At 36.1% G+C, this 576,716-nt stretch overlaps 2 protein-coding genes across 11 annotated transcripts; both read left to right on the top strand.

Annotated features, from left to right (window-relative positions):
- Positions 1 to 127,669: 127,669 nt before the first annotated feature.
- DGKB (diacylglycerol kinase beta) lies at positions 127,670 to 430,027 on the top strand (the record flags this gene model as incomplete). Of its 4 annotated transcripts, XM_082282400.1 has the most annotated exons (25): positions 127,670 to 127,739; positions 159,930 to 160,006; positions 164,812 to 164,832; positions 180,243 to 180,396; positions 183,614 to 183,754; positions 185,527 to 185,576; positions 186,907 to 186,981; positions 187,473 to 187,592; positions 196,766 to 196,883; positions 199,624 to 199,712; positions 199,793 to 199,909; positions 203,960 to 204,058; positions 211,579 to 211,611; positions 215,254 to 215,370; positions 219,750 to 219,823; positions 226,764 to 226,838; positions 234,328 to 234,413; positions 236,674 to 236,763; positions 239,299 to 239,459; positions 294,273 to 294,337; positions 350,472 to 350,562; positions 356,142 to 356,337; positions 417,691 to 417,811; positions 419,539 to 419,599; positions 429,534 to 430,027. In XM_082282400.1, the coding sequence occupies 25 exons, from the start codon at positions 127,670 to 127,672 to the stop codon at positions 429,639 to 429,641; spliced, it is 2,409 nt and encodes an 802-aa protein (XP_082138526.1). In that variant the 3' UTR covers positions 429,642 to 430,027. The 4 variants fall into 4 exon arrangements, with proteins under 4 accessions (XP_082138526.1, XP_082138527.1, XP_082138528.1 ...); XM_082282401.1 differs by lacking the exon at positions 164,812 to 164,832; XM_082282402.1 differs by lacking the exon at positions 211,579 to 211,611.
- Positions 430,028 to 484,367: 54,340 nt separating this feature from the next.
- Positions 484,368 to 547,039, top strand: ETV1 (ETS variant transcription factor 1; the record flags this gene model as incomplete). 7 transcript variants are annotated; one of them, XM_082282881.1, is made up of 12 exons in its annotated part: positions 484,368 to 484,491; positions 485,314 to 485,401; positions 487,148 to 487,195; positions 496,992 to 497,045; positions 516,786 to 516,915; positions 518,492 to 518,680; positions 522,530 to 522,777; positions 534,801 to 534,896; positions 537,252 to 537,320; positions 540,366 to 540,535; positions 544,085 to 544,186; positions 546,721 to 547,039. In XM_082282881.1, the coding sequence occupies 12 exons, from the start codon at positions 484,447 to 484,449 to the stop codon at positions 546,940 to 546,942; spliced, it is 1,461 nt and encodes a 486-aa protein (XP_082139007.1). In that variant the 3' UTR covers positions 546,943 to 547,039. The 7 variants fall into 7 exon arrangements, with proteins under 7 accessions (XP_082139007.1, XP_082139008.1, XP_082139009.1 ...); XM_082282882.1 differs by lacking the exon at positions 487,148 to 487,195; XM_082282883.1 differs by lacking the exon at positions 496,992 to 497,045.
- Between the last annotated feature and the right edge of the window lie 29,677 nt (positions 547,040 to 576,716).

Here is a 576,716-nt window from a genome sequence, read left to right as displayed (position 1 = left end):
AAGTCTCTTACTTGCTAGAAACGACCTTTCTTTTCTCCTGTGCAGGCATTTATACTTATATCAAGCTAGAATGGTCACAAAAAAGTAGAGACAGAAATTCCAGAGTTGTCTAAAATGGTACCAAGAAGTACAATACCAAAGTTCCAGTGAGTGTGCTCTCTGGGTCAGAGCTGTGCACGAGGGAGCCTGGAGGGAAGCCTCCTAAGGGAAGCAGGCTTAGGGCAGGGGTAGGGCTGCTGCTCAGGGCTCTGTAACAATAGGACAGAGTGGAGTTGGTGGCGTAGTGTGGCACTTCTACCACCCTCTGTAACTGTCTACTTTACACTGGGAGCCTGTCTGGATTTTTTGAGAAATATGGAGGAAGGAAGGAAGGAAGGAACAGGAAAGAGTACCTATTGCTCCCCACTGTCTTGGGAACCATGTCTTGCCCAGCTCTCTGGACCACAGGCAATATTACCAGTGTATACATCTTCCTGATTATTGTCCTAGCCCAGAAACCCACCAAATTACTTCCTTACTGCATTTTGATATAATGTATAAAAATTATTAAGATGTAGTTCGAAGGAAATACTGTAATTAGTGTGAAATAAAATTACATTAGAGACAAAAAAATCTTGATAATAAACTAGTTTTCTTAAGTGTTGTTTGTTAGTACATAGATGGGCAAGGAGAAAAACTCTGCAGAGAAAGGATGCATGAAGTGGTGGCATTGGCATACTTGGTAGTGGAATTCCTTTCTTCCTCCTTAATTAATATGCTCTGTAGGATCAGAAAAGCTACTGTTTTCACAGAGAAATAAAGGGCTGGGTTATAAATAATTAGGAGTGATAGACAACAGTATTTATTCAAGAAATGTCTCAAGAAATCTAGACGCAGCCAGAGATATATGAAGATGGCTGGGAAGGAGAGTTAAGAAGTGAATATAATGCTGTACGAGTATTAAAGTCAGTTTTTATCAACTTTTTTTCTGAGGGTTTCATGTTTTAAAATATGTTATTGATGAATTTCTTTAAGGAGTAGTAAATTCTAGAAAAATAATTACTTGGACCCAGTATTTATTTTAATAGAGATCTGTACCTATATTTGTAGAACAAATAGTCAGTTTTACTAGCTGGGTAAGCAGTTTAACTGTTTCAAGGCCTGCATGCTCTTGAACTACAAATCAGTGATGGAGAACATGGTAATTCAGTGCCCTATTCCATTTAAAGGTATGAAAGAACTATGAAGCCCTAAGGTACTAAGCAATAATTACTGTTTGAAAAGCAATTTAAAGGCAAACTGTATCTATGTTTGTCAAATGAAATAGACCAAATTTAATGCTGTTTTGGTAAGTTAAGGACTGAATGCCTATGGGTGCCCTGTGTTTGCTTTCTCAAACAGCAGAAAACATCTGGACTTTACTTGTCTGGAATATTAGAAGAAAAAATGCTGGATGAAAGAGAAAATCAGAGACCAGAAGTTCCAGGCATATAGCCAATTTTGTATTACAATGATTGTGTAGCTGATGCAAAGATTAGTGTGCCTCCAGGATATTTTTCCAAACAGAGACACTGGGGAAATTAGGAGGAATTAGCCAGAGGTGTGAAGTTAGACTGCAGTGTATTACATCTGAATGGACATTCTTTTTCAGAAGCATGGTCTTGAGTTATTTTAGTCAAGTGAACCTTTGTGTGAAATAAACAGCAGCACAAGAATTGAATGATGCAGCTCAGTTCACACTTTCAATTAGCTCATTTTAACTTTACTAAATGCTCTTTAGCAGATGGATCCAAATTTTTGGTCAGTGATATCATAATGTCATGCAGGAGAGCAAAGGAGAAAATGCAACAGACCCAGTTCAAGTGTTCAAGATTTAGTAGGGAACAAAGTGAAGTCTCTAAAGGTGTTGAAGATTTGACAATATAAGTTGGTTTCCCCACTTTATGCATGAAAAATAATAATAATTTAAAAAATCTGCAAAATCCCACATAATTACTAGGTGTATAAGAATTTATTGCCTCTCAGGGCTTTAGTGCCCTTTGCTAAAGAAACTAAAGCACAATATCACAAAACACGTCCTAAGTCATTGACTGAGGTGTGGTGTACTCCTATTGTTTCTTTTCCTGGCGTGCTGGACTCACATCCTTACATCTCTTAATGACTGCTCCCATTTCATGTATTTGTAAGTGTCAGATTCTCTCATCTGCAGCAGTCAGTTCACAGAGCTCAGTTAATTTAATTCTGAAGAAGTGACTACAATCACTCTTTCACTGAGCATGAAAATATCATATGCGATATAATAACATTTTTTTCAAGAAAAAATATGTTTTCTGCTGCTTAATCTCCTTAAGCTCTGTCCTATTTTTTACAGTTACTATGGAGCCAGTTATTTTAAATTATAATTTTTTTTACACCAGAAAAAAGAAACCATTTGCAATTGTAGACTTTTAACAGTGTTTGAGTTTTGCATTTTCAAGAACATGCTATCGCATACTGTGGAAATGTGAGCCAATTAGGCAAAATCATGTCTTCTTCAACTGTTTTTCATTGATTTCCTCTGTTGTCAGCTGAAATTAACAACTGGGTTCACATCAGTTTAAACATCCAGGATTTATAATGATTTCGCCTGTTAAGAATGGTAGCAGAATGCAAGGACACTGTCAGATAGCTGTACAGGAAATGTCTAGAAACGAGAGTGAATGGGATAAAAGTAGCTTTATGGAAGTCTTTTCTGTAACCCTTTCTTCTGTAATCCTGTAAAGCAGCTAAACAGCAATTTCACTGAAAATTAGTACAATCAGAAAATAAATGCTTAAGTCAGTCATGTCTCAAGCAAAAAATACACTCAAGATATCTAAAAGTAATCAGCAAAATACCTATTCTCTATGTTAAAATACCTATAAATAACCTGGTATTTTGGTCTTGAGAAGTTCAGGAGGACCCATTTTATTTTTTTTTGTTTTAGTGGTGAAAGTTAAAATTCTATTGGAAAAAAAAAAAAAACAAAAGCAAGACAAAGATTCTAAATAAATTGACATGACCCATGTTTGTAAAAGCTTGTTAATTACTCTACTTTTAGTGAATTTGCACTCTGGCTATGGAACATATAATATTTCTGAGACATCTAACCATTGCATTCATATGAACAGGGGCTGAGTCAATGGCTAGTAGCCCACAAGACATTTGATTCAACATGTTTCTTCACCAGATTTATTCTTCAGGTGCTAAACTAACAGGACCTGTGCAAATCCTGTCCCAGATTACTGAACACATATTATTGTTGAGAAATACTGTGCTCCAGCTTCTGCTTGGGGAGATGGTTCATCCTTTTTCAGGTTTCCTAACTCTTGAATGTGAGAGGAGATCCCTTATCTTTCCTGGCTGATGCAGTAATACTAGTCAGCGAGAGCTGCTGGTATGCCCATTCTCCAGCTGCAGGAAGTTTTTTCCTTTTTTCACCCTTTTCTTAAGGAGCTTAAGATCACATTGTTTATGTATTAATGCATTTTCTTTAATATAACCTTCACTCTATTGTATTTTCCCCTGGAAGTGGTGAACCACTCATTTTCTTTAGTGAGTCATTTGTTACATACCTAAATAATATTTCATAGGATGAATTCAACATTAAAAAAAAAAAAAAAAGGAAAATAAACTTCTTTCAAAATAATTAAATAGCCAGTAATTTTCTAAATTGCTCTAAGGTGTCAGTGCAGTCATCATCATGGAAAATTTATTGTATATGTCCCTTTGAAACAGACATTTAAAACTGCTTTGCTTTTCTCTACATACGTTCCAGTTTTTCTGTTTCTAAATTTCCCTAAGCATGTCCATATATTCAATCTTTTGTAAACACACATATGGAGATATTTCAGCAGCTTTTGGTTTTTCAGCTGGATATCAGACAGTAACAGAGCACACTTGGTTCTTAACAACCACACTTCTAGAAATTCTTTGGGGTTTGTTGTTGTTGGTGGTTTTGTTTTGTTGTTTTTTCTAATTCTTACATCATATTTGAAAGGCATTGTGCCTTCCAGATTGCAAATCAGATTCCAGCTCTGTAAGGAGACAAAACTGGGGGACAATGAGAAGGATGAATACAACAAAATGAACACACTCTTTCTGTCTTCACTTGTGCCATTATAAACACTACAGAGAAACATTCAGGTATTTTTCTTAACAGATGGACAATTCCTTGTTTTATATGTGGCTGTATCCCACCAGTTCCTACCTTGGTATTTCAGCTTAGTTCAGATAGTGGGGGCATGATCATACCACTGCCAGAGAATAGTCCCTGGAGAAACTGAAGGGAAGATCTATTTGAATAATAGATGTTTTGGGTCAGTGGCTGGTCCAGAAATGTTGCACAGTGAAGAAGGAAAAGGTTACATTTATAGCTGGGGTTCTTTTTCAGATGGAGTGGGAATATTTTCTTTTGTTTGGGTAATTTCTAATATACTTCAGAAGTTAAAAACAGTTTAGAAACAAAAACATGTTAAGTTGAAATACTTTCTTTTGAAAATGTCAAATTAGAAAAAATATTATTATGAACTCATCTAGCTACTTGGCTTATTTTTTCCTTTCCCCCTCCTTTTTTTTTTTTAACTTTGAATTTGCTGAAACTATACCCAAATTCAGGAAATCGCATTTTTAGAAAAGTTATTAATTCCAACTAGTTTTGCTTTTAGGGTTGGAAGCTAGCTGGGTGAATCATCCACAGACTAAATGATCAAAGTGACTCTATTTCCTCCATTATGTTGTCAAAGACATTGTAGATGAATTTAGTGACATACATAATATCCTGTACTACTGAAATGGGTATATAGTGATGTACTCCTAAATAATTCTAACATTATCCCATTTCGCGAAATGCACTTTTTTTCCTACATTTGCACTCTAATTTTCTGTAGTCAAGAATGGTAAGTCAAACTAATTTTCCCAAGTTCAGACTCTGATTTTTATCATCCACTCTCTTACAGCTATGAAATGCCTATGAGTAAGTGCTAAATGTTCAGCATTTCAGAAGGAAAATATTTTCATTGAAGAAGATGTTTCTCAGATTCTTCAGGAGCCAAAAACATTTCCTGAAAGTGTTGCTACTCCCCACAGGGTAAGTAAAGACTTTACAAAACCAACTATTTCTTTGAAATGGCCATTGCTACCAGTTTTATTTTCTGTGCAACACAGTAAAATAAAATTACCTTCTATATGAAATGAGTAATTAATGTACAGAAGACATTTATTCCTTCAAACTAAATGTTCTGTTACAATCACAAAAATGGCTCTGATGTTCATTACCTTGTTTATGTGAACATCTGATTAATTGCTTTCATCACGTCAACCTTCCTACTATGGCTTTGATATTTACTAATGAGTTGGTTTTTTTTAATTTCCTAAGTGTCTGGGGAAGTACTAGAATATGAAACCCTATCAGTAATATTTGGAAAATTTCATTGAAATGAAACCTATGAACTAATCATTCACTGCAATTGCATTAATCATATGTCACATTCTTGTGACATGTAACTGTGATTTATCTCAGTATGGGTACTGGGTACTTCTGAGTTGCAACCCATTGAAACAATGTGTCTTTCACACAAAGATAGAATATTTAATTAACTGAAAAATAAGTGCATTTTTTTTACAGAATTAAACATAAGTGACATAAAACATTACAAAAATAAATAAATGGAAGCTCAAATTATGAACTAGAGAGCCAAAACACATTATTATGTAAAAAGAAAAAAGCTTAGAATATAAAGGCAATAAGTAAATAGTATAGCAAGTTTTGTCACTGTTCACTTTGGTAGTTTTGCTGAAGCTGTTGCCTACAGTCTTAGCAAGTGATCCTTTATCAGACACGCTGCATTAGTTACCTTTTTCAACCCCTCAAAAATACTTGTAGTAAGCACATTAAAATATCAGAAACAAATCTCATACAAACTGAAATGTTTATTTTACTGTCATCACTGTAATTCAGTCATTAGGTGCAGACTCCTCCTTTCTTTGTAGATACCCTAGTTTAATTGAGAAAGGTTTCAGACCCATAAAGGCAACAGCCTTGAACTGTGAATGGAAACTACTTTTGTATCTACTGGCATTGTGTTGCTGAATATTATGATTCTGTTATACTAGAGATCAGCAATTAGCATCTTATAGAGAGGGTTGAGTATAAGCTTCTGGTTTACTCTCAAAAACTCAAAAACCTGTAGATGTTTTACTCCTTTCTCTTCTCCCCCCGCGCCCCCCCCCCCCTTTTTTTTTTTTGCATTCCCTTTTTAATTCGTATTCTCTCAAAGTTACTGGTAAAAGATACTAAATTCTAACAGCAAAAGAGGAATTTTATGCCTGGACTGCTCTAGGGCCAGTGTAGATGCATTAATTACACTAATTGTAAGTTGACAATCCTAGTCCTTAGCCGTCTGGGGCCTTATCCAAGGCTCACTGACGTCAATGGGAACATTTCCACTGCCTCCATTTTGGCTCAGGTCCTAAATGGCTGTGGCAAAATGTAATGCTGTGAACTAAGCTGTCACAAAAAAAATGTACTGCAACTCTTTAGATCTCAAAATAGCAGAGTGTATACACAATTCACAGTAAGAATTGTATTGCTGTTCTGAGATGCTTAAGCAAAGAGAATACTGGTGCTTTTACCTCCAAAATACTGGTTTTCTTCTATAGAATAAAATAACCTATCTCAGTCGCATATGTTCTGTATAGGGAGAACAAATTCACTTTAGAACTGTTCCATGATGCAGCTTCTTAGGCAATTCTACTGAGATTAAGAACATTGAAAGGGTGATGAAATAACTCTTGTGCTTCTCAATAGTAAATTCAGTAGAAGAATTAACACAAATACTTCTCTTCTCAGTTGCCATAGAGCCATTTCATAAAAGTGAAGTGCAATTTTTCCCTCACTGTTTCTGAGTAAAATGATTCCTGCAGTCAGAGAATTTAAGGATAACATGGTTTAATAGGAGTGTAGCTTCCTGATTACTGTGCCATTCTATATAGAAATTCCTGCTTATTGCCTTTTTATTCATTGGAACTTTTTAATGACTCATCTGGATCTGTGCTCAAAGTAACGAGGCTCCTTGCCTTTATACTTGCAATATAACATGGCTTGCCTGTTGCATCAGCAACCATTAATTAACAGTAATTGTTCTGTATTAAAAAATATAACAGGAATACATTGAAAAGGTCATAAAAGATAATTACACCTCAGATAATATATATAATGATAGCTTGTTAATGTTTTAACATGGAGTTTACAAAAATGTAACCTGTTCAGCTCACCCTATGATTACACTTGTATATTGTACATATCTGGCTTTCAGGAAAGACAGAACAGATATTCATGTGGAAATGAAGCATCTCGGGATGAAAAAATTTTAGGTGAGACATTTTTGTCTGAAATTATGATAGCTTTGAAAGACACATACTAAAATTGGATCTGCCAATAAGTACAGGGTTTGTCATATTTCTTTCCACTTTGGATTTGCAGCCTTTTGGAGTCAGTGAGTAAAACACGGTACTTACCATAATTAAGAAAGTTGCTGTCCTCTGGGCTGGTAAAGAATGATTTAAAGAACTTCAAGCATAGTTTTATCCACAGGAATGTTATTTAACATAATTTTGCAAACTGGGGAGGATAGCACCAAAATTGGGCAATGTTACACAATGGATTTGGGGGAAAAAAACCAAGGTTGGGCTCTCAAATTTCTGCATGATTTCGGAATCTGGCATAAGGTTCACATTTTTTACAAATGGAGACAAATGGAGTTCAAGAGCTGAACACTGCACATGATGACTTGTCATCATATAACACACAAGCTGTGACTCATGAGGTACTGTATGAGCCATTTTTAATTAAAGTTAATTATTCTCCACTCACAGTGTAAGAAACTTTATGGTTTCAGAGCAGGATTCACTCACTTTCTCCATGAAGGTAAACCAAAAATGCAAGGTTTCATAAAAAGATCAATAATAGTAAATAAGGAGACACAGTTCCCCTGTGGAAAAAAAGAGAACTCCTCAGGTATTTCCTGTGAATATTTCTTCTTCCTTTTTTTCCCCCCCCCATTTTATGCAGTGATTTTTTTGCAAGGCTGTTCATTCACAGGCTGTGTGAGCTATATATAGCAATTTTACTGCTAGGATAACACCTCAGCAAGCACTTTTTTCTTTGCACATCTAAGCCCGTCTGCCCGATTTTAGACTACAAATAACTCTGCTGCAGCTGTTGAACGTGACCAGTTTGTCTCCCACACACCCTCAGCTCAAAAGTGCAAACTCTTCTCTTTCTGCAGAATTTCTCTGAGACAGCAGGCATCAGTACATTTGAAATATGGATACCGTGTCTCAGAGAGGGATAAAGTAGAAAAGAGTTAGGGATATGAAACTTTGTTTCTGAAAATAATTCAAAATAGTAACTCATGTATCTAGTTGCTAATGGGAAAAATGTAAGCGCAGGTTTATGGCTTTCAGACATGGTCCAGGAACACTTAAGCATCTGTGGTTTTAGAGTAGATCCACAGAAGTCTGTTTTCATAAATAATATCTGTCAATGTGTTGTCATTCTGTCAGTAAGAAATTGTAAGGGTCCAATCTGGTGCAATAAAAAAAGCGAAAAACCAAATCTGATATAGAAGTGCTTCTTTACATAAGAACGTTGATCCTTTTGTAAAACAAACAAAAAAATACTCAGAAAACACCTTCAAAAAAAGAGTGATAGTTTACAGAGCAGGAATTTGTTTGGGTCAATTAAATCAGAAGACTATATGATAATCTCTGTTGGTTGTTTTTTTTTTTTTCCACATTATCCATCTATGTGATAAAACTAAGCTCTAAAACTAAGCTTTAAAACTAAGTCTTTTCAAATTTAAATGGAAAAGTGCTTTTTCAATGATGGCTTAATGTTACTGAAAACTCACAGACATTAAGGATGCCCTTTTCCCCTGGGAGAAGATAAGCTCAAATTCATGCTGAATTCACTCTGTTTCTAACCAGCACAAGTGTACTGGCTTCTGGTTTTTTAATCCTGCTTTAGGCAGTTATATCCAAGATTATGGTCATATCCTTAAAAATAGAACTGCAGGTAAATCTAAAGCTTTAATTTGACAAGTAAACACTAAAAATTCAAAGCACAGATATTGCAATTATAGATTCTGTAGATGTGGAGTAATAGTCTACGAATCTATAAACAATCAAATATGACAAGCCTCAAATTTTAGAATAAAACATGCAGCATTGAAGATACACTGTATTGATTTGCATTTGCAGGCTCTGTAAGTCAAACTACAGGAAAATCACTGCTGATTGTTTAAGGGCTTTTTGTTTTCAAGCTAGCATACAAAATCAACTCTTGATTGCTCCTCTTGATGTTCCACTTGTACTTAATCTTTCAATGAACAGCAGTATACATGCAAAGTAATGTGGGGAAAGCACTTCAGTGATTTATCCTGTGTTCTGAAATGTGAGTTTAAAAAAGAATTACAGAAAACATTTGCCTGTTTTGTGGGATGACACAGTGATTTTAAAATCACATGTCTTTTGAAGAAGATAGCAATATTGTATATGTCAGTGTTGTTTTTATTCCCAAAGAGCTAAATACAAGAATATTATTTTCACTGTAATGAGTTTTTGTCTTTATATGAACTCAATTTATAAACAGTAAAATAAATCTTTGCTGAAAATTCTTCAAGGGTAAGATTAGAAGAACCTTGAACACTTTTTTGTATGATGTAGGTTAAACTGATTGAATAAAACTCAGGTGGCTTCATTTTATAATGTGAGATTCTGAACTGGAAGCTTTATAACTGTCTAATGTTCTGACTGAATATCAGAATTAATGCACTGGAGAGGGTGTTTTGCATTTGCATCCAAAAAACAATAGCACAGATAGAATGGCAGTTTGGATATGTGATTGGAATGTCATTTTGATGTCATTTTGAGCATTCCACACAAGATCCTTGTGTGGTTTTTAAACACATTTCATTTTAAACAAATTTCTTACATCCCCTGAGATTTCTTTTAGAATATATTCTGAAGTCTTGTTTCACAATTGAGTTACTGGTCAAGTTCTGAAAGGATGGTGTTTTAAGAAACCTCTTTTACCTAATTGAAGACTGTTAGGAAAGCTCAGGTTTCTGTAAAACAGTGTAATTCTCATACAGGAACATTTTCCTAGTGAAATCTGAGATTCACCAGGGGATAGGAGGTTAATGTGAGCTGAAGATAACTTGATAGATTTTAGAGAGGACTTCAAGAATTTGTGTGAGAAGGAAAACACATACTGCGTTTTTACAAGCAGGAGGTAAACCTGATCCAAGAATAAGTTTAAAATACTCTTCTGGTGCCAATCAAATGTTTCACATATTAAATGCTGGAGGATAGACCATGATGGAAGCGAAAGGCTCAGTATGTCTTGAGTCATCCAGGCTCCTGTCAAGAGCTTGAAGTGATGAAATGTGGCAACAGCTGAACTTTAGCGAAGGAGCGTGTTTGTCACTGTCCATGGTGCTGTTGGACAGCGCCTGAACACGTTGTCAACCGGAAGGGTGGTAATCATCACTGTTAAGAACAGTCATTCTTATTTTCATTAATATATTATGACTACAGTCTTCAAATAAATAATATATTCCCATCACAATGTGTCGTTCACTTCCTTTTAAATCTTTTCGTGTCAAACATACTGCCAGACACAGCATTGATTTCTGTATATTCAAAACACTGATTCTTTATGAAAATGTCTAAGTTTTCAACTTGAATGCTTTTAAAGGTAACTATTAAACCCAAATTTATGAATCTAATTAAATGTCTTTATTGACATTTAATGTCTGTAATTTCCTTTAGAAAACATATTTTATCTCTCCTGAACAAGGAGAATGTGAGAAGAGGTGGAACCATGGGTGTTTGGAAGGGAGTTAAGTGAATGGAGACTGAAAAGAGGGAGGTACACACAGGAGAAAGCATAAAGATGAGATAAAAAGAAGATAGAAATTAAAATCAGGAGATGGCAACAGAGTAATGAAACTCTAGGAAAATAAAGAAAACAAGAAGAGTGCACTCCTCTGCCGAAGAACCAAATTCTGCTAGTTCTACTTTTTATTCAGTAGTACTTATCTCAATTTCTCTTCACCTCTGTCACCTGTCAGCACTACCTCTCTGCGCCATGTTTTGCTTGGTACTTCTGTCCTTTTTAATTTTCTTCATAGTCCTTTCTATCATCTCTTTCCCTAAGATAAGTTAGCTCTTCATCAGAAATTCTTGCCATGTGACAAATGTGGAGAGCTGTAGACACTAGACTTTCACTGAGTTTGGGCATGTTGGTTATATACACCAGTCACCATGCTCACTCTGATGAAACATATGAGAGACCATGTTCAGAAAACCCCAAAGTGAAGTGGGTATGTTGTCCAGAGAGCCTGGTATATAGTGCTCTTGGGAATGATTTCTTGCTGCCCATCTGTTTTGTTGCCAAGAGGGCAATTGCAGTAAGTTTCTTCTGAATGTCTGAATCCCTTCTAACACTGTGAGAAAGAGACCAAACCTTTTAGCTCGGGGACTTTCCCAAATGCAATCACATAATGAGACTTCAGTACAAGCTTGTGCTGATTTTTCCAGCCTACAGACAAGTTCAGTTGTTCATGACTGTTGGAGATTACTCATGTGTACATTTTAATTTCTAAAATCTATCATTATTTCACTTTGGATTCTTGAAATATATCTTACTGATTTGATGGCTGAAAGCCAGTTTTATACCCCTTGTGATCCTCACTGTCTTATATTGATGAGCACTATCAGTAACAGCTTATTTCTTTTTCCCACTAGCCTAATTTTATGGTTTATGTCTTTTAGATGCAAATCTTGCTGACGTTATGTTCTTTTTTAGGGTTTTAGAAGCAAGAAATTTCAGAATGTGAAACATTTAGAGTCTTAAGGTTAGGTACATGACACATTTGTAAGATCTACTTTTCCTTTGAAACGGCTCAATTTTTATTAGATTTCTTGAAGCACTTGAAGCCATTTGAGCCCTACATAACACAGCTGGATAGTACCTAGAAAATCAGAAGATGAATGGAACTGCTTCCAAATATTTCAAAATACATTCTGATATAAAATTGATCTCTCTAAAATTAAATTATTAAAACCTTTCAAATGTCTACAAAGACATGTAGAACAATAGCCTGTTTGAAAACAGTATACTACTGAAAAATATATTTCCACCATTCTTTACTGGGAACCAGAGTTAAAGTCATCTCTGAAAATCACACCAGTAATAAATTTAGGGTTCTTATTAAATGTTTTTGTGTATTACTGATTTGAATACTTGTAAAATGCAAGGAAATTTGTAGTTTGTATTTTGTGAGAGCAGAATATTTCAGAATTTGTGGACACTTTATGGTCGATTGGACTGTATTGCATTGTACACTGTGTAATTGTGACGAATCAAGCCATGAAGTGTGGCAGTAATAGAAATTTGTTGCTATACTGACCATTTTGTATTGCAGTGTTCAGTCTCAGAGGTTCTCATTACAGAAACTAAAGCTCTCTTTTGCCTGCCGTTTTGTCTTTCAAAACTCTTAATTTTTAAAAAAGCTGCTAAACAATAGACAGGTTTTTTTTGAGATTAGGCAGCCCAGATTTTCCTAAGTATCAAGGTCAAGGCTTGAAGCACAAAAAGAAAGCTGTTTTTTAAGCATTTTACAGTCTTGTGAGATGTTCAAAACAAAGACACACCTGACACACTTGACAGCATCGGGAGAAGTAGAAAATGTGATGAAAAAATGTGTCTGAGAAAGCAAAGAGATGTTTTGGAGTTCTACTCTATTCTTCACAAGAAAACATAATTTGGGGGTTTTTTGTAGAAATACTAAAGAAATGCCAGATTTTGCCTTACCAGTTTCTTCTCAGAGCTGTTACTTATCTACAAGGACACAAAATTTGCTACAACTCAGCAAAATGGCTGTATTATTAAGGACCAAGTTCTCACATCTTTTCCTTTCCCAAGGTTATTTGTTGATTTAGTAGAAATAACTACATTTGTTTCACTATCCAGAATTCAACTCACACACAGGTTATCTGTCACTCACTTACCAAGTGTTTCCAGAGAAGGACGTAACTGCAGTACTATGTTTCAATTCTGTCTCTGACAATGAGAAGGATTTGTTAAGAGGTGACAAGCAAAACTGTAAAGAACATCACAAATGTTAAAAGAATAAATATAAATGCTGTTTGCATCTGGGCAAAGTGAGGTTGAAATCATCATTCCTGGTTATCTTGCCTGAGGGAGCTGTCCTTGCCAACACATCTAAAGGTGCTAGCAAGACTAGCCAGGCATTTCAGTGTAGAGAGGAATACCACAGGAAAAGTGAATTTGACCAGCCCACATCTGGGTACCATCAGGTAAGATAAAAAAAGAAGAAAAATATGGAAAGAAAAGGGAGAGGGAAAATGCCTGAAGAAAATAAAAATAGACTAGAAATTTGGCTGGGCTATAATTTATGGCTATTCTAAAGGAACTTAGTTTTAATAATAACTGTCAGAAGCCTTTTGTGTACCTATGTAGTTCAAATCTGAAATTATAAGTGAAGCTGGAGAAAAACTGAATGTGGCTTGAGTTTGTGTTTCAAGAGGAGTGTTTACTCCAGTTGTTATTGCAGTTAAGGTGCTACCCAATTTGCCCCACCTTAGCTCTAGCTCCTTCACATGAAATACCTCGATTTTTTTTTTCTCAGACACTTAATAGCTCTTCTGTGAGGCAGAAAAAGAAAAAAGAAAAAAGAAAATACATTTTCAAGTGAAACCTCTTCACACTAAAGGCACCAGTAGTTTTACATTTAATTCAGTAGAACCAGATCTGAATTGATCCTTTTTCTTGGTGCAAAGAGAAGCAAAACTAGGGTTTTGTGCATGAAAAGAACAATTTACTGGTGCGTGTAAATTATGTGAAGAATTCCAGGTTCTTTTGTGATGACTAGGAGACTGAACATAAAAGGACTTTAGTGTAAAGTTTGATAGTGTCATTATCCCATTCCTATATTCCTTTCCATGGGAATTGGTAGTTGCTGACCCTCAAAAACTGTTGTGACTTAACATGATCTGATTGTATAGCTGAAGACTTTTTGGTTTTTTTCCAGTGTATTATCCTGTTTTATCCAGAGTGAAGTTGTGCTCTGCAGTCCATCAACGTTGCCTCCCATAACAGCGCACAGGCAGATACATAATTTCTGTCAGTCCTACCTAGAATTTTAATCATAATTTAGCATAATTTAGAAAGTTCTGCTTTAAATGTGAATTTCTCCATGTTCAGAATTAAAGGATCCGAAAATTTTATTATTCCTCAAATATCAAGTGTTAGTGCAGGATTATGAAGATGCTTACTGCAAAGTGCCTCTTTAATTGAATGATCAATAACCTTTCTGATTTATTGATTTATTTTTGCATGTGTGTGTTGGTTTTAGCATTTCTGGGAAACAATGACAATTCTATATATGTTTTAAGGTGCGAGAGACATCTGAATTCCAGAGAGAAAGTATGCTTAACTGTTTATTTTATTTACCATATTCATACTACAGGCCCAAATGTGTGTTTGACAAGAAAAATGTATTCCTGCTTGGCAATAAAACACAATATATTAATTTGGATACTTCATGGCATTTTTTTTTAACCTTAAAAAAAATGGTCTTTTCTAGCTAAGCAGATGTCCTGGGCATGTAGTATGAAACAAGACAAATATATTTTGTCTTAATCATTGTTTCTTCTGTGGAGATTGTTTGATTCATGCTCAAAACCAAAGGTGACCTAACCATCCTTCAAAATCATTAGATCTTCAGTTTCTAGTAAAGCAAAATTTTGCAAACATAAATAGATATAAGTAAACAACTAAAGACCTGTAAATTTGTTTCAGTCAGGAGCTAATTTCAGCCTTCTCCTACCAAAAGTAACAATGTGGGGAGGAGAAAAGTACTTATGAAATCATAATAATATATTTATATATAAATAATATGCTTTTATTATCTCTCGTTCTCTTGTTAAGAAGCAGGGTCATCAGAATGTTATCAAACTGATGATGCTTCATTAACAAAATGGAACTGTAGGAAAAGCTTTAAACACTCTCTCTGCCTTATCTTCCCACTGTGAAAGGGCTCAGAAGTTGGCTAATTTCCGAGACACTTAAACAAAGTGTACATGAGTAAGCAATTACTGAGCAAGTAACTTCTGAACTGTGCTACTTTGTGTGGCAGAAGTGCCCTCGTTACAGCAGGAGACAGAAAAGGACTGTAATGCAGAACGTCTCTGAAAAATCTGTCTGCCATCATATTCATGGCAAACTTTACAATGCACGGGTAAATGATCAGCCTAATTACATTTCTTAGATCCATCATAGAAGTCTCATTATTTCCTTCTGTTCCCCCATCTGGCTCTGCCCATCTGTTTTCTCTTATGGTTGGCCTGTGAGGTCTTTGGGGCAGGGGTTGTTTTTTATATCTATGTGCAATATCTAAGGGGGTCCTGCTTTACAACTAGGAATTATAAGCAAAATAATACAATAAATATTTTGTAACCAAACCTGCATATGTAAGAAACTGAGCTATCAGTAAATTATAGACACCTGAAGACCTGAAAACATCAGATTTGAAGCAAATTAAGGGATCCTCTTTAGCATATAGACAACTTCTGGTTCTGTTTAACCTGTGTCTTAATAACCTATGTATTTTTCCTTATGTCAGAAGTGCACAATTCAGCACATAGTTGTTCTCTCTGTAGTCTATCAGAGTCAAGATTGTCACAGAATTGTAGGGTTATTGTCATTAAAGCATTGCTTCTGAAAACATGGAATGAAAACGCTCCTTTGGGACTTCTACTGGTATCCTGGCTTTGTCTGTTTGCAGCATGCTGGGTAGGATATATTTGCAATGACACAGAGCCCGCTCTGGGTTTTTTCTGTGCAGACATGTAGATTCTACTCCCTGTCTCAGCAGGTCAGGATTCTGTCTTAAGTCTGGAAGAGTTTCTCTCTCCTAATTTGACATTATTGAGGTTTCACTGTGACACAAAGGTGTCAGAACAGTCCAAGCAAAAATCTCCTATTTTCTCCTAGAACATTCTTATTTAAAGAAATAGTGGTGTTGAATCCTTAGAGCAGTACAGATAATATAAATAAAGTACCTGTGGAATAAAATTTTGAAAAATGATAAAAATTACAAGTTGCGACTGTGTTGATGAAGACAACAGAATGCAAGGGTATTTTTTACACATATATCTACTTTTCATAATTAAATTATTGATGTAATAAGTGTAAACTGGTTATTTAGGATTAAACTATGCTCTCTTCTACCTCATCCTTTGTTGATTTTTTGTGTGCATGTGATTCCGTAAGGTCAAAAAATTTATCTAGGTGACACATAGAGTTCTTAATTTTAGGATTTGCATCATCTGTGCCACCTGCCTCTGTATGTATGCTTATTTATAAGTACTATAGCAACACTTCTCACTTGCCTAGTTAGAAACTCACATTTCCCCTTCCATGAGTTTAACACACATTTTCTTTAAAATTTCAGTAATATAAAAGGTGCCAGAGGAAAAGCTTAGGGGTTCATAATGGAAGAAAGAACAATTGGAGTTGTGAGTTTATGACACAGGCAAACTTGTAGATATCTTTAAAGCCTGACTAATAGAAAACCAGATTGTGGGACAGTAAACAAGAAACCTTAGTCCACAGCAAAATAATTGGTGCAAGGTATTTATAACTTGCCAAATTATAACAAATTATAACTTTTGGTTTATGTTGGGCATGTCTCTAGGAACTCTTTCCATGTCTTCTTCAATAATCAAAATATGAGAGCATGTCCAAGCCCCTGCTCTCTAATGCTATTGACATTTAGTGACTACTAATGGTAATCCTCTGGTTGTAGCAATTGCAAGTATTTTTATAACTTTGTCATTTATCTGAGAACAATATCTGTAATTTCTTTATTACATAGCAATTTCATGAAAACACCATGTCAAAATGTGCTTTGTTGAATCTCTGGAAAGATCCAATATACATTTCTAATCTTAAATATATGAGTTGTTTCTATAAGAAGCACAGGAAAGGCTTGTCTCAAGTGCTCTCTCAAGTGGAGTGAGGCCTTCCATGATGTACATTAGAGTCCTGAGCCCCTGGTATTGCAATATACAGGGCATGCCCTCTTGTATTTTCCTTTCCACTCTGGTTTTCCTCCCAGGGAGAAGCAGCATGCACCCTGCAGTTCTTCACACCCCCCCTTTGCTTCAATAAGCAGTCAAGAAAAGGCAACAATTCAGACAGCAGGGTTTCAGCTCACGGGGATTCCTTGACACTTAGTACGTGGTGAGATGTTCTGCCTTTCCCACTTCTGCCTTGGAAGCCTTTTAGTGCCTTTAGTTATATAAAACTAAAAAGCTACTCTAACCAAGGAAGGACTCTAGCCAGACTTTGCTTTAAACGTGCAACATAAAATAGTTCCAGGCAGTGCCCAGAAAAGACAGCTGTAGCTCCTAAAGGAGATAAGAAAATATTTTGTTAACATCCTTTAAAATTACAAGGAAAAATAACATAATATAGTCAGAAAAAAAAAAAATTGACACTTTGTCAGGAAAAAAAAGAATGATTTATAGGAAATTTTACTCGGAGGATATTTAGGGTCATAGAAGAGGATTTTAGCCATTCCCACTTCGGTATATATGAATAAGGTAAATAAGTGAAAATAGAGATACAACAAAAGGCCACTTTTGCTGAATGTGTGGAAGGGACAGATCATTGTATTGAAGAGAACTTTGTTAGTAAAATAAAATGGGAAAAAGATTCACAATTTTTGATACATAAATTTCACCACTGTCCCCAAACTCTTATCAAAAAATATATTTCTTTTATATTTAAAACAAAAAGTGACCCAATAACCTGGGGTATTTCTTTTTCTTTTAACTCTGGTCACACTCTTTCGGGTGGGTCTTTATAGTGCATGTGGGATTCTATTTCCTTGTATAATCTGCCTGCTTTTCCATAAGTATGTAGGAAGTAAATTATAATAGATTTTGTGGGGAAAGAAACAAAACAAAAGTGAACAAACAAAAAAACCCAAACCAAAAACCCCAAAGCCAAACAGTAGAATAGCTGAGTTTCAATATAATTAGAAAAAAATTCTATCTTATTCCATTTATATTTAGTTCCATTTTCCCCTTTATATTCCATGTAAATACAAGACATCAACTGGTGAGCTGTACTTTTCAGAAAGAAAAATACAGCTATATTTAGGCATCTGTATTTTTTACTTAGATGCTTGAAAAGAAAACTCTCAAACATCATTTTAATACTTCTTTAAGAAAGAGAGGCAGAACTAACAACTATAATTTCCTACAGTATTTTTATATTTTTTACTTATTTTAATTTTAGAATAGAAAATTGTTCCTACCATTTTCATATTGGTGAATTTTCATCTTATAAATAGTGATATGCAAGTGATTAAGGGTAAAATAAGCAACTGAAAATTATTCTTTGTGTGTCTCGCTCTCTGGAAGTCTGTGATTTGTGTAACAGTGCATTCTATCCTTGTTAATCATGACAGATGCTAACTGGAGTGACTCAAAAGGAATCAAACCTCCAATAATTAATGCAAGATGCTGAAGACATAAAGTAACTGTGAATAAATAATTTCACTTCAGTTCATGATTTGTTGATGAATAATCATGAACTATCTGGAATTAATTAGCTAATAAATGTTTATGAATAACTATTGCCTTTGTATGTTTCATGATTTCATGTCTGTTTAGACTACTTCCAAGGAGGAAAAAAGACATGAACATGTAAAAAGGAAAGCTGAAGAAAGATGGATCACAAAGATCTGTGATTTCTTCCAGAATGTTATTTCAGAAATGGCAAAATGTTAGCAGTGTGTCAGTTCACTTCTCTGAGGTGATTATGTGAAAAGAAATATAAAAATAGGCTATAGTAAAGCAATTTTCAGCTACAGAAAAACCAGGTTAATGATCTGATTGTTAATACCTTTGTACCTTTACAAATTTTAATTGGCTAATCTATCATCAAAACTTTCTTGTATGTATGGCAAAACCCAAAAAATTACAGGTAAATGTTTTAAGGATGTGAATCTGAATTTCTAGAAGACAAACTACTTTTGATGTAAGTTATGCCTATGTTTCATTTCATTGCTTAGTGCATTGTCATTCACTATCAGGAAAAAATGTTTTTTGTTTGAGGTTGTACTAAACAACTCACATCTTTTCATGTCATATATTTGTAAATAATTTAAAATGTATTTTTAAAAAATTGTGCAGTTTTTTCCATTGCATAAATGTTTTCTTTAATTACATAATTATGTAAATTATGTAAGAAATATGTAAATCCTTTTAAAAGCAGTTAAGGGTATAAAATCTGTTTACATTTCATGGGTTATCTGGCTGCACATCTTCTAAGAAAATGGAAACAAAATTTAATCCTCTGACAATTGAAAGAATTATTTTTTGGTCTAACAAAGTGTTTATTCAGGAGGTAAAACATTAAATCACTCTGATGAAAGCTTAAATCAACTTCGAAAAAAGTATTTTTCACACAAACCCATGAGAAATTAAGTTTGATACCTCAGGATCTGCAAAAAGCTGTATATTGTGTTCTAAGCCTGATCCTATCTTTCAGAAGGATAGGACACCAGGATTAATGAAGAGCTTAATGATCTCCTGCTGTGATGGAGAGTCCTGAGTAGCTGCTGTGAAAGCCGATGTTCTGGTACCAGCTGAGGAGCATTTGTGGAGGAGTCATGGAAGGTATTTTTGCAGGGTGGGCAGTTGACTTAGGAAGGTCATAGGGAAGAGGAAGGAGTGGTTGCTAATATCTAATTCAGATTTTGGTCTTCATTTAAGGAAGAGGAGGTGTCTGGACTGATTGAGATTACTTCTGAAGGCAAGCAATGGCAAGGATGCCAGGATTTATGGCATCCTAGAGTACTGTATAATCTAGAGTTATTTGTAATTTCCTGTCTCTCTGGGCAGAAGTTATTCAAAGCAGTATGCCAGTGGTGGCCTAGGGCCCTCTGTGGCTCCTTCAGATACTGATATTCCCATGTGTTCCTCAAACCAGGGTACAGAGTCTCCTGCTGATGGAATTATGGACTTATACTTGTCTGATGCTTCTGGATGTGACCAGCAGCTGCAGATCTCAAGAAGATATATAGAGCATCTTTTGCAAAGATCAGGTACTGTTGCTCTAGCTTAACCATGATAAATAGAAAGATCCACTGACATGAACTGAGCAGTGCAGAAGTGCTGGGGGTCCTGACTGTCCTTTTCTGCCTGCATACCAGAGTTGGAAGGGCTTGTTCACAGATTACTGCTGTTTAAATTTCAATTTTTTTTTTTTCTTTTGGGGGGGAGGGGGTGGTCAAGTAGTGATTTCTTCTCCTTTTAAAACATAGAAAAAAAGGAAAAAAAACCTATAAGCCATTTAACTGATACTTTAGTCTATAACAATCTATAATGTTGTACTAAAAATAGTTGAAATTAAATTCATACTTATATTGCTTTAATAAATGCTTCAATATACTTAGTATATCTTGAGCACTTATTAACTCATCTTTTACTGATGTCTTAAGATAGTTTCAAAGCTGTCTTGAAAACAGTATAAGTTTAAAGATATTATCTTGTATAACCCATAGAACATTGCTTTGGGGCTAGGTTTCTCAAAGGTAAAATTAATTCTCATTTTATAGCTAAAATTCATAGAGATAAAGAAAAATTGAGACAAATTTTGAGCTTAGAAAATGAGGACAGTAGAATCTGTGGGTGACTATTTCTGTTGAAGGACCATACAATCATTTGATATGCTAAATATCACTTTGAGTAATTTAATCCAGCTCAAGTTTAAGAGTCTCTGATACTGGGCCAGAATTTAAAGGACTTGAATGCTTGAGGTTGTATTTAGAGGCTTAGCAGTGCTTTAGAATCCTACTAGACTCTAATTTGCAGTTACCTGTTATCTGTAAAAACTCCATCAGGTAGAATAAACTGCACCAAAGTGCTTGCATTGTTTAGCCAAACCCCTGAGGAAAACCCCTTTGAAGAAAGTATGGCTACAGGAGGACTGAAAGAAGGCTTAGGAGGAGAGCTTCAAAGGAGTTTTTCTTTTCCACTGTTACGGTGCTTTTGAAGTAATTATGTTATGTACTAGCAGAAAAGTAGGCATATGCTGTGAAAATTGCTTATTGCCCTGTTTGTACCTGCCTTTTTTCTATCCTTGGCGCCTTTCTTACACCTTTTCTTTGTCCGAATATTTTGTTTTTCTTATCCTGAGGTTGCAAACTCTGTGTCACAGAATGGTCTCTTTATAGGTGTATGCTGCAAATTAAGTATGATTTGAATCATACTCTAGAGGTCAGTTCAAACACATTTTAGATAAAAACTGTCAAAAGTTGTTTTGTTCTCTTCCTAAAACTCAACTTTCTGGAAGACTGATTTCAATGTAGTTGTTCTTGAGTACAATTTGTCACAGAATAATTTGCTTTTTTTTCGTAATTAGCACCTCCTGGTAAATGGTGCATGTGTAACTGATCGGTCACCTGTCACAACTTTTGTGGCTTGGGGTTTCTTTGGTAGCTTTGTTTGTTTGTTTGTTTTTGTTTGGGTTTTTTTGTTTGTTTTTTTTGTTTGTTTGTTTGTTTGTTTTTTCTAATCAGGGAATTTGTATGAACTGAGACCAAGTGGCTGGAGGTCCCAGGTGAAATGGGGACAGCTGAAGCCTTGTTGGTGCACTCAAGGTCTTGACACAAGGTTCAAATAAATATTCATGATAGCAATTGCAGTAAAACTGAAGTAGTTCAGGTATCCCTCTGCAATCACTTCCTGGTCAGGGTTTCCATGTTATCTTTGGTCTGTGGTGTAGGCCATAGCTCATCCACTGGTGAGAGGCTACAAAGGCTGTCAGAAGGGAAATGTAACATCATGTACTAAACAATGTCTTTACTGAGATAGTGACAACAGCCTGTTGAGGACATGAATGCTGCATATTTGGCTCAATAAGTATAATAAGTATTTTAGCCCAGGTGTCTGTGTTCTCCAGATGGCACAAGGCAAAAAAAAAAAAAAAGGAGGAAAAAAAAAACCCCAGAGAAAAAATATGATGTAGCTTTGGATTGAAGAAACTTCCAGATATGGCTTCAACAGAAGTGTTTTTAATGTGATAAGCATGAAAAATGAAGGCATATACATACAAAGAGCATATGTGAGGAGTATAGCAGAAAACAGCTTGTGTGTCACAAATATAGTTCTCACAAACAGAACAATATTCTATCTGGGTATTTTGCCTATTTAAACTCTTTAGGGCTGTCAAAAGGCACAAGTCTGTGTCTCTAGTGGAAAAATAGTATTCTAGTCATTTCCTCCTGACTTGACACCACCACTCTCATGCCCCTAAGAATCAATAACAGTGTCCAGCAGAGAGGGAATATTACTGAATGTTAGCTGTCTGAGGCTCAGACTTGTCTTTATCTCTTTCAGATAAATTTATAGCCTGTCTCATATTTCTTTCTGTAACTGCAGAATTAGATTGGAACTCAACACAAACTTACTGTGAAGGTGCTGCTGACTGTTACAGGTTACTCACGCTTCCAGCCTGAGGGAAAGGATATGGGAAAGACAGTACCTTATTCAAATTAAGACCATATCCCTGTTACCTTGTTTGTCAGCAGCTGAACTTTCTCATGAAACGGGGAAGTGCAACGTTCTGTTAGTTTAAACTGGTACATATGTCTGCCTGTTTTTTAAAAGGCATTTCATGCTGAGAATACATGCTGAAAACGCTCATAAAATTCAGTGGCTTGCTGGGCAGGGTGAAGACGTTAACTTACTTGAAATCTTCAGTGCTTTGGCACTCCAAAATATTAGACAGCAGAGATAATGTAACATTAAGTACTGTTAGGACAGCTAATATTTTGTGTTGTGTGGCTTCTTTATATATCTGTATAACTTCAACTTAGCTATAATTCTCATGAAAGTTATGGATAGTTCCTCAGGGTGACACCTACAGAATGTTTCTAAACTACCAGAGATCTTCAACAGTGTGCACATATGTAGTTAGAAATACATAATGTTGATTGTAAAACCTATTTCTTTCTCCTCAATGTCTCTTGCTCTGAGGAGGTGTCTTTTGTAGTGCTTAGCAGCCTGAGTTATGACTATTGGTGTGGAAAGCAGATTATGATGCAAGACTAATAAAATCAATTGAACCCTATTGAAACACACTAGAAGTTGGTAAATTTATAATCTAACAGTTTGAGACTCTGTTGGGGGTCACCAAGATTCTTAACAATACTCTAGAATTCTAAGTGGGTGAATTTATGTTTTTTGAATTATATAAAATTCTTTAAAAGCAAAGTCTTAAGCATAGAGGTCGCTATTTTCTGCAGGGGTTTCTCAAAGGAGTTAAAAGATCAAATCTATTTTGCCTCTTGTTTTACAGGGTGCCTGATCACCTGCTGGTAACTGAAACTTCTCTTACTTAGTAAAGGCCTAGAGAAATGCTTGATTTTAACTATGGTCCAGGTTTGGTTCTTGTTTGGTTGGGGTTTATGACTGACAGAGGAGTTCCATTATTGGCAAATCCTTTTCTCTTAGGTACCCAAGGAAATCGGCTAAAAGGAAAATAAGCAGAGTATGATGACAAAGGAAGAGATGATGAACTATAGGGCAAAGCACTGAGTATTTTTCCCTGTTAAAGGACTGTAAATTATTAAATGTATTTTTTTTTTAATGCACCAAATACTAGAAACACTGAAATTTTTATATCAGTAGAAATGCTGATAATAGAAAAGATTATCTTGTTTTGCTGGGTATATGTGATGGAGAAATGCAAAAAAAAAAAGTATATTAATGAAGTTTATCAGGGAGCAGAAATTGTTACCGACTATGCACAGTCTACAGACATAATTATTGAACATGAAAATACCATACCAGAGAGGCTTCACTGCAGCTATAAAAGAAGTTGCATGGGTCATACTTGCAAAAGAAAAAGAGAATGTTTGGGTTCTGTTCATTACAATGAATATTTAAACAAATAGGATGTTTGAGTTTTATGGGGAATTTGGGGGTTTTGGGTTCTTTTGTGTGGTTTTGGATTTTTTTTCCCCCAAGTTCTCCTCTATCAGGAAACAGGTGACAACAACAAAAGCAGAATCAGTGTTGGACAGGATGGGAAAGAGTGATATAAGTGGCAACAAAGCCTTGAAAGAAACCTGAACATTCTTTTAGTATTTTTAAGTAGGAGTAGCGCATTGGGAAGAAATTATTTACCAAGGGGATTGATGTTCAGGTATGCTATCTTCACCCTAGAAATCTTCTTTCTCAGATCATTTTGTCCCTATAAAAAGCTGTGAGTGCAAATAGGCTGCCAATAAGAATTTATAATCCAACTGCTATAAACATAAATTCCTAAAATGCAAACCTCTGTTACCACCCAGGTAAAGCAAAATACTTGCAGCAGAAATTCTAACAATATTTTTGCCCTTTCCCAGCCCTTACCAAGATATGCTTATTTCTAGAAGTAATTTCGGAAATTTGAAAGGGTTTTGATGTTTCTGGTTTTTACTATGGAAAAGTAATTATGTTTTTTTCCTTATTTTGAGGTTAACATAAAGTCATGTTTGAGTTGGAAAATGGGGTCAACTTGTCACAAGCAAATCTGGTTTCTTAATTTTTACTGCCAAAATCTTTCACTAGAAAAGTTCCAGTTTGTTTTCTAAAATTATCTTTATGCCACCTCCTCATACTCCTACTCCCTAACCCTCACTTCTGGAGTGTAATGAAATTAACGACTTTTAAAGAGGAAAGTAGTGGAAAGCACAGCAAAGTGACAACAGTCTTGATGAAGAAAAATCATATGGTGTGTACAGACAGTGTTTAGCTTGATGGAAGGTTCCACAATCAACCCTTTGCCCTCTAGTTTTAAGCTTGCTGTTTTGATGTCAGTGTAGTGTCTGCTTTCTAGAAAGCATAAAGCAGAGGTTTTTATTAGTTTGACTTTACTGGGGTTGCTATTAGAGGCTATCATTCTGCAGAACGTAAATTGCATGTGTGGCTGCAGAGCAATAAAATTACTTTAATTCATTAGATTACAAATCTCTCAGAAGAAATAGCACTGGTATTTCCCAGCAACTGCAGTTCAAATAATGCTTAGTTTTTACTGGTCCAATAGTACAACTTTAGCTTGAGGCTTGATTTCTGCTGGGTGCTCTCAGCTGATTGCACAAAGTAGGCAAAGTAAGAATTTGTTATCCTTCAATGTACATGTACAAGGAGTCTCCTGAGAGGAAGCATAGTGGGAAGGGAGAATTCTATTTATCAGACATTACTGGGGCAAAGAAATATGAAAAATAAATACTACTTGTGTTAAATTTGGTTTACTTAAATGCTTGGTTTGCAAAACTGTTTGAAACATTCAAAACACCCCAAAGGGTGCTAGGGGGTCCATGAAAATTAACCTTAAAATTCTGCTTCAATAGACTGTAGGTAAGCAGAGTAACCACTTTATCGGTTTAAACTGGAAATGTTTATATGTTGTTAAATAGGTCATAATCACAGTTAATAAGAGATGAAGCAGACATAGTTTTTATATTCCAGAGAAGTTAAAAAGACTCTGTATGTCTAAATATGCACTAAATTACCTAAAAGGAGGAGGTTGTCATCTAAATGTGCTTTTTTCTTCTTCTCCCTCCACCCGAAGTACCAGCAGGAGTATACCTGAACTTCCATTAATGCCTTGACTATGGACTTCATGGTACAACTTATCACTTGACTACTATGGATGCTGAAAATTCTTTAGAAAAATTACATTAGAAAGCAATGAAAAAAATCTATGAAAGAGAAGTTTTGTATTAATTCTTTTAATAAGAAAATGTTATATACAAACATCCTTTCCTCAGGGTGTTTCTGAATGCCAAATAACTGCAGAATGAAAGAGTTATTTAGAAATTTTTGCTATAAAAGCAGTATGCTCATATAAGCTATTGCAATACAGGGCAAATATCTTACTGTGCTGAAGCAGAATGTTGAAATAATGAATGCTGAAAGCAGTCTACTTCATCCTAGAAAGAATGGAAGATATGAAAGAATCAAGTGAAAACACTCAATTCTCCTTTATGAGTACAATAGCTCATAAGTTCCAGGTAGTTCATTGTACAGTTGTTACAGAGTTCAAATCAATCAGACAACCTGTAATTGGGTTAAATTCCACATATACAAATATATAAACAATATATAAAGTTTTCCTTCACTGTGAAACTTCGTGGCCTCAGGTGAACATAACAAATTAACTTTAATCTAATTACTTCCTTGATTATATTCGCAAAATATTGCCATTTGGCTTGCCAGAAAAGAGCGCCATTCCTTGATAGTGGGCCTGGAGAATTTGTTGGAAGTACCCTTTTATAGACAAGGTAGTCATCTTTAATGTTGCTTTGGAAACCCTATGGGATCACAGAAGACCAGAATAAAATTCTGGTTTTGATGTGGGAAATTAGCACTTTTATGTCTTCTTATAATAGACAACAGGAATTCTGGATTGCAGTATGTGGTGGCAGCTAACCTTGGCCTTTGCTCAAACCAAAAGAAAGGCCTGTGACTTTCCCACATGTGCACACACCATGATTAATCACAGCTGCTTTGCAATGTCAAAAGGTGGGGATAAGCCTCTCTGAAAAAGCTCTTACTTTCAATGACAATTTCTATGGCAGAATCTGAGGAGGGGAAAAAAAACCCCAACAATGGAATTGGCATGACAAAACTACATGGGTTCTCTTATGTGGATGGTTTGTCTGAGGTTTACTGATCCTGCTTGCCAAGTATGTGAAGGCACAAGCCAAAGGAAACATGGTTGAATTTCAGGAGTGTGTGCCATTTGAGAGGCCTTCCCAGCACTGTGAGCATGACCATTTGTCATCTCGCGCTGCTACTGATAGATCTACTGCACACTTCTTGTGTTGCATGCTGAAGTTTGGGGTTTTGATGTAGAAATACACAGCTTTAAAATTCACAGTGATTTGTTCTATAAGCTAACTGTAGTTGCTATGGAATCCAAATGAGGAGAAACATTGCTGACACTTCTTGCTCTTCTCCCTTGCTGCTTGTTCTTTTGCTTAATTCAACTTTGATTCTTTCCATATCCTTTGATGGAGGGAAATGACCATTAAAAAATAATTCTCCTTGTGATGTTATCCAGCTTATTATGCAGAATTATTATAGAAAGTTCTGATCTGAAATAGGAAAAAAGAACATATAAAGTAAGAAAGATGTTTGGGGTGGTTTTTTTTCAGTGCTAACACAGGCTAAATATGTCTCCTTTCATCAGTGATGTAATTATTGTTTAAAAAAATGAAAGCCACTGGCATCCTTTTTTGTGAAGAAGAAATAGTATTTACTGGGGAAAAATATTATTTAAATGTAGTAATTTATTGCTTCATCTTCGGATTTACTAACACACAGTGTGGAGAATCCTATTATTTGGGCCATGTGGGATACATAATTTGATAAGCAGCTTCCACTGACTGTTGTAGGAACTCTGCTTTTTGATTGCTATGATAATATTTGTCCTAGCCATGGATACTTAGATGGATACTATTATATATCTTAAATGTTATATTAGGCCACAGCTTCTCGTGAAGTATAATCTTCAAAAGAATCATTTATTCATTTGTGCTCAGAGTCATGTGTTCTTTAAAATTCCCTATAATTTAAAAATAATGGTGGCTCATACACTAAAGCAATAAAGAATAAAATGGCAAGGATATTTTCTTATGATGTCTTGGCTCCCATAAAAATGAGAGCAGACTCTAATATTTTTTTCTTTCTCCTATTTCATGACCTGCCAAGTCAGGGTAGCCCCTTACTAAAACGTCTCCATCATAAAAATTAAATTCTTTCACTTGACTGAAAATCTATGTGTCGGGCCCAAACCAAAGTGCAGCCAGACAAATTCCTTCACTTTTTTGGTCTTTGATGCCTTTTGTTTCCGATGCAACTAAAATAGAATAAGTTAATATATTAAAAATTGCTAAAACAACTGATAAATGGTGTTTTTTACTCACAAGAGAGGAGATAAGGTTTTATTTTTAGTCTTCAGTCATGGGAGGATGGAATTGTGTGGAGTTTTTTTTCATTTAAACTGACTTGCTTCTTTGGCAATAAAGCTCACTTTTCTTTTAAAGTGGTTACAAAACTGCTCTTCCAAAGGCTTTCATCTCTTAATTCAATTTCCAAATTTTCTCAATAGGCTCTAAACTACCAACCAAAACAAATTGTTGCTCCTGCTGCAGCCAGTCCACCTTTGCTGTCATTTGATTATAAATGTTTCAGTGGTAGTACTGTCTAAATATTTCTCTAATTCTGTTCCCAAAAGGGGAGACTCACTCTAATGACTTTATGCTGCAGGGGACCATTTATTAGTCTTGTTAGTACACAGGTAATGGTCTCTACAGTGAAAGGGAAATTTCTCTGTCCTGAAAACTTAAATTCAAATTAGTCAGTATTTGGTTTTTTTTAAAGTGAAGAGTAGGAATCCATGAATTAAAAAACACTAGCACATTTTGTTTTATTTTTCCAGTTTATCAACAGTTTGGCTTATCCGTTCCCTAACGTTAATTGGTTAATGTGTTAACAAGTAATTAACTGTTTGCTGAAATATTTTTTGTTGGTTTTGACTGTATATTTTATTCTTCATTGAAATTGCCTACCAATTTCAGGATCTATCTACCTATTTGTCAGCACAGATGCATCTTCTGAGTAAATAATAATTTCTTTGCAGTTCCCAAACATAAGGTTCTGTTTTCCTCTGGCTTCTTCATTTATGTTACTCCTGGAAGACAATATGTCCTTGCAGTTAATAGAGCATATATGACCCAAAGACAGTATAGGTTTTTGTGTACAATTTTCCATATTTCTTACTGGCTATCTTTAAATTCCGCTTGGAAATCACTTATTTACAGGCTATGTGCCTAAGGTGAAGGTTTAGCATTCCAGTTAAGCAACCGTTGTAGTAAAAATAGAAGATCTTATATGCTAAAGTGCTGTAATAACATGTTCTTAATACATTTATTGCTTCTCACCTCCCTTCCCACAAAGAAAGTAGCTTTTCCCTCCATGTATACCACCGTGAAGAGTGTGTTTCAGGCCTTTATCTAGGGTTTTAGGAAGGTGGTAACATGTAAGAAAGTGTGAGTTTATATCAGGAATAAAAGTCTGTGCATTTACCAGTTTTTACAGTAATCTTCAATGATCTCTCATACTGCCTGTGTGACTTTCTGTGACTCTGGTTTTCTTCAGCTACTGGGGCACCTATGAACTGCAGTACTAGATGCTTCTGGAGAATTCAGTACAGAGAAAGATATTAATCAAGCAGGCCGGAAGGTTCTCAACTTTCCAAAACGTATTAGATGGTTGAGAAAAGGTGTGCAGAATTCCTCTGCAAATACTGAATATTAAGAAACTGTTCAGACAGCTGCATGCTGTCTGCTTTTTAAAATATATACAAGTAATATCACTTCATTCAGGATAGGACATAGTGTAAATCTTTCCTACTGAATCTGACTTTTTGTATTGTTTTTATTAATTATTCTTTTTATTGATGGGTGGCTAATTGTGTTATAGTCCCATGTGGGGCCATTTTCAGGGCACTAGAAAAATATAAATACTGCCAATTTTTGTTTTGAATCTTTTGTTTGGATCTCTGCACAGCAGTGTTACGGTTTTTTTATTTGGGACAACGCCTATCCTAAAAACTACCTGACCTACCTAAGCTGTTTCACTGTTTAAAACTTAAACTTATTCAGGATTTATTTCATAGCAACCACAGAAATTTCATTTTTAAAAGAAAAAAAAAAATATTTGTTAAAAATATAGTCTTCAACATTAGCTTTAATATTAAATTTATGGGCCAGAAGACCACATTCTGGGAAGTGCTAGATGTTCTGTTTTCATTTATTTCAGAGAGAGATCAATGATGCAAGATAGCATAGTGTGGATTAATCTGTCTTTTGAGAACTATGAATATTCAGAGTAAACCTAATGATAAGGAGAAAATAAAGCATGTGGCTCAGTGCCTCTAATATGTTTTGGCACTGAAGCCTCAAATTAAAATGCATGAAAGAAGAGGCAACTATTCTTTGGCAGATTGTGTGGGGTTTTTTGTTACAGTATCTTCAATAATTGTTTTAGCTATTAAATTTTTAATCTTGAGTGAGTACTGATGCAATTAGTATATTAAAATAGCCATGACTGACAAACTCCTCTGTTCTACTTTTTAACCAAAGGGAGCAAACATGCATCTCAAACCAACTCAGTGTAGTCAACTGCCTTACCTCAGTAAGGATTTGAGTAAGGAGGGTAATTTTGAGCCCAGAGGCACAGGTGAGCAGGTGACTGTGCATGAGGGTGGGGGCATAGAACCCAGAAGATGCAGGACTTGATTTGTTCATCTGGCTCCCTCAATTGTAGATCTCTCTAGAATGTGGAAGAAAGTAGTATATGGAATAATTTTAGAACTAAAATGTATAAATAAACAGATTATCTAGAGAGTTTGTGGAATCTCCCTCACTGGAGATATTCAAGAACTGTCTGGATGCAATCCTGTGCCATGTGCTCTAGAATGACCCTGCTTGAGCAGGCAGGTTGGACCAGATGACCAATTGTGGTCCCTTCCAACCCCACCTATCCTATGATCCATAATCCATTAATTTCAGAAATCCAAAAATGCCACCCACACAGCTATATGATTACTAATCTGATTTAACACTAAGAGTGTTCAGGGAACAAACTTCAAAAGAAAGAAAAATAGGTCAAATAGTATAATTTAGAAACTGATGGATAGTGCCTTTTGGCCAAAGCAAGATATGTCCAATTCATCTTATAGGCTTCCCTGATCATTTGGGCAAATGAAAGGTTGCAGATTTAATAGCACTCATTCTTACAGCTTCAATCCTCAAAGATTAAGCGGATTGAATGGCCCGGGAGACTGTGAACCGAAATTAAGAAAATAGATTGATCATGGAGCAATGGAGAGAGGTTTTCAGATGGCAAAAATAGGTTGCCATGTTCCTGTTACACAAAAAAAACCCCCAAAAAACAACATTTCCGCCACACACCCCCCCCCCCGCAAAATTCAAAAAACCCCCAGACACCAATCCCCCCCCCAAAAAAAAAAAAAAAGAAAAAACAAAATAAAGAAACAAAACAAGAAAAAAAGGCAAACAAACAAAAAAGAATAACCAAACCAGTGAAACCTCTGGAAAATTTGGGTCTCCAGGAGGGGAGGCATGCTAAAGCCATCTAGTAGAGAGCAGCAGTTGTAAAAGGGCAAATGTTTCTTGAAGCTTCCCTTTTGAAACCTCTTTGCCCGAGTTCAAAGATGGAGCTATCTTCTGAAAATGCAACCAGGGAGGAAATACTTGTTGCTTTTTATGCAGTAACCTTTGATTGTGACATTCAAGAAAAAAAGGTTACCCTTCTGTGTCTCCTTCACCTCAAGGGCCTTGAACATAGAGATCCTGTAGCAAAAGACTTACCCTAATAATGAGGCAAGATTAGGTGTAGTTTTTTCTTTGCTTCTGCTGAAGCTAAGAGAGAGTCCAGCAATGCGTACAAATTTATTTGGCTTAGTGGTAAAGCAGGCAATTTCCTGTCTAATCCGGTGTTACTCACTGAACTATTATTTCAGCCTGAGAGTCCTTGTGGTTTGTGATATTTGTGGGCAGTTTATTGATTGTTTTTTCTTCCTTCCATTTCCTGAATCTAAAGTAAAATGCAAAAACATTTTGCACTTCGGCATGATCAGAAATCAAAAGTGTGTTAGAAACAAACTTACTTTGCCCTTTGTATTCTTAGAGAACAGAGGCTCAGCTTGGACTGAAAAAAAAAAGGTTGCTTTTATTCATAATGCATCAAAACCTGGATAATGAAAAACTCTAGGATGTAAAAAATACAGGTTTAAATCTCCAACTACAGATTAGAATTCAAGACTATTTCTTGTGAAAGTCTTTAGCCTCTAGCCCTGTGCATTCAAAATATGTAGTGAGACTGTGTTTGATGTTGTTTTGATGAAGGTTGGGATTTGTTCTCTTACAAATACCAGAAGAAAAAACAGGATATAAGTTTCCGTTATTGTAACTTGCCAGTATCAAATACTTACCAGCAATGTATTCTGTGTCTCAGAGTGACATATGAGTGAGTCATGTTTGATTCATCTAAATGAATGTTTAGGTGAAAAAGGCTGGTTCTCCATTGACATTGGCCAGCGGTGATGTAAAAGGAAATTCCATGTCCAAACTTCCTTTATGATTCTCTCTTCCTAACATGACATCAGGATTACTTCTTTTCTTGGTTTTTTATGTATTACTCACATTTGGGTAAAAATAACAGCAATAGAAGGCACACACACATGAAAGACTAAAGTGGAGCTTCCCATGCCGAGCATGAGCCTAACATGGCTGCTCGCTTATAGCACAGCCAGTATATATCTGATATCTTTAGGCAGAATTCTCTGTCCCTTCCTTTGATCTCTGTTGTGGATGGAGGTTAATGGTATCACTGTCATCTTTAACCCCTCTTCCGAATGCAAATAAAGGTTATTAGGTGTGTTAAGCAGGTGTTGCTTAATGCTTATGGAAAGCTTTTATATTTTATATCCTGCTTGGCTGTTGCTTGAGAATGTGTGTCTCTGAGCTGCAGATCATATTTCCTTTGGTGCGCAACCTTGGGTTGTGCTCATCCTGAGCTGAACTTTGCTTGAAACTGAGAAGGTGGAACCTCCACAAATGACCACCAGAGACCCCCAAACGTGCTGTGACAAGTATTACATAAGGTTGCAGAAGCTTAACAATTGTGCAATAGATAAGTGGTAACTGTATTAGCTAGGCAGGTTTCTGGAGATTTCAGTGTATAAATTCACTTCCTTTTTATTCCTTGGCATGATTGATTTGTAGAAAACTTTTACCTTGCACCCTGTGTAGAATAAAAAATATCCCTTTTCTAAAACTGACTGTTTGTGTTTATGGAGTTCCAAAATTTGGCAACTTATGGCGTATTGAGAGGGTCAGTATCTGCACCCATTGAAAACTTTTTGGACAAAAATATACTCAAATGAACTTGTGAATTTCTAAGTTCTTATTTCAAATGCCAGATGCTTTAGGGATTTGCTAATAAATTTTTGCATGTATTTATAGACATATATATATAATGTTCTATTTCCCTGACTGTTTTTTTTTTCCTTTTCTGTCCCCTTTTCCATTTTTTTCCTTTCCTTTCACTGCTATAGTTTATTTAGTTTTTTTCTCTTTTTGCTTCCTTCTTTATATTGCTTTTCCTCCTACTACCTGAACCAGTATGAATTTACAGAGCTACTCAGTGTAAGTAATACTAATTACATACTGTTGGAGTCATAGTATAGTCAGAGATTTCTTTTGTATTTCAGCGCTGAGTGTAAGTAATTTCTATCAGTTACATAATATTCTAAACAGAAACCTATTAATTTAAAAATTCTGAAGAACCCTGTACCATATTGATATTTGCACTTGTACAGCAATATGTTCAGACATCTGCACAGGCAAATGCTTCATAAACTCTGAAGAAAAAAAATATATATATTAAAGTGACTCACACCTAGTCAGATAAATAAGGAGCCAACCACAAAACCACGAGGAAAACAAGGCGTGCACAGAAATAGAATTTCAGGGTGAAACTTAGAGTATGCATTTGAATCACTTACATGGAAAATGTAATGAGATTAAAATTTAATCCCTATTCTTTTTGGAAATGGAACACATTGATATATACATGATGAAAAAGTCAGTTAAAAAGGATGTTTTGAATAGAGCACCAAACAGATATTGGTGTTAGAGGATTAAGAATTAGCCTAAATGAAATAACATTAAGATATTTTCTAGTTCACTTCTAAATTCCTTTTGAAAAAACACTTTAAAGAGTTTAGAATCCAACCAAACTGTAGTAAAGATTTATTGAAAGTGTTGGAATGCATTAGGTAGAGGCAACATTTTGTTTACCAGTCCAGACACATTGTTTTGGACTACGGAAGTCATTTGAAGTACATGCAAATCTTCAAGTGCAAACTGTTATGAAAGTTGAATGCTACTTTAATTATTAAATCTCCCCCACTTAACTGAATTTCTGAACTTTCCTGGAAGATCATTTGTTTTACATATTTTTGGTTAGACTATAAGGTCAGACTCAACAAGTATGCAAGAAAGAATATCTCACTGAGAACTAGTAACACTGAGGCTTTTATAACTAATTTAGTAAAACAAAGAAGGTTTTATTAATTATACTTTCATTTTAATAGTCTCAAAAGAGTACCAAGCATTTTTCTTCACATTAACTTTTCTAAAGTGAAGCAAATAATTTAGAATTGCAATTGGGTAAGTTTTCTTTGCTTAACTTATTTTTATTTTCCTATTTCCATTCACCAAAGTTCTTGCATTCAACTTTCCTCTTGAGTGATTATTGCCCTGATATTTGATTTCAAAGAGCTGCATAAGAAAGGATGAAGTACTTTCATTGTGAGGACAATGTTTGTCAGAAAGCCTGAGATACGCTAAAGTGCCCTTCAGTGTGACAGAAGCATTTTTCAGTGCTGGGTGACACAGCACAGAGACGTCAACAGGAGGTCTGTTGGCAGCAAAATGAATTAAGCATGGTTTCATAAAAACCTGTCTCTTGGTTGAATTCTCTCACACTTTTAGATAGTGAAAACTATCATTAAAGGGTATCTGTCTCTGTACCTCCTCCTGCCCTGTGGTTGGAGTTTTCATATCCTTTCTGTCTTTCTGTTTTCTAATGTGAGTTGAGCTCAGTGGGAGACATTAGTGAGTGTTTCCTCTAATTAACCATGAATTTCACAAACGTTTTAGGCATACAATATTATTAGGGTTTGTAATTCTTTGATATAAATCAACCCATATATTCAGCTGTGAGTAAAAGAAAACCTGATGTATATTTATGCCTTACTGTACAAACCTCAGTTTCTTAGGAAACTGGGTTAAAAGTGCTTTCGTCAGGATATTTTGATGCTAGAATTTGTGCACTGTAGAGGTCAGGCAACAACATGCTGCCAACAGCAAGCTGTGGACTGAGCTGTAGACAAAACGAATGAAGTGAATAGGGGCCACAGCTTTAATAAAAGGTCCTCAGCTACATTCTTCTGCCTGCAGGCAGCTATAGCCATTCTTCCCCTATTGACAAATTGTCAGACACTTTTTAGATATAAACTGGTCCTGCTTTGAGGTTACTGTCATACTCCTCAGGCATGGTGAGGAGTCCAGCTGAGGGTTTTTTCCAGTTCTGTAATATCCCCCTATTTTATCAGTGCTCTTTTGGAATTAACTTACTGAAAGCAAAGATATTTCACTGCTATTGACAGCACTGGGGGGGGGGGGGAAGGAGGAAAAGAAAAGAGTTCAGCATGCAGGCAAGGTTCCACTGATAGAGTACAAAGGAAGGTTTCAATCCCCCCAGCTCTGTTTCTGTAGCTGCTCATGAGATTTTAACACTTCAACCAGATTAACACTGTGCAGCCTTGCTGAATGTATACATACAAGCAGCTCCTGGACTAAGCTTATCGAAGGCAGAAAGATGAAATAAACTCTTTGCACTAATTTCTCATAAGGCCTTGGAGTCTGAGTAACTGCAGTTAAGGGATGGCTTCTCATCCTTTTCAAATAAAATTTGATTTGCCTTCCACTTTTTATGGCCAGAAACAGGGTATTGAAGATTTTAGCTGGGAAGCTGAGAAAGTGCCTTGAAAATCTTCAGCGGGTGATCTACGCTTCAAACCATTGTACTGCCAGTGCTTCAGGAGTGCAGGCAAACAAACATCATAAGTATTTTGGACACGTAGTTAATAGAATGTTGGATCTGGAGAAATCTAGTTACTACAGTCAGAGAAGGGCAGACAGACTGATGAAAACAAAGTGCATGATGGCAGTGGAAAACAGGCATGAAGAGAAAAAGCTGACAGAAAACATTTGTAAGTTGTGCTGACACTGAGGAAAATAGGATGGGAAGGGAGCAGAAACCAGGCCTATTTTACTCTGGTCATTTTAATAAGCTCTGAGATCCTAGCCCTTTTGAATAAAGGGGCTGAAAATTAAGTTTGTTATACGATAGTTTTCAGAGTTGCTATAACTGGCTTGAATAATGCTGTTACCTCCTTTATCTATGTAGATTACCAACATATTTTGATGTGAAAGGAATGAATTCCATAGTGTGAGTTTTAATACCTCTGTGCTTCACTTGCTAATGAAAAAGTGGGGGAGATCTAGTGGTAGGACCCAGTCTGGTCTTTGAGAAGCAAAGACTTTGTGTCTTATTCTCTGTGGGTAAGTCATTAACAAGTCCTCAAAGCAACTTAGGTGTTTAAAGCCTACACCCATAATAACTAGTTTGACTCCAAGGGTCTTTATCTTCACTGAGATACCACTGAATTGAGTGTTTCAATTACAATTTCTAACACACACGCATCTCTATATATACATCACAAATAAAGCAAACAAAAATCCCTAGTCATTAACAGCTGCAGATTTTTTTGTACTCAAAATAGAAGCCATTTAAGTTCATACTCTCTTACTTTAAAGCCTTATTCATGTAGGTAATTTTTATTCTTCATGTGAATTTCTTTGGAGGTATTCATATTCTACGATATGGGGTGTTAGCTACTTGGGTATGTAGCGAGACCTTAGTATTTCAGTTCTTAGCTGAAGAAAAACTTCAGTGTGTCTAGGTTTTATACACTGTTTCTTGCTGTGGTTTTTGAGTGATGTATAAAATATTATGACTTACATCAAGCCTTGTGAGCCTTTGTTTTCCATTCATCTCCTCTATATTTCAGCTTTCTACACTTCTAATAGATGTCTTCTATTGTTAACACAATTACACTGCTTTGAATGGAATATTTGTTCAACAGAACATACAGAAGGTATTGTTTTTGAAAAAAAATCTGGTGTATATTTTTGAAGAATGTCAGAATCATCCTAATTTCTGTTAACTTCATCTTTATATTCCAATATAGGACCAAAAATAACTAACTAACTAATACCTTTTTACGGCCTCTAAGTGATTCAGTTCCCCTAATGAAAAGATTCAGTTGGCATTGCTCATTTGTTTTCTTACCTGGAGATTCCAGCATTAAAAAAATAGTAGAAATTCAGCTGGACTAAGTGCCTCATTTCATTAGCATATCTGGGCTAAAACAGTTAGCAAAACTGGTTACCTAAAATGATGATTTTAAAGTAAACAAATCCAGAAACCTTACCCTATGTTTACAGCCTAGGAAAGAATTAAAAAAAGCATAAAGCTGGTCTTAAGGTAGCAAACCCATATGGTAATTATATTAGGTAGATTAGATAGCAGCTATTTCTTTTCCCATGCAAGTATGCTCAGCAAACCTAAGGGCTTTAAGGGGAAGGCAGGGGAAAATATTTCCTTTTAGGAGTTTACCAGTTCACATATATTTCTTTTTCCAAAAAAAAAAAAGGGGGTTTGATCATTTCAATTAGTATACTAATTAGTATACTAATATATTATAAGAAATTTTTTTTCAGTTAAGTTTCTCTCAAAGGCTGCAACAGAACACAGCCATTACTGAAACTCCAAAAGTGTGTTCTACTTTTGTTATAAGGAATCCCCTAGCATTAATGAATTTGCAGTTTCCTTTAAATACAGTTATGAGTTTATTACTGTAGTTTTGCTTGCAAGAAGTGGACTCCTTTTAATGAATCTGGTAGCATTTATAATTCCTGCAGGGAAAATTGATTTGCGTCAAGGTTTTTATCAGGAGGAAAGTGGGAAAAAAGCTAACAATAGCTGAGCAAGCCTAGAAAGAAAATCTGGAAGAAGAGACTAACAGGATTTAGTAGTAGACATCCTGTAGAGACCTATGAGAGAGACACTATCCAAAGAATATTTTGCATTTCTAGGAAAAATGGTAGAAATTTCTGTTACATTGAAAATGAAAAATGTTGCAACATCTTTCTAGTTGGTCTTGAGACTAAAGGTTCTGATATTTCCAGTTCCACTAACTGTGCATTCCTGAGCAGTTCTACTGCAATATTATGGTGCCAAGAGACACAAGTCTTTCATAGATAATGCCCATAGACATGCCATTTTTACTTTAAATAAGTCAACAGTAGTCTTAGATCATAGGGAACATGTTTTATGTCTTTCCCATGTAGCTTCAAGATTATACTCATAGATCTACATGAGTGAAAATCAGAAATCTTGCAAGGAAGTAAAAAATTATGTCTGTGCAATACTAATGTCTCCCATCTCTGTCATATGCAAATTTTCCAGCTTAGACTTCCTTCCTCTATGAGATTGGATAAGGCCATAGCCCACTGTGGTTTGGTTACAGGCTGAGACTTTGCATCAGGAGATACACAAAGCAATGTGATAAGTAGCAACAAATTCAAGTAGCACTGAGATATTACCACTCTTTCAGCAGGTAAGAAATATCATAGACACAACCTTTCCCACTACAGCTTTGTAAAGCACAAACATTCAGAGCAACTGCTGTGGTATCTAAATTAGGAAAGCCTCAGAGAAAAAAAAACCCTTCACAATCTCTAAGCGATTTGATATTCTGTAGCAGACCAGCCACATAATTGTTTTATAAGATACTTGATTAGAAAGAGCTTTGGTTTAAATGCTCTCTCATTGGCAATTAGAAGTGTTAATTCAATGGCTAAAGGTCAGGAATTACTCACTGTGTCTCAGAACCATATCCGGGAAATGGTCCTCAGCTCAAATCAAAGGTGTTAATATGCAATTAAAGGTCACAGTGGCTTTTGCTGAATGAAATTAGCTGTTCCCTAGATTAACTTTTTCTGAAGGGATAGCTGCTTAGTTGAGGCAAGTATGCCTCCACAGGAACATTCCAGTTAAGATCTGCTTTTCAGAGGAGCCAAAGGCTGTGATGAGACAGTTTTTATACCTGCTAGGGATAGTTTCAACGTTTCTTCCATGGCCTGGGTAGAGATGAATTTTAAAAAGTGAGTAAATTCATTGTAGTGAATGATTCTGAGTGTGGTTGAAAGAAGGTAAACTTTATATAAATGTAAACAAAGGTAAGCGTGCTTACCTGTGATGCAAGCTGTGGCTTGTAGGTCTGCAGCCAGAGTATTTCACATTGATGTTCTGTAAATTACTTTTTGTTAGTTCAATGCCCCTGTTTTACCTTGTCAATACCACAGCTGTTGAAAATACACAGAATTACCGTATCAGTTGTTTCTTCTGCCTGGGCAGAAATATACACATGTGGAGTCTTAATCTGATCGTGTTCTTTTAGACAGCTTGTTCAGTTTTTTGTGACTCTTTCTGTCTTAAAATCTTTCTACAGCAAGTCTTAAGCTTCTCCTAGCATGGTGCTGTCTACAGAAAAAAGGGATTTTTCTACTCTGTTGACCAAAACATTGAGTGATGCCAAAATTCTTGTCACTATTGAATATTGTCCGTGAAAATATTGAGGAGAATGAAAGTCAGGACATATTTGTAAGAAATTTGATTGAACAAAGCTTTTTAGCTTAAAAATGAAACTGCTAACTACCAAGATTAGTTTCCCAACCAGTTGTTATGAATTAAATTCATCCAGACTATGTGATATATTCCTAAACACATAGATACATCTTCAAAACAGAGATTATAACCAATTCAAATACACAGTGAGCAGAGTAGAGGAAAGTTCCCAAGAATCTCAATGGTTAAGCACAGTTTATTAAATAGACCACTAATTGAGCTGTAGTAATTTATGTGTATAGGCTATGAGCCTGTCATCTCCTGCTGTAAATGAGTCATTTTATTTTCAGTTTGATAAAGGCAGGGTAGCACGTGTAGGCGGTCAGAACTTGTGTTTCTGAACCTTCAGTTCTACTACGAATTTTTTGGAATACTGTTGCATTCAGCCCTATTTAACTTTGCTCTTATCTCCTAGTTAAAAAGCATGGTTGAGAAACACTGGCAAGTTCACTTACTTTAAAGGACACTTGCATGACTGAAATGTTTGTGTTGTTGTTGTTGCAGCTGCTCACAAACCATGCATCTGACTTACATGCATATAGTGATAACTATTTTTACCTCTCAAATGTGCTAGTGTCACTATCTCTGCATGAACATGCCTGCTGTCATTAGAAATGTTACTTTGATATCAAGAACAGTCTTCAGGGAACAACTTGATTTCAGATTTTTTTCTTCAAAATGCTTATTTTTTTTCTTCAAAATCCCTATGACCTTCCATATAGTAGTTTTGCATCTAAAAATATCCTAAATTATTAAGTTGTTCCATACATAAGAAAGCACACAAAGGTGCTTACAGCTGTTGACTTTTATTAAACTTTCCTGGATCTCAGGGTAACTACCTCCAGCAGAACAGAATTAGCCTGTTCTGGCCATCTGCTCCATTCCACCAGCATCCTCCAGCACTCACTAGATGGCTGTGTATCCTTATTAATGCTTCCTTGTAAAGTTTCGAAGAGTAGTAATAATCCACTCACCATTTGAGGGTTTGTAGGAGTAGTGTGCATTTCAGTATATGGCTTGCTTACTTTCTCATCTAGGTCATCTTTCTTTAACTTTGGCTAAAGTATCCCTTGAGTTAAACTAGAATTTTCAGCTATAAAAACATGTTGCTCTCTCTGTACCAAGTTTTACAATGCTTCCTCAATCAACCTCAAATATCCTCCATCAAACAGAATTTAATATGCTGGCCTCTCAGCAGGAGTATTCTCTTTGCAGATTCATTATTTGGAAAAGAAAAATAGCTAATTATAGCTCTTTATCCTCTAATATCTCTACAGTGGTGGTTTTATCAGCATGGGGAGGAACACAAAATGAGGCAGTCTTCAAACAAACATATAACATCTTGAAAGCAAACTGATAACATGAGTTTATAAGCTGCATTCTCAGAGAGTCCCTAGTTAAAAACCTATGTCTGGATTGTGCTCTCGTTGAGTTAGTGCAACGTGATACAATTTGTAACCCTGCTTGTTAACTGAGCAGCTGAAGTAGTTGAAGCCTTGTCATATTCGAGAAGAAAGAAAAATGCATGTCATTATTGACAGTACTGGCTACTTAAAAAGCAGCCACAAGATACTCCAAAATAGAAAATTGCTTCAAGTAACTAACAATTGAAACATGACACTTCAGTTTCCTTCTAAATTTTTAAGTAGTCTTTTTCTTATTGCATAAATCAATCTCTTTTCTTTCTTTTTTCTGTCATAAGTTCTTTCTAAAGTCATATATTGAAGCAACGCATTCCACTTTCAAATTTAGGTGAGGGGGAATGAGAATTTCTCCTTTTTCTTCTTTTAAGCCCATATTTCTGTTTTATACAACAGTAAAATACAGCTTTCAATCTTTGTACAATTTTATTTTTTGTATCTTCTGTTTTGCCTTATCTTTCTACAATAAAGTCCAAATATACTTAGCACTCTCCTGATGTGAAAGGATGTCTTCTATTTTTATTAAATAGTTTTAGTCTAGATGGAATATATTTTTTGGACACTTGTTGAAAATTAGTCATACAAGCATGTTAAACAGGTGGACTGAATATTTTACCATTGACTAACATTGTATTAATCTCAGTTTTATTTACTATTGCTCATTTTACATCTTAATATCTAGCTTATTGTCACATTCTCAGTAGATTACTAAGTTGAGTTTTGAGTCTAAAGAGCTACATCATTCACAGTTGTAGAGTTGTTTAAGATACTTAGCCCTGGTCCTGCATGCTTGACTTCAAAGAGGACTGAGCAATCACCAACTATGTTAAGTTCAACAGGGGAAAATGCCAGATTTTGCACCTAGCATGGGGCAGCCCTGGATGTATGGACAGACTGGGGAATGAGATGCTGGAGAGCAGTGCCACGGAAAGGGACCTGGGTGGGTGTCCTGCTCAGTGGCAAGTTGAACAGGAGTCAGCAGTGCCCTGGCAGCCAGGAGGGCCATCTGTGTCCTGGGGGGCATCAGGCACAGCATCGCCAGCTGGGCAAGGGAGGGGATTGTCCTGCTCTGCTCTGCACTGAGGCGTCCAGAGTGCTTGGGGAAGCTTTGGGGGCCACAATCTAAGAAAGACATGAAACTATTAGAGAGTGTCCAAAGGAAGGCAATGAAGATGGTGAAAGGCCTTGAGGGGAAGAGCAGCTGAGGTCACTTGGTCTGTTCAGCCTGGAGAAGACTGAGGGGAGACCTCATTGCAGTTACAACTTCCTCATGAGGGGAAGCAGAGGGACAGACACTGATCTCTTCTCTGTGATGACCAGCAACAAAAACTGAGGGAATAGCTTGATATTGTGTCTGGAGAGTTTTAGGCTGGATATCAGGAAGAGGCTCCTCACCCTGAGGGTGGCTGGGCACTGGCACAAGCTCCCCAGGGAAGTGATCACAGCACAAGCCTGTCAGAGTTCAAGAAGCTTTTGGACAACTTTCTTGGGCTCATGGTGTGACTCTTGGGGATGGTCCTGTTGCCAGGCCAGGAGTTGGGCTTGGTGATCCTTGAAGGTCCCTTCCAACTCATCTGATTCTGTGAATATAGTGCCCCAAGAGCTATTTACAGCTATTTACAATAATTCTGTCCAATTACCTAGTTAGGCTAAGGGTCTCTGCAGCTCCTTGATTATATTTGGTTTTTTTAATTGGCTGTTTGCTTTTCTGTAGTCTTATAGTGTAACTGTAAAGTAATTAGATGGATTTCCTAATGTTCATATATTGCTGCATTCTGAAACTTCTAATTAATTAGGGCAAAAAAACCCTGTGTCCTTGATAAAAATAGGACACCTTCGTTCTTCTAATTATTTTAATATAGAATATTAATATATGATGACTCACTGTTATTTTATGTAGCCAAAACTTCTGCCTCTGATTGCAGCAGTGGGTAGGATTACTTTTGAGATGAGCCACTTTCACCTGTTCATTTATATTCTACTTCCCCAACTTCCATATTGTCAGAAATATCGCTTTTGTCCCTGCCACTAGTGGGCTGAAAGAGGATAAAAGCTATCTTGTGAAATACATTGGAAGGAAGAGAGAAATCATAACCTAAATTTCTTTTTATGTGAATGTGAATAAAACAAGCACTGGGGATGGAAGCCTTAAATGGATAAAAACAATTTAAATCCAAATGTCAGGTTTGAGTTTATTAAGATAAATAAATAAACTTCTACATACATAGCAAAGAAAACATCTCCTGAGATACCCAAAATCATAGAAGGTCATCAGAAAATAAAGAAGGGGTAGACTTTAAATTTATTCTAACTTTTTTGTTAGTGTGTGCATCACAGTGCCTGTGGTTAAGGCTGGAGTTGGAAGTGAAGCTGTCGTGTGATGCGCTAGAGTATAATAGAAAGGATTGAATGGTGGGTTAGAATCAGTGGTTACAGCAGGAGAAGCAGTCAGCTGTGTGATGTGTGCATGTGTTCCTACTTCAAGCTTTAATAAAATAGTAGGGAAACACCATAGGTGTTCTCGAGTATGCTGCATACAAATTTTCAATAGGAATACATGCTTGATTGTCATTCTGAATGCTAGCAGATCAGACTGAACAAAAGGATCTGGCTTTCAGTCCTCCATTAGAAGATGATTCTTTAGGTTACTATCTCGTCATACATCGCTTGTTAGTTCTGTCTCTTTCCAGTTTCTCAAGCTTCCCACACACAGCGTGTTTTGTGAGCAGGAGCTGCTGTTAGGCTGATCTTTATAGTCTGAGATACCTGTCCTGAACTCTCATGTTGCCTTGCATGTGTTCTTGGCAGTGTATCCATTGACTCATGAAGGGAAGGAACCATCATCACAGTTAAAGACCTGGTACTGGACTCCTAAGCAGTTTGTCTGCATGTTCTTAGTTACTCAGGTCTTTTATTTAGTCTAGAAGTGGTAAAGACAGTGAGCACTAAAGGCAGTATAGCACAAGTAAAACCAACCTAAATTTACTAGGACTGCAAGGAACCAGTGTGTGTCAATGTTGTTTTCTTGCATCCCAGCAACAAAAACCTGACAAGCTTCATCATGTTATGTCTGGATTATCATTTAAATTGAATCACAACTGAAAATATGTTAGTTTAGAATAAATTCCTCACTTCAGATATGGGAACTAAATGAAATATAAACAGTGGAAAAAGTCTAGTAATCCTGTTACTAAGCAGCAACATCAGTAATGGAAACACTCTAGCGGATACACAAGAATAGTTAGTCATTTTAAGAGACCTAGATTAGTCTGCTTTAAACCTGTAGTTACCAGAAGCAGGTGGATCTACCATAATGTAAGATTCCCATAGATTCATCTTTACCCTACAGGTATTGTATCTACTATCTATTTTCTCTGTATTATCTCTAGTCCAACATCTGACTAGAGAATTCCCTCTTATTGTGTACAAACCCAAATGTATAGGAGAGAGGTTGCATTCAAGTACAAGTTAGCTGTCTGGTGTCAGAGGCCTTTGGAATGTAAGACAGGGATTTGAAGACAACTGTGTATCTTCACTGAGCTTGAAGAAGAAATAATGCGTTTTAAAAACTAAAGGTAAATCAGTTGTATTTATGATACAATGTTTCAGATAGAATTTTTTTGCAAGGAACAGTCTAAATCAGGTTAGATACCTAACATATAAAAATATTAGTTAATTAGCTGTGAATTTTAAAGAAGATACATTGACCCTGTAAGTATTTGCTATGGTGTGGTATCTTGAGCAATTGCAGGGAGATGCTGTACCCTTATCAACAATAGTCATGCACACTGTCATAGGTGAGCTATTTTGCCATGAACTAGTAAGGAATTTCTCAAAAATAAACTAATTCTGGCTGTCCAGTATATGCCCTGATTGTTGAAATAAACCATGGTATGGTAAGCATTTTATTTCTTTGTTGAGATGTTTTGCAGTGAGCAAGATGACAAGAGCAGTTTGACCTTTTGAAAACTAAAGAGCAGGCCTCTTATAGCTATTGTAAGCCCCAAACAGATAGCTTCTCTTCTTCAGCACGCTGACCACAGTGTAGCACAGTGGGTTTAGAATTATTGTATAAGATAATAAAAATAAAAAAAGTTGTATTTAAGGTCCATTGGATTCAGTTTCCAATACTGGATGACTATAAATTCACTGGCTTTCTTAGGGATCAGTGATATACAGTGATATGAGATTGATGGGGAAATTTCTTTGAAACAGAACTGACTTTTATGCTAATTTCTTCATTTGTTTTCCTATGCCATTTATTTCTGGCCAATGAGATTTCTTAACTGGACTTGTTTTGATTAATTTATTTTAGACTTAGCATCTTTAATAGTATCAACTTTTTTGTAAGAGGTTCTTATATGATGTCGTATTATCATGATTTCATAAAAATTACAAGGTTATGAAGGGGTTATGACTCAATAAAAGGCCATGAGGAAAAAGCTTCATGTTCTCTGTCAGTTCTTTAATTATAGAGATTATGAATATCTAGGAAAGCAGGTACCTTCTCTGCCCTGATTCATTATTCCATATTTCAAAATCTATTACTTCTTTTATATATATATGTCACTTAAGAAATCTTCTAACTTTATTATTTGAAAATAGACACTTTTATATAAAAATATATACCCATTCACAAATGTCTGCATGCAAAACTGTGGTTATAAAGCTTACTTGAGTTTAAAAAGGAAAAAGAAAACAGATCATCACATTAAAAAGTGCATTCAAGTTTCTTTTGTGTTATAAAAAGATGTATATGATTGTCCCACATTTACTTCTTGCAAAACTGCATCACGTTAATGATCCTCAAGGGTTTTGTTTTTCAGATATTGCTAGTGGTTTATAATTAGAGTTCTTGAACCTGAGATAAATACTTTATCTCAAAAAATCCTTTATCTTAAAAGATAATTAAGAGTTTCCCAAAACAGAACTGGTAGAAGGACTGCTCTATGATTAAATTGAGAACAGAATGTCTGTTCCATCACACTTGGTTTTGTATTAAAACTTGATAATGATCTTCATTTACAATAGTGATACCCAACTAACCATATGGACAGAAAGATATGAAACATCTGTGAAGTGAACTTAGGCACTTGTGGTTTTAATATAATAAAAGATGCCACAACTATTTCTGAGCTGCTGGATTTTGTTGCTTTAGCATCTTGCTTAACTAACCTGAATGCTAGGCTAAGTTGTAACGATACTTTATAAATTGGTAGGGTTTTTTCTGCATTGGTCAGCTGGGAGGCTTGCCATCTGATATTTCTATGTACTCTTGAAATAAAATTATCTTGTGTTTTCACTGGTATGATTTATTCTGAACAAATCCATTTAGATGTGCTTGTTCCATAGAAAGTAAGTGGTTTCACCCAGGAAGACATGTTAAAGATTTAAGTTTTAACGTATCAGTGAAAACTCAGGGAACTTACGGCTTCAGTTTTCTTTATATTTAGGTTTCCTATTATTTTCACAGTTGTTCTTACTGCCTTGAAGAAAAATTTTTTCAAATATCACCATGGTGTTTAAATGAGATCATTTGACTTTTAAAGCAGTCAATCACAGAATAATTTCAGGTCAGTACTGTATTCTGTCTTGTATTGTTCTATAAGGAATAGCATGTTATATAATGATAACAGTGAAGAACTGAGTGTCAGATGATTAAGAGGAGCAGCTGGTGGATATTGTCTCTCTGTTGGCCTTCTGGATGAGTAATCAACTAATAAAGGTATCAGTTATGAAGAATAACTTCAAAAATAACTACTAAAATATTCCAATATTTATGATGCTATCAACAATATTTTGCTATTTAGTAATTTAAAAGCTTCTAAACAATATTTTTTTTCTCCAGTAAGTTTACTTTATAAGTAAATAAAACATGCTTTTTTTGTTTTGAATCCTTAATGCACTGTAGACTACTTATTCACAATTTGCATGGTTAAATCAGTGTGGCTGGTTTTCTATTTAAATATGTGAATACTGTGGTGTAAATACACCTGACTTTGTGCCAAGTACCAACTCACAGGACAAGACTCTGATCTACTGCTCATCCTTTATAATATAGGTCTGGTCAAATTTTTCAGATTATTGTAATATAATCACTTAGGGATAGTCATAAAATGCCTGAGGCAGTCAGGCCTCCCATTAACTGCTGCAGATAGCAAAGAGCCTGTCTTGTTTATCAGGTAGTGCAGTAATTGCATTACAGAATAAAAGGTGGCCTTTCTGCTGAGTATAACCTTAAAATTAAACGTGGCAACCTAAGCACTGCAACTTGCATTGTTCTGTGTGTCTTTATTTAGGAACATCCTGAGAAAAAGGTGGTGGTTTGACCACTTGAGAGTAGCTATTGAAGAAACTTTTTCCTTTGTGAATGCCTGTATTCTGAGTTTCAAAAGCACTTTTTGCTTATGAAGTCTTTGATTACAGGTATTTGGTTAATTATAGATAGCAGTAGCTTTTCTCCTCTAAATCTACTACCTGAACATTGGATTTGGTGTAGTAAATGTGAATCCATATTTATTCATGATGGGATGAGCCTTTTAAGAGACCTAGGCTAAGCAATGTGTGTAGTTTGAGATAACTATGGTATGCTAGACATAGCTAATGTAGATGGTAATTAATGGATAGAGAGAGGCATGTTTGGAGGTTGAGAGATCCCAGTAAACAAAGATGTTTATATGGCAGAGTGAATTGCTTTTTCAGGCTGTATGAAGTACAGATGAGTAACTGAACTACAGACCCAATGTGGCTAATATTATGTGATAGGAAATGTAGCTTGTTTCTAAAAGTTATCCCAGTTTTCTGTATTTCTCTTTTTTCGACTGTGCTTTTGATTTCAAATGTTTACAATTACAAATACTTCAAATGGTCAAGATATGGGAACGTACTGGATTTATTTAGTAGTAGAATGTTATTTCCTTTTTGTTTAGAAACTGGAGAGATGTATTGGGTTAATTCCCACTTAACGCGTTGAATAAAAAGGAAAAAACAGGTGGTCTGGTTCAGGATTCAAGCTATTGTTTGTGAGTGTTAATATCAGAAAGTATTTTTTTTACAGTCATATCACTTGAAGGAAGAAGATGAAATCAACAACGAAGTTTATAATTTGTTGTCTGAAAATTATTTCTATTATCAACAGAGAATACAACAATTAGCACTAATTTGTTGCCTTGGCAGATTTCACACAACACAAAGATTAGATTAGTAAGAGATGAACTGCAGTTTTTTCTTACTTTTGGTGGAATATACACTTCATGTTTTGGGAACTTATATGATTATATGTCATGTAGAAATTACTGACAAAAAATATTAAAAGTTTCAGGAAGGTGACAAGTTGTAGGTTGAAAATGGATGCTATAATGATGTGAAGAATGATCATGAAACAGCAGGATTTTTGTGGACATATGGTATTTTCCCAGAAAAATATACTTGAGACTGAGAATATATCACCTTTTTCTAAGTGAACGTTTTCTTCTGTTTTGCTGTATGTATAGTACTTTATACTGTTAAATAACCTGTATTTGAAAAAAATATTAGTATAGAGTCACAGAATCAGATCTAGGAGGTCTCTGTGTTATACTAACAAATTACAGACATTTTAATTTGTAGAAAGAAATTTGGTGGTCAAACTTTTTTGGGTTGTATTATTTTAGTTTCATAATATTTTCGTTTCAGTGGTTTTTGTTTGCTTTTTTTTTAACCAGGCTGCTTATAACCAAAATAATTAGTGCAGTCACATTTGAATTAAAGAATAATGCAAAAATAAATTTTCTAATGAGACTGGAAAAGGAAGTCAGTGCAAAATACACTCAGGAATCAACGCTGGTGTTGTCTCCAGAAAAATTGCTGTACTGATTTTCATGAAGTATATTGATGTCACTGTCACTATGACAACATTGTGACAAGAACTAGACACTCTAGGCTACCTTGTAAAAAGGATCTGTCATCTGTATTTTTTTTTTTTGCATAAAAAGTGATAGAAATGAGAACCTCTCCCCCAGCACAGGATTTCATTTAAGGTTAGATGGATTGTTACAGGCTTTGGGTCAAGGTATTCCTGAACAAGTGACAAGCTGGCTTTTCAAGACAGGTAAGATCAACATATTCAAATATAATACGCTTTTACTTTTCAACTAACAAAAAGAAGAAAAAAATTTTATTCTCTGAAATAGAAACATTTGTATGCAGAAAACTAATGTTTTGAGATATTTCTCAAAAGTATGGCAGGATTTTATTTCTGAGGATGTAAGAAACATTTGGGAGTAGTATGTATATAATGCAACTTCTAAGAGGATGGGGGGGGGGGGGGGGGGTTCCATGAGATTCTTTTTCCTCTTTTAATTTAAAAACAACGTCTCCAACTTTTTGTAATTCTGGCTCTCTGTTATTTTAATGAAGCCACAGAATCTGTGATGTACTGAACTTTTTCTTTCCTTTTCTTAGCTATATTTTATCACCCACTGATCTAGCCTATTTTCTCATTGTGTATCTGTGTGATCTCTACTGTCTCATAGTTTTTAATGTTTGTGTTTTCCCACATCAGAGGTACTACGTGATGTTAGCATAATAGCTTAAGAAAATTGCAGTCTCTGGAAATACTATATTATTAACAATATTTTCTGTGTTAAGCTACATGTTACTTTTTTTTGCAATTCTGTTCATCAACTATAGGGCTTTTTTTTTTTTTATTAGCTGTTTAAAAACACAGAGTACCAACATGGTATCAGCATGGAAAAACACCTAGATAAATTTTTCCCAGAGGTATTTGAATTCCTAGTAATTCCTAAGCAGATCATACACTCCTATGGGAAGTTTGCAGGTTTGTTTTGCTGCCTTTTAACTATATAAGGCTAAGTGAGCAGATTTATTAAGTTCTGACTCTCTTGATCTTGATTTCAGTTAAAACAATTAGCTGGTGTTGATTTCTAAACATTGATAAGATAACATTTATGACAAACATACTTTTCCTAAAATGGTCATTATTTCAAAATAAAATTTTATTCATTTATCAAATATAGCGTTTGGACATTAATAAGAACAATGACTTTATAAGTTTCCTTTATACATTAATAAATATTCTGTTCTTCAATTGTTCACCAAGTGAGACTCATTTAATTGGAAAACTGGATAAACCAAAAAGTTATTATTTGGCTAGTATATATTCCTGGGAAATAACTGAAAAATACAATGATGAGGCAAGATTTTGTATATAGAGTTTGAGGATAGGCATATGTATTCAGGAGTTATGAAGCAATCCCATCTGAGGGGAAAAGCTATCAGGCTAACAGCAGTTGTCATTGCACCATCGGTGATTAATATACTGAGATGAAAAAATCAGAGTGAGTTCTATCTCCTCTAAATACAGGCTTGAACAGCTGTGGACCCCAATGCACATTATCTTAAAAAAGCCCTGAACAAAAACAACCAACCAAACAAAAACTTCCCTCCTCTACACCCATCAAAAAAGGGAATAGGTCATTTGCTTTTAAAACAATTGTCCCAAGGTCTTGAGCAGGTTAGGTGCTTTATTCCAAGTCATAAAAGTGCATTTAGGTTTTCTCAATTGCAATGTGTTAGACTAATTACTTTAAAAGCATTCTAAGCTTGGGTGAAATTTCTCTTGAAAAATGCGTGTTGAAGAACTGTAAATTTTCACACCAGAATTTCAGTTAACACTGCAGTGAAATGAAGTCATATGAACATACAACCTTTGCATAAAGGGATCAAGTAGCAACAACCAAGGGAGATGGTGTGGTCCTTTGGCTCTCTTTCACTCTGTACCATGTCAGATCACTCTAAAACGCCTTGTGTCTGTCTAGAAGTGAGTTATAAGGAAACTCTTCTCCTTTTCCCAAATGCACTTAAGGCTCAGCTTTAGCTGAAAGATCTTGTCTTGGTACAATAAGAGCAGAAGGTGGGTATTTGCTCTATGGATGAATTTTAGGCACAGGTGAGGTAGGCAGACACCAGGGCATTAGACTGCAGGAGATGGCTTTTCCCATTAAGAACCTGAGTTAAAAGCAAGCTGGATGGCAGGGCCCAGAGAGTGGTCTCTAGTGGGCTTCCCTAGGGCTCAGTATTGGGCCCAGTCTTGTTTAATATCTCTACTGGTAATCTGGATGAGGGGGTCGAGTGCACCCTCAGTAAGTTTGTGAGTGACACTGAGCTGGATGGGAGTGTTGATCTGCTGGAGGCAGGAAGGCTCTGCAGAGGGGTCTGAACAGGCTGGATCAATGGGCTGAGGCCAACTGTGTGAGACTCGACAAGTGCTGGGGCCTGCACTTGGATCGCAACAACCCCAGGCAGCGCTACAGGTTGGGGGAAGAGTGGCTGGAAATCTGCCCAGTAGAAAGTGACATGGCGTTGCTGGTGGACAGTCAGCTGAATGTGAGGTGCCAGTGTTCCCAGGCAGCCAAGATGGCCAACGGCATCCTGGCTTTTATCATAAATAATGTGGCCAGCAGGACCAGGGCACATTGTACTCGGCACTGGTGAAGCCACACCTTGAATCCTGTGTCCAGTTCTGGGCCCTTCACTTCAAGAAAAATATTGAGGTGCTGGAGCATGTCCAGAGAAGGTCAATGGAGCTGGTGAAAGGTCTGGAGCACAAGCCCTGTGAGGAGCAGCTGAGGGAGCTGGGGGTGTTTAGCCTGAAGAAAAGGAGGCTCAGGGGGGCCTTATCACTCTCCAGCTTCCTAAAAGGAGGCTGTAGCCAGGTGGGGGTAGTTTTCTTCTCCCAGGCAACCAGGGACAGGATATGAGGACACAGCCTCAAGCTGCACAGGGGAGGTTCAGGTTAAATATCAGGAAGAGTTTCTTCATGCAAAGGATTGTTAAACATTGGAATGGGCTGCCCAGGGAGGTGGTGGATTCACCATCCCTGGAAGTGTTCAAGAAACGACTGGATGTGGCACTTTTTGCCACGGTCTACCTGACAAGGTGGTGATTGGTCAGAGGTTGGACTCAATGACCTTAGAGGTGTTTTCCAACCTAAATGATTCTGTGATTCTGTAGAAAACCCTTCTGCAGCCAGCAGAGGCTGGGGGTACATTGGCAAGGGCAGAGAGACTGTTCACTCTGATAGCACAAGTCGCCATCTTCTATTGCTGGCTTCGGGAAGTTCCAAGTTCAATTTCCCTGGGCCCCATCCTATCTAAAGCCTGTTCCTTTTCAGCTGTGTTCAAGCTTTGTGTCCATTGGACAAGCAAATTTAGTTTTGACCACATTATTGAAAAACCCAGAACTGGTTCTATCACTCCATGATTTTACTTCTCAGAGAGGTTAGTTTAACTCTGATGTTGCTTTGTGATATAAAGTTTGACAAATCATATCTGCTTGCTACTGACAGGCAGTGGGATTGAGGCCTTATTAAAATCTAAATCCTTTTTAAAGCTTGCTTTGTTATCTGACCACTAAAAAGATAATTTATTAGCTTTTTCATGATCAGTATAAATGAGAAAATAATGTATTTCATGTGCAAGTATAAATTTTGATCTTTTGAAAAACAGTTATGTTAGTGGAATGACCATATTATACAAATGTGCGATCTCAGATTCTGTTCATGTTTTGAATTCTGTTAGAGATTATAATATTTTCATGACTTTGATATTGGAACCTTCAGTACCTTGTAAAAGAATAAATATTTGCAAAAAAAATATAGAAAACCCCCACATTTTCAGACCCAGATTTAAGTAACTATACGTGTCAATTTATAGTAGTGTAAGCAGTAACCTGTTTTGGAAAATATAAAGAACAAGTTGTAGTCAGCACTCACTCTGATGTTTTTATTATTTTATGGTTCTATTGTATATTCTGTTAATGAAAAACATTTTGTGAACAACACAGAAAGGATTAATAATCAGATTAATATTACCTAAGTGCTTTTAGAATATAACACAAATGTGGAGCTAATTCCTTCATTAATTTTTCAAAATAAGCTGATTTTGCACTGATTTTGAATGAAGTTATTCTCCATTTCCTCAATTGCATATTTTTAAGATCATGTGAAGAGGTATAAATCTGTAAGACAGTATAATTCCGAACAGCACCACTCTAAGTCTGGTGCCTTTTTAGTAATCATTTTCACCTGCTGAGTATAGTCTAAATAGTAGTTTGTGTTCCTCTCAGAAAAGATGATTTACTGCTTTTAATCATGTAAGTGAACACATGAGGGAATGAAGCTTATTTAACTCTTCAGAGGAGTTAGTGAATCCCCAAATATATGCAAAACCACTAAATAGCAAAATTTTCAGCAAGGACATCATACAGATTCTGTAGATGCTGCTGCAAGCTGTGATACACAGTTTATGAAGAAATTAGTCTGAGCCTCAGTTACCTAAAGGTAAACATAGTGCATAATAATAAAAAAACCTTTAAAATACCCCAAACAAAAAACAAACAAGCAAAGAAAAACTCAAAAAACTGCCCCAAACAAACAAAGAGGAGGAACCTCAACACATAAATTACACAAAATAAAACCTGGATTCGAAAGTTATAAAGATGGAATAAAACCAGAAAATTTTCTGCATTTAAAATTGTGCTTCTGTACAATTATTTATATGCCACATGATTTATATGAATGGGAACTTATTCCACTGACGTTCTATTTCCATGCCTAGTTAATAAATGTGGGGTTTTTTCTATTGTGCTTTTTTGGGGGTTGTTTTGGCTTTTTAGATGTTGGTTGGTTTTGTTTGATTTTTTTTTTTTTTTTTTTTTTTTTTTTTTTGTTGAGGAGTTTAGAGGATTTAAACTTTCATGTCATATGTCTTGCTGATTATGAATTATGTATTTATTTATTTTGTTATTTTTATATTTTTTACTGCTGAGGGATTTTTTTAGAATAACAGTTTTATTTGGAATTTAAATTTTTTACAGTGGCAACTTCAATTTTAAATTAATCACATCTTGGCATTAGCTCAGATCAGTCCGCACATAACAATCATCCACAAAGGGGAAATTGCAAGCTCCCTTTCAGATTGCTTTTAATACTCTTCCATGACTGCCTCTTCAAAAATAAATGGGAGATGATCCTCTATTTCAATTTCCCATTCAGCCCTGGAGTAGATTCTTTTAACATGGTGGATGCTTCAGAAGAATCTCCACTTTTTCTGAGAAGTAATTGAGAAAGGCATGTCTCCACATTTCTTTTACAGATGGCAGATTTGCTTCTAGTGTTCTTCTGAAATAACTGAGTGGCTAAAAGAGAAAGTATTCTTTTCCTTTTGTTAATATATTCTTTTTTGATCTGACATCTCCTCCATGATGAGATGGAGGCAAGTGCAACTGAGCATTTATAAAACATGTGCAATGTGTAATGGAAAATCTGAAAAATCAGAAATAATGGATAAATTATGTGTTGTTCTGGTTACCAACAAAGGCCTTTGTGACACAAATGTCGTATGCTTTGTGTCCTGCAGGAATATTAAGACTCTTGCTGCATGCTGGGAAGTACACACAGATGAGATCAGATCAAAGATCCCAGTGAACTTTGCACTTAATAAGGATGTGGATACATAGTACTGTTAGACAATTTTTCCTTAGAAGGAAAGAATTGTTATTCTAGGTATTGATGGGTTAGTAATTATGGGAAAGTCTGAGAGCAAACAGGCAACAGCTGCATTGGTGAACCACTGCTTCTCTGCTTTGTACAGTCCCTTCTTTTATTGCCTCGGTCTCGAAGCCTGTGAAGCTTGTCTTATCTTGAAATGTCATTGCAAGGATTAGTTACGGTTTGAGATAATGCTGAACACTTTCACTGTGTATCTGTTCCTCAACCCTTTAGTGTGGTAGCATGTGCCTGTGTGCAGCCCTCATCCAGAATGTGGGTCCCTTGATGGTTTGTCTTGCCAGCGCTGCTTGTGAAGAATGTGAAAATGTTTCTCAGTCAGATTTGAGTAATTATTTCTGCAGCATGGTTATTTTGTGGTATAAATCACACTACACACTCTCCCTTTCCCCAGAGAAAATATCTAGGTAACATCAGTAATACCGACAGTAGATATAAAGGCATTCATAAATAAAACAAAGAAAACAAATAAGTCCTTTTACTTTTTGAATAATCTCCTGGTTCCTCTTGTCTCAGTGCATATAAATAGCAGTTTTTCCCAAATATGTGTGTCTCCTCCAAATCTGAAAAATAATGATTGATGTCAGCTATATTGTTTCTGATGAATCAGTTCAAAACCAAATCAGTTCAAAACCTGCCATATAGACATGACAAAGGTCACAAAGAGCCTTCTCATAACTCAGTCCTGCCAACACTGAGGTTATTTTGATATTATTGTCTTTTAGACATATGTACTTATTAACATTACTTAAATCCAGTATATATCTGACTTTAAAAAAATTTATGGGACCAATCAAGTTTTTAAATAATAGCAATGAAAAATGTATTTTGAAATAGATTGTGTTTTGAAAATCTCCGGTAACTTAAAATTTATATGGTGCCTTACATGTTTAAAGCACTGTGTAAGTGCTAACTAGTTTTTCACCTCTAGCTGGTAGCTAAACAATGCAGCAATTTTATGATATGGAAAAGTGGGAGAGCAAAAATTAACAATGCAGCAAACATTCCAGATAAGATTTTAGGAAATGTGTTCCCAAAGCTATCACCAGCCATACAGGAGCCACTGATTCTTAGATTATAATTTTGACTATAGTCTTGCTATAAAGGAACTAGAGCATAAGTGGTATAAAATATTTATCCTATTAGCAATTCCTGCTAGAAATTGTTAGTTGTAAGGGAACACTTATAATGTATTCTGTGTTGTCAGCAATGTGGGTTGTTTATTTGTGTCATTTGGGGTTTTTTGGGATTTTTTTTTCTGATTATTGCGATAATATCATTTAATCAGTTTAATCAATGACATAATTTGATAATAAATAAATAATAAGAATTACTGTGTTTGGTGTACTATTCTTCAGGATTTCTTTCCAAGTAGATACAAAGGCCCTTGGATGGTCTAATTGCTGTAAATGTGAGTTAAATTTCTGATTGATTTAATGAATAAACTTTTAGGGATTTCTGTTTAAATATTCACTTGCTAGCCAGTTAGGCTGCTAGATCTTGTTCCATGTTCAGTCAACTTTATGTTTATAAATTTCTGCCAGTTGTTAAGGAGAATTTTTTATAACTTTAGCTACATGCAACTTTTTTATCTGTTAAAACATTTTCACAGACTTGTTGCAGAAATAAGCCATAATTTAACTGACTTTTTTTTTTTTAAAGGAAAGCCTCTTTCAGCTTGAATTTCCTTTTTTGTTTTGTTTTCATTTTTTTCTTTCTAAAATTTTACTACATAAGATACATTTATGTTGCACTATATTTCAGTTTGGTTATCTAAAACCAAGAATCTGGAAATTACTGAACAGTACAAGTAAATTATTAAATTATCTCATTGCTAATAGCAGACTCATTATGAACACATTTTACTTGCCTTCTGTATTAAACAAACTGTATCAGGAACTAGGCGTATCCAAACTATGGTCAGTGATGGATGCCCCAATTTATGATCCATCAGGTTGTAACATGCCCTGCCTGTGCTACATCCTTTCCCTCTCACAGGGAAACATTACTGCATTCTTTCCCATCCCTATCACTGCTACATGGTGGGAGCTGTTGTAAGTCCCTTAACTATCTAGCTATACATGTATTTTTGATAATTTGCGCTGTTTAGATATACATGTGTTATTTTACCTAAGTACGTTAATTTAATATTAGTATATTTTAAGTATCATGTTAAATAAACACCTTCATTCTTAATACGGGTGTCTAGGAATTGCATGCTTAGTGTTTCCTGGTTTTCCTGTGCTTGGTTGCAGTCGGTATATGAAATTACTGAGAAGAGTTAAGCTTTGCCATTTTCCCTTAAGACTTGCATTATGTCATGGGCCAGTCTCTGTACATTGTAATAAAGTCGTTCATCACAGCAACTTCTGTGGCAGAATGGTGTAATTTTATCCTGCATGTTGTCTGTGGGCAAAGAAGTTATAAAATGTAGTTAAGCACATTAAAGTCTTTATTTGAAACAAGTAAATACTGGTAACTTCTGATCTGGTTCTGCATCCATCCTGCTTCCCATGGGGATTACTGGCTGGAAGGTTTCCTGATCCTCTGAGCTGGTATCACATGGAGTAGTCTTCTTGGAGAACTGTAGTTTAAGGAAGCATCCAGTCATTCCAGATGTTAGCTATGTTGCCTTCACATGCTGCCTTGATGAAGAAAGGACTGTAGCATCTCCAGTGATTGCTGCATTGGAGTGGCTTTGCACTTAATGCATGTCCACTTAATGGGTGCACATACAGAACTTGTTCCAAGCAGACCTTTGCAAAAGTAAGGATCTTGGAAATTACAAGATTATGGGATCTCTCTATCTTGCTGTCTTTTGACAACATTATTTCATGAAATTTCAGTGAAATCCAAAAATAAATTTGTAGGAAAACCTGTTTTGAGATGGGAGTTTTGATTGGAGTAAGACTTATCTGAACTGACAGATGTCTTTCAGAGGGTTCTGAGCTTCCCTCTTCTGCTACAAAAGCAGAGAGAATAATAGTAGGTGGAATGTGTATTAACGAGGCTTGTAATACATTCTTTGTGACAGAAGAATGTCAATGTTTAGAGATTAAATAAAATATTAAAAATTGGGCAAAGGGGTACAGCTAGAATAAGTAAACCAATTAGGGAAAAACCTCTGGTCAGTAAATAAAGTATTTTTCACCTTTGAGAAAGGAAAATACGCTGCGAAAGCACCAGGTAAATAATCTTGACTTCAAATTGAAAGGCTTTAAAGTATCTCAAAAATATGAAGTAGTTAATAAAAACTTGATGGGAGTTTTAAAGTAGAAATTGTTCTTGTATATTCATGACTAAATATTCTTTCAGTTAGAAAGTGGAAAACTAAACCTAATAAAGATTTGTGTTGCCATGGCATGGTCGATATATCTTCTCTAAAACTGTTACGAGATTTCTGCAATATTAGACAAAAAGCCCAGCAACAAAGTGAAAATACAAGTGGAAGATTTGAACCACAATTCACACAGAAAGAAACCAACTTTGTCATTGCAGATTATAAGAACCCACAAAGACAAGGTACAGAATAAGATACGGCACGCATGATCACTTTGATATAGTTTTCATTTTTTTCTTTGTAAAAATAAGACCTAGGGCTTTCCCGATGTTCTGAGATGCAAATACTTCATGGCATTTCTTTTTGAAGGCTCAGAAATGAAGGTTAAAGGTAATTAAGTCATTAATTTGTGAAAAATGGTGTAAAATTTTTACTTGTGCTGTTTCTTTTGGCAATTTCTTGCTCACAAGAAATTGATATACTTCAAAATATGTTTGCAAGAGGAAAGTAAAAGGGTAAAAGTAATATCAGATGGAAGAACTTAAAAGTAAAAACGGTAAAAATATCATTCAGAAATACCCTTATTCAGATATTTGAGAATGAGAATGATGAGATTGCATTGACCCTGATATAAAAAAAAGTAATAATTTTGTGTGGTTTTATTAGACTTAAAGAAATTGCTATTTTTCTACAGAAATAATGGTGGTAATGTTGGAAAAATTTTTGAAATTTAAGTAATTATAGGCGTATAATTTAAATATGGGCTATAAAATCTGTGAAATACAAAGAGCCTTTAATTTGATGAATCCTGATTGTAAAGCATATGCACAAAAAATTACAGTAGCTTGTCATAATGTATGGGCTCTTAAACAGAGGATCTTAATGAAAGAAACACGTCATTGTCAAAATGTTAGCCATCTACAAAGAAGAGTAAAATAAATCTGATTGATTTTCTTTAGATTATATTTTAACAATGGCTAAAGTTTTGAGAGTTGTTTTCGTTCATAAAAATTTATAAAAGGAAGAGCATGTTTGCTTTATTTTATTTTGATTTAGGAGTTTATATTGATAAAATAGCCATTGAGATGAAAAATAGTACTAAAAATAAACCTGAAAGAACCCCTTCAATTCACTGAGAAAAAAAAAAAACATGCAACATCCTCCTTCACAGCTGGTTTTGGAATATCTTCAGGTATTGCTGTCTGCTGACATGAATAGTTAACATCTTGACGGCTTAAACCATGAAGCATGGAAAAATTAAAGTAAGCAAAACTTGAGTGGACTTGAGAAAACAGTGTCTACCATAGGCACTGTTGTCAGATCCAGTCAGTTGTTTTCCCTCCTGTGTTTTGCATTGATATTCATTTCATTATGACAACAAAATATATGGATTGATGTAAACAGCCTGGATTTTTCACTGTGTTCAGTTTGTAAATCTTGCTGATGCTCTAGGCCTGACAGCTAGAAGCTCAACTAGTATGAAACCTGGATATAATAGTAAATGTCCAGCAGTACAAAATATAAAAAAAGAAACACACAACACCTCCCCTGCCCCAAGTTTTAAGCAAGGGTAAGTGTGAATATTTATAGTGATGCTCAGCACATCTAGCTGTTGCAAAGGAATTGAAAATACTTCCTTATTTTTGGTGGCACTGTGATCCAGTTCCAAGCAAGGAAAAAGTGGACTTTGGCACAGAATAGGGTGGGAAGACTGTGGCAATATTGTGGGAAGACTGCCTTGAGCCTAGGTGGATTTTAGAGTTTTCTCTTGGGGAAGTTAGTTGTCTTAATGCCAAGCTGCTGTGAAAGATTGCAATTAAACCCTCCTTTTGTATTTTCTTAGCTGAGTGTTGTAAAGTAACTTCACCAAGGCCAGACCATGCTAGGTACATCTCTAAGGGGCTTAAGTGCATCATGTTTAGATCCTAAACAGCTTTAGGCTGATTCCAGTGGAGATAATAAGCTCAAAAAGGTAGTGATATGACTTGAAGTGCTTGAGGACATAACCTTCCTATGTGAAGGTGCAATGGACACAACCGAAATACCAGAAATTCTGTTTAAGAAGATTCCTGTGAGGGTTGTCAAACACTGGTATGGCCTGACCAGGGAGTTTGTGGAAATCTTCAGAGAGAGCCAAAGCCTCACTGGACACAGCCTTCAGTAACCTGTTGTAGCTTCAGTAGTCCTGTTTGAGCGGGATGTTGGGCTAGATGATCTCCAGGGATGCCTCTCTGTCTCAGCCACCGTGTGCTTCTGGGTTTTGTGTTGCATTATGCTCCTGGAATACATACAATTGCAAATTTAACCATGTATAGAAAAGAAGAGTAAGAAACACTTTCTAACAAGAATTTCAGATCTAATGCAGCGCAATGAAAGGTGACATTAAAGGTGAATCAATCACTTGAGACATTTTAATCAAGATACCTGTTCAGAGAGAAATCCTGTAAACTAGAAAAGAGGGAAAAAAAGGGTACGAGAAAAAAGACTATAGAACCTTAGTAATATTTCGAGGTAACTTTAGATGTTTTATTCTTTTTCAAGGCATAGAGGTAATGGTACCTTATAACAGTTAATCCAAAACATTATCTACAAAAGTTTTGTACAGGAACTCAATTAAAAAAACTTCTAGAAATATACTGAAAATTTATCCTCAAAAACTACTGGATGCAGTAACGTTATTTCAGAAGAGTGTTAATTTCCAGAATGGATGTTGTTGAAGAATTGGAACAAGTCCAATATTTTTATAGAATCTAGACCAGGTAAATATACAAGATTCTTGAATATTCCCTTAGGTTTTAAGGTTTTTTCACAAACAGAGCAAACAAAAGAGATAGATTTGCTAAAGTGTTTGTGCATCAGTAGCTTTAACAAATGAATTATTTCATTAAACACAAAGAACTGTGAAAAACGAACTGAAATTAGATTCCCTATTTATCATTGCATACCACTGCATTCCATTTTTCTCCAAATACTGATGAGAGAAAATTAAAGGGCTCTAAATCTAAATACCGTGTGTTAGCCACAGTAATATGCAGCTCTGTAGTCCTGTACTCCATGTGCATCTGAGAGATAAAATGGTATAATAAATGAACAGGATTTTCTGCCCTCTACAAACATGTTTTTAAGCTATTCCCAGGCAGCAATTAATAGTTTGCCCTGAATATGTCTGTGACTTTTTAAAGTTATATGTTGATGTATATGCATACATACTCCAAATAAACAAAGATGACATCAGTGTTTCTGGCATACAGAGGAGCCTGGATGTACACAGCACTAAATAGATATTGTAAAGTAAAAAATGTTTCTCTTCTTTTTGATTTAAATATATTATTGAACAGGAAAAATGAAGACTTGAGTCTAAATCTTTGGAATTTATGATGTCTGTTGCTGATCTCATTGTGGCAAAACCAGATATTTTTCAAGTTGTGTATTTTGGTATAGTGCATAATTCTCTGAATCAAAGGAAGAACTCCCTGAAAAATTGTTAAACGTTGCAAAGAAGTATCCCTTAAAAGTGAAAAAAAAATCTAAATCAATCTTACAGTAGAGAAAATCTGTACGTGAAATTTTTTATTCTAGAAACTAAATGAGTGCTCAAAATAATTTGTCTGTTTATAACAGCTACATGTCCCTGTAAGTATAAGCAGAGTCCAACAAAGAGATTTTCTCAAAAGTTTCATGTCAAAAAAGAAAAAAATGAAGATGTACTTTTGGCCCACTTTTTGTGCTACCCAAATATTTCAGATGTAGGTTAGAGGATTGCTGCTTGCCAAACAGGGCTGCTTTTCAGGTTAAGTTTATCATGTTTCTCCGCAAAAGATGACCTCTGCATACTAGCGGTCATTTCAGAAGGAGGATTTATATCAGCCAGCACTTGGTAGTTCAGACAGCAGGCAGGACAATAAACTTGCCTTTTCCCACATCTTTGGCACCAAGTGGGGTGATGGACACAGTGAGCGCACTCTGCAGTGTTGATGCTGCTGGCACTGGAAAATTACAGTCCTGGACACTACTGCAAGGAGAAACAGAGAGAAAAGTTGTAACTTTTACTGGTTTTGTGGAGAGGAAGAAATGTTCAAAACAGGTGTGTCATTTTCTTCAATCGGCCTATTTTCTTCATCTGAGTCTCAGAACACAGAAACAGTTGATCTCTGTAACATCTTGCTTTAAGAGCTTTTATATTCCTGCTGATGCTGTATATTTTATCCTCAATGTTAACTTTAGTGTGAGAAATACTAATGGTTAAAATATGTGGGGCAAAAGAGATTTGAACTGGAGAGACAACAAGAAGAGGAGCAAAGCACTTGAGAACAGCTCAAAGGCCAAAAAAAGAGCATCACGGCACCTTGGTTTTAATATTGTCAGGTGCTCTGTCTCAGACTGTGTTCTCCCAGCAAAAAGTATATATTGTTATTCAGAAGTATACCTTGTAAAAGAAAAGGCTGAATTGTATGTTCTGAATAGCACAAACAGCAAGTTATAAAATGAATTCTGTTTAAAATTATACAGGTATAAAACCACTTCAGTCAAAGTGAGAAAATAAGGGCCCCGTGTAATAGAAAAGTCAATTTTTGATGGTTCCTGTCACTGGAGTTGCTTTTCAGGGTTGACAGGTCTGATAGACGTTGTATTATGTCTGCTACCTTGTCAGACAAAATCACTGAAATGGAGGAAAACACTATCAATGGGATACTAATGTTTTCCTTGTTTAAATGAATTTCATGTTTCCTTAATAGTTGTGAAATTCTGTGGCAGTTTGCTATTCAGTGTCCAGTAGCATTCACATCACCAACTAAGTATTTCTCTCTTCTTATCTAACTGAAGGAAGTTAGACTTTTTAAAAAAATAGATTGATTTTGATTGATAGCATCAAAAACATCTTCACAGATTCTTTCGAAAGCTTCCGAAGCTGCTTCAGCTTTTGTGTCCAAATGTTATTCCAAAGAGCTAACAAGAATTCATTTGGTAGCATCTCCTAGTTAAAAATTGTTTTGACACTCTTGTAGAAAAAAATGGGTTGAATGTTAGCTAACTGTCCATAAACTTCATCAACGATTGGTAGACATAAGAAACAAGCTTATTTCAGTCCTGAAGAACCTTAATTGAGGTATTTAATGGTGGTATTTAATTGCTTCACCTTTCAAAAGCTGGTATTTTGAGAACTATACATTCTTGATGCATTTCTTTATTTACCCTCGGTTTTGAGAAAGATTTTTTTTTTTTTTTAGTTATTACACAAGCTATTCTTCCCTGTGTTTTTTACAGTATTATGCAGACTATTTTCCATCAGCATTGTAACTACAGTGTGTGTAGAGAAACATAAAATTAGAGGAGGAAGGAAAATAAATTATGTGTCAATACTGCACTAACTTTGGCTCCAATTATTTTGGAAACTTCTGCTGCACATCCATTTTATGAAATATAATTATACAGCTATGCTTATCATTTGTTAAGTACCAGGGAAGGCTAGAAACTCTACAAGGTGAAAAATGAATGCCAGTTTTGTCCTGTCTGACAAACAGTAGAGTGTGATTGGTTGTTGAGTGCAATTGTAGAAGCATTTTTTCTACGTTGCTTCTTTCTTTCTGTCAAAATTATAGAGGCTTTTAACAGGAGTTTTACTGAGGGTATTGTGTGAAATATGGATGAACTGTGTCATCCCATAGTATAGATCTAATATGTAAATTCTATTTCAAGAGAGAACAATGGAGAAGACTCCAGTGAGTTGTCTCGCATTTGAAATTCTGGATTAATTGATTCTCTGATCTTTATTTTGATAGTTATTCTTAACCAGCATTACAGCAGTGAAAGAAAATTACTGTGGGTTTGATACTTTCTGGAATGAATATATATATATATAAAAGCATTAACTCTCGCTGAGTATATTTTTAAATTAAACAAAAGGACATATTCATATTCTATTTTATTTATATCTTTAATTAATGATAATGGCTTATAGAAAGGGATTTTAGCAAAATTACTATCATATCTCATAATTAAATAAACAATTGTCTATAAATATTCGCATAGTATATGAGTAATCAAATTAATCCTGACATATAGATATTTTCCACTGCTGTAAGGAAGTTTTTTGATTACAGGTAGTCAGCTGGCATTCAGAAAAAATAATCTGATATGCTTGTTTCCCATGTTATATTATAATTACTGAAAATTTCAGGGCACAGACAGACCTAAATACTACATAAAGTTCTATGATATTTTATCTCTTGTTTTCAAACCTGAGCTGTTTACAAATTCAGTAAAAAGGTTATTTATTGCTTAAAACCAGAGTAAAATACTTTCATGTAACTTTGAATTTTTTGTTGTTTTTGTGAAAAAATGGAAACTATTTTCATATGTAGTTGCTCATACTTTTCTTATAATGTTAATTTCAGCATCAGGCTTAAACTATTAAGTTCCTGACTCCTTTAAGCATTTGCAGGATATAGTGTTGTTACAAGTTAAGGTCGTACCTCTTGATAAATTATTGTAATGAATAGTTACAGAAGGATTTTTATGATCATTTGAGTTCCGTCCATCCTTCCTTCCTTTCATCTGTCCTTCTTTCCTTCCATCCTTCCTTCCATCCTGTCTTTTTGAGACTGTAGCCATATTCCCACTATTTATATCACGTGTTAAAAATGTAGGTATTTGGTACATGCCACCATAGCCTCCCTTGTACTCAACCAAGACAAAAATGCAATCTATGAGGACAACTCATACCATCCTGGAAAAGGTTAGATGACTCAGCCTCTGCCATTGTTTACATCTTGCCACTAACTGTAGAAGAAGGTTCGCAGACAGATTTTGAAGATGCTTATCAACAATATGAACTTATAGTAGTGTAGTTTATCTCAAATGCATTAAATGCTATTCCAGTGCATATAAATCTAAATGACTGAACAAATAGGTTAAATAAGCGTTTGGACTTTGAGGAAAATAACAAGTGAATGGGCTTCAGGTCTTGCAGACACGTGATGAAAACAATTTCTAATAAGTTGGTATAGTACTTTTTTATATAAATTGGCTGTTTAAACAATGCTTAAAATGTGACAACCCTGTTGTTGTGAGGTTTTCTCATGCCAGTATCAAAGCCTTTTCCATTGGTTTGTAATAACAAATTGAAGGGTTACAAATTTGCCAAAGGCTGCTTTATTCAAAACTTATTTACACAGGTGAGAACTATCTCACGTGAGCTGTTTGACTCATGTCAGAGGAATCCCTCGCACAAACATGTTCCACCATGTGAAAAATATTGTTTCCCAGTCTTTGAGTGAGAACCCAGGTTGATTTGTTGAAGTGTATGCATTAGTTCTTGGCAATTTGATGATGGTACTATAAATTCCTCTAGACTGTGATTAGCTTCTGATATATTCTTAGTGTAGAATAGTGTGGTGATCAAAACCCATATAGTTGTTTCTTTTGCACGGAGTGTTCACTCATGTAAGTAATCTACGCAAGAAATTTCCAAGGTAGTTTTGAAATCAGACCATGACAGGACAGTATTGATATTCTAACTGTTCCATTCTTAATATCTGAAGATCACAAGTTTCTTGAAAAATACTTTACATTTGTAATATTGTTGCTTTTCTTAGGAGACCAGGGCTAGAAAGCCTGTATCCCATTTCATAACACCTCCAGCACCTGCTATTATATCTCACTTATTGCTATCATTCCTGCCAAGCAGGCAGTGTTGGAAATCATAATGCTGTCCTGCTATCAGGTGGGAAGATCTCAGTTCAGCAAACCAATAAATGTATTCTTTTATTTGGAGATGACACCACTGAATTAAAAGAGATGAAGACTAAATTGCTAAAATAGAAAGTTATATATATATATATACACATTTAGTCCTGAACTGAGAACAGATGCATGTTTTCCTTGTCACATCACAGTTAGAGCTTAGTGAGACTATTGTAAAGAAACTTATGCCATGATTTGATAATTTCATACAGCTAACCCTTTTCCACCTAAAATTTAGGGATGGTTGGCACTATCCTTATAGTGGGTTAATTCAATATATGGGGTGAGTCTTAGGCACTCATTTAAAGACACCTATTTTTTGCTGTAGGAAGCTGTGAGCCCATTGAATATGGTGATAATTTCAATAATATGGTGAAATGTAGGAGTGACTTAATTCCAAAACCTATTCTCAGTATTTGAAATAGTGGTGATTTATTTGCAATAGCAGACAAGTGGCAATCTGCAGTCAGTTTTGGGGTGGGATGGAGATATCAAATCTTCCCACTTTTTATTTTAAGACAGATATAATGCTAATTTAAAGAACTATGCTGAAGATTATGCTGATGATTAGGAATATAAGGGAGAATAACCATGAAAGATTTTTTTTTCTTTTTGAGGAGATCGTTGTTCTGAGGTGCCTCATTCCATACTTTTACTGGGGAATTAAAAACAGATCCTGTAACATAATTTATCTTTTGAAGCCTTGGAAAGAATCCAGAACTGAAATCAGTTTACTTCTGTTTCCACTGATGCTGTGACCCATCAATGCTCGGTCCAAGTCTGGAAAGGTTTTCAGAGTTTTTGCTGCCAGTTGCAATTAGGTTTACAAAAGATTATGCCTTCTGGATTTCTTTGTTCTACTGCATAACCTGGCTCCATTTTCTTTCATATGGAATTGAGATTGACTGTGTACCTGGACCTACAACTATTTATCTTGCACTTGACATCTTATCTGTGATTTTTTTTTCTAGATTAGTTGTAAATTATGGCATGAAGTTACTATTATAAGGTTGATTTTGAAATTGCAGAATTTACTTAGTTCTCCCCCAGTTATTATCCAAAGTCTAACTTGTTATTTAAACAATTAATTTGAAAAATTATGTTGTCAATATACAAAGATAAAAAAGTACCTACAATGCAGAAAACCTTTTGGATTTTTTTCCCTGTTTTCTATTTTTTAGGAATATTTAAGTGTGGTAGTTGTATTTACTGACTCTGAAAGGTTGCTCATACTAATGGTGACTCACTTAGCATTTTGCTGAGTCTCTGTGATTAGCAAAATACAATAACGGTACAAAATTACTGCAATTTGGGACTTGGATCTATGACACAACTCCACTTTTCTGTTTGCTTTTCTTTGGGGCTGAAAAGGTTAGATTTCTATAAATAGGACATGATCCAATAATCTGTAGAATTGTCTGTCCTTTGCTTTTGAGAGTCTGTGACATTTTCTTTTGATGATACCAAGTTCAATGGCTTTAGAGAAGTACAACTGTGCTGGAAGGAAATGGTTCCCAGACTGATTTCAGCTTCATTCTTCCTTTCCTAATACTTGTAAATTTTTTTATATCATCATTTCCAAGAGGCAGTTTCCAGAGGGTATATTTTTGCTGGGGTTGGGGGGAAACATTAAATATGATCACACCATACTCTACAATGTGGAAAATGGCATGTTCCATCACGAAGCCTATAGTTATGGCAAGGAATAGGCAGTAAATATGATAATGAATGGTCTGAAGTGTGTTCCTGGTCCCCATGTGTACTAGCATATCAAATACCAATCCATTTTGACTGATGTAGACAGTTTGTCAGACAGCAAGATGCTCACACTTGGCAAACTTCTAAATTCATGTTTAGGCATAAAAGTTCTAGTGAAATAATTTTTAGTACTTTTGAACCTTGCCAGCTGCTTTTGGCTTGGAAATAATTTTTAGTTATTCACTGTTGCTGGAATCATTAATGATGGTAAATGGCAGTGAGTGGGTTGTATCAATTGTAACTTTTTAAAAGTTAAAAAGAAGAAATATAAGAATCTGATCGTGACTTGGAATCACTGCAGTCTTTTTTGCCTATTCTAAAAATAACTGTTGCCATGAATAAATGAAAGGTTTTACCATGTTAACATCTGGGCAGAAAGTCAGGAGGTGCTGTTACTTTAGTTCATTTACATACAGAAGAATAATTTTCATTGTAGGCACTGTGATGATTAAGGGAAATTTAATGAATTGATAGGTAAAGGTCAGCTATTAGAGTATGCTATTTCCCCACATTAGAAATATCTCATGTTGCAGGTAATCCACTATCCTGGAATGGCTTGAGGGCAAAATGTCATGGAAGAACAACAAGGCCAAAGTTAGGTTATTTCAGAAAGAGTGGGTTTTTAGATAGAACTTCAAGAAAATGACAATATTTTATCCCTCTTGATTTCACTTTCTCTATCTTTTGTGTAGGAAGACCTCCATAATCAGTGTCATTCAGTAAGTAACTGAAGCAGGAGCACCTCTTATCCTACATCTGAGTTCCTTTACAAGACTTGTAGGCTGAGGTTCTTTTTTTTTTTGACCAGTGTCCTTTGCTGTGCAAACTTTGAATAAAATATTCCAGAAGAATATAAAATGTTAGTGGAAAATAGCACTTCCTTAAAAAACCCATCAATATCAGTTCTGCTTTAGAAAGCAACTTCTTCCACTCTGATGGTACCTTAAATGTCTGGTATGTGCTGGCTTATGATGCCTTCCCTATATTTATCTACTTCTGAGACAAGTTGGCATAACTCTTCTTTGTATCTCATTTATTAATAACAATTAACAGTTACAGGTGTCTAAAATCTAGTATGAAAGCTGAAATTTCCCATACCTGTATAAATAACTGTCAAAAAGATCTGATTGTCCCATATCTTCTCTTTTAATTTCAGTCTGGATCTCAAGGAAACAGCGGAAACAAAACTGCTTCTTCACCATGAGCAGAGTCTGGTGGTCTTTTCTGTCATTCTTAGAATATATAAAATTAATTTTGACATCACCATGCCTCATCCTGATAACAAGTTTTGAAGATTAAAGCAGTACTTCATAGAATGTACTATTAATTTTCTTTAATTAATTTCATTAAATAAGCATGAATAATAGAATTTGCAGCAGTGTCTTACTGTAGCAGGTGATATGTGTTTATTTTTATAAAAATGCAAATATATTGAATATATATTATTTTAACCAGCATGTTTAGATAAAGCAATTTAATAATTAAATTATATTTCCCTAATTAAGAAATGACAACTGGTAAGTGCTTTGGCAACATTGCTGTCTCTCACTGCATTTTCTACTAGACAAGAAGCTCTTGTTTCTGAATTATTTTCTCTTCCCTTTTTTGGGTAGCATCAGAAAATCACAAAATTTTCGATTTACTATTACCATTAAAATCAACAGGAGCTTTTTAGAATTTAAGTCACTTCTTCAACTTCCTTTCCAGTTACTATAATTATCTTTAAAATTTTATTCAGATACATGTCCATACTCTGTTGTGCTTTACTACTAGACTCATTCCATTAAAAGCACTACATTTCCCTAAAGGTAACTGGCATTATTTATCTAGTACTAGTACAGTACAGTAGTTTTCTGGTTTGCACCTGTTCCAGTGTTTGCTGTTGTCTGGTTTTAACAACAGAGTATTTTCTCCACACTTTTTTACAGCTTTCTGACCAAAATCTATAACTTCACAGGGAGCAAGAAGTAAGGAAAAGAACTCATACAAACATGGATGGTGTAATTAATTTCAAATTATGACTATAATGGTTCCCAAATCAACTGGATTAAAATAGCAGCTTCATCCAGAGCCAATGCTTATAACCAGTTACTGGAACATGTCTTCCATTGCTCACTACACATGGTGATACACATACTGATGGAATGAACGATAGGCTTCCTCACGTTCCACAGCAGAGGCTGTTCATCAAAAATCACTGACTGTTAAGTGTGTATTTATTTTTTCTAATTTCTTTGCCCAAGCAGAATGAAGTGGCAATAAATAAATAGATAGTGATGGGTAAAGGATATTTTAATAATCCTAATGATAGGGATGCAAGAAACTTTTATTTGTTCTAATTATTTCAACAGCTCTTTAGATGATGCATAAAAATAACCAGTCTTCTAGAAATTTTCTGAAAATTTATTAATTTTGTTGTAAGTGTCTAATTATTTTTGCTAGTGAATGTAATTTCTGATCCATTTGATCCCAAAGACTGGAAACATGACTGTCCTATCTTTCATGAATGTATTTCATGGACTTGTGAAAATAGGCGCAGTGATAACTGTGAAAAATATTAGTGAATATTGCATAGAATGATTACTGCATGTGTCCTACATAAATTCTGCTTACATATGTTGCAAACATATGCCGTTTTTCATTGATTCCTCTTTGAAATTCAGTACCTTCTCTGAATCCCCAACATAGCTATTTATTCCCCATCCTGTAGATGAAGTAGATCTGCTGAAGCTATACTATGCAAAGGATAATATAAAAGGAAAACTACGGCGTCTATGAATCCATAAATATCAACAATGTATGGGGTTTGTGTGAATTACCTGCATAATACACATGGCATTAAAAATGAATATTATGGATGAAGATACTCATTTGGGAAAACACAGAAAAAAACCCACCTTCCTTACAAAATTGGAAGGTAACTTCCATTATTCAAATATATCTTTTGTTTACAGCTTTATTTGGTGCAGAATTCCCCGTGGTGCTTCATACCTAATCAAAAACTGTAACCTTTGTGGCCAACTGTTTTGTAGGTGTTGTTCAACACCTTCAGTTTAGTTCATATACTTCTCCTAACTGAAGATACAGCAGTGGTGTAACTTTTAAATCAATTGGCACAGAACATTGTTGCAGCAAAGAACGCTGTTCTTTCAAATTCTACACACTGTGAGGCAAATACTAGTTCTAATTTTTCAAGCAGTCCAAAGGCAAGAGGATGTCCTTTATTTTTTCCCATTAAAATTTCTGATGTAGCTAAAATTCGTTCAGCACTTGATCTAAACAGGCTGCTTTGACCATGGCAATTGTTGAGACTGAGAGGCACTCATGTCAAATAAGATTAGTCCACATTTCCTATATCAAATGGCTCTGCATGTTTTTGACTCTTAGTGTCTCTATGGTACATTACCCTCTTTAAATCTGATGCATAGTCAGTTGTTCCTCCTCTTGTATTTTTCCCAGCCAGAGATTATTCCTATGTGTGATACTTTGTACTTTATTGAATTGAATCTTTTTCTCTTTTCTTTTTTTTTTTTATTATTTTGGATTACTTTTTCAATTTGTCAAGGTTACTTTCAATTCAAATCCTATTCACCAAAGTGCTTGCAGATGCTTTCAGCTTAGTATTGTCTGCAAATTTAATAAATGTACTCTCTATTCCATCATCCAGGTCCTTAATGAAAATATTGAATAATACTGGATCCAGGACAGGCCCTGTGAAATCCTACTCAGTATTTCCTTCCAGCTTGACAGCCAGTAACTGCTCTAATTATAGCTTCACATTCATGGTGCTCTGCAGCTACAATAGTGTAATCCAGATTATTTAATTCTTAGTTTAGTTATGAATATGGTACATAAGACTGGCAAATGCTTTGAAGCAATTAACATGTATTATATCCACTCCTTCCACCTATCAGTAGGGCCTAGTCACAGGGACTAGATGGGATTGATGTTTTCTCTTACCAAGTGGATATCTGCTCTAAATTGTCTGTAGTCTTTACCCAAAGACAACTATTCCATCATTTCTGTGAGAATTGGACTTAGATTGATTAATTTGTTATTCTCTGGATCCTTCTATTCTATTTTTTCAAATTTAACCACAGCTGTGTACATCTTTTGATTTTACTGTCCTCCCTATTCTCAGAGGAAAGATAAATGCTAACCTTGTTTCAGTTCATTCCTGAATTGGTTCCAGTAGCCTGTAACTTGCTAATTACTCAGTTGAGCCACCCCTTTTTGAATGAAAACTGGAATAAAAATCTCCAGTAATAAGTTGGTAGCTTCCCTTTTTTCCCTAATCAGGTTTTGACAAATTCTTATTATACTGTATACTTTCCACAAATAAGTTCTTAGTATGCATCTTTATGTTTAACTGTGTAGAATCTCTTTTTTTTTGGTTGTTTGTTTGTTTTGTTAATTCATTCTTTTTTTCAGATACTTTTGCAATTCCTTGTAATAAGTTTGTCTCTCACTTGTACGAATTATTTCCCGCTCTTTCTAAAACTCCTTGAATTTTTGACCATGTTTTATTTACCCGACCCCACCAAACTTCTTAATTTTAGGGGTTTTTTAAATCATTCATGTTGTTTTTTCATGCAATGATCTTTAATGACCAGAGGGCTGGAGCACCTCTCCTGTGACAGCAGCCTAAGAGAGTTTGTGTTTTTCAGCCTGGAGAAGAGAAGGTTCTGGGAAGGTCTTAGAACAGGTTTGCAGTACCTGAAAGAGTACTCTCCTGATGGAGAGGGATTTCAAAAGGACATGTAGCAACAGAACAAGGGGGAATGGCCTTGAGATGAAGGACGGTAGGTTTAGATTAGATATTAGGAAGAAATTCTTTACTATGAGGGTGGTGAAACACTGGAACAGGAGATTTTTGCCCAGAGTTGTGGATGCCTCATCCCTGGCCGTGTTCAAGGCCAGGTTGGATGGGGCCGGAGCAAGCTGGTCTAGTGAAAGGTGTCTCTGCCCATGGCAGGGGGTTTGGAACTAAATGATCTTTAAGATCCCTTCCAGCTGAAACTGTTCTATGACTCCATGATTCTATGATATTTTGAAGAAGCTTTTGAGACGTCTGTCATCTTTTATTAAAATAAAAATTAGTATTATAGTCTAGTGATGTGCCCAGAAGTAGAGTAGACCAGTGGTTATGTTACTGAAGGACTTCAGTGTTATCTGACTGTGAAGTATTTGAGGCATTTCTGGCACGGCCTCAGTAGGGCCGTGGAGTATGGCTCCATGGTACCCCATAAAACACCAGGAAAGAACATGCAGTGAGAATTTACCTAAATCTGTTCCTGTTCTAGGAGATGGCAAAACCTGCATGAAGTTTACTGAGAAGAAAATTAAATAATTTTGAGTGCCAAAGTATGTATTAACAAATGCATTTGCAAATTATATTTTGTTTTCATCGTTCAGAGAACAGGAAATACAGTGTAATTTAAGAGCTCTTACCTTCAGCCACTAAATGACAGATCTTGATTAAAACAACTTGCAATAAATTTGAAAACTTTACTGTCTCTAAAAAATATGGCAAGGAGTGGGAAAAAAACAACAAAAACACCTCATTGAAATCTCAGGCTAAATTTAGAGCTTGTGAAAATATGCTGGAATGGCATTTTCTTAAACATTAGACACTGTTCTTCAGACTTAAGAGCAAAAGAGTCCAAGAAAATCTCAAGAGAGATTTTCTTGATAAGCATTCTCAAAAAAGTTTTATTTCATTGCCATGTGATAGAGCAATTTCTGACAGAACAAAAAATTCATGTTGAAAGACTATATGATATAATTAATTATTGGAAGGCTAAGAAATATTTCAATTTTACAGTAGTTTACCAAATCAAGTTTAATCAGAAGAGGGAAGGACCTGAAATTGTATATGATGTCTTAGTTATCCAAAGGCACCTTTTCATTTTGAAAGTTGGGATGAATGGAACCTGATTTTTTTAGGCAAAATCTATGAAACAAGACTTTTGGTTAAATAAGAGGATGGATTTTTGAACTTGCATGATTAGAAGTGTTAAATTGCTTTTTAGTTAGAAGCTGTTTTATCTTAGCTTTAGCCTCAGGAGGAGTAAACTATTATACTTGGGTGTTGCTGGAGGCAATGGTTTCTTCACAGATGGTCAGCTGCTACTTTCTTTTGCTTTATTTTCTTTTGACTCAAGTTAAAGAAATCTAGCTGCAAATATCTTGAAGGCACAAGATAGCTATGAAATAAATGATGATAGATAAAATCCTCTACTTACATCTTAGCTTTTTAATTCATAGAAGTATTCAGAAATGCACCTAAAAGAGTTATAAAAAAAGGATTAGAAGTCTCTTAAATTTTTTTAGCTCTGACACATACAGTTTTTATGATGTTTGGCATCAGACAAAAACTGTCATCCTAAATCTCTTAGGAAGCCTGAAGTAGTTCAGGAATTGTTAAAATGAGTAGACTTTTAACATCTGATTTAACTAGTTAAAATCAATCACAAAAGTAGTTGTCAGAACAAATAATTTCAAAGATGCATTAAAAAATCATCTCTGATATTCTCAGATGAAATTTTGGAAAACATGCTTGCTATCCAAGCTGTTTTCAGCTAAGTAATGAGTCACCCGTGAAAATAAAACTCAAATTGCTCTGGCAGATTTCTCATTTACAAATGCGTAATAGTAATGCCAAAATCTGTTCTACTGCTCTCAAGTTCAACTTTAGCTATGGAAATGATGTGAAATGATATCCATCAAAATTCTTTTAAGCAGAACATACACTCTGAATAGTAATGCATACAATCTAATTGTTTTTCAATAAATAAAGTTACAAAAAATTGTAGTTCTGTTGATGAAGCTGCCTTCACTAAAGATAGTATTTTGTTATTTATTTCCATATATTCAAGTTTTAAAAATAACTTTAAGTCTCAAAATATGTCCAAAGAAGTGCTGTGCAGAACAATGTCATGTAGGCTACCATTAGGGAAATGCAATTATGTCAGTCTCACCCTTATTCTATTGTAGCAAAATTCTTCAGAAACCTACAGGGATTTGTTTTACATTACTTTTCTTTATCTATCTTTATCTGGGATTGAAGATTGATCTTAAGGGCTTGTTTGTACATTTCTTTGTCTATATATTTCATGTTTACATTTTAAAAGCTTTCTTGGATATGGTAGCATCAGCTAGAAAAGCAAGGGAAAGCAAATCTTCAGTGGCAAGACCCTCATCTAAAATTTTATTACCGTTAGTGCTAGGGCAACCTAGCTTAACAAGTCCATGCAAACTAGTTTCCAACTATCATTTGTAGAGGTTGTTTCCAGGCTAGTATTTGATTATATTCATGGAAAACATGCAAGAACACAGACTCCACGTTTGTATAAAATTTAAATTGAGATTCTCAGCACATCTCTGAATTTATTTATGATAATTTGTACATCCCAACTATTCACAAGATGGATTTGACTAGTGCAAAAAATGCTTCTATCTCTTCACTTGGGAATGCACCAAATGTCTTGCCCAGCCCTTGACGCTGCTGTTTGCACCCAAAAGTGAGCCATACAGAGGCCATCTTCCGACGCCTCTGGAACTGCTTGATCTGATTCCCAAGAGCTCTGGTTTTATAACTTTGCGTGTGCAGCCTCAGAGTGTGAGGCTGTGCCTGTCTGCAGTGGGAAACTGAAAATCCCTGGGTTTTCCTTTTGGGGAAAACTTTTCTTTCAGCCTTTCATCATTTTTCAGTTTTCCAGCCCTGCATAGTCATTTGAAATAAACAACAATATCAAATCTATTACAATACAGTATTAGTAAGTATGTTATTTTTATCAGACATGCCATGATTTTATGTTTGCTAAATAGCAGCTGTTGTATTTAGTTCGGGTCATAAAAAAAATGAAACCTAGCTTCTGAAGCCAATATTTATGTATGGAGAACTGGTAATGTAGCCAGTATTGTGGTGTTTGTCCTCCAAATAGAAATCAAATAGCACCATCAAAAAATCTATTTACAGACAAGTGTATATTCTAATTGTTCTTTCCTTATTTTATACTACCAATTTTGTATTCCTTTTTAAGCTGCAAACTACAGTCCCAGTAGGCTTTTAGCATCTAGAAGGTCTGTCCTTAAATGGGTTATGCTGAGCTTAAGTGGGTTACGCTGAGGAGAGATTTCTGCAAGAACTATGAATCAAGATTTAAAAGACTGAGGAGCTAAAGACAGGCCAGCTTCTTTTTGCACATAAAATATTAGTAGTTTGATTTAGAATACATTATTTACACTTCATCTAGAAATTAGGTGGTTGGCAATTATGCATGTGCAGGTTTTTCCCATTGTGGGTTTATTGCATTATGTGTGTATAGATATTCAAACAGATTCTGTGCAGCCTCAGCTCAACTTTGCCAGCCCTGTTCTTCCGATTGAAATTCTGGGGAGTTGAGGCAAGGTTGAAAGGGAATGTGGGAGGAAGATAAGGAATAAATTAAAGGGTGGAAGGTAAACCTTGAGCTGACACTACTTTTGTTACCCTGAGGCTTATTTATTCTCCAAAGATCAGATCCTACAAATCTTGTTGAAATTGAATTTTCATAGGAGCTTGTTTTAAGGAACAAAAGTAGAATCCTAACTTTTCTATTGTGTGTGTCCATGTCTCCTTACCCAAAATTTCAACACTTTTGCTACTTTAATTTCTAATCTGTCATCAATTTATTAAGCATATTGTTTTCATTTTAAGAATAAATTAAGAAATAGTTTCTGTGTACCTGTGTGTAAATAGAACAAAATATCTTCTGGAATAACAACATAGCAGAAAGTGTTTTACTCCATTATGCAAATCTTCACTAAAGAATAACTTTCTCATCATACAGACTTCTGCTCAAGAAATTTATCCTGCCACCTACTTCACCATATGGAGCTTTAAGAGTGCTAAGCCACAGTAGAGGTATCTGTAAGCATTTGTGATAGTGCTGAACACGTGCCTCAATCAGTGAAGATGCAGAACCTGTACACTCATAGCACAGATAATTTGAGCACTACTTTCTTTTGGAATCTATTTGCTGTAGTAGGGATTTAGACACCTTATATGTCCTCCAACACCATGTCCTAATATAATTATTGTTCTGAGATTCAGACTGCTCTTTCTGCAACACAATGTTTGATTTTCTTTGCTGTTGCAAAATGTATTAACTTTTCTATTTTAAGTACCCTGGAAGAAAATATTTCATGCCCTTTTCTGAGATGCAAAATGATGATCTGATTGATCTTGCAAATTTGTAGCTGGGGATAAACACAGTTGCAATTGTAGAAAGGGGTATTATTTCACTAATTTAAAATTATACCTGTTTTATTGTTGGTTTTTTAAACTAATTAAAGAAACCCCAACCTGTGAACAACAAAGAACAATAGTTTATAATAGCAATAACTCATGTCTGAAATCTCTAATGGTTGACAACCTTGTCTTCTGCCCTGTAAGCAAGTATTTGTCTTTATTCAAAGTACTAGGAGACCAAGACAAACAAATTGCTATTCCATGCCACATAAAACATCAGTTTGCACTCTTTTTATTTAGTATGGTTAGATCTTTTTCCTGCAGAAAATAGTATTTATTATTTACCATTTCAATAGCCATTGTCAAAAATGTAGTTGCGGAGCCACAGTTTTAGCCTGGCACACAGGGTGAAATTTGCTTTTTTATTTTTTTGGCTATGAAAATCATAAAAGAGTTTGCTAATAAGAGGGTTTTCCATGCACAAGCCTGAATTCTCTCAATTGCAAAGAATATGACTATTTTTAGTAAAAATGCAAGATTTTTTGCTCTTGCCTTTTTATTTTTTTGTTTTCAAGCTGTAGTTTTTACATACTATCAATAATATAATCCTAAAACTGCTCTAGATGATAGTTTTATAGTGGCAATGCTGGTACCAAGAGTGTGTATTTTTTATGTCAGTGTTATTCATGTTATGCATGGAAGTCAAGTAATTTTCCATTCCACTGAAATGCTGAAACATTTTGTAAAACAAATCTGTTAAATGCTTATTAGTAGCATGTAAAATGATGAAGAGTTACAGATTGTTCTTATAAGAGTAACCTTTATTAGGTTCTTCTTTAACAAAACCTGGTCTTTAGTTAGCTGGGTACATTTGAAAAATGTCCTGACCAGAGAAGTATAAAGTGGAAAGGAATAAATTGTATGTGAATAATTAGGAAATGTTTTAATAACGTCAGTAAAATAGACTTACCACGACAGAAATATAACTTCTTTCTGATATTGCCATACTTTTTTCTGCTTCAGTTAGCTATTTAAACAAAGCTTTGCACTCTTGCAGCAAGTTCAGAGAATAAACTTTCTCGCTGGGCAGCAAAAATGTGTACAGTTAGTTAAAATGAGCTTTCCAGAAACAAATGAATGGGGAGATTCTGAGCCAGCTTCTAGCAAAAGGCTTATCTAATGCCCTATGTGAAAGCTCAGTGTATTGTTTTCATTAAAGCTTGAATGAAAAACTGCTGATCTGAGGTAGTACACGTTATTGAAGATGCAGGCAAAGGCATTTTCAGCTGTGTACACTGCAAAAGTGTTACTGGTAGAAAAACAAATTGTGTGCCATTCCTTGGGGGTACAATATGTGTTCAGACACCAAGCATGCATGAATAATGTTTCTACCAAATTTATTTGCAAGTATGCCTTATTTGCAAAGACTGAGTTTAGCAGGAATATCACGCGATATGTGGGATAGCATTAGAGAAAGTGTCATCTCTGACGTTTCGTCTGCATGTTTTCACTTCTACACTCTTCCATGATATACCAGCTGGTTTAGTTTACTGTAACTTCACAGTAGTTCAGTTTCCTGTACTTTACACATCACTATCTTTTTTATAACTAGCCTAGAGTACTAACTCCATCAATCTTGGTTGTGACAATGTAAGGCTGATTTATTTTCTTTCTTATAACACCCCCAAAAATGCAGACTTGAAAAGAAAAATGACTTGGTTGATGAAAATAGTCATTCAGTGATGCAGACATCTTGATGTCAATGGAACAACAATATTACTAAAAGTGGGATTTTTTTTACAAGGGTACAGTTGCTTTACTGTTATTCAGTGTTTACTTCGTGTGTAAATGCATTTCAAGTCTTTTAACTTGCCAATTAATGGAAACTGAACACAAAAACAAGGACAGGTTTTGAAACTTTTCACGGCCCAGCTCAAACCTGTCAGGTAACAAAATTGTTCTGTTCTTCTGATCCACATTTGTAAATGAATTGAAGATATGCAGAGCCACAGGTGGTAAGCATGTTTGGAATAAACAGTAGCCCCTGGTAGTATTCTTGCTGCTCCACTGTTCAAACAGCCATGTTAAATCAGAACACATGGTAAATCAAGTACTTCATAAAACAACAAAATTGATAACTCTCTGCATAATACTGTTTGGTTTTGGTTTACCTTTTTATGGGAATATAGCTTCTTTTAATTTTTTCAGTATAATAAATTTATACCAAGTCATTCCCTAACTGATGCAGCTCCAGGAGGAGGCAAGCTGTTGTCTCTATACTGCTGTGTAGGAGCCAGCTCCTGACAGGGCTATAAAGGGTACATTTTCTGCCAACTCAAAATATTTAACTTCTGGAAAATTCTTTGTAGCATCTGTGAAACACAGTAGTGATTATTTCTCATGGCCTTATGAGAGTCTCATGGTTCAGCCCATGCCATAGGCACTTCAAGCTTGTCCCATCTGACTGTGACGCATCATGCCTGCTGCTCTTGAGGTTCACCTAAGAGCAGGGGATATCAGAAATGATCCTACAAGGGCCTTGTTGCCTGTCCCAAGGGTATTTGCCTCAATAGGTGTTCTGAAGTCAGACCGAACTGCTTGGCTGTAAGAAAAATGTGAATGTGAAATACCAACTCCATGAGACACCAAAGCATCAGAACCCAACCGAGACCTCTCAGGTCAGAGAATTGCAGAGAACTGTGTAGCCATGACATCTAAAAAACACATTTTGTTTGTCAAAGCTGGTTTGGCAAAAGTACCATTGTCCTGGTACAGGTTTTTAAGCTGGAAGTTTAGCAGTGTTTCCATGGAGGCAGAACAACATCCATTGATTTAAAAGGAACTGCTACTGATTTGCAAGAAAAAAGAGTTAATTACAGGGAGGTCAAGGCTGCATACTCCATATTAATTAAGGGAGCTCTGAATATTATTTAAAAAATGCAAGTCAAATAGTCCTTTAAAATAATAATAATAAATAAAAGAAATCTTACTTTCCTCTATCTTAAACACAATTTTAAAGAAGGGCTTAGTGACAGCAGCAAAATTCAGCTAGCAGATTGTGACAGTGGAATTGAAATGCCCTTACATGGGTGACTAAGTGGAAAAGTTGTTGAAGTTGTAGCTGATAAGGATCTGTTTGGTGCAGCCTAGACAGATACAGCCTAGGCAGCTCAGTTCCAAGTGGACCCTCACACTGGGGCTGCTGAGCATCTCTAGGTTCTATACACTGCCCTGATTGTACTTTCATTGCCAGTAATGGACAACCAATCATCTTAAACTGTGAGCTAATGCGTACTTAAAGAACTCTTAGGGTTTATGTTATAGGCTTGTTTTGGGTTTCTAAAGCCACTTTTGATGATATTGTGGGGTGTGAACAAACCTGTTTTCCAGCTTCAGTGCCAGATCCAGCAATTGCTACAGATATCCAAGAATTTGAGCTAAATTAATATTAGAATAAATGAGATTTTTTTTCTCCAAATTCTGGTCCAATGGGCTGATAATGCATTTTAACTTTTAAATGGTCTTTAAAGAAGAGCATATCTATCTGGAGAAACATTTGTTATCAAATTCATTACTTTTTTTGTTCTGCTTTTGTTACTGATTTTTTTTTTTAATTTAGTCTTTTTGCAATAATTCTATGTGCCTATAAATTATTTTGACAGAATAACTTTAACACTATTGTGTGTTCATGAGCTTCCCCTTAATTTGGTGTGTGATGGTGATCTGTATTTTATTTAATTTTTTTGGGGATGAACAGTACCCTTTAAAAAGAGAAAAACATCTGCTCAGGCTTTCAGGGGTAAATGGGTATGTTTTGAATTGGGGATAGTTCTTGAACAGTGTGCAATTATCTTAATGCCTCTCAGTAATGTAACTTCACAGACTGCAGCAGTTTAATTGGATACCTTTGTATATACATAAAGTACAAAATATTTATTGTCAGTCAAGCTCCAGTGAAAATATACAGAAATGGAATGAAATCCATAAAATATATTAAAAGTATTCTTCAATAAGTATCTTCCTGTTTAGAAACAGGTTGAAAATAATAAAAATCTATAATGACAGGTATCCAGAAGAATGTTAGCTACTAGCACAGCAGGAAGTGTTTCTTTAAGGTCAGGCTGTACATATAGTAAAGTAGGAGAACTTTGTATCTCACAGGTGCTTGCCTGTTTCTGTTCATACCATGTGTACCACTTCTGATGTATGAATCATTTGGCATAACAGGCAATTTAAATATAGACAAGCACATTTAAAATCATGTCTGAAATTACCTTTTAATTAAGATGAACATTGTTTCTCATAGCTACAAACAATTTTTTATTTTTTATTCATGAATAATAAAGCTGGATTTTCATTTGTTTCCTCAAGGCTGAGGATTTATTTTGCAAGATAAAAATTGTTTTGGCACAGCTATCAAGGGATAATAAGGCAGCAGTGAATCTGGTTATGGAATGTCCTGTGATGTAATCATCTAATACATGTTACTTTATGTTCACTTCCCCAAAGCAATTTTATTGCTTGAATTCTGAGCAGCCTTAGAGTCAGTCCATTGCAAATCTTCTATTAGAAGTCTCTAGTTAAACCTCTACACTGTGCTTAATATTCTTCTGTGTTGCTTACAACTAAAACTTAATAACAGCTAGGACAACTAGACGGAGCATTCTTTACACGATCCAAGGAAAAAGGGGTCTCTTACTCTATTTAACTATGCTTCACTTTTTTTCTGTCCTAGGTTCTGAGAGGTGATTGGTTTAATGCAGAAAATCTGCTCATTACTTATGAGCTATACTGAAACAGATATGATTTCTAATTATAAAAATTAGGGCAAAATATAAATATTTAAGGCAGCCTGCTACAAAACAAAATTTAAAAAAAACCCAAACAAACTGTAAATAGATGAAAATCTTACTGGTTTTTTGACTAGTTTGTTCAATTAACTCTTTGCAATTATTCTGTGGAAGGAAATTTCACTATAATCCAATGGAGATTTCGTTAAAGGGTATAGATGGAAAGCTAATTAAGTATTTAATTTCATACTCACCATTTTCAGCATTCCTGCATTTGTAAAGAGAAAGCCAGAAAATACGTAGACACCAGCCTCTCTGGCTTCTGTGGAGGTATACACATCCAAAAGACTGATTTGTAGTTTTTTAACTGCTATTTCCAAAATATGTCTCAGTTGTCTCACTAAAATGTCATAAGCCTATAGGGAATTGTGTTGCATCCATGCCGGGTGCTATACAAAAAGAAGCAGTTCTACCTAATTCACATTTAGATAAGACAGATGAGTGGAAAAGCAGACCTCAAGTTAACACAAAGAGGAGTCTCAGAGTTATCCTGCAAGCCAGCATCAGGACTAGGAAGAGAAAAGATCTCTTGATTCTCACAGTAATATCGTGGGTTTTAAGTAACAAAATCTTTGTGAGTCTTAATAAAAACTAATAACTAGTTTAGTTAAAGAAGCATTCGGAAAGGTTCCATTTGTTTTGCAACATATCTATTTTTCATTTTTAATGCAGCAGCTGATTGTTCCACAGGATCTGAGTATCTACATTCCTTTGATCAACTTGGAGTATCTAGGAAAAGAAACAAATATTCCATGGCTGTGCAGCATGAATCAGTGTCCATTGTACTTTTCCCAGGATACATTTTCTCTACAGAAATCAATTGGTTATCTGCTGTGCAGAGCAGTTATGCTAGTTCCATACAGTAAAAAACAAAAACAAAAAACAAAACCCAAAACCCCCCTCAACAACAACAACAACAACAACAAACAACAAAAAAAGCCCCCAAAAAGCCCCAAAAAACCACCCCCACCCTCCTTCATTACACAACACCAAATTTGCAAGTGGAGATAGACCTATAAAATCTGCTATAAATTCAGGAAAGTCTTTGCACAGACATGATCTCTTTTACAAAGTGTAAATTTCAGAAAGGGCTGGCTATTACATGAATAAAAATCTCAACATTTCGGTAAGACTATTCATTAAAAGTCCTTTTGTATGCTTTTCTCTTAGCTGGGTTGGTGGAATACAATTTCCCTTAGCTATCTGATCTATCTATTGCAAGGGAAAGCTGCTGCTCTTTCTATTGCTATGTTTTCTTTGCTTTTGAAAATACATCAATTTAAGGAAGCCTAAATATAACTAAACAATGAAATAATTTTTTTTTTTGCATTAAAATTATTAGGCACATCTACTTCTTTTCTACAACATATTCAGTCCATTCTTGCTTATATATTATTTTGCCAAGGCCATAGCTTTAGTTTTGATGCTATGGTTCAAGTCCAAATATCAACTGAAGTGTTAGAGACTCTACTTTTTATATAGTTGGTACTGGATTATGCTTCAGTAGCCCAGTGGGGAATTAGAAAAGCAATTACTTTTATTAAAAAGCTTAATTCAATGAAAAAACCTTTTCAAGGAACTTAATCTCAACTGGCAGCTCATTGTGCCATTAAAAAATAATAATATGGTACTAGGGCATCAGCAAACCAAAGTGTTGCTTCTTTGCAAGGGATTTTACAGTGAGTGCTAATGATTTTGTTCTTCTTTTGTGAATTATGCAACTTTCTTGAATTTTTGATCTATTCAATCAGTTCAGCTGGGAAATTGGAAGGTTTCTAACAGTAGCATCACTTACTGTTTCCTAGGCTTGACAATTATTCTGAAAACCTGTTAGTAAGAAGGTGTTTTTCAAATACATTTTTCTTATTCAGGTGCATCATTTTTATGCAGACGTAGCATCTATGATTTTGGCAAATTACTATAGTTTACTTTTCAGTCCTGTTTATCTCAGGATCACTAAAATCTTGCTGACTGCTTCCTGAAAGCTGTGTGTCATCACTTTTTTTGTTGTTTTGTGGCATTTAATGTCAAATATTACAAAAATAATGTAACTTCTTTATGGGCCTTACAGATATTTAAAGCAAATATCTAACCCATTGTTATATTTTTTCTAGCTGAGATGTGATTATTAGGAAAAAGGATTACAGACTGAGCATTATAGTTTGGGGAATTTCTCTGTGTTCTTATCTTCCATATATGTATATATATATTATCCTTAATTTATACCTCCTTAATTTATATTAAACAAACTTTCTATTGTGTTTTCAGAACTTTTTTTCTATTTTCTCTTTGTTATTATTTAGTTTCTTAAAAATATGAAAAGTTAGTATGAGTTAGTATTTGGAAGTGTCCAAGTTCAGGCTGGGTAGGGCTTTGAGCAACCTGGTTTGGTGGAAGATGTTCCTGCCCATGGCAGGATTGGAAACAGTTATCTTTAAGGTCCCTTCCAACCCAAGCCATTCTATGATCTATCATTTTATCTGTTTGCATCCATCAGTTTTTCTCTGACCTCTTTATTTAAGGCTGTCTTTCTGCTCTTTGCATATAGTTCATTGGTTTCATTTTTTTTTCCTAAAAGCAAGAATAAATTACATTTATATAATAGTAACTAAAAAAGATCTCTTAGTTTTCATATATCTAGGATCCCATCTCCCACCACTTTTAAAATGAATATTCACTAATATGGACTAATTTCTCCCAGTGTATCCTGAATGGTGTAATTTAATAACTTCTAATTGACTACAGTTGTGACATCTAATTAAAAATTTAAAATAATGTGAAGTGAAGGATTTTAAAACTATAATTGAGGTCTTTTGATTTGCTGTACTTTTCAGTCTAGTCAAAGCTCAGCATTTTGTCCTAAATGCAGGGCACTTTTTCCTTTGAAAGGAGAGAAGCAGCTCTTGTGTACTTTTGCTTCTGATAAAATTTGCAAATTTGGCCATTCTGGGAACAGACTGATCGCTCAGGCTGAGGAAGTAGCTCAGTTATTTAAGAAGTAGCTTTGAGCAATTAGTGGCTGCATCTGCATACTAAAATTGTTTTGCTGCAACGTTTCTATTTAAAATGGAAATGTGTCATTGCGTGGCCAACTTTGCCACAAGTCCTTAGTGATATCTTGAAAAACCTGCACAATCTGAGTCTCTGGAAGGGGCTGTCCTGTAGCTGTACAACACCATGCTGAATCCTTACAGGGACAGAGTGTTTGTACACCGTAAGTCTCACAAATTCTTCTCTCCTGTCTGTTTCAAATGCTTCATGCCAAGTATTACCTCTCTTAGTACTTTCAGTCTCAAAGAGACCTTGCATTGGGTCTTTGTAAATTGGAATCCTTGTTCTTTTGTAGAAGTGACCCAAATTGTCCCTGCTTCCCACTGTGTGCATGTGAGTCAGCTGACAGACCAAACAGAATAAGTAACTGCTTCACTTAAGCTGAAGCCTTTTTCCCAGCCAAGTTGCTAAACTAAGTGTCTCTTACCTGCTTAGCCTCTGGCTTTTACAAAGTTTACAAGAATTTATCATCCCTGAGATTTCTGCCCATTGTTGGAAAATAGTGCGACGGAGCACGAATGCATTTGTAACAGAACCAGCTATTTTAAGCTTTTCTACTAAATCAATGGGGATTAGTTAAAATGCTGTTATGTCATAGAATCATAGAAAGGTAAGAGGTTAGAAGAGACCTTAAAGATTTTCTAGTTCCAAGCCCCTCTGCTTTAACCTGGTCTCTCACCAGACCAGGTTGCTCAAAGCACCATCCAGCCTGCCCTTGAACACTGCCAGGGTTGGGGCATCCACAACTTCTCTGGGCAACCTGTTCCAGTGTCTCACCACCCTCACATTAATAAATTTCTTCTTAATATCTAACCTAAATTTCCACTCTTTCAATTTTTCCCCATTACTCCTTGTTCTATCACTGCAGTTCTGACTAGTAGTCCCTCTTTGTCTTTCCTGTAGGCCCCATTAAGATTCTGGAAAGTTGATATGAGGTCTCCATGCAAGCTTCTCTTCTCCAGGCTGAACAGTCCCAACTTTCTCAGCCTAAAATATGTCTTAGATTTCTGGCAGTAAAATCAGCTTTGCAAATTACAAATTTTTCACTAAATATTCCGTCGCCTTTGTTAAAAGCTGAAAGTTGTTTTTAAAAGCAGAGTACCATTTGGATAAGACCTGAATTTACACTCATCTCAAAAAATAAATTGAGTTGTAGCTTTATGATGACCATCACAGAAATAAAAACCAAACCAAATACAACAAAACAGGAAGCTGTTGAACTTTGACAGATGCAAGCTGTGTTTCCATTTTCTCAAGGCGGTTCAGGTGAGGAGTTGGAGAAGTCCTTATGTATATCATACTCCAGAACCCCATACATCATAGCAGTTCTGATGGTTGCAGCACTATTTGGAATTGTTGAGCAGGATGATATCTCCCTTTCCCCTCCACCAGTCCTACTTCCCTCAGTATCTATGTCAGGTGAGGCCTCCTACAGAAGAATCAGGGATCAATCAATAGAGAGTAGAATTGGTGCATAATGTCTGAAATTCCAGCTCACAAGTGCTAAAACACTGCACCAAGAATAACTGTATGCAGGTGGATGACTATTCATGCATATGCAAATGTACAATATCAAGGAGATAGTTTCCAGATAATAAGCCTGAATACATAAGTGATAGAAATTAGCAAAATTTTCAGGACTGGTTTTTGTTCTGAGAGGGGCTGTGCATGTTTATTCATACTATCAGACAGAAGTAATTCCATTCAAGACAGTCTTGAAAATAAGGGCTAATCAAAGTGTTTGTTATACATTGAAACGAACTCAGCATTGAAAAGCCATTAAAACTAAAGTATTATAAAAACTGTTAAAGTAATTACAGAAAACAGAAGAAACATTAAATTATTTGGTATACTCAAAATCTGAGTGCAAAAAAGTTAGCCTGAAAAGTGAAACTAAGGGAGTAGCAAATGCATGTGTTGTATTTATTGTTTGGTTACCTGATTTTGGTTTCATTTAGCTTTTAGAAGCAAACATTTCCTTTGCCACACAGCTATAAGGTTGGAGTTCATATAAGCCAGATGAATACACACAGTTCCATGGACTCATTTTATGTTAGAGATCAAACCAAATTTGCTACTCCATTGTGCTAGCACTGTGTAAGTATTTCACATCAGAGAAACTCATTGCTCCAGATAATTTCAGTCTAGAAAAGTAAAACATATATAAGTAGATAAAAGGCTTGCTACAAAATAGTATAAATAATTGATTAGATTATCTAGACAAACATTTAAATTAAGCTCCATGTATGTTGTTCTTGCAGCTTGCTGTTTAGTGCTAAATTCAATATGTTTCTTGTTCTTTAAAACTTAGAAACCTGGTGTTGCACATATTCACATATCCAAAACAGTGCTAGTCTTCATGGTTGAGACATCATGGTAATTTTTGGAAAACTTGAACTAGAGTCAAAAGCAAATTCATAGCATAGTTATTTAAACAACTTTATCTAATAGACATTTCAGGGCATCTCCAACAGGTATTCACATCATCTTAAAAGTGTCACCATTTCTTTTTAAAAATTTGTCAGAAGAATGAGAAAGTGACAACATCAAAATTAGAAGAACTTGTTTCAGACCTTTTCTGAAAGTGTTAAAAGTCCTTACCTCCACTATGCCAGAATTTTAACATTCAATCTGGTCTTGATAGAATCTGTTTCTGTAACTTCTTTTGAGTTAAAGAAATTTTATTGTATTTGAATTCAGTTCAAAACATGTCATTATAGACCCACTAGGTGGAAAAGCATCCTGGAACCCAGAAGAAAAAGAAGGTGGAATCAAGTTCTTGGCCCTCAGTAGGAGTATTAGTACAGTACCATTCCTGTGTTTTGTCCAGTTCATCTTTTCTCTGTTGGTTGGCATCTGCAGGTAGTGAGGATGATGAATTATCTTCCTGTGAAGCAAGATATGCAAATTTGTGACCCTTCAGGAAGAGAAGTCTGACCTAGGCCACTCAGGTCATGTACTTAACCCCTGGGCAACCCTAGGCAATCTGCTCTTGGTGATGCTGATTGAGCCAGGAGGGTTGGACCAGATGACCTCCGGAGCTCCCTTCCAACCTCAGCCATTCTGAGGTTCTGCTAAGTTTTTGGAACATTACCTCTTTGACTTCTGGCTTTATGTCTGAGTGAAAAATCAATTTCCCTGTGGTTTGTACAGACCTTGATTGAGTATTTATGGTAGTAATGATATGAATGTGTATTATATTTAGTCTCCTGAAGGGGATATGAAAGAAAATGGCCCACTAGTGGGCTACGCATTGATCTACTAAACACTAACAAAAATAAGGAATTTGTAGACGTCTTTGAAAGTAGAACTTTAGTTACACAGGGATTTTTTTTTCTTTCTGACTAAATACTTGAGGTTTGTTGTGTAAAGGGAAGATTTTAAAAGTTGCAGTCTTGAATGACAATGCTGATTTTACGTGTGTAGATCCTGGATGTCAAGGTCAAGTAATGGACCAATAGCAGAACCGGAGTAGACAGCAAAATTATCTAAGCTTGCCACTGAGTGCTTTACTCACAGGATCCTGCTGCTTTCAAAAACCAGTTCCCTTGTCTTCATCCTATTTATATGGTGTAAATCTAGAATAAACCATGCTGATATCTGTGACAGTACAACTAGAAGAGCACTTAGCTTTTAACTATAGCACGTCTTGTAAAACAAAATACAAAGTCAAAAATGTATTGATAAATTTCTAAAATTTTCCCTGGAATCTGTATGTGAATTTGTTCCCAGAGAAGTGAGAGGAATGTGTTTTTTGTTACATACATGTTTAAAACACTAAAAGACACGAGCATTTAAACGACAGAAGAAAGTATTAAGAACAGAAAATTTATTAACTTTTAACATGTATATAAAACCAAGTTACTTGATGTATCTGCAGTGTTATGCTGATTTGTATATTACATTTAAATCCTTTAAAATATAACAGTGAACAAAGACAGCAGTATCAGGTACATAAAAGTAAAATGTATGCTTCTTTAGGGTTCTACTTTATTTTAGATATAACAAAATATCTTTTATTACATTGTTATAAAATATGTTGTTCAACTGATTTAAATAGATCGCTGACATTTCAGCAAAACAAATCTCAGATGAAGAAAAAGTAAAATCATAAATTCCCCCAAAAACTATATAAGAATCTGAGATTTAAGGGCTATAAATAGAGTAGGTGCTAACTAGCCACTACTTGCCACTACTGGTTTCTCTTCTTTGATTGCCTTGAATCCACCAAAAGTTTCTTTTTGAAGAGTGCTGGTAGCTTCCTTGTTACTAACTTGAAGAAAAAGTACTCTTAATTTTTTTTCATTGTTCAGCCCACGTTTTCTGCTTCCCTTACTTAAGTTTCACTGATACCAACCATTTTTGGAGACATTCTTCCAAATTCATTCCATCAACTCTCTGGAAAACCTTATTTTAAAGTAATTAAATGCAATTAGTTCTCTTTTCTCTTCTTACTATTTTTTTTTTCAATTTCCTTTTACAGGTAAGTCTTCTTAACTCTTTCTAGTTTATTTCAGCTTTTAATTTCTGTTCACTTTCAGCCATAATAATACACATGCCTCTTGAATATGTAGAATGGTAGTACCCAAACCCTAGGTCTTGCTGATTGTGTTGTTAATTATTCTCACCAATCAGGTATACTCATGCCAATATAGTTTGGTATATAACTCTAGCTTACTTACTCTAGCAGACTTCTATCTGTTGTTTTTCCAAAAATTTTTTCTCCTGAACACATTTAATGAAAATGCAAATGAAGTAGGGCTAATTAGTTAGGTCTAACTAGTTAGAAATGCAAGTTTTGAATTCTTTTAGTTCACTTAATGGTTTTATGACAAGTTATACTCAAATATTGTGAATGACAGGCATATGTGTACTTTTTAATTTCAACCCTAATTTAAAATAATTTCTTATAATTCTTTTTCTTACACTGAATTTTTTTAGGGTGCTTTTTCAAGCTAAGGAAAATTGTAATATCATTAATTTGCTATGTATTCCTTTTCCTTTCTCCTCTTTCCTTATGCTGCATCAACCAGGAAAATGTTGCCATTTTCTTTTATGGTTTTCACTAAATGCTTTCTATTTTCATGCAAATTTCTAGATTAAATGAAACCCATTTGTGTCTTCATTACTGATTCATTAGTTCTTTAGTCAGTTATGTCTGTACTGATACTTGTTTGATTATAATCCACAAAAGTTCTATACTGCCTCTGTGGCAGACATACATTCTGTTCTACGTTACCTCTGTCAATCCATGAATCTAGGGAAGAATAGCTATTCTAACTTCTGTTCAGTTTTTCTCATCAGAAATAATGCAGGGAGATGATTCTTAGAAATTTCTCCTGCATATTTATTTTTTAGGACATGACATCCCACTGTTGTCCTTTCATTATTCTACCTGCAGGAAGCCCATGTGCAAGCATGATATTTAACATAACCAACATGAGCAAAGCAACATTTAGAAGAAATTTAGAAAACAGAGGAAGAAAGACACTACACTCAGGAGTCCTTCAATATCTTTCATTTTGTATTTTAGTGACAGGAATGATCTCTGCACTAGATGATTACAGTGAATGAACTAAAATCATCCAAGTTTAATAATTTTGTCCATCAGTTCCACTGATCAGAGAATATATTGTACTTCAATTGCTCTTGAACTAAGTTTAAACTATAACAACCTTCATGTAAAAATTACATTGGTCATTGAACGTTAAATAGTGATTCTGCAATATGTGTTAAAATTCAACAAATGTTTAAGGACATGTTCTATCTTTTCACACAGTTGAGACAGTTCAGTAAACATACATATGGTGATTTAAAAAACATAATTTAAAAGATAAATGCATATTTGAGATATATAAATAAATACATATCTTTTTTTTTAATGTCTGCTAGCCATATGTTCTTTTTTATATTCTGCATATATACTTCATGAAATGTAGTGAAAAAAAAAATGAATATTACTCATTTAATGCTACATCCAGAAATAGACAATAAGTGCATTTTTCCCCTTACCTCTTGCCCCAGTTAGGTACTATAATATTTGTATAGAGCTAAGTAGTCTTTATATTTTAGAGTTTCAGAATGAGTGAGCTGTTAGACGTTTACTTCTTAAGCAGTCTTTAACTATATAATATCTTTTCAGACTGAGTAAACATCTCTCATTAAGTATGGCTAAGGGCTCATTCCTGTGTCCAGTTGAAACAAATAGTGTCTGTCGTGTAGATTTTAGGAGCTTGTCAACCCATTGGCCTGTCACGTCTCTGAAAATCTTCCCATTGACCTAAGGTTTGTCCAAGGCCCCTCTTTGAAGTAGGAACAACAGAGGGGAAAAAAACCTGCATATGTGCATGGAAGGTAAAGATGAGAGTAAGTTGTAAGGAAAAACCTTTAAATTCACTGAAAGGCACTCTACTCTACTGCCTTTGTCTTTACTTCTTTTGTACTTGTCATTTTTTCCTGTAAAGCACTAGAGGTAATATTATGAGACCAGAGTAAATATTATGAGACCAGAGTACAGACAAATCCATTAGTAATTCAAGCACTGTTACACCTATATGACAATCTGTATAACCACTGGCTCATCTAGGACTGTCCAGCCTGGCAAAAGGAAAGCTTTGGGGACACCTAACAGCAGCCCACAGAGTTAAATGCATGAGGAATCTAAAAAGAAGGCAGACATGTGTTCTTCAAAGTTATGCATGGTGGGAAGACATGGAGTTATGGGCATAAGTGGAAATGAAAGATTCAGACTTGATATATGGAAAAACAACTTCACCATGAGGATGCTCCAGCCCTAATCAGGTTGCCCACAGAAGTTATGCTGTCTCTGTCTTTTGAATGAAACCCCTTAGTCTGATCTCAGATTTGATCCTAACTAGAAATGTCCTGAGAGTCTTTTCAGCCAGAATTATCCTATGATCCATTATTCAAGGTGTGATCTATAAAATACTGGTTGGAGGGGGCTAATAACATCCCTTGTTATTGCCCAGGATGGCATTGGCTTTCTTTTCTGCCAGGACTCAATGCTGATGCTCAGCTTACTGTCTGACAAAACTCCTGGGGCTTTTTCAACAGACGTGGTCCCCAGCCAGGCCCCATCACTGAGGGTTTTTATTTCCCTGGTGCAGGGCTTTGCCTTTATTCTTGTCAAATTTCATAAGGTTCCTGCCAGACCTTTCCTCCAGCATGTCTAGGTCCCTCTGGATGGCAGTCCTACCCCTGGCAGGGGTTAATTAGTCCTCTCACCTGCAGACTCTAAGAACAAGTACTCCTGTGTGTCCTTCAGGTCACTGACAAAGATGTAATGACATATCCTCTATCCTTAAAGATGTCAAGGTGTATTCCTGGGTAATGACACTTGCTATTGGCATTTAGATAGAGTACAGCCCATTAACCACTACCTTCTTAGCCCAACCATGCAACCAGTTGCACACATATCTAGTTTCCACCAATCCAGTCTGTTATGTCCCAACTTGGACAGGAGAATGTTGTGGGAATAAGCATAAAAGCCTTGCAAAAGCCAAGATAAGTACCATCCACTGGTACTTCCATTTTTCTTTCATCCATATATTCAGTCAGTTCATCACAGAGGACAGTCAGATTGATCAGGCTAGATTTTCCCTTAGTTAATTAATGTAGATTGTTCCCACACATCCTGCCGTCCTTCATATTACTCAAAATGTATTCCAAGAGGAGTCAGCCCGGGATTCTCCCAGGGCAGAAGTACTGAAGCACAGAAGACTGATCTGTAGCACTTGGATAATCAAGCAAATAATCTTGTATGCCAGTGTTAAATCAACAGGTGTGAATTTAAATGCTTTCAGTCTTAAATCTTGATTGCATTGATGAAAGAATAGCTAAAGATTCAGTCAGAGTATCTGGTATACTGGATAACAAGCCCAGAAAGAATAGTTCAGCAGATTAATGTAATTTCCTCTAGTTTGTCAACAATCCTTGATTTTCTCAAGTACAAATGTATGCTCTGTGGCATATTTTCTTTTAGCTGCCCTAGACTTTATATATACACATGCAGACACACATACATGTATATACACGCATATATATTGAATATCAGTAATGTGAGTGATAGTAGACCAGCCAATGCCTCTAGGTATTTCACAAGAATTTTTCCCATCCTGAACTGTGTAAAGTATATTACTGTGTAAATAAGTATATGAGTCAAGTGGACTATACCTACTATTCTATGGTGTATCGTTATCACTACAATAATTAATGTAAAGTGATATAAGCATAATCTATGAAAGATCTTGTTTCTGACGAAATGGTTTGATTCCTTTGGATCTCTATTACTGATTGCTTGTGAATTTGCTGTTTCTGGGAAGCAGCAGTGTAGTCTTACTGTGTTTTGACATTTCCTGATGAAAACACACAAAGTATAGAATTACTGTGAGGAAAGATTTTTTTTTTTTCCACTTAATTCCATTTTCTCCACAAAACTCTTCATACAGTGTAAAAATGTTCTAAATTAGATGAATCAAGTTTTGAGAAGATTAATTTTTTTCTTGAATGAATTTTGTGAACTACATTTGTTTCCTATAACCATATATTCTGAAAAAGATTCTCTTTATATATAGCTTGCTGTTACCTCAGCTGATTTCACATGGAGTCAGGCTATTTTTCAATAGTCAGTACCTGTGACATTGTACAGTCATGCCACCACTGAAGTCAAATTTGTAATCCTGAACCTCATTTCTTTCAAAACTACTAATATGCTATAACTGCAAATGACTGGTATTGTTGCAATATATTGAAAGAAAATAAAACATATTGGAAACTGAGAATTATTTTTGCTGTTAGGATTCTTGAGTTTGGTGCTTTATTCTTTCATGAATCATATAAAAATGTAGGGCCCCAAGTTCATAATAGTTTTATGAAATGAGCAACCTAAAGTCATGCCTTGCAAAAAAATTCATTCAAATATCCAAACACAGATCTAAGTAGCTAGTATAATAAATTCAATATTTAAAATTCTGGCTGTGGCCTCTAGACATCTGTTATTTTCTTTGCTGAGGGAGTGAGCTGTTAACAGACAATCTTTTTGCATATTTTAATCTGCTTGTGGTAGGAGGTTGACTACAGGAGGGGAGGACAGGAGCATATACAGTTTGGGCAGCATCCTGCTTCTGGAACAGGATGATGGAACTTTGTATTGAAACCAGAACAAAGATGTGAACGTGCTATGCACAAACGCTGCCACTGAGCTCTGTGCTGAGGAAGCTCTTAGCTATAAACCATAATCCATCTATCCCCATCCTCTACCTGTTCTCAAAACAGCACATAATACAGCAATGTTTCTAAAACTAGGCATGTGGATAGCAATCTCCTAAGTATTTTCCAGTGGAAAAAAGAACCTTAATGTTAGAGTCCTTCAGTTTGACATCTTTTACATTAATCTTTCACAGCTCAGCTGTACTGAGTTAGCTTTCACCTGTGTGAGGTTTGCTGCTTTCCTAAGGCAAATGAAATGTTTAATAAATGGGTTAATTTTTCTTTCTGTGTTGCTAGACCTTCAAATTTATCTTTGGAGTTTTAAAGCTACAAATGTCAATGGAGTTGTCATTCCAAACTGTAAATGAACTTGTGGGACCTTTTCCATTTCAATAGGAACTGAAGTTGGACCCTGTTCTAATATGCAGCAGAAGAGAACAGTAAAGGCCTAAGTTAAGTGAATATATGGAAGTTATTCACAACATAAAAAAATGTATTTTTAATTATGAACTTTTTTTTTTTGCAGCAATTTTCATTTTTTATATGACCTTGTGTAACTGAGAGTGCTTCAAAGCAATTTTTAAGGCAGTATGGTGATTCAAAACCAGCCCTCTCCCCCATACCACGAGATCAAACATTTTATTGCAAGGCCTATAAAAATTTTGCGTTGTACTGGAATGATTTATCACAATTAAGTAACTACTCACTGTATTTCAGTGCTTTGATCCATATTTAGTAACTTGAGCCTCAAATATACTGAGACTGAATTCTTTCCCTGGGAGAAAAAGAATCTCTTGAAATCAGTGTTTTAAAGGGAAAGCAATACATTGGACACAGGGAACTAAAGACGAGTACTCAGCCTGTGCAACTGTGAAGCTGGCATTTGGAAAGATACTCATAAAGTTGACTGCTGGATGTGAATTTAAAGGCTATGGTGTGTGATGCTACACCTCTGAGAACGTATTTTTCCAAAGTTACAGAAAAGTTGTTGTTTCTTTTGGTTTTGTGTGAATATGAAGAGAACAGAATGGATTTTTAAAAATACATTGTGAGTTTATTAAAGACAATCAAAACTGTATCAAAATGAAATTTTAGTTATGAATGCCTCTGTATCACTGAGGATATGGTAAAAATATGTATTTATTGCATTATATAACATAAAATTGCATTTTACTTGTACACTGGAAGCTCATCCAAATTTTCAAACTCTTGTTAAACAAAAAGTTGGAGTGTCAGTGAGTTTTGGAAATGTGCTAATTCAAAACACTTAAATGTTTTTTATGGTGTTGCAGAGAATTTATATTAATAAGATGTAAACTTATCTCTAATTTATAGAGAGCAGGTACCACTTACACTGAGGAAACCATGCTCAGTGCACTAGGTGAATTAAGGAATGCTCCTTTAAGAAACCTCTTTATAAACAAAATCAGGCTGGCACAGTTTTGCATGGTTCCTAAAATAAAGAGGATTCCAAGAATTTCTAGCACTTGTGTCTTATGAAAATGAAACCCTTTAAATGCACATTTTAGAAAGGAAGAATAGATACAAGTACAAAAGAAACAAAAAATGGTAAATGTTTTTTATTTTCAAACTTCTACAGATTTATTATATAAAATTATTAGCAGTATGCTAAATCTCATCTACATTGCCTAAAACACCTTTCAAAGCTAAAGCCATTTAGTGCCATACAATTAATAAAGCGAATATAAATAGAAATTAATATCATTCTAATTAAACAAAAAATCATGTTCCCAGCTGAAGTTCTGAGGCTTATCTGACCACTCAAGAGTTGGTGAAGATGGAAGTTGGTAGTGCATAGAAATCTCTAATTACACACACTGGGAACCTGTCAGTGAAAGTTTGATCAGCTCCCTGGTTCTGTGTCTTGCTAAATGGCAGGCACTGGCACAATGACATTAATTTCCATGCCACTGCTACTCTGGTCCCTCATTTTTTCTTTTCCGAGTAAATCTGCAAATTCTTACAGGCCCTGGCTGGGTTGTTGCTATCCAAAACAGGTGCTGAAGGAAAGCGGGAGCCCAGGGCAGCATTCCGCGGAGCGAGGTTCGCGAAGGTCCCTCGGCCGGATGGAGGCTGGCGAGCCGGGCACGGCGGGCAGCTGCTGAAGCGGCTCCTGGGCGCCGAGCCGGGCACTGGGCCGGCCTTGCCGGGGGACAGCGGCTGCCGAGGACCGGACGGTGCCGTGGAAGGGAGGGCGCAGCCTCTCCCGGCTCCTCGAGCCGCGGACTCCAGCGGCGCCGTGCCCGCGCACCTGCGTGGGAGCCGCTCCGCAGCCGCCGCCTCCTCCCGGCGCCCCCGCAGCAGCGCTCGGCCGGGCAGGTGGGCGCGGGGCCGCCGTGCAGGTGCGCGGGGCGGGCCGTGCTCGGCCCCTCCGTGCCCCCGCGGCTGCGCGGGTGCGCCCGCTGCCACAGCCCCGCTACCTCGCGGCGGGCGGGAGGAAGGGAGAGCGACAGGCAGCCCTGGGCGGTCGCCACCGGTGGGGAGAGCCTGTAAACTTTGGGTAAGTGTTGCGCGGGCTTTGCGCCTCTCGGCGCCGGGGAGCAGATAGAGGAGGGCTATCAGAGCTTTGCGGAGCGGTGAGCGGGTCTTGCCGCACCGCCGCCCCAGCGCGGAGCGGGCGCGGAGTCGGCGGGCGGCGCCCGGGGGATGCGGGCTTTGGACAACAGGTACCGCAGCTGCGCGGGGGGCGGGAGGGGCTGCGGAGGGGGTGTCTCTGTGTGTGTGAGTGAGAGTGTGTGTGTGTGCGTGTGGCTTCTCCCCTCCCCCCTGCCGCCCGGCCGGGAAGGGGGTGGGAGATGTGCTGGCGCACCGCCGCTTAAAGCCGCGCCGCCCGGAGGCGCCTGCCCGTTCCCGAGAGGAGGGCGGCTGCCGGATCCGCGCTGTGCCGCGGAGGGCGGCGAGAAGCGGGGCGGAGGGCGGCGGTGACCCCGCGGGGCCGGGCCGGGCGCGCTGGGCTGCGGCAGCCGGCGGCGGGGCGGGGCGGGGGGGGCTGGCGGCGGTGTCGCCGCCGTCGCTGGCGGCGGCCCGGCTGGATGGCCGGTCCCGCGGCTGCCCAGGGCGCCGGGCTCTCTCGCATCCCAGGGCCGAGCGTTCCCTCCGCCCGCATCGCACTGCAGTAAGTTCGCGAGTCGCTGGGCGGCCGAAGTGGTGGGAGCCGCGGAACTGGGGGGGGGCGTGATGCACGGCTGTGTGTCTGGGCGTCGTGGAGGGGCTAAGCTGAAAGTTGTATCTAGCCGTGCTGTGTTGAATTTGGCACGATGAGTCGCTTTGATTTCCAGTTACTGCCAATTTGCCTCTTCGACCTATATCACTTTGCTCAACCCCAGTCAATGTCCTGATGCCCGGGTTCAAAACGGTGAAGCGCTGAGACATCCAGTGTAGATGCGAACACATCCAGGGCAGGAAACAAAAGATGCAGCTGCAAACTTAGGCTTTGAAGGCTGGTCTTCTTAAACTTTACGTGTTGATGTTACAAGCTCATTCTTGTGTTTTGGGTTTCTTTTGTTTTGGGTTTTTTTGTTTGTTTTTGTTTGTTTTGTGGCCCAGTGTTGTTCTGATTCTTCTTTAAGAACAGTTTTATTTGTGTAAAGTGAATGTAATTACATTTTTCATTTTGTGTGTCCTGTTTTGGAGGTGGATTAAAGGTTTTCTCATCAGATTACTATATCATAAGTGTTGTTTTTCTATAGATAAACAATCTAAAGAAGATTGTAGGGTCTTCAGTTCTTCAATGTTTGACTTTTTCTAGAAATTTAGGTAGAACTTTGTTAATTTTCAAAAGCAGTTTTATCTGGTTGATGTAAGCTTAGAAAAAAAATGGAAAACTTATAAAATCCTATCATAAAATAAAAAAGACAATGCAACAGGATGGGGAAACCCAATAATTGTAGCAGGAGAAGTAGTCTTTTTAAGTTTTTATAAAAACTACTCGACAGTTTATACTCCCATTTAGGTTAAATGACCTAATGTAGCAAGGTAATTGTTCTTCTTTGCACTTGAATGGTATGGTGCACATATTTAGAAAGTCATTATGCATCCGGAAAAAAATCCATACCAAGAACCTAATACGCATTCCCAAATGACTGGACTTGTGCTATGCTTTATGGATAAAATGACAGGAAATAAGTCCCTTGTTTCTCCCCAAAGTGGTAATTCAGTACTGCTCAGAGCCTGAAATGTCTATCTAGTACAGAAGGAGAACAAGCATCAAGAAACATGGGGTATCACAAAGCAGCACCTTCTTCCAGGGGCTTCTCTTATCTCTTGTTCATTTGTCGAGGTAGAAGGACTTTGTTGTTTATCATGGCAGGGAAGGCTTGGAACAATTATTCAACAGTGTGAAATGTTGGTGGAGTGATGTGTTTTACTCTGTGGATTTGAAATATTTGGGTCCAATTGTGTTAATTTAATTTAGGGGCCTGCAAACATTAGAACTTGCTGTTCTTAGGCAGGTTTAGGAAAAAAACCCCTTTCTTATGTTTTTTTAGGAAGAGGCATATATGAATTTTTACATACCAGGTGAAATAATCTTTCCTAAACACCTATAGGTGTCTTGAACAGTATTCAGTAGCAATGCCTGAATGAACAGATATTTTTTAAGAGTTCATACAGTATGAAAATAATAAAGTTAATTGTTTTGAAGAGCACTAGATATCAGTCTTTTGCATACAAGGAGGTTCTGCACTGTTACTGCTCTGCAACTGTCATTCAGGTGTCACTGGGTACCTCTTCCCTGTGGAATGAGATCACTGGAACAGGAATGAAGAGAATGATGAGAGAGTTGTAGGAAACCTGTTAGAGCAGCATTTTGATAAAGCAGAGTGTAAATAGTACATTTGGGAGTAAAGGTAGTAATAGGTTCATGCTGGAAGCCTTCAGTCAGCTGGCTGGAGAGCTGGACTGGGCTTCTTTTGTTTGGTGTGTGCATGTCAGCGGCACTGAGTTCTTGTGAATGGCACATACAGAATGAAAGATAATAGCTTGAAGTCATGCTTTATATTTAGTGTAATAAAAACTAACAGTATATAGAATAGAATCATGGAATATATCAAGTTTTAAGTGACCCATAAAGATCATTGAGTCCAACTCCCTGCTCCTCACAGGACTACCTAAATCTAAACTGTGTGACTAAGAGCATCATACAGATGCTCCTTGAATATAGATAATATATGATGTATCATTCTCTTTGAATTGTTATGACCTTTATTACATCATTGATAAGGTAAGCCTTCTGCATACAATTTTAACAAGTCTTTTTAAGGCTTTGATTATTTCTGATGTTTCCTTGGTTAAAGTTAACTTCGTTGCAAAGGGCACTTTACATGATATCTATATACACAGAGTAACTTCTCATCCTGTGTCCTGATGAGAGTTGTGGATCCTTGTGAAAAGTAGATGATGAAACATTTCCATCTGTAGCTGGAATTATGGAAGAGTGATGATGATTAGAAGGGAGTGGGTTACAGAAACAATTGGTCTTCTTTTGCGGTTTGGTGTGAAAATCAAGAGAATTTCAGCCAGACTTTGACCTGTGGAAAGGAGAAGGCACTCATTTATTTTGAAGTTATGATAAAGTTCTCCCAGTCAAATCTGGGAGATGTCAATAGAGTGCAGTGCTGTGGAAGAAAAGGATGCTGGCCTCCTGAAAGCTCCCTATGGCTTGTTGCTATCCAGTAAGGTTTGCAACCTCCTTCAGCAATTCCCAACTGAACTTTGCATTACTGTCTAAAGTGAAAAAGATATCAAGAATATGGACTACACCTTGCTTGCTCTGGATGTAATTCCCAGTTTTTTTTACACTTGTGCAGAATAGGTTCCAAGTGTTATTCTGAAGGAACTACAGCATTTCACAAGCAGTTTAATCAATAGAAGCTGGTATAAAAAGTTAAAATCAATCTTTTTTGTGACAAGAATTCCACATAAAGGGTCTCTCGACCTTCAGTTGTGAGTTTCTTCAGTCAGTTTATTGTTTACTGTGGCACTTACGAAATAATTAGTAACAGTAATAGAAGGCTTAAGGCTTGTCCATAATTTTAGTTTTTCATAACAGTACTTTATTTTCTCTTTGGGGACTACTTTTATAGCTAAACTAGCAAATTGACAGTACTGGAAAGCTGAAGAAGAGACATGCTGGGTTTCACTGAGAAGAGTTTGATGTTTGTAGTTATTTTTAATGCCTTGCCTAAAAGAGTGAAAAAAAGTTAAAAATTCGGGCTTTGAAACTAGTATCTTGATTTTGTCAACCTGACCTAGTTTTCAGTACACTAATAATGCTCTTGGATAGAAATGATCAGATGCAGGTAAAGTATTTAGGCTAATTTCGAAAGTTGAGAAGTAAATATTCATTTATTTAGTTAGAATTGAGATGAGTAACTGTCCCCAAACACCCTGTAAAACAGCTTTATGCAATGTAGAACACATTTTCTTTTTTAATTATTTCTGAAGAAAATAAAAGGCTTCTCTGAATAATGTTTGCAGCAGTTTAGCCCTGAAGGGATATAGTTAGTTTGCCACAAGTTTAAAAGCTTAACAAATGTAAGTATTTGGAGGCTGTTTAATTATTTCTTGTCCTACCCCTCAATACAAGTTTGGAATGTAAGTATACAACTCCTTGTTGTATACTTTTGTTTGACACAATTGTTTTGCCCTAAATGATTTTTTGAAAAGTAAATAAAACAAAGACAAGCGAAGTTGTAGACATGTTTGTCAGTTCACTGTTGCCAGTTAGACTTTAGCTGTATGTTTTTAGATGTTTGTTGTTTACCATAGTAAATCATGACTAAAATGACCTCTAGATACTTCCTTGTTCTCTGTTAAGGATTTTAGGACTTTTTTTATGCTGGGAGAAATATTTAGTTAATACAAATGCCATTAATTATTTAATCATCGTTAGTTTGATTTTCAGCCACATTTTGATTACTTGGTTTGGAATTGTTACTTTTTTCCATTAGACATTCAATGAGATGTCTAGTGCTCAGTAGTTGTAATAAGAAGCTCAGTCTCTAGTCCTTGCAGTAGTACCAATCTCAATAGAGATGTGATGAAAATTTTCCCAGAAGTTTATGTTGGTGCATCCAAATCTGTGAGCCTTCTGCGTGATGTGGTGCTTCGCTTGCCTTTTGGGTTGCCTTAAGGATATTATGAAGCTTTCCAATGTGTTGGTGGTTTAGTCAGGGAATAGAGAAAACTCAGTTAATAGAAATGTCATTGTCTTTGTCTTTTAAAGCATCTTGTGTAAAGTAAAAGCAATGAGTCAAATTTATTCTCTTTGATCTAAATTTGTCCCCAGGTGGATGCTTCTGATTTATACACTGGTTCAAGTTTGGAAATTACCTGAAATCAATCCTGAATGCTCTTGAAGTATACGTGGCATTTCTGTGCAGTCACGTATTTGTATGTTTGTGGTCTTAGTTAAACTGTTAAGCCAAATTTCAGTGAAATAGAGGAATGGCAAATAGTAAGGCAGCTGTATCAGCCTAGGAGAGAATCCCAGATGGTGTGAAATCAGCAAGTTTTCCTGTCTTCTCTTCTGAAAGGAAAAGTAGTGTTTTCTTGTAAATCTAGACTACAGAGATTATGGCCTAGAAATAAGAATGTGAACCCCTGTGTCCCAAGACTCAAGGGTCTGCTGCTGTTTTTGCCTCTTTAATTGTGGATTTTCTACTGTTTCCTGCATGAATTTATGAATTAATCAAGTGAATGGGAAGCAATATTATGCCAGAAATAGGTTTTAAGAAGGGAAGAAAGAAAAAAGACAATAAACAAAAAAAAAAAGAGATATCAATTTTTTGGCTATAATATTACTAGAGTAGATGAAAACTGAAAAATATGTGATTAGAGGCAGGAATGAATTAAGCATGCAAAAGGAAATATAATGCTTACCTTTTTTTTCTTTTTCAAGATTAATCTTCAATGAAAACTTTTTCTAAAATTCAAAATTTAAAAGAAACCAAGGTAGTGAATTCTGTTAAAATGTTTTAGGTTTAGAAATGTAAAACTTCAATTAATCTCCCTTCTGTAACCAGAATGCTGCTTTCGTACACCCCTAGAATATTTTCCTCAGTATCTTTACTTTGTCTATTTCTTTCAATTTTGATAATTTGGTCATCATTTAGAAATAAAGTTTTTAAAATGTTAAAAATATGTATTAATGGGTCTGTTCTGTCTTTTATTCAATATCTAAATACCATCTGGTTACCTTCTGTCTCTCCTACTATTACTAAGGGAATGTCAAAAGCACCTGCTGGGGGAAATTTTAATTTTAAGATGAGCATCCTTTATAAGTCAGTTGAAGCACATTCTGGATGTTTCCAGGTCTCTCAATTCATTATAAAGGGTGCCTGGCTGGTGTGAGTCGTTCATGGTTTAAAATCTTAATTTTAAGACATCCATCTTTGTGTGAGATAAATTATACCCTTGGATATTTCCTCAGCTAGGAAGGTAAGGAACAATTGAACTCCTAAGAATGTATCAAATCTTCTCCATGCATTACTGATTATAAACACAAAGTAAAATAGCCTTAAACCAGTGGTTCGTTAGAATGGGCCACGTACCAGAAGTTAAGTATCAAAGGACCTATTTTTAAACGGAGCTAAATAAACAAGTAGTCTGGAGCATTTCTGTTTTTCTTCATGTCCCAAAAACATGACTATGGTATGTTTTTATGAAAAAGTCTGTCTTAATTCGTTACCGATATAAAATATTCCAGCAGTGCTTTTTAATGAAAAATAAAATTACAGACTTTTCTAAAAATTCTGGATTTACTTTGAAACTATGAAACATAACTTAGGCATTTAGGTTTACTTTGTTCTACATGTCATACGCATTGAAAAACTACTACATCTCTGATAAGGTTTATCTTTATAAGCTGTTGTAAGTTAGAGTGGTGTAGTACTGCAGCTACTTCTGCTCAGGAAGTACAGTGGGTCATTTTGCCTGTTTTTACTTTAAAAACACCAATGAAGATTTTGTGTTCAAACAGCCCAACAACTTCTATGTCAAAGAATTCAAACCTTCCAAACAATATGATGTCTTATATAACAGAGATATAAAAATTTGCATTGCTCTTTGTTAGGCTTAATGCTGTTGACGCAACTTATTTCATAAAAGTAGAATGACTGGGGTAATCCTGGGGAAACTCCCAGATTTGAATATGAGATGATGTTTAAAGTAGTATAGTACTCTGATAAGAATATTCTTTTACTTCCTCGTTAAATTTAAAATTCCCAGTGGTTATTTTGTTTTCCTCACATTGGAAAATATCATGTTCAGTTATGAAATGTTTTGCTTTTGTAAATTCAGAACGGTTACTCATAGAAAAGCTTTATGTTCTGTCACAGACTGTTTCCTATAAATATTCACCCATAAATTACAAAACTGGCTTATATGAGGGTTCAATATCATTTTCTACCCTGTATTGCACAGTACACCAGGGTGGTAATTTTTATCTATCTCTGTTGGTGTTGAGAAAAAGAGTCTTGATGAAAATCCAGTACTTATATCTAGTTGCCTATTCAGTGAACAAGAAGTTGTTCAAGTCTCTTTTAAGAATTTTGTGTGTTCTTATTTAGTTCTGATGAGGTGATGAGGTCAGGGTAGGTCATCTGTCAGTGACAGAAGAATTTGTAGAATCTTACAAATGCACTTTTCCAGCTAAAAGAACATATTCAGTCATATTTGAGTGTGGTTTAACAAGCAGGTAGCTGTAAAGGAAACTAACAAGGATATATGGGCTATATAAAAGATATTATACTTCGAGAGTGCTCCTTCAGGGTTTAGGCCATACTCCCTCTGACCTTATCTAAGTTCAGGGCATATGCCTGATAACTCTGGTCATTCCATGAAGCTTTTTCATTTTGTATCTTGCGTTTGTGTCTCAAAATGCTGTCCAGCTAAAGGAAGAGATGACCCTAGTATCCTAGTATGATGATGTATTGAGACAGCGAGTTCTGCATGATTAGTCCAGGACCCTAACTATAAGGATAACAACTCCTATGGGGGTGGAGTAATGCTTTCATCATCTAGAAACCTTGAAAGCTTCTGTAATTCATGCATAATTCATCTACCATCTTAAAGTAAAATGAAATAAAAGCTTTATTTTCAAAATCCAAAATAAACTACTGTGGAACATGGACTTTTTTAATGACAGCAATTGTAGAACTGAGACATTCTTGCTTTGTTTATTTGTACTAAAATCAGATCAAAATCTATGTATCCTGACAAGTTACAACTCCTTGGATTTGCTGTTCGGTCAAGCTCCAGTTTGTCTTGCATTATTTACATTCTTGGCTGGTTTTCACTGGAGAGCATCACAAGCAGGAAAGGTTTTCCAATTCTTACACATATTTCTTGTCATGTTCTGCAGTTTTCATTCAGATTCAAATGCTTCATCCCTTCCCCATGTAGAGTTCTTTAATTTATTCTGGAAAAGTTTCATTACTCCTCCCCTCGCCTTGTTTACTGCTCTCATTCTTTGGAAATGCAAATATGTATTTGGCAGAGCAGGTGCCATCTCTTTTAAACTGAGAGCAAATTATTAACTCACGAAGGAATAAAATGCTGTTTCTCTCCAGGGAACTTGATGCACATATCCCAATATGAGATCTTGTTGCTGAGCCTTGTGTTTTCATATCAACATGTATGTTGATAGCTATGCTTCATAGTAACAAATCAGTATGAATCACATGTGTAGATCATTATTGCATGTTAATATCAAAATTGATTTTCATTCAATTCTATGTTTGAGGGACATGTAGACAGTGTACAGAGGTGCATTGTACCTGTATGTGTACTTTCTTTATGTAACTTAAATGTCTCAAACACTTTAAAGCAGTGTCTTCTGCAGCCATTTAAATGTTTTAGGGATATGCAAGAAATGGTGTGGCTGTTTAAAAGAAAGTTCCTTGGGCAAAGCTCAAAGTTTGGAGAGATTTTAAACTGTTAAAAAATCAAGCACCTGAAGTAAGAACAGCTTTGGAAATGATTTTCAAACTGTGGGTGTTGAAGAGGAGAAGATAATACATAGTATTACCTTGTCTTTAACAATGTTGTCATTGATTCTTCAGATTTAACACATACTCCACTGAATATTTCTTTTTAAAGATATCCTAATAGAACTGAAGGAGGGGAGGGAAGGAAAGGAAGTTCATGGCAGCATAACCTTTCTGACTTAGTACTTTAAAAGCTTCATAATACTATGAAATACTTTAAAATGGTTGTAAACAGCATGACGAAGACTTTACATATCGTTATTAAGTTTATCATGGAGAAGAATCTTGTGTATTGTGGATGGATTCTTTTGAAAGAGTTAATAATGCAGATTACATTCCTCAGTATAGTTGGAGCTGGATTCTGTAAATGACACCAAGCACAGTTACAACTAAAGGGGATGTTTCCATTGGTTATTATCTAGATATTTTTGAAAACTGTATATTGCCAGTAAAATAATTTGTTTGTATGCCCCTTCTCTGTGTTTGTGGGAAGTATGAGTTGGATATGTGGCAAGTGAACACCCGCACTACATAGTGTGGTAAACATTGTGGCATTTGCTTCTTTTTTTTCCAGAGAAAAAATAATTACTAAAAATCAGTTTGTCTGGATTGTTTGTTTTGTTTTTGTTTGTTTCTGGGGGAGTCATACTCTGCACATTGTCCTGAAAGTTCACTGTGGCTTATTTATATCCTTATCAAGGCACTATTAGTGGGGCAGGTGAATGGTATCATTCTTCAGCCTTCTTAAAAGTGTAAGGATAGCTTTACTGTCTGGACTATGGAGTATGATGTCTCCTTACAGTGATTACCAAGCAAAGAACATAAGAATATGCTGAGCATTTCTGGAGTGTTCCTTCAGGTTCCAACACTCTCTACACATTTATTATTTTACAGATATCTGAGATAGACCTGTATAATTTTGAAACTGGAAGAATTCTAGGGTACTCTTACTCTTCGTGTTCTTTTTTGTCCTCTTTTTCCATTTCTACTGTAATCAATTCGCAAATCCAAAAAAGCTCTGCATGTATTCAGAATGCAAGTATACCAGGGATCTATACAATGAAATAAATTTTTTTATTCTAAATTTTCTTCTGAATACTTTTTTTGAATGCTGTTGAGCACTGATCTGATCTTTACTGATTATAATTACAAATTTTTATTTTATTTCTGAGTGGTAGCTCATCAGTGATGAGCTCACTGGTCATCACTTTAAGTGTATTGCTAGGATTTTTTTTATGTGCATTACTTTAGATTTATCAATGCTAAGGTATATGTATCTATTCCAGTGGGAATTGGAGGATAGCATTAGCAAGCAAGAGAAGGGACAGTTGGACTTAGGATTTAGTACCTATATCATACCTAAATTCTGTTTCAACGCTAAATCTTTTCCTGTGCCCATCCATAAAAACATTATGGAGTCTGTGTTAAGTATTTCACTGGTATGGATATAATAACAACTAGAACAATGACTTGTTAATCCATTGGAAAAGGATTTGTTTTGTTTTTCTTTGTGAAAAATACATAGAGAACTTAAAATTATTTAAAAGTTACCCTATGCAACAATCTAATGTGTCACACCTCCTGCATAAATTTACTCATTTAGAGAATTATTAAAACCAAAAATTTTTAAAAATATTTTTGAAATGTTTACATTTTTTTTGTTTTTCTGTGTTTGTCAGTCTTCTAATCTTAATCTAATGCAAAGTACTCTGCTGCATAGTCCATAGATACTTTGTTAATTTAGAATATGGGTGTGTATGTATAAGTATGCATACCTTTGATATAAATTTCTATTGACCACATGCTGAATATGCCAGCAAATATTCATTGCAGTTATGAACATGATTAAATTTATAGCTGTCAGAATCCATCTAACAGTTTAGTTACTTACAGGAATTGCACTTTCAAAGTGGTAGTTAGAGAAACATTTCCTAACCAAGTGACTAGCCCTAGCTGGGGTCACATTAGATCGTAATGAACTCCAGCACATGACAAATGTTTTTATTTAGATCATATGTCCAACAGAAGCAAACTCTGTAATGGGTGTGCTGTGTGTGTATGCATTACTACTAAATATTTGGCATTGTATTACAATATTTCTATTATCATCATTTTTTTTTTTTAAATCAACATCACCATGGTCATCCTCTTTTCATATAGCAGTGGGAACATGGAGCTGGAGTTGATCACATGGACCATTGTGCCTAGTCATTTACAGCCTCAGGAAATATGTCATTAGATGCCTCATGCAGACTGGGGTTCACTGAGCCTCAATTTTGCACACCCTTACCAAAAGCCGCAGAATGTCTCTATGCAGTCTAGAACATAACTTAAGACTTATAATGCAAGACTAAGTCATTAAAACAATAATGTTACAAGAAGAGAGGACTAAATACTCAGATAATTTTAGTTTAGAATAAAATCTGATACTATGTCTGTCTGTCTCTTCTGTGCTCATTTGTGAAGATATTTAAGCAATACAGTTACTGTCATATTTTTTAAGGTCTCGTATTTTAAGTTTAAATATTGAAAAAGGTGTAAACAATATTACATCTTGCTTTGTAAATGTGACTATTCACACTGGGAGGCTGTTTCCAAGGATTGTACTTCTGTGAATTTAGTGATCACATTTAACTGAAAACAATATACTTCCCATAAATTATTCTGTATGAACTGCTCATCATTATTTATAATGCTTGTAAATAATAATGCTTATAAATAATAAACTATGTAGCTTGGAATTGCATCTTTTTTTAATGCTTTTAGTAGAAGTTACAATTCTGTGACATGTTATATGAATCTAAGAGAAATATTGTCTGGTATTTCATAGTCTGAACTAATGAGATAGACTAGTGCCCCCTGTTAGGTGTACAGTAAGAGAATTTACATTACAAAGAAATCCAAGCAATTTTACAGGAAGATATGTCTTTAGTAAAAGCTATTGAAATGTTCTGGGCTAGTAAAATTAACGAATACTGAATGCTATGGAATGACTGTGTTAAGTCCATGGATTAAGAGGGTGAATATGATAAAGCAAGGCAATGGTAAATGAGGAAGGCCGATGCTGTCAGATTCCTGTTACTATTCCTTTTAAAGTTACTTATTCTAAATATATTGAGATATGAGCAGTGCTTTTTGAGGTGAAGTTTTGATGAAAAAGTGATGTATAGTTTAAAATCAACGCATCATAATTCTTACTATTGAGGTGTGGCCTCTGGTGTTGTTGTGAGTTTATTTTCTGTATATTTTCTCCGAGCTGTATTTGTGTAATTACCCTCATAGCAGATGCATGGAAAGCAAATGCAGATAGCTTTTAACCTGCTCATAATTTGAGGGAGTTAGATTAGATCATGATGAATTCCTGCCTCTGGAACTTGAACTTTTTTATTATTTTTCTGTTTGTCTTGACCTTACTATATTGAAACTGTTTACAATTCTGTTTTCTAGAAATATGTAGAACACATACATTAATTCTTGGAGAATTAAACTTTCAGTCATCAGTCTGCAGGTACAGCCCTCTGTTCTTGGTCACTGTTGTTTCTGTACACTGCTCTACATTGTGATTAACTGTGCATTACATGATAGGTTTTTTTCTGTTGTATAGATGCTATGGTGGTAAGAGTCTTAGAAATATGGAAACATACCAGTATAATCAAGAGAATTCTTTAGTAACAGTTATATATTTCTCATACTACCTGAAAATACATATTCAGTCGTACCTAGAAGTAGGGCTGTAAAATAAGAATGTTAATCTCTATGGGTAAGCTTTTTCCTACACCATAAAATCATAGAGTCAGTGAAATGTGCATCAGGTGAGCTCAGCTCAGAGTTATTTCCCTTATTGTCCACTCTGTTTTATATTTTTTAAAAAGCACCTGTTACATTTCCTCAAACAGACCACCAAAAGAGCAGCTGAGGAAACTATGTAACTATTGTAACTATGTCTGCCTTATACTTCATCTTACGTCCTCTGACTGCCTCTGCAGCCCTGTTTTTTTACATCTCGGCTGCTGCTTCCTCCTATTTCCATGTCCTTGAGCTGTTCCTGCTTTGCTTTTCCACTGGATGTTGATAATGCACTCCAGAGATTAGGAACTGTGAAGGTGGGACCTGCTTGGGCTCACATCAAATGGTGATAAGGCACTGCTAGTCGTGACTACGGTGGAGGCAACTACAGCAGAGAGAAACTGAATTTCTACTCCACAAGTCAGCTATTTTGTGGTTTTTTTTTGTTTGTTGGTTTTGTTTTGTTTTTTGTTTGTTTGGTTTGTTTTGTTTTTGTCATTGTTGTTTGGTTTTGATGGGGTTGGTTTGTTTGGCTTTTGGGGTGTGAGTGTGTGTGTGTGTCCCAAGACTGGGGGAAATTGGCATGTATAGGAAATGAAGGGGGAAAAGAGAAAGCATTGCAATATTTTTTTCCCCTAAATAATTATTGCCTTGCAGAGTCAGTGAGAACTTTTTCCCCACCCACTCTTCTGAAATGGAATTCCAGTAAAACTTGAGGATGCTTTTATGTGTTTGACTTAATTGTGTCTTTTTTTTTTTTTTTTTTTCAATTTCTGCTGACATCTGTTTTGATGTCTGATACAGGGGGATAGTGAGTTTGCTGGTATCCTTTTACACTGCCCGGATTGTCTTATGCACAGTCACACTTGATTTGCATTTTCTTTCAGTGTGGATTGGCTGTATTTCCATATAAAAATATTTATTTTTCTACTTTGGGTGATTACAGCAGTTAGTGATATGTGAAGAGTCATTCTTCTTTCCTGTTTATTAAGTGCTGTGGCTAAAATTTAGCAGTGTGTAAAAGTGAGAAGCTCCTAGGCAAAGTTGCTTAGAGTTGGTTAAGTCTTTGCTTTTCAAATGAAGAAATAGACTGTAGTATTTGTATAAATTACACTCTGAGAATTGCTTCTTTAGACACCCAAAGTGCTACTGCTAAGGATGGTTGTAAGAGAAGATAACAGATTGACTGCCAGAGCAAAGCAGAAGGAAAAGTTGGTAAGAATAACCAGACACAAGCAAATAAAATCTGTCATATTTTTTCCCCCTTTTGTGTGTGTATGTGTGAGAGAGATGTTTAGAACCAGCTTCTTGATAGGTTAAAACGCAGTGGTAAATGGTTGTGTGTTTGAGAGAGATTCTGGAAATGCCATTGGGTTTTTTAAAAACCTATTGACCTGAATGGAAACCTAGTGATCATGTCTTGCTCAGGCAGAGAAGGAAAACTACATCTGCTGATGGGTCCTCTTGTGCATGATGGGTCCTCTTGAATCACAGGAATGTGAGAATGGGAGGTGGAAGATTCAAGAAGGTCACATTCCTCCCGAAGGGTGAGAGGAGCCAGGGCAGCTCACAGTCTGTGCTCGAGGCAATGTGCTATGGCTTTGGAATGGGTAGAGCAAGGAATGTTTGAGGCCATGAACTAAGCCCCTAGTGAATCTCAGAGCCCAAGAGGAACAAACAAACTCTTGAGGTTAGTGAGTAACATCCAGTCAGAGAGATGTGAAGTGGTGCTCAGAAGAAGGAAGCACACTTGGGATCAAGGATAAATTGGAGGCCTTCATGTCTGGAAGGTGTCAAGGACATAAAAGGTTCTTTGGCAAGGGAAAAAAGGATGTGTCTTGATGTTGATGTGGCAATTACTGTGATTCCATATCAAGTTAGAAATTTTTAGTGATGTGTTGCATGTCTTTTTTTTTTATTGCTAGTATTCCAGTTTGGACCTATTTTGACAGGCATATCATCTGCATGACTAAAGCCATTCTAAATATGAAAAAGAAATTCTGCCTTACATCATTCATATTCAAACAAACCCAAGCCAGACCAGTCCCAAACCCAGATCACCCATGTGAAGTGGTATTGCAAAAGCCAGTGACATCCTAATTGTGCTGTGTGGAGGGTGGGCGTTAGATTCAATATACATCTTGGGTATTTTAGACTACCTATTTATATCTATAAAATTTGACTAACAAATACTAATAATCTAAGAGCATTGGTTGTGCTATGAAAAGATTGGAATTATTAGATAACTGCTGTTTAATGAAGTTCATAGGAACTTTTGTTCTATTTGTCAGTCAGACATGAGATAATATGGAGCTCTACTGATGCAGAAGGTTATTGTTCTTTGGAAAGGGGTTTCAGATGACTTCACCAGGGAATTTCTGGGCATGTTCCTCTGTATATCTGTTCTAAAGTAACAGCTCTTGTGCAGTGTAAATAAGGATAGTATGCTTCTTTATATAAAGTAATTTTTTATATAATCAGAAATCTGAACTTTATGCATACTTTGGCGTTTTACAGAGATCTCATTTTCAAAAGTAACTAAAGAAGGAAGGTCTTGGTGTTTTTGCAGCATTAAAATTTATAGTTGCACTTTGTGTCAGAGAAATAGTCTTAAAAGAGAGTAAACAATAACAAGACATGACAGTATTTTTTCCTTTCTCAATGTTCTGTAGAGCTGGTGAAGTGCATCTAAGGTATTTGGTGTGATAAAATTTGTTCACGGTGTTGACACAGACTAAAAGAAAGGTCCACTCCCTCCCCCAGTCCATGGGCCTTTGTGTGGCTGTGTCATCTGTACTGTTTGCAGTGTATCTTCTGTAAGGGCTATGATGGCACTGGTCAAATGTGGGGGTAATATTAGACTGTCAGATCCCAAACTTTTTGCTCATGGCCTTCTGGCTTCTCTAGGACTCTGGCTCCATGCCTGCTGACTTTTTCTGACATGGATGATGCTGTTGGCTGTTCTGCTGCTGCCACGGCAGCACGGGGTGTTAGTGGTGGGGTAGTGAGTGGAGGGGAAGGGAGCCAGCAGGACTTGTCTCCTGGGAAAGCTGAGACTCCCCATGCAACCCCTGCATCGTGGGGATCATTACCTGTTCTGCAGCTGTGGAACTCTTTCCCATGTGTTACTGTCAGTCCATGAACCCTTCTCACCCATTTGGGAATAGATGAATATTAAAGGCATAACTTAGTGGAATGCTACAGCTTTCTAAATTTTTCAGAACATTTTTTCATGAAAAGTATTTAAGCTAGGTAAAAAAAGTACTTTGGGACATGTTGTTCCATTTATTTTTTAAGCCTATTCTCCGTAGAAATCACTGGAGAGTTTTTAAAGCAGATGTCTTGATGTGGGCCATTGTAATGCAATGTTCTTTGGAAAATTCTGTGTCTCAGGACAAATTTACCACAAATGGAGCAATCGTGCTGTCCCATAAAAGAGAAGACATGTGTTTTTGCAACATTTGATAGATTGGAAAAGTATGCATAACCCTGCCAACTCTGCAAAGCAAGTCTGCTATTTTCAGTAAAGTATTTTGGGGCTTTTTGAGTATTTTGAAAATGCTAGTACAGTAACTGCTCTGACTATTCAGGAATACTTAGTACAACCAAAATTTTTAACATTTATAAATACAGTATTATCTGAAATTATGACTCTGAAGAATTCTCCCCTTGAATTTTTGGCAGAAAAAGAATATACAGTTTTTATTAATAACTGTTTACTGGAACATTTTATTTCATATGTATAGATTTTAAGGCCATAAAGGAAAGGAATACTACATACATACCAAAATAGAAATATCATAGAGTAATCTTTTTGGTTCACAAATAATCAGTGGAAGTATTTATCTTGTCTATTATCTGTGCTAACTTGAGCTTAGTAATTAATTAAGCAACACTATTGTAGGAGATCTGCTGCTTTTATTTGTGATATTTGTGATATTTGTTATTAAATAGACTAGATACATTTTGTGAATAATTAAAATAGGGATGAAATATGCAAAAGAATGTGAAATGTTACTTATTTTCATCAGAAAATTCTGATGTATCTATATAGAAATATGTATGTTCATAATTTCACCGGTATCATAGGTAGTTTACTAAAATACTAACAAGGACAGGATAACAGTTATGTTAGGTAAACTTATCTTGCATAAAAATGAAAATAGGAAACACAAACATATGGTGTACATATATTTACGACAGTATATTTTACAGTGAATTTTTTAGGTATACTAAGTCTATGTTTTTAATTCTTCTAAGATGCCAAAAGAAATAATTTGCTTACTTTAGTTGTGCCAAGTTAAGAAATGTAAGCTAAATCTAGTGATGCAGTTTGTGCCTAGGAACCTTGAAGACTGGAAACTGCTAGCAAATGTTAGACATCTCTAATAATCTCTTGAATAATCTTTTGTTTTGTGTATCTGAGAAGGCCATAATCTGAAAAAGGCTAAATGCGCTGAGTACTCCTTTGCTTCTGAAAGCAGAGGATTTGGCATTTTGCAGTTCTGTATGCCAAGCAGTTTCAGCTTTTTCATAATTTCTCTTTACTCTTCTTTGGGTACGTACCTTTTCTTCCCTCATGGGGAAAGACAGCACAGTAGTTGAGATTCAGGACAAGGTGACCTGTATTTGGCTTTGGCACACTGTTCAGAATCCCCATTTTCCTTTTTTTAGGGTGCTTTTACTGGGACAAACAAGTGGATAGATTAGGTGTGTTTCTGGTCCCTGGGGTGTAGGCTCAGCCCTGGGCACCTCCTCCCAGTACCATTTTGGATGAAGCTTGGCTTGTGCTGGTCCATCTCTGAGAAGAAGGAATGGTGCTGCTGGAACTGGATAGGAGTCATGATGTTTTCTAACCAGGTTCCCAGCATGGGAGACTGGAAAACCAGGACCCTGAAGCAAACCACAGTAACCTCAAGTAATTTAAAAAGAGCCCCATATTTCTGGAATGGTGTTATTATTGTGTTTATGTAGTTAAATCTGTAAGTGACAAGGTTTCATCAGAAGTATCTACTTCCTTTGAACTACATCATGTTTTAATTAATGGTGTATTAACTAAAGCTAGCTGTACATGAGAGGGAATTTTAATTAAAATTCTATGGCTTGCTTAATTAGATATCAGTGATAATTTTTATAATCTATAACTTTATTTTAAGTTATTAAGTATATTTTTTAGGCATTTAGACTTAAATTTGCCACTTCCAAATTGATATGATAGACAAAAATAAAGCTGTTAGGAAGTACAACTGTTTTGTTGACTTGCATAAATTAGCACTGTTTATGTGTTTAAATATATTCAGTTACAAATCTCAGTTCAGTTCCTGACTTTTCCACACATGCCTCCTGTGTGATAGTGAGCAAATTATTTAAGAACAAATGTTTCAGTGTATCTAGTGACTTTGAAATGCAATAATTAATGTCAGCTGAAATCTAGTCTTTTGTTAAAATTCACCAGTAGGTCTGTATTAATTTTTAGGAATTTCAGTTCTTCACTTCCCTTCTGTAAATAGGGATATTTCTCTTTTTCTTATTTTCTAGTCCTTGTACTTAAAAGAAGGCTGGTCTGTACCATTGTCCTGTTTGTGATATAGCCACAGAATCATAGAACAGTATGGGTTGGAAAGGACCTTATAGGCCATGTGGTTTCAAACCCCCAACCCCCACCCCCAACCATCGTTAAGGACACCTTCCACTAGACCAAGCTGCTCAAAGCCCCATCCAACCTGACCTTGAATATTTCTGGGGCTGAGTCATCCATCACCTCTCTGGGTGACCTGTTCCAGTGCTTCACCACTCACATTGTAAGGAATTTCTTCCTAATATCTAATCTAAACCCACCCTCTGTCAGTTTCAAGTTCCCCTTGTCCTATCACTACCTGTGCTTGTAAAAAGTCATCTTTCTTGTAGGATCCCTGTGGTTACTGGGAGGCTGCTTCATGATCTCCTCTTCTCCAACCAACAACCCCAACTTTCTCTGTCCTCGTAGGAGAGGGACTCCAGCCCTCTAATCGTCTTGTGTCCCTTCTCTGGACTCACTGCAGTAGGTCCATGTCCATGTTTGGGGCTTCAGAAGAGGATGCAGCACTCCAGGTGGGGTCTCACCAGAGTAGAGCAGAGGGGCAGAATCCCCTCCCTTGCCCTGCTTGCTGGCCGTGCTGCTTTGGATGCAGCCCAGGATACAGCTGGCTTTCTGGGCTGCAGGTGCACACTGTTGGGTCATGTCATGCTTCTTGTCCATGAACACCCCAAGTCTTTCTCCCCAGGGCTACTCTCAATCCATTCTCTGTCCAGCCTGTATTTGTGCTTGGAACTGCCCTGACCAAGGTTTGGGACCTTGCACTTGATCTTGTTGAACTTGATGAGGTTTGCATGGACCCACCTCATAAGCCTTTCAAAGTCCCCCTGGATGGCATTCTTCCCCTCCAGTGCGTAACTCTTATCTGTTTCTTCTTTTATAATGCAAGCACATAACTACTAATTATGTTGTTATTACTTGACATTTTTCATCTGTCCCATTGGTCTAGCCAGGTTGTAAAGAATGAGCAGAAAAATGAAGTGGATTTAGACACTGAATGTCAGAGTGCAGACACTGTAATTTGGGTCAGAAAAGCAATAGATTCCCCAGGCTGCATAATTCCAATTCCCCAGTTCATTTTAACTCTGGGATTTCTGCCTGTCCAGTCTAAGCAGCTAAGTGTAAACAATAGTACCTCAAATCCTGAATCACAGATTTCTATAGATGCACATCACCTGAGAGTGAATCATCTTTCTCTGTGGTGGTTTTTGTTTGTTTGATTTTTCTTCTTGTGGCTAATAGTAATTTTTTCTTGGGTAAAACACCCCATGTTATATGGCATGCCTCGAATGAGTAAACAGAGGGGCTATTTTGGTTTACTGCAAGTATAAGCAAAACCTTTTAGTTATGGAAGTTACTGGGGTGCAGCAAAATCAGTTCTGTGAATATCCATTGGAACATATAAGCAAGTTTATTTTAAGTTAATTTTATATTTTTGAGGTTGGAGGGTTTATGAGGCTTTAGCCAATCTTTGGTGAAGGTTCTCAGAATATAAAACTTCTGTTTTGTGAGGAAGTCTTACTTTATCATTTAAAATACAACCTTTGGAAAAAGAACTTCTTATGGAACAGTTTTAAATAACAAATTGAAATAGAATATTTTTGCTCTCTTTTTTTTTTTAAAATGACGTGAGCTATACCAAAATTGGATGACATTAGTAAACCAAGTGACTTACAGATTACATAGCTGTGATATCCTTGTGATACAAAGAGGGTAAAAGTAGATCAGACCCTTTTAGGCTTATTTCATATGTAGAAGGATTCAATTGTGCATATCTTAATGCAGGGCATGTGAAAGGAATGACTCATAATTAACAAATCACTTAGTAAAGTTAAACAGATATTCTTTACTGTGAGGCACTGGAACTGGTGAGGCTCTGGGCGCTGCCCAGAAAAGTTGTAGATACCCCATCCCTGGAACTGTTCAAGGGCAGGTTAGATGGGTCTCTATGAAATCTGGTCTACTGAAAGGTGTCCCTGCCCTTGGCAGGGGTGTTGAAACTAGATAATCTTCAAGGACCCTTCCAACCCAAGCCATTCTATGATTTCTATTAACATAGCTGTTTTTAAAATTCACACATTCTACAATTAATGAAAGTGAGTTTTACATGGGTGGCTCCTGGGAAATGTTTTAGAAGTACATCCTCTGCCTGGTGGTAAGAGTAGAGCACACAAGGGACTTTGGAAAATCTCTTCATTTGAAAACTTTCATGGATTGAATCAGAACGGTAGAACAGAAAATAAATCTTAACCCCTAAAAAACCTGCTTTTAAAAAATTGTTTTCATATTCTGTCTTGCAAGATTTCAATGGACTTCAAGCTCTGTAATATAAATGTTTCATATGCAGCCTTCTCATAAAGCATCTAGACCTTTAGTGATGACTTTGTACAAGTACATGGAAGAACTATTACAGTAGTTGCTAAGTACCAACTGAGCTCTATAAAGCAAATACAGGGTAAAAAGGTTGAAAACCAATGAAAGATGAAATGTGACTTAACAAGCTTGTGCCTATTCATAACTTACAAGGTTTCTTTCATAGTTTCTCTTTAGTAATAGAAAGCTGAGCATAAATATTGTAGGTAATTTTGCCATTTTTAGGATCATATGGAAGTTCTACAGGGCCAATTTTTAAACAGTGTAAAACAAATTTTAGACATTTCTATTTGAGACACCTTTGTTTCAGTGAGTAGATTTTCAGTTGGCTTAAGGTAGTTATACAGGTATGTTCTAAAAGTTAAGTTTTAGAATCATAAACTTTGAAGCAAAGGAAACAACTAAGAAGAATATGAACATCTGACTTGCAATGCATCAAGTGCAGTGTGTTCATCCCAGTGCTTTGGCTGAGAAACCAACAAAACCAATAGAAAGGATTTCAGGTTGAACGCAGAAAGGCTTCTATGGATGTGAAATAGTGTAATAGATACAGGTTTGCAATTGTTTGCAATTAATGGTGCTGCTATTCAAGTTAAGAATATAAATTCATGGAGGTAGTACATCTCTAATTAGTATTACCAGGAGTGTAGTGCTCTTACGTGGTGCTTCTGTTCTGTGTGGGAGTGGAGTCCAGAAGATTGAATCATGTAATTATTTCTCATATAGAAGCACAAATGTAGTGTTATCCGGTTGCCATCCGTTTTATTATACTTTTTTTTTTTGTAATTGACAAGGAATTCTTCAACAATTTAAGCACAGAAACAACAATGAATCATTGAGTTTCTTTTTGTGTTTGTGTATTTATTCTACTTTCTTCGCTTTATTACCATCTTTGATTTCTGGCTTTTCATTAGTTACTGTATTCTAATATATAAGCCTTTTTGATGTAAGGCTTAAAAATATATTTAAAATAGACTAAATGTTTTCATTCCTCACTAGATGTATTTGTTTACTTATTTTGAAAGAAAATTGAAGGAAATATATAAAACATTGTTTATGTTTTGCTTTTAAAAACTATGGTAAAATTGAATTGCACAAAAAAAGATTATTTGTTTGAATAATTATGTTTGATTCATAAGTAAGCATATAGATGATTTTTAGTTTATGACAAATATAGTAATAGCAGAAAAAGGCTGACCTACACTGTAAAAGTGTTCCAATATGAAGATTATTTAGTAGTTGTTTGGCTCTTGACTACAATTTGTGGGTAGGATTAAAACTCCCTTGGGCAAAATCCTGTGGATCCCCAGGGGAATTGCAGAGGAAGAGGAAACACAAGCGTCAACATTCAGCAAAGTCAGGGGAAATTGTTTCAAATTTCAAGTGAAAGTCTTACTAAGCAGGTTCAGGTTTTTTTTATCCAACAAATGCACTTTTAAGGCAAGTTGCCCGCTGGAGTAAAATAATACTTTCCATGCGTTTATCCTGTGTCTCTTTGCAGGTATATTTGGGCATAGTTTATTACTGTATCTAAGCAGGTTGTCCCCAAGTTTATCAGTAGTATAGGCAAAAGGAACTGGAATGTGACAAATTTGGACATTTGTCTTCACAGGCTGGTGAAGACAGGCTGTGCTGTTGCCCTCAAGATGTCAGGAGGGGCAAAGTCCTGCCAGTGTCCCCCCAGCATATATTTAGCAGTCTACAGACAAAGCAGGCAAAACCAAAACCAAATCCTGAAGGGATGTATTTGTGCATTCCAGACCTGCAATAGAACAGCTACCCTTTTCCCTTGAACTATGTAACACTGTAGCATAAGTTAAATCAATCTTAGTCTTCACTTAGCTTGAAGTTTCCTGCATCTGTTCTCAGTCTTGAACAAAGGCTTGTTTCTGAAAGCTTCATGTGTTCTGCCAGTCCTACTCTTGTCCTATCTATAGAAAATCATACATACAATAGCAATAATTTCAGTGTCAAGGACTACTGTGTAAAAACATAACCTAAATCTGAGGAAGATTAATTGCAACATTTAAAGAGAGAAAATAATTAGGTAGAATTCCAGAGAAAAACCTGCTAGAAAAAGATAACAGAAATGCACAGCCTCTCTCAAGAGAAAAAGTGTATTTAAAATGCAAGCATAGTATAAGCTAGCTCAGACAAAGGATTCCCAAGGGAAAAAGGAGACAGGATCTACTTTTTTTCTTCTTCCCTTTAAGATGGGAAAAACACTGGGAAACTCAAATTAACAAAAGTGAACTTTCGTATTGAAAACTGAACACCATGGAAGATGAACACAAACTTAAGTTGTTTAAAACTGTAATTATGTAACTTTGTCAATTAAAAATGCAATCAAATACCAATTTTTAGTTGTTAAAAATTCCATGGGAATGTTGGCGCTTCTTACCTACAAAGCATTCTGAAGTAATATACTGAAGTCAGTAGATGGAGGACATAAATTTCACTGTTGTCTTCTCATACTCCTCCGAAAAAAAATCAGCACAGTTAACCATGAGGATGTAGGGTTTTCCCATCTGAAAGATGGGGCAATGTGTTAAAGTCTTTAAGTTGGTATGTCTGTCTGGGTGGGATGGACAGTCAAACAAACAAACGAAGGACCCTCAGTCAGAAAATGCACTTCTATCCCTGAATAGACCTCTAGAGAGTAGTTCTGCAAATTCCAGTTCTCTGTCTCAGTTTACTCAGTGGCAGTATATGAACTACAGGAAAATATTTAAAGATTTTAAAAGAGACTGATAAGGTGTGATAAGAGACTGATAAGGTGTGTTTATGCTGTAGAAAGGTGTGAGGCCAAGCCACCTTTAAGCAATAGTTTCTGGTATTGAGAGCTGTGGACCTGTGACATCCTGGCCTTCAGCATCCCTTGGACACGTGTGCAGGAGGTCAGGCAGAGGTGCAGAGCCTGCTCTGATGCTTGTGGTGCTGAGCCAACTTGGATTTTCCCTTCTGGTTTGTTTCAGTAAAACTGCCTTACTCGGGCTCTGCTTGTGCATCCACATCTCTAGTGTCAGTATGGACACCATCAGAGCAAATTCTAGGGACACGCAAATGGCAGTGCTCACTGATCCTTCACAAACCCAGAAGTTATTGTCTTCTTGGAGCTGAATTTGAATGGGTCAGGAATTTTCTGGGTGAATAGGGGAATTGTGCTTTGAGATGCTGCTGCCACCCCATAGTTTACTTCAGGTGCAGATATGCATTCTTGTAGGTGAGGGGCTGCCTTATTTTGATAACCCATTTGGTATCTCACTATCGCTGAACTCTTTTATAGTAAAGCTAATGAAGAAATACAAAACCATTTGTAGTTGTCTAGAAGGCTCCACACTATCCCAGTGGAGAGTGACATAGTGCCAGCTATTCATATCCCAGGACTGCAATAATTTAATCAACTTCTCCATACAGCTCTCTCCCTAGGGGGGGAAAAAAAAAAAAAATCCACATAATAGAAAACAATCTAGCATGAACTTCTCCTATGAAATCCTTTAACCTGCCTGCTAACCTGATCTTTATTCTCTGTACAGATTTTCTATTGATTAAATTAGGTTCATATTTTCACAAGTTATTTATAAGGAATTCCAGTGCCCTGTTCCCAGTTTATTTTAAAATTGCGCAAAGCATTTGAATGAGGACAGCAGTTAACAAATCTTTTCCTCTAATGCTGTGGAACATTTTTGTCCCAAGACTAAAGAACTTTTCTTCAAAGACTTATTTCCGAGCATGAAGTAGGAATTTCTGCCCCAGGAAATTATGGATCATCAGGATTCTTCCCCATTTGTAAATTATGCTTTTCAGCTTTGCTTTCCTGTAATGTAATCACCCCTAGAACACCTAAATATGGAGAGATTAATTAAATCCAACAATTAAACACAAAAAATCCCTGTAGTTTATTGCCAACAAAAGTTAATTGTTAGGCAGAGGTTGCCCCATGAGAGGGAAAGGAAAGAAAAGAGGAAGAACACATGGCAGGTAATAGTCAAAGAGCTTAACCTCTGTTGATATGGGTGGAGATACTTGTGGTGCTGGTTGTGGGGAGGTCTATGTGGAGCTCATATTGAGTGATGCACTTCTGGAGCTGGCTTTCCTGGGGAAGATGGCAGATGCATGCTTTGGAAGACAGAGATTGTCCCCAGAATGTTTAATCTATGATGCTCCAGATTTTGAAGGAGTTTCATAATGGTGGGCGATATGGAAAGAATTGTTTGAGTGATCGATTAATCCTTCCATCAGAGTGATTTATCTAGTGGACAGCCTAATGTGCTTTGTTACAGAGAATTTATCATAGATTACGCAGATATACCTATAAAAGCCAGTGCTTTCTGTCCCAGATTGCTTTTCTCCATTTATTAAAGACTATCAGTCATCAGCTTTGGTGATTCAGCCTTCTTTTAATGCTTTTAATATTCAAATAGCATATAGTTTTAAAATTCACCAGTTTCAAAATACTATCCACTGTCTAGAAATCTTTTTATCTGAACAGTTTATCTTCTACTTTTTGTTGGGGTCAATTTTTTTTCTCTCTTTTTTTTACGCCTCCTAGTTTCAATATGTTTATAATTAGTCACTTATACAATCAAAATATTATTCAATGTGATCATTTAGTCATTAAAAAAATGGTTTTAAATTTTACTGGCCCTGTGGAAAAATTTGCTTGTTTAGTCATTGATGTAAAGTAGTAAGAAGGATGAGTAACTCCTCAACTTTTCTCTTCCAATTTTCACTTTTTAAATCCTAAAATTTTTTTCCTAAAATTGTTACCGAGATGTTTTAAACATTGGGAACAGTTCCATGACTCTCACTTGGAGGAAATTTTTGAATTATGTACTACTTGTCTCGTAAGCATAAATTAAATTCCAGTGGTGTTTTTTTGATTTTTAGTTTGTTCAGCTGTATTATTTAAAGAAAGAAAAAAGCCTTTATAGACTTCTGATGAATCAGCAAAAATATGTTGTGGTATTTCCTTGTACCAGAGTCTCCTCAGGTTTCATTTATTTCAATATTTCTTTTAGTGAAGAAAACACTGAGAAATTTGAATGTACTTCTTCTGACTTGGTAGGTAATTAATGTAACAACCTGGAAATAGCAAACCTAGGAGTTTTAAAATTTAAGGTCAATCAGAAGTTGCTTTTAAAGAATTCATATGATGAAGTTAAGGTACATGAGGGGTGTCCTGGTTTTGGCTAGGATAGGGTTAGTTTTAAACTTAGTAGCTGGTACAGAGCTGTGTTTTGGATTTAGTATGAAAATTATTCTGATAACACAGTGTTTAGTTGTTGCTAAGTAGTGCTTACCCTAAGTCAAGGACTTTTCAGTTTCCCATGCTCTGCCAGTGAGGAGCTGCACAAGGAGCAGGGAGGGAGCATAGCCAGGGCAGCCGGCCAGAGGGATATTCCATATCATGGACTGTCATGCTCAGGGTATAGACTGGGAGGAATTGGCTGATTGCTGCTCAGGAGAGGCTGATTGGTTCTCAGGTGAGCAACTGTATTGTGCATCACTTATTTCCCTTGGGTTTTATTTCACTCTCTCCTTTTGGCATCTCCCTTTTCATTAACATTATTCTTAACAAATTTGCTTCAGTTATTAAACTGCTCTTAAATCAATCCTAACTATACTCAGTGATGTTGCTGTCTTGCATTCTGATCGGTTTTTATCAGTGCTTGGTTTTTGTTGCTAATATTTTTCCCTGTCACAAACTGTAGTATTGGTGAAATATTTTCACAAACATTCAAGTATTCTGCTTACCATGCCGCAATAGGGTTTGTGTTGCATGTCTTCTTAGTGTTTACTGATATATTCCATATAAATAATTCAAGAAAGTGAATTTGAATGATTGCTTCTCTGAGGAATACAGTCCATATCTTTGTATTAAAATTTAAATGGATGTTTTTACATGTCCCAGACTAGTACACCTGGGGATAAAGTAGTCAATAAAACAAGTGGGCTTTTGAGTTGTGCTGGTCACTTCTTTAAAGGGGAGAGATTTTCAGCTTGATAAGGAAACTGTCAGTGATTTCAGTGTGTCAATGTTTATAGTTTATATTTCAGAACTGTTTTAATTTACATTTGTAAACATCCTTTACTAAATTGAAAAAAAAAAAGTGTACTACTGAAAAGACTTTATACTAAATACAGTGCAAAACCAAGGGATGTTGTTATGTAAAATATGCAACTTAAATTACATTACTTCTTTATTTGAAAGTAAAGAAACCAGAATGGTGGTGATTAGCAGATATTTTGGTTGGATTTCTTGCCCATCAAACTCTTCATGCTAAGCTTTCAACAATGCAAATTTGGGGTATTTCTGACATCAGAGACATTGTTCTCTACAAAGTGTAAAATCCATTGCAGGAACACCTACACATGTCTTGTATATCTGTACATAATGCCTGCATTTCCAGGCAAGAAATTAATGATTGTTAGCATGGGTTTTTTTTTTGGAGAACAGAGAAAAGTTTCAGGCATGCATGTAAGCATTTGTTATCTGATATGTAAAAATTCTCCTTTGGAAAATCCATGATGTCACCCACACTGAAAATCACAGGATCTAGCTAACCATGGCAAAAGTGTAGGACCCTGCTGAAGAAAATACCAAGTACATTCTGTACAGAAAAGCTCCTGAAAGGCATAATTGCTGCAGCCTCCATAGCAATTGAGGTATAAAATATTCTATGTTATTTATTCCTATTGTTCAGGCAAAAATCATTAATCAGTCCTGTTGTGGAAAACTGTAGTTTCTGTGGAAGGAAACTTGCTATAGCTCTACCCAGTGCCTCCTTTATGGAGTTAACTGTGAATTGAGGAAATTGCATGTGAGATGTACTTTGGGAAAGGGCTGGTAGAAGGCAAACGATGGCTGAGCAAATCCAAAAGCCAGTTTCTGGGCTGTTCTAAGTTTCCCTGTTATGGTAATTAGAAATAAGTCCCTTAAGGCATGCATTAAGATGAATGTCATGCTTTCGGACGCAGCAGTGAGGTTGGACCTCAAAAGAAACTCCTGTCTTTCAGGGAGTTGTGTTGGGTTGGTTGAGAAACTGGACATGTCTCCATGGGCCGAAGTTCAAAGCTGAAACTGGTGTTGTTGATCAGTTTTGTAGGACTGATGTAATTTTTCTTCTCCAAATACTCTCCAAAAACTCCTCTTTCCTTGCAAGGAGGACTGTATAACGTAAATGAGATGGAGTCGTGAGGTTGGTATCTAGGGAATTTGCCTTTGTGTTTGGGTTTTTTTCCTCCACTGAATATTCCTTTTTTTTTTTTTCCTCAGCCTGGCTTCTGTAGAGCAGCTGAGGATTTCGGTGGCATGGGGAATTCCTGGAAATCTAAGTTTGTTAGCAATGTTGGCTGAATGCTAAGTAATTTGATTTGTATAGTTTTTAACAAAGCTTTGCTTCCTAGTTTGGGTATGTGGCCTCGTAGGAATCCTGACAGAACACTTAATAAACTTTCAAATTCAGAAAGGAAAACATGTTATGAGGAGACTGGAATTCTAAGACTCATTATAGTCAATGGCTAGAGGAGGAAGATTTTTTTACAATTCTTTTTGTGATTAAATGAATGGTTTATTAATGTAGTGTTTCTAGTTTCTCTTATTTGTTAGGCCTGCTTTGTGTCTGGTTGAGAGGGCAGTAAAGCTTGCCTAAGTGTATGTTAACAAAATGCACACACAGATCGAAGTTACCCAGAATTTTTCTCAATCTCTTAGAGGATTACTGGAAAGTTCCCTACCTGACTTTGTATGTATTTTAACTGTATGCTGTGTTGTGTTCTTCTAAGTAATTTATCTCTGCATGAACAGGTCAAATCACTCAGTGTGATCTGTTTAGAGCTGCTGATCTTTATTTTGCTTCACAGCAAGCACATTTGATTAATGTTGTAGTTCAAGATTCTTTTTTTCCTATGTGGCAGTATTATCGCTGTTACTGCTTTCCTTTTCATATACTTATGTATAGGTTTCTCAATGCATGGCCTTCCTGGAGTACTTAAAGAGCACTAATTAAGTATAAAGAAGTGAATTTATATTAAACACTTCTGAAAAAGATGATATAAATGACCTAATATTTTCTTCTACAGAAATTAGGATATTTGCATAGTATATAGATGATCTTCCAATGTATACCTTAACAAATAACACAACACATAACACAAATATGCATTGATGGCTTTTGTCTTCAGCATCTGTATACTGTGCTTGCTTTCTTATAACCACAATACTATCTACCTAAAATGGAAAAATATCACTGTAAAAGGTTTAAGTGTGAAAAACTAAGTAATGCAGGGATCTTTCCTTATTTAGGACTCTCTCGCAGCAGAACCTAACAGGAAACTGAGAAAAGGAAATACTTATAAGGTTCCTTTTGGTGATATCTTCCGCATTGTGTGTCTGTGTATTTCTGCATCACATCTACTGAGGTGGTCGGGACCTGGCTGCAGTCCAGAGACCAATGACCCACCCTCAGAGGACTGCATACCTCCCCTTTCCTGTTCCCAGATTACACTTGGCAAATTAGATCCTCTGTGTCAGCCATAGGCTTCCCTTTCAAAGGACGGAACTTGCATTTGAGAGTTTTCCAGAATAAAAATGGAATTCTGTTGTATGTTCCATGATAGCTGCTGTTCTTACACACAAACTCCATCTTCTTTCCTGTGAGCTGCCATGCCCATACTACATTTTTTCCATTGCTGTAATCTCATTCAGGACATGTATGTTTTGCTGCAACGCTGGGTCTAGGCTGCAGAGCCTGGGTGTCTGGTAAAGGGGAAAGGATATCAGAGTTGGTAATTTAGATCTGTTTTCCCTGCTGATGTTCTGTGTATACAACAAACTTTGTAGACAGTGGTCAACTAAAGGTATTGCATATGAATAGATTGATTAGACTAGAGTGCACAGCATCATTACTTTGCTAGCTGTAGTAATTCTAATGGTAAGCTGTTTATCACAAATATTCATATTAAATAATCAAGATAATCTCTAACTGTACAGTATTCAGCAATGTTAGCTTTTGTAGGTAATGAAGCTAATGTAGTTAAGGATGATGCAAATAGTATAACTGGATGAAATCGTGGTAGAAAATTTTGGTTATGTTAAATCAATTATGCAAATACAATTAAAAAAATCAGTAAAATCTAATCAGTTGCCAAGATTATAATAAATATGTACCTACTTGAAGATATAAAACTGTCTTCAATACAATCTAATCCACTGCCATAAATGAAACATCTCAAATTTGATTAAAATGGCCCAGTTGACCATAGTTATTTTTTTTTGCCATGGATAAAAGGATTGAAGTTCACAAAACAGAATGATAGCCTTTCTTACTAAATAGCGCTTTTAGCTTTTGTAGTTGCTGACCTTTTTCAGGCACTGATCTTGATTCACAGAGGTTTGAGGACTGATGTGCCTTGTACTTGGCCAGTATCATTCACGTTAATGTTACATTTTTCATTCCAATCTCCATGTTCCTGTTTAGTATTCATTATTTTTTCAATTATATTATACAATTATATATTCAATCAGTGTTTCTAGATCTTCCAACTCATCATTGTTTTTTTCTAACTTGAGGAGATGAAGAGCATAGGAATCTCTTCTGGTACAAATTTTTAAAAGGCAAGGCAGCTGTTTATGTACTTAGACAGCCTTACTTGCTCGCAGTATAGTCCCTGCATTCAAATGGTTCCCCAGGAAGGGTCTGAGAGCAATGAAAGCATGCTCTGGGACTAAGGTGTCTTCCTTAGTGCCTGCATGAATTTCTTTGTACAGTAATGATACTCGTGTATGTAAGACAGGCAGGAAAAAAAAAAAAGAAGAAAAGGTGTTGTCTGATTGGGGTAATGTGGTTTTTTTTTAATATGCTTCTGTTCCTAGTAATTTTTTTGTTTTTCCTTTCTTTCCCCTAATTTCCTTTTCTGTTCCTTCTTATCTACCAACGTCTTCCTCCTTAGCACTCATACCATTACTGTGTTACTCTCTTCTGGTCTGAATTTTTTGTTTTCTTTTTGTAATTTAACCCTTATAAATAATATATTGCTAGACATATGAAGAGATTCCACTTACTTTCTATAATTAGCTTACTAGTCTAAACTGGTCTTCTAGGCAACCTCTGTAATCAATAAAAGATAAATACCACAGGAGGCAATTAATCACATTTTAAGATTATGTTGTAAGTGGAAGGATTAATTGCTGCCTGGGCCACCTGTCTCTTTGTGATGATTAAAGGGAGTGCCTGAGATGACAATCTCAGATGAGGTACCTGGCTCTCAGATGGCTAAAATTAGAGGAAAAGTAGCATACCTGTTGTTCCAGGAATGGTGTTGGTAATGCATTGCTTTCAGAGGGTCTGTCCTACAGAGGTAGAAACTGCATAAAATTGGGATGAGAAGGCACCCACAGTTTGATTCCCCCCCACTCCCCCCCAAACTGACTTGTGATGATACCAACAGTTATATTTGATTTTCACTAGTGACCAGCAATGTTGTGATGTCCTAGAAATCAACCCCTTACTATTTTGTTAGAATAGTTAATACTTGCATAACTCTTATGTGAACTTCTCAGCAAACTGCAGAATCCATTTGATTTTTGGCATGAGGAGTTAGAAGCTTCAGAGCATTTCTGACAAGGCTACACAGTGCTGTATAACAACATAATTGGGTACAAATCCAGTTACAGCAATTTGCTTTTAAAATCATAAGGAACTAACTTTACTGATAAGATATGATCTACTATTTCAGTGGGTGTTACTAAAACAGGAACATCTCCATACAGTGTGTCCAGATACATTTGATCATAAACAGCTGATAATTTTTTGGTGAATGCTGCACATAAGCATTTGGAATTAAAGGAAAAATAATTTGGACATACATATAAAACTGTTTATAGACAAATACTGAATGGAACTGTATATGAGAAAATATTTATTAGTTACAAGTATTCCCATAGGAAAACTGGTATTTATTCTGGTATTTAATATTTTGTATTTTATTCTGGTATATTTGGTATTTATTCTGGTATTTGATCTTTTAACAGTGCTGTAACTTGCCACTGAACCAACACATTTGGAACAGTTCATAGCATCAAAAACTTCATCCACATAGACTGATGCCATCTTGGCACTCTCCAGACACTGTGAACTGAAGTTAAAAACCTTTATGGAGTTTATAACACTGGGGTCAAAAGGAATATTCTTCTGATATACAAGGAGGACCCTTACTGCCAGTATGACGAGCCAGGAGAAGTGGGTTAACCTCAGCCCTGGAGAGTTCTCTCAGCTTCAGAAATATGCAGAATGTAAGTAATATTTAATATATTTCATTTTATGGCTAAATAAAGAGTATTTTGAATGCAGAATATAAAATTGTTGTATTATTGATACTATTCACTGTCAGGTAAGAGGTTCAATTATAGTTTATGTTTATTTTTTTAATCCAAAATATATGTTCTTTGGAGGGAAAGAACAAAATCAGTTGGGGTCTGTAACACTTTTTCTGAACAATTTTTTTGTGGTATGATACCACGTAGACTGACTATGGGTTGGTTAGGTAACTGAGTATTTGGAGAACAAATTTTTAAGGCTTTGCCTTAATTTATCTTAATTTGCCTCAATTTGCCATAGCAATTTGTAGGCCACTACACTGGCACTTGTAGATAAAAAGAAGGTTTGCCTCAGTCATGGAGGAAGCATGGAGATTCCTGAAGAAACACATCTAGGTGTCCAATATTGAAAAGTTTCTAATACTTCAAGCAATGTGAAGGAAAAGCTGTCCTGTGAAAGACCAAGAAACAAAATTATCTCTAAGCTGAAGTTCTTTAGTTACTGCTTAGGGAAAATTCCTTTCAGTTGCTTGAGACACTTAAATGGCTCAGAATTATGTACTTAAAGGGCAGATACTGAACACAGATTTTGGAGACAGTTCGTGAAGCCTGATAAGAACTGAACTGAAAAAGCTCAGTAACATTTAGGAAGTTCTCCTGTGTGATAAGTAATCTAAATTTCAGTTTCTAAAAATGGAGAAAAACTCATATGATTTATGAATGTTATTGATTTATTACAAGGGGAAACATTTGGTTATGAAGTAAAATGAAGACTGGTGATTGCTTTGGGTCTTTTTGTGCCTATGGCATCACAGTATATAGTTAATTGTATTTTGGTGTAGTCATGTAACAGAGCAATCATAAGATGATTATTAGAATGATTAATGTAATTATTATGGAATAGTACATTCCACTGGAATGTGATTTAGATTCTTAATATTTTCTTTGTTACCAAGTTAAGCCATGAATTGTAATCTATATAGCACAATGTCATTGAACAACAACAACAAAAAAATCAGGTAGAATTATTTAAATTGTGCTTTCTGGAACAAGTATATCTGAGTCTCACAGTTCTCTGCAGAAATTGCTGTACAGTTTAAAGTATTCTATTCCTTAAAGTGTCTCCTCCCCATGTCACCGTCTCATCTGAAAGGATAAGCTGTAGAGTTGAAGGAAATTTGCTTCATATAGTGCTTTACGTCCTTAGTGATGTCACTGAGCAAAGAGCTATTTTTTTTCTCATTTCATAGAGAAATATAAAACATTGTATTGTCCAGTATTTAATGAGTTGGGACTTCCGATGTTGAAGAAGGCCTTAAAAATCTGCTACAAGTATGGGAAAAGAAAGTATCTATGCTTTTTAGTAGATCTTTTTTTTGTATGTGATACATAGAAACATTAAATAAAGGGAAACAAGGTGCAATTATAAGGAGCTTAAAACATCCAGGGTTTATATTGATAATTCATTGCTTTCAGAGACCATTGTGAAGAAAACTGTATTTCACATGTTTTAATATGAATAATCTTGTTTGTTTTAAATTACATCACCAAATAAATAGTAAACATAATATAGCAGTTTAAAAAAAAAAAATCACTTTTGAAATGATTTACCACTTCCTGGGAAGATATTTTCAAATTATTTTTCTTTTTTTTTTTTTTTCAGTACCAGAATCTGAAGATGTCTAACAGAGATAGAAAGTTAGGTGGTTTTTTTTTCACATGCATTCTTATAATTTAAGCCTCAGTGCAGCATTTGCCAAAATATTTGCCTTCCTTGTGGGGAAAAAAGGCACTTAAGATACTCTTTTAATTTTGGCTTCCCTTTGCTCCTCCAGCATTTCCTGCACACACAATAGGTCAGAGCCATTGTTTCAATAGAACTGTTGATGTCAGGGAAATTGTTCAAATATGTTTGTGTTCAGGTTTGTGTGTGTACATTAAAGAAAGATATGTTGTCTTTCAAGCTTCCTCTGCTCCTCTGTAATGAAAGCTTTTTGGAAATGTGAAATGTGGCACATTTTTGTATAAATAGTTCAATTTCTGAGGCAATTAGAAAAAAAATTGTTAATAGTATATAAATTTTCATGTATAATGCCAAGGGAATAAACCCCAGGCATGGACCTTGAATTTCTGGGCTGTCCAATTTAATTTAATTAAATGACTGAATAACAGTATCTTTAGTGAGTGATCTAAGACTTTAAATGCAATTTAAAAAAAAAATGGAATCAATATTTTTGAATTGGATGTATTTTTTATGTAACATGGCAAGATACAAAAGGTTGTGGTAGTAGATGATATCTTTACTCATTACTAAATAATAATTAGGTTGTATGGAATTTTGTGAAGCTTGGATATATAATTGCTTTGCTATTTGTTGAACTTGGAAAGACAATGAACTGAAAATCCCCAAATTTCATTTTGTGACTTTGTAGAGTTTGATTCACTTAAAAAAATAAAAATAATAATGATAATAAAAAAACCCCAAACAAACAAAAAAACAACCCTAAACAACAAAAGTTCTCAAACAATTAAAAAAAAAAATGCACTGCTCATTTTTCTCCAGCATGGAACTTCAAGTACCAGGGTTCTCCTGCAGGATGGATGGCTGATCCGGGTGTCAGAAGGTGACACTGTGGGGAAGTTTGACTTTTTGGCAGTTGTTTGCTAACAAGTGGTGGTGATGAGCGCCCAGCTGTGCCTCATGCTAAGGAGTGGGTTTCACTGGAGCTCTTTGGAATAAGTAGGGAGTTCATACAGAGGTGATTTGTTTTGCATTCACCTTCTGATATGCAGGCTTGTCATTTGCTTTGCCTTTCAGTTTGGTGTAGAGATTTTACTTCATCTTACCTAAATAGCGACATTATTTTGACTGCATTTATAAATCTTATTTTAGTTCGCATCAACCTGTAGTACTAGAGTACTAGAATAAAGGGTATAATCTACCAAAAACTTACCTGCCTTGGATCATACTCTTAGTGGCTGATAGTCACTTCTGCCTAATGAGATCACTGGAAATCAAAATTACTTTTATACAGCTGCAATGGGTTGATTTTGGCAGGATGCCAGTTGCTCACCAAACAGTTCTATTACTCCTGACTCTCTTCCCATGTTCTGGGGTGGGGTACATTCCATGGGAGACAGTCCTCCACAAACTTCTCCAGTGTGGGCCTTTACCCTGGGCTGCAGTTCTTCAGGGATACAAAACCGGTGCATGGGAAGAGGGGGTGTGCTGAGCTGCCTTGTGCTATAACCAGTAGAAAGTTCTTAAGTACAGGGTGGATTTCGATTTCTGCTTTTCTTTGGAGCCTAAGTAAATTTGGTTAAGAAAGTTTGCTCTTCCATTTTAGGCACTTCATGTGTCTATTCATGCAGAACATATTCTCTTTAAAATGCATTTGCTGGTGTTTTGCATATTGACTTTGTGATAAGAAAAAACTCCTTGCACAGTTCCCTGCTGACACTGAATCTCCTCAGCCTAACCTGGCCACAGAGTGAGGTAGTGTTTTACTTACGTTGACAGCCTCTGCTCTGGGCATGAGCACACACCACTGCACAAGGCTGAAAGCCTTAGATGAGATCCAGCATAGGAAGGGGTGCTAACCCAGACTATTCTGCTGCATAGCAGACAGGGCACAGAGTGAGGGATTTGGGTTTGAGCCTTTTGAGGTTGAAACTCAGTTTGAAACCATATCCTTGATCTTTCCCCTATCTGGAAAGCAGTACTATCTCACCTCTACCTGTTTTATGAAGATTCGCTGCCGGACTTTGCTGAAATCAGTCACACCTGCAAGTGTTACAGTTTCCAAGAGGAACAGAGGAATGGGTCCACACAGCTTCAAAGAGACAAATTCAGTGCCTCTTATCTTTACACTGAAATAGAACTCAGGTGGCACCTAGATGAGCTGCTTCTCTTGGCATCAATTGACTTCAGTCATGCAAAGAAAATCTCAAACCAAATTGAGATACAGACTGCACAGATAATAAGTACTTCCAGAGTTGAGTTGATGCCTTGAGATGTCACCTGAAAACAGAGACTAGAAAAGAATAAGGGAATAAAGGTAGGTATTTATTTGAAAGGCCTTCAAAGGTACACCCTGGGGAGCCAGAGTCTACTCTCAAAATGGACCCCAAGATGGACGACAGGTCACGAGTTCTTCACACTTTTATAAGTTTGGTTCATTTGCATATCAGGGTTAATTCTCCAATTAAAGCTTTAGTTAATGATGTAATTTCCCCAAGCTTGTCCTCCCTTTAGAGGCTTTTGGTTTATACCTTTTGGGCCTAGGACAGCCTGAGTGTCCTTGGAGAGCAGGCCTGGAGAGGCTTTGTTATCTCTACCTAGCACGAGAGCGCAGAAGTTAACAGGCTACAAGAAACTTCAGAGTTACACACTAGGCAGTACAGGATTTGAAAAATATGAAAGTTAAAACCTAAGGCATCAGAGTCATATGTGCATATATAGCTCATATAAGAGTGGACATTATAGATTCAACTGTCTTGGACTTACTGGTCTGAATTCAGCATAAATTCCCTTTTAAGTCACCAAAGTAGGTGTGTGGATCTTTCACTGTATAAACCCCTTTAAACCACTCAGGTGGATTCTAGTACTCCAAGAAGGATGTGCATGTGCTTTTCCCTTTCTGACTGAAAGACACTTTGCTCTAGTTCAGTGTAGTTTTTCTTTTTATTAATCTTCTGTGAGCTTGATGATAGCCTGTCTACTCTGGCACGTATTGTTAAACAAGGTCTGCTCCTAGCTCTGTGTGCAGGTAGTGTCCTTGTAATCACTTTGAAAAATTCCTGCCATCTCTTGTCTGCCTGTTTTCTTCTTCACATAGTTATAGTATGAATCAGTGCTTTATCCAGCTGTACCGTTTGCTGAACCCAAACCCTGAATGTAAAATTTCTTTCTTGAATATATAATAGCTTTTCTCAATTTCCATAAGTATAACTGAATAGCAAAGGAGAATGAGTTCTCCACCATTTGTTCCTAATCACAAAATATTTCCATCTAAGCAGCACTCAGAACTTCTTAGTAAGTGAATATTGTCCTGTAAATTAATCCAAGGAATATCTGTAATTTTGTTTTAGTGAATTATTTTTGAGCTCAAGTCAAGGCAATTTTATGCTGTCAACTTAGGACCCTTCTTTGTCTGCCTGCCATATTAAGTAATTTGGGGCTTCAATGAATTTTTTGGAACAGTTTAAATATTACTTACAAAATTTCTTGAGTCCAAAGAGTGTATTGCCTAATGCTTGGCACTTTGCAGTTGATATGCATATGTGTGGTTTTGGAAGTATAATTATTTCCAAAGGCAGTTCCTCTATGTCCTTCTTCCCAGTTACATTAAAAATCTCCTCTCTCCTCTTGCTCTGAAGATAGAACAGTAGAACATATTTTGCATTAGATCTTTGCCTGGTTTTAAATTGCCTCAGAAGAACAGGTGAAAAGAAAAGAAAAAACCTGGGATAACTGGTGTGATTATTATATAATAGTGATAATAATGACAACAACAGTAATGTAGCCCACACCAAATCCTGAAGATTATAGGGAAATAAATGCACTTGAGAGAATTTTTTTTTCTCTAGATTTCATGATCAATGCTGGCTGTGGGAAAGAAGGGTGAAAAGATGTAGGGATTTATCTGTAGAAAAGTGTCATTGCATAGGGTAAGGTACATACAGGATGTTTCAGGCAGAAACAGTTTCTTCTAAACGATATGGTACCAGATATGTATTTGTAAGTTGTATGAGGAGCAGCTGAGGGAGCTGGGGTTGTTTAGCCTGGAGGAAAGGAGGCTCAGGTGTGACCTTATTACTGTCTACAACTGCCTGAAAGGAGGCTGTAGTCAGGTGGGGATTGTCCTTTTATCCTTTGCAACCAGCAACAAGACAAAAGGACACAATCTCAAGTTGCACCAGGGGAGGTTCAGGTTGGACATCAGATTTTCCTCGTGGAAAGGGTTGTTAAGCATTGGAACAGACTGCCCAGGGCAGTAGTGGATTCACCACACCTGCAAGTGTTCAAGGAAGAAGTGGTGCCATTGTCTGATTGACAAGGTGATCAGTCAGAGGTGGGACTTGATCATCTTGAGGTCTTTTTCAACCTAAATGATTTTGTGATTCACTGATATGTGTCATTCTGTACTACTCTGAACAGGAGTCTGAATTGCAAGGGCATTAGAGGCAAACAATATAAATAGCTCCATTGTGATTATTATCTGTATGGTAAATTGGATTAGTTTGGACAGGGTTTTTTTTTTAATCCTTTTTATTAAATGAATTTTGTATCTCCTTTTTATTAAATGAAGTTTTATGGCTGTTGTAGTCCAAATTATATGTTAAAAGGAGCTTAGAGGATTCTGCTCCAAAAGCAAGTGGGGAAATATTGAAGGGATTTGAAACAGTTAAAGCAGGACTATTTCATGATTCAGCTAAGCATTAAAAAAGAAGGAAAAAAAAAAAAAAAGGAAGCTCTTCCCTCCGTAGGGGGAGAAAAGGCCTCTGAGCTCTGGCAGCATGTGCACTCTGGGGAAATAGCTTGGTTTTGTGTTGTCCTTTTGAGTTTGTCAACAAAACGTGCCCTGAGGAAAAAACCTGAAAAAAACTTTTTGCAAAACTTTTGGCAGTGATTTTTTCCCAGGCTGGTGGAGGAAAACTTGGGCAGACTGTCACAGCCCGAAGATAGAAATAGATGCTGGAGTGCTACTGAAATGACTGTGAGAACAGAAACAGCATCAGCAGCTGCAGCATCTTTTGATGTAGCATCAATAGCTACTGCAAGAACTAGACAGTGAAACGATTTTATAGGGGAACAGGAAGGAGGAATTTGTGAAAAAGATCACTGAAGAAAAATGGGAAGGTCAGCAAAAGTTTTGGTTCAAAATTAAGTTGGCAGAGACTCTTGAGTGGGTTTAGCTCTGTGGTCCTAACAGAGGGAAATACTATCTTTTACAGTGGGTATAAATGATGACCTGGAGTGAATTTTGTAAATGTGGCAGCTGGTCACCAGCCGCTATGGGCCATTACACAATCCCTCAGAGGGTCTCAGACTTCTAATGCCACATGGAATTGTGCTAATTCTAATGAGGGACTGAACCTCATCAAGTACAATTTGACAAAAAAGCTATTTTTGACTGTGTGGAAAATGGAGAGAGAATATCACTGGTGATTACTGAAAATAGTTTTACCCCAAGTATTGGATTTTAGGATTATGGTGTTTCTGCTGCTATTAGTAAAGATGGAGGCAACTAGGTTCTCAAAAAGTTTTGACAGAATCTATTAGACTGGCTGAAAGGTGGAGTCTGCCAGCGCTGCGAGTACAATATTCCATGCACTTGGGAGAACTTCATGGAGAAGGATAATGGGTCTAGTGAAAGATCCAGTCTTTAGATGCAAGGCCTGTTGGGGGTAGAGTGGGCAGAAAAAGGGACCAGTTGATAATTTGTAGAGTCTGAATCCTTATCCTAAATCTGTGATTGGAAATTAAAAATCTAAGTAGGAGAAAACGGAGTGGAGAAAACTGCTCAATGGTTTGGTGGAACACTTGCTTTAGTTCTCCTGAGAGGCGAACTATGAAATATCCTAATTGATATAACACTGTAATTTTTTATTCAGATCTGTGAATTTAAATCCTTTGTGCACATTCCTGTGTTGCATCAGTTTAGAGAAAATGGGATAGGAATGTTACATATTATTTATTTAGGCTTTAGTCAGATTTACTCTTAAAAAGACCCTGAACTCTGTCCAAAGGAACGTTGTTACATCCAGTCTTCACTAATAAGGATTATTAGATCTGACTTTGACTTGTGTTAGACTGAAATCCAAAATAGAAGAGATACAAAGTTGTGAATTTATTTTTCATTTAACCAGTCACAGTTGAGACTTGACCTCTGAAGATCATACCATAGATAAAGTTGTGGGAGATTGAAAGCTGGGCACCAATATAATCCACAGAAATATTAGTGGATTCCTTTCCTTTCTCTAGTGAGGGTTTCTGTTCTAGGTCCTAAAGAGAAGGTAAGATAGGAATGATGAGTTGAGCATTTCTGAAGGAAAAAACCTGATAAACATGCAATAATACGATGATCTGGATCTCTGAGGTGGGCTTTCTAATGAGATAAAATGCTTAGTGTTTCTGCCACGATAAATGCCTGCTGGCATCTAGCAATTGTGTTTTTAACCAAACACAAGCTGGTCAATTCTCCAGTTAGCCTGTCAATGGTAAGCAGTATCATACTGACTCTGTCCACAGTTGTGAGTAAGGAGGAACCTTTTTATGTCTGTCAGATGGGATACTCATGTATGCAGAACTTTTTTCCTGCTTCCACACCCATACTGAAGAAGGGCTTGTTTAAGGTATAAACTATTTAGGGAAAGGAAAAACTGTTTAGGGGAAGGAATGATGTAGAAGAGTTCTGAACTCTTTGCTTTGGTTAAAGGGACTATGAAATTATTCAGGAGTTTCTTTATTTTATGAAAAGACAAATGCACTGAAGTATGTTTTTGTCCCTCTCAGGCTGCTATATGTTCTAATTTGAAGCATTCTTTTAGGAACTATTGGCTTTCATAGAACTTTGTTTGAATTGTACATAGTAATGGCACAAAGTAGTCACATTGAGTGACTTGGAGTATCTTATTACAGTATTATGTTCATGTCTTAGCTAATTACAGGGATTCTCTCCTGTCTTATGACTGCAAGAATCTTCATATGTCAGCAGCAGGGAGACATGTTTTAAGAGCAGAAAATAGTGAATTTATAATTGTTACTATCAGCTGACAAAATTGGGACAAATCTCCTGTTTATAAATGCTCCAGAATCATAGAATTGTAAAGTCTGGAAAAGACCCCCTTCCTCAGCAGAACAGAAGATGCTCTCGGAATATCTGATTTGTTCAAGAATACCAATATAAAGGGATTATAGTCAGCAAAATGCAAAACTACTGTTGCTGCTCTGTGCTGTTGACTGGAGACTGCTAACAAGAGATCGTATATCATAACATGAAGAGACTTAGTCAATTTGTAAAAGCAGAGAAGGCAGTAGGTTGTTAGAGGAAACCTGTAATTCAAAATTTCTGAAGATGTTGACAAATTGGTCCAGAGTTGGATCAGCTCAATGAAGCACCAGATGTTTTTAGCATCAATTTCTTTTTTAAAGAGCTGCCTCTGCTTCCTGAATAATTGATTGGTAGGGTCAAAATGATGATGCCTCCAAAAATTGTATCTTTCATTTAGGGGTAACGAAAGTATTAGGAAGCAAATGGTCTCAGTTATGCTAGAGCAAACACACTTTATTTATCCATTTTAGGAAAGCTAGTGGAGGTGCCAAAGTTTTGTACCTATTTAGGTCTTATATGGAAGAAATGTTAAAGAAATTGGAGAAGGAAGAAAATTGATTCAGCCTGCTCAATAGTACCAAGTTGCATTGATCCCAGAATCCAGAGAGAAAATTCTGTTAGAGAAGGCTGTTATTATTGCAAACTCATCATTTGCGCATAAAGAGGCACTGGAAATGCTTTCTGTGTGATGAATAGGACACTGTCTCATCATTAGAATCATTTGGTGGTCTCACTACAAGAAGATAATTTACCTGCAACCTTCTTGCACATTGGCTTCATCTGGGAGAGTGGGGAAGAGATTGCAACCACAACACCTGGAGAGGACTGTAAGGTTTGTTCAGTCTTGCTGAGCAATGAAACTCAGTAGTTCAGTACACAGTAGTTCAGTACAGATGTTGAATTTGTTGTGCTGAGACTGGACAATGTTAGGCCCTTATTTTCAGGATAATCATGTTATATTCTAGATTATGCTACTAAGTTTCTGGTGTTCCTGTTGAGGGCAGAGTGGCTGTTTCAGTACCTGGGGAAGATAAGGTTAGAACTGTCAGCATTGCCAGTAGTATCAGGGCTTGGTTTAACTCTTAGACATGCAGATAATGGTTTTTAAATAATATAGTTGTAGTAGAAAGGAATGATGAGGAATTCTTTAGGGTAAAAGTTAATGACTTTGCATTTCCATTTTCAAGGATATCGTTGCAAGAAGCAAAGGTAAAGAGTTCTTACAAAGTCCAAAATAGAAACACTTGTTCACAGAATCACAGAATGGGTGAGTGAGGCTGAACAGGACCAGCTCCCTCAGTCTTTTCTTGTAAGAGGTGTTCTCAGGTTTCTGTGGCTGAAGTCTTCATGATTTGTGGTAGCTAGTAGTTGGTCTTTGAATTCTGAAAGGCAAATGGTGTCATCTCACCTTGATCTTTGCTTCCTTGATCAAAAGTAGTGATTTCTTTCTAGAATTGAAGCTGCATATATATGTGGTGCCAGTCATTAACACCTGGTGTTGCAGCATCAGCTGTTACTGATGCTGAACATACATTATGTCTATTACAAATCTGACATATGGTCATCAAATTACTGAATGTGTATTTATACACTGTAAATATGTAAACATTGATTGAACCTTTGTTATATTTCCTGTGTTTCTATGTATCTTCCATATTTCTTTTCCTTTATTGTTTGGTTGTTTCTATGGACATTTGCATGTAAACAGTAAGAAGCTTTTGTTTCTTAAGAGTTCATCTGTTCCTGTTGCTTATTCTTATTATAAGTATTTGGGGGATAATTCAATTGGTTGCTGTGGAAATGAGCCTGATGTCACAAACAGAGAATTACAGTTCACCAAGCCTTTAAGAAGCAAAATGATGGGAGAATGGGCTAATTGGAGAGCCATGTGACTAGCAGAATCTCAGCTCTTATTAAAAGCATGTATTTTTAGTCCCTGTGTTTCTATAGAAGAGCTGGAAAGTGTAATTCAAATGGTGACAATCCATGACTCATCAGACAAACTGAAAAAAACCCCGTGGCTCTGAGAGAAGGGATGATCCTGCTTTGCCTTTATGGGATTCACACTCAATAAACCAGTAGCCCATGGTAGGTCCCTTCAGCCCATCAAAGCTTTATATGCTTGAATAGAGAAGGGGAAATCTGCTTGTCCAACTTGTCCACTGAAAAAATATGCTCTATTAGCTTTACCACTTAGGCTGTTCTGCTTCTCCTGGGTTTCTGAAGAAAGGAGGGCCAAAGCTGCCTTCCTTGTTCCTCTTGAGAACAGAAAATAGGTTAGTCTTGATGGCTCAAGTTGAGAATCAGGGGTTTCTGTTAGAAAAAGAGTGGACTTAGGGCTGTCTGATAGTGTCAGGCAGCTTCCCTCCATCTGCCATTAATTGGGGTGAAGGGCCCTGGACTGCCTTCCTCTCTTTTGTTTTCTGCCAGTTAAAAGAAGCAAAAATTTACAATGTGCTCATAATCACATATGTTTTCATTATGTTTTTAGGCACTAAAAATACTTTGCTTTTTGTGTGGCTCTGGAAGATTTTTAGTGGATGCTATGCAGTGTCACTGCATAGTTTTGTTGGCTGCACTGCAAAATTGAATGGCTTTTTGAGGACATTACAGATTGCTAAATTTGTCTTTAGAACTGTCCAGATTTTGTGTGGGTCATAATTTTACTAAAACCAGTATGGAACATGAACAAAAGAATTTGTGTTTAAATTCCAATGTAATATGTTTTTATATTAATTCTGAAAATAGAAATTCTTGATTTTATTTTAAACATAAAAGTTACAAATAATTTTTGTTATTGCAGGTGACCCTGCCTTGGAACACGGGTTGCACTAGATGATCTAGAGAGATCCCTTCCAACCCTAACAGTTCTGTGATTCTGATATTGAGACACTTGAATTAATTGTAGCAGTAATGATAGTGATAAAGAGTTTGTTTTGAAGAATATATTTCCTAGAATTAAGTGGCCTAGTAATAGATTTTTTTATTCATGAAGGCGGACTGAAGAGCTTTAAAATGCTTTAACTGTTGTTTCTTTGTTGTTGGTTCTGGTTTTGTTTGTTGTTTATGTTTGCTTTTTTTGGTTGGTTTTTGGTAGTTTTTTGGGTTTTTTTAAGTAGAGTGCTGTTTCTACTTTTAGTGTGTTCTTTATGTTTGAAATTCACTACAGAGATAGGGCAGATTAGTATCCTTACCTGTATCAAAATAAACACTTTGGCAATCCTTGTAACGGCTTTGAAAGAAAGCATAGGCTTTATATTAAGAGCCTAGAGATAGAAGTAGTTGAAATGAGTGGAAGGAAAAGTGAAAATTTTATAGATGTTTATGAGAGGAGGATGGGAAGTTGGTTTGTGTACTAAGTATATGTCTGAATTCTTTGTTGAATAGTGGCACTTCAGTACTGGATAGGCTTTAAGAGTTGGAGAAATTGCTGAAATTATACTGGAGATGGCAAAAGCACATTGAAAAGATGTGAAGAAAATGAGTGAGTGACAAGAGTTCCTGGGATAAAAATATAAAAGTCCTGAAAGGGAAAAATTATTAAAAAATGGAAAAAAGAAGACGTGGGAAAACAAAGCAAAACAAATGGCTTCAAATAAAGTTGGAGTCTATCAAGTTATGGTAGACCAAAATTCATGTATCTGTGCTATTTTACAACCCATGGATGGTGCCATGAATGATGTAAAGAAAACAGAGAAGAAGAAATGTTAGAAATAGCTTATTAGGACAAAATCAAAGTTAGCTTTTAGAGAAACAGAACAGCAGACAGGAGCCAAAATAGAACTCAGTACCTAAAACTGAAGGTTTGGAAATTTTGATTTGACATTTGGTGTTTGGTTATGAAAAAAAAATAGTAATAATGAAAAAACATAATTGTGAAGTTGAGAGAAATGACCTGAAGCAGAAGGAAAAGAATTCTTATGGAACCTTGGTGGCTAGCCAAAGTTTATCTTGTAAAAATTATTTAAATTATTTTATGTTAACTATTTTGTCTTCTGTAGAGGGCCCTCTAGTAGTTTTTGGCTATAAATTCTTTATTGTTAGAATCTGTGAAGATGTACACAAGCACTATTATTTTTGAATTGAAAGCTTGACTACTTATTTAGCTAATTTTGGGTGAGTGTGAATCCAAGCAAGTACTCAAACTAGAATTTGAAAAAAAGCCACTTGCAGGCCCTTTGGAGGTGCTCTTATTCTGGAATAAATTAGAAATGGCTGTTCGTTCAGATTTGTTTTAGTAGATGAGAAGTTAGTTAATTAGGAACTCTCTAATACTTAGAGGTGCAATGACCCATTTCATATTCCCTTAAGTATAGAACCATATTTTTATATTTTATGTCAGACACAGTGAACATAGTCACATTGCTTGTCAAGTCCAGGCTCACTGTTTTATCTATGGTCTAAAATGTAACGCCTTCAGAGAAGACCACACTGTTAAAGATATATGAAATTCTGATTTAAATTTAAATGATCTTTAAGTGCTGGGAGTTTAAGGGATTCACAGAAAGAATGTCAATTAAGTTGTCCCAAGTGGTACAAAGGCACATTCTGAAGGATTTCCCAGTGTATGTGCTTAAATCACAGCATGCACTGAAGTTTTTCTCTAATAGGTTTCAATAAGCATGTGCCAGAGTAGCTATCCCTTCTAATAGCAATCTAGAGATGTAATGACTGATGATGTATGAGGACTACTAAACTGCTCTTCAAACTACAAACTCTTCAAGGTGGACACTACTCTTAAGATAAATACTTTGCAGCTCTGTGTAGATATTGGAGCTTAAAGTTATCCAGTCTCATATTTTTAGAAATAACCTGAGTAAGCTTACATTGAATCTCAGGGTTTTTCTACCAGTAACACATTTCAGAAGAACTTGATTTTCTTTTTTTTGTTCCCCATTTTTTTCATCCCTATTTTGTTATCTGTCCACACAGCCTGCGTAGCATGTTTGGCTAACAACACCCTCTCAACCCCCAAACAAAACAAAGGAAAAATACCCAAACAAATCCAGTCATCTCTGCAGCTTAGCCTCCTGTTCCTGGGAGGCATGCATCTCAAAATTTTGTGAGTGTTCCAGGCACAAATATGTCAGTCTTTCTTCAGGGTCTATTTGGACATAAAAACCAAATCTAAATCTTGTGTAGTTATGCAGAGCAGGTTATAATCACATCTCCATTTGGTTATTTTAGTGGAAACTAACAATAAATATGGTCTCTGCACTACAGAAAGTCTTTGGCTTTAAACTGAGTCAGACCTCAATTAGGTGTTGTGTTGTATCTAGTGAATAAAAAAGCTGCATAAACTGCTCTAAATAACTTGGGTTAATGAATTAGGAATATATCATGTCAGTGCATTTTGTTATGTTAAATTTGCTGGTTTTACTTCAGGTTTTATCCTGGAAGTTGTTATTTAAGGTAACAAATGACACCATTTTCTTGGATAGGAATGCCCAGCTGTATGTACAGCAAGTTGTTCTATCCCATGCAGAATTTGTCATGTCCTGTTTTTCCCCCCCAGGAGTTATGACTCCCAGGCATATTTCATATGGGTTTGCTCTTCATGCTGCCAGTGACAGAAAAGTTGTGTTCTCTTGCTGCTGTCTGCTACACATATAGTGCCAAAGAGTATTATGTGTAGTGTTCAGAGGTAGTGATTGGGGCAGACTATTAGGGCTTTTAATTGTGATTAGTGCTGTGTATAGCAACAGATGAGTTTTTGTAAGTTCTTCTCTTATTCACACCACTAATATATAACTATGAACTCATCTCTAGTAACATTCTAGTATTTTTATACCAAGCTTCTTACAGAATTCATACAACTATCTTTTAAAAGTAAAGAATGGTAATAATAATAATAAAAAAACATATACCACAGCTGTCAAATAGATTTAGTTTGAAAGAATTGATCACCTGCTTTGTTTTAAAGATTGTGAAGCATCTCTGGGGATTTGATTTCTGCATTGTTTTACTAAATGTTTATGTTTAACTGTTCGGTCTTTTTCAGAAGCACTCTCTCAATGCCCTATTCTGTTTTATGAAGTGGATTCTATTTCATTTTATTTCTCCTTTTGTGAAAGGGATGAAACTGTTTCCCATTTCTTCCATTTGTTTCATTTTTTCACAATTATTGCTTTATAATGACTAAACAGGTGGGAGAAATAGGAAACAGTTTCATCCCTTTCACAAAAGGAGAATAAAGTCTATTATCATAACAGATTTTTTATTATTTTCACTATGTTTTTTTTTGTAATCAGTTTTTAGTGTTAATAATTACATAGAATATCAGTCTTGTCCTAATCTTTTGTGAAACAACACCTACCAGGAGAGATTCCCACTTTTATTCATAGACTTTCAGTTTAGTGTAAATAGTAGTCTTCCATGTAATTCAGAAAAAAATATTTTCTTTGCATACATATTTTGGAGTTGTGTTTTGTTTTCTCCCCCATTTTACATATTTAATCTCAGGTAAAAGTCTAGTAACTTATGCTGCACAACTTCAGTGACTGATGAGCTGTGTAAAAGCTGTCAGAATTTGACCAGCCCTTGCCAAATGACCATGAGTAGAAGCTTTGTTGCTTGGTATGAGAGCTGAGATTTTTCAAACTGCTTTTTTGGTTGGCATTCAGTTGCATTTTGAAATTTTATGCATTAATGCTGTTGAATTCTAATAGTCATTTTAGGGGAATGTAGAGGGAATGTAGAATGTCCTACTATGTTTTCCACTTGCAAGTCTGGAAATTCAGATGGCATCTTAAAACTTCTAGGCAATTTCTAGGAGCCTGCTTTTTGAATTTTAAAAAAACTGAAAAAATCAATTTTAAATCTTCCTGACCACAAAAATTACATTTTTGTTTTAACAATGTTAATTTGTGCAGATTATGCATTGCTGTTTTCTATGAAATTAATTAATTATCAGCATTTCTTATGAAAAGACCTTTTCAATTCTTCAGGCTTTTTCTATTTTTAAACATAGTCAGAACATAATAGATTTTTAAAATGACATTAAACCTTTGCCTTAAAAGATGATGCAGATCAAATATAAACATGGAGAGAGTGAACAAGGAGGCAGATAAAATATTTTTTTAAAGTTATTTTGATTAAATATTAAACATTATACATTGTTTTGTAAGTACATAGCCAAGTACATCAGAAATAAATGATAAGTAGTTAGGAGGCACTGGTGAAAAATATGGCAATTAACATCAGAGAAATTTTGGATAAAATCAAATAAAAATAAAGAGGAAAGAAAGCTTAATGGCAAGTAAGGTAGTATGCATGAAATGATCAAGGGTTTATATGAGGGTTGAAATAAGGAGAGAAGCTACAGAACCAGGAAGAAAGTGAAAATAAAGAAGTATACAGTATTTCTCCAGTGGAGGAATTCGATTGCTTTTTCAGAAAGGTTGGGATGTGATGATTAAATATCAAAAATGTTTTTGTTTTTCAGTATTCAGTTTATCTACTGAATGGGATGCAGGCTTTTAAACAACTTGAATTTTAGCTGTTCCCTTTAAAATTGGACAGAAGTAATTTCCTGATCTTTGTAAAGTGCTCAATGCCTTCACAGGACACACAGCAAGCTGAATGAGAAGGCTTCATACTGATTTTCCAGCTTTTATATGGCTGCAGTTAACTCCATATGATGCACATTGTTGTCTTAGTGACTGAGTTTCCAAGGAACGACTTGAATTCTGATAGCAGGAGCACGGTGTATTTTCTGTGTGCAGCATGAGCGCAGCACATGCAGCTGTGTTGCTTTGCTGAGCTTTTGGGAAGCTCTGATGGCCTGCAGGCTGTCCTCCTCCTTACTCACCCTTTCAGCAGCAGTCAGCAGCTGATCTCCTGCCCTTTACACATGGGTGTCTCCATTCCCACCCTCTTTCCTCACGGGGTTCATGTCCTTCCTTCTTCATCCTCTTGAAGCAGTGCCATGTCCAGTGCCACACAAGCAGCTCTCAGCTTCTGCTTAAGGCCATCCTTATTATGCTATTTGGCAAGGGAATGAATGCTCGTGGGTGGAACTGAGAACCTGTGTAGAGCTAGAAGGGGCTCTGTGTGTGTACCTGTGTTGTGGACACTGACTTGGGCCATCTGACAAGAATAAAAGCCTGTTACGTTTGGGAATTTCCCAGAGAAGCAACATGCTTTGTGCTGTACTTTGCAGTGTATTGTAAAGACTCCTAAGCTAGAAATGAGCAGTAAAGTGGTGCAGCAGCACAGCTGGAGTCTATTTTCAGTTTATTTCAGGAGCTCTAGAATTCCTCCACTGCCTGATTCAAGCTAATGAATACATTTTTACATAATAGTGCCATTTGTAGGCACATAGAACAACACATTTTTTGAAACAAAACACTGCAGTGTTTCTTTTAAAATATTTTGATGCTTACAAAATTGAATATTTCAATATTTTCTTTGGGGGAGAAAAAAAGAAAGTTAAATGTAATTGTCAAAGAATATGTCCTGGGCTGCATCAAAAGTATGGCCAACAGGTCAAGAGAGGTGATTCTGCTCCTGTGCTTTGTTGTTGTGGGATTCCATCTGAAATGCTGCGTGCAGGTCTGGGGTCCCAGCGCAGGAAGAACATTGACCTGCTGGAAAGAGTCCAAAGGAGGGCCACCAAGTTGTTTAGAGGGATGGAGCACCTCTCCTCTGAGGAAAGGTTGAGGGAATTGGGTTTGTTCAGCCTGGAAAAGAAGGTTTTGGGGTGACCTAATCACAGCATTCCAGTACCTGAAGGGAGCCTACAGGAAAGATGAAGAGAGACTTTTTGCAAGACTGTGTAGTGACAGGACAATGGGGGATGGCATCAAACTGAAAGAGAGTAGGTTTGGATTAGATACTAGAATGAAATTCTTTTCTATGGGGGTAGTGAGGCACCGGAACAGTTTGCCCAGAGAAGCTGTGGGGGCCCTGTCCCTGAAAGTGTTTAAGATCAGGTTGGATGGAGCTCTGAGCAGCCTGATCTAGTTAAAGGTGTCCCTTACCCACGGCAGGAGGGTAACTAGAGGATCTTTAAGGTCCCTTCCAAAACAGGCCATTCTCAGATTCTATGACTGTTAATATCAGGCTTATTGGAATATGTTATCTACTGAAGCATTTGTTCTTCTCTTCAACAAAGGAAATTTCTACCAAAAATTATCATTTTGATGGGAAAAAGGCAAAAATTTGCACAGCTTTATATTAAATTTAACTAAAAGTAAAATAAATACAGAGAGATTTCTGTACTGTCTTAGAATTTTGGTTTGGGTGATCAGATTTCTGAAAGCACCCTCAATAATATTTACTTTGTTGTCTAAAAATAGTTATTCTTCTGACTAGCAATTTTATATATATTCATATCTGCATCTGGGGTGTTGGGTTTGTTTTTCAGTTTTAGAATTTGTTAAAAGACACAGAAGGGGGGGATAAATCATAGATTATTTTAGATGACTTTTGGGAGTATAACCTCTTCTTTGCTATTTGTGAGTGACACTGAGATTGAGATATTCTGACAAGGGTCTGGCATATTTCTTAATGGTACAGAGGATGTGAGTCACTACTCAGGAGGCTGCGTCTTTATTTCATGACTTATCTTGAAGCCATGATCTCATACATATTGAAAATTAGTAAGCCATTATTTTCTGAGGGGTTTTTTTGGTGCAGTCTGAGATGGGCTTTATTTCACTGGTGGCATACCCTGTTTGGAAAGCATTAGAACAAAACCAAGTCTTTTCTCTGTGAGAAACTTGAGCATAAATGTGGTGACAGTTTTCTTTGGTGTCTAATTCCATACCACATCCAAGCTTAAAAAATTACCTTGTAAGAAAATTTACTTTGTAAGAGAATGAAGAATATATGGGGCTACAGAAGGAGTGAAAGAGGCCAGCTTGAATCATCCTAGACACCAAGTAAAAATGACATGTCCTATACTTATTCCTAATTGTGTTTGTTAGGGAAGCTTGTTACCAGCTAAAGACCATTCAGTAAATTCTGGTTTTACAGTTTTATGTTTGTCTATACATTGGTATTTAAAACATGTAGTAGGCTCCAATAAAGTGTGATACCATTGCTTAAGAAAAGCCATACTCCCTACAGACATTCGAGTTTCTCTTTCCTTGAGGTGAAATGTCTTAAAACTTTTTGTAAGTTCTTGTCCACTGTTTATTGCACTTGCTGCAAGACTGGCAAGCTCCAGGACTTCCAATGTCCTCTTAACAAGAACAGATTCCTTGGGTTAAAATGATCTAGAACAGTACTTTTGCAACATAGTTATTCAAATGTTTTCCTTTGTCTAATTCTGAAACAGGATATAAAAGAGGAAAGGGAAAGCCCATCTTGAAAAGCAAAGGAAAAGTCTAACTTGTTTCCTTTACCATTTTTTGACAAAGTTCTGAAGTCTAGTTTTGTTTTCCTTTGCACTCTCAGAGGTCTTTCACTGTGTCAACCAACTTTCCTTTTTCTCATACTTCCTGAACCAAAGCAAGCTAAGTCTCTTAAGCCTGATCTCCACAAGTAGGTGAGTCAAAAAGCTCACAGGTGGTTTACTCTTCCATTTACTTGAAATGTAACTGTTGGAATTGGAATGTAGCTTCTGCAAAGCTAGTCTGTTCCCCACGTTTTTAGGTGAATTTATTTCCAATCATACTGTTCCCTCTTTTTTTTCCTCAAAACAAACTATTTTATTAACTTATTACTACATTGAAATACTTTTATTTATCAGGCATATTTCAGAATCTTCAGCTGCGAGTTAATGATGAATAAAAAACATTGGGAAAAGTTAATGTCTGTTTGTGGCTGTAATTTCCTATTTCATGTTCTAATGTTAACATGTTCTAATGTTAACTTGTGATGTTTTAGGGTTTTTGTCCTCACGTTAAGAGCATTAGATGGAATATATTTATTCTGAAATTGAAGTCATGCTTGTAGATCATGGGAAATTAAGGTCTCTGGAAACTCAGAAAATTATGAGATCATACTTTTAGATTTTTCTGTTTAAGATACGTTAGTTACCACTTTTTTAAAAAAGGTGTGAAGGAGCAGAAGAAGAGAGATGTGAAATAAGGGAAGAAGATCAGAAGACTGAACTTTTCTTTCTTCTTCTCTTTTGTCCTTGCTATTTTTGAATTTTCATCTGCCTCTTCCTGTTTTTTCTTCTCCCTATTTTTTATTGTTTTTTCTTGTTTCTGTTATCCTTTTTCATTATTAACTCCCCATTCTTCTTCTCATATATTTTCTGCTTAGTTTTGCTCTAATTATCTGTATCTTACATGCTCTGGAAAGTATCATTGTTAATCTGCCTAACTGAACAATATAAAATTAAATAAACAAGCATATCCAGTGTGATCATACTGAGGTGGAACTGGATGGATTAGGAAGGGATAGAAAATTGAATCCTGGGACCTGAAAATGTTGATAGTTCATTACTATTATGTTGTCTTCTATCCGTGGCAACATTAAGTTGATGAATACCAGTGTGATGTTGCTGGTGTTTTGCTACTAGGTTAGACAACTTAATGTTGTTATAATACCTGTACTTTAGGGATACATATTCATAAAACATTTGAATAAGCTTAATGTTAAGTTTATGTTAAGCTTGCAATAAATAGACATTTATCTTTTTCTTTTAAAGATACATTGAGTTTAGTTTAGGGGCATATCTATGTAGTTTGAAGCATAGGTGACAGAAAAGATACTTTAGTAAATTAATTTGTTTATCTCATTTCTATTTTTTTCCCCAGAATGTAATATTATGGATTGGCAAGGTAGATTCTGCTTACTGCAAAGTTTATTCATTGTTGTCAGGATTTGTGGCAGGAATGTTTTAAGGAAGGACCTACCCAAAGATGGAGAGCACATTAGTTATTTGGAAACAGAGTTTGTTGAGAAAATTTTTTGTATACTTGCCAGAACTTGCTAAAAAGATGTTCTGACTGTAATGACAGGTAAACAGCAAAATTACTTTATAAAATACAGTGATTTGATCAGTATGGTACTTATGTCAACTGTCCATAGTGGGTGCTGGCCTCTAAGGGTTCTTTTCATGGAATAAATTGGTACAATCTATGCTCTTTAAAATATTTCTTTATGTACCATGTCATTTTATAATAGACCTTTCAAAGGGCTGCAAGTTTCTATAGAGGAGGAAGATACTAAGTTGCTTGATACAAGTAGGCAATGAAAGACTCAGGGTATGCTCACATTGCAGTTAAATTGTGAGTATGTCTCACAGAACTTTGAAAGAACTGGCTTAATTTAGCTACTTTTGATACCTCAGAAGTAAATTTTTGACACAGGGACCGGTTGCTGTCCTGTTCCAAACTGTTAGATAAATATCCAAATAAATTCCATAGATCACTATTTGATGGCTTTAAAAAACCCTTGTGGATGTTAGAAATGCATTCAAGATGACTTATTGTCTTGGAAATATTAGAAATGAACCCCAAGCTAGTGCAACTTAATTCTGAAAGATTTGTTCTTGTTTAAGCAGTCCTTTATGTTATTTGTCATAGTTCTTGGCATTATTGTGGGCAAGAAGCACTGTTACCATGTATGTGTTCAGATTTTGTATGACTCTCTTTTACCCATCCTTCTGTTAAACTATATGCATTTTTAGTATAAGCTGCATTTTTCACAGTTTATTTGATGGGGTCTTTGGTTTGTTGGGTGGTAGATTTATTTCATGATGTCATCCTGTATATCTGCCATGTACACTCAGTGACTAAACTTTCGTAGTAAGTAGGAGTCACTTGGCTTCTGTCCTTTTCACATGATGCCTCCATAATTATGTCTTAGCTCATTCACGTAATCATAGAATAGTTAAGGTTGGAAAGAACCTCTGAAGATTAGCTAGTCCAACCCCCCATGCCAAGGCAGAGTTACCTAGATATTCACTCAAGGATATTTATCCAACAGTTCATCATTATTGTTTTAAGGCAAAAATCAGTCTAGATATGTAGTACTTCTCATTTCTTTCCATTTCCCTGTCTTCAGACTCCCTGTGACTCAGATTTGCTGAAAACAATCCATTTTTTATTTCCCTGAAGTGATGCAAAGTGATTCTTTCAAAAGCCAGGGGTAAGCTATAGAACGTGACAGACTAGTTTTAAAGTTTTAAAACACAGAAAGCTGTGTATTACTATGTGTGTAACACAAAAACTGGTAATTGGTGGTAGCACACAAAAGAGCAACCATCTATCCTGGGGAATAAGCTCAGAGAAAAATGAGGTAAGTGTGAGAAAGTATAAATGAAGAACAGATTGATGGGATATAAGCATAGAAAACTGATTATAGGATAATTTTAGGATTAAAGCTGTTTCTGAATACTTGAACAGAGATGGCTGAGAATTTATGTGTTCTTGTTTGCTTGTTTTATTAGCTGAATAGGGAATTGTAGGAAGTGATAACAGAGTGAGAAATAAAGCTTAAGAGAGCAAATGGGCTTTGGTTTCTAAGCCTGTAGAGGACAAGTAACCCAAGTGTTTTAAACTGCTTAAATTAAAGAGTCAAGCAGATATTGTTTAGGATGATTAGAGCTCTCTATAAGCTTGCTTGTGGGAGCTATTTATCTGAATAATGTTATTACCTTGCCAAGTAAGTTTCCTTGAAAATGCAGTCTTTCTTGGAGTGTCTCTCCCTGATACTCTGACACAAAATGACATTTGATAAAGTCGCAGATAATCCTGTCAGTAGGGTTTAATGCTGCCTTTGTCAATGTATTATATTATAAGGTTTATTCTTGCTTGCCATCTCCTTAGAATCCTGGAATGAGCAAAGAATTACCCTGTTCCAGCTTTGATATTAAATTGGAAAGGCAGGAGATGAAATCTCTTTGTACTAAGGCAGATACAAAACTCAGGTCTAATGTTTTTATAGAGAATGGGAAAGGATTTGAGATGCGTCAAGCAAGGAGCAGTAGAAAACAGATCTCCAGGAGTGTGAACTGATCTTAAGGGCTTTCCTTTCCTTGATGTTCATGCATGATACCTCTCTTCTGTACACTCGATTTCTCAAGTATTATCTGTTATGGTCCATATTGTCCATAAGGGCACATAAGAAATCAGTGAGATAAAGCAGTTAATTAATCGAAGAAAGTATTTAGTGATGAAAAAAAAAATGTATAGCAATGCATGAAAAATGCTGTTTAACTATACCAATCTTGAAAACAGCTGGCTTAGATGGAAACAGAATTTTTTAAAATTTGAAAGCCCACATCTAGAAGATTTATGGAAGTAGTACTTGAAATATTTGGTTTTTAGAGCAATGAGCATAAAAATCTATCCCAGGATAGATTTACAATGACAATTGTTAAGATAAATGAGCATGTGTTAAACTTATTTAATGTGTGAAAGTATAATATAAATACTGACTTGCTTTGCTGTAGTAATGAAAATAGGCAAACTCAAAAACTTCCTATCATAGAGTTAAGACACATTTGTAGTCTCTTACCATTTGTTTATTTCATTAAGCTTCAAGTTACAGCAATTAGGAGAACAATTATCCCAGAATTTAGGTCTTAAACTGGAAATGACTTTTTATTTTTAACTGATCAGTCTGTAGCCTATTTCCTTTGACTTTTATTTTTTAATTCTATCTATTTAGCAGTAAACTCTTTCAGTAGCCTTATAAGGTAGCCGAATGCATAAATACCACAGTGGAAACAATCTCTGCATCATACCATGCCTTTGTAATTAAGCAATGGTTGGGAAGCTGCGACTCAGGCAGATGTCTGCTAGCAGCTCATTCCCATGGATGATAAAACTGTTACTTTTTCAGTGACTAACTTTAAACTTTATATAATAATAATGTTTCTGCAGGCTCAACATGTGTAATAGTAGAAGTACTCAAAGATTGAATCTAAAATATATATGGCAAGATTCTCAGCTGAAACAGTGATAAATGAGGACTGTTGTTGCAGTGTCAACACTTTCAACATGCACAAACTTAAAAATAGTCTACAAAGGAAATAGAAATTGGAGAAATGTCATACACGGAATAATGATTTTTTTTTTTTTAAATTTTATTTTTAGTCAGGAGTATTGAGTCATGAACCTTCAGGCAATTTCTTATTATGTAAATTGGAGCAAAATTTAAAAAAACATGAAATATTTGCCCCAAGAGGCCAAATCTGCTTATGCTATCCAAAGATGCGTAGAATGTAAAGGAGACATGTTATGTTTCCCTTTCCCAAATTGTATATGGCCTCCTTAAGCCAATTTTTTATGAAAATTTGATATATTAGATCAGGTAATATCTTGCTGATTGCAAAAACTCATCTGAATTCAAATTGTGCTTATTATGTCTATGTGTATTTATATATAAATGAAAATGCAAGGGCTTGGTAACATTGTATACAGGGTCATGATGCAGGTACATAGACAACGTCTATGTATCTGCATCATGTGAAGTCTCCCCACCCAGATGTAGTCAGGCAATAGAGAATTTTGGACATGCCAAAATACCAGTGGCAGTACTACTCTGCTTGATAGAGTTTCTGATAGTTTTGATTGCCACTACATGTTGAAAAGCTTTTGATAGCATTGTCAGGGCTTGTTTCTCTGAGTCCTGGGGAGAACAGGCTCTAGTGATCTCATTTTTAGCTGCTGTTCATGACTACACCAAGCATGAGACCACTGAGAACAAAAGTTTAGAAATCATATTTAGGACAGAAAAAGGGCAATCCAGTTTATACTGGTACATATTCACGGCAAGTGCAGGAGCCTTCCTCATTTGTAGTTCAAGGTCCAGATCCATGTGTACTTGTGTTGCTAATTCTCTCAGTTTTATGGCCTAGGTATTATGTATTTGATTTTAAAGGCTTTGCTCCCAAGATAAACTAAAATAAAGGATCATGATTGCAAGAAACACAGATTTTGCGATGTCAAGAATTGTCACTGTATAAACATTTAAAACTTTGTAAGAGGAAGGGTAAAATGAACTTGATACTTTTGGAAACAAGAAACATGATAAAGCAAAATGGGGAAAAACTTTTGTGCTCAAGAAGAGGACAAAATCATTTCAAGAACTGTCTGTGCTGTATGGAAGAGCAGAAGAACCAGATGTAGCTTTGAAATTTTGTCTTGCAATATATCCTATTCAATGAAGTTTAGGTTAAATAGGTTATGAGTTCAAAGTATACAAATATGAAAGTTCAGAGAATCACAGAATCAATAAGGTTGGAGAAGACCTCCAAGACCATCAAGTCAAAACTTTCACATGGAGTGCCACCATGCCCATTAAAACACATCATATAGTACCTTGTTGCTTTTTTGAACGCTTCCAGGGATGATCACTCCTTCACTTCCCTGAAGAGCCTGTTGCAATGCTTAACCACGCTTTCAGTGAAGAACTTTTTCCTTGTAGACAATCTCAGCCTCCCCTGGTGCAACTTGAGGCTGTTTCCCCTTGTTCTGTTGCTGGTTGCCTGGGAGAAGAGGCTGACCCTCACCTGGCTATAGTCTCCTTTGAGGGAGTTGTAAAGAGGAATTAAGGTCTCCCCTGAGCCTTCTTTCCTCCAGGCTAAACAACTCTAGTACCCTCAGCTGCTCCTTGTAGGACTTATGTGACAGACCCTGTCCCTCCATTATCCTTCTCTGGACACACTCGAGCACCTCAATATCCTTCTTGGTGTGAACACAGGATTCGAGGAGTGGCATTTTGGGGAAAACAGAAACAAGTGAACTAGCGTATTTTTTAAAATGTACATTTCAAAACCAGTAGAAATATTCTCAAACTTACGAAGCCATTTCCCTTTTTCCACTTAAAATCAGAAATAATACCTGCTAAATTTCTAACCAAACTGATTTGAATCTTCACTACTTAGTGCTTAGATTTAGTGTTTGGGGTGAAATACGTTATCAACATTATTCCTTCCTTAATTTAATAGAGAATTGTTTTTTCATCATTCTAACTGAAAAAGTTTTGAGCTGGGAGCCTCTATCAGATATAAACAAAAATATCAAAAAATAAACAGGAAATGAGGAAAGGGAAATAAACAAGCACCTATTATTTCCTGAAGGTTTGTATGAGTTTTCAAACTCAGTTGTGATGATGGGATCTGAGGACTGGAGAAGCTCCCGAGGCTTCTCCTCCTTCCTGGTCTCAGTGCAAAGTGCTTTTTAACAGGCTGACAGTCTTGGGGACTTGCCCTGTCCCCAGGGAGGTGCCCAATGCCCAGCCCTGGGGCTGCCCACTCCCACCTGTGGTGATCGGACAGGCCCTGGTGGTCAGGGCTTGCCCTGCTGACCCAGAGCATCCATGGGGTCCTGGTCCCACGGAGCCCAAATACTGACAGCACCCTGATATCCTGAGTCTTCCTCTCAGAGATGCACTCTGAGGAGCTTTCAGACTGTTGAAGACATAATTTTCAGGATGCCAGGAAACAAAGGAGTCCAAAATACACTAAGAAAGTTAGCTGGAGTCATTTTACAATGTAAAAATCTGATGCATTCTTTTTCTTATTTGACAGTTTTTAAGTACACACACGACTTAGCTGCAGTTCTGCTCAAGTTCTGGAGTCTGTTTTTGTCCTTTACTTATTTCTTCATTTGAAAGCTCATCCCACTAGCAAACTAAAATTAAGCCTCCCCAACTCCCTGTTGTTTGCCATATACTTTTCACTTGAACATTTGCTTAGGGAAGAGGGATTTGATGGACATTTTTTGTTAATGTGGACTAAAGATGTGTTGGCACACGCAGTCAGTATTGCTTATTTCCACAAAGAAGTCCTTGTCCAAGTGTCATTTAGTTCATAGCAATGGGTAAAATGAATCTGTCTTGCTCCTTGTGTTGCTGAGCCCCAGCAGGGAGGATGGGTGGAAGAGGCAGCTCCTGCTTTGGGTGTCAGGAGGAGGTTTTCCTCTGCAGCAGGAGCTGCTGCTCCTACTTCTCTCTTGTTCTACCTCCTTCAATCCCTGTTGCAGAAATCACTTGCCACTACATTTATTTAGGCGGCATCATCCAATTCTGACTTTCTAAGAATCGATTTTCCTAATTGTCATAGAATTCAATGAGAATGTAATTTGCTGGAGGATGGAGTCCAATTCTTCTGATTACAGAGTGTTACCCAGACCATTGGTAACAGCAGGTTTAGGAGGTCACCTTTAGGCCACGGGACAGTGATTGCCTTCTCTTCTTGGCCATTTTTTACAAGGCCACAATAGGTTTTAAATTCTCATTAAAAGAAAGCCAAAATCAAGTGTTTACCCTATTAAAGGTTTTAAATATTTGTTTCCTTTGTGAAATTTGCATCAAAAGACCACTTATAAATCATGAACCAAAACCGAGGTGTGACCTATATTGAAAGAGCTTTGGCAGTGAGCCTGCAGCCATATGTATGGGCAGGACATGTAAGCTACTGCCTTCTGCAAGTTCAGTAACAACCATCAGGCATCTCGTACCAACACAGACATGCTGCAAGCCTGAGTCATGCTCGATGAGCCACGTCTTTACTGTAGCAACTGTTCTGTTGAAAGGTGAACAGTCTTTGCTCAATGGTGCTGCATAGAGGTTTGTTGGCAGGCTTGGCTGCTTTAATATACTGGAATTTCTAGACTAGTCAAGGTTTAGATTAAGCACAGCTATAGCTCGAGTAAAAGCATTATCCAGTTCTCTGAACAAAATGAACTAGGCAAAAAGAAAAAGAAGTTATGGGTATAAATTTAGATACACACATGTTACTGTATTGTTGCATCCACAAAAGAAAGAAAAGTCCATAGAATAAGAACCTGTATAAAAACTGTAATGTCAGCTGATTGCTGGATTTCTCTCAGTGCTTCTCTTTGGTTTATCTGTCAAGCAGAGCTTTTGAATTGGAGCTAGGCTTTGTTGGCATGCAGAAAATTGCATATATATGGTTGGACCTTTTGCTTTTCTAAGCCCTAATAAGATGTAGAGAAAATCTGTGAAGCTTTTATGTTTTGTATGTGATGTGTTTCATATTGTATTAAGTTTACAAAAGGGATATAGAGGTAGAAAGTGGTTATTACTCTACGTTTTATTGTAGGTGTTAAAATTAGTTATGGCCCAATAAATATGCAGGTTTTTATGATTTTCTGTTGAGAATTATAACTCATAATAGAATAATTTTTTTCTAATGCTTATTTCCTTTTGAACTGAAAAACATTTCTGTGTACATAGCACGTGAGTTTTATATAAGTTGTCTTATGAGTCTTTTTTTTCAAGAAAAAAATTCTCTTGAAGGACTTTTCTGTGAGGATGGGGAGAACATGTAGGCAAAGTGTGTGATCTGGGAAAGTTTTCCTTCTGTTTCATGTTTTCTGATTATAGGAGAAATGATATACCAAATTCCAGTCTCAACTGAATGCTCAATTTTCTTCATATGAAGTTGAGTCACTTTAAAAAATGAATAATAATTTTTAATGTGGGCTAAACCTCAAACGGTTTTGAACTTAGTATGTAAATTTGTCTTTGGTTATAAAAAAGTATCTTTGTCAGGGCTGAAAGATAGTTAAGGAAGAATCAGACACTTTGATACTTTTGCTTTTATATATGCAGGTTTCGTATTTCTAGTGTCATTATTTTAATTGTTTTGCTTTTATTCTAAAAAAATACAACATTATCCCAAGTCACCTCTATATCTTTATTGTTTTGGAGCCTTAATTTAAAACAGAATTTCTGCAGCACTGTGTAGAATCCAGCTACTTTTCTCCCATGTACTTATAACAGCTTTTCAGTTAGCAGTCTTCCCCACCATGCCTTGCCTATTTATTCTGCCCCAAACTCACTGTCAAACCATCATGGGTAGGAAACAACATCTGACCTCATCCAAGGCAAACTCTGAATCCTGGGCCATGGTTTCCCTTTTTCTCCTTCCAGCCTCTTGACTAAATGCAAATTGCAACAGAAGATGGGTTGAACAGTAAGAGTTGAAATCAGTTCAGGCAGGGGACAGAACTGAAGCTCTTCTGTATTTTGACTGGACACCCAAAGCTCTGCCCTAGTGGGTAATAAAAATAGCAAAATTGTGAAAACAAAGAAAACAGAGATTTTTCATGAAACAACATTGTATTTCAAGCTACATTAAATTTGTACTGTGCCAGCTATAAATTTGCAGATAACATGGGATTTAAGCACTGCCATGACAGGCTATATACTATATATATATACACATATTTGGAAACTATCTCTCTTGAGGAGAGCTTGGAATGCAGAGACTTAGACAAAGAAGGGATTTGTCCTTGATTTTAAAAATTAAGTAATCCAACGGAGTTTAAAATGATGTTTGTGTTTTAACATGAGTGGTACTTATGAATTTACTGAAATTGTTCCAAAGTGCTAAGCTGCTAAGGCATGCAGAATATCTGTACTTTTAGGAAACAGTGGGAATACAGAATCTGTTCTGATGTTTATGTTTACACCAGCATTTTACAGTGATTATGTAGATGATTTGGATCAGACAAAACTGTACCATTGTTGTTACTTCCTATTTAGAAAGCTTAGGAAAAAAAAATCTTAGGAAAAATTTCTAGTTACTTCTAGAAATTTCTAGTTATTTCTAGTTACTTCTAGTATATATTTTATGCATTTTTTGCCTATTTTTTGATGGAAAGCATGTACTTGACTATTTTTTAAGTAGAGTTGATAACATTTTATTGGAGTTTCTAGTCCATAGGGCTTTCTAAGACAGTTTTTTTTGGTTGGTGTTTGGTTTTTTTTTTTTTTTTTTTTTTTTTATGTGATTCCTGAATAAGGGTGGAAAATAATCCTGTTCTTCAAATAGTTGACCTACCTTTACGTCAACTTATTAAAGATGGAACATGTTCCCAATATTTGCCTACTTGAAGCTGAGGAAGAAGAATTAATTTTTTCTGAGGGTTGTCAGCACTGTTAAAGAGTATGCAGGCAGAAGATTGTGTGTTGCCATTCTGCTTAAAATATCGATATGTCATTTTGAGAACTCTGAAAGATCTCTATTTTAGCTTGGATACTGTCACATAAACTGGAAAAATGATTGAATGACTGTGAACAAAAGATTGTAAAGAATGATTCTGCCTTGGCTGTAGTACTCGAAAGAATTACAGCTACTGACCTGAATGTGGAAATCTTTGGAAAAGTTTTGCTGGACAACTAAAGCAGAATTTACATCTAGAGACCTTTTTTTCTTGACGGTTACTTCAAACACGAAACTATCTGTGCTTTTTGGATGTGACTGTTTCAAGCTCATGCATGAAAAAGGTGAAAAGTGTTGTTGCTGCTATAGAGCATATTTTCTATCTTGATACTTGACTAAGGAAAGTATGAAAAAACGGAAAGCAACAATTTAATTTATTTTCACTAAGTAACATGACAGGTTTTGTTTTTAATTACAGTTGCATAGGCATAATACTGATTTAAAGATGAGTAGACTATCTGGCAAAATATGAAATGAAAGCATGGTCATTGCTGAAAGAAAACCTCAAGACGTTGTTTTAAAACCTCTAGAAAGCAGTCCATTTCTATTTTATTTATGTATTTTTTAATTTGGATAATAAAAGAGGTGTGAGGAGACCTTGCTGTCTTTCCTCTAAAGTTCAGAAAAATCCTTTTTTAAGATAAGGTTCAATCACCTCTGCCATAACACCTGCTCATCTCACACTGCTGCTTTTGTAGTTATTGACATCGTTATCATAAGATGCAATGATTTTTATATACAACCATGTATATCAATACTGAAAAGTATATTAAAATTATAGAAGCCAAATAAAAAATGAATTTTTGTCAGTCATCAATTTGTGTGCTTGTCCTGGTCAGTAAGTGTCTAACCCACCAGCTTCTAATCACAGCTGATAATAAAATTTGTTGCTGAACATAGTTGTTTATTTATTACTTATATTGTTTTTGTTTACATAAAGTTGTGATTTTTGTTCTATTTCAAATGACAGAACAATAAGATTATAGATGATTTTATGAAATAAATATTTGCTTTGACTGCCCATGAGACCTGCTAAACTCCATTGCTTACAGTTGGCAGTAAAACTGAAATATACCCAATTAGTGAAAATAAACAATTTTATTGAGGCCACACATAGTCCCAGGTGTTTTTATTTAAGAAAATTTGGTAAATGAAAAACACTGGGAAAAGCCACTCTTTTTAGTGTATAAACTGTATATGAGAGTGGGAGGGAAACAACTCCTCCAGCATCTCTTAAAACTGAATTTTAGTGTTGTATCCTGTTTATAAGTGCTATGAGCTGTTACAGAACTGTTATGTAACTATTGTTCAAATCCTTGGCTGCTACATTTTCTCCTTTCAGGTCACATAATTTGATAAATGTACTTTTTAGAGTCAGGTTTAAGATGATGGTTTTCTTTAAAGTCTAATAACTATTACAATACCATATTTTGTTTATTTAATTAGTAAAAGCCATATTAGGTCCTAAGGTTTCTAATATTACATGCCTAAATAATTGCTCTAGATAGTCTTGTTCTTGGTTCATTCTTTGCTTCTCTACTTTCCTTCCAGGTTTTGTTGTAGAAATAAAAGTGCAGATGCAAAGTTCACCTATTCTCTTATTCATTGAATTGGAACTCATTACTAATTCATAGTGTTGTGGCCATTATGCAGATTTGACCATTATACACTGAACTACTGCATTTTTAAGAAAAAAAACTGAGTTATTTTTATTGTATTGCTGAGTTATTTAATGTGGAAAAGATGGTTATGTGCATGATGAATTCTAAGTGAATATGAGTTCAAGGGTTTTATTTAATGACTACTTACTGGAATAATTGCTTTGTTATTCTGCCCATAGTTAAATTGGAAAAATTATATCTACGTGATTCTGACCTTCAGGGATTTGCACAATTCGGTTAGACAAAAGTTACTGAAGCTGACAGTTTTTAGAATACCTGAGAGCTCTGCAAAAATTGAGGTTTTGAGAGCAACATTTGTTTTCTGTGATGTGAGCACTGAAGAGTTTTTTTCTGCAAGGTTCCCATTTATCTTGATATTGTCCAGCTCCTCTACTCACTGGCAGCTCTGCCAAAGGAGATTTTGTTGTGCTAGTGGAAATGACCATGTTTTGTGGTTGACTCAAGGACAAGAGAAGTGACTTGAAATAGTCCTGCAAAAACCTCCTTCAGAAATATGCTATTTAATAGTTAAGGATTAGATCAAAGAGTGTTCATTTCTGAGCATTTTGTGTTTACTGGCTGGTTTTTACAGTACTCATGAAGAGGGTAGAGTATGTTCTCATTTTCTTTGTGCCCACAGCGCTCATACAGCTACAGAAAATTACTGACGTGTATTGCGAAAAGCTGTTAGCAGTTTTGATTGTTTTTTTCTTTAATTGCTGTTCATGTTATATAAATCAGTGTTCTGTATTTTCATTTTCTCTCTCTCTATTTTTTTACTCAGATTCCACCAAGAAAATTAAGGATGTCTTAGAAGAATTCCATGGCAGTGGTGTGTTAGCAAAATATAATCCTGAAGGGGTAATTTTTCTTGTTTCTTAATGATCAGAAATGAGGGGGACAATTGGCAAATTCTGTAGCCATTCTAAGCATTTGAAATAGAAGATTAATTATAAATCAGGTGTTTGGGGTATTTGAAATTGTTTGAGAAGTAAAAAAACCAGGATGCTATATGATCTGGAATATCCCTATAGTCTGTTGGGGTCAGCTATTCCAGCTGTGCCCCTTCTCAAATTCGTATGTACCTTGAGCTGCCTTGCTGGTGGGCTGGGGTGAGAAAAGACGTTGACTCTTTGTAAATACCTGAAACATCCCTCTTTTATCAACACTGTTTCCAGCACAAATCCAAAAGGAAGCTTCATACAAGCTACTGTGAAGGAAATTAACTCTATCCTAGCCAAAATCAGTGCACAGACTTCCCCCCCACCGCCCCTGCAAAAAATAAAAAACAACCCCCCAAAACACCTCCACAACCCTTTGAATAAGATTAATATGGTTTTCAAGTCTCTTAAGATTGGAAATGTCAAGCATAATTTCAAAAGTTATAAAAGTAACATCCATTAAGATTTCTTTTTAAATTCTGTTTCTCTTGTGTTGTTTCTAGTAGTGGGATTTTCTGATGTTATGAAACAAAGAATTCAGCTGAAAAAAAAGCTGTGTATGCACACTGTCACTACAGATTCACCACTAGACAAAGTATTCTGGTTTGGCTGGTAGAAAAAGCCAGATTGTTTTCTTTTCTTATCCTCAATTGAAATTTGCATTCACTTAGCACATCCTAATAGTGTGATTCAGAATGTAGCTAAATAAAAACCTGTTTCAGTAATGTTTCTAATAGTAATATTTCTGACTGTGCTCACATTTTGTGAAATTCAGGATAGAAAAATGTGCTAACCATTATGAAAATTACTTGATCTTACATTTCAGGATGTAAAGTACAAAATTTATTGACAACTTATTGGCAATAATACAATTACTTGCAACTAATGAGTTAATTTAATAGATACTGAAAAATTGTTTGATGCTTTGAACTTGGCAAAGCATAATGTGGGTCATTTTAGTTTATGAGAAAAAAATTTTGTAATTCAGTAAAATAGCGTAAGCTGATCCTTAGATTATCATAAATGATCATCTTAGATTTCCAGGTTTCTAGTTAAATACATTTGTAGAATATAAATGGATGGGAATACTGTGATCATCTACTTTATCCCCCAGTGTAACATAGGGAGACCTAGGCTGTAGGACCATCCTTATCTGCTTTTTTTTTTAGAATATAGACATATTTTTGGTTTTGTTCTTTTTTTAGGAAAAATGTCAACTGATAAAATGGTCTTAATCTATTCTATGTTTTTTCTTTTAAATTCTTCACATATTTTCAGTTATCATACATGTTATCAACATAACAAAACATGTTCAGTTTTGTGAAATCTACCCTGTTAAAGTAAAAAATAACTGCATTTTATGCATATTTAAATAATATGTTGCCGCATAGGTAACATATTTTCAAATTATCAATTGTCCATGAACATGATAGTGAAAGTGGTGTGATTAGTCTCTTTTAACAAAGTAATTTTTCCAGTTTGGGGCTACATGGAAGCTGAGTCATGGCAAGATGGGTACCCAGGAAAACTGTTCTGACTGAAGCCAGGTGAATTGGCAAAATCTGTGCAAAGCTGGAATTAATAAACACAATTGGTCTTGAGATGAGTCTGTGACTCTGCACGGTATCTCCCTGTTCTTCTTTTCACAGCTATTCATTTGCAGAATTCTACCAGTGTATTGAAACATCCAGGAATTATAGAGAAGCAGAATACCCAGGGCAGGGAGCAGGACAGGAGGAGGGTAGGGGAGGAAGGAATTCAAGACAGACACCCTGTGATGACTTCAATGTCTTCAGCAGGAATCAAGCTATTCACTACTCCTGGGTCAATACTGGACCTAGGCTGACCCTGACAGCTTTTGTACTTTGCTGCTTAGCACTTAGACTTCAGAGAGTGCAACATAAAGAAAACCTGGCTAGAAACAAATCTACTTTGGATCTGGTAAGATTTGTCAGTTCGAGGTTCGTGCCATAAGCTGCAGAACTGGAAGCAAAGTGGCTGAAATTTCCTCTGCCACTGAGTGAATATTCTGTTCTGACAAGCGAACTGCCTTTGCACAGGTGTGTCCATATTTCTGGCATGCATTCAGCCTGCTGTGTGGATAAACTCTTTACAGAATGATTTGCAAGTTGATTTTATGTGGTTGGATGAGGACTCTGTGGATTGGGTGTAAGTAATTAATTATTATCTGTAAATGAGATGACAAAAATTAACTGATCCAGCTGGCATCAATCTTAGTGCAGCTATTTATTTCCATATATTCTGGACAGCACTGCTGTTTTGTTGTTGTGTTTTGTAGAGGATACCATCATATTTCCATTTTACCTCTCTCTTTCCTAGATCATTGTCTTATAAATACTCCCAATTTTTTTTTAAAGTACTTTTTTTTAAAGTACCAAAAGATGATGCCAGTTTTTTAGCAGTAAACATGCGACATAGAGCTATGGCAAATTTAGAAGAGTGATATATTTATTTAAATATTTACTTATATATTTAAAGGGTTCAGGAATTTATTCTGCTCCATTGGTTTTACAGAGAAGTTTTTTATCACAAGCTGATCTAATGGACTGCAAATAGCAAAAGAAAAGCCATTGGTACTCAAAACTTGCAACCTGAAATAATCTGGTTTGTTTTTATATTATTTTATATCTTGTTCAGTGAGTGGATTTTGGGTTTAGCAGAAATGGTGTATCTACTTATCAGAAAGTTCTCTACTATAGGGAGTTTATTTATGGAGCTTTTACTTTCTGATTTCAATCTAAGGGAGATGCCTAAAATTTCACAAATGCTACTGAACACCTGCCCTTTCACCTTCTTCTCTAAGTCAATATCAAAGAGGTAATTAAGAATGGATTTTATAAATGGTATAAGACACATAGGTAGGCTATGACCAGCCTCTAGGAAAGCTGTGATTGATAAATATTCTTTTCATCATTTGTGATCTATTTATATTAATTAATTACAATCATTTCACTTTGAGGGGAGTGTTGAATAGGTTGGCAAGACTTAGGAAAGCAGATAGAGCTACAGACAGTGTTAAAATGGGCAGTTGTGTTGCCCATTACAAGCATTGTGTGCTTGTGGTCCTAGTGTTGTCATCCTTTCTGAGTGCTCCTAATTTTTTGTTTACCAAGAAGTCCACTGGCTTTCTTTGCCACCTTGGCACATGCTGGACCATGTTTAACTGGATGTCAACCAGCATCCCCAGCTCCTTTTCTGCTGGGCAGCTTTCCAGACACTTTTCTGCCAGCCCGTGGAGCTGCCTGGGCTCATTGTGACCCAAGTGCAGGACCCAGCACTTGGCCTTGTTGAACCTCATAACATCGACCTCAGTCTGTTGATCCAGCCTGTCCAGATCCCTGTGCAGAGCCTTCCTACCCTCAAGTAGGAAATCAAAGCTCTTGCCCAACAGGGCAGCATCTTCAGACTGACTAAGGTGCAATTCATACTGATGCCTTGAGAGGCCAACTAAAAACAGAGACTAGACAGGAGTAAGGGAATAAAAGCAGGTATTTATTTGAAAGGCCTTCAAAGGTACCCTCTCGGGAGCCACAGGCTACTGCCAAGATAGACCCCAAGATGGACGACACTTCACACTTTTATAGGTTTTGTTCATTTGCATATCAGGGTTAATTCTCCAATTAAAGCTTCAGTTTAATGATGTAATTCCCCTCAGCTTTCCCCCCTTTAGAGGCTTTTTGGTTTATACTTCTTGGGCCTAGGACAGTCTGAGTGTCCTTGGAGAGCAGGCCTGGAGAGGTTTTGTTATGTCTACCTAGCATGAGAGAGCAGAAGTTAACAGGCTACAAGAAACTTCAGAGTTACACACTAGGCAGTACAGGATTTGAAAAATATGAAAGTTAAAACCTAAGGCATCAATACCTTTGCCCAGATCCTTGATAAAGGTATTATCCAGGACTTGGTAAGTCCTGGGAATCGCCACTTGTGACTGGCTACCAACTGGTTATAACTCCACTGACTACCACTCCCTAGGTCTGACTACCTGGCCAGTTTATTACCCAGCAGAGGGTACACCTGTCCAAGCCATGAGCAGACAGTTTCTCAAGGAGAATGCAGTGTCAAAGGCTGTACTGAGGAACTTAGAGGTCTTTTCCAACCTTAATGATAAAGATTCTACAGAAGTCTAGGTAGACAATATCCACAGCCTTTCCCTCATCTACTAAGCAGATCACCATGTCATAGAAGGAGTTTAGGTGTCAAGGACCAGTGAGTCAAGCAAGATCTGCCTTTCTGAAGCTCTGGCTGGCCTGGCCTGATCCCCTGGTGCTCCTGTATGTGCCATGTGATGGCACTGAGGATCATCTGCTCCGTGACCTTCCCACTTGGAGTTTAGAATTATTCAGTTCAGATAATTTGTTTAATTTATGACTCTTCTTGGTAACAATTAATTTTTATGCTTTTTAAAAGTACACAGGGTTGAAAGACTAATATTATATTTATTTTTCTTTCTTGGTTATCTGTCATTGCATGTTTAGAAATAAATTGCTTACGCTGTCTAATCAAGACTAGAATGCTGACTTAGAACCATTTTCTTGACTTATGTGCTAATGCAAGAAAATGGGATATTCTATCAAATGTCTTAAACCTGCTCATCTAAATCACTAACCTTTCACTAAAAATATTTTTGTTATAAAAAACAGAGCTTGAGTGTTATGACACTGCACTAATGTATGTATGTTCTCTCTTTCCTTGCATGTGTTACAGAAACAAGATATACTTAATCAAGTAAGTAATGCTAATTTGATTTTGTCTTTCTTTTTGCGTAGGTGCAGTATCTTTTATTTTGTAGGCTTCCACTGAGATGTATTTATTAGTAAATACTGCATGTGGCTATTCTTTCAGATAACAGAGTAATATTTAAATCTGAAAGCAGAGTGCACTCCTTTTCTGCTGGCAGAATTTTTCACTAGGTGAACTTCATTTTTTTCATTCACAGTACATAATTTTACTAACATTAATTGAGTTGAATATGAGAAACAAATTAAGAGCAAGTAAATTATTTGTTCCATACTTTTCACAGAAATTTCACTTTACTGTGAGATCTTGTAATGATCTGTATTATTCTGAACTGGCAAGAACATGTCTCAGGAAAAAATACTAAACACCGATTTCTATAACCATATAATACCGTTCATATGGAGCAGGCTTAAAATTGCAGATTTAATAATTTGAATAAGGTTTATAGTGTGCTTTAAGCAATTGTGACTTTACAGCAATTGCAAGAGAAATGGTTAAAATGCTGAACATCAACTACTACTCAGGAGAAGCTACTCCTTAGAAACTTCAGTAGCCTAAATCCAGGTATAAAAGTAAAATGGGGAAAAAAAAAAAAAAAACTAGGGAAGAAGGACTAATCAAATGGACTAGTTTTTTAAGTGACCTAGTTATTCTTTCTTCATAGCACAAAGGTGTTAAAAAGCTCTGGCTCTGCTGTTCAGGGAAGAGGCAGCCAGAGCATGCGAGCAATGAGAAAGTCAAGAGAGTGAAAGCATTAGTTTTATAGGAACCCCTCAATTTCTGGGGTCAGAGGCCAGTTGAGCTTTTGGAGATGTGTTAGTAAGATCAGAACTGCCCAATCATAAAAGGACTTATCTTTTTTTTTTTTTTTATAAGCTAACAGAGTGACTGCAGAGGTTCCTGAAAGAGGTTTCAACATTAAAACTGTGTGTCTGTGACCAGTCTTGAGCATAATCTCATCAGTATTTAGCTAATTACTTTGTCAAATGAGTAGATGAATACTAATAGAATCAACAAACTAAACAAAATTTGGGAGTTAATATCACATGGGAAAAGCTTGATGATGTTATGGACTATAGTAAATGGAAAGAAATGCACGTGTGCAGGCTACAGAATAGCATACCCTGGTACAACTGGCATTGTCAGATAAATTAACGTGTATGTAGTTGACCAAAGGTGAATGCACAGTATTATTGTGGTTTGGACATGAAGAGGAGAAGCCTGTTACTGGGATGTTGTAATAGTGTTCCTGTGGCCATGGCAGTCTGAAAAGAAGACAAAACTTGTAAGAAGAGGTAGTGTCTTAGGCCTGCTGACATAAGTGGAAAAGTAGTTAAAATTTCAAGCACACAGGAATATAGTTTGAAAGCATATTTTGTGTTCTTTCCCTGAGAGCTATGTTCTTTAATGTGACAGAAGATATTAAATTACTGTAAAAAACCTTGCCTTATTATAATATATTAAGTGAAGTATTTCTACTGCAGATAGGAAGATTTAATTTTCTTTAAAAAAGGTACTGCAGAAGCCACGTCTTTCTACTTTTGTCCAAATGATGGGATGAAGTGAACTCAAATTGGAACTAATTTACAGAAGGTTAGTAGGATGTGCAGAATTATAGCATATATAATGTAGGAGAAGCCTGTCCTTCACATGTAAGAAGCTTAAGTTGTATCTTTATAGCTACAGAAGAAAAGAATGTAGCATCTTGTGTGTATCGCCAGCAGTAAACTCTAGGTTTCAGACACTGGGTACTCTGTGTTTCTGGCTCCATGGGCAAAATTTCTAGGGAAAGGTTTCTGGATACCTAGAGAGTTGGGAAGCCTGCCAGGCAGAGATGTTGGCAGTCTGGCTGTGAGCCTGCTTTCTGTGGAGTGTGTTGAGGGCATTGAGGTGTAAAATACTTCAGATAGTCAATTTCTGCTGCAAAACTGTTCGGGTTTGAACATTTTTTATGATCTTTACCGGTCTTTCTCCTTTTCTCAGTCTGTGCTACCAGTGCTAATCTCTTTGATATCCTCCTTTCCTTTTGATACACTTCTTTTCCTTAAGAACTTATTTTTATCCTTTTTTTTCCTTTACATTTTTGTGTTGCACAGTACCTTATGCTTTAACTTTATGAACCTATTACCACTTTCCTCTACATGTCACATGTTAAAAAAGACAATTTGAAGAGCTTTAGACAGACTCTTTGATTATGGTTAGGGGGTGCCATTTGTTTTCATTATGAAGAACAATATATTATGTTTCGTGTTGGTTTTTTATCATGATAGCTTCAGCTATGCTTGATTCATGTGCATGGTGGCATCTAGATAATATTTATGTAGCTGCATAGAAAAACAAAATATAAGTAAAATACTTTAAATCACAGTTTATTGCAAGAATTAATCAAAAAATGGAAATGTCTTGAAGTTTTCTTGTGCAATACAGGTATTGATATATATGAAAGTATACATGTGTAATTGAACAGATGCCACTGCTCATATCCTTTTAATTCTTTCTATGCTGTACTTTTAAATACTGGTGAGGAGAAACTCAAACTTAGGTCAATTAGTATAGTTCCACTTTTACTAAAATCTGTACATTTACTTAGTATAAAGTGGATGTAACTTGTTGACAAATGGAATGGGACATTTTAAATGTTTTTCTATCGGTGTGATTAATTGTGAAGGTTCCAGCTGGGCTCAGGTTTGGTTAAATCTCAGCAAACCATTCATTCATGAAGTGAAAGTTTATTAATTTGTATTCTTCAAAACTTTAAAGAGGGAGGGATTAACAATAACTGGTAACATGACATTGTCATATATTACTTTTCTTACTAAAAGTGTTATAGCAAGTATTTTTAATAAATGTAGCTGAAATAACCTCCACAAAAATTTGTAATGCACAGATAGGGTCAATACAGGTAAAATGTGAGAATACCATTGCCGTAGAACATGTATAGAGAAGTGATTTTTCCTGCTTTTAGCCTCATTATGAAGATGCCAATGCAGACATGTTTTTCTGTGAGTAGGTCTTTACACAATCTTCACAAGCAGATTAATTGTTCGTTTCAACCAGAACTTTTTGTCATAACTGACTTTTTTTCAGGGATTAATTCATTTTGCTATTTTATTTGGCTTTTGTCTGAACCATGCCACCTACCCAATTTTCCTGACCAATTCTTCTGGGGAAGAATGTGAGCTATCTACTTTTCACTTTATTTCGTATGTAATAATTTCAAGTAGACTCTGAATGATAATCTCCAACAAGATCCTTCTAAAAGTATGTGATTTACCACTCTTCTTAAAAAAACCCCACCTCTGTATAGTAAATCTAGCATATTTAGTGAAAGTTACATATTAAAAACAAGTACGTATGTGTGCAGTACGTACGGATATGCAAACTTATGCACACATAGAATTATGTACTAAAGAAAACCTGTTGATAAAAGTGGTTTGGTTTTTATTACCTGCATGTAAGATTGGGATGAGACTGCAGTAGCTGGTGAATACATTCCAGACTTATTTTGGTAATTAGCATCAATTTATTTCAATAACATGAGAATGTTATGCTTAAAAATCTAATTATTGCATAAAAATTGAGGTTTTTCCCATTTCCATTTTAGATGTTTTGTTGAGCTTACTTCTTTGAAGAGCTGAGGGAAAATTTTGGCAGTAATATATGTCTGTGTATTGGTAATATCCAAATGTAGTTTGTCCATATGGAGTATTTCATAGGAGCAGCCTGTGAGAGCATGTGGGGTTTTTAAATTTTTTTTTAAACATTCATTTCAGTAGATAAGAATTTGAATGCTGATATAGCTAAGAAATAGTTTTATTTGGTTACCAGAATTTTCAAAATTAATTATGTAAAAACTGTATTTAATGGAATGCTTCGAGCAGAAAATGCTAAGGATTTTGAATTTAAACCAGATTTTACCTTGATGCACAAAGCCAGTCTTCATGAGGAATTCCAAATTTTATTTTAATTTCTGCCTTACGAACGTGAGAAATACATTTTAAACACCAAAAACTTACGCATTCTCATGTGATTCCTGGGTTTTAGCTTGTTAATCCTCTGTATATATAGTCTCTCCACTTTTTTTCCACATCTTTTGTCAAAACAACAGCAGGTTTTGAAATGTGATGATCAATAAATCTTCAAAACTTTGACTTTTGTGGGAATGCTTTAGCATTGGTGTTAACAGCTAATCATGTAATTGTCACTAATGCACTCGCATAAGCGTTGGCCCCTGTTGTCATAGCACTATGTGTGAATCAAGGCCCTGTAACATCTACTCTTACTTAACAGTTCCTTTTTCACATATTGGGTCAATATAAGTAGTTTAAAAAGAAATAATCAGTTAAAGGAACTTACCCAACCCCAAAAAATAACCTAGAGCAATTACTGTCAGTAGATGAAAGCTGATTATATTTTTTGCACCATTTGGAGATCGGACAACATAATTTAAAAAGTAAATAATTGAAAATTGCATTTCAACATAATTCTCTTTCCATTATCTGTGAAATGTTCTTTTTAATAAATCAAAGCCATATGTCGTGGAAGTCTCTTGAAATGAATAATTTCTCTTTTTTTTTTCTTTTCTCTATTACATGCTGTTTTTCAGGATGCTGAAAATAGTGGCTTATGTTGAAATATTTTGTACAAATCTAAAAGAAGAAAAGACCAAAGAGAATGTGGTATTTTAAAAGAATTTATGGGTGGAGATTAACTTCAAACACTAGATCATGTCTTGTTCCCATTTATGTGGCCAGTGTGGTGGGGAGGAATAAAAGAAGTTATTATTCTAGCCCTCCCTGCCCTGCTCCATCCACAATGCCAACTCTTTCGTCAAGAGACTATTAATTTTTTGGTGTCTTGTGAGGAGAAAAAAAGTAGAGTGATAAAGCTTCTCTCCCTTCTTTCTACATATCATCCAGAAGAGCTGGTTGTTGCATTTACACCAGCTAGGAAAATACAGGAGACAGTTAGAACTCCTCTATTGCAGTTAGGATAGATCTTGAGTCAAAAAGCTTCCATTTTCTTAATAAATTATTGGTTCTCTTCAAATGTCTTAGTATGGTAGGAGTTAAAATATTATGCAGCATAGTTAAAAAACTTCTATATTAAAAAAGGCATAAATTTCCTTGTATATATCCTATTTTTCACTGAGGAACCATGTTTTCTGTATTCTCAGTATTGGGATATACTGTCTTTTGATGTCTATAGCATGTAGAGTTCTGTGTGTTGGCACAGAACATACACAAAATGCATAAATCTTCAAAATATGCATGCATATTTGGATTTTTCTTGATCTTACATATCTGTGTTTACTATCAGTAAAGCAGAAAAGCAAATTATAAAATTAAACAGCTTAACTGTTGCAGGAGAAACAAAGAAGTCAAATACACAGTGTTTGTAGGTGGAGTTCAGCCTCTTCCTCTCTGTTGCTCAAGGTGTTAGAAGCCATTCTGCTGCTTGGGACAGGATCAGATATTTTAAGGCAGCTCTGTAGCCTGTTGTAGCCATAAACAGGAGATAAAGACCTGTGATTTTAGCTGAGTGTTGGCCTATATATGTCTGATTCAAAACTAGAAGAAACTTGAAAGTGTCTGCTATTTTGTCAAGCAAAGTCGTAACTGCTACTTGAAAACCAGTCCTTCAATTCCTGTTCTTCCTGAGACTGAGACTCACCCTCTATGAAGCAGCACTAAATTAGAGTAATGCACTTATCAGTGAGTGCTTGAGAAGAAACAGAACTCTTATCATGGTAATTGGAGATTTTTTAAAGCATGTTAAGCATAGACTGATGCACATTTCTTTATCCTTGGAGTCCCTCATATTCTGCTTATCTGGGATTCAAAAGAAACTAGTGTGGGAGCAAGAGCTTTGCTTTATGCTGTTGGTGTAGAGTAGAAAGAGAAGTAAGAGATATGCTTTCTTTAGTGATGTTCATAAGATAAAAAGCATCTTATCATATATCTATGAGATACATTGGATACACTGCCAAGAAATTCACATATGGCCATGATACTATGGAAAATAGTGCCTGCTTTATTGTCAGGTTTGTAGTATTTTATGCCGTAACAGAAGAAGAAAAATTCCAGACTACTTTTTTGACTATGAATAAAGTGAGATTTTTAGTGCATCTAAAACCCCTAAACTATTTTAATGGTTTTGTTTCTTCACAGTTGTGAATTCTTTAGTCAAAGTAATCAGTGTCAACCTGGAAAATCTCTTGAAATATGTAGTTTATCCTGAAAACTGTATTTAAACAGTTGCCAGGTCTTTAATTTCTTTGTGACTTCCACTTCTTTAAAGTTAAGATTCTTAGTACTTATTTTTTTCTAGTTCAATGATTGCCATTTGTTCAAATGTGTCTTTTTATGTGTGCCTACTGTTCTTTCATATGATTTTGTGTGGTATCTTAAGAAGGATGAACTGGTGTTCAGATTCAGGGTAAAATAGTATCAGCTTATTGTTTGGGTAGGAAGATCATCTATTTCCAAGACCCCTGCTATGGGCAGGGACACCTTCTATTTGACCAGGTTGCTCAGAGCCCTTGAACACTGCAGGGGATGGGGCATCCACAACATTTGTGGGCAGCCTGTTCCAGTGCCTCACCATCCTCACTATAAAGAACTTCCTAATATTTGTCCTAAAGCTACGCTTGTTCAGTTTAAAAGCATTAAACCTTGTCCTATCTCTACCTGCCCTTGTAAAAAGTCCCTCACCAGCTTTCTCTTTAGCCCCCCTTAGGGACTGAAAGGTGCTATAAGGTCTCCCCAAAGCCTTCTCTGCTCCAGGTTTAACAACTCCAGCTCTCTCAATGAATCTTCATAGGAGAGATTTTCTGAGATGTAGAAGAACAACAAAAGGCCAGGCTAAAGAATTTTCTACATAGCTGGCTTTTTAAATGTATGATTATAGAAAAACAGTGAAATATTTCAGAATGCATGGTGAGCTGTTAAACAGTTTGCCAGGAGCTTTTAGCAGCTGGGGAGGAAGGAACTTCAGTGTTCTGAGAATCTACTTTTACATCTTATCTCAGTTTTCCCACTGAGTGCAGAATGTTCTTTGTAACTCAAAGAAACCTCCTTTTGTCTGCTCCATCACCATTTTCCATAATATGGTGTCAGGCAGCTGTCCGAGTAGGTTGCCTACAGATGTGGTTGAAATCTCTGAGTTGAAATCTGGGGTCTGTAGCTCAATCTCAGCTTTCTTCCCCACCCAACACATAGTTACCCAGTGATGCATCCTTGATAGCAGATATGCAAAGGAGACAAGTTTGGAGGAAAGACTGATATTTCTACCTGTCTTGCATGGCCCAGATGTTATCTCCACACAAACTCAGTCTATACACAAATGGCATTGCCCCTCTCTTTCTTTCCAGACTTTTATTTTAAGTAAAAGAGGTGCTGCATGGTATTATCTTTTGCAGTTGCTGCTTTTTATCCATATAGCTAGTGATGCTTTAGTTTTACATTTTCATATTTTACAAAATGCGTAAGGCATAACAGAGTTCTGTGATAAACTTTTATTGTATTCTGTTATTCTAAAAATAGTATTATGAGGATAATTCTTGGCCTAATTATTTTTGTCTCATCCTGGTTCTTAAAGGGCTATTTGAGTGAAGGAATTTTCTCCAAAATAATGGGAGTTGGCAGAGCAAATCCTAATTTGCTTCCTTGTGAAGTGAAGGATGCCATAAGTGTCATAGGTTAGCAAGCATAGTCCCGGAAGGGACGTCCTTGCTAAGGGGTGCTTACAGTTTCCTCTGGGAACTGACAGAACCTATCAGCTGGCCAGTTTGAATATGGACAATTCTCTAAGCCACTTAAAGTTGTGAACACCTCTGTGATCCACATTTAAGAATAGGCAAACTCCCCCTCCAAGCTCTCTCTCGTTTCCGGCGCTGGCACAGGTGGCTGCGGGCCCCGTGTGGGGGCCAGCGGGCCCGGCCAGGCCCTGCTTGGGCCAGGCTGGGCCAGGCCACGGCCATCCTGGAGCCATGGACCTGTTCCAGCCATGGAACCCCCCCCACTGCCTTGCCGTGGGCAGCCGGAGCGGCTCGGCTCTCCCCCCTCTCCACTGCGATAAGAAAAATTCAACATTCCAGCTGCAAAGCTGCAAGGCTGAGGTGAGATTAACCCTTTTACTGCTGTGAAGAGCTGAAAACCTGAGGGAAGAGAGAGAGGAGATGCTTAAAGCTGAAATTCTGTTGTGAAGCTATGATATATCAGAGTATCCTGTTGTAATTTCATGAAGATATGGGGGGTGGAGTGTTCAACTCGTAAGCAAAAGCACCTGCGCTGAGATAGGCAGATGCTGACGCAGCTGTAATTTCATGAGAAGTTTGGACAGGGAGAGATGAACCAGATGAGGACTTTTGCTCCAAACGGGAAAGGAGAAAACCTCAGTTCCTAGAGATGCTTCCAGAGATAGTCCTAACGATGAAGATGAGGAAGACCCTTTGCTCCCAGGGAAGGAGAAGGGCCTCTGTTTTTGTTTCTGAACGGCTCAACCTTAAAATTGTACCCCAAAAAACTTCAAGAGAGGACCCTCGAAAGCAGTTGCGGGAAAAGCTGCAAGTCGGGGGAAAGGACTCACACGCAGGCAGAGAGACTCCTCTTCCTAAATGGACTGAACGATATTTGGAAGTGGGCGGCTGTCTCATTGTGATAATGTTTTCATAGCATGAGCAAGAAGAGACTTCTCTTTCTAAATGGACTGAACAAGGTTATTATGGAGTGGTAAACAGACTGAACATCTTAAGGGTTGTCTTTTTACATTGTCAGTGGGAGAAGGGAGGAAGGTGGGGGGAGGAGGAGAGTTCTGAAGGTGGTGTAATTTTTTTTTTTCTTTCTTCCCTCTTTTAGATTTGTTAATAAACTTCTTTATATTCTTTCAAGTTTGGTGCCTGCTTTGCATTTCTCCTAATTCTTATCTCACAGCAGATAAACAGTAATGAGTATTTTGGACCAAACCACTACACTAAATTGGTGTTTCCGCCCGGTTACAAACCGAACCCGCGACAATAAGCCATAACCTTCAGAAAAATTTCCACCACAACACATTGGTTGGGTATGGGTTCTTTACCAAGAACAATTCAGTTGAAACTACAGATCTGGGCAAATCTCTCTATATTTGCTTAGTCGGACATCATGGCAGGAATGTTCTCATAGTATGTGGATATGTGGAAATAAAGACAGATTAGTCTGCTTTGTTTCACTAATGAAAACTGCTTCTTCTGTTTTTAATCATAAGAAAGTGTACAGTGAGTTATTTGCACTGATGGAATTTTTTGTATGTAATCTTTTCATGTCGTTTACATTAAAAAACCCACAACTGATAGATTTTTTGGACTAATGCATACATCCCTAAATTTAATTGTAAAATATATGCAGGATGTGAGATGACATGTTATAGTCCCAAGGTACTGAAGTACCTCATTATAATTGCTGTTCACTACTTCATTTAGAATTAATATATGGTAGTATGTATAGATGAATATTTATTTTTAGATATGCAATACATATATTTGTTCTGTTTCTTCTAGCGTAGGCATGGATCCTGAATGGGTTATTTGCTCTCTGAGTAAAGATAGCATCCAACTCTGTTATGACAATTTAAAAAAGAGAAGAAATAAAAGACTTGTCTCATCTATTTCCTTTAAAATTCACCTAAGCATCTTAAATTTTTCCATGTGTCCAGAAGTACTGCCTTAACAGCGGAAACGTTTTGGCCTCTTTTTTCATACATCTCTGTGAGTGCATGTTCAGATCACCTCATTCATAGGAGTTTATCAGCAATTTATTCAGTCACATTTTACAAATAAATATTTAAAAATTTTGTTGGTATAGACATACAGAAACCTTTTTTTTCCCCTCAGTGACTCTTCAGCTCTTTCTTGATACTTGGATGCTCTTTCGAGAAAGAGACACAGGTTTGAATTTCCTCAGGCAAATGGGAAATCAGCCAAGGTGACTTCCACAGGCGAGTTGTCTTTACCAGGAGATTTTTTTTTCCCCCCACAAGAGGGAAAATCTGTTACTTTTTCTGTGCTTTCAGAAGGAAGTGGTGGTCTCAGTTGCACTTGGTGCATAGCACATTTTTTGTTTTTGTAGATGATTCTATTTTTTTGTGAACGTATAAACTGAGAACCTTCTTCTCTGTGGCCAGTCAGTGATGTAGACCTCATTGTAAACTTTGGTCTGTTTCTTCTTTATCAGTTTGGAAGGAGCGTAGAGGGGAAAAAACTCCCAATACTTATGGAATAAATGCTTGTTGGAAGTTTAGGGCTAGGATTTTAATTTTGAAATTTTGTGGGTGGTTAATTAAAGGTTATGGATTTTCCCTGACAATTTATCATGTAGGAAATGATGCACATTTTTAATATCCTTATGCATTGAGTCATAGGGAGTCCAGTTCTATGTTTGCTTTCAGAAAAGATGAAAATTGTTTAATAGTTTGTACATTTTACTTGCTAAAAATAATTTTAAAGTTAAATTTCTGCAGTGTTGCTTATGTCTTCTGTTCCTTCTCCTTTCCTTTTCTCCAAGGTGGATATATAATTTTAAATTTTTTTTTCTTAATTTCAGGTATTTGGAAACATCAATAAAATCTATAAGTAGGAACTAACTACTTCTAAAAATATAATACAATATTTTATATTAATTTTATGGTTTAAATTAGCTGAAACTCAGTGGTGGTTTTAAATGTGTACTTCTCTGGACTTATATCAAAATCTTTCATTACCAAATGAAATTTTATTACCCAGTAATACAGAAGTCTTATTTTGCAAAGTTTCTTTTTGTAAAACATAAGAAAAAGAGTTCCAGTAAACTTGGTGAGTCAGTTTGACATATAAAAATATAAATTCAATTTTATATGATTAGTATAAAACCCTTTATTTTTCTGTGACCTACGGGCAAGGATTTTGGTACCCTTTTTATTAGAGTCAAAGCTAAAACTGCACAGATTTTTTTCTTCTTTTAGACTCCCTCAGAAGATTTAGGCCAAATTATTTGAAAATTCTTTCATGTTTTTCTGATTCAACTGTGTCATATTTTATCTCTTTGTTATGTTGAAAATTTTCCTGAAATCCCTAAATTTGTGATCATAGTCTCTCTGTGCCCTGATAATCTCTTGTGAAATGGAATGAATTAATTTATGTGCCAGGCTAATTGTTGTCAGTTTGGTGCATCCTCTCACGCTCTCATCCCCTCACTTGGGAAACGTCATGGAAAATGCCTTTGAAATGCTAAATCCTTCTTTCTCAGGTTCATTTAAATTCAGCTGGAGCTTCTGGAAGGCAAGCAACTGTTGAAAATTAAGCAATTAGCCTGCATGCTTAAGAAAACCACATCCACCATTATGGTTTATATATTATTCTGATGTTATTGATTTGAACTGTTTAATTAACGTTTGAGAATTCATTAGCATAAATAATTTGCAAGCCGTACCAAAATTCTCTGAACTTTTCATTTGAGAACTTCTGATAATGACAGTGAGATTTAAAAGGAAGATCAAGCATGATACATTTTAAGGTGGAAAATGATTGTTCTCTGCTTTCCTTTTTTTTGTTCTTTTGCTTACCAAAACATTGTACAATACATTTGAAAAGTGACTGGGGTTGGGGGAAAATGCTGGTAATTAAAGGAAGGGTAGTTCCTTGCTGCAGCATTTCCCTGTTTCAGAATGGTAAAGCTCAATGTGGAAAAAAGAAAAATTGTGTATAATTGCATAATAGAGAAATGACTATAATATTGTGTGTTGTTTCCTCTATTGTGAAAGTAGATTTAAATTAAGCTGAGCAAGTGTTTTTCATCTTAAAGTGCTCTGTTCTAAGTGAACCATACTCTGCTTGGTGAGAATGCTCTAACACCTCTGTCTTCTACAGTGCTCCTCTCAGGATTTCTTTTAAGAAATTCTTTCATTTTTCTATAAGTTATGTATATTACAGTGAAAGAGAGATGATAGAGAAGGGACTGAAAGCAATTTCAAAGTGAGCCTGGTTTTAAAAGATCACTCTTTTTCATTGTGAAACGCAATGGATGATCTGAACTACTCCTAGATCTGCCATATTCTAGCTTAGTTCTGTTATTTACTGTATATACATTTATAGAAACAAATATCCAGAAATGACTATACTATTTTAGATCTCACTTCTAATAGGATAATGTACACCAATTATGTTAGGTCCTCTAGAATGTTTTTCAGCTATGGAGTATTAGAATCACAGATTTTGGGGTTTTAGGCAAGAACCTAATCACAGGGCTCTACACAGAGATCTCCCATAGGCAGGACTAGTTTTACACATTCTTTGCATACAGCATGTGGTTTTGCATCTGCATTTTAAACATTTGCATCTGCCATTTTAAACATTTCTGATGTGTATTCAAGTCATTTGCCAACTCCTGACTAACTTCCGTTATAATTTGAAAGCTCTTGGATGTGGAACATCCAAACTCTGGTTGTATGAATATTTCTGCTTCCCTGGGGGAATACAGGTCACAGAGCATGCTAGAACAGGGATAAAGCACTTTCAGCTGAACAAATCTGGCTGTAGAACAACCTTTAGAACAACCACACACTTTCTGTTGTCCTTTGCTGAGCTACCATGATTGGTGGCAGTCAAGATGTCAAATATAAATAAATGGACATGGCAGCCAAGTCATGTGTTACTTTAGTATCTCTTGCCTTTTCTTAAGGTTTGGAGCATGTGTGGGTGGATGATGGCTTAAATGATAATCTGACCCTCTTTACAAAATATTGAAAAGTTTGAACATCTTTGAGAATGAGTCTTCAGGAAGAAAAAAGTACATAATTTCAAACTTATTTATTTATCCAATTCTCTACACAGATATAATTCTGAACCCAGAAGTGGAAAAAATGTAGCCTTAGGGATTTAGTTAGTGCTGACAGCTTGAAGGACCAATGCTACTCAGCAGTTTAAAAATCTAAGGTGGCTCTGAACTCAAAGAATATTTTTTTGCAATATATACATAAAATCCACAGACAAGGTAAATAAAGAAAAGATTAATGTAATGCAAAGATATTTTATATGTCCATCCATAAACCTTAGTTTAAATGGAGTTATGACTTGGGTTTAGTTTCCTTTTACACTTAGCTGTTTTTTTTTGTGTATATCATTTAGTGAAATAGCTAAGACACATTTCATTAATGCACAATTTAACAAAGCAATTTCACGTTGTGTAAAGTCAGTTGATTTAGTGATTAATGTGTTTGTTGTGCTTGCAGATAAAAAATGCAGTTATATAGTGTATATTAGTGTAACTAATTACCTGTTTACTTAGATGCTGAGACAAACCCTTTTGCTATTGTGATTCATAGTTTATAAACAGTGAACTAGATGTCAGTGGTTTTATCAGAGAGAAAAAATGTTAAGTTTGTAGCACGAATGAAACAGTGTATGATTTGCCAAAGTAAAAGCGCATGGCTGAAACTGTCTGATGACATAAAGATAGCAAGTCCATGTCCAAGGTGATTATTTCTGTTTTACACCTGTCTTGAGCATTGTGTGCAATTTTTTTCGGTCTCTGCTATTTTTGTCTTCAAGAGGTGAGTGTTACTGCTTTCTCTGCACTTCTTTCTCAAATGAGATGTTCTGTATTAGAAGCTCAGCAGAGAGACCATCATGCCAATCTTGCATTCCTAATAATAATAATAATAATAATGACTTGCACAAGAGCAGTCAGATTTTGCAATTTGTGTTGTTGGTGCCTCATAAGGATAATGATACACGTTTGAAATATTACCGTTCGGCAGTTAGGTCTTGATCTTAATGGGAAACACCTAATTTAATGTGCACATAAAATTTTAATGTCTCATAAATACATTGAAAAAGTAAAAGTCAAAGAAGTCAGGGGAAGAGAAGTCTCTGCTCCTAAGTCTTAGTTATATTAAAATAATAGCAAAAATTATTTATACTGATAGTTTGCAAATTCACTGAGGCGTTTTGAAAATTCAGTTTTGATTTTCTTTTTTCTGTCATGGTTTCCAACTGATTCTTGGTAGCGTTTTCCCTCCTTCCACATTCACTGTGATGATCTAAAGGAGTTGCACTAGAGTTTTCTTTGGAGAAATGTAGTCTTCCTGAAGCACGGGGAAATTTCTCAAAATCAGTTTTGTGGTATCATGTAGCTTTATCCCTTAATTATTTAATGATGACAAGTTGCTGTTCTGTTTGATCTATAAACAAGGTAACAATATGTTTTTTCAGATTAATAATTGATAAGCCGTTTTAAAATCACATGTGTAATGAGCAGCATCAGTGATAAATATGCAGTTGTGTCAATATGTTTCAGGATACCTTTATCTTCATTCTTGATTAGCAGGATAAAATGGGATCATAATGCTTTGCATTGCTGTGATCCCATTGCAGCCTACACCTTCCTTGAGGGGGAGGTGCTGAAATCTCCCTGGTGACCAGCAACAGGATACGAGGAAATGGAATGAAGTTGCATCAGGGGAAGTTCAGATCAGACGTCAGGAAAAGGCTCTTCACTGAGGGGGTCGTTGGTCAGTGGAAGAGGCGTCCCAGGGCACAGCTTGGTCCTGGCACCAAGAGCCACTCAAGGAGTCTGGCATTCAAGGAGCATTTGGATGATGTTCTTGGTTATATGGTTTAGTTTCAGGTAGTCCTGTGAGGAGCAGGGAGTTGAACTCAATGATCCTTATGTGTTCCTTCCGACTTGAGATAATCAATGATTCATTTTATTACTTGAAGCAGACAATGCTGTTTTAACAGAAGATAATCATCACTGGAATTTTATTAATTGGCTCTTACCTTGCTGGCAAAAGCAAAATCAAATTAAACTAAGTGACAATTGTTTTGAATCAACAGTTTTTGGTGTTTTCCCCTCTAAGTAATGCTGCATGTCTAAGCACTCTCATTTGACTCTTCAAACCTATTTGAGACAGGGTGATTAGTAACTCTTTGGCAAAGCATGTTGCCACCTAGGAAAAGACAGGAGACCGTCAATTCCCTGAATTAGGCGTCCAAAAATTCCCTGCTTTTTGTCTGTCTAATAATAGGAAAAGCTAAGACATGCTAAGTACATCCCTAGGAGCTCTGTAGGCGCCTTTGGTTGCTAATGAAGAAATTTGAGAGCACGGAACCTGATTTCAGGGTTCTGATATAAATGCTCAGAATTTACTTGGGTCTGTTTTATACTGTGCTCTGAGGTATTGCAGCAATACTGTGAATTTTCAAAGAAATACTTAATTCAATAATCGCTTTCAAGAATAGGTGTGCCAGTCTGTATCTTCAGAAATCAGTATATTCAAATACAGTACAAAGTTTTTGTCAACAGGGTATTATTTGATGGATTAGTATGAATATTTTTTTACAAAGCATTCAAAAATTTTTCTTGTTTTCTTCCCCTTCACTGCAGACAATTGATTTAGAGGGGTTCAAGCTGTTCATGAAGACTTTTCTGGAGGCAGAGTTACCAGATGATTTTGTTGAACATCTTTTTACATCATTTAGGAACAAAATCTCTCACTGCAGCCCATTAATAAAAAACAAACCACAGCACCTTTCTGGAGGTAAGTAATAAAATCAGTAATATAAGAGCTAAAGGTTCCCTCACTCTGCTGTTTTACTTCTAATAGCTGTAAATATGGAATTCTAAACTACACGTGGAGGGATTTTTGTTCTGGTGTTTGTGAAATTAGAGAAACTAACTCAACCATGATAGGAAATACTGTGAAAAGGAATGGAAATTAAGTGGTTGTGTCTTTTTAATTCACAATAATGATGCAGCTGAGACACCAAGTGGACATTCTTTGTCATGTTAATGCTAATCAGATTGCTATGGTTACGTGCTCTTGTTGCCTACTCTCCTGTATAAACACTTAGAAACCTTCAAACTTCATGCAGGAGGCTCCTGCTGGTGCTCAACTGTTTCTGTGCCAGTTGCTGCTGTTTCTCTTAATTGTCTAGGTGTGATTTTGTTGTTATTAATCCTACATACTTAGCAGCTACTGATATTTTAAATGTTGGGTAAGTGTTAATATATCCCTAAAAGTGATTTTGAGTTCAGGGAAAATAGCATGCAAAATAGTTTTAAAAACTGTCAACTACAAAATTTTATAAAACCTTGCTAAAGAAATTTATGGTTACTTTATGGTTAGCTTGAAATACTTGGTTTAGTACTTCAGCAGTTTGGGAAGTCTATCAAAATCCAGTACCTAAAATAAGAAGCTGGACTAATTTATTGAAGTAGTCTCAAATGCATAGACAAGGTACCAAATGGTTTCATGTGTTTATTCCGCTTAACTTTTCATTGACCTTTTCATCATGATTTCATCAATGACCAGCATCAGTAATAGACATGAACCACTCACCAAAATTTGTAGCTACTTTTTGCCTGATAATTCCAATAACAGCTGCCATTTAATGGTGCATGTTTATTTATTTTTCTGTGTTTTTCACATATATTTTCTGATTACTATTATTTAAAAAAATCATCTTTTATGACTCTGGTACTGTATATTTATGGTTTTGACGCTTCATCTGTAGGAGTGACAGCAACTGATATTAGGTCATTGTCAGATTTATAGCTAAATTCTGCCCTGTATAGTCTGTACTCAACTTTCTTCACTTACACTGTAGTTCTCTCTCTATATTATATATTAATATAATCAAATCTATTTTATGTATTTTATTCTTATGTGTGGTAAAATTATAAAAATGGTAATTATTATAACATCATTATTAAGGATGGTGCTGTCATTATTTTTGTTGTTTAAAATGTATGTTAAGTTTCTTACTCTAATGTTGCCTCCTAAAATTTTTTTCTCCCACACTAACTTTTCCCAGTTTGTAATGAGTTTTCATCTTTTTCTGTTACTAAGGACTTCAGAAATAATATAATGTAGTATGAGCTTCCACATGTGTTTAGCATAATACCGGAAGGACTGTTTGATAAATTGTTATATACAAAACCTGTTCAGAGAGGCAGTTCAGTTCACCTCATGCAAGAATTGTTTGGGCTTGAAATTTGGTTTTATATTTTAATTAAATTTCATTATTTAAACTAAATGTTTAATCCTGATAAATTGTAACATTTAAAGGGAAAAACTGTGCATTGGTATATTTTGATGTGCAAATGGAGATTATGGAAACACTTCTTTTGGGGTATCTAGTAAATTTTAAATGTTACCAGTATTGAAAAAAACCCTGACTGTACTGGAAAATAACTTTGTCAGAAATATTTGACATTCTTCTGCAAAATTGAAGGGTAAATGAGAGCTAGAGAAAATGACAAGGAAAGTTGCAGGGTTCATCAATCTGTCAGCTATGTGTTTGTTTTTCACTTAGTCTCTTTCTGTCCACTCATGTCTGTTTACAAATTGTATTTTCAGTTAAGGTGTCTGAAGAGAGATGGAAGCAGATGCCAGGTAAGCAGAAGGACTGGAAGTCATCTGTAAGTCAGAACATTGCAGCCAACCCTTCCCAGCTCTGATTAAGAAGTAATAATTTAACCTTGCAGCTGATGATAGGTTAAAAGATACCTTAAAATTTGTATTTCTTTTCATTTGGATTTCAGGACTATTTATTTTTGAGAAGAGCTATCCGAGGTTTTATAATCCTTTTTATTCTGGGAAAAAGATTTACATAAGACTGAAATATGAACTGTTTGTGTAAGTTGTGTGATTAAAGCTAGCATTTAACTGAATAGAATATTATAATGCCTTAGTTTTAGTGACACTTAACTGACATGCAAGCTCATTAAATAGAACATTGCCTTATTAAATATTTTTATTCATTTAAATATTTACTTTTAATGTTTATTTGCCTGAAACCACGAAAATGAACTTGATTCCAAGATATGTTTTTTGCCTGCCAGTTTGCTCTTATTTACCTAATTTTATTGTTTTAACGTGTATTTCATAGCATGTAGACCTACCTTTTAAAATATAGGCTTTTGAAGATGTGTCCAGATTGCAATGAAGTTTTTCAAGCTAAATTTAGGGGGAGAGGGGACAACCCTCAGTCAGTGAGAAAAGTAAAAAACTTGTAAAGAAAGTTTTGTTACTTCTTTCTCTGTGTTCTTCCCATTTTTCCCCATTTTGGTCCTGTAGATTCCAGTAATATCGTCAGGTCTGGTGATACTAATGTCCTGAAACAGAAAGTTTGGCAATTTTGAAGCTTTAATTCCAAGTGGTACGCTGGAACAGCTATTAATCACAATGTCTGAGCAATTATTATGACTATTATTTAAATTCTATCTTTATTTTCTCAGTAGTCTGTTACTGAGACTTCTCTGTGTTAAGTATGTGCTGCACTGACACATCTGGCAGTGTTTTTGGGATAACAATACACTTGGGTATTATAAGAGTTTTCATTTACACTAAAACATCTTCCATTAGCGTAGTTGTTTTCAATCTATAAATTAGATGAAGCTTCTACAAGCACAAGGAAGTGGATGCGGAGTTGGGTAGGGATTGTTTTTAATACTTAACATCTAGTATGGTAGAATAAAAATTTTCACCAAATTCTTTTGTAGTCAAATGAAATCAGATCAACACAAATTAAAAAAAGGTTATGCCATTCCTGTATCTGGGTGGGGTGTTTTTTTGGATAGTTAATTTTAATTCTACCTTTGCTGGATAAACTATGAACATGAATTGTTTTAAACTTTAAATTAAGAAGGAATCTGAGATTCACATAAAACAGAGACGAATGCATGCAAGAATTGTTTTCATTTTCTGCTTATATCATATGTTCAGGCTAACAAAGGCTATGGGTTATTTCCAGGTCTGAGGCTTAACAAGGGTACCTCTACATCCAGACCTCCTACTCCTGCCAACTCACATTTACCAGACATGATCCAGCTAAAAGATATTGTTTGCTATTTGTCACTGCTAGAAAGAGGAAGACCTGAAGACAAGCTAGAATGTATGTATGTTCTTTTTTAATTTTAAATATTTATTTCCATAAGTCATCAAATATTCTGTTTCTGAATTTAAGAACCAGTTTTGAGCAGATGGATTATAAAAATATGGTTCTGGGTGACCCTTATTGCAGAAATGATCTTTTATTCTTGCTAATGATGAGATTTTAAACTAAATTTGTTCTATCTAGCACTTGGTAAGATGGGGAGTAAGGATTATACATTCTGTAGTTACAGTAATCCTCTCTATACTGTCATCTCTTGATTAGTATCAGGTCTGAGAAAAACAAAATATACTGAGTATACTTAGAGATATATAGATGGGTGAATAACCTGTACTAAACATCCCAATTCAAACAAAGAATAGTTGCTAATATAGGCTGTGGGCTCTATAATATTACTAAATAGTGAAAAGCCAGTTAGGATCCAAGTCGGCATCACTATTGGGAAGGAATGTTGGACATAGGAAGCTAGAAATTACTTGTTTGGTTGTTTGGGTTTTTTTTCTTTAATTAGGAGCATGAGTCATGAAGGTGCAACACCACTACCTTTTAAAACAAACAAACAAACATAAAAACCCCTGTGAGGTTTGATTTATAAACTGGAGGAAAAAAAAGAAGAAAACCTGTTTCCTTATTGTGGAATTTTAGAAGCCAGATTTTCATGTGGCATGAATCATATAGTCCTTATTGAGATGAAATATGCTTCAATATACATAACTGGTGTGTTTATAACAGATCTGTGGGATCAGGCTTTCATATGGAAAGTAAATATTCAGTATGATAGAATGTGCAAACAGTAGGCTGCTTCTGCCAGAATAAGAAATCTGTACAAGGTTACATGTTGCTGAAGTATCTTGATGTTTTGTTACCTGTAGTTAGCTTACAGTGGCAACTTTGTACTGCAAGGTCACAGCAAATCCCCCAAGCGCCCTAAATTTGGTAATACTGTTTTGGTAACATAGGATTAAAACGTGAGAATGTATGTGTGAATGGTCATTCAGAACACAAGCAGAGAAAAACTAAGATCCAAGGACTGAATTTAACTTACAGTGTAATAACTGCTGCATGGTAGCAAGTTATGCCAGCCTTATGGGAGCTCTGAGGAGCTCGATGCACAAACCATGGCATGAAATGGAGATCAGTTGCCTCCCCTGGTGTCAGCAATAGGTACAAGGGAAAGGAGGAGAGACAGAGGAGCAGATGGTAATTCTAGTATGGGGATTTTCCATGAACTTCCTGCAATAGGAGCTGCATGGGTGAACGACTATGTTCTATATGATTCAGGAGCGAGAGAGCATGATCTAATATGTGTATGGTACTTAAGTATTTTGTGTATTGAAGGTCAATTGCATTTGCTACATGTAATTCTGGGCATGATTATTTTATGGGTTTATTTACTTCTTTGTCATACAGAGTTGAAATATACCACATATTGTAGCTTTTTAGTATATAAACTTCAGCTTGTACTGCACCATTGTATGCAGACTTTCCTGTTGATTTCAGTTGAATTCTCATTATAAATGAATGGTATTGTTTAACTCTGTCTGAATTTGAAAGCAGTAGATCCTGTGGCTGTAATGCAAATTCTAAATGCAATTTGTTTGTTGGGTCTACAGCTAGTCTGATCATTAAATGAAAATGTTAATATTTGTCTTTTCTTTGAAACTCATGCTTAGTTGTTTTGTGTTTTGGTTTGGAGTTGGTTTTATTTATGAAAAAGAGAGGTATTTGTTATGTATTCTAACTGAGTTGCCTTCTCTCTGTTTTCTTTTCAGTTATGTTTCGCTTGTATGATACAGATGGGAATGGATACCTGGACAGTTCGGTAATGTTTTCATGTATTGCATTGTAAGAGTATGTAAACATGGCAAAACTATGCAAAACTACATTAATTCAAATCAAGTTTATATTTACCTTGAATTATTAGAAGCAATATAAAATATAATCGATAAAAATTCATTCATTTGCAAAGTAATGCTTGAGTTTTCTTTTCCAATAAGAAATAGTGCTTCTACAACTGTATAAATTTTCAGTTGCTGACACTGCTGTCATGGAGTCCTGCTCTATAGTCTTCTGATTTTTAATCATATTACTGTAGGGGACACATTAATATGAGTCCAATAATTCTAGTATGCTGCTGGGACATATGTATGAAAACAGAATTTGTAAAGATTTCATTAAAAAGGGTAAGTGTGAGAGTCACACAGTGGATTTATGTGGAGAGATGTCATAACTTCCACGTTGTTATTAAGAATGGAGGAACAATATTAAGGGCAAAGTTTTGAGGAGTAGACCAACCAAATGCTTGAAGAAAAGTCAGAGAGATGGAAATGATTTTGAAAGATGTAACTATTTTTTTTTCTGATAGCTAACAGAAACAAGTGTTTTATTTGCAGTGTTCTTTTCTAACTTTTCTTTGGGTTTTTTTTCAACCTTCTTTTGTATCTACTGGTATTTGCAAGACAGCATAGAGTGGATTGGTAAGGAAGAGAAGATGATTGCCATAAACTGCAGGGAAATAGGGAAGCTAAATTATATACGGGTATAAAGCAAATACAGCACCATAATTTTAGGCAATACCAAATTTGAGTTAGGTAACTAGATACAATTGAGAATTCAGAATGGTTCTAGATAAGCATTTGAGCATGTTTACAAAGCAAAAGTGTATATATGAGTATAGAAAAGCCCTAGTGATACATTATCAAGGGAAATTGCAATACTGTAGTGGTAAGAAAATAAATCTGTAGTAGTTTACAGAATCCACTTTATGCCTTATTTCTATTAGAAGGTTGTGATTTATATTTGTTAGAGTGATGGAATTTAAAGACATTACATGACTGTATCACAGGGTGGAAATCAGATCATGAAAACATGGGTGCTTGAAAGATAACAAAGAAGGAAGTATCTATGACTACTTTCAATTACTTTGATTGTGGGGCTGTATTTCACCTCCCTGAATGCTTTGTAGTCCATGCAGGATGTTTTACTAGTAAGCAGATTCACTTGAGAATAGATTCCAAAGTGAAGTACATTTCATCAGGGATGTTGATGAAATAGTGCCACTGGATGCAATATAGTTGAATTATTAGTTGCTTGCAGTAGAATTTTTCTTTATAACCTTACATTAAATATAATACTTTTTCATTCATTTCTAGGAGCTGGAAAATATCATTGCTCAAATGATGCATGTTGCAGAATACCTTGAATGGGATATTACTGAATTAAGTCCAGTAAGTATCCATTTATCACAAATTTTTTATGTTGCTAGAGACAGCTGTCAAAATTTTGTGATATTTCATACTCACGTGGGATTCTATAGGTGAGTATGGTAGAAATGAGAATAGTCTGTGTTCCATTATGGCACTGTGAATTAGCACTTTTACCAGTATTTTTCTGGTTAAATCTGATCCATGAAACATTCAATAAATGTAATAATTAACTTTTATAACACAACCAGTTTGTCTCTGAAAATTTCTTAAGAGTGGGTGCACAAAGGACACAACTTGGTTTGGGACCTTTAGGTGTTAATAAAATGTAAATAGGAATATGACACTTCCTTTTCTGAACTGTCCATACTCATTTTACTACAGCTACCATGCAAGTAATATTTTTCTTTTTTTTGTATGAGAGAATTGGAGATCTGCACATGTCCTACCAAGCTGCTATATTAGAATATAATAATAATAAATTATAACTTAGGAAATTTTTCATTAAACTGTAGATTCTTCATGAAATGATGGAAGAAATTGACTATGATCATGATGGTACTGTTTCTCTAGAAGAGTGGATCCAAGGGGGAATGACAACAATCCCACTCCTGGTCCTTCTTGGGTTAGAAAATGTAAGTATTAAATAATAGTGTCCACTTTCCGCTTGCATATTGACTGTGGCCTTCAGGTTAGTTTCTCTGTGGCCTGAATGAAGAATGACTTTAATCCTCTTTACTATGGCTGAATGACATGCAAAGAATGAAAGTGTCTTCAGTGTCAGAGAGACACTGGCAAGTTTGAAGCACCACCTAATAAGCTGGCTCTGGAGCTGGAAGTTGTAAAAAGTGGAATAATTTTCCCTGCTAACAACATGCTGTTAATTCCTAGCTGCAGTATTATCTGTTAAGAGTGTTTTACTGCCCATGTATATGTTACAGCTGGCTTGGAGCAGTGTCTAGGCTTCTCAGCATGGTATTGGGTTGTGTGGCCTAACTGTACTGAGTCACAGAGCAATCTAGGCTGGAAAGAACTTCTGGGGATCTTCTGTTCCAGTCCCTAATTAAAGGCAGTGCCACAGATTGAATTATCCAGGGCCCTGTCAAGCCACCAGTGAGGTGGATTCTACCAGTTCTGTTGGCAAACTTTCCCCGTGTTAATTGTTCTCAAGGGAAAGAGCTTTTGTGCAGATGGAATTTCTTCTGCAGCAATTATTGCTGCCTCTTGTCCTGTCATGATACATCCCTGCGAAGATCTTCCATCTCTGTAACTACATTAATAAAGTATAGTAAGAAGCAATATCAAAGGGAACACTTGCAGCAAAGGATAGAGTATTGTGAAAGATGAGCTTATGTTCTCTACATTTACAACATCACATTAAAGATAATACAGATGTAATATGATCAATTTTGTACCAGTTCAACACAGTTGTTCTAAGATTGGCATGCTGTCAGTGCCACCTGCTGTCCTGTATTTGAGCTAATTTTGAACTCATGTATCAAAACACAGGTTTCAAATGCTTTTCTGCTATTGGAAAGAAAGCCTTTTCATCTCATCTTTTCTTAAGTAATTGTCACATATTGAATATAATAAATAATATTTATTTTCTGCATTTAGTGCTATGGCTTGAACTAAATCTAGGCTGCTGTAGTTGCTCTGTGCTATTTTATTTGCACAAAGAATGTTCAGATTGATACTTTGTGCAGGGAAATACGTAACAAACCAGTTTGTTGAACAGAAGAACTATGTCTTGCAAAATCTTATTTATTAAACTACAAGTAAAAAGTCTGAATTAAAGATAACTTTCATTGTGTCTGGATCATTGTAGTACTACTTCCCTAATTCTATATGTGAGACTGAGTAAGAAAAATGTCAAATTACTTCCCTGTCATCAAACAAGAGATCTTTGTCAGGATGAGTTCCATTGTTTCCACAGAATTACTCTAAACAACGGGCAGCAAATGCTCTCAAGCGAGCAGTATAGCAGATAACTGATAGTGATTTTCAGCACAGATTTTCTTTTATGACAGGTAGTATAGGTGGTCTGGGAGTACTTTTCTGTGTCTACATTTCGTTCTTTGTGAATTTGAAACTCCTTAAATTATGGCATAAATTAATGCAGGTCATTCTGTAGAGTTTATTTTCATATTAAAGCAAAAGCTGTTGGAAAGAAGCTATGTTATCAAACATTTTATCATTTTGAGTATTTTTACTAGTTATTAGATATTTATCTTGCTGCACATAGCTTTACTATGAAAATACTAAAAATACATAAATAGTGATCAAAATTCTGCAGCCTGTTACCAGCACAGGTCTGGGTTTCTGCCATCAAGAGTATTCCTAGTATTTGATGCATTTAATAGACATAAATGCTGAGTTGTGGAAAAAATATTATAATAGCATGCAAAATATCTGTATTATACATAAGTATTGTTTATGTGACGTCCATTACCTACATATGAGCTGATTTGCTAGTAATTTGCTAGTGATTTACTAGGATATGATTTTTGATGATGAACTCTTCAAAATGGCTCCTATTTTTCTTTTTATGTTTAAAACTGCTTAATTTTTTAAACCATCACATAATATTTAGAGAAAAACAAAATTTTTATATTTTTCATTAAACCATCAAAAATGTACTACTTCCATTTGTATATAGTTTGAATAAAAGTGTATGTTAGGACACATCCCTGTGAAGATCATTGAAAAGTGAAATCAATAAAGATAAACTCTAATGCCTGTCTGTTATTTAGTGGAAACTGATAGCATGATTTTGATGGTTTTGCTGCCTCTAATGTATTATCCAAACTCTTCATTCCAGTGCATCAATCCCGTTAGTGGGATGCTGTTATTTCTTTTGCATGCCGTTGTTAGATTTTGCAAACCTAGCTTCCCAGGTCTCTGCTTTTTGGGTGTCTATCTCTCTCCTTTTAGTTATGGTAATGAAAAGTAAGATAAGAATCTTTTGGACTCACTAATAAAATAAAGTGCTGTGATATCTTAAGGTTTTCCTCAAGCTGATTAGTATGCGAAAATAAGGGGCATAACCTACTGGATTATGCTGCTTAGACATGTCCAAGTAATCTTCATATGTTGAAAATCAGAGGGGAAAAAAACAACAAGACCACCTCCCACCCCCCCCTCCAAACCCCAAAGCAAAACCACAAAAAACCCCAAACAAAACCCACAAACAAAGAACCCACCAACCAAACTATTCTGTCACTTCTTTTAAGTGTTGGTTCTATGCTGAAGTTGGCAATGACAAAATTTTAAATCCAAGAGATCAAGTTCAGAGCTTGTCTAGTATGATGATGACAAAGTATTGTCACTATAGTTTATTTAAATAAATTATGATACCAGTGAAATGTTTAATTTGTTTTGGGTTGGGGTCCATTAACACTATATACTTAACTGTTTATAGAGCTTGTAGGAAGGATAGAAGATTCTCAGCTGGTCTAATTTGTTATGCTAATATCAGTGAAGCTATGATAATTTATTTCAGATGCAGATTTGTCATAGTACTTTTAGAATTCAGCTACATTATTTGTACTTAATCTTTAGCTTCCTGTAATAGCTATACAGAAAGGTCAGATATCATGTAAAAGTTCCATATTACATTTAAAGACTTTCAATCAGTTTTTGTTACATAGTGTATTAGATGATTTAGTCAGAATAATTGCAAAAAAAAAAAAAAGGACCATTTAAGTGAAGTATGGAACTATATTATTTAAAAATAAAAAGAATAAGCAAGGCAGTGTTTATGAGCAGTGGGGTTGAGATAGCCTAACCTCTCACAGGTTTCTGGCCTTTGCCCTCTGACCTCATCAGTAATCCCCTTCTGAAAGAGATAAGGGTGTTAGGCTGTTACTACAAGTATTTGCCGGCCACCTGTTATCAAGTCAAAGAAGTAACAAGGAAATCTGCCTGATTTCCTTCTGCTCACTCTCTCTCTCTCTGCATCCCCCCCCCACCCCTGCCCCCCATACCTTTTTTCTAGGCTTTCATGAAATTTTTACTGCCCTTCAAATTTATTTGAATTTACTAAACTAATTTAAAAGTTGCTGGCACAGTTTGGAGTCATGAAGATAATAGGAGAAAGAGCATAAAAAGGTCTAATTTCCCTAGGAAATCAACCTTAATATCCAGTTTGTTTTATCTTGCTGGGTTTTATGTTCTGTTTCCTCCTAAGATTTGATTTTGGAGTTGTTTTGAAGGTAGACTTTAGAAATACAGAGTTCTATCTCTGAGAATGTTCCAGGATAGAAACCATGTATTTGATTTTCTGGTGCTTTTGAAAGCAGTTGATGTTCTAAACAAACAATTTGGGTACAAGATAAGGAATTTAAATAAGAATTAATTGGTTCTTTTTCTATAGGGGTTCTGAGATAGATACACATACTACTTGGCAATTTGTTTTAGAAGAAAAGATCTTGGAATTGTATACATGTATATATTATATTGTGTATATATATATTACATGTATTATAATCCATTTGTATTGGGTGACTACCCTTTTTTCCAATTAGCAGTGTCTAAATGTGTTCTATATGGCATCTACTAAAACCTTTGTTGTTAAGACAAAGTAATTCTTACTGCCATGTTTAGTTGTTCCAGTTTCATGGAATTTTGTTTTGTAGAAATTCTCTCATGTAAAGTGAGAATTTCATGAAGAAAAAGAAAATGTTAACTATAGAGGAAATTGTTATTTGTGTGGTCTAAGTTTTAGTAATAAATGTATGAGGTAGTTTTTTGCTGAGTGTCACACTTCAGTCTGGAGTTTTCACAGTCCTCATCAACTTTCCATATTTATTTTTGCATCTTAAGCTAATAGTTAGTCTCCTACCCAAACACAAATTGGACAGATACATCCCTGCAGTACTCCTGATTCCTTTGGGAAGTGGTCTATTGCACATTAGTGACCACTAGGCTTTTTATTCTACTTCTGCACAGTAGAAACCTTTGAAGTTTCTGACCTTTTTATTTGCTTCTGCCTTAATTTAAGTAGATTAACATTGTAAGAGAAGGTGGAGAGTGACCTCATTGACTCTGCTAGCATCACGTAAAATTTCTTTTGTAATCTGTGCAAAAAAGGCCTCTTGATGGGTTTTGTCAGCCATTAGCATTGTACTCTGCTCTTTGGTAGGTGGTGTGCAATATTATTCTACCATGATTTGATAGAAGCACTTGATTTCTCTTTTAAAATAATTGCATGCCAGATATTTGGTCTCACTTTTCCTGTCACAAATGATTACTATCACCTCTGTCAGTGAGATTGCACAAAAAGGAAGAATAAACTGGAAGATAAATGCTAGTGTTTAAAGAAATCCTGTATTTTAGGGAAGTATTTTTTTCCTCTCTACTGGCCACTAGATGTCACAGTTGCACTATACCTGGTACTGTACAGTTGCTGAAAAGCTGCCCTAAGGTGAGAGAAAAGTTGAAAACCAGTAAATAGTTCATAGTCATCAATAATTTGAAATCAGGCCAATATGCCTTTCTTTTAAATCACTAATTGTAATTTTCAACCCAGTTCACCTTTTAAGTCAAGGTAAATTTTGGTGGAACAAACTTTTGTGTTGAATTGTGACTATATTTAAAGAAATCATAAGGAAATACTCTTAAAATGCTATTTTGGATCCTCAAGCAGCAAATACTATGCAAATGCACTCAAATAATTTCAAAAGCAACATTTGAAACGCTTTTGATTAAATGTGGCGTGGAATGTTTCAGTGGGAGTCCACGCTTGGGAATACTGCTTCTCATGTTGTATATTACATTACTGTTGCCATACTTTTTGAGCTGTGAGTGTGTTAAAATGGAACCGAGCTAGAGACTCGCAAGCATTTACAAGTCTGGAGTGGGATCTGTCCTACCATGAGTGAGCCCTTCAGGCTGAAGCTTGAAATGACTGCTTAACACCTGGGCAGTTTCGTAGACTTCTATTTCTTTTGTCCAGAGAGGAAGAAGGGCAATCAGGCCTTTTATTGTCCTGAGTGACATTTCTGCAAGTCCTCTCTGAAGTGTGGCAGGTGAGTTTTCTAGAAGGCCGAAGTTCCGGTGCACCATATGCTATTTCCATACAAACAGGAGGCAAACTCGAGCCCTCTGAACTGTAGCTCACTCGCTTTGTGCCGGCTCGTTCCCGGCTGGAGGCAGGCTCCCCGTAAGGGATAGGAGGAGCTGTTCGGGCGGTCTGGTTTGTCGGCACGGCCCGCAGAGGGCGCGGTGTCCCCGCTGTGGGAGGCTGCGGCGGCGGGAGCCGCTGCCGGGGCGCTGCTCGTCCCTCCCTGACCGCGCCGCCGACTCCCGTGCTGGGCTGGCTCCCGCTTCCTTGCGGAAGTTCGCAAACGCCTTTCCTTACTGCAGTCTCGCTTTTCCTTTTGTCTCTAGGTTGAAAAAAGCCCAGGAAAAGTCAGGAGTAACTAACCTCTTCTGTGAATAAGGTGTCAAATAAATGGTATTTCATGCAGGTGTACAGATTTACCATTACTTACATTTTAATTTCTGCGTCATCGAAGTCTCTGCAGATGACAGATGGTTACAGATTTTGGACAGGGAAACTTAATACTGTGGCTATTTATGAAGCTTTTAAAAACTATTTAATTTTCCCTCTTGTGGTCCTTTTTTTGTTTCTGGACAACTGCATGGATGAAGGCTGTGGAAGATTTTTGTTTTGTTTTGCTTTCTCAAACACACACACACACAAAATCTCTCTGAAATTAGAAGTGAGGAGCCCTCCCAAATAGTATGTCCCGTGAGTCAGGTTACTCCCTCTCCACTTGACCAAGAACAGACTTAAAACCCTTTCTTCCCAAAGGAAATTGAACTAAACAAAACATGATATGAATTCTTTGCTGAGAGCAAACCAAAGGAGTATAGAGTGTAACCGTATTTGTTTTAAAAGGAGATGCTGCATAGTTTAATGGAAACTCTTCTCACCTTCCCACTGACTGAACAATACCTAAAAATCAGTAATAAAATTGTCTTGTACAAGTCAAGTAAATATTTTTAAAATAAGTGGAAACAAAAGTAATCAGTAAAAGAATAACGACTACTCCATAACATCCTTCTCACTTGGATGCTCTTTATTGACTCTTCTCATAGAAAAAACTGAAAATTCTGGTATTTTAGACACTCTGTAGCTATTGGAGGAGGGCATGTTTGCTGGGATCAAAATTTATCAGTGATTTCATTACCTTTTTTAAGTCTCAAAATCTTGAAGATCTCTTTGTCTGCCTTTATACACAAATATCTGAAAAGCTGACATAAGTTAATATTAAAGCAGGTTAGGGATGTGTAGCTAAAGTCTGTGATAGCATAAAATTTTCCACTAATTCTAAGGTTGTCTCTTTTATCGTTGACTTGCTTTTTAAGGTCAGGTAGTTTTGGCAATCAAATCCATGGTGGCAGGGTCAGGACCACAAGTCAAGAGAACTGTTGTTAACAAAACAAATGTTACTATTGTCATTATGTTTTAAAGTCTCTGTATGACATATGGAGGCTTGATTTTCAGTGATGTGTATAATGAAATGAGGAAGAGATTTTTACTGTACCTGCCCTGCTTTGAGATCTTCTTAATGTCTATTTGTTTTTAAACTCTTTCTCAGGATATGGAAGCAAAATGAGTTAATGTCAGTAAATGCACTGATGTGTCAGAATTGTGGATTTCATTCATACTTAAAGACTTGCATTGAGGTGGCTTTGTTTCATATTATGTCTTTTTTTTTCTCTTGGCAGTGTTTTAAAAAGTTATGTGCATGCATAATCATATGCAGCACTTTATTGCTTATTTTTGGCAGTGCACAAGAGCAAAAATTTAATTTGCTCTTTTCCAAAAGTGCATTGTGTTTATGTAATGGATTTGCATCAGTTGCAGTCTGTAACACAGCTAAGTGTTTTAATTGGCAGAACACCCACATCAAGACTTGTTTGTTTTTCTGATAAGGAAAATGCCAGCTAAGTTAGACCATATGTTCTGTTCAAATAAGAAGCGACATATTCACATGTAATGGTCATTCTTTAAAAATAAAATGAAAAAGTAACACAAAATTAATATGGAAGAGGGGCAATTTTGTGCACAATTATGCATTTCTGTTAATTTTCATAACCAGCAACTATTTTGCTGAGGAAGGCTGGTCAGCTCACATTTTAAGTGCTTATGGTTTATGACTGTATCTGCTGATGACCTGAGTGATGTTAAAATTGAAGTGTACTGTTTTTTCTCAGAAGGGTTTACATGGTCTTTGTTGTCTAGTGAATAATTGCTTCTTTCAGAAGGCTTGAAATTCACATACTATATTGTAGTTTAACAATTCTTTTAAAAAGTGTGGAATATGGTAGTAAGATGGGAAGAAAAATAGAAGTTAGAGAGCTGTGTTTAATGAAATACATCCTCTTCAGCTGCCAGTCATGAAGGGGCTTGACAGGCTTCTAGTGCTTCACAGCTGCAGAATCTATTTCTGCTTCTTCAGGGGAAATTGGAAAACTTCCACACTCTTTGCCAGTGAGAATCCCACATTAGGCATCTGCTGTGCTTTTTCTGCAGAAAGGGGACCCTGACATTGCCCAGCTGTCAGAGATGGCATTTGAACTCCTGCTGATAAGATTGGGGGAGCTATTACTTATACTCTGATCCTGATACCTCACTGCAGAAAAAAAAAAAAAAAATTATCTGGCTTCAGTTCTTTTTGTTTCTAGGTTACTTGTAGGAAATATTCAAAGTTGTGTCCCAGCTTAGACCCAGCTTTGAGCCAAACATTCTTAATTTCTCAGAGTGCTGCTTTTGCGTAAGGATGTTTCTTTTTGCCCGCAAGGATGACGATGTCTTCATCATACTTGACTTCTATTAACTTCTAACTCCTAGAACAGAGCAATACTGATTTTTAAGGACGTAACTCATACAGTATATGCTAATATAGAACAAAACTAAGTTTTTATTAAAACTTATGCTCACCAACTTACATTGACTATTCTCATCAGTGAAAACCATCATATTGTTGAAATTTTAGCCAGGAATATTGTGTATGCATGATGCCAAGTAACAGTACTTTGATGTGAGAAATCAGAAACTGGATAAGAACCAGCTGTTGATGTGTTTTCTGAGAAACAGAGCTGGGTGTGACTTCCTTTAGCTATGTGGCAATTTCTTTTTGGCAATGACATGACCATGAAGACTACAGAGTTTCGACAATACACAAGGAAGCAGCCCATTTGCAGGTGATGGACCTTAACTGCCTGTGTTCCATTGGATGTTATATTGGGTAAAAGATAATATATTTTTTTTTAAATCAAGTGATATTACGTTAGCTTCATCTAGTTTTTTGGAATAGTTATTGTGGTGTGGTTAGTTTTCCTGTTTTACATATGTTGATGTATGTACCTAATTCTGGCAGTCATTAAAAATATGTGTGGTTTTAGAAAACTCTTTCTGTTCTTTGTTTTAGAGAGTTTTATCTTCTGGCCTGCAGCACCTTTATTGTTAGGATTAGTCTAGGAAAAAAGTAATTTCAGTATTAGTTGTAATTTAATATCACACTAGATACATTGTGTTGCAGCGACGACAGCAGCCTGGTAGGTTTTTCTGAGTTGTTTTTGAAACATATGGATGTCCCTGAGTTTCTGAAGAATTTTTTTATTATACCATTGCCTGTGTATTTAGAATGATTATGTTGTGATCTGGTGCAGAGTCTTAACTGAAGTAACAGCTTGTCTTTTATGTTCTTGAGTCAATCTCCAATTTTTATGGGCACTTATATATTCCATTGTTTATTTTATTAAGTGAAATCTGTTTCTCTTATGTCCTGTGCAGAATGTGAAAGATGATGGGCAGCATGTATGGAGATTGAAACATTTCAACAAGCCTGCCTACTGTAATCTTTGTTTGAACATGCTAATCGGAGTAGGCAAGCAAGGTCTCTGCTGTTCTTGTGAGTATAAGCATTTCAGTGTCCATTTGCTTGCATGTCTATTGCTAGAAATGTTGTTCTTGCCACGTAACAGAGATCTAGTAGCTTCCTATTACAAAACCATTGCCACCGCAGTAGTGGCTCCCCCTTCTCTTCTCTGCTTGAGTGTCCAAGGTTCTTCTTTTAATTTTTCAGAATATTTGGCTTTGAAATATGTTGTTTGAGGGAGTTTTCTTCTTTCTAAGGATTATCACTGTTAGTTCCCTTTGGAGTCTATTGCTCCTTTTTTCTTTACTATTGTATTTTTAAATTTTCTGTTAGTAAGTATCAAGCTTAAGTTTTAACTTTCTACTTTTGTTATTTCTATTGTTTTTATTAATAATTTTACAATAGGTATCAGCTTGACAAACATGTAAGTCCCATGTTTGTTGATTCAAATTTTGCACAGAATTACTGTTTTGTTAATTTTGAAGGTGAAAATCCCTGTTTCCCAGAAATCAAGTTTCTGTAATGGTTCTGAAGTTTTCTGTAATTACTTGTTTTGTAGTCATAAATCTCAATCCACGTATTAACTGATCATAGATTTTAAGAAAAGGAACGCAGAAAAGCTACTGCATCTAATTTGCCCTTCATTAGGCCATTAGATGCAGTTACTACCTTTCAATTCCTTGAGCTGGATCTATGTATTTTCTGTGATAATCTGTTTGTCCACCTCATAACATGTCTCCTGGGAAGCCAAGGCTTGCTGAAAGATACCTCGTCTCCATTTGAAAGTTTCCAGAAACAGACGATCCATATCTTTCTTTTGTGGTGTGTTCCAATGATTAATCATCTTTTTTTTTAAGACCTATTTTCTGATTTGAATATGCCTTGTAGATAGTTCCAGTGACTGGTTCATGTTATGCCCTGCTCCATTAGTTTAATGATATCTTTAGTACACAACTGTCTTCTTGTCATGATGGTACCGAGTCACCCTCCATTCTTCTTTTTTGGTAAAATAATCGGTTTCTTAGTGTAAATTACTTTCACCATTTTTGGTATGAAAGATAGCCCCTCACAGCCGATGAGGACCTTTCTGCCTGTACAGTTCTGTTGATTTAATTTGAGGTTAGTCTGAATGAATGAAAGTTTTGAATTGACCATTTCTGTCCTCTGGGGGCCGCAGACCCCTCTAAAATATAATTCGTATGTAAATCCTTGTATGCATTTTCATGTTGTATAATTTCATTCACCATACTATGAAATGGAAAAAATACATTTATTAAAATTCAAACAAATTGAAATTGCATAACTTGAGATTAATAAATGCTGATGACAATAACTAGAATATATATATAAAATACTGATTTGACTATTGGATCTCGAAATGTTACATTCTTTAAGATTCTTTTTTGTCAGACTGTTATTGTGAAGAAACAAGACCCATATATGTTGGAAAGAGAGTTCTACTGAGCAAATAATGTAGATCACCTTCTTTAGTAGTTATCAGAAATGGGTAGGCCGGTTACATAAACTGTCCCAAAAAAGACCAGCCTTGCAAGAGCTGTATTTTTTTTCTGCTGCAGTGTATCTTTTGAGAATGTATTTGTTATCATGGTTGGCATTTATTTTGTGATAACGATGGTCTCAGAGTATCTGAAGAACATGTTCCTTTCAGTTACTTCATGCAGCAAGAAGCATGAGTCTACTTGCAAAACTATTTCACTATTTCCTTGTTTAGCTAAGCTTTTTCTCCAGTATATTTTCAAAGCATTGCTATAGATTTCATTATTTGCATTTTAGATTGTGTGGGAGGAAAAAAAAAAAAAGGGGGAACCACAGGGGTCCTCACCATCCCTCCATGGTCCAATCAACAATGTTACTCCCTGCAGTTTGTCTGATTAATGGCTGCGCCTCCCACTGGGTTTGTGTAATAGGTGCAAGCAAGGTGTTTAGAAGTACTTTGTGCTTAATTGCTCTCGAGGTCAAAAGCCTGAGACATATACCATGCAGGGAGAAATTCATTCTCAGTTTTTAATAGTTGACTCTTTTGAATGCAGGCATAAGCTGTAGCATTATTTCCTCATCTTGGCACAGTTGTATTATTGAAGTCAGGAGAGCTTTGCATTGTACCCTGACATTTGTATGTTTTCCAAATGCAGCTAGCATGATCTCTACAGACCTGGTCAGCAATAGTAGTTACCTAAAACTGGTGCTGGAAGGCTAAGGGGAAAATAAAGCTTCTCAGGAGTTGGTATTTTGTAAAACAAGAGTTAAAGTTATGGTGATTACATGGAATGCATGAAAACAATTCCTATTCAAAAATGGACTAATCAGCCATTTCAGTTTTATAAATCAATGGGAGGAACAGCATAAATTCATTGGCTTTTATTTTTGTGCTTGCCAGCTGCTCTCATGCCTCTAGTTTGTAAAATATATATTTCTTCCTACTAGCAAATGACACCAAACCATTTGGCAGTCACCAATTTGTCTTTAAGATTTTTGTCATTTGGGAGTTATTGTGAAAAAATTTAGTGAGGTCTGATTTAATTAAGCATTTCCTGTTATGCAATGATAGTGCATTCTTAGATTTCTCACTTGCATAATATTTCCTGTTCTAATTGGCCTTTTGTACTCCATGGAAAAAGCAGTCTAGTTTGAGTTTTCATTGACTGATTGGATTGATTATTTAGAGATGACATGCTGGTAATGTTATTTGTTTCATAGAAATGTAGGCAGAAACACCATTGCCTCAACATCTAATAATGTGTCTTTTTTTCAGTTTGCAAGTATACAGTCCATGAACGCTGTGTCTCAAGAGCTCCTGCATCTTGCATCAAAACATACGTGAAGTCTAAAAAGAATACTGATGTAAGTTTGGGGTAGCATTAACTTTGCCATGTACCTGTTAATTTAGTAACTCTATGTATATCCACATTTTTCTTTTGCAGGTAATGCACCATTTCTGGGTAGAAGGAAACTGTCCAACAAAATGTGATAAGTGTCACAAAACTATAAAATGTTACCAAGGCTTGACTGGACTTCACTGTGTTTGGTGTCAGATTACAGTGAGTATACTACAGTAAAACCTTTCACGCAGGTTAGAGAGATAAAAATCATGGAATGTCATTCTGTAGCCTCATAATCTGGAATGTCTCATTCAATTTGGTCATCAGGAATGATTAATGTGTATTTAAGGAATGGTATATGCAGAATATTCTTAGGACTTCTTACTTCTGGCAAGCAAATATGCTTAAAGGTAAATTTTGCTTCATGACAATATCCATATGAAAACAATGTGTGCCACTAAAGAGTGGAATTCCCAGTCTACACTACAGAAAGATTATGGAAGAGTTTTCAGTACCAGGAAAAATCAAGGTCACTGTGACACTAGGTCTAATTGGCAATGTACTGACAGGCAAATGAAATTGAGGACATCTGGTAGGATACAGTGATTTCAACGTCTGGGAATAATAGCAGAGACAAGTTGATAATATACTAATCTGTGCACCAAGTCAAATATATACAACTTTTGTGCACTCCTTATTCAGCAGGAACCAGTAACTGGAACTAATGACATTCAGGGAACACTGCCCTTATAAGTGAGATCTTCATGCTAGAAGGAGCAATGCCAGTATTTCTGTTTCTAGCCAGGGCAGGATTTAAATCTAAATGGGGAGAGATTTCAGCCTTCTTCGCCTGTATTTGCTGGTTTTGCTGATATCATTATTACTATTGTTACGGAACAGCAGTTGTTTGTTCAGTGCTTTAAATAATAATAAGAGACTGAGGCATTAGTGAATGTTTGTTTTAGACATACAAGTTTGGATGTTTTATGAAATATTTTCTTAACACAAGAGTGCAAAATATGAAACATCATCAAAGAAAATAGATCCAGGATACTTTCAGTGATAAGCTGTTATGATTACTTAAAAAACAATATTTTAGAAGAAAGCAAATTTGTAGTCCAGATTGCTGTCAAAATTTGGATAATTTATGTAAAGAGTGAAACATCCAATCCAAAATGTTTTGCATGCAGATAATTAAACTTAGGCAATAGCTGTATGTGTTTAGAAAGATAGATAAGGGTGTTCTGCTGTAGATATAGAAGTGTTTACATCTGTATAATATGTGTATATCATTCAAGAAATGTATATTTTGTAATATATATAGACTTTTAAAGTCAAAGGAAGTTGCAAATTCTGTTTTTCCTCAGTAGAAATTATTTTCCCATTATTTCATGTGAATCTGGACCAGATTTGTAAAGGTCTTTTACTCCTTGAAGTTGTACATCAAGATTCAGAGGATTTTCATAAGAATGGTTATTCACCAAAGAAGTACTGAGGAATTATTTATAATTGAAGTCACTCTAAAGAAAAAGGCTAAATTCTTTTGAAAATATCTTGGGTGCTTGTGTGCTTATTTAAATGCCTAAAGAGCTGTCAAGATTCCAATTTAAAAAAATGGGGGTGTGTTTTTTGACAGCTGAAATTGAAAATGTTGGCACTAAGGTTTACAATTTTTCAATTTAATCCATCAGTAATTTAAAGATTTTTTTTAAAAGTAATTTTGTATTTTCAAATAAATTTAATAATATTTTAATTTCTTTTTATAGCTTCAGATGTAATTAGACACATAAATGAAGAATGAGTATTTTTAATACTGCAAATTATTTTTCAAACTCCTATTCACTTGCAATTCTCTGTATTCGATACATTCTATTGCAATAACTTCATTTTCTAATGGTAGCACCTTTATTACAGAAAAAAGTGGTTTAAATTTCTAACAGATTTTTGAATGGATATTCTGAAGTTATATAATTATCATCACATCCTTCAGGCATTTTTCAACTCCTTGTACCACATATTTACAGCTTACAATCGAAGCACTGATTTGAATGTGTTTTAAATATCTGTCCTTACAACTAAATAGAGTCACTTCTGATGTCAAATAACTGACTCAAGTCCCAAAATTTAGAGGCGTTTTTCTCTAAGGAGGCTTGTTATACTGGCTTGTCAGCCAAATCCATGATCCCTCTTCCATATAAATTTCATAACTCTCTACCATGGTCATGAAAATTTTCTTCCCCTCCTTTTCTCTCCAGCAAATACACTTTTTCCTGCTTTACAGGTTTTTGAGGGAGGTAATATTCTACCAGAGATAGGTTTAGGATAACAGAGTTTTTGGGAAATGTATTTAAAACCTGCTAAAATACTTTTTTTTTTTTTTTTTGAGAGGGATGCATATTATTTTATATCTTTGTGTCAAAGTGTTATTTTCATGAAAGCTACATTTCTTCTACCTTTTCTGTTATTTGCTATGTGTCAATTCTGTTTTCAGAGATCAGCAGAGACTAATAAGAAGATTAAGCTATTTTTTCATAGATAAGTTTGCATGCCACTGAGTTGCAAAGCTGCTAATTACCACTGAATGTGTGAAGATACTTTTATTTGATGTAACATGGCCTGGTGTGCATTAATTATGGTACAAGTAGCCTTACCACTGAGGCAGAGAATTAGCATGACAAATGATTTAGATTACAGGGCTACCAAAATACCCTCACAATAAGGCTTTAATACTCAGAGTAAATTGAAACTCGTTAGACTTTTATTTTCTGTTGCTAAGTAACTGCCTAAAAAGGTAACTTTGCAGTATAAATGAATATGGACAAGGCTAATATTAGGTGCCATTCAGTTCAAAATTCAGAAATGTCATGTCAAAATTAACTGTACCAGATAATTTTATGAAGACCATATTACCAGTAAAGTTTATATACATCAGCAATTGGTACATTTTTATTGTAATTTTAATAGCGTTCATATGAGTTAAACCATTTAAGAGAAAGAGTCAGTCATTGAAAAACTGTGATTTACAGGTGCAGACCCTGAACTACAGATTTTGTAACAGCTTTTGAACCTGATGGACTAATGCTGTGTGCTACGTGTTATACTAGTTAAATTACATGTTTATAAGATTTTTACCTCACAACTCCTGATATTTATTAGCCTGATTTTTTTTGTTATACTGTAAATATAAAAATTTTGTTTAAAAATGTCCATCTCTATGGGAAGTGGATACTATCTGAACACCTTAATGTATTTTATTGAATCAATGCAGAGATGAAAATGCAGAATAATTTAGGTTGGAAAAGACCTTTAAGATCGTTGTGTCCAGAGAAATAAACTTCACAAAATTTCACGATATTAAGTTTATTTTATTCTGACTGTCTCTAATGATACTGTGAAGTATACCAATTAAATGTGAATGCTTTGCGTGATCCAAACATGCAACTGTGCCTTTGTACTGCATGGCTGAATATTTAGAGACATTTGAATTAAATTCTAAATTATGAACAAGAACTCTTGATTGCTAATGTAAAATATTTCATCATTTATCATTAGTTGTTACCATTTTATCTTCCTGTTATATACACATTTGTCCATTCAACCTCTGTAACAAAACAGAAGTCAACCACTGCTCTTCCAGTCAGCAGACTTGAGGATATTCTTTTCATGTTTTCAGAGTAGAACTAGTTATTGCTTTCAAGGAAACTGGATGAATTCTAAGCATAAATTAGAAAAAGGAGAGTAATTCTGGTTCCTCAGCACTCAGTGGAAGCCTGAACACAATCAAGACCAAAATTTACCTAATGAAGCTTAATGTAGGATATTCCTGTGTTCCTCTCTTATATTTGAATCTATAGTATCAGTTTCAGGAAGGAAACAGTCACACCAGTAGTGCCAAAAGCTGCCTTGACTTGCTCACTAGTAGTAGAACAGAAGTTCCTGGCTCAGTGCAAGAAGCTCTCTTCTGAAATGAAGCTTTTGGTCACCATTAACAGTATGCTGGTGTTACTGTACTGCTGTGCAATGTTCTTATTTTGTGTGCTGATCCACACATACAATTTCCCCCACTTTAATCCGTCATTCTTCACTTCAATGTAAATCTGCTAGTTTTTCCCATCCTAGGGGGCTTTCCACTGTAGTGTGTTTCATTTTCCTTCCAGTACTTTGGTAATCATTAATTTAATGAAACTCACTCCATTCTAGGATGCCCATTTCCTTACACTGTAATAGTAAAATGTCTAAGTTGAATCTTAATTTTCTGCTTTCATGTAGTTGCATAACAAGTGTGCTTCACATCTGAAACCTGAATGTGACTGTGGACCTTTGAAGGACCATATTTTACCACCCACATCAATCTGCCCAGTAGTATTGGTGAGTTGTCTGTATGTTAATTTCAGATGTAATCCTCTATCATATGCAGCATTAAAACACTGCTGGGACTGACTGCCAGGTATTTTTTAAATTCACAGGACTATGTGAACCTTAAACACAATGTGTAACCCTGGATGATGGGTTTATAGGCATAAGTGTGTTTTACCCTCTGCATATTGCATTTTCCTTCATGTGAGAATGAACTTTCTGTAGGGCATATTATAACTGAAGCTGACTCAGGTTTTATCACTTATTCAGACTGTACTTACCAGAAACTGTATAGGCAGGACACTTCTACATTTTACATCTTTTATAGATCCAACTTCCCAGAATAATGAAGTTATTCTTATGGGCAGTTTTTGCTTGGGATGCATATTGTATATCTGCAATGCTGAGGTCTCTGATCTAAGCCGGAGGTTACCTAGAATGATGACACTGGTCTTGCAGTAAGCTATGCATCAACATTATGGTATATTTTATTCTGCAGTCGTGGACAGTAAATTTCTCTGTCCACAAAAACAATAACTCAATTCAATGAAAATAAAAATGCATGCTATGTGTAGGTTGCATAGAAAAGAGCTGACCATTTTATCATTAAAAAGGAGCTTTAGAATTAACTTACGTATTCACATATTAAATTGGATATTTTATGCTGATGAAAGTCATAGCATCATCATATTCATAAGAGAACAGATGAGTGGTCCTCTTTAAACGTATTTCATAATAAGTGTAAGAAATGCTTCAACTTAAGAAAGTGTAATTTATTGAGGGGAGGCAAAAAAAGAAAATATACATCCTAATCTTAAACCAGTTGCTGATCATTTGGAATAATATTCATCCCTATTGTAAATTACTTGTTTTGTAATGAATCCTTTCATCCATTTGTTTATAAATCTGCTGAGGAACAGATGCTAGGCTTTGGCCCTCTTCTTGTGTAAACTGGGATTATTCCATGGCTCTCAATGAAATAATCCAATGGAAACCTGCCTTAAATATTTATGAAATATTTTAGGTATTTTTTAAGTCACAAGAGTGGCTTTGTAATTTGTCTCTATGGTATTTTGGTATTATCTGGACAAGTTCTGATTAATAGTTATAAAATATTATTTTAAGTTTGTTGGATGATTATATTCTGTATTACCTTATTTAATTTTCAGGATTTGAAACTTTAAAAGTTTGCATCTGGAAACTATGATTCTGTTATTGGGCTATTGTTTTCATTTTAATGTTATTTATCATTTGCCATTGGTATAAACGGAATGAAACCTCAGCATGAAATTTTATCTTCAATTATATTGGTGTAACTACATTTTCTTTTCAGGAGAGGAAGAGGAATAGGGGAATTAAGATTTTTATTCCACAGTTGGAGTTTAGTTAAGTTGTTTAGAGGATATGTAAAACCACTCTAGAGTCAAATCACCCTTGAATAGGTTTGTTTTATCTCCAAATTTTCAAGACATAAGCAGAAGTAAATATGTTTTCCTGTGCTGGAATCATGTTACTGACAATGCAACACAAGACATGTATTTCAGCACAATTTATATTGTTAGGAATGGAAAATACTGTGATTTAATGGGAACTTCATAATTTCGTAGTACATTTGTTCATCTACTAGTTTCTTCCAAAAATGCATTAAAATCCTGAGTTTAATTGTGTTACAGATACTACCTCACTGAATTAGCTAATAGTAATTGGTTATAGTGTGCATATAATTTGTGTTAGTAATTTTTTAATTAGTGTCTCCTGTTTCCTGTTATGGGGATTCCTTTTGAGAAACATAATACTTCAGTGTATGTGAGACCAGCATTCTCAATAATGACAGCAAAACCAGTGACTATATCCTTGTCAAAACTGTCTAACCATGCAATAGGAAGTGTGTCTGTTATCAGACATACAAATCTGACAGTGGAAGGGTCCTTCGCCCAGGTCACACATTTAGCTTCAGCGATCAGCTGAGCATTAATATTCTTGCAATGCAGTGTATACATGGAAGGTAAATAAAAGCAGATAAGCATAATGCTTGCTGTACCAGGCTTATCCTTGAGTATTTTGAGGTGCCAGAGAATGTATTTTCTTCTCCCATAGAATATAGGGAAAATAGCAAGATGAAAATCTTGTATTTTTGATCTCCTAAAAATGTTGGCCCTCCTTTCCACCTGCAACTTTGGAAGTCCGGATTCCTTCCAGAAAACTGCAGAGTTCATCTCAGAACAAGGTGCCTTCTCCTAAGTTTTCCTTCAAGAGTACAGGCTGAATCCCTTCTCATCTCTTCTCTTTTGCAGAATTAGGGACATTCATATTTTTGCCTTTTTCATCCAGCATTTCTCATGTCTCATTTCTTCAGTTCTTGTTAAGTCCAGCCTCAACAATCTCTGCACAGTAAAGGACTTTTTCAGACATTGCATTTCATAGCATCATGTATTATACCAGTGCTACCAAAAATCTCTCAGATGACTGACTCTTAGTTGCTGGAGAGAGAACCAAAATGCCTCATCAAGTGAAAGTTGGATGGCTGGTCTAAGTTAAATAACCGCCCTCCGGTCTTCAAAACTGCACAAAAAAGAGCTTGTCAAATGTTATTCTTAAATACAATAAGCTACATTGTCAGCTGAAAAAGAAACAATGGGGAAACTCATGTAGTTGATACTGTGTACATCATGAAAACATCACATATCTGTCAGGATTCAATGTCTTATAAAGATTTTTCATATCTCACAGCAGTAATTTTAAGTGTCTTAGTAATATATAGTCTGTCAACTTTAGTCCTTTTTACTTTCCTGTTTACCATATATAAGACTTGTTGTATGGTGAAGTTTTTTGTTCAAGTTAAATGAGTTTTGTTATAAACTGTGTGCAGATCTCAAGTGATAGTCTTTTAATAGATGTCAGATACACTTTAATGTTACTCTCTTTTATTTCAGTAACATTTTAATTAATTCATACTGATTGAATAAATGTACATTGAGACTTGTTTCCTAATGAGGGCACATTTAGAGGAAAGGTTTTGCATCATTCTGATATCCTGTGGGTAATTATATTCTAATTATATGGTGGGGGGAAAAAGTCTATAACTCAGTACTGATATTGTTCATTGGACCCAATTAATTACATGCACATAATGAAAGTTCATGATAAGGTTGACTGGCAGTGAGTTTAAAAATCTTTAACTCAATTGAATCCTAGCCTACCAGGAGTATAGAATTAGATCATAACCAGGTTTAAAACTGGGTATTGGAATGAGATGAGTGAGTAGTGAAGAAATCAAGATGAGTCTCTGCTTATGAGACAATTTTCCTCACTCTGTCCCTTTATAAGGCAGAAAGGGAAAAATGCTAGCATATGTTTTGTCTTCATTTTATGCCTTCCTTTACTTTGCCCCATTTACTGATGACCATATAGGATGTTCTAATTTTTATTTATGTCTGTAGAAAAGTAATTAGATTTTCAATTTCCCACCCAAATAGATACAGCATTGTATAGTGACCAACCAATAAAAGCTTACTATTTAATAAATAATGATGTGTATTTATTTTATAATGCATGATGATTTTGATTCTCCTATTGTATATGTGAGTTTTACAATGAATTTTTTCACTTAATTTTTAACAATTTTAATTGTTTTTCTAAAATTATAATTAAAACTGTTAACTGTGGAATAAAAATTAAATTAAGGAATAAATTGTAAAACAAAAGGTACCCTGCTTATAATGTGAGCATTACTATACTGCAATTATCACTGTCCCCATAGTAACCAGTTTATTTCAAAGGTGGAGACTCTGGTATAATATGGAAGGTAAGACATGGAAAAAAAAAAAAAACCTGGGTACATTTCTTTCTGTTTTGATATCCAACTTCATTGTTTTGCATTCTGGGAAAAAATGGGTCGTCATGATAAAAAGTTTGAAACAATATGCATTTTGTTTCTTTTCTCTTGTGAATGAATTTGACTTTTGTGTAGTGAAGATGTTGTAACATTTTAGGACAAAGTCATCTAAGCATAAATACAATTTATGTAAATATGGAATATAGAGATAAATTGATATATTTAAAATATATAGAATTTTTATACATCATAGTGTAGATCTGTTTATATACACTGATGTAAAATACCATCATAAGTCGAATTCACTTGACCTCTTATTTTAAAATATAAATGACTACATATTTTGGAGGAGAAAACAGATGTATCTGATTCCTCTTTGATTTGGCATTTTATTGTACAAAACCATAAATGTTCAAAAATCTTTTGTTTATCACTAGTTCTATTTAGGCATGTAGAACAATGTACACAGCAGATTACAAATATTTTAGATAGAAAATGTGCCTTATTCAACTAAACAATATACATTATGATCTATAGCTTCAAACTTTTGTGTAAATATAATAAGTGTGTTGACATTCTGGCCAAAAGTAATACAGAATTAAAGTTGAAAATACTGTTTAAGAATTTTCTTTCACTATCAGTATCTAGACTAGATAGAATAGCTATTGGCTACGTTATTATTGCAACATAGTTCAATAGATATTTCTTCCATGTCTGCTAATATATTTTACTAATACTATTTTCCTGTGAGGTATGTAGACGTTATTCACATAGGAAAGCAGAGTTGCAGAGAGAGAAAAAGGGAATTAGCAGTGCCTGGTTGAAGAATGAGTTTTCTTAATCCCCTTTCCAGTTATTAATCCTAAAATGATTCTTCTGTTTTTATAATAGTAGAGATCAGTTTTAGCTCAGTTGAATCCAAACTCAAAATGGAGCACAGAAAGTCAGTGCTGTGTGTAAGCATTTTATGAGCAACTCAGTCCTTTGAAGTTGAGTACTAGCCTTATCCTGAGCTTCTGAACAAAGATACTATAAAAAAAAGTTATTTGAATATATATGCTTTGGGGGGAGAGTTGAAGTTAAGTCTGGTTGTTGAATATTAAGTAATGACATAGCAATTGAAAGAGATTTAAAAAACAAAACAAACCACTTTTTTCCTTTTCAATTGTGTATCATATTGCAGCTTCAGTTCTCTGAGAATCTAAATCAGACTTGAAATATAATGGTGTGCTTATCTACACTAAGAGCTTTTTCATTTCTTTGAAGTCAGAAGGAAATTAATAATTGCCCTGGAGGAAAATGTATCTTCCTAACTAATTAGCTGTTCGACAAACACAGTTCAATGTTAAAATAATAAGATGCTGATAAACTGAAATGGCAGCCATTCAATCATTTTAAGTTATATCCAGTAGCCTGCCCACAGCTCATCACTACTGTCTAAGTTTATTCCTTACATCCTCTCCCATTGGAGTTTAATATGATTTTATTTTCAAAATTCTTTTCCTACACTTTTGTCTTTCTTGGATGGTGTACATAATCAGCTGCTATAGCCCAAGTTCATTTTCAGTTGCAAATCCTGTTGAAAGTCTCGGACCATATATTGATGCATACATTGAATTGGTGCAAGATGTAAGGCAAGTTGTCTTCAGAAAACTGAATGAACTAAGGCCAACATGCTAAATGAGAAAGACTTGATTGTGAATTGGTGTGTAATTCTTTACCTTTTTACTTAGAAAAACAAAAGAAGCAGCACAAAGTACATTCAAAATGTTATCACATAGTAATTCCTTGTTCAGAAGAGGGAACAGTCAGCAGTTTTAGAAGTTATTCTTAAATGCCATATTCTCCATTCCAGCCTTGTCTTCTTGCATGTGTTTCGGCTACCAGTATTATGGATGACAAAATGTTATGTGATTTTTCCATTATTTTTTTTTTCTTAGCTGCAAATGCTTTTCTCAAGACACTCTCAAATTAAATAGAAGCCTTAACTTACCTTTTATAGTATGGGCATGTGCAGCTCACTGGACAGTATTTTTGCTGAGAATTGGTTAATAATCTTGTTCACAGGATGACTTTTAGCTTCTGCCTAGGGATGTAGAGCTGGGTATTGTGCTACAGCTCTATGAGCTTTCAAGACAGCATGATATGGTATTCTAATATTGGCTCTTTTGATTAGCATGTGCACAGAGTTAGAGCTGGAAATGTGGAGAATTTATAAAATAAATTTTCAAAATAGTTTAGCTCATCTGAATCACAGTTACTCGGATGTGATATCTCATGGATACTACAGGTAGATTGCCCCCCATGGTTTTGGTATAGTGGCGATGTGTTGGGTTTTTTTTGGTTTTCAGGATTTTTGAATCTTTAATTCTCTTTGATTATTGTATAATTATGGACAGAAATTTCATGGAATGGGAATTTTGTAAGTAGGGTCCTGAATGCCATATAAGTTTACAAAATTACAGTCTAGGAGTACCTAATATTATTAATAACCTATTATTATTATTATGTTCTTAAAGATTCCCATTACATTAAACAAAATAGGTCTAAGGAATCATGGAGCAACCTTTCTTCAAGTTCCTTAAAAAAAAAACCCAAAGCATCAGTTTGGTATTCAAGTCACATATTTAAATTTCCATGGCCTTCATCTTGCAAGCATTTGAGGATATCTTTATTTGGTCTTCCATGCACTCCATCTGATCTTCTATGACCAAATTCCTTTGGTCAGTATCATTTAAGTTCAAGTTCTGGAGTTCCAGAATAAGATTTTTTTTTAAATAACTATTTTAGTTTATGCATAATAACATAAAAATATACTTCCCTCGTTATGCAACCCCATGCCCAAACAGGGTGTATGCTTCATCTGAAAATATATATTATAAAAGAAGCAATTATAATTTAAGAGAAGTAATCTCAAGTTTTAAGTTGTCACCTGACATACTGTGTAATGGTATTAAGCATTTACTAATGACTTTGCAATCCTATATAATGTATAGGTAAATTGTTGTTTCATGTTATTGATTTAAATAATCTTGTGTAGGAAATAATCTACAAAAATATATTTGCAGTTATTGATTAAAAGGCAAAGTGAGAAAAAGCAATTGTTCCTGTATTTGCCCTGGATTCTGTGTCAGCAGTTAAAATATGAAGAGGTATCTCTTTAGTAAGCCTTTAGTAACTATTCATCTGTTTTTATCTTAACAGCTATGATAGAGTATGATATTTCTAAATGTTAGTGTTTTGTGTAAAGGAAAAGATTCTACCTCTATATAAAGAAAGAATATGAGCAGTTTTTGAGGATTAATGATGCATAGCTTGTTAATTGTAGCAGAGGAAGGCTTTTTAAACAAGATTCCTTGATTCGGATGAGGATTCAAAGACTTGGAAGATAAAATAAAAATAGCTTTCCAGGTATCAAGTATCTCTTTTTGCTATTCAAAAGACTAAAGTCCTCAGGTTTTGTAATATTGTTAGCTGGTGTTAAAATGATCCCACACATACTTTCCAGAGTATAAATTATATAATATGACAGCCAAACATTGGGAAAGTACACTTGTGCAAAAGTGTAACAAAGTACCGTGTACGTTTTTGTTAAGTATGACTGCTGCAAGGTAACATTCCTTGTGAACACGCTGTCCATGCCCTTTGCCATCCCAGCTGTTTGGTGTTGCAGCCTAACATTCTCTTTTTCCAACAGACGCTTCCCACTTTAGGAGGTTTGCTCCCTGAGGTGCGTAGCAGGAGGCGTCCATGAACGCTTGAGTACTAACAGTTCATGATATTGTACGTTCTTTCTGCTATGAAGTGCATTTTGGGGCTGAACCAAAAATCTAGAGGTGATATTCTGGGTTATTATTTGCAAAGTCCTGTCTTACTTGTCCATTATTTTCTGATTTGGAATATGGGATAGATGCAATTGCATAGTTCTCACCTGGCAGTGGTCTCTCTGGAGCAGTATGAATGGTAGAAGCTCCAGCTAATGAATATTGACTTCAAAGTGGGAATTCAAGGGAGAAAATAAGATATGAGAAGTGCAAAAAGGGGCGGAAAATTTTTTTGTTGTGGTAAGTAGTATTTTGGAAGGTATGTGCTCTGGCACATACCAAAAGCACAAAAAACTTCATTCTTTGAGCCATCAAAATGTACAATAGCGTCTAAAATGCTGTATTCAGTACCTCTGTCAACCTCATGCATGTTCAAGAAACAAAGTGGTTCACAGGTACATTGATCATTTTGTATGCTTTATTTAGCAAAATATTAAAAATAGCACAACTGTTAGAAAAATATTTCTTACCTTGAAAGGTAAATTTTTGCATTTTATAAAACCATTTTATAAATGCATGTCAAATTTTTCTTAACATTATTAGAATTTTTAGCCTGTTATCCATTCTTATCTTCCTATGTTTTTGTCTCATTTAAAAATTGCATTGTTTATTTCCTGACACTCTCCGATATCTTAGTAATATTGTAGCTCCCAAAAAGAAGATACTCTAGGTCAGGCACAGCTGGTATTTCATATATAAGAGAAAGGGTCTGTACAAGAATATTTTAAAAATATTTTTTAATAAAGTGGTAAATCTTTTTGTGTTCCATTAACAGATTTATTCATTAGAATTACGATATAATTTGTCACATTATGTCATACAAACTAAGTCAAATTCTCACTAGTGTGACACATACCTAAAAATTACAGAATATATAACTCTAGGAAATCTAGAATCTCTTGTCAGCTTCTTCAGCAATGTTTTAGAGAGCTTTGGTAGACATGGTGACATGTATTGTGATATCATACCAATATAAGATGGGTGATATGAAATACTTTATTTGTACTTTCTTCAAAAATCGTCAGTGACGAAAGCAGAGTTTCAATGTTAATGAGATCAGGTATCCATCTTTGACCATATTATTAACAGACAATTCTGTATCATGAATATACCTTTTCCTTTATGTTATGTGAGATATATGACCTAATCTTGTATTGTCTTTTTGAGTCAGGCAATGGTTTTCTTATGGGACAGGAAATATAAATTGGAGAAGGAATGTTTTCAATGCAGCAGTCATAGGTCTAAGGCCAGCTGAGGGTATTTACTGCTTTTTATATCATGCTGTATTTGTATCACCCCAATATCCAAAACTTTGCTTTGGGTAATTGTTACTGTGTTTTACTTGAGTCATTAATAACAGCGAGTTTGGGCACAGGTCTTAGCAGTGTATAAATACTTTTCCTCTAAATAGTAGCATGATACATGCAAGAAGATTTTTAGTGTCACACTTTATAAGTAGGCCTCTTTTTAATGTTTTTTTTAACCTCTAAACGCACAAACTCAACGTGCTGAATCTTACTTTCTGTTAACTTTTTCTCTGAATTATCACAAATGTGTCCTTTAGCTTGAGATTTTTTTAGACCTTTTAAAATTTGCTCTCCCTCTCTGATTTTTGTTAGAAATCACAATTTTTACTAGCTTTTACTCTGCTTTACTGCCATCTGATTTGATTTTTGAAGATGTTTCCATGAGACAGATTTGACCACAATGTAAAATCCTATTTAACAGGGTATGCTTCCTTTTTATAAAATGTAGTGATTTTTAAGGGTAATTACTTACAAAGTTGTTTAAAACCTCAAAACAACTTCTTAAATTTGTAATGAAGTGTGAAGCTTCCTTCATATTGAAGTACCTTATTTGCTATCCTTGGCACTAACCAATATCATTGTGCAAAATGTTTTCTGTTAGTTAAAAATTTTATTCTCTTTGGGTGCCTCGTCCTAGTTCTACTTTCTGAAAAAAATATCAAGTAAGTAAGAGCAGAGTTAGTGATTTCTTAGGCAGTGATATGTACAGTGTTTTGTTTTTAAGTTTAAGGATGAGGTGAATAGCTCTAATTGCTTCTACTGTTTTCTCTTTAAAGCAAGGGTGTTGTAGTCTGGAGTCTTGGACCTCATCTTGCACCAGCCGAGTTACTCAAAGCATCCAAGAGCTCTGTTAACTAACCTCTTAGGAATCTCACATACAGACAGTTATGTAGACTCCCCTGGTTGTTTTTTTCCTGTGGCATAGGTTTGTCAGTCCTTTCATACAAGATGTGGTCAGGTTGTCACAATTCCTCCAAGCACCTGGCTACCCAAAGTAGCCTAGGATGACCTGGACCACTCTTTGCATCAGGACTAGATTGAGACTCTGTCAGTCTCAGTTAAAGAAACTAAAGATGCTTTAAAAACAGTCAGGGTCCACATCTGTGTTAGAAGGCGCTGTATTAAGCTGGGAGTTATTCCCTTCCTGACAGAATCTGTGTCAGTGCTTCTTACCAGTAAAAACTGCTCCTGAAAGAGTTTCATGCATTAATTGCTACTCCGATCCCTAAGGCTTTATCAGAGGTAGCGCAGAAATGGGTTTGGCCTGGTATGGAACGTAAATGGTAACATTTAATGAACTTACTGAATGCAGTTGCAGGGGGTGCAACAATGTCCTTCATGCTCCTTTCTAGTGCAGCAGCTTTGTGCCAGCCCATTCCCTTGACTAGTTTAAAACCTCCTTGCGCTTGTGAAGTGAGGAAAGTGGTTGGGGTGCGGTTGGGATTGGAGACACTGATTCTATTTGATAAACATCTGCTGTTTTAATTTATGGTGTGTTTTTTGGACAACCTGAAAGGACATGCTGGGTGCAGTTTATAAATAGAATAAATGAGATACGAAGAATGAGAATACTATTTTTCCGTGCAGGGTTCTCTGAAATGGCCTGATAACAGTTGAAAATATGATTTCAATAGTATAATTCTGAGTTTTTATCTTTCAGATAGCTATCTTATTGTGAATCAGCATCAAAAGTTGCCAATGACTTAGAATCTGATTAGGTTCTGGTTTCCTTCTGATGCAAAAGACATATTTTATAAAAAGCTGCTCAGCCAATTGATTATGGTACATTTAGACCAGGTATATTTTGCCAAAGTGGTAAAGTACTCTGAAGCATCCAACTTTTGCTAGCAGTCAGGATGAAATTTTGAAAAATTACTCATCTCTCAGCAATGTCCTTATTAAACAATCAAGTGTATTGTATGATTGGCTTTCAAGTTTCAGAATGGCACCCCGGTAATGTCAGATTATCTTTTCACATCATTGCATTAATTTGTGTTGTGACTGCACACTTTTCATCCATCTATTGCCTAGTCATTATGGAATGTCCAGGCACATAGATAGATGTTATGTGAAGTGGCCAGACATTGTGTATTAACTTGACTGATCTCATTTTCATTAAAGCAGAGTCTGACATTACTCGCTAGTCAAAAAATAACTTTGTGGAGGTACAGTCTCAGTTACAGTTGTATAGCATTATATAATGTGTTACAATGTTCCCTTTTCTCCTTTTCTCTTTTCAAGGAAAGACAGGCAACAGTGAAAAAAGAAAAGAGTTGCCCCCAGCAAATGAACAAACTGGGAGAACGGAACAAAATGCAAAGAGCAAATTCTGTCACCGTAGATGGACAAGGCCTTCAGGTGTGATTATTGGTGTTCTAATATTAAGCAGATGATTTTAGGTATGAAGGCAATGATAGAGTGAGAAATGTTTAAAGTGGAATATGCATTCACTCTTCTAATACTTCAATTTTACGTATTTAAAAATGCAATAGGTAAATTCTTCTATTGGTTTTGGAATCCTGTGATACACACCTTCTTCTCACGTGATTGTTAGGATTTCCTAAACATTAAGGGGGAAGGAGGACTAGCTCTAAAACACTTCTGTCATAGGGTGAAGCTGAACTAGTTTATTTTGGTATCTGTCATGCAATGTTGTGTAAATCTACATTATTCATCTAAGTCTGTCTTGATAACTGTCAACTATTCTCATTTGGACCATTTTGGCATATCAACATTAACAGTGGTGAGAAGCAACGTGTTTTCCTTACTAGCAATATCTGTAATAAAAATGGAAGTTTTTCTACTTGAAAGAAAAACTCGTGTGTGATGAGCTAATGTTATTTAAGGGTGGTGACTTAGAGGCATGCCAGAAGTTCTGCCTGAACTGCTGACTTTTTTCCCTTGAGATATGAGTAGTTTTGAGTGAAATTGATGTCCATATGCAGGATGCTGCTGCTTTATTTCCTCAGGAGTTAAATTATCATAATGATAACTATATGATAATCATAGTTGTCTGTTCTCTCTATCTTTTGATATGTTGCAATTGAGCTTCAGTAAAAAGATTCTGTTACCATATATCAATTACTTTATGCCTCATAATTATTTCTTCTTGTGTATTGTGTCAGGCTAGGAAGGCTTATTGTATTGTTTTGTCTTTTTAGATTAGTCAAACATTCTTGTTATGACAACCCAAAGATGGGAAAAAAATCCAAACAAAACTCGAAAAAAAACCCTAAAACCTGTCCAGTCATATGGCTGCTCCATTGATGGTATAGTTGGACATTACAGCAATCATTATCCATTGCTTTCAACAATCTCTTCCTGTACTTAACATTTTCACAGGCTTCATTGCTACCCAGATCATCTGTGACAAAACATGAAGCAAAAAGACTAGAGTCTTAATTGAAAAGAAAGCTCAAGTTCTGTGTAATCAGTCACAGTGTGATTAATAAGTTTGTGCTAAAAGAAACACACAGAGTTTTCTAACTTTTGGGTGATACCCATGCAATTCAGTGTGCCAAAGTATTCTTGATAGAGGAACATTTTTGGCATCTCCTTTTGGTTACAGCGCCATGTATCATTATGAATTTTGTGTTTACTCCAAGCATTAGATTACTTATGCTCATTGTTTATTTTCAGCTATGTTTGAAGTCTCTATTTCCCACTCATGTGATACCATGGCAGATATAATACTTGGTCTATTCAAAATAGCAACTTGTATCACCATTGACTCTTTGACACAAAACTTTAAATTATTATATGTTCTGCTTTCAGGTCATAAGATTTTCTCTAAGTTTTTTAGTGTAATCCAAAACCTGTGTTCTATCTTCTTTTTTCAAGATAACTCAAAAGCCTGGGTTTCATCCTTGCTTTTCTTTACTACCACTAGAGACAGAGAAAAAGAGAGTGGGGATGAAGATGGTAGAATTATTATTGAATAGATCTGAGGTGTTTTTTGAAGTGCTTGGTGTTCTGTAATGACACATTTGTAATGTAGTGCATGACACAATACTGGTAATCATGGTGACAACATTAGAAATAATTCTGCACTGATGGCCCTAATTTGCTGATTATACTGTGATCTTTGTTTTTCACTGATGGATTAGATTGGTTTTGAGCAGCAGGAATCCACCTTAACATCGAATACTAAAGTTTTGATTGGCCTTAATAAGGATAACCTGGTTATTGTGAAGGCTGGGTGGACCTTGAAGGCTATCCTACTGAAAGGGGTGGGATTAATGAGAATGTTAGGGCTTTTTTTCCCTCACAGATAGTGTAATTTTTCAACTATTCTCACAAAGATATAAGATGTCATAAATATAACTGGTAATTATTGTAGTATTTTGCCCAAAGATGGTCTGGAGAAAACATTCTAAATCTGATCAAAGTATACTACTCTAATTCTCCCATATCTGGCATGCTACTCAATACTCTGATTCTGCTGGCATGGTCTCATTTCAATAAGATCTTCAATAAGCGAGGATTTTTTTTCAGAAAACTTAATCAGTAGGTTAATTGCATTCATTTATGTTTTAAGTCAGAAGGTAACAAAGCAAAGATCTTCATACTACTGCTGTTAGACCTCTGTTTTCAATATGAGAGAAACTGTGTATAAGTGCTCCACCACTTTTTACTTTAAGTCACTTATCCCATAACATCTTGAAGATTGCCTATAAATTGAGCTAGATTAGGGCCTGAAGATGTTCACTGATTTAGTCTAAATCTTTAGTTGCTTTTCATTGTATAAAAATACCGTATGTTATCTGGAAAAGTAATTTGGAAAAGCTGTAAAAATTTAATTAAAATTTATTTTGGAACAGAGTGGAACATAGACTAATTATTAGATTTTTTTTTTTTTTTTTTTTGGATGATTCGAAACCTTCTACTTGCAGTAATATCATTGAGTCTTAAAATAAAAGATTTGAAATAGAACTCCATCACTTAGCTTTTGTTGAGAAAAAGATCAAGACCAAACCTTCCTTCCATCAGACAGAGTGAGCAGATAACTTAGTGGCAGTGGAGGTCTGCACGACTTAAAGACAATTAATCATAGTTAAGGACATTCATCTTGCTTCTTTCTAGCTAACCAGCATAATGATCAGGATTATTATTTCTAATTAGAGGAAGTAATAGATCATGTATAACCTTAGGATGAGTCTCATTAATTAACCTGCGTCCTAAGGGATTTCAGTAGGTATTCCATCTCTGTCACAGTGAGCACCATTGGTTTACACTTAGTTCACAGGAATAAACACCATGGGAATTGGCTAAATAACTAAAATTGATTAAAAGAGTAGGTAAAAATTAAATATATGACAAACTTCACGGTATTCTGCAATTTGATGTATGTTTCAACATACAGCACTTTACTGTGCCAGGTTATACTGAGTTTTATGTTAAGCTTAATACCACTGAGTTCGTGGAGTTTTCCATTATTTTTTGTATGTATTGGAATAGATTTGATTCTATTTTTTGTGAAATCATGAATAGAGTTGACATTTCCTACCAAAAGACAAGTGCTTTTAGATGCCTGTAGGATTATATGCATATATCTATAGTATGCTTGTAAAACTCCTTAGCTGTGATGTTTCTCAGCTTCTGCCTTAAATTACATTTTATGAAATCTTCAGATTTTGTTATTTCAGGAATTGTCAATAAGGATTTAGAGCAAGGCCTTTCAATGTGTCATTTTGAAACACAGATGGTCTAGGCTTCATCTCTGAAGTTGTTTGTGCATGACTTTGGAGATGTTGACTTTGAACTCTTAATAGAGTTTGAAACATTCTGGAATTGATATATGTCTAAAAGTGATACTTTCAAATATGAATAGTCTAGCCAAATGGTTTAAAAACCTGTATTAGAGATCATCTGATGTGATTTTTTAATGTTCAAGTCTATGGAGTAAAGGCAATGAACACACACAGAGTGTCTGAAAACACAAACACTATTACTTAGAATGAAGGTGTTTGTAAAGCTAAATATTAATGTGAATGTGTAAAACTTTCCATACACAAGAGGATTTTAAAGAAATAATAGTAGAAGTCGTTGTTTCCTTCCTTCTCCTCAACATTCTTTTCCTGCGACTTGCCTTTCTTCCATATGGTTTCTCCTCTACCTTTTTTCAGCTTTGTCAGCTGAAAGGTGTTCCTTTAAACACCTGGAAATATTATGGTTGCCACATTTTAAAAAGTTTGTGATTTCTGATCCTATCAAATATTACAGGTAATCATTGCTGTAATTAAAAAAAAAAAAAATCTGTTAAGTTCAATGTTCCATATAGCTATAGTTTACCTTCAGAGTATATAATATAGTGTCATTTCTTACTCCAAAATACAGTTTCTTTTAAGCTTTTTTCTCTGGGGAATTACTGTCAGAGTAAGTCATGTATGATTTGCATTTAAAGTTTTCTTCTCTACTGATGGATATATATATATACATACACACACAAATGTATATATAAAGAGAGGTTATATATGTATATATCTCAATATTTCAGTGGCATTATCGGTTAAAATGGCAACACAGCTGTAAAACAGAGACCATTAAAAGAGAAGTCACTTGCAATTTCTGGCAAATTAATGAAATGAGGATTGTTGCAAATTATGGTATTGCTTCCAGCTGGATTACATAGCATAACATAGAGTTTGCATTAAGCTTTTTGTTTTCTGTCTACTATAGGAAAAAAATGAATGCAACACACAGCATTAATGAGTGGCTGTGTTATTCCCTTCTTTTAGATCACTCCAGTTCCAGGCACTCATCCACTTTTAGTTTTTGTCAATCCTAAAAGTGGTGGGAAACAAGGAGAAAGGTAAGGGGTTTTTTCCTTTTTCATTTTTTCCTCGCTTTCTTGATTCTGGTCTGTGATACATTTAAAAATGAATTTTAAAAGTTTGTACATGAGGAGAAAATCCAAAATTTTATATTTTTATTCCTCACAATTGAACATCCTATATCTATGTACTTATAAATTCTCCAGTTAAAAACTAGTTAATTTTATAGAACAGTTTTGTTTCAAATCAAAAAAAAGCTTTATTCAGTGCATAGGTTTGTGTGATTTGCATGAAGATGTGAGTTGCTACATCTTGTATTAAAACTTTGAAGTGCTAACAGTTTTCTTTTAATCTATGTAATGATTATACAGGCAGGCCAGTAAATTAGAAGCAATATTCAATTTTCTAATGTATGATTTGCTTTTTAAAGACTTGGTAGTAGAGGCTCTCAAGCCTCTTCATAAGATTTCCTTCAAAGAAACCTTTTGATTTCTGTAGATAGGAAGCATTCTAAAAATCCAGTTAAAGTATTGGAGTCCGATCACACAAACTTGAAGACATATTAATTTTACATATGTCAGTAATTATTTTTATTTAAATTAAAATGTATGAGTTTATTAGTTTAAGTGTTAGTGTATCAGAGGCCTGATAAAGCAGAGGTACTCAGGCAGGAAAGCTGAATTAGTTGTCCCCTAAACAGACTTTTCAGAGCATGTTTCAGAATCCCAAATGCTAACACTATGGCCATTTATGATCATCACATAAATCACTAAATTTTTATAGCCTAGTTCACCATGTCAGTACTGTAACTTCAAGTCTTGGAAAAGATTATGGTCTTTTGGCCAGGATCCAGCTGAAGGTGACACCTGTGGATACTGGTGATATGGGTTGCCAGAAGCACAAAGGAAGGATCCAGTGTGAATCTAAAGCTGGTGGGACAAATTTTTCCTACCTCCTCCACCCTGCCTCCCTTAGACCACGTCTTCCTGTGCCCCTAAAAGTAAACAGTCAAAGGGGAAAAAGTCCTGCAGAGTAGTTGTTAGAGTAATTCTTAGAGCTGAGGAGCATTTAACTAAAACTGTATTTGAAGGCCTCTGAGAGAACAGGTTATCACTTGAGAGCCGATTATGTGTACCTAGATATCAGCTAGGTGTGTCAAAGGCGGTTAATGATCGAAAAGATTAATTCTCAACAGTTTCAAGAACATGCCTTTGCAATTGGAACAAAACAGTGTGGGCCATCCTGAGTTTTCATGTTTCAGCCACAGTCGCAGTGTGAGGTAGCCCTGGTCTGCTGTGCAGTCAGGGGTCTTGTGGAAGGTAATCTGCACTAGCACTCAGCTTGACTTCTTATAGTACCAATATGAAGTGAATAGATCAGAGATCCAGTCTGCAATTATGTAGGTGAGAGGCAGGTTAGAGAGCTGCACTTACATAGTTAGTTATAGCCTAGAAACAATTTAATGAAATGCTATTTCACAGCTTTCAGTTCCCAGCTTGTAATTGGTCTCAAGTGTTACTATCTGAATGGGCTTAATGCATTAGGGATGTCATTTAATGTTAGATATTCTCCAGGGTAAAAGCAAGTTTAAAACCTGATCCCTATCTCAAGCTCCTATTCCCCTTCATGTATTGCAGTCTAACTGTCAGTTTATGTCAATGAAACTGTTACTGAGGCCAAACAGATCACAGGAATTATTTGAATTTTATAAATGGATGCCCTATACACACTTCATTCACTAGCACCATTATCCACAAGTGTCATTACGCAATTAAGCATATAGTGTGAGGGCAGGCACCAGCAGCTGAGTATAGTGAAGTGTAAGAACTTCTTAAATTGGCTTTGATACCACACACACACACAAAATGTTAAATTGCATACTAATGTGTCAAGGTCGTGGGCTCAGTATTTCTGTTTTAAGAGAAGCACATCAGAAGGTCAACTGCATAGTCATGTAAACATATCTCAGGTCATTCACCATCAGGAGATAATATCTCATGGTTAGATATAAAGCCAGATTCAAAAAGGTTTAAAAATCCACATATGGACTATTTGGTAAGAAGGGGTTTGCCCTCCTTTTTTTTAGGTGTTAATGTTTCATATCAATGCCAGCAGCAAAAAATCTAAAATAAGGATGTTAACAGTGTATATTAGTTTGAGTATTCAATCTAAGGGATGAAAACATTTTCAGGAGAAATAATACTGAACTTTTTTTAGTTTTCTTGTGTTTTATCTGTCTGCTTTACAGTCAGTCACCAGAAAGAGAAGATTCCCATATATTCCCTACCCTCCAATTTTGTGGCAGTTATATGTTGTGGAAAGTAAAATCACAGACATTTCAAGACATAAATTACTTTGCAAAATGCACAGTTATGGTGATTCACAGATATTCTGAGTTGGAAGGGACCCACAAGGCTCATCGTGTCCAACATTTAAGTAAATGGCATTCAGGTCAGGCTTTTTGATTATAGCAATTTTGTAATCTGGTCAGGTGCTGAGAGGGTGGGACTAGAGATATGCTGCAACAAAAATAAGATACCCACAGCAGTGAGGGAAGAAAAAGAAAGCAAAATAAACCCACAACCTTCTAATTTTTGTAGATCAGAATTTCATTATCTTGATTCATTCAGATTAAGCAAATCTTCTACTGAAAACTATTCCTCAGTTTTTACTTAGGACTCTCTGTGTTTGAGAGGTCACGATGAATGGAATTAAGATTTTTAATTGACTTTCATTGAAAACAGAAAGGTTATTGCATATTGTCAAGACTCCAGTGTTCCCACAGTTCCCCGTATGAGATTTTATGTCTTGCCATGTTATAACACAGCCCATTTCATTGCCCTTTGAGAGAGTTTATGCATCCAACTGAAAACAAGTTGAATAAATGCACACCCCCAGTAATACATTGTTGTTTCCGCTTGTATTTTGTAATTTTTTTTCAAATCTCTCAAATGCAAAAGAAAAGAACTGAGGATGACTTAAAGGTAAAAAAAGTTTTGTACTTTAGTTTTAGTTTTTAAATGTTCAAACAGAGGGGTGGTGGGAAACAAATGGATATGTAGAAAAAGTACCTTCGGTACAGAAAAATGCGTTCTTTACAACCATGTCCTATCAATACATTTTAAAACTTTCATTATGTTAAAAATACGTTTTTTCAGAATGTGTAGTGATAAATAGCATTTTCTTCCTGAATAGGTTTCTGTTTTAAAGACCATTGACTTTACAAAATAAAGAATTATGACAATAGCCCAATTATCTTTTCTTCTCAATTAAGAGGTTAATAATTGCCCATCATGTGAAACTCAAGTGTATTTACCGTTATTTGGTCTTGAATGATTTTGTGTATTAGACAATACATATGTTTATAATAGAACAAAAATATAAGTCAATGTTTATTAAGAAGAAAGTAAAAAAATAGAATTAAAGTGGATGAATTTAAGGCTTACACATACCAGAAATGGATTTTAACTGAGCATGAGACTGAATAGGAGTTCATCAAACCCAGGCAAGTGAATTGCTCAGGCTATATCACACTGTAACATATTTTCAGTGGTTGTGCATGAAATGGACAGGTGCAGTTAATTTCATCCAAAAAAAAGCAGGACATCCATTTCATTCTAGGGCTATCAGTTTGGGATGTCTGCATTTATGATCTGACTAACCAAGGCAACAGTTTTCAACAATCTGTGAATGGAATGTATATATTTGGTACACCATTGACAAAATAGTTTCTTTCAACAGAAAGAATGTACAATGAGCATGTAGTGCTTCTAAAGGCTGTTGTTAAGGGTAATGTTTCCCATATAGGGGTCCTTCTAAATCATGCTGTTGTTTTGCCATACTCATTACTTTGATTTCCACTTCCCCATTTTCCAGTTTATTTGCCTGACCAGCAGGTGAGTTTACACAATTGTTTCCTTGACAAATGTGCTGTTGGATGCACTGGAGATCAGCTTCCGTACACTGACGTTTCCTGCTGACTCCACGTTCAGTGTCTGTGCAATACAGGTTGATGATATTTTTAACCTTTGCAGTTTTCAAATAACTTTGGTTCATAGTAGCTCTTCCCTCCTCCCCTCTGACTGATCTGGCTTTCTGAGCTTTCATTTAACATTGAGACAAAATGTAAAAGCAGTTCCAACCTATCTTTTTCAAATACTGTATGTCTGAGAGAGAAGATCACTAGCATTTTTTAATTTTGGGGAGGAATCCTTGGGTTCTTCTTTGTCTGACATTAGGGTTAAATTAAGCATATACTAGCCACATCTTGAAGAGCCCCTAGATGACTGAAGATGCATCCCCCAGTAGTGGCAGAAGGCATTGCCATGGCCAGGTTTCTCCACAGTGTAGTCAACTTTATTGCCAGTTTTGAATTGCCAGCAAGGTTTTGTCCATTTATTTTCTCTCTTCTTCAGAAGACAGCTGTCTAACTCAGCCCAAGGGGCTTTCAGAAGTATTTTCTTCAGCAGCTGAGCTGTTTAAAGAGGATGCCAGCTCCTTTGGCCACTCCTGAGTTGATTTTCTGCCTCCTCAGTTATGCTAGCAGAGCATTTTGAGGTTTATATGAGATTCATGGGCATGATTTAGGTAAAAAGAGAAATGACAATGAAGGATTTGTGTTTTAAATTGAGTATTTTTAGTATACCAGATCACAGAATAAACCCAAATATAGGCACAGAAGCGCAGCTGTTTGTGGACAAGTGGTAACTTCATAAACCGGCTTTGTTCATGAAATTGCATTTCATCCCGAAAATGTCTTTTGGGGCATTTTCCACCACACCACCTCATGTCCTTGTCTGCACAAATCTCCAGTGACAGCAAACCACATCCAATTCCTTCCTTACATGTGGAAGCAAGGCATTCAGAGCCCTGTCAGTGTCACTGTTTGGTACTGTAGATGTAAAACTGGAAGGTTAAGTTACTGTCCATTTCCTTGACATCCATGTGTCACCCTGTTAGGTCTGGGTACAACTTAGTGTGAAGGAAACATTTGTAGGCAGCTTCTAGCTTTTTTTGTTATGGAGAATGTATGAATGGAAATGAGCCATCAATTTATGAATTTTACACAGACTAGAATACGTAAATGCATTTACTATCTTAAAGCTTGATGTGTCATTTGCAATGAGTCATTAGAAAGTGATTAGCTGGTACTGATGTTCAACTGGAACCTGTGAATGGTATGCACTGAGTCAAATACGAGTCTGTAATCTCTTCATCATTGCAGTAGAACTTCTGTGTTCTGAGTAGAGAAACCCAGCCTTCTCTTTATTAAGAAGGCTTTTAGAGCATTTCAGTGTTACCTGACAACAGCAGAGTGAGTGTAGGTAATGGCTAGTATGTTTTGTAGCACCAAACTTTAGGAAAATAACTCATAGACCTTTGGGACTTCGTAAAAATACTGTTCATGAACTTCTTATGGCCAGCTAGGCAAATTAAATTAGCATAACCTTTGACCAAGTTAAATCCTACATATCTCTGAGAAGCAAATCACACACACTAACTAAAAAACTCTCCTTTTACATTTGTAAAAAGGGAAAATATGTATTATGTTGTAAATCTGTTCTTAAAAGTCTGATCTAATCGTCACAGCCATCGACAATGATGCATACATACTTGGAAAATGAAACTAGTCATTTCATATTGACTTTTTCTGTCAGGAATGGCATCAGGGATACATTGTGTGAGTGTGCTTGAATAAAATGCTTTATGAAGCTGATATCACTAAATAATTAACAAGTTAAGAAAATGTTCCAATTTGGCAATTTTAGAGATAATTATGAATTTGTTTGTATTCAGTATTTTTACACACTTGTCTTCCAGCTACCCTGATAAATTATGCATTGCTATTAAGAAAAAAATATGGAAAGAAAAATCCCTGAATGTGCACATAGATTGTGTCTAGACAGTTTTATTTTGCTGTATTTGAAAACGTGGACATTTTAACCTAAAATTCAGCTCTTATTATGCTTCTATTTTATTTAAGCCATTATAAAGAAAGGAAGCAATATTTCAGGGGAAAAAATTAATGTTTTCTCAAAAATATTAAAGTATTAATTAGCTTAAGGACAGAAACATTAAAATTAAAACCAAGAAATGTGGGTTTGTAATTTAAACTATTGCCATAGATCCCAGGTGTATATTTATATATTCTGAGCTTCAACTCTTTTGTGTGCTTTCTTGTTTCTGTGTGAGAAACGAATCAGCTACCACATTCTAGTCAATGTAGGAAATTACATTTCCAATATTTGTAATGAAGAAAAAAACTCTATCATACTTTTAGGACAAGTAAACTCAAATTTCTAAATTTACAATTTTGAAGAAATAATTGCTGAGGGTAGGACAGAAAATGGGGTCCCTTGTGGGATAGGCCAATGCTTGTCATGCTGCATCAGTAAATTACTTCCTATTATCCAGATAATTTTAAAATAAGTCTAATTTAGTAAAACAATGGCTTCAAATCATTTTCATTTTCTTCCCATTCAAATGTAATCCTGAAGAAATGTAGTTGACCATAGGTTTTCTCTATCATAATGTTTTTCAGCCTATGGAGATATTTTTGGTGGGTGGCAAAGCCAATTAGCTTTTGCAATTAATTATACTTGTAATTCTCTGTTTGCAATAAATTTCAGGAAGAAATGTCTCCTTTGCCATGGAGTTACTTTAATACAAATCAATATGCTTTTTGAAATGCTTTTGTGACTCACCTTTTCTTGTATAATTATACCTCTTTATTGCATTTTGTTTCTGTCTATACACAGCATTGAAATTGTAAATAGCTTGTAGTACTTCTGTCTCAACTTTCTCTATGTATGAATTATAATTGCTGTGTTCAAGTATTTGATTTTTTGTATAAATGAGATCCTGCAGTTCAAATAATTATAGTATGTTCTAAGTTCTTTAATTCTTTCATTTGAAAAGTTTAAAAAAATTTCAAACATGTCTGTAAATATTTTCTCCTTGTCTCTTTTACCTCTTCAGAATTTATAGAAAATTTCAGTACCTTTTAAATCCTCGTCAAGTTTATAGTCTTTCTGGAAATGGACCAATGCCAGGGTAAGTCTACAGTTAATATTATTACCAGGAACTCATTTAATAAAATGCTGCATAATCAAATGAACAGACTGAAATACATATAGCATGTTTGGAATGTATCAACACTGCAGTTCTCTGCATGGCTGCAGAAATGTATAGGTATTATTTTTTTACATGTACAAATAAAGCTATGTCTCATATGTCTTACTGAAAACCATGCATTATTCTGCATGGTTTTCTGAAAACATATGCATTATAAGAACTGTGGGATAAATTTAATTCTCATTGCAGCTTTAACTGCCATATCAGCAACCTAAGTTCTCAGGGGCATTACTTCGGTGTTACAGATATCAGTGACTTCAAAGACTGACCTGCAAGACGTCCATTTCTTTTACATAAATACACATGTGCACATGTATATGTGTCTGTAATATATTGGTGACTGCACACTCCTTATCAGTTACATAAGCTTGGAAATGTAGTGGTTGGAAAATGACTGGCCAGGCTAGATTATGCTGGCAGGGACATTTTATGTGGACTGAAGTGTTCTCTGAACCAGCTGGTATTGCAGTCCCTTGCTTAATGTGCTTCCTCCGTGATTCTTCTTAATTTGCATTCGAGTGAAGACAGGAGAATTACAGTTTATCAAATACCAACCTTTGCCACCTGATTTGGTCTCCTTTTTAAGTCGTGGGTGCTTTGGTAGAAGAAAATAAGAGCAGAACTGAATATGTGCTCTGTATAATATTTTTTACGTACTGGGTGCTATTTACCTATGTCACTGATACATGAAATTTTACATCAGTGAAGAGTTTCAGGAGGATATTAGGAGATACATGTTCACTGACATTAAGTTTACAATGTTGTTTGAATACTTCTCTTTTTAATCTTTGCAGTTTTTATTTGTTTAGACTTTTTTTCTTTGGAGTTGGAGGAAAAGAAAATGAAGGTGGAAACTTGTCTGACTTGTGCCCTGCAAAGTTACATTTCAGTTTTCACATTTATATTACTGGAAAGAGTATGCTCTGTTTCTGACAGTACTTCTGGGTTTAAGGCCCAATGTACAGGAAGCTATTCTCTCTTTAAACTGTACTCTATCAGCTATTTATTGTCTTAGACTTGAGATGTGTGTAACATTGATGAAAGTGAAAAGCATATTGGGCTCAATCCTTTTAGAAGATACCGTGCACTGCAGTGTGGTTAACGTTAACCTGCTGAATGGTTCAAAACCAGCTCAAAAAAATGGAGATAATGACATGCATGTGATCTTTCATGCCTGTAATTGTCTTGTACCTGAATGCTAGTGCTGTTTTTATTATTCAAATGGAATTTGTTGATTTTATGCTAGTCTTGACACGTATGGAAAATTTAAGTGCTCTTAGTTCAAAGAATAAATAGACTGGCAGAATTAACTGAGACAAAGCTAGTAACCAATATTGTTTTGCATACTGTGTAGTAGAAATAGCATGCTAGAAACTGAGAGGATGATTTTTAAAACAACTGAAATATTTTTGTTGAAAGTCATCTTATTTCATCGAGCTTAAAAAAAAAATCTGGCTGCATTTCTGTCCATTGGTGATTTAGTTTTCATGAATCTGGCTATGTGAAAGAAAATGCATTTTAAGGCAGAGGCACAAGAGGGCAGTGTTAAGTTCAAGCTGAAACCGTGCACTGAGGCAATTTAAACATTAGTCTTTTGAACCAGGACAGTGTTTTTTAGAAAATGTTTTCAATTTCTCTTTCTATTAGGAATCGAAGTAGTTTTAGTTCAGAGTCACTTTGAAGAAAATTCTAGTTAATTTTCAAACAGACACTGCTTGTTTTGGTATATTTTTTTATTCATTTCACAGAAATGAATAATCCTAAATTTCCAGTTTATCTCCTGCCATCACTTCTTGCCCCTGGCAATACTTTCTAGGCTGCATATAATTTGTCCATTAAGTGAGAAGTTGAATAAACTCTGCTATTTCACTTACCAGTACTTGTTTTCTGCGATGGCTGAATTGCCTAATAAAACCTGCCCATCCCTCCATCCCTCCATCCCTCCATCCCTCCATCCCTCCATCCCTCCATCCCTCCATCCCCTCATTCATCCATCTCTATACCGCCAGTTATACTGGATTGTCAATCAAAACTTTGTGTTTATGTTGTCATATATGAAATTTAGATCAAAACGGAACAGATCTGGGTACTGTACAGCACAGAGAAAAGCAAAAGTATATTCTTCATCCCAATAGGTTATTTAGTAGAAAGGGATAAACATAATGTATATTTATTTTAAAGCATTTATGATTATTGCAGTACATTTCAGTTGAGCCTATTTTGAGATTTGGTTTTTTTGCTTTCAGATACTCTTTTCAGATGTGTTTACTCAACCTAGAGAATGTTTATAGTATTGGCTAAGAATTTGCATTTTTTTGGTAGAGCCAACCTGTCTGCTTTAACCCATAAGTTAACATTTTTAATTTTTGATGGTATTTTTCTCATGGGCTGCTGTCATCAAGCAAGAAGATAACACTCACAAGTTTTCTAACTTGAGCTCCAAACATCTGTGGCTGACATGAATTGATATTTCCAGTTCATTTTTGTCAACAATCTAAGTATCCTCTTTTCAAATAGCAAAGAAAAGGACAAGGGAACTAGGAGACTAATAAAATCGTAAATCTTAGGGGTACTGTGAAACTGCTGGTTTGTGTTTTTTTTTTTTTAATGGTCAGCATCAGTTGCTATGTCTGTTGTTCTATCTCTTTGGTGGGATAGCTATGCTATTGCAGAGAAATGTGTTGGAATACAGGACTCCAAATTAATAGCAACAACAAAAAAACCCCAAACCAAAACACAACCCCCAAAAATAACGAAAAATCCCCACCTTTCCTCATACCATTTATTGTGTATTTTTTCCTGTAACTGCTGGAATACAGCAGGACAACAGAAAAATACTTCGAACAAGTTGACAATGAATTTTAGTATCAGTATCTCAATGTACAATTACTGAAGTAGAAGTGTTGCCTTCTTTCATAATAGATGGGAAGGTACATGAAGCAGTGCAGGCACAGTAGCAATGACATTTCTATTAGTTTCTTTGCCTGCCTGAGTTAGGGTTTCTGGAGCAGTTTATGTCAAGACACGTTATGTACACAGTCTATGTAAAAATATGTACATGATGCAAATAAACCTCATGGCAGCAACTCTTGCATTGATTCTTTTCCAGCAATGGAGACCTGCTGCGAGGCCTGAAAATCGAGAAGCTCTAAGCCAAAGGGCAACACTTAGGCATGGGTATAATAATTAATGGTTTAGACATTCTTTAATTGGCAGTAGAGGAATATGAGTGAGCTGGAAAAACCTCGTAGGCTCTGCAGCTGAACACAGGCATAAAAGGTACTCCACAGTTACAGACTGCCGCAGTTAACACAGTGACGTGAAAATTGCTGGGCTGATGCATTGTGTAATTTGTGCCTAGCACCTGTGTTTTTAGCCATGAAAAGAGTTTCCCTGTTTGGTTGTTACATCTCTATAGGAGTCTTCTACTTCTGACAACAACTGTTATTGTGGATTTAATGATCTTGAAGAATCTGAAATTCAGTTATTGTTCACCTCACAGAGAGGTAAATAATAGCAGGATGAATAGCAGTCGAGCCACAGAGCCACAGGACTCTGTGGAGAGGTCGGCGTTTCACAAAGCCTTTGTCCCTCTGAAAAGGCCTCTGTTCCCTAAAGTTCTATTATTTAAAATGTCTAATTTATGGTATTTTTATACTCTATAATAGAAATTATATCCACAAAAGTTGTATTTCTTTATAACTTCCTTAATCATTTAATTTGAAGAACATCTAGTTTTTAGATTCTAGCTGCAAGTTTGCCTCAACAGGCCTTTCTAAATCTTAAATTCTGCCCACTTAAAAGATGCCCAAGATAACAAAACTGACTCCCTACAACTTACACTGTAATTTAGTTGGGAATCTACAGCACCTGGGCTTTTTTACCTTCACAAAGCAAGAGGCCTGTTTTGAAAATTACACTATTTTCCTTAATTATTTGAATTTCCTTAATCATTTGAATTGATTGCTAGAGCATTTCTTTGCTGTTGTACATTTGGAGTACCCAAATTCTGGAAAGATACATACACCCAGAGTATTTTTAGAAAATAATAACTGCATAGTTATTTTCTTTTGAACAAAATATTGAATCTGGTCCATATTTTCTTAGAAGAATTACATTTTTGCCAAAGAATGGCAAAGCCATTGGATTGATTGTACTCTGATGATAAAAAATATTTTTGTACACCACGAATCAGTAGTACTTAGAATTCATCAAGTCTTCACATATGAAACTTAAATCCTGAGTTTAGAGATGTAGTTTAAGCAGCTGTTTAACAATATTTTTGCTTCTATGACATCTGTGGTGTTGGCACCTTATACCTATCCTGAGATCCACTAGTGGATTATTCTTTGCTTGGACTGTAGACAGTCTTAAGTTTTGCTTCCACTGTGTGAAGAATGCTGAATGATTTAATGCATTGCTGCTGTTATGCCACCTTGTGTGGCTGAGCACCTGAAGTTCTGCACAGTGCGCTGCACTTGGATGTAAGAGCAAAAGTCATGTGCAGGGAACTAAATGGAAAACATTGCAATTTATGTTTTCATTACTATGAGTAAAACTTCAGTTTTACTCTAATAAATTAAATTAAATAAATAAATTTAAATAAATACTTTAGGTATTTCCTTAAAAAGTTTTATAAGAATGTGTATGTGTTTGCTACCTGTGCATAAATCAATTAATTGCATGATTCAAAATCAAATTGTTACATCCTCTAGCATTGGTATTTTATTCATAAATAGATCCCCTGCACTCCTATGGATTTGATGAAGTGATTATGAAAACATGTCAAAAATGGTGGATAAAAAGTAACAGGTGCTATTAAAACACTAACCGAGCACAGTTTTCTTGGTAAGCAATACTGAATTTCTCCCTGAAGGTCTATGAAGAAATCTGAAAGAAATTCTTTCTTTACAAGTGTAACGCTTACTGAGTCTGAATGAAACCTTAGAAAACTATGTTCCCTTCCCAACTCCTAATGTGGGCTGCACATTCTAATTCAATGAATAAGATTTATTTACATATATAATTATATAACTATATTTAATTTTATAAATTAATTTGATTTTATAAATATTTATATCTGCTATACTATATTTATATACACTACATTTATGTATGCAAATATACAATGTAACTTATGTATTACTTTTATATATTTTGTGTGTTAGACTTTTATATGATTTTTATATTATTTTTATATTTAAATTAATGAAAAGAAAAAGTTATGTGAATTTAATGCTATACTTTGGAAAATTCACTGTCTGTGAATATAAAAAGCTCCAAGGGAAATACAAATGCAGCCTATTGAAAATGTTTTTCACAATATGATTTTGCCGGATTTTTCAGTCCCCCACTTTTTTGGAAGTTATTCTTTTCTGATGAAGATTAACTATATAGTCAAAACAAAAAGAATGTTTGATAGCCATATGGTGAAGAAGCTTATTTATAAAAAATGGCAGAGGTTTAGGTCTATATTCTGCCAGTCTGGAGCAATGCTAAAATCAACCCTGTACTTTTGGTGTTGTTTTAGTTGGTTGTTTTTTTCTGGACTTTCTTTTCCACATCTGCTACATGAGGTAGAAATGCTTAAAATTTAGAAGTCACTCTGACGTCACCTCTGGGCTATAATTTGACTTTAAATTAAGCTGAAATACCTTCAGTATAGGAAGCAATGTAATTACACCTGGTAACTTTCTGCAAACCCAACACATTGGGTCAAAGTGGGAATGCTGGTGGCAGGAGCATTTGTCTCTATGCCAGGCCTTGTGAGGGGATGGACATGCACACCTGGGGGCCAGGGCATATCTCAGTGCCTACTCTTGCAGTGGTGTGAGGTGACTTCCAGAAGAGGACCTTTCAGCACATATGCTTATTAGATCTTTTCCCCATGTGTACCCAGTCAGATTTGGCACACGACGTTTTGAATCACAGGAAATCCTACAGCACTTTTCTTGCAGATGTGTGAAGTAGAACATAAAAGGGGTGAGAAGGGCAAGGCAGCCTTTAATACAAGGTGAATAAGCATCCTTCAGGCATTATATTTGCACTTGAAATTGCTTAAGAGCTCTTCTGAGCAAAGAAAATTACAGGGAGTGGGACATGTGATGGGCTTAATTCTATGCAACGTGGCTAAAATTGAAATTCTGGTCAAAAACTACTAGAACAAGAAGTTGTCCTGTCATCTTCTACATTTTACATAACTTTTTTGGTCATTGTTTTTTTCATTTCCTTCTCCTGTTCTAACTCTTTTACTCTGTAATTTTTCATGTGCTCTTGATTTTATCAACAGGTCCAAAAAAATTTTAAAACTTTCTAAGGACAGGAGCTCCATTCCCCCTGCAGCATTAAAATTTCATATGGAAAACAGTTGGAATTAAACACTTACAAGCTATTGTCTATATTTATTTGTGTTCAAGACTTTGTGTAAAATGTATTTATTAGTTGTGCATTTATTAGGAGATTGCAAACTGGAAATCAGATCTGGTCACTAGAATGTAGACTATCCATTAAGGTATCTGTAACACTAATGAATGCAATATATGTGAATGTACATACACATACATACAGAGTAATACAACAAAATTACTGGAAGTTTTTTGTCTAGTCACAGTTTATGTGTAAGGGCTGATTTCAGCATATATCAAAAGCTATCCTGAAGTGATGCTTTTAAAGTAAAATTATTGCACCTTAGCGTTGTTTTGATATATCCTCACTTTTTAGCATTATGCAACATTGTTATAGAATGAAGTGGCTGAGTAGGTGCTGATACTCACTTGATGGATATGGAAGCAGAAATAGCCAAGCAAATATTACCAAAGATATTTTACTTTTAAAATACGCTTTTTAAGATGATAGAATGTGTGCCTTCAGTCTGCTGCTTTCTCATTTTGTATTAAACCATGATGCAGAATTGTTTTTACCAACCGCAGAATGTCCAGCTTAATATGCACCAGTGTCCTACCAGAAGTATGAAGTTTTCTTTATAGAAAGAACTTCACAAATAAATGTTCTGCCTAATACCTTTAGGCAATATAGACTTTTCTGTCTTGACAGACTACCTATCCATTTTACAACTAGGTGAACAGATAATGTTTTCTGATAATGGTCTCAAACAAGACTTGAAGTGAGACAAAGGTTGGACTAACCATCAGGTAGAAAGTTTTTTTAGTGTTAGTGTACCATAATAACCCTTAAATTATTGATTTTGTTTAAAATATTTCAGATAATACTGATAATAATTAATAATAATGTTGGGTAGTATTTGTCTAAAAAATGAATGCGTAAGCACAATTGCTTTTTATTTTAAGTGATCACTTGCTATTTACTATTAAATGAAATGTAATGTAAATGTTTACATAATGCACAATTATATTGATCATAATTAGGTATCTTCATTTGCTCTTTTTAGGTTAAATTTTTTCCGAGATGTTGCTGAATTCAGAGTACTAGCATGTGGTGGAGATGGAACAGTAGGCTGGATTTTGGATTGCATAGGTAATCTATAGCCTTTACACAGTTTTGCTTGCCTCATGGTTTTCATTTTAATGGTCTTCCTTGCATACCAATGCATGGATACAACTATTTCAAGCAACAGCTTGTTCATTTAAATGTTTGAAATGTGTTAGTTTGGGACATGATTATTTTTAAAGGCACTCAAATTGCAAAAGTTATATAAAATCTCTAGACAAGTTCGGTGTTGCTGGATTTCCTGAAAGCAAGAAATTTGAATTAATCTATTTTGATTTCAGTTCAAAGTCTATTCCACAACTGAATCAAATCTGACTTGCTAATTTTAAGACAATTTAATTTAGCTCAGTTGCTTTTTTTAGTTACCGAATTTTTGGCTATGCTCTATTATCCCATAATGGAGATAATGTATTAAGAGACAATTCAGTTTTGGGGTTCTTTCAGTCAGTTGTCTGCAAAGTTCTCTGTACAAATCATAAGGAAGGCCCAGAAGTCAAGGTATTGCAGACTTACAAGACTTAATTTTATCAAGGATTATTAAAGAGAATGTCTTCCACATCACATGAACATTTATTTGGTGTTAAGCTGCAGAGAAAAATAGTGGGCATGTGTGACAGTGGAATCAGGAAGAGGATCAAGAGAGGTCAAAAGACTCAACTGAAATTTTATCTAAAGTGTTTAAAAGTGTGTGCTTTTTGGGGGACCAGAAAACCTTTAAAAGTTCACTGAAATATAAACCTGATGTCATGAAGGAATGTTAGCAAAGGAATATCTCTAATCTTGGATGGAAAAAAGTCTTTTTGCAAATGCAAGCTACTAGTTGTAGCTCTCAAATAGCTTTCAGAGTCATAAATTAATGTACGTAAACATCAAGTGCATTGTCTAAACTTGGAAGAAACAAAGTTTTGCAGCTGTTAATTGTGTCATCGCTGTTTTCATGAGGTCTAAAATGTCATGCAGTTGCTTTCTCTTTCAGTAACGTCCTATATTGTGCAGCATTTTTTGAGGTATGGAACTAAGAAATTACTTGGGGGATCCAGGAACCATCTTTTTTCATAGGTGCAGAAAATATGTTTTCAGTGCTGCCTTTTAGGGAGCTAAAGCACTTTAGCATAGAAACTTTAAGAGCACACCTGTTTCTAGACACTTTCTAATTTGATTTTCCCTGATGTCTTGATACACAAAGAACTTTATCTGAGAACACAACAAGAAAAAAAAAAGGGAAAAAATTAAAAAAAAAAGAAAAGCAAGAAAAATTAAACAAAAGCAAAAAATAATTCTCATCAGTTTGAAACTTTAAAAAAAATATTGTTCTGTTAAATATTACATTCTCTGAAAGATTTCCATTAAACTGGCTATATGAATGTTAACCCTTTCTAAAATACTGATAAACATTGATGTCCCCTGCTACATCCATTGTATAGATAAACTCCTGCTGATTATTGCTGATAATTGTGCATAATTCTATAAACAAAATAACTGATTAATTAATTATAACTTTTAAACTAGACATACTATTCATTCACATTAAATGGGAAATTTGACAAATTATGCATTTGAAATATATATTCCAGCTTTCAGAAAAGCTTTCTTGACAAGGGTTTTCTCATTGGGTTTTGAAGAGATCCTTGGGCTTAAAATGCTACAAAAATACTAGTAAAGACTGAAAAGACACTGTAAATTCATTCATTTCAAAGCACTGCTTAATAAATACAAAATTCTACTTAAAGACTTGACAGACAAGTGCTCCCTTTGGATGGCAGGTTTAATTCCTGACAGGCAAACCCATCTAAGGTCTTGTGTCAGTTCCAAGGACTTCTTGGTAGTGGTGCTCAGGTATAGATACAAATCCAGGTGAATACACAGTTAAACACATATTTGGTCACCCAGATGAAAAAGTAGAAGGTTCACCTCATTATTCATGCCCTTAACTATTACTTTTCTGCATTCATAGCTGGGAATGGCAGAGCTGAGAACTACACAGAGAACACCATACTCAGTCTTGGAAAGATCTTGAGTATCATTGTTTGTGAATGTTTGTCACATCTATGATTTACGAAATCCTTATGATGACAAATGAGTAAATTGGGATTAAGGATTGAATATCGAGTGGAGAAGGGGCTACAAAAGGGACTGACAGTGAAATGCTCATTGCTGAGCAGGCAGCATAATTTCATATACAAAACAAGTCTTTCACTGAAAGAAAACCTAACACAGTTATCATATAATAACATGCAGTTAGATCATTTTTGTTCCTTAGTTACGTTTTTTCCTTCTTTATTCACAGAGAAAGCGAACTTGATTAAGCATCCTCCTGTTGCTATCCTGCCTCTTGGGACTGGCAATGATTTAGCAAGGTGTCTGAGATGGGGAGGAGGTAAACACAAATGAAAATGCAATGTATTATGGAACTAAAAGAAAAAATAAAAACCTTTTGCATCAACATCCACATTTGGATTTGTTTTCATAAAGAACCATTATCACCTTTTCTATTTTTGGAATGATCTGTTTGTAAATGTTGTACAGATATGTAAGATATTAAAGGTTGTAATCACACTTCATACCTTGTTTGTAGCTTCTGCTGACACCAAAACCGTTCCAAAGTGTAATGAGAATAGTGTATAGCAGTTTGGTTGGCTTTTTACCATCTGTATTGCAGTTACTGCTTTGATAAATACCTTGTAAAGGGAGCAGTCTTAAATGGATTTTAATTGGGACTGTTCTGAAAGGGTTACTGGAAACGTCTAATAATGGGTTAGGAGTGGTTTAAGCTTTTTTAATCTTTAAAAATATTAAATGAAAAACATGTCTCAGCCTTGGACAAGTTCCTTTGATCCACTCCCTTTCTGTTTTCCTACAGAGGATTCCAGACAATAAGTGCTGTGGTACTATTTATCAGAAAATGAGCAGGCAAAGAATGCTGAAAGAAGATTATATAGAAAATTGAACGTTTAATACCCTTTTGCATCCTTTCCTGGATGTATGGAGACTTACACTCAGCTTCTCCAAAAATTCTGTTCAGAATTTGTATTACAGGATAACTTGAAGGAGACACAAGGAAGAAAATCTTAGACTAGAGTCAATCTGTGGTGAAAGCACCTCAATTTATGGGCTCATAGCCAGGTCTATTTCAGGTCTTGGTTGTTTCAATTGAGGTGTTTTGTATTTGGAACTTGGTTGGGGTTTTTTTTGGAACTTCTCAGCCTTTGCAGATATCTTACTTCTTCTGTCTCATCAGTTTCCTTTCCAAATGTCTGCCTTGTTGCCAGATACTCTTTAGAAAATTCTCAGTAGTTTTCATGCTGTAGCACTTTGTTAACCATAATGTTCTGTCAAATCATTTGAGAACCTCCTTTATTTTCTCTGTCACAACTGTTGATTGTTTACATTCTTATAGTCTTAGGGGAAAAGAAGGAAAACAAACAAGCCAAAACCAAATCAGCCTTGCTTAACTTTCTGAATTGTTCATAGAGCCATAGAGTAACTAGGCTGAAAGGGGTCATAGGAAGTCACTAGTCTGTGTCACTGCTGTTCCAAGCACGGTCCAGCCATGAGAACATCTAATCACATTAGCTGGGACCTGTCCTTACCTTCAGTTTTATTTATGTCCTGTATCTTAAGTGATTCCATTTGGACTAAAGTAGAAAAAGCCAATATGAAAATATTCTGGGTTTCATCATTCTTTGCCCAGTTGCTTTGTGGTAAACAATACCATAATACAGATTTTCTGGAACTTCCATAGATGGGAGAGGAGACAGGGATTCCAGAAACTAAATTGCTGGTGAGTGATCTCAAGGATGCAGAGAAATGGAATTGTGCATGCTGCTGTCATGTGGTGGTTGCCAGTAACTAGCAAAAGTGTGCTAGACAGCCGTAAACAAATACATCAGCAATGGGTTTTGAGCAAGGAGGCTTTGAGTGGCTTGGCCTGCTAAAGGTGTTAATGACACTGGCAGTACATATTTCTTGAATAGAAGATCTTGTTTTTTCTGCTTTGAAGAAGGACTGCATCCCCAGATCTTAGCTGTCTATTACAAAGTCATTTGTTCTGAATAATATTCAGAGTTGATAATGTCCCGTAGTAAAACCCCCACAGTTTTTCTTCATGCACACATGTATGTTGTATATACTCATGAGTGCAGAAACAAGTTTTCTACTCAGTGTAGTGAATTATATGTGGGTGCTTATTTGCAAGTAAGAGTAAGCTCTCTCTACAAAGCAGGACGAGGCTCATGAAGAAGTTGTTGGAATATGCAAAAATGTTACTTTTGCTGATAAAGCTATCAGCTATAGATTGCAATTTTGGATTTTTTATGCTAAACCAGATTGAAACAATCCATGAAAGTTAGTAGACAGCCTTTAACCTTTCATTGTCTTGTCAGGCAAAACTACAATATGTCTCTTTTCCATAAATTTTGAAATCAAAGAAATTTAAATATTAAGATTAATTTCACATCAAGAACAATTTGCAAAGTGCCATAGTAGCTTTTTGAATCATTTGGGAAATTCAAGAGATTGGCAAATTTTGAAAATCTCATTATTTTCTTCATCACAAATCTGATGACCACTGAAATCTGTAGAGTTATTCTAAATTTACATGCTTAATTAGCTTTGTATTTGTACTTCTTTTAATGGCAAGTACTGGAAAATTGTCAATACTTCAAGCACAATCCTGCTTTTAAGGTATATGCATAGATTTAATTTTTCCAGTCATAGAATCATAGAATATTTTGTGTTGGAAGGGATCTTTGAAGGTTGGTTAACTAGTCCAACCCTCCCTGCAATGAGCAGGGGCATCTTCAATTAGATCAGGTTGCTCAGAGCCCTGTCCAACCAGCCATCTAGAAAGAGAAAGAAAATGTAATGAAACTTTATTATGCTTGATTAAATAACTGGTTTTATGTTTTGCTAGGGTATGAAGGTGAGAATTTGATGAAGATCTTAAAAGACATTGAGAATAGCTCAGAGATTTTACTGGACAGGTGGAAATTCGAAGTAATACCCAATGATAAAGATGAGAAAGGAGACCCAGTGCCTTACAACATCATCAATAACTACTTTTCTATTGGCGTGGTAAGACTTACGCTTATCCTTAAGTGATTTTCTTTTTCTGTTTTGAATAAATATTTGCATCACATGCCTTCAGATGAAGAACTGTTGGCTAGAGATAATTTATAATGTTGTTTTGCTAGTGAAATGAATACATAGATGACTGACAGCAATTCGCATAAATTTACTTCCTCACATTCAAACCTGAATTATTTTTCAGGACCTTCTACCTTCCCATTTGTAAAGAAGATATTTGTGTTGTTCTTAATGGTTTATGAGCAGCCATAATACTAAACTTGTATTCTCATTTTGAAGGTCCTATAAAAATATAAAGGAAAAACTAATCAATAAGAACTCTTAAGTAATCTTTTCCATTAGTATTCACATAGTCAAAACTGTTTAAAAGAACAGTTGCATTCTTTATTTCTTCAGGGCAGTTTTAAATAATAAAACAATAATACAAAAAGAAAGCCCTGCATGTATTTTCTTGGTTCTGCCTTGTAGGGATATTCACAGTTTGAATTAATTAGGAGGAAAAGGGTTTAAGCAACTCTTCATGTCTGAGGAACTGCATCTCTGGTTTGTGCTTCTCTGTGGTTTTCTATGTACTATCTATGCTTCTGAATATTAGCAGAATTCCTTTATTCATATTTGATTTGTGATTTGTTGTTAATTTCAGATACTATTCTGAAGAACCATTATTTCATACCTCATTTGGGTTTTTCCTGGGGGATTCTTCCTGCCTAGATGCAGAAACTTACATTTGTTTGAATTACACTCTCTTAATTTTTACTGTTTCTCCAAGGCACTGTGAAAACTACAACATATTGCACATTGCCTCATAGATTCTTGCCAAATAATCACAGTCTCTAATCCAACATGAATAGAACTTGCTGTATGATCTTTGTAACAGTGTGGCAGAAATTGTACTTAATAACGATATAAATGTATGTTTAGAGAGGATGCGAAAGTAAAGCTGAATAAAATTTTTCTTGACATGGGGCTCTTGATGTTTTAGGACCATAATTCAGGATGGAAAGGATTGCAGGAAGTCATTAATTCTAAACAGGGTAAGCTATGAGAGCAGATCACATTGCGCAGGACATTATCCATTTAGATCTTAAAAGCCCCCAAGGATGGAGATGACACAGCCTCTCTGGGTGATGCTTGACTGTCCTTAGGATGAAAGAGTTTTTTTCTACATCCAGTCTGAATCTCTCATTTCAGCATAAATTATCTGTCTCCCATCCTCCTGTCATATGGGCCTCTGTGAAGAATCTGGCTTTGTCTTCTTGATACCTCCTCATAGGTACTTGCAGGCTGCTATTAGACCTCTCTGGAGCTGCCCTCTTACCAGTGAACCACCTTACCTAGTCAGTCTTCTTTTTAAAAAATCTCTCCAGGAATCAAGACCATAATACCCCAAGCTAGATACAAGAATGCTGGGGTAGACAGTGTTCAAAACCTTGCTGAAGTTGAGCATGACATCCCCTGCTCTCTCCTCATCTACAAATCTAGTTGTTTGACCATAGGTAGCAATTAGAAAGTAATTTACCCCTTGGAAGGAAAATTATACACTAAGTTGAGAGGAGTGTTGGAGACAGCAGTGTATGGATGTGAAAAGTTTGATTAGTGTGTTCAAGCCAAACAGCCTATTTTTTTCCTATGGCAATCTCAAAGCTCTGATATGTCCATAAGAACTGTACTTTGTCTAAGTACAGAGAAAAAGGTAAGAAACAAGCTGAGATGTATGTGTAACAAACTGTGAATGAGTATGGGTAATGTTCAACCCGATGGAAGCACAGAGCACGGAAGGACCATGAAAAGTGGATGCCAAGCCGTGTGTCAGTTTCAAAGCAGGAGCTAGAAAACATCTAAGAGAAATGTAGAATAAGATAAAGATTTTTCAATTGCTCACATCCATCATTCTGTCAGGATGGCAAGATACCAGGAGAGAAGTTCCATCTGCTTCCTAATAATACTGGAGTCACTGATACCAGCTAAATATCCAAGAAAAATGTGCATTAACATAGTCAAATCATATTTGCTTTAAAAAAAAAAAATACCACCACCCCAAGGAAAACCAAATGAAACCAAAAAACCTCTTCAAGAATATGGTAGGGTCATCTGAAAATGAAAGCTTATCTTGGAAAGTCACAGATTTGGTGAGCTGGACAAACATAACTGGTAGTATTAGAGGATTAATGAGGAGGCATGACAGACAGGAAACGTCAGGCCAACTGTCAGACAGTGGCAAGTTCAATTACCAATGTACTTTAGAGAAAATAAAATTATTTTCCCCATAATCTACCCAACCAGCATTAATAGTCATACATTCATGCACTAGGTTGATATTATCCCAGTGATCATCAAAGACAGACTTCAGTAATGTCAGTCTTGTTGTGTTATCACAGACTATTTTTGGGCTTGAGATGCATTTCTGTAGTTGCTGCAGTAATGGAATTTCAGCCTTGTCACTTCATTTAGCTAACTTGCTGTTGCTATAATCATAGGGAGTATGTGAGTGTAGACAGAGTATTTCATTGGACATACTGTTTGTCATGGTTAACCTCTTCCCTATGGATAAAACAGCTTAACTTTTGCTGCTTTCTTCAAGCACTCAGCTGCTTACCATTAATGGTGGCTCAACATGTATATGTGGACAGGATAAGCTTGTGTGCTGTAACACCCCTGCACACCTGCTGTATCTTATCCTAGCTATTTTTCATTTCTGTATGTCAAGTCTGTAAAGAACTCCAAAAACCAAAAACCCAACACTTCCCTAATCAAATGCTGTCTTAGAGCAGATAAATAGTTTCACAAAATCGGTAGTAACTCTTCAGTTCAGTGCTTAAAATTACCCCCCCCCGGCAAAAAAAACCCCAAAACAACATCCAAGCAAACAAAATAATCCTCAGATTAAATCTCCATATACTCATGACTCTATGTGTTACTCGAAAAATAAAAGGAAAATAGTGGATAATGATATCCTGAAAAAAAACCCTATTTTTGCAAACAATTGTTATCAAGTCTGCTCTCAGATCTTGCCTGGATTGAAACATTTTCTTCAGTTATGCAGGCATAGTAAAGCATAAATGCACATTGTTAATTATGAAATGGATGGGCCTATATTCTATTCAAAATAAATGTACTCAATTCAAGTACACACAAAACCAGGTAAACATGGAAGATGGTGACATAATCATGTGCTGATTGAGACCTGAGCAGCAGTCATGGAAGATGAGTGACCAACAGACAGTGGGGCAAACTCTCACATAAAAGCAAAATAGGAAAACAACTTGAGAACATTGTTACCTTGAGAAGGACTTCCATGTGCACAGTTAGGAAACTCTGTCATGGCACGGCCAAAAATTTTACGTAGCGCTAAGGTGCAAAGAAAGAGTTCTTTTAAGCTTAGGGGTAAGTAGCTTAGTTGTCAAGCAATATTGTTGATTCTAATCACTGAAAAGGGAGTCACTGTCAAGGCTGTTTATCTTTTATTGGGTAGTTTTTGGAGAATGTCAAATATGTAGGGAAGTTATATTGCTTATTTTTGGTGCTTCTCACATAATTTCTCACACAAAGTGAGATAAAGTGGGTATTTTGATAATGGAAAGAATGCCTCATTAAATGTCCCGTTGTGATTAAACATTACAAAACCTTGGCTTCCACTAAATGCTTGGTTGAAAAGAGCATGTGGAAGGGGGAAGAAGCCATCTTATGTACTTCTGGATAGGAATGTGTGAGAGAGCACAATATCTCTGCTTTCTGTGCTTTCTTTTAAGGTGGGTATTCAAGAGAAATTATGAAATCAAGCAAAAACTATAATGAAGTTCTTTAAAAAAAAATCTCATTATTATTTGTTATCTCACAATTGATAATTCTTAATCCTGGAGGTAGATGAGTTTTTCTGAGGCTCCTCCTTGGCTGGAGCAAATAGCTGTAGGCCAAACCAAAGGCACAGCTGTAGTCACCTGAGAATCAACGTTGCTAGACCCTGATTTTTTTACATTTATAATGCAAACTACTTGAAAATATTAAATAAAAAAAACCAATGATTGGACTCAGATAATGGCTTATCTCAAAAAAGGTAACAATTTTTAAACCAAACAACTCATCTATTTCCCATTGAGTTTCCTGTTAGTTACAAATACCTCTTTTTATTGTTTTCCATTTTGTGGGTAATAATGCTGAAAGAAATTATGAATAGATGTTAAGATGGGAGTCCTAAAGTAGGTTTTCCAGAAGCAAGGGTAATTTTGAATTTACTGTTCTGCTACTGAATTAGCTTAGAGTTTAGACTTTATGGAGCCAAAATTAGGTCAACATGAATCAGTACTGAAGATCTTTAACCATAAACATTTTCTTTCTGTTTTTTTCCTTTTTTTTTTTTTACCTTTTAAATAAACCATAAATTTATCTGATATTAATAGGAGATAAAATGTTATCAATGCTGTTTGTCACTTGAATTTTTGTAACTGCATAGGGTATTGCAGAGCATATGCTGCTGAGCCCCTTGCAGTTCTGTAATTAGACTGTTGGAACATCATAAACTGAACTTGCAAACATCTGCATTGTCTTTTAGTACAATTTTGTGTAGAAAGAAATATTACTGAGCTAGATTTTAAGGAAAATTTTACTAGATAAAGTGTGGCACAGTGCAACCTTCCCTATGTTAAAACAGTGAATACCATTCTAAAATGAAAGCAGTTCTCACTGATGTTTAGGGCAGTATTCGAGGTGTAAGAGTAAACCAAATGACATGGTACTTATTGGTATTTACATGAGGCAATTCTAAAGATTATATTAGCAGTCATTTTCTATCCTCATGTTTAACTGGAAATGTTTTGTATGAATGACTGATTAGGTAACTCTGATTTTCATCTCTGTTTTCTTCTTCTTGGGCCAGATTCCATTAAAATTATGAACTTTTATTTTTGACCAAGTTATGTAGCTGTTACATATGTAAAGAACATACAGATTCTCTGTTCATGCTTAAGTAATTGCCTAGTGTTCTGGCCAGGAGGACTTCAAGGATTGCTGTCCCTTAGGAAACCAGCAGATTCCCTTAGAGGCTTGCATTCTTTGTAGATCCAGAATTGCTTCTCTCTTGTCTAGACTGATCATATGAAGGCATGCTTTATGGTAAGCCTGCTTGGGATCTTTGCTACTGGTGCTGTTTTATCTACGTACCCTAAAGAGTCATTGTCAGCAGAATCAAGTTCCTTTGGAAGCTTAAAGCTACAGCTGATCTTATTCACACTATTTCATTTGCACAACGTACTTAAGATATGGAAAACATCTTGTCTGTCTTCCTTACTGATAAAGAATTTAGATAAGGATCTTCCAGCCTCCCTTCAGCTGAAATTTTGAATGCATGTGCAAACACATACACAAGAACATATTGGAGGGAAAAAAAGAAATGGAATGCTCTAGGACAGCAATTAAGACAGTAACCTGGAAGAGAACTGGGATATCCAGATTCCTGTTCCATCTGTTGTTTTTGTCCATTTGATTAACTTGTACATGGAAATTCAGAAACTTACATTACTCTGAAAGACTTCTTATCTAAAATCGATAGGTACAAAATTTTAATGCTAAAACAGAACTTACAGAACTAGATCACCTCAGTCTTTCATTCAGTCTTTATAACAGGTGGTAATTGATTTCATTGCAATATGGTGATATTCTCACTTGGATGATCTACAACAAAAATATTTTTTGCAAGTGTTTTTAGTTAAGGCAGTAAAGATATCTGAATGTGCCTGGAAATGTTCTGTAAGTTCTTTGAGAAACAAGTCAGTATTATATACTGGATTAATAAAAAAATAAGCAGTTATCACATAGAGGGGAAATTTCCTTAATACTAGTAAGTAATACTACAATCAGGATGTGTTCTCTGAAGAATTATTGCCATAAAGTAGTAAAGGTCTACGACAAAGACAAGTGTACTTTTATGACACCTAATATGTTACTATCCAAATGCACTATCAAATAGATATTTGGGTGCTCATGATTTAATATTCTTCAGCCTTAACCAGTCACTAAGAGCCTCTTATTCTGCCAGTAGGGAAAAATATGACTTCTTAATTCTCATAATCATAAATTTGAACTTGCTATGGGTGTGCTTCCCCATGACTATACTCTTAAGTCATCAACCTACACTTCCATTATATCTTCTTAAGTTTTTTTCTTTTTTTTTTTTTTTTGCAAGACTCAGGAAAAAAAGTTAGAAAAATCTTACATAGAAGCCATATTTTTGGTTTTCTTGAGAAAGGACTTTCATTAGCATCAACAGAAGCTTTGACTGCCAGAATTTTTAGTCTCAAATACCAGAGTCTTAACTACAGTTGTTCCTCTGACTATGGGATCCCATAATCTTTTATTTTCTATGTTATTTTATTATCTATGTTATTTTAGAGTATATTAATTACGGCTACTACAAAAAAAAAAGGAGTTTATTATTGTATATAATATTTATAGCTGTGAATGAATTTCAGTTTTATGCTGGCCCCATATTTTGAAATTTTAAAGCTTCATAGCATTTTGCTGTCCATGGTGGTGAGAAGGAATTTTTTTTCTGCATAGGAAAATATCCTAGGGACATTTGCTGATTCAGTGCAGAATTTAAGTTCATGTACATCTTAATGCTGATACAATGTGACATTTAAGTATGTGTTTAAACTTTCCCGATCTAGTGAAACACTTAAATACTTGGGTAATTTTTTAAGCATTTTTTTGCATTTTCACTAATATGAGTGGACAATTGCACATGTTGAATTCTGGGCATTTGGTGGAAGCTAATAAATTATTCAAGTGGGATTTTTGGTATACATAACTAAAAATCATGTTTATTGGTTTGCTGAACTAATATGAGCATAAACACATGCCTAAGTGATTTTGTGAATCCTAATCATCACTTTGAATGTGCTAATGGAATGTTGTGATATATTGCATTATTTCTGTGCCAAGGAGGGAGAGAACACTTCATAGTAAACAGTATTACTGCTTTGTAATCCAAATCACTTTTTTTTCCTGCAAAAAGGGTTAAAAAAATGAACAATTCGTCCATGTGTGAATGCAAATGTAATATTAAAAGATCCATATTGGTATTGGGCGAGTAATAGTCTCAGTCAAGTAGCCAAATCTGTAAAACTGGTTGCTGTATCTGTGGGGAGAACTCTACTCTCTTTCAGAAGGAGCATGTTCAGAACACTTTATTCCCAGATTTGAAATACTGTTATTTTGAGGAGTTGTTGATAGTTCAATGTATCATCTTGTTTAATTTTTTGCTCACATTGCTAATTCTTGCAAATTAGTTATTCTTACAGGTTTTGCTACTTGCATGTTTGAATCTTCTTTACTCTTTTCAACTTTATTGTTGAAATATTGAAATTCTTCTGCAGGAATTTTGGGTATCATATATGGCAAGTATGATGATGTAGGGTTTTTTGTTGCAGGTGGTTATTTTTTTCATATGGCAGAAAGTCACAAGCATGCCATGGAAAGTGGGATCTGTAGAATAATTCATAAATAAGGAGCAATAGGAGGCTCTTTGAAGGTTTCCTCTCGCTGATGTGTTGCAATATTTCCCTGGACATGGAGAATGCGAATTCCATAACTAAGATGTACTTAGAGTTGGTAATATCTATACTGCAACACTGCTGGTGGTGTTTCCTGTTGGGTAGTTTCTCTCTACCAGTGTGGATTTAGTTTACCTTCTAAATCCCTCTTGCCATCATATTCTTCTACCATTCATAATGTGTATTGGGGTACCCTAGCATGAGGTTTGTACTGCACTGCATGGGATGTGGGAGGTAGTTTTTCCAGAGAACTAAAGTTTTGTAGCTTACTCTACTGTGTAATGAGTCTTACTAATCTTGAAATCACTACAAAAATCTACACTAATCACTGCAAAAAAGATTATTTCCAGAGGTACTATTTCTTATATTTCTTATAAGGATAAAGAAATTCAAAGAATTTAGATTTTTCTTCCTGTTTGGTTGGTCATTTATTTATTTTTATTTTAATGCTAAAGTGTGAATTTATGCCAGTATGTGCTGGAACTTTCTGAGAATATTTACATATATCAAATGAGTTTATTAAGATTTGTGTGTGTATGATTTCTCTTACAGTTCAGTAAGAATACCTAGGTTTGTGCTGAATTCACTGTAGGTTTTGTCAGGTTCAGTGAAAAATACAGTTCTGTGGGCTATATTTAAAGTAGCAAGTAATTTTGCTCAGTAGGAGTGTAGCAATTGATGCTGAGTCCCTTCTGTCTGCAAAACAGAACTTTGGGAGTCTTAATTCAAACTGGATGTAGTCTGTTCTCCTGCTATGAACTGTCCTAAACATGCTTGTCCTAAAGTGACCTAAATGACTGGTCATTGGTTTAGCCTGTGTGTCCCCATAATGTGGAAGGAGCGCACTGGACACATTAAATATGTTATCTTCCAAAGATATCTGACTGACATACACCATTCTTTGCTTCAAAGAGAATCACAGGAAGTAGGAATGATTAAAAATTTGCTTAAAAATTTAATTGCTTTACAGTTTTGCAATGGACCTGAAAAAGTCAAATAGATGTATGGTGTGTCTAGCTTTGGCTTACCAACCTTCCCTTCTAGTTTCCCATGTAGATCTTTTTTTTCTGTCATTTTAGGTATTTGAGACTCATTTAACTTTTCATGATGTGGGGAGAACAAGGGTGAATACCTTGAACTAAGGCTCCTTTGTTTTAGATTTATCTCATTCACTTGCTAGTACTTAGTACCCATTCCTGCCACAAAATTATTCTTCTGGCATGGAATCAAAGGGTAGGAAGTGACTTTGTTTCCCTTAGTCAGTAAAAAATTTGAGAAAAATCGTAGGTAGAGTCTTTGGCAGTTACCTATATCCTTCCCTTTAATTTGTAAGGGACTTGTAAAGTAGAACAATTTCTAGAATTGAGAAGATGCTAAATTTCATCTGTGTCAAATTTGTGAAAGCTAGGTATTAAATAAAATGCAATGAGGCTGTAGATACTGCAAAAGATATTTTTTGGGACAAAATGCAATAAAATGAAACTTTCAGTCCTCTGGTGTTTTGTCATTGCATACCCTAGCTAGTGAAGATTTTGAGTCTTGTTCAGGAATTTTTCTGGGGTTTGTTTGTTGCTTTCATTGGTGTGGGGGTGTGGTGCATTTGTTTTCATAAAGGAAGGGTCTACAGAGCAGCCTTGCCAACAGCTACGGTTGCAAGTGACAGTTATAAATGAGAATATATGCCTAAAGACATAATTAATTTGCAATGAGCTTGGAACAGCTCCTTAGCTAAATGCAACTAAATCAGCTACAGAGTGTGTAATTAACTTACAACTATATTAGTCCTACAACAATATTATTCATTATATATGTAAGTTATTATTTTCTCCATATGAAATTTGTAATATACTAAGTAATGATTAAGAGTTCATTATAGTATTTTGTTCATATTATCATAATATAATTGTGATGAATGTTCATCTTGTTAATGCTGTTATTCCTACTTGTTCTTAAAAGAAATGTCAAGGATGTCAGAAAAATATGATGTGGGGTTTTTTTTCACACACACTGAGAAGCATCTATATTCAAATGACATTGAAATTTTGGTCCTTGTCTAGATTTTGTAGTTCTGCTTGTTAGTGATGACAGGAATGTATCAAGGAATGGTAGAAGCCAACAAGACTTTATATTAAAGTCAGGAGTAAGGTAAATAAGCTTTAAGGTTGGTCATAAGACTAATTTGGACCTCAAGGTAGGAAGAACAACTGAGGAAATTGCTTGAATTAAAAAGGCAAAGAATTTTAAGACATGTGAGTCTAGCAATGGAAGTAAGTTGAATCTGGGAAGTGTTTATGAGGTAGGCAAGCTGTACAGAACATAAGGTGGGCTGTGTGTACCCTGGTACCTTCACCTGGCTAAGATGCACGACATATGTCTCTGTGTACACATGTAGAACTATGTGAAAAATAGCTCAGATTTAAATTGTAATCATTCTGTTTTCATGTGAGAGTTAATCCTGATATATGTAAACAAGTTTATGTAAATTAGTTGCTTTACCAGCTTCTCCCTGACAACATCATTTACCTTTTTGCCATGCCATTAAAGATCCTGTCTCAGAACTTTACTTTCACAGGTCTGCCAGAGCCCTACTGAGTCTTTTCAGACTGCCTGTGTGTAGCTGAGAAGGGACCAAAGAAATCATAATCATGCTGACTCAAGTGCCCATTGAGGACATGAAGTACAGTTATTTCTGAGAACACAATATAAAACCCAATCTATTACAGGTAACAAAGAGGGAGATCCATTTTATAAGCATTTTAGATCAAGTTAAATTTATAGATATTTTATTATATACATTTAAGAAATATGTTCTTAATGAATTGCTTAGAATTACTTATTGATTAGGAAATTAGGAGCATGATAGCTATTGGAAATTTCTTCCTCTGTCTTCTAATTTTGATTGTCTTAGTTTAAAAGAAAAGTCCACCTGTTGATTACATGCAAAATTTCTGTTAGTACTAGGAAATTAATCTGAGATATTGATCCTTTGGGTGCATAATGTATAGGATATGATGCTATTTTAGTGTGTTTTATGTAGTCATAACTTTTGTGATCTTGATGCTATGAGGTAGAAAGATAAGTCAAAAAAGAGTAAGAAAGGCATTCTGGACACAGAGGGGTAAAGAGAACAAATAAACATAGAAACCTTAGATTTAAAGTGGGCACCTCTACATATTTAAAGGAGAAATTTGATGTGTGAATTGGATGTTAAACAGGCACAGGGAATTGTTACTTTGTCATCCACCATACAATCATCTGTACGATATGTAACTGCAGTCAGTCTTGAGGCCAGATAGACACTCATTTTAAGAAATTCAACAAATGCTGTTTAGGAAGCAGTTTACAGTTTGGGGAGACTTACATATATATATATGAGAAGATCTCATTTGCCAAAATATGTTAAAATAGCAGTAGTATATCAGACATTTAAATTATGTGCACTATTGAATTTGTGGTATATGTTATCCAGGGGGGAAATATATAAAAATCTCAGAGATCTAGAGTTGTCTGTCATTTAGCATTATTTACATATCTAGAGAGTTGATAGCTTAATTGATATTCCTGTGGTACAAAAATATTCTTTATATCTCCAGATCTGCATGTTTTCTACATTTTGATGGCAAAGTCCCAAAAGGAACATGATTTAACTAAACTGAAAGTGGGTGGATTTAGCCAAGAAACACTTAGTCTTGTGTTACCATCTGAACCAGGTGGAACTAGAAGCAAATTACTGAACATAAGTTATTCCATGTCCTTACTGGAACAATTTGTACTAAAGAGCCTCTACAGACACAGCCAAGCCACTCTCTATTCACTATTTGTGATTTTACAGTTTCTTCACTTCAACTGGAGCTCTGAGGATATAACATAGCATATTCTTTATTTCTATGACAATCCCAAGTCTACTTAAGCTTGTAAAATGCCAAAGAGTGTGTCAGAATTGTTGCTCTTATGCTGCCGTTTTATGGTACTGGTGATGTCACCAAGGCTGAACGGACTGATGTGGCATACACGAGTAAGAGTCAGTGCTTTCCAGTGCATCCTGCTAAGGAGTCTCACCACAGGTGATGATTCCCATCCAGATCTCTGGAGGCACATGGACACCACAGTGTGCTGTGGTACAGTGTGCACCCACTTGCAGCTGCACCTTATTTTAGCACCCCCATGCCACATGCACACTCTTCAGTAACTGTGTAGAGTAGACAGAGCACCTTTCCAAGGCAGCCTGTGGTACCATCCTGGTACTGAGGTTTCTGTCTGGAGGACTGTCCTTGGCTTTGCGTTTAGTACTGCTGCAATGGAAGGACTGTTCGTGCAGCCATTGCAGTCCCTACACCGACGAAGGAAGAGCTCCTCAGAGGCTGGATTGTCTAGGGTGTTCTCATATGCTCTCCTTATTTTTCTGCTCTGGCTTCTCATGTTTCCCTTTTCATTGTGCTCTGTAAATCATGATGTTATACTTTATAACTCATGTTGCACCAGGTTAGGTTTAGTTCGGATAGTAGGAAAAATTTCTTCGCTGTGTAAAGTCAGGCATTGGAACAAGCTGCCCAGGGAAGTGGTGGAATCACCATGCCTGGAAGTGTTAAAAAATGTATGGTTGTGGCACTTTTAGGGACATGACTTAGGAGTGAATATGGCAGTGAATTGGACTTAATGATCTTAGAGATCTTTTCCAACTTAGATGATTCTATGATATGAGGGAGACATCAGAATTGGCACCAGTCACTTCAGAGCTGCTCATGGTATTAGCCATTTACAGTTGCTGTCTGGAGCTCTTAAATTTTTTTTGCCATGTTTATCCCATATTTTAAAAATAATTAATCTGCATTGCATGTTATTGAATTACTTCCTTCTTAGAAGTATCCTTGCATTCAAACAGATCAGGTAATCCAGAATGGTAAAGGAAATAAATAGCACAAGTCTCAGTATTCTCTAGAGAAGCAGATGTAAATTGGGATTTCTGGACTTTTATGCAACTAGTACTTAGGAATAGCTAGACATGTAGATTATATAGATCCAGCCTTGCTGATCTTGGCCAAATGGGGAAAAAAAACCCCAAACTGTAAAACACATAGCCTAGGAATCCAATTCTGGTGCCCTGGTATATAGGGCTTATCTAAATTACTGCAGCATTTTGATTCCCATAGAGACTGGCAGGAAAAAGATCTGCTGCCTTGCATTTGTAAAATTCCATAGCTGGTGACTAAAAGAATTTCTCTTGCCATTCTTCCCCCTTGGGGAAACTCCATGTCAAAGGAGGTGATGTTAGCTGTTCACTGATGTGTCTCTGTGCTTAAAAATATTGTTTGTAAGCTGACACATGAAACTGCTTTATCACCTACCTGAAATATCCAACCACATTCCCTTCTGCTGGGATTACAAGGAGGGGAGCAACCCTACTTTTGAAATAGCAATGGCTGAAGAATCTTTGGGGAAGTGAATATACCCAGTCAAAAGCATTGACGCTGGGGTAGAAGTTGGGTAATAATGAAAATGCCTTTTCACTCTGGGTTTCTACTTGCCTCTCTTGATTTCAATGAGAGTCTCACTATGGTGGTAATATTTATTTTTTTCTGCACTAAGTATGTTTGAAACTGAGAGGAAGAAAGGCTATGCCAGTGCCTAGAAAAAATGCTGTGTTAAGCCAGAAAGAATCACTGTGGCAGGAGGGTTCTATGATAGTTCCTCAGGAAGATAAATATCAGTTCAAATAATGACTGTTTTGTGCTTTCTTTGCAAAATAACTCTTAAAAAAGAAAAAAAAATGAATTAAAAAAATAACAATTGGAGTCTAATAAGAAAAAAGTAGTTTTCTGTGATAATTTTTGAACTTATTATATTAATAACCACAGCCTTAGTTAAATGACATTTCCCTCCTTAGGAGTGTTATTGACATTTTGATATGAGACAGAGAGACCTTTAATGAGATCTCAATCAAAGGTAATATTTATATAATGATACATGAATTCATAAATGCTAGCCAAATAAAAATGCTCTAGTCCATTTTGGCCTTCACCTTATGAAAATCTGTACAGGTCATAAGATGAAAAAAGCTCAGTGCATGACGACTAATACTTTCTCACCTGTCTGTCTAATTATTTCTGGCTAGTTGTGTGAGTTAATGTTTGAAGCTGAATTTTGCAATACAACTTCATCCATCACCCAGAGAAAATGCATGGAAAAAGACTGACATCTTCTCCCCTGCTCAACATATGATCTCCTTAATGTGTGAATTTATGGTGATTTCTGTTCTTATATTAAAAAAAAGGTAACATTTATGTAAGCTACCAAAGAAATGTGCAGACAAGTAGACAGATACTTAAAATTCCTGTTTCAAACCTTTTTTTTTCTACTGTTTTTTGTTAAAACACTTTGTTTTAGTAGCCAAAATCACAGTTTCTTAGATTTTGTTTTAGCTTCAGAGGGCAAAAGCCTGTGAAAAAGCAAGTTGCCCAAGGTCCATCCAACTTGACCTTGAACACTTCCAGGGGTAGGGCATTCATGGGGTGTCCCTTAACTTTCTTTGCATGTTTTGAATTTATACTATTAAGCACAAATAAAATAATGATGCTCTTGTACTTTTGTTCATCTGCAAGTAATCTGTTCTGTGGATTTTCCATTACATGTGTAAAGATATATATCATGCTGCCTGAACATGATCCCAGAATCAGAACAGCCTTCTTCATGTAATGCTGTTCAGATCACGTCAGAGATAGCTTAGGGATGCTCAGTTACAGCAGCAGATTTTTTTCTTCATTGCACCTTTTTTTTTTCCTGTGTTTATAGCTTAACTGACATAATGCTTAATATGGTTCTTAGGTTGTGCCAATTCCACATATTTGGAAGTGCCTTATAATTATGAATTTTGACCTAAGCTTAAGTTACTTTGTTACATAATGTACAGCCATATAATCCTTCTACTCTCACAATGTCTTCAAAATCTGAAGAAAATAAATTCCTAAAATTATTTTTTGATGAGTAAAGAAGTAATATTATAAAGCTTTTGTAGGTAAAATGAAGAGATAGTAAATGAGTTGTGGTTGTATTTTATGTATGAAAATATGAAAAATTTATTTTATGTGTGAAAATACTGTTTTCAGTATTTACTCAGTCTAGATTTATCTGTGTGATTGAGAGAGGCTACCAGTGTCTCAAGAGGAAATTTTCATTTTCAGGAATTCTGAAAAGCTCTGGGCCACTTCTGTCTAGTCAGATTTATCCATCTAATTTTAATATTTAATTCTGAAAATTTCTAATGTCATTATACCACTGCCAAATTCTTTTCATGTTGTTGTGGGTTATTGTTTTTTGGGGGTTTTTTTTGGTTGGGTTTTTTTGTGGGGTTTTTGTTGGTGGTTGTTTGTTTGTTTGGGTTTTTTTGGTTGCTTTGTTTTGGGTTTTTTCTTTTATTTTCCAGAATTTCAGAGGAAAAAATATGCCTGTGCCAGAAAATTACATGAACAGCAAATAATGATGAGGATCAATACTTTGGAATTGTCAGATGAGATATAAAAATGAAACTTGCAATATAAAGCAGCACTTAATCTTTGTGTGCACAATATTAGATATCAGATTTGCCTATATGGCAGCAACATGTGTTTATGCAAACAAAACATTAGAAAGTCATGGGGCTAATGAAATTGGGTTCTTGTACCTTTTTGTTGCCCCATTATACCTGCATTTCATAACTAATTGTCAAAAATTTAAGGAACTACCTCACCTCATTTCATTTTGTAACCCCAGAAGTAAGTATGCTTGTTATCACTTGATTTGCAACTACATTCATGTTACTAGTTATCCCTTAAAAATGGCTCTCATGAATAATGAAAATAAATCCCCTTTCTACTCCCATAGCAAGAGGTTTTAAGTGCTACCACCTGGCATCTTAGCAAAAGATCATAACAACCATGTTTTCTTACAATAGTTTGTTGAGAGGGTACATGGCAAGAATGAACAAATTTCTACGTTTAGAGCCAAATTAGAAGCTCAGTCTCTACTCAGGAAAAAATCAATAGCAGCTTTGCCAGACCAAGACATAGGTGGCTGTTCTTAGAAGTATGGTTTATAAAATCTTTACTTTGTCTTAACTATTTCGGTCTTTGTTTGTTCTCTAGGAAGTTTAAAGTCAAACTGCTCTTCTTTCCCCAGTGTGTGTTTGGCCTTCTTTTCTACATCTCCCATATATCTGTTTATTAATATCTTCATTTGTATTCAGCCCTTCACTCTTTCTCCCTCCTTAAGGTTCATTCATTTATCCTGTAATGCCCATTTATTACAACCTCATCTTCACCACTCTCTCTTTTTAACTCTGTTACTTATCTGTGTGATAGGAATTGTTCCTGCTTTACAAAATCAGTTTCTAATTCCATTTAGCTAAGTAGGTTCAACTGCTTTGTGTGGACATTGAAGCAGTTTAAAAGTGGCTAAAACAGTTTTAGCTTAACCCAATTAAACTAAATCAATTTTGACCACTCTTTAACCACTTTAAAAGCAACCACACAAATGAGTGCATCAATTTTGTCTAAATTAATTTAGATAAATCAGCAGATTTCACATCTGTAATCCCTTAGTATCTCTTTTCACATTCTTTCTCACCAGATCACAGAGTCCCACACATTTTCTTTTTGATCCAGTATGCTAATTTCCAGACAAAGCTGATTCTGGAATACCTCTGGAAATGGTTTCAGATTATCAGACCGCAAAATACAAAATTTTAGAACAGAAATAATGGTTTCAGACAAACTCTGTTTCATTGCACAACACTGTGATTAACTTAATACTAGGGCACAGAATATATTCTTGGAGATCAAATTCACTCTCATTGATTAGTGTACATTTCAGCCTGTCAGAAAGGTTAGCAGGGCTTCTCAGAGACCAAATATTGGAAATAGCAAGGACAAATCTCGGGAATAAATTATTTAACAAGCATGTTATCTAGTTCAACCTCAGTCTTTCTTCTCTTCTCATTTCTGGGTGATAATAGCTAATCTTATTAACCAATCTTAGGGGGTTTATGTTTTAACACTTTCAGATTGCTAGGAATGAAGCATAGGACTTATAGGTAGAAGACTGCATACCACAGAGCAGCAACACAGGGGCACTAATTTTCCATGTTCAGCAATCGCTTAAACTCTTTCTGGAAGGGCAAATATGATCCTTGAATTTCTTCTGAGGGGAAGACTGAGTAAACATAACATGCTTTGGATGCAGTCTAGCTAAATTTGTCCAGCTGTGACATCCATATTTCAAAAAGGATGTTGAAAGATTCAAGGAAGTTCAGAAAAGTGTGACAAGAGTGGTTCAGAAGGTTTAAGAGCTTTATTGCAAAAGACAGTGAAGAGACAACTTGATCAGTCTAAATATACCTTAGTGGGAAGAAAATACATGGTAGTCAGCAGTCTGTTAAGATAGCAAAGTTCTTCAAGATATAAGGTGAAACTAGACAAATCAAGGCTGGACATGAGCCACTGAAACTTAAAACCAAAGGAAATTAGGCAGATAATAATCTGCTTTCTTTTGTCACCTGAATTTTCAGATCAAGACGGTACCATTTCTGGAAAAAAAAATTGTATAGCTCAGGAAGAAATAGTGTTTATTTAGGAATGGCAGTGTTCAATTTTATTTCCTATTTAGACAGGAATCATAATAAACTATATGTATGCAGTGAATTCTTCATCAGTGGGACCTTTTCCACATACTTCAGCTATATCAGGGATTCCCTTTCCAAAGGAAATAAGGAGGGGAGGTAGCAGCACACAGAGAGGCTGTTGCTGGGGTTGCTGAAGTTAGTCCTTCCCATTCCAGCTTGCCAGAGCTACTCTTGCCTTCTCACTTCCTCTGCCTGTCTACGGTCATTTTCCGCTCTCCTGTACAGAATGTTACAGTGCTGTATGTGTATAGCAAAAGAAATTTCAAATGGCAGAGTAGATATATAAATGAAAATAAGCATAATTTTTTGAAAGCAACAGAGCAGCAAAATAATGCATAATAATAAGCATATTATTATTGAAGTGTAATAATAAGATTTAAGGGTATCACAGTATAAAATATATATAATAGTATTATAGTGTCTCAATGACCACAGTACTTATTAAGCAAGCTTTTATTTGATATGTAATACTGTGGACTTCTTATCTGCGTGTTATCATGAGAAAGAATTTTTTATGTAAAGGAAAATGTGTGGAGAAGAGGTGGGCAAATTTCTCATTTCTTGCAAAGCTAAAATATATAGCAGTTTGATGTTTAACAAGCTGGCCTGCTTGATTTGAACCATATTACATATTTCTTCATAGGATGGTTCATAATGTTTCCACAGTATTGTCAATGCAAATACTTCACCTAAAAGACTTTCTGTTCTTTAAATGTCTTCCATCATCACATCATCTCAATCTCCTCAGCCTTTACTGTCTTCTGTTTAAAATCTCAAAAGGTGATTGCAGTTGATATGTGCCATATGAGGCTTCACTGAAGCTATTTAAAGGCTACTGAATTTAAAAGACCTAATTGATTTGTACGACAATTTAGAAGTGGAGTTAATGGCAAGAATAATTTTGTAGTTCACAGAAAAAAATAATTGAAAATGGAGAAGAAAAAGAACATGTACATATGTGAAATACAGTTGAAAAGCAGCATAGAATAATTACAGGGTCTTCCTCACCCTTGGCTCATTGCTTAAACTGTGTGGATCTGTATCCTTTTGTGTACCATTTCTTTTTAACTATATTTGAAGTTAAACAGCATGTATGGTGTCTTTTTTCTGTCAAAAAGAGTGACAGCTTCTATAATTCCCTTGTTTCACAGAGTATAAATATTCCAATGACTGTTTTGATGGCTACAGTCACTGAGTTTTTAACATGTATATTTATTGGTTGCCTTGTTCTGATAATTTATGGTCAGCTGCCAAGAACAACTAAGCCTTGCAGTTAAAGATGTTTTTTCAAGTTAGACTAAAAAATAAGGTTTCTAAATGTAAAACATGTAAAATAACACAACATTATTGTATTTGGGTGATAGAAGAAGACTGGGAAATCAATAATTAATTCCCCAAGAGGTGACTTTCTGGAAGCCCCTGCCTGCCATTAATTTGCATAAAGTTTCATATGCGGACTGCAGTTATGAAAATGTTCCTGAGGAATGTCTAGCTCCAGAATGTATTACATAGCTTTGCTGGTCATGTCAAGCTAGAAGATTGCATACTGGGCCTTATATTCTTCTTGAAAATATATAGACATTTACTCCTGGTGGGTGGAATATAAAACCCCCCTAGATGGCTACAAAAATCTGTGTTTTCTGCTAACCTGGATATATAAAAACATATATATTGAACAGCTAACCAGTTATGAACACCAAGTGGATTTAGGAGTCTTATATTTCTGTTCTTGATTTAGCTCTCAGGAGCAGAAGCAAAAATTGGTGTTGTTAAGTACTTAACAGCTTGACTCCAAGGTCAAACTAGCAGCTAGTGTCTCAAATGGATGCAGAATGCATGATAATTGCAATGAAAAAACAAAAGCAGACTATAGTTTACTTGCAATGATGCTCTTTGTAATTCAGTCACTATATAAAGATGTCTCGTGTCAGTGCATATTTAGTGAAATGGTTAATGGGGTTAATGGTTAATAGCCCTTTTATTCCCAGTGTTGTGCCCAAAGCAGTGCATATCTTAACCTTTATGGTATTCAGAAAATTTAATATCACAAACATTTGGCTATGAAGGCACAGTCTTCATATGTGTAAAAGCTGATGATGAAGTTGTACCTTAGTTTGTCCTGGTTCAGAACAGGAATGAAAGTTTATCTTCTCTTAGATAAATACATTATTTACATCATTATCCCGTGTGCCAATACAGCATTATCCCATGTGCCAATACATTGTTATCCTATGTGCCAGGAATAGCATCACTTTGCAATATTGTTTATACCATATGTAGGCTAAAGGACTGGAATGTCTTCACCTTAGGGCCCCATCAGAGAGTGTCAATACGTTCCTCTCCAGATTTGCTTTTCTAGCCAATTGGTTGAGACCTTATGTCCTGCTTTGTGCAGTCATTACCATTCTTGAAAGTGAGTGGCCCAAAAGCATGATAGAAATGAGAACCAAGGTTTGTTCTCTCAAGTATGGGTCAAACTGCAGCCTCTCTGGAAACTGGCATTTTTATGCCACAAGGGGTAAAATACCTTATAATTTCATCATGAAATTTGCCTGTGGATTTGCACTATTGAACTCTTTATAAGCTACTGCTTGCAAACATTCTTTTGAGGATCATACAGAACTTCTTTGGTTTTTAAGGGTTTTTCACAGTACTTTGTTTGAGCCAGATTGTACATATTTTGTTAAAAGGGAAAACAAACTCAAAACCCGTATTAGCACAGTTCTGCTTTCTATGGTGTACCTATATTTAGCTCTTGCAAAGGCAGCCAGATGAACTCAGTATTTCCTAGAAAAACCAGGGGAGCTTTTTTTCCACCCAGACTTTCTAATAAACTAAAGGGTTGTCCCTTTACCTGGCCAAAGTTCTTTTAACTGTGTTTTTAAATTTGCAGTGACATAAGACATCGTATATATACTGACTGAATTACAAAGAGCCCCACTGCTAGTAAAACTATACATTTTTTTCATTACTATTACCATTGGCAAGTGCCTGCCAATAAGAATTATAACATTAACTAATTAGCAGTCACTACCAAGGCGTAAATCACTACCATAGTCCCCAGTCAGTGGTTTTTCTCTCCATAGAGGGATTTGATTGTGAAATTTTGAGACCCATGATCAAGTTCTTACTGATTTCATAGGTCTGATAAAAACACACAGTCCCATAGAATCCTTGAAGAATTACATGTTTAAATTCGAGTCGTTCTGGTCATCAGTCTGACTACCAAGTAAACCCCTGCAGGTAATTCTAGCTGTTGGTGCTATTTTAATATTAATTTGTGGGTTTTCCATATTGCATTATAAAATAAAACCCCCAGAATTCTGAGACTTACTGTTTTATTCTTGCACTGGATCAAGTTTTAAATAATATTTTGGGAAGCATCTAAGTACAGTGCGACGTTGAACCTGAGTGGTGTACATCTGAGTATCAAAGGGTACTAGCCAGCACTGTCAGAATGCCATCTAGACATTAATCTCCCACAGAAAGGGTTTACTAGCACTTTGCATGTAAGTTGTATAACTTGTGACCAGCTGCTTCCGTGTGCAGTGCGTAACTGATGGGAACATATGGCTTTAATTAAGTAGCCTATTCTAGCTGATTTTTAGGCATCTATCCACATGGCAAACAATATTTGTTGAATCCAAATCAAGTTTCACAGCTGTCTCTCGAGATAAACTGATTGACTGACATGAGCTGCTTTTAAACACTGTCAGGTTAGTTCCCATAACCTCAGGAGATTCAAATAATGGGGGAAAAAAAAGCTCAGCCATATGCATGAAAGCTCATATGACTAGACCTTATATATATATGTATGTATGTTTAATATTTCAGGCTAACCTTAACGTATTTCTGTAGCTACTGATGCTGGAATACAACAACTCAGAGACCAAATGATCAAGAAATATCCACATTTTTCTGATTTGGCTGTATCTTGTGCAGTGGTTTGACACCAGCTTGAACTTTAGCAGTAAGGACATGCATAGCAATTGAGAAGTAGAAAAGGATAATTCTCAAAGTGCAGAACTGGTGCCTCACTGGTTCATATCAGTGTAGAACTGGCTGGTATTACCTGGTATTAGGAAGAAAAGTCAAAAAGACAGCCACCGAATGCAATACAACCCTTGTTGAGTTAAATACACATTTGTTTATTTACTAAGTGCACTGAACAGCAGCTGAGTGAATCTGCATGTGATTAACTATGATCATGGAATGTATTTGCTGATGTAAAGGGAAGAATATAAAACTTATGAAATATGGAGAAATAATCATCCATCTTATGAAATTGCAAGTGTATTCTCAGTAATTTTTTTGAGCGATCCCTGCTGAAAGAGAGGGCAGATAATCACAGCTGATCTCATGTAATACACTGCCCATATGTTTTCCTAAAAGTTTCATGTGTAAAATTAAAGGTTTTCTGTTTCATTGGCAGGACTGGGGAATGCTTTATATACCTAGCTACATCACTAGTTTTGTTTCAAAAGGTTCTGTTTTAATACACAAGAAGTAGAGAGGGAAACATGGGCTAAAAAGGATTATGAAAATAATTTTAGAGGCCATGAAATTCTTCTTGGGTAAATTAGGTACTTGGAAAACTGATTGAATCATATAATGAATTCTGATTTACTGATTTTCTATAGTATAGTGGTGATGGCAAGAGCCCAAAACTGACAAGTGCTGTGAGGGAAGGGTGAGAGCACTCTGAATGCCAAGTTTGGAACTCTGTATTTAATAAGCTCTCTCTGGTCTCTATGAAGATAAACCAAATACTGTGAATTTGAGAAGATGTATTAGCAGTGATAACTTTTTACAGTTCCTTACTTATACATCTGTGGTAGACCTGTGCTCTGTGACTTGCAACACTCTTTAAAATATTGTAGTGAGCTGGAATGTTAAGCCAGAAGAAATAGTCAAAGGATGGAAGTGAAGTATACCTTTCTTGACACATCTACACTGGATAGCAATATCAGCCAGACTGAGAAGAAAATGGGTATGTGACCCTTAAACAAAGGAATAATGAAGGTACATGTAACCAGTAAACCCCTCAAGGCTTACTCATTCATGGGGATTAGGGGTGGAATAGTTTCTTTAGCCAGACGATGGTATAGCAGTTGGGAAAGATCTTTATTACTACAAATAGTCTTGAAATATGTTTTGTTGTTATTTATTATGTAATATTTCATTCTTGTAATGACTTCTGAATTTTAAATCAAGAACTTGCTCCTTTTTTGCTAGAATACTCTTTCATATTTAAGCTTATGTAGTATTTAGTGTGAACTGTGATGTAAATAAATATCAAATGCCAGATTTAATTAGAGCTAATAAACCCAAAGGAAGTGATGTTTCAGATAAAGCTTTTCGTGCCTCCAATTCAGAACAGTCATGACAAGAACTGACCTTTTATTCTGTATTTGTATAGCTCTTCTTTGCCCTGGGGATCATGACAACAATTCTTAAATGCTGTGTTAATACCAATAATAAATAACTGTGGCCTGGCACAGGGCAACAGGAAGAACTTTTGGGAGGCAATCACAGTATTTTTGGCTGTTGAAGGCAGAATTTTTGTCGGGCAAGTGATACTGCTTTCTCTGTTCACACCAGAATTTCTAACCAAATAGAATTAATCTTTTAGAATTAATCTCTACACAGTTAGGTTCAGGAGCCTGGGGACTCTGGAGTGTCCATGTCAAACTGCTTTGCTCAGGGTTTTGCATTTGGAACAATATATACCTGCACGATTTATGGTTCTGTCATTTAGCAGCTAAACCATTGCTGTTTGGAAACCATGGCAGCAAGATATGATGATATCAATGAGGAAATGACTGTGTATGAGACTGACACAAATAATGGTTAGTAAACTGAAGACAATTTTTTAAAAGAGAACTGTTTAATGTTGAAATATGAATATTAGAAGTAGTTCTGATCTGTGATCAGGGATGCTGAACTACTGAATTTGACTTGTGTAATTGTGTGTTGGTAACTGAGCTCTGCCTAGTTTCAAGGGGAAATGACAAGAACTTTACACAGTGTTTCAGAAGTTCAAATTAAAAAGTCAGTGTGATGATAGGACAAAGAATTGGTTGTTTTAGTCTAAACCTGGCCTGCAAGTATCAGCAAAAAATTTTAGTGCTGACTTCCTCTACATAGCAAAGAAGAAAGTAACAGAATAACAACACAAAAGTGATTTTAAATTTGCCTTTCCCTCCAAGTTTCTTGTGCACTGTGAATTACTGAGAAACACCGTTTCTACCTGTCATTGGTTTGCCAGTGCTCTCTCTCCAGTTACAGTTTTTCACAGCTCAAGGAGTAGAAGTTCTGTTTCACTGAAGAAAAGTGTGTTGCCTGCCAGTGTGTGATAGAAAGGTTTGGGGTTTGGTTTGGGTTTTTTTACTTTATCCAGTTAACATGTCTTGTCTTGGTTTGATTTATGAAACTGTGTTTTCCATCCCTTAGAGAACAATAAGAAAATACTTTCCTGTAGGGTCTGCACCTGGCTGTGAGTTGAGTCCAAGGTACTCTAGCTTGCTGTGCTTTGGCTGTTGGTAGTGCTTCCAGTGTGAGCGAGGAGTCTGACCCCTTCCCACTGTTCCATGCTACCTGCTTCTGGTGTAGATCAGCTTCATCTATACAGATCGCCAAGTTTGCTGTGTATGTAATTTCCATTATTGGACATATTTGTACCTTGCAGATTCCATTTTTTCAGTGGGATGACATCAGGTAACTTGAGAATAAACACGGACGTAAGAGAATAAAACTGCAGGGGCATCTGTCGAGTTATTGGGGATATTTTTAGCAGACTGGGACTGAACCATCTGAAGCCAGTTTTGTGTCATGGTTATGGAGGAGGCTTCAAATTCAAGCCAGCCCCTACTTTGCCTCCTGAAATTCACCACATTAGTGTTAAAGAGTCTTGTTCTGATATTTCGGAGATTTGGTGATAGGAGGAGGCTAAAATATAAACAGTCAGATTGGGTGAATAGAGATGAAGCTGAGCAAAATGTAGCAGAGTGATGAAGAAAAAAAGCACTAGGAAAACTTAGGGCACTGCTCAGTGTTCCAAGTCCCCCTGTGAGACAAGGAGTCTAATACTAAATGCTGTAATGCACTTTAACCCTATTAAAGTCATAGAGAGTGTTCCTGTAGACTTTAATAAGAGTCCACACAGAGCCTTTGAGATTTTAGGTAAAAGGATTGGTCAAGGAATCCATTAGTGCTCCCATTACCATTATTATTGTTTTATTAAAAACTAAAAATAAAAAAATCAAACAGAAGCAACAAACACCATTTAGTAAACACATCTGAGGTAGTATTTTGACTACTTACAGACTCATTTATATTTCTGGTGGTTTCCTGTGGCAGTGAAATCCTGATAGAGAAGGGGGGGGGGGAACCAAATAGCATAAAGACTAAAAGGAAACGGCAGTAACAAATATTATCAGTATTTCAGGAGGTTCTATATCTCTTCTTAGCAGTAGTATATATTTTACAGTCTTGATTATTTGTTTGTATGTGGAAGTTATGTACAAAATCACTTTCCGGAATTCTCACCATTGAGTATGTGAATATAAGGCTATCTAGACCATAATGTGTTTGTTTATTGAGTGCTGTCTCAGGATTAAATCTCTCTTTTATAATGATGAGTTGAAAAACATTTATTTCAAGCATGTTTAAGTAAAAAATGTGTGAATGTATGATAAGAGATGTATTGTATAACTAATTCATGTCAAAACCAGAATTTCACTAAAATGAAGATTTATTTTTGTTATGATTGTAGGGATAAAAGTACTATTCACTTAATGCATAAGGGCTTTTTTGTCATTAGATTCACCAGTATTAAATGCTGTATATTCAAAAAACCAAACATAGAGAGCAGGGTTGTTTCAAACTTTGTACACTTTAAACATTTGTGTAGTCTAAAAGATTCAGCAAAATCATTAGAAAATGCTTTTGAGAGATTTTTTTAAATGTTACAACATTACTCTTTTGGTTTGCTTGTGCATTCTTTGTTTTGGGCTTTTTTGTTTGATTTTTTTTCTTTGGGTTTGGTTTGGGTTTTTTTTTTTTTTTGTTAAGGATTGCATGTGTATACTTTGGAGTAAAAGAGTTCTTCTGGAAATGCATATCAGACATGTACCTAATATGCATAAAGATTGTTTTCACTACAGTAGCTTCACAATTGCTTTATATTTACTAAAATGTATGGATACTTTTGTTCAGAGTACTTCTACCACTGTGAAGACTTTTACAATCTATTATTTTACTTCCAAGTCAAAGAATTTTCTCCCTAAAATTGTTCCTGTGGTAAACTAAACTGCAAAGTGTTTATGACTTTTGTTGCAATCACAATCTAGTGTAATTCAAAACAGAAACCTAAGTAGAGGGAATTTCTTTGTAAGGATCAGAAAAATTGATGAAGTTATCAACTGGATATGATTATTTTTAGTAACAGTCTAATTTGATTCTCAGCTGCACCTTCTACCATACTACTGGTGATAGCCTGAAGTAGAAAAGTGAGCAGCTTTTCTCCAGGCAGGGCGAGGAAATCATTGCAGTAAGATAATTATTGAAAAGATTGCCACTCTGAATTTGTTACTCAGATAGTTTAAGGACAGTCTTCATTATAAAAAGAATGCAGATGAACAAGAATTTATGTTTGTAACAACTGTTGCTTTAATCAGTAGCCCTATACCTATTTTAATCTAAGACACACAGGTTGAAGTTACAGAACTGGATGTTTCTTTTATATCTTCTAGATAAGGTAGCCATCTATTTGTTGATAGCTTAGAGGGCAAATCTGTAATATGCAGAGCTAAAGTTAATTTTTTTCTTGTTATCTCTTGCAATACTTTTTTGGTGAAATGTAAAGAGACTTGCTCTATATGTTGTCTCATGTTTCTTCCCTTTGCAATTGCTTGAAATCACTCTATTAACCTAATCAAGAGCTTTTAAAATTTCTCCATTCATTATCTCTTATAGTGCATTAGTTGGCAAAAAAGCAAACTAGCAAAGTGCTGTTTATGTAGTTGTCCTAAGCTGGATGTTATGAAGTCAGTTTTGCCTGGTCATTTTTTTTTGTTATAGCTTCATTCCCTGATGTATTCATCAGAAAAGAGACTCCATCGATAGTATTTGTAACATCTGCTGATGTAGGCTTTCGTAACCTCTGCTGAAGAGGCTTTCAGGAAAATACATGAATTCTAGACTCATTAGCACTGTTGAACTTGGGGGATATTCTTCTCTGTGTGCTCTGTCTCTGTGAGCATAGCTGCAAGAAATGATGCTTTATTTACTTATTTTCAAATAATTCAGTATGGAGCCCTCTCTCATACAGCTGAAGAGTCAGGAGTAAAGGAGTGAAATAAATTGCACAGAAGTGCAGTTTCCTTGTAACTGAGGTAAATTTTGAAACCTCAGTCTACTATGAGTCAGTCTACTGTGACTGAATTACTAGACCAGGAAGTCTAAATTAATGTTTCTCTCTTCCTTGTTGGCTGAGGGGTTTTCGTAGCATCCTTTTTTGTAATCATCCTTTTTCAATCTACAATTTTTGTTTTACTTGTATTATTTATCCTAGTGCTTTTAAATATATATATTTAAATTGATTAAGAGGCTAAATTGGCAACACTGATCTAGTAGGTTAGAGTGCAAACACATATGCTGAGTATAGAAAAGCCTTTAGTAGCTTTTAAGGTTGATTAGTTAAAATAAATAACTATTCTGTGATGTCCAGTAGCCAGAGAAGGTTTAACTACACAGCATTTTACTGTGAATAATTCATATGATTTAGCATTTAATAAATTGAACTTTTAGTCATGTTTAGAAGAGAAGCAAGAGTAATTTGTATGCATCGGCTACTGATTGTAAATTATAAATCTGTGGGATTGAGTTCAAATTTGTAATTGGTGGAAAAAAATCAGTAATTAACTGGGAGTACAGAAATGATTTTCTATCAAAGCTGTCTTCCACAGAGAATTCTTCTAAAGCTGTTCATGATTATAAGGGTTATGATACATGGAAACACTATAATTTGTAAATAAATGTCAACATGGTGTAATCTGATTATAAAATGCTTTTGGAAATTAGAATGTTCCAATTGGGTAAAATAGTTGAATGCATAACTCTCTGCTTAGAGCTGCGTAAATCGGGTTCCACAAGAGAAGCATGCCTTGAGAACTAGGGTAGGTGTGAGTTATAGACAGTAGGAGCAAAGCAAACAAAATAAGACATTTTCATTCTCTGTAGGGTCTGAAGGGTAACAGACAGTTTACAGAAACATAAACTTCATAGTGCTATAGTGCCCAAGTGCCTGCAGTTCTTAGCTTTTTCAGACAATTATAGTTATGATCATTAGACCTGATTTTTCAGTTGAAATTTATTTGTGAGTGTTTAGCACTTTTGAAAACTGTTGGAAGGGGGTGTATTGGGTTTTTTTTTGTTTTTTAATAAATTCTTTATAATTCACACTCCTTTTCAGCAGATGACATAGGAATTAAACCTTTACTTTTGTAAATCAGCAACTTAAAAAATTAGCAGATTAAAAAAATAAAAGACAGCAAATATGTGGCTGTGTCCACTTCCTTATTTCACTCATGCCTTCATTTCCTACAGTGGGCAAATAAAGTGACATCTCAATTAAAAAGATGTACTACTAAGATTTTACATAAATTGGCTTGTAGAGACTCCTCAGATTGGTGACGGGCAGTGATTTGGTGTTTTGTTTTTTCAGTATTTTTTTCTCTTTGGGGGACTGGGTAGATGGTAGAAAGAAAGATTGTTGATCCAGCTCAGATAGAAAGTCTATATCAATATTTGATTTTTCACAGGTCTACTGGAAGAGTTTAGCCATGTCTAGAGACATAGTGTTGAAAGAAAAGTAATCTGTGTCCCTGGAGGCCGTCTGGGTACTGCTTTCTATTAAGTATTATTATTCTAACCTTATTGATCTGGATTTTTTCATCTGCTTCAGATTTTAAAGTAGAAAGGAAACATTATGGTAAAAAAACCCCTTCTCTTGTACTATCAAACTTTTAAGAAGTGTAGCTACATATCTTTCTTCTCCTCTTTGAAGTTCATATTTCTGTCTTCATTACTGTGAATTTTATAAAAATATCATTACAGATAGAGATGCATATAATTACTGAAAATGTGCAAGTGTTGACAGGATATGTTTTAGTTGTATGGGTTTGCATGAGGTCAGGTACCAGAAACTTGTTGGTCTGTTGTGGACAAATGAAAAAACAACATTTAACTGTAATGAAAATTATAACTTTAACAACTGGTTTCTATATGAAAACAGTAATGTAAGAGAATTCCATTTCTTTATAGTCCTATGTTGTTCTGCGTTAAAATTTCAACTGAAGATGAATTGCTAGTGGATCTGTAAAATAATAACTCACATATCTAAATGTTCCAAGGACTGTAAGAACTTCAACTCATCTTCATTTCTTTTCCTTTTGCTTGAAAAGTGTAAAATATAGCCTTGCTAGAACTCTGTGTGCAACTCTATTGGTATTATGGTAAATTTATTTTTAGAGGAAAAGAAAAGTGCTAAGAACGAGCATCGTCATGAAGATGCCGTGTTTATTTGAACAGCAGATGAAGAACCAAATGATTAAGATAACTCAGTAGCAATTTCTTTTAAATTCAGTAACACTTCTCAGCTAGGCAAGGTGACTTTCAACAAAGGTTTATAATCTCTGCTCAGCCATATGAAATTTGACTCAGTGCTTGAAACAGACCTACAAAATCAAACATGTAATGAATGGCAGAAAGCAAATGAACCTTCCCTTAGTTTTCTTGCTTTGTTGGTCCTTCCCCATAATTTTTCACTCCTGTATTTCTGCACAGTGTTCCTAAAGGCTGAATTGCCTGCCTTCTAGTCACTCTGAGAAATCTGGGCGCAGGAGGAGAGCTTGAGGAGACAGCAGGAACAAGTGAATAGATGGGAGCAGAGAGTATCAGAGAAGCAAAAGAAGATTTCTTTAAAAATATATATAAAAAAATGAAAGTGCAGATATAGGCTGTCTCAATACCTAGGAGAGACATTTTGCTCAAGCCTCAAAAATAGCAGGTGATAAGTTGCAGATACATTTCAAATTAAAATGATGCACATACCTGGCAAGGATTTGTAGCTTGTTTTTTTCTTACCTCAATCTACCCATCCTACATCACCTTTAGCTACATAGACCAGGGGACTGTATATCATTTAAATCAGTCTTTGGACTACTTTGAATGTCTTAAACTAATTTATCCCTCTCTTCACATTCTTATACAGGAGATAAACATATGGGCTTTTATTCCTGAAGCCTCCAAACATATTTTTTGAAGCAGAGTTGCAATCTAGTGTGGGCAAGTATTCACTGAATAAATAGGATTTACAGTATGGTTTATTTTTAGACTTGTATATGACTCTCTTTGCAGTAGAAATGCTTGCAAATTAATATAATTTCACAGTGAGGTTTAATATAAGAAAATTGTATTCCCATTTTACAGAACCCAGGGCCTGAGAACAAGAATTTAAAAGTACCTAAATCTCCAGGAAATCTTGTTCTATAGTGAATTTGTTTGAAGAAACACAGGTAACATTAGGTGATGGTCTAGAAAAACTTCCTTATTTTTAGTTATTATATTGGCTTCCTGCAGAAATACTTTCTATTTAAGATTATGTATCTAATTGTAGTGTCTCTAGAAATTGCTGTTCTACTAGGGACTTCTAGAAATACAGAAGGCTGATGTACCCATCTGTGTCAGTCTTCCTCAGTTCAAAGAGTGACTTGAAATAATTTTTTTTTTCTCTCTGCTTATATTTGTGTTTTTAGCAAGACTATTGTATGAAAATTACAGGTGGGATTAGTAGGAGAATTGATTTAAAATGTATTAAGATGGGCCCTTTTGCAGCTTTGCTACTGTCAGTTTTCTTGGGCATGAAATTCCTGGACAAAATATTTGGTTTCAGATCTGGTTTTGGAGTGGTTTGTGTTTTGGTTTTGTTTTGTTGTTGTTGTTGTTTTGTTTTGTTTTTATTAAAGGGATAAAATGCACCATTTTTGATTTTTCAAAGAAGCTGAAGGAAAGATTTACAAGGTGAAAGGTCTTCAAGTCATTTTATGAGGGCCACATCCATTGAAAAATGTATGTATCACTTGGGAATTTTTGCAAATCTAGTTCTTTGTCTAGGAACTCTGTGGGGGGAAAAAAACCCCTCCTTTAATATAAATACCGTAATCTTCAATCAATTAATATAAATTAATATGATATTTTACATTTTTGTAGACAAAACAAAGAACTCAAAGTTGTATTAATTCCTACTGTAACCAATCAATTAAAGAAAGAAAGTCATTGTAGGAAACCCAGCATAATAATAAGTAATAACTCTTATACCTGAAGTGAATGAGAAAAATTAACTTTTACTTTTAATTAAATATCATGCCAAAAGGTATTCAAGCCATTCTGACATATGTAGAAGATAGAATAATAAAGTACAGACCCAGTCTTAATCACTCTGCATTATTAAACATTCATATACTGTCATTAACAGTACCTGTTATAATCCATGTCATTTTGTGCCTTGCAAGTGAAGCACTCATCTCCTTTCAAATACTAATCACAAAAGCAGATGCTTAAGGTACTTGAATAACCCTTTTATTGCCATGCTTTGCACATGTGTCTTCAAAGTGACTCTGAGCAATGTCAGTGAAGAACATTATAAAAACCATATTATGCCTGGCTGTGGTGTGGAGGACTTCTCCATTTATATTTTAGGCTGATGCAAATACTGGATTCCAATTCGGATCCATCTCACATGGACATTTTCTCAGTATTCACCAAGGTCTCTAGAAAAGTGTGACTTACAGTCCTGCAAGATATCATTTTTTGAAATTATTTTTATTTTTCTAATCACTAGAGAATTGAGGTTGCAATGTACTGTCACATTTTCCATCAGTGAACTGGAGCTGATACACTGCTTTCTTGGTGTGAACCAAACAGTGCATGTTTTAAAATTGCCCAGTTGTCATAAATAAAATAAGTCACTTTGTAATAGAGATGAGATGATGTCCTGCTCTTCAGACTACATAAACCTTATTGTCTGTATGTAGGGCTCCTAACAGAATAGTATTTTTTCTTACCTTTCCCTCTGTAATGTTAAATCATTTAACATTGTCCTATTATACCTCTTTGAGGTATGTAATTGTCCCCTTGTTAGATCCAGTTAGATTCAGAACAGAAAGAGTGTGCAGTTAAATCCAAATCTGGGCAATTTGAAATACTGATGTTAATGTGGTCTCAATCATTATGCCTCTACTTAAATCTCCTACAGTAATTTTTAAGGATTGTGGAAGATAAATGGTTTTCATTTTTTTAGGTATTTATTCATTTTACTATCCTCCATTGCTGTCTTAACACACTCATGCTTAAGAGCAGAAATTACACGTGTAAATACTAAAATACAGGAAGAGACTTCTGAAGTTCACTACATTAGCAAAATGGAAAATGGAGAACATTATTTTTCATTTATGTCATAATGGTAGTAGATTTATGCATGCTAATACCAGACAAATCGTAATAACAGGAGCTAAGTCATTTTGAGGCAGAAGTATATGAATTACTTTTTTTAGTTGACAGTTTCCCAGTAAGTGAGTTGAGCAAGGTCACAAAGACATACTAGTACTTTTTAACTCCCAGAAATGTGCTAAATGACCATAAACCCCTGCCCTTCACTGTAAGTGTGTCTTAGATTTCAGCATAGAAATTTGTGACCCACTTCTTGTAGAAGCTACTGCTTTAGTTTTAAGACTTGGTAGGAATGTGGTTTTGCCCAGTGCCATACTGAAATGTGAAAGTTAGAAAGATTACTTATTTTTATAGGAAGACTGGATTTTTTCTTGGGTTTTCATTTCCAATTACTTATATTTTTATCCACATTTAGATTCACCACTGGAAAAGAATAGAATCATTTTCTACCTGTGGATAAGCTCAAGAGATACTCCTCTGAGAAACAACTCCTGCATTTCTTCCTTGTTTTCTGTCCTCAGCCATCTTTGCAACTTCATTAATTTTAGACGTGATCCCAGTGAAATAAAGTGTGCCATGAGCATATTGTATATTGATGTCAGCATCAGGCTGATTCCTAAGACAAGTTAAAGACACGTGAAGTTCCCCATAATTTACGAAAATTGGTACCTGGTGTGGGAGAGATGCTGCTTTTGAAAGAAAAGCAGAGAGAATTCAGCTGTCAGTCTAATTCATAGTAATAGTGCATTAACTATCATACATTTAGTTTTGAAACAGCTAGAAGATGGCACAATTTCTTGTCCATCAAAGTTGTCTTGGGAGGTAGAGATATGCAAGTTTAACAGACTGATATGTAAACATAATAGACAGACATATCAGTAAAAAAAGAGTTTTCATGAGTTCTGCTGCTTGAAAAACACTTTCTTAATATTCAATCATCCACTCTATTTTTTAATCCCTTTTTTTGAGTACCTCATTGGCATAATAATCTCTGATAAACAGTGCTTTTGACTGTTATTTTAGTTTGTTCAACTTTCCAGCTCTTGCCATCGAGCAATGGCTGTTTAAGTTCTTTCTTGACATCTTCATAATTCCTGTTCTTCAACACTTGATCTCCAAAATGCCTGTGTCTTTTTGAATAGTCCTAGCATTTTGTCCAAAATTTTTGGTCTTTTCTTCAGATATAAGTAGCTGTCATTTGGAGGTTTCTTGTGGGTCTTCGTTCTGAATTTTTCTCTTTCCCGTTTTAATCAGTGCTGTTGTTTGCAGCTCTTAATTGGTTAGCCTGAGAAGACGGATGTCATTCATTAGTATGTTTTTTCAGTATCCTCCTACATAGAATAAACATTCCATTGCCATCTCATAATGTCAAATCCATCATGGCTTCCAGGTCTAAATAGGGCAAGTTTAGGATAGAAATGGGCCTTCTTTTGGATTCCTGAACCATTTACGCTATCTGCTGTTTTTACAGCTGCCCTAGACAAACAGGAAATATGAAAGCCTTTTACTTGCCCAGCTATGGTAAGTATTATAGAGGGCAGATGGATGCCATCACCAAATATTTATCCCTCTGCTTAACGTGCAACATCCCTGTCATCTACATGTATATGTAATTTATTCTCCTTTGTGTGCTTGATCAGTTTAACAATCCAGGCAATAATTGTGGTTTTGATGCCACTTACTGAGCCAAACTTATTTTTCGAGATATAGTGTGAAGAAGAGGTTTAAATAACTGTACATTTATCATTTACTGAAAACTACTTGAAACTTTCAGCTCTTGGGGCAAAAATATGTTTTGCTCATGTAAACATCTCTGCTAGCCTATTTTACATGTAGTTGTACTGCTAGATCCTTTTAAGATTTGACAGGTTCTCTCTGTAAGGTTGAAATGTTCAATATGTTCAAGACACACTGCAAAAGGAAAGAGCTATTTTAGCAGGTCCTTGACAATCACAGCTTTGTTTTGGATTATATGCTCCTTTTTTTCTCCCTGAATTTTGTTTTCCATTTCAAGCAAACTGCTCTCTTTTGGTCAGTTCCTTGCACAAGCCTAACAATAAGCAACTGCTAAAGGTAACACAGGTTTTCCACCTCAAATATTTCTACAATTCTCTGTGATTCCTTATATATAAATCTTGATAATCTGGAATCTGTAATATGTTTATGGGCCGTTTCCCGAACCTATTGAAATCTGTAGTAGACCTTCTGCTGTTGTTGTTTGTTTTCTTTCAATGGCACCAAATTTGTCTTCTTACTTGCCAGATTATTTGGCATATACAAAAGGCATCCATCAAGACATGTCTTAAAAGACTATAGTTGATAGTTGTGCATTCTATTGAGCACTGGTAGGTACACTATTGAATCAGCCCAAGTTATCCGCAGAGAATCCACTTTTCCTTACCACTGAATTTGTAAGGATGGATCATTTAGTAAAGCTAATTAAATTGCAGCTGGCAACATTTTCTCTAAAAATTCATACTATTGCATGGTAGGTGAGCAAAAATATCTTGGACCATTGGATTGATGCTAACGTAGAATCAAATATTGTTGTTTGGAAATAACATTTAGTATGTATCATAGGAATAAAGTTTAGTATGTATCATATTTTAAAAAATAAGTGAGCATGTTTTATTTTTTTTTCAGATAGTCAATTCTGCTTACAGAACTGAGTCTGTCTCTTGTGGAGTTTTTTCCCCCAACATTTAGAAAGATAAAAATGATAAATAAAATAACAAACTATGTTGCATGGATGTACATTTACTAGCAGGGAGCATTTTTAAGAAAAACAGAATTTATTTGACAGAATTTTCATTTGGAACTTGAAATTGCAGATGTTTGTATCAAAATCTTGATTGTAGAATTTCAGTTCATCCTGACAGGACAGAAACATTGTCAATGTAACCTTTGTATGCAATTAACAAACTGAGCTCTATGCTAAACATACATAATGAAAATCTGTGGAGATTTAAGGATAAGAACCAATCACTGAAATGACATGTAAAATCATTTCAAGTAACTAATGATCACAAAGATAACTTAATCTTTCTTGGGCAGTTTGTAAGCAGAAAATTAATTAATTCTGTTGGTTAAAAATAGCTGGTTAATAATTATTAGCTGCACTAGAGGACTGAAGAATTTAAGTGAAATTTGCTTAGGCAAAATCATTGCTTTGGATTTTCAGATGTAGCTGAGGTACACTGTTTGTAAAAATTCCAGGCAAATTTAAATCAGAGCTGTTTTGTAGTTCCATGATTATGGAAAGATAAGGTTTGTAAAGCTCCAGGTACAGTTGACTGTTCCTAGCCATGGGTGTATTCATGATGCTTTGAGTAAGTCCTGTGAACCTCCACAGTAGAAAAACATTTTGTTCTTTTATTTTTTGTGCCAGTTATATAATCTGGGAACAAGATAAAGGAGGAGGATGTTGATACAATCTATGTGCAGTTTTGCAGCACAGGCATTCCCTTACCCAAGTTCCCTTACCCAAAGCTAATTCTCTGCTCCTCAGATCAGGATCTTTGCTGCACACTATTACCACAGCAGCAAGCAACAAGTAAATGGGTCTGGGAAACTGGAGCCTGTTTTCATCACTGTGCTTTTTTTTCCCCTTTTTTTAAAAGTTGTTAAATGAAGCAACAAAGAAATGAACAGAGGAGTTCTCCTTAAACTCAACTGTCATTTTCATCTTCAGGAACATTTTTTATTTTAAGGATAATTTAGTGAAAGCTGGATTATTGATGACAATTCTCTATAAACATGAGCTTTTAAGATCAGGATGGACAACTGTTTAGACCTTCATGGCTGGGAATCGTGCCATTACTACCCACAGCCGATGCACATACATGGCTATTTGGCTGTGTACCTCATGCCATCTGTTCAGGTGGCATTTTGCCTGCTCACAAATTGGTTAGACCTGTGCCAAGAGCAATTGCTCTAGATGGTTACACTGCAAAACACTGCAAGTAGTTCCTATTTTGTACGAAGTCTCTCTCTTTTGGACACCACTTTAACACTTGGTTATATCCTGTAGACATACCTGTATACTGCAGTGATTAGAAACAGAAAAAGTTTTTGTGCTCATCCTAACTCTTTTTTACTGCTGAAGCTATCTTTTCTAAACCCTTAGAGGGGGAAACAAAGTGCATTTCAATTGAGTTGAATGTGTTTCTCCTTGTTTTCCATCTGAAAAATATTCATTCATTACAAGTTGGCAAAAGCTAATCAAAAGCTCACAGAAGTTAATAGGAATATCTGCACTGATATAAGTATAGAGTTGTAAATTATATTTAAGTTTGCTTGCTAGTGGACCAAGGCAAATCATCTGACAGTGGCTACTTGCAGTCAGTTGGTTGACTTCTGGAAAAAGTTTCTGAGCGGAGTAACAGGTTACAGGATTAAATTCAGCTGAGATATACAGCAACTAAAAGTTATCACCAAGTGACATTTATACAACCTATGGAATAATTCTGCTGAGTCCTCTCTATTGAATAGATATCCATGTTATACAATTGGCACATTTGTTGACAGCCTCAACTGTGAACCATGGAAGTGAACTTATTGCTTGCCAGCAGAAGCAGCTCCTGTAGGTAAGAGCCAAAGGAAATTGGCAAGGAAACCTTAGCTTGGTGGATAAATATAGGACTTTATGTAAAAAATGCTGTCATCCTGCCAGTTTTCATAGCCACTAATATAAATTTAAAATCAAAACTAAAATAATGTTTTTATTTCTAACAAGAGGTACAATGTAGAATTCAGAGTATGTGGAAGTGTAAAGCAATTATTGGCCTGTTTGTCTTTGAGTATAATTAACTGTAGGAGTATTGTTTTTTTCCTTCTGTGGACTTCTCCCTGTGCATGAATGTCACTGCTCAGTTTGAGCATGCTTAGTTGAATCAGGATGACATCATTTACGTGGGTGAGTTTCCATATATTGGTTAGTGGGAGATATGATATTTTGCTGATTATAATCTGGAAATGTTGCCAAAGCCCTTCATCTTAGTTTCACATAAGTAATACTGACTAGGTTTTGATTCCTGGAGAAAACCCAATGGGAAAGAGCTGGGTAAACCTCAAAAAGAAAAGCTAAGAGATCAAAAGTCAGAACTGTTTGGAGTGCAGGATGTAGTTCGCTTGTAATTTGGGTGGGTATTTTCTTGTTTTCACAAACCACTATCAAGATAAGATAAAGATAAGATAAAGTATAGAAGAACTTGCAAGGTACTTTAAAGTTCATTATAAATTTTATATTGTGCAGCTTCTGTATTATGAGGTGATGCATACAGCTGATGACCAGAATCCTAACCACCTGAATATCTGTAAAAAACCTTCTTTTCTCATTAATTTAAAAGAGGTTGTTGTTCGACTGCTGTTATTTCTCACTGAAAGTTTCACTCACAGAGCAGTTGATATTTGTTCCCATGATTCAAACCATTTGGTTCCATTACTCATCACAGCTGAAATGTTGTCTAAGGACTGTATCAGTTTTGAATGTAGAGAATGCTTTAGAAGGTCTGTTACTGCACATTCACTCCACATTCATACAACCTTTTATCCCATTTTAGTATGTCAAACAAGCAGCATTGCATGTTCCTTGTTCTAATTAGGGCTAGTAATTCAAATTTTGTTCCATAAAAACAGATGACAAAAACTGTAGAGGTGAAAAAAAAAACAGTAATGGTTTTGTAAGAGTTGATGCATTTGGTACTTTCCCATTTATCTGTAGGAAAGATGGTTAATACTGAAATCTATTGTGTTCACACTGAAGCTTTGTGGTGGTACAACCGTCCCCCCAGCCCTCCTCCTTGGGCTGCACTGTGATCCCAGAATAAACTACAGAACTGGCAGGACATACATGTGTACTGCAGTAGTACCATAAGGGTAAAAAGCAAGATTTTACATCTACTTGTTTTTCATAGTAGAAAATTTTCTTTTTGTAGGAATGGTGAAACTTTAGTCTTTTATGTGGCATAAACATGCTAGCAATTTGATGGGCAAAGTAAAAGCTGGTAAATTCTCACAGGTCTAGTGTGCACTGCATTCTAAGTTGAAAATTGGACGTAGCTGAATACTGAGTAACCCTTTAGCGGAGGCATTCTGAAGTAATTTGAATAGCAGTATTCTTCAAAAATCCCTGAAACATTGGGAACCGATTTGTTTTACTTCCATGCAAGTGAATGGGAATTTTCCTTTCACTTCACTGGGAGTAGGGTTGAACATTTCTTGAGTTGACCAGCACAAAGTAACATTTATAGGCAGAAAAAGGAGAGATTTTTTCAGCTCCGACAAGTTCATTTTTAAAAGGCACTTTGCTGTAACCATGTAAACCTACGTAACCCTACAGTTTGTTAACACTGAACTTTAATGGGTCCTGATAAGAAGCCAGTCAGTGGATATCCATTTAGCTGGTGATGATCTGAACTCCAGCTGATTGTCCTAGCAGCTGTGTGACTTCATTACCATTAGAAAGGCATGCAGCCAAGCCAGCTGGAATCCAAAGAGGCTACTCAATTCACATAGCATGTCAGTTTTTTTGGTTTACGTATCAGAATTACAAAAGACCAAAAAAACCAACTGAATTTTAAAAAAACCTACAAAAAATATTCTTTGTGAAGATACAGTGTAAGTCAACGTTTAAAAGCATTACTATACAAAATGGAGGCTATGTTGTCATACAGATGTTGGGGTTTTTTCATGCCATGTTATAGCTGTTCATATCTCTTTAATGAAAACTAGACAGAAAATTTGCACTTTTGGCTATAAACACAGTGCTATACTCTAATTCCTCATTTCTTAGTTAAGAAAGCAACATTTTGTTGTCTTCTGTATTAATGTTTTGGGAACACATTATTAGCTTCTCTTATTGTTAGCAGTCAAAAAAGTCTGCTGCTCTTTGACAATACAGGTTTGTGAAAAACACCCAAAACCTGTTGTAATTCATAGTGTTTAACTGCTAGAGACAATATTGCTGAGGAATGGTTTTACTGCTGGCTGTGGATATTTTTAAAGCGTAGAATGGTACAAAAGCCTTAACACTGGCTTATACATACAGCACACTGTAGTCTTCTGCTAGAAAAAAAGAAAAAAAAAGCCAATACAAGAGAAGCGCATTGTAATCTACAAGAAGGGAATGAAGGAGAACCTATGAAACTACAGAGCTGCTTTTAGGTAGGTGCAGATTCACTTGAGTAGTGTGTGCAGTTTTGGGCCCCACGATTTAAGAAGAATGTTTGGGTACTTGCATGCATCCAGAGTACGGCAGCAAAGCTGGTGCGAGAGCTGGAAGGTGTGGCCTGTGAAGATCAGGTAAGGATACTGCCTTTGTCTAGGTTTGCAAAAAAGACATCAAGGAGTGACTTCATTCCTCTCTGTTGCTTCTTGATGGAGGGGAAGTGGAGAGAGAGGTGCTGATCTCTTCTCCATTATATCCCATGATAGGATGCATGGAAGTGGTAAAAAGCTGAGTCACGGGAGTTTTAAACCTAACATGAGGAAACGTTTGTTTAAGGAAAGAGCAGTCAAACCCTGGAACAGGCTTCCTAGAGAGAGAGATGGTTGAATCCCTATGCTTGTCAGTGTTTAAGAAGAATTTGGACAAGGCGCATAATAATATGCTTTAACTTTTGGTCAGCCCTGAAGGGTTCAGGCAGTTGGACTAGGAGACTTCCAAATTGCAGGTGCCTTCCAACTGTTTAATTCTATCTATTCTAAATGGTCCCAGGAACTATTTTCCTAAGCTTGTGTCTAAAGCAAACTTTTATTAATGAATCTGTTATACTCAAGCAAGCGAAGAGGAAATAATTATATGCTTGAAACTTAGGGAAATATTCCTGTGAAACTAGAATGGGTAAAGACTCATCTTGTTAGTCAAGGAATGTTATTCCTACTTCATATTAAATTTCTTTTTCCATGTACTGTGAAAGTAATCCATGCAAAATGGACTTTTCTGTATTAATTAATTACATTGTTAGTCCCCATATCAGTCTGCTCTGTTCCTTGCCTGCTTCCATCAGAACAATTATGTAGGCTAAAATCCATTGGTATAGAAAACAGGTGATGTAGTTTATGTAATCATAAATTAGAAGGAGAGGGTTGGTGGTCAAGTTATGTTTGCTGTTTCTTCCAATACAAAAACGGACAGGCACCAAATGAAGTTACTAGATTGCAGTTTCAAGGCAAACAAAACAAAGTGTTTCTCTATACCACTTGTAAATCAACTGCAGAACTCCAAAGATGCTTGCAGTTCATTTGATCAAGAGACCATGAAATTCATGGGAGGTACATTTGGTAAGAACTACTCAGCAGAGACCTCTGGCTCTCAAAGAATATTTCAGTTTAGAAGGATCCTCTGGCGATCCTCTAGATGAATGTCTTGCTTGTAGCAAGTCTGATCAGATCACTTTCCTTAGAGACTTCTCTAATTGAAGCTTGAACACCTCCAAGAATGGAGATCCCACAACCTGTCTGGGCAGTGTTTAACTTGTCTCTTGTTGCCTTTCATCCTATCCTGTACACCTCTTACAAGAGTCCATCTGTCTTTTCTGCATCAGGTAGGTGTAGACAGCAGTAAAGTCTCTTGTCACCAGCTTTTTGTGAGGCTGAACAAGTTGCCTCAGATACTGCTCAAGTGGTATGTGCTTCAGCCCAAGAGCAGCCTGCTGTCCCTCTGTTGAATATATTTCAGTGTCACAGAATCACAGAACTGGTCGGGTTGGAAGGGACAACAGTGGGTCATCTGGGTCCAACCCAGAGTACATGGCACAAGATTGTGTCCAGACAGCTTTGAATATCTCCAGTGAGGGAGACTTCATACCCTCCCTGGCCTCTCCGTTCCAGTGCAAGGTCACCCTCACAGTAAAGAAGTTTTTTGTCATATTCAGGTGGAAATTCTTGTGCATCAGTTTCTGCTCCTTGCCTCTTGTCGTATTGCTTGGCATCACCAGGAAGAGCCTGGATCCATCATCTTGACATCTTCCCTTCAGATACTTGCAGACATGGTCTGTCCATGTCTTTCCAGTATTGGGAAGCCCAAGACCAAATAGTGCTCCAAAGATGAACAGAGAGGGAGGGTCACTGCCATGTGCATGGATGGTGGATACACTCTTCTGATGGAGCACAGGATGCTATTTGCTTTCTTTGCTGTAAGGGCACACTGGTAACTCATGTTCCTATTATAGTCCACAAGGACCAGTGTATCCTTTTCTGCAGATCTACTTGACACTCATCACCAGCTTGTATGGTAGCCTTATTCCACACAGATGCAAGTCTTTGCATTTGCTTTTGTTGGAATTCAGGAGTTTTCCATCAGCCCAGTTTTTTTAGCAGAAAGAAATCTGGGGGGTCTGAGAGAGTATAATGAGTAATTACCACTTTGCGCTTACCTTTCTAAATTTTGCATTAAGAAGCCACCCCAACAGAAAACAGGACACTGGACTAGGTGGAATTACTGTATAAGCTCTGCTAACCTCTCTTAAAGAACAGATGTAAGTACCTCCTTGCAGGTCTCTGGCTGCTGAGTGAGTGGAGGAACTTTCCTGAATGCTCCAGTAAAGAGGACATAGTGGTATGGCCAGATATAATTGAATCATAAAATATGGGATTTTGAGTCAAGTAGTAACTGATAATATAGAGGTTTGGGTATAGACTTGGGGTTTGGGTTCTACTTTATGTCTAAGATTGAAAGCTAGGTATTGTGGATTCTTTATGTCATTTAAGTGCCTCAAAGAAAACAGTATTTCAGAGATCTTTAAAGCAGAAAATTTAATGAGGCCTGCATAGATATTTAAAAACTGGTGTCAGTTTGTCAATAGCTTCACTTTCAGCTCTGAACTCTATCCTTGGATAGTATGTTTGTGCTTTTTAGGTAAGCTTGTAGTTTGCTTTGGAGTCAGAGAAATTTCATTATTTACAAATTTTTTTCCTTGAGATAGAAAGATATAAATATATAGATATAGATGTTTTGTTTGTTTGGATTTTTTTGTCTAATATACACTACAGGAGTAGTTGAGGAATAGAAGATTTCCAGTGCCTGAAAAAGAAGTCTTCTCCCATCATACAAAAACAACCCGACCAACCAACCAAAACCCCAAACAAAAAAACCCCAAAAAACAAAACAACCCCACCAACACCTAAAAAATATAAAAGAATATAATAGTTCAGCTGTGCAGTTCAACCTAAGCCACATTTATAAGAAACTTGATTTCTGAAAATTGTTTATTAATGAGATACATTTAAACATATGACTCAGTCCATTCGTTGTCAAAACTGTAACTTGGGCATTAGCTGTGAATATATTTGCATAATTAAATTATTACTTTGTCAATAGCAGTGTTTGTAAATTAATGGAAATTTGTTGTCTTGAACAAGAGTTTGAGAACCAGACTTTTGGTCAAATGCAAGAAGAAAAGCAATTTTCAAGAAACCATTGGTATGACAAAAATACCCCCCTACCACTGACTCATATCTGTTTTGTGCTAGTACATTGGCCATCACAGGAATGAAATTATCTTTATCATTAGAAAGTTAAGTTTTAGTTATGACTGCATCCACAAAAGGGCACAGCCACAAAACTCTGAAATCGTACTTTTGCTCCAAACAAAATCATTGCATAGCCGTTCAGAAGTTTGTAAAGCAGATATGCTTAAAGGCACCCTATTGTTTCATCCATGCCAATTGTATCTAAAAAGAACTTCTTCATGTAAATACTCTAAATAAACATAATTACATTTGTATTCTAAATTTTTTTTGCCTGTATATTGTCCCTCCCAAGATGATTGATATTAGACATTGCAAAAAAATTGTTTATAGTAGACTGTTGTTCTTAAAGTTGAAATTAGAAAAATGCTGTTTCAAAATGAGAAAAAAGAAGGCATTAGGTTAAATATTAATTTGAATGTCTGCAATAATGGGTACGTACGCTATTTAAGGAAGTCATTATTCCACTGTGCAGTCAACAAGAGTATTGATTAGAATTAATTCACTACAAAAAGTCTCCAATCATTTTTAACATAAGTTTTTCCTCTTTAACAGTACCCTGAAGCTTGTCTTTTTCGTGGTCAATTTAGCAACAAATTTGCAATTAATCATTTGTTGATTGCAATGAATGGTCTGTCGATAATATGTAGCTTACATTGCTAAAAGGCTTATACAGAGCTTTATTGTTATCCTTTTGTCTTGGGAACACTTTGTCTAGCTCTGTTTCCTAGAATGGATTTTGAATAGATATTTTGAAGTAACTCATGCCAGTTTTAAAGAGACACTACGGACTGCTCTGAGAGTATTAATCGAGATAGGCCCTAACTTTTCTCTGGCATTACAATATTTGGACATCTGTTCTGACTCCTTACATGCGAAGTAGGACACATTGGCATAAATGAAGGGTTTCATTATCTTAAATGTCATAACATTTCTTTGAATTATTTTGTGTAGATTTTAAATGCTGAAATTGTAATCTTGGTTTTTTTATAGATTTCTTTGTCCTTTCAAAAGACTATAAAAATGGAAGCCTCTTAAAAATTCCACCCATAATTCTGAAAGCATAACTTACAATTTGTGCAATAACACTGAAATTGATGTAGATGATACTTTAATAATTTTGAACATTGTAAGTATTTTTACTAAAAGAAATCTAAAGAAAAAAATGCTTATTATTCCAGAAACAAAATTGTTGTCACAGATAATGTGTACATGAAGGCCATTATGAAATGCATCTTTGAGGAGTGTTGACATAGATTAATTTATTTGGAACGTAATGGCAGTTTGAAGGGCAATTTTCATTTTATCAGAAAGAAACTGGGATTAGCTCAGTTACTTGGAGCATGGTGCTAATAATGCCAAGGTTGTTGGTTCGATTCCTGTATGGGTCATTCACTTAAGAGCTGGACTTGATGTTCCTTGTGGGTCCCTTCCAATTCAGAATATTCTGTGATTGTGATTCCTAAATGTGTGTTGCATCCATTGTCCTTCAAACAGTCTCTCAACAGTATATTCTTCTGGCTAGGAAATAGCTTTGAATACAATGTACGTAATTGAAACTGAATGAAAGATTAATTCTGGTTCCAGGCTTTTGTAAATGTTTGGAAACATTTTGTTTGCACTGATCTTTAAATTGCATATGTTTTTATAGGTTTTGATTTTTCATTGGCAAAAAAAAAAAAAGCCCAGTAGTAAAAGTAGGGTTTAACTGATTTACATCGCCCTTATTAATGCTAGTATTATACAAAATAGTTGCAAACATTAAGGTAATCTTACTCTGAGATAGTATCTGATGTCATATGGATGTGATATTTATGCTTGAGGAAAAGTTAATATTAACAACATTTGTCTTGGCTAACATTATAAGGATTACTTATTACAAACATCAGCAAGACAAGTGTCTGCTTACTGTGCAGCAAATTTGGGAATTCTGGCTTGTCATTTAGTATTGATTACATTATTTAAGTAGTTGAGCAAAGCAGCACTTTACAAACAGGTGCTCTTTGATTTGCAAATTTATAAAAATCTAGGAGCAGCTTTCAGCCTACTGCACTGTTGTTTTTTAAGGTAAAAAATTGAAAGGTGATTTGACTATGCTTCCATTGAGACCAAAGATTTTTTTTTTTAAAACTTCTTTCTCATGAAGCAGATTGATTTATTGTCAAAAATGATGGGGTTCTCCATCTGTAAAATATATTTATAGCATAACTGTCTGGTCTAGAGTTCAGAGAAACTTCCCCATTCATGTTGTTTGCAGTGAAAATTTGTGGACCTAACTTTGACTGTATGCTTTAGTTGTCTCCTGAACTCACTCTGCTCATCCTGCCTCTGCACTGCAGCTGTCTGCACCCTTAGTTTGATCATTTGGGGAGTAACTTCGTAAAGCAGATCACTAATTTGGGGAATTGTACCCTAGTATTTAGTGTAAACAACTTAGCCTTCTAGAAAACCTCATATGTGTTGTAAATCCTGAGTAAATGGGTCTTATGCAAAGAGTTTTTATGCAGATATAGAATCCTCCCAAACAATTTGAAGCTGAGAATAGGATACTGGTATAATATATTCAAAGCTACCATGAAAACTCTAAGTTGCTAAACAACCATGACGCACTGAGTCTGTCCAGATGGTTAGGCAAAAAGCTTTATGCAAGTGCACTCTTGGGAGAGGGAATTTTTTGCTAGAAAATTTAAGGAATTTCTCAGTTTCACTACACTACTCTAGACTTTTCCACTAGTCTTCTGCAAATTTGGATCTTTGGGATGTGAAAAGGCAGAAAAAGCATTTCTTTGGCCCCCTATGAAGGATTAATTCAGCACTTTGAAAGCAATTTGGACATTTTTATTTCTTAGGTTCAGAATTCTGTGTATGTTAGATCATAACAAAGTGCTTTAGTGCAGTTTCCTGGGTTTCTGACTGCATGAAGAACAGTATTTTTTATTTTGCTGTGAGATTGCTTAATACTGAAACAGTTTAACATAAACCAAGAGTGAAATACAGAACTGGTAGTTTCTAAAGTTGCTAGGTGTTTTTCCCTTTTCAGTGGAAACCGTTTTTAACTCCATGTTGATTTTGTTTAAAAAAACTTTACAGTTCTCAATTATTAGTGCCTTTAGTACAATAAAGAACAAGGTTTTTGTTGTCCCTAAATATCAATATTCTGATAATAACCTGTGACTTATTCCCTTTATAACACATAGTAGAACCTCTCTGTGTAGTAAATAGATATATTTAACCTCTAAGCCTTTCAATGTCCAAAGTCTACAAAAATAGTTACTGCATAACCTTTGTATGTCATTCTCTGGGAGGTTCATCACTGTAAAATGTTTTGCATATCTAAATGACTTATTCAAAGCAGCTATAGAAAAAGCTTGATTTGTTTTGGAAAGAAAATATATGTGAATTAATTTTGTAAAATTTGAATTCATCTTCCATAAACACATGTTTATATTTGGACATATTTTAACGCTTTTCCATATATCCAAATCTTAAGTCCAGAAAAGGCTTTTCATTCTCTAAGCCATAGCATGTTTGTTTTTTAATGCAGCTCCCTATTATTCAGAGAGAATATCTATTTCAGTCCCTAAAAGCTCAGTAAGATGGCATCAAGTTCCATTTTTTAGTCTATTTCAAGTTTCAGGTAGCTGTTACTGCAAAGCCTGGGCTTTATTTAACTTGAGAGGAATGATACCAAACAGTGTTCATATGAACTAATTGTATTAAGTTATTGGGTTAGCAGACATATTTCAGAGAATATTAACCCCTTGCTTTTCATGAAAATATTGGTCATTTACATGTAGCATGTGATTGGGTTTTGCACTCCAGAAAGAAATTTGATCACTTACACTGTGTATGAAAACAAGTATGCGTTCACCTTTTAAGTTACAAATTTGGTTAACAGTAGCAGTAAAACCAGTAAGTGATCAAGATGATCTGCTAGGGTGTAATCTCTTCCATCTAATATTGTTATGAACAGTTTAATTTAATTTTACTTCTGCACTACCTTTTCAGACGCTCAGAACTACTGTGGTGGGAGTAAACTTGGCATGACTAGCTCACGTGAATCTAGCTCATTCTTGGAGGCTTCTTAGTTGGACAGTTATTTTCAGACTTACTGTTAAATAGGTTTGTCTCAGTTTGTCTCAGTCTTCTGCCATTTTTGCTATTCTTGCCCTCCCACAGCTACCTCACACTTTGACAGACCCTTAGGGTCTGAACTGAATCTCAGGTGCTTACTGGTACAAGGAGGTGGCCTGTGTTGGTAGAGGAGAAAGAAGGGAGCAAGCTTGAAGGAACCTCCACAAAGGTGGGAATTAGAAACCTTATACACCTTAGCAGGAAAATAAAGGAGAAGGATTCAGAAAATATTTTGATTGATGCTGCACAAGAAAAAAATTGCAGATATTGAACAAAAGTTAAGGAAGTTGCTTCTATGAGAAGACCTATGAGACAGAACAAACAGGCTATGTGAAAGATGTAAGGGAGAGGATCTTGAAAAGTTTGTCGTAAATCAGCAGAGAGAGAGAGTGAACATCTGTAGATAAATAATCCAACATCTAGCCCTAATTTATGAGTATGTTAGGGGTTTTTTTTATAAATTAATATTTGTTTGTCCAATAGGAAAGACAATAAATAATATTGTAATGCAAAAATTTAAATTTCAAATCAAAAACATAATGAATGAGGAAAACAGTGACCTTTTTCAATTAAGAGAAAAATATTCTTTCAGAGTATAAATCAATGAGAGATGTTTTAGTGGTTTGCATATTTCTTATAAAATAAATATCTGCTATGGAAACAAATGAATAGCATAAATATGTATTAAAATTATAAGACCCTGTTGCCAAGGCTTTGAGTAACAAGTTATGGGAAGTTGCTACGGAGGAGTCAGGTGAACATTTATTATTTGATCCCTATCAAACAAATGAGTGTATAAAATGGGTGGTGATACAAGATTTGGCTTGAACCCCACCGAGGATTTCAGAGGACTGCTCAAACTGTGGCATGTCAGTCATACCTTCATAAACTTAAGAAGCTAGGTGTGCTCAGTTTCTTGTATGATTAATAACAAAAGACCTTGAAATAACAATTCAGAGCAGAAACATGTCAACATGCCTTTTGGGAGAATCCTTCCAAAGAGCTTTCTTTTAACTCTTGAGCATACTGGGAGGATAGGGAGATCACCCTGACAGTTTAGGCACATAAATTAAGGGCCTACATTCAGCCCTCAAGAATACTGCTCTAATGCAAACTTAATCAGTGTTCAAAATAAAAATACTCAAAGGGATTTATTTTTGGGGGTTTTGGGGGGGTGTTTTGGGTTTTTTTATTATGCGAGTTTTTGAAAAATCTTATTTGAGTATCATTTTTCAAGACACTACACAAGCAGTTATTCCTTATCCCAAATTTGGTTTTTTCTCTGAGTTTTAATGTGATGACACTAATTCGTATTTCACCAAAAAAAAGCTTAGTAGTTGAGCAAATTACTCACTTTTCTCTCCTAAGAACTGCAAAAGTGCTGGGCATGAAAGTCTAGGCACTAGTTTCATGCTAGACAAGCTTTTAATGTAAACTTAGTTTCTATGCTTTTTATTGAAGACACCTGTGAGCTATTTCTGTGTTTCTGAAGAACATATGAAGCAACAACCAATTGAAGTGCATTGTGTTGCTTATATTGACTTTCAGCCTAAGCTATGTCCTTGATTGTGTTCTGATCAAACTCATTTTGCAGGATAATTTGGGACTATTTCAACATAGTTCTTGATCAGCAGTTATCAGAAGTGCTACTACAGGTTTACCACAGAGATCTTTTTAATATACAAGATATTTAATACACTGTCTATATGGCTATGTTGGCTAATTGCCATGTGATCACTTTTCTCCTTCTCTTTTTAGTGACCGCATAAACACTTAGCATGGACCTAGAAGAACCCTTCTCTACTTACAGTAAATTTAGGGTGACCAAATATAAAGAAGGGAAGACGTAGTGCAGTGTATACTCAGCAGAGATCATCTTACAGGGTACATGTCCTCTGCATTGCATTGAGTCGTGTGGCACATGACACATATGGTCTGATAGCAGCCTGTCTTACCTCCAGTCTTGCACTTGATTAATGACTTGAAAATATAGATGCATAGGAACGTAGTATCAGTTTCTAAAACCCAAAATAGCTCCTCAAAAAAAGTCCTTGAGATACTGGTACAAAGGCTTATCTTACAGGTCTGGTCCCTACACAGATGGAACGTGTGGGGTCACCCTGTGTAAACTGATCAATAGTAAATACCAAGGAATCAATTGCTGTATGTGCCCACAATTTACAGAGTTATACACAGGCAGAACATTGGAGGGGCTGAGGTTTTTTGCACAAATATTTTGTCTTTTCCTGCAAAATGGATTCCATTTTGTGTCTGTGTAGAATGAATAAAGTGTCAGAAACTCAACAGAATTCTAACTTCAAATAAAAAGGGAGATGAAACATGCTTACCTTTGAAGGTCTGTTTCAGATTTTTTGTTACAATTTCCAGATTTACTATCCTCTGGTCTTTTGTCCATCACTTATAAATACTGTGTTACTGATGTTCCATCCTGGGTTTTGAGATATTGCCTATTTAAATGAGTATTTAAAGTATGAACTGTCACTTGACTTAGCAATACATGTACTGCTGAAATGTATTTAAACTTGACCATCAGAGAATATCACAGATAAATAGCATTATCTTCACAGTTTCTGTGTTCTTCTTTAAAAGCTGGGAATGCAAGTTTCTCTGATTTTTGTTCTCAGATTTTTTTCTTGAGAAAGTGAATTATCAGTGTCTTCTAGTAAAGCTGTTTTAAGAAGTGCTTGTAATCTCTTCTTGCTCTGATGTTTTCAAACTACCATCTTTCTCATCTATACCTGAAATGGCTCAGAATATCAGCAGAAACTAATATAATTATAGTAACTAATGTTTCACCAATAACTAATGCATTAATGAATTTTTTTTTTTAAATCCCTTTCCCTCTCAGGTTAATTAATGTAATTTAATCAAAAACCTGGGAGTGAAATGTGAACTGACAGCTTGATTCAAACGAGGCAGAACCTGAAGCTTCTTGACTGCCTTTTTCTATACTTGATCATTCAATGGTTCAATATGATTTGTTTATCTGAGATTGTTATTATGGGGTGGGAAATACTAAAATGAAGGTTGTACTGTTTTTTTGTATTTTATATATATGCACAGGAAGTAGAATGCATAATTGTGAGTATGTTTATCTAGAAAATAATTTCTAGAAAATAATTATCTAGAAATTAATTTTAAGCCACCACAGCAAACTTTCTTCATCTATTTTCAATGATATTTTTTGTACATCTGTGCTATACCACATTAATAACTGATGTGAGCAAACTGGTTGTTCAGGTTAGATTTGCATTCTGATCCAAAGATTACAGGTTGCTGAATTATCCCTTAAGCTTCCTAGCCTTGTCGATCCATTAAGCCTTAATTAAAGAAGCATCTTAGGAAAAAAAAAATAATCAGACCATTTGTATCCAAAGAAGATGCACACTGGTTATTTGTTTGTTCACCAGCATAAAAGTTATTATTTAATGGAAATTTTAATCACAGCAAACTTATAGATAGACATATATTAAATGCATTAATCTTTCTATAAGGTTATTCACAATGTATAAGGTTACTCCTCTGAACAGACTGCTTCAGATTGCTTTCCGGTAATGCTAATACCCATTAAAAAGATGAATATATATGTGTGTAAGTCAATCATAAGGTATTAAAGAGGTGTAGCAACTTAAGCTTCTTTTCTTCTTGGCAGGTCACTTTGAGAAATGTCCTAGTTCAATTAAAATATTTTTTCCATTTCCTAGGAGTAGATTCAGATATGCTCTGTCTGTTCTCTATCTTATCTTCGCTGTCAGGATTTAAACCAAACCTGAGTCTTGAGGTGTAAGGCTAGTCCAGCTGCTTCAGAGCCTGAACAGGTTCAAATGTAAGGGTGCATATATCTGTGTATGTCTGCATGTTCATCACATATATGTCCTGGTTGAATACTTGTGTGATGTAAAGGTACATTTTTTAAGAGTATGTACAATTTTGTAGAATTTAAACTGGGATAAACTGCATTTTCTGTTCTTCAAATACCCATTCTTTCATCTCTTGTTTCTAAATGCTACAGTAGTAAGTGGAAACCATCTAAACAAGAAAGACATACAGAAGAACACATGGTGTGGTCATTTCTTTCAGATTAGATTGGTACTATGAATTTAGTTAAGAAAAAAATATCATGTAGGCTGTTGTCATGACATGTAAATGACTAAAAATATTGTATATCTTAAAAAAGAAATGCAGAATTTTAGAATAGTACCATACAACTCAAGCATTCATATAATGTTCTTAGAAACAAAAAATTGCCTAATTGACTGCTTAGTTCTGCTGTAGATGCTCTGTATTCAGCATTACTTTGTGCCCAACATTGATTCTGATGCAAAATTGCGCCTGGAAAAAATCTCAATTCTTGGATGGTTTGGTGAAATGTATTACAAGTATAGGTATAAAATGGGTTCTTGTGGCTCAAATGTGGATGAAGGGAAAGGTGATAGTTTCATAGTAGAGTGATGCCATAAAACTTTCCTCCTCCTTTCATCTTGTAACAGGCTTGACAGCATTGTTTCTCCTCAGATTATTATTATTAATAATAAAAATTTCAAAAATTTTGGGTATGTTTAGGTATGTACTTATGGTGTGTTACTTGTAAAACTGGACAATATTCAGATTCAGATATAGTAATGCTGGAAAATTTTATTTCATGCCAGAATGCAAATCAATTTACTAATAAAAATTAATAAGTAATTTCCAGAGATTATATTAATTATGGACCAGTATCTGACTGTCAAATAATCTTTCTTTAAAAATCCTGTTCACTTTGCTAGGTAGTATCATGACGCATATGAGTTTGCTTTACTGAATCCTGGATTTTCTCTTTCACAACAGTTTTATAGTAAAATGCAAAAATTATTTCTCATATTTTCCTGGCCATTCACAATATCAGGTACCAGGAAAGGTCATCATATTTTGCAAACTGTATTTGATTTACCATACACGTGAATATTGCTCTGTTTCTGTATAGTTAATTAAGTGATTTTAATACAGCTTTTGACACAAAAAAGAAAGAAATTCTCCATTGGTCCAGCAACAATTTTATGTCTAAACAGGTTCAGCTAGATGCCTCTATTAGAAATGGCTGAATGAAGTCTGCTGAAATTAATCCTGTTTCAAATGTAGCCAAAAAACTCACGAAGAAGGACTCTCTGCTCTCCTCACCCAGGAAACTTCTAATGGTTGTTCCTCAGGATTCAGGGATGGCATCTGGTAATTCCAGCAGCTCTTAAGAGACAGTACTCCTACTCAATCTCAAGTTACAATTACTTTCAATTCTTCCCATTGATTCTAATTTACTTATACCAGTTTATATGCTGCTGTCTTAACAAGTAAAAGAGGAGACATCTGAAAACCAGAAAACTCAGCGTAGTTTCTTGGGTGAATTTTTTGTTTGTTTGGTTTTGGTTTTATTTTTTTCTCTCTTATCTTTTTTTCCTCCTAAAGCAGTGGATTGTTTTGTTAATGCACAGCCAGCATGGGCTGGTTTCAGATTTTTTTACAGCGTGGAGTTAAGGTTGGGAACAGGTCCCTGTGCTAGAGAATCTAAGGACTCTACTTTGGATTTGATTAAAGGTTACAAAGAATAGTTGGACAATATCAGCTGAAGGAAGCCTTAGCAGCTCCCCTACTTTTGAGCTTATCTGTGTGTAGTTACTCTTCTGGTCTACAGTTTCCATCAATAAATGTAGCTCTTCAGCATTTTTTTCTAGTGAAATTGGCCTGATGTGTGCCTGTCTTGTGTTGTGCCTGTCAAAATTGGCTGTGTGTATTACTTCTTTTACCTCTCTGCTCATTAAGTTAGTTGATTCATTTTGGAGTCAGAAAGTGTTCAGGGAGGGGAAAATTTTGATCAAATCAACCTTGCATGGAAACAACTGCCTGTTTGCCATCTGCAGTGGGCATTGATCCCTAGCTTGTTTGTGCCTTGCATTTGTTATGCATGAGTAAGCACATTAGCCTTTTCATTTAATTCATTAGACAGTTAGTCCTTGATTAGTGTTTCCAGTTTCTGTCAAAAATGCTACTACTCCTTTATTCATTTTGTCTTGGGTCTGTCTTATGCTTCAGTGTGTAGAAAATGAACAGTTAACTACAGCAATAGTCCTTTCATTTCTTTTTCATATGAAACTGGCTAACAAATATACTTTTCTAATGCCGGCATATCTAATGCAGGATAAAGTATGAATGATGGGTCTTTCCAAAGTTAACAGAGTTATTTTTTTTTAGTTCAGCTGGCAGGCTTTGTTTAGGAATGTGATGTCTCAGGGTTTACTGTCAGCTTTATTTCATCCGTCTCCAAGAACTGTGGGATCACCTGGATACTTGTGGATATTTGCCTTATAAAATTGCACATAAAAATAAATTTAAATTAACAGTGAGTGCAGTTTGAGAATACAGCACTGAAAGTTTCAGATGACAGTTTGGATGACAGAACAGAACAATAAGGCATTTTTTTACTAACACTATTCTCCTGGGAATTTTGCTGTCATTTCCTTGCAGAACAGTGAAATGTTGAATGACAATTCTATCCTTAAATATAATAGAAAAATACACGAATAATTATGTGATGTGCCTAAAGCAGCAAACTATGTACATCTTTCAAAACTACATAACAAGATCATAAAAAAAATTGAGTACCTTGATGGAGTCAGCACATTTAATGTTGCTACTAACTGATTTCATTTGATCAGTGATCACAAGTGTTGCCTAAAAATTTTATACTGTGTGACATCCTTATATAGATAGTATGTGTGATATTTAATGAATTATGTATTGCTTTTTATTCATAATTGTATAATTTTATTTATATATTATCAATCTATCTGAACAATTTTACCTTTGACTTTAATGGTATTAAAGTTCATACATTTATCTTTTCAAAGCACACATGAGTTAGTAAACCAAACCTTGAAGGTTGGACCAGTCAGTTCTCTGGTGCATGCCCTGCTTAAGTTCTAGTAAATAAAAACCTTTTTAAAACACAAAGTGTTGCATGCATGGTTTATATTAGTGGGTATCTTTATAATTGCATTAAATGCTTGCTAATTTTTAATTCAGATTAGCATTGATTGGTTTAAATAAAAATTATTTTGAACAAAAGTTTTAGTCATGTTTGGAATCATTAATAAATTATTTAATTATTTTATTTGGGGTTTTTTTGCCTGCAAATTCTAATTCTCATTGTTTGAAAATAATTTAAAATGTTGCTAGACATAGGCTTATACTGAATTTAATGTTTCTTTCAAAGTTTTAACCTTTATAGTTTCATAATCTTTTAAATTGATAAAAAATGGGTGGGGAGGTTCATATCTATATATGATAGTTGGTTATAGTGACAGTTTTATTTGTAGTTTTTCTCAAATGCTATTTGCATGGAAACTGGAATTAATTTAAATTTCTTACTAACTGAACTAACTGTTCTTATATTTATATATAACAGGAATTTTAGGACATAATTACAAAGAATGATCCAAATGGATTTCTCTGTGTTTACTATCCCCTGCAAGACTCAAGAGTTGGTGGATTTCATACTCTCATAACTCATTTAATACATACATAAAAAATAAAAGATTAATTCCCAGTTTGTAAAGTTTTAATGATTAGTATGAGAAATAAATATTACATGATCTGGACTGAGGAAAAAATTCTCTTCGTACTTGCAAAGAAGATACAAAAACTACTTTGAAAACTGATTCTAGCACATCAGTTCCAGCTATTCTATTTTCAACAACTTCCACCAGCGCAATGGGTTGATTCTCTTCTAAATGTTATACACTTATATCATTCAGCTATTTCATTTCACTTACATGTTTTTCAATTATATTATTAACATAATTTACTACGTTTTAAAATATTGATAAAATTTATTTAATTAATAAATCTCTTTTTTATATTAAACAATATTTCCCCACATGATTTCACATCCTGACATACAGCAAATGGGGAATCTTCTAGCAATTATGCCTATTTTCTACCCAATTTTAGAGAAAGCTATTGAATGTCATATGCAGATATCAACTTGCATATAAAGTATATAAATATGCATATAAAGTAACTTTGCTGAATCCGTCACTCACTTTTACTAAAGAAATGGATTTCAAATAGCTTATTTGGTATTTCTACAAGGCACAACTGTGTCAATGGTCTTATAGTGAACCTTTACTATACCTGGATGTTATTTGCGGTATAAAATTTGAAGACATTTTCACTACACAAAACTATCATGTTTGATTTGTAAAAAGAAGCAATGGAGACTGCAACAAGAATAATAAATTATTGAGTTCAGATACATCCCATTCTGGGAACAATGTACCTGTAAGCTTTCTAAGTGATAAGACTATTGCTGTTGTAGAAAATGACAGTTCACGAAGCACCTTACAAATGATATGCATTTTTTACAGATTTAGTCTTCTGTTTTGCAATTTTCCTGTCACAATACATTCATGGTGCTTTTTCTTGTCATCCTGTTAGGACGCTTCAATTGCCCACAGATTCCATATCATGAGAGAAAAACATCCAGAGAAGTTCAACAGTAGGTAAGAATCTAAAAATACCTGCATATTAAAATATTTTTCCATGTTACTAAGATATGGTCTGTGAGGGGTTAAGTTTTGCACATCCTTTAAAATATTGATTCTTATAAAAGAGAGGAAATTGGTTCATTTTATATTAAGCATGGGCTTCCAGACTGCTTGTAGTGTAACTTTTTCATAGCTGGTATTTCAGCTGAAATGAATAGCATTATAAATAAACTGTTCTCACAGGTGAAATGTTTGCCTTGTAAGACTAGCATGGACAAGATTATGCATTGTGTTTGTGAGGATCCCTGAACTGACACTTTGCCATTAGGCACTGAAGAACACTTCTTAGACAGCTGCAGATGGTGATCCTTATGTTTCATTCCCACACTCACACTGGTACATTGACAGGGGGCTCTTCCACATATACTCTTAGTAAGGGCAAGTGAATGCCATTTTACACATAACTGCTTTTATCATTAAGAAACTTTGTTTCTATAAAAAAAGTCAGGAGTGAGACTTTGCATCTGTTTCTTGTGTTACTTTTTGAATCTTCAGTGCTATTGCAAAGCTTTTCTGGAGATTAAAAATGTATTACATTTACTGTAAATTCAATTATCTGGTTTGTTGAGTAGATAACATTCATAATGCAATGTTTATGTTTGTTTCTTCTTATTTAGGTAATTTAGCAAGTAAGTTGTGGTGGTTAAAAGCAACATTTCAGAAACTTTAATTAGCATTTAAAGACACATGGGGAGTGAAAAGTAAGATACAACATTATTTGGATAAACAGAGAATGTCTAGAAATAATTACTAACAAAAATGTTTTTTCACTGTGACCCCAACCATAGACTGTTTAGTTTTCCATGAGGGTGACCTGGAAAGTCTTCTGTAGATGCAGATCTTTGTAGACTTTAGGATGATAAAATATGCTGTTTGTGTTCTCATCTAAGAGCTGTACAGAATGATGTTCAAATATGTTTGAACATTATCTTGCTTACTGTTTTTACATTAAAAGTATATATTTTATAGCTCATAGTCAGAATGGGGGCTTTTTTTTCTGAAACACTCAATCTGTTTAGCATCTCTACAATGGCATACTCTGAACCCAAGTGTATATTTCTTTTTGAGTCACACAGTATGTATTTGTTTTCTGTGACCTCCTTTTCCTAGCTCTGATGCTTCTCATTCTGAAAGAATTACAGTAGGATAAGATCTGAACTCAAGCCTGATCTATGGATCCCTAGGTACTGTACCCTACCAGCAGGTCTAGAGATATTGGACTTCTGGCAAACGATGATATTCTAGGCCCTGAAGATGAAGCTAGTTTATCAGTGGTCTTTCTGCATATTTTCAGCAGTTGGCAATTATAATTTGTAAAAAGCTCGGCTAATAACATGAGTTTCAGATCAGATTTCATGTCACAATAAATCATATGCCATTAATAACATCTGCTAGCAGACTCACCTTGAAATTCATCTATATTTTAAGGAACCTGATATTTCTAACATTATCTTTAGGAAATTAATTACAAAAATATATAGTCGCAGTCCCTATGTACTTTGGTACTGTGATATTGAAAGAACTTGAAAAAGAGCAATGATTCTCTAGGTATTTAAAAATTATTCAGAAAGGTTATGCCTTTCTAAAAAACAGTATAAAGACTCGAGCAAAGTATAATAGAAACTGGTATTTTAAAATTTGTTTTCTTTTGTGTAGTGAGAAAAAAATGTGGATTTCTATTTCTGTTCAATAGAATTTTCCAGATGATGTTAGTTCACAAATCTTTTCGCTACCACTTATTTGCGTGTAGAAATAAGTCCATAATATGTTGCAGCAGCGTTTTCCTGGAATGTATGAAAAGAAACCCCTTCTTTAGTTGTCTGCTAAGCTCCAAAACTTAATTCAACAGAATGTAGAATTTTCTATGCAATCTAAATTATTTAGGCTCAGCAAGTCCAACTCAAGTCTGATTCATAGTGGGCTCTGTAGTTAACAGCACCTGCTCCTTTGAAAACCCTACATTACTCATTTGAAAATCCTACACTGTCATATGGGCATATCTCTTGTGATTTAAAAAAAGTAATTCTTTTTTGCTTTTATGTTAGTTTCCTCTTGCCTAATTTTCCAACATTTTAACTTTCACAGTTATCATTCAGAGCAGGTCGTTGCACTGAGGTTCTACTCTGAAAAATGAACATACAAAAATTTTCCTTACTGAAGAGAAACTTTAAGTTTGTATTGTGTGCAGAGGTCTTTTGGAATCCACAGGTATTTGCTTCAGTGAAGTAAGTTAGTTAAGTTTGGAGTTAGAGAATCTTTTACATTAAATCCTGGTAATGATCCTCAAATTCCTGAGGACATTCCTTGCCACTCTGATCCCAAGGTTCATGTGTAAATAGAGCATACTAATAGGAAAACACATCCTGACACATTCTACTTGTGTGGAAGCAAAATCTTCTTGCACTTGTTTATCTTCTCAAAATGAAGGTGAGAGAATATTGCAAGACTTAGAATGGCTTTTTTTACTGACTGTTAGCCAATGTTGTGGCATTCTTTGGAACTAGGTCACTAATTCTCGGGAACTGTGACATATTTTGAATTTCCACGGTGTTCACAGATTTTGGACATAAACACTTAGTATTACTGACTTATTAAAAATAAAAAGAAATAAATTTAGGTGTAGGTTTCTAAATTGTCTAGAGATAGTTGGACATGTAAGTCTTTGGAGAATTTAAGTATGTGTAAATATTCATGCACTAAAAATCCACATTATCAATTGTTTCCTTTGCAATGAAGCACCTGGTTATTTGAGTTTCTTAAGAAATTGAAATCACGTTCCTTTGTCAAAAGGGTCTTCTGTGTTCAGAAGCTTAATTTTCAATTAAAAAATACTTTATACATGCCTTAGTATCTTGAAAATGTTATACTTGTAAGCTGTGATATGGAATGGCCCCATATAGTTTTCCAAATAAGGCTCAGCATAAATGTCTACCAGTGATTTTAAAATATGCATTACTTGTTCCTAATCCCAAGTCTGGAAGAGAAGAATTCTGGTGATGGTTAAATAGTAGAGAATGGAAGTGAGAACACAGCAGTAGCATCCTGAGCTCTGTCAAAATAATGAATATTAATATGCCATTTTAATTATATCTTTTGATCATTAGCACACATTATCAGAAACCAGGATTGACATTGCATTAAGATTTAAATGTGTTCGTCAACCCCAAAATCTCAGCTGTCACATTACCCACTCTACAGGTCTGAAGTGCTCACAACCCTGTGTTTGGGAAATCAGTTTCCTTCCCAGCATCTCCTGCTTAAGAGTAGGGTCAAATTTTCCGATGTAAGCGTGGAAGGGCTGAGTTAGTGCCAGTGGGGATAAAACTTGCAAAAGGCAGTATTTCAAGTGAAAGTATCATTAAACTAGGACATTCTGTTGAAATAATGATTCAGTTAGTCCAAAATGCCCTACAGGGAGATCTGTGTAAACATCATAGGCTCGATGCTGGGAATAACAGATGTATGAGTTATGTGACTGGAATATACACAAGGAAACAAAGAATATGTTCAACAAAAAAGTAACTCAAGTTGATGTTAGCTTTTCTAAAACCGTATTCAGTTCAATTAGGCATACTAATTTGACTCTTTGGCATCCTATAGCATAAAAGATATTTCTTAGTCTCAGTAAACTAAAGTAGAATTTATAAATTCCATTTACAGTCTTAAGTACGTTGTCTTTGAAGTTTCCAAACATCACTCTATTTCCATCTTTTATGAAGAAAACCTAAAGCAGAAAAAGTTCCTAATAGTTTGATTTATGTCATATTCCTGACCATATATTTTTGAGACTCTCTCTCAACCTGTTTAATTATGCTTTTATTTTGTGCTGATATCTATGCATTTAATCTCTAAGAAAGTTTTTAAGTAATAGAAATTACTGATTTACCTTGTTCAAGTGTTCTCCAGGAGAATAAGGAAGGGCCACAGTAAGAAAAGGTAGGAGAAATGGCAGATAAATTAGCAAGTTATTTTGTGTGTCCTGAGTACTGCACTACACAGTGTTATAGCATCATATCTTGGCTAACTTACAAAAAAAAGGAAAAAATCCTGTTATGCAGACCCTGTTACTGTATTCAAAAGCTGTATTGTAAGGGATGTCTAGTCCTGCCTGACAGCAAAGAAGCCAGAACACAGTTATTCCACTTGAATACTGGAGTTGAAGATAAGTTCAAATTTTGTGACTGAAAGTTAAAAAAATCAGTTTAAGAGCAAAATTAGTTGTGATGGGGTGAATTAAATGGTCTATTCTCATATGTGCTTGCCTTTGTTTTAAATTTGACTTATTTCCTCTTCGAATCCAACAGTCAAAATGTTTCATTTTGAAAAGAAAAAAACTGTTTTGATATTTTCATTATTCTTCCAGTTTTTCAGTATGGGTGATGGAGTCTCTTGGATTGAATCACAACCCCACATTTTCAGTGAAGATACTAAGCATCAACACAAAATTCCTAACTTTAATTGCAGGCCTTTCAGCTTCTCCTTCAACTTCTCCTCTCTTCCTAGTTTTGACTGATAGGAAAATGCTTGAAAAGAAGACACTGGCCTCACAGAGAGACCAGATTGCAGACATCTGTTACCTGTCCCACTGATCCCACAGGTTCCTTTTCAGAATAGGATAAGGCTGCAGGGAACAGTACCTCTGAACTCAGGCAGCATTGCTGCAACTGTAGTCATCAGAAGAAGCAAAGCAAGGTGAAAATATTTGTGATAGAGTGCAAAATATTCTCTCACAGGCAAGAGATGTCTTGTAGTTAGACTACTACTCTGCCTAGCTCTTGGTTATAATGTTTATAGAGAGAAAGAAATAAAAAAACAACTAGCATGTTCTTTTGTCAGACTTCAAACATGTAGTAGCCCACCTTTAGAGATAATGCCCAAAGCACATAAGGTGTGCTTGAGTTAGGACAAAGGAAGATAGTTGGAGCACAAATCTGGTTTAGCCTATATCTGCTGTCTAGAGAGCAAAATCACAGTAGTTTGCATCTGCAGTATCTGCACCTCTCTCTGATATAAGATTTCATGTTTTCTAGAAAGTGTTAATGGGCTAAGGCCCTCTGTTTGAGAGGCTTCTTACTCTCCTAAACATTATTCTACAGCAGCTGTCTGGGAGGCTGGTGTGGTTGGGGAACCTTGGGTTCAGACTCATGAGGACTAGAGGCAGTGTGCTGTATAAAATTTATGTTAAGCAGGAGTCCTTAAGTCCTGGGCATCCCCTGGGATTTCAAAATACATCTCTGAAAGCAGTGTGCTGTGTCAGACCATAAGCAGAGCAGTGAATTTATGTTTGTATTCTTGGGGTCTGCAGCTACTGAGTTCATTAACGCAGGACTAAACTGGGAATGGATTATGTACTGTTAGAGTGGTAAGGGCTACTCATTCATTGGGCACTTCCATTGGGGAGGATCACCATTCTGCACTTTTAAAGACAAATGACTAACATATATACTCGTACTATTGACAAGATATGGGAATGTTGTCTTTTTTTTCTTTTAAGTAAGTTATATGTTTATAAGATATGTAGTGATACCCAGTTTTTAAAGAAATAGTTTCTTTAGAAATGGTCAAGTGTATTTGGGTTAATGTCAAAGGGTTAAAATCATTGCATTTCCAGGAGACAGAACTGTTTATGGTGCAGAATCATACAGAGGGATTGGCCCAGCATGCATTGTGGAAGTAACAAACTGTTGATTTACAAAATGTCTATCCATATGCTACAGCCCAAGGTCAATAGAATCTAATTTTCTTCAAATGGCGTCAGGCTGGTTAAGAAATTTATTGCAGGTGATGTTTTGTTACTCAGAGCAGGTCACTGAGCCTTTTCTATGTATTGAAGTGCCTAGTGAATGTTTTACACATTCCTTAATTAATTAAAACTACTGCCTTTTATTACAATGCGTCAAAGGCAAATGTAACTCCATAGGAATTAAATCTTGGTCTCTTCCACAGTATAGTCCCGCCATTTGAAATAACAGTGAATAACACAATGACAGAAAAAGTTTTCTTGCTTCTTTAATTTGTAGTAAATTCAGATGTGAGAGGAGTCTATAGTAGATACGAAAAACACTGTAACAAAACTGCTAAACTACAGCTTGCTATTTGTTCCGTGTTGATGAAGTATGGTCAAGCATTTCTATACAAATCAATAAGGTTATTTTCTTTGTATTTTCATGAACACACTAAATAGAGCACTTTGTAATAAAATTGGGTTTTATCAAATTCTGCTCTTTTTTTTTGAGAGGGATTATAATCAGAACTAATGAACACTAACGTGGATTTGCAGCTTCAAGCTTCATTTTGAATGAATTAATTTTCAAATCTCAGAAGCAAATGGCAAATCTTTATGTAAGTTTGATGTGGCTATAATTCATGTTTACAACAGATGCTGGGGTTTATAAACAGTTAAGCAGCAGCCCTTTCTAATATATGTCACAAACCCAACAAAACCTTCTTTCAAAATCCAGTCCATATTGCTAAGTGGCCACAATGCACCTATATATAATACGATTGACAATATCCAATCCATTAAAAGGAACAAAATTAATTGTTAAGGGATAATTTTTACGCTTCCTATTTAATAAACATAAACACAATACTCTTTAGTACAAAGAAATTAAAATTTAATCAGAACAATGAAAACCTTTTCTCTGAACTGTGGGTGCTTTATGGGGCTTTTTTTTTAATCCTTTAATTCCGGTAATTAAACCCCTACTACAGTGCACATAGATAATGAGGAGAACCCAAATACTCCTTTAGTACAGCAAAGACTGACACAATATACAGCATGTGCTTTTACTTGCCTTCTCCTTTAACTCACAAGAAATTGGGTCTTAGGTTTGCTTCCGATCCTGAATCTTGTGATTTATATACTCCAGATTCCAACTCTACACTCTGAAATTGCAAATTGGTTTGCATCATATTAGACAAACTTATGTAATTGGGAAGAAAATTTTGAGGAATTTAGCCAGTCTTCCTAACCCTTAGTACTACTGTTCAGAATTCACTTTTAATAGATTACCTGAAAAGTAATGCTTTCAGCCAATATGTCAGTTCCTGATTAAGTAGACAAAATTCTTATCTTGTTAATTATATAACTGAAGCGATTTTAAGTACTTAATATATCAAATGAAGAACCTGTGTCAACATCTCCATAATTTCAGATAACATTTTCCATTTGCCTCATTATCCCATTTGAAAGTAGTTTGCCTGGCTCATGTCTGTGTGTTTTCATGTAAGTATTTTGACTGTTTTCTGATCTGATTCCAAGTTCCTTATTTTTATTGCAATAGATTGCATAGCCCTTTCTAAGAAATGTGCAAAGCTAGAGGTATTTCCAAACTTGTAGTATGAAGTAAAGTATAATTTGCGTATCTTAGAAAATAAGATCAATCAATCAGATCTCTCTCAGTTAAAATTCTTACTCTCTTCCAATTTATATCTTCATTTTATTAACATAGGATTTATTTTTCCAAAGAAAATATTTTGAAAATATTTGTTTTTAATATCACAGAGCAATTCACATAGTGCATTTTTATGAAAATTGAGTGATAGATGCAGCTGCACAACAGTACCTTTGTTATAACTGCATTGTCCTAACGTTGCCTCCAGAATAATTTTGGAGTTTGGTTTTACTTGTAAAATAATACAGACTACTGCTTCTTTTTATTTCACCTGATAAGGACACAAGTATATAATCAAAATTGAGAAGTATTTGTCTTAGTATTGAAGATGTCTTTAGCATTGATATAACCAAATTTAGATTTTCATTCTTTCATATTTGGTTTTTCTTTTTATATATTTTTTTTATTTTCTGTTATGTAATGATAGCAAAAATATTATTGTTTTCAGTGTCTTTGTGTGTGTGTGTGTGTGTGTGTTTGTGAAACAAGTTTTAAATACCTTTTTAGAGAAAAGCACAAAACAAAAAACATCACCAGAAAAATGTATTGGCTGACTTGGTGATTTAAAGGGAATGGCTGTTGCTTATTCTGATATGTGACACTACTACTATTGAAGCCATGTTTATCTAAGAGATAAAATTTGTTTAGAATTATATTGTCCATCTTTCCCTCATGATACTTCATAGTCTGCCTAACAGAAGTTCTGATGTGTTTTGGGAATACTATTTTGGTCATTTATGCCTTTGAGACTAAGTCATATAATTTCTTACATTCTTGCCATTCCTAAGACAGGCTTACTCATTTTAGGATATTTCTGTGTGCTGTCATGGCACTGAAGGAATTCCTCTCTGGCTTCTCTTACAATTCTGTTGCTGAATGATTGGCAACTATTGATCTACATCTGCTTATGAAGTAGAAGATTAATGGATAGTCATTTTCTCTCACCGTTGTGTAGGGCATTAGGATCCTGCTCTCACCTTTTCCTTTTGTCACACAGAGAAATTGTGGGAATTAAAAAAAAAATTGCCAGATTGCTCAAATAAAAGTAGTTCATGTTCAATTAGCCTTCTCTTTGCCCTTCAGGAAATACACACTGTATATGTATTATTTGTCTCGAGTGCTCTCTAATGTTCAGCTCTGGTTTGAGTAAAAGGGTTCAGATCAGCGAGGCATGTGGCAGATTGTTGGCTAAGGGGTCAGTATACCCCTGGCTTCTTCCAGCTCAAAATATCCAGGAGTACTTTATGGGGAAACTACCAAGACAGGATACAAGATGGGCAAAGAAACATGTGGAGAACAGTGTAATTTTGGTATTGATTCTCAGAGTTTTAAAGATCAGGAGTTACAGAATTCTGAATTCCTTACTGATCAGAAATTGGGAGAATGAGCTTGATGTTTCTGTAATGTTTGAAAGCCATGGCATAAAATGGATCACAACAGGAAAAGGAGAAAATCATTGGACATAAAAACTGTTATCTAGTAGTTGCTTGGAATTTATTAAGCCTGGAAAGTTTTCAATTCTATCCAGTTTCAATCCCTGTAAGTCAACTTAGTTATGGCAAGAATTAATACTGTTCCTTAGGTTAATAAATGAATATTAATTTTAAAAATAATATTGAACTTAGGTTATTTTTTTTCTTCTGATGAGCTAAAATTCAGGACCAGAGTATCACTTGAATCCACATGTCATAGGTAGATGTATTAAAAGCTACCTAGGATTTTAATTTAATAGTCAGAGGAAAAAGTTGTTTGTTTTGCCTTTTTTTTTTTTTTTTGTTCAAATTAGACTTAGGGAACAACTGCAAGTAATACGGTTTCCCGATTCTTGAGAACCTTTCAGTTACACTGTTTTTAATAAAGATTTGTCCATATGAGGGACAGCAAGGTCTGTTAACCTTTCTTGCAGCATGCTATTTCTGAGCCAATTATGAAGATGTCTAAAGGCATCGAATGCTCTTTGGAACAGTAACTTGTGATTTGGGAGTATAATGGCCAACTGGAGAACTTTCTCTGTGGTTAGTGTATCTGTGCTCACAATATATAAAAAACAAGGGCAGCATTGATTTTTTTTTTTTATGAGCTAAAATACTTCTTGGATTTTTTCTTTTAGTTGTGGTGATATATTAATAACTATAGTAACAGCAGAAATAGCAGAAGCTTCTTAAGTGATTTGGAGTTTGATAGTAAAGCCTTGAAGGCTGTGTTAAGTTGTCAATCTAGGGTTTCTATCAAGATTTTGTTGATGTTCAAAGAAAGAAAAAAGTGTTAATCAAAGAAATATGTTCTTTTTGCTGATACGAGGCAGCTGACTATTCACACTGAATGAAATCTTCAATATGTTTAGCTGCTTTGATTTCATAGAGAATTGTAGTGTAAATCTGCAGTGAAAGTGATTTGGGAACATACATTTAATTGACAAATTGTTGTGGGCTTTTCTAATTAAACCTGAGTCAATTGACCTAACTAAGTATGGCTTATCCAAAGAAACCTTGCAGAAGGAAACCTGCACAGCAGCCAGGACACTGCAGCCATGGGGCTGTTTTTACACTGGCATCATAGTGAGGGCAGTCAGCCAGGAAGAGGGAGTTTGGGGTTCAAGTCGCCCTTCTGACAAGAAATAATCAGATACACTCTTTTACTTGGAAAGTGTTTTAGTCACTAAACAACAAAATAGGAGCAGGACTACAATGCAAATTCAAATGTCATCGTTCACAACTACAGCAGAAACACAGAAAACAAGTAAACAGGTGGGAATTTGACTCTGTCATGAGATTGCCAGGTGAAGAGGCAGTTTTGTATTATTTAAAGTCTGGTGAAATACTAAGTTTTTACTATATTGCTTAAGTTATTAACAATATTTATCCACTACTTTAGCCACACGAGCAAAATAAGTATCATGAAACCTGGATGCTTCTGCTGCAAAGGCGATGGTTTATGTGCCGTATGCGAGTATCTGCATGCCAGAACGAGGGATTCCGAGCTCCTTTTGTTAAATCTAGAATAGGATAGCAGCAGCAGGAGACAATAAGCCATGAACTGCCAACCCTTTTTATGACAAAGGGCATGAAGACCTGTGGTGCTAGCTAGGTGAACAACGATTGGGAGTCACAGCAGGAGACAAATATTCAGGAGGAAGAGATTTGCATATGCTTGGACTGGGAGGTTATAAAAGCCCAGGGGTCCTTTGTTGGGGGTCCCTCCTCAGAGGAACCAGCTTGACTTGCCTCTCTGTTACTGCAGTATGAATAAACTGCATTATAGAATGAGACATCTGAGACTCTGCTGTGGGAAACCTAGAGCTGAACTGGTGGGGAAGCCTGGTCTAACCGCATGTGAGTGGGGTGTGGAGTAAAGCAGGCACCTGTCAGCTCACTGGAGCTGCTGTCTCTGAAGGGACTTTGGTCCCAGCAGTGGCAATATCTGGTGTTGGAAATGCAACTGCCAGAGAGTCTCATGAATGGTCAGACTGAGTGGTTTCCGTAACTACCTACAATGCCCAATGACACTAAAATTTAGAATGAGGGAATATAGGCATGGTGCAGAGCAGTCCCTGTCAGAGAGACATATTAGACACAGCAAACACTGCCAAAGACAGAACTGCTTAGAGGTACAGAAGGAAGATGCCCATCAGGGCTACCCTGAGCCTTCACTGATTCTGACAGTTTCTCAAAATGATTCATGGACAGTCACAGCTGACCTGTGTAATGAACTACTTCTGAGCTGGATGGCACTGCAAGGTCTGCATGAAGCACAAGACCACGTGTTCTTCTGAGGTTTAGGGTAGATTTAAAGTACTAAAGGACAAGGCAATACCACTATGGCTGTTTTGCTTGTACTTTGAGGGCCATCTGAGTTGGCACCAGCTCTGCCATCCTGGAAGCATGTTCCACTACAAAATGGAGATGTGGCAGAAGTATTGGATAAAATGTGTGCACTGGTTGAGTACACTGAATCACAAGCCAGTGTTCCCTAGTCTCCTATATTATACCAGCTTCTTAGTCCTTACAAAATGTATTTTAGCTGTCTCAAGTGAAGGAAGTCTTTGAGATTAAATTTTAATTTACAAATTTATTCTTGCTATAAGGCACACTCACCTTTTCCTTCCTCTGGCATCTTAGGACTTCTCTTGCTTCTCTTTCTGACTTGACTCCTTTTTTCCTTACCTTTCTTGACTTAACTTTGTTCCTTCACCTTATAAAATAATCAAGGATACAGATTTCAACAATACTATACTCTTGGTTAAGAAGGATTTCAATTTTTATTATAAAGCTAAATTAAGAGCTTCTTAATGCTCATGGTTTAGTATTTTAATAAAAAGGGAAAGGGAGAAGCTGGCAGAGAAAGAGGAAAGTGCTTTTCAGCCATGTCTGACACTTGAAGTCCTAAGTGTTGCTTTGTTTTGTCTATTTATTAATTTTGTCTGAGTCCTGTATTGTATATTGTCTATCTTCTTCTTTTATTCTCTGTGAAATAACGTGGTGTAAAGCTGCATGTGCTGTACACTTCTACCTGAATACTCTTTGACAATGTAACGTTAAGTAATAAAACCATAAGTATGGCCATTTAATGCAGTGAACTGGTAGCACACTAAAACCTGTAGCTTGGAAAAGGATATATTCAGTTTCTGTGCCAAGATTTTGATGCACAGTGAGAAGTCTGTGAGAGCTTCTGGAGGTACAATCCCTTTTGAAAGCATATGGAAATAAAAGCCCAATGCATGCTAAAAAAATGGGAAAGTGACATTAAGATTTAGAGAAGTGATTTTCCTCATGAAAGTCTGTAAAGAAGCATGAAGCAAAGTATCAATGCCACTGCAGACTAAGTAACTGCTGTCTATTTTTTCTAGAATTAATTACTTTTATGGGGTTTTTTTTTGAAAGCACTCTGACGTACCTAACTGTGAATATTATCTTATTCTGTTGTCCAAGAATTTAGATTTGGGAATAAGCACAGACCTACTGCCTGGCAATGTCAGACAGTGTATCACTGAAATCCTGATCTGTCTGAGCTTTTATATTTTTCACCTTTTGTCACAAGACATGCTTTTGCTCTTTACGGTTGTAAGTCAAAAAATGCAGAGATGGAGTTTACTATAAAACAATGACTTCATGGCTTGTTTCATTAACTCAGGTACTGTCTTGTACATTAAAATTAAGTAACGTCCAATATTTCAGACTGTCTTATTTTACAGACTATTGGTAATGTCCATGTATAATATCACAGAATATTGAACAATTTTTATGGCTGGCTATATCTTACCCACAAGCCACAGGAGGTGAACTCTTAACGGTATCAGATAATACTTAAGGAAAATCAGTATCTTTATAGATCTTAACCTTATGAAATTCTATATTGCCCATGAGAGCAAAGTATCCTGCTTTCTGGATGAAGGAAAAAATATGTAGTTAGTAAAGCTTCCTCAGAGATAGTGCTGAGCAGGAAATAGTTTCCCTGATGTGAAAAAATCAGAACCTGCCCTCATGACAGAAAGGGAACTTTGCCTCTCTTGCAGTTGCTGCTACACTGAGAGCTGCAGTGCTTGCTTGAAATGAGACAGTCCCAGCTGCAAACCCCTGATTAAGACTCACCTTCTCCCTCTGTGCTGCTTAAGTAAAGTACAAGTTGTGTTGTGACAGACAGCTTGGGGTTTTGTTTCTTTGTTTGTTAAGTGGTGAATGTTCATTTAAAAGAAACAGAGCACCTGAACAGTATAGGCTCGTCCAAGGGGCTTGGATGATGGTTATGCTGTCCTGCTACTAGGGTGACAACTTCAGCAGGTAACAATGAAAACTGTGGCTAGAATTGCAAAGGTAAGAGCAGTTGCCTGAGATTTGGATATTAACTTATGCCTTTAATACAAATACGGTATACACAAACTGTGTTTCCTAAATCCCAGGTGATGACTCACCAGAGATAGTTAATAAAGGGTAGCTAAGCATGCTTTTATATGTAGCTTTAAGCTGATATTCCATCTGTTAGCTAACAACTCTTTCTAGATGAAAATTCTATTAAAATTGGCTTCATTATGTGTAGGTTTTTTTTTTTTTTATTTCACTACATAATACAGCCTAATCAAAGATAGCTAAAAATAATCCAGGTTACCTCTACATGGAAGTCATAACATGTATCCTGAGAGGGGAAAAAACCCAAAGGTAACAACTTGCACCATATTTTTTTACCGCAGTGACCAGTGAAAGAAAGTCTTTAGTTACTGGTGAGCCCAATAGGATTTCTTCATTACAGGGCAGATAACACGACCCTGTATTGGTTTAAAAGATGGATTCCTGTATGTATTTACAAGCTGTGACATTCTGCATTTCCTTTACAAAAAGTCTTTGAAAATGTGGAGGTCAAATTTCAGTCTTAGGTAGAATGATATTTTAAATAATTATGTATTAAGTATTTCTGTCAAGATTTCTACTTTTTGTGGCATAGGTCAGTCTAAAGACTTGTTCCAGGGGCATCCTTGGCAGCACTTCAGATTATGTTTGGCTTGGTTTTGTCTTCTAGGTTGCAATATAGAATATTAATTGTCAGTTTTACACAAGAAGAGCTACACATAGAGAGATGTTAGTTTTGTCCCACAGCTCATGATTGAGATCAAAAAGAGAAAAAATAAATTACCTTATCTACTTTGGGTTTAACATACACTTTCTACATTGGAAACTAGTGAAAATAGTTTAAATGTTTGCTAAGTTATACCTCACCTTAATAAAAAATGCACATAGAACATATTTGTTTCTTACCGTTTTAGAAACAGTTGATATCCTCATTTGTACTTCATAATCCACCACAGTGAAGGCTTAATAGACCATTAAAGAAACGGTGGGAAGTTAATTTTAATATGTAATGGTGTGAGGGGTTTTATTTTTTCCTTAATACAATGAAGCCTCTAACAATTTTATTTGCAAAGAAGATGATTATTTAATAAAGTGACAAACTGTCCCACTGATAGGATACATTAATTTTCTTCTAAAGCTGTTCCTTGTACTCCATAAGAAGGTGATAATTAGGTTTGCAGATTAGAATAACATAATCAGACCACTTGTGTGGATGCTTGTTAAAATATATTTTCCTCTTCATATAAGCCTCATAATAATTAAAAACTGTTTAAAAAGAGAACCATTCTTTTTCAGTATGGACTTTTTAAATGAGTCCTAATAATATATCAAGTTATTCTTAAGCTAATTCAACTTTTTAAAAGGTTAATATTTGAAAAAGAGTATGGGAAGTGATTAACTGGTGAGTTTAAGTATTAGCATTAGGTTTTGCAGGAACACCTACAGTATAAAACAGCTCTCATTCATATCCTGATTTAATTTCTTCCACTGTCACTCCTGATTGTTCCATTTAATCTTTCTTAAGTCACATAAAATTATCTTGTATGTGTAAATTAACAATCATTTTCTAATTTCACTGCAAACTTTAAGCACTGTCAGAGAAAAAAAAAATATATATACTGGCAGTGATTAATTCTCTATTTTAAGCAAAACTAAATGCAGTTACTATTGAGGTAGAGTGCGCACAGAGTGATTTTTTTGGTGACTCTAGACTCCAATAAAGACAGTGGAGAAATAGCAATGAATTTAAAATGAGTGGTTCACATCTAAACAATCAGGTCTTGTGTCTATCACATTGAATCAGTGCAATATCCACTGACCTTACATTTTAAAACATTGAAGCCAATTTCCTTTGCTTAGGATCCATGTAGTATTCAGTTCTTCTTAAAACTAACTTCCTGGCCTAACCCAAGGAGGAAAGTGTACAGCCTGAGATCATTTAAAGTGTCTTTAAATGTTCCAATTTTATCACTTTCAATAAGATTGAGATTTTTTTTTCTATAGCTCAATGAAGTCTTATTCTAGGGAAGAGGGGAAAGTATATTGTCTGATATTTTGTTTTTGTTTGCATCAGCCTTGAAATTAATCTTACACTAAAGAATAAAAACTGTTTTCTTAGTATTCTATCAGTGTGTTCAAACTTTCAAGGTCTGAGATGTTCCATTACAGCAGTTATGATCAGTGTGTTGATAAAGGAAGGCTGATTTAAACATTAAAAACCCAGCATGTTCTGGCTAGAAATCACTTCAATTTCAAATAACTGAATGCAGGAAAAAAGTGTTACATTAACAAGGATTCTCTGAGTTATTAAATATTGCAATCATCTAATTTGTACATACATTCCAGTAAGCCTTACTTTGCGTGCACAGTTCCATGTGTATATTTGATATACTGGCCTAATCAGCTTCAGGTTGTTGTGGGGACATGTTTTATGGACAAGTAAAAGGTAATCAGGTTCGTTTTATTACCATTATGAAAGAAGTAAAATATTTTTTGTAGTGTGCTAAATATACATGCAGAAAAGGACAAATACTCAGTCATTTACAAAATGGGATGCAATACTGACTGATTTAACAGCAGTAGATTAATATTTTACACTCAGTCATGAAGGTATTTATAAAATATATTTTTAATATTGTTAAGATTTTTTTTTTATCATCGTTGGATATTAACAAATCTTTCTTATTGTGTAAAGGAAATCATACGACAAAGATTAACCAGTGCTCTTACCCAGAAATTTATCAATAATGGCTCTGTAAGCCTATAGGCCAACAATTTAGAAACAATCGACAATACTTCTCCCTTCCTAATTAGATGAGTCACAACAATCATGATGGTAAATAGCTACTTTGAATGACATTTTACCTAACAACTCTAGATATTTTTGGTTGAACAAGACATGCTCATAGTGCATCCAGAAAAAAATGTAATTTTTCAAAATTTCTCAGAACTACACAAGTCTTCAAGGTAGCAGTCATTAAGTACAAGTCCTTTGTTTTACATTGTGGGCAAGGGTGATGCAAGTGGGGTGTTCTGAGGATATGTTTTCATCCTTGGTTTCCAGAATCCAGGGCTTGATGAGGTGCGTGGCAAGCTTTTCTCTTGGGACTTTTGACTTTTATAGGTAAAAAGCAAACAGCATAGAGACAGCAGGATTATCATGTCCAATCCTGTCCAATGGATTCTCAACACAAGGCCACCCATAAAATACCACAACTGAGATACTATTGAAGAGGCATGATGGTCTCTCATCAACTTGCAGGCTGAAAGCCTTTCTATGTATGGCAAGTTTTTCACAGTGTAAAAGGAGGACCTATAGGTGCAAGTAAGTGTAGAAATCCTGTTACAACTCTGTGTACTGGCCTTCCTTACATAGGAAATATTGCCATGTTGAAAGTAGATGGTTTATAGAGATCCAGCTTCAACTCCAAATTAAAAGAGGAAATGCTTACAGGTCCCTGATGTCCTGCCTTATCTCTAGTTTTAGTGTTGTCTTAAGAGGCCTGGCTTTGTCTTAAAAATAGCTTGTGCTTTAACACCCTAGAAAGTTTTGCAAAATTAAGGAAGAGAATTTAAATTTCAGTTATATTTACATTGTTAGCTCTATGTGTGTTTATAGTTGCTCTCTCACAGTCCATTAATATATAAGAGCTCAGATGAAGTCTTCAAGGCTAGTGAAACAGATATACAAAGATATACAAAGGTTTTCCAGGGTCTCTAGGACCAAATTGATGACCTCTGGAATTCAGCCCAAGGTGCATTGACTGTCAAAGGACACGTCATCCTTTTTATGTATGCTAGAAACATATGCAAGAGCGGAAAATGTGATGTAATTGAGAAAAAAATTTTTGAAGTAGAAATATGTAGTGAGCTTTCTCCCTTAGCCCCTTTGCAAGAAACTTACTAATCTTACTAATTATTGCAGTGTTTATTGATTGCATTACTAACCCAAGTCTTCATCTTGCCACAGGGGGCAAGTAGACTGGGCTCTCCTAAATGGAAAAATATTGAACATTAGCAAAGTTATTGTGCAACATTAAATGTTAAAAATGTCTTCGAGAGTAATAAAGGTTAGAAAGTTTAGCAGGTCATCACACTCTTTTTCTTATTACTCAGATTTTAAAAGCATTCAAGTGTTAACCTTTTGAAAAGGAGGGGGAACAAAAGGAGAGGACAGATGATTGGGAGATACTTAATTATCTGTTTCTTTAAAGAAGAGGTAGTCAGGTCCAACCTCATTCAGCTGCCATCACTTGCATAAAGCTGCTGGAGAGAGCTCCTGTGAATACCCAATTGCATGGCTCTAATTTGAGATAAAATAATGCATCTAACTATACTGTTATCAATAATTGATAGGCACTTACGAGTGTAATTCATTGAAATCTCACCTCTGGCCCAACCTCTGCCACTCCAGGAAGAAAAAGACAGCAGTTTTCTTTCTGGTTCTATCCAAATCATTGTGTGAGCTTTATAGGGGATTTAAGCAGTAAATTGTACACAATAAACATGTAGAAGAAGCCTGGCATGATGCAGAGCCTTTTAATAACAGTGTCTGCATTTTTTTGTTTCCTTTTACCCCTCTTTAAGAATATATATAAAAAATAATACCCCTTCCTTTGGTTCCCTGCTAAGAGTAAGCTTTTCTTTGAATGTCAACCATTTTCTGGAAGTTTTAAAAATTGAAAAGCTTTGCCCTTTTGACCTACTAATACATCTCAGTCACAGTTCACTGTGAAGCTGTGACAACATACACAGTGATAACAAGGCAGGCTGTTACATCCCCATTTTTTGTAATATTAACTATATCAGCATTACTGGGACACAGGTCATCAGGTTTGGAATAATGTAATTAATATATGAGATTCCATATAATTAAACTAGCCACCTATGAATATATCCAAAGGGATCTTTCAGTGCTGTTAATCTGGATATTTCATTCCAGTTTTGTGTATAACAGATTATTTAATCCGCATATTATTGGATGAGTGCCTACAATATTATTTCTAGTTTAAGCAAGCCTCCTCTCTCATTTGCAGAAGCCAACAAATGAGGTGATATAACAGTATTACCCCCTATATGACATTCTTCTCCTACCTCAGTTCTGTAGAGTCTAGAGACCCAAAAAGGAGTGTAAGTGCTGTGGTTCTCTTACACAGAGGCATATGTATGAACAAGACCTGAGAAGGGATCATACACACTATGTGATGTTTGCTCTTTTCATGAGTGCATGAAGCTCAGGGGGAACAAGATTGTGGATAGTGGGTTAGCTGGCTGCAGTCACTAATCAGAAGTCCTTTAGAGTTGCGTAGGTTAAAAAGCCACTTGAATGAACTGTTTATTCTATTTTCCAGTATTTTAAAGTTATATGATCTAAAATTTGAATTTTGCTGATGAAAAATCAGTTTACCTTGATGTAGTATGTCCTAATTTGAAAGAAGAAAAAATAAAATTGCATTAAGCGCATTACCACTGAAACAAAGGAAGCCTTTGTGTACTCACTTGCAAATAAAACCCTCAGAAAAAAATGCAACAAATATATGTTTGGCCACTGATTTAAGTAAAAGGGTACAAAATCACCTGTGAGTAAACTCAAGGCAAGGGCTATGCAATACATTGTTAAACTTTCTGTTGAACAGCCACCGCTTGATCAGCTGTTGACTAGGACACTTTATCTGTTGCTACCCATAGAATAAGGGAAAGGGTTCTGTCTCTATCACATCTTGTTTGTTCAGGTCTTGTTTTCAGGAATCCCCTGACAACCAGAAATAATTTATTTTTATATTTATTTCAATGAAAATCCATTATATATTCAATTTTTAAAATTGTATTATGGTAAGAAGATTTGGACATTTTATTTTTTTTCTTTCCCTAGTCAATTCTAAATATTGAAGGTAATTATTACAACTCTGTGTGTGAATTTCATTTGATTCAGCAGAAATAACCTTGATAAAATGCTCAGTTTTGCAAAGGTGCCCTTTCAAGATGCAAATTAACACAATTACGTTAGTTGAAAACATATTTTGGAGGTATGCAATCAAAATAATAAACTAGTTAAGTAAAGCTTGCATGTGCAATCACATTTGGTAAATAAAAGAATATTTCTTAATAAGAAACTTGACAAGTTTTGCTTAGTGCAGTTTTTAATTCAGGTTATACATAGTTTCAGTTTTATGCCATTGTAAAAGTGAGTGCTTCCTTGGTTTTCATGGCAAAGTAAGAGATAAACAGACAGCAGTTCCAGAAATGGTGTAAACTACATGTCTGGAGAAGAAAAACATAATACCAGATCTTTCTCTTCACTCACACTCCCCAAAATAACTATGTGGGACAGCAGTCAGCAAAAAGCTGATGCACTGGCTCAACTTCATCCTTCACAATCCCCAGTCTGAAATGCTGAGTAAATGTTTCTTAGAGAGGGAGAAAGTACATATTTATTGCAGTTAACCCCACAGCAGTTCATCTTCAAATGATGCTGAAGCAGGCAAAGACTCTTCCTAGTGGCTCCCAGGCAGTCACAGGGGCAAGAACATTTCTTTAGATTTGCCCACTGTGCAGTAGTAATGCCATGAGTCTGCCTTATATATGGGTGTCAATCTGTTCCTTTATGCCTTGCAGAGAGTCATAAATTAATTTGAAAATATAATGAAAATATAATTAATTAAATATGTCATTAATTTCTCAGCAAAAATTTTAAGCTGTACTAGAAGAGCCATGTAAATACAGTGAATATTCTGTTGTAGGACCTACTTTGAGGGGTAATTTTTTTTCTTCTTTTATTTTTTCTTCTTTTTAGTATGGTACTTTGTGACTTGAGTTTTGAGTGGTTTTTTGTGTATTTTTTAAGTACTCTTATCGACCATCTTACCGCATGGACTTTAAATGGCAATTTAGAATATGTGCTATTTTGGCATCAGAAGAATCTGTCATTTGGGTTGCCCTACTTTCCTAATAACATTATTAACAGAATTTATTACTGATTTGGCTACAAAAAGCTAATTCCTTGTAAACATAGAGTAAGAATCCTAAAGAAACCAGTGAAGCTGCAGTGTGAGCTTTGATAATGAAAGTGACAGGAGAGAGTTGACCATATTGACTCAGAATGAATGTGTATCTTGTACCTTTGACAGAGAATATGAGTTGACTACATTATAGTATAACAAAAACTTTTGTTTTTATGGAAATTGTGTCTGAGTAAGAAATGTGGGATTTCCTGTCTCACTAACCTATGTTGGTTAGGGATCTGCTTTGTTTGATTATCCCAGATATACACATTCTCATTAAGTATCCATCCAGAGGTTTATTGTGGATAGAAGAGTCAAATCTATTAGCTTTCAATTTCTTTTTACTCTAATAACAAAAACATATTTTTAATAAAATAGACAGAAGGAATAACCTGAGGGAGTAGTTCAAACCCTCCTGACTTAGATTTGCCAATCCACAGAATGACGTAGCATTTAAACAAAAGGATGGAAGACGTAGATGAAGAGCTGTTAAACATTATAGTCTAGTTGCATCTTCCAGTACATAAAGTAGAGGTAAAAATCTAGAGGGGAAGTTTTGCCTGTATTTTTCTTGTCTGTCAAGATAGGAACTGAAGTAAACATCTGGGTGGGACACCAAATTGAATTTTTTGCTGTCAAAGATGATGGTGCAATAAAATTACTCAAAAATGTCCATGGGTTGTCAGATCCCCAGAACTCTTACATACTTGTCTATCTGCTACCAGAAATTAATGATAAATAATGAGACACCCAAAATCATACTGTGTAATGGAAAGAATAGAGATGTGATCACAGACTCCAGCAGCCCTACATACCTGCAATATGAGGAATTAAAAAAAAAAACAAACCAACAAAAAACTAAGGATAAAAAATCCAAACCCTTCCAAGTGAACCCAGAAGGCAGACCCTGGTCTAAGGTGGTAAGAAGATGTAGAGCAAAGTTTCCCACATTAGCAACTGACTTGATTATGTGAACAAGAGTGGCACTTCAGGTAACTTAGTGGTATCTGGAGTGCTGGCAAATATCTGATTTAAATATTTGTTTATTTATTTATGGCCAATCCTTAGTTACAAAAGAGAGGGAAGAAGCAACTCTTCATCTGAGAAGGGTTACATATGTATCAAGAAGACAAAACCATTTTCATAAAAGAGGAAACCTCTTTGTTATAAACATACCTTAAATATACCATGCATATATCACAGATTACTTTGTTTAAAAATTAACTTTTTTAATTTTTAAAGTTGTCAAATCAAGGTTCCATCTATCCTGTTACTTAGAATTTATGCAGACGTTTCAAACATGGTAGAAGTGGAGTTTTCTTGAAGAAATTTGAAGGAGTATTTCATTGAAGTTTTTTATTTTGTTAAGTGAACACACTCTCAAAACTGAAGGCAGTGGAATATTTCTCGTGATAAGAGAAAGGCAACATGTTTTAATTAAATTAAAAAGAATCATAACTGAATTTAATTTAATTTCTTAAAATATTGTCAGTTTCAATTTTCTAGAATCCAGACTAGCCTAATGATAGACTATTACCTGTGGTTTTTGAATTTGTAGAATATTTTGCCATGTATTTTATGTTGTGCTATTAACTTGCCTGAAAGAGATGGCTTTTCATATTTGACCATGTGTTCATAAACCAGCTTCTTTCATGCTGTTTCAATATCCAAGTTTCCTTTCCCATGCTCTGGTGCTGCTTACAGCACCTACCTACTACAACTGAAAACCTAAATGCTTGTACTTTGGCCCGTCTTTTTGCCTGTGTTTTAGGTAATGCCTACTTACATGAAATTTGATTGAATTCCACATTTACCCATTAAAGACACACAGAACTGTTTGTGAAATTGATTTGATATATGGGTTGCTATTAAAAAAACCCCAAAAAACAAAAAAGAAAATTATTAAGATGTTTTGATGTATGTTTCTGACACTTCCCCTGTTACAGTCAATCAACTCTATTGATTTTGATGGAGTAATGCTCTCTTACAGCCAGTGAAGATCTTATTTTCCAGTAATGAATTTGTAACTATTTTGACCCTCAGATGGAGCATAGCCTCTTTTTCAGTAGTACAGGAATAAATTCTTTTATTTTCCAAGATATATCAGCCATAGCCTTTACAAACAGGCAAATGTCAAGATGCTGCAAAATATAACATTTGTAAATAATACATCTGATGTACATTTCCTCATCCCTTGAGCAGACATATATTGTATTCCATTTCTGAAAAGTAACTTATAGTTCTGTTTTATTAATGATTGCACATCCATACATGAGCATAATACTAACTGTTCCATGAGCAGCCAGACTAATGAAGACTGATTTCCTACAGATGTATGTCCTGTGACCCTTAGTGTCCTTGCTGTGACAATCCCATTTTCACATATGGTCTTAGTTCCACATGCTGCTCTGTGCTCTGTGTTTCCGATTAACCAATCAGTATTTGCTGATTTCTGGGCTTTGTTACAAATGGAAAAAGTGCCAGACACTTTCTTTAAACTGCAATTATCTTGTTTGTGTACAGGGCATGTATCAATGAAAGAAGTAGTTAATTCTTTAAGGGCTCATCAACTATTTGGTGTTTGGCAATTTTGACTCTTCTTCCTTGTCCCCACTCCTCAGTATAAATCATTTGTAGCCTTATACAGTCAGATTCAAATAAAATTTTGAATTTGATTGATCCACAGTATTGCATCCAATTTAGACATATTGTATGTGATAAAACTGTAAGGTCTTAGAGTAATTGACTCTTGAACATAATGGGTTATAATGCTGTCATTAAATGACTGATTGGTTGTTCTATGCTATTGCAAAGAAATCCTGTGGAAGAGAACGTCTGGAAAGTGCAGATGTTCATCCATCGCAACTGGGGGTAGATTTGTTTCTTTTGATGTGTAATTGCAACTGATAATTGTATAGAAAAAAAATCAGGATGTTAATGTTTCAGCTCTCTTTCTCTTAACGTGCATGAGGTCTATCCTAATGTTGTTTTGTCTCTGACTCCTAACAGTATGCCTTTCACTGAGCTACACTGTAGTGCATGCCCACACAGAAGTGACCATTTTCAGTATTTCTTAATTTTATTGGCCATGCTCCCCATTATCTCACCTACTAAAATTCTGCTGGTTCTTCTTTCCTCTCAGCCCAGCCTAGGACACAGTATTCATCTTACTGTTTGTTTTCCTTCCAAGAAATTGGCATCTAAAAGTGCCCTCAGGATAATCTTAGGATGGAGAGAGCACAATGCAGGTTATTTCCCAAGCCCCTACAAGAAAATTTTGGTGTTAGACCGTTTAAGTTAATCTATAAATTTTGTTAGGTTTTAATAAGTCATCGGAAGGAATAAACTCCATCAGTGAATCATTTGCCTTATGCAGGTCATAATTGATTAATAAAAAATGTGGTCGAGCAACATTTTCCTCTTTTTGAAATTTTGTTCATTATCTTGTTAAGCCCTCATTTGTGCCTGTGCCTGTAGTCCTGCATGTCTGCATAGAAGTACATCAGTGTGTGAACTGGGTGTTCCTTGGAGTGCTTCCTTGGTACCAAGCATACCCACGGAACCTCTCACACGAGCACATAAGCGTGTCTCTATAGTGTGCATTTAACTTGAAGTACTTTTCTGAATGTGAGTGAGGGTGCTTAAAACTTTTATAAAATAAGTAGCTCCATGGGTACATTAAATAGGAAATAACATTGCCTGAAAGAGAAGGAAGAAATAATCCTAACATCCTATGATATAAAATAGAATTTTGTCAATTTGATTTGGTTTAGTTCTAATTTAATTTACTAACTGTTTTATAAGACACTATCTTACGACATAACTCTTTTCCTCCTAAATATATTTAATGTCCTGACTGAAAGATTTCAGTGATTTCCTAAGTTATTCCTTATTTCCTTTGACATTTGTCATCATAAGGAATTTGTCTTCTTTTATCCTTTAATCAAAAGAGGGTGCCCCAGATCATCAACTACTTTGATAAAACCAAACTGAATAAATTGTGTGGCTGCTCTGAAAAATTTGTTTCAGTGATATTATTTTATGCTATATATTGACATATAGAAATGCATATCAATTATATATATTTATACATATATGTAAGATTATTAGTACATGCACCAATGTAGTGAGAGAACTTGAAATTCTTTTTCTTACTTTGAAGATTTAAATATTCACTGCTTTCAGGAGAGTTCTGATGACAATGATAGCAATTATCAAAAAAGTTTGTTTGGGTTGCATTTCATGTAATCTATTCTGTAATATTTTGTTCTCCTCATTGTATGTATATTCCTTTATATAAAGTTTTCTTTTAATACAGTTGAGTAGATAGGTGTGGATAGGATTTGTTTATCAAACTAAGAGTTCTGTTAGTTTTGCAGTAGCCCCTGTTCTCCTCCTTTCCTGCACCATGGTATGTTTTGAATCACCTCTCAAATTTTCAAGAGAGCAGCACCAAAATTGGGTAGATTCCATTTTGAGAAACCTTATACAAGAAAACCCAAATTATGAATAATAGTAATTTAACAGAATAGACACATCAGACACTGTACATCAGGGTTGTACAATAGTTAAGCTATGATTGTTTTCTGTGTGAAGTTTCACAGTTGTGATTAGACCTAATCAATCTGTTTTAAGCAGCCATAATAATTTCAGATTCCTGTTATAGAGGCATTTTACAGCGAATCCAAAAAAATCCTATAGAAAAAGGCTTCTTCAAAATTGTAAGAAGTTTTTGCATTTGTAGAGAATGAATTAGGCCCATTTTCTTTGCTGTTGACAAAGTACATTCCTTTTAATCTAGTCATTATAGGGAAAGTCAGCAAAGCAATGGAGGAAATACAAAGAGATTATAGGAAATGACTGTTTAAAATACATCTGCAAATGAGTAATGCTGGGCTGGTGTTGTAATGCCCCATCAATTTTCCTTTTATTGTATGCACCAGATATGCTACACTGTGCATTTGTGTGTCTTTTAAGTCTTTTTAAGTCTTAAAGGTGCTCCTCTGTTACCAAACATCTCAGTATTATATAGATAGAATTCAAGATGTATTTTGAACTTAATTTAATAGGCAAAATACCAGCTTTATAGGGCTATGTATATTTACTTCATCGCTGTTTAGAGCCCAAGCTCATTGTTTACTGTGGTGAAAATATGTCCTGCTAATTCCTTCAAATTCTACCAAATTAAGGATTTAGTTAAGAATTAATAATGATGTAATGTGTAGAAATAGTTGCTTAATTTTTGATATATTAGATATTAACGATGCTGCTAACTTTCAGAGTTAGATGATCTCTCAATCTTTTTTTCTATCGGCACTAACGCATTAATGCAATGAGGGGTTAGTATTCCTACAGATGATTTTATGCAATTGTCATTGAAAACACGGACCTATTTTTAACAATGGACTTGTCCTGTTTTGGTTTTTTTACTAAATAAAAAATCAATTAATATAGTTTAAAAATTCTTTGGCTCCTAGAACCCATTTAAAAATCAATTTTTAAGGTTTAAGTCATTCATTCTTGCATTTTTATTTAAAACTCAAATATAGATACATATTTTTCGTTATTAAATTTTGTAACCAATTTCATTCCTAACCCAACTTTTAATGACAAGTTTAAATGTAGAACGTATTTTCAAGAGCTAAGAATAAGAATTTATTGATAAAGGAAAGGCAGACTTTAGTGTACCTGGACAAATAATATTATTTTAGGAGTGATAGATCTAGCTGCAGAAACTGTAGGAAATAGAATATAGAGTTCCAGGACAAAATGCTAAATAACTGGTAAGACTGACTATTTTTAAATAAAGAAGTGTTCACTTGGAGTCCAAAGCTCCTTCTTTTAAAGCTAGAAATAAACATCTGTTAGTTTTTCCATTGTAAAACTTCATTTTTATGGGTTTATAGTAGGGTCATAAAAACCTATTCCTTACTGAAACTTGACATCATAAAAGGCTAGGAAAGTCCTTTGGGTAGGTAATAAATAGATTAAAGGATGATGGAAAAGTATGCTTTCAGTACAAGCACACCAAAACACACACAAAATCTCACTCCATTGTCCATTTGACTTGTATCCTTTAATCACAGCTCAAAGCTAAGCAGAATTTCTCCTTTTAGAAGTGTACTGTTGGATTCGGGAGATACTTTTCCAAATCCATCCCAAAGTAAAGGGAGAAAATTCATGGGAAGTGAACCATGAGGTTCTGGCTCCATCAGCAGAGGAAGCCTGGAACTCATAAGAGATGTCCCAGAACTCTAGCAATTCTAGGCCAAGTTGTTGGCCCAATGTACCTTCAAACCTTTCTTGCTTCTTTCATTTCCTTGCTTCCTTCCTAGTTCTAGCTCATTAGAAGTCATAGGCATATGAATTTCATTAAAATCTAGAGTCTTAGTATCGGCATTACTATTTGCAAAAGTAAACAAAAAAAATACATGTTCATAACAGAAAAGTCTTGTAACCTAGCTGAGAAAATTTGTGGTGATAAGCTGTGTTATGTACCAAATTGTAGCATAGGCACACTCCCTGGACAATCAATATAAAAAATTATTTGTCTTTGTTTTTTTTTTTTTTTTTATTCCGGATGCAAAAGTGAAAAATTATGGCTAATTTCAAGCACTTGTGAATTCTTTTAGGAAATCACTGGCTATTTTTACATTAAATGTTTTCCTAAGGTGTGATCTTGCATTCACTGAAGTAACTACTTAAAAATTAAATTAATTTTAGCCATAAATAAGCCAAACAATCTGTGACAAAAGTCCTCGAGGCCATGGTGTGAAATATTTTTTTTTAGATTGGTTGACAAACTAATTGGATCATAAACGGAGACAAATCACTTAGAACTAAATAAGGACAAAATTTGATGCATCACTAATGTGAGCAAAAACAGTAATATATGGAATTAGGTGCTTATCTGTCTTCTGCTTTGTAAATGATTGACCTGAGTGCTGTTACTCTCAAAGTCCAGTGTTTGAAAACATGCATGTGGAGAAGTCAAGTAATTCTGTTATAGATTCAGCTTCATTGGGATGGCCCTTTTTTTCCTTTTTTTTTTTCCTTTGGATGTAATTGGTCCTTATCTTTATTCACCATTTTAAAGTACAAATTTTTGAACGTTTTCACTCTGATTTTGTATATGTTTATTTACTTATTATTTCTTACTAACTTCCATATATATTGCTAATAGTCCATGACAATTTAAAGGATATTCTGTGATTGAGGCATATTAAAATCTGTTGCATGAAACAGACCCTGGTAGTTTCAGACTTCTTTTTATGATCTTTTTGTTTATGCTGGCTGATCTAGTTATGACTGTGTGGTAAGGACTGATCTGATATTCACAGTATATTTTCAAAAAATAAGGCTCCTGTAGTAATTAATATTAGAATTTCTTCTAATGTGAATCAGGTATGATCATTAGAAAGGTAAACACTGAAAAGGGAAACAACTGTGTGATACAAAAAATAGTATTATTTAATCTCATAGATAGCTCGTCAGGCAGTTCCACTATAGAAAGTCTTGTTGAGGTCAACTTTTGGGTGATGATAGGCAACACTGTCAGCTACAGATAGACTGGGTTGACATTATGTACATTTGAAATGCTAGCCCAAGAGATATGAAGGAAAATACAAGCTTGGCTGAATGATGACACAGGATGATTTAACTTAATAGCTAAGCACTGTTAAGATGAGGTTCACACCAGAATCATAATGTGGCTTTTCCTTTCTATGACTGCATCTCTAGTTAGTAATGTAGCAGAATGCTAATGGTGTGGAGTAGGGGATCAAGTGCGCCCTCAGTCAATTTGCAGACAACAGCAAGCTGGATGGGAGTGTTGATCTGCTGGATGATAGGAAGCCTCTGCAAGAGGTTCTGGATAGGCTGGATCAATGGGCTGAGGCCAACTGTTTGAGGTTCAACAAGGCCAAGTGCTGGGTCCTGCACTTGGGTCACAACAACCCCACGCAATGCTACAGGAATAGAGAAAAGTGGCTGGAAAGCTTCCCAGTGGAAAAAGGCCTGGGGGTTTTGGATGACTGCCAGCTGAACATGAACTGTCAGTATGTGCAGGTGGCCAAGAAGGCCAATGGCATCTTAGACTGTATCAGCAGTGGTGTGGCCAGCAGGACCAGGGCAGTGACTGTCCTCCTGTAATCAGCACTGGTGAGGCCACGCCTTGAGTGCTGTGTTCACTTTTGGGCCACTCCATGAAAGACACTGAGGTGCTGGAGGATGTCCAGAGAAGGGCAGCAAAGTTGGTGAAGGGTCTGGAACGCAGTGCTTATGAGGAGCAGCTGAGGGAGCTGGAATTGTTAAGTCCGGAGAAAATGGGGCTCAGAAGGAACCTCATTGCTCTCTAAAACTACCAGAAAGGAGATCATAACACAGTTGGGGTCAGTCTCTTCTCTGAAATTTCAAGTCATAGGACAACAGGAAATGGCTTCAAGATGTACCAGGGAAAGTTTAGATTAGATTAGGAAAAAATTCTTCATGGAAAGGGATGTCAAATATTGGAACTGGCTGCCTAGGGAACTGGGGGAGTCACCATCCCTGGAGGTGTTTAACAGATGTGGTAGGCTTGTCAGAGCTGGGTTAACAACTGGAATCAATGAACTTAAAGTCCTTTTTCAACCTAAGTGATTCTATGAAGACAGACATCACAAAATGAGAAATAAAAATCATGAGGTCGGAGGAATATTTTATAAAGGAATTGTTTCTTAAGTAGAGTTACATGATGTTTTTCCCATAGTAATGCCAGTTCCCAGTTCAGCATAACATAATGTAACTCTTTAATAACAAAGATAATTAAAATTGCCAGAAGAAAAACTGTTAGATAAATGTGAAAGATAATAAGATGAAGTATGGAAATAGCCCAGTAGTTAGTACAATACAATTTAATGAAGCAGCATTTGTTCATGTTGTTATTCACAACCTGAAATACTAATTGAATTAATTTTTTTCTAAAGGTTTTCAAGTTTCCAACTTCAAAAAATTGTGGGAGAAGAAGGACCAATTATTTTAGAACTGTCATAATTTTTGTCTGCCAAAGAGGAAAATTGAAGCTAAAGATAGGACTAGATTTATGCTGTCTAGTGTAGTACATTTGTCTCAATGCTTAAGTATATAGTGCTCAGTAACTCATGTGAGGTGGTCTTCATCCTTCTAATATTAGCGTGTCTAAGATCTGCTTAAGTAGATTTTAGGTAAGTATAAAAGGTCGCAGTAAAATCCATGGCACTTACCAAAACATCCAGTAAAACAAAATAGTTAGTCCCCTGTATGCACTTGGCTCCGGATCATTTACCTTGCTAGAACATTGTTTTGGAAGGGATGTTGGAATGGACGATTAAGGAAAGAAAGCAGGAAAAAGGTCCAGAATATTTTTATAAGCAAAGACTTAAAACTAATAATCTAAATTGAATGCCTAAGTATTCAGTAATAAAACTGAAGAATAATTAAGCATTTGCTCTCTTTCTCTTTTAGTGCTAGCCTTCCTATGGAATTTGCTTTCAGTTAGACCATAGTGCCTCATTTTATATCTTTCATACATGGGAGAATCAGAAATAAAAGATTTATTAAGCAAGCTTCAACATGTCCATTTGATGTTTTACTATTGTAACATGAATTTCTTCAGAAAAGATACAGATTAGCTTATCCTCACTTAGTGAAGAAACCAGTTAATGCAGTGCCAGATCAGGCTTATTATAAAAAGCCAAAGGCTGGCAATAGTATTTGCATTTAATGAAATGGTGATTTTTGTAGTGTAGCTGACTAAGGGAAAGAAATATCTTATGCCAATAAAAATCTCATCAGGTGATGGCTTTGACAGAGCATCTCAGTATCCTTGTCACCCAGAGCTGTCGTAAACAAACTACTGATGAGACAGTGATAATAATTAACACAGTGTTAGTGGAACATAGATGCTCACAGCTATTTTTCAGGTACAGTGATCTGAATGAATGCCAGGCAGTGCATGCAGCATAACATCATAGCATGCTTCTGTTTTTATTTGCTGTGAAGCTGTTGGGTCTCTCCATATTTTCGACCACAGATCCTTGGTGTAAGTCCTTGCTGTAATCTGATGATACTTTTTTGCCTCTAAGAAACTGTACATCAAATCATAACATTTAGGAATATATAATGGGGCAGAATCTCATGTATTGTAATTTCAAAAGCTGACTGTTTTTTGAAGCTGTTTCACCAAGTCAAAATTCTCTCCTTTCTTCTGCATTTTTAACAATAGATCATTGCTGGTGAATATTAACCCTATCTACAAAATAATAATTTTACTGGTAAAACTCATGTTAAAAAGAAACAAAAATAATCTTGAGGTTGGATATAGCAAAAAGCCTCAGAACGAACTCCTTCCTTCCGTCCTTCCTTCCGTCCTTCTTTCCTTCTTTCCTCCCTTCCTCCCTCCCTCCCTCCCTCCCTCCCTCCCACCACATCCCAGCCCCAAGGTGAGTGGAATGCCAAGCATGGATGGTCATGACAATAGAGCATTTTTGGCTAAAATGCTGGGTTCTTTGGCTGATATCCGAGGTGTGTTCCCTCTCTGGGATGTTTCGCATTGATGCTAAAGAACTGTAGGTTGTTTTTCATGGATAATTTAGGCAAATAATGAAACACATTCCACTGTGTTCTTAGGCATGAGGTACAGAAAACTAATATTGGCTTTTGTCTTGACTGGCTATGTCTCTACCTAATCTTTGATCGTAAAAAGAAATACCATCTCTTTCCTTTTTTTTAATCAAAGTAGTACCTGACTGGCATTTTATCCTTGCAGATGTGGTTTGAGTCTGTTCAGATGCCATATCTTAACTTCTTTTCTGTCTTCCTCTGCCTCCTTTTCCTTGGCTTCCTAAATCTCTTTTCTAAACAACATGTTCCATTAGACAATAGTCTCCAACCATTTAAAAATAAATGCAGAAATAAATGTGAAATAAATGCAAATTGGAGGAGAGTGCTATCCTCTCAAGTAATACAAAATATTATTGTTTTCACCCTTAGTCCTTGGTGTTCCTCCCTTTTTTTTTGTATGAACATTGACCTGCTCCTTGCAAAAACTCCCTATGCAAATAGGAAGTATTGCCCAAGGACTTTACAAGACTGTCCTTGAGTTAAAAGTGATTCATTGAACACAGGCTTTTTAATTATTGTATTGGCAAATAGTATTAATTTTTTTCATATAAAATGTTGGTATATTTGAATTTTTCTGGTCTCAATCCTAAACTCCTTATCAGAAAAGCTTACTTGCAAATGTGGAGGTTTTGTCTCTGTTGTGGTAGAGAACACTTTATTGTTATAGTTTGAATGCTTCCTTAGGCAAAGTAGTGAAGGACAAATATAAAATACCCAAATATTTTTTTTTCCAGTCTCATGCTTTTTGAGCCCCAGTGCATGATTTTTTAATATTAAAGTTGACAATACTGCTGTTTCAAATTGGAATACACCATTAAATAAGAAATAATATTGGTATTCTTTCAAAAATCTTTTATCCTTCCAGAGAATAGAAGCCTCTTATCTGATCAATAATGTGGAATAAAACCAAACCCTACATTTCCATTAAATGTAAGGCATTTCTGATTCATAGACCATCTTTTTGTTTTGTCATTCTGGCATAATGGTGTCTTGTTCCACAAGAGAGGCTTTGCATTGCTGTAGGAATAATAAGAATGACAACAAAAATGTTCCCATAAAAATTAAAATTTTTTGCTGCTGTGACCATCTCGTCAGTTGCATTTTGACTTTGGAAAATGTGTTCTTAAAATTATGCTCTTAAATAACTTTAAATAAGCCTACTTGCAGGCTTGGAGTACCTGGACTATCTGATCTCTGGAAGACAGCTCTCTTCAAAGACTGCATTTCTTTGGAAGATGTCTACCTAGGTAGTTAGGAAAGTGTTTCTGGCCTGTGGGATGCAGAACACAGCTGAGTAGTGCTCCAGTTTGAGAGGGACTTCAAACTTCTGGTATAATTTGAGGTTGTAAAAACAGTTTAAATGGTGTATCAGACAACCTTGATGTGTGCACAGCTTTACCATCCAGCCCTAGGGAGCTGATGTGCACTGGCAGTGATAGTTTGCCGTCTTAGACTGTACTGTGTACATAATGTACTCTGTAGAGCACTGATCCTGCCATGGGCTAGGCTGTACTGTGTCCTGCACACATTCTTCTACTACTCTGTACTCCTGTAAGTTTAGTCAAATCTCAACCGTTCTGAGAAGTCATCTGGGTGACTTATTTGTGGGTCCAGAAATAGGAAACAGCCACAGCTTTCCCTTGAGCTCTCCCGCAGATGTCTTTGTGCAACAGTTTGGAAACAAGGCAGGTCTGGGCTTTAGTTTGGGATTGAGCTCATATGCAAGAGATTCTACTGATGTAAGCACAGACTATTGTGTAGCTAGAAGTCTCTTAGATCTTGGAACATATGGCAGTTTCATTGATGTAAGTTACATCAATTCATTTTTGACATTATATCGTTTGTAATTTTGTATAATCAATTTAAACTGATTATTTTGCACTTCAAGAAGACTTCAAAGAATGGTAGGTAACTTCAGAGCTCTAGTTCACAAAGATTTAAATTGAGAAGTTATGTCATCTTTCTGTTTTTAAGTTTGCTTAAAGCATCATTTGTGCAGAGGTTTAACACCAGAAAGAATGATGCATGAATTTCAAATTAATGTTATTTTTAGTAGAAAGTCAGAAGAGGTTACATATTTGCCAGAAAATCACTTCTTGTATTTACTTAGATATATAATGCAAAATCATTACATACTTTTAGGTTTCTTGCTAATAATAGAGGAATCTTTTTGGGTGTTCTAGGTCCCTCTTGTGCTCAGGCTATAATAGGTGATTTTTTTTAATGTAAAATATGTAATTTTTTATGAAAAAGTAAAATGTAGTTCGTTTGTTCGTTTGTTTGGGGGTTTTTAACAATTTTAAGACCTTGAGAGAGATTTAGAAATTAATTTCCCTAAGGAGAGACATTGCAACTTTGCAACTTTATAAAGTTGCAAACAAAGTGCAGATATATTTTTTGGGAAAGTTCTTAGAAATTATCTGATACTCTTATAATTACTCAAGAGCAAAAAAAAATTGAATTTATGGAAAAATACAACTTTCTGTTAGACTTAAAAATAAGAGTTGATGAATAGCATTCCACAAGTGATTTGACAACTCTCTATCAACTTACAGTGTTGGGACATGTCAATATTGTACCCCATGTTTGTCCCTGTGCTTTTATGGGGACAAACAGCTGCTCCAGGGGAGCAGGCTGGTGGAGGATATGCCAGGTAGCCCCTCTCTACCTTGAAAATGGAGGCTTTTATAGATTGTTTGTACTGGCACTACAGCACTATCCAACTGCAACTTGCAAACAAAGATATCTGCTATATATGAATGCACAAGCAAGCATTAATGCTGATAGAAACCACTAGATCTATATCTCTCTTTGCTGACATGTGAGCTTGAAACAATATGACATAGTCCTCCCTCAGCCTAAACAGCTCACTGAGCTTGACAATGACACTAAGAGAAGACAAGCAGTTCTGCATCGGAAGGTTTTTGATGGAAAGCATAAAAGTACTGCTCTGTCCAACCACTCTCTGAACGTGCTAGAAAAATGACAGTTTGTCAAAATTAAGTGCCATGTTCTTCACATGAAAACAAAGCAAACATGATGAAAGCTTTTAGCAATAGGCATAGGTTTAGTTTATACTATTTTTCCAGTGCCTTGCAACTATACATTAATGATACTTTCTTCAAACAGCTGTTTGTGCGTAAAGCAAGAAGATTATTTTGGTAGGCTGAAGTTTGACAAGTTCTTTCAAAATTGGCTTTTCTGTTTCTAAACCTTGCAGGATAAACAGCTATATTAAAGAAATGGCTGTAAAATCCAGGCTGAATTAAGACACATATATTAAAAGAGCAAGCTATGGATGTTGACTTTTGAAGCCCTTTTGATTATGTCAGTGACTGAAACATACTTTAAATCTTGTGGCTATGAGAAAAAGTTTGAAAACATGGCCTGGCATAACCAATACTATTTCTCTCTTTGTCTGTTGGCAACTTGAAACAATTATTCGTAAAAAGTGTGAATTATCCCATTTTCGCTTTGCAAACTAAAAACAATGAGAAAAGAAAACTGCATATATTGTGATACATGCGTATGAATTTTCCAAGTTCTCCATTTTTCTACTCTTTAAACTAAACTTGATTTTCTTCTGTAAATCATTTTTGTCTTCTCATCCTTCTTTCTAGGCTTATGTTTTATATTTTTATTTCCACTTTATGACATACTTATTTAATATTAAATATTATAAAATAAAATGTCTCATATGCTGCTTCTAATCTTTAACTTAAGGGTTAAATAATATGCCTTTGTTAAGAGGAATCAGGCCTTTGAATATTTTTACGTCCCATAAGGTATTTTTAGTAAAATCCAAGGCTTGCCTTAGTTGTGGGAGAAGCTGCCAGGTTTTATTGACACACTAATAATCTGGAATGGGAAAATTTGCAATGAGTATATCCTTTTAGATGAATGCGGTGCACCCTTGAGATGTCTGGTTATGTAACTTAGACGTTTAGGGACTGTAATTCAAAGGAAACAGCAGCAGCAAGACAGAAGTCTGGCTCTGATATTGAAAAAGCAGAGGTTTTTGTGCCTATGTTGGAAAAGGAACAATAGGTCACGTTATTGTTTTTGCATACTGCTCTTAATCCAGATGTTTACTTTTACTGCTCTAAAGGTTGTTTGTCTCCTAATGCTCTTTGTATTGATGCTTGATTATATCTTATCTGAATCTTTTGTTGCAGCTAACCCAAGTTAGATGATGGTGAGAACAGCAAATATTTTGCCATTATAATCATCATCATAAATCACAGGCCATAAGATCTGCCTTGTGTTTAGAGGAATCATCTTTTTTATTGACTGTCTTCCATAATTAATAGCACTTTACTTTGTAAATCAAATTAGCCCACTTTTTCTATAAAGATTAAGTGTGAGATCATTTTTTAGAACATTAAATGACCTTGACAAAAACAAGGGATCAATAACATGTTGATTAACAGATTGTTTTCTGTTATATTGGATGGTTTTTGTGTTGTTAGTTTTTCCTGTTGCATGACCTGTAGAGGTTGAAGGTCATTGATACCTCCTGGTAGTTCTGTTTTCCCTAAGTAGTTGATTCTACTCTTGTCTAATACTGATGGATTCTCTTAGGCATGTGTGTAGGTTTTTAGATTTACACAGGCCCTTACCATCTTGATTCCCAATTCTGCTTATATTGACAGAGCTGTTAAATATCCCAGACTTCAGGTCTCTCCCATGTCCACACCCACATCCTAGGGTCAGCTACGAGGCAACCAGTTTGCTCAGGTTTTTATGTGGTCTGGCCTTGAAAATCTGAGAGGATGGAGACTGAACGTCCTTTTTAGGCAAACAATTCTTGTGCCTTCAGTTGTCGATTGAAAAACAATCTTATGTCCTATCAGACCTTATTTCAATTTATGCCCTCTGTTTCTTTGTGTCATACACCATTGTGAAGAGCCTGGATTGCTCCTGTGGGTACCAGGGGGCTGTTATTTCTTTCCCTGCCTCTTCTCCAGGTTTAATCAAGCCCAGCACCCTCTACCTCCCCTCACAAAGGACAAATGCACCAGCCCCAGCCGGCTTGGTGGCCTCTGCTGGACACCCTGAACTACTTCTCCTTTGATGGTAGGACTGCCTGTGCTCTGTTCTTCATGGATGAGGTTACTTGGATCCTCTCCTCTCATGGCTCCTTACCAGCTCTTTATGTTTACTTTGATTTGCCTTCACTCAGGTAACATAAAACAGAACTCCTTGTGCCAGAAGCCCATGGCCAATCAAACTTGACACATAGTGTCCCAGGGGGACTATGAGGCCAGGACATTGCATTGCATTCAGCAGAGGCCTTAATGCCAAAGGAAAGTCATATTCCCAGCTATGAAAACTTCTTTAGTCACTTGAAAGCAAAAGCCTGTCACATAACCTGCATGAGCACCTTATTCCCAATGCCATGTCATGTAATTGAGAAATTCTTTCAGAAGAGCAATGTTAGCAAATTAGGAAGTCTCTCAAGTTCAACAGCATGCTTCCAAGTGCTGAATATCTCAAGAGAGTTGTAGTTTAGGTGCTTTTGTCCCATTTTCCCCTGTGTTAAAATCACCTCTTCTGGCTACATCTCCCTTGGCTGTCAGGATGCATTGTGCAGCTCTAGCCAGCCCCTAGGAGCACGCTGCTGGTCTCACAGAATAACAGCCACTCTCTCGAATTCTCTTTGTGCAGCAAAGAAAAACAGGTGCATCTTGAAGTTAGGTGCCCTTTGAGTCTTTGCACTGGGAAAAGTCTGTTTATGTCCACCATTAAACAATTTCCATCAGGATGATTTGTTGTCACTGCTTCTGATAACTTTTAGCTCTCATAATGCTCCTGTTCTATTGATGCCATGGTGCTTTATGTACACTGGTGAGAGTCCTGTTATCTGTAATACAAAACTTCCGCTGATATATTGATCAACTGAAAATGGCGATCAGCTCTGAACATTTAATCCTCTACTTAAACTTTAAGCTATGGGTAGCTTTGAGTATCTTGTAACACCTCATCAGCAAAGTTTTGAAAGATGTGTTCCTGAGTCCTAGAATTTGGGTAAAACATTCTGCTGTAGACCTGAGAGACAGCAGGAGCAGATGAGTGAAGAAATAAGAGAATGTCTATACAGAACTCATTTTCTTAACATTTAAAAATAACAAAATTGATTTATTTTTTAATTTGCTCTCTGGCTAAAACCAAAGGAAAAAAAAAGTTTTATAAGTGTGCATTATGCAAAGGAAAGAAGAATGCTAAAATCAGACTCAAGAGTGCATTATGCTAATGCCTTGAAAGATCAAGACCGAGACCCTGACCTCATTGAAACTGGCGTGAATTTGATTTTTGAATTAGCAGGGTCAGATTTCATTCTAGATACAAGATGTTAGGGTATAAGTTTCCTTACTAGCTATTAGGATATGAAAGTATTAAAAATGTCTGAAACAATTATTAAATTATGCAGATTGTGTAGAGGATTTAGTTCCTGCAAAAAACTAGCATTAAGTAGGAGTGAGATGAGGATACTGATGCCTCTTCCTGGTCTTAAAATCAATTCTCAATCACAGTTAGAAGGGAAAAAGGGATTTTACCTTGGTATTTGTTTTAAGGATCCTTAGGTGCACTATGTCCAGGTCGAACATAGCCCAATGCACACTGCAATGCACACCTGCAAAAGGTCGGGTATAACATTATAGGTCTTACTAATTAGCATATCTATTAAAGATTCCCCAACGAGAGGCTCGAGTGAGCCCCCCTCTCCAAGGTGCCCCCCTCTCCAAGGTACCCCCCCAGATGGTTCTATCTTAGTTTACAGAATGTGTTCTGGAGAGGACCTTGGGGTCTGGGGCACACTAACCCCTACCTACAAAGCTTCTAAAATGTTTAGTCTCCTAGCTTGACAAACAAGTCCAAGAATGTAGGGAAAAAGCACTAAGAATACAGAAGTTGTAAAAAGGTATAACAGGGATATAACAGAAAAGGCAGAAAAATCATGGCATCAATACAGAACTGAACACAGAAGATACTATATCAAAGAGTTATCTTAAAGGTTTTCATTTCTTTAACAAGATTTAAATTTCAGTACTTTCTAATGTAACGGGAGATTAAAAGTATATTGACTGGAAGGAGTCTGTAATATGCTACATGAAAGACAAAATTAATTTTATTTTGTTTCTGGTATTTTCTTATAAGTGTGTTATTCAATAGAAGTGTACAGTCTACACAGGCTAATTCATGTAAATAATTGCTATTATATATTTTTATGTTTCAGCTATTTCTTCTAATGTCTCTGTCAGAGAGCTGTAAGAAACCATTGATAGCAAAGTTTTTGTCTCATAAAAATTGGAAGAATGCTAAGTAATACTTGAGAAATGTCAACAGTTGTCTGGGTAAATTGTTTTAAAAATAGGTAAATGGAGGGTCAAATATCTAGAAAACAGAGGTAGGCCATGTGGAGAATGATGAACCTTTATTTTAGAGAACAATGACTCAGGAAAGTACTAGATGGTCATACCTTGTAATGAGCTGAACAGGAGCTTTTGAGAGTGATTCTGTGGCTTGAAGACAAGGTATGTGCTTTGGCTTTAGGAACAGGGGAATGAGGTGTGAGAAGATGATTCTTTAAAATTCATGTGGTCGTAAGAACACCGCTGTTTTATGCTGTCCTAGTGTCTAGTCTTTAAAAAGAACATTGAAAATTACAAAGGTTTCTGAAAAAGCTGCAAAAATTGTTTAAGAAGTTGTTAAAGAAAAAGACACAAAACTGTTGAATACTAGTCATTCATCATAAAAAGGAGAATATTAAATTATGAGATGATCATAGCAAGTGTCTGCATGAGATATTACTCATTTGTAAAAATTGTAAAGGGTTGTTTGGTTGAAGGTATTCAAAGGCACAGAAACTGCAAGTAGGTAGATTTGATCTGGGAATGAAGAATACAGATGTTTATCAGTCAACATAATGAGCTGGTGAAAGAATTGTCTCACAAGTCAATGCCATTACAGTTCCATGAGAACAAACATAATGAGGGGAACAGAATCCCACAATAAAAATACCAAAAGCAAACAAATAAACCCTCCTAGAATATCAATTGCATCACTTGGGGGTTATGTGAACCCCCAAGTCCTGTGAAAAGGTAGAGGAGATACTTGTTTTTTATTTATGTCTTACATGCTAAAAGAGTGAGTACAAGAACCAACATTTGTGAAGAATTTTGGAAGGACACCTTCTGGGCTGCTTTTTCAGGTGCTCTATTCTATGGCTTTGATCTCTTTGACTTGTCTTTCCACCAGACCATATTGTCTGCTGAAGGTTAGTGACATTCAGAAGACCTTAAGGCTCCATTTTTAGAGTGTATAAGCATTATTTCACACAATATTAACAGATATTTTCAAAGTGACATGTACTTAAGAACTTGAGTTCTATTGATTTTCATTACGGTACTGTGTGGGGTGATCTAAAAACTTCACCAAAACAAGTGAATTGCTCTAGAGCAGAGCAGAATTGTCAGAGATGTCCCCAGAGCTGGGGAACTCTGGGTGCTCTCCAGCTGTCACCTAGTGGTGATCCCAGTACCAACAGCAGCTCACCGAAGACTAAAGCTGCATCTTGGGAATTTTCAATGTCATAAAGCTCCATTTGTCCTTCTGTATAGCATTGCTGTTTGGGCTTTACCTCTGAATTTAGAAGATCCATTTTAAGGATCAATTCCTTAATCTTTATTTAGGACTCTGTCAGCTCTCCTTTTGATTTGAAGACTGTCACTCACCTAAATGTGGTTGAAATCCGGATAGGCAATTCTGAAAGGAAAAAAAGCATGGTTACTTATTATAGAAGCTATTGCTGTTCAAACCCCTTGCCTGAATAGAGCCGTAGTCCCCATCCTTTTCCCGTTTCATTCTTCCTAATAATTCTTGAATTAGAGAAAAGAACTTGTGGCAGTTGTGGCTGTGATTTTTATGAATATTTCTGTAACCCCTCTGAGGGCTAAATATGAGGCTGCAGATAAAGTGCAGCACATTTCCCAGCAGACAGCACTCTTTATGTGCATAATTTACAGTACGGAACTAGTCATAGCAACTAGTAAGTAGTAAGTGTGGTTTTTTTATACTCAGATCATCTGCAGAATAGTTGCTAGTTGTTTTTTGGGTTTTTTTTATGTTCTGTGTAAAAGCTGTAAAATTAATGTGTTATTTGTCATGCTGTGATGGAATGTGTATGTTTATCAGAGAAAATGTGCGTACACAGTAAAACAGAGTGCTCAGATCAGAGGCTGAAACTCTTTCTGGCTGAGAGCAGAGTACAGGTTCTGTGATCTGAGAGTAGAGCCTTTTAAAACTTCAGCGTTTAAAAATGAGAGAGATTTCTTTTGCACTTCTAGGTAGAGGGAGGGGAAATCCTTTTAGTCCAGCAAACATCTGGTAGCTGAAGAATGATAAAAAAGTACTGATTGGTTCTGACAGCTGCTTGCTTTGTAGTGGTATTTAACCAGAAATATTTGAAAGAGATTGATATGAATAATGAAAGATTGCATGATGTATGTCACAAATAAACTTTACCACAATTTAACTCATTAACAAAGAAACAATGTTACATAAGGAAAAATCCTTATTTACTGTTTAACTCATTTGTGATATTTCATTTTTAATAACCTGACAACAGATAAGGTTTTTATAATAATTTTCTCCATCAGATATTGCAAGTATTTCATTGCGAAACAGGTTGAATGGGATGTCATTGTCCTTTAACTTTAACAAGTGCTGCTGATGGATGTGGTCCATTTAAATGTACAACAGAGAGCTGAACTAGATAATGAACTTATTATTACTCTCTGAGGATTACAGGTTAGTCCCAAAGGAGTGCAGTAAGCTAGAGAAAATCCATATCTACTGGCTAAACAATAGCCAGAGGGCTGACTGGAGATATTGATTTACTTTCTAGGCCATTTAGACCTTAATGGTGGAGAAAAGCTGAAGTGCTGTTTACTTTTCTGCCAGAATCGACCAAACAACCAGTCCATTTTTTAAAGACTTTTGATTGATTTCGCTTAGAGGAATTAGAGGTGATTTATTTTTAAGCTGAAAGCAACTCGTAAATATCTCCCACTACACAGGTTCCATGAGAGTAAATGTTAAGTGGAAATGCTTACTGAGAAATACTTTGCTGCAAATCAATGTGAGCAGGTAATACTCCTTGATAGGAACAGTCAGGTGTTGGACACCTTTTTCAAGAGTGGTCAAACCTCTGGTTGCACTACATGAGAAAGAGCATTTTTAAAAGACTTAACTTTTGTGAAGGGGTATGAATCTGATTGCTTGGCTGAATTTGTGCCAGCTGTACCCTGCTGACTTTGAAAAGGGCCATGGCTCTGGCAGTGTAAGTGGTGCTCAAGGTCAGTAGTGAGCAGCTTTAATATTTGATGGATGAAAACAGTAATTTATCACGTGACAATTGCCCATGATGCTTCATACTCATAGCAAATGAGCTCTAGCTCTAAGAAACATCTCAAAGAAAAAGCAAGCTAGGACGCTGGAATTAAGTATTTTCAAAATTCAAGCTTAAATAAATGCTCCTGAGCATCCTGCCACATATAGAGACACATCTAAAGAAAATAATAATAAGATTTTTGTTTCCTAGAGATAAGCTGTCTGGAAAAGTCGTATGTTTATACAAATGAATGTCAGCTGTTTTAGGGCTGTAAATGTAAAATATATGTAGCCAAAATCATGAAGCTTACTATGGTAGAGCTGCTGTGTTGATAATATTCTTGTTTAGAGGTAAAGCCACAATTTAATATTAATTCCCAACGCATAGTCTATAGCTACTACTTAGAAAAATTGTGCAGGAACATTTTTTTGAAGTCCACTTGCAAAGATAAGACCTTTCCTTGGAAGGCATTTTTCAGTTCTGCTTTAGCATGATAGTCTGTGTTATTTATTGGAAACAGCACTATTTTCACTAATCAGGCTTGGCTTTTTCCTTCCTCCCCATCCCCTTCTCTGAAGGGAGTTAGACTTGGTTAGTAAGCTACTTATATCATAACACAGAAACATTAGAATTACAGTCAGCTCTGGGGATCTCACAAAAATGTGGAAATATGTATGTTTTAAATCTGGAAGTTGCATTTCAAATCCTACATGTGTTTTATGCCACCTCTCCTACCAGCTAAGTCATTAACTCTATTTGATTCAGCCTTCGCACCATGCTAAACAGCTGAAAACTGATGGGAAGAAAAAATATTCAAGTATTTTCCCATTCTCTGGGAAAATCCCTGAACAACAGAAAAATCCTATTACTGTGAGGTAGAGGTCATTAGGACTTTGCACAAAGATAATAATTTTTACTGCCCCCTTGTGTTTCTGAACTGATGCCCAGGAACTATGGAAAAGCTAAGAATTTCAGTGTATACTTCGTGCTAGTTCTGCAATATACATTAAAATGAAAAATGGTGTATGAATGTGTGTTCTCTGTTGAAAAACTGAAAAAGTTTGATAGACCTTATTTTTTATTTTAAGTATGCCTTTTGTAGTCAGCTCGCTAAGCTTTACTATAAGAATGTAGTACCTGCTTTTGTGAAGTCCCAAGAAGAAAATTTTACAGACTGCTTCATATATGGTTTCTTTAAGCTTTTTTGTTTGCTAAGATTTGAAAAAGTTCACTTACCCTTTACTTTTCTTCAGCCTTAAAAAGTTTATGGCAGAATACATTTTGCAGACCTGTTTTAGCTGCTAGGCTTTTATGCTTTAATACACTCTTAAGATTTTTTTTTTTTGAAAGAAAGGCAAGCTTGCAAGCTAACTTCTGTGAGCTTTATACAAGTGTCAGTGGAAGTGTTACCTGCTGTTCTCCTGTAACTACAACAAACTGTGATACAGCATTTTGTGTGCTGATAATTTGAAATTCCTTATTGAGTGTTCTCAGTTCAAAAAAAGCTGTGCATGTATATTAACAAAAGCTGTGCAGCTGATGTTTTCTTTATGTCAAATAACATGAAGTGATTAAAAAAAAATGCCAGTTTAATATAAGCATTTCTGTTTATTTTGTCTTTTGGAGGTGGTTTTTGTTGTTAATTTTAATTAAATCTATAGAATGATTGAACTAGAAGTAATTATAGATTAGCTACATTTTAACTTTCATTTAAGAGCTGGTTGATCTGGCTAAGTTAGTTAGCTAGAAAAGTTGTATCTCATCTAAAATTATGAAGTTTTATACTGAAATGGAGTCCAAATTATGCAAAATTGAAGAAATCAGATTAGTGCCCCCAAATTACAGTATTGTCATTCACCATGTTCAATTTCCTTATCAAGTGTAAGTCCTAAAGTATTACTGAATTTAAAGCACAGAATGATTACTTCCATTTATTTCAGGAGCTGAAAAGCAGTGAGTAAGAATGAGGTTCAAAGAAATCTAAATCTGTGAGGTTTTTGTTGGGTTTAGGTTTTTTTTCTTTCTTTGCAAGTGAAGTGCATTAGGAAAGAAAACAACAGCTGGTAGCATGGAGCTGTGTGAGATTTTAAAAAGCTGGGGTGAAGTAATGATTAGAAATGCAATATGGAGCTGTAGTGTAAAAAGTAAAACCGAAGGCACTGAACTAGACAAATATAATTTAGGCAGCACAGGTCTAATTACTAGGCTTGATAGCTTAGAGTTATTACCCATAAAGGTTGATTCCTCACCAGTTCTCTGGCTGCAGAAAAGAATCCTACTAGACATTGGTGCTAAATTTATCGTGTAGCATATGATGATAAAAAAATTACAAAGACAGATTTCTTTGTGTATGTTCCTGTCAAAAGGGTCTGTATAGACTTTTTCAAAGTGAAATGTATATAATCACAAGGACATTCCATGTAAGACACATAGGGAACCATTTTACAGATTTGTTTAAACATGCTTTAGAAAAATTAATCGATTTCTTCTTGTTTGCATGTATTTTGAATTTTAATGGAGCAGGACTGAAGAATAAGTGCTCTCACTGCAGCCATGTAATAAGTGAAACAATTACATGCTGGGTATATACATGTTATTTGCTGATAATCCAACACAGTTTTTGGAGGAATGATCCGTGGTCACATAGCTTTGTATGGAGGACCAAAACCACTATACTCTTCCTAGCTTTACTCTCTGTCTGGCAATCTGCCTTGTCCTTTAAGGTGCTGTTCAATGTAGAAAATTTTCTAAATTTTTATTGTGAAGGATAAGACAGTAAGTAATTATAGCAGTAGAATTTATTATTTATACAGCTACCATGTGCATTTTCAATGCTAAGTCCTGATTTCTACTAAGTAAAGACCTTCTGTCACACTAAAAATGCATTCTGAAGTCTCTGCACATTTACAGAACAGCATTTTTAACCACAGCTGATGACTGCGTTCAATCTTCAGGGGAAAAAAGTTGCCTAAAAATATAGACTCACAAATATAGCATTAATCGTAATATTTTCAGGTTTTTAAAAAATCAGTGGCCTTTTAAAAGCAAAACTCATCCCATCCTCCACAAAATAGAAAGTAATGTACCATTATTTAAGAAATATGAACTCTTTTTTTTTTTTTTTTTTCACAAAAAGAATGAAGCTTGGCCCATGTGTTTCACCTGCCTGTTCTCTCCTGAATGATCTGCACCTGAGATCCAGTAGCTGTGCTTTAACCCTCCTGTAGGAAAGCAGGTAGCAGAGTGTCCATGCATTTCCACAAAACAGGTTATATGCCTATTTAAAAATTCCCTGAAGGTGAGACTAGAGAGATAGGACAGCTTATGTGGCCTTTTGAATTGAATGTGCTGCAGGGAACACAGGTGGCCTGGGTTCAGATCTTGGATTCTTTTGTGATAAGTTACTAAAATCCATAGGTATGAGTGCATACTTGCAAGGATATGTTTTGTAAATTCTCTTTTAGCAAGTGAAGTGAGAAATAATGAGACTTCTTTTATGTTGAAGGGCTTGGGAGGACAGTCTTCTACCTAGGTGAAGTGTTTTGAAACAAGATAGGTTTTCAGTTTTAGATTAGAGAGCTTAATCTAGGACTTGAAAGTGTCTATCTACATATGAACTAGGTGTCAGTGCTCTCACTATAGTCAGTGGAGAACCAGTTATTTCTCTCAATGAAACCTGGAGACCAATTCTGCTTACTCAGGCCTGGTAAATCACACCTTCAGTTTCACTGAGTAGATGTCTTTTGTCTTTGATGGAAATACAGTGTCGTCCTACTTCACAGGCAGACAAATGCATTGTGGTGGTAAACTAAATCCTAGACAAGCCACCTCCTTCCTAGAAGTGGTATTCTCATAGAGGTGAAATCAGGAGACAATGAAACTTGAAATGAGTGAGGCTTCCTAAATTTATAAACCAGCTCTTTCAATAGAAAAATAAATTTTAAACTCTTCTGAATCCCAGTCAGACAGGCAGAGTCTGACCTGTAAAGGTTTAAACCAGTAAGGTTTAAATATTTCTGGAGGAATAATAAGGAGAAAGATTTAGTCAAAGATCTTCTATACAGTCTGATTTTCTCTTGTGTGCTTACAGAAGAGATGCTTATTGTTTGCCTTACAGCATTTGATTTTCCTTTTTTTTTTTTTTTTCTTTTTCTTTTCACTTAATCTTCTCATTGTGTCCTACTTGGGAATGGTGTAAAGCATGGTGTTTCAAGTACTTTATGGTAATGGAAGGATTTATTTGGCAAGAATTGAAGTTTTTCAGTGAGAGTTAAAGTATGGGCTAGAGAAAAAGATTGTTTAATTACATGTCATCACCTGCTTTACAGGGAAACAAAACTGGTTTATATGATTGTTAGTTTGCTAGTTTTCTAAAACAAAGGTACAGTTTTGCATGTGAAGCAGCCAATGAGGAGTTCCTCCTTCAAACCTGTCCCTGAGCCTCTGAACTATAAGTACTGCTTAGTGCACCTAGTCTCATGTCTGTGTATACATATCCATATTAGTGCATAAAGGAAAGGAATATTGTTTCATTCCTCTGACATAATAAAAAGATGAAATGTGGAGGTCTGTGTCCTTGCTCTGAGCTAGTCAGTCTACTCTAATATATACAGAGAGGGCTTTTTTTGCTTTTTTTAAAATGAGCTTTGTTGGCTCTCTAGTATGACCAAGGCTGGTAAATATGGAACTGTTCAGAGACTTTATTTTTGTTCATGATAAAAAACCTCTTGAGATTAATGAGTCATTGGTGCCTCAGCATCTGCTCCCAAGACTGGGGAATTTTGGAAAGAAACTGAGGAGAAATATAAGCATAAAAATAAGTAAAACGTTAAGAGCAGAAATCTTCATGATGGTGAATGGACACAAAGGATTTAAGAAGTGTAACAAATGTTTATTTAGGGGAGCAAAATGACAGATTAAATCAAAGCTATAGTGAAGACACTTTTAAAGTAAATATTTTGAGAAACAACTATTTTTTTGGTCTTACTAATAAATTTGTTAAAACAATATATTCAAAACAGGTATTACTGTCACAGACTAGAAACAGTACCCTCTTTCATGGAGAAATATCTTGTTAACTATGTCAGTCAGGTATCACGATGTTTTAGAGTAGCTAGGTTTCATATCAGTTGCTGTAGGTTAACCTCCTGCAATTAGTCTCAGTTGAATAAGCCACTTTTCTGTAACTCTGGAGAAAATATTTTTTTCCCTTGTGAACATCTTGTTGCATACTGGAAGAAAGCAGATACAATGTGAGGCACAGCTCAGAAGTTCCTCCTGCATTATAGCACCTAGCACATGCTACTAAGATCTTAAAATTTTTAGGGTGTGTTGTTTATATTTCCATATGGGAATTTTTACTTGTATTTTAGGATAAGATTTTCCTCCATATAGATGTTAGCAGTAGGCTCTGTGCTGGTGTCTGTAGTGTAAGGAGGGTATGCAAGAAAGGTATCATAATTAATAAAACAACAACAGGATTCATAGCAAATGAGATTGTGGCTTATGGATATCATTATCAACCTGGTGTTGCTCTTGTGTTGGTTTTTTCCTGGTAACCCTATAAGAAGTAAACGCATCCAGTCTGGCTTCTATTTCTCTCAGAAACCTGAACAAATTGCATTCTGATCTGTAGCTCAACAAAATCAAGAAACACTGCACAGACCTGCAATGAATTCATTGCACCTTTTGTCTGCAAATATACAGACAACAGATGATATTTCGGAACATCAGTACCTGTCTGGAGTGTGTGAATTGACCAGTATTCATAGGTGAACTGTCTGTACAAATATTTCAATCCAAATGGATGGTTGGAGCCTGAGATAAGAAATGGTTTTCTCTCTTCCCCTCCATTAATCCCCTTGGGGAAATGAAAGTTTAATTCAGCTATTTGTAAGCCCAATACTTTGTCACTGAGAACTGATCACTCTTTGTAAAATTATAATTAATTTGTTATTTTTCTCTGTACATCACTTTAAATTTATCCACATTAAATGTCATCTACATTTTTATACCCCAGTCACTAAGTACTGCAAGGCCCTTTTGCAACTTTTCATGACTTGGGTTTATTACTGAAAATTGTCAGGGCAAGGTGTCCAGGAGTGGCTTCTTGGCCAGATGTGAGAGCACAGCTGAATGAAGGACTAGAACTGAATGGAGAAGGGGGAAGGATGAGAATTACAGCTGGAATGAACTGCTGAGGGTTTTGAGAAAATTAGGCAAAGAACTGGATAAAGGGGGACAGGCAGGCGGGCAGTGGAGATTGCAGCCCAACTGCATTGGATGCCTGTGAGCTACAGTGCGAAGCTATGACAAAGCATGAGAGAAAATGGAGCCAGATTCAGCTTTGCAGCAGTAGAACTGATAATGTCGGGGAACATGATCTCACAGTGTTACTTAGTGGTATGACTACTTATGGGGTAGCTTTTCAGCCATGGGTGGTGTCATTTTATGATATGTGAAAATGTTATTTATTGTGTAAAACTGAAACTGCTCTATGAGGATTTTAGCTTTTCTGCACTTATATGGTCTCTGCCTAAGCTCTGTGCCATAGGAGATTAACACTTAGATTTGCCAGAAGTACAGTTGGTAATGGAAAAAAGAAAAAATTGACAAAGATGTCTCTATTAAAATCATGCCAGTCACACATAAATCTCTTATGGATGTGCATCTCCACTGGCTATTTCCTTACCTTTGCATATGATTCATTATAAAGAAGAACAGAAATTATATGATTGTTAAGACAGAAGTAGAAAGAAGAGAACATTAGAAAAAGTCATACATTCTTATTAATATATATTATGTGCTGCAATGAAATCATTTTTACCTAAGTATAAAATTACCTAGATAATAGATTTATGAACTGTAAGAAAAGATGGAAAATATGTTGTCTGTTGAAAACTACTGAGATCCGGTAAAAATACTCTTTATATTGAATTGCAGAAAACATTAAAATATTTTTTACCAACTGAAGTTTTATTTTATACAATGTTGAGTATTAAATTAGATAAAATCCTATATATACACATATTTTTATCACCAGAAATACAAAGTACAATTCCTATGACATATAATATGCTGTAAAGTTTTACTTCACAGAATCGCAGAATGAATTAGTTTGGAAAATACCTCTGAGATCCTCAGACTATCAAGTCCAACCTGTGACCAAACACTACCATGTCAACTCGAGCATGGTACTAAGTGCCACGTCATCATTCCTTAAATACCTCCAGGGATAGTGACTCCACCACTTCCCTGGGCAGCCCATTCCAGTATCTAATCACCCATTCTGCTAAGAAATTCTCCCTAATGTCCAACAGCTTGACACTAGGTCCTCTTGTCCTGTCACTTGTTGCCTGGGAAAAGCACTGACACCCACCCCCTCCCCCCCCAGTTACAGCCTCCTTTCAGAGAGTTGTAGAGAGAGCAGTAAGGTGACCCCTGAGCCTCCTTTTCTCCAGGCTAAAGAACCCCAGCTCCCTCAGCCGCTCCTCTCAGAACTTGTGCTCCAAACACTTCACCAGCTTTATTGCCTTTCACTGGACTTGCTCCAGCACCTCAATGTCCTTCCTGAATTGAGGGGCCCAGAACTAGACATGGCATTTGAGGTGTGGCCTCACCAGTGCAGAGTACAGGGGAAGAATTGCTTCCCTGATCCTGCTGGCCACACTATTCCTGGTACAAGCCAAGATACCATTGGCCTTCTTGGCCATCTGGGCACGCTGCGTTCAGCGCTGCATTCAGCCACACTTGTTCAGCAGCTGTCGACCAGCAGCCACAGGTCCTTTTCTGCTGGGTCATTTTCTGGATATTCTGCCCCAGGCTGTAGCACTGTATGGGGGTGTTGTGGCCAAAGTGTAGGACCTGGCTCTTGATCTTGTTGAACCTTACACTACTGGTCTTGGCCCACTGATCCAGCCTGTCCAGGTCCCTCTGCAGAGCCTTCCTGCCCTCCAGCAGATCAGAACACTGACCCAACTTCATGCCGTCTGCAAATTTGATTATTGTACCCTCAAGCCCCTCATCCAAGTCAATAAAGATGGTAGGCAGGACTGATGCCTGGGGAACACCACTAATGATGAGATGTTGACTGAATGTGGCACCATTCAACATTGGTGTCTGGATCCTGCCATTTAGCGAGCCCAGAGAGGAGTATGTCTGTCACTTGCTCTTGAATGTATATCTTACAGGCTAGGACTCATTAAACCAAAAGAGCAACTTCAGACCCACCTTAGTAAGCTTATTTTTCCCAAGGAGACATTTTTTTTTCCTCCATACATTGGGAATCACTTTCATACTGCTTAATGGTGTAAGTGTCCACAAATTGAATTCAAATCATAGAATGCTTTGGGTTGGAAGGGATCTTGAAAGATCATCTAGTTCTGACCCCTCTGCCATGGGCAGGGATACCTTCCACTAGACCAGTTGCTCAAAGCCCCATCCAACCTGGCCTTGAGCGCTTCCAGGAATGGGGCATCCACAGCTTCTCTGTGCAACCTGTTCTAGTGTCTCACCACCCTCATCATAAAAGAATTCTTCTTTATGTCTAATCTGAATGTAGTGTTTCGCAATTTGATAGAATCATAAATAATAATAAACCTTCCATAGAGTTAGATGTTTACTACATGGAGTTTTATATTATCTGCTATGGTGTCAGGTAATAACCGCTGTCAGTGAGAGAATATTGGAAGACATGGTCATATTTTTGCCCATCATGGCGTTTCCTATATTCCTAGTTTCATTTTTAGACCTTATTATCTGTATTTTCAAACTTAAGAAATATGTGTTTTTATTTAGGTCTCTTTTAGGATTATTTTACTTCTCTTCTGTATTTTATCACCATACCTTTTTAAGTGCTGTAGAACTTCAATGCATTTTGAAATTAAGTTCCTCTGTCCTGCTCATTCTTCTCTTTCATGATTCCTCTATTTTCTGATGATGACCTCCTCTTTTTTCACATATACTTGTCAACCCTTTTTTCCCTTTGTACTGCTCACAGTTTCTCCGTGGAAATATACCTCCATTTCAGCAGGCTTTTCTGGTATTTCTGGTTCCCTGCAGAGGTGGTTCTACACATTATTCCACATTTGCTTGGAACAAAAGAGTGAACAAGGGAGAAAAGGGAGGTAAAGAGACCTGTTCCTTTTAAATATGTAGCATTAATCTATGGCTCTGAGCACCTTCCAGACTTGTGGTGGTTGAGATGATAAGCATCTACTCTTTATGAAATAGATTAAATGTTCTTTGCTACTTTTTTTTTCCTGCCATAGAATTTTCTTTTAAAAATTCATTACATTCTGTACATTGTTGTTCATGAATGCTGCTCTTAGAATGGGAGCTTTATGCTGAAAACTGTATGAGTTTATGATATAGATTGAGATAACTCTTGACACTCAATGACAAAGAAACAGTACTTTTGAAAAAAAGTTGGAATAGTCTTTAAAAAAGTATTTTCAGAAGGCAGTGCTAAGGGGTTATATTTTGGGGAAAAATATACTTTCTGGAGGAATTCAAGTTCTGCTTGTCCATGAACAGACATTGTTGCACAGATTTGTATTAGAGGTTGCTTCCTGTAGTGGACTTTTCAAGGAATTTACCTTGGAAGAATGAAGAATTCTAGTATGTTCCTGGGTAAAAAAGCTCTATATTTAGTACAGATTGAAGGATAAAAATTGACAGAACTGGAGACAAAAATTTGTTGTTTCTCTGCCACAGAATATGAAAAATAAAGCCTTCTCCGGGTCTACTTCCAACAGGTCATAATATGGTTAAATTCTGTATGTATTTTAATGCAGACGGCTAGAGGCATATTCTTGATTCAAGGCCATTCTCATGCTAAATTTAAAATCTCTGCTCAGAAAGTGTAGCTGTATTAAAACAGTTCAAAATATATGTTATCAAACACTTCTAATATAAGCAAATATACAAGTTTTTAATCCAGTCATTTTCAAAAATGGTCAAAGTATTTCAGCTGACATTTTACAAAAATAACAGTCAGAAATTTTCTGATGTAGAAATTTTAGCTGAAGTCATTGAAGCTTGACACTGCATAATTAAAGTGGAAATAAATATAATAAATTTATAAAGCAAAAAAGTAAAAAGTAAATTTAAGAAGTGTAAATAGGATGTGGTAGAAAGTGTGACAAACTTGCAAATGTAGCAATAAGCTCTTGCCCTGAGTATAGACCCTAAATGCCAGAGTAAGAATTTGTTACTTGAGTTAAAGGTACTCCTCTTTTATTGTGACCTTTTATTAGCAGCCCATAACTGGTGTATTGTTATGCATGTTCTGACAGAGTGATCCTAGTGCAATGAAGTATACATGCTCTTCAGGTGTTGAATAAAGTATTTACTATTTCCATATTTAGATACAGGACAATTTTTCAATGACATGCCTTGTAATTGCTTAATCAGAAAGGTTATATAAAATAGTTTTAGCAGTAGGGGGGTTTCTGATTAACTGATAATGGAGCAAACCCATATCACAGACTATTTTGATTATTTTGCCTTGATTACCAAATATCAGTCTGAACTTTTCCAAGAAATGTATCTAAGTTTCTAAGTCTAATATTTATCCACAGTATAGAAATGCTGTAAGAAATGGCAGTATTAGCCTTTTTATACTGTTGTTATGACCTGCTCCTGAAGGTGAGAGTAGCTGAGGATCTTGTTAACAGATCCCTTGGGGCAGATTAGAGTGAAATGACACGGAATGACCGGTCTTTATACATACATGGATATCACCACCCGTGGATCCAGTGATGAGATTTGATTGTTGCTTGGTTGAAGTGATGGCCACAGTCTTGATCTGTCAGGGCTGGGGGAAGCCCCCGAAATGTATAGTTCAGTTGGTTGATGTGCGTTCAGGTTCAGGTAGGAACACACCCAGGTACCTCCCCTGAGATGGAAGTTCAACACTGTCTCTTGAAACACTGTGGATCATGCTCAGTCCTCTGGTGGAAGGCCCCAGAAATGAGTCTGGGGGCACTTTGGGAATCTTTGATGGTTTATGATGTCTTCTAAGACATTACAGTTGCTTCTCACGTCAGCTTGGTTTAGCCAGTTATGCCCCATCAGAAGGGATGAACACCTTCAGGCCTGTGTCTGAATGTCCTGGTACTTCCCCAGGACCAGAGTTCTATACCTGAGCAAGTTGCATAACTGAGGACATTGGCATGATAAAAAGCGTTATCGCACCTAGCAAGATCTGCTCCTCACCAGCCTCTTCCCTTGCTTGGCTCAAACCCCAGCTTGATGCTAAACAGACTGGCTTGTTGTGGTCCTCCTCTAGTACTCGTCCCCTCTTCACCTGGGGTGTTCTTGGGTTTCGTCACCACACATCCAGAAACCCTCCTCCTCCCCTTCACTGGGGGGATGCAAACCTGGCCGCAGCAAAGAGCCTGCTGCTTTTGCAAATGACCAATTGTTTGAGTCATTAACCATTAACATTTCAGTCTCTCACAACTGTCTTACAAATTTATTTCATCCCTGTTAAAGAAGATCATTCCACTTGTCAGAAGATTGATCAATACTTGAGAATGTGTAACATTGCCAGCATAAAAAGTGTTTAGGTTCTTGAAGTACAGTTTTGTTTTGTCATTCCTACACCCATAGGCTGTATATTTTGACTTGCTCTAATACAATAGCAACATAGGTCAGCCTTTAATCATGACTGATGTTTTATTTATATTGTAAAGTTGTTTAAGAGTTTAGATAAGCATTTTGAGGCATATGGAAGAAACAAAAAAAACCCAAGCCCTTTTCTTTAGAATAATCCATTCCCTTTCCTATTCCAACAAAACCAGTGTCGTAAAGAAGAAGCAGGCTTCAAACTTATTTTTGGTCATCTCTTATTAAAAGCTGAGAAAAGTCTAAATCATTTCCTCTGGGAGAGAGAGAAAATATATGTGACAGCAGCCTGTGATGCAGTTTCTTACAGTTTTAATGTGGCAAAATTGTTATTAAATGTATATTTGTTTAGCAATCTAAAATTTAGTTACATTATGGAAGAAATTAGAATGGCCATGATAGTAGTTCACTAATCTTCTGAATGGATTCTTCTGCTGTTTGCTGCTGTATTGATAAGCAGATGAGCTTTACCTCTTTGAAACAGGAATGCAAGTGGAAGATATGAACTAAAGTTGAGGTTTTTATTATTATCAGAAAAATTGTAATATTTACTAGAATAATAAGACTTGTCTTGCTTATGAAAATTTCGGTATAATTTCTCTGAAGTTCTTTATTTAACTCCATTTCGTATCTATGAAAAGTTTTAATACGATCCTCTGTTCAATAAAAGATGTAGTGCATTTGAATAAAGCCATGGAAATTAATCTATTTCATGGCTTGTAAAAGAAGTTGGTAAACCATTTGGAAATTAAGCATAAAATTATTTGTATCTACATCTATCTTTGTATTTGAAAACTGGTCAAGTAAGTTGTCCTTCTATGCTTAAAAACAGAGACAGTCAACCAGAGATGGAGAACAGGCTCACAATACATTTTTCTGCCTGATAGAATCTTAGAGGTTTTATTAAAATTATAAGAAATCAAAAACTCACCTATTTACTTAATCTTCTGTCATATGATTCTACAAGGTTTAGATTTATAGATCTAAATTTTCTAGCAATCCTTGAGTGCATTGACAATGCTGGGGATTTTTTTGGTACCTGAATTTGACACAGCATATGACTTAAAGTAAATTACTTAAAAATATATGTCTATTTTAACATTGCATAAGTCAAACAGTTTGTTAGATAGAGTGCTAATAAGTGAGTCAATTTAAAGCAGTCTTTTAAATAAAGAGAAAGAAAAGATTCTTCATTTGAGGCAAAAGTAACTGAATAGCAAAAGGAAAGGCTATCAAAAGAAGATACAAAGGCTTTTTATCTTAATAATAGGATCAAAAGAAATTACAAAGTATTTTTATGAATACTTACATCAAGGTTTTTGTTGGGTTTTTTTGGTTGGTTGAGGTTTTTTGTTTGGTTGCGGGTTTTGCTGGGTTTTTTGTGGTTGGTTGGTTGGTTTTGGATGGTTTTTTGTTTCTTTGCTTTGGGGTTTTTGTTTGGTGTGGGATTTTTTTGTTTTGTTTTGGGGTTTTTTTGGGAACTTTGATTATTCATCATCCCTGTCTAGAAAGTAGTGGGAAGATAGCTGCATCCAGATTTTCCAAAGGCACCCAATGGAAATTCAAGACTTAGTTCACATTTCTTTGGAAACAAAAGGTTTCTAAATTTTTTTCTATATGTTGGCATAAAGAGAGCACTTGATCCCAGGTCAGTAGGCAGTGTGCTAACTAAACTGCAGGTGTAGAACGAACATATGTCAGACCACTTCCATTCATGGACTCGAGGAATCTGGACCTGAATCTGGCCTGAACCCTTCTGGTTGTTGGAGCTCCTTCGAGAATACGCCTTTATCTGAGAACAGGTTCTCAAAAATAGTTTCCAAATATTTTCAGATTTTCTGTGTAAAAACCTTTGGAAATTCCTGTAATTTTTTTCATCGGAAATGTGTCATTTCCTTATTACTCTTCCCAACTCTGTGTAGGCTACCAGGTTGGACATCTTTACACACCTCTAATACTGCTCCAGAAATTGCTGACTCTTGTAACAGGTTTCTGGAAATGGCCAGCACTGCAATACCTCTTTGCATTTTGTAATTCTAAGAGTCATAAAGTAGACTTTAACAACAAGTAGCCTTTTATATGTAATTTGAAATAATTACGGGTAGGATTTGTACTTTTGACATGTTTTACAATCATCTACATTTATGTTTCACTCTTCTCCACTTCTGCTCATGAAAACTCAGTTGTTTTCAAGTTAAAAGCACAATGTGCTGTGTCAGAGAACAGTTTATACAAGTGGAGAAACTGTGTTCATATCTGATTCTTAAGTGGGAATAATGAATTCTAATTCAGTGTCTTTTGTTGTGGTTGTTTAGCTTCTTTTATTTTTTTGTTACAGAATAATAATTACTCATGAGAATTCACAAAAAGTACACGTTCTTATTTGAAATGGTGCTGTTGGCGTCCTGATTGTATTTAACAGTATGCTATAAATCTGGTAAAACAGAAGTGCAGTCTTTATGTATTTAAAAAGAAAAAAGTGTAAATTCTGCCTGCTGTCAAGATAAACTAAGCGATTTACTAGCATTAAATCCAGTTTTATTTTCCTGTAGACCTGTTAATGAACTTCAAGATGCAGGCCTCATTGCCCATTTAAAATGTGTCTATGAGTGAATTACCTGGTAATACAGCTCTCCTACTGCAAAATATCTAAAGATTGTTAGATCTGGAATTTTTATTTTCTTGTAGTATCTCATCTGTCATCATGCACAATAGGCATTTGCCTTTACTTTTAACTAGCTTAGGGCAAGCTGCATTTTTGTCTTGGCTCGTCTTCATGATGGGATTGCCCTGCTTGCACATTCTACTACTCTGCAGGATAAAGATGTTAACTGTGAATCAGAAATAGTATAGTAGGTGTAAGACATGAAATAAAATCGATACATTTTTCTGAGGCATGTCACTGGTTAAGTGACAAAAAATATTCTGATAGTCACTGAAAAAGAAAAGTCAAAGGTACATTTGAACCTGTCAGTTCAACACATTCCTGTTATCCCTTTAGGGGATATCATACAACTTGACACCAACATTTAAGCTTTGAAAATTATGAGCTCATCTATTTCAAGTGGGATGTCACATGTTCCCAAGCCTTTGCCATTACTTATAGTGGAAGACAGGATGATCACTTTTGTCACATATTGCTAGTGAATAAGATCTTTCTTTTTTTCTTTTCTTTTTTTTTTCTTGTTTCAGAATGAAGAACAAATTTTGGTATTTTGAATTTGGCACTTCGGAAACTTTCTCAGCCACCTGTAAGAAGCTGCATGAATCTGTAGAAATAGAAGTAAGAAACTAATTGTTGCCTTTATCCTTGAAATGTCACTAGTTTGGCTGAAATGCAGGGAGCAAGGGTGCAGAGTGCCTGAATCCACCAAGGCAAGGCAGTGCACATCCTTTCGACCCTATATTCCAAAATATTATTTTTATCATGTCTATTTGTAGTGTAGCCCTGCACACTGGAACAAAGTTCAGTTTGATGATTAGTGAAGTCTTAATACAGTAGACAAGGTCAAGAGGTGAAGTATAACATTAGAAATCAATAGGGAGTGTGGCTAGGTCAGATGGAAAAATGAAAGACTGTTGGAGGGAGTGAGAGCTGTTGCAGGATTAAAATAAAAAAAATAATCTTATTATTTCTAGGTCCCAAGGTTTTCTAACCTTTAAAACTCAATTGCCTAAAATTGTACTTACTTTCCTGAATAAAGGTTAAAGAATATATATATATATTTTTTTGAATTATTCCCCTTCATTAAATAGCTTTTCTCTCTGCACAAGGGGTCATCTTGCCATTATACATTGAACATTAACTAAAAAGACACAGGATACTTACAGACAAAATAGGAATTTAAAATAATGTGCCACTGCCACTTTGATGGGTGCTAGGATAAGTGGCTGTATTACATAAACTGTTTGGGGGTCTGATGTTTATAAATAAGTACATGAAAAATGAGAAATGAGTGAAGATACAAACTGAGAATTTAGGTCAAATAATGAAATAATTTCTCAAGACGATTGTGGTGCTTTTCCTTTCCAGTAGTAATGAGGAACCACATGTGTAAATGGAGTATTTGTGTCACAGCATGAGGCACTCAGAGAGGTATGGTGGGAGCTATGAGAGTCGAGTCAAAGCTTCCTAAAGGATGAAGTCTGAAATGATCTGAAGGAACCATGTGCCTGGTAGCAGAACAAGTAGAATACTGAGACTGAAACTGTAACACCAGCAGTACCACACTTGCCTGTTATGCTGTTATGTTTCTCTTCGAAGTGAAAACATGTTCCTCACATGTTAGATTAAAATATAATAAAAATAAAACAAAACTCCAGCAAAAACCTTAGAAAAAACACTTAACCAAAAAATCCCCCTTGTTTCCCAAGAGAGTGCTTCCCATACATGAGTTTAAGAAAACGTAGCATGAAGAATATTTTGTTAGTTATTGGAAGAAATACTTACCTGGTTTGATTAGATTTGAATAAACTGCAAGTTAAATGTACCTTTTGATTAAATACAAATTGAAGAGCAGGGTTTCCCAATAAAATATTAATATCTAGAGAAAATCATACATATTCTGATACATACTAAGATGTGAACCTTAACCATATAATTGGAACCACTGAAAGTGTTAACATCACAAAGCAAACAAGTCAGTATACAAGTTTGTGGTGCTGCTCGTATCAGTTGTATAATTATTACCAATTCATGTCAATAACTATTATTGCCAATAAAGTGTTACACTGCCAGTATATGAGATGTTTTTTAGTATTCACTTCATCTATCCTGGTCATTACCATTAGTCATACAGTGAGGAACAAAAAGCATAGTTTCCAAAATTTACAGGAAGTGTTAGGAGGTAGTTATTCGCATATTTATTTACAATGAGTAAATTACAATGCTTGCCAGTATGCTTGTATCTAATGTTTCTTGTTTGAACATTATCAGCATTTTGGAGTAGCACCGTTTTAGTCTGATTTTTAACCTGATGCTCCTTGGGGATGTCACTGTAAATGGGAGGTTGATGTATAGACCACATTTCACTCCAGATAAAATGCACAAAGAATGTGTTTGCTCTACAGCCAAATTTTGAATGCACAATGCTTGGGAAGATTAAGGGTCTGTATCTCTGAGCCGTGAGACAGTGATCTAATGTTCTCTGGGCAAATATTTGTTCAACCATATATTTGATTTCTAACCTAATTAAGCTTGGTTTTTCTGACATACATTCCTGACTCATGTTCTCTGTTTTCTTCTGTATGAGTTTGAGATGCAGAAAAAATTGGACACAATTCTTATGTTATCCAGAATAAGATGGATTTTTGTTTTCAAAATGGGATGCAAGAAGTTGAGGAGAGGTTGTAAAGGAAAAGAAAACAAAATGAAACAAAAAAAACCCAAAAATTAGGACAAAATTAAGTATTTATTTTCAATAATTATGTGTCAGTAAACAAGGCAGAAGCTTTTATAATTTAGAGAACTTGCACTTTATTTAGACTTCAGAAAAAAAGAAAGGCATGTGAAAGGTATTTAATGAGAGTAGGTATAGATGCTGTGTAAGTAGGGGTGGCATGGACAATATCTGCAATGCTGTAAAAGCGTAGTGGGACCAAGGTAAGCCTTCTATACCACCTGGTATTACTGGGCAAGGTAAAGGAGTTTAAAACATTCCTGTGCACTTGCTTGATATTGCCCTTGGTTTCGCAGCAAAGCCGTCATACCAGCTCTTTTCAAGCATAGATACGTATTTTCTCAACAGAGAGATGATCTGAAAATATTTGATATGATAAATAAGACATAAACAATAATACCCAGGAAGTGACTGAGGCCAGAAAAGAAAGTAAAAAAGAGTTAGAAGAGCTAGCATTTCCTTTCTAATCTAGGTAGACATACTCCACATTTTAAAAACATGCTTTTGTTTTTACAGCACCATTACATTATTTGAAATAAAAAGAAAAAAAAAACCACGCAGAACACGTGTGTTTTGTTTTTGTAATAGAGGAATGTGTTAGGACTATGCAGAGGTACCTGTAGGGCAAACTTTTTGGCTGTGTACGAACAAAAGAAATGCTCCTTTTTTCTTAATTCAGAAAGTTGCTCATCACTGTGGGACTCTGAGGCCTCGTCACATAATTGTCTTAGTGTACTACCTGCTGTGCTCAATATTGAGTGAAAATGGAAGCTAGACCCCGCGCCATCCTATTTCACAATTCTTCTTTTATTTAAATAATTCCAGTCAGTTTGGGGGACGCCAGACCTTTATAAATTAACAGCAGGGAAATACCAAAGGTGTCAGATTGCATATTTATCATCTTTCTCGTGTAATACTTAAATATGTATTAAGAAGTGACTGACATAAATTAGGCAGATTTCAGAAGCCACAGGCCGTGGCTTGTAGAGGACCCCCTTCTGCTTGACATTTCATCCTTGTCAAAGATCAAATTATTTTAATTTAGGCTGCAAATTATAAGAAATGAAGACTTCTTTGTGGGAATTCCCTGTGGTAATCTGACTTTTGTTGTTACTGCTGCTTGTCAGTGTGCAAAAGATATAATATGCATGCAAATAAGGTTAAAAAATATGTACTATCTAATTATCCAGCCAGTACATTCCACTTGAAGACAGTGGGAGGCCTGACACACAGTATGTGTTTGATTCATTGAGGCCTGCAGGGTATTTACACAAGATTACTTTTAATTATGAAATTAATATCTGTTTATCTAGAATGTATAGCAGTAAGTGAGCATACACATGAGCAGAATTTTTAGCAAAATAAATCATCTTAGTATTTAATACATATAAAATACCAGAGAAAACCACAGATTTGCTTCCAAAAATCACAGTGAAGACCTATGCCTTTATTCTTGTAAGAAAAGTGTTATTAAAAAGTTACACTTTCAATTACAGTAGTTGCCACAACTGCCAATTCACTTTCAGATATGCCTTTTGACTTTAAGGGTTTCCCTGTATGAATATAATCCACAGGTTTAAAATTTAATTCTTGAAGAGCAAATATGAAATGGAAATCTTAGTGTTGAAATTGTTCTCTCTTCAGATTTATGCTCTTCTTAGAAGAATTAAGATGTGTGTGCATTGTAATACAGTTCTGTTTTATGATCTCAGAAAGTTTAAGAATAAACAATTATTCACAGTTGTTCTTGAGTTGTACTTGGCTTTTCTTCTTCGAAGCTGTGATAAAGGTTTAGGCAGAGAGCAAGAAGTGCCAGTGACCCACAGAGCAGCAAGCTGCAAGATGTCAGTGGACTACCACTGAAGCATGCTTAATTATTTTTCCCGTTTTCTTCCTGATTATTGTATATTGGAATTGTAAAATAATACTCTTAATTAATTTGAAATGGATGGCTAGATCTTCTACAAGCTTGCAGAACATTGCAGGAGTAGGATCTAATGTATTAAAAATGAGCTGCTCTACACTGTGGTGCGTGTGACTTGCCAGGATATTGATATACACTATGTTGTTTTTTAAGCTAATCTATCTCTAGCCGAGGTGCAAGTACATGAATCCTGGGCAACTGGCTGGTTCAGAGAACTCATGAGTAGAAATGGATGCTTTGCTTTCCACCTGCAGGTTCTGCTGTTGTAATATGAAGTTGGGTTTTTTTTTTTCTCTTGAAGAGGTTCTTCAGTATTTTGCTACATTTTATATGGGTTAAAAAATTCCTAATGTTGGTAGAGAGGAGGACTTAGCTTGAGTAAATTATAGCCAGTGAAGGCTAGGTGTATGCTGTTAAGCTAGGTTCATCTCATGCAGTGAGTCTCAGGTAAACTGTATCCGAAAATGTCATAGGCTTCAACCACCTGAGAAAATGTTGCAGTTTGTCACTGAGCAGTCTGATATGTTAGGATCCCTGAGCTATTTTCCAGAAGTGAAAAAATGGTCCCATTATAAGATAAAATGGGAAGCCAGATTTAGCAAAGAAATGTACTTGTATAAAATGTCTTAATCTCCAGGGTTGCTATAGGAAGCATGAGAAATACACACTAATGACACGGGTTATGATTCCAGCACTGAAGGGACTATGCCATGGGCTAAGATTACTTCTGTGTGTCCAGTAAGTCTTGGAAAGGTTTTAGACTGCTCATTCCTCCTCTGTAGCTCCTTATCCTATGTTTTCCCTTAGTAATGATGCATATTTCAGAGAAGTGGTTGGTGAAGGTTCTGGGGTAAGAAATGCTGTAGTAGCATCAGCAATTGCTGTACCCACTTCTACTAATTTTATCTCTTGCTAGGAGCTACTAGTCAGGCTGGTATGCTTGTTGTGCCTTTGGATTTAAACTAATGCCTGTGTGATGTTCTGTGCTCTTGGGTCTTGCTTAGACTCCTTTCCAGAAGTCTGTATATTCTCTGCATGCAGGGACTTTGTATTCAGTTTGTTGTGGAGGGGACTCAGTTGTTAGAGTGACAAGTATCCTTGCAAAATCATAAGGCAGAAAATTCAGCTGGAAAAGGCAACAAAAACCCTCCAGTTATTGATAAAGAAATTTTGGTAGTAAAAACATTTTTCTGCTAATAGCTGTAGTGAAGCTAGAAATATATTTTACTTGGGTCAGTGAACAGGTATCAGATAACAAGACAGTACCAAATGGTCCCACACTTAAGCAATCAAAACCTGAATAGCAATCATATTTTACCTTCTGAATGATGATCTGTTCTTATACCTCCTTTTCAGGTACAAAATTATTCAGGTACAATCTTAGGTATAAACATTGAATAAACTATTAGCAGTGTTAAGAATGATAAATTGCTGAAGAAAAATATCTGAGAAAAAGAACATTCAGAGTTTTCTTTCTCTCATACTACTTTCTCTCTCTTTTTCTTTTTTTTTCCTTTTTCTTTCTTCCTTTCTAATCAGTGTGATGGAATTCAGCTAGACTTAATCAATATCTCTCTGGAAGGAATTGCCATTCTAAACATCCCTAGCATGCATGGTGGATCGAATCTTTGGGGAGAGACAAAGAAAAGACGTAGCCACCGTCGGACAGAAAAGAAGAGGTCAGATAAAAGAACCACCGTTACAGATGCCAAGGAATTGAAGTTTGTATGCCAAGGTAAGCTTACAGATTGATATGGGCTATCTGGCTCCATAATGTCAACTTGGTTATATAATTGACCTTGTCAAGAAAAAGGATAGGCAGTTCTTAGATATTTCCTTTCTTGTGCTTTTAGCTTTCTGATGGGAAGCACTGGCACAAGGGCACAAAGAAAGACGTACTGCCAATTGCAGTCTCTATACTTGCAAGCCTGCCTCAGGTATTACCTGTTACACAGTCTAATCACATCATGTGGCACTGTTTGCTACTGTGACATTCAGTCTAGAGGTAGTTGGAGATTTTAGAGTTGGAAAGTGCTTCCCAAGCATTTATAATGCTTCTTAATAGCAGTGTGCATAAAACTTGGGGATAATTGTGCCGTTTCTAACAAGCTCTGGCCAGAGGCAATGGAAGTTACTTCAGAGTGAAAAGAGCAAGCTGTCTATACATTTTATATTACTATGTTGTAATGCTGTAATCAATCATTGAATACATGTGCTGTAGTTGGCTTGCACAGGCATGATAATTTTTTTCAGGGCTTATATACCTTCCTGGTGATTAGAGGCGCTTTCTCAATAAATTTTATTATTAAACATAACTCTTGACAAAACCAATAATAAATAATAATCTCTATTCTTCTCTGAGAATCTGAATACTATGCATTGTAACATGTGACTGCCCATCACAAGTCCAAACGATTATAAGCCATCACTCTCTTCACACCAAAGAGATGGACAGACCAGACTTTGAAAATGTTTTGGGGTTTTGTTGTTTGTTGGTTTGTTTGTTTGTTATCTTTTTACCCTACAAAAAGGATTATCTTTTGCTTCAGACTATCTTTCTTCTCCTCTTCATTCAGACTGTATAAAGATTAGGACTTTAACTGTCTCATGCTATTGGGATCCTTTAAGTAGTTTTGAATATCCTACTGCTACATTTCAGCAACAGTAATTTTTAAGTCACTAGTTATAATATAGTTCATTATTATGTATTGTAGTTTTAATTCAGCTAAATTATCTGGATGACAAAAGTTTAGGAATAAAGTAGTTTTTTATGGCTGAGGGGCTTCAATAGGCACTAGCATTCAATTTCTGTGAGCTTTAGCAATTTGACATATGTTCTCAATATCTCAGTGTGACTCACCAATACACCCTGTCAGCCAAAGTCTTACCAGGCACTAAGCTTCTGTGTATGCTTCAATTCTGAGTTATGCCCTGATGTTCAAGAGATGGAGGCTGCTGTGTAAAGGGCTCACCAAATTTTTTCCTTTTGTTTTGCTCCTGAACATAGGGAGACAGGACGTTTATCTTTTTGATAGTAGTGAAGCAGACATTATCACCTGTTTAATTATTGAAATTATGTGCGTCTTTGATACATACGTAACAGTGATTTCAATCTACTGACTACAACTGGTGTATTAAAAGGGCATTGCTACACTCAATTTCCATTTTCCTGAACAGAAGAAAATGAAATTATAATAAAAATATTAAAGACTGAACAGAACTTCCCATATTACCTGTTGAAATGTTCATAGAGCAGACATTAGGCACCTTACTTTAGAAAAACTGTGCTCCTTACTTAGTTTCTAATCACTTGATGTACACTATGGATGGAAGTAGCTTCATCCAAAAGGCGATTTTAAAGCAGAGATTGACTTCTCAATATCAAAAACCAGAGCACCTCTCGCATCACTGAGTACATAGATAGTATTATTGTTTCCATGTACAGTAGCATTCCAGTGCTGAGCAGGAGTACCCTTCTTGGATTTCAGAGTAGTCCGTATTTATTTCGTTCCAGTTTGAAACACTGGGCAGTCTTGAGCATGCAAAGTGGATTCCTTTTAAAGGTGTGGAGTGGATGGGTTTGGGAGGTACATGCTCTGACTTCAAGTGGGTGTTTAGTCCATGAAACCAGGTTAAAACAACTCAAAATAAAACTCAAAAATGAAGGTGGTGTGAAAATTTCAGAACCAACTGATTAGCTTTATGGATCCACTCCTATTTTATACTGCAAGGAAGACTCACTTAATTCTGCTAGCTAAGATCAGTTCTTAGGCTGAGTGTGCTTCATCAACTCAGAATTCAAGATTATTGCTGAATAATGGAGTTCAATCAATTTTATGTCTAGGTTTCTCAAATAGTTTTGTTAAATCTGAATCTACTCACTGGGGAAATAACTGACTGTCACTTGAAAGTGTTATGATTTTTTCACTAGCCGATTGTTTTCTTAGGCACTATGTACTTTTGGCACATTGTACTTTTTAGTTTGAAGAAAACATTTTGCTAAGTATTAATACCTGGTGCAGAGATAGGTATTGCTGTATTGAGAACCATGATAAATACATGCTTGTTAACTTCTATTTATTAACTTATTCTGAATAAACACCCATGCAGTTTGGTTTATGTACAAATAAAGCGTCTAATCATTTGACAACTAAACACTTCACTTCCTAGGAGACAGCAATCAATCCTCATGTTTTCCTATGGATACCTATATATATAAGATTTTGGTGTTGAATTTTGTTTGGTTTTTATAACTCTAACAGTATTATATGGGACTCCTGAGTGTCATGCACATTTACTTTTAGACATTTTCAATTGCAGTACAACTGTGGGTTTTTCAGCTGTATATCAATCTGTATTCTTGTCTCTGCTTTTATGGTTTTATAACTTGACCATAAATACATGAATTGAAGGTTAGTACTCTGAGCCCTTAGGTGGGGTGCTTGCATGGACTATTGGAAGCTGTCTCCTCGCTCTGTTTAGTTTGTTGCCCCCGAGCATGTTGAACAGCCCCAAGGAGGACTTCACAAACTGCCCAAGAAACCTCTATGAGGTCCTGGTGCTGTCTTCCCCATGCTTTGTGTACAAACCATGTACATGCAACACGATCATCGCTGCAGGAAAAAGGGTCCAGTTTCTGCCAAATCTTTTTTCTTTCTTAAATATCTGTACAACACAGGGAAGGTATATTCCTCTGAGCCCACTCCCCTCTTCTTTTTTTCCTATTTAGCGTTGCCACCTGTTGATGTGAAAGGCTTGTATTTTCTTTGCACTTCCTATTATCCTCCTCTGCACACTCAATAGCCAGACCATAATTTGCACTTTAAGTAATCAAATGGATGTCTGCTTGGAAAACAGTCTGGTTATGTGCATGTAGTCTGAAAAATAATATACTGAAATGTAGTGGTTTAAAATGTGCGCTATTTAAATACATTCCCTGCTTATCTTATTAGGGGTTTGTGCGTGTATGCTAAAGAGAAATATTTGGCAGTCAGAGCATATAGGTATGTGTGCCTGTGTATTGCATTTCTGTCTAACTAGTAACATTTTAATATAAAATATATATGAAAGTGTATTTGTCTGATTACATTATTACTAATTGGAAAAGAAAAAAAACACCCAAACATATTTAGCTGTAGTGTACTAAGTATTATCATTTTCCACTTCTTAGTGGAAAAAGTACTACAGGTTTCATTTTACCTACTGCGTAGAACTAGAGGGGATCTTTCATCACATTTTGTTAGGCTAAAAATTATGTGGCCTTTTTATAATTTAATTCCATTTTAATTTCTAATCTATGAGTACAATTTCTATTGTACAATGTCAATGCATTTGGAAAAAATAAAACTACAGATATATGTTACAGTTTGTGAAAGTAGATGACTTAATGTTTTCACGTCATAAATCTCATACTTTCAATGTTTCCATTTGTTGTTTTATTTAAAGTCTTCTAGTATGAATATATCTATGATACATCTATCCACAGGCCATTTACAGATTTTAGTTACTGTGAACTACCCTTGAACATTATTTGGATAGGAATTTTTTTGGATATACGCAGATACTGATAAATTCCAAAAGTCAGTACTTTGAAAAGATTGACATACTGCATAGAAACAAAACTATGAGTTGAGAAACATAAATGCAAATAACTGCGCTACTTGGTTGCAAATTGCATCTAAAACATAAGTTAAATCATGACAACATGGCTCACATGAAAAATGCATACCCCTTATGTTGAGTCTTAAACAGTTTTCTTCCTCACAGAAATTCTAAATAAAATTTTCAAATCTTTTGTGACAAAAAGGAATTTTTTTTTTTTTTTTTTTAATCTCTCCAGTAAACTTTTCGCTAAGTGAAGTTTCCCTCGGGGTGGATGTTGTTATGCTTTTGATTTCCTTAATTAGGGCCCTGTCCTGAAATGGAATCCCTTTTAAACTCTCTTCAGATTTGATGGCAAACAAATACATAACTTGTTGTAACTTTCCACCACCTCAGTGGACTCATACTTGAAGACAATATCTATGAGCTGTTAATGGGTGAAACCTTTAAACTATAAATATTTCAGTGCAATACTTTTTCATATTTATTTTGTATATCACCAGGCACACTGATACTTAACCAAGTACTTACCAAGTTGATCTGTGCAGCTTGTTAAGAGCTGCAGTGAGCTGTCACTCCACAGACTATTAGACTAATTCAAGACCATGTGCATTCATGTCACAGCACCTAGGCATAAACCAAGCTTACCAATATGATTCAATAACTCTGTGTGGAAATCTCTTTTAATAACTGCATTATGATTTTCTGAATGGAAATACAGTAGCTTTGGAGATGGAATAATGCATATGCGGGCAGTTCACTGCAGTTAAAAGTAGTTCGAAACATGCAGAGACTGTGAAGACCTTAAAACACTTCAAAATATCCATAAATATTAAAAGAATAGAAAATGCCTTTCTTATTAGGTGTCAAATTCTACTCTACAGGGAGAGAGAAGCTTCCCTATAGATAGGGGATTCCTGACATGTCCCCTAAACAGCTTATAACTTTGTGAGCTAGCTGCTTAATTTAATTTATGGAGATCTTTCATAACCTATACTCTGGCTAGGTGACCTTTGCTTGTTAAAAAAGTTGAAACTGTGTACTGCATACACAGTCTGTGTAATATATGCACCAAATGTACACAGTGTATGTTCATTATTGGTAGACTTTAGGTTATTTTTGACAGGGTAAGGCATGTATAATGAACTCTCTATGATAATATTTTTATTAAATATTATTGATAATGTCATGGCTACATAAGGTAATAGCCCTTACTTTGTATCTTGTTTAGACAGCTTTTTACAACATAGACATTAACACATTACCACAGAGAAAAAATTCTAATTAGATCTATTTCATAACTGGTCTATGTTAAGACATTCAACTTTTAACATTAGTCTAAACATTAGAAAAAAATTTTTAGATTTATTCAAACAGTAATTTTTTCTTGTCCATGCATGTGCCACTTCTATTCTGAAGCTTTAAACTAAAGGGCACGCATTTCTGTGTAGAATTTTTTGTTACTATTTTGGGAGTGTTGTGTGTTGTTTACAGTAAATGAAATAATTGTGAGGGCTGTTAAGTTAGTGTGGCATAAACTTCAGTGTCTAAGAAATCAGCCCTATAGCCAGTAGATAGAGTCACCTCAAGAAAAGTGTTTATCCTGCATTCAAATAAGTATCTAAGGTAGACAGAATAAAATGCTCACTGGAGGTGACTCTTTCTCCAGTTCAGTAGAACCTAAGGAATAGGTTGGGTTAGACACCTCCTTTCCTGCTAACTAGATGGTGAGATGAATTTCTGTATGTTCTGCATGTGGAGACAGTTCATCAAATACTTAAACAGTTCTTGGAGCAGGAAAGGGAATTGGGCACCACTGCCAGATAAGACTTGTTGAACTGAGCCATGCTTGCTTCAATGGATCAGGTGCTGGTGTGTCCCCTGTCTTTCATTAGCTCTGTGGCCACCAATCTACTGAGCAGAAATGACTGTGGTAGAGGATCTGTCTGTCCAGTTTGTGGAAACCCTGTTTGGAGTGCGGTTTCTAAGTGCTGGGGACTAGAGCAGGGGAACACCTGTTTTGGATATTATTGTATGAGCAGTGTTGGGAAATAGGATAGTATTCAGTGGCATTACATACTGCCCCATATTTAGTGTGTACTGCATTATTTTGTCACCTTTTAAACATCTGAATGGCATGCTGAGTATCCCGTATCCTTTGGGTGCATTTGCATTGCAGCACTAATTGTACACGGGCCTCTTCCACCTGCTGAGCAGCAGTGACCAGCCACTAAGTAGGAACTTGGTGGGCAGTGGGAGCTGCTGTCTCCCTGAGGCAGCTGCAAGGTGCAGCTCATCAGTGTGTGAGGTGTTGGATCTCTGGCTTTGCTGAAAGTTCAGCCTGGGCAAGGAAGCCTTACTGATTTCTCCCAGTGGAAGCACCTGTTCTTGCAAATCCAGGACTTGTGTAAGGCAAGATGCAACTGAGAAGTTCCTTCTAGTGATACTTATTAGTTTCCACGTTTTTGTTGGTTCTTCTAGAAACTGTGGAACAGAGTGCTCCATACTGTGATGTGTTACCACTAATCAGCAGCTTCTTATCTCTCTGGAGGCAGTGATTTGGGGAGGGGGGGATAGGGGAAGGGAGAAGAAAATTAAAAAGAGAAAACAAGGGATGTAAGAAATAAACATTGAAGTTTCCCCACAGTAAAAAGGTAGAATTGTAATTTTCCTAACTCAAAACTGGATTTTGGCTGACTGTCTGAGGGAGAGGTTGGTATTCAAATGTTTTTGTCCCATATTAGCTAATGAAGGTTGTGTGGCCTTGGCTCCTTGTTTTTGCTTCATGCTCATATTTACTGGAACAATATATTGAGATGTCATAAAGGGCTGAATGGCACTTTGTCCTAACCGTTTAGTTAAATTGTGCATAGCACCATTAGTTTGTAAGATCTGTGTTCAAACATTTACTTTACCAAGTTGTTAAAGATAATACAGGTTTCCAAATAGGAGAAGGTAGGCTGGAAAGTCATGATTTTATTATGCTATTGAAAAGGCCTTTTCCTGTCTTCTCTTCCACCCTCACTAACCCCCTATGCCCCCATCCCCAGTGGTAAAGTTTTGCGGTGCCATTATCTCTCTCCCCTTATCTTTAAAAGAGGCCATGTTCAGTCCTAGCCTTGCTCCTACAAGTAGTTCCATCGGAATGCAAGATGGAGCCCATAATTCATAACACAATTTTAGTCTTTCAGAAATATAAATACAATGCCTTTTGGCTGTGAAACATTGAGTTTATTGTTATTAGAAAGTAGTAGGACCTTAAAAAATGGCTTGATAGTCTGATTTGGTTTTATATTTATCAAGCATGTATATATGTTTCTGTGCAATATAGATCATAGCGGAAAAACAATTTCCTTTTATTTAAAAGGCACTTGAGATTGTCATTGTATTATACTTTTTGGTGCACAGAATGTTCATTTTCTTTCAAACGTTATTCATCGAAAGAGGATAATTATGGTGTATTTCACAGTCTGCCAGAAGGAAAATGTATCTTTGAAAAGTTTCATTTCCCTTAAGTTGCTCATTTTCTATAGGAAGACAGAGCTATTAAGTAACATACCCATGACAAAGATTGATTAAAATGGCATAAAGGACTATCTTATCTCTAAGTACAGGGATTTACATGTATAACTCCTATGACATTAAATGCAGTAGGTGAAATTAGCTATTGTATAAAAAAAAGTCTCAGTAAATTGGTTCATACAGAGAAAAAGGTGAGGGTGGGAGTGATGGCATGTTAAGTAGCCATGTTAAGAAGTAGGAAGTTGCTTATTGCTTCAGGATACACCTACCACATAGCATCCAAATAATCACACCAAGTTCTCTGCTGTCAGCATTACTGCGTTGTTCTGCTGGGACTTTGGATGCTGGAGTGGGAACATCACCTTGCTGATGAGCATTCTCATATTGGGCCAGCCACTTAGGGTAGCTGAGGCTTCTCCGCAGCGTTCAAGGTGTATTAAGCCTGGGTCTGGCTGACCTGGAACAAAGGATGTGCTCTAATGTGCACCTTGTGCGGGGCCTGTGGCACATACCTCAGCACAGGTGTCTGCAGAAGGTTAGTATGACCTGTTCCACAGTATTCCCAGTGCTTAACTTGGCTTTGCTAGGAGCCCTTCATAAGCCTTGCACCTCATTAACCCAGGTAAATGAACACTTACCTGTATGCCAGCCTTTAGTTAAGTCATAAATGACAAGAGATGTGAATGCAATATCCGGATATTTTGTTGGAGTTTTTTTCCCCTATCCACTGCAGACTTAGTAACACATATCATTCTTTGTTGTAGAAAAAAAACTGATCAGCTCACCCAGGTTTTTTTCTTTTATTTTTCCTCCTTTTTTGTTTTTTTTAATTTTTTTCCCATTTGTAGTACTGAAGGCAATGGTTATCCTGCTACTGATAGACAGACTTGACTGTCATTTGAAAATACACCTGGCAGGATGTGAAGCTCTAAAACTATCTCATTTTTACATGACAGGAGAAGCTAGTGTTTGCCTTTTGTGCACTCTTTCCTTGAGTCTTTCCTCCATGTTGATCATGCTCTGACTATACTTTTGCTACCATGTGTCAACTACCATGTCCAGCTTAGCAGCATAACAGTAGATACAGCAGATGAGTCGCTGTTATTTAAAAGTACCATGTCATGCCTCAAATACAGATATTTGAGTAAGAGCATTAGCACAAGTCATAAGTCCTTTTGCTCCTCTTAAGGAGGGTAATTCCACTGAAATTACCGGATTTATATGAATGAAAATAAAGTACCATAGCTTAGGGCAGAATTTCACTTTTTTGTTATATTGGAATGTGGCTGGAAATAATTAGCAAGTCTCAGATTAAAACTACTACTACTATTACAAATATGAGTGCATGTGTGTGTATTTTTTATAAAGATAGGTTTAACTGACACTTTGGGGTTTGTAATCATGTAAATATGTGCCTTTTTCTCTAATTCACCAAGAATTCCATAGAAACAAGTGAATTAATTTCTTAAATTCCTCACTGAATAAATCTACATTGTATAGAGTTAAGTACACAAACTTTTTTTTATTCTCATACTTTTTTAGGGTTTAATGTTTTTTTTATTTTCTCCTGCTGTATAGTGGCATGAATAACAATTATTGCAGAAGTGAAATGGAACAGAAAGTAGCCCCATCTTAGTTATAAAATAACCATATCCTATTATGGTACTTTGATACAGAGTTTTTCTTTAATTAACAAAGTGAAAACATCTGTTACTATCTCAACATACATTTTGAGTTTCATATCAGTTTTAAAATTCATGTGTTTCTCAGCTTCTGAAGATTTTCAGTTATAAATTATTTGTAAATGTTAGTTTTCTTCTGAAAGCTTACAAAAAGTCAGCAATTAACGAACTACAACAGGTGTTTCCTTTCTTGGGGAAAGGAATGCATGTGATTATTGTAATTTAGATTCCTGTGTGAGTTAAGGAATTGGCCTGTTATTAGAAAACATTGCAAGCACATGGAAAATGTTTAAAATTAAGTGGAAAGGTTGCATGAATTTAAGACAGAGATAGGCTTAACCCCTTCAGGCTCTCTTTACATGTGAGTGATACTTGCATTTATGGCTTAGATTTACACTAAGAGATTTTTGACGCCAAAGATATGCTTTTATATTGTGACCTTTGCATTAAAAGCTTCAATAACCATTTTGCAGTATTCAGTTTGTGTAATGGCAGACAAGCATTCCCTAGGAATACTGATAGCATATTACTCAGATTGTTTGCTCATTTAACCCTGCCCCAGGTGCCGGAATCTTTAGATTAAAGATACAGAAATAAAAATAGAATAGCCTAGCAGACCATTTTTGGCTGCTGTAACACATAATCATATCCTCTGATCCATTCTAGTTTTCTATTAGTTGTTAATAGAAGATTTCAAGTTCCTTGAGTGTCTGCAAAAGGTGTCAGATTGACAGCAATTTAATTTTGAGTAACAGGAGAGACAGCTTCAGTTAATGCACACATTAGTATTACTGATAAAAAATTATGTAAAATATTCTAAAAATATTGATGATTTGAAGAACCTGATAAGACCTCAGGTTGTGTGTATATACATTTGCATTACTTACTAGAGGTAGAAGTAGAGTTTACAAGAGGAAATTAGTGTTTGGAGTGTAAAAAAGACAAAAATGTGATATTCAGTTTGTTATATTAAAAAGACTGAATTTGTTCTCTTAGTGGTGGGTTTTTTTCCTTCACTCTGCAAAGGCTTGTATTAACCAAAGCAGTCAATTGCAAGTAGCTATAAATATATATTGGAGTCATGCAAGTATTTTACTAGTGCCTAATTACTCTGCAAGGAGATAGGGCTTTGGGTGGGGTTTTCCATACTTGCTGTTAAAATCAATTTAAAGATTTCTTTTTCCCCCCCCTTCTTTTTCCATTTGTTTTCTTTAATCAGTGGTCAGCTAGCAAATATGCTATTAGCAGAATACTGTGTAGGAAAAGCACCAACAAAAAGAGCTGTTTGAATTTAGCATTGTTTCAGTCACATATTGTGGAGACCAAGTGTAAATCTGGTGATTTTGTGCACTTGTGCTGATGATAGTAAAATTAAAGGAGAGGAGGTTTGGTCAAACGATGTCATCTCAGTGACCTGCTCAATTTTTTACCTGCTGCCTTTAAATCATAACCTCCCTCCTGACACTGTTGAGCATTGCCAGTAAACCACCAGGTTGTTTATAAGAGCACATTGTAAAGTAGTTTGTGTTGGAAAGTATGAGCTGCCCAACAAATTAATGGGATTGTGAGGCACTGCCTGCTGGGGTGAAAATAAATTGTAAGAAAATATGGGGAGACAGGTAATGGGCACTAGCCATGCTGCACAACACTTCTCAAACTGCCACTGAGTGTGTGCCAATAGATATGGCAATAACTGTCAACAAGATTTACACTACTTTCACATTTACACAGTGAGAGTAGAAAGGTTGAAAGAGTTCTATAATTTTATTTAAAGTTTAGCGCCAACTATTTCTGGACCTACTATTTCCGGACCTACTATTTCCAGGCAACAGGGTTACAAACACACTGCTTATCTTTCATATGTGTCAGTGGGAGGGTTTTTTATTATCATCAAAAGTCCTTGAAATTTGACATCAGAAAAATACCAGTGAAGCAGAGGTATATACTTAATTGCAAAATCCAAGTAGGTACAAATTTTGCCGCTTATTGTATATGTTGTGATTTCTGATAGCACTAAATTGTGCTACCTATCTATAGCCCCAGTGGGTGGTTCCTGCAGGTAATACATTTTCCGGCTGTGCTTCTTTCCCTGATATTTAGAAGGCACAGCTTAAAGTCCCTGTGTTGGCTTTGTTGTCCCCTTGGCATTGCACTCCATGCTGTAGAAATCTGCATGAGGCTAATTGAACAATTTTAAAGGTCCACTGTGTGGGGCTCAGGAGTTGTCCCATCATCCTCCTTATCAGTATTCAGACACAGTAACTTTCAATAGTTGCTAACACTGTAGAAATGGTAAAATTATGGGCTTGAGCTGAATTTTCTTATTCCAGTTTGCACATCCTCAGTGGAACTTTTAAATACTTTCTACATGTATTATTATATAATGAAAACTCTGGTTAGTAGTTAAATAACATTGTCCTACCAGAAAGGCTTGCTTATCGTTTTCAGTGGCTTCAGCTGCCGACCAGTAAGAAACCTTTTTTAAAATATGGACTAGAGAAGCAATGTTTTTGCAATAGGCTAGATTTTGCAATAGATTACAGATGCTATTTGTGTACCTGTTTTGTTTTACTTTCTTGTGTGTCTGTTATAGTCAGGAAAAAAAGTGATATCCTTAAAAAAACCCCAGTAGTTTTAGAATCCAGTAAATAATCTGAGGCTGACCAAACCATTCCTTGTATTACTTTAGATCAACTGTATGAACAAATTGGCAGTTAGTGATTATTATTTATTTTTTCTGTGGTAACACCCAAAGGTCTCGGACACTAGGTGCTTTACAAACGCAGATCAAATGGACATTTCCTGCTTGAAGAATCAGAGGCCCAAAGATAATTTAGGTTGGAAGAGACCTCCAAAGGTCATCTAGACCAACCCTCTCTGCTGAAAGCAGGTCTAATTGGATCAGGTTGCTCAGGGGCTTATCTAGAACTTACACTCTAAAAAATCTAAGAATTTATGATCTAAAGTTCATTTGCTAAAATCTAAGGGCTTGGTTGCTGAATGCAAGGTTAAGAAGTCCAATTTCATACTGCATGTATGTGGCAGTCAGTACGTAATTAGTTTTATTTTCATCTGTCTTATTCACTCAATCATAGACTTAGCTGACCCTGTAGTCCTATCCTAGAGGCTCCTAGTTCAGTCTTAGAAATAAGAGTTCTCTACTGGGCACTTGCTTTTTGGAAAAGGCCTCAGAATACCCACCCATGGGCAAAATCAACACTGTCAAGTGAAAACACAAAGGAATTCTCACCCCTACTGGAAAAGAGTGCACTGGAATTGATCCTCATTACTTTTTTTGATCAATGTTCCCCGCCTTTTCCTCTAAAGTTTGTAAATGATCATTTTTGGGTGCTTCATGTAGAGTCCCAGTATGTTCATCAGTTCCTTACAGACCTGCTTAAACCACTGATGGTCAACAAGGAGGCGCATGTTGAATTGTAAGATTGTTTTGAAAGCAAGTAGAGTCAATAGGACTTAGGGGAGTTCCTAGTATGTTCTAGAAAGCTTCCCATCATTTACTTGGACTCTAGATATAGTTGAGGATATAATTTTCCTTCTAAAGTATTTAGTTTCTCCTTACTGACCTCCTACTTCATGTTTCATTTGATGTCAGCTCTATTTTCTTATGAAAAATTAGTTGAAAGTTTAGGACCTCTGTATCCCCAATGGCTTACAGACCTGTAGAAATTCTGGCAAAAAGCTTTATAGAGTGCAAGGGGCCTCGTATTTATATGACCTTCTACAGAGAGTAAAACGTTTCTCATAGGTGGTCGTTTCCTCTAGGCTGTGTGGAAAAAAAATTATTCATGACTTGAGTTTATAAATTTATTCCGTTAAAAATATTCTTTGCCAGTTTGGGGATGTTTAGAACCATTACCTAAGAACTGATAAAATGGATGATTAAGTCTTTAGAGCTTGAAAAAGTTATGCTAGTAAGAAACAATCAGCAATTTTTGTTATAACATCGGAAATAATATTAAGATGTAGACACTTTGAGAATTACTGAGTAAGACGTAATCAGAAGACATTTAAAACATCAGAAAATAATTGCTGTATAATTAATTGGGGTGATGGAGTTGATTAATCTAGCTCTGTCTGAAGCAATTTATTAAACTATCATTTTCTACAGGTAGAAATCTTTATGGTTAGTCTCATATATACTGACAATGCTTTTCAGCTATAAGATTGCCAAAATATGTAAGGACAGTTATGTAGGTATCCATTCATGAGGAGATATATGGTTACTTTTTAATATTTTCAGCCTACGGGGCTTTTTCTATAGTCAGACACAAAGACTTACTTCAAACCTCACTGTGATGATGTCACTCTATTTATAAATGTGTCCAGGTTTGTAAAACTTTGTCTGATACGTACCAAGCTCTAACTGGATGTAAATGCTAACAAAGTAAGAGAGCATATTCTTAAATTACTTTGCAATAACCTGTATTTTAAAGTAAGCGTCAACCCAATATGACTATAAAAAGCAAAGGAAAAATTTCTACATTACAGTCACCTACTGGAGCGAAGAAATCATGATATGTAGCTGCAATAGATATGTTTTCCAGTTTTCCAGTGTATGAGTTTCCTGCTTATATTGTACCAAAAGAACTGGTTGAATATAAAGAATGAAGAGGTCACTTTGAGCAGACCTCTATGAAATAATTTATACTTCTTAAAGGAAAGGACACTGAACATAAGTTCTAACATTACTTGTTGTGATGATAATTTTAAAACCTACATGTTCATAGTATTCAAAATTAAGATCATCTGCTAATTTTTGCACTGAGTGGCAACACCTACTAAAGCATTTCATTCTGTTCCTATAAGATTTTCTCAGAGTTATGATTTCTGTATATGTGAAAAAGTCAGTTTAATAAAAACGAACAAGCAAAAAAGATTGCAGTACAGCATATGAAAATTCCAAATTTTTTATCCCAGCTAGGAAAACATGTTGTATTTCTTTCGTTTTATTTACCTCATGCTTTAAATTATCCTTATGGAAAAGAGAGAATGCAGATGCATGATTGACAAGGCTTTCTTACCTGGGCATATCTCTTTGGCCATGCTGTATCTCCTTGGGAAAGGAGTCTAAAGCAGCTTCTATTGACCTTCTGTTTTGAGCTGCTGAGGCTTGTTGCCAAGATCTGTGTGATGAACAGAATGTCTCTTTTCAGACATATTCTTGCTACGTCAGACGTATTCTGTCTGAGTATGAATGTTTGACATCATCTACCTAACTGTATTGGTCCAGTTACAATTTTTTTATCACTTCTTACTCATGAGTTCATGAAGTATTGTCTGCTTTGCTAAATTATTTTAACATGTTTTAATTTGTTGTCAGTACCAGAAGAGACACAGATGAGAAGGGCTTTGGCCATATTTTTCTAGGTAAGGTTTCATTTCATTTTGGGTAACAGAGGATTTGTGGGTGAGATGGCAATTGTTTGTTTGAATGATTAAAGGTAACATGAAAGTTCATTTTTACATTACTTTGGTTCAGCCAGAGTCAGAGGATATCACTAGTATAAAATTATTACTATATTTATGATTTTTTTTGTCTTTTTGTAGGTCACATTTCTGAGTATGACTCTTTTTATTATTGAACAAATAGAAGAAGACATATTTTATAGAACTAAGGAGGAAACTAGTATGCTTATGGCATATTATCTGTGTAAAACATCCTCCAAGACTGTGTTAAGACTACCTCTACCAAATTGGTAATGTCTGTTTAGTGCCTTAGCATTCAGAAGTTATTTCTTTACAGGTTAACTAGAACATTTTATAAAATCTGTTTTGAATAGCTTAAAAAATGTGTCGAATAGTATGTCTTGTCAAAATCTGAAAAAAATGTCCAAATTGTCAGACATTTCTTGAGTGTTATATCAAGGCTTTGGGTGGCTTTGAGAGGTAGTTAAAGAAAATTTCTCTTGGCAGTTGGATCGTGGAAAAAGATTTGTTCTGCTGGGGAAATGAAAGGACTCTGTTAAAACAAAAGCTAATAGGAGAGAAGATGGCCTTTTAGCTTTAAAAGTAGAGGAACTACTTGCAAGAACTTGAAAGAGAGAGTGACATTGTGACCAGTGAATTCAAAAATCACTAGATTCCTTTCATTGTACATGCATTAAATATCTTTTGGTCCAGGCCAGATGTTTGATTTTCTTTTTTTTTTTTTTTTTTTAAGGGATTTGGGGCTCTTCTTAACATATGTTCCATCATTATAGGAATCTGACAGATCTATGAAGTTTATGACAAGTCTTGCCAATGTGAACTGCTAGATAATTGACAAAATGTTGCTAGATAATTGAAAAAGAAAAATCCATTTAACTAACATGTATTACTTGAACAGCATGGTAGATGACACTGTTACATATCTAGCAACAAGAAGTGGCAGAGCATATGAGGTGGCATAGCTGGGTTATTTTGGCAGAGAAGCCAGATGAGTGTGTGTTTCTTCCCCTTAATAGAAAATGGTTCATATTGTATGTTGAGATCCCAAAAAGGCATTACATGCAGCCTAGACGTTGTTGTTGTGATGGTTTTCCATGATGATAATACTGCTGCAGGATTTATGCTGTAAAGTATGTGTGTTTACAGTGGCTCTGTTTTCAATGTAATCTTGAAGGCTGCCCTAATCTGAAAAGTTAATTAACCCAGTAAACAAAGTTAATCTCTTAATTCAGTGTTATGAAGCATATGGGTGTTTGTTGTGCATCAGCTGAACTTTTCCCAAGTATTTAGTAAACACCTGTGCAATCACAGGATACTTACTAATGAGTATGGTAGCCTATCCTTACGTGCCTAACAACTTTTGAATGTAAACATTGGTTCCCAGTAGTCTTTATTAATGCAGTCTTCTTAGTAATGTACATTTTGTGAATTAAACCAACTGCATCTAGATATCACCCAGCTTCTTATGGCAGTGGCTCCTTTTTCTCTTCCTTGACTTCCCTGACCCCCCACAGCAGCTGCTCTTACAGTGATTATCATCCAGTTCAGTGTGCTGCAGTAAAACAAGCTTGCTTTTTAAAAAGAGACCTGTTAATTTAGTGTACACTCTTATTTTAAAAGAATTAATTTAAAATTTGGAGAGAAAGTTAAGAAAAAAGTTATTTTAAAGCAATTTTTTACTTTATTATGGTATTTATGTATCCCCATTTCACCCACCCATAAGACAATACTTTCTAATTGGCACGAATTCAGCACACTCAGAATCGGTACGTGAATACAGAGCTGCATAGCTAATAGTTTCATTTAGAGGACCACACGCAGTTGCTGCACATGTGAGGGAAAAAAGCTGACAGATGTCCACATCCCCTGGCTCTAAGAATAATAATAACCCTCCAACCTAACAGACTGTGAGCAGGAAAGGCTCTCAGAGCACTGTCACCTTTTCCCCTCACTGAGAACCATGTACATTCCTGCAACTTCTTACATGATTTTTCCCAGTCCAGAGATACAAGTTATGTATCTGAACAGCATATAATAAATCCCCTTATGAGAGGAGATTCATTTTTGCTTCTTTATTACACAAAAATAGTATCACTTTTCCCTACAATAATAAAACCTTGAAAGCCACCTCAGTCTCCTGCAAGCAAGAATAAAAAAATTAGAATTCTTTCACACCATAAGTAAGAGTGATGTTATGGTGCAGTAGTACCTGGAATTAGTAGATGAAGTACTTGCAGTCCCACTTCCCTGCTTCACAGAAGGCCTAATTTATTTTGCCCCACTTGTAGTCTACATCAAGTTTTCAAGGTCTTTTGAAAAGCTTGGGTTTCAATAAAGAGGGTCTACCTTTTTGGCTCTTTTGGTCACAGAAAATTATGTGATGGAAACTTAAAGACTAAAAAACCAGAAGGAAAAAAATTAAGAATTATATTTCTTTGGAGAAAAAAAAATCTCATGGGTGTGGGATATTGCACATGAGTTCTAACTGCCTGAAACTAGTAGTACTATCAATTTTTGCCACCTATTACACAAGGAAGAATAGCAAAAGCAGAGTTTAGGCATTTGTAAGAGAGACAATACATTATTTACTTCTAAAATTTTATAAACTCAAAAGTTAGAAATACTGTTGCCATTTGAAAGTTAGTAACATCTAAAAACTGTGCTTTCACCTGAGGTATTCTTTCAATTTTTCACTGACATACTGACTAGATTTTGAAATACGTGTCACTGCATGAGATACTCAGGAAGAAATGTTTGTATAGGAAGAGTCATGGTCTTTTAATTACAGACTCTGTTTACACTAATATCACAGCCATCAGCAACTGCATCCATGCAGTGTCAGCAGTAATTAGCACCGAATATATAGGCCTCTGCTCAGGAAGAATTGCTGAATGTATGATTTAACAGCGCTGGAAGTGCTTCTACATTATCCCACACAATAGCATTTTTAGTATAAACTACAAATGTCTAAAAAGGATTTGCTGTTTAAGTATAGATCCCAGCTTACTCTGCAGTAACCTCCCCAAGAAGACAAGACCAGAGCTAGTGGACTACTGAAGATGAAAAACATATGAACAGTATAATGCAGCAGCAAATCTCATTTGACATGAAAATTTTGGTCCCAGTCCCATTGCCTTTCATGCAGTTATGACTCTGGCTATGCTTGTTAAGGAGATGGTCCGGTGTCAAGGCACTGGTAAAAAAGTGCTTCAGTGGACTCACTTCTGACTTGCAGTGCAGCCCCAGTTAATGCAATGGAGGCTTAAATCCTCTACATTGCAGAATATTGCAAATTGAGTATCACAAGTTCCTTGGACTAACTTAGATTTATGTAAGCCTATTCTTCAAAAGTGTATTTTTCCCCTTCAGTGCTAAACACATCTCTGCTACATTCGTTTACTAGGTCACTGGTTTTCAAATCTGAGTTTCTTCTTAAACCAAATTCCTCCATCTTCTTAATAGTATGCAGAACATAGTCCCAAAACCACAGGGAGGGTAAATTCATTTTTATTTTATTTTTAAATAATGGAGCCTTTATGCATTCTGAAATAAAAGTCTGCCTTCAAATGGAGGTTTCTCCTCTTCCGTCAGTCATGAGGTTTTGGGTGCAGAAAGCTCACTGAAAGATGGGTGAAAATTGTAAATAATTAAAAAAAATACCATACATTCTAGAATCTCCTGCTCCTTGCTGAATTTGTTTTGGCATGCAGAGACACTAATGCACCTGTGGAGAGAATGTTCTCCGTAATGGATGACATCTGGTTTGAAGACAAAAGTGGAATGTCAGTAGACATTGTTAAGGGAATGACAGTGGTAAGAGCCAATCGTGCTGGTGACTGCGAAGAGGTCTCTGAACAACTGTTTGAAAACACTCCGCTTCCTCAGAAAACTCAGCATATATGTAAAATATCTGCAAACTGGTTACAGACAATGCTTTAAAAAAAACCCCAAACTTTCTTTTTTTTGTTAGAAAGATCTACCCAAAGTTTCTAAGATGTTTTAGAAGCAGTCTTGAAACAGACTTTTATTTCCAGTAGTGTGTAGAGCAACAGTACATCTGTTTATATGGGCAAAATTCTGCTGTGTGTAATATTTCTTCTTCAGGTAAACATAAGGATAAACTTGCTTGTGATTTTTAGTAAGTTCTGAAGTTATCTTTTTTTTTGTTCTAAATTAAGTTTAGTCCTAGTAAGTCTAAAGAATTGTTCAGCATTATGTAGCCTTCTTAATTTCTTGGATTACTGACTACTATATGGTTAAACACACACACAGTCCACTTCAAATTAGTTTGTTGATGAGCTTTGAAAGACTTGATCAAGACACATTTGAGAGTTTGACACAAAATTAGGTTATAATGTCAGATTAATGCTTAACTTTTATGAAAATTCTTTAATTTGTTAGCTGGGAGTTTCTCAAAAATCACCCCCCTCTTTGTACAGAAATAGATCCTAATGTTTTAAGAAACAACATTGTCAGTATATGTATACTTAAATGTGTATGAATCAAAAAATTATATAAATGACTGAGGAAATAAAAAGTAAATAGATTTACTTCTACTTGTAAAGATCCTACATAAAAGGAATAGCTCCTAATTTGCACTGATGGTATGCCTTACTATTAGAAATAAATCCAAACCCCATTTATTTCCATTCATTTTAACAGTGAGTGCCATGTAGTTCTTTTAGAAAGCAAGTAGAAAATACCTAGACTTCTTTGCTGTATGTGATTTACAGCTCTTTCTTACCACCTGCCTTCAAGAGCAACCAAAGGTCTCTTCCTAATCACACTTCATATTCTGAGACGTAGATAGAGAAAGACCCAAAAAAAAAGTAACAGTGGAAACTAAAGAAGGCAAGTAGACTTTTTTAACTGCACAGTTGTCTAGGTCTTGCAAACCTTGATGTAGAAATTCATTCTGATGTTCATCACATTTACCTGTCAGCAGTAGCTGCGCCATAGCTCTCTGCCTAACCAGGGGATGGTTCCTTTTGTGCTCTGAGGTAGGTATTTGAAGTAGATCAGATGAATCAGATTGTAGTCATGTCTGTTATTCAGTTATGGTCATGAATAACTGAAGTTAATTATTCACAGGAATATTGCCTTCAGAAATATTTGCTAAGGTGTAGTTGACGAAAAAAAGATGTCCCAATAGCTCACTTGCCCATGTAGCTGTGACAGGACAGTCTAAAACAGGCATAAGGTAAACCTGAAGGGCTTTGCTGTGGTAATCCTTCTTCCTACTGTCTAATGGTTTCCTTAAGTGTCAATATTTCATTTACATTCATGTGACCATGCTCTGACGGGAATGCCAATAAAGCCTCCAGATGCTAAAATCGTTCCAAGTTATTTCTGTGTGTGGGAGTCAATATGATGCAAACCAGGTGAGAGACTTGGTTGAATCAGGCCATGGCAGATGCAGAGTTTTCCAGAAGCTATCCCAGAAATTTCTGCCCTCGCAGCTCTTTGTACCCACCCCTACACTGAAGATAGGCCACAAGGAGCAGGTGGGGATCGAAGCAACAGTAGCAGGGGTAGTCAGACTGAGGTGGAACATGAGCTCATGCCTTCACTGTACTGGGGATCAATATGCTGCAGAGCCCCTTGGTAATGACTAAGAGGTTTTGATGGCTCTGTTTTTAAAGATAAGTTTCTCCTGCAGAAAGATCAAGAGATTCTCTTCTGTTTCCAAAAGCAGGGAATATCTGTGATCCTTTGTAAAGATTTTTCTTTTCGTAATAGAAAATAGCAAGTATCTCCAAGGTATATCTCGTTAAAGACACTGTGATTTTTGTTCCTACAGGTATGGATATATAGATGTAGCAATGCTGATGTGATTTGGGAAAATAAATGTATTTCAGGACCAATTGTGATAACGAGAAAAGCATTATATGAAGGTGGAAGTGAACACAAGCTGCTTCTTCTCTTGTCTACAGCAGTGTCAATATATAATTTGTGCAAAATAGCATGTGAAATATTTAAAAACATAAGACCCAGTGTACCTGTGAAGCATTCTACATTCCAAATAAGTTCAAGTAGAAATAACATTGAATAAGTGACTATTTATTTTTTCAGTGGAGATATGTTTTTGAATATTATTATTAGCAGGCAGATAAAACATTTGGAAGTTTATTTGTCTGCATCTGGAAGGCTATACTCACTTACTCAAGTAGGCCAAGAGCCCTTAAATGTTTGGACTCGGGGAAACTAAGAGGTTGCATTCGAGTGCTGGCAAATTGAATCATTCAACAACATTCATTATTTTGTCCTCTTATTAAGTGAAAAAGTATAAAACATAATAAGCAGCTACATCAGGCAGATTCTACATGAAATTATTTATGCTATTCATAAGCTTTTTAGCAACAGGCAGATTTCCAACACAGTGATTTACAGGTGTTTTTCAAGAAACCTAATCAAAGTATTATCTCTTCTTTTGAATAAGCCTCTGTAGAAGCAAACAATGAATAGGCTGTTTTGTTTAGTTCACTTATTTTTTTCTGAGTCCCAGGAAACTTAGATGCCAGATACATAGCTATACATCGTGTATTTTAAGGAAAAATAATATTTTAAGGTTTAGAAACTTCCAGTTCTTTAACAACCAACATGCGATATTAATGGTCAAATTTCAGAGTATGAATGAGGCTCCTAATATCAGTCAGGAAATTAGATATTAATAATGAACCTGAATCTAACCCAGTGAAATACACCAGAGCTTTGGCAGCATTCATATTCTGACCTGAATAGAAGAAAAACAGCTTATGTCACCATGAAAGCAATCCAGCTAAGTCACTTATGTACAGGACAGCCTGCACATGGCAGCCTAATATTTCAGGTGCACCCCAAAGTAAATTCTTTCCACATCTGATTTAACTTTCCAGATGTTTTCAGACCAGTGTGTCTGAGAGGAAGGACAAGTGGAAAGTAGTCTTTCTGTGCATAACATATGCTTGAAAACCACCTAAAATGAACAGATAACTGAAAAAGTACCATATATACCGTTAGTTTTGTATATTAGTCCTGGAAGATATTTACAGACTAAAACCAAAAATTATGTTTTCCTGAAGGCTTTGTGAATGGACTTTTGTATCAAAGTATTTGAACTGCAAGCCTCTCTATTACTTTCTATCAAGGGCCGCAGCCCTTTCTCATTTTCATGATAGCATCTCATTTTTATTAGTTTACAAAGACTCCAGTACATAAAACATAGGCAATAGTAGTAGTTATAAAATATACTGTACATAACTATTTCCAGTAATTGAATATATTGCCTTTGGCTTTGGGTACCAAAACAACTCTTAAGAAAACTCTTTTCCTACGGGCCGTACGTTCACCAGTCTCGAAACTGGTCATATAAAGTAGCTTTTTTTCACATCTTAGCAATCTGCAGTAAAAGCAATGATAATTTCTGTCTGTTATTGTTGTTTAAATGATAGACCCCTAATTCTCAGGATATAAAAACTGTACTCCTTCTCCAGAATAAAATGAAAGCTTCTTTGGAAAATGTGTTTGAATAGTGTGTGGAAGGATGGAGAGTGAGACTCGATCCAAACCCAAGTGTAATACATGGTGTACTCCTGGGGCTTTTGACTGAAGGTAAAGGTAGCGTGATCATAAGAACTAGCAAAATTCAGATTGCACTTTGACAGAATCAGTCATGTTTCATAGTCTCAGATGAAAAACTGTTCTGTCACAAAGCACTGATCACCCTTTCCATTCAAATTAATTCATAAGATGCTGTTGATCTATTTACTTCTTTAGTCTGTATTGCATATCAGTGATTTAACTGGCTCAAGTTCTGCAGCAACCAGAATGATTCTCTGTATATCCAAAAAAACCTAAATAATCCACAGAATTGTAGCCCTGGGTCTTGTTTGATTTCTCTTATGTACATAACATTCCGTGATCTAGAGGTGTTGACGTTTCCTTGTTTTTGTTGGAGTACTGCTCAGGAATCTCCCTTAATTTTCATTTCCAAACTACATTTTCCACTTGATTTAATATGATGGGATATCTTATAGATATTGGGAACTGGAAAGGATGGGGGGAGGGAGCACTGAAGAATGCATAGGAGATAAATTTCAGGAAATTTGGAAGACAAGCCCCCTCCTCCCCCAAAGAAGACTTGATTCTTTTATCTATTCATCAACTACTTGGACAGATTCTTTCCTAATTTTTGCATCCCATTAGTCTTCCATTTTGGTAAGGATTTTTTTTAGGAATGTAATGTGTATCAGGAATTGGGTATCAGGATGAAACTTGCCTTATTAGCAATCAGTTTGGCTGTTCTACTGTCCTTATTTCAGTATCAAACATGTAGTGAAGTGAATAGATAAAATGTTTAGATTTTAGGTATGTTTGATTTTAAGTCAATATATTGGTCACCCCAGTGTAGAAAAAAGCTATAAAAACCTATGGGGATGTGAGTTTTTGATAGATCTTATGCCCACTGGAGAAAGCTAAAGTCTTCAAAATAACAAATTTGAGGTAGTTAGTGTTTTGTTTGGTTGCTCAGTTGTTGGTTTTGTTTGGGGATTTTTATTTTGTTTTGGAGTTTTTTGTTTGTGGGGTTTTTGGGTTTTTTTTGGGGGGGTGTTTTTTATGTTTATTTATTTGGTTTTTATTTTTTGTTTTGTTTATTCTTGTTGGCACTAGCTTCACCTTTGTCTTGTGCAGAAAATGAGAAAGGTTTGGGGATTGATCTGTACCTGTGGGTATTTGAATGAGACTCTACCCAGTTTTATAGGTGATATGGTAGGCTTTGTTATGTGAAAATTACTTAAACATTAATCTGTTTTAGTTAAGAATTTCAAGAATTTCCAATTTGCACACTGTCTGAGAGCTAGGATCTAGGCCAGGATCACCGGTGAGAAGGACTATGAAAAACACTGTCTGCCCCTTAGAGTTTTCTCCATAGACAAGGTACACATTCATGAAACAGAAAAACGCAATCTGACCACATGAAGAACAAGCAAGAACAAGCATTTATTCCTATTTGTATAGTGCCCAGCACAACCTCAGCCCAGGCTTTGAATAGTGTTCTGTGGCCATGATAATTCAGGTGAGAAATAACCACAATTAATCTTCTTTCAAAACTTTGGTATAAAGAATATTGAACTTTGTTCACCTGAGGGTAGAATTAAGAGGTGATTAAGTGTTATGCAAAACATTAGATTGCAGATATCTTTGGAGATGCTTTCTGGAAACAAGAAAGGAGCATTCCCCTGCCTAGCTTAGGTACTGGTGGTAGTCTACTGTGCACTGCTTGTTGCCTCATGAAGGTAATTACTCTTTGGAAAAGGTGATTGTAGGGACACACATCTCCTCATTTAGATACTTTGTTTAGGTGTGTAACTGTGGGATGCCTGTTTGTATCTGCCCACAGCTCCTAGTTGGCTGTTCTGTGCATCACCATGGTTTGGTATATAATGCTACCAAAAGTATAAAGGCATTTGACTTGTGGACTAGATATGCATACAGTCTTTCCTTATTGGTTCTTCCTTTGTGAACTTTGTTTTGAAACAACTAATTTATTCAATTATTTTAAAATTCAACAGCCTCCTACTGAGAAAGAGTTCTTCATCCTGTTCCTGACCCTGCGACAGTAAGGAGGAATACGACCTCCCATCTAGTGGGATTCTTCCATACCTTTTAGTATTACTTTCCTTCATCGAAAAAATAAAATATATTAAACAGTAAATCAGCTCTGGAAGAAGGAAAAAGATGTATAAAAATATTTAATGAAAGCTAATCACTGTACATTTTATAGGTATAAAGTAAGCCTTAATCATAACCCTGCTAGGTGCTAGCATTTTGTCTAACAAAAATTAAGTGTTTCAATAATACCAGGCTATTATATTGGTTGGGTTTACACTACGGTATTACTAAAATTAACCAAGAACTTCATGCCTACCTCATGAGCTGCAATCTCACTGCTTCTTGTGGTGGATATGGGGTTAAGTGTAAGCAGGGTATTATAAACTGAAGTTGGAGTTTATGAGCCACTACCACATGAGGACTGACAATACGGTGCCCTTCACTGAAGGAATGGGAAAATTCTAAAACTGCTTTGAAATTTGTAATAGCTGAAAACATCACCCTATCTCAGATTCCATGTTTCTGTTTGCCCTTTGAATGATCATTAGATTAGTTTAACTTTGAACCTACAAACATATAACAATAGCTAAAAAGTAACATGTTGTGCTTTTTTTGTAGTAAAATTATGATTAAAGACTCTTCACCTGGGAAAATTCAAATCTTCACCATAAACATAATGGTGCTTCAAAGGGGAACTAATGATATAGTTTATGAATTTTAATTTCTGTTTTAAAAGTCAGCAAATGCACTTTCTATAAATGTAAACCATCTGTTGGCACCTTCTAAAAGACTAGAATTCAGTTCATCCAAGTATGAATTATTTATTTAGGATTTTTTCCCTAAGTAAACTTCAGGTTGTTTTTTTCTTTTTTTTTTTTTTTTTTCCTCTCTCTCTCTTCCATAATAAACTATGTTTCTGTGTTTTATGAAGTTTCAAAATCAACACATTCATAATGGTGACATATGCAATATGAAATGTTTTGAATTAGGATTGCATCATAAAGGTAGTAGAGAATAGTTTCTTTCAGTGGAAGCATAGTTTGTAGCACATTAAATTACACTGATTTTAGTGGGTATTTTTGGTTTCAAGTAGCATTAATTTCAGGTAAAGAGTAAGGCAATAGTGGAGTTGCTACTGTAGTTGTATTCCTTGGAGAGGCATGTTGCTTTCATAAATCTCTACAAGCTAAATGAGAGCATATATCTGTGTAGAGTTGATGATTAATTTAACAAGAGCTGAAGTAAAATTTTAAGAATACACTTCCAATATGCATCTATATTGAAACAGAGGTATGTTGATGACTCTTTCTTCGGTAGGAATTCAGCACAAAGTGCAGCTCCAAATACTAAAGAAGCTGTGGCTGGCACTTGCTAGTTTTATGACACTTCCATCTCACATGGTTTATTTATTTATTTATTTCCTGGCAGCTGTTCTTGATGAGATATATTTGGACACTCGGGAGAGGAAGCAGAAACAGATGATCTATCTTGTTGCACTTTGCTAATTAGAACAATTCCCAGTGACCTCCATCTGCATAGTTTCAATTTTGCCTTTAAATCATGAATCAACAAACATTTTCTCTATTTGATATCCCACTGTTCCTTGATGCTGTGAACAAATAGTATGTTAGCCTTGTCTTTCTTTTCAAAAAAACCTGTTTGCTAGGAATTGACATTTATTGCAATGCAACCTGTAGAGATTTGCTTGGCCATAACAATGACCACACTATCAGACATAAACCAGTTTTGTCACAGCACGATGGGTGCTAACGGGGAGTTGTTTAACTGCTTTAAAAACCATTCTTATTACACATCTTATTTCCGTTAGAGCTTTGTACCTGTCACTCAGTGGCCTGTCACACTCAGTCTCCAACCATTTCCTGTCTGTACTAAAGTCAGTCTCTCTATTGCTCATACTTTTCTGTTCTTTACTAGATTAATGTGAAGCATTTACTATGCCCTAGATGCTTCTGTCACTGCTGTCAATTACAGCATGCAAAGGGATGAGGGATTTTTCTGGAAACATAGATCAGTAAAAATTCATTTTGGACTGGAAATGTGTGTGCTACTTCATGATGGGCTTTCAAAATCTATGTGCCCCTCAGCTGTGGTTTCTTCGTAAATCCTCTTTAAATTAATGCCAGGAGTTGTCTTCTCATTTCTTACCTGTTTTGTACAGGTATAAAAGTTGAACTGAGGTGTGATGAGCAGTGCCTTTTACTGATTGCATATTTTCTCATATGGTGCAATGAGTTTCCTGTGTCTGAGTTGTGCTTTCAGGATCACTAAGGGTAAGCTTGGGAAATGAAAACTCATAAGTATTTAAGCACTTTGAGACTCATACAGTCACCATCTGGGACTGCCCATATTTCTCCATTTGTTGTAGAGACGACCTGGAGTACAAACTGACTTCAGGTGTTAAAAGTTGAAAGCCTAAAAGCAACTGAAGGTGTACTTGCTCTTGCCCACCTGCTCTCTTTCCACCCCCACTTCTTCAAGAGCTTTTGTTCCCTGAAATTGTGTATATATTTTGTTTTGGATAATTACCCTGAGCTGTTGTTTTCTATGTTCTTAAAGTACTTTCAAAATTGTTTCTTCCAACCACATGCATTTGTTAAAATAAAAGCCACTGTGATATAATTTCAATTTCAAACCAGATTCAACCCTATGTAGATCTTGATTGGGTTTAATATTTGTATGTGTCCATAGCTTTATGAACATTCCCCTGTTGCATTATTTTCAATTTATGTTCACTGGATTTGGATATGTACTAAATGTTCTCATAACTACTTGCATCAGTTTCTCAGGCATAAGACCTCATCAATTAGTTAAAGTAATTTAAATGTTGAATAAGCTATGCAGTTAGAGATCCATTATTGTCATAAAACCTGAAAATTCATTTAAATGCGTATTATGAAAATTATTTAAATAAGATTTTCAATCTTAAAAATCAATATGATAATTTTTGTTCTCTTAATGTGTTTTAATAATGTTGAAATCTATTTATAGCATTTATAATACAATTTTAGCAGGCAGATAATTAAATTTTTAAGATTTTAAAAAACCCAAAACATATAATTGATTATATTTATTATTTATGTGATAAATAACATATCAAAATAAAATGTTTCAACGTTATTAAAGCAAAATATTTCCATTTGTTTAGAACATATTTTGTAAGAATTTTAAGAAAATTTCAGTATTTTTGATTTTTATTCTAAAAACACTAGAAACTTTCTTGCCTACATTTTGAAATTATAAGCTGGCTACTAGCTTTTCAGTCTTCTCATTTTGGATTTGGACCCAACACAGGTAAAATTTGCATTTCTTTCAGCTGACAGTTATGTGGCTTTTATCTTTGCTAACATGCTTTGAGACCACATTTGCACAGCAGAGCAATCTTTTAGATCAAATAAATGAGGGAATGACCCAAATTCTCTTCTGTTAGTTGGTGTGAGTAGTTTTACTTATTTCAGTACAATTGTTCAGTGAGGAACAAAGACAAGCCAGCAAGCTCAGGAAGTAAATAGCTTTTATTTAATCCATTTGGATCTTTCTTTGTTATTTCATTCTCCTGCCCCTTCCTCTGGAGAAGAAACAAAGTTGGTTGGGAAAGAGATTTGCAATTTGAATTTTAAGGAATCATTCCATGTCATATATATAGCAACCACTGAAACAAAATTCAGTGTCACTTGCGGCAGGGTTGCATGGTGTCAGTTCATCATTTAGACGGGAAGAGAGCTGCTCCGCCCCACCCACTGCAAGCCTGCTCTCCCGAGATAGCGACAGAACTCTGTGCGCCGGCGCTGGTCCGTATTTGTCAGAATAACACATTCCTCCTGCCTTCACCTCTCGGCGTGCCCAGAGATGCTGCTGGCTGACGCCGAGGGCTGGGGGCCAGCAGAGGCAGAGCTCCGCCTTGTCCCCCTTGGGGGAACCAGGGAGTGTGTTTTCTCATGAGAGCTCTGCGTACAGTGGCATCTGCTATTATCCTAATCGAGTTTCTACATAAACATAAAGTCATAGGCAGCTTCCCAGTGCTATAGGCATTTAACTTAAACATTTATCGTTACACTGTAGCAACTGTGCGAGGCCAACATCTCTCAGTCTAGTTGGCTCAGAGGCTTGTTTTGTAACACTCTCAGAGCTGCCAGCTCCCAAGACATTTGGTGTTTTTCTTCAATCCCCAAATCATGGAATCATGTGACACAGTAAGAAGATCTTTCATTTTATTTAAAAATAAAAAAAGGGAAAACAAAACAACAAAAAAAGCCCTGAAACATGAAAGAACATTTTTAGCCTTTCTGAGCGCAAAGAAATGCTTAGAAATACTTCTCTCATCAGAACCGAAACCTGAATAAAATGACTCTTCTTCCAAGCTGTGTTTTTAAGAAAGTCTAGTTCTGAGGGAGCAGATAGACGATTTCTTGAACAACTGAAGATATGTGTTCTACACTGGAGATACATTAGATGTTCCTGGGATGGAGCCAGAAGACTTCTTCTTTTTCTTCTGTTTATTGAAGAGCTTTCATGTCTTTGGGTACAAGGTCTCCTTAAAATTTACTGTCACTGACATTTCGATTGAATTTAGGTGGTCTAACTTCATATTCAAATATTATTATTATTGATTTGGGAAGTCATAGTAGGAGTAGTTATATTTTAGGTATTAGCACTCTTCTGAGGTCACCAATTACATTTTATGGAGAGTAGTTTTCCTCCATTCTGTTAGTAACATAAGTTATGAGTAGTCATAAGTTATTTCTTAAAAGTTTATTTCACATTTTAAGACATCAGTGGGTTTGGAGTTCTGGTAAAAGCCTAGCCTACACTGCCTAGGATGAAAGCTGGCTAGGTCTCTGCCTTTTTTGAAAAAATAACCCATGCATAAACAGAAGGGACACTGTAGATTTTACCTTTGGTCCTGTGAGGACAGAATCCAACTCCTCAAATGCAGTCAGACATTGCAGCCAATAATCTGTACTGTGGAAAGATGAGCATATAGCCTGAATTCTCTCTTCTCTAACACAGTCTAGAGATCACTGCAGCATAAAAACCATTTCTTACAATTGTTTTGGCTTGGAGGATTTATTTAGCCTCATATCCAAATCTAGATTGTTCGGTAGTTTGCAGAAATATAATTTTGTATTAGATGAAGTCAAAATTTGTATCCACCAGAGACTAGTAATACTGAAGGAAAATTATGTCAGCCTGCAGGCAGGTCATTGACTGAATTAAACGAAATCTATTTAGTTTCTTGCCTTCTCTGAACTGAAGAATATAGATTTACCTCACACTTGGACTTTTATGGAAATGTGTGTGGAAAAGTACAAATTACAAATGTTCAATAATCCAGTGCAGTTTGTTATATTTTTCTGTCTACTTATATTATAGCTGTTGCTAGTATGATACTGTGCCACACAGTATTTTATTTTTATTTCCTTTCTTTCCTTACTTTTTTATAGTGCTCTTGCAGAAGAGCATTTGACACTCTTTCTCAAATATATGGTTATGATTTCTCATCCTTTGTTAGTTTTGGGTTTAGATATTTTGTGGGTTTATTTTTCCTTTAACATTTTCTGAGACTAGAGAAGTGGCTTATGTAATAGTGTGTCCAATTTAATAAATAAATATATGCACGCTCATCTCAAAAAAAAGGGTTTTTTAAGAGCATTTTAGCACAAGAGTGAACTTTTTAGATGAAAAGCAGAAGAATAACTGCTATATAATCAAACTATGTCACTTACTCATTGATTCAGTTCTTCTTTCTCTGAATATGCTGGCTGCCTAACAGAGATGGCAAGAATTCCCACATGATAAGTATCAATACCTGAAAGGGATTTATTTCCTTACATGGAAAGGATGGTTGCTTTATATGTCTTGAGTTACAAAGTCCCTATTCCGCCTGAAACTGTAATCATAGTTCAATTAATATTTCTATTTATCTTACTTATTTAAATTTGTTTCAGAATCCACCTTTACTTACTCCTCTGGTAGCATTTTCTGCTGTAGGTTCAATAGTTTATTTCATAAATTTATTTCATAAGGAAGCTGCTGCTTTTTAAAATTATTTTTTAATTTTGTCTTCTTTTAGTTATCTTTGAATGTTTCCATTTTCTTGCACTATAAAACAGTGTATCAGCCTAGTTAGGAAGTCCTGTATTTGGAGAAAAAGCTAAGATGAGAACTGATGATGATAGAGGAAGTAGGACAAAATTATGCTGATGTTCATATGAAAAAGATTTACAGTGGAGAGGCTGAAGCATCTCTTTTGAGTTTAGCGATATTTACATAAACCTCCCTTAAATCATCTTTTTACATAGAAGATTGCAGGTAAAAAGGTAAAAAAAAGGACAGTATCTATAAGGTGATGCTCAAAAAATTTTGTTTTCCTGTTTGGAGGATCTCTGATTTGTTGCCTTTATACAGAAAAGCCAGACAGCCTGTAAGGTATTTTATATTCCTTGACATCAGAAATCTGTTATGATTCCTATGTTTTGGATCCCAGGTATTTCTCATTTATCATGCTTTTAAGTCTAAAACTTTCTGGGTAACAGTTTTGAACATTACTTTTCTCTGGCATCAGCAATAACCTTGCCTAAGCTTTAAAAGCTTGGGGTTCAAGCTACAGTTTATTTTGTGTTCTCATACTCTTTCTTGGCTTGATTGCTTATATAAGTTTAAAAAAACTCAACAAGTTAGAAACAGAAGCTGCAAATATTATATGAAAAGAGTGCTGTGGCTGCTGCACCATTTCTATTGTAGATGAATAATAGACTAGTATGCAAACAGATGCAAGCCAATGACGAATCCAAAATGAATGAGGAGAATCAAACAAAATAAAAGTTAGGAAAATAGGATTTGGGAATATTTGACCATTTTCCTGAGAAAATACTGTGCCAGTGACACGGCAGATCTCTCCTTCCATGTGGTACAATCAGAATTTCAGAAGGACATTTCTGCTTTGGGCATATATTTGGGGGGGAGGAAAAAAAAAAAAAAAAAAGGATAAAATCTACATATGCATTTACATATGCAGTTACTGAAATTTTTTGGTGAGGGTTCAAAATTAGCTATTCATCAGATATGTAGCTCTAGGTTATTACTAGACCAAACAGGGTTCTGCTTTGTGAACTCTGACAAATAAAAATATTTTCTTCAGACAAATAAAAATATCTTACAAGAATCATGTCTGTAGTCAAAGTAAAAACCATTGTCTTATGTTTTAATAACTAAAACATTGCTTAATTCAAATTTAGTACCACTGAATTTAGTATCACCAAAGCATGAAGGAAAGCAGAGGCAAGACACAGAAAGAGAAGGCAGGCAAAGAAAAACTACTTACACAGAAAATATGCAGAAAAAACACTCTGGCATTGAAGAACTGAGGTATGTTATTTCTATCATGCTAGTTTTGTAATGTTGAATGTAAACAAACTGGTAGGGCTCACTTGCAGCATTTTGAGTTCCATAGGATTCAGGAGAGTTTAAGCTGTTGACCTGCATATGATTTTGTGACTATCTCAGGCAGAGAGCATTGAAAGTCATACTAACCCCTAACACAAGGAGCAAGAAGAAATATCTTGCTTTAAGTCATTTCACTATAAGGAAACATGTGTTGAATTGCTCAAACTTTTAAGCCTTATGTTGTTTCTTTCAGCTAAAGACTTCCAGTCTGGGAAAGTTCATCTAAGTAGGCATGACTGCAGAAATATTCCCTCATCAAAAGATATATAATATTGTGTTGGGTATCTGTTCTTCATACTCTTCATCTTCTCTCCAGTCTATAGAAATCTGTGCTGTGCTAATGCTGGAATAGTTTGTAGCTCCTTCTGTAAATCTCATGAGTAGAGAGAGTGCTCTGCTTTTGCACTGGGAAGGTCTAGAAGCTGATTGATAAATCTACCCTCAGCAATATAATATTCAGCTATTTTTATAATAAAGTATAATATTTATTAAATGTGTATTTCTCTTTTACTCTCACAGTAGATTTTTCACAATGTTAAGAAATAAGCTCTTTTTTTTAAGGAATTGTGCTCTGATGGGCACGTTGAGATTTGAACAATTAAAATCCCATTTTAATGATCTCTTACTGTCATCATTAGAGTTGGATAAGAATAGCAGCATTCGCTGTAGTGTTTCCACATATGTACATTTCAGACTGAAATATACAGTGCACAGTCATTCAGGGCCATCACCAAAATTAATTGACTTAGCATATTTGACACCTTAATAATTTTGACACCGAGTTTTTGCAAAATTATCACCAGTGTAAATTTAATGGGACTGACACTATAAAAGAAAAAATAAAACAGGCAATCTAGAAACATTTCTGTGCAATTTAGGCACATCTCTCATGTTTACTGTCATAAAATTTTATGGCTGCATAGAGAAGTCAAATTATCTACAGGAAGCTAAAAATTAATAAATACCTCTTTAAGTATGCAAGAATAGATTAGGTCTTTTCAGGAGAGGTGAAAGCAGCATTAGACAAAGGAATCTACACTCGCTTATGCACATATCCCATTCTATTCCAGTTTAACCAGTGGAGATTTTGCTGTTACATGAAGTAGGTGCTAAATCAGAACTACAATCTAAATAAATACTTCATTTAGTTTTATCTTGTTATGGAACTTCTTACTTTTAAGAAGAATAAAAAAAGGCAAGATGTGAAGGCTGAGGGTATGTGTCAGTGCTGGACTGGTCTCTCCCAGTGCTTCCAGATGGCATAGAGAGAGCGGAAGGAGAACAGTAGTCAGCTGGTCACAGTAAACCTATAGGTCTTCTGGCCTCTCCTTTAGTCTCTGCATGAGCTGAGAGAAAATCCTGTGGTCTGTCCTATTGCACCATTACATGTGCTTTCAAAGAGGTTGTACTCACTTTCAAGAACTTATGGCATAAATATGACTTGTGTGCCTTTCAATTTACTGTTCACAGTAACAGAGATTCCTACACAGGATGGTGTGAGCTATACAGAGTTTTGTAGCATTTTCAAAAACATTATCTCAGACCCTTTCTACTTGGCAGATGACCAAAACATTTTCATTAAACCTGGTTTGTTTCTTGTGTCTCAGAGGCATGGTTCTGGCCGTATACAAGTTTGCATGAACACAGTATGTACATACGTAAAGAAAAGTGCAGGGACATCACTGTTGCTGTGGCAGCTTAATTCAACACTAGGATTTATAAAAATCTTTCTACTCTTTGAATATGAAACTTACCCATTTGAGGAGTGGGTGCTGTAATAACCAGGCTATCAATTCCTGGTGAGTATCCCTTGGTGCCTCTTTGCAGTTCTCCATCTGGTTGCATGTTTGCAATTATCCCTCTCCCTTTTCCTTCCATTTGCATGGTCATTCTATGCTAGCATAGCATATCCCTTCCTGGCACAACCCTCTTGACAAATTTTCTCAAGGATTTTGGATCACATTGTCTTTAGGATCACTGTTTTCTCCACAAAAAAAAAATTAATAGAACTTGGCTCACTAGCTGACCTAGCTTAGCCTAGCTGCATGATTCCTCTGTGATCATATAAACCCCCAGATGAACAGAACATAGGTAATCTCAGTCTTGTGCTGTCTTCAGGTTTGACGTTTAAACCCTGGAGATTCACAGAACTTGGGTAAACTAAGCAGGCTAATATTAAATCTGTTTTCAGGCACACTGATTTTTACTATCTTGGGTCTGTTCATTAATACAATGACTGAGTCACCAATTTCAATAATTTTCTTTACCTTTCTTAATGGGACAGTATATAAGTTTTTGAACACACATCCTTCCCATTCCAGTTTGAGCATGCTGCCAATTCAGAGGCATTAGAAGGGAGCACTGGAACTTCAGTTACCCAACATCCACTGGTTTGTTACAGGGGTGAGTTTAGTGTTTTATTTCCTTTCCTGATTACTGACAAGCAGATATGTGTTCTCTTTCAGGTAGTGGCTTTCCTTTGATTATTTTTCTTAAGCACAAAAAGTATCTCTTGTGATTACAAACAAAGTAGAAAATCTGAATCAGAAATTCCCCAGGTGTCTTATGCTTTCTTAATATTTTCTGGTAATTATAACAATTTTTCATATTATGGAAATTATACAGCTCTTGTACAGTGGCATAAATATTCTGAAACACTGTGAAATGAAACAGAAAAGCAAAGTACTGTCATGATATGAACTGTTCAGAGACAGGCAAGGGATACTATATTCAGAATTTTTCTTTGTGATCTGACTTAGAGAATTTTTCTAATTGAAAGAAAAAAAGGTTTGCATTCTCAAGTTTTTAATATATTTCTTAAACTGTTCCCAGTGTGAGAAAAAAAGGAATGGCAAATGGGTCTGTTCATAGTAGCTAAGCAATTAGTCTTTTCTGGCCTCACAGTTTGACAGTATGATTTGTCTTGTGCATCAAAAAAAGAAATTTGCACAAAGACACATATCCAGTGTCTGGAAAGAGCCTGGCTCAATCTTCTTTGAACCCTCCCTTCAAGTATTTGGATGCATTAACAAGAGCCCTCGCAGGCGTCTCTTCCCCAGGCCAGAGAGTCTCAGCTCTCTCAGCCTTTCCTCATAGGAGAGATGTTCCAGTAGCTTAATCACCTGGCTGGCCCTGCACTGGACCCTCTCCAGTGTGTTCATGTCTTTTGCACCGAGGAGCCCAGAACTGCACCCAGGACTTCAGGCACAGCCTCGCCAGTGCTGAGTATGGGAGAAGGATCACCTCTCTGCATCTGCTAGCCTTGTTATGCCAAATGGAGTCCAGGATACCACTGGCCATCTTTGCAGCAAGGGCACGTTCCTGGGTCTTATTTAACCTGGAGTCCATTAGGGCTCCCAGGTGCCTTACTGCCAAGCTGCTTCCAGCTGGGGGGCCCTCACATGTACTGGTGTCTGGGGTTGTTCTTTCCCAAGTGCAGGACTATGTACTTTGCCCTGATGAATTTCATGAGGTAATTTCACAGCTCCTCAGCTGTGGTTTATGAAGACTTCTCAGCATCTGAACAAAGGGTTCACATTCTCTTATCGTGTGTTTAACAAGGGGACTTTGCATGGATATAGACCCATATACAGCTTTCTACTTAGGCTACCCTAAAAATGATGCCTAGGAAGCAGGGAGATGTAAATAGCCTGGTGTTATAATATTTACAAAGTAAAACTATCAGCCTGGAAGTGGCATAAGGACTTTTTCTGGAGGCTTTTTCTAAGGTACTAGTTAATCTCAGGAAGTGAACACCATATCCCAAAGTGTTAGTGGCCATAAACTTCTCCTCTGACATGATAGAGTCAACATCCTTGGCTACATTTATGGCTGTAAATTAAACAGGGAAAAGCCTCAAGTCCTGGCACATGCTTATTACCAAGACTACTGTCTGGTAGAAACTAACTTTCCTAGATAATGTCTGGGTGCAGGCCAGGGACTGTTCCCAATAGGCAGTACTGACAAAGCTATACTGTTATCTGAGAAGAGAGATTTAACTGTATGGGAGGAAGCCATTCTGTGCCAGTTAGCCCTAGGGCCAGAAAACCTGACCTGGTTTCGTTTAGCATTACACACAGAACACTTTGACGGGGAGGCAAGAGGAGGGTAAGGCAAAATGCAGGGAACGCAGTTGATCCGTGGGTGTAGCAGGAGGTATCATACTGTGTGTTCTCAACAGAAAGGTTGAGATCTACATGTGCAGATAATATTTATTCTCAGATGATCCATTAATGCACAGATCCAGTCCTTATGATTACTTAAGAATGATCTCAGATCCTAGAGGGCGTTTCTTTAAAAGATCCTTGCTTAGTTTGGAAAGCCTGACAACATGAGGATGTCTTCCAACTTCTTAAAGCAGAAGGGGATCATCTGTTTTGTATGTACATGGAAAGCAGAACAACGAGTAATGGGCTTAAATTCTTTCAAGAGATTCAGCTAGACTAGAAAATCTTTGTAATGGTAATGAGAGCAAGAAGCTAGAATAGACTGCTCAGGGAGCTGAGGGAGGATTTGTGGCAGTAAGGCTGTGAGAATGACTGTGTCATAGGGGGTCCTGCAAGTCTCTATTTTGTTGGGGTTTTTTTGTTTGTGGGTCTTTACAGATGTCTGTAGTGGTAATTTTTAAGATTTGTTGTAAAAATTTTGGTTGCAAGGGAGCATCAAATTCCTCCTGCTGTTGTTGCTTGAAAACTGCATCTTAACAATGCAGTGCCTGCTACCTAAGGTACAGTTCTGTAGCCTGAGAAGCCTCCATCCAGTACCTCACCATCCAGCAGCTGTGTGAGGACAAACCTAATTTTGCAGCTAGAGTATATATACAAGCTGCTGTCTATACCATGCATCCACAGTGCTCCATTTTAGGCCCTGAGCTCTTCAGCATCTTTATAAATGACTTGGATATGGGACTGGAAGGGATACTAGGCAAGTTCACAGACAATACAAAACTGGGATGAACCTAGAGGGCAGGGAGACCCTGCAGAGAGACCTCAACAATTACAGGAGTTGGCAATCACCAACCATATAAAGTACAACACGGGAAAGTGCTGAATTCTGCACCTGTCTTCAGGCAAACCTGAATGTACAGACAGACTGGGAATGAGAGGCTGGAAAACAGTGCTGTGGAAAGGGACCTGGGGGTCCTGCTCAGTGGCAAGTTGAATCTGGGTCAGCAGTGCCCTGGCAGCCAGGAGGGCCAAGCGTGTCCTGGGGGGCATCAGGCACAGCATCGCCAGCTGAGCAAGGGAGGGGATTGTCCCCTCTGCTCTGCACTGGGGCAGCCTCACCTCGAGTGCTGGGGGCAGGTTTGGGTGCCACAATATATGAAAGATATAAAATTAGTGGAGAGTGTCCAAAGGAGGGCAACAAGGGTGGTGAAGGGCCTTGAGGGGAAGCTGTATGAGGAGCAGCTGAGGTCACTTGGTCTGTTCAGCCTGGAGAAGAGGAGCCTGAGGGGACACCTCACTGCAGTTACAACTTCCTCATGAGGGGAAGAGGAGGGGCAGACACTGATCTCTTCTCTATGGTGACCAGTGTCAGCTTCCAAGGGAATGGCCTGAAGCTGTGCCAGGGGAGGTTTAGGTCGGATGTTAGACAAAGGTTCTTCACCCAGAGGATGGTTGGGCACTGGCACAGGCTCCCCAGGGAAGTGGCCACAGCACCAAGCCTGACAGAGTTCAAGCAGTGTTTGGACAATACTCTTGGGCACATGGTGTGAGTCTTGGCAATATCCTGTACTCCTGAGGGCCAGGAGTTGGACTCAAAGATCTTTGTGGGTCCTTCCAACTGAGTTATTCTGTGATTTCTTTAATGGAGATAGGCTCTCTTCAATTCTGCTTTACTTCCCTCGAGTTGAAGCCCTCATAAGAAGAGTGGTTAACGTCATTGACAAGGGCAAAGAAGAGGGGCAAAACAAATAAAATTTGTGTCATTTGTTTTCTACATTTACACATTTCTTTCTCTAATTTGATTGTATTTTTTTCCACTGCTGACCACTGATGTATCTTCTGGTTTTTGAGAGTTATTTTCTGTTTTCTTTAGGAAGTCACAATTCTCATGCAGAGGGCAGGACCTCTCAGGGTAGGCATTAACTATTATAATCTCAGTGTATTTCTAGAAAGTCATTTGTGTTACTGATCATAGCCCAAAAGCAGTTTCCAGAATGTTTATATTACATTTAGTGTCTTTCCATATTAAATATCTCAGTTTTTACTAAGAAATAATGAGGTTAAAAATTCACTATCACAACAGGCAGGTTCCTATCACTTCCACGGCACTCTGTGGTATTAAAATGATAATAACTGCATTTTATGAATTAATTCAGCTCATGTGGCAGGGGACAGTGACTGGCTTTGCCAGAGCTCTAGAGCAACAACTTTGCCTTTGTCCTTCAATGTTGTTAGCCTCCTCATTTACTTCCTTTAAATTGAGGAAATAATCAATAATACCAGCTGCAGCTGTTTCTGTCCCTTTGTCTGCCAGCCAATCAGTTTCAATTGCAAAATCAAAATCACAAAGAAGCCTGCAGTCATGGAATTAGTGAAACCCAGAGACTTATGACATAATACAGTCTCTAAGCTTTTAAAACTAGAAATTCTGCAATGAGAGCTAGGTAAGTCCTTTTACCTCTCTGCCTTCTTTCTCTCTTCATGTAAATACACATACAGAAATACACATACCCATATCTACATGTTTTTGCTCTATCAGACTAATGTACATAATATTTGAAAGTTTGTTTGGGTGGGCTTTTTTTGCTTTCTTTTATTGTTTCTTGTTTATTTGTTTTATTATTTACAAATTCAAAAAGATACCTGCAGATGTAGGCGATATATGAAGAGGAAGCATTTGGATATTGGACTTCCAAATGAAAACTTCCAAAGCAGAGTTGCATGACAGGATTTCTATGCTGGACTGTTCTAGAATCAAGTCACTGTAACTTAAACCATAAATGCATACAGATACACTTATCCATCTGTTCTGGTCAGACACAAATAGTTCTTAGTGCCAAATTCTGTACCCCCACTAGTAAATATGCTAACCTGGGAACACTTACTTTCTTTTAATACATTCAACTTAATTTTTGAGACTTGGGGGTTTTTTCTTTCTAGTGTTGTGCTGCTCACCTGGAAGTTGAAACACTATACTTATGAGCATAGTCATAAAAAGGACTGCTTCCTGGTTATAATACTACAAAACAGGTTTTTGTGGAGGTTCCCAGAACTGTAGTAGAGGCAAAGAGTAAGCTGGGATTCCCTAGCTGTTAAGGTGTGGTCAAGTTCAGCAGACTGAATGAGAAGTAAATTGCTGACTTTTATGTCTTCATTAAAATAGTTTCGTAAGAGGGAATGGGCTCATTCCCTTTGTGCTCAATATAAATTTTCTTCCATTTCATGTGTTTCTGAAAGTAAATCAGTCTGAATTTCGCTTTCTAAAATTAAAAACTTGATTCATAATTAGGATAGTATTTTAAGGAACACATGACTAGCATTCCCAAATCCAAGAAATTCAAATTGCATGCCTTATTTTTCTTCCACCAGAGCTCACAAAACAGCTTTTATGGTCATTTATTACATACTTCTCTGACAGAGATAACAGAGAAATCTGTGCTAAAATAGCCCCTCTGAATGCACTCCTGTCTCCTGGCAGTGCTCTGTAATGGTACTCAGGAAACTCAGATCTGCAGCAGGTGGGAAGCCACGAATCCCACCAGTGCCTGTACAAAGTTAAACCACATGAACTCTGGTGTTTTATGAATTTCTATTGAGAAGGTAGATATTTATTCATAAACACAGAGATAGAAGATGAAATGGCAATATTCAGCTCTTTTTGAAAATTATTTTCAGACCTCTGAAAGTGAAAATACAGTGCCTTTTTTTCCAAGTAGATCTAACAGTATTCACAACTGTTATTGCTGATGACTGTTGCAATACATTTATAAACTGTGAGTTTATTTTTGACTGATACTGTCAGTTTTAGTGGTTTGTTCTTTGCTGAAATCCTTTCTTGTTCTTACTGCAGCATGGTTGCATATGTTAGAAGCTATCTAAAATCTAATACTATGTGAAGGTTTGTGATATTATTCACTAATGATTCACTTAATTTTTATTCAAATATTGAAGTTGGAAATCCTCAATATAAAAGCCAAGTGGTCCTGAATGTTAGTGTTGGGTGAAAAATGGCTTAGGAAAAATGTATCTAAGTAGCTACTTTTTTTTTTTTTTGTTTTGTAATTTAATTTAATTTAAATTGTGTTCCCTTAATATAAATAAATTTTCAGGAAAAGATATCTTTGGGGACATAAGAGGAGTGAAAATATAATTATAAATTAAATATTATCAAAAAATCTATTGATAACTTTATAGAAATTATAACACTATATTATGAGGGCTAGAGAATTGAGGGAAAGTATTTCAAGTATTAAATTTCAATAAATGTCAAGAAGAACAATTTTCATAACATTTCCAAAAAAGGGTGAGCTACCAAAAATATTTTTGTGTAGCAAAGGTATGAATACAAGCAGTGTGAATCCTGTGAAATAGAAAAATTACATAATCTAGAAATTTGAGAGTTACTGTCACTTGTGTGGTTATCAGTATCTAAGCCTTTTAGTCTTTTATATATTATTCCTTGAGAAACATCATTACCCTATCTTATCAATGTATTGTAGGTGGAATTTAACGTAACATGCTATAATAATACTACAAGCACCTTATTCCTGCTGAGTCTATGGACTGTAGGTGTTTTCAGCAAAGTGCTGTATTCTGTGTGGGGATAGTCTTAGAGAGCAACAGAGATGCTCTCGTCATTTTCAGAGTACTCTGCTTTATCCATCACTGACGTTCCTGTTACTTTGTCTGCTGCAGCACTAACAAACAGGTTCTTTTCATATTTCCAAAGGCATCATCTACTCTGACTGGAAATGTGTCTTTTACCAGGAGTATAATCTTTGTTTATGTTACAGATTTTTAACACTTTATCATTCTTTCGGAGTTTGACTAATGTTGGAGATTTGTGTTTTAAAGTGGTAAAGATAACAACATGCCATATGTCATTCTTGTTGTTTGGAGAGGTTTTTTTTTGTCTGTTTGTTGAGTTATATGTATCTGATTTGTGCAGACATTTCAAAAAGTGATACAATAAAAATGGAGATTTCATCTTTTTAGTTTGGGTAGAATAGAAACTAATAAAAATTATAACTACTGTGGAGCAAATGCACAGTTCCAGACCAAAACCACACATGACCCAACTAAGTTTGGTTAGTTGAGCTAGCAAAGCAATAGCTGAGTTAAATCGGAGCCAGCTTTCTCTCTTAATGTGTACAAATACTATACTTAGTGTAGCCAGAATTCTGGGAACTCAAGGTCCTTTAATCCCCCATAACGTTTGCTAAACAACCCCTTGTAAGTTTGATTTTTCCCTGGGGGAGAAGAGGAGGAGGGGAGCACTCGCATATATATGCACAATCTAATTCTACAATTGCAAATGCAAGCTTACTTAAGCAAATCAGGAAGGGAGATCTGGCATGTTGATTATTTTAATTGAATTGTTTCCCCAGATCAGTCAAGAGATCAGAGCTTGTTTATTTCTTTTTCTGAAATGGTTTTCTTTATGCAAGCAAAGTATGAGTATTTATGCTTTTACTTCTTCTCTGTCCCTCTTTTACATTACTTTTCTTAGGAGGGGAAAATTCCTCCAGTTCTTTCCCCTGTGAAACTATATACTGCAAAAGCTTCCTTTGACCAGGTTTCCATCCCTGTAAAATGTCTGTTCCCTAAAAGGAGAGGTCGGTATACTGTAGTTTGGAAATGTATTTCTGTGGGTCTTAATGATTTTATTTATTTATTTCTTGTAGGTATTTTATGTATGGATTTGCACATAGGTTTTTTTGTCTAAACACATGATGCAGATCAATTTGGGGAGAGAAAAATTTGATGCTAACATAGCATGTACTGAGATAGAACTTTAGTTCTATCAAAGCACAGTATTAGTAAACAGTACATACATGCATACACAGGAGCAGCATAAAACACGTCATTTCTATGTTATTGCTTTGAAATGGCATAAAAAATGGTTTGCTTCCTACCACCATTAGATACTGTTTTCCAGCATGGTTCTTTGTGTCCCTTGGATCAATATAATTTATTGTTTTCATTCAGTATTTGCTGAAGGTGTGGGCTTGTTTCCAGCATGAGATGAAGCGTTCCTTCAGATCAGTAGACTATTATACTGTCACTGTTACAGAACAATTCAGTGTTTTCATCACTCTACCATAAGTTCGTAATCTAGCTACAGAAATTCCCTAGGCCAAAACATGACATTTAGGAGTTTCAAGGACAAACAACATATTTTAAATCACATCTTGGTGCTCAATTTGTAAAAATGTAAACTTTGATAATTTAATTGCATTTCATTTAGGAACTGTTTAATTTTCAAGATAAATTTTGACTTTCAAGAAGTTAGGTGTAACACTTCACTGTGCATCATGGGGTTTGGTAAGACTGGCAGGAGAAAGTAGTCCAATCAGTTCTGTGGAATCAATTTTAATATCAAAATATTAGTATTGATTAATAGATGGGATCCCATGAATCTAAATACAGCTTAACCTGTGATTGAAGTGCCTAAAAATCCATCTAAACCACAGAGAAAGGACCAGTACTTTTAATTTCTAGTGCTGTGTAAACCTTGCAGGCAATGAAATGCATTAGGCACTGCTCAGTTGCCTGAAACTACCTGCTTGGTTGAATACTGGTAACAGCTCTGACTTCTTGCATTAATCTGGGGAGATGGGTGTGTATTTTCTAGCTCAAGCTCTGTTGTGACTCAGTTCAGACAGGGAGATACCCAAGTGCCATACTAGTCAGGGGCACAGATAACTTACTGGTCCTTTACCTTTTCACTATGGACTGCTGGTTAGGGGCCTCATCCAGGAAAGGTGTCTGGGTACTCCACTCTCACATGCTGATCCATGTTTCTTGTTTTCAGGAATACTTTTTCTTTCTTTCCTTATAACCCCATGAACATTTTTGTTCTTCTTACACATTGATGGTCCTCCAACATGCTGTGAAAACTGGTAGGTACTCTTCTGTATGGCTTAAGCCCTAAGAGTATCACCTACTACCAGGAGCTAAGCAGTGAGTACTGCTGCTGTGGCTATAATTCTCTTTCCTAATAAAAGACAACCTTGGTCCATCAGTTCCCACCTTGTAATATGGTTAAAGAATCAGATCCTAAATGGAAGGCAGTGTTTAACACTCTCTTCTTCCCTATACAGCCAATGAAGAGAGACTTAATGGAGGTAGGCCTCTCTCATGATGAGACAGGGAGCTTGGGTATGTGTCTGTAGAAGAGCTGGATACACTCACCTCCTTCTACTTCAGTGTCCCCTGAACAGAGGTGCTAGCATTTATATGCAGTAGATTGCAACCTGTTACAATAGTGAATAAACCAGTAAACTAGTAAAAAATTAAAATATACTTCATTTTAAAGGGAGATACTCTGACATTAAAAGAATCATCATGCTAGTATCCAGTAAGCAGTGTTACTAAGAGGTGGCAGGACATGGAAAATGGCATAGAATGAATGATACAATAATAAAGGCACAACAGATGGCAGTTCTGGTACTAAAAGTACCAGCATGGTTCTCCATAAGCTGAGATAATGAAGGAATTAAGAAGAAATAAGAAAAAAAGGAAAAGGCTAGTAAATACATGTTACAGATTCTGCTAATCGGAGATACTTGGCCAGAAAATGCTTACGCTTTCCCGAAGAATTGAAAAGTGATGATATAAGAAATCTGAACTAACTAGTAGATGAAAAACAAGGCTGATGTATGCATTACCATAGGAGATGGTCGTTGGCAGTAAGTGCCTGGGTTGGGAGAAGTTGTTTTTTTTCCTTCTGAATCTTTTTAGCCTGTTTTTTGCTGCATAACTTACGGCTAGAGCCTCATGTCTGGTACTTAAGAAAGTATTGGTGCTCTTCGGTTTGTTTCCCTTGTTAGTAATTTGTGGGTGTAAAAGGAGAAGGGAAGGGGAGCGAGAGTGCTCCAAATTCCTTCATTTGTTCATAAATGTGACTGTACCTGCTAAACAGGAATAATCACTTTCCTCTGTTAGATGGGATAACCATGCATCTGCATCCATTTAGTATGTTTTGGTACTCCCCAAGAAGAAGCAGGGAACCTGCAGTTTTTTGGAAATACTCATCAAGATTTGTTTTGAGGGATTTGCAGGGATTTTTTTCTTCTCCTTCCTCACTCTGTCTTCAGGATTATTTTCTTTTTCAGTACGTAAACATAGAAGAAAGTTAACACGTAATGAAAATCATTTAAAATGAGTGATATTGAAATAAGAGAATACCTAAAGACCCCTAAATATGTACCTAAATCAGCAGGGACAGATGATGTTCAGTCAAGGGTTCTTAAACAACTGTCAGAATAGATTGTGGATCCACTTGCCATAATTCTGACAAGGCATTAGAACAGGTGATGTACCAGAGGTCTGAAGAAGAGCAAATGGTTTGCCAATTAGTTGTAAACTGGCAGACTGGACCACCTGGTCCAGCTGTATCTGAAATGTATTTCCCTTAAAGTTTTCCTCCCAGATCTTTATTCCTAGGCTACTGGGTTCACAGTTTGCAACAAAGAAAAATAACTGAAGATTTTTATATAACACAGAAAAGGAAACACTACACAAACAAAAACAAGCCCCACAAGCCTGATTTGGTCTTTAAACCTGGTTGTATAGTTGCTACTTGTGAAGCTTGCTCTTTTCAGGTATTTTTCTTTTTCATTTTCAAAGGATCTTTTTATACCTTTTCTAACTTATTTGTGGGCCGCAGCTGTGCTTTCAGCACAGAATCAATTTGGAGAGATTTAAAAATATAAATGTCTGAAAGGATACTAATATCAATGATCACTTTTGGCCATCACCCAAAAGTAAAAAGCTAAATAAAATGCCTTCAGTTTTTAAGTAAGAAGTATGGAAAGCATTATTATTACTATTATTGTCCATTTCCAAATTTGTAGTTTATTTCCACAAGCAAGTGTTAACACCCATAATTTCAGGTCTTAAGCTGGAGTGTCTTTCTTACACCAAAAGTGGATTTAGGTTGTAGCAGTCCCAATTTAGTAAAAACTGAGAATAATAGTTAGATAAAGAAATATTATGACATATTTAATGTTAAAATTTTATAAACATTAAAGTGTCTGTCTAATAATTCTTAGAGGGTTTTTTCCCCTTGGTTAAGACTGTTTTACATACTTCTAAAAGATATGTTTAGTTTGGTATAGAAAAAAATAGTGTTGGGATGGAAAAAAATTGTATCAAGCCAAACACAATCTGTAGACTCGTCAGCTTTTGTTGCATAGTTTGAAAGTAAAAATTCAACATTGGTCTGACATCCTTCCGTATCTATTCAAATATATATTTTCAAGTGAAAGATCAAGGTTTCTGTTTATCTGTGAAGGCCAAAAAATATTGTGACAAACAACTAAATGGACTTTAATTTCTTATCACCATCCATACAAGAAAGTATATGGAGAAGTATATAAATTTTAGTTTGTATGAGTGCTAATGGAATATAGGGGGATTCTTTATTTCTAATTTTTTTAATTACAGAAGTTGTCATTTTGCATGCTTTGTGGATGGCAAAAAGCCATTAAAAAAGCCTGGATGTCTGAGCAGCTGATGTTTGTAGCAAGAGGAAGAGCAAGGACAGGCTTAATTCTGCAACCAGTGTTCACATTGAGTAACATCTGTTCATGTGAATAGTCCTATTGAGCTGCAGGCACACTCACAAGCTCAGAGAAAAGCCATGCTACTGTGTACAAGTGGCTTTATGATGGTCAGCATAGAAAGAGATCACTGGCATTGTTCAAATGAGCAAGAGCTAGTCGGGTTGAAAACGATGTGAAGCCTGGATGCCCAATTAACAACTGAGTTTCAGGGCTTTCCATTACACTGTGAATTTCCTTCATAACTGTCCTCATTCATGCCTATTAAAACCCCCGTGAGTGAACAGTAAGCTGACATTTGCAAGAAGGCTGAATGACTGACCTGAAGAGAGGAACACTTCAAGTTAGCTGAGGAAAACACAAAGTAAATCATCAGTCTGCACTGGGTGGAATTTGGAATTTCTGCTGAACTGGAGAGGCAGCACTGCTCAGTGGCAGGGCCTAGTGCACACACTCTCTTTGCCAGACCTCCCCTGGGAGCCAGCAGAGCAATGCAAAGTGGGTAGTTTACATCTTAATCTCATAGATTAATAGTAGCAATTATTTTTTTTTTTTTTTAATTGTCTCCTCTTGCTTATTATTTATGTATATTCCAGTACCTCCTAAGGAGCCTAATCAGATAGTGGAGTTACAGGGAACAAACAAAAAAGCAGTCCATGCCCTGGAGAGCTTGCAATATGCTCAGTGTTTTGTTGGTGATCATGACTGATCATTGATTTCACATGTGAAACCAGAGTCTGCAAATTTTGTGAGAAGGTATATAAATTAAGATTTTCCCATTCCCACAAGATCCAGAAGAATGCAGACATATATCAACTCTAAATAGCTCTTTTAATTCAATAGGTACAATTCGACCAGGGTTGTAAATGAGATATGGTGGCTTTATATAGTTGCATAGCAGTTTTTCGTATAGTTGTTACAAGGGTGAGTGGAATGAAATTTGAAATCCCTGTCTTTTCTCTGTCTTTGCCACTCTGTGATTAATATATAGATAAAAATAAAATGAAAGTGTTTAAGCAATAATTTCTTACAGACCTCATCTGATATTGCATCGGTTTAGGAAGTTAAGATACCAAACACATGGTGGCTGTTTTATTCCCACAGAACTGGCAGGCTTTGGAGCAGATCCCAAGTAAAGATCTATACTTCATATTATTAGCAGTAGTCATGACTCCTATGATACAACGTCAAAATGTGGTCCTAGTTTGTGAAATACGAAAAGCAGTCTGTCTCAGCCTTTGCAGCTGAAATACTGCAACAGGAAAATCTCTAGTGGGGGCTCAGCAAAATGTATTTTCAGTTTGATAAAGCTTCTGTTAAATTTTTAAACAACAGCTTTTGCCAATTAAAAGACTAAAATTTAATTGAAAAGAAATTACAAGTAGTGGGATTAGATAAACATAAAATTTATATAAAAATTTTATTGTACATGAATGTGGAAAATTCTCTAAATTTACTCTGTTTTTATGTTTTATGTACAATGAACATAAAAAGTCAGTTAAAAGAATAATAAAGGCTACAGAGTTAGAACTCAAAAATATAGAAAGGGCCAATATTCAGACAGTCTAACCTTAATTTAGTCCTCTTGTGAAGGCCACAGTTTTCTGGACTTCATATAGTGTTGTACATTTTATTTTCCATGGTAAGTGCCATGAACTTCAGTGTGTATACTGTGCTTTGATGATATAAAGAACTGTTTAAGCACTGGGAATTAGCATTGGCAATGTCATATTCCAGGATATTTTGGAAGAAAACATATGATGGAGAAAAAATATCTCAAAACTTAGCCATTAACTCTGTTGTCCCTCACTGCTTTCCTTTTATCTTCCTCTTTGTTTTTGTTTGTTTTTCATGCTATAGCCAAAATAGCATTGATTAATTTTATTTTATTCTGAGAGGATACTTTTTCCCTTTATTCAATAGATTTAGGACTGGGTCCAGTTCTCATTATATCTGAATATGGGTTGAGTCAAACTTTTGTTGAACTTTCTCTATGCTTGCTATTGAGAGAACACTTGTTTTTAGAGTTTGATTTTGTTTGATTTTTTCCTTGCATAAATGAGGATGAGGAATCTTGGGGTTTTTTCATATGTTAACTGTATAAGGATGTTTCTGCTCTTGCTTGTTTATTATTTTGTTTATCTGTTGAATTACACAATATGTTTCTATTAATTAAATAGAGTACCTGGAATGTTCAATTGGTACTAGGTTTTGCAACAGCTTGGGGATTTTTACAAATTCAAAAATAAATAAAATAAAAATAACACCAGCCCCTGAATTTTAAGCTCAGATTGACTTGGCAGTTCCCTTTATATTAATTGTATACATACCAGTTTCTTGCAAGTAGTCAAAACACTAATGTTTTTACTTGTACTTACAAATGAACATTGCCAGAATTTACAAGAAGCTGATAACTGCCATACTGTTACAGGTGTTTCAGCTTCTGCAGTAAGAACTCAAACAAGATTTTCAAAAACACTGTTATTTTTAGCATTTTGTAACTCTAGTGACCATTATCGAGTAAAGGCCGTGAGAAATTAGATATCTTAAAAGTAGCAAATGGCAGCATTTACAGTTATTAAATAAAGGTTTGATTCATGTGGGCTGATGGCACAATTACAGCATGTTTAACCCAACTCTTGAAATATGATTAACATAAGCTGATATTGTAGTTAAATATTTAGGTGATGCATATGACATTTTTTTCTCCTGGATTCCTGATTTTGTTGTCATTTTCTGGAAATGTCACAAATTGTATCACACACACCTATAAACCTGGATGAACTCACTTTTCCTTTAATTTCTCCTACTCATATATGGGAGGATTAAAATTATGTTAAATTTTTCATAAGTCTAATATCAATAAATGAATATTTAATGAAAGACAAAGCAGGCATACAGAATAAACTGGTTTCAGCAGCTGTGAACATGTTTTCATTTAGTGCATGCCATACTTACCTTGGATTCTTGGCTCAAAGAAATTAGATTTGTTACAAAAAAAGGACTATGAGTACTAATGCTTTAAACAGAAGTCTTTTTTTCTATATAATCCATCAGTTGTGAGATCTTCTTTCACAACCCCTAAAGCATTGTTCCTTTCCATTTTAGTCAGCCAAAGCAGCTGGGTCTTTATAGTTGCAAAATGTTTGCTCATGACCAACTGCTGTTTTGTACACCGCTTTCCATCACTAACAAATATTTTATTTTTCGCTGTTACTCCATGCTTGTCATAACTTGTCGAGGAGCAATGTAGTAACATATATCCAATTAATCAATGACTTCTCAGTCTCTTCTGACCTGATTCCTCCCATGATGTATGCCTAGGGAGGTGTGCACTCTGCAGAAGCTCCCCCAGACTAGTGAAAGGGTCTGTGTGGGCACAGAAATACATCTGTAGGACTCCAGCAATAGGATGATCTCCTCAGATCTTAAAACATTTGTGGTAGTAGATGGAAAGTAATTGGCTGGCCAGAATTATTCTGAAGCCATTTTGAAGTGTGATTAGATATCTTATGACAGTGACATCTGATCCACTTTTGAAATGGCTCCTGAATACCCGCAGCCATTTGGTTTATTATAAGATAACCACGTCAGCCATATGGTTTGTAATCTGTTGCTGCAGATCCATCAGGACCCTCAGGCTGTGATCTCATCCTCAGGGCAATGATTCTTATGAGTCTGTGGTGTTACCCTTGTCTAACAGTAGTAGCAATAATAATGATAATAATGTATACAAGAAATACAAATCAAGCATATGGACATATGCATCTGATACTTTGTGACTGTGGAAGCTCATCAGGCTCATGACAGCTTAACACTAAATGCGAGACTGCTTGGGAACCCCAGGTCCTCTAGGCAGACAGAAAGTCACAGCACAGCATCAGAGCTCAGAAATTCAATAAAGTGAGTTTTGCTAATGTATAATAGTCCTTATTTATGAAAGATATTTTAAAGCAACCATCCAATTATTTCATTTATTTAGAATTGCAATGTGCTTTTGCCAGATGGTGTTTCATATCAGGTCAAAAAATAATGAAGGAATTTGGCGTTAGAACTGAAGTAACAAGAAAAGATGAGTGACTAGGGATTGCAAATTCATTATAGCTTTTTCATTTTTCTTTTTTTTTTCACATCAAGCTTTTGTAGTTTTTTCTGCATCTCTTTCCTGTGGATTTATTTGTATTTATTGCATTTTTGTCACAACTTATTAGAAGTTAGGAAAGATAATTTACAATGTGGTGAAAAAAACTGTCAATTCCCAGGGAAGTGTAGACTTAAATAATTTGTCCTTTCCTTTTTTAGATTATTTATTAGACATGTTCAAAGGGTTTTAACAGTGGCTGGGGATGGAAGGAGGTGATTTGGAATTGCCAAGAGAAAGAAACAGTTTTTTGAAGAAATTCCTTCAAAGCTCATTATGTCCTGTTTTACTATTGACAATGTTTTGTTCCTGTCTTGAATGGGAATGTAGGGCTTGTTATGCTGGACAAATAAAACCTTGAGAGCTGTGTTTCAGACTCATTAATAGTGCAGCACAACGTGAGTAGATTCTTCCAGAATACAAGCACTATGCTTATTTTTTTTTCTTTTTTTTTCCCCTTCCCCTCCCCCCCCACCCCATGTCTTTACAATTCTTTCTTGGGAACAGTTTCCAATTTTGTTGGTGTCATGGTAAAGGTGAATGGGCCATTGACTTCCACCTGAACTAATATTGCAACTGGTAGTTTTTATAGGTTTTCAGCTTTAAAAACAATTGATTCCTGAAATCTTTGCCTAATTAAGAAATAAAAGATTGAGACTGAGCCACTTAGTACAGTAGGTCATGGTCTCAATGGACTCTGGTGGAATCTCAAAAATTTCAAGGATTATTAGATTTGGGCTTAAAAGAATACATCACAAGTAACTAGTTTTGCATTTCCTAGCATTTCAATCAGCTGTCTCATTTGTTCATTTCAAGTCTTCTACCAAATATTATCAATATTTATATGAATCAGGTATGTCACCTGAAATAAAAATTTTCATACAGTTTTGAAAACTGGTTTTAAAAAGTGACTTTACATGAAAATCTAGAATTTCCCAGAAGAATGGATGTTGAAATGTGAAGTTTCAATCCAACTTTAGTATTTTAGAGAGGAAAAGCTTTTTCTGCAGGCATTTGATCAACTTTAAATAGATCAAAGGTAAAGTTCTTCCTTTAATGGTTCTTTCTTTCCTGGGGAAAAATGCTCAGTTTCCTCAACCATACATTTAGAAATTACTAGTGACTCTGGCTTTATGCTTCTATGAAAAGCAAGACTGAAAAAAAAAAAAAAAAAAAAAAAAAGTCTGTGGCTAAGATCCAGGAATTGAAGGACTGAAACCTGTCTTTTGCTATGCTAGAATCTAAAGCCAGATGTATAATACAAATACTCTAGTGGAATATGGAGGGAAAAGAAGAGATAATCTGATATATACAGATGCTAACAGTCAAAATCACTCAAGCTGTACTGAAATGTCCTTTGCACCTGGCACTGGAGGTGTTAGCCATGCCAGTTCAGTTCCCCAACACAGATGTTCTTGTTGTACCACTTCTTAGTGTAACATTTAGGTTTCTGTTTAGCTCGGCATAGCACACATAAATACTGTACTCCAAAGGCCACCCATTTATTAGTGCACCTGCATCTTCTGCTTTCTTTAATTCCCTCAGTATATTGCGTTCTCCTTGTGCTGCTGATCCTAATGCAAAGTAGTGTTATGGAAAAGAAAATTAAGCTAACATTACAATGTATGAATTATATTAAAGTGTGATTGATTTTGAAAAATATTTTTCATCATATTATAGGTGTAAGGCTGAATTTTCAGATGCTAGAAATATGTAAATGGGAACTTGCTTGTTGTATGCAACCTTATTTATATTGCTTTGTAATTAACATTCTGAAAGCATCTGCCATAAAGTAGTTACCATAGCAATAGGCCTGTATAAACAGAGCACCTAACAGTCATGCTTGAAACATGCATGTAGTCCTTTGGATATTACTGAATATTCATGCTCAAATGGTTTATTGGGCAGACACCAACATTAAGGTCCTTTAAAAATTTGTCTCAGAGACAACACTGATCTCCTTTTCTGTTTCTCATGTACTTTCTCTTACCCTTCATAATTCAGAAAAAAAGTAAGAGTGAAAAAGACAATCAAAATAAGATGAGAATAATTTTGTTAGTTTTATAGGTCTCCTATTTTGCATTAAAATCCTTGAAAATATATTTTTTTACCATGTCCAATCCCTCTAAAGACAAATTCAGTAAGGCTCCACATTTCAGTATACCTTTTCAGCACAGGATTGTTGGAGGTTAGCTCTGGGCAAGGACTTTGCTTCTGTATTTCTCAGATACCTGAAACATCATGAATGGTGTTGCAACTGAATAGTGTGTGCTCAGATCATTTTTTTAGTGAAACATTGTGGCTTCCCTTTTGTGGCAGAATAAAGTAAAAAATAAATTGTAACCAATCTGATTTTGCTTGTAAGTAGTCTTTTGTTGTTTGGAATGAGATAAAGTTTGTTTTTTTCTGTGAGATACTGTTAAGGATTAGATCACTAAAAATAATTTGAGTCTTGCTACTGTGATGCTTGTGGCTAGCTTTGGTCCTATTGTCCTTGAGAAGAATTTGGAACTGTTCTGTACTTGATCATAGATACGGAAATACCTTTTCCTATATGTGTTGTAAGTAACTGCTGAGAAAAGATATTGAAAAATACCTTTATGTCAGTCATTAATACTTAAAATATTGAAAGGTATAATAAGAAATTTATTTTTGCTTTCTTTGTGGTCCTTTGAAATGTCATTCCATGTAACGCCCACCAAAGACATTTTCTTGCAGCACTACTAGAGGTAACTTTCCCATTGCCGTTCTCCAATAACAAAGGTTTCAGTGTATCCCAGATGTGTCTTTTTGTAAACTAGTAACAGTATAAAAAATAATGAATATTTAGCAATGTGTGTAGCTCAGGTAGGAAGAAAAATAATGGCAATTCTCTGTATGTAACTAGATTAGATAGCAGAGACCAAATCCCACAATGACAACTAGTGAGAACAGAACAAATGCAAGGAAAAGCCCTGGGAAAATCTGCTCACATATTTGGAGCTCAGTCCTGGAGCTATCAAGCAAACTTGTTGCCCATCAAACAATGAGTAAATAGAGGGTGTGTCACTTCTTCAGGCCTTAACCTCTACAAAGAAGCCAACATATGGTAGTTTTGAGTGGTAGATTTAGCAGAATTCCTAAGTTGTCCAAGTGTGCTAACTTGTGTCCCAAAATTCCTCTTGGTGACGAGAGAAAAATATGCCTCTCCAGAAAACCAGACGCCTTAAATTCTTTCTCTGAATCACTGTCAGAAGAAAAGTAGGCTTTTCTTCAATTCTCCATATATAACTTCTTAACACCATTAGAGTTCCTCTCAAGATACCATCCTTTCATCTGCTTCTTCTGTTGCTCCTTTGTCAGGCTTGTTTGTCCTTGTCAGGCTCTTGTCCTTGCTCCTTGTCAGGCCCATTGGGAATGTCCTGGAAATCCTAGGCCGCCTCAGACAACACCAAATACATTTAGTTTAGTGGGAAACTAAATCAAAGCTTCTTTAACTTTGTGGACTGCAGGAAGTTTAGGAAGATTGTCTGATTGACTTGCATGTTACAGATACATGCCCCAGGGCTCACTGGATTTGAGTTCATTCAGCTGTCTGATGCTCCTTCTGTACAAAGAGAAGGTCTGAACAAGGTAATTGAAAGTGCTATCCAAAGTATGATTGTAGTATTTATTTAATTAAAATAACCCAGGTACAAAGAGTGAGGGCCAAGAAGCTCAGGAGGCAAACCAGCCACCGAAAACTTGGAGTCATCAGCAAGCTCAATAGACTATATTGATGCTTTCACTGCTGTGTTTTCTTTCCTGTTAGTACCTGTCCAAACTACCTTGGACAACGTTACCATGCTGAAGGCTCTTCCCCACCTACATAATTTTGAATGCTTTAAGGCAGACATTTTACCCCATCATAAATGATGAGAAGTAATCTATGACACATCTCACTGATGTTTAGAATACTTTCCTGAGTTAGCGTCTTGGTTAACAAATAAATAAATAATGCTTTTGTTCAAACTGGTATCCACTCTGCATAGTGTGATCACCAAACACCATGGAATACTAGCATGGTAGAGGAAGAAAATGGAATTGGCTCTCATGAAGAGCAAGAGAAATGAAGATCATCTTTGGGGTTTTCTGAACTCCTGGACCAAAGTCAGTACCACCTTAATCAAAAGGAGGTTTAATACTCACATAAATGGAATAAGTATTTCTTTCCAGCAGATGATTAAAAACTCTTTGGTGGATAAATATAGGAATAATGCTGTTAATAGAGTTTTCTGCCCTGCAGAAGGAGAACATTTATACCCTGTTAGTACTAGGTCTCCTAGAAATGTACAAATCAAAGCTGGTTTTCATTGATCAGATTTCTACATTTCCATAAATATTACTGTATTTTTCTTTTCTAGTCTGTGGCATTTTTATAGGCTAATCAAATATCTAATATTACTAGGAGCCATTTAAAGTGAATGCCAGAACTACTAAGGAGTAATTTGAGAATTAGATCTATTTTTGCTAGTTGAAGTGATCTTGACTAGCTCGTATTGTATCATACCTGATGCTCAGTAATACGATAGTACCAATACAAATAGGAAGATATCCGGTTTGAAGTTCTTAAATATCTGTTAAAAGTGGTGAGCAGTCCAAGCACATTAAAATTCCATTTTCCCCATACAAGTGTTTGCTGCAGATGACCCCCACTGATCTTAAATATATTTCTGTATCTGTAACTGAATAGAGGTTTTCCGTACAGCATGTTCTAATGGTACTCTGGCCTTTAGCCAACAAGGCACTGAATAAGGCTATTTTTAAAATACAGAAACTGGGAACAGCTGCAGCAATCAAATTTGATAAAAACAGAGAGGAACTTTGCTTTTTTTTTTTTTTTTACGGTTTGTCCAAGTTTAGACTCCTTTCATAGAACAGCTTTTGTTCTCTTGGATGAAGGGGGTATAAGAGTAACACAGTGAAATCCTTTTGAACAAGTAACTTTTAAAAGAATACCGATTAAAATAATGGGGGGCTTTTTGGTGCAGCAGCATGTTCAGTGCAATTGTACCTCAAACCATTAACAGAAAAATTCCATTAAAAAAGAATACATTTTGTCTGCCAACCTTTACCATAAAAGACTTACACATAATGATCTCCCAAAGTGGAAGATGAGATCTCTTGTTTCAAATTTTGAACATCTGAACACTGGTATTTGGGAGTAGTTTCTGAGTGGAAGTGATTTAATTTGAATGCTCTGGGGTGGGTTGGGCTTGTTGTTGTTGTGCTTTTTTCCTTCTTTCTTTCTTTTTTTTCCTTCATTATTCAAAAAAGTTTCATAAAGAACTTTCCTCTGCTTCCCCCCACTTAGCTGGGGAAAAAAGTTCACTTAAGGAAAAGTTTTACGAAGGCCTTCTGTGCACTTTAAAAAGTTTCATAAAATATTTCATTATAAGGATTGATTCTTCCTTGTTTGTCCTGCTGGTTTTTTGGGGGAAATTCGTCATTCTGTGATTAATGACAATTGGGAGATGACTGTGTACACAGAAGAAAATCCCTTGCACAGTAGTAGGCTGAGCTGTGTCTGTTAAATGATTCCATCTGAGGGTAGGGCCTCTGTGCTAGACTGATGCAAGTATGATACTGAGTGAAATTCACATTCTGCTGAAATCAGTACGAGTTATGCCACTAAACTCAGCAGAGAGAGGATTTATTGGTTGCATTCATTTTAAGTGACAAAACTAGCACTTTTGCATCTTATCCCATTATCCCATTAGGGCTATTAAGTACACCATCAATTCTGGTGCTGGAGCAAAAGTCTACTGAATTTCTCACATATGCTTAAATATGGGTAATGTATATAATTTGTGTATGTCCACAGAGGTATAAAATGTGTATGTATTTTTGTGTAGTTTTATGTATATAAAATACCTGCTTAATTTATTATCCCCATATCTGAGTATCTCTCCAGGGTGAGAATTACACCAGTGATATATCTTCTTTCATGCTAAGTGGAAGGTTAACTTATTTTGTTTTGTTTTAAAATTAGGAAAACAAAATATGAAGACAAGAATAAAGGCTAGAGAATCAATACTGGCATGAAATAGATGTATGGATCCACCTGAGATTTTAATGTTTACAAGCAAACTCAGCAACACAAAATAATTAAAACTGGGTGACATACCATAAATATAGGACTTGATATATATCCTTGAAGTCAACATAAGAGGGATAACAGACTTTTGATAACAGAATGTTGACATTCAGGATTTGCTGATTTTTTTCCTGTCTCTTCTCCAAACTTCACATGTGATCTTGGCTAGGTCAGTTCTGAAAACTCTTGTACTTAACTTTATGTGATAGAAATAATATTATGACTCTTGCGGGTCTGCACACAATATATTCAGCTGAATATGAGAACAAATATTTTCCAGGACCTAAACATGTCTGTGTACAATTTTCACTTTGTAAAATGGACATAATAATATTATTTTTCCCTAATGCTTTGTCTGTTTTATTTGTCTATAAATTCTTGGATAGGAGAACTGTCTTTTGTATATGTCTGCGAATCAGTAACAAAACAAAGCATTGACATCATCTGGACCTTGAGATAAAACTCTGATATAAACAGTTATCACTATTGAGGCATATGTTACTTCAGGTAGCTTCTCTAAAGGAAGATATAACAAAACCCAGGATGTACAGATTGCAGAGGATATACTGATTTTTTTTTGCAACCAGGAATTTAGAAAAAGGTGTTCATTTAAAATCAGGAATATATTGTGACAGTAAACACATTTCTAGCATTTTTTTACAACAGTCCCTATCACTGCATGTGGAAGCAACCTCACATTCCTGCATAAAGGGTAACTGGAGATTTAATACATGCTGTGTTCTAGGAAGATACTGAAGCATTCATGTGGTGCAGAGCATTGAGCTTGGGAGTTTTTCAAGGATCCTCTGGCATCATACCAGCTTTCAAATTTTTATCCAGTATTTTAACTGGAACCAAAAAATTTCCAGTGTGATGATTACTAGGGTTTGATTACATTTAGTAAGCTATGGAGCCCCTTCTCTTCGAAGACAAACTGCTGCCAGAGACAGATTTACCACTGACCAACAGTGTTTTTATGCAAATGTGCCTGAGTGAGTGCAGTAACCCCAAGTTATAATAGAGTCATTCAATCTCTTGCCAGGACAGCAATATTTATATATTGCAAAGATAAATTAGATATCAAAACCAGTTCCATTACAGAGGGAAAGTTCTCTATGTAAATCAGTTTTTCTAATCACACCATGTTTCTTCTTACCCACCCCCTACCCCATTTTGCTTTCCTTGCTTTATCTTCATAGATGAATTCCAAATGTGTTTTTCTCTTGTGTGTTCACTTTGAATGTTGAGGCATTCAGCTAATGCCAAGATAATGGATAACGTAAACTCATTACGAAACTTTAAAGTCTCAAAGTGTGTTTCTTCATGCCTTGGGAAGGGCTATAAAGGGCTTATAGTCGCATACAATGTTTTGTCTGCCACTTGTGCAAGTTTCTGTTTGAACTTCTTTCTTCTGCTGCCTTATGGGAAGAAATGGACAGTCAGCTCCCTAGTGACTTTATCTCCCCATCAGGAATGAGTGCAAGGGGTCAGATCCCCCTCTGCATACTAGTCACCGTCTGCTGATAGCAGTGCTCCCCTGGGAGAGCTGGCTTTGTTTACTGACAGGGCTAATATGAGGAGACACGTGAAGTACTTTGGTTTGTGGAAGAGGCAGGAGAGACATGGTGCTGTGAAAACATTCCCACACACTCTAATGGCTCATTCACATAGAAAACAAGCGAGAGCCTTCAGCTCTTTCACAGAGCACAAAGTAGAACAAACGGACCCGGGAACCCCAAGGCACCAGTCAGAAAACACTTTCCTAATGGACTAATACTGAGATGCTCTATGTGATAGCTTACCTATGAGACTTCAGCTCTCCTTTAGGAAACTAAATGAACTCATTAGAAAGAAAAACCGCTCAATATCTGATCGTTGCTTTTGTTCACTGTTAGCTGTGAAATTCTTCTTGAAAATCTAACCTTTAGTTTCCTAAATCTAAGCTTTCTAAAACTAGTTACAACAGGTGAAGCATGCATTGGAGAATTTTATCGTTGCAATCACCAATTATTTCTCTTTAGAATAAAATCCGTAGGATGCAGAAGAAATGTGAGAAAGAAACACATCCCTAAAAGGGGATACATTTTTTGCTTTATAGTTGGTAGACACGCAGATGCACATGAGTCTGTAACTTAAGAATATAATTTGAGGATGGAAAAGAGTGACTTTCTCAATGAGGTCTCAAACACAATAGGGATACATGTCATAGAAAAGTCCACATTATAAACTGTTTGAAGTGACAAATGATGTTTAGTGAGCAGCAGCATTCATTATTTTTTACTACAATTTATAAGAAGTATAAGAAGTCAACAAGAATGGTGATACTAGATCAACCCACAAGTTTGTGTAGCTCAGTCCAGCCTCTGATACCAACCTGTGTTAGAAATAAAGCACAGAAGTGCAAACTTACAGTGATTCTTTTCTGTTAAGATATCCTACCGAATATGCATCATTTTTGATTTAAGTAATTTCAGAGTCTAGTGTGGCCTCATGGCATAACAAAATATTATGTAAAAAGGATTTCCTTCTTGTCTAGAAGCACTATGAAACTCCTTGGTTGTTGCATTTTGAGAAATACTGAATTACATTACTATCTTCACCTACTCCATTGCACTTATTATTTTCTCATCTTTCCTCCATTCATCTCCTTACTTCCGGAAGGCTACTAGCCTAATTTATTTTCATACAGATGTTGCTCCATATTTGTTACCACATTTGTTCATCTGTCATTTCCAGGTTTTTTTTATTCCTCTTCGTTGCTGAGTGAACTGGAACTACAAATTCCATACTTTATGGATGTACCAATTGTAATATTTGATGATCTGAAATTGAGCATTGAGCTGATATTTTCATAGAACTTGTCACAGTAACTTCACAATATTCATTCCTGCATGACATTATCAATTGTAGTCCAGAAAAATAAGCATATACACATGGAGACACACACACCCCATATTTATTTCCTAAAGTTACATATAGGTATATAACAATCTACATATCTGTAGTGAGCTCTCTTTTTCCTCATGGACGTTAAGTTACATATATTGAACTTTCTGATTTCGTAAAGCCCCATTACTCAGTACTGTAAAATTCCTAAACTTTTTTTATAATTGGCTTTTCTTTTTCCTTTGTTGAATCCTCAGTATTCACTATCTACTTCTATTTCCAGATTATTTTGGGGTTTATGTTGAGCAGTACCGAGGCCCACACCAATCTTTCTGAAAAATCAGTGATAAATTTCCACCAGAATGAAGAATGACTTCCCCTTTCCTATCTTTTAATTTATATAGAAGATCAGATCTCCTTAAACAGAGCTTAGTCTCTTTCAGAGTCTTTGGTGGAGATCTTTTAAGAAGAAATATAATCCATTTGTTGATGTCTTGACCCTTTATATTCAACCATTGTACCTATAGCCATGTAACATCATTGAAGAATGGGACTAAAATAGACACACTCCCTTTTCCACTTTTCACTCGAATTCTTATCAAAGTCAATATATCTCAAGGATTTGTTGAAATGGATATGACTATGTAAAAGCATGAGGTCAAATATATTAGTAAGGGCAGGAGTGTGAACTAATGCAGTCAATAATTGCATGTTACATTTGCTTTAGTTTTTACTGCTTGTGAGGGAAAGTTATGTCTAATTTAAGCTTGATTCTAAAAATATTCATGTTTGGCCTAAAATAACTCCACTTTGGGAATGTGCCACTGCAAATGTGAAGTTTTTGAAAGGGCTTCACTTTCTTGGTAGATGAGAGTATTGTTCAGTTCCATCTTCCAATGTTTAATGTATCGAATTTTTTGAGGAGTGTGGTAGAGATCAAAGCACAGGATTTGGCCCTTAGTTACCTGCTGCTACTGGCACTAATCTCACAGCTATTGAAAAATGATGCATCAAATATATATCCCTGCAAATGTCACTATTCTGAAACTTGCACATGTTGCCTGAGCTGTCAGAAATAAAAATCTGCTCTTAATTATTCTTCCATTTAAAAAATAATAATTTTCTAATGGCCCAGTGAATAGGAATTTGATGCTTTTTTTGGCTAAACATTTTAATGATTTAGTACATCTGTAAAGTTCTGTGTGCTTTTATAGTAACTTTTGAAAATGAGTAGTGCTTTCCCAGTTAAATCTCTGTGGCTACCAAGAAAAGCAGCATTTGTTTAAATCTCAGTTGAGTTTAAATGTGAGTTACTTACAGGAAACATTTTAAGAAAAAAAAAAAGGCAGCAGAAAGCCACACATACAAAATTGGGCTTACATGTGCTACAGGGATGCAAACTATAAAAATGTATATTTAGAATTAATCATATTGTATATTTTAAACTTTTGACTGTCTTATTGTTTTCCCTTAATGGGCAAAAATATTTATTTTTTTCTCCATTAATATTATATGGAACTGATTTCACTGTGATAAGAAAATTAATATAGCAGAAAATATTAAGAAAGTATAAGAAGAAAAATGGAAGGCTTTGGATAGTATCAGATTTTCTATTGGAAGCTGAATAATCCAGATCATAAATCCTATTTGCTTTTAATATTTTTTTTTCCCTCATCACAGTACTTCTTTCAGTTAATTACCTTCATTGAAAGCCCAAAGAAGTGAACAGAAAAGACTCCCGTTGAAACTTTGGAATAGCCTCATAGATATGATTGTTAGCATGAAATTTTGCCTTCATTAAAGGTTGAGGGGTTTAAAATATACAGAGTAATGTGGTCTCTTTTCTTTGGGTTTTTCAGTGTGATGATAGACTCTAACATTTTAGCTCAATGCTTTGCTTCACCGAATAATGTACCTTTTAGAAACATTGATGTTAACAGCCAATTTATAAAACACATGTATAATACAGCTAGAAAGAAATGTTTCTTTTTCTCGTCCATTTGGTCTTGGCAACATATATTTACACAGGAGCATATAAAGAATTTCATACAAAACACCCTAGTTGATTCTGGCTAATATTTCATTACCTTGCTTGGTTGCTTCTCAAAGCAGACTGCTTATTACTGTTTAGGTTTCTGTTTGTACCTGAAATTCCAGACAGAATTTGTCCTTGCTCCTTGAAGTCAAGCAAACTAATATTTATTTAAATTTTTTTTTTGAAGTTTAAGGCCAGAGTTCTATTTAGTCAAAAAGAAACGTGAAACAAAAAATATGTAACTGAGTGCAAACAAGCACTACAAAGTTCAGGAAAGCTAGGTGGAAAGTTAAGGTGTTCTTTCTTTTTGCATTGCATCTGTGTACTGATTAAGACACTGATCCAACACAAAAAGTAATAATGGTGTCATAATGATAATGCATGCACATAAAGGCTGAATTAAGGCTGTACACATTGTCTGAAAAGTACTGTACAGAGGCGGATCCTTTAGGGTCTGGAGTACTGACATTTTCTTCACAGATTTTAAATATCTGTTGAAAAAATAAAAAGCATAAATTTGTGAACTGTAAATATCTCATTTTCTGTGTGTCAGGTAACCAAAATGGAGGAATTTCTCCTATTCTCTCATATAATGAAATTATTTCTTCAGTCTTCATGTAATAAAATAAATTATGGATATAATTATTCTATTTCAGAATAATTTTGGTCAGAATATTGTATAATCATGTGACAGCAGGGCCCAGTTGTGTCCAACTTAAAGCTGTAATTCTTCTTAGGAATCATAATTTTTGCCAGTTCTGTTCTCCACATCTTTTATTATCAACTTGTCTTCTGGCAGTTCTTGTTGGTCAATATGACTGCTTTCCAAATGTTGTCGAGGCAAAATGTGGGTTTTTTTCAACTTTTGCAGATCTAAGTGACCAGCTTATGGAAGTGGTTGGTCTGGAAGGAGCCATGGAGATGGGACAGATATACACAGGTCTGAAAAGTGCTGGAAGACGGCTTGCCCAGTGCTCATCTGTTGTCATCAGGTATCAGCAGCTTTAATTTACACTGCACTGTTGTAATGAAACTGTAGAGTTTTCTATATTGCCAGCTGACTTTCTTTTGTAGTTTAACAGTCATAATTATAATTATTATTTCTTGTGAAAGTATCATTTTTGTATATGAAGTTAATATATTCCATCCATATTCTATGCCCATACATCTTCCTTTCTTTAAAGGTGTCAAAAAACTAAAAAGAGGGTGTTTACATTCAAGCTTCACATGCTGTATTCAAGTGCCATTTTGTCCTATGACGACGTATTGTCAAGCATTTGGCGTAGAAGGAATAAGGCATGGACATCTTGGGGTTTATTGTTGGCATACACTCCATGCAATTTCAAGCCAGAAGTAATTTAGCATTACTTTGTCACATTTTAACCCATTTATAATGCATACCACACTAGTGAATATTAGCATGTAATTAGTAATTGTAAAGCACTTTTTTGATCTCTGGAAGTCAAAGTGCTCTGTTTTTAATTAATTTGTTATTTCCTGAATTCTGACAAGCCACCATTATTAAATCTGTTGGTATGTGTGAGCTGATGATGGTGGAGTCCTCTAATTTCACTGTGTTTTATCATTTTTAAGAGATGAATATTCACAATAGAGTAAACTTGGATTGGAACACAAGGAAAAAATAATTATTTTAACTTTTGGATTAAATAAGGACTGAAAAAGAATTGACCATCTCTCTCTTTGTCAGTGAAGAATTCCTCAAGAAAAATTTTCCAGAATTTATTAAACCCATAAGGTCTACAATTATAAGCCTAAAACAAAAGAGCGACAATAAAAGCTTTAAGAAAATAAGTAGGAGCCCTTCCCGAACTGTAAAGTGAGAGCTCATTAAACATTCTTCCCTTCCTCCATTTATGGCCATAGGTGACAGTGGATAATTCCATGAACTGTTGGTTGTTTTCAAATAACATCCAAACCTGAATTCCCATTGACCAACATGCGTGACTAATTTTTACATCATTAGATTTTTCTACTCCACGCTATTTCTAATAGTCTTGTATGCAAACTATTATAATGCAGAAATACAGGGTTGGAAAAGACCAAAAACATAGTACATTTTTCTTTTTTGGTTCTCATTTTTCTACACTTTTCTTAACGTGGCATCCAGACCTAGGGAGTGAATACTGTCTGTGTCTTTATGTTGAAATCAGCGCCCCTTTGCTAACAATTTAAATTTATAGCGTGGCATGTTAAGCACTGAATATAGCGCAGACTTCATTCTTTGTGAGTGTTCTGTCTAACTTGGAGTTAGACACAGTGGTTCTAATAAGCGGTGATGATAGACCTAAAATTTATTTCTTATTTCCTTTATAGTAGTATAATATATATACTATGTACTAGCAGGGTCTAAATTATTAAAAAATAGCAGAAATTTGTCTTTTCTGTTAATAAGGTTTGTTCCTGAAGTTATTGTGTAATTCACTCATTATTTCACAAATTGCAGACTCTTCTTCCATGAAAGAGTAGTATATTACTATCAAGATACATGAGTATTTGCCATGTTTTTGCTTTGTGTGTTGAAAATCAGACTAAGCCTACTAAGTTGACTGGGTTACTTCTGTAAGCATTTTGAGTCATACAAGTTTAGGGGTAAATCAGGGTTATATCTGTATACCATCACATATATGCCTTTTTAATAAATACATTTATTAATTTTGTCTAGTTTCTTTTTCTTATATTATGAAATTTGTACCTTTAGGACCAGCAAGTCTCTGCCTATGCAGATAGATGGGGAACCTTGGATGCAAACTCCTTGCACGGTAACTGCAACTGATTTTTTTTTTTTTTTTCTCTTCTTTTGCACTGATAGAAATATTTCTCTTTTGTTTAAAAGACAACCATTTTCATCGGCATTAACTCAATTTACTAAAATAACATCTTCACAAACTGTTTTTATATACTTCAAAACCCCCTGCATTTTCAATTTATCATTCTGATTTCAACCATAGGTTAGAATGGAATAAAAAGGCATTTATTTCAGAAGTTGGTACTTGAAGATTGCAGTCTCAATATACCTTTACCCAATATGATCATTTATTTATAATGATGTATCAGATTTAGAGTCTCTATTGCTGAGGAAAATTCAATCTTTGTTTTGATGCTGAAATGTATAAGGTAACAAATATTAGTCTTTAAAATTTAGAAGATTTTCTATTGTGTTTTTGAGAGCTCATATCAAGAAAGTTTTAACTAAAGCTGAAGTCTTAACTGTGCTGATGGTATTATGCAATAGGACTAATATTTTTTTAAGTCCTTACAGTTTAAGGGAGAAATAAAGGAAATGAATTTGTTTCTTTTTTCAGTACCCACACATACGAAGTGAGGGCAGGTGAACATCAATCTAGATAGGTTAGGATAAGCTAGGATAGGATAGGAGCTTTCTCAGAGAATGTTCTTTGAGTGACTATTTAGAGTCAACGCAAGGAAAGGTGTATTTGTAGGAACTCTGCATTTTCCTGTCTCTCCGATAATTAGAGAGGCTAACCAAGCATTCGCAGAAGAGGTTGAAGACATACAAGTTCTTTACTGTCCTGTGTAATCTTAGTGACACATTTTAATATGCAGTTCTACTAATTTTGCTTCCGTAAAGAAGACCTGTGGTTTTAGGTAGACTAATTGCTGTAGCCTTTCAGCTTGTAAATATCACAAAACAGTGTTGTGACAAGGAAGAAATCCCACTACAAATGGGAGTAATTTTCCAAAAAAAGGGTACTGGATTACTTCCATGAGCTTTATGTCTGTGGTAAAATTAAAAGTTACACAAAAAAATAAAAGGGACAACATTCAGTAAGGTGCTAATAGGCGTTTAACTGATAATATATGATTTAGGATGACAGATGAGAGTTGTGATAGTTCTTGTTTACTAGATACACCATAGTGTACAGCTGAACAGTGTGAAGGGTGCTGAATTCTCATTCTCTAGGGAGGTGCACAGATTCTGCAATGGGAGGAGAAGCATATGAACACATAGTTTGTGAAAGCAGAACAGAGGGGATTTTATGAGATTAGTTGCAGAAAACCTTTTGAAGTTAAGAGATATCATTATCTTTACCTCTTCTACAATGATGGCTCAGTGCAGAGCAACAGCACTGAACCCAGCAGTTACTTGTTCAGGAGAAAGACATGTAATTTTCAGTTGCCAGATTACAGAAGAGAATTTATGGAAGAATGCTGGCAATAACATGTGCTTTTTTTTTTTATCCTGATGCTTGCTCTGTGCAAAATCCCTGCTCTCTGATTGATAATGGTAGCAGAAGCTGCCTGTGCAATTGAGAACAAACCTGGAAAAAGAGACAGTTCTTACATTTCAATTACTGTCCTGAGGAAACAGTAAATTACTACTGATAATTACTGCTGTCCAGTTTTAAAGGGGATAGAAATGGCATACAGTTTTCTGAGGAACGTATTCTTTTTGCTATACCATTGTTAAGAGAATATACTTGGCACTGTGTAAGAAAACCATGCTATTGAATGTACTTGTTTCCTCTGAGGAAAAAAGACATGAACTGTTTGTCTATACCAATGCACATCTATAAATTTAGATATAGAAATATTATTTTTCATTATTTTATTCATAATTGAGGATTTTTTTCCTGCGGAAGAGCTCAAGTATTTGTTGCAATAGCTCCTTGCATTGTTGTATATATATAAAGTAAAAAACATGTATGGTCCGACCTCTCTTCTCCCCACTAATTCTAACGACAGTAGAGATTTTCTTGAAGTTCTCTGCAAAGAAACTAGGAATTCTTCCACAGATAATGACATAGGTGGATATTAGCTTTCTTTCAACCAGAGAATAAGATTTGATTTCTGAGTTTGTGCTTCACAGCAGTCTTTGTTTGGAAGCCAAAGCGTACTTGATCACGTAAATACCAGGGTGATATCTGTGATGTGTATCCAAACCAGAGTCTATACAAAACCCCCATGAAATCAAAATAATTCTTTAGACTTAGTCAGCTACATAGTCTGTCATTTGAGCCAGGAGGAGTTCAAATTTCAGAAAACAATACAAGGAGGCCAGCATAAAAATCACGGGGTTTGTCTTTTTCAGAGAAAAAACTGCCTTTTTCTCCCAAAATGAAAACAAATGATTAATGATGCATTTTTAAATGGAAAAAAAAAAAAAAAACAACTTCATGGCCAGATAAAGAACTCCGTAAGTTTAATTCCTTAGGACACATGCGATAGTTTGGCTTTCCTTTTATTTCACCTCTTAGGAAGCTTCTTTCCCTAGCTCTTATAAGAAATTGAGGCCCATATATAAAGATGCTGGTATTCCTGCATTGTGCAATGAGACATGGGGAGACATTCCCATGCTACGTCTTTTTTCACATCAGGATGCTGAGGCAAGGCACTAATTAGTTTACTAGCTATGTTGTATGAAGGACAAAAGCTACAGTTGTGGTTGGATATACCAGCTCAGTAGTTTTAGGGGAGAGAGGCCTGCACCTTGTTAGGTTGCACAGATCATGTGCATCAGTGAGACACAGCAGCTGAGCCTCAGGTTTTTGATTCTTTGGTGTTCCAGCCAGAAAGTTATTGTTTAAAAAAAAAAAAAAATAGACTGCTGTATTTCCCCCTTCAACTGTCCTTTATGATGTTGAAATAACACACTTTATTTTTGGTATCTTGGCAACTTCAGTGTCATCTAAGTTCAGTAGTTTTAAGGGCTGACCTATAAATATTACAGAGACGAAGTGAGAAAGAAATTCATAGAATCTGCAACTATTGAATCAACTCTTGCCCAGGTTGCAAGTACTTAAGCTCAAAAGTACTTTTCTGGATTGCTTCAGGTTTTGATATAAATGAGAGTATTTTTCAAATGATTTTTCAGGAAATCAAGTTCAACCTGATCAAAATTCTCCAACTTTTCTATTATGCCTATGCAGGAAAACAAGATCAGCACCAAATCCCTGTTATGTATAGGATGCACCCTGCACATGCAGGCTTGGAAATTTACTTCCTGTTGAAGGAATAAACATGTTTCTCTTTGCTGATTCTCCTTTCTGACTGGAAAAAAAGTTTCACACAAATAGCATGAGTTGCTGACACTGCCCCTTCTCATGCATATGGAGGCCGTGCTACTCCAAAATTATATTGTGAGCTCTGAGAAAATGTTTTGACATGTGGTAGAAAATGCAGTGATTCTCCAGAAGCTGTGATCTGTGTTATTTCCTTCCTGTGATCAATTTTAGTAGTAAACAAATTGTTGTATGTTTCTTTTAAAATCATTTGTGGTGTATTGCTTAGGCACCTAGCATCCCTAGATGAAAGCAGGTATGCACTCCTGTAGCTTCTGTGCATACTTAAAAATGTGAGCGGCTTGGTCTAAAAATCTGTCATCCAGAATTATTCAGCATGTTGAACACATGCAGACTGCAGCGTCTAACAAAGTCACTCTACTCCTTTATAACAAGATGAAGCATCTGAGCATCAAATTGTATTGTTTTCACTGTTTTTTTTATAGAAGACTCTTTGGAAGAAGGAAAGATGATAATGTTAATGTTATGTTAAACATCTTGTCTGATTAGCTGAAGAGGAAATTCTATCAGAGCTCTCCCAGACAAATATAGCAACATGAAAGATATCTATGGTTTCACCTGATCTCCAAACAGGTCATTAATAGTAATGAAACTTCAAAGACTCTCAAGTTAATTCAATAAACTTCTAGCTTTAGCCATCAGGGGTTTTTTTAAGAAAAGTAATCTTTCAATTTAGCTACATAAATTATTAGCAATGTTTTGAAAAAATCTATAACAATGTTCCATCTTAATTAGAAATAACTGCAATTTCAGTTCTTTCATCTATTCCTGACTTGCTTGGCATGATATCTGAAAGAGTGTCAAGCTTATAGAAACACTAGATTTAAAGTAGAAGACAGAAATGTCTATAGAAGATGCAAGAATATTGCTTAAATAAAGAAACAAAAATAAAAATCCGTAGTCAGAGCTCACCTAAGGGATTGTCAGAAACACAGTTTCATAGATATTTGAGACACAGTACTTTTAGAATTGTTTACTTATATAAAAACTTGGAGTAAATCGTGGAATAATGTTACTCGAAATTAGTATTTCAAAATATTATAACTTGAATGCACCTTAAAAATAAGTTTTGAATGAGTGATTTCTCTCTAGTTTTTCCTTTAGTCCCTAGAGATGTGATGAGCCAGGGCACAGATATCCCACTGTCCTATTGCTAAATCCAGAGAGAAACAAGAACTTAAACCAAACTTTTATTAATAATGACTATACGCCAGAGCTAGGTGAGAAAACTAAAAGAGAGGTACAGATTTGCTTTTATATAGATCCATTGTCTCCAATACCCCACACCTCACACGAAGCAGGTGGAGCTGTATTCTAGACTCTCTCTAAAGTATCTTCTTTCCATGCCTCTGGCTGTACCAGTATTTTCTTATCAGTTGTTTATAATGTGAGCATTTGAACTACTGTGTCTGCCACTTTACAGCAGAGAGGAGCTGGGTCCTAGATGGTGGCTAATTTCAATAGCATGTTAGCCAATTACTACATAGTTAACCCATAAATGGAAGTCATTCACTAGAAAAGACTTGGTGTTATACAAAAATGCTGCATTTTTTATCCCTTTTGAACAGCAGTGTGCATATATTTCTGTTCCAAGGCCAGATTGATTTATTTAGTTGTTAACATTTTATTTTGCAGCTGGGCATTATTTTTTGTGGTCACAGGTACACTGTACTTTAATTATTTTTGTTTATGTATGCATATTTTTTTCTTAATTTCACAACAGTTGTTTTTGTAATTGACAAAGCAATTTACTGCATGTGTGCTTTCTGCACCCCAGACAAATACTCTAACATGTAATGCACCTTTCTTTCCAGTTCAGATTGTTAAGAAAAGAATTAGTTGTGACTAATTGCCAATTAATTTGCAGTGGTTTTAGGGAGGAGGGGGAAAAACAATTGCACCTACTAATTAAAATTTAAAATATTCTAAAGTGTCATCTTTAGGTATCTGTGGAATACATAATTTCCATTTGAGTTCTGCACTGGATCTGTAACAACCCTGAGCTGACAGCTCTATTAATTTAAAACCTCAGTGATACCTATTAGTACAAAACATGAAAAAAATGCCATTAATCATTTATTTTAATTTTGCAGCTCTGTCATTTTCTCAGTGTGTTTAAAAATTATGATGACACCGTAACGTTTTCCAATCTACCTGTGCGAAGGGGAAATGGATCACACTACTTAGGAGAGAGACTAGAGTATATTATTAGAGCTTAATTAATGCCAAACTGATTAGATTTGATTGCGCTTTGCACAATAATATTGTTTAGAAATTTATTTAAGATGTGTTGCATAACGCTTTTAAAACAACTAGTCTAGATCTGAGAGATTTTGTCCAAAATGCCACATAATGAAAGTCGCAGTTTAATTTTGCTCAGCACTGCCTACATTCTGTTGGTCTGATTCATACCATGATACCCCATACGCTCTTGATCACCTAAGGAAAGATAAAAGTATTTGGCATTCCTGTGATGTAGAGGTGTTGCATCCCTCTATTTCCTGTAAGAGGAGCAGCACTAGGGTGTCTGGACTGTGAGAAAACCCTCATACCCTCAAAACAACCAACATCTAAACCCTGCTGAGAGCATGGAAAAAAGTGACCACAAACTAAAAGATCCTGCTGGAAATAAGGCTGGGGTTTTTTCTGCAGTTTTTTCCCCCCTCTGTCTTTAAAATACAGCAATATGTTCTTTAACATTAATTGAAATACTATAAGCAAAGCTGACTAGCTCTGTTTCCAGTTTCCTATTGTCAAAGCAGTACTTTAGAACCTGTATTTATAGCACCACGTCTTCTGAAATAGTAAATATTTAGGCATTCTGTGAAGTTAGGAGCATGAAGGTAATCAACACATACTGCAGAAAAGGGAAAATGAAAGCAAAACTGACTGACCTAAAGATATTGTTATCATGCTAAAATTATTGCTCACTGCATTTCATTTAGTGGATACATTGTATTAATGTGGCTTCAAGGCCTTTAGAAACCTTGACCTGCTCCTGAAACAAATAAATGCCTGGTTTATGCACTTGTAAGTATCTTTAGTATCAAAAATTCAGGTTTCTTTATCAAAAAATTTTCTACTGACATATAAGGAGATATTATAATCTCTTCTTTTGAGAATTATACTCTTTCAATATGACCTAGTGTTCCTTGCCATGAATACAATCACTGGACATACTTTCTAGTACTGGAAAGGTGATTTCAAAGTTGCAAATGAAGTGTTTTTCTGCTAAACCTATTTACTAGATATACCAACCCTCATGGGATAAAATCTTGGCTTCAATTAGTGAATAAGAGGTTTGTCATTGGCGTCAACAGTTTTAAGTTTAGCTTAGAATGTTGTGGGTCAGGCTTACAACAAATATCCATGGTATCTTAGCAATTCATGTGGCTACTTACTTACCCCTAAGTGGAATTCTGTTATTTCCTGATTTTGCCTATTTTTAAAGATAAATGTGTGCCAAGTACGTCAAATAATTTCTTTTTCGTTTTGGTTTTCATTTTTTGGTTTTTTTTTTTTTTTTTGGTTGATGTTAGTTTGGGGGAGAGGGGGTTGTTTTGGGGGGTTTTATTGGTTGGTTGGGATTTTTTGGGGTGGTTTTTTGTTTATTTGTTTTGGTTTTGTTCCAGCAGCAATTCAGGCACTCAATTTATATTTAAAATGTTCTCCATATTACCCTCAAGTTATTATATATTTTCAATAAAATTGAGTAAGTGATCTCAAAAACTGTTTTCCAGAATTTCATAGTGATTTATATGAGTATGTTTATCAGTATGTTATCATCAATTCCTAAAAATACATTAGGTAGGATTTTAGCTTTCTGGATTTTCGTCTGTGCAATCTCTTTTTCTCATGTGCGTGTGTGTGATTCACAGGTAAATCTAAGAAACATTAAAAATTTTGTAAGACGGTCTTAATTAAAACTTTTATAGTTGTGTTTCTTCTAAAAAAGACATGAAGTTGCTTGCTGAATGGAAGAGAAACTGAATGGTAAAAGTCTTTAGGCACTCCATGTGCACACACACAGAATCTCTATACAGCTGTAAGTAGGAATTTTTAACTTAACGAACTCTCAGTTGCTTGTAAGTAAAGATTGTGCTCTCTCTCTCTCCCTGTCTCTCTCCCTCTCTTTCTTTCTGTCCTCTCATAGAGCACTTTCAATGTTCTGCCCTACTTTGACCTACAACACTATTTCTCTGTCTGAGATCCTCAGTGCTTCTTCCCATCTCGAAGTGTGTACTGACACTCGTCACCCAAACTCACAGCTCCAACTCTGGCAGTGCTGGCAGTATGAGAACAGAAGCAGAAGTGAGAGACCAGGGCAGAAATGCAGTGCCTGAGAGTCTCGGGAAAGGCAAAATTAGCCTTCTTCAGGCAAAAATGTGCAATGATTCAGAAACATACTGATCTCTTTTCATCAGCCAAAAATGAGAGGTTTCAATTTTTTTTTTTTTTTTTAGGGTAGGAAAGTAAGGAATCAATGGTTATCATTGTTAACCAATGCAATGTTAACAGACACTACTATGCCTAAGTAAAACATATATTTTAATTTAAACTTTATTGTAGTGTTTCCAGAATGTAAAATATATTTTACACCATATGAAATTGTGCCATTTTATAACAGTTGAAAATACAGGACTTACCCCAATGTATGGCAGTGGTTAATCATGTTAAGGTATGTTAGCTGATCTCAGCTGATAGGAAGCAACATACTGAAGAGGTCATGGTCTCTGAAACAGATGTCTCAAGCCAAGAAAGACATTACAAATGATAAACATTTACTCAGTATGTAATTGCATTCATCCTGAGCAGCATTGAACAGCCCCATCCCAACATGCAATCTGTCCAGGGTCTCAGGATTACCTCACCCACTCATACTAAAGCCATCTTTTATTCACTTAAAGATGGAATTACTATGTTTTACCTCTGAAAGGAAACTTAAAGGCATTCCTACTGCCACATCATGGCCAAATCTTGAAATAAGATAAACTCTTAATAGCTTGAAAAATTCACTCACACCAGCTGTAGATTACTTCATGTCATGATCCTCAGGATCAGGTTGATATCATCACTGCTCCCGAGCTCCAAAATACATCTTATGAAGCATGTGAAAGTTGCAAAAATCCTTGAGGCAATTTTCCAGGACCAGATCATCAGCTGGTACTGACATCAATGGAATAATGCCAGTTTACCCCAACTACAGACTTTCTTCCAAAGTGATGCCTGAAGCGGAATTTATTGTGAGAAAATATATTGGTGCCAATCTTTGAAAGCAAGAGTTATTATCCATGTGAAAGTAATCTACACTGCCAAAAACCCCCCATATGCTATATTCAATACTAATGAACAATGTTGACAAAAGGAGGTCCCACATGAAATTTGAAGTTAATGAACTAAGGTGGCATGAAAATGAGCATTTGGAGAGTAAAGTAAAGGCTCTAGTAGAGTTAAACCAAGACACACGCTGTTGAGATTTTTATTTTTTCTGTCTCCTTATGTTGTAAAGTAAATTTCCACCCCAAGAAATGTCCTGATCTATATTTTAATGAGCCTCTCCACGTGACATACTTTTTTTGTTTCATTACTATTAGTGAATGACAAGTGAAGGATATTCATTTTAACTTGAAAATGTCAGGTATGCACTTTAAGAGATATATTTTTCCAGTTTTTAATGAGGTGGTGTTTCTTTTTGAAAGAAATACCCATCTCTGATGTGGGTACTGTGCAGGTGACAACTGATATTTAATAAGTGATGGTTCTTGTATTAGTCGTAGTTCACTAAAGAAAATGTCTCGGATTGCTTTTGAAAAACTCTTAACGTCACTAGCCCAAAGGCAAGATGTGACCTTTTTATTACATAATGAGAATCATTTATTATCTTACAATGTATCTTAAAGTCACAGACAAAATGCCACTTTGATAATTGCTTTCAATTAGCTTTGAGCATAGCATACATTCATAAAATGTCTTCTCTAATTTAGACTTGAATTAGAGAAAATTGCAGACATAATCTACTTTAAGGTTGTCTCATTTAAGGTGATTCGTAGTTCTATATCAAAGAAATCAAAACGGGTGGCTTTAGAGCAGTATTACAAAGTGTTTTAAATAGTCTTTTCAATATTTGAGTCTATTCTATTAGAAATTAATTAACAAATTAGAATGCTAGTTCATCTTTTTGGACCTTTTCTTGTGTATTAACTTTATACTTTTGTCCATAATGGCTGTTTTGAAATTAAGTAGTGTCTTGTGGTAAAAGAGTACGGCTTGATTAGATGTATAAATAAAGCATATAAAGATATAGCTTGTCTTAATAATAGGCAACAGCTTGGTCTGTCAGCATGTATGTTCTTTCCAACTTTTAAATTCTTTCTCAACAGTGAGCAATAAATCCCACACTCAAAAAGTAAGATTATGTATTGGCATTTATTTCATGGCTTATGTTTTTAATTTTTTTTCTGTATAATTTAAATTATTTGTGGAAGAACAATTACACATAGATTGGTTCATAAAAGAACCCAGGTATTTTCCTTTCATCTTAGATTAAATGCAGAAGGTCTGTAAGTTACATATAAAGATAATTCAGGCATCTCAGATAGTTGGAACTGAAGTAGCTCAAGGGATAACTCTGTTTTTCTTTTTTCTTCCCCAGATAAAAATTACTCACAAGAACCAAGCCCCCATGTTGATGGGACCTCCTCCAAAAACCGGTCTTTTCTCTTCTATCATCAAAAGAACAAGGAACCACAGCAAGGAATAAACTTATGTAGTTTAGTTAAAAAAAAACAATTAGCTTCATTGGGCTTTGGAATATTCATGCTGGAAATCTTTCAAGAGTTTTAGAATATCTTCTATTTGCAAAATCTTGGATTTTGGTTTAACCGTTCTGTAGCTAAGCTGATGTAAAACTATGCTACTAGAAAAAAAATGTTGTCACAGTTTTGTAGGCATTTTGCATGATGAAAGCAGATGTTTACATGAAGTGATACAGCCTATTTTTTGTTGCATGCCTTACCATTTACTGATCTGTGGGCTAATTCTGCCATGGAATATGGGAAGAGAATGTCATGAGTAATTTGATTTCTCTCTTTTCTGTTTCAGCTTTTTCTACTACAATAATCATATGTCATAGGTTCAATAGTATCTCTTCAATCAAACATCTTTACATCAATAGTCAATCTGACCTGTTTCAGAGTAAAATCATTACAGGTCTCATTAACCTGTATTTTTAGTTTATCACTTCTTTCTACCCTGAGAATATTTTTATTCAACTAAGTATTAAAATCTTGTATCTTATTCTGATAACTCCTATGTATATGAGTAACTGTACCTGCTGAAAACTTCTAACAATATGCACAGTATTCAAATGATCATGATTGTTCTTGTGTAAGGTTTTTTTAAGATTAGAAGTTGATGAAAGTTTGAGCAAAAACTATAAGACTAAGGAGATCATGCTGAGTGAAGATAATAATACTTGCAAAACTAGCCATCAGTGTTTGTTGAAACCCTGGAATTATTTTCATGAGCAATACATCTCTGTAACATGGTAAACTTTAAATCATTCTGCTCATTGACCAATAGCATAGTGCATATGCACACAAATAACCAAAGCTTATGCCTAATTAAAGTGCATTTCCCACCAAAGATTTAGAGAAGGATGCTTCAGAGAAATGGGTTAATGCATAATTAATCAAACTCACTGGAGTAGACTCACGTCTGAAAATTTACAGTTCTTTTGATTACACTGTCAGTGTCCAGACAAATGTTGGGGTAGGGAAAAACATTAAATTAATTGCAAGTAAATACTCACTTTTCATTTGTTTCATATGTTGATAGACATAGTCACATACACTAAATATTGAGACATAGATATGAACTCTAAATACTAGAAAACTAAAATTATATTTTTTATGTCATAATAATTTATAAATTTGTGCCATTCATAATTTACTTATCCCCTAAGTTAATCTCTCAAGGATAAACTGCTGTCTATTACCCTTTTGTCATCTGCTATCTGGAATCCAACCATTTCTTGTCATAAATTTTGGTGAGGCAGTTGCTCAGGTTTTAACTTTCTTAGCTCTTTGAGAGACTTCCTAACAGCTTAGAAATCATATTACAGGGATTTTTCTGAGGTTTGCACAGCACTGTCTAATGTTGAAGGGAAGTCCAAGAATGGCAGGTTTTTTCAGTCTTGCATATAAACAATCTCAAACAAAACTTTTCGTGCAGTCTTAACATTGTTCTTTGTTCAGAGTGAGCTGCTTCTCAGCTCTGCATGTCTTAAGTTCTCAGAGATTTCATAAAAAAACAAGGAAAAGATAAAACTTTGCTTGAACTGCATGATTTCCCATTTTTATCCAGACTTTAAAATGTTAATTATTTATTAAATCTATTTTTCTATTGATTAATTCATCCATTTTAAAAATAATACTTCATCATGCTGTAGTGCACGGTACTGTGCATGTATTTAAATAAAGTTACTATCATTTGCTCCTCAGTATAAGAATTCAACAGAGTCCTAATTTATATAATAGACACTAAAATAAAAGTATATAGTTGGTAAGGATTATGTCTTTAAAATATACAGTCTATGTTCTGTAAACATTAGGAGGTAAATACCAATTAATGTTTTGTTCAGCATTAGGTAGAAAAATATGAAGGTGATTATTTGCTAAAATTAAGATCTTGTAATTCACCATTCTTGGGTCCAGTGGTGTTGACATTTACAGTTACCATAGGAGTAAACTAGTATTTTTCCTGTGCATTGCAAACACACATACACACAGAAGCACTTGATGCACTGAACTATGAACATGCATAAGTATAGAGCAAAGGTTATCTGCAAAAAGAAGGAATTTGCTGACATAATATTACGCAAAGTGTATATTGGTTTTATGAAATTATGGTTCCAGGTGATAAATATTTTCACATAACTTGACATAGGATTTTCTACCAATGCTCTCAACTTTTTGTGGCAAAAATGTGTTTAACAACAATATATAATGTGTTCTCTATGATTATCTCATGAACATTGTAACTCTGAAAACAAATAAAATTATACATAAGCTATTACTTAATAACGTGTACAATTTTAAATGTGTCAGTCTGTGATAGCAAGTTGGTCACAACACACTTTTTTATGTAAAGAGGGATAGATGAGTCCATGTCATCAGAATTACAATTCTGAATAGACATATAAAAAGTAAATCAGATCTGCTGATGAGTATGTATAAATTCTCACTGTAACAAAATAGAACAGAGCAGCCATTATACTGAATTAACAATTCTCATAGCAGAGACTGTCTTTCTATTAATCTTGGTTGTTTGGGTTTTTTTAGCCTGGCCTCTAATAATTTAAAACCATGCTCAGGTTGAAAGTATTGATGGTGAAGAGAAATTCTTAGAGTACGTAAAACATAGTATGAAAAGAAAATGGTTGATTTAATGAAAGAGAACTTCAAAGGGGGATTATTTTCAGTATGCACAGAACAAACATGAAACTATTCATTGGTGTAAGAAGTAAAACAAAGAATATATGCGTATATCCTCATACAGCTGAAGTAGTTGTACTGTTCTTAGGTTGACTGAAGAGGGTACCTGTAAACCTTCTACTCTTTACAATGAAGCATTCCTTAAGGCTTCGTTAGTGACATTTGCAATGTAAATGACAAAAATATATAGGTAGTAAATGTGACACTGGATTTGCAAATCTTTCATCATTGCATGTCAGCTGGGCAATATGCTGACAAAAGAACATCATGTCTCAGGAAACAACTTTAACTCCTGATATTGGTCAGTCTCTCACTTCTCATGAGTTCCTGTTAAAAAGAAGTGGAAGAAGAATTTCTTGCAGAGACTAATAGAGAATTACTGTTTCCTGTACTTTTAAGATGTTTGTATGCAAACCATCACATTTATTTAAAGCTAGGGGTAAGACCTCATGGTTTAGGCTTATTGGTGTGCATATGTGTATGTGCATGCCAGACCGGATAACGTGTTGGTACGCTCAGGACTCTGATGAGATAGGAAATACTTAGTTTCTGAAACCAGCTAGAGTTTCTGTTACATTTGCTCACTCTTTTCATTTCTCTAGAGTTACATGTACATTGCCCAACAATGACCAGCTTATATCCAAAATTATTTAAGGCAAATACAGTTACAGATTTCAACATGTTTCAGAATATCAGTGTAAGAAGTAATATAGTCAGTTGTGGTAAGAAAGGCAGAAAGCTGCCTTTTTTATATTTTTAAATCTATAGGTTAATATTTGTTTGCCAAGATTATAGCATTTTAGTGATTATTGGCGATTTAGGGTACTAGTGGTATTCTGCAAGTTACTGTCTTCAACCTCAACTGGCTTCTGGGGCTTGTAACTTTGAGGCAGACCATACCAAGACCAACTGGGAAGCTGACACTTCTGGGAGGTGTTGTCCCTCATCTCTGTGGGAGTGACTAGGGAGAATGGCTACAAAATGGAAAAAAAAACAAATCAGGAAGAATTATCTCTAGACAAGGAAGTAGGAGAAGATCAGAGAACTCTGCTATGGAATGAGAAAACAGATGCTCAAAGTGAAGAATGTGCAGTGGCAACCACAAAAATGGTTGGTGGGGACCTGGGAGGCCAGATGAGGGCACTCAGGGCTAATGAGCAGCAGTGAGCTAGAGAAATGGGTTAATTACATTTATCTAGAGACCCCTTCCATTTAAGGCTGAAGGAGTAAAATAGCGTTTCCTTGTTTTGGGGGCAGAAAGACTGAGAGAAATGGGGCTAACAATACAACTGAGCCCTTCATGGGAAGTGAGGAGGACTTGCAAGCAAAGGAGAGCTGAAGGATTGTCAAAAGAAGGTAAAGGATTTTCAGGACTTTATCTATTTCTTTCATACCCTGGAAAAAAAAAGAAGAAAATTTGCCTTTGCAAAACGGCAGTTTGCCAAGCTACTAAGCAGTTAGCCTGAAAATAAATAAATAAATTTAGAAAGCTGAGGTGGGCCAGAGGAGCACAGCTCAATGTTTTATGCAAGAGCGGTGAAGAACGTGTCAGCCTGTTGTCAGCTAATTGCTGCTTGTCTCCAGCTCCATCAGGTCTGAAAGCATTCTGTTTTCTCCCTGTCCATAAGGAAGGAAACTTCTTGTGGTCCTGCTGAGGTGAGTAAAAGCCTAACTGTAGCCTTGGCTGGAAAATGAATAAAACATGGGCAAGACCTGGAAGCTGTTAATGAGAACTAAAGTAATAGCTTAAAATCCGTGGCGTGTGAGGCTCTGAGGGTGTGCTGTGCAGCAACGACTGAGGTAGAAACTGTCCTCATGTCTATCAGGTTTTGCTGATGTCTGCCCAACCTGGGCTTATGCCATAGGGAGCCTGCTGGCTCTTATTCCTCATTTTTGTTCAGACTATGGATTTTCAGTTGATTTTGAAATAAGGAGGTTTGACCTTTTCTGTATTGCATATATATGTGTGGAGCTTTTCCATTATCAGGTTCTCTTAATTTTACAAATACCACTGAGGAAGAGGAAACTTTTCTATGACCATTGACTTCCATTATGTGAAACTGCCTGATGGCTTGAAACTATGAATAGGCAATGATATGTTCTACGCATCTAGAGTCTGGGTATGGTAATATTTCAGAGGCTGCTTTCTTTCCTTTCTGGTTCATGATTCAAAGAGACACCCTGAGAAGCACCTCAGGGCTCTCTTTAAATGTGACTCATACAAAGACTAAGTGATAATCATCAGGCTTTGTTATTTATAAAAAGGGGGTGGCTGTGTTGATGGTAAAGAAGCAGCTTCATGTGAGGTGCCCACTCTAATTAACATGGAAAATAATTTACTGGGTCTAACTGAGCAAGAAGGAAAGATTTTGAAGCTTTCAATTTTTATTCTAATGTTGATGTGAAAATACTTAGCTGCTGATGGACCTCTTTGAAATAAACTTTTGGTTGGTTGTTTTATACCTAGGGTGAAAATTGCATGCTGTGAAGGAACACAGAAATTTGCATTGATAAGCTGCTTTTTTGGACAGGGAAATGAACACTTCTCACTCTTTTGGTGAAACCATCTTTATGAGCCAAGTTATGCCAGCCAATAAGAAAATACAAATTGTCAATCTTCCGGGCTGTCAGTCTATTTATATTAAATATACAAAAAAAAGGTCAGCCAAAACCATAACAACTCTTCTTTAAACTATTTGTACCTGCAGGGAGAGAGTGGTGATACCCCTGTCCCTCGGTGAGGTGAACAGACATTGCAACATGAGCGTTGGCACCGTAACCTCTGCCCAGCCATGAGATTGGCTGTTGCAAAAGGTGTGATGTAGGTTTTGTCAGTGTGATGATTTCTTGTTTTGTTGGTTTTTTTTAGTAACTATGAATGAGTTCTAAACCTCTCTTTTTATCCCAGAATAATAAGAACTTGAACTTTGATTGGACAGATATAAAACATGTTTACTGTACACACATATGTAAGCAAGCAAATGCAGGAAGATCTATTCCATCTAAGTTGAACTTCCATATGTTTCAATTCAGTCCTATTCTCCAAGGAAAAAGAAATAACTCATTAATTTAGGTAGCTTGAGAGAATTCTGGGGGGAAATGTGTGTATTGGGCTTTTCTCCTCAGTGGTATGACCTTGTTACAAAAATATATACATATAGATTAAGGAATTTATACCTCATTGATATCAATCACTGTTTCCATTGAATATAATCTGAATAGTAAGGGGGAGAGGGGGAGTTGTTGTTTGCTTCTTCGTGTTGTGTTTGGTTTTTGTTTTTTTTTCTGGAAAACCAGCTAAATCTTTCTTTTAATGTTTCAATACAATTAGTTTACAAGAAGCTTTGAAAGATTTGGTCCAACTGTCTGATATACAAAGTCTGGGCTTGGATTGAGATGCAAATTCAGGCCTGCATACTTTGTCAGTAGTGCTGGTCAAAAATTCCTTAACCTCTGCTTCATCAAAATTTGTTAAACTGTGTGGAAAACCCACCTTCCCTAATCAAGGAATTTTTTCATTGGATTCCCATTTCAGAGCAAAATAAGACTTACTTTTTAAACATCAAAATATTTTGTCCTTGAATGTCAGAAGGCAATGTAAAGTTTTGTTTAATTCATTATTTCTGGTTCATTAATATAGTGATTAGCATTGTGGTATAACTGACTTTTCACTTCAAAAAGCAAAAAGTTAATAAAATTATGCTATTTTTAATTCACTACAAACATAATTCTTATTTCCTTTAAGAGAATTTTTAAACTCTTATATTTGTTCAAGATCCTGCAATGAAGCTTTCTACCTTTGTGCTTCTTAGTTGACACCAGACTAAAAGGCTGCACATCAAATTCTAGTATTTATGTAAAATCCCTTCATTTTTGGTATTCCAATAGGTACACATCTCCTAAGAGTTATATTCAAGGAATGACTTTTTCATTGTTCCTCCTTTTTCAGATTAATTTGTCAGTACAGGTCTACCTGGTCACCAAACAGAGAAGGGAAATTACATTATTAAGTTATCCTAATTATTATAAAATCACAGAAGAATATTTTAGACTAGGCATTGTAAAACAAGTTGCTGACAAGGCAGATATAATGCTTGGTTTTGTTCTAAGATAAAGATGGCACTGTAACTCAACTGAAAATAATGATTCAATCACGTCGATAAGGCATTTGTGTGTCACCGTAATTCTCAAAATCCTGCGGTCTTTAATGTCTCTCCGTCTTTTAGGTGAATTATCAGCTACTACTATGCCATAGCTAATCTGTGAACACTTTTTACACCATAGTTACCCAAAACATGTACACTGTCTGAAGTTTTGCTATCTTCTTTTTGGTCACTGTACCTTTATCACTAAGTACAGTCAAGCGATGTCTGACCCAGTTGATACTATGTTAAAATTCTTGCTGTGACAATCATCAGTCTTAATTTTATGATCTTGGGACACCAGGTGAGTGGAACTGCATGAGGTTAATGGGGCTTTAAGAAAATGTTACGTTTCTTTGGCACAAGATAAGGTTTCCTTCTGATGGGAATCCTGTCACTTTATAAGATATAACAGCTTTCTCTGTCGAAGAGTTGAGATATTAGTCTGTGCGAAATGATTTATAGTTTTTCCTTGGCTTGCCTGCTGAATCTTAGGCAAAAAAATAAATCTTATGGCAGATGCCAATCGTTTGCTTTTGGTGTGTGTGTAGAAATATGTATTACCATGAAAGCTAGTCGAAGCATTCAGATAGAACCAGAAAAGCTGTGCTGACAACAGAGAGCAGAGCTCAGTTCCTGGTGTCAGACTCACATAGGCAGAATTTGAAACGTTCAGAAAAGGGTTAAACTTCCTTTATTCGTTTCTAGGGTGACTTCTGTCTAAAAATGCAAGGGTACAAGTAGATATTAAATACGTCTGTAGCTTGCCACTGCTAACGCTCGTATGTCTGCGCAATATTTGTGTTGTTTTCTTATCTCAGATATAGCACAAATGGTAATTTTTAACTGTTTCTACTATGTGCTTCCTCCACAAAGCACAGTGCAATAGCACAGCATAAAAGCAGATTTTAATAAGTGCAATAAAAAAATGTTTTAAGGAACCCAAGATACCTTCTGGTCCAGCACCACAGGACAGTAAAGGGATTTGCAGGAAAAAAAAAAAAATCACATAATACCAATTCCATCTATGCTCAGTAGAAGTTTGCAACAGGGAGGACTTCTAGCCAAATTACGATGTCATTTATTTTTTTCATTCTAACTTCACAAATGAATTTGAAGAGTTCCTATGACATGATCCTCATCAGAATATGCAGCCACAACTGTGTAAGGGAGGATTGAGAATATTTTGGCAGATCTGGTTCCCCTTACATGCATGCCATGCTATTTCTGCTACACCAATGGGGATCCCTTGAGAGCATTTAAAGTCCTAATGTAAAATGTGTTACTAAGTCATAGTTTTGGAGATTATCATTGAAATATAGCATTATTTGAGACAATTTAAACTGAAGTAAGGATGTGGATGTGAAGTCCCAACTCCACTGAAATCATTGGTTTGCCATTGCAGACACAGAGCCTGGGTTTTATCCTTGCTGTCTTGCGGTAGGAACATCTAAAATGTTAAAATGTCTGCAAAGAAGTTCAAGTAAGACATTGAAAAGTTATGTGCATTCACACGTCTGTAAAAACCTACTGAATGGTTGCACCTATGAAGTTTCCCCACACTATTAGCCTGGAAATGAGGTCACCAGGTCTCTTCCCTTCAGCAGAGTGCTCATGTTTTCCTTCCTCACTCTTCTGTGTCCTTAGCAATTCTGTATTTCTGTCTCCAAAAGCATTAGCTTCAACATGCTATATTAGAATATGTTTTCGTCTGCACAGTTCTGTAGGTTGGTGGTTAGGCACTAGGCTGAGAAATAGAAATTTTTAATTTCTCAGATTAAGGAAGAAATCAGACCCCAGTTTTCTAGCAAAAACTGTAAGTGCTATAAGCAATGTTATAAGAGAGTTAAGTTAAGGACCTGTCTTAAACTCCACTCTCTGAATCTCAAAGGCATGAGAATTTTCAAGCTCCAACTAGGTGGAGTTCACACATCACTGTTTTATTTTGCATCTGCCAATTCACATGTAAATTTTATGGATTCTATGTGTAACTGTGCCTCTTCTCCCTATTCAGAGCCTTAAAAATCTACCCTTAATGTTTGAATCACCCTGCTGGGGTAATGTAACACCAAACTTGAGTATGAATGAATAAATAGTTGCTTTGAACCCAGCTTTTAGGACTTCAACACAATATTGACTTGGTAACGAATCCTGTCCCTTTGCCTTAAGAGGCCCTGAACACAGTGCTGCAAAACCCAGGTCTATGTACAGCATAACACAACCCACTCCTAATTATTTCTGCCTAAAGTAGCTGCTGCTGTTGGATTTCTTGGCTTTTATTCTTAAAACAGCAGTGACGCAGTAGTGAGTCAGGCCTTTGCCAGTGCTTAAATAGCCAGGGCTAGGTGCTATATAAAAACATTTAAATTTTTTTCTAAAAGCTGGCATGTGTGTAAACCTTGATTAGGATGTCATAGGTCTAAGGTATGCAAATAGTGTACAAAGAGTACATCTTCAACCTCCTTCATTTACATACTGCTTTTAATTTGCAGTACCAGCTCATGTCTGTGTACTATGACTTCTGTAATCTTTTTGGCACCCACCTTCAAGTTTGCACTGTCTTATGTATAAAGCCAATCTCATAGCTCATTTTTTCAGTATTATTAAATTGTTAATCAACAGCAAAAAGCACCATATTAAAACATAAAATAGAAACATTTAAGCCCTTTTCATTCATAACTAAAAAAAAAATTAGTTTTCTAAAAGCTGTTAGTCTTATTCCTTAAAAACTGTCTGCATGCAGAATTACAAAAATATTTTAAGTTAACTCATTGCTCTAATCCAGTGGTAAAGAAAGGCTGGGAATGCTTATTTGAAGCAATAATTTAATTGTCGTGTGACAATAGTGAATATGGAGAAGACACAAGGTTCTTGTCCTTATTTATTTGATTTCCATTATTTCTTAGTTTCATTCAGATATTGCCATGCATGTTATTAAGCTGGACTACTACTTAGCAGTTCTCGGACTTCTGGCTCATCACTGTTCCATCTTTATCTTCAGTCATAAAATAATAACTGATGTCTTAATTCCCCTCAATCGTTAAGTTTTTGTTTGTTTTCCCATCACTTTGTTTTCCATCTGCTAGTTTGCTTCCTTTGCTTTGTTCATAGACTTCTAATTAGAAGTACTTGTTATTTTGATCTCAGTCACAGCCCTTGTAAATTTTCTTTGCTATTCAGATCCATTCAGAGTTCACCTCTAAAGGATTCCTGGTCTGTCAGTTCACAATTTTATCTTCTGTCAGGAACCATTCTCAGAATGTTTCCTTCCCTGACACCCCGCCCCCACTTCCCTTCCTTTCTGGTTACATTAGGCACAGGTTATTTATTTGTCTGTACTTATGAGGCCTTTAGTGGCTTATGTCTACCTTGACAAAAAGTATTTTTATGTCTATGCCTAAAAACATTTCATGTTGAGAGCTCTCATTTCATAGAATCTCTTTGATATAAAGGCAAAAGCTTATTCATATTATCTACATCCAGTCAAGCCATGGCAACATTCTTTAGCCAGTTATTTTCGATTTTAAAGCAAATATTTTGGCAATTTTAACATATTTTATACATGATCAAAATTCCTTTGGAAATGTCAACAAAGCTACTCCATTACCTTCCTTCAAATCCTTCCTTCAACTATGTACAAAAAGACCATGTTGTAACCATTACCACAGAAATCAGAATCTATTGTCTTTCATATTCCCACATATCTGTATCTGTACTTAACAGCTTTTAAATTACAAGCTTGTTTTTAGGGATGGGGGGAAGGGAACTCCGTGTTCTGTGGTGTTAGAGCATCTAGCACAATAGGAGTTCTGATCCACTACTACATCATTTAAATGTTAGGCCAACAGAGATCTATCTATGTAATTTTATGTTAGCAGATGGATTTATAGCCCACTGATGATTGCATTGCATGTTCCATCTGCACATGATCTGCAGGGAACATGAACCCAGCTAGAGGATTTACTCTGTCACAGTTTTAGCTTACTGTTCTGAAACTTTTTTCATTCATTCTCTCTTCTGTTGGTCAAAACAACAGCTGGGATATACAGTGATTTCACTTCTTCCCACTGCATTCTTCCCACAAGTAGAAGAAACTGTAAGATCTTTGTCTCACAAAGGTCCTGTTGGTGTGCTTCTTTAAAATCCCACATGCCCTCCTGCCTAAAAGAAGAAAAAAAAGATGTGGATGTAATCCCAGATCCAGTAACACTGGAGACTTTTTAGGAAGATGCTGAATAGACCAAGTCTGCATGCTTCCTTTCTCTCCTGCATGCCCTGGGAAAGCTGGCCTTGTGAAATTTATAATATTTAATTTATTTGCCAGTGACCTGATCCAGGATCAGAAAGAAAGATGTGAAAAAACTTAGTCTGGATTTTGACTGGAATTTTCAGATAAAATACCTTAACTGTGATATGGGCATGGAAGGTTAGAGCTGGAAGGCTAAATCTGACTACCTGAGGTCACAAAGAGAGATTCCTGGCCTAAAGTGCCTCCCTAGGCAGGGTGGCACAGTAGTGAGGGAATGGATCACATACCCCTCTCTGTCACTATTTACATGTCTTTATTCTATCTGCTCTCTATCTTCTGTGACTTGTTTCATTTCCATTCCTCCAGTGAGAAGCTGCATTCCATAACTTTAGTGGGGGAAGTTGCAAGAATAAACAAGTATATGTATTAAAAATTAAGAGAAATAACAAAATGCAGAGTTTGTCATAACTTCCAGTAAGCTACTTCAGTTTTGTTGCCTCCACCTGTTATTTTCCCTTGGTGTTCACCCAGGCAAGATGTTTTCAGGGATAAAAGAGAGCAAGTAAGATTACTCGGAGTCAGGGGAAATTAATGTGTTATTTGCAACAGAGCTGAAGTTCAGTGCATTGTATAGAAGGTAGCTTTAATTAAAACCTCTGTTTCAGAAATAAAATAAGTAGGTTGAAGTCCATGTGAAAGAAAGGAAGGGGGAATGTTGCAGCGGGGATTACTGCAACAAGCATATTTCAAGCCAGGAGTCCCGTGGAAACGAAGTATATATGGACAGATTCGTGGTAGATGTTTCAGAGATGTTTATTTCTCCAGCCGCATGGCCGGGGCTCTGCCCAGGAACTGTTCCAGTCATGGACCAAGGGTCCTTCTGCCCGCGCAGGGAACACAAACCAACCCATGGGAACGAGGCTGAGCAGGGGCAGGGAAACCCCGTGTCTGTGCCCTCAGGGCCCCTCTGCCAGGGCTACACGGCAGGGGAGGGACCCCAACACCTCACCTGTTTTATTTTAATAAAAGGAGAATGAAAACAACTGGATAAACATAACAAGAACAGTTTCAAGACAAAACAAGCCACCCTCCTGAGTCTTTAAATGTCCAAACAGATTCTGTGGAACATCTTAGGGCTGACAGAAGGGAGACAGAACTCTCCGGGCATGCTTTGTGGGGAAACTGAGGCAGGAGAGGGTTTAATTTCTTCCCTCCCTCTTTTCAGGGGAAAAAGTTGAATTGTCTTTCACGTTTCTGTTTTAGAGGCTGCCTAGAAGCTGAGGGCACTCTCTGTGCCAGGCTACACCTGGTTTGTCACAGGCTCTGCAGGCAGGTCAGGGGAGCGTGCTGGCCACAGCCTCCTGGATTGGCTGCCTGGGTTTCTGCAGCCTTCTCAGTCTGCTTTATGAAGCACTGTCTTAAATCTACATAATACTGGTTACCCCATCCCCTCTCTAATGTGGCCTACTGGCCTGACACCATTTAATAAAACGTAGAAAAAATATTTAAGAGTAGTTAAAGGATTGCTCCTGGTATTTAGTGCCTTCTTGTACAAATCTTTTCAGTGTGTTTTTCATCACTGTCTGTACGTGCAGTCCTTGCTACTTTGTTTTCCTGTACAGCTAATTCTTTTCCTAGATCTTCATACCTTCTTAACGTAGGAACTAAAATTTCAGAGAAAAACTTACTGTACAGTATTTCTTTACCATATATTTCTTGGCAGGGAAATGGATATGTTTCACCTTCCGCTCATTTGCTGCCCAGGTAGTATGCACAGAGAAAGCTAAGGATTACAGCTAAAAGGATTAAATATTTTACTTCTCCCAAGATTCCCAAGATATATATTTTTTTTTTATTTGTTGCAGTCTGTTTCCTGAATGAAAGGATAGAGGAAACACCTCTATGGCTGTCTTGTGAACTTCATTGCAGAAATGCCAACATTTGGACTGTAATCTCATTCATTGTAATGCAAGTTCACAACAGTCAGTTAATTGTTCTAGATTTTACATTGGATTAGAACCCAGCCTGGAAGGTTGGTTAAAGTTAAGATCAGGATAAGGAATTGTTCTGAAAAGTATTTTGGGCTGCCTCATCTGGTTTGGGTCTACAGCCATCAATGTGTTTTACAGATGTGAGAAGAAATTCCAGATTCTGCTAGCTGTACTGACAATGGTGTTCTTACTGCCTTGAGTGGTCCTTCTTTTCAGCAGCAGTATGAATTACAAAGTCCCAAAGAGAACATACCTATTTTAGAAGAGGTCTTTGTTCAGCAAACCTGTCTTTAAGAGGTAAAACTTTCTCAACTCCATAGAGACTTATTTATCAGTTATGTCAGAAGTGCTTTAGTAAAGCAAAGAAAGTGAAGTGGTGTTAAATATGTGACTTCCATTTTTTAAAATAAATAACTAGCTTTCACAAAAGGATTTTCATTCTGTATGTTAGACAAGACAAATCCAAATGAAACCTTTTTTTTTTTGTATTATTTGCATTAGAATTATAAAATTGTTTGCTTTTTACTCTACAAAATGAATTTTTGGGAGATCTCTCAAATTCTCGTTGAGAGCTTGCTTGGTTCACCATGAACTCAGTTCATGGGTGATGTTGTGGTGTCACCACTACTCTGTTCGTAGTATTTAGTTTATTCCAAAGGGGGGCTTCTTGTTAATGTACACAGGGTGCAAGCTTATTTAAGGTTTGCTTGAGGAAGAGATTCAAGAGCTTGACTGGAGGTTTTGAAAACTGACTTATAGTTAATAGAAAGGGCGTTATCAAGACAACCCTTTTCAATGAACAGAAAAAAAAAGCTATAGCTTGCAAAACCCACAAGTCAAGACTGGTTTGTCGATTAAACACCTACTTCACCACAGGTAGCTATGACTTGGGACCTAACCTGAGATGTGTGACTTTGCTTGTTCTTCTACTCCCCGAGAGCATTTGTTCTCTTACTGCCATGCAGATAATGCATTGCATTTCACAGCACAGCAAGTTTAATCAGGACATGTCATCATTAATTTGTACTGATATGCACTGATGGACAGGGTTTTCCAGGAGCATGACTAGCTGTTTATCAAACGATCGTCAATTCTGGAGAAGAAATGGTGCAATCCCCCTGTTGTTTTACAGCATCTGCTTTATCATCTGCTCACAGGAGTACCTTTTTTTCCACTCCTTCTCTGGGTTTCCCTTTGTAGCTGTCACTTGTAGACAGCTTCATTTATTTCTGCTGCTTTCTAATTCCTTTAGGAGAGATGTCCAAGAGATGTGCTTGATTTATTGAAACATGTTGTGTAACTGAAATGGTTAATGATGGCAAGACAAGACTAAATACCACAATCTGCATTTGATTTCTGAGGCTTTCCTGTTATTTACAAAGTGTCGCTTTGAGTACCATAAATAATTTACAGTTCAAAGTGAATAATTCTAAGTGCTAAAAAGCCAAAATCACATTTATTTCATTTGCTAATGTTTTCACAATATAATACAAAGCATAAAACCCTCCTCTCACTGCTCTACAGTTTAACAAAAGAGCTGTTAGATTAGCACAGAAACTCCAAAGGACTCTTATAACAGTAGGTTAAGAGGTATCAGTTCTTCAGTCTTGTAGTTCCCACTGTGGTAAAATTCTAACTCCAAGCACAGACAATTTTACTCAGATTTTTACGTGACAAAAGACATCAGGGTTAAGCTTTTAGCATGCAAAACTTATAAGTGCATTGTTTTATTCCTTTGAAGAGTTGAACAGTGGGAATAACTCTGAAAACTAGTTCTAGAGAATGATTTAATTTTATTTGGACATATTGTGACTTGTCTGTAATACGTAGAAGTAGCACATATGACTTGCAAAATGAAATCATAATCACAAATACTTGAAGAAAAAAAGATCTGCAGAAATCAAAATGTTTGTAACCAACATGCGGTTGTGCACATCAGTTTTAAACAACTCTTTCTATTCTTTTTACTCTCATATAGTCTAAGCCAAGTTAAGGGAATTTGTAGAAGCATTGACTAGTTGAACACTTCCAGTATTTTATCTGAAACATGTAAGTCCTTATTATTATGTAAGTCCTTATTAAGTCCTAATGCCTAGTTCTTTTTGAAGCTAAACATCCCAAATGCTACTGACAAGACAAGAAAAAAAAAAAAAAAAACCCAGCCATTAATCTTGGGGCAAAAAGCAAAAACTTACACAGAACAAGAAAAGCTTCCTCTTTTAAAAATTGAACTTAATACCTGTATAATGGTTATCCCACCTCAAGATAAGTGACCTCATTAAAAGATTTACTGAAGGAGATCAGATCATGACCCCCATTTTCTGGAAAAAGATAAACATAAGTTCTGTCTCATATATGTAGACCAAACAAATCACTCTGAGGAACATCTAATTTAAGGTGAAACCAGACATGAACTACATCTGAAAATTATATCCAATATTTGAAATCTTATATAATTTTGATATTATAGTATCAAACATTGACCAAAAAAATCAAATACCCTCAGAATTCTTGTAAAGAGAGGAAAGATGTTAAGCATCTGTCTGTATTCAGTTTATTCTAACAAAAAAGTCTTGGTATTACTAGCACTGACTTATGAAAACTTGGCCCATCAGACGTATTTATGATCTGTCATTATTTATGCACCAGTTTTTCCTTCTGAATGATCAACGTTTCCTTTGCCTACCAAAGCTGATATAAAGGATTGCTACATTCACAGTTAAAATTAGTCTCTAATGTTTAACATTGCCTAACAACTTCACACACTACTGTAAAGAGTGAAGAGAAAAACAACCAATTCCCAGAAGGAATTTTAGGGGAATAGATACTAACTCATCCGATCGACATTTCAGCACTGGGGACAGGTTCTTAGCTGAGGTAAATAGGAGTAGTTGTCTCAGAGTCACTGGAGTTGATTTATTACCAGCTGAAAGACCAGCACTAGACCAACAATGTCCCAGGCCTGTGAAAGGACATGTGCTATTCTTGGTGAATACCAATGGGCTGGGCCTTTTGAATGGGCCTGAGTGGACGTTTTGTACGTCTGTGTGATTTGGCAAGTGGTTCGTTTTCTGAAGCCTGAAATGATTTGCAAATTTGGAGGAAGAATTCAACCAGACGAAGGGAGGGGAAAAGAAAAAAGAAAAAGAGGCCAAGAGTTTTGGTAAATGAAACCATAAGGACAGGCTGTCTGTGCTACCCTTCTAAAAAGTGAGATGGAGCTAAGGGCACTATAGCAAGTACCAGCCTCAAACAATGTCTACATTAAAGGACTTGTGCCCTCATCCTCCAGTTTTAAAGAGAGCTCTCTATTGTGATGCCTGGTATACTTTAAATGTACTTTGGAGAAAGCCTAGAGTGTGTTTTTTGGGAAGGAATGAGTAGATAGACTGTTTCATGGGCAATTACTGCCTCAGGACAAGGACTTGGATTTCTCTCTGAATTGATAGGTTTCACTGAATTTGTATTTGACAACTGAAGAAATAAGGGATTTGGCTGCAGGCTAAGAAGGTGCTTTGTACCAAGCCTCCAACTTTAACTCTCAGGACCCTCCATTTCCTCCAGAACTGTTGAATGCAGAGATATGCAGGAGAGGAGCAAACTGGCTGTGATGCATTGGACACTTAGGTTTCAAGTGCTCAGCCTCAGTTAAGGTACCCTAGTGCACAGAATGAGATTTTGAAGTAGTATATTTCATGCAGCTGTTGATACATACTTTTCTTAAATGTATTTGATGCCATTGTCCTTCATAATACCTTAGTTTACCTTAGAAACTGCAGTGTGCAAAGTGGGCAAGTATTGCTTGTGAAACAGTTACTTCAGCTATTTTAATGAGTTGTTTGTCAGCATTTCACAAGAGACTTGCAGATTATTGAATCTTGTTCCAGCTGACACCATTTAGCAAAAGAATACTCTTTTATGAAATATAAATATATAGCCATATATAAGCATATTTATGAACCAAAGACTGCTATGAATGTAGTAGTTATAAGTTTAATGTAACAGCTAATTAAGAGGTGCAGTTTCAATGAATAGAACTATGGATTTGGTCTTTAAATCCAAATTTTCCTCCATTTAAATTAATCATTATTGTATTGATATTGCCTTAATAACTAAGAATGCAAAGCATTTCTCTTAAAAAACAAATAAACAAACCCCAAAAAATCACGAACACCACCACCACCAAAAAAAAAAAAAAAAAAAAATAGGGACAGTGTAAAATGCCAGAAATCCTTGAGCTGCATATTCAAACTGAAATATAGTTACAACTGCAGGCAGCTTTAGTGATAATGTTAATTGTCCCCCCTCCCCCATTCCCCCAGCCTCCCCATCCCTGCTAACATTCAAATCCACTATTTCTTCTGGATTTCATTTGGCAGTCACATCCCACTCAATATGAAGGCGTGTAAAAGAGAAAAATCAGTCTGCTAGCATACTATATTGGACCCAATTTCTTACTCATCTCATGGCACCAAGACTTCTTTTATCTGCAGGAATGCCAACTGACAGAGCTAATGACAGATGAAGCAGTCACTTGCAACAGTTTGGCTACAGAATTAGGGATACTTTTTTTCCCCATTGTGAAATGCCCTTTGGTACTGGCAAAAAAACTCCAACAAACCAACAGGAAAACAACAACAAAAAAAGCTTGAAAAATCGGCGACATTTTCAAAGGCATCCAAATTAATTGGCATCCAGATCTCACTTTCCTTTGTACCATTGCATGAGAGCTCCACATTTATTTTTCCTAGATACACAAATTGTTGAAAGCCACCAGTTACTGACTTGTTAAAGAGAGAAGTGCCCTTACTTCCTGAAAAGCTTGGTTACTCTTATTAAGTGACAGGTTTTCTAGTTCACCAATAAGTAGACTGCTATGAGAATTCTACTGCAGTATAGGGAAGTCATACAATTTTTTAAAAGGTAGTAGCACTGTATTTCGATGTTTTCCTGTCTTAAATCCTGTTAATTTTATTCAAAAGGTTTCCCACTTAATATTTTTAGGATTTCTGATCTTCTCAAAAAGAAATTTCTTATTGCTAAACTTTAATGGAAACTTCATTTTCCATTTTTATTAGTAATTGTATTACTAGTTAGTAATTAGTCCTTGTCAATTTTTTTAAATATTCTTGTACAAAAACACAAATGAGAATCACAAAATAATTTAGATATAAACCCCTCAAGATCATCAGGTCTTAGCCTCTTGCTTAAAACAGTCTTGCAGGCTTAATGTCCCTGAGGTTAGACAAAGGCCTTTTCCAGTTGAGTTTTGAGTATGTCCAAGGGTACTGGTTCTAGTTTGTCTCCGCTACAGTGTCTGACCACCTTCCTGCAGAAGATCTCTTCCTACTGTCTAACTGGAAATTCCCTGCCTCTTCTCTTCTCCACTGGTTAAACTGATCAATCTGCAGTTCCCCAGATCTGCCCTTCCTGAAAACAGGAGTGACATCTGCTTGTCTCATACCTCAGAGAGCTCCCACATATCTGTTCAATGACTGCAGAAGTGTATCTCAATGAAACTTGCTGGCTCCCCCAGCTGCCTCTGAAGATCACTCAGTCTGATTCCATGGATCTGCATGTTAAATTTACTGTGAGTCTTCCATGCTTCATATTAATACAAGTAATACATGTCCCAGTGTTGTTCCCCAGTTTTAGGGGCTGACATGAAAGAAGCCTTTGCAAGTTACAGCAAAGTAAAGCAAAGCAGACACCCTGTTCTTCAGTATTTTCTTGTCTTCTGTCATTAAGTTTTCTGCCCCATTCAACAGTGGGTCTACATTTAGTCTTCTGAGATAACAACAAATTCTTAACTGCTTCTTTTGTACCTCCTGACAGTTGAGCTTTGGTTTTCTTAATTTTACTACTGAATGCCTGAGAAATATTTTCAGAATATTTTTGGGTAGTCCAACATTGCTTCCAATTTCTGTACAAGTCCCTTTAGCATTTGACCTCACTCAGAAGTTTCCTATTCAGACAAGCTGGCTTCCTGTGCTTGAACTTTTGGCACATTGGAATGGACAATTATTGTTCTTTGAGGAGACTGTTGTTGAAGGTCAACCAGCTCACCTGGCCTCCTTCAAGTCAGTTGGTCATGTGATTCTGCCTACAGGTTCTACTTGACTATTTGACTTTCGCATGTCTCTCAGGATTTTAAACTCTGTCTCCTGCTCATTTATGTCAAGGTTATCCTTAACTACTGAGTTTCCAACCAGTTCTTTTTCATTTCTGAGTACTATCTATGCCAAGAACTTATAACCTCCCTGTTATCTTCATTGCCTGTACAAAAAAATCCCTTATGTACTCCATAAATTTTGTGTGTTTGTGTTCTGAGATTTCCCTACTCCAGCAGATATCAGTGTGGTTCAAGTTCTCCTTGACAAATAGGGTCTGCAGCTACAAGCCTTCTTCGTGTCAGTGTGCTTATGAGTGTAGTAACAAAATATGATTACATCCGTAACTTTTTTTTTGGCCACTGAAATGTAGGGCACAAATTCTTGTGCTGTTTGTTTGTTTGCATTCATCACCTTCTCAGAAAAATAGCTTACTCAGATTGGGATTTGCTTTAAACAATCTGTGCATTCCAATGTTTGAAAGTTTGCTGTCTGAAATGAAGGTTAAAGCACAGTTTTTCTATGGTCTGCATGCCCTGAGTTTTTAGTATAATGCAGTCTAAATTTTCTGAGTGTTGATAATTCTCCAGTGAATCTCTAGCTCTCTGCCAAAAGGACCTACACATAACTAATGCAAGACAAGGAAATAATACAACAGTGTCTTATCTTGGGGAATGCACTAGGTGCCCCAGTGAGCACAGGGACAATGACAATATAGAAACCAGGATATGGTGCTGCAGTAGGGCTCTTGCACCAGCCTAACCTGTACTATCTGAGGTTCCAGTCAACAAACTGTACTTCACTGCAGGTGAAGCTTTTATGTTTTATAAAGTATGGCTATATTGTGTCTTGAAAAATAATACCCTCTCTTACATCATGAAAACATAAGTTGTAAAGACATTATTTTGATTTACTGAAATTTATTCTTTATCTCCACAATGAAAGAAAAAGAATTACTTTAGGTTATGTTTCACAAAACTAAAAAAAAAGTTTGTTCTGTCTTGAAGGAACAAAAAGACTTTCATACACCCATGTACATCAGAATAACTGAACTTTGAAGAAAGCAGCAAATGGTGGTTTAATAATTGTGGGTTTGTTTTCCTCTTACCTATTCTGTTGCTCAAAGATTTCACCTAGAAGTTGCTAAACATCTTAAAATATACGTGAGTGATCTGGTGTAGCAAAAAGGCAAAGATACTCAATGACATCGCAAAGACCAGCAGTGGTCTAAGAGCAAAAGCTGACTGCAAATCTTAATGACTGCAAGACTCATTTGTAGCTTCTAAACTACAGAATTTGTATATATGGTGTATATAATATATGGTGTTTCCATACCCTGGAACTCGGGATTCTTGGACTCAGGAAAGTCCTTATATGACACTATCCTTGTCACTTGCCTGCATTGAAATGGAAAATTCTGGCTCTTTTAGAGCCAACTCAGCTTTTTGAGGATTGTCTTTTCGCTTAAATACTTCAGATAAAATGCTAAGTATTTCCTCAACTTGCTAAAATTACTGCAATCTGGTTGCTAGCAGTTTCATGACCCAAATTTTGGTAAGTGATCAGAAGGTATTCTGATAAATACAGAGTATACAGATAAAACAGTAATAATTCTTTCTTCCCCTTCTGTGGAGGAAATAGCTCAATTAGCTATTTTTATTTGCTTGCTCATATATATGAGAGAGTAGTTACCATCCATGCAGAAGTTAGGTCCACTCAAGACAGCAAGTCCAGTGAACTTCATCATCATCAAATTATGTCCCTTTAACAATGCCTTGAAACAGTTTTCAATGTCTAGGATTTATGAATTGGTGAGTTGCTGCTCAGGTTAATTTTATTTATGTTTTTACAGATTTAAAAGACTCCCTGAGGGCTTTGTTTGGAAAGAAATTTCCTTGTGTTTCAACCAAGATAAAAAACCCCTTTTTTTTAATCCTTCTCACCTTCATCTGCATGGGTTAGTTACTCAGCATGAATAGGAACACACGTTATCCAGCTGAGCAAAGGAACTCTTTTGCATTAAAGCGGATTGAATGGGGTTCATAGACACAGACTGAAAGATGGGTTCCGTTCATCTAACATCAGTCAAATGAAGCTGGCACCCTGGATGTTTATATGTTGATAAACAACTTCAGAAGTCTGTGTGTAAGTTAATCATTAGACTACCTTAATGTATTTTCCTCAATGCTGTCTTTGACCTAGGTGTTCTATTTATTTTTTTATATTTATTATATATTATCTCTTTTATGGTAGTGGTGAGTTATTCCAGCCTATTTCTGATTTTGAATTGAAGTGTGTGTTGGTTCAATTGGAAATTCAGGCAACATCCAGCAAATTTTGGAGCATATAATAAAGGGGTTTTTTTAGTTTAGAAAAAAATGGTGAGAAAACTAGAAGAGAAGCCCCCCAGGAGGTGCACAAGAGACATCAGGGAAAATTTCTGACTCATTTGAAAGCTCACATCATTAAAAAATTAAACAAGTAATTTACCAGAGCAATAGGGCAAAAACCAGAGAGAAAATTCGGGCTTAGATTTTTAAGGATAGAAACAAGCTACTCAACTATTCTTGGTCTTGTTTCTATAGCTGGTGGTGTGGTATACTGTCTGGAACCCTTTAATTCAGAAACATCTGGCAATAAAACTTAGAGATTACCTTTCATGTTTTCATCACTTTAAGTCTTTGAGCGCTCTGCTTCCTTGTCTTTCAAAAAATAAATATAAGGCTTTTTAAAAATTTTTGCATAAGTTCATGGAATTGGATTTCACTTTTGTGTAACAATACAGATATTTAATCACTGCAAATGACTTCCAGGTGCTGGAATCTTCACTCCTCAGGCTAAGAATATCTTTCTGGAATAAGTGCACCTCAGTAATTTTGTTCCTACATAAAAATGTTCATTTCATCTCTCACCCCCAATTGATTGGTGGTAGCATTTAACTATTTTTATTTTTTTCATCAAAGATGTCTCTCTTCTTCATACAAAGTTGTATTAGTTGATTACAGGACCAGAAAAATAAGTTATGCTTTGCACTTCGTTAAAAGCTTATTTAATTTTGCTGATTAATATATAAAGCCTTACAGTTTCAAAGGAGTTGCAGAGATCTGAAAATATAAATCTAGAAAAATTGCCAAGTGAATAAAGAGTTAGTTTCTAATGAGAAAAAAAAATCTTCCTGGAGATTTCTGAGTAGTATTTGACCCAATAGATATATCTCTTAAAATGAAACCATCCTATAAAATAAAAGTATTCTAATTTTGGAAACAGCTGGGGGTTTGTACATTCTCTACTTTTTCAATTGATCCTTACACAATTGACTGAAAACATTCATCCTTAGAATTATCTGCTACTTATTCCATCCATTTTGTTTCAGGATCAGCTGCAGATTACTCCTTTTCTCAAGCAAAATTTAAGGACTGTATTGATTTGTTTGTTTATTACATGATTCTGTATTGTTTCTACTTTGAATTTTATCAGTTTTCTTTGATCACTGGGTGAGAACTAAACCTTGCAGTGCACTCAAGCTGCTGTCTACTGTACTGTACTGCATGCTACACAAACACACAGATCCTCCTAAAATGGAGCAGTGCTCCAAGAGAATTGATGGACTTCTGGCATAGAATACATTGTGGGATTTGATTGTTTTTTAAATTTCTTTTCTTGATACAAGTTGCATTTTGACAAGCATTTCAAGTCATAGCAAATTAGACAAGCTGCAGCCCATAATTTTTCTTCCTACTCCCTCAGTCAATGAGGAAGGAAAACATTACGTCATTTCTTTGTACAAGCAGATTTCTCTCTGATGTGCTTGGCCCACTACTCAAGGCAGTGAGAAGTGAAGCCAGAATCATTACTTTTCTTTACTTCGTTTGGTCCTTTCCCAGCTTTTTGTCACTGGAGTTACAAACTGAATGCTGCTGAGGGAGGGTAGCACTATTTCCCTGGATAACTTGAAAAAACAGTGACAATCTCCCCCTCTTTGTAATAAACAGTCAGTAGTCTTGTCCTCACCTGTATTTGTTATTAGCCAACGAGAATCTGGGAAGGATAGGAAAAGCACCTGTGGAAACAAATAACTTGGGATTTGCCCTGAGCTTCTGTCAGCTCAGGAGCATAAATAGGAGTACTTCAGTAGCAAGCACAATAGAAACATTAGTCTGTTTATTATTTGTTCCTTGAGATACAAGTATACTCACACTCTTCGCTTTGAAGTGTGTGTGTGTGTGTGTGTGTGTAGCACGTTGTGAGGGTTTTTTTTGGGGGTAGGAATCATAAAGGCAGCTTTTCTCTCAGTGAATAATTAAGTTTGAGTGGTCACACCCTGGGCTCCAGGAGAGGACCGGCACCAATGCTGATGGGAGCAACAGTGTGGCTGTGATAAGACACAGATGCGCTCAACCAGGTAGTGTTTACTAACCTATTTTCTGGCATTCCAGCAGAATGGGCTTATCTGTTCAAATCACATTATGTTATGAGCAGCAAATAAATTTGCATTAGATTTCTCTGTTGCTTGTTTGGGTTTTTAATACATCAGTGCTTCAGATATTTTATTACTCAATCTAATCTAACATCTATTATTGAATTTTCGGTTTCCTAATCTGACCTCCATTATTGCTCAAACTTTTCCTTCAACACATTTAACACACAATAAAAACACATTTTCACTCATCTTAGTCTTAATTTAGAACACAGTGTACTTTTGATCTTGATTTGTTCCTTTCCTAGACATAGAAAAATGAGAATGTTAAAAAAAAAAAAAGAGAGAACATTTTGTGCTCTTTATTTTCTTTCTGGTTTGGTTTTTTTTTTTGGTTCGTTGGTTTGGGGTTTTTTGTTTTGTTGTTTGTGGGGGGGTTGGTTTTTAATCTGCCTGTACGTGGTATTTTTTGTTCTCATGACTTCATAATTTGTAATAGTGTTTGTTTTCTATCATCTTCTGTATACGTCTTTAGGGCTTGTGAAAAGTGACAAAAGTGATGGAACTGTGAAAGCAAAGGCTTCTGATAATCCATAAAGGAGATACTCATAACCAGCAAAAGAAATTCTCATTCTTTTGCATGTCCCTTAATATTTGGGATATTTTTAAGCTTTTCCCTTGATATCTTGCTTGTGGACGTCAGATACAGAAATAATGGCTGCTGTTACTGAGGCAAACTAATGTAGTTGATTCATATTTACAACAAAGTCTTAGCTGTGAAGAGGAATTTAGATTGTTTTGGGTGTTTTTTTCCTGACAGCCAACTGATCCAAATTCGTGTGGTTTAAATTCATTTGGCAGTTCAGGAAAAGATCATTGATTACTGGTTCTTGAAAAATTCCCTAGTGTGCTAATTCTAGTAGAGAGTTTCCACCTTGATATTTTTTTGCATTCAAGAAACTGTTTCTAGTTCTAATCCAAATACTGTATTGCTGGTAGACTAGGTGCTTTGGGGAGTTGGTTTTTTTGGTTATTTTAACTTTTAAAATTTTTCTGGGTTTTACTAGAGAGATAGAAATGCCTATATGAGTTTATTGCACTCCAATAGACACACTTAGGTATCTAATAGTACAACCTACTGTCTAAGACAAGAAAACAGTAAGAAATTGTAACAGATGGCAACCAGCAGCTTTAACCTGGAGTTAATGATGGATAATAAGTTGATGACAACACTGATAACAGGATTGTAAGTATTTTACCTTTAAGTGAAATTAGAATGAAATAACCAATTAAGATTGTTTTAGAACCCTTATCATTGTTAATTTTCTTTGCAACCCAACTAAACCTCTCACATTTCTTAGTTCTGCATTACATTGTGGTATCCACCTAAATGATTTGTCTACAAATAGTAAATAAAAGCCTTATGATCATCATTTAGCTTTCAGTTTGAGGGCATATACTCTTGGTTAAAATAAGCATGTGGAACTTATGTCAGCTTTGAATTAAACCATTCAGAAAGGTTGCACTTCTTAATGATAATTTCTGACACCTCTTTTTAGAGGTTTTTAGTAGATATTACTATATTTATCCTTTTTTTAGAGCCTTTGTAACAACACACTGGGTACTTAAACTTGGAAAGCAGCTTTGCACAATGTATGAATTCTCTTTTACAGCTCAACAGGTTTATCACACATGTTTATTTACTCAGAATGTGTCTATTCATTTAATTGGTAGAGACTGAGGGACTACTTTGCTGTATTCATCCCTGTGCAGTGGCATCAGCTGGCTTCCTTCCTGCTTTCTACATCAATAGAATAATGAGTCAAGTTTAATTTTTACTTCCCTTTCTTGGTGACAACGATAACTAAGGAGGAATTTGGGTTCCTGTTTGACTCTGTGGCATCTATTTTAGTTTGAGTCAAGTACATTTGTGTGCAAAATGCTACTCAGAAAAGAACTTCGTACCGAAAACTTCAGATTACTTAGGTTTCAGACTTTAAATATAGATTCTCTAAATTTAGGGTGAGATTTGTCATCCTGCTGGAACAATAACCATTCCAAGATTATATCTCCTACTTAGTAGATCAGAAGGAAGAGAGATCTCCCAAACTATAGCTTTTGTGTTTAAGGGGGTTGAATCCTGGTTATCCTGAATACACAAAATTAAACATTTCATGTAGTCACTGGAAAGATAAACATTTTTACCTGGTGGTGAGTTGGGTCTAGTGGGCTCCTTGTTTTGAAACAAGCATAAAGTAGAGCATTTTCACAGTGTGCAGGCAGTATATATGTATTCCATATATCTAGATCTCCAATTAAATTGCTGGACTGCACAGATACAACTCACATACTCCTTGTATGTATAGCTCACAGTAGTCTACTAAGACCTTTTGTGGTCTGCTTTAGTTCAGGAATTCTACCAGCCTGACTAAAATTTCTGAGAACAGAAGCTTACAATGTGATTTTCTCTTTTACTGATCCCCTTAGGCAGGTTAAGAACATGCTCTTGGACAGCACAGTGGACTTTAGTACCTGCTGTAGTGGGTAACCTCGTGTTAAGGAAAATATGACAGCACTGGTGTGGTTGAGGGTGCAAGTTCCCTGGACATACACGCACACAAGTCTGTGCGTGTCTCAGCACAGTAAGCACCCTTTTCACACAGTTCAATTCCACTTTTTACATCAGGGCATCTGTTGCAAGTGTTGGTTTAATATAATGCACAGAGCAGCTAAGGAACCTGTTCCTTAAAGCAGAATATCTCTTGCATTGTTTGTGTGTGGAGATTTTTGGAGAAGAGCTTGTGTTGCTAGCAACAAAGGGAAAGAGAAATTTCTTTTTGAAAAGGAAGATGTGTTTTCCTGAGGTTTCTCTTGCAGTACATTGAACTACAGATAGACATCAATGAAAATTCCAGGCACAAGATTTCTAGGTGAACTGTGGTATTGTCAACAAAGCAATTTACGTCACAAAACTATTTATTAAAAATACATTTTTCTGATTATAAAAGTGCCACTTAAATGTCATTCCTATTCCCACAGCACAAGAAAACAATGGACTCAGAAACTTAATGTACATAAGAGAGTTTGCCTTAAAATTTTTGACAGCATTTGGCAAATTTCATTCCCAGACCAGTCACAGTAAGTATTGGTACTACAGCTCAAGTTGTTGGTCTCGGGTACCAACTTACCACTAATAGTTGAACATTAATGTCAAGCACCATATTACTATTGCCAGAAAAGACATAAAAATTTAATAAAAATTAAACTTTTAAAGTATTCAAAAAATCCCACCAAATCCATGGATAAAATTAAATTATGCTATCTTTCTAGATGAAGAATAGAATTTAAAAATATCTTTTATTTGCTCCTTGATATTTTTTTAAGTACTTGTTTTCAGTGACTGGGACAGTCTCAGATCTAGCTGCTGCATGATAAGCTAAAAAAAATCAGTTTCAAAGTAAATGAGCAAAGTACAATTGGGTACTTATCTCATGTGATATGTATAACTGTTGCTACAATTGCTGACCTAAAACTAAACTAAATACCTCTCCATGTGTATTCCAGTTTAGAAGTATGTTTTCAGCTAGTATTTCAGATATATAACTGTGCATCTAAACATTTAAATAAGTTCTATATGAAATTTACACTTAGAATACCTAACAGGAGCTATGTGTGTGTGTCTACAACACTTTTTTATGTTGCCGATATTTTTTGTGGTTGGGCACTATTCAGCAGTGGGATGCCTGTACAGGCCTGGAGGATGTGGCCAACAGAGCTTACCTAGTAGCAATGAGAAGGTGTGACTTAAACCCAAATTTTTAATTTACTTGCCATCAGACTGAGACATTCTTCATTTTTATGAATTCCGCATATGTTTGGATTATTATCACCTAATGGTCAGCATTTGATACCTCAAAACAGAGATAGAAATCGCTCAAACTCCAGAAATATGTGCTATATGAGACTTCTGTTTCATAAAGGCCTGTGGTTTATTTCTGCTTTATCTTGTTAACCTTACCATTTGTACATGCACTACTTGTGTAAGAATTATTTTGTCAAGTAAGAAACTTAGCAACAAGCTAGCATGATAGCTTTTTTATTTAATGTTTTTTCCGTTCAAAGATAAATATTTTCTCCTTGAACTTATTTTCTTCACTGTGATACAGAAGAGGAATTCACTTACCTTTTTGTTCATATGAGTTTTGCAAAAGCAGAAAAGTCATTGCCTGTACTGTTATTTTGTCTGTATTTCATGATCTTTGAGCTTTCAACCTTTACCCTGTTACAAATCAAGTTTGCGCTAGCACAAGCAGCTCCTGAAGCAGCCACTTTGGACATAGTCAACCTACCTGGGTTTCCTGAGGATGTTCACCCCTTGGTTTCACAGATTCTGAAACAGGAAGCAATTTAGTGAATTCTATTCACTGAAAAGATCAAATGCCCTCTGCTTGGAAAAAGACAACTGACCTAACAAGCATTACCAAGTGGAAATAACTCCTTGGGTTTGCTGCTCAGTTACTTTTATTGTCTTTCTTACAGTGTTAAGCATTTTGTCTTGTTTTCTGCTGGTGCTTTACATTTTTCACAGCACTACTCCTTTCAATAGGTGTACACAGTTGAAATTTTTATTTAATATCTATAAACAATTTATACTTAAATATGGACAGATCTGCATAAAGCATTAATTCTGTCATTCTCTGTGCACCGGGGAAAGGAAGTTGGGTAAATCAGGTGTGCAGTTCCAGCTGACAAGCTCAGGACTCATAATCTTGAAGTTGCTATTTAAGCTATGTGAATGATGACAAGATAGTTAACTTTGAAAATAAGAATAGTTGCTTTGAAAGCAATTTTTTTCCTTACTAATGCTGTGGGAATGAATAAAGATTGAGGGTTCTTCCAGAAACACATATGTACATTTTCCCTCTTCTAGATGCAGGACCAGAACTTGCAGAGGTTCATAACTACTGCTTCATCACGATACTTTTTGGTGAATAAATACTGCTCATCATTAAAACCTCAGGCAGACAGTCAATAATGGCTGAATATTAGGTAAGGCTACAACGAATGCCTGGGTAAATTTATAGGTTAAAGGTAAAACAACAGAAAACTCCGAAGGCTAAAGACAAGGTTTTTAAGCATTCTGTAGAAATTAGAGCCAAGTTGTTCACTGGATGGCAGGTATTTCTTACCCCTTTGGGAAACCTAAGAGTTATGTGGCATTTTATTGTTGGAAATGCTAAAAAGCAGTTATGTCAGCAGCATTATCTTGTCCTAAAGATTCTTGCTTAGTTCTATGTATAATTTTATTTAGTCCCATTGAAAAGCAAAATAGATGTTTGTTTGCTAGACATTTATAATGAGTTATACCTTGCACCAGAGGAATTTTTAAAAAAAATTTCAAATGTTACACATCATACCTTAGAGCTAGATATATGTGCCAAGCCAGGCTTTAACAGATTGTGAACCTAGTAAATACAAAAGTAGGGTAAAGCAGAAGCCATCCTGTCAGGTGGTTTTGGATCACACAGAACCGCTTGTTTCTATTTCTGTGGTTTGAATTCAAATTTTTCTTCTTTATTTGTAGTACTGGACATACTTTCTTTTTTTTTTTTTTTTCTGACACTTAACAGGCATATTATCTATTTCTTTTTAGACCTGAGTGCAAGTTAGACAACTAAAGAAAAAAAAATCTGAACTTAACATGTTTGAAAATGTAGGCAAGAAAGAGGATTCTTAATTTGTTCCCCTGCAGTATAAGGTCACACTTGGGAGCTTTATCATCACACTGGAGTTTTCTCCCTCTCGGTGCGGGTTCACAGCTATTTAATTTGTCTGCCAAGACTATTAGAGAATCTTTATTTATCCTCCGTCTGCAATAGGTACCAAATGTAACATTGCTAGAGCTCATTTATGTTTTTCCTGGAAAGTTAAAAGCATAACAAATCTACTGCAGAACAGTCTTTCAGTCCATCTCTGAAATGTTTTCAGAAACTTCTCATTGCTTACCTGTTTTGACTTCCTTTGCAGCCAGTTCTGGACAACAGAATACGAATTAATATTGTTTTGTGCCTGAGCAACCTCCTTGACTGCTGCTCTTTACGTTCCATCAGGAAGGTGTGAATGACTTGCTTAAAAGAGTATTTTGAAGTGTAGAAAGGTCCTGGAGGCTGCTTGTACGCCAGCACTAAGATAAAACTTTAACTCAGGTCCTGTAAAATGTAGAACTCAAACCCACGTTGTAGGTGTCTTTATAATTATTTAGTTCATTAAAAGTTATCATGATACTTGACTGATAGGCATGGGGTCCCTAAAATATAAGATATCATTCCTAGGAATAGTGGGAAAAAGCACATAAACTCACCCTTTTTTAGTAGGAAAGGAGTGTGTTAAATCTGAACATTCCCTGAACCTACATAATTAGAATACCCAAATATCATTTAGTCATTAATTACTGGTGTTTTCATAGATATGTAGAAATGGAGTCCTATTCATTACCATTTACTGCTTACATAATATTCAGGGGACTAAAGGGGTCTCTTGAGAGGGGGAAAGCCTAGAGAGAAAAGTAATTTAGACAGAAGACAACTGCTGTGTTAAAAGACAAGTATTTCCATCATTTGGAACAGGCTGTTGAAGAATATGGTGAGGTGACTTTTATCCATTTTGAATATCATTATCGATGATTATCAGTGAGGTTTTTCTGTACATCTTTTTTACTTGGGCCTAGAGGCTGTTCAATGAAAGATATTCATGTTCACTTTCTTGAATATGAAGGATAATTTTGCCAAGATGTAAGTAGAGTTATCTGCCCAAAAGACTAGCTTAGGAAACACAGAAATGGCCGTACTACAGCACATAAAAGGCAGAGCCAAGGTGAAGTTGGAGCTGAACTTGGGAAGGGATGCAAAGAATAAAAAGAAGTGTTTCTACAGGTATGTCAGCCAGAAAAGGAAGGTTAAAGAAAGTGGTACCCCTCTGATAAGCAGGGCTGACAGACTGGTAACTGACAAGGAGAAGGCTGAGATGCTCAACAGCATTTTTACCTCAGTCTTCTATGGCAGTCTCTCTTTCCACACCTCTCCAGTGGATGGACTGCAAGATGGGGACTGGGGGAGCATGAAGAGGGACCTTGACAAACTTGATAGAGGAGTCCAAGGTAACCCCACAAAATTTAACAAGGCCAAGAGCAAGGCGAAATCCCCAGTATCAACAAAGTCTGGGGGATAAATGGATGAAGAGCAGCCCTGTCAAGAAGGTGGTGGGTGTGCTGGTGGATGAGAGGCTGGACATGAGCTGGCAGTGTGAGCTCACAGACCAGAAAGCCAAATGGGTTCTGGGCTGCATCAAAAGCAGCATGGCCAGCAGGGCGAGGGAGGGGATTCTGCCCCTCTACTTCACTCTGATGACAACCCAGCTGGAGAACAGTGTCCAGCTCTAGGGTCCTCAGCACAGGAAGGACATTGACCTTTTGGAGCATGCCCAGCAGAGTGCCACATAACTGGTTAGACAGATGGAGAACTTCTCCAAAGCTGAGAGAATTGGGTCTGTTCAGCCTGGAAAAGAGAAGGTTCCAAGACAGACTTTAATGCAGCCTTTCAGTACCTGAAGAAGGCCTACAAAACGACTGCTGAGGGATTTCTTTGCAAGAGCATATAGTAATAGGACAAGTAGTAATAGCTTTAAATTATTTAAGGTAGGCTTAGGTTAGATACTTAGAAGAAATTCATTGCTAGGAGAGTGAGGAGGCACTGGAACAGGTTGGTCAGAAAAGCTGTGGAAGCATTCAAGGCCAGGTTGATGGAGATTCGAGTAATCTAGTCTGGTGTTTCCAAGCCCCTTGGAACAGGATTATCTTTAAGATCCCTTCCAAATCAGACCATTCAATGATTCTATTATTAAAACGATTAGTTTGCTAGAGGTATCATTTTAGAGTCTGTCCACAGGATGATGATGTTTGCTTGACAAAAGAAGTCCTTTTTTTTTATCATTTATCTTTCTTTCCCTTTTCTCCCTTCCCCCCACTTTGTGTTGTTGAAAGGTAGCAATATATTACACAATTTTCTGGTATAATGATGGTACTCTGAATCAATAAATGAATCCTCATGTTGCACAAAGGATACTGAGCAATTTTATTTCATAATAGGATGCAGAAAGTGACCACACTTTGCATTTCCTGCCCTTACAGTGGTTTTTGGCTTTCGAAGTCCCCATCAATATAAAGAAAATAAGAGTGAAGTGAGATACAGCAAGCAGTGAAGAGACATGAAAACTAACAATAAGGTAGGAAGCAGACAGATCTATACCAGAGTTCAGGTTACAGTCATACCTCTGTCTCCATGTATGTTGTCACACCACCCCCAAACTCTGCATACTGAAGAAGCTATTAAAATCTGAGAGACAGGTGCTCTATCTGAAGAAAAGAACTCCATCGCTCTCTGAATTACCACATTGCATTTAATTAACTAGCAAAACACCCTGAAGTAAAATTGAATTAAAGGTCTTACTTAAGCTAACGAAGGTGAAGAGTTTCAGAGTTAATTTGCCAAATGGTATTTCATTATTTCAAAGGTAATGTGAAGTTCTTAAAAAAAATCTGTTATGGCCAACCTGGTCTTTGATATTGTAAAATTTTTGAATGTGTGCGCCTTAAGCAGAATTTCTTTTCTTTTGGACAAAGTAAATTGACATCATTTGCAAAAAAGTTTGGACAACTCCATGTTGGCTGAGACAAATTATGTACAATACCCTGGGAGCAGCAAACAAACTCACTGTTTTGCCCTCTAATTGGATGGATAAGTTGTGAAGTTCTTGCTCTTCCTTTACCCTTGGAAAATCCTAACAAAGATGTAGGATGCTACTTTGGAGTGGAGAAGGAAGTTTTTACTTACCTTCTGTCTTCACGTAATTTTTTTTTTGTGTGTGTAATACATATCACAATCACTCAGTTTCTACAAGAGAAGAAAAAAACCACCTCCTTTTGGAAGAAAGTCAGCACCAGCTATCTGGTCATAACTGACAGAATACATTGAAAAGACAGAGTTTCCATACTGAACTTATCCATTTCTGTTGTTTAGATAGACTGTTACCAGCCTGTATAAATACGCCACGTTTACATTTTAAACGCGGAATAGGTCTAAAATGTTGTCTTTTTCCTTTATTTTATAGTAGCCAAATGACATATAAACTTTTTCCATTGACATCATAATGGTTGAGAAGTCAATGGAAGTGTAGTAGATAGGAATATTTATAATATCAGTGAAAGTATACAAATTCTGCAATTGGCATTTTCAGGGGAACCTTAAAAGTCACTTTTCAGAAATGTAACATGCATTCATTGACACATATGGAATAAATTTTTAGATAGACTTGGCCCAGGGTAATTTTAAATAATTTTTGCATGCCTTTGACATTTAAATCATATGTCTAAAAGGTAATGAAAAAATCTACAGGGCATACACATTAGCTTTCTTTAAATATTCACATTTGCAATATATATACTTCGTACCTGTTTAGAACTTTAGCTTAATAAGTTCAGTTGCACAAAGAGTGCTGTGGACCTTGAGTATGCAGATAATGCAAAGATCAAATCCCAAGGACGGTAACTGGTGGTTAGTCTGAAAGATAAGAAATTAAGTGAGGAAAGAAAAAATGTGTTTATTTCATATTTTAAGACACTAACTCAGATTAAATATAATACTGATACTGTACATTTGATAGCTGTACAGTAGCAAAAATGTCAGTAGAAAACAATTGTAATTAGAAGAAAATTCAACTTTTGGCTAGCAATTTTCATGTCAGACATTGAATTCTTGGAATTCAAAGCAACTGCCACACAAAAACCCAAAAATCTCTGTAGAAGACGATAAAGGTAATGCTGATAATACAAAAATCCCCGTGGATGTTTTATAACATGTTTTGTTAAAGAGAGTTTTCTAGTAAGTACTAATTTATGAATTCAAGTTGTATTTTTTTAAAAATAGATCACAAATGCAATAACATCTGATTCCATTATAACATCTCAAATATTGTCTTCTAAAAAAAGTGTTTAGAAAATACCTCTTATCTATGTACTACTTTATTTTAAATCCCATATGCAACTAATGCTGATCTTCATTTGAATGCAGGCAGCTATAAATACTTACATGCGGAAAAAAAGCTACTGTCATTACACCTGATTTTTAACTTCCATTTCTGCAGTTAGGAGATGGTACCTGCACAAATGATAAGAAAATATGGTGAAAGTTGTAAAACTGTTAGGTAAGTTGGCATTACCCTTCATGGAAGAACTTATGCTCATATAAGTATGTTGTCCTTTCATTATTATTCTCAAAGCATGACTGTAGAATATTCATCTTAATATTGGAATTAGTACTATTTTGTACTTCTATCTGCAATATGTCCCCTCATGTTCCATCCAGTTGCCTTTAATCTGTGGGCCAGAGGATGAGTTGTGTGCAAAGATGAAAGAATTGAGGTAGTTTATTATGGAAAACAGAAAATTTTGGGGAAATGTTAGGGCTTCTATACGTAAAATGTTGATGCTCAAAGGGAAAGATCTCTGCATGGGTGAAGAAGTGATGTGTTTAGTTTGACCATCAAGAAAAACCATCTTGCTGTAAAGGACAGTTAAGCACTGGAGAAATTTGCCGTGGGAAACTGTGGATTCTCTGCTGCTGGAGGTTTTTAGGAAATGGTTAGACAAATATGTTAGGTGTGGGGCTTGTGCCACTTGTTACTTGGAACACGGGATGGACTAGACAGCCTCCTGAGGTGAGTTCCAACCATGTTTTTCTGTTTCTTCTATAAAGGTTCCAGGAGGGACTGCATGAAAATCATTACTAAAAATCAATTAAAACAATTACAATCACTTTACCCAGCAAACCACCTCTTTTAATTTTTTTCAGAGATGGCTTATGTTTATTGTGGCCTGATAGGTTTTATTAAATTGATCCTTGTCATTTATCATTCACCATCTGGTCTCTCCTAAGTGTTTACATATTGATTCCTTTGTTACTTAAATCTGACTGGGTAAGAAAAGGAAGCAGTCATCTTCTGTTCACAGAAAACAAGAAAAGTTAACCAACACCTGTAGCATGGCCCCTGCACTTCTTATCACGTTTTTATGTTGATAAATCTATCCAGCACTTTCAGTAGTCTAGTCAGTGCTGCTTTGCTGTCCTGAGTAATCCCTCAGGTCTCACCCTGTCGCAGCCTTGTGGCATGCAGTTGGCATTAGATACCCTTGACAGGATTTACATAACCTCCACCACCCCTGAGAGGAAGTGTTTTCTTCAAGCTGCACTTGAGGCCCTTACAATATCACAAGTTTTAGTCCTATATGGACGTATGTCACACAGATATTTGCTCTCTCTAGTGTTAATATGAATGCCTTGAACCCAGAAATATTATATTGTAGAGTAACCCTATGAAAACCGGAAAAGGGGAAAAAGACAAGAACACTTTTTCTCAGCTAGCTACAAGAACTTGAAAATAGAAGAAAAAATCTCAACTGAAATCTGCTTTAGATTTTATAAACCATTCATGTGAAAAACATTTCTTAAGAATCTTTCATACCATCAATTTTTTTAATACATGGAGGCTGTGACAAGCATTTTACACTAAAAATGGTGGAAGCAATTTCTGTTCTGAAAAAGGAAACATTAATTTAAAAGACAATAGAACAAAAACTTATGAGAATTTTATGACGCTACTTTATTTTGGCATTTTTTGCTCTTCTTGTCTTTTACAGTTTGAGTATCCATTCCCTAAGAATGACACTTTCAGTCCTGAAACATAAAGAGTTATGTTTTCGTACCATTAGAAAATCTGATGTGTATTAAGTTTTTGCCTGAGCTAGGCATTTTTGCATCATGTGTTTACAGTAGCAGTATATAATTAAACTAATAACATTTCCATTAGCTATAAAATGTCAGTGGTTAATATTTTATTTTTGCAAGGTGGGGGGGCTTTAGAAGCCCCCATTGCCATCAGACAGTAATGTACCTGAAAACTGAGTCCATCCTTTTACAAATCCTGTAAAAAATGAAAGAAATTAATTGTCATTTGCAATTAGTGAATCCTATTTCCTTAAACAGGCATTTTATAGGTGTTTGATTGTTCTAATACAACATAAACTTCCAGGAAAACTTGTTCTTCTGAATTGAATTACTGAACATTCAAATGTTAACTAATAAAGCAGCTTTGCTTTAAAAATTACTGTGGCACATTTCCATAGAGCCATTAATTACAGTTACCTATACAGAAATCAACTCCATTCTATTTACTTTTGTGCCACAATATTGCATATTTTCTGAAGGCTTTCCTTTGGAATAACTGATGCAAAGCAGAAAAATGGAACATGGAGAGCAGAGATACTGAAATTTGCTATGAAGTGTATTGGCATGGTATAATGTGTAATGATCATTAGTTTGCAACATGGAGACACACCTGGGATAAGAATATGCAGGTCTACAACATCTATGCTTTTTCATGATACCACGTTACTGTTGCACTGGAATTCAATTCACTTTCCTCTGCATATCCTCAGCAATTTACTGCAGATGTCCAGTGAAACAGAGGGTCATAAGGCTTTGAAGCCAGTTTGAGGGAGGGCATCTTGGGATGATCGAACCCTTCTGGTGCCTCAGACCCTGAGATTAGCTCAAAACTTCTCAAAATTGCCTGACATCCCTTCATTTTATCCCTATTCTTCAGGGAAACAGTAGTAAATTGGATTCTTAAAAATGCCTCGGTCACAGTGTGCATCCTCACAGTGAAACAGTAAGAAGCTTCTTATTGTGACTGGTTTATATGAAGTGTTAAGAATTGCTGGAAGCACGTTTATGATATGACACAAGCCAAGATAGTTGAATATTCAAAGCTAATGCTTATGCTCTCTTCTTTGGCTTGTGTTTCTTTTCTACATTTTGTGGGTGGGGGAATAAAACACAACTAAGCACCATGTGAGATTTAAGTAATCCTTTATGCCAAAATGCTAACTACTATTAATGTTAAATATTTCCAGGGAACATAGCTTCTATTCCAACTAAGTTTAAAACAAGTAGCTGCCCACCTTCACCTACAAAATACTACAGATTTAAAGTTCACTTATGGAAGCAAGTTTTGCTCTAATTATTTCACACCATTTCATATGTGCCATTAGGGTAAATATTCCTTAAAAGTCATAGTGGAAGGTTGTAAAAAAAATGGAATGTAATGTGATTAAACTTTTCTGAAATCAACAGATATGTTTTCATCAAGTTAATACAGATTTGCAGATATAAGGGACAGATAAATAAACAACCTGATAACTTAAAGTAAGTGTAGGTAGATTTGTTGCCAAAGTTGAAAGATTGCAAATTCCTACTTCTGTGCTCTGTTTCTCCAGAAGAAGTCAATAGAATAGGCATAATCTTTCTTTCTTCTTTTGAAGTTACCTGCCAGTTTAGGTATAGTTGAATGGGTTGAATTGAAAGGATAGAGCAGTTGAACAGAGACTGCAACAAAGCTTAACTAGTGTCCATCAATGACATTTTTCTGCCAAAATAGCACCATGCAACCAGTTCAGTAAAACTCCTTAAGGCTAAAACAAATTATAGTAGTCTGAAGTGCACCATCTTTCATGTATTTGAAGACCATTGTTTTCTACAGTGCCCTCAATTATGCTAATTTTTGAGCACTGTAGTCTTTTAGAGAATAAGACTTGATATAGATGGGGATTACATTGTTTCCACAAACAATATATCAAAATTTTCCACTTGTCTGCGTATTTAGTGGCTACAACGAAATTTTAATTATCCAACAATGGACATTATTTTGATATGAAATATCTATATGTGGGAGTAAACTATTTGCTTCATGTGCATTATTATGCAATTATTTTTAAGATGAAGAGGTTTTAATGCTGAAGGTGAGATGAGTTACACTTTCTCAAGTATTACACAATGACCTTTTTTCAAAGTCCTCTTAAGTCATCACTAGCGAGTTGATGATGCTCTTACAAGACACTCAATTATTGATTTTTAAGCACTTTTTGGATTCTTGAGATGAAACTTATATGCTTGTATAGTTTAGAAGATGCACCACAACTTATGCTTTGAAAAAGATGCCAGATATTTATGGTTGTATGTCACACATGAACTCCCAAGGAAGTACTCTTCTAGTTGAAGTGCAGTCAAATCAAAAGAATAAAAAAAGTGAAAAGCTTTAGCAATAATTAACAGTACCTAAAACCAGTATTTAAAACCCAATAGACATAGCAGCAGGAAGTAAAAATGGTACTTTTCCTTCCATATAATGTATTTCTTAGAATATTTCTCAAAATCCTTAGAAATCTTGGTGGTAAATTCCTTTAACTAATCCATGGAGACAGATGTCAAAACAGAAAATGGTGTTTAGCCTGTGGCATACTGTGAATTATTTTTGTTGTTGTTATCGTTTTATTGGGGCAGGGGTTTTTAAGGTTTTTTTTTTTTACATTAAGGAACTTAGTATACAGCACTTTTTCAAGCAGGCTGTAGTGCTACTGTATAATGAGGTTTTTATGTGGAAATGTCTAGGAAGTAGTGCCATTTTTACATGCTTGGACAGATGTGGGTTGACTTCCCCAAGTAGGCAACACAATCTCATTCACATGAATTGATAATACAGTTTTCTTTCAAATTGTTGACACTTATTGTGAGATTTATATTTGTCTTTAGACTTCTGAATACGTTGGTAATGCATAGCCCCTATTAATTTCAGTATGGGTTGGAAGTTACTTGTCTATCTTTATGCATCCTTTATGTCTGTCAAAATCTTAGTTTTAACTCTCTGAATAGAAATTTTATCCTTTCAAAAACATAAGGATTAAATGAATTTATTAATGAGTTGTAAGAATGCTCTAAACAAAACATTTATTTTTCACAAGTACATATCTAAATAAATTTCTCAAATAATTTTAAAATACTTCAGAACTTCATTTTAGTCTAAAATTCAGAGACTATGGGCAGATAAACTTATATTCATTAGTGTTTTGTGACAATACTTCAAAGATCCATCAATTATATACCAGTGTATGAAGCGCACTTCCTGATGCTATTTTCAATTTGTTTGTAGTAGCTTTCAAAAATATTTTAATAATTTTCTATTTCTTTGTTAACAATCTAGTCCCTAAAAGAATTTTAAATAGAGATAGCTGTAATTTTTGAATACAGAAACTATAATCTGGTTAGATTAGAACCACACAGACAGGACTGAAGTGGAATCTTTTACTTAGAAATGTTACTTTTATGAATAATGAGAATTTAAAAATTATGCTGATGGCTCTGCAGATTAATAAAAACCACAATTAATGGACTAAATTTAGGATTATTATTATTACTACTATAATTACTATTAAATATGCTACTTCTCTTACAAAATTTTTGAAGTCGCAATTGTCAGTTTTCATCAACAAATTATTCTAATGTTTTGTATGTATCTTCATACATAATTATTTTCACATTGCATCTTTTTGGCAGAGGATGGGTTGCACAATATATCCAGGTGAATGATGAGGATAGCTCAAGGACAGATAATCTGATTTCACATGTACAAACAGAATGGTCCATTTCATGTCCATATGTCTACAAAACTGGATGTTTCTTCAGAGATTTCAGACAAAAAACAGCCATATGTGTGATTTCATGACTGAGAAATTTCCCTCACAGGCTCTTTATCTGTCTTGTTTCTCTGTAGTCTCTATATTACAGTCTGTTAAAAGCCATGGAGTTTGGAAAAGGGACACTTGTGTGCTTTGGCATGACTGCTGGACACTGAGCAGGGAAACCTTCTAGATGAAAGGAGAGATTAGTCCTTCCCATAAGCAAGTCATCAGGCATAATAAGGTTAGCAAAACCTTCTGGGGTTCAGCACGGAGTAGTTGAGGTTCTCATTTAAATAATATTGCTTATTCCAACATCCCCACCTTTAAAAATGTAAAGCTTTTCATTTTCAAAGAGGAGAAATGAAAAGCACTCACTTCAATGAAAAGTTGCAGGAAGTTAGCCTTAAGATATTGGCAAAATTGAAATGACATTGTGCAGATAAATAACAGACCATTTTGCAAGATTCCATTTTATAGCTGCCTGTGCTGTAAAAAAATTGTTCTACTGCTTAAGAATATTACTTTTTTTAAAAAAATAGAACATGCTGAAGCCTTTTCCCAGGTTTTTCTACTGAAAAAAACCAAAATGGAACCAAAAAAACCACCAGCAGCAACAACCCCTCCACATGGTCTGTGTGGTGCTGCCAAGGGTTGATCTCTGTTCTTATGGCTGAACATAGGGCAGAGGGAGGTATGCTACTTAGCACCCTAATTGTTGTTGCGTTAGGAAACAAGGACAGTGTATAATTCTGAATAATATTATTGGGCAAGGGTGACATCTTTATCATCCTCCTACTTTTATGTCATCTGTCCCCAGTAAATCACTCTCTAATGTGTATTAGAGATTCAACACTTAGTCCCATTGAATCTCTGTGGTGTACTGGTTCACCATCTACAGAAACGAAGAGCTGGCTCAAGTGAAGATTATAACTGAAAGGAGTGGATGCTTGCTAAAATTCTCTATTATGCTCTATTGGCATTTCATAACAGGGAATGGATGGATTAAAAATGTGTGCTGATTACTATACAGCTGGGACTTTTTAACAAAACGGCTGCATACTTGTGGTACACCAGAGAGCTAAACTATGTTCTCACAAGCACTTAAACTGTGAATCTATGAAGACTCTTACTTGCAGGGATGAGGTCCAGCTTCTGTCCCTCAGCATGCTGGGTTATGTTCCTTGTGTGGGTGATGTTTCTTGGAAGCATGGAAAAGTTCTGGGAGTCTGGCTTGATATGTCAAGAATACAATGCACTCTGCTGCTTTCTGTCTCTTTGTTTCTTCACACACATTCTGCTCAGCTGTCATAAAGCAAAATACCATATTGCATAAAACCCTCACCAATATTTGAATTGCATTCTCTTTTTTCTTTAAGGGCTTTGTGTACTCAAAATACTAGGTAAAGTAGGTGAACTGGAACTCACAATTAACACAGCTTACCAAGCCAAATTGAGCCCAATGCTAAATACAGTCATTGTTACCATCCTATCAGTAGTGTGTGCTGTGTGAATCGAGATCTAACAACAAAATTCACTTTGACTTAAAACGTGAGGTGAAGTTTTTCCTGACATCTCCATCAACATCTTACAAAACTTTTCACTGATATTCTGAAGTCTTATATGAAAGTCTTACACAAAATTTTGGACTGTAAAAATATAAGTTACCAGTTACTTTGACTATGCTCATTTCTTCTGTTTGTCTAGTGTTGATGTGATGATTTTATATTTTACTGCACGTGCTTTTTGTTTTGCCCACCTCTCTGCGGAAAAAAAAAAGTAACTCCTGTAAATGAGACCTCCCAGGTGATATTCTACACCTCCCCTTCCCCCCGTTCTTCCTCTTCCCAGTTTCAGTGAACATAACAGTTGTAGATAATGTAAAAGTTTGCCTTCTGTTCTTTGGTACAAAACTAAATAACAGTATGGGCTCTCCTAGTCCCATAACAAGACTCTAGACCCCACTAGTATTAGTTACACCGGACATTACCCAGGGCATCACTTAGTTTATCATATCAGACAAAAAATTCCTGAAGTCATTCTTCATAATTGCCATCCCTATGTAAATTTTAGTCAGAACAAGAAAAATAATATGAGTTAGGCTAGTTAGACTAGTATCAATAAATAAAATTAAAATAAGAACTTTTGTGTCAAATTTGTGTTGACAAGGTAAATTTTGATTTAGAATTAGTGAAATGTGGTCTGCTCCAAGAATGACTCACAAAATTTGTCCTGGGTTCTTAGCCTTTTTTTATCCTTACATTCTTAATGTCTCAAAAATTTCTTAAATTTTATTTCTTGTGTAAAGAAGAAAAGAATTAAAAAAAAAGAAGAATGGAGACCATCTTCCCACATCATGCTGAAAATCACTCAGCTGATGACTATAGAGTGAGTTGGTCAGCTGTTGCAGATCTCATCTTCAGGGGTGCTAGATGTGGCTTTTTTGATATTTAACACTTATGGTAGCTTTCTCTTTTACAATAATGGTTAGTATTCCATTATTAAAAAACCCTGCTATTAATAAATTGAACACAACACTATCATCATTAGTCTAAATAAGCAAGCAAGCTACTTTTTTTCCTTCTTGTTATTCACTAATTTATTGTAACAGGGATAAATAGGATGAATATGATTTTGTATTCATGATGAGGTGAGTTATGTTTAGTGTTTTACTCTAATGTGATGTGCAGTATTTTTGCAAGAGTTGCTTCTGGAGATGTTGGTACAGATAAGAGAGGTCTTCTGAACATGCTCCTGTTATATTACACTATTAAGCATTCAGAACAGCAGATGATACCCATATGGAAAGCAAGAAAATTATAAGAAATGCTATGTTCAGATGGAAAAAATTAACTCTGTTTAGTGGTCTTGCAAAAGCACCAGTGTAGTTGGCAAGAATACTTTTTGTGTTGACAGACTTTGCTCAGAAGCCTAAATGCTCATCAAGAGTCAACTGCACTCTACCCATAGACATGTTCCTCTTGGAAAAGCTGAGGGATGTTTGTCAGCTGGTACTGGCAGCACAGATTTCTCTGCTATATTAAACCTGATATAAACTGCTACTTTTTAAAGGCACAGTGTGGGTACTTCTTTGAGTTGCCATTCCAGCATTTTCCCAAAATGCTCAGTTCCCTACAAGATGATGTGTTTTCATTTGTTTGGGTTTTTTTAAAGCAAATGCCAGAAGTGTTTGGTTTCTCTTAGTTCTCTTTAGGGACATGTTTGTGCTTTCAGGAGAAAAAGTATGAATTTAAGCTCTGATAAGGGCTTTCTAAATGAGTTTGCAAAATTTGATAGGCTGCACAACCCACTAAGTCATATTTAGCTGACAGCATCACATGCAATAAAAGAACCATTGCTAGAGAGAGATACAGGATAAATTAGAAAACCTTAGAAGTTATAGTAAATTATCTCTAATAGTCTTGACTTATGACGCTGTTGCAGCAAAGTGGCATGGAAAGGAGTACTGAAGAACCTAAGGAAGTTTATGCAGAAACTACTTCTGTATCATCAGGTGCCTTCTGGAAAATCACAAACCACTAGGAAGCAACCATTAATTGGAATATGGTGAAATCACATCCCTTTGCTAAAGCTATTGAAGGAATTTTAGAGACACTGGCTCATTTGTTTTGTGACCTGAGCTTTAAAAAAAAAAATCTGTGCAGCCTACAGTTGCTCTTTTCTAGTAAGAATTACAGCCAAAACAATTAGAGAAGCACTAGTTCAATCATCCTTTGTTACTGTACTATTTACAACTATAAATTAGGCCAGCATCCATGATATTGGTCATCTTTAAGAGGTGACACCTTCTATTTTAGAAAAATAATTGCTAATTACATTTTCTTTAATATTTCAAGCTCTCAGCTTCAAGGCTTAGTTTACTCCTTTTTTGCATTTGCTGGTGTGGATTCAATATTAACTCTAGAATATAGATACATATTTTATGGACATCCATATTTTTGCTGTGTGATTCAGCCAAAATCCTTGAATATTTTCTCTTTTTACAATTGTAATTTGTTGATGGTATTTTTAACTAATTTGACTTTATGTATATAACGTAGCATCCTTGTGTATGAGTTGCATTATGCATGGCTGTAACAATTTACTTTTTGCTTAAGCTTTTGAACATTGTCCAAGGATATTCTACCAAACTAACCAGTATATGTCATGTACACCCCCTTTTACTATCCTAAGGGTAGAGCTATGAGTGGAATATTTAGCTTTTGTGTGATTTTAGGTGTGGCTGGGTGCATAGGTGTTTCTTTGTGTATATTCCTGCTCCTTTTCATCTATGTCATTCAAGGCATGTGTACCAAAGATGGCATGTTTATGGTCATGACATGGACTTCTCAGGGAGGCAAAGGTAATTTTCATCCTGTACCTTATAGTTTTTGGTATTAGTATTTTGACACCCTGTTAAGAGACCTTGAAGGTAAAGAGTGGCATCCAGACCAGACAATAAGGCAACAAAACTATTATATCTAATTAGAAGTCCTCCTTGGAAGATTTTTCTTTGACTTGTAGCAAAGTGCTAGCCCTCAAAAACTTGGTAAATTTTTTTTGGCCACAAATTGTATTTACAAAATTAAATTTAGGAATCAGAGTTGGTAAAACAAATCGACGTTAGAAGAAAGCAAGCAAGAAAGTTCTGTAACTCAGATATGTTTTCATTTGTATCTTCCTTGTCCAAAGGGGAAAAAAAAAAAAATTACTGTGACTCAGGGGACTGTGCTTAGTAAATTTGAGCTTTCCTTTGTAAAATGTGAATAGAAAACATCTTTCTTCTTTAGGCTATCATTAAAAGCATAGAGATGATAATATAAAGATTCAACAGAGTTTGCAACAGGAACATCCTGAATAAAATACCAGATTGCGGAGATTGTAGTCTTAGCTATAAGGAGCCTTATATTTTTGGGTTTTTCTGAGGCAAGTGTACAATCTGAGGAATTTTATGTCATTCTGAGCTTCTGCTTTTATCTGCATAGGATTATAAGTGAATGAGAAGTTTTTTTATTTCTTTTTAAATATAGTCTGGCCCTGTCCACAATGGGATTCCAACATTTCCTGTTAGAACATGATTTATCAGGAATTTAATTAATCTCCAGTTCAAACTGTAGTATAGGCCTCTAAATTTAAAAACAAAAATAAACATAGCATTTAACACTGAAAGAGAGGTAAGCTTAGCACTTGAAACTAAAATTACAATAGATAAAGATGAACCCAAAAATTAAAAAAAGGAATGCCAGTCAAGCCTGTTATAGTCAAAAGCCAAATATGATCTCTGTATTTTAAATCTTAGGTTAATGGTATAAAGTAATTAACTACTCTATCAAACATAAACTGTAGCTTTTATATTGCTGTTTTTCTTACAGATGTTTATTTCTTGTCCTCCTCTCTTTCTCATGCTAGATATGATTTTGAAGCCCTAGCAAATAAATGTCAATTCCTTTGGCCTCTGTTCTACCATTCCATTTCTGAAATTCTGCCCAACTGAAAATTTCCATTCAGGCTGACTGGCATTTGTTGAACTGGTGGTTGTTGTTGTTGTTGTTATTATTATTATTTTACATTATTTTAACACTCTTTTTCAAAAGTCTGGGACTTTGTGCAACCTTTGCTGTGCCTGTGCATGACATTTTAAAAGCAGTCACTCCTGTGGAGCTTTTTCACAATAGTACTTTTTTTCTTGAAGCCACTCTGAACCTCACAAAAAAACCCCGTCAATTACTTTTAAGCCCTGGTCTATGATGTTTCCAAACTTATATGTGGAGTATTTAATAGTATTTAATATTTTGCCAACCAAAGAAATACAGAGACCAAATAAAAAGATACAGTAAAGAGTAAATAAGATCAGTGGAAGATTTTTCAATATCTCTACCCCCTTCTCCTCCTTTAAAACAAAGTAGGACATTGTACAGACTTTGGCTTCAAAATCTCTGCTCTAATACTCTGTTACACTTTTTATAATCAGAATTAATAGGCAGAATAATGTGCACAAGGAAATAGATGGAGCAGAATGGCTTATGAGGCTTTCTTACGTAAAAAATGTTTTTCAGATTTACAGCAATTTTTTTCAGACTGCAATGTGTTAAAAAAGAACATAAGACCATAAAATGTCACTATGCTACAAGAATCCTTCTTGCTCTTTGGGACCGTACACATGCTGTTTGCTTATTAAGGCAGCAGACAGTTCTCAGAAGATGTATTATTTTAGTTATAGAAACAATATTTTTAACATACATTAATGGAAGGTGACTGGAGAATCCTTCTATGGTTGTAGAGTCCTGAAAAGACTAAAACTGTGTGAGTTCCTCGCTATATATTTCAGAGAGCAAGAGCTCGGGAGCTCCCTTTAACCTGCAGTCATTTTACCTTACTTGCTTCCCTGTGGTGAACCTGTAGCTGTAACAGCAGCAGTTGTCGGTGGAACTAGACCATATTTGCCCCATTTGGCCCTTGTCACATATATCAGGGCTTAAATTCCACCTCCTGCTTTCAGTTCCTTTTCTTTTTGTTTGTTTGATTGATTGACTGAATGTGAGAAATTTAAAAATATAATTTATTCTTCAAAATAGGAAAAATGACAAGAGAAAATCCAATAAGAACCAGTAACTTAATGCCTTATTAAAACATAATACTTTCAAAAATGAAAATCCTAACATTCAAAGGTTGTATGTTCTTCCCTTCTCCCCTCTTTTTCAAATACTGAAAACTAATGAATTGCAAAATTGTGAATAATGGTAACCTTGCGCACTCTGTGTGGAAGAAGCCTCTAACATCAGAGCTGAGTTTGGTGACCCAATATAGCTAGGTCAAAGAAGAAATAAAGTCCTGGAATATTACTGAAATCCTCCCAGCATGCAACATTTGTCCCTATTATTGATCCTTGGTATACTCGCAAGAGCCTAATTTTCCTTTTTTGAAAAACAGGTATAATTAGTCTTTCCTATCTTGTGAACAGATTTTGGGAGGTGCAAATACAAGTTTTTAAGCACACTAAATTTGGCAAATGAAAAGATTGCTTCCTGCTCCTAAATTTTCTGTGTTTTATAATTCTAAGGGTTCAAATGGTATCTCCTTTTTGACATTTATTTTTTCTGTGAACACTTGCACAATTTGTCTGGTGGGACTCTGACCTATAGTTCCTGTACATCCTATTATATCTGTACATATAATTTCAGTCTCCATTTTCAGTTGATTTTTTTCCTACCTGGCATTTCCTTCCAGTGAAGAATTTACTTACCAAATGACTCAACATAGTTGTTTAGTTCTCACTTTAAACCGTGCACTGCCTACCAACAATTTTCTTATATCTGAACTTCATTTGTTCTTTTGTCATCTCTGCCTGTGTGTGCCATGTAGTGCTACCAAGGACTAGCTCCTTGTCTGTATTGCCATTCTCTCCTGATTTCCATGCTCTCCTCAACCACCTTTCATAGATGCACCCCATCTTTGGCTCTTTCTAATACAGTTTAACCTGAGTGTGATATTGTCTGTTCTAGGTAGCTAATAGCTGTAATAGCCATAAAAGCAGTAATGACAGCCTGCAGTGCCCCACATTTTCTACTTACTTTTTGCTTTGGATGAGAAAAGTTCTCATGCAAAGCTCAAGAACCTCATACATTGTGTTCTTTCAAATGTTGCCTTAAATCTTCTAATTTAAAATTCCTCTGCTAGGCACAGGTAGAAGCCATACGTAGCTACTGTCTATTTTGTTACCTCTGCCTCTCAAGGATATTGGGTTTGGGTGGGAGGGAGAATACATTTGAATTTCTGTTTTGATGAACAAACACCTTTGCTCTCTTGCCAGAGACCACCATCTTTATTCAGCACCTTCACGAGTACAACAAAGCCCTGCTACGAAGGCTGGCATTCTCAGCAACTAAAAATAGAGAATGTATTAAATATGGCAAAAGTGAGAACATAATGCATATGATCTCATTATCTTCACAGAAGTTAACATAGTCCGTTTCTCCTACATTATCTACTCTATAACAAAATACATGTCCTACTGCAAATGGGCACAGAAAAATTAATTCCTCACCTGAATACCAATGGAAACACATGCATCTCAGCCTCTTAATAGCAAAGCCACTTCCTAATTAACTGGAGGTAGGGCAGGGTTTGCCTCTGAAACTACATTTACAATGCACTTTTCAACTAATATCTTGGTTTATTTAGGTCTTTTTATCATCTTTACTAGGTCTTTGCTACTTAAAAGACCCTAAGAAATACTTTTTGTTTTCTTTTATTTTTTTTTTCTTTCTATTAGTAATCAGTATCTGCTTTTCAGTATCTTGTCTTTTTATGTGCGTGGAGCTGTGTTTAGATTTTGTCCCTTTTCTTTGACTCTTGTGTTGCTTGTCTTGGAATACTCAGGTGTTGTACACAGACATCTGGGCTTAAGGATGGTACACAGGTGGAAATGGATGGCTAGGTCCTAATGGTTATATGTGTTTATGATTTCACATATGCATATATATGATAGAGTATCAATATAGCCATTGCCTGCTAATAGGAAGTAATAGTTTTGATTATTGCTGTAACTATCAAAATTCATAAATGAACAATTGTAGAGAGAGATCATCTTTTTTACTAACCCAGTTGATGCAGTTGCTAAAAAAATGAGGAAATAGGCTTAAGGCCCTTCTTTGACTCCACAAGCTTGTTTGGTCTTTTGTCATTATAGCCACACATTTAATAAATGGCACTGGTTTTTCCTACAGACCTCCTGCTGCTATGTTAATTTCAGTGCTCAAACTCTGAGAATGTCCAATAGTGATCTTGAGTGAGAGTTTGTAATTTTGAAAGGGCACATTGTGTCATCTTTGTGTCTTCTGGGTTTCAGGAGGGCTTAAATGATGACCAAAACCATTTAATGTACGCTGAACAACTTCTAAATGAGAGATTTTCCAGCAAACTTAGTAAACACAATCTTTAAGCATTTCTCTTCCTGTTCCTTTCTTCATGTTTGCCTTAGACTGTAATTGCATCAGGAGATTTGAGTTTTCTAGAACCTCTATGAGCTACAGTGGGACAGAAATCTCACACAAAATATGTGAAGGATTCTGAAGTGTTTGCACGATTCTCTCTTGGTATCCATACAGGAGGACAAGGAAATTAAAGCCATCTGTGAGATTAGGGGTTATGTGAAAATTCTTTTACTGGCCTGATATTCAAGTGACTTCTAGGCTTCTTCATTATCACTTAATCATGGCTGGCCATTTCATAAATTTAATTGCAAGGAGAGAAACCTGGAAACTCCACTGACCCTGCAAGAACCTATTGCAATTTACATTTACGTGTTTTAACTTGGTTTGTTCTTCCAGTGACTCATACATTGCTATATTAGGTCCTAGACTAGTATAATTTTTATTTTATTTTGATTTTCTCAGTTGCTCAGGAAATGAGTATTGTTGTGATAGGATTAAAGTGATTTATACAACTCAATCAAAAAGTCATCTGAGTTGTTCTCTAGTACTTGCACTGAAGGACTGCCTGGTGCTTCGGTCGTGTTGTTACATAGAGATGAGAATTTGTCCTGATCATGGATTCACGGTTCTAGATGATTCACTCCTGTTGTGTAGTAACTGTCACAGAAGTTAATACATATGTGTAGCATTTTTGCTCCTCAAAGGCTCAGGAAGAACTAGATTAGGTCAATCCAAGGAGCTAGATGCAGCTTGTATCTCCACAATCAATAGTAGTAGACTATTATTGTCAAGAGTACTTCTCAAGTTAAGAACTCAATGCTCAATGTCTCACTTTATAGGCACAAAAAAAATCAGTGAGATGACAGGGGTTGCCTGTGTGGGAATTACCCAGAAGACTACTAGGAGATCCAGAACAATACTGAAGTTACTCTGCTCCAACAAGTGGGCGAGTGTTCTAAGTGAGTTGCCAAGCTCTAAAGCTTTTATACCTTGAAGTCTTAGTTATGATGAAGGCTGAAAATATTGTTGAACTAAACTTACATTTCATCTTTCATAGAATGGTTTGGCTTGGGCCAGGCCTTAATGGCCATGTAGTTTCAATCCCCCTGACAGGGAGACCTACCAAAAGACCAGGTTACTCAGAGTTCCATCCAACCTGGTCTTGAACACTTCCAGGCATAGGACATTCCATCATTTTGGCACAAAACTTGTTCTAGTGCCTCATCACCCTCACAGTAAACAAATTCTTCCTAAGATCTAATATAAAGCAGCCCTCTTTCAGTGTAAAACTGCTCCCACCTTGTCCTGTCACTGTATGCCCTTGTAAAAACTTCTTCTCCATCTCTCTTGTAGGCTTCTTTATGAACTAGGAGGTGCTACAAGGTCTCTCTCCCTGGACCCTTCTCTCCTTCAGGCTGAACAACCCCAGGTCTCTCAGTCTGTCTTCATGTGAGAGGTTCTCAAATCCTTTGATTAACTTAGTGGCCCTCTCCAACAGGTACACATCTTTTTTATTTTGGGGGCCCCAGAGCTGGATGCAGTACTCCAGGTGAGGTCTCCCAAGAAGAGAGTAGAGGGGGAGAATCTCCCTTCATCTCCTGGTCACACTTCTTGCTGCAGCCCAGGATATGGTTGGCACACATTGCAATAAAAAATTTGTTTGGACTTTTAATTTCTTGCACTCTTTGTGAAATATCTTAATTTCACTTTTCCTGTGTAGCATAATTTTCTAGTATATAGACATTTTTCTGAAAATTGCCCTGCATTGCATTATTGGGTAGACATTGAAATGCAGTTGCTTATGGAGGACTCTAGGTGTGTGCAATACTAGGTCTAAATGACAATGACGTATGCAATGTGCTATTAATTTATACAGTCAAACTGGGATTACTCCTTTATTTTCTTTCCTTTTTTCATTGAAGATACTTGTTTGCATGTACTTTTAATTCCACATCTCATAGTTTCACATATGAAAATAACCACCATGTGTTTTCTTCCTACTGGTACATTCCTTTTTCCTGATTTAAGGTTTAGTCCTTGATGCTGCATTTGAAACAGGCTTTACAAAAAGCCATAATGTTGGGCAAGTATCTGGACTATTATTTTCTGGCTTTTTCTTTTTAATTTTGCTGTTATGTACTATTTTGTTATAGGCCATTAGCATCACAATAAAATAAGCACTAAATCTTCTCAAAGAGTCAGCATCAAGAGGTTAATATGTGGTCAAGGGTTAATTTACCAGACAGAAATCTCATTAGGTTTTCATAGATTTGCTGTAGTCAGTCACATATGTAGTTGTTATTTTAATGAGTCTCCCATAGACTATGTTTTAAAAGTTGCTGCTCAACAGTTGTTTGGATGGAGGGCATCCTTTCTGTTGTCTATCAGGCCCATCAGTTACATAAAAGTTTACTGGGGAAATGCCTGGAAGGAATGGATAAAGTGAAACCATTTCAAAAAACAAGGAAGGGGTTTTTTAACTGAATATTGTTTTGAAATGGACCTGCATATTTTGTTTTAATTGTGACTATCCTTTTTCTGAAGGATTTTCTTTGGTATAAGCATAATTTTATGAAGGTGTCCAAAAGGTTTATTTTTCCATCATAAAGTATTTTTGAGTGTATTTCTCTGTCTTGTTACCAAGTCAATTAATATTATTTCTTTTTTAGTCTCCTTTTTTTTCCATATTGAACTTTGATTTTATCATACTGGATTAAGATGATTTATTTTGTGATTTGAAAATGTGCCTAAATTCTTTCCACGTTTTCCAGAAGAAACCAGTACTTATCAAATCTTCTCTCTGCTCTGTCTGGATTTACTTTTATTTTTTACATTACAGCAATTATTTGAAGGTATGTAGTGTGTCAAATTGAACAGAAAATATATATTTCATTATCCTCTTTCAAATAAGTGTGTAAAGTATATATTGCTATTAAGAGATGGAAATAATATATAATTTTCAGTATATAGTGAAGCTTTATAATGTACTTGAACATGTCTGTCTGTAAAAGAATATTAGTGTCTTGCTTCTAAAGCAGTATCATTAGAAAAGTTGATTTTTAAATGATTTCTTATAGTGAAATAAATTCGGCACTTTTTTTGGATATTTTCAATTTGATAAAAAACTGTTACATCTTTTCAACTAAAAAGGGAAGTGATTTTGAGGTTAATTTTACATTTTCTAAAAGGATTATTTCTTAAAAAAGATATTTAATAGTACTGTTTTCTAAAAAGAGCAATTAAAACATAAACCCTTTATTAATAAACCCCAAAGTTGCAAGAATTTTGAACAAACATGCAAAATTACAAAGCAATTACCATGCCTTCAGCAGTTAACATATGAGACAGTTGTGACTGATGATGATACACAACTGCAATTCAGCCCACAGAGCTACATCTACAGCATCTGCCTCTTAATAGTTAATGAAGTTTTTCTGTGTACCACTCAGCACAATGGATGAACAAAGACGAGGATAAAGAGGGCTTCAAAACAGCTTTACTTTTCCTTTCCTCCCTAGCACGTGTAACAGGGCCAGAGAGAGGGAGGAGGGAAGGAAGAGATACGTGGCATGAGGAGGAACAGCAAGGCATACAGAGCTTCTCCTGCCAGGATGCATTTATTGCTCAGCTTCTGCTGGAGTTACAGCCCAGCCGGGACCACAGAAAGCTCGGCTGTTTGCAGAGTGTTGACCTCCTACAGATCCATAAAGCAGGATGCCAAACCTGTACATATGGAGGTGGGGGAGTGGTACATGCTGGAAGGTGGCCACCGTGCTGTGGCAGACTTTGTGAGGTGCAGGTCGTGGTGTAGGGAAGTGCAAGGTGTAGGGAAGTGCAGAAGTGTGAATTTCATAGGTAATATCTAATATATGATGGCTCTGAGGTTATTCTGGAAACTTCGGTTGATGTTGGTTTAATTACCTTGGCTGACTGACACACCAAAACTTTTTAGTGCACTGTTTAAAGATAAGAAAATACATTACTGATTTTGATTTAGAAGGATACGTGGTAAAGTCTAGTGCTTTGGGAGCTGTTCGATGGGTGGCTCAAGATATCCATCCACTGGGGTGGGATGGTCAGCTGGAGACAGTGGCTTCATCAGCTCTGCTGGTCCAGGGGTTAAAGTGGTCACTTGCTTCCCAGGGTCATATCTGTAGCCACAGCCTTCCCATAAGCTCGGCAGCTGCTCCAGTCTGAGTATGGGTATAAATAAGAAAACAATAGCCTCGTTAGAGAATCTGTGAATGCCCCATCCCTGGCAGTGTTCAAGGCTGGGTTGGATGCAGCTTTGAGCAATCTGGTCTAGTGAGAGCTGCCCATGGTGGAGGGGCAGAATTACCAACTATTTTATCACAAAAGTGGCTTACAAGAACAGCAACTGAGAGACTTGGTCAAGAGCACAATACAATTATTATAGGTTTTTGCATTTAGGATATCATTACTCTCTTGTAATTCCGGGTGTGCTGGGATGGGTGTGTGAAAACAGAAGGAACAAGAACACAGAAAACAAGCTGCTGTTTTCCCTGGTGGATGTTTTCTCTAAGAAGGCCGTATGGGAGGGACAGAAGTTGTGGGAACATGGTGCTTCTCTCTTCCTCAGCTGGACAGGACAAGTGTCGAGTGAGTATGGATAGTGAGGTCAGAAAGGAGGACAATAAAAGTGCTGTGTCAGAAAGTAATATGCTCCAGAATAGAGTGTAATGAAACAACTATAATTTTCAAAACAAAGTAATACAGAAGAAGAAGAAACCTGAATATTGTTAAAACCACCACAGGGAAATTATGCAAAAGCAGGTTTCTTTAGTTGGCTTTACGCATTAGCTATAAAGTGAGCCCTCAGAAAGGGCTGAGTGAGAAGCTAGACTTGCTAGCTTGGGGCTCTGCTTGCTAAGTGCTGAACTACATCAGATCACAGAAATCTGAAACTTCGTATCTCACAGCAAGACAGCGTCATGAATACCTAAATTTACCACCTGATTGCTGTGATACCTGGAATTCACTGCTCAAAGAGAGGACAAATATAGCTGTTACGAAACCACACAATCTGCTTTGGTGCATTTTGGCAGTTTTCGGACACAGCCTTCCAACATCCACTCTGTTCAAAGAACAGAAAGCTTGTTTTCTTAGAGAAGTCCTCAGAACTCCTTAACTTGATAGGTCCTGGCACCACTACACCAAAAATTCCCCTAGATCCGGTGTATGCATGCTGCCAAATTCTGTCCACAAAACCTAGAAATTATGTCATCCTCGTAGAAATAAAAATTGCTTTCTATGATTCAACGAAAGAAAAAAAAAAGAACCAAAAAAAGAACCAAAACAGCCAACCAAAAACGCCCAACAAAAAGCCCCAAAGCTAGAGCAGGCATGAGCCCTGGGATGCCACCAGCTCCGGGCAAAACGGTACGAAGTGTCTCTCGCCTCGCTCACCGCGGCGCTTTGCGGGGCAGCTCTGCCACCAAGAAAGGGAGCGCGTGTGCATGGGGGGTGTGTTTTGCTTTACGGAGTCAGGGAGGCGAAACTTTTTCTTTAAATATATATTTTTATTTTTTTTTTTTTTTTTGTGAATGGAAGGGGTTGCCTTGCCACCCGGGGGGGCGTAGGGGACACGGAGTGCCCGCGGCACGGCCCCGGGATACCCCCGGGCACCCGAGTGCCCACTTCCGACGCCCTCCCCCGCCGCCGGCGCGGGTCGGGGCAGCGGCGGAGTCGCCCCCCGCGGGGCCGGGCGGGGCGGCGGGGCCGGGGCCGGGGCCGGGGCCGGGGCGGGCGGGCGCGCGGCGATCCGGCGATCCGGCGGGGGGCGCGGGGAGCCAATGGGCGGCGGGGATCCGCCGGCGCGGCTCGGGGGCCCCTGGAGGAGGAGGAGAGGAAAAACCACGGGATTGAGCTCTGTCAGTGGCGCTCGCGGCTTCCAAGGGGGAAGTGCCGGGGAATAATTAATGTTTTTATTAAATTTGGAGGGAATTTTTTGCAGCCGATCGCCGCGCGTGGCCTTCAGGTGGGTCTTCCCCCGCAACTTTGCCCACCGCCCCGCAGGATTGCGCGGCGGCGGTGGGGCTGCGGGAGCGATCCCGTGGGAGAAGGTGGCTGGTGCGTGGGGCGGGGGGGCCGTGTGTGTGTGTGGGGTGTGTGTGGCGTGTGCGTGGCCGCCGGGCGCCGCCGCCGCCGCGAGGTGCGCGGCGAGCCCCGCGTTCGCCATTACGAGTTGAGCACACGCTTGCGAGAGCCGGGGCTGCCGCCGGCGCGGATCGCCCGCGGGCGCGGCGCGCAGTGTAAATAAAGCCCTGCCTCTCGCCCCGCTGGCTGCCGCCGCCGCCGCGGAGTGCTTTTGCTCCGCGTTTTGCTGGCAGAAGCGTGTAACCCAGGTGAAGGCAGAGAAGGGAGGGTTGTTTTTTATGAATGGGACTCTTTGAGGTTAATTAGGTATGCAAATGCAAGCAGTTCATTCATGCTGCCTTTTTTTTTTTTTTTTTTTTTTTTTTTCTTAAATCTAAAAGCCATCTTGTATTCCCCTCTAGGCTGATTGGAGTCCAGATCCCGAGGAAATCTCCAGATCAAATGCCCAGTAAATAAAACACTGAGCTAAGACTCGTGGAAGAGCTGCAGAATGGATGGATTTTATGACCAGCAAGTGCCTTACATGGTCACCAATGTGAGTGATCAGTTCAAAGTTGGTGTTTATAAACTTGACTCCGACTTATTTCTGTGGGGGAGTTTTACAGACACAGTCTCTGCTTTGTTACCGCTGTAGGGGCGACTCTTCATCTGGGAGCTTTGCTTGCAAGATGAGCCTATCTTCTTAGTTATTGCAATAAAGCATCGTGTTCTTTTAAAGACAGTTTTGGGATGATTAAAAAATCATGCACATGATTAGCGGATGAGGGAGGCGAGAGCAGCAGCAGCTGCATTCAAAGTTTCTGGCTGCGTTTGCCTGCAACGTTCAGAAGAATGAAGTTGAGGCAAACATTAACCTTTTTTTTTCCCTCTGGTTTTTTGTTTTTTTTTTTCCTTTCAGGACTTTACAAACAATTTTATAAGTAACACAGGGAAACAAAGCAGTCTATTAAAATTTCATATCTGGTTTGTCCTGCATAGCTTATGCTATGCGGATTTATGGGCTATCGTGTAGGTTTGTATACTTTAGATGCTAAAAATACGACTGGTATTGTGTTGCTGCTTGAGCACATTATATATGTATCTGTACAAATAGATGTCTACATAGATAGGTAGAACTGTGTTGCATTTAGACACAGGAATCTTTTGGAGGATGTGAGGTGCTCAGCAATATCTTTTGTTAGAAATTGAAGGCTTGCAAGACGATAAGTCTCCCTGTGGTAACCGTTTCCCTGTTTGAAAATGTAAAGAATTTATGCCAACTTTGCATATTCCTGATTAAATAAAAAAAAGCCCAAAACAAACCCAACCAAATCTCAAACCTCAGATTTCTAAAGTAACTGATCTTTCCTGTATATAGAATCCGCGTGGGAGAAACTGTAATGAGAGACCGACAAATGTCAGGAAAAGAAAATTCATTAACAGAGACCTGGCTCATGATTCAGAAGGTGAGGGCTTGTTGTTTCCCCCCCTCCCCCCCTCTCTCCTTCTCCCTTTCTTACTAATGCAGAGATGCTTTTTGAGAGCTCTTTATTAATTTATTTTGGAGATAAATATATCTAGATCAATCTGAATAAACAAGACAAGAAAACTACATTTACTAATGTGAAACAAAGTGGCAAAGGCAATAAATTTATAAAGTTGAAAGTCTTTCCTTGACTTACCTTGTTGCATTTTGTGCACATGTGGCACACGGATGTCATGCACTTCAGCCAAGCCTTTGCAGCATCTGACACAAGTCATGGCACCTGGTGTTTTCACCATCAGGCCTCTTCAGATTTAGGCATTCTTCATCCCTCCCATCTTTTAACGTCCTCTTCCCTGGTATGTCTTCACTGGTGGTAGCAGGAGTGAGAGAATGTGGGTGTGGAGACTTGGTTTTCACCAGCTTTACTGTATAGTCAGACTTCTGTTGTCTGCTGTCCTGTTTCTCTTGTATGACACTAACAGGGTTAAAGATCCAGGGAATTTTGATTAAAGAAGCCCAGTGTGGAGAAAGTTTTGGAGGGCCAAAGATTTGTAACTTAGCCCCATCAGTAGCCACTCAGGATTGTAGCTTGGGAACTGTAGGCTGGTAATAGCTGTTAACACTTCTTTAGGTTACAAGGTACGTACATATGCTACGCCTACAGCTCTGAAAGTACATAAGACAGAGGAAGATATGTAGAGGCCTGTAACTTACTCTTGTATAAATATTATCAGGGTAAGAACACATTGACACACTTTTCAAAATCCATACTTGCCTGGAAAAGTAGATTGAAAAGGAAGCAACTTCCTGATTTTCAGTTAAGTAATTTCCCAAAGTGAATGTGGGGTATCAGTCCACAGGATAAATAAATAGCCTCTGTCATTTAAGTATATGTAAATAGTTATCTGTCAGCATTCATAAAAGAGGAAGTCTCTCTCAAAATACAGTAAATTAAAAATAAACCATTTGTTAGTTCAAATATCCTACTTAGTCTTAGCAAACAGAATTTTCGTAACTGAGTTCCTGAGATTTGCAAGTAAGCCAAATGCTGCTCTGGTTTACACCCATTATAAGTAACTGATTTCAGTGAATTGCAGAAGATAAGCTGCTGCAAAACTCAGTCCATGAAGAAAGTGGTTTTAGCTTTAAAGAAGTACAGTGAGTACAGCACAGAGGAAATAGTGGTGATTCTCATGGCATATGAAGTAAAACATAAGGGGAAGTACAAAAGATTTCCCATTTCTCTTTGCTATTGCAGCATCTCAGGTCATGGCTTCAGAATTTTTATATGATAGTTATGACCCTACTATTAAAAACACTCAGTTATTGCTCAGGCAGAACTGTGGAAGTCCGAGCAAGCTTTATCTGGGGCAGATATTACAGGAGGAGGCCTGAATTGTATAAGAAGAAATAGTTCACCTGTAAGAAATACTATAATTTTTAACTTTTCTATGTATTGCTGAATGAGCCTTTTATACTACAGAGCTCTGTTAAGATTCTGGTTATTATTTCAGGAGCTGAAAATACAGTAATTGCTTGGGTTTTTATTAATAGGTGTAGAAAAATCATTAAGTGCCTCAAAATGCCTGCTTTGTCTGTACATTTGACTGCCAAAACAGAATTAATGTATATTGTTCTTAGGGAAAAAAATATTTTTGAACATATTTTAATCTAACGAAGAGATTAAAGATGTGAGTCTTTTATCCATGTCTTTATATTTTTGCAGAACTCTTTCAAGATCTGAGCCAATTACAGGAGACATGGCTTGCAGAAGGTAAGGGAAAAAACTGCTTGTAAAAAGAGGAAAAAACAACTCTGGAGGGGAAAAAAAAAGTCCTGAACTTGCTGTCTTAATGTTCAGCCCAATTAATTGAGCTCTAAAAGAGCCACCTCATGTGTCATGCATACATTAGAGCCTCTGATGAGTTTGTCTTTGGGGACTCTGGGGCTGCTCTACCCAGTGTCATCACAAATTACCAGGAGAAATTGCTTCCAGCTCACAATCACATCTGCTTTTGGCAAGAACTAATGCACCAAGACTTCAAGTTCTAAGCCTCTGTTCAGATTTTAATTGCAATTGATCAGGTTTATATTATTGTACCTCGAGAGACTACATACAGCCAGAACTGGGCTTGCTGTTTCCTTTTCAGCAGCACATATAATTATTTGGTGTTCTGGTGGAGTACTTTTCTGATGGCAGAAATTAGTTTCTCTGGGTTCATCGGGACGGGATGCTTCAAGATTTAAGTGCAAGTGTCTTCTTTCCACCTTGTTCACAACACAGAACATTAGGTGTGTATGAAGTACTTAACTAGTACTTTTTATTTCTTTTCTTTTTTGTTTTTTTCCAGAAACCTTTAAATATTTTGCATGTTATTTTTGTCTTTGTATTTGTAGTTGTGAGATTCTGTACCGGCTGATTAGAAAACTAACATCAGTGTGTTTTACACATGCATGTTCTTTTCAGTATTTCAAATAACCTTGCAGAGCACATTCTAGTGAAGAGAGAAGGTTTAAGAACAATAATGTACAAATCTGAATTTTGAGTAGTTGTTGAGAGATTCATTTAACAATAACAAAAATGTGATGCTGCATTAGGAGAACTTTAACAAGTTGCAAGGTACCTTTCTGCTTGTTCAAATCTATTTGTTTTCATCAACATTTTCTGATTTTTTTTCCTTTGATATTTGCAGTACTGTTTATTTGAATCATAAAGATTTTTGTGCATTATCTGTTCTTAATATTTCTGGTCAATTTTTTTATGTAAACTTCTGCATCTGAAATAGACATAAATTTGATGCAAGTTAAAATAATCTCTCCAGATTCATCCTGATTTAAATGAATGTGAGTATTCGCATATGTTTAATTTTTTTTCCTGTACAGGACTATGCACAGCTGTCTATAGAAGAGATGTTCTGGTTTTGGGGTTTTTTTTGTCTTTTTTTTTTTGAAAGGAGGGGTGTTAGGGTGAAATGCTTGCTGTTGGTGATCACAAAAAGAGGGAAATATTGCTGATGACTACTTTCTTATGTCATGATTCTGTTTTAACAGCTTTTTGTTTAGTTTCTTTACCTATAAATAAGTTGTGAGGTATTGTTTATTTTGATGACATTTTTATTCTGCTAGTATTAGTTTGAGTATGGGGTTATTCTGTGTGTAATCAAAAAGCCCTCCTGAAATTAATGGAACAGAGGATATATTTTTATGAACTAATACAATTCTTGCCTAATAATTGAAAACAGGATGTCCTGTACTAAGATCATTTTTGTAGTATAATGGTCAGATGCAACTGTAGCTGTCTCCCTGTGGTAATTTTCCTCAGGAACTCTTTACATTGTATCATCTCATTCATGTTAGGAAATCAGAAGCATGTTAAAATGCTACTCAAAAGATACTATATTTTAATGGAGAGGTTAACTTTCAGTTTGATATTTTTCACTGGCATGGATGGTTTTGTTTCTGAAAAATGATTAAATTTCTTTGATCTTCGGTCAGAAAAATACAGGCAGATTCATAATGCATGTGCAGATAATAATGGAAGTTTAAAAAATAATACAGAATTTAAAACTAATTTGATCATTTCCATAGGTGCATAAATTAATCTAATGCCAATTTTTATTCTGAAGGCACTGCTTATTTTAGACTAGAATCACTTGTTTGAGAGCCTTTTTACCTCTTTATCAGTGTATTTCACTGAATAAATTTAGATGGGTTTTGAGAGAGTAGGTGTCTAGTCCCATGTCAGCTAGGTTGAATAACCTTTATAAAGGCAGATAAAATAATCTGGGATGATTAATGAATAAAAATGAAAAAAAAAAAAAAGTTGCTTTTTTGCCTAGCAGAAAGTAATAAAGCTAAATAACACTATTTGTCCATAGTATGTTGCAACGAAATATTACAGGTTTTTCAGTGTTCTAGAAATACTTTAAGAAATCTCTGTTTTGGGCCATGCCATGGTTTCATGAAGCACAAACTTTGTACAGCTTTTCTTAAGGCTAAAACTAAATTAAAAGTTAAGATGAGAACATCAAATATTAAGCTATTAACTTGATCCCAAAGTTTTATGAAAAATACCCACCCTTAACAACTTCTGGTAGTCTTTATAATATGCCAGTGTTTGAGGACATTGTAGCTCTGCTCAAATGTCTATATGGATGAGCTTAGCCAGGAAACAGATTTTGAAATCAGACTTGTTTACCCATTGCTAGATGTGTCCATTTATGTTCTTCTGGACCTTCCTAGGCTAGAAGTCTGCCAATTTGGCAGCATCACTAGTGTTTACATATTTCTTTTCATAATGCTCTTGAGCCAGGGAAATGACCATGAAATTTTAAAACATCTTGACCCTTTTTAAGAAAAGCAGTGGCAGCTGACCAGGTTTCTCCCACTAGTTCAGATCCCCACTGGGGAGTAACCAGGTCAAAAATCTACTTATTAGTTAGGAGAAGATAGTGAGTTGCATTTTATGACACACAAAAATAATGGTTGTGGATTTTTCTTTGTTTTGCTTTTCCTGAAGCTGTCCTTACTGCATTACATATTTCAGCCTGAAGATTTTTACAGCCAGTGTCACCTGTGACAAGTTGGTGGTAAACAAGTAAACAGAAAATAAATGTATTCCTTTTGTGTTGGAAATGGTGGGAGGTTCACTTGTACTAAAGTATTAATCCAAATGTAAACAATTCAGTAACCTGTTTAATATTTTATTACTACATAATTAACAAGTTGAATACTACTTACAGAGAGCTCACAAATGTATTCTACTACCTTCATAGTAGATTTTTGTGGAAATGAGTTTTGCTTCTTACCTGTGTAGTAGTATATATGTAAGAAAGAATCTCAATTTTGATGTAGAACTTACTCTGAATAAGGTTGCCCCGTGTCATCTGTTATGCAAGACAGAAGATAGAGTATAACTCTTTTCTGATGCTAGAAATTGAAAATAGGAAGCCTTTAATAATTTTTTCAATGTTCAATCTTAAAATAGTTAAAGTTGCCTATTGCTAACCAGGAGAAATATTATTCAGATATTATCTTTTGGTTTATATTTAATTAACTCAGTGGCAACATTTTGACATGATAATACCATAAAATGACTTTATTGATTCCAAGTATTTGGAATCAGATTGGTTCTGTCAGGTAGAAATTGTTCAATGACTTGAAAAAAATGGTTAAAATATTAATCTAATGTTGTCTTGTCATGGTAGCTCTTCCTTCTTATTGTGGAAAAAAATGAAGAGAGAACAAATTGTTAGTGAGTGAGTGTCTCCTTTCTATGGTGAAAGCATTTGGTTTTGGGGAATAATAGATTAACAAAAAACTCCGATTTTTATTTAATATTATTTAGATACTAATTTCTCCTACAGCTTGTTCAAGATACATAAAAGGCATCCCAAGTAAAGACAAATAATAAATTTATGCACTAGATTTGCTTCTTAGAGCAATAGATAATAAGCTTATCAGATGGTAATATACTAAAAAATGAAATAGTGTTCTTTGTGTGATTTGAAAAACATCCAAAAAGTAAACAGTAAGTGGTTTGAAATAACAGCTACAGGTAACGGGTTCATGCCTCTACCGCAGCTCAGCTAAATTGAGTGGATGGCTTCTTCAGGCTACTAGTATTCAGAAGCTGCTTCTTAGTATCTAAAAGTAAGTTATTTCTGTCAAATAATTATTGGACAACTTTGGAAAGAACTTGAGAAAATAAGTTTGTTCCCTCTGTTTCTCCTGATGTGAAGGACCCACTAGCGTTGCAGTGATGTCTAAGCGAGTGTTGACTTGCAGTTTATTTCTTAAATGAGGAGGTGTGAAAGGAAATAGTTTCTAGTTCTTGAAGGATTGTTTTTAATAAAAGAAAGTACTGGATCTTCAAATATTAGTGTAGTTAGAGTGGCTTTGTTTAATCTGGCTAACTAGCTCTTTTCTGCCCTAAAGTTGTAAAATTTACCCGGTGTCAGGCAGATGGTATGTAGCCACATTCAAGAACTATCCACATTTTTATAGGAGCAATAAGAGTCAAGAAATAGTAATTTAATACCTCCAGGGCTGAAATCTGCCTGACAGGAACAAACACTCCTAAAAGCAGTGAAAACACTTTCAGTTTGCAGTACAGAGAATCTTCCTTTTTTTTTTTTTTTTTTTTCCTGGTGGACTCTAGTGATCTGATAGATTTGATTTTCTAGTACTCACAGCTCATGATCATAAATATCTGCACAAAAAAAAGAACAGATTAGGCAAAATGGGAGGGAAGGGGAAGTTACTTAAAAAAAAAAATCCAAAAGAAATAAACCCACCAAAAATCTACAGGTCTGAAAGTCTGTGTAGTAATAAACTTTTTCATGTTTTTCTTGTTTGCTAGAAAAGTAAATAATTTTACTCAAAACAGTAATTTTCAAAAGCATAGAGGGGTTTGCTAACCATGAGGCATGTAGCAAAACATTAAATGTGAATACTCCTTTTAAGCTAAGTTTTTTTCCTCATTTTTAGTATAGCAGCAAATGAAGAGCAGATTCTGAAAACCCATCTTCTTATTCCTAGGGATTATTCACATAAGGAAGAATTTTGAGATCTGGAGCTAGTTTTGAACTGCATTTAAGTTTATTAGTCAGAGCATCTCACATTATGTAAAAATGGTTTGGGGTTGTTTTGACAGCAAAACCAGTGCTTATGGGAAATAATATTTTTTGCCATCTTGAAATTTATCACTATTTAGCCTTCCCAATGTGTCTTTGTTAGAAACAGTTGTTCCCGTGGAAAGAGAACAACCACCAACCTACACCGCAGCTCTTGCAGGAATATTTACAATTTAGCCAGTCTTTCAGATATTCCGAAGTGACAATGAATCAAAGAAAACTCAATAGACCCATTACTGTTGAGGCCCGAAGTCTTATTTTAGCTGAGGCCAAAATACTACTGCTCATATAGAATTTCCTGTCAATTTCAATTTCTTTTGCCACTTTGAATGAATGATGGATATTTTAAAACTAATTGCTCTTAGCTCTAAAAGTGAAGCATGAGGTCAGAGCACACAGTACCGCAGGAAGTGTTCTGCTACCCGAAATAAAGTTTTAAGTGAAGCATTTTCAGCTTCTTGTTTTTCTGGAAAGTTTCCGGGTTTTTTTTAACAGGAACACCTTTCTCTGGAGTGCAGCTGAGCTTTTGGAAGCAGTTTGTGAGTGGGAGAAGGAAGAGTTAACTTTAAGCCCTTTATAGTTTGCTTAACTTTTCATTTATTAAATAACGTTCCTCAGCAGGTCTGTGCTGCATCTTGAGACAAAGCAGTGAAATCACTGTGTTTATGCCGAAAGTTCAAGTTTACTTTGCTGTAGCTTTCTGGAAGGGTGTGACATGAAAAGCTTGTGGTTGGGGCCACATGGTTCATGCTGGACTGTGTTTTTGTGAATGGAGGCAGAACTCCAGTTCTGACTGCTTGTCTTGAGGAATTGCTTCGGAGATCAGCTGTCTCATTCACTGGCAGAAAGAATGACTCATACATCTTCTGCCTTGTTTGGCTCCAGGTCATTGTTACAGTGGATAGAGCTGGTTTTAATTAAATATTAACTCCTTTTGTCCTGGATGCTTGTTAATGGGGACTTTTTGTTTACTTGCAATGAAAGCAAGCTAACAGGCCCGAGTTCTAAACTTTTTTTCCTCCAAATTGCTTTCCCTTTGCAAAATGAGCCATTAGTTCAGCCTTTCAAAGAGTGTTTAAAGCTCTGAAAACTACGAACAAGTATTAAGTATTTTTGTGCTGTGAATGTTTGCATAGCTCAGTAGGTAGTGAAACTGTAAAACCTAAACGGATAACATCTTCAAGATCATCATTAGCATTTCTGCATGCTTTCCAAATCCTCTTGAGACATTATAGCTATAGTCAGAAGAAAAAGAAAACTTTTGTAATATTCTAGGCTGAGTTGGATAGTTTATGCTGCAGATGTTGCCTGCTTCAGGAGTCTGAGACTTGATGGCTCTGAATGTGGAATGAACTAATGTAGCTGCTTCTGCTATAAGCAGTAAAAGCCACGTGCTTAATATCCTTCAAAACCTTTTATTAGTCTTTTGGAATATACTTGCCTTCTCAAACCCCCATAATTAAGTAGCTCAAGGAAATGTTCTCTTTCAGATGAATGATCATTTCAGATATCTTTTTTCAATTTCCCTCTGAATGGCAAAGTAAAAAAAAAAAAAAATTGGTGATGTATGCATTGTGTCTTGTGTATGTTAACAGAAGCTTTTATGGCAGCCTTGCTAAGTTGCAGTATTTGTGAATAAAAGAGGAAATTAATGGCCTGTGTATATAAATGTGTAGACAGTTGTGACACTGCAAGTTATATTTTCCTTTTAGACATTCATGTTGAAGTGTCTTTACCTGTCTGTTTAATTTGCTGCAAAATCTACCTGTTATTATCCAAAATCCAGGTACAAAACCCCTCTTCTGCTTTAGTAATGGGATGATGTATCCGAATGATTTAGCGTCTCACAGTGAGATGCTGGTGGAAGGAGTCTCTGTATGATGAGGAGTGCTTGCTTTTCAGCAGTATGATCATGTGCAAGTTTCAGTTCTGCTTGTTTGAGAATAATACCAGATTAAGTGAAGAAATAATTTAAGTTCTCATTTCCACCAGTTAGCAGGTCCTTTTGATTTCTCCATATAGGCTTGTGGGCTCATTGCTAAGGTACTGCTGCTACTAAATTTACATTCCAGTAGGAAATGCATGTTCCTAGTTTGAATGTTTTGGATGTCATTATTTGTTTTGTTGTTATTTGGCAGGGTTTAAAACACTTCTTAACTTGCTGTGTTCCTTTCTCTGCAGAGGCTTTAAGGCTATGTTAATATTGCATTTAAAGTAAATTTTGACAGCATAGCCTCCACCTGTTTCAAGAGTACCGATAAAGTGATGTGCTCTTTCTCTATTAAATATGCTTTCATAAATTTTGGGGATCCATGAATGAAGTACATCATTCTTGTTTACTCCATAAACAGGAGCAAATCAGGGTTAATGGCAGTTATTTAGTGGTTTCCATGACAGTTCAACCAGATATATTTTATTTTTTTCTTACTCTATGGCTGAGGAAAAAAAAGGGCCTTACTTACTGACATATACATAAATCTCTACAGCAGATTTTTTTCTGGACTAAGTCAAATGAAACTGGTAAAACCAGAATGAAGCACTGGTGAAGCTGTCCAGTGTACAGAGTATGCTCTCTGGAAAGTTAGATGAGATTTCTACCCCAGCTCTGCAATCACTAAATGTAGCCTCTTTATTTAAACAGGAGGGGTTTTGTTTTCTTTGAGGCTTTTTAAGATATCCTAGATTCACAGATTTTATATATATATATCTCTACACATACATGTATATATAAAATGCAGGTGCATGTTAAAAAATTAGTTCTGCTAACCTCCTTGCTTCATTTTAGAATGATAGCTGGCCTAAGAAAAATGTGTGGGATGTCTTCTGTAAACAAGAAGTTACTTGATTCAATTACTTTAACTCTGAATGTACTCACAGGCGCTTCAAAAACAATTGGAAATATAAGAAATCTTAAAAACTGTTTTTTAAGTAGGCGACCTTGATTTCGTAATCAGATTTTTCTGTGACAGTCAAATAGTTGGCATTTTTGTAAGGAAAATGCCAAACATCCACGTGTAGTCAATTATGTGAAGTGTCAGAAATTGCGGAGTGTTAGTATTTGGTCTCATCCTGTCCCTGAGTTCATTCTTGGTAAAAACTTCTGTGGTTTCTCTGAAGAAAGAGAAATTGAATGCGTCAAAATACTGGGAATATTTGGGTTGGTACTGTTTTATACAGCTTCAAACTACGAGGAGCCAACAAGTCCTCAGAGGTACTGGTTTATTCTAGAGGGATGGGTTACTGTCATGTTTGATTTTGTTGGGTTTTTTTTTTTAATTAGAAACTCAAACAACAAAGCAACAGTAGCTATGTTTTTTTTTTTTTTTCAAATTAAGGCTAATTACACTTAGTGTATTTATCATACTCACACTTCTTTTCAAATCTGTATTTGCACATTTCCAAGGTCATTTGTTTTTAAGGGACATTTGCTGCAATTAAGACAGTAGGATTTTAAATTTATTTTAAAACCCAGAGCAAATAATTTTTCAGTATAATGAGCCTGATTCTGAACTCTTTGCCCAGGAAAAAAACTTCCAGTTAAGTCATTAGAAATATTTCCTGAGTAAGGAGTGGAGATCTGGTCCATGAAGAGTACTGTAGTGCACATTCAAAATAATTGTGAGTAATTTTAATTAAATATCTATTTTTAATTCAAGCTAATTATGTTAAAACTAGTAGCAATTGCACATATATATTGGGGAATATGCACTTCCTATACTAGAAAGTGTTCCGAAGGGCATTAAAGTTACATTTTATCATTTCACATATTTGAGAACATTTCATAGTCACAGTTTCAATAAATGGTTATATAAGCAGCATCTACCTTTTAAATCTTGTTGGGTAACCAGATCATGGCAGATGTTAACTTTTAATTAAGATCATATGAATGATTTGCTTGTCTTTAGACAAGAACCGTGTAAAGTATTTTTAAACGATAATTTTGTGCAGCTTTGCTGTGGTGATTCCAGTTAGCTTGTACGTTGAGGAAAAGATGACAAAGTTAGAAGATGATAAGCTGGGTCTCTCTCGCGATGTACCAGAAGCAGTCATGCTCCGAGGATGCCGTTTCTCAGTGTAATGTTCTGCAGTTATTTGAATGTATTCGCCTTTAATAAACATTTAGTGGTATTTCAGCTTAAATGGTTTAAATGAGTTTACCACGCAATTTGAGAGATGGCTAATGTCTTAGATATACAATGAAAAGGACCTGTGGTACCAGAGGAGCAAAATTATCTATCAGCAGACCGTGAAATGATTGTACTTAGCAGCCCAGGTTTGTGATGGAAGTTTCCTAAAAGCAAAGATGATCTTACATAAGGCAAATGGATATTAATCATGATTTTTGCTTTAAGTAAATCTTCTTTCGATTTTTGAAATGTTGTCATTGAACCAGGAATTCTGTGGTCTGGTAAAATAGTTCTTTTTGAATATTTAAAACAATAACAGAAAATCCCTACTGTGTTGGCTGACTGCCACGAACAATTGGAATCACTTTTAAGTAAGCTGAAGGTGTGGTAGTTTCAGGTTAAAGAAGCATAAGCATTAATCAGTAGAATTTGGTTTTATGTAGACTTTATGTGCAGATATTTTGAAAATGAGCACAGATGCGTTTTACCAGTGACATGGTAGGTCCAGACCCTGGTATAGGGAGTGAGGCAGGGCCAGTGAGTCCCCACATCCTCCCATTCCCATTGCTCTGTGCCAGGGCTTCTCTGGACTCACACTGCACCACACAGCTTCACCCCAGGGTTTATCTGATATTAAAATGACGCGCTTGCCTGATTTTCATACTCAACAATGAAGAAACAAGAAATCATAATTTTAAACTTGACTGTGCTTTGAATTAAGCACAAGAGTCTTTATTTATGCTTTAATGGCTTGTTTTAATTCTTGCTTTTTTGTTTGTTTGTTTTGTTTTTGTTTTCCTATCTTCAGCTCAGGTACCTGACAATGATGAGCAGTTTGTGCCAGACTATCAGGCTGAAAGTTGTAAGTATACTACAAAGCATCACTTTCTTAGAATATATATTTATATTTGTATATTTATATCTGTGTCTTCGTATTTGTTATTTATTGTGTCATCTGTGGTCATGTGATAGCTCCTTTTGCTGGTCAGTGACATCAGTGTGATGAGTAGATAAAGCAAGTGGTATTTTGATGTGCAGCCAAAAGAACTTGTTTGGGCTGAATGTATAACCTTAAGCAGGGGGCCCTTTCCTGTCATTTCCACCCACAACCCCAGGGAAGCATGGAAAAACGTAGGCTGCGGAGGTGGAAGGAGTTTCTTTGTCTGTGGAGTGAGCAGAGGAGCTTTTTAGCCAGTATAGATCAGATACTGTGGGGCATAGGATGCATCTCTGCTGAGCAGAAGTCAGGCTGCTCAACATGTTTTGTGTATGAATAAATAGATAAAATTCTCAACATAATCAATCAGATACAGCCACAGCTGAAGCATTTTTAAGTTGTCTTAGCATGTGGCATTTTCTTGCTCAAGCAATATTTTCCTCTGAGTTAATCGATGAAAGCAGGAGTTATGTTAAGCTGGGTGCTTTGCACTGTTTTCCACTTACTTAACAAGAGCCTAAACTTATTTTATTAGCCTGCACCCCTCAAGTTTTTACCTATTAAAATACTACTATTCTGTTAAATGCTGGCTCCCTTTTACTATACCTGCTGTTCTGTGGTATTGGGTGACTGCAAGGGCATTGTATGAGAATGTCCCGGTTTGAGAAACATTGACAAAGTCACAGACTTCTTGGAGCTTCTTTTTGCAGTTTTCTTCTTCCTGGTGAGGCTTCTCCCCATCATCAAAGGTCTCTTCTAAACAATGTCTGCTGATTGTAGCAGAACACATGGTAGCTTTTCCATTTTGCTAAACAACTTAAATAGTTTATCCTATTGGAGTGAATTATTGCAGTTCGCTAAACCAGATAGCTGTTAAACGCAGCATTCATGTACTGAAATGTTAAGATTAATATTAAAGAGATTAGGAGGAATTGCATTAAAATAATCTTTAACCCAAAAAACAAATTCACACTTGCTGAATTTTCTTATAAATCTTTTAGATTATTTTTTCCAGTTATTAAGAAGCTGTTTTAAGAAGAATTTATTGAGAGTATTCATAACAGCATTTTGTGAGGGAAAAAAAGCCCACAATTTTTTAAAATCCCCTGGAATTGTTGCTGTGCAGGATAGTATCCCTGCACAGCAACAATTTAAATTTGTTTTTCTTTCAAAGTTCCTGTACATATGCTAACCAACAATCATGGTCACTTTTAAACTTTGAAAGTTGTCTTTTATAGCAGAGGGGTTTTTTTTACCTCTGTCTTCAAAGACTTTTTGTGTTTTTTTTTAATTAAATTATAATATGAAAGACAAAACAATCTATAAATGGAAAATCAGATATATTACTTTACATATGGATCTGTGTCCAAATATAGTCATTCATGCATATATCCTTTGTGTAAGAGTACAAAGTTCAGTTGGGGCTTCTATTAACCCACAATTATCGTTACACAACAAGTCAATGATTCTTGGAAAATAATTTGTGGACTGTGAATGAAAAGCCCCATTGAAGCTGGCCACTGCTTTTGGTGATAAAGAAATTCTCCTAATATGGCTATTTTATTAATGCTGTTGTGTTTCAAAGTTCCTTAGCCACAGCTTACACAGTATTATCAAAGGAACATTTATTCCTTCATTTCAGTTGGTTTCTTTATCTTAAGTAAAGGTCAGGAGAGCTTCCTGGAGAGTTACTCTGGCAAAGGTTATGGAGTTTCAGACATATACTTGGATATAATGTATGTAGCTGTGGGCTCTGCAAAACAGGAACGGAGATCAACTTAACCAAAGCCATGGGGAAATTACTGCTGCAGAAGTAGCACAGTTGTGACTGTTTTCTCTAGGATCCAAGTCTGCCTTCAAACTCCACTATAATGACTTGCTCTATATAGTCTATAACTGTGCAGTACTGAGCCCGTTACTGGCAGCAGGCTGGTAGAAGCCCTTAACTTTTTTTAAAAAAAATTATTTAAATTTATTTTATTTATTTTTTTAATTTTAATTTTTATTTTTTACATGGGAGAGAATGGACAAGCTTTCATAGACTTAGTGTTTAATACATTTAATTGACCCAAAAATGAGGAGGGACAGAAGTGTAAACCAATGAAGGGGGTCATAGCCACTTTAGTTCAAAGGTATCTAAACGAAACTGTGGTTTGCTACAGAAATTTCATTTATGGAGCTGTATATAGATGGGGGGAGTGTGTGATATGCAAAGTATGTAAAGAAAACTGAAGTGCTCCAGTGAAACAGTTAGAATCTGCAGTCCAGGTACAAAAAATAATGACATTTTATTTCTAGCTTCATTGCTGGAGAAAGGAGAGACAGATTAAAGCCAGGTCAGATTTATGCTGTTAAATTGAAACTTGTGATGTTAAATTGAAACATTGAAAGGAGACTTAAGAAGCTTCAGTAACAGTAGCAATTCTGGAACAATGTGGTTAAAATTTTCTTGCCTAGAAGTGACCAGCTTGGTGATTTGAAGAAGTCAGCTCTTGAAGCAAGATGTGGAAAGTAGTGGAGGAACTGATACTGCCGAGATCATGTGCTGTGTCCTAGCACTGAGCAGGATTAACTGCCCCTTAAAGTGCTGTGGGTTTTGCATTTGTTTTCTGTAATAATGATTTTAACTAGTGAAACTGCACTGGTATTAGTAACTAAGGGAAACATTTAGTTTAGATTAGATATACAGTCCACTTTATCCACTCAGGGATTTAACTTCAAAGCTAGCTTGGGACCATGAATATTTCAATTATGAGTTGCTATTAAACTTCAATCAGTTTTCAAAAAGCAAACATAATATGTGTATTTATGGTTAGGTGTGGGCTTTAGATATTATGAGTGAGATCAACAGCTAGTGTAACTATGTGGTATTATTGACGTTATTGGAATTACACATATTTCTGGTAGCTAAGCATCCAGCATGTCAAGCTTCCCCTTAATGCTTTAAGCTTCAGTTTACCTGTTTAAAAGTAAAATTTATTTTGTTGCTCCTTTATGTCCTCTGGAAAGAGGTCCTTACTAACATAAGAATAAGTAATGTCTGCACTTTCAAACCTTTCTTTTTTGTCATCAAAGCTCTATCTTCTCTTACCTTTTTATTAAATATTTTTTAACTTGGCATACCTATCACAAAAACCTTTTTGTAATTTTGTTTAGAGTGAATGGAGTTTAGAGTAGCTAACAACTAGCTTGTTTGGTTGAAATTTGAAAATCAAAACACAGTTTAGCTTCTTGTAACTTTCTGCTTTCTGTGAGCACTGAACTTACTTGAGTTCTAAGGGACAAAAATATGTATAAAAAAGATTTTTTTTTTGTTTGAAGTTGAACTGGAAAAATATTGAATTGAATTAATTAAATAGTGTAATTTTCTTACTTTTTCATTTCCATTCTCACAAGAAATAAAAATTCCACAGAAGGAGTGAGGAATCACTTCTACAGGCTTTTACTCAGAAATTCTGTTTAAGGCAGGTTGGTTTTGCTCTTTTTGAATCTCCTTCTATAATGCAGTTCAGGTGTTTGCTGAACATTCAAGTGACTTCCTAATGACTATTCTTTAACAATAACATAAAAAGTTGTGTAAAGCAAAGGTGTAAAAATCTGTTTCCTCTAAAAAGGTGAATGTTTGGGGGTGGGTTTTTTTTTTTTTTTAATCAGCATTCTGTATGTGACACTTTTTCCTAATTTTTATCCGATTCATAAAACCTAATTAAGCTGGTTTTCTGTCCATGTAAAGTCAGTATTCACGTTTGGAGAAGGGTGACCTGTGTTAACTTCCTCAGATAAGGTTTCCTATTGTTTCAGGTCCATTTTCATATACTGAGGAGGAGCCAGATTCTGAACTGGTTGTAATCAGTGGCAAGGCTTTCAGATACTGTAGAACAGCAAGGACTTTCCAGTCCAGGAGTAAAAATGAATAAAGTGTTCAGTTTGCTCGAAGTCAATAGCTGTTGAGGTGAAGATTACTTGCTCCCATTGTTTGGATGGTTTCTGTGACAGACACAAGAGGAAGTAGGTAGGATTTGCTGATGTTTAAAAGATGTAGTTGGCAAAGAAAACTTGGTATTGTCAACAAAACACTGAATTGTAATGCGACCTTGATACAATTGGTTATAAATGGGGGTTACTCTGCACCAAACTAGATTGCCTGGTGTCTTAATAGCATAATCATATTTTATTTTGTTTTAATAATATGTATTTGCATGGATCTATTTCTTCAGAGTTTTCTTTTTCTTTTTTTTTCTTTTGCCCTGAAAAGTCAGTTACATATTTGAAATTACTGATAAATTCTAGGTTTTGGCTTTTATTTGTTACTGAGTTTCTATTAATGAGGATTTGTCTTGTGCTTCACCTTCTTAGTCAGTTTCCTTCCTTCTCGTTCGTTTTGTTCCTGTATTGTTTCCGAGATCATCACAGCCTTAACTTAACACTGCCAAGGGGTAAATGTTAGTGTTAGACCACATCTGTTGACAGTAAATGGGAAGGGCTGGCTGTAAAAATCCATGCTCCTCCATGTCTGGTTAAACTTTAAGACAGAAAAAATACCTTTTTTCGTAGTGATTTTGTCGCTGATCTTTCATGACCTTTATTCTTTCTCTTACCTTTTTTTTTGTTCCTCCAGCAAAGGAGCGCTTTCAATGTAGATGCCAGGAACCTTAAATTATTCAGGGATGTGCTTTTTAGATGCTCTGGCTTGCAATCTTTAAAAGCCTGTTAAAGAGAGATTCTTTACATAGGCTTCAGGTAGCTGTATTCTTCTGTCATTTTAACTAATGGTGTAGGATATTCCAAATGCAGTTTAAATGAGGAAAAGCTTTAATATTTATTTATATATTTGCAGCATACAAAATAATGACTTTTTTTACATTACCACATGAAAAATGCTTAGTTTGTTTTATTTTCTTTCTCTTTCTTTCTGTGATTTAAATTTCAAGCAAATTTCAGAATTAGAAGAGCATTTCCTGCTTGTTTTAGTTTAGCAAGAGCTGGTGAGAAATTGATAGAGGTTAATTTTCCCTTATTTTGACATATTTTGGAGAAGAAACCCCACACAATTTAAGTAGAAAACACCAGAATATTAGGAATTCTGACAGACGAACTGAAGTAAAAATGAGGTGTATTTACTGGATTTGTTTTTTGGTTTCGATGCAGAATAGTTTAATTTTGTATCTTCTAGAAAAAATTCTAGTGGACTAAAGAAAATGACATTTTTTTAATGTGATGATTCACTTCATAGGCAGCTGGTAGTCCTGTCTTGGTAGTGCACAATGTTCTAGAAATTGCAGTTGGTAGCGTTTTGGTTGTCTGTGTGTGGCAAGTTGCACACACCAGCATCTTTTCAGGTTGTTTTTTTTTAAGAGGTTTTTTTGTGGTGGTTTTTTTTTTTTTTAATTTTATTTTGCCTTTATTTAGTGTCTGTGTGTCTGGAATAACCTTTTATTTGAGCGTAGCTCGCAAGTGTGGTGCTACAGCAGGCAGTCTGACAAATATCCTGCAAGGTGGTGCTACTTATTCCTGGTGCTGAGCTATTCCCTGGTAGGGCTTTCAGTTGCAGCTGTGTTTTGTTTCTTGCCACTTGTCTTGAAACTACTTCCTTCCATAGGTCAGATGCTGTCAAATACAGAGACATTTGCTTACTTCTTTTAGTGCATGCCCGACTGTGATGGATTCTTTCTTAAGGGCTGTGAGAGTCGCAGCTCTGTGGTTTGTTCCTGCCTTTAGCTTTGCATGACCTTGGGCATGTTGCTTAACATCTTTGTTTCTGGTTTGAAATAGGTACAGAAATGCATGTATCACTCTGCTGTGAGATACACAGCTTTCTTAATGATCACTTATCTGGAGATCTCAAAAGCATTTTACAAAGACAGTCCAGTGCAATTGCTGTTGTAAGAGCTGGAGAGGTCAGACTGAGGAGTCGATGCTGACCACCTTATCTCCCTTCATAGTTGCCTTAGATAGCCTTGCTTCTTTCATTGTATCCCTGAGCACTTGTTTCCTTTGTTTAAAGCAGGACTGAAACTGTTACCACCTGTTAACTTTCTTTTTTCTTTTCCTTTTTTTTTTTTTTTAATTCACATTCAAAAGAAATTAGGATTTGGTGTCTTTCAGAAAACTCATTTTGTGGCTCATTGATGGCATTAGCCTGTGCTAATAAGGATTTTGTTTTTCTTCTTTTTCCTCTAGAAGATTTTCGGAAATATTTAAATCTGCCGTAGTTGTGGCCATAATTATGTGATTTGATTCTTGAGAAAGTTTTACCATGAGGGAGAGTGTCGACCGTAATGCCTTTAACTTGTGATCTTAGTAGCAGAGAATTTGTGGGCTTGCTTTGATTTTAATAAGCAGTTTCTGTTTATTTGCTTTTCTGCTTATATTTTTATACTAAATTTCCAGCTTTGACGGTGCAAAGATTTAAGATTCTCTGGATTGCAGTAGTGGTAGTGTCTCACAGATTATGAAAATACTGCTGGTGGCAGTAGCACTGTGAAACAAATTGGAAGACCCCATCAAGAACATAGCTTTTGATTTCTAAAACTTCTAAAGCGGAAGCTTTCTTTCAGAGTGCCCAGCAGGCTGTGATGTGAATTTTATTGCTGATGGAAAGGTACCTCTGGGCATCCACAGAGACAGCAGACACCTTATGCAGACGTGGTTTAACTGCACAGGACCAATCTGAACCTGATAGTCTCCAGCAGTGCGGGGCATGGGGGAGCCCAGGCAGCTGAACAGGGCTCTTCTTGTGCGGTTTTGTGCCCCTGTCTCCCCCCTGCCCTTCCACTGCCATGTCCCTGCTCAGCCAAGCTGAGTTAGTTTCCTTTCCTTAGAGCCCCATCCTTGTTTGCTGCTTTATTGCAGATTAAAGGCTTGGGTTGCATGTGAGGGTTATCAGCTAATGAATAAACTTCAGTCATCCTGTCCTGTGATAAATCTGTCTCATAGATCAAAGATGAAGCATGTAGACCTTTTTTCTTTCAAATGGTAATTTCTTAAGGCTGTCAGATCACTTCCTAAGGTCTGTTTACATAAAAACAAAAACATTAAACATATTTTATTCAAAATGTTAAATTCTCAGTTTTGAAAAAACCTTCTATTTCCTCTCTGAGGAAGCTTCCCCTCCTTCCTTCTGTGATGGTCCCATCTGTAGCAATACAAGAGATACTCACATTGTAACTTGTGGTCACAGCAGTATTTTTTTTACACTGCAGTTATTTCTGTTTTAAACCAGATAGTTGTTGATTTCATCAGGAGTATGTATACGCATTAGAACTTTTTTTTCAGTTCCAGTCGGGTTAAGCAAAGTGTGCATAAACTTTTTAGTTGTATTTTCACACAAGAAACCAAGCAAGGGAGACTGAAGGGTCTTTGTGATTCCTCTTTGATACAAAACCCTTATTCTCCTAAAACTCCTTTCCCTGCAGTGTTTTTGCAAAACGAGTTTGTATTTCAAGAGTCTAAATAATGATTTGAAAATTTATAAGCTCTGGAATGGTGTAAAATAAGGAGGCAGTCTGGAAGTTGATTTCATCCACTTCTCTTTATTATATATGTTTCTTTATGTAAAATGTATTTGCAGTCTGTATAATTTTTTTATCTTTTTACTTCTGCTTGCTGCCTCAGCAACTGGAGATGGAAATCAGGCTCTCCTACAGAGTGCTGTGAAGTTTTCAAGGGGTATAGCGGTCAAAAAAAGGAGGAGAGAGTGAAACTCCTCAAGACATCGGTTAAGCACTGAAGAGTGTGTGACACATTCGTGTCATGTAGGGCAGAGGTAGCCCTCTGTAAGCATACAGGAAAAATAGTCCTTGTTTCAGGTTGTAAGTCCTTTTGTTTTGGTCCTGTGCATTTCAGTACTAGGAAGTAATTACAGTGAAGCCATTTATAAGCTGATGAATATGAATAAATGATTATATTTATTAATTCTTTTGAGTTTTAGAAGTCATCAGTGTTCTTTCTAGGAATTATCTAAACCTAGTCTAAACTTGTAAATGGAAAAGTGATTACTTTATCACGGCTTGTGCTTGTCTTTTCCCTGAGAAGGATTCTTTTATTTTCCTTTCACTTATTCTTCATTCTCTTTGTCTTCAAGACATTATTCTTACCTGTTCCTGGATTCTAGTATGACCTTGATGAGGTGAATGGAGAAGTGAACTGTCTTGGTAAAGGATATCTTTATTCTTACATATCTATTTCTTCTGTAAACTGAGGATTAGGCATGTTAGAAAAGAGTGAATCATTAGCAGCTTTATTTCTTGTTGTCTTTTTTCCTGTGGCTGTTTATGAACTTATTCAGCAAATGTGGTTGCCAGTAAGTTAATGTAGTGAAATATTTTTTAGCAGTGACATTTACTGCCGAGTCCTGCAGTCACTGAATAGGAAGGTTACTGACAGGCCAGGTTTTTGTCTTTAAATTTATATATTATGAGTCGTCATCAAGGACATTTGAAAAATTACATGTGCAAAAACAATTCTTAGTCTTGCTAATTTGATCCTCTGCTCAAAGGTTGTTTCCTTTCTGCTTATAATGTACACCTAAAAAAGATAAAGTTTAATTCTTTTTTAATACTCTGCCTTCATGCTGAAACTGAATGCAATGTTTCCTTACTAACCATCTGGTAATAAAATTTCACATGACCAAAGCAATAAGAGACATGGAGACCACACAGACTTTTTAAAGTGTCAGTATGCAGTAATGACAAAGAGTTTCAAGCATTTGGGATTAGAATTTGGGAGCTGGATTAATACAAGTTATATACTCAGTGTGCCTCTTTCTCTCTCTCTATATATATGCATACATGCATACAGGAAATACACCATGTAATTGTCAGTCTTACTGATAGTATGCACATATAAAATAATCATAAAATTTTAGGAACACTTGGCTTCAGAAAGGATCAGCAAGTGTATTGGTAATGTGTGTTCAGTTGCAAGTCTCATATACAGTAAGAATGCTTTAAGTAGCAGCAGAAGCCTTAAACATCTGTGTTGAGAACTAGCTCCTGGTTGCAGGTGGTAAAAATTCCACTTGCTCCAGAAAGAGCACTTTGCTAAGTCTTTGAAAATCAGCCTACTTAAATATAGTCTTGACTTTATGTTCCCAGACGTAACCACTTCGACAATGGCTTTTTGTTTCCCTGTTGAATCAGTGATAAAAATTGTGGGCTGAATTTTACTGTTGACTTATTTCAATGGCCCGCACCTTTTCCACTGGAGACTGCAAGTTTTGCAGTGGTTTTCGATAGTGAACTAAAGTATTAGATTTCAGATAATCATTCTATTGATGTAACTTGAAACTTTTCTGTAAGAGGGGAAATGAGGCAGAATCAGTTCCTGTTTGTTTTCTGCTGGGGGCAACTTTCCTAAATATTAAGTTGATGATACCTTTAAAACAATAAATAGAAAAAATACAAAATGGTATGGTTTAAAGTTTATTTTTATGTTTGGGGAAAATGTTTGTTGCAGTTTCCAGAGTTTTCTTCATAATTCTGTCTGTACAAAACCCATTTAAATCCAGAACTGAAAGAGTCAAACTGCAGATTTACCTGAAGTGGAAAGTATGTGTGTGGTATGTGTAAAATGGGATATTATTGGATATTTTAGTAATGGAAGTTATGTAGTGCTTAGCCATTACCTCTCACAATTTAAATTAAATTTTGAAAATTGCTGCAAATGGAAATCCTGTCCTCAGAAAAGCACACAGACCCTGATATAGTGGCCAGCTCTTCTCTTTGCATTTAACTTTATTGATAATTCCCAGGTAGGAATACAATTTAAGTTTTCTCCCAGGCTTGATTTTACATTAAGAACTTCCTCTTTAGCTGAAGCTCTAGAGGTGGATTGCCTCTTCTTGCACCGTGCCTGGGAGCCTTTGGAGCCAGATACATTATCAGTAACTGTAGGAACAAATGCCTCTGACCTCCTCCCAGGATTTTAACATGGAAACCAAATGCGTGTGAGGAGCAGCCCTGTTTCTCTGTGTGCATGGAGGTTGCAGATCCAATATAGAGGGATTAAAAGTTCTTTAATTTTTTTTTTTCTCTCCCTATAATCATCTTCAGCGATCCACGTGTTTTACTTCAATTGCTACAGAACCCAGCTGGTTTAATTTTTTTTATTAGGTTACCGCTTCCTCCTCCAGAGAGCCCTAAAGCCTCTGCTTGTTTTGGGGGCAGGGACAGCTCTTCGTCCTGCCTCACCTGCTCTCCTCAGACATCAAAGTGAGCCAGTTCACTCCCCCTAGCTTAATCCTTCCCTTCTCCCACCCACCAATGTTCTGCAAATTTCCTTGTATTCTTCTCAGTTATCCAGTGCCCGTGGTATTTGTCAGCAGATTCACTTTTGCCCTGGAGGTACTTGCTGGGAGGCAGAGACCCTCTGGCAGCACTTTCCATTGACTGCCTGCAGCTGTGAGTCTCCTACAGCCGGACAGGTAAACTGTCTGGAAAGGAAGGAGAGCACTGCAGGAAGGGGACATAAATTTGAATAAAACAGTGCCTGTGGCAACATTTCTGTGGGATTGCTTCATTTGGAGGCTAGGAAAATGTGTTGGTAACTGCCGCTCCTGCTGCCTGAAAATACCTTCTAGACAATTCTTAACTGGAAGGTGGAAATATTTCAGGGATAGAGGCAAAGAGGGATCAACTAACCAAAATCGTGCCAAAATGTTTCATGCTTGGGGGTAGAAGAGTAGAGACAGTCTCCTAATACCCTTTGGCAGTTCAGCCATGTAGCAGCTTCCCAAATACACCATCAATTTACAGCAAAGGACCTATAGTGCCTTAACTAGGTGTTTACTGGAAGCCTCTAGAAAAGTTTGCCTTGGAATTGCTCTACCTTTGTGTTTAGTGAGCAGGTTATCTTTTATTGATATTTACTGAAAGTTAGTCCGCTGATCCCCTGTCAGGTGGCTTACCTTTTTGGGTGGGCTTTTTAATTTTTGTTATACTGAATATAATCAGTGAATGTACTATGCAATTTTCAACTGACATGCTCCTTTTAAATGAGGAGCCAGTGGCTACAAATATCTGAATTATCTCAGTGGTGCCTTCAGCACTTCCAGTGTCAGAAGGCTGCAGGTGTACCCTCAGTAACTAATGAGCATTTCAGAAATTGCAACTGCACAGACAAGCAAATCAGGGATATCTTGCACTAAAAATGGGGATTTATAGCAGTGAACCAATTATTAAGCCGACTGGGTACAACCTCTAATATTGTGCTTCCTCTCCCACGCTAACTGGGAACCCCTCCACCTCTCAGGGAGGGTACATCTGCCATGGCAGGGGGGTCTTGGGTTAGCTGCCCAGAAATAGCTATACTGGCAAAATTTTTCAGTCTTAGCACACAAGCTCTAGAAAAGAACATTTCAGTTAAAGAATGACACTTACTTTTTTTTGTGAGGAAGCTTCTAGAAGAATTTCTCTGCTGAACAGGGGCAGGACCATCACGTTTAATTGCCAAATAAGCTGTCCTTGAGGGAAATGGCATATCCCTGCATTATAGTGATGATTTTGTTGGTCGCCTCTTCCCTGTGTACAAATGCCCTCATATAAACCTTCCTGATGGGTGCTGATGCAACTTTAATGTGCTTTAGGTACAGTGAACTGTTCTCTGTTTTCTATTTCAACACTTTTTTTGATCTCAGGTGCTAGTCTCCAATACTTTATGTTAATGTCAGATCATAGTAAGGATAGGGAAAATTATGGTGAATATATAGCATTAACATAATCTATATGATTATGAGAAGAGCAAGTGATTCAATTAATTTAAAATTTAGTTTCATCAATGCATTTTTTAGTCTTTTAGTTATTAATATGTAATGCTTTTTGCTTAACAATTAGGAAAGGAAAAAAACTCTCACTCCAAAGCAAGTTATTTTAGCAAACAATGCTTGCTAAGATGGATGCATTACTGTAGATCTTAATGTCCAGAATTTCCCAATATCAATTGTAGGAAAATGAGCTGTTATTTTCCATCTTGCAACTCCTTGGTAGTAAACAAAAATAAATTCCAGTTTTGCTGCAGTTCATTTTCACCTGCTTGCTACTTTTTCCTAATTCAAATTCAAAAATCAATTTTTTTTTCTATTCTCATACCATGTCATCTGAGAACAGTCCATGTAGGCTATGAGGACAAAATCCCACGATTTTGGGCAAAATTCACAATTTTGGGATTCTTTTATTCTTTACCTTCCCCCCATCCTTTCCCACCCCCTAAGGATTCTAAAGACTATACTGTTGCGTAGCGTTTGTATGATGCAGCATTCGAGTAGACCATTAATTGACATGCACAGTATTGTAAGCTTTAGTCTGGAGGAGAAAATAAGCAATTTGCTTGATTTTGCAGTGTGAGTTCTAACTGTTGTTAAAGTGCATTTGTAGTTGCATATCTTCCAGTAAAGGTGACAGATTACTTCAAAGCTGGTATTTTCTTTTTGTTAAACAAGATTCTCAAATAGATCCATCTTGCCCACGTATTCTATTCTTGCCAGTTGGCTTTGAAAGCTGGTGCTTGGGCTCATCGTTCAGAACTAGCTTCCAAAAAATGAGGTCCCATGCTGTTTCTATCTTTTGAGCTAGTAGGGGCTGGAAGGATCTGATCTGAAGCCAAGGCGAAGACTGAATTGATGGAATGATATATAACAGCTTTGCCAAGTCCTGCCCAGTCATGAAGCCCCACTTTCTGGGAAAGAGCACTGAGACAAGGGTGGCAGAGCATTCTCTGTGTTAAAGGCTATCCAGAGATTTCCTTCTCTGGACTTAGAAAGACCACATAAGAAAGAACTAGCTTTTTATTGAATGCTTTTTCACACATTTACGAGTTGTTACTTTCTTCTGCATGCTGCTTCCCCATTTTCTCCCCAGTTATACATATCCATTTGAAGAGGGAAAAGCTTTCTGCTCTTTATTACAGTATTACACATATTTTGACCATATGTAATGTATCATTGCAGAGGCATGCTTGCACATTCAGTATGCTTACTTTCATTTGACTCTATGTGCACACACAAATACCCAAACACACATGCAGGCTGTTCCAGGTGAGTCTAGATGGAGCCCAGTTGTAATTAGGTCTGAATTCTGCATCTCAAAGGAGTTTTCTAGAAGCAACCATAAAATGGAGAATAATATCAAGATCATGTATTTCTTCAAAAAGGTACTTGACAGGAATGCATAGATTCCTCCCATCCCCACCCTCCCTTCCTTTGCTAGCAGCTTCCACTTGTAAAGTAGTGAAAGTTCAGGTCTCTTGTCTATGTTCAGTTTTTCTATAAACTGCCAGGATAGCCTCTGAAACCACAGTGATGATACATATCTGTGTGTCAGATATCCAATTTGTCACCAACTTCTTCCAATATCTGGCAAAGAGCAGGGCCTAAATGAAATCCAGTTGACTGGAGCTCAGCTAAGATCTGATAGAGGTGACTTTGATAGATAAATGGTTGAAGAACTTGGTGGAGTCTGTGTAGATGTAATCTGTTCAGCCACTTTTAAATCAGTCCACAGTCTTCAAGTCTTGCTCATTCTGCAGCTGTTGCAGTGGTCAGAAGCAAAACGTTTTTTTGCAAGAGATCACGTGGAGTGAAAACAACTGCAGATCTTGCCTCAGATATCCATGCTTGCAGTCACTTCTGTCTTCAGCTGTAGCAGTCTTACATATTTATAGGCTTTTAATTCAAAATCAGTGGGAACAGTTTAGCTGGAAATAAACTTGATTACCAGCCTTTACTGTCCCAGCTCTCTTAATCTGTCACCCCTCCTACCTGTTGTTTTTATTTCAGGTTTTGTTGATATACTAGGCTGCATACCACAATCAGCTGCAGCACAATAACCTCCAGAGTATGAATGAATGGTCAGCTACGTCAGGTACCTGCTTCTGATGACTCCTGAGCATCTCAAAGTTACCAGTAAAACTTCTCATCAAAATATATAGTACAATGAAATTGAAAGAGCACCCTGCTTTGGCACCCTGATGTCTTTAATCTGACGCTTATTAAATGATTGTTGAAATTCAGAGTGCAGCTGTCTTCAAAGGTCTAAAGCTCAAATCATCAAGATCTAGAAATAAATTATCAATAAATACCTTCCAGAATGCAGAATGCTATTGTTTCATGAGTTAAATGCACATTTTTGAAACTTCTTTGGAAAAATATGTATAAAGCCTGGCATTCCCACCTAGAAAGCTATAGAGAAAGTATTTAGTTTCATAGCTCAGTGCATCAGATATGCAAATACTTATACTGAATGTGTGATTCAAGTGTTAAGGTGACCATTGCAAAAATAGGGCATTTCAGGACTCATGTGAACCCACAGGGTTTGTGTTTGGATTTTTTAAAAATGTCTACTGATAAGAGCACCCTAGGTCATTTCTATCACCTAAGATGTAAGTAGCATTTTACGCTCTTTGACGAACCATTCAATAAACTGTTTGAAAGAGGATTTTTTTTTTTATTAATGCTTACCTGTTGTACTTACAGCATAAATAATTTGTTTGAATCATCAGGTGAGTGCTGTTAAGTCACAGTGAGCGAGGAAAATGGCAAAAACACGAATTAGGGTCCCTGTCCTTAAGTGTATTTCAGTTTGCATTTTGATAGCAGTTTAGAAATGTTATCGCCTGTTTTGTCACAGACATAATTCACATCTTTCTTCAGGCACTGTAAACAAGAGAAATGGTTTAATGGCTCCATAAAAGGCACTCTGTGCTGATAGCTGAGATTAGACCCTTTAGTAATGGATTTTTGTGTGTTGGGGGAAGGGGAGGGCTTGGCAGAGGTAAATGTACTGGAAAAGAATCTTGGAGAGACTCTGATGTATCTGAAGTGCCTGCTGCATTGCTGTGTGTATCGAGAGATAGATTTAAAGTGTGACAGTGTTGGCTTTATCAGTACAGGGGCCTTTTCTTCTTGCATTTGAAATTTTACCAAGTATTATCTCGGGTCACCTCAGTCAGTCTAGTACCTGGAGTTTCAGTGGTATTAGCTTAAGTATTTTTTGCATCTGTCTTTTCATCTTGCGGTTAGTCAAGTCCCCTATATTCAAATGTGTTCAAGAAATTTCTCAAAACTTACATTGCATATTAAAAATTTTGCCTCAATCAATGATAAAAATTAGTGAGTTTATTTACAGAATCAGGTTTAGAGAATGATTTGAGAGCATAAATTTGAAAAGCAGCTCAGAAACAGCATGTTAGACCATGACTTACTGTTACTTCCTTTTCTCTCCAGGTACTCAAAGTCCTCAAACTTAACACATGTGAATGTAGTATTACTTCGGAGACATTGGAGTTCACTAGCAGGAGCAAGTGTGGTGTAAAATCAACTGCTGTCAATTGATTTTTTACCATATAGTACATGCTCTTGACCTACAAGTGTTGAATGGGACATCTTTGTCTCTTTTGTCAGTGGAGTCAGCATCACCTGCCATTAGCCAATGTCACTGAATTAGTGACATGTTTCATGGCTTTTAAAAGTATGTTTAAAACCATTCTTCAGAAAATAAAACAAGATGGGCAGGAATATGAAGTTTGAAAGTTAAAATGTTACCTTAAGTTCAAAGGAGAAATGACTTGCCACTTCACATAACATATTCCTCATTTCTTCTCCATCTTGAATAATCATCTCCTGAATTGAAAAATATTTGAAGCCATTGCTTAATGGAGTGCATTTCAGGGCTTTCTCAAAAGAACTAGATCAGTTTTATCTGTACAGAGGTGGTACACTTCCTGTTTCTCAGGTTAGAAGGTGTACATATCAGACTCCTCTGAGACAAACCAATTCCTCCTTTGATGTCAGAGTTCTTCATAAAATTTGTTCTTCATTTAAGTCTTCTTTGGGTGTTATAATGAACAAAATGTTCAAGGATTAGGCTGTTGATAGATAGCAAAGGAGAACAGCACTTCTGAAGGAAGGATGGCAGGTTTCACCCTGTGTTTTTGCATGTTACATGTGAGCTTGCTTCATGGTGAAATCGTTACTGCTTTGTATAAAATCTAGGTCTGTACAACAGCACTTTATGTATAATAGGCAAGCCCTTTTACTCTGCAGATATAAATAGATATATTTATGCACAGAGAATATGCATACAGTAATGTATTATACTTTCAGCAATTTGCTACAGATGGTAGCAGTCCTTCTGCTTGCCTTATATCTCTGTGTTGGCTTTGGAGATGCTCCAGACAGGGTCTGTGGGGCAGAGGTCTCTTTCTGATACCGATAAGACTGACTTTGCATGGTAGGTGAGATGAGGTGTTGAAGCCATCCATCTAAATACACATGGTAAGATTGTTTGCCTTTCAAGTTCGGAGGTAGTTATCTGTAAGTAATCACTCGGGATGAAATCTTGGCCCTTGGTCACTTCTTAATAAGATCTTTATTAAAGCAGAGAGCCCGTTATTTTAATAGGGTTGAGACTCTTGTTCTGGGGTTAAGTAAAATGAATTTACCATCAGGAAGAAAGAAGTGGCGAGGAGCTGGTTGTTTAAAATGTCACTTTGTTAATTTGAATGTGTTGGTAGCTGGTATGCTGCACTAAAATTAGATTGTATAAATAAGCAACCCTGCTCTCCTCAAAAGAAAGAGGATTGAGAACATAATATAAAATACAGTGTAGCAAAACAGTGTATGTTTAAATTCTCTTTTAATAGATGCACTATAGAATGAGTGTCACACTAAAATCAGAAGTGACAGGCAGAGGGTTTCAGTGATGATACAAAAGCTGCTTTGAATGTTTAGAATTTTATTGTTAAAATAAGTCTGTTATCTTCAGCCACACTTAGGATATGGTCTGAAAGGGCAAGTAGCCTTCAAGAAAGCCCCCCAAAATTGCAGTAAGTATTTTTATCAGCCTATCTTTTTTTCCTTTCTACCTCTAAAAGTGTACACTTAAGGAGTTACAGATAAAGCTTAGCATGGTGACTGTATCAGGGGACTGCCCGAGGAGGGCTTTAAATTTTACAGCTACATTGTCTTTCTGGCTGTAGTTAAGATAAAGATCTGATATAAAATCACTTTGGTCTGTAATGCTTCCCCTAAATGAAGTGAAGGTGTTAACCTACTTGATTTGATACACTTTACCCTAGCTTATAAAGCTGGGAGGGTGAGGTAAACTTTAATTAAAAGTACAGCACAGATGCCTTCTAGCACTGTGCCCTGTACCTTGCTAGGACTGTACAGTAAGCAAAATAAAATGTACCTCGCAGTTGAGGCAGCAGGCTGGAGCCGTGTTCAGTGAAAGTAATTTAATTAGTGTTGATCATGACTCCAGATGATGGTGATTTGATAAGGAATAATTTAGTACTTAACAGCCTTTTACATGCACCAACTCCATGTGGGAAGGTAAAGCAAATTGCACAAAATGAATGTGCTGCTTTCACTTGTGCCTGTGCCAGTGAGCTGGAAAACTGCCTGTTAGCAGACGTTCAGGCTCTCAGCGCTGTGATGAAATACCCAGCCAGTTCTCCGCACAGGGCTGTAGTGTGGGAGTCTCTGTACTCCCGTTATTTAAAAATAAATAAGGGAAGTAATTTTTCATAACAGATTAACTCCAAGGAAGTAGCAAAGTAAAAATTAAAAAAAAAAAAAAATAGAGCAGCATGTGGCCTTTGTGCAAATATCTGATACTGGCTTTAAAAAAGAGTCCTGTTGCAGTTGTCTTCTAATTTTCTGATTCAAGTTAAAAAGATTTCCTACCTTTGCATCAGAGCCACCATCCCAGAGTTGTGGGGCCCATCATATGTGTTAAATGTGTGGCATGCATTATTTGACTGAGACATGCAAAAGAGAGTCAGCAGTAAAAGTTCACTAGCAACATCCTGAAACAAACTACTGGATACTGGTCTGTTTTGCAATTACTTTGGAAAGCTGACTGGGCTGCATTTTGCCATATTATTAAATTTGAGAATCTCTTTTCAAGAAGTCTATGTGGTCTTCTTTCTAGTCCAAGTTCAGACAGTTTTGTTCAGGAAGAATTCTTTTCTTCGTGTGCTGTTCACATTTTCCATCTCTGTTTCCTAAGTTGCTGTGCTGTGCACATGCATTTGTATATGTTTTATTGTCTGCTTCTCCTTTCTAATCTTTCCACATAACTGACTATTATCCACCAAATATAATAGCTGAATAGCAGTTTTCTGCTAACTCTCGTGAGTTTTGTGAAAATATGTGGCAAAATAGGATAATGTTATGTTGCAGATGACTCAACTGAAAGGCAGTAGTAGAAGCTGTCATGTAACAGGATACAAGAGGATCTGTTTGTGAAAGAGTTCTGTGAACATTGCCCAACCATGGGAAAACCCATGGCAAAAGTCTGGAATCCAGACCTTACTCGCAGATGCCAGAGTTTAGTGGTTCTGATGCTCACTTCTTAGACAGCATTTCATGTATCTCCCCACTGAACACTGGTGTGTGTATCCAGATGCATTAGTATCAGAAAATATGTAGTCTATAGCAGGTTGTCTTTCCCAAGTTCAGGTGCAAGGGAAGGGGCAAGATGCTGCTTGATGGTCTGTAATGATAGCCTGACTTTGTGCTGAGATTGCCTAACAGGAACTGCTGCATGTACATGGATTTTCACGGAGATACAAGTGTCTATGTCAGGCAGGAATGTGATGTTCATACTATGGTGTTTTGGTGACAACATCAAAAATCAATGATAAAATTATCTCTGATTTCTAGGCATCTCAGAGTTAAAAAATATATTTGCAACCTCATTTTATTTAAAACCTGACAGGTGTGTTTTCAAGCTCTTACATACCTGTCTTTTAGTCCTTTGTCCTCCTAGCCACTTACTGAGGTTTGCCAACATCAGGTGAACTTTGAATTTTCTTCTGCTTTAATTTTAGTTAAAGTTGGATATGAAATAAGGAAAGCTGTCTGGTGTAAACTAATTTGCTGGTTAACCTTGTCTTTACCTTTGGCCTTTTTCTTAACACAGACCAACTTGTGCTTCTAATTAATGCTGCATTTCTGTCACACGCCCTCTGGGGTTTTTTTTAGCTTTTAGAACGTATGATCTTTTTTTTTTTTCAGTTTGTATCTATATCACAGTCACTATTGAGTTTGGTCAGGCCAGGATTTTATCATGTTTATTTTTAAGAAAAATTACTTAAGCCATTTCTTCTGCATTTTTTTTTAGATGTTACTTATAATTAAAGGTGCATGTAATCATACAGTTTCAAGAGTTTTGTTGCAAATTTTCAAGCATTCTGTGCGACAAAAAGATTACTGGTCATCTACTTGAGGCTGATATATCTGAAATTTGTTTTGGAGTCATTTGTGTGGCACTCTTTGAAGTGGACTACTGTTGCATTTATAGCTAAAAGCTACCTCACTGATATTACTTAGAAACATTTGGTGCCTGGGAAGTATTTTGCTTCTGACAACATTTACAGTAGTTAAGCCAAATATAAGTGGGCTGTTATTTTCCTGCTAATGAGATGGGATGCTGGCCATCATTCTATTAAACAATAGAAGAGATAATAGCCAATGTGAAGGATCTCTGGTGCCTATTTTTCAGTTGACACTCAAAGAAATATTTGAAATGTTTATTTCCTATATTGTTTTTATTATTACAATGGTTTAATTAATCATGTGTTTAATTAGCAGTGTCTAGCTTACTTGGGAAAGCTAATTGTTGATATTGTACTTGGGTTTTAATTGCATTTTCCTTCTCTTTCCAGTGGCTTTTCATGGTCTCCCTGTGAAAATCAAGAAGGAACCCCATAGCCCATGTTCGGAACTTGGCTCCGCTTGCAGTCAAGAGCAACCATTCAAGTTCAGTTATGGGGAAAAGTGCCTGTACAATGTCAGGTAAAGCAATCAGGAGCATCTTTGCAGTGAGAACTGCTGATTTAAATGAGGACTGACTAAAGAGTAATAAAACCATAATAGAGATCTTATAAAAGTTACCTCTTCAGCAGATAACAGACTGATGAGATAATGCATTTAGCTGATGAACACTGATGGATTTGTTTACAGTTGTATCAAACACTTACATAATCACTTTAAAGCAGTGTTTTTCATGAAAATGCACATCCTCCATTTCTCCTCCATGGGAGATAGCCAGAGTTTAAAAACCCAGGGTACAAGCATGGAATAGAAGGAAGGAGTATCTTGTTTTCTGTGAGCTGTGTTGAAAGTACTTTCAAAATGCGTTATGCACATTAGGAAAGAGAGATCTGTGTAACAGGCAAGAGATTGGCAGGTCTGAGCAACACATTAGGTATCTGACAAATTTTGCAGATGTTGTGTGTGTATATTCATGGGTGATTACCTTTTAAAACCGTGTTTCTTTAGTCCCTGCATCTTTGGTACTTACTCAAAAGCAAGTTGTTTTCTTTTATAGGCATAGATAATAAAACTGTTATTTATTTGTGGGGGGTGGAGGGGCTTGGTACCTCTTCATTCCTTATTGACTTTCTTTTGGTTGCATTTACGTGCCACTCCTTCTGTTAGTGTCAGCAGCAGTGAAGGATTTCTTATTGACGTTTCAGTCTATTTTAGAAACTTTCATCTAGCTTGTGAGTTTTGATTCTCATTAATGTATTACAAAAACTTAGCGCTTAAAGCATTATAACATTTAACTTTTTGGATATGAATAGGAGAAAAAAAAAGGAAAAGACTGGTACCTTTGCCAGTCATAAGGAGTGATTTTGGTTTCAAAAATCAAATGAATCCATTGATGGGTTTTGATGGGTGCTAGGGGACCTGACATGGGAAAGTATGCAAGCTTGTGCTTACTATATTCCTGATGTCTGCATTTCTCTGGTTAGAAACAGGGATGATCAAAGTGTTCTCAAGTCCTTTCCTGATTTGAGACACCCTTGAAAATAGCATCTATGTATTTGTAGGACCAGCAGTTTATTTTTGAGAGAGAGGGGTAAAAAAAGCCTGTCGGGAGAGGCTGCTGACATCCTAGTATGGGCAGCTAAGCCAGCATACCATTGTTTTTCTGGGTCAGATCCCTTCCCTCTGGCTGTATTGTTTTACTGTCTCACTTTGTGGTTTGTGCAAAAGAAAAAGAGTCTTGACAGGCACTGTCAGCTCTTTGTGCTCTAGTCCAGGTGCTTCTACTTTTATGTATTTTGTATACCTCCTGTTAGAATGTGACTGTAAGACTGAGTCCTTTAAAAATACACTTCTGTGCCCCAAAGAAGAAAATGCTCTGCTGAATCGCTGGCCTCTAACATGACTTCTTCTGTGCTCTTCTTAGTGTAAAGTAGAGAATTCTTCTGCCCCAAACAGGTTAATAAGTTAACTATAATCAAAAGCTTCTAAATGGGGTGCTTGTGGTGACTTTTTTCTGGAAGTAGATGCTATGGTTTTGGTTTTTCTTCTTTCTTTGCAAAAATTAACCTGCCTTGCTTTTCCCTTGCCTTACTAATAGTGCCTATGATCAGAAACCACAAGTGGGAATGAGGCCCTCCAACCCTCCAACGCCATCCAGCACTCCCGTGTCACCGCTGCACCATGCCTCCCCAAACTCCGCTCAGACTCCTAAACCTGACCGGGTTTTCCCTACCCACCTCCCTCCATCCCAGTCCATTCAAGACAACAGCTTCCCTATGGATCACAGGTAAAACACAAAACACATGAAGGACCCATGCAGAAGGTGTTTCAGTTGTGGCTACAGCTCTCTTATATAGGGTAGTACTGGCTTCCTGCCTGCAAGTATTCCCTTTTAGGCTGGGGGATCAAGGTGAAAACCAGTGAGGTTCATAGTGTTAGAAATGTGTGTGTTTATGAAAGGCTGGCACCCGGCTTGGTGCACTAGTGTAGGAGTTCGTATCAGCAGTGACAGAATTTCATTTACCTGTTGGTTCTGTCTCGTGAGGGTGATTACAGTATGCTGGATAATCTCATCTAGGCTCCTTTTCCCACGAAAGGTTGGACCTGATGGTCTTTCAAAGTCCCTTCCAACCTGGGCTGTTCTATAGTTCTGTGATTCACTTGAGGCTGGAAAGCCCTATGAGGTGATGAAGTCACTAGCAAGCATGTTCCTAACTATAAATATCTGGCCTCTTGCTAAGCAGTTCACCTATCTAAGTGATAAGTGGCCATGTTACAGTGTTCCTGCCTCAGAATACTCTTTGGAAGAGTGGATCATTTTTCCAAGTCCTTTTGTAATATAGCATTTCAAAAAAAGATGCCAACAAAAACCGTGCTTGAATAACATTAGTCTGAGTAAAAGCCACAAGAGCTAGAGACTAGAATTAAAGCTTAAACTGTCCTTAAGTCACCCTGTTTTGTTTTGATATGTTAGAAATCCCCAGACAACTATCTTTCTTAGCTCAGTTTTGCAACAGATATGCTCAGTGGATTTCTCTGTTTTTTCAGTCCAAACACTTGTTTGTGGAATTCTATTTACCCTAAACTTTATTGCACGAACCTGTTTTTGTATGCTGAGTTGTGATTGCTCTTGAACACTTAAAATTCCAATGGTGTGTAAAGAGATATATGTTCAGAGACTTGTCTTACCTCTTAACCATTATCAAATTAAGAAAAGACCTGAAAAGAAAAACAGTTGTTAGGAGTGTGATTTGCATGCTTCTGCTCTAATAAGGGCTATTATCTCCAGGGATTTGCGCAGATCACTTCTGAAGGAGGTTGCTGAGGTTAATATTGCTGTTTTGTGCTGTGCTGAGATAGCTTTAAATACCACCACAAGCGCTTCTGGCAGTGAGGAAACACTGAATCGGCCCCTTCACCTGCCATAGTCCCTATCTCCTCCCCAGCTGTGGACTGTGGTCTAACCACAAAGGCCGCCAGTGAAGCCAGGCAGTGGTTTAGATTACAGGATGGTGGATAAATGTGTTTCTGTATATACAGCAAAGTCAAGCTATCAGGAGACTGAAACTGGCAGAAGCTAAATGGCTTATGTGCAGAGAACAGTAGTAAGATTTTTTCAGAGGAAAAAAATCTTTTGTTATAAAGCAACTTGCAAAGATAGCACTGAACCTGTATGTCAGCCCTAATCTGAGTATTTGTAGACATCTGCTTACACCTTAGTATAGTTTCTGTACCCATAACTCTTGCTCTGTGCAAGCTTTGTGGGCTTTTTACATGATTTCTGCTCCCTTCCTTCCCCGTCTTTGATATTCATGTTCTTCAGGGCATTTTTCACTAACGCTTCCCTTCTATTATAGACCATCATGTGTTCTAGTGAAGTCCGAAATAGCTGACTCAAGCAAAAAAAAAACCAAACCCAAAAGTCATTTTTCTCCTTTTTTAAAGAAAGGTGGAATTATAGTAGAAGATATTTTTTCTCCATTTTCTTATTTGTTTTGAATCTTCTGTATGAAGCAAACATATACTTCATATTTTTGTGATATTCAAATTTTCCTGATTTATAAGATGAGCTACTACTACAACACATGTATTCAGAAAATGTCATTTAAACAAATGACCTGCCTATATGAGTTTATATATGAATCTATAATTCAAGGCGCAATTTTTTGGAACACGCATTGGTGGCATAGGATAGCATTAGTATCTGGTACATACAGCCCATACATCTTCATACAGGCCATGAGTATATGAACGATAAGTGGTCCTAACAAGTACCAACAGGAAACAAATCCACTTGTATAAACAAATGGCTTGATTCCATACAAAGCTTCCAGTACAACAAGTATTATTAACTTCCTTTGAGGCTTTGTGAGTGAGCCTGTTTCTTATTTTATCTTCAAGTTGCAATTTTCTGATTCACTCCTTGACAGTTCTTAATGATAATTTCTGCTTCTTTTTTTGGCTAATGAAAAAAGGAAAAGAGGGAAATGAATGCAGTGCCAGTCAGCCTAACTGTTTCATAATACATTTGAGTTTCTAAGTTTATTTTCTGCAGGTGTAGGTGGAATTGCAAAACCCAATGTTACAGTGCAGTACTCTTTCTACTGCAAAAATTATAGTATTTACAGCAGCATTAGAACAATTCACTTTGTTTCCACTACTACATTGTAATAGTTTCTATCTTTGTAGTTTCCACAGTATTTATAATTAAGCTGTGATAGTAAATATTTGTCAGAACAAGTTACAGCAGTATTATGACAGATGGTAGTAGAGTTTAAATTGTTTCAGAAACATGTACTATCTATGTGATGATAGTCAAGGATTTTATTGCTTGTGCAATCAAACCCCTGCATTGTGCTTCACTCACACAGCTTTCTCCAAGAGAAAGTCTTTTGCATGCATGAACCAAAGTTGGTTCAGATCCAAAGTACAGGAAACACAAGAATGATCAGGTCTTCATTTTTTTTAGTGTGACAGTAAGAAGCTTCCAAAGAGAGGTACAAGTTGGGCTCTTTTGTTGGCTTTTTTTTGAGTTTTTTTGCATGTGTTTTATTTATAGCAAGTGATAACAGGACTAGTAAGCAGTTTGTTGCAAGAACATTGCATCTGCCATTGATTAGCGTGGGCACAATATTACTACTGTGGTGGTTACTACTGTGGTAATCTGCAGGAGTTAACAGGAAGACATCATGCAGTTCATCAGGGTCCAGTGGGAAAAGAGCATCCCTGTATTCTTCTGTACGCTTCTGAACCTGCAGATGTCCAAGTAATTACATTCAGGACTTTTATCTCAGGTAGATAGGTTTTATGGAAGAAAAAACAAGCATAGGTTCTTGAGAGCAGCATTGCATGTAAATTAAGTTAATTTAAAACTGAATTATCTTATTTTATGCCGACTAAAGAGCATTTGGGAATAGCAAATGGCAGCATGGCTTGTACAGATTACAACTTTCATGTAGAAATGACTAAGGGGAAAGGTTAAGGCAGGAGAGTAATTAATTCTTGTAGCAAAAATTTGTACCCTCTCCTTTTACTGGGGTGCTGACATTCCCTTCCTGTTACAGTTGGAATGCAGTGCCATCCTTGCGAGTCAATCTCTCATGACACTACCCCTGAGAGGACAGAACAGTGGGCTTTTACCCTGGAATGTTTCCAAATGTTAGAGCAGACAATACTCTATTCAAAATGTGTTTATTGTGGTCAGAATGGTTTCCGTGTAACAGCAAGATGGGTAAGAGTGAATTAGAGTACGAGCAAGATGTTTCTAACACTTCTGAAAGAGCAGAGAATTCTACTTACACCTCCTTCATGTTACTGTGGTAGAATGTCAGTCTTTCTACAATTTTGAAGCTGGTGCATTTCCTGTTTGCCTCTTCTGTTGAGAGAAGATATTGAAAGCAAAGAGGATGTGGTGGGGACAGGTCTTAGAGCTGGTATTAATAGGTGGGATTTTTGTTTCTTTGCTTGCTGCTGTTGTACAATGAAAGTGATCCTGATGGGAGCACTTGGCATGATCATAAGCAAAATGTTTGTTACTGAGAAAATGATAACAACCACTAATAACAGCTTGTGAAGATCTTTGGGAAATGGAACATAGCTCAAGTCCTTTACATGACCTCTCTAATCTGTGTTCTAGATTTCGCCGCCAGCTCTCTGAACCTTGCAATTCTTTCCCACCTTTGCCTGCAATGCCAAGGGAAGGACGTCCAATATATCAGCGCCAGATGTCTGAACCAAACATCCCTTTCCCGCCTCAAGGTTTTAAGCAGGAGTACCACGATCCAGTTTATGAACACAACGCTATGGTTGGCAGTGCAGCCAGTCAAAATTTCCCCCCTCCTCTGATGATTAAACAGGAACCTAGGGATTTTGCATATGATTCAGGTAGGTGAGATTCTCCTTTAGTTCTGCATAGCAGAGAGGTTTATGAGTCCAAGCCAGTGCTATTGATGTTTTGAGCATATGAATTGAAACTTGCTCTTTTGACACTTACATCTCACAAATTATGTCTGAGACAGCTTACAGAGTACTAAGGTTGCTACATAATACAGTGTGACTCGTGCCACCATCGCTTGCTCTTTAAAGGGTTTCATTTTCTAGAATGAATTTTCTGGAATTTCTCTGTCCAGAAAGTGCACTGATTAAAGAAGTTGAGGAAGAAAGTCATGGGTGCAAATCTGCTTTGTTAAGTGGGAACTTGTTCTGTACTATCTCATCTTTGACCTCTGAATTTGTGTGCTCCATTTTATGAGTTCTTCCATTTGTCTGCCAGAAATAGAGGACTCTTCCTCCTCTTGCTTGCATTACTTTAAATCAGGAGTAACTCCACTGAAGTGGGGTTTATACAGCTATAAAACCGATGAGGGAGAAGAATCGGCCAAATTGGTGTCAGCTTCTCAATTTGTGCATACTGCAGTGTTTTGTGGAGGTACATAATCTGAGATGCCAGGTTGCTGATGTAGAGAATACACTGTTGCTATTAATAATGTTTGTTATGGTTGTGCTTATGGGACAACTGGAATGGAACCTTATTGCTTTACAGACGGTACAAAACAGAGGAGGTGGTGGCAGAGTCTGCTCTCAATAGCTTCTGATCAAAATAGAAAAGATAAGCAAGGATAGAAAAATAAATCAAGGGAATAACATTGTAAATGTTTGACACAATTGCAACATAATATTTATATTGTATTTGGGAAAAGAGAGAGAGAATTAGGAAGTCAAAAATGAAGTTTAGTAATGAGTACCAAGTAACAAGGCGAAGGAAACTACAAAGAAGAAATCTGGAAAGATGATATGGAAAGAAGCTGAGTTTAAAACATGTGGAGTGCACTAGGTGGGGTTAAACAGTTGATTGGTATGGAGCCAAGAAAATGCAATCAAAATGTTTTTCAGTTTCAGTGTGAGTGATTTCTGCAGCTCCTCCTCAGTTTCTGCCTCAGTCCTGTTTTGCGTGTGCCACACTTTTGAAAGGAAGGGATTTCAGCATGTCCCAGCTATGCTTCTGGAGGAGGGTACACTGCTTTCATACACACCCATGCTGACTGGGGCAGGGGGAGTGGATGGCTCTGTCTGACTTCACTCTGACTCCCTCTTCTTCTTGGTGCTGCTGTACTCCCAGGGCTTTCCTTCTGGTTTAGTCTCTGGCTAGATGCTTTTGCAGTTTATTTTCCAAAGGCTACATGGCAGCTGAGTTGGTGTGTCCTTTGAAATTTTAGCTCATGACAAGCTATCTTGCAATTTGATATAGTATAGAACTATTTTTTTATTTTCTTTCTGTAGCTAACTTAACACTGTCTATTTGGTGGGGTATTCTCTGGTATCCTTAATGTAAAGTGCTTGTTATAGAGATGATCTTGATGTTAGAATGGGGGAATTTGGAAAGTAGAGCTGCTTTTTCCTTTATTACTCTTGACAAGCAAAGAACCAATCCTTAGGTAAATTTGAGTTAGCCCTATATAGGAAGGGGACCAGGGTGAAATATTTCTCCAAGCTGAAATATAAGACAAGATGAAAATGGATTTGAATTACAAGGATCAGATCCAGAACTCAACCTATTCATTGATGAAGGTTCTGAGATCTGTGGCTTTGTGGAGTTGTGTATCTCTAGTCCTACAGAGCAGTGTGGGAGAGACTGTGTAGTTCATGTGGCAGTGGATAATAAATGGGGGACTGTAGCTTCAGGCACTTCCAGTCCCTTGCAACCTTCACAAGCACCCTTTATTCATCCTGCTTAATTGAAGGTCAAAAACAGGCCCTTTTGTAAATATGCTTCTTATTTGGCTTGGAAGTGGGATCTCCTTATTGCATACTGTTGCTTTAAATCTGGATTGGCTGCTAGCATTCATCTTTTTTTGGAATATTCTGTATGGAAAAAAGCAGGAAATTTTATTCTGAAATGAAGATGTACAAACTTGTATCCAGTCCTGTCATGCCTATTTATTTTGCGCCAGCAAGAACAACATTCCACTTTATAATAATGATCTTCAAGCAAAGTTGTTGCTTCTTTTGTAGATGAATGATTAGTTTTTAAAAATGTAATAGCTGTGTAACCAGTGGTCATGAAAAATTAATCTGTTGGTATCAGGAAGTACTTTTATTGGCCTCAGAATCACTGCATTTAAGTTGACACATCTGTACACTCCATAAATTGCAGTCAACAACTGTGGTCTGTTGATATTTTGTCTTGTTACCATCTGTTCTCTAGAAACCATCATTTTCCATCCTTGCTAAGAGTACATTAAATAACCCCTTAGGAAACATAATGTATTTGTCACTGAATCATTGATTTCATTTTTCACCTATGGATGTTCAGGGAAGGAGGGATGCCAGAGTAAAAAGTCTTTTTTTTTTTCATTGTATTTTATGGCAGCTCAGATAAGTATATAGAAACATATTTAAAAAGTTCATTGTAATGCACTGAGATGTTCCTTTTGGGATGTTTTTGAAAGGGGCTCATAAAAGTTCATTGCTTTTGTGCACTATTCTTTCATACTTCGTGGGAAGCTGATGAATGAAAAGCATTATTATAGAATGATTACAACTCTATTAAAACATGACATTAATTATGACATGGGAAATGGCAGATCAATTAGTTGTAATTGTAATTGCAGGTATGCAATTTCAACTGCAGAATAGAGATAATGGAGATGTTTGAGATAATGGAAAAAGAAAAATGTCAACAGAGTAGAGGCTCTTCTTTATCCATCCACACTTCTAGAAGTCACAGTGCATCATATATGTTCGATCAGACATTTTCTGCCATGCACCTTTTTTTGTTCATGGCTGACAGATGTATTTAGTACTTGATAGTAAATCTACCAACTTTAGTCACAGAAGTGCAGCCAGGGGCATACAGAGCTTTGAGATTTTTCATAATTAATGAATATACTTCAAAAGGCTTCCTAAGACCATTGTTTACAAGGCCTAATAGTGGGCATTCCTGTACAGCTAGCACTTCTAGAATTCAGTAAAGTATTCAAGTACTTCCAACAAAAAGGCCAAACTTGATATAGCTTGTCTCTTCTGGGCTTTATTTTTGAGCAGGATCTTCACAGGCTTAACCTTCCTACATGATGTAGTGTATTTGCAGATATACTAAGGTATGACTCTAGTTGTATCTAGTGTGTATCAATTAATACTACAAATCAAGTTTTTAAATGACAGATTATTAAGTTTAAACTCATATTTGGTTTTGCCCAATTGAAATAGTTTTTTCGGTTGAGAAATTTTTGTGCTCATGTCTTTGGAAACTGAAATTTGTCACACAATAGTAATGGAGATAAACAGAGGAGGAATTGTTGCTTGCATATACTTCTTACTGATTGCCAGGAATTTTTCTGTTGAAATTCAGATAGATTCAGTATTTCCTGAATGTGTTAGATGCATTAGCAGGGCTATTCTCACAGTTTCATTTCAGGGTTGCCTCACAATTAATACGCTTGAACGGACATTAGAAAATTTGGATTCTCTCCCTGTCACTTCTGAGACACTAGTCACATCACTTCAAGAAAGAACTCTCCAGACAGAATTATTAGCCTCCATGTCTTGCTTTCTGAATTGCTCATCCCTTTAATTCCTGAAGCCTCACAAGCAAATACCTTGTGTTTGCATGTGAGAATGGATGGGGAGCTGCCCTTCTGTTGAGAGAAATGAGCGGAGGCCGAGAGACAGACATATAAACCTGTTTGTTTTGGATACCCAGTTAGAACTGTGTGATTTTTAAAGGAACATTATGTACTACATATGTTCCAATCATAACTCCTAGGGACTTTCTTCGTATTTCTAGATGAAGTAGTACAGGAACACAAGATTAGGGTCTCAGTGTAGGCAGTATAAAAATATATAATACGAAAAATCTGGAAGAAGCAATGCGGCTACTTTGGAAGACCTTGTTGGAGCTGGAATGGGCTTTACTAGGGCCTAAAGCTGACCATTCAGCTGTATTATCTTTTCTTATCTTGAAAACTTCTGTCTCGTTACATAGACAACTTCCAGCCCCTGTAATAAATGAAGCAGGGGCTCCACCTGCTAAGCATGTTTGCAGCATGGCTCTTCCTCCCACAAATAGTTTTGACCTGTGCACTCAAGACAAGAGCACCGAAGCAAAAGGCTGTATCATATTTGCAGCAAATGATTTGTATAAAGTTCATGCAGGAAGTTGTTAATTGCAACACTTATTAACCTCCTAAGTTTGCTCTTACAGGTATAGAATGTTGTTAGCATTCTGTCAGCCAGGTTATAAATGTATTTACCTAATGATGGGAAACAGAATAGAATGCAAGAGTCCTCTCAAACAGCTGTTGAGGAGTTTCTTGAAAAGGAAGTCAGTGGGTATTAATGTGGAAAAAGACCCCTAGTAGCGCATCCTTCCCTAGGCATCAACCGACATATTCTTAAATTTGGGAGTCAGCAGCATAGGATAAGAGAAAGTGTTGAATTGAAATTTCAAGGGAAATAAAATTTATTTTTTCAGATTATATGTATTTGCAGGTTGCTTCCCCTCCCCCCCATTTCTTTTTTAAACAATTGGTTATTTTGTTACACTTCTGAAGGCAAAGTTTAGATATTTGGAGATGCTAGTGTAAAAAGTCAGTCAGAGACAGTGCTGGTTTGCTTTTTCCAGGATATGCTCTGGTGCATTGACCAGTGCAGCATTTAAAGTGACATAACTCATGGTGCTTCTACTACTGTTTTTGATTATATTGGCTAATTTTTGGACAGTGTTCTGAAAACATGAAGTTCTGTGTGAGTGCTAAGTATTATTACTGCTATTTTTCCCTGGAAGATTATTTCACAGACAAATAGACTTCACAATTAAGAAATATTTCTTGATCATAAGCCTAAATTTTCTCTTTGACCAGTTCCATTCCCTTGCTCATAGCTACACCTCTTTGTAAACAATTTCTGGGTATTAATGTACCACCTCTTAATCACTGTAGGTGGATTGCGTGTATGCTCTGTCAGCGTGACTCGTTGAGATCTTGTATCTTGCTTCAAAAATCTTCCAGCTGCTTAATCTTTTCCTCAAATTCTCTCTAAGTTTCCTTTTTTTCTCTCTTTTTTTTTTTCTCTTTTTTTATCAGGCTGCAAATACTCGCAGTATTTTTGAACACAGTCTTGTAAAATGCTCGGTGAAACAGAACTGACTCCATTCTTTTCCTGGATATGGTGCTTCAGTACACACTTCTCAAAACTTCATCTCCTTATGGCCTTAAAGAAATTCTTATACACAGAAGTACAATTGTTCTCAATGAAAATCCAGATGGCATAAAGGCAGGAGCGGGGAAGGGCTGAGGTTTTGCTCTTGAGTTAGGAGGTTTGAGAAGTCTCCCCTCCTCTATTTTGGTTTTGCAGTTTTCCCTGTTGTTTAAAATATTTCATCCTTGTATTTTGGGAACTTGTCTTTGCTGTGTTGCTTCAGTGAATGAGTATGGATTTTGTTCAGTAGTTAAGCTGCGCTGGACTTTGTACTTGCTCTTAAAACACAAATCTGCTGCTGGACCCTATGACAGCAGAAAATAAGAGATCCAACAAGGAAACTTGAGAAACCTGAACTTCAGAAGATTGCTGTGAAAGGCAGAAATTTAACTTTTCACTTGCTTTCAATCTAGCTGATTTCTTCTATTCACAATTTCTGTCTGAAATAAATCTGTAGTTAGAATTCAGTTTGTAATGTTTGTGAACAAAGGAAAACCTGAATACCAAGTCAATGTGAGTATATAGGCAGGAGATCATACATGTATTTTTGTTTTCAAAGCAGACAATACGATCTGAAAAATTGTCCTGCAATTCCTGTTTTTCAAAGAAATGGATAAATATCCTGTAAATCTACAGTTACAGTAAGTGGCACTGGCTAATGATTTGATTTGAGGATTGAGAGCGCAGTCTGGATTTACTCTTTGTGCATTAAGGCAGGTCAAATGGACACAGGCTGCATTTTAAATCAGTAATGGAAGGCTGAAGCCTGCCTTAAACCAATCACATCAGCCTTGTCCAAGACCAATTGATCCCGAGAGACTGAGCCCTGTGAGCATAGCTTTTATATGAATGGACTCTGTGCAGCCTGAAGTTTCATTCATAAAATGGATGCTGAAGGGAAAAAAAAAAAAAAAGCCAACCCACACACGCCAAACCCTGGAATGTCCATTTATGCGGAGCTGAAGGGTGTAGTGTTCCCTCAGCTGCTGCTTTTGCCAGTTGCCTTAAAGTAATGATTAATGCTGCTTGGCCCTGCCTGCCTGCAACCTGACACCATTTATGGCCTTGGTGTGTTTCTAATGTATAGTGAATGAGAAGGCTACATTCTCAAATCAGAAACATAAACAGGAACTGGTTGGTCTGAATTCCATTCAAATATGTCACTTCAGCCGTGCAGTGTTTGTCCAACTTCGATTTTACAGGCAGGGGATGGGGCGGGGGAGAAAAAGCAACACAGACATTTTTGCAGTAAGATTACCAACAAAAGGAGAGAGGGAGAGAGAAAATACTCCTGTCTTTTGTTGAATTCAAAGGACAGCAATGTTTAAGGTACATTTTACAGTTACTGAGGTTAATAAAAGCAAACACATGATTTTAAAGTATGCTCAAAAGATCAACTCCATGTGGAATTTCAATTCAGAGCTGAATGTATGAGCCTTTGTTTTCCTGTTCTGCTGTACAAAAAGTTACACATCTCCTAGACAGGCTGTTGACATCTGGTCTCACAAAATGCATTAGATGTTGTCATAGATCTAAAAACCAAAGTTGTGGAAAGGAAGCTGTTTGCTTAAGGTTTTTTCTGTATGTGTGTAGTATTTCCACTTAGACATGAGCCGGTGGGGCCAAACCCAATTCTCTGACAAGTTTTTCTGAAGTGATATGTAAGAAACTAAACTTTAAAAATTTTAATTAGCTGTTTTTTAGAAGGAAGTCTATGTGTATCTGTGAGTGCACATACTTGTAAGTTTGTTTTTTTTCCTAGATTGCTGGTGCAAAGGCTGGTGACAGAGAAAATGAATAAAACCTTCCATTCTGAGTGTTTCTAAGTTGCATAATGATTTGGGAAAAGATTGCTTAATTTTTACATTGATTTTTAGAGAATTTGTCTATTTTCACCCATGTAATTTCAGGGCACCTACATTTTTCATGCTGAATCTCCGACTGAAAAAATAATGCTGACTTTTTTATTGTCAGGACTTTACCAATTTGTAAGACTCTGCTCATTACATAGCTTGTGAGGGGATAATGCTTTTAAAGGTGGTTGAACTAAAACTTGATCCACCAGCATTTGAGTGGTAAAATATGCTCAAGGAATTCCTGTATAAGGAGATTGTAATTAGTTCCAGTATTTCTACCTGAATGTTTTCTTCTGGGGAGATGTGAGTTTTAATCTAAATGTGTTCTGCAGGTTTAAATATCAAAAAGAAGAATTTGTTACTTCTCCCTGCAAAGCACAAATCATGCATTTTTCTTAGTGATGCCTGGTGCTACCTTGGTGACGTGTTGCGATCTCGTTTGAAGAACTCCTTTGTTACCTAAAAAGGTCCTGTTTTCTGGTGATTTCATTATTGTCTTCACCCTTGAGCTGGTCAGAACTTTTCAATGGTGTGGTACACAGCTGCTTTCCACCAGGAGGCTGAATATGTTTCAGTGGTGGATGAAGTGTTCCTTTGTAAACAGTTTGTCAGTGCTCTTGGAAATCCACGAACAGAAAAGTTATTTCCAGTGGGATTGTGATGTTTTAAGTTTAATGCCAAAAGTAGGATGTGTTCTAGTTTGAACATTTTATTTTTAAAGGCTACTTTTTTTCTCTGCACTTGGTAAAAATCTGTCCCAGTACACCTACCACCTGCTCATGTAGCAGAGAAGTGCTTGTACTGTGCAAGAGAAGCTCTGTAAGGCACTGCAGGGATGGCTGGTGTTCGCAGTGTGTGTAGCACAGGGGCAGGCTGGCACATGGGAGTGACACCTGGGAGCCAGGTTTGTCCTGGCTACCTGAGGGGCTTGTGCATGCCCTTCTATACCCAGTAACACAAGGAGAGAAGCTGCATGGGCTGCATTTTTTGTCTATGGGAAGACAAGTGGCACATTAAAGTCTAGCTGTATAGACACATGAAATCTGAATTGCTGAAATAGGGGCCAAAATTCGCATAATTACTTTTCAGACCAAAAGGAAAATTTAGAAGGATGTGATATAAGTGAAATTGCAGGATTGCCAGTGAAGTCCCTTCAAAGTTTTGGGGAACAACTCCTTTCGGAACAGTTCCTTATGGAAACTGCTTCTAATATAACTTGGTAATAAAGTATAAGTGCTAAAAGTGGGCAGGAAAACTGTAAGAAGGTTGCAGCCTTATTGCAATCACTTTGTTTTAAACCTGTAGGGAAGTAGGCAGGTTTCACTATGAGTTGAGGTGTTTGGTGAATTTGAGTGACTTCTTAACAGGCTCTCTGACTAAGACAGCTGCCCACCAGTGCACCACAGTGTTCACCTGAGCAGCCACATGGAGGGTGGGGCCAGGCAGGCAGTCCCCTTCTTCTCCCACCCTGTTTCAGATGGCGCATGCCTTCTAAGCCTCCACCTCCATGTCTCTCCCTCTGCACATGCACATGTACAATCCAATACCTTTATATCACACTGTGCTTTGTCACAAGCACATGGGGCTTGCCCTGGGCCTCCAGATCTTCAGCTGATGTTGATAAAGTGAACTGAAAAGTAATTCAGAGTTAGAGTGTAACATAACAACCTGTCCTTTAGTTAGGGAGGCTGTGTAAGGTCGAAACAGAAACGGCGGAAGGATAAATCCTGGTTCAGATTTCCAGTTCTTGCTTTGCTCTGCTTCATTCAGAAGAAGACAGTCAGTCACTTCATCCCATAGAATACAGTCAGTCATTTCATCCTTTGCCTGCGGAAGCCCCATCTTCCCTGTGTCTGTTCTGGCTAGTGACACAGGCTGAAATTCTGTTTTTTTCTGTGCAGGGTGAGATTGTGGGAATGAAATCTCATCCTTATCTCTGAAAAACAATAAGAAAAGATTATTTAAGGATTCTTTACCCGCTCTGAGTTACACAGCGCGGAGACAACCTAACCCCTTAATTTCTGACATGATAATTAATATGAACTACCTTACCAAGGGACCACTCAACTGTCTTACCTGATAATGAAACTTAGAACCTGTGCCTGCTAAATTCAATAGCAGGTCTTTCTTGTCCTGAGAAAGTCTGTTTGGGCTTTTTCTGCTTGGATGTATTTCGATGAAGGCATAGCAGATCTTATTTCCATTATTTTTCTCTGTGACGGTCCCAGATGAGAAGGCATTTTTGCAGTGTCTAGATTACATGTAATTTTTAAAACAGCACCTATTGGGAAAAGAATGGTTTCATGGTCTATGTTATAAGACCATATTCATTGTTTTAAGATGACTGCTATGTTTCTGTTAATAAGAAGAGCAATGAAGAATGACCCCTAAGTATTCTAAACTGATAATAGAAGATAAGCAATTTTATTACATTTCCACATTTTTAGCTAGTTTGTTTGGGGCTTTTTTAAAGGGGTTCTGCTGTACTTGAGCTGATTTAACCTTAAAATGTGAATTACTTCATTAATAGTCTGAAATAAGCTTGTGGTGTGTCTAAATCCACATTTTTCTTCAAAGACTAAAACTTGCAAAAAGGTGATAAATCAGTCGCCTTAAGCACTTGGATCTTGCCCTGGAAGTATTTCATGCCTGCTTCTGTCTTACTTGTTGTCTTGAAACAATGGTTTAAGGAGAAGAAAACATGTAATTGCTCTGTAATTTCTACACTAAAATGTTTTCTTTTGAAGTAGCTCCACTTAGCCTGTAAAAATACTTCTGGGTCTTAGTCAAGCATTTAGTACAATTTAAAACTGCAATACTAAATTTCATTGGTTGGACTTTTTATTAGATAAGGTAGAAATGAAAGCAGCAGGCAATTTAATTAGCAGTAATTTTTCTGGGCAAGTCATTACTTTGATGAACTTCAGAGCAATGTTTATGGCTCCTAATTAACCATGTTAGTCATTTGATTGAATAATCACTTTGGAAATGTTTCTACAATTTGATTAGAGTCTGACCCACTCTGATAGTCATAAATTAACTGATAGCACTTTAGGATAACAAGACTCTAGTTACTTTACGAGAAATAAACTCTTCCTTGCTGTATTTTTTTGGTCCTCTGTGGACTGTTTAAGCACAAGCTAACCAGAAAATTAAGTAATGTTGGTACAAACAATGCTTGCCTTAAAGAGACTCCAAATGTTAATTATAATTGATTTAGGAGCATGGGAGATGAAACCCCGAATTGGCTAAGAAGACAACTTTGTGGATGCATGCATAATTCTTTATTCAGTATACTCTGCTCTATCACTTTGCAAGAGTGGAGTTCATGAGTCAAAAAGGGCTTTGCTGCCAATACTAGAGAATTTTTACCTAAAATAGAAAATAGCATCTGTTTCAGTTCTACAACTTCCTCTTTTTTTACGTAGATTTTTCCATTCTCCTTAGAATTCAATCTATGTGGTAACATGAATGATTCCTTGCAGGTGAAGCACTGCTTGTAGCCTTGACTTCTAGTCTGCAGAGCTATACTTGACTTGGGTGATCAGTGAGTCACTGATCCCTGTGGTTGCTCAGAATAGCTGCCAGAGACATTAGAGATTCTCTAGGCCTGAGGAGGCAGGCACCGAGAGTTTCATTGAGAGAGGAGGTAATGAAGAGTTTGGCACAGATGTGCAAGAGGGACCATGGACTGTTAGAGGAAACATTATTACTGCCCTGTGTTTCACTTGTTTGTGAAGTCAGTGTAAAACCTCATTTTCTTATCCTGCCAAATCTTTGATACTCATCGCTAGTCAGTGAACAGTGAAATTTGGAATCACAGTCTGAAAGAGTCTGTAGGCAGTGCTGGAAAAATAATGTCTGCTCTTTTGACCTCTGTTTGCATCTCTCAAAGAGTTACAAGTTACTGGTAACAGATTGCATAGTTTAGGGTAGGAGTTCATCACAAGATCAAATAGACTTTGTTAAGCAGGACTTTTGATATCCAAGAAGTAGGTTAAACATGGTCTAGAAGGGCAAACATTTACGGTGCGTTTCTGTTTGCAAGTCTCTGTGCACGGGATGTGACTACTTGGGGACAGTGCAAGACATGGGGAAGAAAAAGAAAGACATTTAAAGAATACCTTTTTCATTAGTTCTATTTGGCTTTTGTCATTCTTCCTGCAGATTTGAGTAGAGGTGGAGAATATCAAATAAATATCAGTATTACTTTAGAATATGCACAGTACTTTTTTTTGAAAGGTGTCATTTTTGTTTTAAATACACGCAAGTGGAGAGTGATACAGATAGATCTAAATTCCTGAATAAAATGCTTAGCAATTGCAGAAAATTTCATTAACCCTTCAAGTCCTTAACCAGAGTGTAAAAAGCATTATCCTGCTCTAAATTCACTTTGACATTCCTTGTGTAAATATAGAGTTTATAAGTCTCCAGTGTGACTGGCAGTCTTTTCAGTGCAATTGATAACATATTTTGGGTTGAATTAGTTACAAAGACAGATATACAAGCACAGGGTTTAAAATATTCATGGTCACTGGTGTGGATTTTTTTGTCTGTGGATGGTCTAAAGTGTAATTGCCATGGGAGTCAGCTTTTAGCAAAGTTTCTTACAAAAGGTTTGGAGTTCAAGTGCCTATCATAGATCGGATCTCTGATCCTCACATCATGATTTTCCCTTTGGCCATGTGTTGTGTGTGCTGCTCTGAAATGCTGACTGTGTGTTGACAGGATCCCTCTCGCTGTAACTTGCATCTGTTTTTGTTGCTCTTCTGCTTGCAGCCTGTCTCATTGATAACCTGCACACTTTTAATTCCAGACAGTCTTTTGACTTGCATTGTCATCTTCTCCTTTCAGAAGTGCCTAGCTGCCATTCCATTTACATGAGGCAAGAAGGCTTCCTGGCTCACCCAAACAGAACAGAAGTTAAGTTTTCTATTATGTATCACTTTTGTATGAGAGAAATGTAAAAAAATTAAAAAGCCTGGGGGGATTTGGGATTCACTGGTTTAATTCTGCTGCTGGGAAGACTTGCATCATCCTTTCTCCCTTTTCAGTGTTGAGTTTCTGATGCACTGAATTTTTTGTAGTTTCTTTTAGTGCCGTGGGTTGATCAGGATAGAAGCAATTATATTATGAACTTAACTCATTCTACTTTTCAAGGCCTCTAGCAGTTGAAAGGAAGAGACACTTACAAACTTGTCTCTTTCACCCATTTTGCTCAAGTGACATTTTCCAGGCTGTTAGCATGACAGGCTCAGTTAACTGTGTGAAGTAATCCATTTTAAACTTCAAATTCAGTGAAGGTTTTGGGTTTTTCCTTTTGTTATTATTTCTGCAGTGTTTTGATGTGTCTTATGCCCAAATCGAGATACGTACCAAAATTCCCAATGACTTCAGTAGGACAGAGCTTACATAATTGTCAAAATTAATAATTCTGAGTGAAAGTACTTTATGTCCTAAAAATAAGAAGTCAGACAGAACTAAGATGACTGGAAGGGAGGTTATACCCTGGTTTTTACCCTGTCCTGTTTTAGTTTATCTGTCTTACCAATATATTATTTTCTGCTTGTTTGTTTAGGGTTTATTTTTCTTCCAATGTGCAAATTTCACAAACATGAGGAATCTGGTTTTGAGACGGATGAGAATCCAGATAGATGTGTGAATCAAAGTCTTCCAGGAAGACTTCATTTGCTAGTGTAAAGACAGAATCGGAAAGATAACACATCTGGCTAAAATCCCATCTGCTTCTGGGTTGAAATAAAGACAGAAAAAAAAATGGTAGTGTTTAACAAGGAAGGTGAAACAGGAGATGGAAATTTCTAAGTCTTGTTATATGAAATTATATGAAGTATAAAAGTTTGATAAGGGAGGTGAGAGACATCAGGAAAAAATCCACAAACTGCAGGGCCAATGGCAAAAGATTTTGAGTTTTAATCACAGCACAGATAGGGGAAAATCCATTTTAGCCATGTTATGTTCTCGTAAGGAGTTGGAGGTGGCAAAATTGTTCTGAATGACGTTAAAAAAAGCAGTGATGTTTGCTAAATATTTGTTTTCTCTATTTGGAAATCAATCAACATAATTTTACAGAATAAAGGTCATGTCAAATCTGATTGTATTCTTTGCTGAAAATAAAAGTTTGGTTGATAAAGATGCTTGTATCTTATAGTTAGACTTCTTATGGCATTCAATTTTCCTCTGCATTACATTCTGATTAAGAAGTTAGCACAAAGCAATATCAATAAAGTACACATTAAATACATTAAGACCTGGCCAACTGACAGATCTAAAAGAGGCTGTCACTGGGCAGTCATCTCTGAATGGATTTTTTCTATTATAGTTCTGTAGGAATTGATATCAGGAGTGTTGCTATTCAATATTTTCAGTAAAGATATGGAACAAAGTTAATGGATAACTTTATGGCACAAAGATAGAGCAGTAAATAACAGGCAGGACAGGGCAGTCACACAAAGCAGTTTGAATTGTTTGGTAATCTGGGCACATTAAACAAAATTTTTTTTTTAATACATGAATGTAGACCAGGAGAGTGGAACCGGGAAACAATATATTGGGAAAAAGGATTTTGAGATGGGCCTCCTCCTCCTCAGCTTCACAGTGGGAAACCAGCCCAACTGAACACTGTAAACTGAAGGCAAAAGCCTTCTGTAATACTTTGGCAGTTGAAAGGAGGGTCAGAGGGTGGCAGGAGAGGAGGAGATGTTTTGTCTCACTCAGGAGCACTGGTGAGACTGATACTGATATGCAATACAGTTCTGGTTAAGCAAAACATTAGCATAATAGGAAATAGTAGGAGTGTGTACAGAAAGGTGTGCTAGAAAGACTGCTGGGTTGTTGAGAGTGTCTTTTAATGACAAAATATAATTTTACAAAATTATCTTAATTGGAAGGAACATCAAGAGCAGTGTGTGAGGGTGACTTCTGTGGGTGTGAGGAGGAAATGCTGCATAGTACTTCTTTAGTCTTGCAGGGAAAATACCTAATGGTTAAAAGTCAAAGCCATGCTAGTTCAAACAGGAAATGAGACAAACATTTTGCAATAAATCATAGAGAAAAATGGGTGCTTTTTCATTTTAGCAGGTGGAGATTAACAGTCTTTTGGGAATGCATACGTTAATTAAACACCCTTGTACTTAGGCCAAAATGTTGGGATTGGGCGGCGTGTAAAGGATGTGGGATACTAATCTGATTCCTGTATAACTTAGTGTTCCCTCTGGCATTAAGGCTGTGATCTCTTTTTTCTCCATGCATCTTTTATATAAACACCTCTCTCTTTTTAACTTACAGGCTGTATGTTTGAAAAGGGACCTAGGCAGTTTTATGATGACACTTGCGTTGTTCCAGAGAAGTTTGACGGTATGTATGACACATCTCTCTTTTTCCTGTGTAGGGAGATGAAAAAGAAAGAGATGAGGGACTTTTCTCTGTTGCTGATCAAAAGAGCCCAGTAACGTTCCAATTTAGGATTCCTTAACACACCATTTGTGGTGTGCCCAACCAAAGCTGACCTTTGTCTCTTGAAACCAAAGTCTCCTCTTCAATAGGATGTCATTCGACTTTTGCCAGCGAAAGATGCCTGCATCCAGAGTTGTGGCACAGGACCTCAGTTCCTGTACTGTTGAGAAGTAATAGGAGGATTTCCATTGCACTGATGATCACATACCGCTTGTTGTTTGAGATTTAATGAAAGATGTTCTTATAATTAGCAAAACAGTGGATAAAGCAGTAGCTTTGGTTTTACTGAGGATTAAGCCTCTTGTCTTGCTGTCTGTGAAGTGATGAATAGTGGGGAGTGAATGTGTAGGGCATTTTTGTGTTTGTGCCAATGTATTTGCACTAGGTTGAATGTACTAGTGGTTTATTTTTCAGTGGGATTGATAACAAATCAATGCTCTGTTCACAACACTACCAATTATAGAAGATTTTTTTTTAAGAGGAATTCTGAGGTCAATTAAAATGAATGGTCCAAATTATCCTCAGTTACTCTGACGTAAAATCAGTTTCCTGGTGTAACTCAGTTGATTTCAGATTTATTTCATTATAAGCAAAGTAGATGGACACTGTATTTCTTGCCAGTGACTCTGTTAGTCTGCAACTTTGAGAAGTAATTTGGAGACCAATTACTTAGATTTGCTAGAATGGCATTATGTTAGTGTATGCTTGCTAGTGTAGTGTTGTAACTTTTGTGTTAGTATGTATATGTCCAGCTTTATTTATATTAGCAGGAAAGATTAGGTACTTCCTGATAAACTTGTGAACAAATCTCTGACCACAGCTAAAAGTAGAGTTGGAGAATTGGTGTTTTTCTTCTGCTTTATTTTTTTTGTTTTCCCCTGAGAATCACTTATGGATTACAAAACTACTGCATGTTTAGCAGCATTTGTTGTATTTGCTGAAGATCTGGAGACTGAAATGAAAGTAACCCAAAGAATTGTACATTCTTCAAACAGAGTATCACATGTATTTTTGTGTTGATAAGAAATAGATAAAGAATTTTAAACAATGTTAGACCTAACTGAAGGTTGCTCTATCCAGTGTTGCACTGTCACTGCATTGACACATTCACGGAAAGGGTGATTTATTGAATGTCTACTTTATACACTGGCTTTGTAATGTGAGCTTGTTTGGATTTTTTTTCATTTTTTTTAAAGCACATTGTGTCAGGTATTTTTTTGTTCCCCACAAATGATTGTGGATCTGTTCTGAGTACCAGTGTCAAATTCATATGTACATTTATGGGAATGGGATCAGACGCTGTACTACAAGAAGTTAAAACTCGTTAACAGTAGCATTTGTCTATGTCTTCCTTGAAAAACCTTTTGGCTAGTTTGGGTTTTATACAGGAAAGGGAATGAAAATGAAAAAGGAATACAAATACAGTAAAAGAAATAAATGTTGGGAAGTATTTGTGTGCCTGCAAGGCAAGCAGTCTGCTGGTGGTTTCTATGACTGTCCATCGAGAGAACACCTTGTACTCTAAAAGATTGATGTCATGATGCAAATAGGGGTGTTTATACTTGTAGCATGATGTTTTGAGGGGAAAAAAATAGCAGATATGTCATCATATTCTGGCCAGTAAAGCAAAAGTTGGATAAGCCCAGGACTAGTCTTGATGTTTCAGAAGTAGATTCTCAGCTGCTTCTTTTGAAATCAAAGATCAGCACAAGGAAAGAATTTGATCCTGTGTAATACCGCACTTGCTATTTGCACATTGCTTAGCTATCATTACAAGAAAAAAACCTGTCCTTGAAAAAGAAGGCCTTTCAGGACTGGAACTTGAACCTCACATAAACCAAAAAAGCCTTGTGTTGATGTATTTGTTTTCCACAGCTATTGAGTCAATTTTGTTTCCTGATTACAAAAGGAAGTGCTCCATTTTTAATATTATTATTCTGCCCTTCCCTACACAGAGCCATTCTGTAATGGCTGTCAGAGCATCCTAATACTGTGGTTGAATGTAAACTCCTGACTTTCCTTATTAAACAGGTCACACTGTTTATTGGAGGCTTTTGCTGTTCTGATAGTTGAAATGAGGAATTTTACCAGTATATCAGGGGTTGCAGTCCTTGTGTGGAGAAAAAAATACTGTCTGCTTCAGCATCAGACCTTTCAGCTGTTGTTGTTTGCATGAGTTGTTCAGTATGAATATGATTTAAAAACAACAAAGACAGTATGGATGTAGCAGGATGGTTTTCTCATTGGCAATTTGTGGAACAGATATAAGGGTGTTTTTAATATTTTTTAAAAGGTTTCTCTAGACTTAAAATTTTAGAAAAATTAACTTACTGCTTTTCAGAAGGAATACTAATTTAATATGTAGATGTGAGTAAAAGTAATTTTTGCTCATATGCAAGTCCAATATGCCACAGAGGAAGTTATGTATCTGCAGGATTTACATGCCTATACATAAAGTACATACTGTTTAAGTCCAAGTCAAATACTTTGTCAAATTTTCCTTAGAAGCATTTGCATGCAAGAGAAGTTTCACTCAATAGAGTTTTGGAGCTTTATGAAGCTTACATTACTTTACCAAAACTGGGTCCTGTGCAAAGTATAGTACAGAAACACAGTTCTTCAGATATCAGAGTTGTTTCAAAAATAGTTTATGTTCTTTTGGAGAGAGGGTATTACAAAATGGTTTGCAAGAGATTTGCATTTATCGAAACTACACGGGGAGAGGCTTAGTGAGACTTCCATAAATCATGAATGAATTTAAGTGCTTTTTAGTATATTAATATGTTATTGTAAGTCCCCAGCAAACAGGGGAATGTTGCATTTGAAGGTGGTTGATCCTTCCCTCTGTTTTGTTAACCCTAATGATTGCTTTACCAGTTTATCTGACAAACTGAGAGATGGTGTTTCAGGGCATTGCTCCTGTAACGTTGTTGCTGTTGTGTGCAGGTGATGTCAAACAGGAGCCAGGCATGTACCGTGAGGGACCCACGTATCAACGGCGAGGCTCGCTTCAGCTCTGGCAGTTCTTGGTAGCTCTTCTTGATGACCCCTCAAACTCTCACTTCATAGCATGGACTGGCCGAGGCATGGAGTTCAAGCTGATTGAGCCAGAGGAGGTGAGTTAGACAGACAGCGTGCGCTCACATCCACTGCCCCGTCCTGCAAATTTAACTGTCCTCCTTTGGACTTGGGCCTTATTGTCCGTCAGTATTTTGCTTCAGTAGTGCCTTAGAAGGGTGACAGAAAGGACTGGCAAGGGAAGTGCTTCAGCTGGGACAGAGGTGTGGTTAAGCATAGACTTGATTCCTAGTCCCATAAAATAATAAAAATGTTGCAAGTACTAGAGTTATTAAATACTTTGCTTTATTTGTGGGGTTCACGTTTTTCAGAATCACTTTATGGACAGAACTGTATTCCAAAAGCTGTTGAAAAATTGTCCCTTACTAGTCTTTCAACACCAAATATTAGGTTCATTAGATTGAATCATTAGGTTGTTTAATACAGCCTTAGATCCTAGGCTTAAAAAACACTCATGCACATGCATGGCTCTTCTGAACCATGAAGGACTCATGGGATAGATAAAATTGCTTATATTCATGAACATTTGCTGAAGCATGGCTTAGTTCACTTGTGCGATAAACAGGAATAAATGGAATGTTTTATTACGTAAACTGTTTTGGACTAGGTAACGTTACGTAACCTAGTCTGTATTCTAAACTATCATGGAAACTGTTGGAAGATCAGGTGTATATGAATTTTGTTGTGGAGGATCTAATTAGGGTTGTCAAAAGACAGTATAATTCTGCTTTACTTTTTTGCCCCTTGAGTAGGGTTTGCTGATAGAGGAGACCACAGCAAATTTTCTGTCAGGATCCCCTCTGAATTAGAGCTGAGTGGGAAGGCTCGGGGGTGTATGGCTGCTTCTGCATTCCACCAGCTATTTCTGCTGTTTGCCATCCATCTGCTGGTATTAGCAGCCTGAAAGCTTTCTTGCATTTTATTTACATTGTCTGCTTACAGCTCTGTGGAGATGGTGGAGTAGCTGGGGATGGTGTCAGGACTGATGTCCCTTTTCTTCCTGATGTGGTCTGGCTGAGGAGAAGGTTGCTGCAAGGGCCCCGGTGCTGGCTCTCATTTGTCTGAGCATCCCCTGCTCTAGTGATAGTCAGTCTGCCATGGCAGATCCTGGCATTGTGTATCTGAGGATTTGAACTCAGAACAGTCTCAGTCAGTACGATACCAAAACTTTGCTGGCAAGTCTGCAGCCTTAGCAGGCTACATGGATTCCTTAGTTGTGTAACCTGTCCCGGAACAGAGCGAAATCTTTGGAAAGTCCTTTGTTTGGTTTTGGTGAATGATGTACCTAGTTTTCCCCCTACCCCAGTCTCCTATTTTTCACTCTTTTAGTTTTGCCTTGTCTTTAAGGTATTTTTTTCATATTTTTTCATATTTTTTTCATAATTCTTTTCAAGATTGAAGAATTTTATTGAGAAATGGTTTCCAGCAGATGGTGCAAAAACTTTACAGATTTTATTAGCTAAGGAAAGAAAACTAAGAAACCCCTAAGGTTTCCTTATTGTGTAATTCCCTGAAGAACTGGATATTCTAATTTAAGTTAAAGAGATCATCTGCATGTCTGGCTATGTAGAAGTTGCTTTGTGTTTTTGAGCAGCATTGCATCCAAGATTGGGAGGAGGCTTGAAGCTTGCCTCACTCTGTGTGTTCTTAGGAGTACAAAGGAGCCTAAGTTGTTTTCATATGAATGTCATGAATCTGACAGAAACAGTAGATTAAAATAAGAATAGCCTATGGGAAGTTGCACAATTCTGTTGGTTGCCAAGTGTAAATTGAAGGGAAATCAAAGTGCTTGTTGGTTCTGCTGTGGCAGGTTAGGATGTCAGTGACATGACCTTTCCGTCCCATTCCTTACTGGAGGTTTATGCCCTTGTAGAAAGAGTGACAACAAAAATGAATATGTATCAGCTCCTGGAGTGCCATAGCTCATTCAGAAAGTAACTGTGAACTTTGGAGCCTGAGAACTGGGCATAGGTCCATTTATGCAGGCTTGTCACAGGGACAGCAGCCTTCAGCAGGAAGGTAGGGCGGAAGGGTAGAAGCCTGAATCCCTTCCACAGGGCAGGACTAGGTAAATGCTGTGCAGTTCAGGGATGGGAACTGGACCTGATTGCTTGATCAGGAGTGTCAAAATACTACACAATGTAACATATTCTTCACCATTTCTTGTTGTTTATCTTTGCTGTGTATTTATTTATTTTGCAAGCCTTATGTTGGGGACTTTTAGGACTCCGATTAATGCAGGAAAAAAAAGCCTTGGAAGGAATAAAAAAAGAGTGATGTGGTCATGTGTTACAAAATTGACTAGGTGAATCAAAGTTAGACATCTAGGCCAAATCTGCAGCTGGAATAAATTTACATGATGGGAGGTGTGTTCCAGTACAGATAAAATGTAGCTGAAGTTAGCAGAGCTGCGATAATTTACATAAGCCTGAAAAGCTGCACCACTGAAAGGAAATAATGCTTTCAAAAGAAATTTTAGAAATTATTGTCCAGGTGGAGACCAAAATCATGGATTTTGCTCAGTGCTGCATGTTGTCATGGCTTGCATCAAAAAGCTCCAGACAGCTATGGGAAGTTTCACAGAGCAGTCTGCAGAGAAGCTGCTTGGCTACTCTCCTTTTTCCAGAGCTGTATGCATATGCATTTCTCAATCATTTTTATAAAATGTGCTTTAAAGAGTTCATCAGCTTTGCCTTTTTTCTCTCTGGTGATATTATAGTCATTTTTACAGACAGTAATTGAAATGTCACCAATAGCCGATTAAAATTTCAGACAAGGAATAAGGAGTTAAGCTCTTTAAACAAAGGGTCACTTTGACCAAAACTATCTTTAGCAATAAAACAGGAAGCAAAAAGTCAAGTTGAAAACATAAGTCAGAGAAGAAGGCATATTGCTCTCTATGGAATAGTTTCATGAGTTACTTGCAACTTTTTATTGTTATTTTTAAGGGTAATTATATGACTGCAACTATGAAATTTCTGTTCCATTCTTCATACCACCATATAGTTCTTCCAAGTGACTATTCTGCCTCCTCAGATAATTCATTTTTTTTTCTGAAGTAATGTTTAAGACTGGGAGTTGTCTTTTGACTTGTATCTCCTAATAATCTCAACATTGCTGTCATTCCTAGTGCAGTCTGTATTAGTTCATGAACTAAGTGTGTATACACGTGTATTTAAAATAACTTAGTTTTCTGACAGCAAGGAAAAGACAGGCATGGTACAATTATCCATAGTATCAAACTAAAGAAAGGTTTTTGTGAAAGTTTTCTGGTGTAACTTGCTAAATATTTTTTGTCTCTCATCTCCTTGTAGGGCTTTATTTTTTCATTGGTTTTCTTTATTAAAAAGCAAATAAAAAGTCTAACTCTCCACCACACTGGCAAATAAGTATGTTTCAAGTTTAATGATGATGTACATCCGATTAAAATTCATAGTAGTGCGTGGGAAGTTCAGGTCATGGCAGCCTTTTCCTATTTGTTGCCCCTGCAGGGTTTTCTCTCCTGCATCCCCAAATGAAGTATCTGATGATAAGATCTGCTTTTTAAATGCATTTAACAAATCATTGCTAATCCATTTTTGTGGCAGGTGGCACGTCGCTGGGGGATTCAGAAAAACAGGCCAGCTATGAACTATGATAAACTTAGCCGATCGCTTCGCTATTATTATGAAAAGGGAATCATGCAAAAGGTGAGTAGCTAATTTTGTACTACATTTCACCAGAGTCTTGCATGTTAATCTGTAGGTCAGTTTACAAGGAGTACTTGTAATTGCATGGCTTAGGTAGTTTTTTCATCTGTTTAGGCAAACACTAAGCTTTTTGACCTACTAGGTTCAGCATACGCATTAAGATATTTTTTTTCTATGTAAAAAATGTCTGTGGTTTTAGGTCACACAATGCATTTCATGATTATAGGGAAAGAAGTAACATTCAAAAATATCCAAAAGAGCTTCCTGGCAGCTGGGAAAGACAAACAGTAGAGTACAGTATGATTAATGTTTTGCAGATCTAAGTCAGCTGCCCAGTGCTTGAGTACTTTAATAAGTGCAAGATAGGGGATAATAGTTATACCTATTAACATACCAAATACTTTAATATTTTTACTAATAGTGTTGTAATAATACTGGTTTTGAGTGGAATTTAATATTTATAATAGACTGAATTAGGAGAAATACTTAACAATCATTTATATATTACAGGCTAGTCTTGCTGACAGTACTTAATCCATCCTCCTACTGTGGCTTGCTGATTTATATGTATATTTTTAAATCTGGCTGTGTAGTACTATGTAGATTGATTGAGAAATCAATAGGAGAGCCCTGTCTGCTGTATCTACAAATCTGCCAGGTGTGATCAAAGATCATAACAAACACCTTGGACTGTAAAGCTTATTCCATATCTTTTCACATTGGTCTTGTGACCAGTGATGATGAACATGTTTAAACTTTCTATATGCCAATTCCATGAATGGAAGCAGTGCTCTCAGCTCAAGTTACTGGGCAACTTTTCCAGTAGGTTTTGTAAAGCCTTACAGGTTCTCTTGCTTAGGTTATGAGATTGTTGTAGTGCACTGCTTTTTCACTATCCAGGAGTCAACTTGGGCAACAATCTGGGCTAGTATTGGCTTACAGTTCTTCAGTAGCTCAGCGCCTCATTAAGTTTTGTGTGTCACATCCCTGCACGCTGAGTCTTTGTAAAGTGGATTGGAAACTGGGTCTGATCAGGGAGCAGCAGAAGCGCTTGGTTTCACTGGCTGGTGCTTCAGGTAGAGGAGTTCCTTGTTGCAGGTTACAGCTCAGCAGCACAGGCAGCTGCGCTGCCAGCACACTTCAAAGGCAACAGAGAGGCAAAAAAAAAGTAGCAGAGGGAAGCAAGTTGAAAAGATGGGGATAGAAATACCAGAAGGCTGATAATGCTGCCCCAACGCACACACCCATTTAACATGGAAAGTTTACAAGTACTTCTGACAGCTAGCTTGCTACGTCCTAAACTACTACTTTATTATCTACAAGAATGTGTTTAACACACATTTTGAAAGCTAGCTTGTATACTTATTTTTCTGACATACCAGTGTTTCGGTTTTGTCCTGGGATGTCTTTATCTGGCCAGTTCATGTATGTTAAAATCTAATGGGGGTTGTAGATGCAAAGCAGGTTTCTTTATGGCAAAGTTTGTATGCATATTTTCCCTCTTTTTTTTTTTTAATCAAGTAATGTTAAGCAGGTTAAGCAAAAGCCTGATTTCTTCATGCAACCTATAGTCTTATCAAACTTGCTGACATTATTTGATTTTAAAAATCTGCTGCAGATACAGTCTCTACCAAATTCTATTTGTGGAATACACAAGCTGAAATTTTAAGGAGGTGCTACAAACTATTTTGCACCCATAAAAACAGAGTTGTTAAGTTCACAACACTTTTTCCATCTTCACTAACTCACTTCAATGCCATAGTAGCTGGAGTTGCAAGAAGCAGATAATATAATCTTTATTTTAAATAATTTTAATAAATTGTGAGCATGCAATATAATGCATATTTTTAAGTGCAATTTTTAAAATAAGGTCCTTGAGAAGACACTATATTGACTTCTGTTTGTTTGTAATAAGACAGCAATTCTACGTTGTTTTTATCATTCTCTAGCTTTTAGGGAATTGAAGCATAGACATTTAATGCTATTTCTGATTAAGGGAAAACTTTAGGATCTTTGGACAAATTGCCCCTCCATAAGCAAATCCCAGCTTTGCGTGAGCAATTGCTAAGTACATATTAGCCTACGTGTTTGCTTACGCTGTCCCTGTACAATCAGCGTGCACTATAACTAAAGTGCTTTTATACGTAAGTATGAATCAATCTGTGTAAAGTGAAATCCTGATCTCTATCGTGCAATGTGATTATTTTTTCCACTTTGCACACAGTGTGTAATTTTATTTTGCCACTGTAGTGACAATTTGTTTACATTTTCCAATAAGAACTTCCATTTGTGGTTAAGTATAGGAAACAATCGCAAAAAAATGTTTAGAGGTAGAATACTTAGTCCATCTTCCAACAGGATGTCATGTGTGGCAAAATCAAGAGTACTCTGCACAGTCTGCTTTGGCAGGTCCCACTCGTCTTTGCTAGGTCATTGCCTTACCAGTTCTGCTGTCACATTATTAATTGTGTAACTTGGAGTTGCAAAAGACAAGGCCTTACGCTGCACCTTTTTTCCCCTTCCGTTGTCCTAAGGTGGCTGGAGAAAGATACGTCTACAAGTTTGTTTGTGACCCTGAAGCGCTTTTCTCCATGGCTTTTCCGGACAACCAGCGCCCCTTGCTGAAGACTGACATGGAGCGCCACATCAATGAGGAGGACACTGTGCCCCTGTCCCACTTTGATGAGAGCATGGTCTACATGCAGGACGGAGGCTGCTGCAACACCCACCCCTACAACGAAGGCTATGTCTATTAACAACAGTGACAGTGAAGGGGATGTTTCCCCCTCCCTCAAGCTTCTCCTCTTTCCCAAGACCCAGAGGAAAGCTGAATCGACTTCAGTTTGTTTTTTAAATAGTACACTAAAAGGGGCTTTTCCTGTTGCATTACTCCTATGGTCTGCCATGGACAGCGCACTTTATTTGAAAGGGGAGGGTTGGAACCTAAACGTTATTCTGTGTAACAGGAGGAAAAGGGTGGGTTTGCTTTTTACTTAAGTTTGGGAAGGGAACATACAGGTTTTAAGTACAAAAAAAAGCTATATCATGTCTGTTTTGTTTCATATCAGCATAAGATATTGTACATTTTCTCTGGGTATCCGTAGTACAGTTAATTCTCATTGTGCAAAATAACCACTTGATGATGATATCAGCACAGCATGCCTAGGGCATTTGTTTCTTGCCATTCTTAATTGTCTTTCTGCAGTTATAAAAGAGAAACAAAGCATATACCACAGCATTTAATTTAGAAGCTTCCAGTGGCAGACCTTGTACCTTGCCTCTGAGAACAGCCAGATAGTTTTCCTAATTCTTTTTGTTTGTTTGTTTGGTTGGTTTTGAGTATGACCTTAAAAAAAAAAATCCTATTTAATGACAGACTGGCCATAAGTAGAGTGACCAAGCAGCAAAATCCCTGACTTCAGACTGAAAGCTGCATGCTGTATCTGGTGCCACATTGCTATACATATATGGCCCATGCTACGGCGTTGATTTTTCAAGATCCATTTGAGGGTAGTAATTACATGGGGTAGGCTTTCTGATGATCATGTCAGCATTAAATACAGGATCATGATCAGGAGGGAGAAAACATTTTGTATCCTTCCATTTCCTTTGGTACATAAATAAGTTATTTAATCAATAGGAATTAACTGTACTAAGTCACATATCTAATTATGCTGTTTAGACACAGCAAGCACTCCTTGAGAAAAATATCCAATACACTAAATAGGTACTTTAGTAATTTTTAGACACGGTACCCATTAATATGCATTTAAACCTTTTACTGCTGTGTTATGTTGATAACATATATAAATACTAGATAATGCTAATGCTTCTGCTGCTGTCTTTTTCTGTAATATTCTCTTTGATGCTGAATTTACTATGACCATTTATAAGCAATGCTGTAACTACAGGTAGCATTTCAGGACAAAATAGATGACTTGAACCATTTATTGCTTAGAAAATCGCTTACGCCATAGCTGTGCTATAAGCAGCTTTTATGCGCATCCACAAATGACTAGTAAGCTTCAGCTTGCTAAGGAAAGCTCTGCAGAACCTTTCGTAATTTTCGGTGGAACAGAGATGAACTGTCAAAGAATACCATGAAGTTGCTGTATGACGTTGTAGTGCTGGCACTGGTGTTACCAATCAACTTGTTTTGGACACTAAATGTAAATGTGATCAGATATGCTTGGAAGACAATTTAAATTTTGAGGGTTTTTTTTTGTTGTTTTGTTATTTTTTCAAATTGTTTTATTTTTTGAGAGGGGTTACCTTGAACACAAACCACACATGCCATTCTGTATGTAAAAAAAAAAAAAAAAACCAGAAAGCCCTGACAAAACCCAAAAGGTTTAAAATATTTATGAGCACCTTTTTTGAAATACAATAATTCATGGTTTGAAGGTGTGGAAAGGGAGGTAAGATCTGGATTTCATTTTTTTGCCCAGTGAAATTTAAATAGTTGTTATATGAAGTACCTCATTTTCCTAGATTGCCAAGAAGTGGGAGAAAAATAAATACATAACCATAAAACAACAAGAACAATTTTCATCATAATGGATGGATTTCAAAGACAGTCCTAGGTGGTAGGTTAATCTTCCATGCTTTGTCAGTTAAGACACTCCTTAAGTTATGAATATTTTAATACACATTTAATCAAAAGTAAAGAAGTAGTGGTCACTAGAAACCACAGGTGCATAAAAAGCATTTGGGTGGGTATTTAATTTACCCAGATCCATGAGACAACATATTTTATGATATATGCCTTAATATGCCACCTAATTCTGTCATCCGTAGGTCTCAATGGCACTTAAATACTTGGTGATCAACCAAGAAAAAGAAGTCTAAAGTTGCAGAACTAGAAAAAAAAGAAAGGGAAAATGTTGAGTAATATTGTTTAAAAAAATTGTGGTTTCCATTGAAATAAGGTTCAAATGAAACATGCTTTGATGAAAAGTCCTTGGATTGGTTTTGGTTCTTTAATGTCAGCTCAGAGCGCCTCTTGCCTGTGGCAGGATGTGGGTGTTTGGGAAAGGGGTTGGACAAAAAAAGGAAAAAAAAAGATTGAAAAATTGCATTGAATGTGTAATATTTAAGAAGAAAAATATATATATATCTGTATACGGTAGTGACTCACTGAACAAAACAAGCAGTCAGACCAACATTACATGATCTCTCAGCAGAAGACAAAAAAGTCTTTCACTGAACTGATTAACCCTTTTTAAAATGTACCTAAGAGGTTTATTTAAAGTCTATTTTTATTCCACTTTTTTGTTTGTTTGGGGTTGGGAGGGTTTTTTTGTTTTGTTTTGTTTGGGGTTTTCAGGTAGAATAATAAATCTGGCAGCTGATTTCTGCAAGATTGTTGTGTATTGGATTCCTAACCATTTGGATTGAAGAGGCCCCTGCAGAAAGGTTATTCTTTTGAAAGAGGAGGGAGTGGTCTGTTCCCAGTGCCTAGAATGGATTGCTTCAAAGTGTAATAAAACAGAAAAAAAAAAAAAAAAAAAGGAAAAAAAAAAGAAGGGAAAAAAAAAATAGGTGAGGAGTATGTACAATTCAGGTGTGTGTATATATGAGTTGTAGCCAGGAGTTAAGTTACCAAAGCGTTGTATTTGACTGACAAAATGAAGGAGGATGGTCTATGTGGTTTTTGGGATTGATTCCTACTAAGAACATTTACACGTTTTCAGAGGGCATTTTAATACCCTACTGGATTTGAATGTGGGATGTTTGGGGCTGTGGTGAGGGGCTGGGTTTTTGTTTGGTTGGTTTGGGGGTATTTTGGTTTTGTTTCCAGGCTGTGCCACAAGTGGAGAGCATACACAGCTTTCACCTGTTTTTAGTAGGAGCTGTAGGAGAATGAGCTTCTCTGTGTTTTGCTTGTCTGTCTCTGTGCTGGGCAGTGGGGCAGCCAGGGCAGAGCTGCTGTGAAGCAAAGTCGGGAGGCATCGCTGGAAGACCCAGCACTGTGGAACAGCCTGAAGGGGCTCAGGTTTCCTGTGCCATCACAGTTCACTCACACTAAGAGCTGAATGCAGGTGAAATTAGTGAAGGGCTTGGCTGATCCCTCAGAATAAATTTGAGAGAGTTAACATTACAAGTTTAGGACAATGGTCAGATTTTGCTTTAGGGATATGACTTCCAAGAGCCTGGCCTTTTCCTTCCAAGATTACACCAGTCTAACTTTCTCACACACCAGCAATAGGACAAACCTTAACATTACATTCAGTGAAAGAGTAAATTTCTTCTGCTTCTCAGACCAAATCTGCTTGCTTTACTTACAGTGGTCTGCTGAGGTTACCAGGGGAAACTGGGATATATAAATGATTGTTTTTCTCCAGAAATTCCCTGCAAAGAGCCCTTTGCTCAGAATCTTTTCATCTTTGGGATTCTCTGCTACCTGGGACTGTTCCCCAGGGATTAATGCTTAGAGTTTTATTGCCCTTGACATCTGACTGGTTTGGGCTGCAAGTCTATCTTCACAGGACAATATAATCTATTAAATATTTTTGCCTTCTTTGTGTTTTTTTTGTTTGGTTGGTTTTTAATAGCAGGAAATAGATCAATATGTACAAAAGGTATTATGAGGAAATCTTTGAGTTGTTAATGGCTGTACTTTCTCCTCTGAAGAGCATTAGCTTCAGTTCATGTATTACAGGTAATAGCACCCATAAACAGCCCTATTCAGTGCTCACATTAATAGTACTGAGGACTTTTCTAAATAGTCTCCTTCAAAGATATTTTGGGAGTCTTAATTAATATGGTATCTTATACTCTAAGAATCATCACTTTGGAATATTCCACTAACATAAGAGCCTAGGATCTAGCAATAGGAGGCTAGGAAATTATTTTCTCAGTTATTTTTGTTTATCTGAGGGTTTTTCTGTTGTGTGTTTGGGTTTTTTGGTTTTGTTTTTTTTTTTATTTTGTTTTGTTTTTTGGGGGTTTTTTTTGGTTGGTTGGTTGGTTGATTTCTGGTGGTGTTTTTTTTTTTTGGTGGTGGTGGTGGTGGTTTTTGATGGTTTTTGATGGTTTTGTTTGGTTTTAAATCAGAGGCTACTCTGCTTGGACAGGACGTAGCAGCTGAGAGCAGGTGCCTGTGCCTCAGAAATTCCAGTTCAAAGTCCACTGCATTTTGCTAAGATACCAGGCTGAGAACTAGAGCATCTGCAATACAGTACTGAGCCCTGCCCTCCCTGTGCTCTTACAGAAGAGGGAACTATAGTGCATTGTCTTTTGTTACTTCTGCTATGAGAGCAGTAATCTCTGGCAGAGCAGCAGAATGGAAAGCTAGGGGCAGTCACATTTTAAAACTGCAGGATTACCCAGATCTGTCTGTCTATCCCTGAGACTCACAAGTGCATCAGCAAAGTGCTGTCCCTTACCTCCCAGCTTTCGTGATTGTGTCGGTAGGTAAAGTTAACTTCATCTTTTACTTCAGGAGGTTGAAATATTGGTTTCCTCCTTGAACACCAATTTAATTTCTGTGGAAAGGAAATATCTGTGCCATCTTCTCATGTAATAGTCTGAAAATGTCTATGAAGTGTCTTGTTGACATTTCCCCAAAGAACTTTTTTTGTGTGAAAATGCTGCAACACACATCACCAAAAGAAAGGGTAAATAAACTCCAAGAAGATATCCATACATCAGGTTCTCCAAAACTATAGCAGTATTTACTCTAGCAATGTATCATGTCTTTAATACTGCTGTATTGTCCTCATTACATAGTTTCATTGGACTGACCTCAAAAATACTCGGTGTACCTTGAAATTTTGTTCATTTTAAATGAGCTTTTAAATGAGTTATAGGAAGGTACCCCTGAGGCAGCGTTACAATCAAGCATTTGGATCTGGTAAGGCGTAATTCCGTGTCTTTGTCTTTGCTCTTACAGAGCTCTGTGGGCACATATGCCCATATAAGTGCTTTTTAGTTGTGTGGTAGAGAGGTAATTACAGCCACTGGCTGGATTTGGGGGTTGAGGTGGTTTCATAGTTTTTGAGTATCTATGATTGGCTTTGTTTCAGAAGGAAAGTCTATATGTATCACTTTCCACAGTTACTTTCCAAGTAACCAGGTAGAGAATTGGTGTCCAAAATAGCATTTTTGCTATGCAATTTACGGTAGAGGCTATGGTATTTCCTTGCTGCTGCCCTAGAAAGGAAAGAGTTGAGGAGATTTCACCATTTTCTTTTCCCTTCCCTTTGGTGATAAGACCCAGCTGATCTATCTGAAGATAGCTTAAGCCAATTCTTCACTCACCCGTGATATTTTAGTGAACAGTCTGCTCATCAGTACAGTGGCACTTTGTAGAAGCTTGGGTACAGAGTGTTGAGTATTTTAGATGTACTGCAAAGGGCTTTCTATGGTGGCTTTCAGTGAAAACCTTGCATGGGCAGTGGCATATGGCTACACCACCTAAACAGAGGCAGAAAGAGATTTTTTGCAGAGGCACCAGCTCCTGAGAGTTTGAGACATTTGCTGAAATCTGCAGTTTAGGCTGCTTCCTGGCCAGCCAGAGTGAGTCTGCCCTGGAAGATCTGGCGGGGAGCTCTGTGTGCATGTAGAAGACCAGAGAGAGCACAATCCCAGTATGCTTGAGTGAGGAAGCACAGAGATGGGGAAAAGTCTGTCAGGGGCAATCTGGCTCTACCAAGTAGCTATTCCAGAGCTGATTAGTACAGGAAGAAGGAGGTTATATGACCGATACGGTAAATCAGAGAGATAATTATTTGAAAGACATGCTGCAGGAGAATCATAAGAAATGATGGAAAGTAATAAACTCTGTAAACAGCAGTGATTTTTTTAAGACCCTGGTGCTCGTGGGAGTGCTTCAGGAAAAGGAAGAGAGAAAGTAAAACACAGAAAGGGATGATAATATTAGATGAGAACAACAGGAGTCAAACCATGAACTGCTTTAGGGAACTTGGAAGATTGCAGTGTTTTAGATAAATGGAAGGGACAAAGATAAGTGCAGAGTCAGTACACTGAGATAAGAGCAAGAGAGAAAAGGTAATTGGAGGCAGTGCACTTTGTGGTCAGTGGGCCAAATGTGTTAGTCTCAGAGCTGCACTGGGGATGTTTGGCCCTGGTTGTATATCCCCAAAGACAGGAATATCAGTTCTGACTTTGGAGTGGTGGTGGATTATTTAGTAAAATCATCCGCACAGTGTTTGGTAGGTGTTGAAAGAGCAAACCAGATATTGGAATATGCAGAGAGTGTTTGGGGCTGTAAATGTAGTGTCTTTATCATCCCACTATACTTAAAAAATTCAAGCAAAAACCACAAACACAAAAGAAAAAAGAATACCTTTCAGGATAGTGGGGCAGGTTGTGGGTTGGTATAACTCAGCTTGGTTTCCTTGAAATCAGCTATGTAGCTTTATGTTAGCAGAGACTATAGCCTGTATTTGGTAATGTGTATGCCTGCCTAGCATAGTATATACACAGGAGTTTTTTACTTACTGAATTATTCATAAAGATATACAAATGATCAAGACCTGGGGCATAGCATGAGACCCATAATAAAACATGAAATTAAACAAAAGTACATGTCTTCTGAATTCTACTGATGTAGACAAGTCATTCCCTTTTTCTATAAAGCTCTCTGATGGAGGTCTATACATACCTCTAATCCTTGCAGTTAATTTTTTTGACCAATGCTGGCAGACTCTCTGTGCTGGAGTCTCTGCTCCAGGTGGCTCAGCACTAGTTTCTACAAATGTATCTGGGATCTCTAGGGTCAGGCTGCCTGCCAAGCTTGTCACAAAGACTGCGAACATTTACAAGTCTTAAGGAGTACACTAAGCTTCCAGTCATTCTCTATAACAGCAAAAATCAGGTAAATCACAGTTACAGCCAGAAAGGCCAGACCGGCAAAGGAATGTACCTCTGGCTACAGGTGACTTGGGTATACCTGGACATGAGTATTTGAAATGAAGGCACAAAGTTCTATTGGCACAAGGTAGTTCTGTGTACACCATTTTGTTTGAGTCCTCTAATTGAACTGAAAAGGGGGTAACACAACTCTCTTAAGTAGTTTGGATTTTTTTTTACACTAAATTGCAAAGGCCTGTGCATGTTTACAAAGCTGCTGACGTTGAGGTTGGAGATATTTTTAAAGGGAGAAAAGAAATATTGCTGCATTTATGTTTAGCTGGGAAGTATATGTCTTTTAACAGAGAAGAAATGAAGAAAAATCAAGAATAAAATTTGACCAATTAGTGATTAATACCCATTTTCTATCCCTACCACTAACACCTAACATTTCACCATATTTGCTCTCTGCGTAACATTTTTGCATAAAGGAAGTTAAGGCTATATAGTAACATAAAGGGTTGAAGTAGAGCTAAGAAGTTATAACCCTGAAAAGTAAGGAGAGACAGAAAAACATGCTGATAAATGTCTTTCCATTCTCATATTGCCTCTAAATTTATCAATTCCATATTCCATAATGCTCTAAGTTCCAGCATCAACAGATAACATTAAGCAGTACATATCATAATTTCATCAGACTTGGACTGTTCCTTAAAACCTTAGGTGACTTCATGCATTTATATCAATTTCATCAACAGAGCAGTGCCTCTGACTCTCTGAAAGCAGGTGTGGATCCAAGACCAGATTTCTCATGACAAGAAGGTTTGGATTTTGATGGAGTGCTTATGACACACACAGAAAGAGACCCAAATCTCTCATGTAAAATAATAGGAGAAACTCTGGAAATATTGTGTATGTTATGTCTTCAGTTAGTAATATTTTTGGAAGACTAAAGGCGGTTTTATTTAGCTGATTTGTGTTACTTGGGGGGGACCATGTGCATAAACTATAACGGGAAGTCAGTATTACTGAAAATTTATATAAGAGGATTTAGCCAGAGAAGTGTGACCTGCTGACTCATTGTTCCAAAATGGTATCAGTCTAAAATATCATTGCATGTGTGAGCTGAATTCTCATACAAGCCCTAAATGGGACAGACAGTAGCTCCATACATTAGGAGAACAGGCTGTCATAGCTGTATCAGTAGAGAAGAGCAAGGAAAGAATCCTGAAACCATTAATCATAAGGAAAGAAGATTAAAACTTTCAGTGTTGGTGAAAATTGGCAAAAGCAAGCAGTAAATTGTAATTGATGAGAAACAAAAATTAGCTTGGAATGGCTTGCTGAGAGACCTTTGATTCTGGGACAGCAGATGAGTTCAGCTTCTGTTGGACTGCACATCCAGGACATATAAGTAACTTAAGCCAATGAATTTTTGCACTACATGAAGTGGTCTCAAATTTGCTTAAAAAAAAAGCCCATCTGGAATGTTCAACGTGATGTGCTAAAGAAAACATCATCACATAAGAAAATGAACCTCTATATTGATAACAGAAAAAAAATTCAAATCAGTACATGGACAGCAACATTATTGTTAAAGAAAATGGCCCTTAGAAGGGCCTATATACATAGCAAAAAAGGACATCAAGAAAAACAAGCCTATCCAATATCTCAGGTTTTAAATGTTAGAGGTATAGTGTAGCTTGCTTTTCTCATGACCCTGCTTTGACGGAAAAATAAGCTTTCCCTTTAAAATTCAGTAGCTATCAAGATTCCTAATGTTCTTCTTTATTCTTATTGTTGAAAGGTAAAATTCAAATTTAAAGCTAAAGCCTGAAACGCACTCTTTACTGAATACAGTTGTTGCTATGTCACAATTATAGAATAATCATGGAGCAATGTGGTATAGGGTTTTTATTGACATGGATGTGAAGGAGTTGTGTTACTGTGCCCGAGCTGCTTGTTATTTCCATGCTGTTTGTTTCTGGAGACAGAAGTATGTTTTACAGCTTTCCCCCTGCCCAAATAAAAAAAAAGCTTTTATAGCAACAATTCCAAGCATTTTTTTTTCCCCTGAGCCTCATAGGCTTTAAAAAAAAAAAAAAAAAAAAAAAAAAAAAAAAAAAAAGAAGAAGGAGAGGGAGAGGGAGAAAACTATTCTTCAAATGTTTAGAAATTTTAAAATATTGGCACAGATTTCTTTATTTCTCTGTTTATAAAGTTAATGACTGTAAAGGAAAGTCTCAAGTCCTGACAAAAATTTGAAAGTGAGGTCAAAATAGAACATCTTAGAGAAGTAGCGCAGATGTGTTAGCTAATATTTTTGTACTCACACACATATTCGAACTGCTTCTTTCAACAAAAGTTTTCAATTATTTCAGAGTTTTATAAGATAGAAATTGATGGTTCCTATTTTGCCTAAACTTCAGATTTTGTGGGAAAAGAAGGAAAACTTTATCAGAAAAGAAAAGAAAAGAAAGAAAGATTAACTTTTCCAGATTGCTGGAATGTGAGATTGCCCAATGGAGCAGGGAAAAGGAAGTTAAAAATGAATGGATAATTACAGTTGACATATAGCTTTGTGATTTACTACATGGATACTATTCATGTACATAGACTCTATAGGCACTTTATATAATAGCCATGTAATTAATGTATACATTATTAATATATAAGTGCTTCTATTAAGACACATCATTAATGATTCTGCCATCCTGAAGCTGTAAGACACAACTTAGTGTGATCCCCATAAGGCATTTATTCCCGTCTGTCAGAATTAGACAAAAAAGCTGCACTAAATTTTTACCAGTACATAAAATCTTATAATAAAAGTCTATGAAAATAGCCAGTCTATTTACCCTGGAAAAGGGAACACAGAGGCCAATTTTTGGTGAAATGGGTAGAAAAAGATACGGAAGTGGACCAAGGAGGACTTAAAATATAGTCAGGCCGTATAGTCAGATCTCTAAGAAAAGGCTATAAGGGCTGCACTGATATATATTCAACGTTTAAAAATATAAAATTTTTGGTTTTCCTTTGTCCGCTTTCAAAATAGCTGTGGAAATTAAAAAGGCACTGAGCAGTTCTGAGAGGAAAAGCATTCAACAGATTCCTATTACTGGCATAAGACAATCCATTTATTTGTTGCAAGTTTCTGCATAACAATAGAAAAATGTTCATCTTCCCCCAAGAACTGTAAAACAGAATATCTTCACAAGACTTCAAGAAAAAGAGTAATAATTAGTGAGTTGAAGGCTAAATATAATAATTACAGCTGGTAGCAGAAAGTTAAGGACTGCAAATATAATCAGCTCTGTCAAAATAAGTTAAAGAGAAGAGTATTTAGTCACAATGTTTTAATATACACAGTTCCGGTGTTTTCTCTGAATCTGCCTTGAGGTCTACAGACTTTAGCTCCCTCTGCCTTTTTTAGACCTGTAAACGATGTATGGTTTCCTGAATGCATGAACATTCTCTGCACAGGTGAAACTCTGAACTGTGAAGCAACAGACTTCAAAGGCCAATCACAATCAGAAGCATCAGTTTTTGTCAACATTTTCTGGCACTGGAACTCCATTCAATGGCTTGGTAAGTTCTCCAGCATTTCCAGTAGTTCTTTGAATGTTTCTGTACAGTTTAGTTAGAATGAGAACTCAGAAGTCTATTTAATTCAGTAGGACTGGGCCCAAGATTTCCCTGTTTCTCTACCTCATTTTCATATGGATGAAGCTAATCTTGTATGCCTTATTGGATTTTTTGTGTTTGCTTGCTATGAGAAGACTGATTCATTCTGCCTCTGCCCCTTCTTTATACATTTATTCTTGTGTAGAGGGTGTGAATTGAGCAAGGTCAAACCAATCAGCACAAATGCAAATGAAGATAAAAAAGTAAAGAACTGGGCTGTGGCATCCAGTTGTTTGCTATCTTCTCCATGCAAACCCAAGAGTTTTTCTTCCTCTGTTTTTTAGCAGTAACAGACTATTACTTATTTTTATTCTGTATCTCTGTCAGCACCAGAATACTGCAATCTGCTTTTTCACCTCTTCAGATGAGAAAAATAATTTTTTCTTTTTATCCCATGTACTTCCATTTGCTTATGTTCTTCTTCTGTGTTTTACACGCTTTCATTGTGAAAATCCCATTTTCACAAAGCTAAGGCAGACATACCAACTTATTCAGACAGGTTAACATATCTTACTGAGAGTACTGTCGCAGATAAGCATTACAAAAGGCAAGTATCTGCAATATTTTGTCTTAGAGTATAAACTATTCTAGCACTGTCCACTACAATAAGACCACTGTAAGTCTGTAGAAGGATATTATGTAGTATTAAATTCATTTTCCTTGCTGAAACATGGACAGAACAATTTCAAACACAAAGAAAGCATTACACATCTCTGCCTTATCCCCGTTCCTGTTTTTGAGGTGACCATCATCCTGTAATGTGATGATGCTAGTTTTACACTGCCTATTGCCATCAATATATTTGAAAAAAACTCTTTTTATTGTCCTCCACATTTCTGGCCAGCTTGAACTCCAGCTGAGCTTTGGCTACATGAATTTTCTCCCTACAGTGGAAAGCAGCATCTCTCTATTCTTCCCATGTCACTTGACCTTGCTTCCACTGGGCACACCCCCTCCTTTTATTGCCCTATTTCAAGAGAAGATCCCTGTTCAGCCAAGCTGTCCTTCTGCCTGGCCTGCTTGACTTCTGACAGCTGGGAGCTGCCTGCTCCTCTGCCCTTAGGAGGTGATGTTTAAAATGTGGCCAGCACTGATGGACCTCAGCAGCTTCAAAAACAAGGGCCAATACCTGATTTCTGCAGGAGTGCTGTCAGGATAGGCATCTCCTGCTAACCAGGACCCATAATGGCAGCTCCACTCAATGGGAAACTATAGAATAAGGTTGGATATTTTGGAGGCTTTGAAATCTCAGTAAGAGAAGAAATCAATCAAAGTGCTTGCATATCAACTACACTCTGGACTTACTAGGAGGCTTTTCTATCCTCTTCCAATTCCACCTATGCCCAAGTTATTTTGTATTGTCAAAGGACTGATGGAGCAATACTGAAAACCTAAAATTTTTACTACCATTCCCTGGCTCACAAACCAGGATCTGTTTCATCTGAATATTTTTTATTCATCTAGGAGGGGAATTCAGGATGGTTCTTTGTTTTTCACTATTACTTTTAATAAATTATCGAGGTAACTAATAATAACAGGGGCTAAAGATCTATTGTGCAATCCATCCAAATCACAGTGACCTTTCTTTGAACATGAGCTATCAAAAGTACATCATGAGCATGACTCATATGAGACCTCAACATTTGTTTGCTTTTGTGCCTAATGCCAGAACTTAAACTCTGTTCTTCCAAGGCTGAAAGGCTAATGTACTAATTCACACTGTCATGCAGCTGCCTATTTGGTTGAGTTTTCTGTTCTTCTCACAGAAGGTTAATTTCCATAAAAGGGATTTTGATTTCACTGGGTTTGTTTGGACAAGATTTTATGGGATTTGGTTTCAGTCGTGGTGTTTGATGTCTCATTACATAAAGAAATACAGCACAAGAACAGAAAATACTGTTTAATTTTTCACTGCACAAGCCTATCAACTGCCTTTTTGTATTGAATGTGTGTGCAGGTATGTTGCCCCAGGCTAGTGGACTATTTTACTGTGTCTAACATTTAGCAACATTATTTTAAGCCAGAGGTCTTTGTCACTCTGCTTTTTATGGTGTTTATTTTCAAGAGATAATTATCAGAAGATAAAACTGGTTGAACTAGGTGATAGGCAGTAGGAACCAAATAGTTCCACTTATCAGGCCATGGGTTCATAGTGATCTCGGGAAAATATTTGATTGCTAGAAAGTCACTGCAGAAATCCTAGGATTTTCACAGCCATGAGTTAGAGGTGTGACAGATGCACAACAACCCCAATGAGACAAAGCAAAGTTAAAGTTAAAGCAGCTGGTAGATATGCACCTGATCAAGGCATACAGCTCTTGAAGAAATTATTTTCCACAGTTGTCTTGTAATTAGAGCTAATACCACTGATTAATAATAGAAGGAAGGTGAAAGAACCTGTAGATTGTCATGACTCAGATTCCTTTTTTTGTTCTGGCCTCTCCAGCATGCAAGAATCAAAATGTAGAGCAAAAATTTCCATCAAGAACCCATAATATAACTAAAGTAGTGGGAAAAAAAGTCTCAAGGAAGTAAACAAATTCATCTTCTTTAACTCCAGTGGAAGAAATCTAAGTTGAGATCAGTCTTGTACAACCTCGCTGAATTTAAAGCCATTTGCACGGGGGTAACTGATGGCAGCATTTGCCCCTGCAACTAATTTAGAAATACATCTTCATTTGGCACAATCCAGCAGAGATGAAAGGCAGCAGCACTTTGTGAGCTCTGCTGAGCAAAAAGGTTTAAAGCAGCTGACAAGCAGCATAAGATATTGTTGTACCAGTTTGTATCGATTGTGCTGGAGGGCACCTCCTTCTGGAACAGGATTGATTTTTGTGTGTTTTCACAAAGAGATTTTAATAGTCTTTGTACTTACTGTCATATCGCAAAGGCCCATAAGCAAGGCATGCCTGATACCACAGCTTTAAATGATCAGCCCTCCAGCTTGCAATAAGCATCAATTAATACTGTATAAAAACATCTCCAATGCACTTATACCGAAAACCAATTTTTATAAGCTATAAGGTCAAATTTCTGCACTTGTGCTACAGTGAAGAAATCAGCGCCATCCAGGAATTAAATTAGCTCAGCTTCAGAGAGTGATTAAGAGAAAGAGTACTCAGTTTCTGCTTCTTTGTTAAGAAGGTCAAATTTTTTCTTAAACTCATGAAAATGTGAAAGCTGTTAATTGCAATCATTTGAGTCATTGAATAGAAAATTGTTCCTAGAGTTTTTTCTTTTGTTACTTCACTCAGAAATTTAATGCCTCTATAATTTCCTGAGGTAAAAATTCACAGCGAAGAAATTACTAGCTAGTTAACTTTTTAAAATTTGGACAGAAAAATCACAGAAAAGAGCGTAGGGGTTTTGTGCCTTATATAAGTAGGCATGGTCAAATGACTATAATGTTACTAAAGATTTATCATAGATCATTGATACTACTATCAATACAATAGTACTTCTCCACTTGGAAAACTCATGGAGAATTTAGCAGAATTGAAAACCAAAAATGGAACACAGAATATTATGTGTAGATTAGAAAAAACATCAGTGATGTGATAACTATAGTAACTTTCAATGGGTCTGTCAGAAAAAAATTATTCTCTTCTCTTCTATTGAGCTTTTCCATAAGATGAAGAAACCCTTTATGAGTCTATATCCAGTCTGCCATCAGATGCCAGCTCTGCTGGGATGCAGTGAAACATCAGCTCTAGCAGAACTGAGACACTGGTTGTGGTTGATGCTCCAAACAGGAAGTGGTTAATTTGTGGTTGCTTCTGACCACAGTAGGTGATGCACCTTGCTGAGGCAGTAGCACTTTCTAGAAGTGCTCATCTGCTGCAAGTACTTAAAAACACAAGTGAATGTGGCACTTATGGACATGGTTAGTGGTGGACTTGGCAGTGCTGGGTTAATAGTTGAGCTTTACGATGTTAGAGGTCTTTTTCAACCAAAAATATTATATGAATTCTACAAATGTCCTCATGGGGCATTCCTTGAACTGCTGAGCCCTGTATCCCAGATGCCAGTCCAGATGTCGTATTCTCTTCTTCCATCCCTCCTGTAGTTATAATTCTCACCTTCTTTCTTCATGTCTCTTACTATGGTCTTTAAGAGAAACTGAGGTTTTGCCACAAAGACAACAGGTAGTGCTATCTTTGCTTTCTGATTTGGCTTTTAGAAGCAGCACTGACAATGCACATGCCTAAGTTAGTTGCCCAAAGTCAGGGAAAATATTCTCTGCTGCTTTGGTTTTGTATTGTCTTAGTGCTCACAAAAGTCTTGAATTTTCAGGAGATTGTATGTGAGTTGCAACCATTATAATGCAAATTACAGATTAAGCCTAAATCAACATGGAGGTAAATAAAATTAATAGGACTATTTCTACCAACACCTATAGTAGGTTGATCTGAGTTAGTAAGATTTCTGAATAAAAGCTTTTCTTTACTATATATTCATGCAGTATTTTGTGAAGTGGGGTCTGGAATCTGTTTTTTACTGTTGCTGCACTAAAAATAGCAGTGATGTAATGTACTTTGCAAATGCTGAGTTTCAGTTTGGAACCTAGAGTTGTAGATTCTAACTTTTTCTAGTTGTAACTGCAATTTCTTACAACTCTACCTGCATATTTGCACAAAGAAAACTCAAATATTTAATTGTTGGGAAAAGTAAAGAGCAAAGAAATGAGGTGATGGAAAATTGGATGGTTCTTAGGAAATAAAGATAGCTTCTATTCAAAATAAATGAAGAAAACCTTCATTTAGTAGCTCATTTGTCTAGAGCATAGAAGATGGAGAGTGGATGGAAAAAAAAGTGTCTTATTTTCAATGAAACATGAATATGGAATATTTCAAGATAAATCATACTCTGGTCATTATCAGAACCATCAACACTATTTTTTACAGAACAAATATGCAAACAAAGAAAAGATTGCATCTTTTGTACAATACTGATCAGAAAAATAGGGAAAAGAGTAGAGAAAATGCGGAAGACAGACAAAGAGAGAATGAGTAACACGACTTTGTGAATCAGCAAGTATTGGCAGTGCTCCTTAAACTCTTAACCAGCTGGGAAAAGTTGGCTCTGACTGTAAGCTTAGATGCAGAATATTTATATTCTTCAGTATAACAAAACAAAAAAGCAAATATACTAACTAATTGTTTGAACATGAAGGAAATTATAAGATTAACTAATATACATGTAAAATTTTTTATATGCTGTATGTCATACATTACATATTTTACATCTTGTACACAGGGAACAACTGATATCTCCTTCAAAAATGTGAATCTTAATTTCTGATGTTAGATTGTAGTAGGTCTTCCATTATGGTGTAGCTTTCATCTTTCTTCAACAGCTTTTTTTGGGGGGAATGGAAGGATAAATTCATTTGAAAGAGACTAGATGAACAGTAGAAGAGTCTTGAAATGACAATGTTTTTCCCATGCAAACCCAGCAGGAGAACATTCTGCCTCAGAGTTAATTTTGAAAGACTGTTGTTTTTTGTGCTAGTGTGTCTGTGACACAACTTGAGAACTTTTAAAAAGGAAAGTGCTACATGAGAACATTTTGGGATAAAAGCAATGAGATCCAAGACACTTTACTTAATTAAAAGATTGGATCTTAAAAGGCAGGTCAAGATGTTCAGGGATCAACTGCACAATTCTGTCATTCAAGGAGTATAGAAGCTTGATCACAGATGCTTGTAAATATCATTTGTTAGAGACAGAAAAATACCATACATGCATTATCTCACTCAGCTACCTGCTATGCGACTGTTTCATACAATATTCATTGTACTGTTTTAAAAATATCACTATTTAACTTCCAAGTCTGCCTTTAAAAACAATGTTGAGTAACTGAGATAATATTCTTATGCAAATATGATGCTTTATTCTTAGAATTAGCATGGAATAGATAATGAGAGAAAGGTAATGAGTTGTGATTGTATAGTTGATACTGCATAGATTTTAACAGCTACTGTTGCATGTCTGAGATAGATATCAAATATTTTCTTATGCATCATCAAACATTTCACATGATCCTCTACATAGTCAAAGAAATTTCTATCTATTTCTTTCTAGTCCCTCTGCACCATTAGAGATACAGCTGGATTCTGCTTTTAGGACCTTGCAAAAATCTCTGCGTGTATCAGCAGATATATTTCTCAGACAAGGGAGGTAGAGTGATGACAATTACAGGTCAACCACCTGCGAAAAGACGAGAAAGGAATGAGCCCAAGGGCTCTATTGTTAACCTAGAAACATGAGCATATATGATGAGTTTGCTGTGTTTTTTGAAATTTAACTCCTTTTGTTGCATGATGGTCTCAATGATGAAGTGTGTTTTCATACTCAGCAATGGAATTAGTTCCTAGATTATATGTTTTCACCTTGATATGGAAGATTTCAGGTATGTGACTTTTCTTTAATGTTTATCAGGCGGAAGAATGCTTCAGATTTGTTGTCAAATATGTCATACTCACTACAGAAAATGAATAAACCTCAGTGTTATGTGTCCAGAGACCTGTCTGTTCATTCGGAACTTTACCTGACCTACTTTACAAGGATGGCCACCATCTCCATTTTTCCATGCTCAAGTTCTCTGTCTGCAAAATGGGAGTAATTGCACTGATTTGATATCCCCAAATATTATTGTTAAGCATAAACAATTGTTAGTGCAATCTGCTACCAAGGCTAGGGTTTTTCAGAAATGGCCACAGGGGACGCTGAGAAAAGAACACCTAAGCATTCAAGAAGTACCGAAAACTCCGTAACTTTTATTAAGCTGTTGACTGATTTTTGGAGTGTGGTTGCTGACATCCATAGGACACATGTACATGTATAACCACAAGGGAAGGGGAGCGGATTGGCAAGTAAGGGGTGAACAGAGAAATGTGTGTGCTTCTCTAGGCATTGTGAAGTGGGAAGCAAAGGGAGAAGAAAATTTAAGTCGAGGGAAAGTAAAGAAAATGAGGAAGGGGTCATTCTGTGACTAGAGACATATGAAGAATTAGGGTTATTGGAGAAGGGATAGAGATTAGGGGAATATCTAGAAAAGGCTTAGAATAGAGAGAAGAGAACTGGAGAGTCACAAGTTAAGAAGAGGCAGATTTATCTGAATGAGGACTCTGTATTATTAAGTTTTTTCTAAAGAGTCTGGCCTTGAAGCAAATTTTGCATAGAAGTACTTACCTACTGCAGGAGGATGTGATCTGGTAATGAAAAAGCAGATGAGATTCTAGAGTGGATCAAGGAAGTTATCATCATCAGACACTGAAATCCATCAGTCCCACTGCTGCTTTATGCTGATTATGTACTTGTTAATTAAGTACTTCCATAAGGACCTGTAACTGTGATGAATGCAGAGAAAGGAATACTCAGGGCCTGTTTATTCTAGACTGGTCCCAGGACTGGAGAGTCTGTTATGTGCCAAAAGACTCAGTTGAGTATAGTGGTTACAGGAAAAGGGAATATTATTAGTACCTTAGTACCACACTACTTTCTGTGGTTCTAGGCAGCAGCTACTGCCTCGGGTGGCTCCTTGTTCTTCTTCCTTGGTTCCTCACTCAGGTCATTTGTGGCCCATCCTGTTTAGGATATTGATGCAATAAGTGACATTTCTAGGTGGTCCATCCACCACTCTTCTCTGGAATTGAAAAAAGGGCCATAATATGACTCACTTAATGTTAGGAGGCTTTATTGCCACAAATTTTACTGACAACTTCCATATGTGCAGTACATTTATTTGTACAAAAGCTAAATGAGGAGTAGGACAGTGTTGTTATTGGTAGAAGACTGCTGCAATTGTATACCTTTTCTAGTATTTCATGGGAGTCAGTCACAGTGGAATCCAGTCACTAAAAAACTGCTAAAAGCTACTTGAGACAAAACTCTGATGAAATCATAGTAGTTCAAATAGTATCTTAAAAAGGAAAATATTGAGATTCTGGAAGTTACTAGAAGTTATTTCTAGCTAAATGAAATGCCTTTGGTCTCACAAGTATGCATTGGAAAGCAAAAAAGCCGGCAATATTAACCTATTCATATGTTATACTTTGGATAACTGCAGAGTATTCTTGGAAAAAAAGAGGTTATGTTTAAATGGACCATAGGAACTAATTTGTAACTAAAACACTGATGATATTTTTATGCTTATTAACTTCTATCATTTAGGAGGAAGATTAAGCTTCCTACAGAACCCATAAACATTTAGTTTGTTGTAACTACAGATTTTAATGGTTGAAAAACAGGCTTATCCATCTGTTGGAGACCAGCAAAACAAATACCTTGAGTTACCTGTATAAGCTGTTTTCTCTGTACACATAGTTCTAAATAAGCATGCCATGAACAGATAATACTGATCATTTTTTAGACAGGATGTCAAATTTAGGGTAAATGATGCTAAAAAATATTGTAAAATGGTCCCTAGCCTCTGTCAGTGCAATAAAATGATCACAGCAGGTTTTTTTCTCATCAAAGCAGATGGCTTTAATGATTTTTCAAGCCATGCTTAATTCATCTGCAAACAACAGAGATTGGTTTCCAAATGTGTACTGAAAGAGAGAGATGTTACTGTTCATAAATGCTCTGCAAGTTTGTTTTGCCCCATCATTAGTGGCTAATGGTGTTTACTTAAGGTAAATTACTTTTTGTGAACTGCCTTGGAGTTAGTGTTGCAGTTGCAATAAATTACCTGTAAAATGAAATGAGCATCACCTGGTTAATGTAGCTAGTACAATAGGACTGATAGAATATACAAAAGTATATATTTTCTTTTGAATTAAAGTTGCGCTATAGAAATGCCTGCCATCTTTTCCAAGTACTTGTTTGTTTTGTACTATAAAACTGCAGGTTTTTGGGTTTTTTCATAATTTTCTATTGTGAGTTTGTTATTGTTGCCGTATTATTCTTTAACACCAAGTAGAGAAAAACACATGGCAAACTCACATATGGGTTCATATTTTAAAAATATCTTTGTTTTTATATAGTGTTAGAAGTTAGACAGTGAACAATTGAAGAACTAGTCCGTATGAGATATCTTACAGGAAGGGAAGCTTTAAAATACACAGTATAAATAAAAACAATGTTTCCAGCTTCTTTATGTCTTCAGAGGAGGACATTCAGTTATTCCTAAGATTATATCATTCCTCCATTTACCTAGTGACTGAAATATAACTGGAGAAAAAAAGTTTGTGTTTAATGGATGTATTTCTGAACACCGAAACTTAGGTCTGCAGAGGCTTCCTCACATTAAAAGCCTTGGTTTTATCAATAACATGTTGCTCTAGGTCATAAAGAAATGGAAAATTTTGTTTCTTTCTATAGATATATACCAAAACTCTAATAAAAAAGAGTTTTCTTTTCCAGAACAGGCATTTATCACTTATAGATGTGAGTAATGTACACATTTAGGCCATAGAAGACTTGTTCTCTTTCTAAACTGATCTTAGTTGAAGTTAAAATATGTCTCATGATTTGTGATTGATGGCTTGCCAGCTAAACCATTTAAAATGTAGCAAGAACAGGCAAAGGTGTTGTGATGACACTGACTATAATAAATAACATGAGATATGTGTTAAGAAAACTGTGAAATTAGATATTGAAGGGCATTGATGCTTGGGGTTGTAGATGTTCTTGATTTTAAACAGGAATTATAAACAAAAGTTGTACTAAATAAAAGAAAGTTAGATGCAGGTGGTATTCCTGATATGAGCATTATATGTTTCTTCGTAGTCTAGGCATTCACGCTCAAGTTCATAAAATGTTGAAATGTGTGTGATTAATATGAACTGTTCACTTCCTTTCTATGTCATATTCTGTGCTCTTCCCCATCACTCCCATTGCAGGTGTTGTAAAAAACCCCATGTTTGCCACACTGTTCAGGTCAGAAAGGGAAATTCAGGGCTGTACCTGTACAGGGAATTTGGACATGCACAACAGAATTAAGCAGAGGTGAGGAAACCTGACCAAATCAGTATCTACACAAAAAAGAATTTGTTGGCCACTCTCATTTCAGTGGGTGGTTATGCAAAAAGCCTTTTCTGATTTCACAAAGCAAAGTTTTCAAACCTTGGTGTGAAAATTTTCAAACCATGACTTTCAGATTTTTCAATCCTGAAAAGTTCAGCGGTAAGAGATACACAGGGTTTATGTGCCAGTATAAAATTTTCATTAGGCAGACAATAGAAAAGATATCTTCCAAATAATCTTCTTGTTTCATAGTTAGAAAGAATATTTTAAATCATTCTTATTTTAAAACCTTGCTGATACAACATTATTCATGCTGTCGGTTGTCTGAGAGGAAGATAGCAAGCCCCTACATGCAAAGTTGTGACATTTTTGAGGCACAGCAATTAGTTCAGTTATCTAACACAATACAAGTGGAAGTGAGAAAGAATGGGCCAGAACAGAAATAATCTTCAACATGTCTTTCAATTCAGAAAGGAGGTCAGGGTTAGAAATATTGCATTCAAGATATCAGAGACAGTGTTAGAGAGCATCATTTAGCAGTGACGTTCATGTCTAGTGCCAGGAAAGCAGCTGGCATCCTACAAGAAATACACTTGAATAGAACATAGTTCAAGACATTCAAGACCTTTCTGAGAGGTGAAAACCTAGATGAAAATTCAGCCTCAGAGTATAAATGGAGGATCTGTCTAGCACTATGCTGTTGACATTCTGTTAAAGAAAAAAAAGAAATAACCCACAACAAAACCCACAGTTGGAAGGTGGGAGGAGGGGATTGTATCCTGCTAAACTGTGAGTTTCAGTAATAAGGCTTCACTAAGAAAAGTGCAGCATAACTAAATTTAACATACATTCTAGAAGAGCAATCAAATCATATAGCCAGAGCTTCAGTGAATAATTCATGTGAAACCTGATGAGATAAAAGGACTGACATGAGAGAACACCATAAATAACGTACTGTAAAAAGACTGAAGACCAAAGATCTAGGCTTTCATCAGCAGATATAAGGCAACATTCTTTGGAAATGCTTGTGGTTCTTCACTCAATCTAGTCAACTTGCATTTTCACAGTTTTTAGGTGGGAAACTGAGAAGACAAATTTCCCAGCAGACAAAATTATTACTGCTAACTTGCTACTAAATTCTAATTCTTGACAATTCCCTAATTTTCTCAAATTGACATTTTGCTGAACAGGATAATAAATACAGGATCTTCTTGCCATTCCCAGTGACTGTGAACACCAGAGTGATCTCTTCTGTTTGGTCTATAATCCACACAACACCTTTAACCACTTCTTGTATTTGGTGTAAAATCAATGCCTCCTTGTCTGAATCACACTGCTTTTCTTGTTGTGATCTTCTAGGCTAGAGTAGAGAGATGTAAAGGATGCCCCCACTGAAAGACTGAAAATAACTTTTCTGGGAAAAATGAACTTTTTTTGAATATGTTTCTGCTGAAAAAGATTAATGTAAGTGGAGCAACATTTTAAAAATAGTAATAATCCACTACTGTAATGGACCTAGGGCAGTAGCGTAAGTGCTGCACTGGCTAAAAGTCCATCTCTTCCCTCTCATAACTGTGTTGCTCTTACATGGGAGTTTTGGTTGTGTGATTAAGACAGTGTGTTTTTCAATTTTTTTTTTCTGGCCTTTGAAAGAATACATGGGTGACCTTTGTCAGCATCTGCCAAACTGTAGCAATGACAATCTGCTTTATTGCTTCTGATAAAAAAGGACACCTATGCTAGTGTAGTTTACCCCAAAGCCAAGCTAAAGAAGGTTGTAAAATTTCTTTACATTCTAGATGTGTTATGGTGTGGTGTGAATGCTTGACAAGGTGTAAACCACTCTCTTCCTCAAATATTTGCCTTAGTCAACATACTTCTGACTACATGTTGGATGGGATGCAGGCATAGTCCCTTTTTTCTTTGTGAAGAAATACTGATATATGGGGAATAACAGAGTGTCTGTAACTCCAACAGGTTCTTTTGGTGTAAATAATCAGGAGACCAGGATGTGTGGTAGCCCACTGAGAGAGTTTCCATTGATGGGAAAGAGTCAGCTAGAGACCACAGTGAACTGCAAACTATGCAGGTACAGTACATATGCTGGATTGTTCTTGTGTTTAAAGTTAGATATACTTTACTCTGCTTTACGAGACCAAAGCCAAGATGCCAGCACTTTGTAAACCCAAATGGTCTGTAGCATTTAAACTAGATCTAGTCATACTATTTTCAATTAACTTGATTATTCTGTTCAAAAATGCGTATTTTACACAAAAAAAAAGGCAGAAAAATAAACAAAAGTACTTCTATCATTACAGTATTGTAACTTATAATCCCTTAACAATTTATTTGTTAGGTTAAATCAAATTAATTTCTTTTTAGATAAATTTAATATTAAACAGTAGTTTCTGGTTTAGCTTTCTGTGAACAACTGTTCAAAATAACTCAATTTTACATAGCCTGGGTCGTTTAGAGCATTGCCTTGTCCACTTTGGAAAGGGGAATTCCACTTATCCCAGCTGCTTGTTACAGCATTTTTTGGAAACCCAGAAAGAGTGGAATAGTATCACATGGCTCCGTAAGACGGTCAAACCAGACTGACAGTTTAATAGAAGGAAAAATATCTTCCAGCTTCACTTGTACTTGGTATAATGAAATTGTTTGCTGCTGACAAGACCAGAAGCAAATTGCTTCACATTTAATACCATGATTTTTTTTTTCCACTATACTGTGTGAGTAGTTCTGTTTCAAGTTGTCACCCCAATTTGAAATCATGATAAACATTAATGTATGGCTATTGCCTATAAAACATATCTCCCCTCCTACTTAGGTCTCAAAAACTTTTATTCCTGGTCTGTCAGAGACATTGCATCTTAGTGAACATTTTCTAAACCAGTGAAACTGCTTCCCACAGCCCAGTTGGATTGCTGTGGTGGGCCAGTGCTTAGTTCACTGCAATGCAGTGGTAAGCCACAATGTCTCAAGAGATACTGGACGTTCTGGAATGCAAAGCTGAAATTTGTCATTTTAGTCTCCTGTGCATTGCACTGAACAGCTCTACCTGCCCCAAGGAGAAAGGCCAGAAACTAACCTTTGTTAATTATTGGATTCATTCTTCTGGCAGTTCTCTCAGCTGATGCTTCTTTTCTTAATCTATGAAGTTATTTCACAGGCTTTCTATATAAAATGCATTTAATGTCCCCTACTGGTGGTTTATTCATGGAGTATAATGGTATAAAAATATGTATTAAAAGCAGACGATATTAGTGCTAGATGTACTTCTTGTCTCTGAATTTTATTGAGCAATTGTTTCTCTTGCCTTCAGGCACTGATTCATTACAACACAATCCAAAAAACAACCTTGCATTTCAAATAAGTAACTGAGGTCAGAAATTTGGCACAAAGCTCTTAAACCAATAGTGGAGGAAATTACTTTATTCGAGAGTTAGGCTGATATTTTCAGAGGCAAGAATAACTCCCATTAACATTGTTGGCAATCACGTAGCCTAATCCCAAGCACGTAACTTAGAAAACTTCCCCCTGTGTGGACAAGTGTTCTCAATGAGTTTCTAAATTTATAGAAGCCTCAAAAGCCCATAGTCTCTATGTTCTGTTGTTAGAGTCTACAGTCAATTCCCAAAGGTAGGACTCTAGCATAGCAACAAGCAGCATTTTTATTAGGCCAACATTCAGCAAAGTAACATTGTTTATATTATACATTCTTGGTTTTGCACATAATTTTCATGATTCCATTTTAACCCTGTTCCCAATAGATGTCTGAAGTACCATGGCTCTAATCTCTACTGACTAAGAAAACATGCAGTAGATTAAGCAGTGGTAATGGTTACCAAGTGTGGGGTCCCTGCTGTTGAACTCAAAGGACAAGCTCATCATGAGCTGTTTCTGATGTTTAGCTGTTTTACTTCAATATCCTCCAAGAAGCAAAGCTGGCAAGGTCTCTGCTCTGAGAACAAAGTAACAACATAAGAAAAGTCAAGGCCTAAATCATGATTTTCACAGCCCTAAGGATTCCAGCAAAATGCCTTCTTTGTTAGTATGATCTGTTTTTAACTTTCAAGGACAGCATGTAAATGACTTTTAAAACAACAGCAACATCAGCAAGAAGTTGCCATGACCTATAGGCTTGTGTTATAATATCCATTCTCTATAGCTCAACAGTCTGTCTGAAATCTGGATGCTAGTCAGGCCTGTAGTACTGCCGAAGCAGAAGTTCCTTGTGGAACAATTTTGTTCTTGAGTAATAGAAAGTTGCAAAAGCTGTTAATGTGACAGAAAGAGAAGAAGCTGGAACAAGAATCTAACATCTGGATATACCTTGAAGAAGTTCCTATTTCTCAAAGAGGTGAGGTGCTAATTTCTTTACCTTTTTTGGTATTGTGACTGCTATTAATTCTATTTGGATAAAATTCAGAGCCTCACACTCCTCTCCTTCACAAAGACAGGGCTTTCAAGCTGTCTGCAGAGTCAGGGAAATTAGCAACGTCCTTCTCTGACGAGGTAGAGAGTGCTGCTCACCCAGTCCTTTGGGGGACTGGTAAAACCAGTCCTGAAGCTGTGTGTCCTCTGCTTGGTTGATGTTTTGGGAAGGAAGAAGTGATGGCTACAGTGAGCTGATGAAACCTGACAGGAGCAGGTATGGTATGGACAACAGAGGCGACCTGGATGGTGACATGTAGCAGGGGTGGAGACCTACAGGGCTCAATGCAGCCTTTGAATGAGAGTAGTGGTGTGTGGTTGCTGTCGCTGTCTGGGTTTGGCCAGGATAACAGAAAGTCTATTTGGTCTTGATAGAGTGAAAGACAAATATTTGGAGTGAGATAATATTTGACTGAGAAAGACAAATAGGGTGTGGATGATGAGTTATGTATCAAAGAAGATAGGAAATCTCTGGGCGTCATGCAGGACAGGTGGGTAGGCCAAGGAAAGTGAACAAAAACGCAGTCAACAGCTGACAGGATGGAGACGATAAAATAGTAGAAGGGAAGAATGCAAGTGGAAGTCCTTATAGGTAAGGGAATATGAAGATTTAGGAGTTTCCAGTATTTTTAATGAGATTGGAAATAAAAAGGTAATACTTCCTGAGAAAGAAGGCATTGTTGTGGTTGATCAAGCTATTGTCCTGCAAATTATGTAATAAGCAGATAGACGTGACTCCAATAATGCTTTTTACTTTTTGTTTGTTTATTCGTTTGGTCTTTGGGAGAACTTTTTTGTTCCCAAGGAAGCCATTTTGAGAAGAATTTTCACTTTCTTATTCCAAAAAAATGTCATTTTTTGAAGACTCTGGGAAATACAGATCCGGTTTTTGATCCACTCATGCTTAGCTTTATCTATGTTGTTCAAGAGAGGAAGTAATATTTTTAGATTAAGAGACCTAGATGCTATTTCTTAATAAAACTTCTGAAATCATGAAATTGTAAATTCTTCATTATTTTGATTGAACAAAGCACAATCATTAGTACCTGTACATTGGTACTTAAGAAAGAACCAAACAAAGTCAGTTCTCCAGCACCAAGGTTAGATTAAATATTTGCTATGTATCTGTGACAAGAAATAACCACTTTAGTTATATTGGTGGCTTTTACCTAATTGTCAATGTACCATTTGGATTTTTAAAAAGTGGAATCTATTAACCCTGTGCTTCAGAGTTACTATGTGTACAAGGAAAGGTGATGCAGAAGTCTGGACTTAATGTGTAGCCTTGCTTGTGACAATTTCCCAGCTTCTTCCTGAAAAGCCTAGTCTTTTCCGTATTCATGTCAAAGCTGAAATGTGCAAATTGCTTTGCAGTGGTAATAAATACATTCCTGGTAAAAGGGGGAAAAGTAAATTAATTTCCCCTGAAAGCTGAGGTTGTTTAAGAACAGTTCAGGCTTACACAGTAATTGTCTAAATTCTGCTGTTTTCAGGAAGGTGATCTGAGACCCGTGACTCAATTTTTAAGATACGGAATACCTAGGTTTTCAATGATGCTAGTTAGAGTGTGTACGGATTCATGAGACATCCCAACAGAATGCCTGTAGAGGTCAGATATACAGCTGGAATGAAACAAGATGCTATGAGTACCACATTTGGGAAAAAAAGATCAGTATCAGTCTGGGTAATTTTTGCGGAATGAGAATGTCTGAGGCTGGAACGGACCTATGGAGGTCATTTAGCTCAACCCCCCTGCTCAAATGGGACCACCTGGAGCCAGTTGCCCAGGACTGTGTCCAGACAGCTTTTGAATATCTCCAAGGATGGACACTTTTGAGTTTCTAGAAGTGTTCCACCCATTCCCCATTGAATCTGTTACTGAAGGAGCAGGCTGTACACCAACATGCACAATGCATCACTAAAAACTCGCAAGTGGTCTCAAGAGCTTTGGTTTGAGCCCCATCCCTCAGAGCATTATTTTGCAGTGGTGTACAATCAGCCAAAGTCACACCTCTGCCTCTCTTCCCCAGCCTTTAAAAAAGAAAGTGATTTTCTGCTGACTCAGCTCCGTGAACTAGCTCCGTGCCCAGTCACAGAAACAGCAGCATGGGTGAGAAGGAGGGAGATTGAAACTGCATGGCCAGGGGGAGAGATGAGGAGTAGACAGGATTATTGTAGTTTGTGTTTGAGTATGACTTAACAGTCACAAATATATGACATAAGGTGGAGAGTTGAAAAAAAACTATGGAAAAAGATGAAGTAGAGTTTATTCCCCTCATTGGTGAAGAGCTGATTCCTCTCTCAGTCCACAAAGTGCCTCTGTCATCTAAGTATGAAAAATATTAAGGTATCTTTACTGAATTTTAAAAATAGTCAATTGTAATTGCAGAGTAGGGTAGAACACCGTATAAATAACAGTGGTAATCATATTGATAGCTAGATCTTTCCTATTCAAACATACTGTCTTCTTTGGTTAATACCCTTAGGTTTTTGTTGTAAGAGGTTAAGTATTTTTTTTCAAATATCATGGACAAATTGAAGCTAAAGTATCTTTTCTCATTCTGTGTCATGCTTAGCTACAAGAGTCAAACTAAGTTACTGCAGTGACTTCTGAAGTAACAAATTACATTACTAATGTAAGTGAGCAAATATAAGAATATAAAAATTAATTAGGTTGAAGAGATTGTTGAATTTTGTATTTCAGCTGCTTTGGATTTTAACAGGAGAGATTTTGGTATCTCTTCCGTAATGCCATGAATATTCCAAATTTATTTCCTGCCTGTTTTTTCTTTATAGAAATATCATTATTCCAACCACATCACTTTTCAATGTAGAGCCCTACATGGGCAGTGATTTGTGAAGGATTACGTGCAAAGCTTACACTGTAATTGCCTGAAGCGAAAAAAAAAGGAAGAAAATAAAGCTTACAGGTAGGTAATGTATACTGGTAATATCAAATTGATTCTACATGCAGAGTGTCAAGCCTGCTGTGGTTGCAAATAAATATTGTTTCAGTTTCTATATGTCAAAGAGCAATAATCCATCTGCAAATGAGGATTTGCTTTAATCTGTGTCTTGTATATGAAGATTTCAGCAAAAAAACCTGATAACTAAAATTTGTAACTTCTATTGTTATTATTATGCTTAAGGGTAAAGGGGCCATTTTAAACTTATGAAACCAATGAAATTTATTATGATTAGCATACCGATAACCCAGCTGTGTTTGCACCCGCCTGTATTACCAGATACTTTATAAATCCTGAGGCTTAAACATCAAAGCTGTTGTTCACTCTGTGCCTGACCAAAGGGACTAGGTGCCACCTTGTTCATACAAGGAAAATAGGTAGGATAACTAAACTAGCCTCTCTAGCTACACTGTTGTAATCCTCAGAAACAGCCTCACCGCAGTGAACTGAAACTGGCAGCACATCAGCTGTGCTCAGTTTCCTGTGGCATTGCTCTAGCTGGAGAAAAAGCATCACTGTATGCATCATTCCTATAAATATAGGGTCTGTTGGAAATGTAAAAGAGGAGTATGCAGTAAAGCTGGCACACGTAACTGGAAAGCGTCTGTGTAGAGGTAATCAGGTGGTTCCAAAAGTGAATGCCATAGGAGGAGTGCAAGATTTGGTCTTATCATCTATGCAGCACAGTGAAACACTGGTGTGCTGTTTTCTGCTCTTTGTCTTCTGGGATGTTTCACTGTCTTTAAGATTGGTGTAACTTCTTTGTCTGGTATTGCAATGTACTGAGCTTCACACACATTTTCAGTCTGTGGGACAATCAGCTTTTTTAATTTTGGTTTTGCACTTCTTCTTCCCAGTATCCAGACATCATAAGCCTTAGGTAAATCTATCTTAAGCTTCCATAAACAAAATTAATATTTACCTCCTTCCTTGGTTGTGCCAAGGATGAGGAGCAGAGACATTACAAGATTCAGGACTCTCTTACTAGAAGGGTTAAAAGTAAAAACTAACAAGATAGGCTCTGAACTTTCTAAGTGACAGGTACAAGCCTAGCTTTCCTTGGACTCAGCATAAGCCAAAGAGGCAGAGCAGTCATGCTCTAGTCTGCTGCTGTATATTTATGCCTAGATCGGATCTTCTTTATAGCATCAGAGCTCTGTAATAACAACATAGTTTTTGTATTTCTCAGTGGCTTTGATAATTTTGCTGACCTGCTAGTCTTCTTGATTAGATCCTCAAGGGTCACCTCACTTTTAGTTCATTGAACATTAGATACCCAGATGCAAGCTGGGAACACACAAGTAGATCTGAGGACTGAGTGAATGTTTCCTTTGCTGTGCACCCTCCCCTGGCCCTCCTTTTTAGGTGAACCCTGACTATCCTTACTTTCTTCACTGTGGTATATGTTTCAGCCGTGAGTTTTCCTCCCCTATTTGCATATTTCAAACAGAAAGCCCTGCAGTATTTTAGTGCAAGACTTATTCTGGTGAGCTTCAAATTGATCATAAAGCTGCTTTCCTATTGACTTCACTTAGATTTAGGTCAGGACTAGATGCTTGGATGGGATACATATTTTAAGGATACAGAGTTATGCAAATTCCTGTATTTGACTAATGAGAAAGTAGGGGATGATCCTTTCAGATAGTTACCTGCCTC

Source organism: Coloeus monedula (genome assembly GCF_965178545.1).
Source record: "Coloeus monedula genome assembly, chromosome: 1".
NCBI lineage: Eukaryota > Metazoa > Chordata > Aves > Passeriformes > Corvidae > Coloeus > Coloeus monedula.
Note: the sequence above shows the minus strand (reverse complement) of the source record. Positions and strands in the feature narration are given on the sequence as shown.